Genomic DNA, 576,716 nt, shown 5'->3' on the forward strand with positions numbered 1-576,716 from the left:
CTTATTTTAACTAACTGGAATTTAAATAAAAACTTTAAAAATAAAATAAAAATAATAATCATAAAAATAAAAAAGAGGAAAAATTATTTGGCAGGCAATTTTCTTAATTGCATTATTATTTATTATTATCATAGTCTGTGTGTGTCGGTGGGAAGTGGCTGGTATTACAGTGAGTTCCATATCTGTGTTACACTGAGGTCCATGTCTGTAGTCAGTCTTTTTTTTCTTTTAGTTTATTTTCAGGGATCCAAAATTCATTGTTTATGCACCACACCCAGTGCTTCATGTAATAAATTCCCTCCTTAATACCCACCACTGGGCTCACCCAACCACCTGCCACCCTCCTCTTCAAAACCCTCAGTTTGTTTCTCAGAGTCCACAGTCTCTCATGGTTTGTCTCTCCCTCCGATTTCCCCCAGCACACTTCTCTCCATCTCCCAGTGTCCTCCACGTTATTCCTTATGTATTGAGTCTTATAAGAACTTTTATTTCTTTCCCTATTCTGCTTTGCATATGCTTACCTTAGATGTTAAAATGTTATAAACCTCTCCTGCCTGGTCCATTTTCTCTCTCTTCTCTCATGATTTCTCATGCTCTCCCTGCCAACCCCACATGCCTTACAATATCTGGATATGACTAATTTCTTCCTGAGCTACTTTATTCTACTCTGCCATATGGTTGCCCTTCCCTCTTCTGTACCATAACTTCTATCCCCTGCATTTGTGCTTTAAGAATACCTAATTCTTTTTACTGCATCTGTATCTTTGAGGTCAATACTCAGTAGTGCAATCGCTAGGTCATAGGCTAGTTCTATTTTACTGGAAAGAAGGGCCATATGCACCCCAGTGTTCATAGCAGCAATGTCCACTATAGCCATTCTGTTGAAAGAGCCAAGATCCCCTTCAACAGACAAACGGATAAAGAAGATGTGATCTATGGATACAATGGAATATCACTCAGCCATCAGAAAGGATGAATACCCAACTTTTGCATCAACATGGATGGGAATGTAGGTGATTATGTTAAGTGAAATAAGTCAAGCAGTGAAAGTCAATCATCATATGGTTTCACTTATTTGTGGAACCTAAGGAATAGCATGGAGGACATTAGGAGAAGGAAAGGAAAAATGAAGTGGGGGGATTGGAAGGGGAAATGAAACATGAAAAACTATGGACTCCAAGAAACAAACTGAGGGTTTTAAAGCTGAGAAGGATGTGGGGATGGGTGAGACTGGTGATGGGTATTAAGGAGTGCACATATTGCATGGGGCATTGGGTGTTTTACACAAACAATGAATCATGGAACACTACTTCAAAAACTAATGATGTATTGTATGGTAACTAACATAACATAATTAAAAAAAAAAGGAGGGGGACAATACCTAACACTCAATCTTTGCTAGTTTCTTGTTTACCTCCTTTTAAGAGTAAGCTCATTAGTGTTTTTTGTTTCTTTGTTTGTTTTTGTCTCAACTAAAAGAAGAAAAATAATACACATTATTTTGAAAACTTTTTGAACAGTGTACAAACGTTAGTCAAGTCCACAATGTCTCATCTCTTCTTCCTCCTAACATGGCTAAGATGAAAAACCCTTTATCTGGGAAAAGATCATTTTCCTGCCACCTTGTGTAAGATTTTGGCTTTAGCTTAGATTATCCTTTCTTTCCTTTTCTGAAAATAAGTTGAAAATATTAATAGCCTCAGTTTCTTCTTCCAAAATATGACTGCTTCTTTACCAAGTGCAAAAGCAACCCATTTTGACCATAGTAAACAGCTTGGACCTACTTTTTTTGGCTCACTGTTTTAGTGAGACAAGTGGAGTGAAGATGACACACCATTTCCAAATGTATTAATAATTGGTAGACCATACTTATAAATTGAAGTTTTGTTGCCATTAAACTATGACCAGACTCGCTATAATTACAGAGGTAAATTCTTTATATTTACTATATTTGAAATTACCATATAATACCAAAATAAAATTATGATTATGTGAAGAGTCTGTAATATTAAGAAGATGACTTTGAAATGATTGCTTATCTAAATGAAATTTCCCATTTTATAATCTTGTATAAGCTTCCGTTGTCATTTCCTATTTAAAATCTATTAGAAGGCACTCTTATTTTCCCTTAAGTGGGAAGTCAAATGTGGAACAAATTCATCCCAAAGGAACTGATTCTATATTCCACTGAAGACCAGGTGGCTTCCATGTGGCATTTTGCCTCTTGCATATTGTTCATCTCCTACAACAAATGGGGGTATGCTCTTTAGTAAACTAATTCAACTCAATTAGAGGCATTGTCTTCAAGGGATAACATCATAGAGACTAGAATCAGAATCATACTTTTGGGAAAATTGGGCCCAGGATTTTTGTTTTGTTTTGTTTTGTTTTAAGATTTTATTTATTTATTTGACAGGCAGAGACCACAAGTAGGCAAAGAGGCAGAGGGTGGGGGGGGAAGCAGGCTCCCTGCTGAACAGAGAGCCTGATGCCGAGCTTGATCCCAGGATCCTGAGATCATGGCCTGAGCCGAAGGCAGAGGCTTAACCCACTGAGCTACCCAGGGGCCCCTGGGCCCAGGTTTTGATGGCTTCTTTCCTCAATCTTATAAAACCTATTTGAACTCTACTGGATGCCAGAACTGCTTAAAAATATTTGGTCCCTTGTAATTTTAACCTTCCAGTATTCAATGCACCTGATCCATGTAATATCTTATAGTATTTTATTCAAATGAAGACTCTCAAAGTGTGTTTCTTGGGAGACACTTTTCAATTGGTTGCTTACATTTCTGCATTTATTATTTGTTCTAGGCCATCCTTTGAAGATGGTTGTATTGAATAGACTTGGAAGACAGAAATAGTATCTTTTTTTTAACTTAACCTGTTGTGTTTGCAAATATTATCTGCCTCTGTTTTGATTCTTCTTGTGGGAACTGAGGCTCAGAACTGATATATAACTCCCACCCCTACACACACACACACACACACAAACACAAATACACACACACACACAAATACTGTTAATATTCTGGCTACCTCTATTGCTGTGAATAATAAACTATATTATTTCTGAACCATGAGTCTGCGTCTTCTATCAACACCCAAGAAACTACGGCAGACTCATACACCAGCTTTCAAATAAGGGAAAATAATCTCAGATGCTTTATATTTTTTGATAGTGTTACCTACTTCTGAACATATGACTGAACACATATAAAGCTGGAGCCCTGACCATTTAGAGCTTCTTCTGTGGAAGAACTATGCATTCACTAGTAAACAAAAGTAGATTCATCTTTTTTTTTTTTTTTTCCTCCTGACACCATTTCCTCTCTCACACTGTTGCTCAAATTGGATGGAGTCTAAGGTCCTTTGAGGAAATTTTTGTTTAATGACTCAAAATAAAATAGGAAGAGTCTAAAGTGCTAAAAATACTTCTAGATAAAAGGTATAAGATAATGCCAGAAAGGATAGTAATTTTATCTAACAACTGCCTGTTCACCACTTTTTTGTTCATTAACTAATCTCCAAATTCCTGACTAAATCCCTTTTGTAAGCCAGAATGTGAGCTAAAAACTGAGATTTTAAAAAATTTTCATTTGAAATCCAGTTAGTTAACATATATGGTTGTATTAGTTTCATGTGTACAATATAACATATAGCACTCAGTGCTCATCATGACAAGTGCTCTAATTAACCCCCATCACTTATTTAATCCATCACTCCTTTCAGATCCCCTCAAGTAACCATCAGTTTGTTCTCCGTAATGAAATGTCTGTTTCTTGCTTTGTTTCTCTTTCTATGTCTTATTATTTCCCCTTTGCTTGTTTGTTTTGTTTCTTTTATTCCATATATGAGTAAAGGTATTTGTCTTTCTCTGACTGACTTATTTCACTTTTAGCATTATACTGTCTAGTTCCAACCATGTTATTGCAAATGGCAAGATTTCAGTCTTTTTTATGGCAGAATAATATTCCATTGTATATACATACCACTTATTCTTTATTTATTCATCAATTGATGGATACTTGGGCGCTTTCCATATCTTAGCTTTATAAATAATGCTGCTATAAACATAGGGGTGCTAGCATCCCTTTGAATAAGTTTTCTTATATTCATTGGGTAAATACACACCAACAGGATTGTTGGATCACAAAGGACTTCTATTTTTAAATTTTATGGAAATTCCATACTGTTTTCAAATATGGCTGTATCAGTTTGCATCACCACCAACAGTTCACAATTGTTCCTTTTTTTTTTTAAGATTTTATTCATTTGACAGAGAGAGATCACAAGTAGAGAGAGAGAGAGGAGGGAGCAGGCTCCATGCCTGGCAGAGAGCCCGATGTGGGACTTGATCCCAGGACCCTGAGATCATGACCTGAGCTGAAGGCAGAGGCTTAACCCACTGAGCCACCCAGGCAGCCCCCACAAGTGTTACTTTTTCACATCCTCTCCAACACCTTTTGTTTCTTGTAGTGTTGATTTTAGCCATTCTGACAGGTGTGAGGTGGTATCTCTTTCTAGTTTTGCTTTGCAATTTCCTGATGATACATGATGATGGACATCTTTTCATGTATCTACTGAACATTTGAATGTGTTCTTTGGGGAAACACTTGTTCATGTCTTCTATCCATGGTTTTATTGGATTATTTGTTTTTGGATGTTGACTAAAAACTGGATATTAAGTAACACACAAGACAGGTTTCCTTGAGCTTAAATTTTATTTGCATGAGTATCATTAACAGGAAAAAATATGCATATGTGTATGTACAAGTGTGTTTATGTATACATCTATCTATCTATCCTCTATCCCCTGTCTTCTAATTGTGGTAAATCCTGTAAGGTGGGGAATGGGATAGTCTGAAGAAATATGCTTCTGGATATGCTGGGTAAGCAAATTTAATTGCACTCAGATGCATTGGATATAAGTGAATCACTCAAATGAGTTATTTAATATTATATAGAAACAAATTAAAAGTTTATGTAGTTGAAAATAATAGGTAGTTAAAATAATTTTTTTGTTTGTTGTTTTTGTGTCTTTTTTTGTTTATATATACTATGGTGTGAATGTTTATGTCTCCCAAAATCATATTATGGAATCTAACTCTGGAAGTGATAGTATTAAAACTTAGGGGCCTTTGGGAGGTGATTAGGTCATAAGTGGGATTACAGTCCTTTTAAAGGAGACCCCAGAGAGTTCTCTTGATTCATTCATCATGTACGTTTACAGTGAGAAGATAGCCATCTATGAGGAAGTGGGCTCTCCCTGGATCTGCCCATTCCTTAATCTTGAACTTCTCCGTTCTAGAACTGTGAGAAATAAATTCCTGTTCTTTATAAGCTATTAAGTCTATATCATGTCCGTTATAGCAGCCTGCATGCAGAAGGACACTATGACCTAAAATGAGAGCAATAAATATAAAGTTTCAGTAAAGTCAGTTGGTACAATGTTTTTTTTTTTTTTAATTAGAGAAGACATGCTGCTTCATGTTAAACCTTGATATTGTATATGTTTCTTGAAGGGCCACTTCTTACTCCTTTGTGTGTTTTCCACAAAGTCCAGGATGATGCCTTACATAAAGGTAATATTTTATAAATACTGTTGGAAATATATACTTCTCTAAAATCTTATTTTGCCTACAGATTACTTGGATCCACTTTGCCTTGTGTAGAATATTTGAAATATATTAAGTACAGAATGTCTCTCTAAATAACATTTAGAATCATCATTAGTTTACGACTCCTGACTCATTTGTTTATGCAGTGATACTTACTTCAAGAACACTGAAGTTTGTAATATATTTTGAATTAATCACCAAGCTAGTTTATTTTAACTTATGAAAAAATAATTTCTCATGTTGGTTTAATTCTGCTCTTATGTTATGGTCATGACATTTTCATTAAAATAAAGTAGAAAATAGAAATAAATAATTAATGAAAAATAAAAAATAATAAATAAAAAATAAAAGCAAATCTCTTGTGAAATGTTAAACTTTTCTTACTTATTTTGTTTTGCTTTTCCTCTACCATGCTGGCAAAGCTGTATGTTGCAGATAAGTATAATTTTCTAGGTGCTAGGTTTGTTACTTTTACTAAAATTTTCAAAATATAAGGAGTTGAATAGTCATGGATTGTTTATTAAAATCCTTATCTACACATATAAAAATAAAACAATGATGGTGACCTGGGTATTTCTAAAATTGTATTCTGTTTTTCCATATTATGGTTTACAATGTAATTAATAAAGATTCTGCATATATTAACATCCATCCCCTTCTATCTCATCTGTATGTCCATACAGAGCATGTATGATTTCTATTCATTTCTATGTTGTGGTGAAGAGATTGTCTGAAGTAGCCTATATTTATGCAGGTAGATCTTAAGCTACGGTGCTCTTGTTTATTTGCTTGTTCATGATCAGTATGTCTGAAAGATGATAACTATTGCATCAGGTGTGACGATTAAAAAATATTATTGTTGCCTGATACACTGTGATGAAATAGGTAAGTCGATTCATAATTTGTTAATTAAATTAGAAAAGAAATTCCTTTGGATTTGTTCTTTATTAAAGTTTTTTTTTAACGAATTCCTTGGGATGTTTTTTGTGTAATATATATCACATGCCTCAACCTTTAAATTTGAATGTAGAAAAGAGTTATCAGAATGAGCCTAGAAAATATTGTTATGGGGGCGCCTGGGTGGCTCAGTGGGTTAAGCCGCTGCCTTCGGCTCAGGTCATAATCTCAGAGTCCTGGGATCGAGTCCCACATTGGGCTCTCTGCTCAGCAGGGTGCCTGCTTCCTCCTCTCTTTCTGCCTGCCTCTCTGCCTACTTGTGATCTCTCTCTGTCAAATAAATAAATAAAATCTTAAAAAAAAAGAAAACATTGTTTTGAAATATTTTTGTTCTGTTATATTATGTTAACTTAGGAAATAATGGTAGTTATTTTTATTAGCATTTCCTACTTTCCACATGCCCTTACAGATGAGATATCATGTTTTTCCTACTCTTTTTATCGTGGTTGTTATATTCTTCATGATCAATAACAATCAATAAAAATTCCTAACATTAATTTTCTTTGGGAAAGTGATATTTTAGCAAGAATCCATGACCAAAAATTTTAGCTGTTGTTCTTCCAGGAGATGAGACTATCAATGTTCCCGAAATTTCAAGAAATAGAACTTATTAATTGTGTTGGTTGATGTTTATTGTCTCTGAACTTAGAGGTGCATAATTCAATTTAAAATTTATTTTGGGGTCGCCTGGGTGGCTCAGTGGGTTAAAGCCTCTGCCTTTGGCTCAGGTCATGATCCCAGGGTCCTGGGATCGAGCCCCGCATCGGGCTCTCTGCCTAGCAGGGAGCCTGCTTCCTCTTCCCTCTCTCTCTGCCTGCCTCTCTGCCTACTTGTGATCTCTATCTGTCAAATAAAATAAATAAAATCTTAAAAAAAACGGAGTCCACCTTATGGGGGTGCTTATCTGAAATTGAGGGACATTATAAAAAAATAAAAAATAAAATTTATTTTGAATTGAAAACAAGATCTTACTGAAGTTTAGGCATCCCACTTTATATCAGGCCTCCAGTACATTCTAATTTATTTATAGAAAATATCATAAACATGAATGACACTTTTCCTATTGCATTTATATGAAACTGCAATGACTCAAAGATGTCAGATTTGAAAAGCACTACCTTTCTATAATTTCTGTTTCCTAGGAGGAATGGATATACCATTTTAGCTCAATTATCCAACAGTATTCAAAACCACCATGAATTTTAAAACATAGTTATTACATCCTAAAAATCAAGTATGAAAATGTATAAACAACCAAATCTCTATCTGTAAATGAAATACTCCCACACAGACGGGTTTTAAAACTTTCTAACTTAAGGAATTTGATAGCACAGACTCAGGGTAGTAGTTTCAGTGCCTACAGTATACTTTCAGGGAGAGAGTAATGTAAGCTCTGAGTCACTTTCTGCCTAGAGATGACCTAATAGTGGTTCTGGCATTGTTTGTTTGTTTTTGAAAATACGTTCCTGGGCGTCATTCAGAAAATGCAGAGTTTGGCATCTATATAAATTAAGGATGATCTTTTTGAACTTTTGTCTTTCATTACATCAAATTACCATAATTGGACAGAAATTCCACTAAATTAAGCATTGTTAGGAAATGTGTAAATTGGAGCTACTCAAATTAGTTGCTCTTTGAACTATGTGCTGTTGGTTCAGGATTAGATAAGGAGTTTGAAGGCAAACCTAAATCATTGCTTCCTTTTTTGAGAGATTCTCAGCATATTTTCTTAAAATTAGCTGAAATAAACAATGTGTTTAGTCGCAAAGTGATTTGCATTTTTGCACAAACTCCCTATCTCCTTGAGAATTATAACAGATATTTCATGAAACATCATTGATCTTTACTTTGTTACACTGCTGTAAAGTACATTCAGAGTTGCCAGTTAAAGGTGTTAGTGTTGAGATGAAATTTCATGCATTTTTCTTCACTTCCATGCAAATGAACATAGTAATTTATTAAGACACAATGAAGAAAAAAAAATTGACAATGAGTTCCAGATTTTAAAAATCACTTGCCATTCAATCCAAATTGTGAGTTTGATCGGTTACCGAACACTTTATAATGCACCCCCGGTAATTTTACAGAGATTACTTTTTTCTTACCAATTCTTGATTATTCTGTCTTGCAATGCAGAGAAAGCTAACTAATTTAAAATAAACTTCCGTTAATTTTGATTGTTATAAACTTAAAATTGACTAATTTCCATATACAGAGTTTAAAATGTTCACAATTTACATTAAATATATATTCTGTGTATACCTTGGAAAAATTATACTGAAAATTGAAATTAAAATGATGTTGTATATAGCTGCAAGAAGCCGCCTGTCCCATTTCATCTTACTATATAAGTTGTGTAGGTAATTTATAAAATCCCTGCTGCATAACAAATCTAATTTTTGTTGGAATGGGTAGTAATGTTTCTTCTTATTTCGAAATAAGAGTTGGTCTATGAGTGCCTCTGCAACTGTATTTTTCCTAAGTGGCTTCATGGTCTTGAACTGAGAAAGCTCAGAGCATTAAACATCAAAGTAATATATTTTGACATAATTAGACATCAAGGAAATGCAATTAAAATGACACTGAGATATCACTACACACTTACCAGAATGGCTAAAATAAAATATAATGACAAGCCCAAAAGAAAAAAATATACCATTTGATGATACACAATGGCAAGTTGTACCATAACTTAACCATCTCAGACTAGTGTAGTGTTAAATTTGTTTTTCTAAGCCATGTTTTGGGTCACTTACCACTTTTCAAGGATATAAAGTGCTATCATTTTACTTAAAACTGTGAAATTTGGTCAGATTTAAATTTCAATTTATGTTAAAACATTCTGTAAACTGTGTTAGACTTTGACATTTGTTCCCTCAGTTCAGTGAATAACACTATATCATATTCTGAAAAATACGCTAATTTTTTATTATTTTGAAAAATATCCCTTTTTCCTCTTATGGTAATTATTAATATGAATTAATAGTAGAATTTGATATGGTCCAATATGACCATAAATACTTTATTGTATATTATCAAATTTAATAATGAATATAATGTACTTCTGTGGACAATTTTTAAAGACCAGTCTACTCTTAAAACAAAAAAAATGGAGATGCACTTCTTTAGTTCACACAAATTTCATTTTATTATATATGACCTCAGATAAATTTCAACAAATCATAATTTATTAAAATCATGTCTACTTAAAAATCTCATAGAAGAGTTAAACCATCAAAAATAAAAATAAACACACCCAACACACACACATCACCCATGTATTGGCAAATCACAATTGCTGTAACAATACATTAGGCATTCCACAGTTAAGGGCTATCAAAATTTCCATCAGTGACAAAAAGATTTGTATCCAAATGGACTGATTTTCCAGAATCCAAGAAAAAGTCTCCTAGGATTTATTTAAAGGTAAATATTTGAACAAATACTTCTTAAATTTAGGAAATTCAGAACATACGATTAAAGAATATTTGCAGTGCAGACTATATTCAATCCTTCCTTCAAAATGTGCCTTTGAGTACATAATTCTGTTTTCTCGATCTAAATTGAGCTGTCTTCCAAGGAAGTTTTCCAAAATGTGTGTCTCTGTGTGATAAATGTTCTAAGACCTAACATGCTTCATTGTATTTTTACTGTGCTCTCAAATTTAATCAATAATTTGGATTGATGTATAATACCTAGTTTCAAATATCTTTTCCATCTATAAAAACTCCCAGCTGTCTCTTTATATGCTATTACTATTGAGAATTGTGCTGTCAGTATTATTCTTGTACATTTTAGGTGATCTGTTCTTCTCTTGGGCATCATTTATGCTCTTCTCTGTTTTTGATATTCTTAAAACTCACCATAATGTATACGAGTGGTTTTTAGTGTGTGTAGTTTTTGTTTTGTTTTGTTTCTGATATCTCATGTTTGGCATCATTTTAAGTCTGGTATCTTTTATCTTTCTTTAATTCTCCAAAATTTATCTCAGTACTTATTTAAATATTTTCTTTATTTTTTTTTCTCTTCTGCTGTATTTGGGCAGAAGTCATTAATTTGTTTGTTTGTTTTTCCCAACTCATTTATTCATTTTACAGCTATATTCATCTTAGTCTCCATTTATTGTATTCTTTATTTCAACAATTTTCACTTAATTTATATTCACAGTATAGTATCTTTCTTTTCCTTGTATATGTATATCATTATTTTATCATATACTTTTAAGCTATTTTTAAAAATATTTTATTTATTTATTTGACAGTGAGAGATCACAAGTAGGCAGAGAGGCGGGCAGAAAGAGAGGAAGGGAAGCAGGCTACCTGCTGAGCAGAAAGCCCGATGTGGGGCTTGATCCAGGACTCTGAGATCATGACCTGAACGGAAGGCAGCGGCTTAACCCACTGAGCCACCCAGGCGCCCCTTTTAAGCTATTTTTTAAAAGTACAGTCATTCTTTTTTTTTTAAGTTTTTCTTTATTTATTTATTTGACAGAGAGAGATCACAAGTAGACGGAGGGCAGGCAGAGAGAGAGAGAGAGAGAGAGAGGGAAGCAGACTCCCTGCTGAGCAGAGAGCCTGATGCAGGACTTGATCCCAGGACCCTGAGATTATAACCTGAGCTGAAGGCAGTGGCTTAATCCACTGTGCCACCTAGGCGCCCCTAAGCTATTTTTTAAATTCCTGTTCCAATAACACTTGGATTGGCATATAAAGTTAACCACATCATATTTTTTAGGTAAGTAATTGTACTTTTTATGTGCATAGTTATTTTGGTCCATGAGTTCAGCTCTTCTTAGGATCATCAAATCTCTGTAAAGTCTGGGTATACTAGGATTTCCTAAGCAACAATAAAATACATTGAAACCTGGTAGCTTAATTATAATAATGTTTTCTTTCTCAATCATTCACAATAGTATTCCATTCTGAGTAGCTTCCTTCTATTTTGCAGCTATAGTGTTTGGAAAAACTTGAAATGTGATATCACTGTGATAATGTGAATTGGTCAGGGTTTTTCAGAGAATCGGGAAGAGAAAAAAAGGAAGATATTCTCCAGGGCCAACTCTAGAAGTGACTATTAAAACATCTGTCCAAATTCAATTGAACAAAACTCAGAAATGCCATCTCCAGTGAAATACAAAAAAGATTATATATAGTTCTGGGCACACACATCTCATTTGACCCAATGATGTATATCAATGAAAGACTGAAGGCCAATCACCACTCCATGGGAGAATTTAAAAATAAATTTACTAATGAGGCCAAGAATTCAGAATCACCAATACTTCAGAACTAATAATAACTGCCTTCACTTGATGTTATTCTATAAGATAAATCCTACGGTCAAGTTTCAATTTTAAATTCTTAAATCCTTATGAAGAAGCATCATTTGGAGGGAGCAGTTTTCATAATTTATCATCCATCAGCCTTTTTTAAAAGATTTTATTTATTTATTGGACACAGAGAGAGAGAAAGAGAGCGAGAGAGAGAGATCACAAGTAAGCAGAGAGGCAGGCAAGCAGGGAGGGAAGCAGGCTTCCTTTTGAGCAGTGCCCGATGTGGGGCTGGATCCCAGGACCCAGAGACCATGACTTGAGATGAAGGCAGAGGCTTAACCCACCACCCACGTGATGAGAGAGCCACTCAGGTGCCCCTCATCCATCAGTCTTAATTGATTGGAGGAAAATGTGTGGAGGAATAATGCCTTAGGGAGCTAATCTCTCTAAAGAATTTTCAAGTCTTTACCCCTTCAAGGTTTTGTACAGTTCTGATAGCCTCTAAACATCCAGCGGATTTCTACAGTGACAGGCCTGTTAAAACCTGTCTTCAAACCAGGAATAGAGCTTGAAACATACCAGTCAAGGGCAACTTTGAGTATTTTAAGGCTTTATCATCATTTCTTTGTTTTTGGTTAATATCTGAAATAGTTCCATATTACACTTGCATAATTTCTCCAGAGCTGACTTTGAAGGAGGCATTCAGTTCCAGCTAGTTCCATATTTTGGCAAGAACTATACTTCTATATTAAAAAAAAAAACATATTTTAGGGCGCCTGGGTGGCTCAGTGGGTTAAAATCTCTGCCTTCGGCTCAGGTCATGATTCCAGGTTCCTGGGATTGAGTCCCACAGTGGGCTCTCTTCTCAGCTGGGAGCATGCTTCCATTCCTCTCTCTCTGGCTGCCTCTCTGCCTTCCTATGATCTCTGTCAAGTAAATAAATAAAATTTTTAAAAAAACATATTTTATACCAGTTATTCATGTTTATTAACTAAGATATCACAATACAAATAATACAAACAGTTGCTCTTTATTAATACCTTCAACCAAGATAAAAAAATATGTCATATTTTCTCCAAAAATTTTATATCATCTGATAGGTCAGATATATATAAAATTACATTTAAAGTTTTAAAAATATCAGCAAATATTTTCATTTAAATGCCAATTTGAAAAGAAATCTACTTTTCCAAACACGACTTTTTTTTTTAAAGATTTTATTTATTTATTTGACAGAGAGAGATCACAAGTAGGCAGAGAGGCAGGCAGAGAGAGAGGAGGAAGCAGGCTCCCTGCTGAGCAGAGAGCCCGATGCGGGACTCGATCCCAGGACCCTGAGATCATGACCTGAGCCGAAGGCAGCGGCTTAACCCACTGAGCCACCCAGGCGCCCCCAAACACGACTTTTTATCCTATTTATTTTGAATTTTGTCAACAACTGATAAAATGTTTAGCGAGACTATAAATGTTAGATCGAAAAAAATGATTAATAGATGTAGGTTCAAATTATTATGTTCCATTAAAAATGATTTAGTCTTTGATGAACATCTGTTTGGTAATATGTTGTATCCAGATATAGTAAATTAAAGACATATATAAAATTATAGGGAAATGACATCTTCCGTTCCATTATGAGTAGAGCTTTTAAAATGCTATTTGTCACAACCTGTCATCTTGTCATTATGTAGCATTATGTAGCAATTAAAAAATGTATACTCTTCACTTAGAAGTCTTTTGGAAATCTAAAATATGACTTTCTATGGTTTGTGTCTCCATATTGCTTTATTGCCGGTTAAAACAAATCCACATGCTTTGATTCAAAGGTAATAAATTCCTCTTATTTGGAAAAAGGATGTTTATTTTTGTTCTCTCACCCTTAGCAGGTGGTTTCATTTTAGCACACTTCAGAGTTATAATTTCATGCTTATTAAAAACATTTATTTTGATCTACATAGATGAATGAAACTTTTATTTGATTAAATTATTTGCCAAAAAATCTGTGATTTTTATTTTTATTTTTATTTTTAAAGATTTTATTTATTTATTTGACAGAGAGAGATCACAAGTAGGCAGAGAGGCAGGCAGAGAGAGAGGAGGAAGCAGGCTCCCTGCTGAGCAGAGAGTCCGATGCGGGACTCGATCCCAGGACCCTGAGATCATGACCTGAGCCGAAGGCAGCGGCTTAACCCACTGAGCCACCCAGGTGCCCCAAATCTGTGATTTTTAAAAATGTATTTCCTTTGAAGGGTTATTTTAGAGCATTCAAAGAGGATCTAAGAGTGTGGTATTATGCAGTTTTTAAGTAGGTATGAAATGGTTAATTATAGGATTGTTTCTTTAAGGCTTATGTATATTGTCCATTATATGCTATAAAATATTTTGAAAGTAAATTTAAGGTATGTTTTACGTAGTTTATTTTTTTGGAAAAAAAATTGAAATGACTTATGAAATTCAGTATACTCTCAACATTAATTTATTTTGAAATTTACCAGTTGTGTACTGTACTATTATAGGGCAGATATTACTTCAGACTACACTGGTAAATGAAATACTTGGCTTTGTAGAACTTTTATTTTAATGGGTGAGACAATTCAAAGCTATAAACCTTAATAAAAATGGCATAGTGCATTCAAAAAGGAAGAGTACAATGGGGAAAAAGAAAAATTCGATCAGGGTGAGAAAAATCAAGGTTGCTAGGCAGGGGATGGGGAGTTAAATCTTTTAATAGAAAGATCAGGGTACTTACAATGAAGCTGACAATTGAACAAATGTATGGAAAGGTGATGAATTTGCGCAGAACTATCAGCAATAAGGTCACTCCAGACAAAGGAATTGGCTATCTTGAAGGCCATAAGGTTGGATCATGCCTGGCATATCTGAGGAATAGCAAGGAGGCCACTGTGAGTGACTGAAGAGTAGCAGGGAAAGAGGTCACAGAGGTTAAATGAGTGGCTAGATCATGTAAAAGCTTAGAAGTCATTGTAAAACTCTGGCTTTTATATTTGGAAACTTACTGTGTGATAGAATTTCTGCTAATAACTGAGAGTTCAAATGTCCATAAACTTTCAAGGATTCTTATTCTAGTAAGACAGAATAAAGAGAAAGAGTTCATATTTTCACATGGTGTAAGAAATGCTCGGAGATTCAAGTGTAGGAAGTTATGGGAGCACAGAAGAAGGCACTAAAATCACACCATATATTTGATGACTGTGACTATATATAAATTTGTATTTTAGATTTTTTGTAGTCATGGAATCACACAGTATATACTATTCATTGCCTGGATTTTCTTTTCTCAGCATGATTACTTTGAGATTCTCCAATTGTCTTTGCTCTATTGATGGACATTGATGAACATTTCCACTGTTTTCAATTCTTAAAAATAAAGCTGCTATGAAATTCATATACAAGTCCTTGTATGAACATAGGGTTTGTTTTTCTTGGTTAAATGCCTAGAATAAAATGGCTATTTGTGTAACTGCAACATATTTTTCATTTAAAAAAATTTTGAAACTATTTTCCAAAGTGGTTGTATCATGATATATGCCAACAACAGTTTAGATTTTTTGTTGCTTCTCAATCTAGCTCAGACCAAGTACAATTAGCCTTTATAATTTTAGCCATTCTAATAGATATGTAAGCATGTCTCATTATGATTTTAATTTGTATTTCTTTAATGTCTAAATGTTGATAAATTGGCCATGTGCTTATAAGCCATCCATATACTTTTGGTGACATGTCTCTTCCATTATTTCCTTCACATGTAAAATTGGATACTCTGTTTGGTTATTAGTAAGGTTTTTTATTTTTATTCATTTTTAAATAATCAGAGTAGATGTCCATTATCAGATATTTAATTTGCAAATCCCTTCTCCATCTTTACGGTTTCTCAATGGAGCTTTGATAGCTGTGTCTTTCAAGAAATATGCTACTTCTTTCCTGGTACACGGAGGTATGACTACAACATTATCAATGTTGACCTTTGCAAAGAAAATCATGGCTTAAGATATATGTAGTCTGCAGTTGTTGGGAGTGTTCACCATCCTTGCCTCTAACTCATCTCTCACTGCCCACACATTCAGGTATAGGGGAATATTGATTGACAAAATATTAATTGCCAAATAACACTAGTTGGAGAATAAGAAAAATGCAGGCACCTGATTATATAATATTCCTTAAATAAAATATGTTTTTATAAGTGCTATTGGAAGTAAATTCCTCAATACTTTAATCACACAGAATGATGAAATCCTAGATTTTTTTTCCTTGTATTTACTGAGAAAATGATCATGCCTCAAGTATATTAAAATGGAATAGGGAAAATTAAAAATTGTTTTAAGTTGATTTGCGTGTGTTGTGCGTATGTGAGAGAGAAAGTGAGAGAGAAAGAGAAAGAGAGAAAAAGAGAAAGGGAAAGACAGAGAGGTGGCTGCAGTGAATTGATGAGTTGGAGGATAGATTTTAAAGTTTTGTCTTTTGCTTTCTACATTTCCTTTTCCTTAGGTTCAAGAGAACAATCAGTAATATCTCAGATGCCTGCTGGTAACATCAGCAGAAAGAGTTAGAGGTTCCTAGAAAATTAAAGAAGAGATATAGTTTTCCTGACATAAGAAAAGTCATTTTTTGTCCCCAGCTATTTTCAATGATCTATACCCCACCTGTGTACTTGCCCAAGCACACTTCTTCCAAAACTTCCTGGGAGGTTCTTAAAAAGAAATGCAAAAACCTCACTCCTTAAGGATTTTGAGGGAACAAGGCAATGGGAAAACTAACAGTCACCGCCAGACCAGGAAATAGCCTAAGCTATTGAGACAATAAATCAGTGGTAAAACTCCTAGTGCTATTTCAAAAGCAATCAAGGCCTTGCATTCCTTGTCCCAGAAAATGAGCCCAAGACCCCATCTAGTTTCTATCTGCTCTTGAAGCCTGCAGAGTCCCTTTCCCTTGTCCAACAGTTACCTCTGCTTTATTCTAACGTTGACGTTTCTGCCCTCGGTGGAATACAAGCTTCATTCAGGTGAACATGCAATACATATTGCACAAATACATATGTGGATGTGCATGCATCCACAACCTTATGACCAACCATACACGGGATAATAAAACTCTCCCTTCTGAGTATTCATTTTAAATACTAAATAAAAATCTCTCTCCTGTTCAAACAGTCAAGGCTTTGGAACTTATTCCCTGTGAACTCCTTGTATGTTGTAAACAAAGATTCCTTTGTTTGACAACTCCACCTGTTTCTGTGATTCACCAAAGACTGACCTCAGTTAGTTCCGTTACTGTAATGTAATATCAAGCATATCTAGTTAGTTGATCATTTTGTTCAAGTCTTACATATCTTACCAATATGATGACCATTTGTCTATGTAATCTTAAAATAAGGGTGTTGAAATTATTTTCCATTTGTCGTCCAAGGTAGAAGTTATGATTTTTGTTCTTAGTTTTTCCCTATATATCCCCAAATCTGTTGTTACGTATTAAAAGTCAAGAATTATTATACTCCTGGGGCGCCTGGGTGGCTCAGCGGGTTAGGCCGCTGCCTTTAGCTCAGGTCATAATCTCAGGGTCCTGGGATCGAGTCCCGAATCGGGCTCTCTGCTCAGCAGGGAGCCTGCTTCCTCCTCTCTCTCTCTCTCTGCCTGCCTCTCTGCCTACTTCTGATCTCTCTCTGTCAAATAAATAAATAAAATCTTTAAAAAAAAAAGAATTTTTACACTCCCTGATGAATTCATCCTTTTACTCTTCTGTAATTTTGACTTGATCTTTATGTCTGATAATGAAATTTGCTTTAAAATCACTTTTCATTATCTTGATATAACCACCAAAGTTATAGTATGATTAGAGTTAATATAGCATATTTTTTCTTTTACTTTTTAAAGCACTTCTATATTGAATCCTGACAAAGAAACAAAACAACTTTTTAACTCTGGAAGCATCTTTCTAAATTATCTTTTTTTTTTTTTTAATGAAGCAGTAGCAATTTTTGTTAAGGGACTTAAACTGAAAGTAGGTTTAGAAATTTATTTATTTATTTATTTATTTATTTAGTAAAAGATTTTATTTTATTTATTGACAGCGAGAGAGAGAGAGAGAGAGAGAGAGAGAGAGAAGAAGCACACAAACAGGGGGAATCATGTGCAAAGGGAGAGGAAGAAGCAAGCTCCTTGGGGTGCAAGTAGTCCCATGCAGGGCTGGATCCCTGTACACTGGAATCATGACCTCAGCCAAAGGCAAACATCTGCTTAAACAACTAAGTCATCCAGGCACCCCTAGAAAATTAAAAAAAAAAAAAGACCTTTTAAAAACATTTTGTTTCTTTCTTGTTTTTTTTTAAATATTTTATTTATTTGACAGACAGAGAGACAGGAAGAGGAACTATAAGCAGGGCAGAGGGAAAAGGAGAAGCAGGTTTCCCACTGAGCAGAGAGCCTGATGTGGGTCTCCATCCCAGGACCCTGGGATCATGACCTGAAAAGAAGGGACACTTCTTGGAGGAAGCCACACAGACACCTCTTTTCTTTGTTTTTAATATATGGCAACTGATGCTTCCCAGCCACGAGGAGCATATTACCCATTGATTAAATCTTTGATAACAACCTATTTAAAAAGGTGTGTAAATATATACTTACTCAGATTTATACACTTTGTGTTTTCTTCATAGTTTGGGGCTGGACCCCATGGTCACAACACTGCTTCCAGTCTTTATCTTCCCATCTTTTGATACCAGGTATTTGGTCAGCAAAGCAAATTAGTATCAAAATTAATAAGCCCTTGGCACCATATCTCTGGAGCAGGGCTTGCTCTTAGCCAAGGCCCAGAGCAGTTGACCTCCCCTCACTAGTGCTATAGCCCCAAGGACTAGGTCCCTGCCACCAGAACTCAGTCTTACATGTTATGCTAAGCAGACAAAACCAAAACAGGAAAGCTCTGACAGCTTTCACTGGCATGCCTCATCTCCAACTCCCTCGACATCTAGGCAGTACCAGATGACAGGGAGGGGTCTTGGTCCAACATATGGGAGGGAAGGAAGTAGCCACGAGCAAGTACCTGCCTCTCTGTTCCTTTCTTTCATGAGCAGGTTGTAAGGAGGAGGAAGAGGAAGGGGAAGAGAGGTGAACTTCAAGGGGTGAAGGCCTCAGGTAGGCAGCTGGCTCCTGCCAGTAGGAAAGGGACAAAGGAGAAGGCAGTGAGTCTTGCAGGAAAGGTGGGGGGTAAGGGTTACAGCTTATGACGGAATCTGGACAGGAGTAATAGGGATACTAGTCATTTGAGTCCACCATTGGCAAGCTGGGCTGGGTGTCAGGGCAGATAGGCCTCCTTGGGCAACGGCACATGAGAGAAGGTGGAATTCTTCTCTGAGGAGCAGGTGTAGCTTTGGGTGTTGGGAAAGCATAGACAGTATTGTTCCAGGGCCAAGGACAGGTCCGGTTACTCCTGGTTGGAGGTCAAGGACACAGTATGATCCAGGTCTTCTACCAGCAGCTTGAAGGTACCACATGCCAGCCACCCCTCATTATTGTGTATAACTCTCTGGTGCACTTATTGGCTTATCCATCAAATGACTCCTTCAGCAGCTTAAAAACCACCTCCACAGGCACTCCAGGATATGGGAGGCTTCCAGAGTGAAAATTTTGCACAGGATCACCCCAAAAGACCAGAAGTCACTCTGGTGGATGTAGATCTGGTCAAACATGGCCTTAGAGACCATCCAGTTCACAGGCAGTCCACTATTGGTTCTCATTTTATAGTAACTGATGTGGTGATATCTCTGGCAAGGCTGAAGTCTGAGATCTTCATCATGTTGTCCTTTGTCACCAGCACTTCCCTGGTGGCCAGGTCTTGGTGTATGCACTTCTTGGAGGCAAGGTACTCCATGCCTCAGGCTACCTGGTAGGCACAGGATACCGGGTGCTTGGAGGAGAGTTGCTCTGCTGCATTGTGGCTGATATTGTAACAGTACTCCAGGTCAGGAGGCCTCTGGGCCTGCAGGTACTCCTGTATGTTGTCTTTGGAGGCATATTCCATGATAGTGTACGAAGGACCATCCTGTGTGCAGGACCCAGCAGGTTGATGGTGTCCTTGTGCTGTCCAATCATCTTCATCATCTCCATTTCTGAGATTAGGTTTGACAGGTCTTTCTCTGCTGCATCTGACTTCAACATCTTCACAGACACTTTAGTCAAATGGTTGGATTTGTCTTTGTCCAGCCCAATGGCCTCCTCCAACACCACCTGCCCAAAGTAGGCCTCTCTTAGGGGTCTGCCTAAACTGCCTACAACCAGCCTGCCTCAAGGCAGTTATGAACTCTAGATTATCCTCAAAAACATTAAACCACAAGCTAAAAATTCTCTTCACTAGGTCTCTGTCGCAGGTCTAATTTTCTTATCTTTCATCATTTATCTTTTCCTAATTCTTATTTTCAGTATAGTTTATTTTGCTTCCAGGTGTTTCCCCGGGTTTCTGTATGCTGTTTCATAGGGAAGAATTATCCTGTCATAAAATTATTTCTTGAGCATTCATTACATCTCTCGGTTAAAATGGGTTCTTTTATGGTATTGATTCATTTGAGTTTTCTCAAAATGGGAAGAATTTTCAAAATGGTGTTTTCCTCAAGGTTCAGAGTATGTCTTAGCCTCATCTTTACTCTTTTTGAAATTCACTTTTCAAATTCTTGTCCCTCTTTTTATCTTTTTAAATTAAAATGTTTCCTTTTACTATTTTTTTATTTGAGTGTAGTTGATAGTCAGTGTTACATTGGTTTCAGGTTTTCAATATCTCCATACATTATTCTATGATCACTACAAATATAGCCACCATCTGTCACCATATAACACTATTATAATATCATTGACTATATTCTCTACACTGTCCCATATCTCTTTTTAAAATCTCTGATTTTTATGTTTTCTGTTATTCCAATTTTCGACCTCATTTTACTTGGTTACTTTAATAAAATATGCCTGATTACACACTCTATGCTGAAAACCATAGCATTTGATTTATAGTAGTCTTCTTCTTCTTCTTCTTCTTTCTTCTTCTTAATTAACATATAATGTATTATTAGCCCCAGGGGTACAGGTCAGTGAATCGCCAGGTTTACACACTTCACAGCACTCACCACAGCACATACCCTCACCAATGTTCATAAACCCACCACCCTTACCCTAACCTCCCCACCCCCCCCGAAACTCTCAGTTTGTTTTGTGAGATTAAGAGTCTCTTATGGTTTGTCTCCCTCCTGATCCCATCTTGTTTCATTTACTCTTTTCCTGTTCCCCAAACCCCCCACATTGCACCTCCATTTCCTCATATCAGGGAGATCATATGATAGTGCCTTTCTCTGGTTGACTTATTTTGCTAAGCATAATACCCTCCAGTTCCATCCATGTCAACGCAAATGGCAAGATTTCATTTCTTTTGATGGCTGAATAGTATTCCATTGTGTATATATATAAATATATATATATATATTTATATATATATATATTTCATTTGTTGATGGACATCTAGGTTCTTTCCATAGTTTGGCTATTGTGGATATTAATGCTATAAACATTTGGTGCACGTGCCCCTTTGGATCATATACAGTCTTCTTTACCTCTATCAGAACCCCAGGAAGCTTTATTTATTTATTTACTCACATAAACAGATGATCCAACACAACGTTTTTTGATGTTCCAATGTATTATAATGTCTTACCGCTTAACACTATGCTTACTGCTCTCTTTCACTGTCTGACTATATCCTCATCATCACTATGCCATTTAATGAGAAAGAACATTTGAACTCAGAGTTCTCTCCATATCAGGGAATGAATACTCCACCCTTCTGTTTGTGCAGGTAAAATAAATGTTGATGTCTGTCCTGCACATACCCCATCCTGTTCACCAGAATATTCACCATCAAAATATATACACAATGAAAACCATACCTCACCACTTCTATTACCACCCAGCATGCTAAAAACACCATCATATGTTCCTGAATTATTGACTTGATTGATAACCCCACTTCCACACATACTGCACTCCTTTCTCCATGCAAATTTATTTTGGTACAGCAATTTAACCTAAAAATCAAGTCATATGATTTCATTCTGCTGTTGAAAGACTTTTGGTATCTTCCCCTTTCATATTAAATAAAAACTGAAGGCGTTTCAATGTACTAGAAGGTCATACATCAATACGTTCTTCCTCTCTCCACCACTATGAACTCCTCATTGGCCTCCTTGCTTTTCCTCAAAAGTAACAGACAAGCTGTTCACACAAAGTCTATATACTTACTTGCTCTGCCTAGAGCAATCTTTTCCTTTAATATTTGTATAACACTCTCGTTCACTTCCTGGGTCTTTGTGCAAATAACATCTCATAAATGAGATATAACCACCCAAAACAAAATAAAATTAACTTTCATCCCAGCATTCCCCAATGGCTTTTACCTTTCTTGCATTTCTTTGTATCACTTAACACCATCAACCATCAATCATTATTCTATTACTGGTTTATTTTCTTATTTGAGACAGAGAGAGAGAGAATTGGGAGGGTGCGCAGAGGAAGAAGAAAACACCCCACTGCCTAGAAAGCCTGCTGGGGAGTTACATCCCAGGACCCTGAGATCATGACCCAAGCCAAAGGCAGTCACTCAATGGACTGAGCCACCCAGGTGCCCCTCTATTATTGGTTTATTTCACTATTATATTTCAAAAGAATGTGAGCTCTTTGTGGTCAGGTATTTTATATGTTTTATTAATTGAAGTATTCTCAGAAAGGTAGCTGGCAGATTGTAAGGGCTCACTAAACTGTATTTTGTTGTTATTATTGGGCTCCTTTATGGGCTTTACCTCTTATGCTAGAAGTCTATCCTTCAGATGTAAGCGATAAGAATAGAGCCCTGCTGCCTGTTCAAATGTGTAAAAAGCCTGTATTAAGTGGATATTTTAAAAGCTAAATGAATGGCTTAATAGTTGTATATAGGGGAAAAGGGAACATATTTTCCACAGGTTAGAAGTGGAGTTCTTTTATAGAGTTCTTGTACAAGCCTACACTATGGAACGATAATGGGCAGTTGTACTTTACAATTATACAAACACTTTGGTAATTTATATCCTTTTTTTGTTATTCTTGACTGGATCATTTAATTCCTTAGGAGCATTATAGCATTTCAACTTTTCATGTTCAATAAACTTATTGGGATTGCTACCTTTTTTATTCAAATGGAGAAATAGTCATGATTTAATCTAAATAAAGTGTTATTGATTGTGTTGTTTTCTAGGAATGAGTCGCACATGCTAGTTTAAAAGTTTTGTTAAATTCCCAAGTCTGTCACTGTTAAAAGCCTTTTGTAGATTAGTAACTTGATCAAAACGGAAAAGTTATGTATCACCTATTGTTATACTATCTTTGTTTCCATCTTGCATTGTAATAACACCCATCTTAACTCTATTTAAGACAAATCATTGCCAGATGGATTTCTGGCATTGATTGCAGGATATGAAATCTAGTATAACTAAAAGTTTTTGGTTTTAGTAGCATATAAATCAATTTAGAATAATATATGTATTTGAATATAAGATAAAGTTTTAAATTATTTGGCAATAGTAAACTAAACTTTTTTTTTGTAAATTTTTATTTTCTAAAATTTCATTGAGCTCTCTTGCAATAAGAAACAAGTTACAAAAAATTAAGGTTTATTTACCCCAATTCAAAATTATTAGGAATATAATCATAGAGGTTGAAGTATTTAAAATATTGAACCCAAAATGTTTTATTAGGTAAATTCATGAATGCTGAGCATTCACTGTTAAAATATACTAATACTATTGTTAGACTGGTAGAAGCCTAAAATCAAATATTTATTAAATATTTATATCCATATCTTTTCATAGCTTGGTAATTCATTTCTCTAGCATTAAATAATATTCCATTGTTTGCATGTACTACACTTTCTTTGACCTTTCACTTATGGAAGGATATCTTGGTTGCTTCCAAGCTTTTGTCAGTTATGAATAAAACTACTATAGACATCTTTGTGGGTATAGATTTCATCTTCTTTGGATAAATACCAAGAGCTGCTACTGCTGAATCATCTGGCAAGAATATGTTTAGTTTTGTAAGAAACTGCCAAGTTGTTTTCCATTCTTTATTCTCAATACACATGGAAGAACATTCCTGTTGCTCCACATCCTCACCAACATTTCGTGTTCTGTTGACAGTGCTCTGGATTCTGGGTATGTACTGGTGTCTCTTTTTTGTTTTAATTTGCATTTTCCTGATGACATATGATGTGAAGCATCTTTTTATATGCTTATTTGCCATCTGTAATATTTTCTTTGGTGAGGTATCTGCTAAGGCCTTTGGCTCATTTTTAATCCGGTTTTTCCCCCATTGTTGAGTTTTTAGGGGTCTTTGTGTATTTTTGATTAACAGTCCTTTGCCAGATGTGTATTTTGCAAATTTTTTCTCATAGTCTGTGCTTTGCCTTTTCATTCTCTTGGCATTGTGTTTCACAGAGTAGACATTTTTAAATTCAGTGCTTGTGCTTTTGTAGCTAAAGTTATTGCGAAAACCAAGGTCATTTAAATTTTCTTCTATATTACCTTCTACATGTTTCATGTTTAGGTTTATAATCCAATCTGAGTTCATTTTTGTGAAGAGTGTAGGATATCTGCCTGGATTTATTTTATTTTATATTTTTAGATTTAGCTTCACCATTGCTACAGAACCATTTGTTTAAAAGATTGTATTTTGCTCTCTTGTATTGCTTTTGCTTTTCTATTAAATATAAAATATAATTGATAATATATATTCTGTTGCTTTAATCTAGTCTCTCTGTGGTATTACAATATCATGCTTACAATTATCGTTATGGTAAACTTTTTTTAAAGATTTTATTTATTTATTTGACAGAGAGAGAGATCACAAATGGGCAGAGAGACAGCCAGAGAGAGAGATGAGGAGAAGCAGGCTCCCTGCTGAGCAGAGAACCCAATGCGGGACTCGATCCCTAGCCCCTGGGATCATGACCTGAGCCGGAAGGCAGAGGCTTAACCAACTGAGCCACCCAGGCGCCCAATCGCTTTAGTAAACTTTGAAGTCAGTCCTCAGTCTTTGTTCTCCTTCAACACTATGTTGACTATTGTGAGTCTTTGCCTCTCCATATAAACTTTAAAATAAGTTTGTTAATATTAAAAAAAAAGAACTTGCTGGAATGCATTAATTTTATAGATAAACTTGGAAACCAGTGACCTCTTGAGCTTAGCAGGAATTAGACCATGGACATCAGTTGTCACAGTGGTGCCTCTGGCAGAACCTATTGCAAATCCCTAGGCAAAATGAGACCTCAAGGATCTGAGAGAATGTCTAAGAAGTACTTGATACATCCCTTGGGTATGGTTTATTAAAGTGTCCACCTGTCTGAAAGCTGGGGAATCTAGATAAGGGAGGGAAAATTAGTTATGATAAAACATATCAACAAACATCAATAAATTTTGTAAAACTAATTGTCATGGCTCATATACAATATGACCAACAGAGGGACCATCAGAAGGAAAGCATCAGTTATGTTTATTGTGAAATTTTTTATTCAAAATAAAGCAATGTGAGGGGAAGACACAATGAGAAAATTACCATTTTTTAAATGGTAAACATCTTACAAAATGGAATAGGTTTTATATTCTAAGTAGTATATTGAAAAGTAAAACATTGGGGCGCCTGGGTGGCGCAGTGGGTTGGGCTGCTGCCTTCAGCTCGGGTCATGATCTCAGGGTCCTTGGATTGAGCCCCGCATCGGGCTCTCTGCTCCGCAGGGAGCCTGCTTCCCCCTCTCTCTCTCTCTCTCACTGCCTGCCTCTCTGCCTACTTGTGATCTCTGTCTCTCAAATAAATATATAAAATCTTTAAAAAAAAAGAAAAGAGAAGTAAAACATTAAAAAATAAAATTTCAATGAAAAAAATTATTTAATTTTAAAAAAAGGTTAAAAATAGCAGAACCATTTTTCTTATAACTGGAAAATACACTGTATATACATCTATCAAAATAACTTGTCATGGGGGAGCCTGGGTGGCCCAGTAGGTTAAAGCATCTGCCTTCGGCTCAGGTCATGATTCCAGGATCTTTGGATCGAGGCCCACATCGGGCTCTCAGCTCAGCAGGGAGTCTGCTTCCTCCTCTCTCTCTCTGCCTGACTCTGCCTTATTGTGATCTCTGTCAAATAAATAAATAAAAACTTTTATAATAAATATTTGAAAAATAACTTGTCATGTCTGGAATCAGGAGCATATGGAAAAAAATAATATCTGAGGACAATACTTCTGCCATGTTTTGTGCCTTGCTAATATTTTTAAACAGTCAGGCAAATTTTAGCCTTATTGAAACACCTGCTAAGATACCTGCAGTGCCTTTTGGAGCCCTATGACTATAAAAATTAATTGCAAATATTCAAAATGTTTACTATGGTGTCACTATTTAGGGCCACCACCAAGTATGTTTCAGAAGTAAGCATAACTGTTACTCTTCCATAAGGCAAAAGGGCATATTTTCAGGAGTTCCATCTGCTGTACCAGGAGGTGAATCAAGTAATGATTTTTGTCTATAAAATAATTCACTTTTCAATCTAACATTCCTCATTCCACATTATAATAATAAAAACTAGGAGGAGACTAAAACAAACAAACAAATACAACTACAACAACCAGCTTTTCCTACAGTGGAAAATTAAATATAACCTTAGGAGTAGCCTAAAATTTATTTTTAAATATTTTAAGATAAACGTTTTTGTTAGAAAACCATATATTTTATATTACTAAGAAATAACAGGCAACGTTTTATGAACTTCTAAAAAGTCTAGTTACTTGTATTTATCTATTAACTCATCTCTTTATGAAGTAGAACATGATCACACCTCTTGTATCTACCCAAGTTTGTATGCTTTGGTTGTTTTATGTTTGCTATTTCCTTGCTTAATTTTTACAATATTTGATACATAATAGTATCTTTAAGTCCATCTATGATTTCACAGAATTTGTTTGAACTTCATAAAAATGTACCATACTTTTTGCACTGTCCTTGTTTTACTTCTCTATTAGCTTTCCAAGTGTTATTCACTTTACAGTGTGTAGCTATCATTTATTTTTACTCCTCCATAATGCTATGTTTACAAATTTGTATTTATCTGTACTTTTAAAAATATCTTAATTATATACCGTTTCTCATCTCACATAACACTCATGTTACTTCTACACTTATCAGATATTATGTAACTGAAAACCACAACTCAGCAACAATAGAACACCATTTTTCAAAATTAAATGGCTTACCAGAATTCTTTAATTCTATCCTTTATTTGTATTAGATGACCCTTTATTCTGGTATTTGGCATTGTTCATATGGAGGAAAGCTTATAAGTTGATATTCCATAAATAGAAGTATTTATAATGATTGATTAATTATTTTCATTTAGAATGCATAGAATATGGTTGATTTAATATTTCTTTCTTACTCTCTGCCTGGAACATAGTGCTATCTATACAATAGCCACTAAAATATTAAGTTAATTACCTAGACTTTAAACTGCATATTAATAGGAATAGCATACAGAACTCTTCTCAGATTGGGACACCTGGGTGGCTCAGTCAGTTAAACGCCTGAGCCTTTAGCTCGGGTCATGATCTTAGGGTCCTGGGACTCAGTTCTGCAACAGATTCCCTGCTTAGCCGGGAGTTTGCTTCTCCCTCATCCTGCTGCTCCCCCTGCTTGTGCTCTCTCTCACTCTCTCTCTTACAAATAAATAAAATTAAAAAAATAAATTCTTCTCAGATAGCTAATATAGAATATCGTCTTTGTATTCATCAAAGGGAAAGTGCCATATAATAATGAAATCCAGACTACTTCAAATTCACTTTTTAACCAGTAAGAAAGTACTGGAAACAAGCCAAAAATGTCTTCAATGAATTAAAGAAATAGATTGATTTTCAATATCTTAATGTTTCTAATGTTAAATTGCAAGATTTTTATACTAGATATCAGTGTAAATATTCATTATACAAGGATATTCTAAAAATAAACCTGAGAAAACTACTTGACATATATGATGACAAAAACCAATGTCAGTTTGGGTAAAACTTACAACACCTACCACCTGAAACTCTTGTTCTATATGGTGCCATCTTGTGATTCTGGGCAGCGGCAGTGAGCCACAGCTTCCAGTCAGCTAGAAGATTACAGGGGTGAACACCTGATATTCTTACAAGCATTCTATATATAGAATATATATATAGAATATATATATTCTTCTTTTTTTAGTGTAATATTTAATAAATTGCATGTGATATTTGATACTTTGTTATAAAATAGGCTTTGCTTAAGATGATTTTGCCCAAAGGCAGGCAAATGTTAGTGTTCTGAGTATGTTTAAATAAGCTTAAGGTAAGCTATGATATTTGATAGTTTTGGGGTATTAAATGCATTTTCAATTTTTTATGTGTTTCTCTGTACATAGCCCCCTTGTAAGCTGAGGAACATCTCTATATGTATATGTAGCCTTGGTATGGCTTACATATTATTGGCATGAAACATCTAGAACAGTACGTGTGCCATAGAATTGTCTACAACATCAAACAAGTTTCTTGAAAACTTGTGCCAAAGGGGTTATGTCTTTAAGGATTCTTATTTCAGAAGGGTTCTCTCAAACGTAAGATTTTTCAGAAGTTAAGTGAAAATCTGACCAAACTAAACATTTTTCCATTTTCCCTAGTGAGCAAAGATAGCTAAAATCTATCTGCCATTTTCAACACTGTACTCAACGATTGTAATTCTAATTTAAGAACAGATTATTTATATCAAAACCACATGTTGGCCTAATCTTATACAATATTCATAAGTCACACTCAGACCCTTGGACACTTTTATTTGTTGAGTCTATATGGTACTACGGACATTCATCTTTTTTGACCTCATAGCTTCATGTATGTCTATACTTTTGAAAATACATGCATCATAGTTCCATTGTAAAATGTCTGGGTTATAAAATGTGCTATGCTATCAAAATGGTAATAAGAACATACAAATGACCTGATGTAATGAACTGGACCAGATTGCCAGATATCACATTTCATACCAGAAAGATTCAGTGGTAAGTTTTAAAATGGCCAGCTATACATTGACTGAATTATAACTCATTTAACTTCTTTCTTTGTGTACAGTATTATACATTAGTCAGTATTATAGTAGATAAGTACTTTGGACAGATGTAAATATGCTGTAATAAAAAATGTTTTTTTTTTTTAGTCCTTTTTACTTGTAAGACTAGCCACAAATACCACGCCTCCCCCAAAATAATTTGCAATCCAAATTTATCTCTAAATGAATTTATTGCACAGAAAAATATGTATATATATATATATATATATATACACACTTACAGAAGACATGTTCAAAAATAGTTACACAACAGCAGGGCCCTAAATGTAAGCAGTATAGTTGTTTTGTTTTGTTTTGTTTTGTTTTGTTTCTTTTAAAAAAAGAGGTTATGTGAAATATTAGGATTTTATTTCCAGGCGTAGTATTTCAAGACAGTTAACTACACCTATGGTGTCAACAGCCTCTTGTTGGCAGTATGATTTTATTGGCTCCATGGAATAACAGCAAGAATTTACTATTGCTTCTTTCTTTTATGACACACACAGAAAAAAAAAATTGACACATTTGCTCAAGACCAACCAGAATCATTTTAACCTATCAAAATTGATGGGAGGCCTTCACTGCCAAAGTCACTGCTGCGTTTTCACAATTCACTGCAGACAATCTGCTACTCCCATTATGATAAAGGAGAGAAGAGTCATAATCAGGGAAGAAAGCTAGATTAATACTTGTAATTATCATTGAATATTTAGCCTGCTATAGGATTATTATTATTAGTGTCATTTGATAATTTTCTCTCATTTTATTAAACACAACTGTGAGTAATTACACTACCTAATATTTCTCTGTATTGGCTGACTAGCTAGCAAACATTCATGAAAATATCCATTAGCCACACATATAAAATGCTGCATTATGATGCTGTTGAATCAGAACATACCACTACCTGATTCTGTAGCTCTTTGAGGATTTGCAAATCAATTAATTCTATGTTTATTGGATTCTTCCCATACAATTAGAAAATTTATAATCGAGTCCATGAACATTATTAGTTTTGCCATTTTAAACCAGCAATCACACTTTGATTTTTACAACAAAAGCAGAAATATAAACACACACATTTGGATCAGTTTTCTCTTAGTCTGTCTGGACTTCAAAATCCTATTCCTCAAGATGATGCACACCAAAGTTCTGGATTAAACAAGAAATTAGATGGCACCTGAACACTTGGTTTAATATTCTCAAAAGGATTATGCAACTTCTTTCTTACAATATGACATTGTTTTACAAAGATCCACACTTTTATAATGTTAGTATTTATAATAATCAATAAAGTCAATTAATCATGATTAAAAATCAAACATAAAAATTTCTACTTTTTGCTTTTGCCCCCTCCATTTAGAACTTATTTATAGCCTGATAATTCAAAGGTCCCTATGTTTATGAAAATCTGGACAGAAATAGCTCTAAGATCCCATTCAGAACTTGATATTAATCTAAGTCTTTTGGCTCCATTTATCCTGAGAGCAAAGAGTAGGACAAAGGATTTGAGTACTGTTAGTTTATCTGGGAGATTATCCAAGGTAGAAAAGAATGGGAAAGTGATACAGTGAAGAAGCAACTTTGTCAAAGAGGTACATTGTTGATATAATTGTTGTGGATAGAAAATGAAGGCTTGCTTTTACTGAAAGGTCCTGAGAAACTTCTTTAAGTTGTCCTCATGAAGACCTGAAAACTGACAATTTTACCTATGGTTCTTATTTCCACTTCACTGAGAGCTGTCCTCAGAGGACATTAACTCTCCTACACTTTTGGGTTGTGTTGGAGACATTCTAAAATGAGAGAGAGAACATGAGATGCTATCAGTGTTAAGTAACTGCAATTTCCATTGGAACTATCCACCACAGGTTTGGCTATAATCAGGTGTTGGGCCTTGATATCAGAGGGATTTGAGGCAGTATCATTTTAGGTTAATCATTATATCTGAAATTTCCAAAAACTACAACTGATGAAACTTTGATTATAAACCTATAAATATAACAATAAATCTACAGTATTCAAATTATTTTCATAGAAATACACAAACAAAGCATCAACTGATTAATATTTAAATGTTACAAAATACTGAACTGAAAGAATTTGGTCATATAACAACGTGTAAGAAGTAGAGCTTAGGTTTAGGTTAGAAGTCAGGATGCATTTGGGACTCAGTTAAGAAATTGAATGGAGGGACGCCTGGGTGGCTCAGTGGGTTAAGCCGCTGCCTTCGGCTCAGGTCATGATCCCAGGGTCCTGGGACCGAGCCCCAAATCAGGCTCTCTGCTCAGCAGGGAGACTGCTTCCTCCTCTCTCTCTGCCTGCCTCTCTGCCTGCTTGTCATCTCTCTCTGTCAAATAAATAAATAAAATCTTAAAAAAAAAGAAATTGAATGGATGTCTGACTATCTTATAGGTTTGCTAAAAATCAGTGACTTTGTGTTCACGTGTGGCTATGCGGGAATTTTTAACTTTCTCTAAGAAGTTATTAGTTTGATTATATAATGGCAGTAAAGGATGGGGAAAAGCAAAGTACAAACCCCATAAAGACAAAGACACTGAGTATGAGAAAAGAGTAATAGATAAGAAGAATCAATGCATTTGAGGAAAATGGGAATTGAAATACACAATGATTGTTGATTTTTTTAGATGCAGAAATCAAAACTAGCTTGCAAGAAGGAAATAACAGAAGACATGTTGTGAAAAAGCAGTAACGTGGAATAAAGGAATAGGGAGAGCATATCAGGTAATTTGGATAGGAAGGAGTTAGGAGATAATTGCTTGATAAATTTTATATGGCCCACTTAAATGCACAGATTTCTCTTCTTTAATTTATATGGAGAACAGGGTGTCCTTTCTCTTCCCTTTCAGAGCACCCGAGGTGTACTCTTTCAGACTGAAAACCTGAAAAGCTCAGGACTCAGTTGCTTAAGCACAGCTGAGAGGACATATTTCAATTAAGATTTACAGTTTGCTGTAGGTAGTAGACTGTCAAAAGTGGTTTAACCATATTTTTCATTTAACAAGAAGACTACAGAGAGTGTTTTCTGGTGTTGGTTCAGAGTCTTAAGAAAGTCAAGTGAACTATCTTAGAGGTTTTCATGGCTTTTTATTCACAGTTGCAAAAATTGCTGTTGGAGTTCTCACTATTAAGCCCACATTTCTGGCAGAAAGATAGAGGTAAAAGAGAATGATATCTTGTACAACTGATACTTTGTCATATGGTTACAATGTAACTAGAAAAGAGACAATAAAATATTTGATGTTGTTTTAAGTTTCCTTGTTGTCAATCCCTCAGTGCTTTCTGATACTAAAGGAAAAAGTAGATGGATATTGACCTGGCAACTATCAACACCTGTCAGTCTCTCTTGGATAACCAATATCTCTATAATCTCTTCTTCCCAGTAAAAAAAAAATAAAATATATTCATAAACCACACTGTGCCATCTCAAGTTACTGCACCAAGATAAAATTACAATGATTTTCAGTTGTTCCAAATGGACAGAATACCCTTCCTTATGATATCATGTCTTATAAGATAGATAATTGGCTTGCTACCAATATACCCAGATGAGACTGTGGAAGAGACAGGAAAAAAATAATAATATTTATTTATTCCTTGGGTTGACCCTGTTTACACAGATGCATTACTATTAGAAAAGGTTGGTTTGGGACATTGGAATGAATTTACTTAATGGGTCTGTATGTAATTGGGTTGGAGAAAATTTTTAATTTCTACAAAAATTATTAGAATTCTATCTTATTCCCTTTTGATAATTTTCACATGTTAACAAAGCCAACGTTTTTGTCTAGCAGACAAGATCTTAAATCCTAACAAAACTCAATTTTTTCCTTTTTTTTTTTAAGTTTGAGAGCCTCATGTTCTCTCATGCTGCTTTAAATACAACTCAAAAAAACAAAAGGAGCTAAATGGGGCAGTAAGCCCAGACTTTTTATTTTAATTTATTTATCTTATTTTTAATTAAAAAATTAAAGATTGTATTTATTTATTTGAGAGAGAGAGAGCATGAGTGGGGCAGGGGGATGTAGCTGCAGAGAGAGACTGAGAAGTATACTCCCTAATGAGCAGGAAGCCCGATATGGGGCTCGATCCCAGGATCCTGACTGAGATCATGACCAGAGACAAAGGCAGATACATGTGCAAAATCCCTTTTTTTCTGGGAAACAATACTTTACAAGAGATGTTTGAAAAAGTACTTGGGAAACAACTTTAATCAGAGATACAAAAATTTAATTGACTTCTGTAAAGCTACAGGGATCCAAATGATGGGAATCCCAGGCCGTTTAGGTTGTGGACCACAGAGTATTCTTCTCTGTAATATTTTATTTTCTTCCATGTCTACTAACTCCAGTCCAAGTTCACTGATCTCTTTTTAGATAGTGCAAAACATGGCAAAGAATACCAAACAAGTGCCCAATATTCTACATTTTTTACATCATTTCTAACATATAGAAGTGTGTTATCAAGGCTGGTTCTGTGAACAAACCTAGTTATGCTAAAGTGTGTTTTGTTCTCCAAAAATTAAATTCATGATTATCACACAATTATAAAATACTTGTGTCAAGAATTTTTATTCAAAAATTAATAAGAGAAGCAGATATTAAAACTAGTTCACATGGTTATTTGGGATATAAGCAGAGTTGTGCAGCAGAAGTGCTCTGGGCCCATAATTTGGGTTATAGAATTTATGTTTTCTAATGAAAAATCACTAACTTGCATTATTGTTAACAAGAATCCTGTGCATTACCATCAGTTTTCTCCATTATAACCTCTTGCTCTACAGTTTGTAAATAACTTTGTCAATAGCAAGCTAATAAACGGGGTGACTCCAATGGATTGAGATAATCTCCAGAGTTTCTGCTACATAATGAACAGGACTCCATTGAAAGGACACCTAAGAGTTTATTTTGCCCAAAAATTTGATCACTTTTTTCACTGTCCTTACCTATTTTCCAAACCTAGTTCTTTTCAGTCTACAGACAACCCTGTATCTGACTGACTTGTTAATTCTGGGAATGTCTTGCAGATTAATTTGCTTGCCCGAGGTGGTTCCTCTAATTGATGTCTAAGAACCCTAATTAGTTAAGAAAACTTTTTTTTTTACATTTTCATTGCAACTTATTATTATTATTATTATTATTATTGCTAATATCTCTATTATAAATAATTCACAAGGGCATCCTTCTGACAAAAGACCAAGAGCTGGCTACTAGTAGAAAAAGTACATTTGACTCTGTCAGTGAAAGTGGTAAAGGGATTTGAGAAAATAAGGCAAAGCAGTGGAATTATGTGTTAAAACTTTAAATATTATAGACACATTTACTTAATTTCTAATACTGCTTATAATTAAAAAAGATGTTTTCCATGAACCACGCATTACAACAAATATATTGTTTATACAGATTAAATTTTCATCAAAAGGGACGCCTGGGTGGCTCAGTTGGTTAAGCAGCTGCCTTTGGCTCAGGTCATGATCCCAGCATCCTGGGATCGAGTCCCGCATCTGGCTCCTTGCTCGGCCGGAGCCTGCTTCTCCCTCTACCTCTGCCTGCCATTCTGTCTGCCTGTGCTTGCTCTCTCGCCCACTCTCTCTGATAAAGAAATAAAATCTTAAAATAAATAAATAAATTTTCATCAAAAAATTATAAGTGTATTTTTTTGTAGGATCATGATAAGCATTTTGCAGATGAGAAAAGTGAAATTTAGAAAAGTATGTCTCTTCAAATCCCTCATACAATATCTGGCCTAGATAGAAGGATATACTATCACAATTGAGGAAGATAATTGAGATTACTTAAAATGATAAACTTTACTGTATAGGGTTTTTTACAAGTTTGCCACAGATTCACATTTTTTAAAATATATATCTATTTGTGTAAAGAGAATGCACTGAGAAGTAAAAAGATAGTGATATATCAGTGCTACCAACTAATGGCTATAATATCATCACCTTATTTATGAACAATGAAACAGTGTGTAATATTTAAATAAATTTAAATAAATTCCTATTTATTTTATATATTTATAAATTTAAATGAATTCCTATTTATTTATTATTAAAGAAATTCCTCTAACAAACAGTATGTTTTGAAGGTTGCTAGCAGGAAAGTGTTGTACGACATGGAAGTAATCAGAAAATGTGATCTAAAATTCTGCTTTCAAGGGCGCCTGGGTGGCTCAGTGGGTTAAAATTCTGCTTTCAAGAAGCTATAACAGTAAGTACTGAGCATTAGCTATTATATGCTATGGATGAATAACTGAAATCTACATTTGAAACTATTGGTACACTATATGTTACCTAATTGAATTTTAAAAAGTTAATAAAAAAAACCACTATTTTATAAAACAATATTCCCAACAGGCTCTTTTGCTTTAAAATACTCACTTTGTTTCCTCTCCGAGAGAACACCAAATGGCGGATGACGCCGGTGCTGCGGGAGGGCCCGGAGGGCCCGGGGGCCCTGGAATGGGAGGCCGCGGCGGTTTCCGCGGTGGCTTCCGCAGCAGCATCCGGGGCCGGGGCCGGGGCCGGGGACGTGGTCGGGGCCGGGGCCGAGGCCGCGGAGCTCGCGGGGGCAAGGCCGCGGACAAGGAGTGGATCCCCGTCACCAAGCTGGGCCGCCTGGTCAAAGACATGAAGATCAAGTCCCTGGAGGAGATCTATCTCTTCTCCCTGCCCATCAAGGAGTCTGAGATCATCGACTTCTTCCTGGGAGCCTCCCTCAAGGACGAGGTTTTGAAGATCATGCCTGTGCAGAAGCAGACGCGCGCGGGCCAGCGGACCAGGTTCAAGGCATTTGTCGCCATCGGAGATTACAATGGACATGTCGGTTTGGATGTCAAGTGTTCCAAGGAGGTAGCCACTGCCATCCGCGGAGCCATCATTCTGGCGAAGCTTTCCATTGTCCCTGTGCGGCGAGGCTACTGGGGGAACAAGATCGGCAAGCCCCACACTGTCCCGTGCAAGGTGACTGGCCGCTGTGGCTCTGTGCTGGTGCGTCTCATCCCCGCCCCCAGAGGCACTGGCATTGTCTCGGCCCCTGTGCCCAAGAAACTGCTGATGATGGCTGGTATTGACGACTGCTACACCTCGGCCAGGGGCTGCACTGCCACCCTAGGGAACTTTGCCAAGGCTACTTTCGATGCCATCTCCAAGACCTACAGCTATCTCACCCCTGATCTCTGGAAGGAGACTGTGTTCACCAAGTCTCCCTATCAGGAGTTCACGGACCATCTTGTGAAGACCCACACCAGAGTCTCTGTTCAGAGGACCCAGGCTCCAGCTGTGGCTACTACATAGTTTTATACAAGAAAAATAAACTGAACTAAAGCTTGAAAAAAAAATACTCACTTTGTAATGAGAGTCATTACTTTTGTCTAGCCAAATCTTATAGCACTGTTTATCCCTTCCCTGCTTTATCCCTTCCCAGTATCAATAAAGGCTCACTTGGGTTACCTAGAAGCCATGAGAAAGCTTGTAATAGATCTGGCTGGTTTTCACCAGCAATTTGACCACCATGTGCACAGGGAAGTCTATTGATAAAGGCTTTATTGCAATAAGTTGCAAATACATGGATGATTTTGAATTCTCTTTCTTGAGGTCTTGTTTCATGATAATAAATTTAGGGTGGCTTATTGGAATGGATGTTATTAACATATCTTCATAGTTATAAGCACATGGAATTGTAAAATAGATGAATGAATGTGGCATTACTGACAACTGTCCTCATTTTGAAATCAAATTACAGTGTACTAAGATGAGGAAGCAAAGCAGATTTGGGATTATGAGTGAAATAATTTTAAAAAGTATTAGGGGTATGATTGGACTATTGGGTAATTCAGTAGAAAAATGTCAACTGATTGAGATTCTGTGTTCCCTGATTTCAGAGAGAAGTTAAGATAAATAAGTAACATGAGGAGACTAGGAAGCCAAACATAAGTGATAATTTTGTGCCAGGGTGTGTATACATCTGTTTATCTTCTTGCTTTACCACTAAGGTTGCTCCTAGAGGAGAGTTTAAATATGTGTTGGAGCTAATCTCTGTGGATTACACAAGAAACCACATCCTACAGCTCTCCCTGAAACACCCCTTATGATTTCAATGTAATTTGGTTTTTGCATTTTTAGAAATAACAAAATACTTTGCAAACTCATCTACTTTATTACCATCACAAGTGAGTCAGCTGACTCCACATTTTAACACAGTGACAGTCACAGAGGAATGGAGGAATGAGTAGAGTTATCAATATATGTGCTTTTAAGAAGTATGACAGGGTAGCAGCTATTTCCAGGAACCAAAACATGGGTCAGCAGCTGTGCAGGAAAAGTGATGGAATAAATGACTCATTTCAGAGGAGTTCTATAACATATTAGTTCTATAATGTATCTTCAGCCCCCAATTACCCGCTTTGATCTAAAGATAAGGATTTACAGTTAAGGTCCCATTTATGATTTGACTGGTGTGGTCTGAATCATGTTTACTATTGTTTTGACTATTACTTGAAGCCTATAGTAGTACTTGGGATATGTGTTGTGTATTCTGTGAACATGTGCTATTTTTAGATTAGATAATTTCTGTCTCGAACCCCTGTTCATTTGTTTGTTTTTGTTTATTTGATAGTGGTTTCAGTAAATGGATATATCTGAAAAATTGCAAAGCCACTATTAAAACAAGTTATTATTATATATAGCATGGAATTGCACATTCCTCCTTTGAATCCGACAGAGCTTCACCATATCCTTAACAATTTGGGAAAAACATGCTATTATTTTTCTTTATAAAATTTCTCCTGTTAGGCTGTGATGGTTGTCATCAGCAGTAACTCCTCTGAAGGCTTTGTCAAAAGAGTTGAAAAAATTGGAAAGGTGTGTGAATGAAGCTGTTTGTTGAATATAAAGAAAAGAGCATTGAAGTACAATTCACACTCTTACTTCTCCTTCTATGCTTTCAGATGTTTGTCATTTGAAAATTTTGCTTCTAGAAGAGATGCCCTATATAATTCTTACTTTAAGGAGCAAGTTGCTTTTATAATTTTTTTATTATTCTACCATTCCAGTATTTCCATTTAAATTAAATTCAATACCATTTAAAAAAAATCAAAAGTGCAGCCAGTATTCAATTCCTGGGCTAAATAATTTTAGAAAGCTTTGTGTTATTGAACCTACAGGGTTTTTCTGTAGTTTTAACTCTTTCTTTCTGTGATTTTTCCCATTAGTCATGTAAGTGACTGCAATATAACAGACATTGAGGATAAAGAAGGACTGAATAGAACAATCCTTGGCCTCATGAAGTTGAGAATCTAGCAAGGGAGTCAAACAATTCAATCATTCAGAGACAATTTATTGAGTGCCTGGCCTAAGATGAGCACAACAAAACCCCAGCCCAGAGGAATCATTTTAATGGGAGAGATAGATAATAGGTAAGCCAACTTTAAAAAAAAAAAAACGTACTGATTTTTCTTTAATAGAGATGCATATTTGAACTAAATAAGCACATTTTTAAAAGAGCAGTGATTGAGAAGAGGTTTTTTAACTGAGTGGTCCAAAAGGGCCTCCCTGAAAAAGTCTGTTTTGAACAGATTTCTGAATAATATCAGCTAGGAAGCTGCGTAAAAATCTCAGGGATGGGTGATTTTTCCAGTCGAAAAACTGTAAAGGCTCCAAAGTCACAATAGAGCTATAAGTTTCTCTAATAAAGTAACTTCTGACAAAGAATGAGAAGAAATAACTAACCCAGGTTTGAAAGAAAAGGGACAGACTTTCTATGGAATTCATATTTAATTAAAGCTCTAAAGGACAAAAATACAATAGAGCAAAATTCTGGTCACGCTGATATACCTAACGAAAGTTCATAAACAAGGTGTGGGTAGCAAAGAGTGTGTGGGAATGTTGGTAAGAACAGTGGGGAAGAGTCATCCCTGAACATGTTCTTAAATGAAGCAATTCTTGGGTTGTATTAAAGGGTAAATTGGAGTTTGCCTAAGTGATTAGAGAAGGATGCCTCAGCTTATGGAAGTTCAAAGCCATAAAGATGTGATAAACTACTGCAGATATTTTCATGTATATTTGTTGTTGCTTCTAGTAATGGTGATCTAAAAACTCCTACTTAAGACAACTAAAAATCCAGACAAAATAGCTTTTAAAGTTAAAAATATCAGAATGATTATAAAAATAAGTGAGGGATTACTGGGCCAAAATACGAAATACAATGAGAGCCTAGAGATATATGCCCTGAAGCCATTTTAGCTATGAGAGCATTTAAAACTGCTAAAACACACTGAGCTCTGTTGTTCATAGACTCTTGATACTAGAGGAACAAAATTCAAAATCCAGCAGCAATCAAATTTGAGGACTTTGGTATAACCCAAATTTAACTTGAGATCCCCAAAGCACAAGGAGAAGCAGAAATAAGACTATAGCCTACCTTGCCTTCTGTGTAAACTGAGAAAGTCAATCACTGAATTTGGAGTATGATTGTCTTGTAGAGTCTCAGATATAAGAGAAAATCCTGCCAAGGAGGACCATACCATTATTATAGCTCTTAATTATCCCTACTCAATAAGAGTTTCAAATATAATGTCTTGAACATAGCAAAATGTAACAAAGCACACAAAGAAAAACCATTAACAAGATTTGATAGACAAAATGGGATTAAGTATGATGTTAAAATGATCAATAAAGATTGTAAAATGGCTTGATTACTCTGCTCAAAGAAATGAGAGGGGAAGCAAATTGAACCAAAAACTGACACTAAAAATGATATTGAGAAAGGTTTTATAAATGAACAAATGGATACTCTAGAACTTTAAAAATATGACAGCTAATTTAAGGTACCACAGGGGTGCCTGGGTGGCTCACTTAATTAAACCTCCAATTCTTTTTCCTTTTTATTTTTAACACCTTAATTTTATTTTATCTCTTTCATTTGGCTCAGGTCATGATGTCAGGGTTGTGAAATAGAGCCCAGAGTTGGGCTCTGTGCTGAGCCTGGAGTCTGCTTAAGATTATTTTCCCTTCTTTTTCTATCCCTCCCTGCACTCTCACTTGCTCGCTCTCTCTTGCTTGCAAATAAATAGATAGATAGATAGATAGATAATAGACAAAGAAAAATAAAAGCAGATTATGAAAATAAATATAAAGATTTTGAAATGAAAACAAGTTCAAAATAAAATAGAGAAGACCTACACAGCTTAAAGTTCATTCAGAAAATCTACTATTAAAGAAGTCAGTATGACACAATGTTAAGATATCAAAAGATTTGAGCATGCACTTTACAGAAAGGGTAATCCAAATGGCCACTCATATATAAAAACTGTTTATCTTTATTATGAATCTGGAATTAAATTAAATTAAATTAATAATAAATTAAAACCTAAAATGACATACTATTACACACTTACCATATTGGGCAACAGTAAAATTGCCTTGCAAGAATGTGAAAGAATGAAAGTGCCCATAATAAAAACATTTGAGGTAAGTTGGACAATATTTAGAAAACTTAAAAATAAAAATAAAAATTTGGTCCATTCCTAGAAATACAACATGGAACTAAATGAATATTTTCACCAGGATATGCAAACAGATGATTATAGCTATTTCATTCATAACAGCAGATCAGTAGTGGTCTATTTGCACAATGTTACATTAAATAAGAGAGAATATTAACAAACTGGGAGGAGGGGCTAGGTTGTTATCAGAAACAGATCTTCTATGGTGCTGATTATGTTCTATTTCTCAAAATCTTTAAGTTAAAAAAGTTTTCACATTATATCTAGATAGATAGATGATAGATAGATATCCCAGAAGCTGCAATGCTAGGCTAAGACCAGGCTTTAAAGGGCTTTTCTATACTCTACTAAATACTTGAAACCATTCATTATATCATAGCTCAGTGTTCAAATCTCCATTTGTTTCCTCAGTTTCCTAATATTTACCTTAAGGTGACCTGATCCAGACTTTTGATCACCTTTGTCTAAATATTTCTATTTTAACAAAGTCCTTTTTAACACTGAGAGACTAAAACTGAGAAAAATAGTCTTTTATCTCACTAGAGTGGAAAATATATAGTTACCCATTAACTAATGATATCCATGTCTACATTAGATCAATGACATTTTTAATTCTTGGGAGCTTTTGGTTAAATGAAATTTTTAAGCTTCCTTTAAATGAAGCTTTAAGCCATCACCACATGAATAAAATTAGAGAACCAAATGAAAACAGGCCAAGTATTTACAGAGTAATAGAATGTGCAATGGTAAGAGTACAATTCTGAAATCATAAAGCCTAAATTAGTGTGATGCATTTTTGCTACCCATGTAATCATAAACCAGTTATCCAAATGTGTTAGCCTCAGTTTTTTCACCCATGAAATGGTGATGATAATACTTATTATGCTGCGTTGTTGTGTGTATGTGATGAAGCATGGAGCATGAGAGTCTCATATTCCATGCTAAAATGATAGCTATTTTTATACTTATAATAATTCTAGTAATAATAATTAAATTGTTCAAAATGGTAATATTCATTTATATTGAGGCATTGTATTGACTATTCATAGACACATTTACCAAAATAAATTTCATTTTACTTTACCCCCTCTGAGGATATATATTCCCTAATTCAATATGAATATCTTTATGAATAATAATTATCATAATAAATATGCTGATTTGTCTTCTATTTGTTTTTAGGGAGGTATCCTTTACTGTTGAACATGAAACTTAAGCAAGTCTGTCTTATTCAAAATTTGCATGCTGTTTTCTTATGAAACTAGATTATAGAGTTGTATGAAATAAATTCATGCAGTTAAGACATTGATGTTTGGAACACTGGGTGGTCAGTTTAGTATTTCAAAAGAAGATTTTAAATTTAAACCTTAAAACTGAACTCTTTCAGCCTTATTTATAGACCATCCTTCATGTTTCATAAGTACTCCTCCATTGTAAACTAAGTAATACTTTTTGTCACAGTGTATATAATGAAAATGGATTTTATATTCTATTATTTCAGAGTTAGTTGCAGTTTTTACTGCCTTAATTCCTTTTTTGAAAAATAGATTAATTCTACAAAAAGTTTTTTCCAGGTTTATTGAAAAAAATCGACATATTTGTAAATTTAAGAAATGATTTCTTATAACATTGCAAACCTTTAACATTGTGTAAATTTTGTACAATTTGATAAATTGGTATACATCTTTATTGCAATATAATCTACATAAAAATGTTAATACATCTACTATCTCGTATAGTTGCCACTGTTTTTTATGCATGTATCGTAAGGAATTTTAAGATCTACTCTCTTAGCAACTTTTATGTATATAGTATAGTAGAGATAAACTTCAGAGGTCTTGTGGGTTTTGTTCCAGACTGCCTCAATAAAGTGATTATCTCAATAAACTAAGTCAAATTATTATATTTTTTGGTTTCCCAGTGCATATAAAAAATTATGTTTCCCAGTGCATATAAAAAATAAAAACTATACTGCACTGTTCAAAAGCATTATGTTTTTAAAGAAAAACAATGTATATACCTTAAGTACACTAGTTCTGAGTTTTCAGTGGGTCATAATTACTGATCACAGATCACCATAACAAATACAATAATAATGAAAAAACTTGATATATTGCAAGAATTACCAACATGTGACAAAGAGACACAAAATGAAAAAATGTTGTTAGAAAAATGGTGGCAGCAGACCTCTTTTATACAAGATTGCTATAAACTTTCAACTTGTAAGAATGTGATATATGCAAAGTTTATTAAAGAGAAGCACAATAAAAAAAGTATGTATATCTTATTAACTATGATCATCATGCTGTACATTAGATCCCCAGAACTTTTTCATATTATAGTTGCAAGTTTGCACCCTTGGACTACCTTACTCCACCCCAGGTTCACCCCTTGTCAACTCAACTCTAAGTTTCCATTAGTTTTCCTTTTCCTCAGATTCTGTATGTAAGGATATCATAATACATAAATTAAAAAAATATATAAAATCTTTGAAATATTTCACTTAGAATAATACCTTCAAGATCCATCCATGCTGTTGTAAATGGCAGTATTTCTTAATTTTTCATGGTTAAGTAGTATTCCGTAGTATATATTTACCATACTTATTTTACTCATTCATCCATTAATGGATACTGAAGTTATTTCCATCTCTTGCTTAGAGTTAATAATTTTATAATAAACATAAGAGTGCAGATATGTCTTTGAACAGTGAACTTCGTTTTCTTTAGATAGATACCTAGAAGTGGGATTACTGAATCATATGGTAATTTTACTTTTAATAATATGAATAATCTCCATACTGTTTTCCATACAAATTTATATCCCTATTACAGTGCATAAGTTCCCCGTTTTCCCCAATATTTACCAAAATTGGTTAGTTTCAATTTTTTGGTAGTATATATTCTAATATCTTGCTGTGTTTTTCAGAGGTAAACAACAACAACAACAACATAAGGACTTTGCCCTGAGATTTTTACGTTGAGCACTTTTTAATGCTCCTGTTGGTCATTTATATAACTTTTTTGAAAAAAAAGTCTATTGAGATCCTTTTGCTATTTTTTTAATCATATATTTTTTTCTATTTGTATCTGTTGGTTATTAACCTCTTTTCAGATATAAGATTCGTAAGTATTTTCTTACATTCTGTGGATTGTGTTTTCATTCTCTCTCCCTTTTTTTGGCAATGCAGAAACGTTAGTTTGATGTAATACCATTTATTTATTTTTGCTTTTTTTGCTTGTGTTTTTGGTCTGGTATCCAAAAAACTATTGGCAAGACCAATGTCAAGGAGAATTTTTCCTATGTTTTCCTTTAGGAAATTTAGTTTCATGCATCACCTTTAAGTCTTTAATCTATTTCAAGTTCAGACTTATGAGTGATATAAGGTTCCCTTTTCATACTGTTTATGTGACTATTCAGTTTTAAATATCATTTATTGAACAGACTATCTTTCCCCATTACATATGTTGGCCCCTGTCAAATATTAGGTGACTGTATGAAAGGATTTATTTCTGGACTCTCAATTCTGTTCTACTTGTTTATTGTTCTGTTTTTATGCCAGTATACTTTATTGTTTTGAGCATGAGGGCTTTGTAGTATAGTTTCAAATCAAGAAGTGTAATCTCCCTTCTTCATTCTTTCTCAGAACTGCTTTGATTATTTGTTGTCTTTCATGGTCTCATATAAACTTTAGGATTCTTTACTTACTTCTGTAAAACAATAATATTGGATTTTTTTTAAGATTTTTAATTTATTTATTTGACAGAGAGAGATGACAAGCAGGCAGAGAGGCAGGCAGAGAGAGAAGAGGAAGCAGGCTTCCTGCTGAGCAGAGAGCCTGATGCGTGGCTTGATCCCAGGACCCTGGGATCATGACCAGAGCTGAAGGCAGCGGCTTAACCCACTGAGCCACCCAGGCGCCCCTAACATTGGATTTTTGATAGGAATTGGATTTACAGATGGTTTACGGTAGTATGGACATTTTAACAATGTTAATTCTTACCATTCATAAATATGAGCTATCTTTCCATTTCTGTCACCTTCAATTTCTTTATCAATGTCATAGTTTATGGAGTACAGATCTTTCATCTTCTTAGTTAAATCTATTCCTAAGTATTTTATTATTTTTGATGCTATTGTGAATTAGATTGTTTTCTTTATTTTTTCAGATAGTTCATCATTAGAATGTTAAAATGCTCCTGTCTTGTGCTTACTTTGGCAGCACATATACTAAAATTGGAATGATGCAGAGAAGATTAGCGTGATCACTGAACAAGGATGACATGACAAACTGGGAAGCAGTCCATAAAAAAAAAAAGAAACAAAACAAAATTCTTTTCTTTTATATATTGATCTTGTATTTGGTAATTTTACTAAATTTGTTTATTCAAATTTATTGTGAATTTTTTAGGATTTTTTAACATGTAAGTTCATGTTATCCAAAAAAAGAAAATTTTACTTCTTCCTTTTTTTTTTTTTTTTTGGAGTCTCTTATTTCTTTGTGTTCCTTGTTTCTCTGGCTAGGACATCCACTACTGTGTCAAATGAGAGTAGTGAAAATGGACACACTTGTCTTTCTTCTGATCTTTAAGGGGAAAACTTTCAAAAGTTTTGATTGAATATGAGATTAGCTCGGGGCTTGCAATCTGTGTTTTTTCTTTAATGGGTTTTTTAAATTATTTTTTAAAATTTTTTATATAATGTGTTTTTATCCCTAGGGGTACAGGTCTGTGATTCACAGCACTCACCATCACTCAGCATAGCACCTGCCCTCTCCAATGTCCATACCCCCACCATCCTCTCCCAACACACCTCCCCCCAGCAACCCTCAGTCTGTTTTGTGAGATTCAGTCTTTTATGGTTTGTCTCCCTCCTAATACCATATTTTTTTATTTTTTTTTCGTACGCCCGAAACTGCCTATGTTGCATCTCCACTTCATCATATCAGGGAGATCATATGATAGTTGTCTTTCTCAGATTGATTTATTTCGCCAAGCATAATACCCTCTAGTTCCATCCACGTCATCACAAATAGCAGGATTTCATTTTTTTTTGATGGCTGCATAGTATTCCATTGAACATATATACCACATCTTATTTATTGATTCATCTGTTGAAGGACATTTAGTTTCTTTCCATAGTTTAACTATTGTGGACATTGCTGCTATAAACATTTGGGTGCATGTGCCCCTTCAGAATGCCACGTTTGTATCTGTAGGGTATATACCCAGTACTACAAGCACTGGGTCATAGGGTAGTTCTATTTTCAGCTTTTTGAGGCACGTCCACGCTGTTTTCCAGAGTGGTTGCACCAGCTTGCATTCCCACATACAGTGTAGGAGGGTTGCCCTTTCTCCACATCCTCGCCAGCATCTGTCATTGACTGACTTGTTCATTTTAGCCATTCTGAACGGTGTGAGGTGGTATCTCATTCTGGTTTTGATTTGTATTTCCCTGATGCCGAGTGATGTGGAGCATTTTTTCATGTGTCTGTTGGCCATTTGAATGTATTCTTTGATGGAACATGATAGTGAGCTTAGGGAATCACCAAGTTAATGAAAGAGGTGCCTCTTGTAGGTGAAGTAAGAGTGAGAGAAAGAAAAGAGGGCTTATCCTAGATTGGAGAACTCGGGGCTGAAAAGGACCCTCATCTGGGAGCAGAGAAAGTGGTCCAGAATCAGAGGCACAGAGGACTCCCAACACCTTCCACAGAAGCGGAGCACCTAAAGACATAGTGCCATTACCCCTGGAAAATCTAGGCATGGAGGTATTCTCGTTAGGCAAATAGGCATCGGAGAATAGTTTGTCCATAGCCCAGTCACTGACTTCAAGAGGAAAAGCTATACCAGCTCTCGAAGCAGGCCGGATAGCTCAAGCAACAGCAGCCAAGCCAAAATCCTTATCCCCTGCATTTCTGAACAATGACAGAGCAGCAGTTCTGTCTAGAAAAAGGAGGTATTCAGAAGTCAATTGTTGGGTCCCGGGTTGTGTCCATCAGTTCAGACGTGGCCTTCAGATCAACTCATGATTCCAGGGCTTTGGCATTGACTCTGTTCTCAGGTTCTCTGCTCAGGGGCAAGTAAGCTTCTCCCTCTCCAGCTCAACCCCCTGATTGGGATCTCTCTGCCTCTCTATCCAAACGTGCATGTGCACGTTCGATATGATAACAAAGACAAAAACAGTGCACAATAATTGACTGGGGCCAAAGGATGTTTTATTGAATTTGGACCTAGGTTCCTATGGAGGGCAGCCAGGTATAGAGAACCTCCCACCATCCTAAAATGCCCGACCTTCGCTTGGAGCTTCCTTGTTCATTCTCCTGTTCTTTGCCTTCCTGGATCTCCTCACCAACCTGCAGCATCCGCTGTCTGTCGTGCTGTACTGACCCCTTGTTAACACATTGTGCATCCTCTCGGGGCTCCATTGGAACATGCCCATCTTCCTCAAGAGGCACTGTTTGCTTATCGCATGTAACCATTTGGGGGATGGTCATGAGAGGGTGAAGGCAGGCTTGTGCTGCCACATCTCCATGCAGTTCCACAGAGGGTAGCTGATCCACCATGAGGGAGTGCTCAAGGTTCTTCCACATTCGAATCTTCTTCAATGCGTCCTTTTGCACATACAAGTTGTCTTCCTGAAATGGGCACGGAAGTCTTTCAGATGGCTTCATTGGGCTATGGGTCTCTTCCAACATGCTCTCCGTTGGCTTCTGTGGACTCCAAGAACATGAGTCCGTCCTGGACCTAAGGTTCTAGGGTGTAGACTCTGCCTTGGATGCATGGTCTTTTTGGAAGATTGGGAGGCCTTGTTGGCACCGTTTCTGGAGACCATTGAGGTACTCGTGTGCTTTCTGTGGAAGACTCCAGACATGTCTTTGGCACGGTTGTGGGGGTTCACTTTGAGCTTCCCTTGGGTGGACCTTTTCCTGTTGAGATGCTCCATGATTTGGTGGGAGGGTCTCACCCTTACGCAGGGCTCAGATTTCCTCCCCTGAGGCATTGATTGCGGTCTGTTAGTTTCTTGGCTTGTCGTTGCTAAGATGGAATGCGGCATCTTGCCTTTCTCCGAGGTCCAGAGGGCTGGTGCTGACACTCACGACCAAATACTATGAATTGGGCCATGGAGAAGGTGACACCGACTCGCTTCGCAAACTGCCTTGGTGATAGACCCAGGCGGCTCCAGCAGTTTGGGACGGCCTGGGGTCCTCTTGGCCCACCCATGACTACTCCAGTCAAGTGTAGTGATCAGGCCTGGGTTGATGAGGAGTGGTTGCTATGACCTCAAAGCTTTGTGACATCACAGATGCTGGCTTCACTGAAGCAGCTGTCCCTCTCCCATGACCTTGGTGTCCTATGGCTTTAAGTAGGAAGCCCCAGGAAGGACAAAACAAGAGCCCTCTGAACCTGATCTAGAACTCAGGATGTCTTGTGGTTTAATGTCAAAATTCCCCTTTCTGGAGACATAGAGGAAGGAAAATGACATTCAGTATACCTTCCTTTAGGCCAACATATCCCCAGAGACGGCAAGGTGTCCTTTTACACTACAATTTCTAGATATCTCAAGAAAAGGTGAGGTCGCAGGTATGAGCAGCTCTCCGTGGGGTTTTTCGTCCTGTGGGTGAGCGCGTACTTTGTCAGCGTCTTTTGCTTATGGGTCAGTGATGACTAAGGTACGGAAAGTCCCTTTCCGAGGTAAAAGGTGAGGGCATCGATATATGGTGCCGTCTGTGTCCTCGTCTCCTAGTGTTCTGAAACACGCGGCTAAGGGATGAGGCCTCTGTCTACCTGGCTTTCCCTTAAATACCTTTGAAAGTCTTTGAGGAGAGTGACCTTCTGCATCAGAGCTAACTCTCAGAGAGGTCTACCGAACCCGTTGTCATTATTAGTTAACTGTACTTGTTGTGGTAACGGGTATAGACATGTGGACCAAGACTCTTTAGTCAGAAGGAAAGGGACGGCGTATATAGACGGCTTGCAAGGCCCATTCGAGCAGACCTTTAGAGTGAGCCGCAATGCACTTGCAAGGACTAGTGGATCAGGAAGTTTGGGTCCATTTCGGCACCTCAGTATTCCTCTGCCATCGAAGTGAATGAACCCCTGGACCTTGCCTTGACATGAATGTCCCATGCCCTGCTGTTGGGAAATGGAAAAGGCAAGCAGACAAAGGGAAATATCATATGGCTTCCCACAATATGTGCCTCGGGAGGAATACCTTGGCCCACTTAAGGAAGGGAATAATAAAGGGCAAGAAGTCAGAGAAGGAGACCCACCAGGAGTGACTCAGGACTCTGAGAATCCAGCTGAGGGCTACCGAAAAGAGAACTGATTAATGGGTGGTCAGGAGTTGTGGCATATATTAGGAGGAGCACTAGGACGTCCATGCAACTAAAGCATCCATGAATACTCTGTCAAAAATGGATGATGGATGATAGGCAGGCTTTCTCAACAGAACAGCAACAAGAACAACATCAATTCATAGGAAAACAATGTGGCCCTCTCAAAACCAAAGGAAGTCACACGGAGAAAAGGAAAGAATTATATTGTTTATTATCTTTCCTTATTGAAATGACATGGGTGGGTTTCCTAAAATGTCCTTCTTTGAATTGGGTCTTTATCCATGTAAATTAGAGTTTACCCACCTCTTCCATCTCTGGATTTGATGAGAGGACATGACAATGCCTTCACTAAATACATAGAAGAGTGGCCCAAGCAAATGACTTGACCTGGCCTTCTGTGTGTTGGCAGGGGTTGGATTACTGCTTCAAAGGCTTCCGTCTAAACTAGAGAGCTGAGATTTTGTAGGTTTCCTGACCTAATCTTGGAATTTTCTATGTGTCTGGGAATTTATCCTTTTCTCTCAGTTCTTGGATTTGCTAGCATAAATGTGTGGCTATGCCTTTTCGGTTATTCTTTTTTCCTTGCTACCAGTTGTGATGTGGTTTCATACTTGCAACTGTGTGCTTGTCTCCCTGTTTTATCCCAGTAATGGCTTCTGCGGTTTGTTCGTGTTGTCAAAACTCAAGTGTGAGATCTCCTGATTTTTTTCCTATTGGTTTGTTTGTATTTCCTTAATTTTGATAATCACATGTCTGATTTCAATTTTTCTGTTAACTTTGGAGTTCGGTTTTTCTTCATCTTGTTCCTTCAGTCGTCCTTTTAGGTGGCTTTCTTTTTCGGTGGTTTTAAATTTTGGAAATGCACACATTTAACCCTATATTGTTTCCCCATAAAATGTTTTGGCATCCTCCTCTAAGTTTCTTAGAATTCCTTCGTTCGTGGCTCTTTCTTCTTTTCCTTTGGATTTTCTTTCTTGCATTCATTGTAGTTTGTGAGTGTGTTGTGTTTTCCACTTTTAGTGTCTGGCTTTATTTCCAATTTTAAAGTGATATCTTCCTGTTTTCATACCTTCGTGATCATAAGTGCACAGGATAGGTTTTGACTTCTCTTCCATGAATTACGACTGGATTTGGACTCGAGCTCATGACCTGCGATAGACAAAGTTAGGTCTGCTGCTGGGAAGAACATATCTTATTGTCCTCAGAGACGCAATCTTACTCATGGACCCCCAAAGTTCAGGTGGTCTCGAATGCCCATGTGGACGTCTGTTATTCCTTAGCACCTTCCCATCCAGATAATCTGTCCTGTGCTTAACCTGGATATCATAGTTGCCAACAGTATTGGATAAACGTCGCCATCTCCATTCCTGTGTGTTCATAGGCTTCCAACGTTTAGATACACCTTTTTTCATGGTGGATATGTTGGCAATTCTTCCAGGTTTCTGATGTTTTGATGCTCCATCAAGACAAAACACCTTCCGCTTAGCTTTTTTCTCTCGAAGGCATAAAATGACTCTCGCTGACTTAGGCACAAACACTTTGGCTCTCTTCTCCTTGGGAATAGCATAACCTACGTCTTCCCTGTTTCTTCACTTGCAAGCTATGAGTATCTTTATAGTCGAAGGAAATCTCCTATGGGCAACAGAAGGACGAGCCTGTTTAATATTTGCTGTTTTCTTATGAATGTTTCTATTTTTTTTTTTTTTGATTTGGAATTTCAACCACTGTTACAAGCTGTTTGTATTGATGGGAGACTTTAGTCCTGAGTACTGAATGTATTATTGATAGGTAATAGTTCACTTTCTCATTTCGGTTGGCTTCTGACTTGGATTCTATTTGCCTTTCACCTATATGGTATTTTCTTGGGGTTGCTTCATTGGTACGATTCCTCGCTTCCTTCCCATATTTTGCATGTCTTATCTTTGTGTGTTTGCATGTGCATGTGTTAATGCTGTGTGGTGTGTGTGTGTTTCACATCACAATTATTATTAAAATACGAGAGAATGGAATTCGGTCTCTTGTGGGTAGCAATTCAATTTGACATGCCTTGAAATCTCACATTCCATTAGTTTCAGGAAATCTCCTTAAAGGAATGTCACCTCTTGTCCTCTTCAAGAATCCCGTGTTCTCACAAAACGGCCTTCCAACAAACAGCACCATTTGAATTCCTCATTAGATTCATAATGTTTGTCCCAATACCCTTTCTTTTTCGTATGTTTCTTGACTGTCATGAGTTAGTGAAATCGTCTGTTTATTGTCTTTCTGAGAATGATAGATGTGACAAAGTCCAATGCTCTCCGCAAGACTGCCATAAGAGACATGTGGAAGAATTCCTTCTTGCTTATGTCACAGTACAAATTGTGGTGACATGAAGACAGTGAGATGGTAGTAGTGTCTAATAACCTCATACTTCTTCAACCATGAAGGCAACAAAAAGATGACCACAACAACTGCAGTGGGGTGGAAATTGACCTGAAGCCTACAAGATAAACTCCACAGCGAAAGAGAACGGAAGTTGCAGAGATGATGGGAGAAGGTTGGAGACATGGCTCAGGGGAGATTTGGTTGGTTCGTGGATCAGAGGGCTGGAGTCCATGAAGAGGACCAAAGCACAGGAGAGCAGGGCACCCTGGGATCACACAAGGAACCTGTTTCCCAGTGCCGTTGACTGTGAGACGCAGAGGGTCTGAAGGGCACGAGTACTTGACAACACAAGTGTTGAGGGCTGAAGTTTTCCTATCAGCAGGCTTGGCAGACATCAACTTGAAAGAACACCATCTTTTTCCTGCATATGACACCAACAAGCGACCAGGAGCAGACAGCCTGGAGACAATGATCAGAGAGAGACAATACCAAGAGACGCAGTGGGAAGATGATGAGTCGTGGGAGTGATTCCGTGAAAGGCAGTGTTCGTGGAGATGACTCAATGTGGACATAATAAATTTTGGCTCTCACAACAGCAGCATCAAGACAGAGCTTGGCCAAGACAGGTATGTGAGGACAGAGACTCCCTAGCCAGCCAACACAAAATACCAACAGTGGAACACTTGGAGGATTGCCTTCCTCAGTCCAAGATGCTTAGTCCAAGGAGAACAGACTCTCCCATATGGGACGAGAAGAAAGCTTTGACCACATGTTCTCTTCTGAACACAGCATTCTGCAGGCCTGCGTTCTGTTGAGTTGGTATAGTTTCTCCTTTCACAGGCACACCAGAGCCCACCAAGGTAAACCTCAGCATATTCAGCCCGGACCCTAAAAACAACAAACGGCCGGAAAGGAGAGCTACTGCAAATGACTGGCCTCCAGGACAGGGTCAGCCACAACACAAACAGCAGTGGCATGCATGCCACATACACTCTCACAAACACACACACACGCATGCACTCAACAAACCTTAAGGGCGAGCCTTGGGTCACTCACGGATCACTTCCTCCTAAATAAATTACCCTCAGGTTAGAAAACAGAATGAGTTTAACGAATACAGAGAGGTGACAGAGACTTAGATCCAATGCAAAGATGGAAGAATCAATTGATTCCCAGGTAAAGGAAGAAGGAGTGATTACGACTAGGCAGTCAGAGTGAAACCTCTACATAGAGCACGCCCGATGCGGGATAGAAAGCTGTGGCCTGGATACTCGCTGTACATCAGAAAACATAGGAGATATCAGAGAGTCTCGAAACACAGAGATAAAACTGATAAAGATAAAAACACCTAAAGAACTCCTGAAGAGAAGATTGGCAGGAGACTGGATGCAAAGTTCGGGAACATGGTAGAAGTGGAGGATCCAATTAGGAACCGAGAAGAACAAGCCTAGAAAATAAGGATGCAAATTCTAAGAGAGAAGGCAGAATGATGGAACATGATAGTGAGCTTAGGGAATCTCTAAGGAAATGAAAGAGGTGCCTCTTGTAGGTGAAGTAAGAGTGAGAGAAAGAAAAGAGGGCTGATCCTAGATTAGAGAACTCGGGGCTGGAAAGGACCCTCATCTGGGAGCAGAGAAAGTGGTCCAGAATCAGAGGCACAGAGAACTCCCAACACCTTCCACAGAAGCGGAGCACCTAAAGACATAGTGCCATTCCCCCCGGAAAATCTAGGCATGGAGGTATTGTCTTTAGGCAAATAGGCATCGGAGAAAAGTTTGTCCATAGCCCAGTCACTGACTTCAAGAGGAAAAGCTATACCAGCTCTCGAAGCAGGCCGGATAGCTCAAGCAACAGCAGCCAAGCCAAAATCCTTATCCCCTGCATTTCTGAACAATGACAGAGCAGCAGTTCTGTCTAGAACAAGGAGGTATTCAGAAGTCAATTGTTGGGTCCCGGGTTGTGTCCATCAGTTCAGACGCGGCCTTCAGATCAACTCATGATTCCAGGGCTTTGGCATTGACTCTGTTCTCAGGTTCTCTGCTCAGGGGCAAGTAAGCTTCTCCCTCTCCAGCTCCACCCCCTGATTGGGATCTCTCTGCCTCTCTGTCCAAACGTGCATGTGCACGTTCGATATGATAACAAAGACAAAAACAGTGCACAATAATTGACTGGGGCCAAAGGATGTTTTATTGAATTTGGACCTAGGTTCCTATGGAGGGCAGCCAGGTATAGAGAACCTCCCACCATCCTAAAATGCCCGACCTTCGCTTGGAGCTTCCTTGTTCATTCTCCTGTTCTTTGCCTTCCTGGATCTCCTCACCAACCTGCAGCATCCGCTGTCTGTCGTGCTGTACTGACCCCTTGTTAACACATTGTGCATCCTCTCGGGGCTCCATTGGAACATGCCCATCTTCCTCAAGAGGCACTGTTTGCTTATCGCATGTAACCATTTGGGGGATGGTCATGAGAGGGTGAAGGCAGGCTTGTGCTGCCACATCTCCATGCAGTTCCACAGAGGGTAGCTGATCCACCATGAGGGAGTGCTCAAGGTTCTTCCACATTCGAATCTTCTTCAATGCGTCCTTTTGCACATACAAGTTGTCTTCCTGAAATGGGCACGGAAGTCTTTCAGATGGCTTCACTTGGGCTTGGGTCTCTTCCAACATGCTCTCCGTTGGCTTCTGTGGACTCCAAGAACATGAGTCCGTCCTGGACCTAAGGTTTTAGGGTGTAGAGTCTGCCTTGGATGAATGGTGTTTTGGAAGATTGGGAGGCCTTGTTGGCACCGTTTCTGGAGATCATCGAGGTACTCGTGTGCTTGCTGTGGAAGATTCCAGACATGTCTTTGGCACGGTTGCAGGGGTTCACTTTGAGCTTCCCTTGGGTGGACCTTTTCCTGTTGAGATGCTCCATGATTTGGTGGGAGGGTCTCACCCTTACGCAGGGCTCGGATTTCCTCCCCTGAGGCTTTGCTTGTGGTCTGTTAGTTTCTTGGCCTGTCGTGGCTAAGATGGAATGAGGGATCCTTGCCTTTCTCCGAGGTCCAGAGGGCTGGTGCTGACACTCACGACCAAATACTATGAATTGGGCCATGGAGAAGGTGACACCGACTCGCTTCGCAAACTGCCTTGGTGAGAGACCCAGGCGGCTCCAGCGGTTTGGGATGGCTTGGGGTCCTCTTGGCCCACCCATGACTACTCCAGTCAAGTGTAGTGATCAGGCCTGGGTTGATGAGGAGTGGTTGCTATGACCTCAAGGCTTTGTGACATCACAGATGCTGGCTTCACTGAAGCAGCTGTCCCTCTCCCATGACCTTGGTGTCCTATGGCTTTAAGTAGGAAGCCCCGGGAAGGACAGAACAAGAGCCCTCTGAACCTGATCAAGAACTCAGGATGTCTTGTGGGCTAATGTCCAACTTCCCCTTTCTGGAGACATAGAGGAAGGAAAATGACATTCAGTATACCTTCCTTTAGGCCAACATATCCCCAGAGACGGCAAGGTGTCCTTTTACACAACAATTTCTAGATATCTCAAGAAAAGGTGAGGCCTCGCGGGTATAAGCAGCTCTCCGTGGGGTTTGTCGTCCTGTGGGTGAGAGCGTACTTTGTCAGCGTCTTTTGCCTATGGGTCAGTGATGACTAAGATACGGAAAGTCCCTTTCCGAGGTAAAAGGTGAGGGCATCGCTATATGGTGCTGTCTGTGGCCTCGTCTCCTAGTGTTCTGAAACACGCGGCTAAGGGATGAGGCCTCTGTCTACCTGGCTTTCCCTTAAATACCTTTGCAAAGTCTTTGAGGAGAGTGATATTCTGCATCTGAGCTAACTCTCAATGAAGAGGCCTGGACCGAACCCGTTGTTATTATTAGTTAACTGTACTTGTTGTGGTAACGGGTATAAACATGTGGACCAAGACTCTTTAGTCAGAAGGAAAGGGACGGCCTATACCGAAGGCTTGCAAGGCCCATTCGAGCAGAACTTTGGAGTGAGCCGCAATGCCCTTGCAAGGACTAGTGGATCAGGAAGTTTGGGTCCATTTCGGCACCACAGTATTCCTCTGCCGTCGAGTGAATGAACCCCTGGACCTTGCCTTGACATGAATGTCCCATGCCCTGCTGTTGGGAAATGGAAAAGGCAAGCAAACAAAGGGAAATGTCATATGGCTACCCACAATATGTGCCTCGGGAGGAATACCTTGGCCCACTTAAGGAAGGGAATAATAAAGGGCAAGAAGTCAGAGAAGGAGACCCACCAGGAGTGACTCAGGACTCTGAGAATCCAGCTGAGGGCTATCGAAAAGAGAACTGATAAATGGGTGGTCAGGAGCTCTGGCATATATTAGGAGGAGCACTAGGACGTCCATGCAACTAAAGCATCCGTGAATACTCTGTCAAAAATGGATGATGGATGATAGGCAGGCTTTCTCAACAGATAGCAACAACAACATCAATTCATAGGAAAACAATGTGGCCCTCTCAAAACCAAAGGAAGTCACAGGGAGAAAAGGAAAGAATTATATTGTTTATTATCTTTCCTTATTGAAATGACATGGGTGGGTTTCCTAAAATGTCCTTCTTTGAATTGGGTCTTTATCCTTGTGAATTAGAGCTTACCCGCCTCTTCCATCTCTGGATTTGATGAGAGGACATGACAATGCCTTCACTAAATACCTAGAAGAGTGGCCCAGGAAAATGATCTTTTAGGCCAACCTTTCTCCAGAGATGGCAAAGTTTTCCTATTTCCTCTGAAATATCTAGAGATATCAGAAACAACAAGTCCTCTGGTATATCATCCCGTCTCTCTGAGGTTTGTCATCCTTTGCATGAGAGAGTGACATTATACATTATAGCTAATCCTTAAGGAGGAGCAATGGACAGCACTCCTTGTTACCATTATTTATCTCTACCTACTGTGTTAATGGGTATAACCCTGTTGACCAAGTCTCTTTAATCAAAGGAAAATTAATGGCTTATATCGATGGTCTGCAAGGCTCACTTGAACAGAACTGAGGATTGAGCTGCTATGTCCTTGCAAAGACTAGTGGATAAAGAAGGTGTGGTCCATATTGGCAACAGAGTATTCCTCAGCAATTAGGGAGGATGAACTCTTGATTCTTGCACTGGCATGAATGCCACAGGACTGGGTTTGTGAAATGAAATGGGCAAGGAGACATAGGGAAATATCATATGGCTTCTCTCATATGTGCCCTAGGACGAATACCACGGCCCTTAGTAGAAAGAAGGAAAAACTGAAGGGGATAAGTCAGAGAAGGAGACAAACCAGGAGTAACTCAGAACTCTGAGGAATCAAGCTGAGAGTCAAGGAAAAAAGAGACATGCAGGGAATGAGGGAACGGGCTAATGGGTGTTGAAGAGTTCTGGCATATCTTAGGCGGAGTACTAGGTCATATATGGAACTGAAGCATCAGTGAATACTCTGTCAAAAATGGATGATAGATGACAGGCTGGCTTCCTCAACAGTACAAAATAATACAAAAACAAGCTGGCCCTTTCAAATGCAGGTGAAGACAGACAGAGAAAAGGAAAGAATTATATTTTTATTATGTTTAATTATTGAAATGGAATATAATTTATTTCCTAAAATGTCATTATTTGAATTGGGTCTTTATACTAGTAAAGTGGAGTTCATCCACCTCCTCCATTTGTGGAATTGATGAGAAGAAAATGGCATTGCCTTCTCTAAATGTCTAGAAGAGTTGAACAGGAAATGATTTGCACCTCGCCATCTGTGTGTTGACAGGGGTTTGATTACTGCTTCAAACGCTTTAGTCACTACTACAGAGCTGAGATTTTGTAGGTTTCCTGACCTAATCTTTGGAGTGAATATGTGTCTTGGAATTTATCCTTTTCTCTCAGTTCTTTTCTTTTGGGTTTGCTTCATTAGTGCTATTCTTCACTTCCTCCCCATCTTTTGTGTGTCTTATCTGTGTGTGTGTGTGTGTGTGTGTGTGTGTGTGCTGAGTGTGTTTCAAATAACAATTATAATTAAATTGATGGAGATAGGAAGTCGGTATTTAATGGATAGCAGTTCCATTTGACATGCCTTGAAAACTCACATTCCCTCTCTTTCAGCCACATTTCCTACAAAGAATGTCATCTTTTGTCCTCTTTGATAAACACATATTTTCTCAAAACTGACCTCAACAAACACCACATTTTGTGTGCCTGGGTAGTGTCGTATTATTTGTCCATTTTTCCCTTGCTTTTTCATATGTCTCTTGACAGTCATGAGAGAGTGAAATTGTATGTTATTTGTCTTTCTGGGACTGATAGATGTGACGTAGGCTAATGCTCTCCACAATTCTGCCACATGAGGCAAGTGGAAAGAATTCATTCTTGCTTATGGCTGGGTAAGATTCTGTGGGGCTTTTTCAGGACAGTGAGATGGTAGTAGTGTCTGGTAACTCCAGACTTGTCTTTATCCAGGAACACAACAGGAAGATTACCACATCAACTTCAACATGGCAGAAATGAACTGGAGCCCACAAAGCAAACTCCATAGCAAAAGAGAGAATAAGTTGCAATCACTATGGGAGAAGATTGGAGACATGGTTTAGGGGAAAAGTGGAAAGTTGGTAATTCAGAAGGCAGTGAGACAATGCAATGGGCAAAGCCACAAGAGATCGGAGCACACTTGGAACCCACAAGGAGTACGTTCTCCAATTCCATTGATTCTGACCATCAGGGGGTCTGAATCATACTAGTTCATGCCAACAAAGGGCCTTGAGGCCTGGAGATTTTAGATCAGCAGCCTTGGCATATCAACTCAAAAGAACACTGTATTTCTCTGTCAGAGAACACCAACAAATAGCCAGGTGAAGACAGCCTGGAAACCACGATTAGAGACAATACCAGGTGACACAGTGGGAAGATGGTGGGTTCTGGCTGTACATTAGTGAGAGGCAGTGTTCTTGGAGATGATTTGATGGGGGCAAAAGAAATTTGGGGCTCTCGCACAGGCAGCATCAAGCCCGAGCTACTGGCCAAAGACAGGTTGGTGAGGGCTTTAATTGCCTCTCCTGCAAACACGAAATTCTAACCATGGAACACATAGGGTACTGTGTTCCTCAGTCCAACTTGCTTCATTTTAAGAGAACAGATTCTCCCATAGGGGACTAGAAGAAAGCCCTGTCCATAGGCTGTCCCCTGACCACAGAATGCTACAGGCATTCATTCTGTTGTGAAGGTTGAATTTCTCTTTTCACAGGCACACCAGATCCCACCAAGCTAAACCTCAGCCTATTCAGCCCAGACCCCAAACACACCAAAAGGCTGGCAAAGAGAGCCTCTGCAGATGACTGGTCTCAAGGACAGGGGGCAGCTATGATATAACAGCAGAGGGCATGCATGCCACACACACATACCTGAGACTCCCTCAAGGGCCAGCCCTTGGGCACTCCATGATATCTTATTTCTAAAGAAATTACCATCAGGATAAAAAACAGAATTGATTTTTCAAATACTGAGAAAGAGTCAGAGACCTATATCCAAGACAAAGATGGAAGAATCAATTGTTGCCAAGGAAGAAGACAAGAAATTATCATGGCCAGGTAATCGGAGTGAAACCTCACATATAACACGCCCAATGGAGGATTGAAAGCAGAAAGATATCAGGGAGTCTCAAAACACATAGATTAAACTGATAGAAATAAAATAAAGTAAAATAAAATAAAATAAAATAAATAAAGAATTTCTAAAGAAAAGATTGGTAGCAGACTGAAGGAAAAGTCCAAAAAAGCTGGCAGAAGCAAAGGACCAAATTTTTGACCTGGCAGAAAAGGAATGGTAAATAAGGAAACAAATCCAAAGAAAGAAGGAAGAATGATGAAACATGACAATGAGCTTAGGAAAGTCATTGACTCCAAGGAATAGAAAGAGGTGCTTATTGTAGGAGAAGTAGGAGTGAGAGAAAAAAAAAGAGGGCTGAACATGGATTTGAGAATTCAGAGCTAAAACTGTCCCTCATCTGGGAGCAGAAACAGAGATCCAGATTCAGAGGCAAGGAGGACTCACATCACCATCCACAGAAGCATGGAACCACAAGACATAGTTTCATTCAATGGAGGAATTCTCTTTACCTAAATATGCGTGGGAGTGTAGTTTGTACATAGCCAAATCACTTACCTCAAGAGGACAAACTATACCAGCTCTCAAAGCAGGTCAGGTAGCTCAAGCAACACCAGCCCAAGACAAAATCCATTTCCCCTGCATTTGTGAACAATGACAGAGCAGTGGTTCACGTCTAGAACTAGGACGTATTCAGAAGTCAAAGGTTGTGTCATGGATTGTGTCTATCAGTTCAGAGGCGGCCTTCAGCTCAACTCATGATCCCAGGGTCTTGGCATCGACTCTGGTCTCAGGTTCCCTGCTCAGGGGTAAGTCAGATTTTCCCTCTCCAGCTCTACACCCTGATTGTGATCTCTCTGTCTCTCTGTCAAATATGTGCATGTGCATTGTTTGACAAAAAGACAAAAACACAACCGGGGTACAAGGATTGACTGTGGCCAGGGGATGTTTTCTTTAATTTGGACCTAGATCTCTATGGAAGGCAGCCAGGTTCAGAGAACCTCCCACCATCCTCAAATGCTAGACCTTCACTCAGAGCTCCAATGTTCATTCTCCAGTTCCTTGTCTTCCTGAATATCCTCACCAACCTGTAGCATACGCTGTCTGTGGCTCTCTAATGGCCCTTTGTTGTCCCACTGTTCATCTTCTGCTGCCTCCATTAGAACACGCCCATCTTCCACAAGAGGCATTGTTTGCTTATCCCATGAAACTATTTGGGGGATGTTCATGAGAGGGTGAAGGCAGGCTTGTGCTGTCACATCTACATGTACTCCTCCAGAGGGTATCTGCACGACCCTGTGGGAATGCTCCAGGTTCTTTGACATTTGAATCCTCTTCAATGCGTCCTTTTGAAGATACAAGTTGTGTTCCTGAAACGGGCACGGAAGTCTTTCAGATGGCTTCACTTGGGCTATGGGTCTTTTCCAACATGCTCCATGCTTGCTCCTGTGGACTCCAAGTACATGAGTCCATTCTGGACCTAAGGTTCTAGGATGTAGAATCTGCTTTTGGTAAATCGTCAGTTTTGAAGATTTGGAAGTCATTTTGGCTCTATTTCTAGGGATGCTACAGCTACTCATTATAAGGTCCGCTAGGCCAGAGGGAGTCATTTTGTGTTTCTGCAGTAAACTTATATTGAACCCATGCTGTAAACAAAATTGACCCTACTCCTCCCAGAGGAGCTTACTCTCAAAGCCTAGATACAAGGGTGAATCGGGCCAGGTGAAGACATCCCATTAGAGGGGCACGCATATATCTACTAGGGTAAATTGAGATCCAATTGTCCACCCATGTGTTACCTAGCATTTTTGTTTTTGTGGTGTAGCAGACTTAGCACGACTGTGCAGTTTTTTCTGTATTGTTATCTCATTGGCCACGTCTGTATAGCCTGGCTAAACTACCGCTATAAATGTTAGTCTCTGAGGCTGGGAGGGGTTGCCTCTTTGCAAGAGAAGGCCCTGACCGGTCAATATGATTCTCGATGCTTTGTGCAAAATTAACGTTTGCTTGACCTTCACTTTGTATCAGTCTCGCTCTTTTGAATAAGGACCCTATCTTTGGAGGGCCACCCGAATTCAAATGATGAGAACTGAAACAGCATTGGAATTTTTGGAAAAGCCTCTGGAGGTAAGATCATGGGATCCTGCATGGAGCTGCAGTGTACAGTCTCCTACCAATCTTCTCTTCAGGAGTTCTTTAGGTGCTTTTATCTTTATCAGTTTTATCTCTGTGGTTCGAGACTCTCTGATATCTCCTATGTTTTCTGACGTACAGCGAGTATCCAGGCCCCTGCTTTCAATCCCGCATCGGGCGTTTTCTATGTAGAGGGTTCACTCTGATTGCCTAGCCATAATCATTCCTTCTTCCTTTACCTGGGCATCAATTGATTTTTTCATCTTTGCATTGGATCTAAGTCTCTGTCACCTCTCTGTATTCGTTAAACTCATTCTGCTTTCTAACCTGAGGGTAATTTATTTAGGAGGAAGAGATCCGGAGTACCCAGGGCTGGCCCTTAAGGTTTGTTGAGTGCGTGCGTGTGTGTGTGTTTGTGAGTGTGTATGTGGCATGCATGCCACTGCTGTTTGTGTTGTGGCTGACCCTGTCCTGGAGGCCAGTCATTTGCTGTAGCTCTCCTTTCCGGCCGTTTGTTGTTTTTAGGGTCCGGGTTGAATATGCAGAGGTTTACCTTGGTGGGCTCTGGTGTGCCTGTGAAAGGAGAAATTCGAGCAACTCAGCAGAACGCAGGCCTGCAGAATGCTGTGTTCAGAAGAGAACATGTGGTCAAAGCTTTCTTCTCGTCCCCTATGGGAGAGTCGTTGTCCTTGGACTAAGCATCTTGGACCGAGGAAGGCAGTTTTCCAAGTATTCCACTGTCGGGATTTCAAGTTGGCTGGCTAGGCAGCCTATGTCCTCACATACCTGTCTTGGCCAGTAGCTTTGTCTTGATGCTGCTGTTGCGAGAGCCCAAAATTTATTATGTCCACATTGAGACATCTCCACGAACACTGCCTTTCACGGAATCACTCCCACTACTCACCATCTTCCCAGTGCGTCACTTAGTATTGTCTCTCTCTGATCATTGTCTCCAGGCTGTCTGCTCCTGGTCGCTTGTTGGTGTCATATGCAGGAAAAAGATGGTGTTCCTTCAAGTTGATGTCTGCCAAGCCTGCTGATAGGAAAACTTCAGCCTTCAACACTTGTGTTGTAAAGTACTCGTGCCCTTCAGACCCTCTGCGTCTCACAGTCAACGGCACTGGGAAACAGGTTCCTTGTGGGTTCCCAGTGTGCCCTGCTCTCCTGTGCCTTGGTCCTCTTCATGGACTCCAGCCCTCTGATCCACGAACCAACCAAATCTCCCCTGAGCCATGTCTCCAACCTTCTCCCATCATCTCTGCAACTTCCGTTCTCTTTCGCTGTGGAGTTTATCTTGTAGGCTTCAGGTCAATTTCCACCCCAATGCAGTTGTTGTGTTCATCTTCCTGTTGCCTTCATAGCTGAAGACAAGCATGAGGTTATTAGACACTACTACCATCTCACTCTCCTCCATGTCACCGCAATTCGTACTGAGACATAAGCAAGAAGGAATTCTTCCACTTGTCTCTTATGGCAGTCTTGCGGAGAGCATTGGGCTTTGTCACATCTATCATTCTCAGAACGACATCAGACAGACGATTTCACTAACTCATGACACTCAAGAATCATACGAAAAAGAAAGGGTATTGGTACAAACAGTATGACTCTAATGAGAAATTCAAATGGTGCTGTTCTTTGGAAAGCAGTTTTGTGAGAACACGTGTTACTTGAAGAGGACAAGAGATGACATTCCTTGCAGGAGATTTCCTGAAACTGATGGAATGTGAGATTTCAAGGCATGTCAAATTGAATTGCTACCCACAAGAGACCGAATTCCATTCTCTCGTATTTTAATAATAATTGTGATGTGAAACACACACACACCACACAGCATTAACACATGCACATGCAAAATATGGGAAGGAAGCGAGGAATCGTACCAATGAAGCAACCCCAAGAAAATACCATATAGGTGAAAGGCAAATAGAATCCAAGTCAGAAGCCAACCGAAATGAGAAAGTGAACTATTACCTATCAATAATACATTCAGTATCAGGACTAAAGTCTCCCGTCAATACAAACAGTTTGTAAGAGTGGTTGAAATTCCAAATAAAAAAAAAAAAAAGGTAGAAAACATCCATAAGAAAACAACAAATATTAAACTAGCTCGTCCTTCTGTTGACCATAGGAGATTTCCTTCGACTATAAAGATACTCATAGCTTGCAAGTGAAGAAACAGGGAAGACATAGGTTATGCTATTCCCAAGGAGAAGAGAGCCAAAGTGTTTGTGCATAAGTCAGCGAGAGTCATTTTATGCCTTCGAGAGACAAAAGATAAGCGGAAGTTGTTTTGTCTTGATGGAGCATCAAAACAACAGAAACCTGGAAGAATTGCCAACATATACACCACGAACAAGGGTGTATCTAAACGTTGGAAGGTATGAACACACAGGAAGGGAGATGGTAAATTTTATCCAATACTGTTGGCAATTATGATATCTACGTTAAGCACAGGACAGATCATCTGGATGGGAAGGTGCTAAGGAATAACAGACGTCCACATGGGCTCTCGAGACCACCTGAACTTTGGGGATCGATGAGAAAGATTGCGTCTCTGAGGACAATAAGATATGTTCTTCTCAGCAGCAGACCTAACTTTGTCTATCGCAGGTCATGAGCTCGAGTCCAAATCCAGTCGTAATTCATGGAAGAGAAGTCAAAACCTATCCTGTGCACTTATGATCACGAAGGTATGAAAACAGGAAGATATCACTTTCAAATTGGAAATACAGCCAGACACTAAAGTGGAAAACACAACACATTCACGAACTGCAATGAATGCAAGAAAGAAAATCCAAAGGAAAAGAAGAGCCATGAACGAAGGAATTCTAAGAAACTTAGAGGAGGATGCCAAAACATTTTATGGGGAAACCATATAGGGTTAAAAGCATGCATTTCCAAAATTTAAAAACACTGAAAAAGAAATCCCCCTATAAGGACGACTGAAGGAACAAGATGAAGAAAAACCGAACTCCAAAGTTAACAGAAAAATTGAAATCATACATGTGATTATCAAAATTAAGGAAATACAAACAAACCAATAGGAAATGAATCAGGAGACCTCACACTTCAGTTTTCACAACACGAACAAACCACAGAAGCCATTACTGGGATAAAACAGGGAGACAAGCACACAGCTGCAAGTATGAAACCACATGACAACTCGGAGAAAGGAAAAAAGAAAAACCGAAGAGGCACATCCACACATTTATGCTAGCAAATCCAAGAACTGAGAGAAAAGGATAAATTCGCAGACACATAGGAACGTCCAAGTTAGGTCAGTAATCCTACAAAATCTCAGCTCTAGTAGTGACGGAACCATTTGAAGCAGTAATCCAACCCCAGCCAACACACAGAAGGCCAGGTCAAGACATTTTCTTGAGCCACTCCTCTAGGTATTTAGTGAAGGCATTGTGATGTCCTCTCATCAAATCCAGAGATGGAAGAGGTGGGTAAACTCTAATTCACAAGGATAAAGACCCAATTCAAAAAAGGACATTTTAGGAAACCAATTCCATGTCATTTCAATAAAGGAAAGACAATAAACAATATAATTCTTTCCTTTTCTCCTGTGACTGCCTTTGGTTTAGAGAGGGCCATAATGTTTTCCTCTGAAATTATGTTGTTCTTGTTGCTGTTCTGTTGAGAAAGCCTGCCTATCATCCATCATCCGTTTTTGACAGAGTATTCAGGGATGCTTTAGTTGCATGTATGTCCAGTGCTCCTCTTAATATATTCCACAACTCCTGACTACCCATTAAGCAGTTCTCTTTTTGGTAAACCTCAGCTGGATTCTCAGAGTCCTGAGTCACTCCTGGTGGGTCTCCTTCTCTGACTTCTTGCCCGTCAGTATTCCCTTCCTTTTCCATTTCCCAACAGCAGGGCATGGGACATTCATGTCAAGGCAAGGTCCAGGGGTTCATTCACTTCGACGGCAGAGGAATACTGTGGTGCCGAAATGGACCCAAACTTCCTGATCCACTAGTCCTTGCAAAGGCATTGCGGCTCACTCCAAAAGTCTGCTCGAATGGGCCTTGCAAGCCGTCGGTATAGGCCGTCCCTTTCCTTCTGACTAAAGAGACTTGGTCCACATGTCTATACCCGTTACCACAACAAGTACAGTTAACTAATAATGACAACGGTTTCGGTCCAGGCCTCTTCAATGAGAGTTAGCTCTGATGCAGAAGGTCACTCCCTCGAAGTCTTTGCAAAGGTATTTAAGGGAAAGCCAGGTAGACAGAGGCCTCATCCCTTAGCCGTGTGTTTCAGAACACTAGGAGACTAGGCCCCAGACAGCACCATATATCGATGCCATCACCTTTTACCTCGGAAAGGGACTTTCCGTACCTTAGTCATCACAGACGCATAGGCGAAAGACGCTGACAAAGTACGCTCTCACCCACAGGACGAGAAAACCCACGGAGAGCTATTCATACCTGCGAGGCCTCACCTTTTCTTGAAATATCTAGAAATTGTAGTGGAAAAGGACACCTTGCCATCTCCGGGGATATGTTGGCCTAAAGGAAGGTATACTGAATGTCATTTTCCTTCCTCTATGTCTCCAGAAAGGGGAAGTTGGACATTAAACCACAAGACATCCTGAGTTCTTGATCAGGTTCAGAGGGCTCTTGTTCTGTCCTTCCCGGAGCTTCCTACTTAAAGCCATAGGACACCAAGGTCATGGGAGAGGGACAGCTGCTTCAGTGAAGCCAGCATCTGTGATGTCACAAAGCTTTGAGGTCATAGCAACCACTCCTCATCAACCCAGGCCTGATCACTACACTTGACTGGAGTAGTCATGGGTGGGCCAAGAGGACCCCAGGCCGTCCCAAACCTCTGGAGCTGCCTGGGTCTCTCACCAAGGCAGTTTGCGAAGCGAGTCGGTGTCACCTTCTCCATGGCCCAATTCATAGAGGAAAAAGGGATATTTTTCAAAATAAAAATTAGCGTATTTTTCAGAATATGATATAGTGTTATTCACTGAACTGAGGGAACAAATGTCAAAGTCTAACACAGTTTACAGAATGTTTTAACATAAATTGAAATTTAAATCTGACCAAATTTCACAGTTTTAAGTAAAATGATAGCACTTTATATCCTTGAAAAGTGGTAAGTGACCCAAAACATGGCTTAGAAAAACAAATTTAACACTACACTAGTCTGAGATGGTTAAGTTATGGTACAACTTGCCATTGTGTATCATCAAATGGTATATTTTTTTCTTTTGGGCTTGTCATTATATTTTATTTTAGCCATTCTGGTAAGTGTGTAGTGATATCTCAGTGTCATTTTAATTGCATTTCCTTGATGTCTAATTATGTCAAAATATATTACTTTGATGTTTAATGCTCTGAGCTTTCTCAGTTCAAGACCATGAAGCCACTTAGGAAAAATACAGTTGCAGAGGCACTCATAGACCAACTCTTATTTCGAAATAAGAAGAAACATTACTACCCATTCCAACAAAAAATAGATTTGTTATGCAGCAGGGATTTTATAAATTACCTACACAACTTATATAGTAAGATGAAATGGGACAGGCGGCTTCTTGCAGCTATATACAACATCATTTTAATTTCAATTTTCAGTATAATTTTTCCAAGGTATACACAGAATATATATTTAATGTAAATTGTGAACATTTTAAACTCTGTATATGGAAATTAGTCAATTTTAAGTTTATAACAATCAAAATTAACGGAAGTTTATTTTAAATTAGTTAGCTTTCTCTGCATTGCAAGACAGAATAATCAAGAATTGGTAAGAAAAAAGTAATCTCTGTAAAATTACCGGGGGTGCATTATAAAGTGTTCGGTAACCGATCAAACTCACAATTTGGATTGAATGGCAAGTGATTTTTAAAATCTGGAACTCATTGTCAATTTTTTTTCTTCATTGTGTCTTAATAAATTACTATGTTCATTTGCATGGAAGTGAAGAAAAATGCATGACATTTCATCTCAACACTAACACCTTTAACTGGCAACTCTGAATGTACTTTACAGCAGTGTAACAAAGTAAAGATCAATGATGTTTCATGAAATATTTGTTATAATTCTCAAGGAGATAGGGAGTTTGTGCAAAAATGCAAATCACTTTGCGACTAAACACATTGTTTATTTCAGCTAATTTTAAGAAAATATGCTGAGAATCTCTCAAAAAAGGAAGCAATGATTTAGGTTTGCCTTCAAACTCCTTATCTAATCCTGAACCAACAGCACATAGTTCAAAGAGCAACTAATTTGAGTAGCTCCAATTTACACATTTCCTAACAATGCTTAATTTAGTGGAATTTCTGTCCAATTATGGTAATTTGATGTAATGAAAGACAAAAGTTCAAAAAGATCATCCTTAATTTATATAGATGCCAAACTCTGCATTTTCTGAATGACGCCCAGGAACGTATTTTCAAAAACAAACAAACAATGCCAGAACCACTATTAGGTCATCTCTAGGCAGAAAGTGACTCAGAGCTTACATTACTCTCTCCCTGAAAGTATACTGTAGGCACTGAAACTACTACCCTGAGTCTGTGCTATCAAATTCCTTAAGTTAGAAAGTTTTAAAACCCGTCTGTGTGGGAGTATTTCATTTACAGATAGAGATTTGGTTGTTTATACATTTTCATACTTGATTTTTAGGATGTAATAACTATGTTTTAAAATTCATGGTGGTTTTGAATACTGTTGGATAATTGAGCTAAAATGGTATATCCATTCCTCCTAGGAAACAGAAATTATAGAAAGGTAGTGCTTTTCAAATCTGACATCTTTGAGTCATTGCAGTTTCATATAAATGCAATAGGAAAAGTGTCATTCATGTTTATGATATTTTCTATAAATAAATTAGAATGTACTGGAGGCCTGATATAAAGTGGGATGCCTAAACTTCAGTAAGATCTTGTTTTCAATTCAAAATAAATTTTATTTTTTATTTTTTTATAATGTCCCTCAATTTCAGATAAGCACCCCCATAAGGTCCACTCTGTTTTTAAGAATTTATTTATTTTATTTGACAGATAGAGATCACAAGTAGGCAGAGAGGCAGGCAGAAAGAGAGGAGGAAGCAGGCTCCCTGCTAGGCAAAGAGCCCGATGCGGGGCTCGATCCCAGGACCCTGGGATCATGACCTGAGCCAAAGGCAGAGGCTTTAACCCACTGAGCCACCCAGGCGCCCCCAAAATAAATTTTAAATTGAATTATGCACCTCTAAGTTCAGAGACAATAAACATCAACCAACACAATTAATAAGTTCTATTTCTTAAAATTTCGGGAACATTGATAGTCTCATCTCCTGGAAGAACAACAGCTAAAATTTTTGGTCATGGATTCTTGCTAAAATATCACTTTCCCAAAGAAAATTAATGTTATGAATTTTTATTGATTGTTATTGATCATGAAGAATATAACAACCACGATAAAAAGAGTAGGAAAAACATGATATCTCATCTGTAAGGGCATGTGGAAAGTAGGAAATGCTAATAAAAATAACTACCATTATTTCCTAAGTTAACATAATATAACAGAACAAAAATATTTCAAAACAATGTTTTCTTTTTTTTTTTAAGATTTTATTTATTTATTTGACAGAGAGAGATCACAAGTAGGCAGAGAGGCAGGCAGAAAGAGGAGGAAGCAGGCACCCTGCTGAGCAGAGAGCCCAATGTGGGACTCTATCCAAGGACTCTGAGATTATGACCTGAGCCGAAGGCAGCGGCTTAACCCACTGAGCCACCCAGGCACCCCCATAACAATATTTTCTAGGCTCATTCTGATAACTCTTTTCTACATTCAAATTTAAAGGTTGAGGCATGTGATATATATTACACAAAAAACATCCCAAGGAATTCGTTAAAAAAAAAACTCTTAATAAAGAACAAATCCAAAGGAATTTCTTTTCTAATTTAATTAACAAATTATGAATCGACTTACCTATTTAATACAGCGTATCAGGCACCAATAATATTTTTTAATCGTCACACCTGATGCAATAGTTACCATCTTTCAGACATACTGATCACGAACAAGCAAATAAACAAGAGCACCGTAGCTTAAGATCTACCTGCATAAATATAGGCTACTTCAGACAATCTCTTCACCACAACATAGAAATGAATAGAAATCATACATGCTCTGTATGGACATACAGATGAGATAGAAGGGGATGGATGTTAATATATGCAGAATCTTTATTAATTACATTGTAAACCATAATATGGAAAAACAGAATACAATTTTAGAAATACCCAGGTCACCATCATTGTTTTATTTTTATATGTGTAGATAAGGAGTTTAATAAACAATCCATGACTATTCAACTCCTTATATTTTGAAAATTTTAGTAAAAGTAACAAACCTAGCACCTAGAAAATTATACTTATCTGCAACATACAGCTTTGCCAGCATGGTAGAGGAAAAGCAAAACAAAATAAGTAAGAAAAGTTTAACATTTCACAAGAGATTTGCTTTTATTTTTTATTTATTATTTATTATTTTTCATTAATTATTTACTTCTATTTTCTACTTTATTTTAATGAAAATGTCATGACCATAACATAAGAGCAGAATTAAACCAACATGAGAAATTATTTTTTCATAAGTTAAAATAAACTAGCTTGGTGATTAATTCAAAATTATATTACAAACTTCAGTGTTCTTGAAGTAAGTATCACTGCATAAACAAATGAGTCAGGAGTCATAAACTAATGATGATTCTAAATGTTATTTAGAGAGACATTCTGTTCTTAATATATTTCAAATATTCTACACAAGACAAAGTAGATCCAAGTAATCTGTAGGCAAAATAAGATTTTAGAGAAGTATATATTTCCAACAGTATTTATAAAATATTACCTTTATGTAAGGCATCATCCTGGACTTTGTGGAAAACACACAAAGGAGTAAGAAGTGGCCCTTCAAGAAACATATACAATATCAAGGTTTAACATGAAGCAGCATGTCTTCTCTAAGTAAAAAAAAAAAAAACATTGTACCAACTGACTTTACTGAAACTTTATATTTATTGCTCTCATTTTAGGTCATAGTGTCCTTCTGCATGCAGGCTGCTATAACGGACATGATATAGACTTAATAGCTTATAAAGAACAGGAATTTATTTCTCACAGTTCTAGAACGGAGAAGTTCAAGATTAAGGAATGGGCAGATCCAGGGAGAGCCCACTTCCTCATAGATGGCTATCTTCTCACTGTAAACGTACATGATGAATGAATCAAGAGAACTCACTGGGGTCTCCTTTAAAAGGACTGTAATCCCACTTATGACCTAATCACCTCCCAAAGGCCCCTAAGTTTTAATACTATCACTTCCAGAGTTAGATTCCATAATATGATTTTGGGAGACATAAACATTCACACCATAGTATATATAAACAAAAAAAGACACAAAAACAACAAACAAAAAAATTATTTTAACTACCTATTATTTTCAACTACATAAACTTTTAATTTGTTTCTATATAATATTAAATAACTCATTTGAGTGATTCACTTATATCCAATGCATCTGAGTGCAATTAAATTTGCTTACCCAGCATATCCAGAAGCATATTTCTTCAGACTATCCCATTCCCCACCTTACAGGATTTACCACAATTAGAAGACATGGGATAGAGGATAGATAGATAGATGTATACATAAACACACTTGTACATACCCATATGCATATTTTTTCCTGTTAATGATACTCATGCAAATAAAATATAAGCTCAAGGAAACCTGTCTTGTGTGTTACTTAATATCCAGTTTTTAGTCAACATCCAAAAACAAATAATCCAATAAAACCATGGATAGAAGACATGAACAAGTGTTTCCCCAAAGAACACATTCAAATGTTCAGTAGATACATGATGTGGTATATATGTTCAATGGAATACTATGCAGCCATCAAAAGAAATGAAATCCTGCTATTTGTGATGACGTGGATGGAACTAGAGGGTATTATGCTTGGCGAAATAAATCAATCTGAGAAAGACAACTATCATATGATCTCCCTGATATGATGAAGTGGAGATGCAACATAGGCAGTTTCGGGCATACGAAAAGAAAAATAAAAAAAGATGGTATTAGGAGGGAGACAAACCATAAAAGACTGAATCTCACAAAACAGACTGAGGGTTGCTGGGGGGAGGTGCGTTGGGAGAGGATGGTGGGGGTATGGACATTGGAGAGGGCAGGTGCTATGGTGAGTGATGGTGAGTGCTGTGAAATGTGTAAACCTAGTGATTCACAGACCTGTACCCCTAGGGATTAAAACACATTATATAAAAAATTTTAAAAAATAATTTAAAAAACCCATTAAAGAAAAAACACAGATTGCAAGCCCCGAGCTAATCTCATATTCAATCAAAACTTTTGAAAGTTTTCCCCTTAAAGATCAGAAGAAAGACAAGTGTGTCCATTTTCACTACTCTCATTTGACACAGTAGTGGATGTCCTAGCCAGAGAAACAAGGAACACATAGAAATAAGAGACTCCAAAAAAAAAAAAAAAAAAGGAAGAAGTAAAATTTTCTTTTTTTGGATAACATGAACTTACATGTTAAAAAATCCTAAAAAATTCACAAAAAATTTGAATAAACAAATTTAGTAAAATTACCAAATACAAGATCAATATATAAAAGAAAAGAATTTTGTTTTGTTTCTTTTTTTTTTTTATGGACTGCTTCCCAGTTTGTCATATCATCCTTGTTCAGTGATCACGCTAATCTTCTCTGCACCATTCCAATTTTAGTATATGTGCTGCCAAAGTAAGCACAAGACAGGAGCATTTTAACATTCTAATGATGAACTATCTGAAAAAATAAAGAAAACAATCTAATTCACAATAGCATCAAAAATAATAAAATACTTAGGAATAGATTTAACTAAGAAGATGAAAGATCTGTACTCCATAAACTATGACATTGATAAAGAAATTGAAGGTGACAGAAATGGAAAGATAGCTCATATTTATGAATGGTAAGAATTAACATTGTTAAAATGTCCATACTACCGTAAACCATCTGTAAATCCAATTCCTATCAAAAATCCAATGTTAGGGGCGCCTGGGTGGCTCAGTGGGTTAAGCCGCTGCCTTCGGCTCTGGTCATGATCCCAGGGTCCTGGGATCAAGCCCCGCATCAGGCTCTCTGCTCAGCAGGAAGCCTGCTTGCTCTTCTCTCTCTGCCTGCCTCTCTGCCTGCTTGTCATCTCTCTCTGTCAAATAAATAAATTAAAAATCTTAAAAAAAATCCAATATTATTGTTTTACAGAAGTAAGTAAAGAATCCTAAAGTTTATATGAGACCATGAAAGACAACAAATAATCAAAGCAGTTCTGAGAAAGAATGAAGAAGGGAGATTACACTTCTTGATTTGAAACTATACTACAAAGCCCTCATGCTCAAAACAATAAAGTATACTGGCATAAAAACAGACCAATAAACAAGTAGAACAGAATTGAGAGTCCAGAAATAAATCCTTTCATACAGTCACCTAATATTTGACAGGGGCCAACATATGTAATGGGGAAAGATAGTCTGTTCAATAAATGATATTTAAAACTGAATAGTCACATAAACAGTATGAAAAGGGAACCTTATATCACTCATAAGTCTGAACTTGAAATAGATTAAAGACTTAAAGGTGATGCATGAAACTAAATTTCCTAAAGGAAAACATAGGAAAAATTCTCCTTGACATTGGTCTTGCCAATAGTTTTTTGGATACCAGACCAAAAACACAAGCAAAAAAAGCAAAAATAAATAAATGGTATTACATCAAACTAACGTTTCTGCATTGCCAAAAAAAGGGAGAGAGAATGAAAACACAATCCACAGAATGTAAGAAAATACTTACGAATCTTATATCTGAAAAGAGGTTAATAACCAACAGATACAAATAGAAAAAAATATATGATTAAAAAAATAGCAAAAGGATCTCAATAGACTTTTTTTTCAAAAAAGTTATATAAATGACCAACAGGAGCATTAAAAAGTGCTCAACGTAAAAATCTCAGGGCAAAGTCCTTATGTTGTTGTTGTTGTTGTTTACCTCTGAAAAACACAGCAAGATATTAGAATATATACTACCAAAAAATTGAAACTAACCAATTTTGGTAAATATTGGGGAAAACGGGGAACTTATGCACTGTAATAGGGATATAAATTTGTATGGAAAACAGTATGGAGATTATTCATATTATTAAAAGTAAAATTACCATATGATTCAGTAATCCCACTTCTAGGTATCTATCTAAAGAAAACGAAGTTCACTGTTCAAAGACATATCTGCACTCTTATGTTTATTATAAAATTATTAACTCTAAGCAAGAGATGGAAATAACTTCAGTATCCATTAATGGATGAATGAGTAAAATAAGTATGGTAAATATATACTACGGAATACTACTTAACCATGAAAAATTAAGAAATACTGCCATTTACAACAGCATGGATGGATCTTGAAGGTATTATTCTAAGTGAAATATTTCAAAGATTTTATATATCTTTTTAATTTATGTATTATGATATCCCTTACATACAGAATCTGAGGAAAAGGAAAACTAATGGAAACTTAGAGTTGAGTTGACAAGGGGTGAACCTGGGGTGGAGTAAGGTGGTCCAAGGGTGCAAACTTGCAACTATAATATGAAAAAGTTCTGGGGATCTAATGTACAGCATGATGATCATAGTTAATAAGATATACATACTTTTTTTTATTGTGCTTCCCTTTAATAAACTTTGCATATATCACATTCTTACAAGTTGAAAGTTTATAGCAATCTTGTATAAAAGAGGTCTGCTGCCACCATTTTTCTAACAACATTTGTTCATTTTGTGTCTCTTTGTCACATGTTGGTAATTCTTGCAATATATCAAGTTTTTTCATTATTATTGTATTTGTTATGGTGATCTGTGATCAGTAATTATGACCCACTGAAAACTCAGAACTAGTGTACTTAAGGTATATACATTGATTTTCTTTAAAAACATAATGCTTTTGAACAGTGCAGTATAGTTTTTATTTTTTATATGCACTGGGAAACATAATTTTTTATATGCACTGGGAAACCAAAAAATATAATAATTTGACTTAGTTTATTGAGATAATCACTTTATTGAGGCAGTCTGGAACAAAACCCACAAGACCTCTGAAGTTTATCTCTACTATACTATATACATAAAAGTTGCTAAGAGAGTAGATCTTAAAATTCCTTACGATACATGCATAAAAAACAGTGGCAACTATACGAGATAGTAGATGTATTAACATTTTTGTGTAGATTATATTGCAATAAAGATGTATACCAATTTATCAAATTGTACAAAATTTACACAATGTTAAAAGTTTGCAATGTTATAAGAAATCATTTCTTAAATTTACAAATATGTCGATTTTTTTCAATAAAGCTGGAAAAAACTTTTTGTAGAATTAATCTATTTTTCAAAAAATGAAGTAAGGCAGTAGAAACTGCAACTAACTCTGAAATAATAGAATATAAAATCCATTTTTGGTATATACACTGTGACAAAAACTATTACTTAGTTTACAATGGAGGAGTACTTATGAAGCATGAAGGATGGTCTATAAAAAAGGCTGAAAGAGCTCAGTTTTAAGGTTTAAATTTAATATCTTCTTTTAAAATACTAAACTGACCACCCAGTGTTCCAAACATCAATGTCTTAACTGCATGAATTTATTTCATACAACTCTATAATCTAGTTTCATAAGAAAGCAGCATGCAAAGTTTGAATAAGACAGACTTGCTTAAGTTTCTTTATGTTCAACAGTAAAGGATACCTCCTTAAAAACAAATAGAAGAAAAATCAGCATATTTATTATGATAATTATTATTCATAAGGAGATTCATATTGAATTAGGGAATATATATCCTCAGAGGGGGTAAAGTAAAATGAAATTTATGTTGGTAAATGTGTCTAATAATAGTCAATACAATGCCTCAATATAAATGAATATTACCATTTTGAACAATTTAATTACTATTACTAGAATTATTATAAGTATAAAAATAGCTATCATTTTAGCATGGAATATGAGACTCTCATGCTCCATGCTTCATCACATACACACAACAACGCAGCATAATAAGTATTATCATCACCATTTCATGGGTGAAAAAACTGAGGCTAACACATTTGGATAACTGGTTTATGATTACATGGGTAGCAAAAATGCATCACACTAATTTAGGCTTTATGATTTCAGAATTGTACTCTTACCATTGCACATTCTATTACTCTGTAAATACTTGGCCTGTTTTCATTTGGTTCTCTAATTTTATTCATGTGGTGATGGCTTAAAGCTTCATTTAAAGGAAGCTTAAAAATTTCATTTAACCAAAAGCTCCCAAGAATTAAAAATGTCATTGATCTAATGTAGACATGGATATCATTAGTTAATGGGTAACTATATATTTTCCACTCTAGTGAGATAAAAGACTATTTTTCTCAGTTTTAGTCTCTCAGTGTTAAAAAGGACTTTGTTAAAATAGAAATATTTAGACAAAGGTGATCAAAAGTCTGAATCAGGTCACCTTAAGGTAAATATTAGGAAACTGAGGAAACAAATGGAGATTTGAACACTGAGCTATGATATAATGAATGGTTTCAAGTATTTAGTAGAGTATAGAAAAGCCCTTTAAAGCCTGGCATTGCAGCTTCTGGGATATCTGTCTATCTATCATCTATCTATCTAGATATAAATTTGAAAACTTTTTTAACTTAAAGATTTTGAGAAATAGAACATAATCAGCACCATAGAAGATCTGTTTCTGATAACAACCTAGCCCCTCCTCCCAGTTTGTTAATATTCTCTCTTATTTAATGTAACATTGTGCAAATAGACCACTACTGAACTGCCGTTATGAATGAAATAGCTATAATCATCTGTTTGCATATCCTGGTGAAAATATTCATTTAGTTCCATGTTGTATTTCTAGGAATGGACCAAATTTTTATTTTTATTTTTAAGTTTTCTAAATATTGTCCAACTTACCTCAAATGTTTTTATTATGGGCACTTTCATTCTTTCACATTCTTGCAAGGCAATTTTACTGTTGCCCAATATGGTAAGTGTGTAATAGTATGTCATTTTAGGTTTTAATTTATTTTTAATTTAATTTAATTTAATTCCAGATTCATAATAAAGATAAACAGTTTTTATATATGAGTGGCCATTTGGATTACCCTTTCTGTAAAGTACATGCTCAAATCTTTTTTTTTTTTTAACTTTTTATTTTTTATAAACATATATTTTTATCCCCAGGGGTACAGGTCTGTGAATCACCAGGTTTACACACTTCACAGCACTCACAAAAGCACATACCCTCCCAAATGTCCATAATCCCACCCCCTTCTCTCAAACCCCCTCCCCCCAGAAACCCTCAGTTTGTTTTGTGAGATTAAGAGTCACTTATGGTTTGTCTCCCTCCCAATCCCATCTTGTTTCATTTATTCTTCTCCTACCCACTAAAGCCCCCATGTTGCATCACCACTTCCTCATATCAGGGAGATCATATGATAGTTGTCTTTCTCTGCTTGACTTATTTCGCTAAGCATGATACGCTCTAGTTCCATCCATGTTGTCGCAAATGGCAAGATTTCATTTCTTTTGATATCTTAACACTGTGTCATACTGACTTCTTTAATAGTAGATTTTCTGAATGAACTTTTAGCTGTGTAGGTCTTCTCTATTTTATTTTGAACTTGTTTTCATTTCAAAATCTTTATATTTATTTTCATAATCTGCTTTTATTTTTCTTTGTCTATTATCTATCTATCTATCTATCTATCTATTTATTTGCAAGCAAGAGAGAGTGAGCAAGTGAGAGTGCAGGGAGGGATAGAAAAAGAAGGGAAAAGAATCTTAAGCAGGCTCCAGGCTCAGCACAGAGCCCAACTCTGGGCTCTATTTCACAACCATGACATCATGACCTGAGCCAAATTGAAAGAGATAAAATAAAAGTAAGGTGTTAAAAAAAAAGGAAAAAGAATTGGAGGTTTAATTAAGTGAGCCACCCAGGCACCCCTGTGGTATCTTAAATTAGCTGTCATATCTTTAAAGTTCTAGAGTATCCATTTGGTTCATTTATAAAACCTTTCTCAATATCATTTTTAGTGTCAGTTTTTTGTTCAATTTGCTTCCCCTCTCATTTCTTTGAGCAGAGTAATCAAGCCATTTTACAATCTTTATTGATCATTTTAACATCATACTTAATCCCATTTTGTCTATCAAATCTTGTTAATGGTTTTTCTTTGTGTGCTTTGTTACATTTTGCTATGTTCAAGACATTATATTTGAAACTCTTATTGAGTAGGGATAATTAAGAGCTATAATAACGGTATGGTCCTCCTTGGTAGGATTTTCTCTTATATCTGAGACTCTACAAGACAATCATACTCCAAATTCAGTGATTGGCTTTCTCAGTTTACACAGAAGGCAAGGTAGGCTATAGTCTTATTTCTGCTTCTCCTTGTGCTTTGTGGATCTCAAGTTAAATTTGGGTTGTACCAAAGTCCTCAAATTTGATTGCTGCTGGATTTGTTTTTCTAGTATCAAGAGTCTATTAACAACACAGCTCAGTGTGTTTTAGCAGTTTCAAATGCTCTCATAGCTAAAATGGCTTCAGGGCATATATCTCTAGGCTCTCATTGTATTTCGTATTTTGGCCCAGTAATCCCTCACTTATTTTTATAATCATTCTGATATTTTTAACTTTAAAAGCTATTTTGTCTGGATTTTTAGTTGTCTTAAGTAGGAGTTTTTAGATCACCATTACTAGAAGCAACAACAAATATACATGAAAATATCTGCAGTAGTTTATCACATCTTTATGGCTTTGAACTTCCATAAGCTGAGGCATCCTTCTCTAATCACTTAGGCAAACTCCAATTTACCCTTTAATACAACCCAAGAATTGCTTCATTTAAGAACATGTTCAGGGATGACTCTTCCCCACTGTTCTTACCAACATTCCCACACACTCTTTGCTACCCACACCTTGTTTATGAACTTTCGTTAGGTATACCAGCGTGACCAGAATTTTGCTCTATTGTATTTTTGTCCTTTAGAGCTTTAATTAAATATGAATTCCATACAAAGTCTGTCCCTTTTCTTTCAAACCTGGGTTAGTTATTTCTTCTCATTCTTTGTCAGAAGTTACTTTATTAGAGAAACTTATAGCTCTATTGTGACTTTGGAGCCTTTACAGTTTTTCGACTGGAAAAATCACCCATCCCTGAGATTTTTACGCAGCTTCCTAGCTGATATTATTCAGAAATCTGTTCAAAACAGACTTTTTCAGGGAGGCCCTTTCAGACCACTCAGTTAAAAAACCTCTTCTCAATCACTGCTCTTTTTAAAATGTGCTTATTTAGTTCAAATATGCATCTCTATTAAAGAAAAAGCAGTACGATTTTTTTTTTAAGTTGGCTTACCTATTATCTATCTCTCCCATTAAAATGATTCCTCTGGCCTGGGGTTTTGTTGTGCTCATTTTAGGCCAGGCACTCAATAAATTGTCTCTGAATGATTGAATTGTTTGACTCCCTTGCTAGATTCTCAACTTCATGAGGCCAAGGATTGTTCTATTCAGTCCTTCTTTATCCTCAATGTCTGTTATATTGCAGTCACTTACGTGACTAATGGGAAAAATCACAGAAAGAAAGAGTTAAAACTACAGAAAAACCCTGTAGGTTCAATAACACAAAGCTTTCTAAAATTATTTAGCCCAGGAATTGAATACTGGCTGCACTTTTGATTTTTTTTAAATGGTATTGAATTTAATTTAAATGGAAATACTGGAATGGTAGAATAATAAAAAAATTATAAAAGCAACTTGCTCCTTAAAGTAAGAATTATATAGGGCATCTCTTCTAGAAGCAAAATTTTCAAATGTCAAACATCTGAAAGCATAGAAGGAGAAGTAAGAGTGTGAATTGTACTTCAATGCTCTTTTCTTTATATTCAGCAAACAGCTTCATTCACACACCTTTCCAATTTTTTCAACTCTTTTGACAAAGCCTTCAGAGGAGTTACTGCTGATGACAACCATCACAGCCTAACAGGAGAAATTTTATAAAGAAAAATAATAGCATGTTTTTCCCAAATTGTTAAGGATATGGTGAAGCTCTGTCGGATTCAAAGGAGGAATGTGCAATTCCATGCTATATATAATAATAACTTGTTTTAATAGTGGCTTTGCAATTTTTCAGATATATCCATTTACTGAAACCACTATCAAATAAACAAAAACAAACAAATGAACAGGGGTTCGAGACAGAAATTATCTAATCTAAAAATAGCACATGTTCACAGAATACACAACACATATCCCAAGTACTACTATAGGCTTCAAGTAATAGTCAAAACAATAGTAAACATGATTCAGACCACACCAGTCAAATCATAAATGGGACCTTAACTGTAAATCCTTATCTTTAGATCAAAGCGGGTAATTGGGGGCTGAAGATACATTATAGAACTAATATGTTATAGAACTCCTCTGAAATGAGTCATTTATTCCATCACTTTTCCTGCACAGCTGCTGACCCATGTTTTGGTTCCTGGAAATAGCTGCTACCCTGTCATACTTCTTAAAAGCACATATATTGATAACTCTACTCATTCCTCCATTCCTCTGTGACTGTCACTGTGTTAAAATGTGGAGTCAGCTGACTCACTTGTGATGGTAATAAAGTAGATGAGTTTGCAAAGTATTTTGTTATTTCTAAAAATGCAAAAACCAAATTACATTGAAATCATAAGGGGTGTTTCAGGGAGAGCTGTAGGATGTGGTTTCTTGTGTAATCCACAGAGATTAGCTCCAACACATATTTAAACTCTCCTCTAGGAGCAACCTTAGTGGTAAAGCAAGAAGATAAACAGATGTATACACACCCTGGCACAAAATTATCACTTATGTTTGGCTTCCTAGTCTCCTCGTGTTACTTATTTATCTTAACTTCTCTCTGAAATCAGGGAACACAGAATCTCAATCAGTTGACATTTTTCTACTGAATTACCCAATAGTCCGATCATATCCCTAATACTTTTTAAAATTATTTCACTCATAATCCCAAATCTGCTTTGCTTCCTCATCTTAGTACACTGTAATTTGATTTCAAAATGAGGACAGTTGTCAGTAATGCCACATTCATTCATCTATTTTACAATTCCATGTGCTTATAACTATGAAGATATGTTAATAACATCCATTCCAATAAGCCACCCTAAATTTATTATCATGAAACAAGACCTCAAGAAAGAGAATTCAAAATCATCCATGTATTTGCAACTTATTGCAATAAAGCCTTTATCAATAGACTTCCCTGTGCACATGGTGGTCAAATTGCTGGTGAAAACCAGCCAGATCTATTACAAGCTTTCTCATGGCTTCTAGGTAACCCAAGTGAGCCTTTATTGATACTGGGAAGGGATAAAGCAGGGAAGGGATAAACAGTGCTATAAGATTTGGCTAGACAAAAGTAATGACTCTCATTACAAAGTGAGTATTTTTTTTTCAAGCTTTAGTTCAGTTTATTTTTCTTGTATAAAACTATGTAGTAGCCACAGCTGGAGCCTGGGTCCTCTGAACAGAGACTCTGGTGTGGGTCTTCACAAGATGGTCCGTGAACTCCTGATAGGGAGACTTGGTGAACACAGTCTCCTTCCAGAGATCAGGGGTGAGATAGCTGTAGGTCTTGGAGATGGCATCGAAAGTAGCCTTGGCAAAGTTCCCTAGGGTGGCAGTGCAGCCCCTGGCCGAGGTGTAGCAGTCGTCAATACCAGCCATCATCAGCAGTTTCTTGGGCACAGGGGCCGAGACAATGCCAGTGCCTCTGGGGGCGGGGATGAGACGCACCAGCACAGAGCCACAGCGGCCAGTCACCTTGCACGGGACAGTGTGGGGCTTGCCGATCTTGTTCCCCCAGTAGCCTCGCCGCACAGGGACAATGGAAAGCTTCGCCAGAATGATGGCTCCGCGGATGGCAGTGGCTACCTCCTTGGAACACTTGACACCCAAACCGACGTGTCCATTGTAATCTCCGATGGCGACAAATGCCTTGAACCTGGTCCGCTGGCCCGCGCGCGTCTGCTTCTGCACAGGCATGATCTTCAAAACCTCGTCCTTGAGGGAGGCTCCCAGGAAGAAGTCGATGATCTCAGACTCCTTGATGGGCAGGGAGAAGAGATAGATCTCCTCCAGGGACTTGATCTTCTTGTCTTTGACCAGACGCCCAGCTTGGTGACGGGGATCCACTCCTTGTCCGCGGCCTTGCCCCCGCGAGCTCCGCGGCCTCGGCCCCGGCCCCGACCACGGCCCCGGCCCCGGCCCCGGCCCTGGCCCCGGATGCCTCTGCCGAAGCCACCGCGGAAATTGCCTCGGCCTCCCATTCCAGGGCCCCCGGGCCCTCCGGGCCCTCCCGCAGCACCGGCGTCATCCGCCATTTGGTGTTCTCTTGGAGAGGAAACAAAGTGAGTATTTTAAAGCAAAAGAGCCTGTTGGGAATATTGTTTTATAAAATAGTGGTTTTTTTTATTAACTTTTTAAAATTCAATTAGGTAACATATAGTGTACCAATAGTTTCAAATGTAGATTTCAGTTATTCATCCATAGCATATAATAGCTAATGCTCAGTACTTACTGTTATAGCTTCTTGAAAGCAGAATTTTAACCCACTGAGCCACCCAGGCGCCCTTGAAAGCAGAATTTTAGATCACATTTTCTGATTACTTCCATGTCGTACAACACTTTCTTGCTAGCAACCTTCAAAACATACTGTTTGTTAGAGGAATTTCTTTAATAATAAATAAATAGGAAATCATTTAAATTTATAAATATATAAAATAAATAGGAATTTATTTAAATTTATTTAAATATTACACACTGTTTCATTGTTCATAAATAAGGTGATGATATTATAGCCATTAGTTGGTAGCACTGATATATCACTATCTTTTTACTTCTCAGTGCATTCTCTTTACACAAATAGATATATATTTTAAAAAATGTGAATCTGTGGCAAACTTGTAAAAAACCCTATACAGTAAAGTTTATCATTTTAAGTAATCTCAATTATCTTCCTCAATTGTGATAGTATATCCTTCTATCTAGGCCAGATATTGTATGAGGGATTTGAAGAGACATACTTTTCTAAATTTCACTTTTCTCATCTGCAAAATGCTTATCATGATCCTACAAAAAAATACACTTATAATTTTTTGATGAAAATTTATTTATTTATTTTAAGATTTTATTTCTTTCTCAGAGAGAGTGGGCGAGAGAGCAAGCACAGGCAGACAGAATGGCAGGCAGAGGTAGAGGGAGAAGCAGGCTCCGGCCGAGCAAGGAGCCAGATGCGGGACTCGATCCCAGGATGCTGGGATCATGACCTGAGCCAAAGGCAGCTGCTTAACCAACTGAGCCACCCAGGCGTCCCTTTTGATGAAAATTTAATCTGTATAAACAATATATTTGTTGTAATGCGTGGTTCATGGAAAACATCTTTTTTAATTATAAGCAGTATTAGAAATTAAGTAAATGTGTCTATAATATTTAAAGTTTTAACACATAATTCCACTGCTTTGCCTTATTTTCTCAAATCCCTTTACCACTTTCACTGACAGAGTCAAATGTACTTTTTCTACTAGTAGCCAGCTCTTTGTCTTTTGTCAGAAGGATGCCCTTGTGAATTATTTATAATAGAGATATTAGCAATAATAATAATAATAATAATAATAAATAGCAATGAAAATGTTAAAAAAAAAGTTTTCTTAACTAATTAGGGTTCTTAGACATCAATTAGAGGAACCACCTCGGGCAAGCAAATTAATCTGCAAGACATTCCCAGAATTAACAAGTCAGTCAGATACAGGGTTGTCTGTAGACTGAAAAGAACTAGGTTTGGAAAATAGGTAAGGACAGTGAAAAAAGTGATCAAATTTTTGGGCAAAATAAACTCTTAGGTGTCCTTTCAATGGAGTCCTGTTCATTATGTAGCAGAAACTCTGGAGATTATCTCAATCCATTGGAGTCACCCCGTTTATTAGCTTGCTATTGACAAAGTTATTTACAAACTGTAGAGCAAGAGGTTATAATGGAGAAAACTGATGGTAATGCACAGGATTCTTGTTAACAATAATGCAAGTTAGTGATTTTTAAATTCTATAACCCAAATTATGGGCCCAGAGCACTTCTGCTGCACAACTCTGCTTATATCCCAAATAACCATGTGAACTAGTTTTAATATCTGCTTCTCTTATTAATTTTTGAATAAAAATTCTTGACACAAGTATTTTATAATTGTGTGATAATCATGAATTTAATTTTTGGAGAACAAAACACACTTTAGCATAACTAGGTTCGTTCACAGAACCAGCCTTGATAACACACTTCTATATGTTAGAAATGATGTAATAAATGTAGAATATTGGGCACTTGTTTGGTATTCTTTGCCATGTTTTGCACTATCTAAAAAGAGATCAGTGAACTTGGACTGGAGTTAGTAGACATGGAAGAAAATAAAATATTACAGAGAAGAATACTCTGTGGTCCACAACCTAAACGGCCTGGGATTCCCATCATTTGGATCCCTGTAGCTTTACAGAAGTCAATTAAATTTTTGTATCTCTGATTAAAGTTGTTTCCCCAGTACTTTTTCAAACATCTCTTGTAAAGTATTGTTTCCCAAAAAAAAAGGGATTTTGCACATGTATCTGCCTTTGTCTCTGGTCATGATCTCAGTCAGGATCCTGGGATCGAGCCCCATATCGGGCTTCCTGCTCATTAGGGAGTATACTTCTCAGTCTCTCTCTGCAGCTACATCCCCCTGCCCCACTCATGCTCTCTCTCTCTCAAATAAATAAATACAATCTTTAATTTTTTAATTAAAAATAAGATAAATAAATTAAAATAAAAAGTCTGGGCTTACTGCCCCATTTAGCTCCTTTTGTTTTTTTGAGTTGTATTTAAAGCAGCATGAGAGAACATGAGGCTCTCAAACTTAAAAAAAAAAAGGAAAAAATTGAGTTTTGTTAGGATTTAAGATCTTGTCTGCTAGACAAAAACGTTGGCTTTGTTAACATGTGAAAATTATCAAAAGGGAATAAGATAGAATTCTAATAATTTTTGTAGAAATTAAAAATTTTCTCCAACCCACTTACATACAGACCCATTAAGTAAATTCATTCCAATGTCCCAAACCAACCTTTTCTAATAGTAATGCATCTGTGTAAACAGGGTCAACCCAAGGAATAAATAAATATTATTATTTTTTTCCTGTCTCTTCCACAGTCTCATCTGGGTATATTGGTAGCAAGCCAATTATCTATCTTATAAGACATGATATCATAAGGAAGGGTATTCTGTCCATTTGGAACAACTGAAAATCATTGTAATTTTATCTTGGTGCAGTAACTTGAGATGGCACAGTGTGGTTTATGAATATATTTTATTTTTTTTTTACTGGGAAGAAGAGATTATAGAGATATTGGTTATCCAAGAGAGACTGACAGGTGTTGATAGTTGCCAGGTCAATATCCATCTACTTTTTCCTTTAGTATCAGAAAGCACTGAGGGATTGACAACAAGGAAACTTAAAACAACATCAAATATTTTATTGTCTCTTTTCTAGTTACATTGTAACCATATGACAAAGTATCAGTTGTACAAGATATCATTCTCTTTACCTCTATCTTTCTGCCAGAAATGTGGGCTTAATAGTGAGAACTCCAACAGCAATTTTTGCAACTGTGAATAAAAAGCCATGAAAACCTCTAAGATAGTTCACTTGACTTTCTTAAGACTCTGAACCAACACCAGAAAACACTCTCTGTAGTCTTCTTGTTAAATGAAAAATATGGTTAAACCACTTTTGACAGTCTACTACCTACAGCAAACTGTAAATCTTAATTGAAATATGTCCTCTCAGCTGTGCTTAAGCAACTGAGTCCTGAGCTTTTCAGGTTTTCAGTCTGAAAGAGTACACCTCGGGTGCTCTGAAAGGGAAGAGAAAGGACACCCTGTTCTCCATATAAATTAAAGAAGAGAAATCTGTGCATTTAAGTGGGCCATATAAAATTTATCAAGCAATTATCTCCTAACTCCTTCCTATCCAAATTACCTGATATGCTCTCCCTACTCCTTTATTCCACGTTACTGCCTTTTCACAACATGTCTTCTGTTATTTCCTTCTTGAAAGCTAGTTTTGATTTCTGCATCTAAAAAAATCAACAATCATTGTGTATTTCAATTCCCATTTTCCTCAAATGCATTGATTCTTCTTATTTATTACTCTTTTCTCATACTCAGTGTCTTTGTCTTTATGGGGTTTGTACTTTGCTTTTCCCCATCCTTTACTGCCATTATATAATCAATCTAATAACTTCTTAGAGAAAGTTAAAAATTCCCGCATAGCCACACGTGAACACAAAGTCACTGATTTTTAGCAAACCTATAAGATAGTCAGACATCCATTCAATTTCTTTTTTTTTAAGATTTTATTTATTTATTTGACAGAGAGAGATGACAAGCAGGCAGAGAGGCAGGCAGAGAGAGAGGAGGAAGCAGTCTCCCTGCTGAGCAGAGAGCCTGATTTGGGGCTCGGTCCCAGGACCCTGGGATCATGACCTGAGCCGAAGGCAGCGGCTTAACCCACTGAGCCACCCAGGCGTCCCTCCATTCAATTTCTTAACTGAGTCCCAAATGCATCCTGACTTCTAACCTAAACCTAAGCTCTACTTCTTACACGTTGTTATATGACCAAATTCTTTCAGTTCAGTATTTTGTAACATTTAAATATTAATCAGTTGATGCTTTGTTTGTGTATTTCTATGAAAATAATTTGAATACTGTAGATTTATTGTTATATTTATAGGTTTATAATCAAAGTTTCATCAGTTGTAGTTTTTGGAAATTTCAGATATAATGATTAACCTAAAATGATACTGCCTCAAATCCCTCTGATATCAAGGCCCAACACCTGATTATAGCCAAACCTGTGGTGGATAGTTCCATGGGAAATTGCAGTTACTTAACACTGATAGCATCTCATGTTCTCTCTCTCATTTTAGAATGTCTCCAACACAACCCAAAAGTGTAGGAGAGTTAATGTCCTCTGAGGACAGCTCTCAGTGAAGTGGAAATAAGAACCATAGGTAAAATTGTCAGTTTTCAGGTCTTCATGAGGACAACTTAAAGAAGTTTCTCAGGACCTTTCAGTAAAAGCAAGCCTTCATTTTCTATCCACAACAATTATATCAACAATGTACCTCTTTGACAAAGTTGCTTCTTCACTGTATCACTTTCCCATTCTTTTCTACCTTGGATAATCTCCCAGATAAACTAACAGTACTCAAATCCTTTGTCCTACTCTTTGCTCTCAGGATAAATGGAGCCAAAAGACTTAGATTAATATCAAGTTCTGAATGGGATCTTAGAGCTATTTCTGTCCAGATTTTCATAAACATAGGGACCTTTGAATTATCAGGCTATAAATAAGTTCTAAATGGAGGGGGCAAAAGCAAAAAGTAGAAATTTTTATGTTTGATTTTTAATCATGATTAATTGACTTTATTGATTATTATAAATACTAACATTATAAAAGTGTAGATCTTTGTAAAACAATGTCATATTGTAAGAAAGAAGTTGCATAATCCTTTTGAGAATATTAAACCAAGTGTTCAGGTGCCATCTAATTTCTTGTTTAATCCAGAACTTTGGTGTGCATCATCTTGAGGAATAGGATTTTGAAGTCCAGACAGACTAAGAGAAAACTGATCCAAATGTGTGTGTTTATATTTCTGCTTTTGTTGTAAAAATCAAAGTGTGATTGCTGGTTTAAAATGGCAAAACTAATAATGTTCATGGACTCGATTATAAATTTTCTAATTGTATGGGAAGAATCCAATAAACATAGAATTAATTGATTTGCAAATCCTCAAAGAGCTACAGGATCAGGTAGTGGTATGTTCTGATTCAACAGCATCATAATGCAGCATTTTATATGTGTGGCTAATGGATATTTTCATGAATGTTTGCTAGCTAGTCAGCCAATACAGAGAAATATTAGGTAGCGTAATTACTCACAGTTGTGTTTAATAAAATGAGAGAAAATTATCAAATGACACTAATAATAATAAACCTATAGCAGGCTAAATATTCAATGATAATTACAAGTATTAATCTAGCTTTCTTCCCTGATTATGACTCTTCTCTCCTTTATCATAATGGGAGTAGCAGATTGTCTGCAGTGAATTGTGAAAACGCAGCAGTGACTTTGGCAGTGAAGGCCTCCCATCAATTTTGATAGGTTAAAATGATTCTGGTTGGTCTTGAGCAAATGTGTCATTTTTTTTTTCTGTGTGTGTCATAAAAGAAAGAAGCAATAGTAAATTCTTTCTGTTATTCCATGGAGCCAATAAAATCATACTGCCAACAAGAGGCTGTTGACACCATAGGTGTAGTTAACTGTCTTGAAATACTACGCCTGGAAATAAAATCCTAATATTTCACATAACCTCTTTTTTTTAAAGAAATAAAACAAAACAAAACAAAACAAAACAACTATACTGCTTACATTTAGGGCCCTGCTGTGTGTAACTATTTTTGAACATGTCTTCTGTAAGTGTATATATATATATATATATACATATTTTTCTGTGCAATAAATTCATTTAGAGATAAATTTGGATTGCAAATTATTTTGGGGGAGGCGTGGTATTTGTGGCTAGTCTTACAAGTAAAAAGGACTAAAAATAAAAACATTTTTTATTACAGCATATTTACATCTGTCCAAAGTACTTATCTACTATAATACTGACTAATGTATAATACTGTACACAAAGAAAGAAGTTAAATGAGTTATAATTCAGTCAATGTATAGCTGGCCATTTTAAAACTTACCACTGAATCTTTCTGGTATGAAATGTGATATCTGGCAATCTGGTCCAGTTCATTACATCAGGTCATTTGTATGTTCTTATTACCATTTTGATAGCATAGCACATTTTATAACCCAGACATTTTACAATGGAACTATGATGCATGTATTTTCAAAAGTATAGACATACATGAAGCTATGAGGTCAAAAAAGATGAATGTCCGTAGTACCATATAGACTCAACAAATAAAAGTGTCCAAGGGTCTGAGTGTGACTTATGAATATTGTATAAGATTAGGCCAACATGTGGTTTTGATATAAATAATCTGTTCTTAAATTAGAATTACAATCTTTGAGTACAGTGTTGAAAATGGCAGATAGATTTTAGCTATCTTTGCTCACTAGGGAAAATGGAAAAATGTTTAGTTTGGTCAGATTTTCACTTAACTTCTGAAAAATCTTACGTTTGAGAGAACCCTTCTGAAATAAGAATCCTTAAAGACATAACCCCTTTGGCACAAGTTTTCAAGAAACTTGTTTGATGTTGTAGACAATTCTATGGCACACGTACTGTTCTAGATGTTTCATGCCAATAATATGTAAGCCATACCAAGGCTACATATACATATAGAGATGTTCCTCAGCTTACAAGGGGGCTATGTACAGAGAAACACATAAAAAATTAAAAATGCATTTAATACCCCAAAACTATCAAATATCATAGCTTACCTTAAGCTTATTTAAACATACTCAGAACACTTACATTTGCCTGCATTTGGGCAAAATCATCTTAAGCAAAGCCTATTTTATAACAAAGTATCAAATATCACATGCAATTTATTAAATATTACACTAAAAAAAGAAGAATATATATATTCTATATATATGTTCTATATATAGAATGCTTGTAAGAATATCAGGTGTTCACCCCTGTAATCTTCTAGCTGACTGGAAGCTGTGGCTCACTGCCGCTGCCCAGAATCACAAGATGGCACCATATAGAACAAGAGTTTCAGGTGGTAGGTGTTGTAAGTTTTACCCAAACTGACATTGGTTTTTGTCATCATATATGTCAAGTAGTTTTCTCAGGTTTATTTTTAGAATATCCTTGTATAATGAATATTTACACTGATATCTAGTATAAAAATCTTGCAATTTAACATTAGAAACATTAAGATATTGAAAATCAATCTATTTCTTTAATTCATTGAAGACATTTTTGGCTTGTTTCCAGTACTTTCTTACTGGTTAAAAAGTGAATTTGAAGTAGTCTGGATTTCATTATTATATGGCACTTTCCCTTTGATGAATACAAAGACGATATTCTATATTAGCTATCTGAGAAGAATTTATTTTTTTAATTTTATTTATTTGTAAGAGAGAGAGTGAGAGAGAGCACAAGCAGGGGGAGCAGCAGGATGAGGGAGAAGCAAACTCCCGGCTAAGCAGGGAATCTGTTGCAGAACTGAGTCCCAGGACCCTAAGATCATGACCCGAGCTAAAGGCTCAGGCGTTTAACTGACTGAGCCACCCAGGTGTCCCAATCTGAGAAGAGTTCTGTATGCTATTCCTATTAATATGCAGTTTAAAGTCTAGGTAATTAACTTAATATTTTAGTGGCTATTGCATAGATAGCACTATGTTCCAGGCAGAGAGTAAGAAAGAAATATTAAATCAACCATATTCTATGCATTCTAAATGAAAATAATTAATTGATCATAAAAATCCTTCTATTTATGGAATATCAACTTATAAGCTTTCCTCCATATGAACAATGCCAAATACCAGAATAAAGGGTCATCTAATACAAATAAAGGATAGAATTAAAGAATTCTGGTAAGCCATTTAATTTTGAAAAACGGTGTTCTATTGTTGCTGAGTTGTGGTTTTCAGTTACATAATATCTGATAAGTGTAGAAGTAACATGAGTGTTACGTGAGATGCGAAATGGTATATAATTAAGATATTTTTAAAAGTACAGATAAATACAAATTAGTAAACATAGCATTATGGAGGAGTAAAAATAAATGATAGCTACACACTCTAAAGTGAATAAAACTTGGAAAGCTAATAGAGAGGTAAAACAAGGACAGTGCAAAAAGTATGGTACATTTTTATGAAGTTCAAACAAATTCTGTGAAACCATAGATGGACTTAAAGATACTATTATGTATCAAATATTGTAAAAATTAAGCAAGGAAATAGCAAACATAAAACAACCAAAGCATACAAACTTGGGTAGATACAAGAGGTGTGATCATGTTCTACTTCATAAAGAGATGAGTTAATAGATAAATACAAGTAACTAGACTTTTTAGAAGTTAATAAAACGTTGCCTGTTATTTCTTAGTAATATAAAATATATGGTTTTCTAACAAAAACGTTTATCTTAAAATATTTAAAAATAAATTTTAGGCTACTCCTAAGGTTATATTTACTTTTCCACTGTAGGAAAAGCTGGTTGTTGTAGTTGTATTTGTTTGTTTGTTTTAGTCTCCTCCTAGTTTTTATTATTATAATGTGGAATGAGGAATGTTAGATTGAAAAGTGAATTATTTTATAGACAAAAATCATTACTTGATTCACCTCCTGGTACAGCAGATGGAACTCCTGAAAATATGCCCTTTTGCCTTATGGAAGAGTAACAGTTATGCTTACTTCTGAAACATACTTGGTGGTGGCCCTAAATAGTGACACCATAGTAAACATTTTGAATATTTGCAATTAATTTTTATAGTCATAGGGCTCCAAAAGGCACTGCAGGTATCTTAGCAGGTATTTCAATAAGGCTAAAATTTGCCTGACTGTTTAAAAATATTAGCAAGGCACAAAACATGGCAGAAGTATTGTCCTCAGATATTATTTTTTTCCATATGCTCCTGATTCCAGACATGACAAGTTATTTTTCAAATATTTATTATAAAAGTTTTTATTTATTTATTAGACAGAGATCACAATAAGGCAGAGTCAGGCAGAGAGAGAGAGGAGGAAGCAGGCTCCCTGCTGAGCTGAGAGCCGGATGTGGGCCTCGATCCAAGGATCCTGGAATCATGACCTGAGCCGCAGGCAGATGCTTTAACCTACTGAGCCACCCAGGCTCCCCCATGACAAGTTATTTTGATAGATGTATATACAGTGTATTTTCCAGTTATAAGGAAAATGGTTCTGCTATTTTTAACCTTTTTAAAAATTAAATAATTTTTTTCATTGAAATTTTATTTTTTAATGTTTTACTTTTCTTTTCTTTTTTTTTAAAGATTTTATTTATTTATTTGAGAGACAGAGATCACAAGTAGGCAGAGAGGCAGGCAGTGAGAGAGAGAGAGAGAGGGGGAAGCAGGCTCCCTGCGGAGCAGAGAGCCCGATGCGGGGCTCAATCCAAGGACCCTGAGATCATAACCCGAGCTGAAGGCAGCAGCCCAACCCACTGCGCCACCCAGGCGCCCCAATGTTTTACTTTTCAATATACTACTTAGAATATAAAACCTATTCCATTTTGTAAGATGTTTACCATTTAAAAAATGGTAATTTTCTCATTGTGTCTTCCCCTCACATTGCTTTATTTTGAATAAAAAATTTCACAATAAACATAACTGATGCTTTCCTTCTGATGGTCCCTCTGTTGGTCATATTGTATATGAGCCATGACAATTAGTTTTACAAAATTTATTGATGTTTGTTGATATGTTTTATCATAACTAATTTTCCCTCCCTTATCTAGATTCCCCAGCTTTCAGACAGGTGGACACTTTAATAAACCATACCCAAGGGATGTATCAAGTACTTCTTAGACATTCTCTCAGATCCTTGAGGTCTCATTTTGCCTAGGGATTTGCAATAGGTTCTGCCAGAGGCACCACTGTGACAACTGATGTCCATGGTCTAATTCCTGCTAAGCTCAAGAGGTCACTGGTTTCCAAGTTTATCTATACAATTAATGCATTCCAGCAAGTTCTTTTTTTTTAATATTAACAAACTTATTTTAAAGTTTATATGGAGAGGCAAAGACTCACAATAGTCAACATAGTGTTGAAGGAGAACAAAGACTGAGGACTGACTTCAAAGTTTACTAAAGCGATTGGGCGCCTGGGTGGCTCAGTTGGTTAAGCCTCTGCCTTCCGGCTCAGGTCATGATCCCAGGGGCCAGGGATCGAGTCCCGCATTGGGTTCTCTGCTCAGCAGGGAGCCTGCTTCTCCTCATCTCTCTCTCTGGCTGTCTCTCTGCCCATTTGTGATCTCTCTCTCTGTCAAATAAATAAATAAAATCTTAAAAAAAAGTTTACCATAACGATAATAGTATTAGTATATTTTAACAGTGAATGTGATATTGTAATACCACAGAGAGACTAGATTAAAGCAACAGAATATATATTATCAATTATATTTTATATATAATAGAAAAGCAAAAGCAATACAAGAGAGCAAAATACAATCTTTTAAACAAATGGTTCTGTAGCAGTGGTGAAGCTAAATCTAAAAATATAAAATAAAATAAATCCAGGCAGATATCCTACACTCTTCACAAAAATTAACTCAGATTGGATTATAAACCTAAACATGAAACATGTAGAAGGTAATATAGAAGAAAATTTAAATGACCTTGGTTTTCGCAATAACTTTAGCTACAAAAGCACAAGCACTGAATTTAAAAATGTCTACTCTGTGAAACACAATGCCAAGAGAATGAAAAGGCAAAGCACAGACTATGAGAAAAAATTTGCAAAATACACATCTGGCAAAGGACTGTTAATCAAAAATACACAAAGACCCCTAAAAACTCAACAATGGGGGAAAAACCGGATTAAAAATGAGCCAAAGGCCTTAGCAGATACCTCACCAAAGAAAATATTACAGATGGCAAATAAGCATATAAAAAGATGCTTCACATCATATGTCATCAGGAAAATGCAAATTAAAACAAAAAAGAGACACCAGTACATACCCAGAATCCAGAGCACTGTCAACAGAACACGAAATGTTGGTGAGGATGTGGAGCAACAGGAATGTTCTTCCATGTGTATTGAGAATAAAGAATGGAAAACAACTTGGCAGTTTCTTACAAAACTAAACATATTCTTGCCAGATGATTCAGCAGTAGCAGCTCTTGGTATTTATCCAAAGAAGATGAAATCTATACCCACAAAGATGTCTATAGTAGTTTTATTCATAACTGACAAAAGCTTGGAAGCAACCAAGATATCCTTCCATAAGTGAAAGGTCAAAGAAAGTGTAGTACATGCAAACAATGGAATATTATTTAATGCTAGAGAAATGAATTACCAAGCTATGAAAAGATATGGATATAAATATTTAATAAATATTTGATTTTAGGCTTCTACCAGTCTATCAATAGTATTAGTATATTTTAACAGTGAATGCTCAGCATTCATGAATTTACCTAATAAAACATTTTGGGTTCAATATTTTAAATACTTCAACCTCTATGATTATATTCCTAATAATTTTGAATTGGGGTAAATAAACCTTAATTTTTTGTAACTTGTTTCTTATTGCAAGAGAGCTCAATGAAATTTTAGAAAATAAAAATTTACAAAAAAAAAGTTTAGTTTACTATTGCCAAATAATTTAAAACTTTATCTTATATTCAAATACATATATTATTCTAAATTGATTTATATGCTACTAAAACCAAAAACTTTTAGTTATACTAGATTTCATATCCTGCAATCAATGCCAGAAATCCATCTGGCAATGATTTGTCTTAAATAGAGTTAAGATGGGTGTTATTACAATGCAAGATGGAAACAAAGATAGTATAACAATAGGTGATACATAACTTTTCCGTTTTGATCAAGTTACTAATCTACAAAAGGCTTTTAACAGTGACAGACTTGGGAATTTAACAAAACTTTTAAACTAGCATGTGCGACTCATTCCTAGAAAACAACACAATCAATAACACTTTATTTAGATTAAATCATGACTATTTCTCCATTTGAATAAAAAAGGTAGCAATCCCAATAAGTTTATTGAACATGAAAAGTTGAAATGCTATAATGCTCCTAAGGAATTAAATGATCCAGTCAAGAATAACAAAAAAAGGATATAAATTACCAAAGTGTTTGTATAATTGTAAAGTACAACTGCCCATTATCGTTCCATAGTGTAGGCTTGTACAAGAACTCTATAAAAGAACTCCACTTCTAACCTGTGGAAAATATGTTCCCTTTTCCCCTATATACAACTATTAAGCCATTCATTTAGCTTTTAAAATATCCACTTAATACAGGCTTTTTACACATTTGAACAGGCAGCAGGGCTCTATTCTTATCGCTTACATCTGAAGGATAGACTTCTAGCATAAGAGGTAAAGCCCATAAAGGAGCCCAATAATAACAACAAAATACAGTTTAGTGAGCCCTTACAATCTGCCAGCTACCTTTCTGAGAATACTTCAATTAATAAAACATATAAAATACCTGACCACAAAGAGCTCACATTCTTTTGAAATATAATAGTGAAATAAACCAATAATAGAGGGGCACCTGGGTGGCTCAGTCCATTGAGTGACTGCCTTTGGCTTGGGTCATGATCTCAGGGTCCTGGGATGTAACTCCCCAGCAGGCTTTCTAGGCAGTGGGGTGTTTTCTTCTTCCTCTGCGCACCCTCCCAATTCTCTCTCTCTCTGTCTCAAATAAGAAAATAAACCAGTAATAGAATAATGATTGATGGTTGATGGTGTTAAGTGATACAAAGAAATGCAAGAAAGGTAAAAGCCATTGGGGAATGCTGGGATGAAAGTTAATTTTATTTTGTTTTGGGTGGTTATATCTCATTTATGAGATGTTATTTGCACAAAGACCCAGGAAGTGAACGAGAGTGTTATACAAATATTAAAGGAAAAGATTGCTCTAGGCAGAGCAAGTAAGTATATAGACTTTGTGTGAACAGCTTGTCTGTTACTTTTGAGGAAAAGCAAGGAGGCCAATGAGGAGTTCATAGTGGTGGAGAGAGGAAGAACGTATTGATGTATGACCTTCTAGTACATTGAAACGCCTTCAGTTTTTATTTAATATGAAAGGGGAAGATACCAAAAGTCTTTCAACAGCAGAATGAAATCATATGACTTGATTTTTAGGTTAAATTGCTGTACCAAAATAAATTTGCATGGAGAAAGGAGTGCAGTATGTGTGGAAGTGGGGTTATCAATCAAGTCAATAATTCAGGAACATATGATGGTGTTTTTAGCATGCTGGGTGGTAATAGAAGTGGTGAGGTATGGTTTTCATTGTGTATATATTTTGATGGTGAATATTCTGGTGAACAGGATGGGGTATGTGCAGGACAGACATCAACATTTATTTTACCTGCACAAACAGAAGGGTGGAGTCTTCATTCCCTGATATGGAGAGAACTCTGAGTTCAAATGTTCTTTCTCATTAAATGGCATAGTGATGATGAGGATTTAGTCAGACAGTGAAAGAGAGCAGTAAGCATAGTGTTAAGCGGTAAGACATTATAATACATTGGAACATCAAAAAACGTTGTGTTGGATCATCTGTTTATGTGAGTAAATAAATAAATAAAGCTTCCTGGGGTTCTGATAGAGGTAAAGAAGACTGTATATGATCCAAAGGGGCACGTGCACCAAATGTTTATAGCATTAATATCCACAATAGCCAAACTATGGAAAGAACATAGATGTCCATCAACAAATGAAATATATATATATATATATATATATATATATATATATGCACACACAATGGAATACTATTCAGCCATCAAAAGAAATGAAATCTTGCCATTTGCGTTGACATGGATGGAACTGGAGGGTATTATGTTTAGCAAAATAAGTCAACCAGAGAAAGGCACTATCATATGATCTCCCTGATATGAGGAAATGGAGGTGCAATGTGGGGGGTTTGGGGAACAGGAAAAGAGTAAATGAAACAAGATGGGATCGGGAGGGAGACAAACCATAAGAGACTCTTAATCTCACAAAACAAACTGAGAGTTTCCGGGGGGGGGGGTGGGGAGGTTAGGGAGAGGGTGGTGGGGTTATGAACATTGGGGAGGGTATGTGCTGTGGTGAGTGCTGTGAAGTGTGTAAACCTGGCGATTCACTGACCTGTACCCCTGGGGCTAATAATACATTATATGTTAATTAAGAAGAAGAAAGAAGAAGAAGAAGAAGAAGAAGAAGAAGAAGAAGAAGAAGAAGAAGAAGACTACTATAAATCAAATGCTATGGTTTTCAGCATAGAGTGTGTAATCAGGCATATTTTATTAAAGTAACCAAGTAAAATGAGGTCGAACATTGGAATAACAGAAAACATAAAAATCAGAGATTTTAAAAAGAGATATGGGACAGTGTAGAGAATATAGTCAATGATATTATAATAGTGTTATATGGTGACAGATGGTGGCTATATTTGTAGTGATCATAGAATAATGTATGGAGATATTGAAAACCTGAAACCAATGTAACACTGACTATCAACTACACTCAAATAAAAAAATAGTAAAAGGAAACATTTTAATTTAAAAAGATAAAAAGAGGGACAAGAATTTGAAAAGTGAATTTCAAAAAGAGTAAAGATGAGGCTAAGACATACTCTGAACCTTGAGGAAAACACCATTTTGAAAATTCTTCCCATTTTGAGAAAACTCAAATGAATCAATACCATAAAAGAACCCATTTTAACCGAGAGATGTAATGAATGCTCAAGAAATAATTTTATGACAGGATAATTCTTCCCTATGAAACAGCATACAGAAACCCGGGGAAACACCTGGAAGCAAAATAAACTATACTGAAAATAAGAATTAGGAAAAAGATAAATGATGAAAGATAAGAAAATTAGACCTGCGACAGAGACCTAGTGAAGAGAATTTTTAGCTTGTGGTTTAATGTTTTTGAGGATAATCTAGAGTTCATAACTGCCTTGAGGCAGGCTGGTTGTAGGCAGTTTAGGCAGACCCCTAAGAGAGGCCTACTTTGGGCAGGTGGTGTTGGAGGAGGCCATTGGGCTGGACAAAGACAAATCCAACCATTTGACTAAAGTGTCTGTGAAGATGTTGAAGTCAGATGCAGCAGAGAAAGACCTGTCAAACCTAATCTCAGAAATGGAGATGATGAAGATGATTGGACAGCACAAGGACACCATCAACCTGCTGGGTCCTGCACACAGGATGGTCCTTCGTACACTATCATGGAATATGCCTCCAAAGACAACATACAGGAGTACCTGCAGGCCCAGAGGCCTCCTGACCTGGAGTACTGTTACAATATCAGCCACAATGCAGCAGAGCAACTCTCCTCCAAGCACCCGGTATCCTGTGCCTACCAGGTAGCCTGAGGCATGGAGTACCTTGCCTCCAAGAAGTGCATACACCAAGACCTGGCCACCAGGGAAGTGCTGGTGACAAAGGACAACATGATGAAGATCTCAGACTTCAGCCTTGCCAGAGATATCACCACATCAGTTACTATAAAATGAGAACCAATAGTGGACTGCCTGTGAACTGGATGGTCTCTAAGGCCATGTTTGACCAGATCTACATCCACCAGAGTGACTTCTGGTCTTTTGGGGTGATCCTGTGCAAAATTTTCACTCTGGAAGCCTCCCATATCCTGGAGTGCCTGTGGAGGTGGTTTTTAAGCTGCTGAAGGAGTCATTTGATGGATAAGCCAATAAGTGCACCAGAGAGTTATACACAATAATGAGGGGTGGCTGGCATGTGGTACCTTCAAGCTGCTGGTAGAAGACCTGGATCATACTGTGTCCTTGACCTCCAACCAGGAGTACCCGGACCTGTCCTTGGCCCTGGAACAATACTGTCTATGCTTTCCCAACACCCAAAGCTTCACCTGCTCCTCAGAGAAGAATTCCACCTTCTCTCATGTGCCGTTGCCCAAGGAGGCCTATCTGCCCTGACACCCAGCCCAGCTTGCCAATGGTGGACTCAAATGACTAGTATCCCTATTACTCCTGTCCAGATTCCGTCATAAGCTGTAACCCTTACCCCCCACCCTCCCTGCAAGACTCACTGCCTTCTCCTTTGTCCCTTTCCTACTGGCAGGAGCCAGCTGCCTACCTGAGGCCTTCACCCCTTGAAGTTCACCTCTCTTCCCCTTCCTCTTCCTCCTCCTTACAACCTGCTCATGAAAGAAAGGAACAGAGAGGCAGGTACTTGCTCGTGGCTACTTCCTTCCCTCCCATATGTTGGACCAAGACCCCTCCCTGTCATCTGGTACTGCCTAGATGTCGAGGGAGTTGGAGATGAGGCATGCCAGTGAAAGCTGTCAGAGCTTTCCTGTTTTGGTTTTGTCTGCTTAGCATAACATGTAAGACTGAGTTCTGGTGGCAGGGACCTAGTCCTTGGGGCTATAGCACTAGCGAGGGGAGGTCAACTGCTCTGGGCCTTGGCTAAGAGCAAGCCCTGCTCCAGAGATATGGTGCCAAGGGCTTATTAATTTTGATACTAATTTGCTTTGCTGACCAAATACCTGGTATCAAAAGATGGGAAGGCAAAGACTGGAAGCAGTGTTGTGACCATGGGGTCCAGCCCCAAACTATGAAGAAAACACAAAGTGTATAAATCTGAGTAAGTATATATTTACACACCTTTTTAAATAGGTTGTTATCAAAGATTTAATCAATGGGTAATATGCTCCTCGTGGCTGGGAAGCGTCAGTTGCCATATATTAAAAACAAAGAAAAGAGGTGTCTGGGTGGCTTCCTCCAAGAAGTGTCCCTTCTTTTCAGGTCATGATCCCAGGGTCCTGGGATGGAGCCCCACATCAGGCTCTCTGCTCAGTGGGAAACCTGCTTCTCCTTTTCCCTCTGCCCTGCTTATAGTTCCTCTTCCTGTCTCTCTGTCTGTCAAATAAATAAAATATTTAAAAAAAAACAAGAAAGAAACAAAATGTTTTTAAAAGGTCTTTTTTTTTTTTTAATTTTCTAGGGGTGCCTGGATGACTTAGTTGTTTAAGCAGATGTTTGCCTTTGGCTGAGGTCATGATTCCAGTGTACAGGGATCCAGCCCTGCATGGGACTACTTGCACCCCAAGGAGCTTGCTTCTTCCTCTCCCTTTGCACATGATTCCCCCTGTTTGTGTGCTTCTTCTCTCTCTCTCTCTCTCTCTTGCTGTCAATAAATAAAATAAAATCTTTTACTAAATAAATAAATAAATAAATAAATAAATTTCTAAACCTACTTTCAGTTTAAGTCCCTTAACAAAAATTGCTACTGCTTCATTAAAAAAAAAAAAAAGATAATTTAGAAAGATGCTTCCAGAGTTAAAAAGTTGTTTTGTTTCTTTGTCAGGATTCAATATAGAAGTGCTTTAAAAAGTAAAAGAAAAAATATGCTATATTAACTCTAATCATACTATAACTTTGGTGGTTATATCAAGATAATGAAAAGTGATTTTAAAGCAAATTTCATTATCAGACATAAAGATCAAGTCAAAATTACAGAAGAGTAAAAGGATGAATTCATCAGGGAGTATAATAATTCTTTTTTTTTTTTTAAAGATTTTATTTATTTATTTGACAGAGACAGATCACAAGTAGGCAGAGAGGCAGGCAGAGAGAGAGAGAGAGGAGGAAGCAGGCTCCCTGCTGAGCAGAGAGCCCGATTCGGGACTCGATCCCAGGACCCTGAGATTATGACCTGAGCTAAAGGCAGCGGCCTAACCCACTGAGCCACCCAGGCGCCCCAGGAGTATAATAATTCTTGACTTTTAATACGTAACAACAGATTTGGGGATATATAGGGAAAAACTAAGAACAAAAATCATAACTTCTACCTTGGACGACAAATGGAAAATAATTTCAACACCCTTATTTTAAGATTACATAGACAAATGGTCATCACATTGGTAAGATATGTAAGACTTGAACAAAATGATCAACTAACTAGATATGCTTGATATTACATTACAGTAACGGAACTAACTGAGGTCAGTCTTTGGTGAATCACAGAAACAGGTGGAGTTGTCAAACAAAGGAATCTTTGTTTACAACATACAAGGAGTTCACAGGGAATAAGTTCCAAAGCCTTGACTGTTTGAACAGGAGAGAGATTTTTATTTAGTATTTAAAATGAATACTCAGAAGGGAGAGTTTTATTATCCCATGTATGGTTGGTCATAAGGTTGTGGATGCATGCACATCCACATATGTATTTGTGCAATATGTATTGCATGTTCACCTGAATGAAGCTTGTATTCCACCGAGGGCAGAAACGTCAACGTTAGAATAAAGCAGGGGTAACTGTTGGACAAGGGAAAGGGACTCTGCAGGCTTCAAGAGCAGATAGAAACTAGATGGGGTCTTGGGCTCATTTTCTGGGAAAAGGAATGCAAGGCCTTGATTGCTTTTGAAATAGCACTAGGAGTTTTACCACTGATTTATTGTCTCAATAGCTTAGGCTATTTCCTGGTCTGGTGGTGACTGTTAGTTTTCCCATTGCCTTGTTCCCTCAAAATCCTTAAGGAGTGAGGTTTTTGCATTTCTTTTTAAGAACCTCCCAGGAAGTTTTGGAAGAAGTGTGCTTGGGCAAGTACACAGGTGGGGTATAGATCATTGAAAATAGCTGGGGACAAAAAATGACTTTTCTTATGTCAGGAAAACTATATCTCTTCTTTAATTTTCTAGGAACCTCTAACTCTTTCTGCTGATGTTACCAGCAGGCATCTGAGATATTACTGATTGTTCTCTTGAACCTAAGGAAAAGGAAATGTAGAAAGCAAAAGACAAAACTTTAAAATCTATCCTGCAACTCATCAATTCACTGCAGCCACCTCTCTGTCTTTCCCTTTCTCTTTTTCTCTCTTTCTCTTTCTCTCTCACTTTCTCTCTCACATACGCACAACACACGCAAATCAACTTAAAACAATTTTTAATTTTCCCTATTCCATTTTAATATACTTGAGGCATGATCATTTTCTCAGTAAATACAAGGAAAAAAAATCTAGGATTTCATCATTCTGTGTGATTAAAGTATTGAGGAATTTACTTCCAATAGCACTTATAAAAACATATTTTATTTAAGGAATATTATATAATCAGGTGCCTGCATTTTTCTTATTCTCCAACTAGTGTTATTTGGCAATTAATATTTTGTCAATCAATATTCCCCTATACCTGAATGTGTGGGCAGTGAGAGATGAGTTAGAGGCAAGGATGGTGAACACTCCCAACAACTGCAGACTACATATATCTTAAGCCATGATTTTCTTTGCAAAGGTCAACATTGATAATGTTGTAGTCATACCTCCGTGTACCAGGAAAGAAGTAGCATATTTCTTGAAAGACACAGCTATCAAAGCTCCATTGAGAAACCGTAAAGATGGAGAAGGGATTTGCAAATTAAATATCTGATAATGGACATCTACTCTGATTATTTAAAAATGAATAAAAATAAAAAACCTTACTAATAACCAAACAGAGTATCCAATTTTACATGTGAAGGAAATAATGGAAGAGACATGTCACCAAAAGTATATGGATGGCTTATAAGCACATGGCCAATTTATCAACATTTAGACATTAAAGAAATACAAATTAAAATCATAATGAGACATGCTTACATATCTATTAGAATGGCTAAAATTATAAAGGCTAATTGTACTTGGTCTGAGCTAGATTGAGAAGCAACAAAAAATCTAAACTGTTGTTGGCATATATCATGATACAACCACTTTGGAAAATAGTTTCAAAATTTTTTTAAATGAAAAATATGTTGCAGTTACACAAATAGCCATTTTATTCTAGGCATTTAACCAAGAAAAACAAACCCTATGTTCATACAAGGACTTGTATATGAATTTCATAGCAGCTTTATTTTTAAGAATTGAAAACAGTGGAAATGTTTATCAATGTCCATCAATAGAGCAAAGACAATTGGAGAATCTCAAAGTAATGATGCTGAGAAAAGAAAATCCAGGCAATGAATAGTATATACTGTGTGATTCCATGACTACAAAAAATCTAAAATACAAATTTATATATAGTCACAGTCATCAAATATATGGTGTGATTTTAGTGCCTTCTTCTGTGCTCCCATAGCTTCCTACACTTGAATCTCCGAGCATTTCTTACACCATATGAAAATATGAACTCTTTCTCTTTATTCTGTCTTACTAGAATAAGAATCCTTGAAAGTTTATGGACATTTGAACTCTCAGTTATTAGCAAAAATTCTATCACACAGTAAGTTTCCAAATATAAAAGCCAGAGTTTTACAATGACTTCTAAGCTTTACATGATCTAGGCACTCATTTAACCTCTGTGACCTCTTTTCCTGCTACTCTTCAGTCACTCACAATGGCCTCCTTGCTATTCCTCAGATATGCCAGGCATGATCCAACCTTATGGCCTTCAAGATAGCCAATTCCTTTGTCTGGAGTGACCTTATTGCTGATAGTTCTGCGCAAATTCATCACCTTTCCATACATTTGTTCAATTGTCAGCTTCATTGTAAGTACCCTGATCTTTCTATTAAAAGATTTAACTCCCCATCCCCTGCCTAGCAACCTTGATTTTTCTCACCCTGATCGAATTTTTCTTTTTCCCCATTGTACTCTTCCTTTTTGAATGCACTATGCCATTTTTATTAAGGTTTATAGCTTTGAATTGTCTCACCCATTAAAATAAAAGTTCTACAAAGCCAAGTATTTCATTTACCAGTGTAGTCTGAAGTAATATCTGCCATATAATAGTTCAGTACACAACTGGTAAATTTCAAAATAAATTAATGTTGAGAGTATACTGAATTTCATAAGTCATTTCAATATTTTTTTCCAAAAAAATAAACTACGTAAAACATACCTTAAATTTACTTTCAAAATATTTTATAGCATATAATGGACAATATACATAAGCCTTAAAGAAACAATCCTATAATTAACCATTTCATACCTACTTAAAAACTGCATAATACCACACTCTTAGATCCTCTTTGAATGCTCTAAAATAACCCTTCAAAGGAAATACATTTTTAAAAATCACAGATTTGGGGCACCTGGGTGGCTCAGTGGGTTAAGCTGCTGCCTTCGGCTCAGGTCATGATCTCAGGGTCCTGGGATCGAGTCCCGCATCGGGCTCTCTGCTCAGCAGGGAGCCTGCTTCCTCCTCTCTCTCTGCCTGCCTCTCTGCCTACTTGTGATCTCTCTCTGTCAAATAAATAAATAAAATCTTTAAAAATAAAAATAAAAATAAAAATCACAGATTTTTTGGCAAATAATTTAATCAAATAAAAGTTTCATTCATCTATGTAGATCAAAATAAATGTTTTTAATAAGCATGAAATTATAACTCTGAAGTGTGCTAAAATGAAACCACCTGCTAAGGGTGAGAGAACAAAAATAAACATCCTTTTTCCAAATAAGAGGAATTTATTACCTTTGAATCAAAGCATGTGGATTTGTTTTAACTGGCAATAAAGCAATATGGAGACACAAACCATAGAAAGTCATATTTTAGATTTCCAAAAGACTTCGAAGTGAAGAGTATACATTTTTTAATTGCTACATAATGCTACATAATGACAAGATGACAGGTTGTGACAAATAGCATTTTAAAAGCTCTACTCATAATGGAACGGAAGATGTCATTTCCCTATAATTTTATATATGTCTTTAATTGACTATATCTGGATACAACATATTACCAAACAGATGTTCATCAAAGACTAAATCATTTTTAATGGAACATAATAATTTGAACCTACATCTATTAATCATTTTTTTCGATCTAACATTTATAGTCTCGCTAAACATTTTATCAGTTGTTGACAAAATTCAAAATAAATAGGATAAAAAGTCGTGTTTGGGGGCGCCTGGGTGGCTCAGTGGGTTAAGCCGCTGCCTTCGGCTCAGGTCATGATCTCAGGGTCCTGGGATCGAGTCCCGCATCGGGCTCTCTGCTCAGCAGGGAGCCTGCTTCCTCCTCTCTCTCTGCCTGCCTCTCTGCCTACTTGTGATCTCTCTCTGTCAAATAAATAAATAAAATCTTTAAAAAAAAAAGTCGTGTTTGGAAAAGTAGATTTCTTTTCAAATTGGCATTTAAATGAAAATATTTGCTGATATTTTTAAAACTTTAAATGTAATTTTATATATATCTGACCTATCAGATGATATAAAATTTTTGGAGAAAATATGACATATTTTTTTATCTTGGTTGAAGGTATTAATAAAGAGCAACTGTTTGTATTATTTGTATTGTGATATCTTAGTTAATAAACATGAATAACTGGTATAAAATATGTTTTTTTAAAAATTTTATTTATTTACTTGACAGAGATCATAGGAAAGCAGAGAGGCAGCCAGAGAGAGAGGAATGGAAGCATGCTCCCAGCTGAGAAGAGAGCCCACTGTGGGACTCAATCCCAGGAACCTGGAATCATGACCTGAGCCGAAGGCAGAGATTTTAACCCACTGAGCCACCCAGGCGCCCTAAAATATGTTTTTTTTTTTAATATAGAAGTATAGTTCTTGCCAAAATATGGAACTAGCTGGAACTGAATGCCTCCTTCAAAGTCAGCTCTGGAGAAATTATGCAAGTGTAATATGGAACTATTTCAGATATTAACCAAAAACAAAGAAATGATGATAAACGCCTTAAAATACTCAAAGTTGCCCTTGACTGGTATGTTTCAAGCTCTATTCCTGGTTTGAAGACAGGTTTTAACAGGCCTGTCACTGTAGAAATCCGCTGGATGTTTAGAGGCTATCAGAACTGTACAAAACCTTGAAGGGGTAAAGACTTGAAAATTCTTTAGAGAGATTAGCTCCCTAAGGCATTATTCCTCCACACATTTTCCTCCAATCAATTAAGACTGATGGATGAGGGGCACCTGAGTGGCTCTCTCATCACGTGGGTGGTGGGTTAAGCCTCTGCCTTCATCTCAAGTCATGGTCTCTGGGTCCTGGGATCCAGCCCCACATCGGGCACTGCTCAAAAGGAAGCCTGCTTCCCTCCCTGCTTGCCTGCCTCTCTGCTTACTTGTGATCTCTCTCTCTCGCTCTCTTTCTCTCTCTCTGTGTCCAATAAATAAATAAAATCTTTTAAAAAAGGCTGATGGATGATAAATTATGAAAACTGCTCCCTCCAAATGATGCTTCTTCATAAGGATTTAAGAATTTAAAATTGAAACTTGACCGTAGGATTTATCTTATAGAATAACATCAAGTGAAGGCAGTTATTATTAGTTCTGAAGTATTTGTGATTCTGAATTCTTGGCCTCATTAGTAAATTTATTTTTAAATTCTCCCATGGAGTGGTGATTGGCCTTCAGTCTTTCATTGATATACATCATTGGGTCAAATGAGATGTGTGTGCCCAGAACTATATATAATCTTTTTTGTATTTCACTGGAGATGGCATTTCTGAGTTTTGTTCAATTGAATTTGGACAGATGTTTTAATAGTCACTTCTAGAGTTGGCCCTGGAGAATATCTTCCTTTTTTTCTCTTCCCGATTCTCTGAAAAACCCTGACTAATTCACATTATCACAGTAATATCATAATTCAAGTTTTTCCAAACACTATAGCTGCAAAATAGAAGGAAGCTACTCAGAATGGAATACTATTGTGAATGATTGAGAAAGAAAACATTATTATAATTAAGCTACCAGGTTTCAATGTATTTTATTGTTGCTTAGGAAATCCTAGCATACCCAGACTTTACAGAGATTTGATGATCCTAAGAAGAGCTGAACTTATGGACCAAAATAACTATGCACATAAAAAGTACAATTACTTACCTAAAAAATATGATGTGGTTAACTTTATATGCCAATCCAAGTGTTATTGGAACAGGAATTTAAAAAATAGCTTAGGGGCGCCTAGGTGGCGCAGTGGATTAAGCCACTGCCTTCAGCTCAGGTTATAATCTCAGGGTCCTGGGATCAAGTCCTGCATCAGGCTCTCTGCTCAGCAGGGAGTCTGCTTCCCTCTCTCTCTCTCTCTCTCTCTCTGCCTGCCCTCCGTCTACTTGTGATCTCTCTCTGTCAAATAAATAAATAAAGAAAAACTTAAAAAAAAAAGAATGACTGTACTTTTAAAAAATAGCTTAAAAGCGGCGCCTGGGTGGCTCAGTGGGTTAAGCCGCTGCCTTCCGTTCAGGTCATGATCTCAGAGTCCTGGATCAAGCCCCACATCAAGCTTTCTGCTCAGCAGGTAGCCTGCTTCCCTTCCTCTCTTTCTGCCCGCCTCTCTGCCTACTTGTGATCTCTCACTGTCAAATAAATAAATAAAATATTTTTAAAAATAGCTTAAAAGTATATGATAAAATAATGATATACATATACAAGGAAAAGAAAGATACTATACTGTGAATATAAATTAAGTGAAAATTGTTGAAATAAAGAATACAATAAATGGAGACTAAGATGAATATAGCTGTAAAATGAATAAATGAGTTGGGAAAAACAAACAAACAAATTAATGACTTCTGCCCAAATACAGCAGAAGAGAAAAAAAATAAAGAAAATATTTAAATAAGTACTGAGATAAATTTTGGAGAATTAAAGAAAGATAAAAGATACCAGACTTAAAATGATGCCAAACATGAGATATCAGAAACAAAACAAAACAAAAACTACACACACAAAAAACCACTCATATACATTATGGTGAGTTTTAAGAATATCAAAAACAGAGAAGAGCATAAATGATGCCCAAGAGAAGAACAGATCACCTAAAATGTACAAGAATAATACTGACAGCACAATTCTCAATAGTAATAGCATATAAAGAGACAGCTGGGAGTTTTTATAGATGGAAAAGATATTTGAAACTAGGTATTATACATCAATCCAAATTATTGATTAAATTTGAGAGCACAGTAAAAATACAATGAAGCATGTTAGGTCTTAGAACATTTATCACACAGAGACACACATTTTGGAAAACTTCCTTGGAAGACAGCTCAATTTAGATCGAGAAAACAGAATTATGTACTCAAAGGCACATTTTGAAGGAAGGATTGAATATAGACTGCACTGCAAATATTCTTTAATCGTATGTTCTGAATTTCCTAAATTTAAGAAGTATTTGTTCAAATATTTACCTTTAAATAAATCCTAGGAGACTTTTTCTTGGATTCTGGAAAATCAGTCCATTTGGATACAAATCTTTTTGTCACTGATGGAAATTTTGATAGCCCTTAACTGTGGAATGCCTAATGTATTGTTACAGCAATTGTGATTTGCCAATACATGGGTGATGTGTGTGTGTTGTGTGTGTTTATTTTTATTTTTGATGGTTTAACTCTTCTATGAGATTTTTAAGTAGACATGATTTGAATAAATTATGATTTGTTGAAATTTATCTGAGGTCATATATAATAAAATGAAATTTGTGTGAACTAAAGAAGTGCATCTCCATTTTTTTTTGTTTCAAGAGTAGACTGGTCTTTAAAAATTGTCCAAAGAAGTACATTATATTCATTATTAAATTTGATAATATACAATAAAGTATTTATGGTCATATTGGACCATATCAAATTCTACTATTAATTCATATTAATAATTACCATAAGAGGAAAAAGGGATATTTTTCAAAATAATAAAAAATTAGCGTATTTTTCAGAATATGATATAGTGTTATTCACTGAACTGAGGGAACAAATGTCAAAGTCTAACACAGTTTACAGAATGTTTTAACATAAATTGAAATTTAAATCTGACCAAATTTCACAGTTTTAAGTAAAATGATAGCACTTTATATCCTTGAAAAGTGGTAAGTGACACAAAACATGGCTTAGAAAAACAAATTTAACACTACACTAGTCTGAGATGGTTAAGTTATGGTACAACTTGCCATTGTGTATCATCAAATGGTATATTTTTTTCTTTTGGGCTTGTCATTATATTTTATTTTAGCCATTCTGGTAAGTGTGTAGTGATATCTCAGTGTCATTTTAATTGCATTTCCTTGATGTCTAATTATGTCAAAATATATTACTTTGATGTTTAATGCTCTGAGCTTTCTCAGTTCAAGACCATGAAGCCACTTAGGAAAAATACAGTTGCAGAGGCACTCATAGACCAACTCTTATTTCGAAATAAGAAGAAACATTACTACCCATTCCAACAAAAAATAGATTTGTTATGCAGCAGGGATTTTATAAATTACCTACACAACTTATATAGTAAGATGAAATGGGACAGGCGGCTTCTTGCAGCTATATACAACATCATTTTAATTTCAATTTTCAGTATAATTTTTCCAAGGTATACACAGAATGTATATTTAATGTAAATTGTGAACATTTTAAACTCTGTATATGGAAATTAGTCAATTTTAAGTTTATAACAATCAAAATTAACGGAAGTTTATTTTATTTTATTTTATTTTTCTTTTTTCTTTTTTCTTTTTTTTTAATTTTTATTTTTTATAACCATATATTTTTATACCCAGGGGTACATGTCTGTGAATCACCAGGTTTACACACTTCACAGCACTCTTTAAATTAGTTAGCTTTCTCTGCATTGCAAGACAGAATAATCAAGAATTGGTAAGAAAAAAGTAATCTCTGTAAAATTACCGGGGGTGCATTATAAAGTGTTCAGTAACCGATCAAACTCACAATTTGGATTGAATGGCAAGTGATTTTTGAAATCTGGAACTCATTGTCAATTTTTTTTTTCTTCATTGTGTCTTAATAAATTACTGTGTTCATTTGCATGGAAGTGAAGAAAAATGCATGAAATTTCATCTCAACACTAACACCTTTAACTGGCAACTCTGAATGTACTTTACAGCAGTGTAACAAAGTAAAGATCAATGATGTTTCATGAAATATCTGTTATAATTCTCAAGGAGATAGGGAGTTTGTGCAAAAATGCAAATCACTTTGCGACTAAACACATTGTTTATTTCAGCTAATTTTAAGAAAATATGCTGAGAATCTCTCAAAAAAGGAAGCAATGATTTAGGTTTGCCTTCAAAATCCTTATCTAATCCTGAACCAACAGCACATAGTTCAAAGAGCAACTAATTTGAGTAGCTCCAATTTACACATTTCCTAACAATGCTTAATTTAGTGGAATTTCTGTCCAATTATGGTAATTTGATGTAATGAAAGACAAAAGTTCAAAAAAATCATCCTTAATTTATATAGATGCCAAACTCTGCATTTTCTGAATGACGCCCAGGAACGTATTTTCAAAAACAAACAAACAATGCCAGAACCACTATTAGGTCATCTCTAGGCAGAAAGTGACTCAGAGCTTACATTACTCTCTCCCTGAAAGTATACTGTAGGCACTGAAACTACTACCCTGAGTCTGTGCTATCAAATTCCTTAAGTTAGAAAGTTTTAAAACCCGTCTGTGTGGGAGTATTTCATTTACAGATAGAGATTTGGTTGTTTATACATTTTCATACTTGATTTTTAGGATGTAATAACTATGTTTTAAAATTCATGGTGGTTTTGAATACTGTTGGATAATTGAGCTAAAATGGTATATCCATTCCTCCTAGGAAACAGAAATTATAGAAAGGTAGTGCTTTTCAAATCTGACATCTTTGAGTCATTGCAGTTTCATATAAATGCAATAGGAAAAGTGTCATTCATGTTTATGATATTTTCTATAAATAAATTAGAATGTACTGGAGGCCTGATATAAAGTGGGATGCCTAAACTTCAGTAAGATCTTGTTTTCAATTCAAAATAAATTTTATTTTTTATTTTTTTATAATGTCCCTCAATTTCAGATAAGCACCCCCATAAGGTCCACTCCGTTTTTTTTAAGATTTTATTTATTTTATTTGACAGATAGAGATCACAAGTAGGCAGAGAGGCAGGCAGAGAGAGAGGGAAGAGGAAGCAGGCTCCCTGCTAGGCAGAGAGCCCGATGCGGGGCTCGATCCCAGGACCCTGGGATCATGACCTGAGCCAAAGGCAGAGGCTTTAACCCACTGAGCCACCCAGGCGCCCCCAAAATAAATTTTAAATTGAATTATGCACCTCTAAGTTCAGAGACAATAAACATCAACCAACACAATTAATAAGTTCTATTTCTTGAAATTTCGGGAACATTGATAGTCTCATCTCCTGGAAGAACAACAGCTAAAATTTTTGGTCATGGATTCTTGCTAAAATATCACTTTCCCAAAGAAAATTAATGTTAGGAATTTTTATTGATTGTTATTGATCATGAAGAATATAACAACCACGATAAAAAGAGTAGGAAAAACATGATATCTCATCTGTAAGGGCATGTGGAAAGTAGGAAATGCTAATAAAAATAACTACCATTATTTCCTAAGTTAACATAATATAACAGAACAAAAATATTTCAAAACAATGTTTTCTTTTTTTTTTAAGATTTTATTTATTTATTTGACAGAGAGAGATCACAAGTAGGCAGAGAGGCAGGCAGAAAGAGAGGAGGAAGCAGGCACCCTGCTGAGCAGAGAGCCCAATGTGGGACTCAATCCCAGGACTCTGAGATTATGACCTGAGCCGAAGGCAGCGGCTTAACCCACTGAGCCACCCAGGCGCCCCCATAACAATATTTTCTAGGCTCATTCTGATAACTCTTTTCTACATTCAAATTTAAAGGTTGAGGCATGTGATATATATTACACAAAAAACATCCCAAGGAATTCGTTAAAAAAAAAACTTTAATAAAGAACAAATCCAAAGGAATTTCTTTTCTGATATAATTAACAAATTATGAATCGACTTACCTATTTCATCACAGTGTATCAGGCACCAATAATATTTTTTAATCGTCACACCTGATGCAATAGTTATCATCTTTCAGACATACTGATCACGAACAAGCAAATAAACAAGAGCACCGTAGCTTAAGATCTACCTGCATAAATATAGGCTACTTCAGACAATCTCTTCACCACAACATAGAAATGAATAGAAATCATACATGCTCTGTATGGACATACAGATGAGATAGAAGGGGATGGATGTTAATATATGCAGAATCTTTATTAATTACATTGTAAACCATAATATGGAAAAACAGAATACAATTTTAGAAATACCCAGGTCACCATCATTGTTTTATTTTTATATGTGTAGATAAGGAGTTTAATAAACAATCCATGACTATTCAACTCCTTATATTTTGAAAATTTTAGTAAAAGTAACAAACCTAGCACCTAGAAAATTATACTTATCTGCAACATACAGCTTTGCCAGCATGGTAGAGGAAAAGCAAAACAAAATAAGTAAGAAAAGTTTAACATTTCACAAGAGATTTGCTTTTATTTTTTATTTATTATTTATTATTTTTCATTAATTATTTACTTCTATTTTCTACTTTATTTTAATGAAAATGTCATGACCATAACATAAGAGCAGAATTAAACCAACATGAGAAATTATTTTTTCATAAGTTAAAATAAACTAGCTTGGTGATTAATTCAAAATATATTACAAACTTCAGTGTTCTTGAAGTAAGTATCACTGCATAAACAAATGAGTCAGGAGTCATAAACTAATGATGATTCTAAATGTTATTTAGAGAGACATTCTGTACTTAATATATTTCAAATATTCTACACAAGGCAAAGTGGATCCAAGTAATCTGTAGGCAAAATAAGATTTTAGAGAAGTATATATTTCCAACAGTATTTATAAAATATTACCTTTATGTAAGGCATCATCCTGGACTTTGTGGAAAACACACAAAGGAGTAAGAAGTGGCCCTTCAAGAAACATATACAATATCAAGGTTTAACATGAAGCAGCATGGCTTCTCTAAGTAAAAAAAAAAAAAAACATTGTACCAACTGACTTTACTGAAACTTTATATTTATTGCTCTCATTTTAGGTCATAGTGTCCTTCTGCATGCAGGCTGCTATAACGGACATGATATAGACTTAATAGCTTATAAAGAACAGGAATTTATTTCTCACAGTTCTAGAACGGAGAAGTTCAAGATTAAGGAATGGGCAGATCCAGGGAGAGCCCACTTCCTCATAGATGGCTATCTTCTCACTGTAAACGTACATGATGAATGAATCAAGAGAACTCACTGGGGTCTCCTTTAAAAGGACTGTAATCCCACTTATGACCTAATCACCTCCCAAAGGCCCCTAAGTTTTAATACTATCACTTCCAGAGTTAGATTCCATAATATGATTTTGGGAGACATAAACATTCACACCATAGTATATATAAACAAAAAAAGACACAAAAACAACAAACAAAAAAATTATTTTAACTACCTATTATTTTCAACTACATAAACTTTTAATTTGTTTCTATATAATATTAAATAACTCATTTGAGTGATTCACTTATATCCAATGCATCTGAGTGCAATTAAATTTGCTTACCCAGCATATCCAGAAGCATATTTCTTCAGACTATCCCATTCCCCACCTTACAGGATTTACCACAATTAGAAGACATGGGATAGAGGATAGATAGATAGATGTATACATAAACACACTTGTACATACCCATATGCATATTTTTTCCTGTTAATGATACTCATGCAAATAAAATTTAAGCTCAAGGAAACCTGTCTTGTGTGTTACTTAATATCCAGTTTTTAGTCAACATCCAAAAACAAATAATCCAATAAAACCATGGATAGAAGACATAAACAAGTGTTTCCCCAAAGAACACATTCAAATGTTCAGTAGATACATGAAAAGATGTCCATCATCATGTATCATCAGGAAATTGCAAAGCAAAACTAGAAAGATATACCACCTCACACCTGTCAGAATGGCTAAAATCAACACTACAAGAAACAAAAGGTGTTGGAGAGGATGTGAAAAAGTAACACTTGTGGGGGCTGCCTGGGTGGCTAGGTGGGTTAAGCCTCTGCCTTCAGCTCAGGCCATGATCTCAGGGTCCTGGGATCAAGTCCCACATCGGGCTCTCTGCCAGGCATGGAGCCTGCTCCCTCCTCTCTCTCTCTCTACTTGTGATCTCTCCCTGTCAAATGAATAAAATCTTAAAAAAAAAAAAAAAGTAACAATTGTGAACTGTTGGTGGTGATGCAAACTGATACAGCCATATTTGAAAACAGTATGGAATTTCCATAAAATTTAAAAATAGAAGTCCTTTGTGATCCAACAATCCTGTTGGTGTGTATTTACCCAATGAATATAAGAAAACTTATTCAAAGGGATGCTAGCACCCCTATGTTTATAGCAGCATTATTTATAAAGCTAAGATATGGAAAGCGCCCAAGTATCCATCAATTGATGAATAAATAAAGAATAAGTGGTATGTATATACAATGGAATATTATTCTGCCATAAAAAAGACTGAAATCTTGCCATTTGCAATAACATGGTTGGAACTAGACAGTATAATGCTAAAAGTGAAATAAGTCAGTCAGAGAAAGACAAATACCTTTACTCATATATGGAATAAAAGAAACAAAACAAACAAGCAAAGGGGAAATAATAAGACATAGAAAGAGAAACAAAGCAAGAAACAGACATTTCATTACGGAGAACAAACTGATGGTTACTTGAGGGGATCTGAAAGGAGTGATGGATTAAATAAGTGATGGGGGTTAATTAGAGCACTTGTCATGATGAGCACTGAGTGCTATATGTTATATTGTACACATGAAACTAATACAACCATATATGTTAACTAACTGGATTTCAAATGAAAATTTTTTAAAATCCCAGTTTTTAGCTCACATTCTGGCTTACAAAAGGGATTTAGTCAGGAATTTGGAGATTAGTTAATGAACAAAAAAGTGGTGAACAGGCAGTTGTTAGATAAAATTACTATCCTTTCTGGCATGATCTTATACCTTTTATCTAGAAGTATTTTTAGCACTTTAGACTCTTCCTATTTTATTTTGAGTCATTAAACAAAAATTTCCTCAAAGGACCTTAGACTCCATCCAATTTGAGCAACAGTGTGAGAGAGGAAATGGTGTCCAGGAGGAAAAAAAAAAAAAGATGAATCTACTTTTGTTTACTGGTGAATGCATAGTTCTTCCACAGAAGAAGCTCTAAATGGTCAGGGCTCCAGCTTTATATGTGTTCAGTCATATGTTCAGAAGTAGGTAACACTATCAAAAAATATAAAGCATCTGAGATTATTTTCCCTTATTTGAAAGCTGGTGTATGAGTCTGCCGTAGTTTCTTGGGTGTTGATAGAAGACGCAGACTCATGATTCAGAAATAATATAGTTTAATATTCACAGCAATAGAGGTAGCCAGAATATTAACAGTATTTGTGTGTGTGTGTGTGTGTGTGTGTGTGTGTGTGTGTGTGTGTAGGGTTGGGAGTTATATATCAGTTCTGAGCCTCAGTTCCCACAAGAAGAATCAAAACAGAGGCAGATAATATTTGCAAACACAACAGGTTAAGTTAAAAAAAAGATACTATTTCTGTCTTCCAAGTCTATTCATAACAACCATCTTCACAGGGATGGCCTAGAACAAATAATAAATGCAGAAATGTAAGCAACCAATTGAAAAATGTCTCCCAAGAAACACACTTTGAGAGTCTTCATTTGACAAAAATACTATAGGATATTACATGGATCAGGTGCATTGAATACTGGAAGGTTAAAATTACAAGGGACCAAATATTTTTAAGCAGTTCTGGCATCCAGTAGAGTTCAAATAGGTTTTATAAGATTGAGGAAAGAAGCCATCAAAACCTGGGCCCAGGGGCACCTGGATAGCTCAGTGGGTTAAGCCTCTGCCTTCGGCTCAGGCCATGATCTCAGGGTCCTGGGATCGAGCTCTGCATCAGGCTCTCTGTTCAGCAGGGAGCCTGCTTCCCACCCCCGCCCCTGCCTCTTTGCCTACTTGTGGTCTCTGTCTGTCAAATAAATAAATAAAATCTTAAAACAAAACAAAACAAAACAAAAATCCTGGGCCCAATTTTCCCAAAAGTATGATTCTGATTCTAGTCTCTATGATGTTATCCCTTGAAGACAATGTCTCTAATTGAGTTGAATTAGTTTACTAAAGAGCATACCCTCATTTGTTGTAGGAGATGAACAATATGCAAGAGGCAAAATGCCACATGGAAGCCACCTGGTCTTCAGTGGAACATAGAATCAGTTCCTTTGGGATGAATTTGTTCCACATTTGACTTCCCACTTAAGGGAAAATAAGAGTGCCTTCTAATAGATTTTAAATAGAAATGAAAATGGAAGCTTATACAAGATTATAAAATGGGAAATTTCATTTAGATAATCAATCATTTCAAAGTCATCTTCTTAATATTACAGACTCTTCACATAATCATAATTTTATTTTGGTATTATATGGTAATTTCAAATATAGTAAATATAAAGAATTTACCTCTGTAATTATAGCGAGTCTGGTCGTAGTTTAATGGCAACAAATCTTCAATTTAGAAGTATGGTCTACCAATTATTAATACATTTGGAAATGGTGTGTCATCTTCACTCCACTTGTCTCACTAAAACAGTGAGCCAAAAAAAGTAGGTCCAAGCTGTTTACTATGGTCAAAATGGGTTGCTTTTGCACTTGGTAAAGAAGCAGTCATATTTTGGAAGAAGAAACTGAGGCTATTAATATTTTCAACTTATTTTCAGAAAAGGAAAGAAAGGATAATCTAACCTAAAGCCAAAATCTTACACAAGGTGGCTGGACAATGATCTTTTCCCAGATAAAGGGTTTTTCAACTTAGCCATGTTAGGAGGAAGAAGAGATGAGACATTGTGGACTTGACTAACGTTTGTACACTGTTCAAAAAGTTTTCAAAATAATGTGTATTATTTTTCTTCTTTTAGTTGAGACAAAAAAAAACAAACAAACAAAAACACTAATGAGCTTACTCTTAAAAGGAGGTAAACAAGAAACTAGCAAAGATTGAGTGTTAGGTATTGTCCCCCTCCTTTTTTTTTTTTAATTCTGTTATGCTAGTTACCATACAATACATCATTAGTTTTTGAAGTAGTGTTCCATGATTCATTGTTTGTGTAAAACACCCAGTGCCCCATGCAATATGTGCCCTCCTTAATACTCATCACCAGGCTCACCCATCCCCACATCCTTCTCATCTTTAAAACCCTCAGTTTGTTTCTTGGAGTCCATAGTTTTTCATGTTTCATTTCCCCCTCCAATACCCCCACTTCATTTTTCCTTTCCTTCTCCTAATGTCCTCCATGCTATTCCTTAGGTTCCACAAATAAGTGAAACCATATGATGATTGACTTTCACTGCTTGACTTATTTCACTTAACATAATCTCCTACAGTCCCATCCATGTTGATGCAAAAGTTGGGTATTCATCCTTTCTGATGGCTGAGTGATATTCCATTGTATCCTTGGATCACATCTTCTTTATCCGTTTGTCTGTTGTAGGGGATCTTGGCTCTTTCAACAGAATGGCTATAGTGGACATTGCTGCTATGAACACTGGGGTGCATATGGCCCTTCTTTCCAGTAAAATAGAGCTAGCCTATGACCCAGCGATTGCACTACTGAGTATTGACCTCAAAGATACAGATGCAGTGAAAAGAATTAGGTATTGTTAAAGCACAAATGCAGGGGATAGAAGATATGGTACAGAAGAGGGAAGGGCGACCATATGGCAGAGTAGAATAAAGTAGCTCAGGAAGAAATTAGTCATATCCAGATATTGTAAGGCATGTGGGGTTGGCAGGGAGAGCATGAGAAATCATGAGAGAAGAGAGAGAAAATGGACCAGGCAGGAGAGGTTTATAACATTTTAACATCTAAGGTAAGCATATGCAAAGCAGAATAGGGAAAGAAATAAAAGTTTTTATAAGACTCAATACATAAGGAATAACGTGGAGGACACTGGGAGATGGAGAGAAGTGTGCTGGGGGAAATCGGAGGGAGAGACAAACCATGAGAGACTGTGGACTCTGAGAAACAAACTGAGGGTTTTGAAGAGGAGGGTGGCAGGTGGTTGGGTGAGCCCAGTGGTGGGTATTAAGGAGGGAATTTATTACATGAAGCACTGGGTGTGGTGCATAAACAATGAATTTTGGATCCCTGAAAATAAACTAAAAGAAAAAAAAGACTGACTACAGACATGGACCTCAGTGTAACACAGATATGGAACTCACTGTAATACCAGCCACCTCCCACCGACACACACAGACTATGATAATAATAAATAATAATGCAATTAAGAAAATTGCCTGCCAAATAATTTTTCCTCTTTTTTATTTTTATGATTATTATTTTTATTTTATTTTTAAAGTTTTTATTTAAATTGTAGTTAGTTAAAATAAGGTTAATATTACTTTCAGGTGTACAATATAGTGATCAACACTGCCATACAATGGCTTAAATAAAAAAATGAAAAAAAATTTTTTTAAAGATTTTATTTTTAAATAAAACTTCTACACCCAAGGTGGATTTCAAACGTACAACCCCACGATCAAGATTTACGTATTTTACTGACTGTTCCAGCCAGGCACCCCAACAAATAAAAATTTTATAAAATTGTTGAGTTTGTGGGAGTCTCATTTGCTTAGTCAGTTAAGTGTCTGCCTTTGGCTCAGATCAGGATCTCAAGAGTCCTGGGATCGAGCCCCATATTGCTCATGCTCTCTCTCTCTCTCTCTCTGGCTTTTGCTCTTAAATAAATAAATAAAATATTTTTTTAAAAATTGTTGAATTTGTTTAACTAGTTTTAAACTAGTAGACAGAGATGAAGATAAAGTATGATGTAATGGCACGGAAAAATACAACTTACACGTTTTAAAAAAAAATGTGCAATGCAAGTTACCTCACTTCTTTTATCACCACACTGGGACTTTCCCTACTGAGTTGTTGTAATGTAAGGACCTATTTTATATTTTTATATTTTAGCAAGAGGCTTTCCTTGAGGTTAACCCTTAAACTGTCCTTGCTCCCCTTCCCCCAGGGGATTCACTTAAAAACAAGTCCTGGTAATCAGCTCCAGGTAACAAAGCCCATATACAAAAGTGGGTCAGGCCAGGTGGAGACATCAATCAGCGGGAGGGGGGGCGGTGTTTGCATATTGTCTCCCTAGATACTATGGAGTATGCCCCACTCCTCCGCCCTTTGGGAACCTTTTTGGCACTAATCCTAATCAAGGTGTAATAGGCTGGGTCAAATGTCTATACTAGGGTAAATTGAACCTCAATTGGTCATCTAGCCTCACTGTGGAGTTTCCTGTGTGCGTTAAAATCTCATTGGTCACCTGTGCGTGGCCAGGCCTGACTGCATGGTCTTTGCCCTTAAAAGCTAGACTGTGAAACAGCAAAGGGTTGCCTTCTCTCATAAGAGGTGTGGCCCCGAACGTTCGGTTAGATTCTTGATGCTTGGCATGAAATAAAGCTTTGCTTGACCTTTGCTTTACATCAGTCTCGCTCCTTTAATCATAGACCCATTATTGGGGCATAACAGTATTAATCTTAAAGTTATAAGTCCACAATGCATCCATCATCCATTCTACCCCTTAACATTCCCCTTTGGACAGACCCATGATCTAGAACAAGCCTTATTTTATAGTGCCTTGTAGGAGATTTTTGCTGCTTCCTAAATTGCCTACTTTCCTCTCACCATTACCACAGAAATTGGTTCCACTGAAACAAAGGTGTAGTGTAAGAAATTAAGACTTCCATAAATCTCTTTAATAATAAAGTATAAGATAGTGATACCTTTTTTTCTGCCACATAACCAATTCTTGCAAGAATAAGGTCATATAAGAGAATTTACAACACATGCTAGCATTATCCTACTGGATCCAGACCATTTGTATGTTTCTCTGTCTCTGAGAAATGTAGATACTTACATGACTGAAACCTAAAAATTGTTTGATATGACCACTAATATCACCTACATTATTTTAAAGCCTGTTAAAGGCTTCTGTAATACATAGGCTTTGTAAACACTTATTAAGCATCTTGTATATATCAAACACTTTAAAAATCTCTGCTTTAAAAAAAAAAAAACTCTACCTCAATGGAACTTTGAGTCTGAAAAAGATACAGGCAATATACAAGGCAACAGATAGAATAATTACATATTTGATTATATACTCTGAGGATGTCACCTTAAATTGATATGAAAATGATCAGAAGGATCTGGATTTCTTGTCAAAATTTTTTGCCTTAAAAAGAAATTGATATTTAGGGAAAGTTGTTACTGAAAGAGGTCCTGTGTCAACCAAAAATGTTAAACCATGATCTCGCTAAATTTTCCAGTTGTGATCATTGCTTTGTTTAGCTGTCTTCTATTAAGACTGAATTTAGTAATTCAGTCTCAGATTCAGTAAGTCTTTTTTTTAAAGATTTTATTTATTTATTAGAGAGAGAGAGGGAGGGGCAGAGGGAGAGGAAGAACCAGACTCCTTGCTGAGCAGGCAGCTGATGCAGGACTGGATCCTAGTACCCTGGCATCATGACCTAAGCTGAAGGAAGACACTTAACCAACTGAGCCACCCAGGCACTCTAGACTGTAAACTTCTTAAAGGTAAAAAAGTTTATTCTTCTAGGAGTTCCACAGACATTTCTAACATCCATAAGAAAGCATGTACTGATGTAAAATGCCAGCAAATCAAATTATTTAAAAAAGAAAGAAAGAAAGAAAAGATATATCTGGATAAAGAGAAAAACAGAAAATCTAATAATACATTGAATTATTAGAGCAAAGAGTGGAGGAAGAGAAAATAAATATGAGATAGAGATTTCCACTAAAAGAAAAAAATTGAATAAGGCAGGAGATTTAGAAAATTATTATGACAGACTTGAGAAAAAAATAAAATAGGAATTTTTAGAAAATAGCAATAAATGAAAAGGTAAATTGTTCCTACCTTTATAATATTAGCTGTTTGTTGTTGTTGTTGTTGCTAATTTACCTATTTAAGCTAATAAACAAAGAAAGGTTTCATTTAGGAATAAGGTTTCTATATATATATATATATATATATATATATATATATATATATATTTTTTTTTTTTTTTCCATTTAGGGATAAGGTATATATATATATATATATTAATTTTAATTGTTAGAAAATGTGTCACAGAAAGTGTTTAAACTTTAAGATACAGATGCAACATGTAATGAACTGCATTGTTTGAACGTCTAATTTGTAAATGCTGTTAGAGGAAACTTGGTGGAAATGTTCCTATGTGCTTGTGTTTCTGGAACTAAGTATATTTATTAATAAGGAATAGTTTAAAATTATGAAATGACCAGGAGTGGACAATTTTCCTAATCCTATCAGCTCTTTGCAGCTCTTTTATTAGCCCCCTTCAGGAATATCAGCTTTTTTATCTAATTAAATTTTATATTAATGTGCTTTTGACTTTTGGCCTTTCTCTTCCTTCTGTTCTTTTTTTTCCCCTAAATTACATGTTTCTGTTTAACAGCTACTATCAATTCTTTGATATGAATTCTCAACATCAATTTACTAACTCCAGAGATGAAGGAGCATCAATATTTAGAAGCGAAGAATACAAAGCCTTGGGCATCTGGATGGCTCAGTCACTTAAGCATCTGCCTTCGACTCAGGTGGTGATCCCAGGGTCGTGGGATGGAACCCCAGGTTGAACTTTCTACTCAGCTGGGAGCCTACTTCTCCCTCTCCTTCTGCCTGCAGCTCCCTTTGCTTGCGTTCTCCCTCTCTTTGTCAAGTAAATAAAATAAAATAAAATAAAATAAAATAATGTAAATAATACATTTATTTATTTATTAAAATGCAATTATTACACAATACATAATGTATTGCATAATTATAATAATGATTAAATAATTTATTAAATATTTATATTAAATATATCAATTTAATTAAATAAATATTTTTAGAATTTAAAATATTTCAAATTTAGATTATTAAATATTAAATCATTAATTTAATAAATAAATATCTAAACATAATTAAATAAAATAATTTATTTATTAAAATGAATAAAATAATGTTGTCATTATCTCAGCATGTATTTTTAAATAGTCTAAAAAAAATCTAATAAAGTCTAAATACATTGAGTTCAGATATTTATACAAGTTAACCCAGACACTGAACCCACAGTTTCAAAACTTTTGTTTTTATCTACTACTCAAAATACGATTTTAATGTATTTATTTGTAACTTTGACATAGCAAGGAAACTTGGAGGAAAAGGAGACATTTGCTTTTAATATTTGAAAATTATTTTGTTGATTTAAAAAAATAAAAACCTTAACACGTGAGCATTTCTTCTTAAATAACACTGTGAAGTTTCTGAGTCGCATTCTATTAAAAGTGCTGATAAAATGGCCTCAGTTACTCATTTAAATTATCAGCTGAATGGGTAACAAATGAAGTAGAGAGCTTTTTAATTATTTATGAATGTATTGCTTGTGGATGCAGTGCCACATAGAGTTACCTCTCTTTTTGGCTTTGTTTTGTGAGCAGCAGTGGAATCTATGAATGAGATTAAACATAAGGACATTCACAGAAATTCTTAATGAACTTCTGGGGAAGGGCAATAAGTGCAAGGAAAAACTGCAGCAAGACTAATTACAAATTTCAAGTGGTCATCGCTTAATTATAGAAGCTTTTAAGTTCAAGTAATATATCTTTTTCATGAGCCTATCATATTGTATTAATTACCACAAACTGCACTCTTGAACACTTATCTTTTCACATATTTCTTATTCTTAGTACTTAAAATTACCCTTATGATTGATAAGTAAATGGATTTTACAGACAATGCATTTATTTAAATAAATAAATAATGCTGTTTATATATATAAAAACAATTGAATATGTGTATGTGTATAATGATTTTTTTTTCAAATTAACATCTTAGTTCTACCACATTAGTTACAAATAGATATAGACTTTATAGATTCATCAAATATTTTATTCTCAAATTTATATGTCCTTTGTGAAATAAATGAAACTGTATATATTAAATATAATCCTATCACATGTAACAGTTACTAGTGCATCCCAGGACATACATAGGTCAGGTCCTCCTCAAGGCATCACGGATAACTGGATTTAACTTTCTATCCTAGGAGTCTTCTGTATATTTCTGTGGCTTTTATACTACAATCAGGAGGAAGAATTCTTTTGCTAAAAGCTTCCAAATGACTATGCGAGTAGATTATTTGTAGACTAGTGATATAATATTATTATTTAATATGTGAAGCATGATAAAATAAAATGCTATTGCCATATTTAATTTGTTCAGTAAAGCATTCATTTAGTTATCAAGCATTCATTTTCTTTTTTTAAAGATTTTATTTATTTATTTGACAGACAGAGATCACGAGTAGACAGAGAGGCAGGCAGAGAGAAAGGAAGGGGAGCAGGGTACCTGCTGAGCAGAGAGCCTGATGTGGGGCTCTATCCCAGGACTCTGGGATCATGACCTGAGCAGAAGGCAGAGGCTTTAATGCACTGAGCCACCCAAGAGCCCCAAGCATTCATTTTCTTTATACAGAAGAGATAGAACAATATTATATAGTAGAAAATACAGTAAATAATCTAGAAACCTTGATCATTTTGTTTTGGCAATTTTAGAACATAAAATTAGCTAAAGATCAAGTGCAAGTTATATTTGTATCATAGGAGGAAAAGTTAATTAAAAGTTTGTTTATTACCATAGTTTAACACTTCAACGAAATGATAACGAGTCCAAAATCAATGAATATATGAAGTATACAATAAAAACAATAATCTTGAGTGTATGTGACTCACTGTAGGTATTGATAGGCTAGAAATCAAAGGGAAAGTATCTATAGGGTTTGTTCAGTTCCATGCTCATCAGATTAATAGGCTTTCTCATATTGCTTCCTTCACCACATTAATTTGTCTAATGAAGTTTTCAAGAGTTAAAGACAGTGATAGGTTCATGGCTGGAGAGAAGGTACAGAATCTAAGATAGTTCAGCAGTGCTTATTATTTAAGAGAAAGACAGCATGGGAGGTGAGGGGTATATCATGTATCCTGTTTTCACTCCCTTTGTGGAGCACCTACCCTGGAGGTCATGTAATAATAACCAATGACCAAAAAACAATAAAAAAACCCAAACATCCATGTGGAAGTGCCATCCCTGCCTGGAGATGAGTAGACTGCTCAAACAGATCCTGGGCAGGCATCTCAGCCCAGGCCTGTGCTGGGGAAGCTGGTTCATGGCTTTGGGCGCAATCAGGAAGCCAGCAAACTGACGGGAGAGTGCAGCCAGGGTTAACAGGACTGATGATCTTTTTGCAGCCAGGCCGCGGGTGGACACCCGCTCAAGGAGCCAGGCTAGGAGGCTGCCCAGCGCCAGCGCTGGCAAAGCTTGTAGCCCCCGGGGCTTCCCCCCGCGCCCCAGCCAGGGCGGGGCCTCAGGAGGGAGGGGGGCGGGGCGGCGCGGAGAAGGGGCTTTGCTAATTGCCAAAGCGAAAAGGGAGCTCGCGGAGGACTCAGGACGGAGGGGGGCGGGGGCGGGTGGAGGGCGGCGGGGAGAAGGCGCTTTGCTAATTGCGGAAGCTGGAAGTGAGCTCACAGAGGATGTGGCTGAGAGTCTGGGAGGAGGTGGAGGGGCTGGCGGAGGAGGGGCGGGCAGCGCCGCGGTGCTGTGCTGCGGCCCAGTCGGGACTGCAGGACCCACCGGACTCGCCGCCCGTACGCTCCCATGTGAGGCTCCGCTGTCCCGCTCCTGCTGCCTGCTGCCCCTCCCTGCCCCAAGGCTTCTCCGGACCACCCTCTGCACAGGGGTAAAGTGACACCGCGCCGCGCCCTCACCTGGAGCAGAAAGCGCGGACCCGACCTGGGGGCGGAGAGGGAGGTTGTGGAGGCCCAGCCTCCCGGAACCCCAGGGCACCGGGACCACCCCGGACGCTGCGCCAAACCCGGGTCCTCATGGGGTCGGGCTGGGGACAGCGCCTTGCGAGGTGCCCCCCGCCAGCAGGCACGCTAGCCCCCATCTTTCCGCAGCCCCATGCGCCCGTGCTGAGGACCCCCTTCCCTCCCCCGCCGTGGCCCCGCTGCTTTTGTTCTGGACTTGGGATCCCAGGTGGAAACTAGTCCCTCAGACCTCCCTGGCAGCAAGGAGGGCAGGGAGGGATTCTTGGTTTTCTGCCCTGGCTCCTCCTCTCTCCCCATTCACAAGCCTTCTGGCTTCCCTTTCCTCTCCTCATTGTCAGTTGTCTGAAATGGTTTTCTTCTGCATGTTGACCCAAAGAGCTATTTCATGAATGAATATACACGAAACTGAGTTGGGGCCCACCTGTGAGAGCCCACCTGTAGAGGCCTTTCATTAGAATGGTCTCTGGTTCTAGCCTCAGTTCAGAATACTGCATGTACCTGAGGACCAAGTCCAGATGTTTCTTTCATCTCTGACTTGAATTTGAAATCCTCCTCAGATTTCAGCTTCCAGGATTTCTCCAGTCCTTGCTCTCCCACTGTCTTGGTGGGGATCCGCCATGAGTGTTGAACACAGGAATGAATGAATGATATATACCCCAGATTGCTGGGGCTTTGTCTTCTTTTGCTGAGGTTGGAAATGCTTGGGAGAGACCCCCTGTATGCAGATAGAGAGCTGCATGCAATTGCTTAGATAAACGTGTTCCCCACTTAATTGCTTGGGCATTGAACATTTCGCCCTTAACCAGTGGCTTGAGCATTTAGGAGGAGACAATCTGGAGGTGAATCAGAAGATGGCTGAATCCACATGGTGGTGGTCTGGGTTTGGGAGATTTTCCTGGAGATTCAAAGGAAAGATATAAATTCTTCCAGTGGGGAGTGGTAAACTTTTTATCGATGGGAGATGGAAAATAAATGGTCTGGTTAAACGTTCCGGCCCCCTCAAAACCCATTATTTGAAAACACAAAAAGCAAAGTGAAGGGAGAAATCCTCCCACTCCCATTCCCACTCACCTCCATAGCCATCTCCTCTTCCAAGAACCTAACAGACAAGGTGCCAAGAAGTGTTAGGTACCAGCAGTGGTCTCAGATCTCATTCAAGAATCATGGTGAAAGGCTTTCAAATAGATTGTGGGGGAACAGGGATCCAGTTAAGGGGAACAAGTTTAAGGTTTGCCTGGTCCCCTAAAAATTAATGGCACTAGAGAAGATGAGCTTTGGGAACTGTAGCTTAATGGATACAATGTGTAAAAAGCTTCAGTGAGTCATGGTGGGAAGAGGCTATGAGGGCAGCAAACACAGTCCTAGATGATGTTATTAATAGCATTATAGGCTCTAGATTTCCTGTGGTGGTGTTCTTGGCAAGACCAGCCCGGCCAAAGTGGATACTCTCAACCTGGAACAGAGGGTCTTGGAGATGCCAGCACGTGAGGTATAATGAGAGGGTAAAATGATAGGAGGTGTCCTTTGGAAGGACTGACTCCTTGACTTTAAAATGGAGAACTCAAATCTGTACGTGAAATCTTTCTAACTACAAAGAGGGCCAAGGCCTCCTAAGGCCAAGGTCTTCTCGTCACTTTCAAAGATGTCGAAGAATATATTCAGACATTTCAAAGATGTCCTCATATCATTGGTTCCCACTCTGGAATTCTATCAATAAGGTGAGAGTTCCTGTAGTTGAAAAACAGATCTAAAAAGACTTCCCTTTCTCATGTAATTTCTGTAACCTCCAGGACACACCCACCTCCCCCTTCCAGCTCTGTAATGAAGCCACAGCTGGTGCCAATTTGTGGAACTCCTTAAAGGCTATTCTCCCTTATATACCCCGGGACCAAGTTCCCATGCTCCCTCACCCGATTTCCTGCACTCACCTCCCACCTGGTGTGTTCACACCTGCAAGTGCCTTTTACCAACCCCTTTGCCAAAAGGCAGCCAGAGTGACCTTTCAAAGACCTATCAGTTCCTGGCATTTGTCTCCATAGAAATCTGCACTGATCTTCTAACAAATTCTCAGTCCTCCAAAGGCACCCATAATCCTCCCATCAGTCTATTCATACCCCTCCAACTGACTGATGCCTGTTCTGCCCCATCTCTCTGCCCTTCAACCACACGGCCTCCTTCTTCCTGTGGAGACCTCTCATGGCACCTGCCTCCAAGCACAGGTGATTCCCATTGATGGGAAGACCCTCTTCTCTCCCCCATCTCCCCACTCCAGTTACTCCCACTTATTCGTGAGCTCACAAGCCCCATGGTACACACTCTCCATGCAGCCTGCTCTCTCTTTTCTAGCACTGGCCTCCGTTTCTAGCTGTGGTTGTGTCATGGATGTCCTTCCCCAGCCAGCCTCCAAGCTCTCCTTCCCTTTAGCTCCAACACCTGACACAGTGCCTGGCACGTAGTAAGCCCTGGCTAGCTTCTAAGAGCCTCACTGAGGGACTGAAAGCATTTTAAAAATGTCACTACGTAGGCTCCAAACTGTAGGCAGAAAAAGCTTTGCCTGGATTGACATTTTAGAGACGTATTGGTCAAGTTGGATGTGTTCACTGACTTTGCCTTGTAAAATTAAAAAAAAAAAAAAGGACCTCTGTATCGCTTCGCATCTACCGAAGGCGCATTTATACTACTAGACCACGTTATGAGCTTAATGGAAGGAGACAAGATGTTTTCGCTAAGAAAATGTATAAGACTGTTGAGGTCAAGTGGGAGGAAACAGTCCGTTTGTTGGAGCATTGCTATCTTACTCTATCACAGCCACTCTTAAAAATCTGACACGGGGTGAGTCAGAATTGTCTGTCGGAGATGAGTTAGATCTGGCTCATGTTCCTACAGACATGAAAGCCAGAAACGAAGAAGGAGGCTTTGAAAGCGTGGGTTGAGGAGGCCGTGTGGTTCACTGCGATGAGCTAAGTGCCCAGGGCCACCAGCAGACATGCTGGCCTGTGTCCCTCCTTTGTTCTGGGGTCCCTCTTGCACCATGTGGTGAGGCTGGTGGCTGGGAGCAGCTCAGGACAGGACCTGGTGGCATCTTACCTCTCCCACCCTCCTGTGGGCTCCAGTAGGTCCCAAGGGACAGCCTGCCTTCCTTGCAAAGCCCAGTAGCACTGGGAGCAGAAACTGGGGCCAAAGAGTGAGCACCCTGTTTGACAAGCTGGACCAGCCACCTCTTCTTCAGATGCAGGGGGAGCCCTGGCATGCTGACTCCTCCCTTCTCCCTTTCCCCTTTCCTCTCTTCCTCCCTCTTTCCTTCCCCTCTCTCCTTCCCTGGTGGTGCCCTTTCCCAATGCCCACTTCATCCCTTTTCCTTTCTACATGCCTGTCTTCTAGAGTTTCTTCTCTTTCCTCCCCAATACTTCCCTTCATCTGAATCTCCTCTTTGGTTCCTTTGTCCCTGCTCTCTGCTCCTCCTCCCCTTCCCTGGCTCCTGTTCAGCTCCATCGCGAATGCAGGCAGAGCTGGATTAACATGCTCACTTGCTAGCTCAGCCACCCTCCAGAGAAGTCACTCTTCGGTGGCCACCTCCCTGACCCTCTGGTCGCTTCTCCACTTGTTCAGATATTGCTCTGAAGTCTGAGGAGGACAGAGCGGGGCTGCCACAGAAGCAGGCCAGAGGAGAAACCAAACCATGTGTCCACACTGTCCCCCAGCACTGCTGCTCTGAGAGCTTTCTGAGTCCTCAACAGGGTTAGGATTTAGGGGCTTCTTCAGAACCGGGAGTGAAAACAACCATAGGTCAAAAGAAAAGCTACGGCCCCCACACAAAAATAATAATCACAAATGAAAACTATGTTAACTCTGAGTCCCAAAGTCGAAAAATTGCCTTGAATCTGTCACTAGAAAGCACCCAAGGCCTCACTCTCTGGGTTCTGGGTGCCCTGGGAATGGCAGGAGGCTCTGACAGGCGCGTGGGAGTGCGGAACTATGGGGGCTAGCCTGCCGGCTGGCAGGGGGGAGGAGGGGGTACCTCCTGTGGCGCCGTCCTGGCCCGACCCCCTGCGGACAGGGTGTGGCGCGGCCTCCGGGGTGGTCCTGGTGCCCTGGGGTTGGCGGGAGGCTGGGCCCCGACCACCCCACACCCCGCTCCTGTCCTGCGTTTTCTGCTTCAGGTGAGGGCGCGTCGCGGTGTCACTTTACCTGTGAGCAGAGGGTCCTCCAGAGAAGCCATGGGGCGGGGAGGGGCAGCAGGCGGCCTGAAGGCCTGAACTGGAACGGGACACCGCGGCGTCAGGGGCTAGGCTGCAGCGTGGGAGCACAGGGGCAGCGAGTATGGTGTGTCCTGCAGTCCCGAATGGGCTGCAGCACAGCACCCTGGCGCTGTGCGCCCCTCCTTCCTGCCTGGGCAATTAGCAAAACCCCTGCTCAAGGCCGCCCCCGACCCGCCCCCCCCTTCCCTCCTGAGTCCTCTGAGAGCTCACTTCCAGCTTTGGAAATTAGCGAAGACCCTTCTCTGCTCCGGCCCCGCCCCCTAACTTCTGAAAACTGAGCCATGGCTGGGGTGCGGGGCTAAGCCCTGGCATGCTACTGCATTGCCAGCTCCAGCGCTGGGCAGCCTCCTAGCCGGGCTCACTGAGCGGGTGTCCACGTGCAGCCTGGCTGCGAATAGATCATCAGTCTTAAACGCCGGCTGCACTCTTGGGTCAGTTTGCTGGCTTCCAGATTGCGCCCAAAGCCAGGAACCAGCTTCCCCAGCACAGGCCTGGGCTGAGATGCCTGCCCTGGATCTGTCTGAGCAGTCTCCTTGACTCCAGGCAGGGATGGCACTTCAACCTGGATGTTTGGGTTTTTTCTTTGTTTTTTTTGGTCATTGGTTATTACATGACCTCCAAGGTAGGTTCTCCACAAAGGGAGTGAAAACAGGACGCCATATATAAGCATACAGCCATTCTAGAAAAATAGCTTGGGGTTCTCCTGGAAACGCTGCATTGGTCCTTGCACTATGGTTTAATAGAAAAGGGATTATGCACCAAGTTACTTAAATGAGCATAGGTTGAAATCGTTTACTGAGAGTAAATATTTTAAATAGTTATATTTTAACTAAATCTATCATCAATCATAAATCTATTACACGAAGGTTACAGGCAATTTAAAAGCAAGAGCACTCTCTTCAGGGTTTTAAATAACCCCTGTCTGTCTTGGCACATGAGAATGCAAAGATAGGAAATGGTTTGTAAAAGATCATATAATAGCTTTTACTAATTCTATTTATTTGACAGACAGAGATCACAAGTAGGCAGAGAGGCAGGCAGAGAGAAAGATGGGGAAGCAGGCTCCCCGTCAAGCAGAGAGCCTGATGAAGGGCTCGATCGAAGGACCCTGAGATCATGACCTGAGCCCAAGGCAGAGGCTTATCACACGGAGCCACCCAGGCGCCCCCAGATGAAATACATTTCTGACTTAGAAACTTCAGATAGAATTTTTTTGTCCATGATGACAACTGAAGAAAATGTGTCATCCCTAAACCTAACCTTAAACCCTACCAACGCTGAAACCTAAGCTGACCTTAAAGCCCAAACTAGAACCCTGAATCCCAAACCTGGAATGGAACCCAAAGCCTGTACCTGAGCCCTGGATCCAAGCCCTGAACCACGAACCCAAACCCTAAACCAGACCTCCAAGTCATGAAACCTGAACCCAAATCTCAGCATGAAGTCAAACCCCAAATTTGACCTTGAACTTTATCCCATAAGCCCTGAGTCTTAAAGCCTAAATCATAAACTTAAAGCCCTAAACTATAACTCTGTTCCCTTGTCCTTCACTCTAAACCCTCACCCTAACACTAAACCCAAAGCCTGATCTAGAACTCTGACTAAAACCTGAACCTGAACCCAAATTCAAACCCTTCACCACACTTTGCTTATGCACTTGCCATTGATGGATATTTGCAGTTTCTACCTCTTGATTCTTGTGAACATTGTTTGGGTTGGGGGCTAGGGTTAGGGTCTTGGATTAGGGTAGGGTCCAGGCTTGAGACCAAGTTGAGGTCAGAGTGTGGGTCTGCATCAGGGCCATGTTCAGTGACACTGTTTGGGTCAAGGACTGTTGTAATTCCACATTGTTTCCAATTCATTGTTCCTTAGCTATTTGGGGGGAAGTTGGGGGGTATTGGGCTCCATGCAGCTTGAATTTCCGGAATGAAATGGCATCAGCTGGACCGGGGGAGGGAGCAGGACCTTCCACTGAAGGGTGAGCTCCCACAGTCCTGCACTGCCTTGCACCGCCTGCAGAGGGCGCCAGACCCCAGCTCCCGCCCTGAGCCCAGGCTGCACAGCCACAGCTGGGACCAGAGCCCCGCCTCTTCAGGACCCACTGTGGAGACTTCTGGAGAATGTGGGGCGCCTCCCACCCTGACAGGACAAGCTGAGGAGGGTGTGGCTCTGCATCCACACTGACCGGACCCGTTGTGGAGGACGCGCCCACACTGGCAGCAGTCCAACCTCCTAAGGACCAGATGCTGGAGGAGCTGAGGAGAAGCCGCCTGAGTGGACTGTCAAGGGGTTCGTGGTCTCAGGACCCCACAGAGGAAGGGCGCCCTGTGTAGACACTGGGGCTTCCGTCGTTTTGTGTGAGGAGACGTGGCCTCCTGCTGTGCTGTGCACGGGGCTGTGGGGTCCCCCCTTTCTGGGCTCGGGTGATCCTAGTTCCTCATCTGTGTTTGTGTGCTCGGGGATTCGGTTCCTGGGGCTCCTCAGATGGTCTGCAGTCAGGGAGCGTCAGCCTTCTTCGGTGCTTGTGCTCTCCCCACCTCAGCTTAATGGAAGGAGACAAGATGTTTTCGCTAAGAAAATGTATAAGACTGTTGAGGTCAAGTGGGAGGAAACAGTCCGTTTGTTGGAGCATTGCTATCTTACTCTATCACAGCCACTCTTAAAAATCTGACACGGGGTGAGTCAGAATTGTCTGTCGGAGATGAGTTAGATCTGGCTCATGTTCCTACAGACATGAAAGCCAGAAACGAAGAAGGAGGCTTTGAAAGCGTGGGTTGAGGAGGCGGTGTGGATCACTGCGATGAGCTAAGTGCCCAGGGCCACCAGCAGACATGCTGGCCTGTGTCCTTCCTTTGTTCTGGGGTCCCTCTTGCACCATGTGGTGAGGCTGGTGGCTGGGAGCAGCTCAGACAGTACCTGGTGGCATCTTACCTCTCCCACCCTCCTGTGGGCTCCAGTGGGCTCCAGTAGGTCCCAAGGGACAGCCTGCCTTCTTTGAAAAGCCCAGTAGCACTGGGAGCAGAAACTGGGACCAAAGAGTGAGCACCCTGTTTGACAAGATGGACCAGCCACCTCTTCTTCAGATGCAGGGGGAGCCCTGGCATGCTGACTCCTCCCTTCTCCCTTTCCCCTTTCCCTCTGCCTCCCTCTTTCTTTCCCCTCTCTCCTTCCCTGGTGGTGCCCTTTCCCAATGCCCACTTCATCCCTTTTCCTTTCTACATGGCTGTCTTCTAGAGTTTCTTCTCTTTCCTCCCCATTACTTCCCTTCATCTGAATCTCCTCTTTGGTCCCTTTGTCCCTGCTCTCTGCTCCTCCTCCCCTTCCCTGGCTCCTGTTCAGCTCCATCGCGAATGCAGGCAGAGCTGGACTAACATGCTCACTTGCTAGCTCAGCCAACCTCCAGAGAAGTCACTCTTCGGTGGCCACCTCCCTGACCCCCTGGTCGCTTCTCCACTTGTTCAGATATTGCTCTGAAGTCTGAGGAGGACAGAGCGGGGCTGCCACAGAAGCAGGCCAGAGGAGAAACCAAACCATGTGTCCACACTGTCCCCCAGCACTGCTGCTCTGAGAGCTTTCTGAGTCCTCAACAGGGTTAGGATTTAGGGGCTTCTTCAGAACCGGGAGTGAAAACAACCATAGGTCAAAAGAAAAGCTACAGCCCCCACACAAAAATAATAATCACAAATGAAAACTATGTTAACTCTGAGTCCCAAAGTCGAAAAATTGCCTTGAATCTGTCACTAGAAAGCACCCAAGGCCTCACTCTCTGGGTTCTGGGTGCCCTGGGAATGGCAGGAGGCTCTGAAAAGCGCGTGGGGGTGCCGAACTATGGGGGCTAGCCTGCCCGCTGGCGGGGGTGGGTGGGTACCTCCTGTGGCGCTGTCCTGGCCCGACCCACTGCGGACAGGGTGTGGCACGGCATCCAGTGTTGTCCTGGTGCACTGGGGTTGGTGGAAGGCTGGGCCCCACCACCCCACACCCTGCTCCTGGCTCGTGTTTTCTGCTTCAGGTGAGGGCGCGTCGCGGTGTCACTTTACCTGTGAACAGAGGGTCCTCCAGAGAAGCCATGGGGCGGGGAGGGGCAGCAGGCGGCCTGAACTGGAATGGAACACCGCAGCGTCTGGGGCTAGTCTGGAGCGTGGGAGCACAGGGGCAGCGAGTATGGTGGGTCCTGCAGTCCCGAATGGGCTGCAGCACTGCACCCTGGCCCTGCGCGCCCCTCCTTCCCGCCTGGGCAATTAGCAAAGCCCCTTCTCCAGGCCGCCCCCGCCCCGCCCCCGCCCCCGCCCCCCTCCCTCCTGAGTCCTCTGAGAGCTCACTTCCAGCTTTGGAAATTAGCAAAGACCCTTCTCTGCGCCGGCCCCGCCCCCTCACTCCTGAGGCCTGAGCCCTGGCATGCTACTGCATTGCCAGCACCTGCGCTGGGCAGCCTCCTAGCCTGGCTCCCTGAGCGGCTGTCCACGTGCAGCCTGGCTGCGAATAGATCATCAGTCTTAAACGCTGGCTGCACTCTTGGGTCAGTTTGCTGGCTTCCAGATTGCGCCCAAAGCCAGGAACCAGCTTCCCCAGCACAGGCCTGGGCTGAGATGCATGCCTGGGATCTGTCTGAGCAGTCTCCTCCACTCCAGGCAGGCATGGCACTTCGACCTGGATGTTTGGGTTTTCTGTTTGTTTTTTTTGGTCATTGGTTATTACATGACCTCCAGGGTAGGTGCTCCACAAAGGGAGTGAAAACAGGACGCCTTATATAAGCATAAAGCCATTCTAGAAAAATAGCTTGGGGTTATCCTGGAAACGCTGCATTGGTCCTTGCACTATGGTTTAATAGAAAAAGGATTATGCACCAAGTTACTTAAATGAGCATAGGTTGAAATCGTTTACTGAGAGTAAATATTTTAAATAGTTATATTTTAACTAAATCTATCATCAATCATAAATCTATTACACGAAGGTTACAGGCAATTTAAAAGCAAGAGCACTCTCTTCAGGGTTTTAAATAATCCTTGTCTGTCTTGGCACATGAGAATGCAAAGATAGGAAATGGTTTGTAAAAGATCATATAATAGCTTTTACTAATTCTATTTATTTGACAGACAGAGATCACAAGTAGGCAGAGAGGCAGGCAGAGAGAAAAATGGGGAAGCAGGCTCCCCATCAAGCAGAGAGTCTGATGAAGGGCTTGATCCCAGGACCCTGAGATCATGACCTGAGCCCAAGGCAGAGGCTTAACACACGGAGCCATCCAGACGCCCCCAGATGAAATACATTTCTGACTTAGAAACTTGAGATAGAATTATTTTGTCCATGATGACAACTGAAGAAAATGTGTCATCCCTAAACCTAACCTTAAACCCTACCAACGCTGAAACCTAAGCTGACCTTAAAGCCCAAACTAGAACCCTGAACCCCAAACCTGGAATGGAACCCAAAGCCTGTACCTGAGCCCTGGATCCAAGCCCTGAACCACGAACCCAAACCCTAAACCAGACCTCCAAGTCATGAAACCTGAACCCAAATCTCAGCATGAAGTCAAACCCCAAATTTGACCTTGAACTTTATCCCATAAGCCCTGAGTCTTAAAGCCTAAATCATAAACTTAAAGCCCTAAACTATAACTCTGTTCCCTTGTCCTTCACTCTAAACCCTCACCCTAACACTAAACCCAAAGCCTGATCTAGAACTCTGACTAAAACCTGAACCTGAACCCAAATTCAAACCCTTCACCACACTTTGCTTATGCACTTGCCATTGATGGATATTTGCAGTTTCTACCTCTTGATTCTTGTGAACATTGTTTGGGTTGGGGGCTAGGGTTAGGGTCTTGGATTAGGGTAGGGTCCAGGCTTGAGACCAAGTTGAGGTCAGAGTGTGGGTCTGCATCAGGGCCATGTTCAGTGACACTGTTTGGGTCAAGGACTGTTGTAATTCCACATTGTTTCCAATTCATTGTTCCTTAGCTATTTGGGGGGAAGTTGGGGGGTATTGGGCTCCATGCAGCTTGAATTTCCGGAATGAAATGGCATCAGCTGGACCGGGGGAGGGAGCAGGACCTTCCACTGAAGGGTGAGCTCCCACAGTCCTGCACTGCCTTGCACCGCCTGCAGAGGGCGCCAGACCCCAGCTCCCGCCCTGAGCCCAGGCTGCACAGCCACAGCTGGGACCAGAGCCCCGCCTCTTCAGGACCCACTGTGGAGACTTCTGGAGAATGTGGGGCGCCTCCCACCCTGACAGGACAAGCTGAGGAGGGTGTGGCTCTGCATCCACACTGACCGGACCCGTTGTGGAGGACGCGCCCACACTGGCAGCAGTCCAACCTCCTAAGGACCAGATGCTGGAGGAGCTGAGGAGAAGCCGCCTGAGTGGACTGTCAAGGGGTTCGTGGTCTCAGGACCCCACAGAGGAAGGGCGCCCTGTGTAGACACTGGGGCTTCCGTCGTTTTGTGTGAGGAGACGTGGCCTCCTGCTGTGCTGTGCACGGGGCTGTGGGGTCCCCCCTTTCTGGGCTCGGGTGATCCTAGTTCCTCATCTGTGTTTGTGTGCTCGGGGATTCGGTTCCTGGGGCTCCTCAGATGGTCTGCAGTCAGGGAGCGTCAGCCTTCTTCGGTGCTTGTGCTCTCCCCACCTCAGCTTAATGGAAGGAGACAAGATGTTTTCGCTAAGAAAATGTATAAGACTGTTGAGGTCAAGTGGGAGGAAACAGTCCGTTTGTTGGAGCATTGCTATCTTACTCTATCACAGCCACTCTTAAAAATCTGACACGGGGTGAGTCAGAATTGTCTGTCGGAGATGAGTTAGATCTGGCTCATGTTCCTACAGACATGAAAGCCAGAAACGAAGAAGGAGGCTTTGAAAGCGTGGGTTGAGGAGGCGGTGTGGATCACTGCGATGAGCTAAGTGCCCAGGGCCACCAGCAGACATGCTGGCCTGTGTCCTTCCTTTGTTCTGGGGTCCCTCTTGCACCATGTGGTGAGGCTGGTGGCTGGGAGCAGCTCAGACAGTACCTGGTGGCATCTTACCTCTCCCACCCTCCTGTGGGCTCCAGTGGGCTCCAGTAGGTCCCAAGGGACAGCCTGCCTTCTTTGAAAAGCCCAGTAGCACTGGGAGCAGAAACTGGGACCAAAGAGTGAGCACCCTGTTTGACAAGATGGACCAGCCACCTCTTCTTCAGATGCAGGGGGAGCCCTGGCATGCTGACTCCTCCCTTCTCCCTTTCCCCTTTCCCTCTGCCTCCCTCTTTCTTTCCCCTCTCTCCTTCCCTGGTGGTGCCCTTTCCCAATGCCCACTTCATCCCTTTTCCTTTCTACATGGCTGTCTTCTAGAGTTTCTTCTCTTTCCTCCCCATTACTTCCCTTCATCTGAATCTCCTCTTTGGTCCCTTTGTCCCTGCTCTCTGCTCCTCCTCCCCTTCCCTGGCTCCTGTTCAGCTCCATCGCGAATGCAGGCAGAGCTGGACTAACATGCTCACTTGCTAGCTCAGCCAACCTCCAGAGAAGTCACTCTTCGGTGGCCACCTCCCTGACCCCCTGGTCGCTTCTCCACTTGTTCAGATATTGCTCTGAAGTCTGAGGAGGACAGAGCGGGGCTGCCACAGAAGCAGGCCAGAGGAGAAACCAAACCATGTGTCCACACTGTCCCCCAGCACTGCTGCTCTGAGAGCTTTCTGAGTCCTCAACAGGGTTAGGATTTAGGGGCTTCTTCAGAACCGGGAGTGAAAACAACCATAGGTCAAAAGAAAAGCTACAGCCCCCACACAAAAATAATAATCACAAATGAAAACTATGTTAACTCTGAGTCCCAAAGTCGAAAAATTGCCTTGAATCTGTCACTAGAAAGCACCCAAGGCCTCACTCTCTGGGTTCTGGGTGCCCTGGGAATGGCAGGAGGCTCTGAAAAGCGCGTGGGGGTGCCGAACTATGGGGGCTAGCCTGCCCGCTGGCGGGGGTGGGTGGGTACCTCCTGTGGCGCTGTCCTGGCCCGACCCACTGCGGACAGGGTGTGGCACGGCATCCAGTGTTGTCCTGGTGCACTGGGGTTGGTGGAAGGCTGGGCCCCACCACCCCACACCCTGCTCCTGGCTCGTGTTTTCTGCTTCAGGTGAGGGCGCGTCGCGGTGTCACTTTACCTGTGAACAGAGGGTCCTCCAGAGAAGCCATGGGGCGGGGAGGGGCAGCAGGCGGCCTGAACGGGAATGGAACACCGCAGCGTCTGGGGCTAGTCTGGAGCGTGGGAGCACAGGGGCAGCGAGTATGGTGGGTCCTGCAGTCCCGAATGGGCTGCAGCACTGCACCCTGGCCCTGCGCGCCCCTCCTTCCCGCCTGGGCAATTAGCAAAGCCCCTTCTCCAGGCCGCCCCCGCCCCGCCCCCGCCCCCGCCCCCCTCCCTCCTGAGTCCTCTGAGAGCTCACTTCCAGCTTTGGAAATTAGCAAAGACCCTTCTCTGCGCCGGCCCCGCCCCCTCACTCCTGAGGCCTGAGCCCTGGCATGCTACTGCATTGCCAGCACCTGCGCTGGGCAGCCTCCTAGCCTGGCTCCCTGAGCGGCTGTCCACGTGCAGCCTGGCTGCGAATAGATCATCAGTCTTAAACGCTGGCTGCACTCTTGGGTCAGTTTGCTGGCTTCCAGATTGCGCCCAAAGCCTGGAACCAGCTTCCCCAGCACAGGCCTGGGCTGAGATGCCTGCCTGGGATCTGTCTGAGCAGTCTCCTCCACTCCAGGCAGGGATGGCACTTCGACCTGGATGTTTGGGTTTTCTGTTTGTTTTTTTTGGTCATTGGTTATTACATGACCTCCAGGGTAGGTGCTCCATAAAGGGAGTGAAAACAGGACGCCTTATATAAGCATAAAGCCATTCTAGAAAAATAGCTTGGGGTTATCCTGGAAACGCTGCATTGGTCCTTGCACTATGGTTTAATAGAAAAAGGATTATGCACCAAGTTACTTAAATGAGCATAGGTTGAAATCGTTTACTGAGAGTAAATATTTTAAATAGTTATATTTTAACTAAATCTATCATCAATCATAAATCTATTACACGAAGGTTACAGGCAATTTAAAAGCAAGAGCACTCTCTTCAGGGTTTTAAATAATCCTTGTCTGTCTTGGCACATGAGAATGCAAAGATAGGAAATGGTTTGTAAAAGATCATATAATAGCTTTTACTAATTCTATTTATTTGACAGACAGAGATCACAAGTAGGCAGAGAGGCAGGCAGAGAGAAAAATGGGGAAGCAGGCTCCCCATCAAGCAGAGAGTCTGATGAAGGGCTTGATCCCAGGACCCTGAGATCATGACCTGAGCCCAAGGCAGAGGCTTAACACACGGAGCCATCCAGACGCCCCCAGATGAAATACATTTCTGACTTAGAAACTTGAGATAGAATTATTTTGTCCATGATGACAACTGAAGAAAATGTGTCATCCCTAAACCTAACCTTAAACCCTACCAACGCTGAAACCTAAGCTGACCTTAAAGCCCAAACTAGAACCCTGAACCCCAAACCTGGAATGGAACCCAAAGCCTGTACCTGAGCCCTGGATCCAAGCCCTGAACCACGAACCCAAACCCTAAACCAGACCTCCAAGTCATGAAACCTGAACCCAAATCTCAGCATGAAGTCAAACCCCAAATTTGACCTTGAACTTTATCCCATAAGCCCTGAGTCTTAAAGCCTAAATCATAAACTTAAAGCCCTAAACTATAACTCTGTTCCCTTGTCCTTCACTCTAAACCCTCACCCTAACACTAAACCCAAAGCCTGATCTAGAACTCTGACTAAAACCTGAACCTGAACCCAAATTCAAACCCTTCACCACACTTTGCTTATGCACTTGCCATTGATGGATATTTGCAGTTTCTACCTTTTGATTCTTGTGAACATTGTTTGGGTTGGGGGCTAGGGTTAGGGTCTTGGATTAGGGTAGGGTCCAGGCTTGAGACCAAGTTGAGGTCAGAGTGTGGGTCTGCATCAGGGCCATGTTCAGTGCCACTGTTTGGGTCAAGGACTGTTGTAATTCCACATTGTTTCCAATTCATTGTTCCTTAGCTCTTTTGGGGGGAATTTGGGGGGTATTGGGCTCCATGCAGCTTGAATTTCTGGAATGAAATGGCATCAGCTGGACCCGGGGAGGGAGCAGGACCTTCCACTGAAGGGTGAGCTCCCACAGTCCTGCACTGCCTTGCACCGCCTGCAGAGGGCGCCAGACCCCAGCTCCCGCCCTGAGCCCAGGCTGCACAGCCACAGCTGGGACCTGAGCCCTGCCTCTTCAGGACCCACTGTGGAGACTTCTGGAGAATGTGGGGCGCCTCCCACCCTGACAGGACAAGCTGAGGAGGGTGTGGCTCTGCATCCACACTGACCGGACCCGTTGTGGAGGACGCGCCCACACTGGCAGCAGTCCAACCTCTTAAGGACCAGATGCTGGAGGAGCTGAGGAGAAGCCGCCTGAGTGCACTGTCAAGGGGTTCGTGGTCTCAGGACCCCACAGAGGAAGGGCGCCCTGTGTAGACACTGGGGCTTCCGTCGTTTTGTGTGAGGAGACGTGGCCTCTTATTGTGCTGTGCACGGGGCTGTGGGGTCCCCCCTTTCTGGGCTCGGGTGCTCCTCGGTCCTCGTCTGTGTTTGTGTGCTCGCGGATTCGGTTCCTGGGGCTCCACAGATGGTCTGCAGTCAGGGAGCGTCTGCCTGCTTCGGTGCTTGTGCTCTCCCCACCTCAGCCCTGCGGGGTCCTTCCCGTGTCCACACCCACTCCAGGCTTGCACCGAGTCCGGAAATTCAGGAGCCAGAGTGAGGACTCTGTAGACGGTTTTGGGGAGAGTAGGTATTTTCCCAGTGTGGGTTCTTCCCTGAGCACAGTGCCTCCCCATCTCTGTGTGTACCCCTCCCTGTCTGTCGTCATTGTTGCAGGGCTGTCAGATGACAGGTCTGTCACCTTCTTGGTTCAGGGGCCTCCTGGGTATCTTGCTGTCTTGGATGCAGGTGTAAATGAGATCGTTCTCTGCAGTCTCTTTTTGATGGTTCCTTCCGAGCACGTAGGAGTGCCACTAATTTGTGCATATTGATTTTGTTCCTTGCAAGTTCTTGAATTTATTAGTTCAATTGGCCTTAAACTCAATATCCCAGTTATTTGACCAGCAGCATGGGTTTAATTGGGAAGAGCAGAGAATGGCATTCTGGGCTGAGCAAGCTAAGGTCCCATCACAGGCAAGTGCGAGAAACAAAGGAGATTAACATTATTTCATGGAGGAGGAAGAAGTTGGGAAGGGTGCTTGAAGAAAAGTCCTTTGGAGAAAGGCAGGGTGATGGAGAATTCTCACCAGCTGAGCTGCAAAGCTCCTACAAAAAGTCAGGAGATGAACCTCCAGCTTCCCCTGTGGGGCCTGGAATTGGTGAGTCTCTCCTGTGGGGGATTGCAATGTGGAGTCTGTAATGGGCACTGAGCACCAGGCGCCCCCTTCCAGCCTCCCCTTCTGGCATCCCCAGTCCACTTTACTGGGGCTTCCCTTCCTGCTTTTGCACAGTTCTAACCAGCTTGTGGTGGAACGTTGTGGAAAAACTGAAATTCCAAATCCACTGCTTCTACTGCACCTGAGATACAGGGGCCCATGATTTAATTCTCCCACAAGTCTCTTGCTAACATGTGTCCTCTCCATGTTGGGTGACCTGGATCTGGGAGGGCTTGGCCTCCATCCCACAGTCTCATGTTCTCTCTGCTTCCGTGTCGTCGTGCTAACATGGATGTTTGGAAGATTCATTTCCTCTGTGGTGATTTCAAAGTGCAGTCAGCTTGTTATAGCAGCACAAATACGTGCTGTCTCCACACTCAGATTCCCCAGCTGTCATTTCTTTACCACGTTTGCCACTTCACACGGGATGCTTCAGTGTGTTTGATCCCACACCAGGACAATGTCCTGCAGAACCACCACATAACCTGAAATGAGGACATCATTACAGAACCCATCCAAGGGTTAGTGTTAGGAACCAGGGACATGGCAGGACTGACCTGAAGACCCCATGGAGAGCCGTCTGGGTGGCTGAGTTGACAGTGGAGGTGAGGGTGAGTGTCTGGCTCTGGCTTTGTGTCCAGGAGTCAGCTCTGTGTGGGTGTGTCCTCAGCTAGGCATGCAGATTTCTGCTCCTCTGAATCCTTTCCGGAGTTCCAAATGGCACAGTTTCCTTCTGGGCAGCAGGCTGAGTCCTCTGGGATTGCCCATGTGTCCCCAAATTGTAGGGCACCTACTGCAAGGCCTTTGGGGTCACAATCCTGAGAACCGAACCAAACCAAAGGTTATGGTTAGGGCCCACCACATGGCAGGCCCGATCTGCCAGCACTCTGTCCATCTTTCTGGGGGAGGAAGCAGTCGAGGGATTTGTTCAGGGTGAGTGTCAAGCTCCAGGTTTGCATCCAGTGGCCTGCTGAATATGGGGGTGTCCAGAGGTAGGAATGCAGATTTCAGTTCCTCTGAATCCTTTCTGGAGTTCCAAATGGCATGGTTCCTTTCAGGGTGGCAGGGTGAGTCCTATGGTGTTCCTCACTGTCCCCAATCTCTGAGGCTTTAGAGCCAGGCCGTCAAGGACAGACCTCTCAGGACAGAATCTAGGCTTAAGAGTTTGTGCCTATGGGCATGGCTGCACTGATCTGAAAGCACTGTGGCGAGGATCACAGGGGTCTGAGTTGAGAGCATGGTTCAGGATCAGTATCAAGGTCTGGGTTTGTGTCCAGTGGACCGCTGAATGTGGGGGTGGTCTCAGATGTCCAAGACGATTTCCCCTACTCTGAATCCTTTCCAGCATTCCAAATAGCCTGGTTTCCTTCTGGGTGGCAAGCTGAAATCTCTGGGATTTCTCAGGTCTTGCCATTGCCCTTGCAAGGGCAAGATACTTTTTACAGTAAAAGAATTCACCAGATGAGCTGAACAGCAGAAAAGACACAGCTCAAGAGTTAATCAGTGAACAGGAATATCATGCCAAAAACTTCTTTGATAACACACTACAGAGCAAGGGAAGATAGGAGAGAAAGCTGAGATATAAAGGACAAACCCTCCAACTTTCCAACATCATTTCCTACTTGTTTATTTCCATTGCTGTCAGCTCATTCCCAGTCAAAAATAAGTCACATGAGCCAGCCTTTTTTCTTCCTGAGACTGGGGCACTGCAAAGCCCACCAGAGGGGCCAAGGGCACCCCTATACCTGCTGAGCTGAGCCCATTTGTACCCCAACCGTGAGGAGGTACCAGCCTGTCCCCCTGGTGCTCCATGGTCTGTGGCAGTCCTTCCTTCTGGACCCTGCTTTGCTGCTCTATTTTCGCTAACCCTGGTCTCAAACTAGGGATTGCTCCTGGAAGAGGAACTCAGGGAGATGAGGCTCAGGAGGGTCTCCCTGCCTGGAATCTTCGTGTGAGGAGTGCACAGCCAACAGATTTTGCCCAGGGACTTGCAAAATGCAGAGAGGCAGATTTCTTTCCTCTCTTTCTCTCTCTCTCTAGCCTCATACTAACCAGGAGTTCTTAGAACTTTCTTCAGTGACTTCTTTGTGTAGCTTGGCCACTTTTTCACAGAAAGGCCACTTGAGCATGATGAAACACACGTATAAGCAATTACATTAAAAAAAAAAAAAACAATAAGCCAATGTACACAGACCTTTGACAGCAGCACAGGACACTCAAGGGACCAGAGTCCCTACCTTGGGCAATAGTGGTAGAGGCCGGGTTCTGCCATGCAGGTCCCTAGACCTTTGGCAGTTTCCACGATTGCAAATCCAGACATGCAGAATCCTGAGGGACAACCTACTATCTGCAAAAGAGCAAAAATTCATCAGGATTCAGAGAGTGGAAATCCATTTGTACTGGAAAAGAAAGAAGTAGGCTTGCTGTGAATCCAGCAGGGAGGACAGGCATAGATAAAGGCTGGTGTATGGGTCACGGAAACTATTGTTTCTCAAGGGTCCTGCTGTCTCTGTAAAATGCTATGAGGACTGTCTCTTGGGGACCTCCTGCTTTCCTACCAGTGACACCCCCAGATTCTGCTTTGCTAGTCCCATGGATTCCTGGGGATACCCAGTTGATAAGCTATGCTGTCCTCATGACAACACTTGCTAATGGACTGAATGTTTGTGTCTTGTCCCAATTCAGATGTTGAAGCCCTGACCCTCAAGGAGTGCCATCAGGAGGTATGGGCTTTGAGAGGTGGTGAGGTCATGAGATTGGAACACTTGTGAATGAGATAAAAGCACTTCTGAGAAACGACCTGAGAGATTGTTCTGCCAGCTGTCATCCATGCAAGTCTACAACAGAAATATGGGCATTTATAGATAATGAAGCAGTCTCTTGCTAGATATCAGATCTCCCAGGATCTTGCTTTTGGACTTCTCAGTCTCTAGAACTGCAAAGAATAGTACATGTTTTGCTGTTTCAGCCACCCAGTCTGTCATCATTTGTTGCAGCAACTTGAACTGAATAAAGCAGAGCCCAAGTCCTGGTTAATCCCTGCTTCTACTCATTTCCCCTCAGAAAGAGCTTCTAATCCAGAACTGACCTCTGCTTTCCATACACGTGCTTCAGACTCCTTCTGTGAGAGCCCAGACTTTGTAAAAGACTCCTCCCTCATGGCAACCAGCATTCTGTGACTCCTGAGGACTGTCCTCCCTGACTGTATTGAGTCAATCAAACTGATTTTGATTCTGGAGTCCCAGGATCAAGGACTGCATCAGGCTCCCAGCTTCATGGGGAGTCCGCTTCTCCCTCTGACCTTCTCCCCTCTCATGCTCTCTCTCTCAATCTCTCTCTCTCTCTCTCTCAAATAAATAAATAAAAATCTTTTAAAAATCTGATTTTAACAGACCATAAGCTTGTTCTTGCTGGTCTTTGGAAGATTAGGCATTAGCCCTTCGGAGAAAGTTCTGAATGGCTGCTTCATGAAGGGGTGAACTGTGTCCCCAAAGTCTCTTTTTGCTGCCTTCTAATCACAGATGCTGAGACAAATCCTCCCAGGTGCTGGTTTTTCAAAGCACTTAATGCTTTGGCTTTGAAGTTCCTCACTTGACAGTTCTGCTTTAATCAGTTTGTGACAAAACAGCCAATTGGTGGTGGATGCAAGGTGCACTGATAAAGTTAATATCAGGGAACAATTTTTTGAGTGTCATGCATGTGCACGTGTGTGCACACACATATCCATGTGCTAAGCATTATGGTAAATGTCTGACAAGAACTAAAACATCAAAAAGTCAGGATACCCCATTAGCTGATATTTTTATTATTCCTACATCCTAAACTATGAAAAACAGGGTCAGAGAATAAGAAGTGGTAAAAAGAATCAAGATTTGAGGCAGTTCGATTTCTCAGCCAGCCTTGATCAATAGGCATGTACACCTGTGTCTAGTTTCAGCTCTGTGTAACCTTGCCATAACCTTGGATAAGCCATTCATCTCTCAAGTTCAGGTTCTTGGTCCAAGGAGGGAAGGGGCACAGGTTGAGTACCTCCAGTGGGACTTCCTGGCAGGCTTGTTCATCCAAGCATTCCTGTTTCAGTTTGAGTAATTGAAGCCAGTCTTTGTTTTACCGAAGGCCAAGCTTGTCCAGTGTGTCCATGCCACCAGCCAACAGCATTTGTCCATGCCATGTAACAACTGAGCAACATTCATAGGAATGGGGGGAGGAAAAGATGTCCACAGGTGTTGACAGATGTTCTGCATGGAGGAACAGGAGCTGGGGCCATCACCTGCTGTTTCTAGTGGCCTTCTCTGTCGAGTTAAAATAAATGGCAATTATTTGCAATGACAGGGGTGAAAGTAGAGGGTATTATGCCAAGCGAATAAGTCAGTCAGAGAAAGACAATTATCATATGATCTCACTCATATGTGGAGTTCAAGAAACAAACCAGAATCATAGGGGAGTAAAGGAAAAAAATAAAACAAGATGAAGTCAAAGAGGGAGACAAACCAGAAGAGACTTTAAAAAAAAAGATTTTTATTTACTTATTTGACAAACAGAGATCACAAGTAGGCAGAGAGGCAGGAAGAGCGAGAGAGGAGGATGCAGACTCCCCAGGGAGCAGAGAGCCTGATGTGGGGCTCGATCCCAGGACCCTGAGATCATAACCTGAGTTGAAGACAGAGGCTTTAACCCACTGAGCCAGCCAGGTACCCCTCAGAAGAGACTCTTAATCACAGTAAACAAACTGAGGGTTCTTGGAGGGGAGAGGGATGGCTGGATGGGGTAACTGGGTGATGGACATTAAGGAAGGCATGTGATACAGTGAGCACTGGGTGTTACAAAAGACTGATGAATCACTAACCTGTATGTCTGAAACTAGTATTATATGTTAATTAATTGTATTTAGATTAAAATTTTCTTTAAAAATAATTTTAAAATAAAATAAGTAACAATCCAATAATGATCAGAGTTATCCAGCAGGGAGTATCAGATCTAGAAGTCAGTTAAATTTAAGGGGCTTGCCGAAGTATAGGAGAGTCACGCTAGGTCATTTTCCTGTGTGGGGAAGTCTTCAGGGGCAGTTCCAAAGACAAAGATTATTAATATTTCTCCTTCCCCCATTCCTCCTAGAGCCAAAGATGTTTCCTCCACTCACCCACTGGCCCTGTATGTAGGTGTTGCTTTCTCTCTACCAATCAAAAAATCAGTGAGTAACTATAACTTCACCTTTTCCAATATCCCCCTACCCCCGACCTTTGGTCTTTAATGGCCATGGGCAACAGGGACAAAGACATTTTTTAAAAACTTACAGAGATCTATTATGCTCTACTACCTTGGCCCGCATGGGCCACTGCAAAGGGATTCTGTGAACCGTGTACTCAGATGAATGGTCATTATCTTCAAAAAGGCAGGGGCAGTGATAGACACAGGAACCAAAAAAGCAAGAGTTAACGGACCATCAGAATAATGGAGTACCAACACTTTTATGTCCTTGGCTTGAATCCTCAAGGTCCAGTGTCTCAACAGAATTTTCATTTTGGTCTCATCTGCCTCACTTGTCCACCCCTGGGCCAGTTGGCAGTTATACTGAGAACCGGAAATTTTCCTTAGAAGAGAGAAAGAGTATTTGTCAGGTAAACCAAGGAAATGTCCATTATAGGAAGTTAGGCCTTTTGTCATGGTACTCCATTAGCACCCTCCTGACTGTTAAAGAAAAAAAAATATTGTGACACCCATTAAAGAGAGTAAGGAAGATTTTATTCAAGGGATGCTACTATGATGAGATTTTATTGTATAGTATGGGAGAGAAATCTGGCTCAGCTCAGACAAATGGAGATTTACAGCTAAAGAGCATGGTGGGGATCACTGAATGTAAAATTAAGATGGAACATCAAGGGTAAGGATGAAGGGATTCTGGCTAAACCATCTGGACAGTAATATTGTTGAAGGAAGGCTAGGGTCATAAACTATTGAGATCAGGGGATAAGGAATTTTTTAAAAGACTTATTAATACATTTTAGAGAGAGGGAGCAGGGGTAGGGGTAGAGGGAGAGGGAAAGAGAATTTTAATCAGACTCTTCACTGAGCATAGAGCCTGAGGTGAGGCTTAATCTCAGGACCGTGAGATCATGACCAGAGCAGAAACCAAGAGTCAAACGTTCAACCAGCTGCACCAACCAGGTGCCCTGGGAATAAGGGATTGGATCAGATATTAAGGGTTATAGATACTGAAGCACCTGGGTGGCTTAGTTGGTTAAATCTCTGGCTTTGGCTTGGTCATGATCTGATCCCAGGATCAAGCCTGGCATTGGGCTTGCTGCTCAGTGGGGAGTCTGGTTCTCTCTCTCCCTCTGCTATTCCCCCTGCTCAGGCTCTCTCTCTGTCAAAATAAATAAATCTTAAAAAAAAAAAGTGGTAAGATACCAGGGGTGAGAGATAAGGAATTTGATCAGATATCAAGAGTAGGATAGAAGATTGCTGAAAAATGACCAAGCAGATTTCTTGCTAAAACTGGGCTAAGTGGGCGGAGCCTAAGGTAAAGGCTAGACAGAAAGAGGACTCAGAGGAACTTGACTCGAGTCTGGTCAAGGAGAAAATCTTCATCATCCATGACCATTGTATTTTCTGCAGTCACACATTTTACTAATTCTTTTATCAGACATTCAGTGAACGAGAAACATGAACACAGCAGCAATAATATAACAAATGTAAGCGCTCTAGAAGAGACAAAGGCAGTATGGGAATCCACCTCATCAGATTTAGAATATGCATGACTCCATGACTGAATTACTACCACTGCTTGACTGTTGAGATTAAGATGTAGTACAGAGGATCAGAGGGAAGGGAGGGAAATCTGAATGGGAGTCATCAGAAAGGGAGACAAGCCATGAGGCACCTTTAACTATAGGAAACAAACTGAGAGTTGCTGGGGGGGAGGGGAGTGGGAGACATGGAGAAACTGGGTGATAGGCATTAAGGAGGACACGTGATGTGATGAGCACCAAGGGTTATCCACAACTGATGAGTTACTAAATTCTCTGAAACCAATGATGTACTATCTAATGGCTAATTGAATTTAAATATCTAAAAAAGGCACTTCAAAAAAAAAGATGTAGCATAACTCACAATATCCTTTGAGTGGAAGAATGTGCGGACTTTCCACACCTCTGCTGTCCAAGTCCCATGGCTAGTAGCCACATGTGGCTAATGACCACTTAAAAGGTGGCCAATTCAAATGGAGAAATGCTGTAAAAGCAGAATAAACACTGGCTTTCAAAGACATATTGTAACCAAAAGTCAGAGAGTATTGCCACCCTCACATCACAAACATCGCATGACTTCTACAGCTAATGAGAGTGGGACCCAAGATGAGAGAGGTCAACCTGAAAGTCCATGATGTCAGAAAGAACATGGAGAAGAAAGAGTCACAATCCTGGAGTGGATGGGCTGAGGACTGTCAGAATGCCTTTTTTTTTTTTGGTGATTCTGTATACGGACAAGGAGAATTCACTGGAGATGACTTCTGTATGCCTCACATTTTCAAGGGAAAATTATGAAAACGCATATAGACCCACAGCCATAGTTTAATTATGTTTGAAATATATTCAGAACTACTCCAGTCAGTAAATTGCATATTTTCACATTTAGCTTCTCAATTTTCTCTTCGGCACCTCCCATTCTTGAAATCCCAACACAAATCACATCTCTTGCCTAAGGACCATAAACTACCTCACTATCAAAGGCTACAGTTCATTCATTCATTTGATTCATTCAAAGCAACCTAATCTTGAGTGATGTCTTAGGCGCTCTTCTAGGGACTGGTGACACGGTGAACAAAATAGGTAAAAATCTCACTTTCATGGAGCCTCTCTGGTATTTAGGGGAAAATCTTTCCTTATCAACATGAAAATACTTTTTATGGATGTTGCTTAGAATTTCAGTTTTTTTTTTTTTTCTTGACAGTATCTCAGGTGATCATCTTTGAGGTGGTTCTCCTGAAAATACCTTTGGGGGGTACTGACTCGACTTTCTGAGTCAGACACTTTCCTAAAGACAGGGGTCAAAGGAAAAGTGACAACTGTCACTCTTGCAGTAAGAACAGGGATCACAATGCTTGAAACAGATATGCTGCTCAGCTGTCAGAAAGTCCACAAGGCTCCAAATGTGTGTGGCCAACTAACGGAACCTGTAACTCAGAGGTTATCATCCTGAGAGCAATGGGAAATCCCTCTAGTTAAGGACTCTCCTTGACGGAAGCTTGACAATGGCCTTGATTTACTTACTATGATGTTTAGGTAATTATACACATTAAGAAAAGTGCACAAGGCACTTACATTTCCATGATACCATCAAAGATATTGTTGTTTTATTAAAATGTTACATCTAGAGTTGTAACGTATAGAGTAGTTAAGTCAATCACTATGAGGTACAGGTGAGACTATTGTAACAGCCATACTTCCGTAAAAAAGAAAAATTTTTTGTGGTTTCTGATCTAGGAATCAGCCAGTGAATAATTCTATATCAGTGTCCAGTTACCGGGCTAAACATGTAATCTATTTATATTTCTGAGGGTAAGCTGAATTGTGATCACTGAGCCAGCTGTATTCTAGTAACTACTCATTTACCCAACATAACAGATATAAGAAGGTAAAAGGCTTCTAAGGAGACTGGTTACTTATATTTTGAACCACATTTTGGCAGGTATAACTTGCAACTTGTGCTTAGTGGTAAGATTTCTGATATTTACTTTCTCCTTCCTTTGGCAAGTCAAGTTAGTTAAAAAGTAATTAGAGTAGAGTCCATTGTTTTTCTTAAATGCTTACAGAGATATAGAACTCTCAAGTTTCTTTACTAGACAGGATTAGATCACATTAGTGATAAAGATCAGAATGATTTACATTGCTAAAACGAGAACTTCCTGTCAGTTTGGAGAAAGCTCATTTTTATAACCAACATATTGGCTGGGCTAGAGATTAATGAGTGCTATGGGTGGGGTGATGAATGTGATATATTCAATGACCTGTGGAATTTGTTCTGTAATTTCCCCACTCCTCTGGTCAGCAGAGCGTCTTCTTCAGTACCCAGCACTGCCCATAACTGCATTCAGAAAATCACTCTCCAAAAATGGTTATTTGTTTTGCCTTTTTTATAATTTTTTAAAACATTTGATTTATTTACATGTCAGAGAGAGAGAATGAGAGCACAAGCAGGGGGAGCAGGAGAGGGAAGGGGAGAAGCAAGCTTCCTGCTTGGTGGGATTGCACAAGGGCTGAAGAAGACAGAATGGGAAGGGGACAAGGAGAATAGTGGGTTTCAGATTCTTGGGAACAGAGCCCACATCTATTTCTATGTTTATCTCACTGCTATAAACCCAGGTCACAGCAGAGTGCCTGCAGCAGAGTCATGGAAGTGCTCCAGAACTGATAACTATTGCTATTTATACTACTAACATTCCTCCACAAAGGGCCAAGTGTCATAGCTTCTCCCAGTTCCCCACACTGAACGCAATGAAGAATCAAACTATCGGGTGAAGGATGGCGAGGGGCATTTAACAGGACCCAGATCACAGGAGCCATATTGTATTGCAGGACCAGGGGTCTTACCAGTGACTAGGTATTCACTCCTCTTGAGAGGCTAGCTCCTTGGATCTCCCTCTTCAATCCTCTGAACCCATGTCTGGCATCAGAAACAAAAGTAAACATAACGTATCGCCCTCGTTTATTTTTTACTATTATTTGTTACAGAGGAAGAGAGAGATCACAAGCAAGGGGAGCTGCAGGCAGAGGGAAGGCAGGCCCCCCACTAGAGCCTGGTTTGGGATCCAATCCCAGGACCCTGGGATCATGACCTGAACCAAGGGTAGATGCTTAACTGAGTAAGCTACCCAGGCGTCCCTTATTGTCCTTCTTTAAAATTTAATGTATTCTCTCTCCCTCTCTCTTTGTCCCCACTCTGTCACTCATACTCACACAATCACAGAGTCACAGACAATAGCAAGGCATTTCCCATTCTAATTCGCTAAGGCACTATGAGCTTAATCTCAACAGAATCACTTTGCCAGCTGCTGCTCTACCGTGCCCTGATCCCTTCTCTATCCCCAAGCTCGATCTGTAACTCAAGTGTCATGGTGGTGGCTCTTTCTGCCCTCCCTCCACAAGGCTGTCATCAGCACACTCTTCCCCGTGGCTCCACTCCCCAGCACTGGCTGCCTTTGGTCTACGGGTATGCCCTCTTCTAGAGCTTTTCCACTCTCCCTGAGGGGAAGACAACCCTTACTTCTCCCCGGTGGCTGTCACGTGTCCGCTATATATTGTGACGATCAGCCCGATTAAGAGATTGGGAACTAAAAGACTGGGTTCTGCTTATGGATCAAACTAACTCTGGGGCTTGGGACACATGACAGCAGCACATGGTGGTAGAACTGAGATGGTTAGGGAGTTAATCTGCATTTTCACATCTGGTCAGCAGCAGAACAAAGAAGACACCCCAGATCTCCTATCTCCCAGAACAGTACTCTTCAAGTAACTTACAGCACCATCCTTCTCCAGCTTTGGAAGTGGCACTTTTCCAACCCCAAAGTCTTGATTCTAGGCAGCACTCCGAGAGATACTCCCTCCAGAATCACCCCTGGCTAGAAGTAGTGGTCGGCCAAGGCCTCCCAAATATCTTCCCTTCAGAGTTGCGCTTGCATCAAACTCAAAACTGTGGCATGTACGAGACTTTCCTGTCAGCCTCTAGCTCTAATGACCTATTGGACTTCAGAGGTGCTCTTTTATACCCACTTACCTTATAACATCAACGTGTGACTCCTCTAGAGTTCTCTCCATGGTTTTTCTCCTGTACTAATTGTTATGGACTGAATTGTGTCCCCACAAAAGTCATATGAAGAATTCCTAATCTCCGGTGTGACTGCATCTGGAGATAGGGCCTACCTAGAAGGAGGTACTGAAGGCTTGGTGAGGTCACAGGAGTCCTAATCTGCTAGGACTGGTGTCCTCATAAGGGTGAAACACATGAAAGCACTCCCCCTACCTCCCCTCTGGGGGTGCACAGAGAAGAGGTCATCTGAGGGCACAGTTGAAAAGATAGTGATCTATAGACCAACAAGAAAAGGCTCACTGGAGACCAACCTTGCTGGCACCTTGATCTGGAACTTCTGGCCTCCAGATCTGTGAGAAAATACATTTCTGACATTAAAGCTCTCCAGCCTGTGTTTGTCTGTCCCTGACGGCCTGGCTCTAAAGCCTCAGAGATTGGGGACAGTGAGGAACACCATAGGACTCACCCTGCCACCCTGAAAGGAACCATGCCATTTGGAACTCCAGAAAGGATTCAGAGGAACTGAAATCTGCATTCCTACCTCTGGACACCCCCATATTCAGCAGGCCACTGGATGCAAACCTGGAGCTTGACACTCACCCTGAACAAATCCCTTGACTGCTTCCTCCCCCAGAAAGATGGACAGAGTGCTGGCAGATCGGGCCTGCCATGTGGTGGGCCCTAACCATAACCTTTGGTTTGGTTCGGTTCTCAGGATTGTGACCCCAAAGGCCTTGCAGTAGGTGCCCTACAATTTGGGGACACATGGGCAATCCCAGAGGACTCAGCCTGCTGCCCAGAAGGAAACTGTGCCATTTGGAACTCCGGAAAGGATTCAGAGGAGCAGAAATCTGCATGCCTAGCTGAGGACACACCCACACAGAGCTGACTCCTGGACACAAAGCCAGAGCCAGACACTCACCCTCACCTCCACTGTCAACTCAGCCACCCTGACAGCTCTCCATGGGGTCTTCAGGTCAGTCCTGCCATGTCCCTGGTTCCTAACACTAACCCTTGGATGGGTTCTGTAATGATGTCCTCATTTCAGGTTATGTGGTGGTTCTGCAGGACATTGTCCTGGTGTGGGATCAAACACACTGAAGCATCCCGTGTGAAGTGGCAAACGTGGTAAAGAAATGACGGCTGGGGAATCTGAGTGTGGAGACAGCACGTATTTGTGCTGCTATAACAAGCTGACTGCACTTTGAAATCACCACAGAGGAAATGAATCTTCCAAACAACCATGTTAGCACGACGACACGGAAGCAGAGAGAACATCAGACTTTGGGATGGAGTCCAACCCCTCCCAGATCCAGGTCACCCAACATGGAGAGGACACATGTTAGCAAGAGACTCGTGGGAGAATTAAATCATGGGCCCCTGTATCTCAGGTGCAGTAGAAGCAGTGGATTTGGTATTTCAGTTTTTCCACAACGTTCCACCACAAGCTGGTTAGAACTGTGCAAAAGCAGGAAGGGAAGCCCCAGTAAAGTGGACTGGGGATGCCAGAAGGGGAGGCTGGAAGGGGGCGCCTGCTGCTCAGTGCCCATTACAGACTCCACATTGCAATTCCCCACAGGAGGGACTCACCAATTCCAGGCCCCACACGGGAAGCTGGAGGTTCATCTCCTGACTTTTTGTAGGAGCTTTGCAGCTCAGCTGGTGAGAATTCTCCATCACCCTGCCTTTCTCCAAGGGACTTTCCTTCAAGCACCCTTCCCAACTTCTTCCTCCTCCATGAAATAATGTTCCTCTCCTTTGTTTCTCGCACTTGCCTGTGATGGGACCTTAGCTTGCTCAGCCCAGACTGCCATTCTCTGCTCTTCCCAATTAAATCCATGCTGCTGGTCAAATAACTGGCAGATTGAGTTTAAGGCCAATCGAACAAATAAATTCAAGATCTTGCAAGGAACAAAATCAATATGCACAAATTAGTGGCACTCCTACGTGCTCGGAAGGAACCATCAAAGAGACTGTGGAGAATGATCTCATTTACACCTGCATCCAAGACAGCAAGATACCCGGGAGGCCCCTGAACCAAGAAGGTGACAGACCTGTCATCTGACAGCCCTGCAACAATGACGACAGACAGGGAGGGGTACACACGGAGATGGGGAGGCACTGTGCTCAGGGTAGAACCCACACTGGGAAAATACCTACTCTCCCCAAAACCGTCTACAGAGTCCTCACTCTGGCTCCCGAATTTCTGGACTCGGCGCAAGCCTGGAGTGGGTGTGGACACGGGAAGGACCCCGCAGGGCTGAGGTGGGGAGAGCACAAGCACCGAAGAAGGCTGATGCTCCCTGACCGCAGACCATCTGGGGAGCCCTAGGAACCGAATCCGCGAGCACACAAACACAGACGAGGACCGAGGAGCACCCGAGCCCAGAAAGGGGGGACCCCACAGCCCCGTGCACAGCACAGCAGGAGGCCACGTCTTCTCACACAAAACGACGGAAGCCCCAGTGTCTACACAGGGCGCCCTTCCTCTGTGGGGTCCTGAGACCACGAAACCCTTGACAGTCCACTCAGGCGGCTTCTCCTCAGCTCCTCCAGCATCTGGTCCTTAGGAGGTTGGACTGCTGCCAGTGTGGGCGCGTCCTCCACAACGGGTCCGGTCAGTGTGGATGCAGAGCCACACCCTCCTCAGCTTGTCCTGTCAGGGTGGGAGGCGCCCCACATTCTCCAGAAGTCTCCACAGTGGGTCCTGAAGAGGCGGGGCTCTGGTCCCAGCTGTGGCTGTGCAGCCTGGGCTCAGGGCGGGAGCTGGGGTCTGGCGCCCTCTGCAGGCGGTGCAAGGCAGTGCAGGACTGTGGGAGCTCACCCTTCAGTGGAAGGTCCTGCTCCCTCCCCGGGTCCAGCTGATGCCATTTCATTCCGGAAATTCAAGCTGCATGGAGCCCAATACCCCCCAACTTCCCCCCCAAATAGCTAAGGAACAATGAATTGGAAACAATGTGGAATTACAACAGTCCTTGACCCAAACAGTGGCACTGAACATGGCCCTGATGCAGACCCACACTCTGACCTCAACTTGGTCTCAAGCCTGGACCCTACCCTAATCCAAGACCCTAACCCTAGCCCCCAACCCAAACAATGTTCACAAGAATCAAAAGGTAGAAACTGCAAATATCCATCAATGGCAAGTGCATAAGCAAAGTGTGGTGAAGGGTTTGAATTTGGGTTCAGGTTCAGGTTTTAGTCAGAGTTCTAGATCAGGCTTTGGGTTTAGTGTTAGGGTGAGGGTTTAGAGTGAAGGACAAGGGAACAGAGTTATAGTTTAGGGCTTTAAGTTTATGATTTAGGCTTTAAGACTCAGGGCTTATGGGATAAAGTTCAAGGTCAAATTTGGGGTTTGACTTCATGCTGAGATTTGGGTTCAGGTTTCATGACTTGGAGGTCTGGTTTAGGGTTTGGGTTCGTGGTTCAGGGCTTGGATCCAGGGCTCAGGTACAGGCTTTGGGTTCCATTCCAGGTTTGGGGTTCAGGGTTCTAGTTTGGGCTTTAAGGTCAGCTTAGGTTTCAGCGTTGGTAGGGTTTAAGGTTAGGTTTAGGGATGACACATTTTCTTCAGTTGTCATCATGGACAAAAAAATTCTATCTGAAGTTTCTAAGTCAGAAATGTATTTCATCTGGGGGCGCCTGGGTGGCTCCGTGTGTTAAGCCTCTGCCTTGGGCTCAGGTCATGATCTCAGGGTCCTGGGATCGAGCCCTTCATCAGGCTCTCTGCTTGACGGGGAGCCTGCTTCCCCATCTTTCTCTCTGCCTGCCTCTCTGCCTACTTGTGATCTCTGTCTGTCAAATAAATAGAATTAGTAAAAGCTATTATATGATCTTTTACAAACCATTTCCTATCTTTGCATTCTCATGGGCCAAGAGAGACAGGGGTTATTTAAAACCCTGAAGAGAAAGCTCTCGCTTTTAAATTGCCTGTAACCTTCGTTTAATAGATTTATGATTGATAATAGATTTAGTTAAAATATAACTATTTAAAATATTTACTCTCAGTAAACGATTTCAACCTATGCTCATTTAAGTAACTTGATGCATAATCCCTTTTCTATTAAACCATAGTGCAAGGACCAATGCCGCGTTTCTGAGAGAACCCCAAGCTATTTTTCTAGAATGGCTGTATGCTATATATGGCGTCCTGTTTTCACTCCCTTTGTGGAGCACCTACCCTGGAGGTCATGTAATAACCAATGACCAAAAAAACAAACAAGAAACTCAAACATCCAGGTCGAAGTGCCATCCCTGCCTGGAGTGGAGGAGACTGCTCAGACAGATCCCAGGCAGGCATCTCAGCCCAGGCCTGTGCTGGGGAAGCTGGTTCCAGGCTTTGGGCGCAATCTGGAAGCCAGCAAACTGACCCAAGAGTGCAGCTGGCGTTTAGGACTGATGATCTTTTCGCAGCCAGGCTGCGCGTGGACACCCGCTCAGGGAGCCAGGCTAGGAGGCTGCCCAGGGCAGGCGCTGGCAATGCAGCAGCATGCCAGGGCTTAGCCCCGCACCCCAGCATGGGCTCTGGCCTCAGAAGTGAGGGGGCAGGGACAGCGCAGAGAAGGGTCTTTGCTAATTTCCAAAGCTGGAAGTGAGCTCTCAGAGGACTCAGGAGGGAGGGGGGCGGGGGCGGGTCGGGGGCGGCCGGGAGAAGGGGCTTTGCTAATTGCCCAGGCGGGAAGGAGGGGCTCGCAGCGCCAGGGTGCTGTGCTGCAGCCCATTTGGGACTGCAGGACCCACCATACTCGCTGCCCCTGCACTCCCATGCTCCAGCCTAGCCCCTGAGGCCGCGGTGTCCTGTTCCCGTTCCCGCCGCCTGCTGCCCCTCCCCGCCCCATGGCTTCTCTGGAGGACCCTCTGCTCACAGGTAAAGTGACGCCACGACATGCCCTCACCTGAAGCAGAAAACGCAGTCCAGGAGCTGGGCGCAGCCTCCCGCCAACCCCAGGGCACCAGGACCACCCCAGACGCTCCGCCACACCCTGTCCGCAGGGGGTCAGGCGGGGACAGCGCCACAGGAGGTACCCCCCCCTGCCAGCGGGCAGGCTAGCCCCCATAGTTCTGCACCCCCACGCGCTTTTCAGAGCCTCCTGCCATTCCCAGGGCACCCAGAACCCAGAGAGTGAGGCCTTGGGTGTTTTCTAGTGACAGATTCAAGGCAATTTTTCGACTTTGGGACTCAGAGTTAACATAGTTTTCATTTGTGATTATTATTTTTGTGTGGGGGCCGTAGCTTTTCTTTTGACCTATGGTTGTTTTCACTCCCGGTTCTGAAGAAGCCCCTAAATCCTAACCCTTTGAGGACTCCAAAAGCTCTCAGAGCAGCAGTGCTGGGGGACAGTGTGGACACATGGTTTGGTTTCTCCTCTGGCCTGCTTCTGTGGCAGCCCCGCTCTGTCCTCCTCAGACTTCAGAGCAATATCTGAACAAGTGGAGAAGCGACCAGGGGGTCAGGAAGATGGCCACCGAAGAGTGACTTCTCTGGAGGGTGGCTGAGCTAGCAAGTGAGCATCTTAGTCCAGCTCTGCCTGCATTCAGTATGGAGCTGAACAGGGGCCAGGGAAGGGGAGGAGGAGCAGAGAGCAGGGACAAAGGGACCAAAGAGGAGATTCAGATGAAGGGAAGTAATGGGGAGGAAAGAGAAGAAACTCTAGAAGACAGGTATGTAGAAAGGAAAAGGGATGAAGTGGGCATTGGGAAAGGGCACCACCAGGGAAGGAGAGAGGGGAAGAAAAGAGGGAGGAAAGAGGAAAGGGGAAAGGGAGAAGGGAGGAGTCAGCATGCCAGGGCTCCCCCTGCATCTGAAGAAGAGGTGGCTGGTCCAGCTTGTCAAACAGGGTGCTCACTCTTTGGCCCCAGTTTCTGCTCCCAGTGCTACTGGGCTTTGCAAGGAAGGCAGGCTGTCCCTTGGGACCTACTGGAGCCCACTGGAGCCCACAGGGGGTTGGGAGAGGTAAGATTCCACCAGGTCCTGTCCTGAGCTGCTCCCAGCCACCAGCCTCACCACATGGTGCAAGAGGGACCCCAGAACAAAGGACGGACACAGGCCAGCATGTCTGCTGGTGGCCCTGGGCACTTAGCTCATCGCAGTGAACCACACGGCCTCCTCAACCCACGCTTTCAAAGCCTCCTTCTTCGCTTCTGGCTTTCATGTCTGTAGGAACATGAGCCAGATCTAACTCATCTGCGACAGACAATTCTGACTCACCCTGTGTCAGATTTTTATGAGTGGCTGTGATAGAGTAAGATAGCAATGCTCCAACAAACGGACTGTTTCCTCCCACTTGAGCTCAACAGTCTTATACATTTTCTTAGCGAAAACATCTTGTCTCCTTCCATTAAGCTCATAACGTGGTCTAATAGTATACATGCGCCTTCCTTAGATGCGAAGCGATACAGAGGTCCTTTTTTTTTTTAAATTTTACAAGGTAAAGTCAGTGAACACATCCAACTTGACGAATACGTCTCTAAAATGTCAATCCAGGCAAAGCTTTTTCTGCCTACAGTTTCGAGCCTACGTGGTGACATTTTTAAAATGCTTTCAGTCCCTCAGTGAGGCTCTTAGAAGCTAGCCAGGGCTTACTACGTGCCAGGCACTGTGTCAGGTGTTGGAGCTAAAGGGAAGGAGAGCTTGGAGGCTGGCTGGGGAGGGACATCCATGACACAAGCACAGCTAGAAACGGAGGCCAGTGCTAGAAAAGAGAGAGCAGGCTGCATGGAGAGTGTGTACCATGGGGCTTGTGAGCTCACGAATAAGTGGGAGTAACTGGAGTGGGGAGATGGGGGAGAGAAGAGGGTCTTCCCATCAATGGGAATCACCTGTGCTTGGAGGCAGGTGCCATGAGAGGTCTCCACAGGAAGAAGGAGGCAGTGTGGTTGAAGGGCAGAGAGATGGGGCAGAACAGGCATCAGTCAGTTGGAGGGGTATGAATAGACTGATGGGAGGATTATGGGTGCCTTTGGAGGACTGAGAATTTGTTAGAAGATCAGTGCAGATTTCTATGGAGACAAATGCCAGGAACTGATAGGTCTTTGAAAGGTCACTCTGGCTGCCTTTTGGCAAAGGGGTTGGTAAAAGGCACTTGCAGGTGTGAACACACCAGGTGGGAGGTGAGTGCAGGAAATCGGGTGAGGGAGCATGGGAACTTGGTCCCGGGGTATATAAGGGAGAATAGCCTTTAAGGAGTTCCACAAATTGGCACCAGCTGTGGCTTCATTACAGAGCTGGAAGGGGGAGGTGGGTGTGTCCTGGAGGTTACAGAAATTACATGAGAAAGGGAAGTCTTTTTAGATCTCTTTTTCAACTACAGGAACTCTCACCTTATTGATAGAATTCCAGAGTGGGAACCAATGATATGAGGACATCTTTGAAATGTCTGAATATGTTCTTCGACATCTTTGCAAGTGACGAGGAGACCTTGACCTTAGGAGGCCTTGGCCCTCTTTGTAGCCAGAAAGATTTCACCTACAGATTTGGGTTCTCCCTTTTAAAGTCAAGGAGTCAGTCCTTCCAAAGGACACCTCCTATCATTTTACCCTCTCATCATACCTCACGTGCTGGCATCTCCAAGACCCTCTGTTCCAGGTTGAGAGTATCCACTTTGGCCGGGCTGGTCTTGCCAAGAACACCACCACAGGAAATCTAGAGCCTGTAGTGCTATTAATAACATCATCTAAGACTGTGTTTGCTGCCCTCTTGGCCTCTTCCCACCATGACTCACTGAAGCTTTTAACACATTGTATCCATTAAGCTATAGTTCCCAAAGCTCATCTTCTCTAGTGCCATTAGTTTTTAGGGGACCAGGCAAACCTTAAACTTGTCCCCCCTAATTGGATCCCTGTTCCCCCACAATCTATTTGAAAGCCTTTCACCATGATTCTTGAATGAGATCTGAGACCACTGCTGGTACCTAACACTTCTTGGCACCTTGTCTGTTAGGTTCTTGGAAGAGGAGATGGCTATGGAGGTGAGTGGGAATGGGAGTGGGAGGATTTCTCCCTTCACTTCCCTTTTTGTGTTTTCAAATAATGGGTTTTGAGGGGGCGGGAAAGTTTAACCAGACCATTTATTTTCCATCTCCTATCGATAAAATGTTTACCACTCCACACTGGAAGAATTTATATCTTTCCTTTGAATCTCCAGGAAAATCTCCCAAACCCAGACCACCACCATGTGGATTCAGCCATCTTCTGATTCACCTCCAGATTGTCTCCTCCTAAATGCTCAAGCCACTGGTTAAGGGCGGAATGTTCAATGCCCAAGCAATTAAGTGGGGAACACGTTTATCTAAGCAATTGCATGCAGCTCTCTATCTGCATACAGGGGGTCTCTCCCAAGCCTTTCCAACCTCAGCAAAAGAAGACAAAGCCCCAGCATTCTGGGGTATATATCATTCATTCATTCCTGTGTTCAACACTCATGGCGGATCCCCAGCAAGACAGTGGGAGAGCAAGAACTGGAGAAATCCTGGAAGCTGAAGTCTGAGGAGGATTTCAAATTCAAGTCAGAGATGAAAGAAACATCTGGACTTGGTCCTCAGGTACATGCAGTATTCTGAACTGAGGCTAGAACCAGAGACCATTCTAATGAAAGGCCTCTACAGGTGGGCTCCAACTCAGTTTCGTGTATATTCATTCATGAAATAGCTCTTTGGGTCAACATGCAGAAGAAAACAATTTCAGAAAACTGACAATGAGGAGAGTAAAGGGAAGCCAGAAGGCTTGTGAATGGGGAGAGAGGAGGACCCAGGGCAGGAAACCAAGAATCCCTCCCTGCCCTCCTTGCTGCCAGAGAGGTCTGAGGGACTAGTTTCCACCTGGGATCCCAAGTCCAGAACAAAAGCAGCGGGGCCACGGCGGGGGAGGGAAGGGGGTCCTCAGCACGGGCGCATGGGGCTGCGGGGAGATGGGGGCTAGCGTGCCTGCTGGCGGGGGGCACCTCGCAAGGCGCTGTCCCCAGCCCGACCCCATGAGGACCCGGGTTTGGCGCAGCGTCCGGGGTGGTCCCGGTGCCCTGGGGTTCGCGGGAGGCTGGGCCTCCACAACCCCCCTCTTCGCCCCCAGGTCGGGTCCGCGCTTTCTGCTCCAGGTGAGGGCGCGGCGCGGTGTCACTTTACCCCTGTGCAGAGGGTGGTCCGGAGAAGCCTTGGGGCGGGGAGGGGCAGCAGGCAGCAGGAGCGGGACAGCGGAGCCTCACATGGGAGCGTACGGGGGGCGAGTCCGGTGGGTCCTGCAGTCCCGACTGAGCCGCAGCACAGCACCGCGGCGCTGCCCGCCCCTCCTCCGCCAGCCCCTCCACCTCCTCCCAGACTCTCAGCCACATCCTCTGTGAGCTCACTTCCAGCTTAGGCAATTAGCAAAGCGCCTTCTCCACGCCGCCCTCCACCCGCCCCCGCCCCCCTCCCTCCTGAGTCCTCCGCGAGCTCCCTTTTCGCTTTGGCAATTAGCAAAGCCCCTTCTCTGCCCCGCCCCCGCCCCCTCCCTCCTGAGGCCCCGCCCTGGCTGGGGCGCGGGGGAAGCCCCGGGGGCTGCAAGCTTGACCAGCGCTGGCGCTGGGCAGCCTCCTAGTTTGGCTCCTTGAGCGGGTGTCCACCCGAGGCCTGGCTGCAAAAAGATCATCAGTCCTGTTAACCCTGGCTGCACTCTTCCGTCAGTTTGCTGGCTTCCAGATTGCGCCCAAAGCCAGGAACCAGCTTCCCCAACACAGGCCTGGGCTGAGATGCCTGCCCAGGATCTGTTTGAGCAGTCTACTCATCTCCAGGCAGGGATGGCACTTCCACATGGATGTTTGGGTTTTTTTATTGTTTTTTGGTCATTGGTTATTATTACATGACCTCCAGGGTAGGTGCTCCACAAAGGGAGTGAAAACAGGATGCATGATATACCCCTCACCTCCCATGCTGTCTTTCTCTTAAATAATAAGCACTGCTGAACTATCTTAGATTCTGTACCTTCTCTCCAGCCATGAACCTATCACTGTCTTTAACTCTTGAAAACTTCATTAGACAAATTAATGTGGTGAAGGAAGCAATATGAGAAAGCCTATTAATCTGATGAGCATGGAACTGAACAAACCCTATAGATACTTTCCCTTTGATTTCTAGCCTATCAATACCTACAGTGAGTCACATACACTCAAGATTATTGTTTTTATTGTATACTTCATATATTCATTGATTTTGGACTCGTTATCATTTCGTTGAAGTGTTAAACTATGGTAATAAACAAACTTTTAATTAACTTTTCCTCCTATGATACAAATATAACTTGCACTTGAGCTTTAGCTAATTTTATGTTCTAAAATTGCCAAAACAAAATGATCAAGGTTTCTAGATTATTTACTGTATTTTCTACTATATAATATTGTTCTATCTCTTCTGTATAAAGAAAATGAATGCTTGGGGCTCTTGGGTGGCTCAGTGTGTTAAAGCCTCTGCCTTCTGCTTAGGTCATGATCCCAGAGTCCTGGGATAGAGCCCCACATCAGGCTCTCTGCTCAGCAGGGACCCTGCTTCCCTTCCTTTCTCTCTGCCTGCCTCTCTGTCTACTTGTGATCTCTGTCTGTCAAATAAATAAATAAAATCTTTAAAAAAAGAAAATGAATGCTTGATAACTAAATGAATGCTTTACTGAACAAATTAAATATGGCAATAGCATTTTATTTTATCATGCTTCACATATTAAACAATAATATTATATCACTAGTCTACAAATAATCTACTCGCATAGTCATTTGGAAGCTTTTAGCAAAAGAATTCTTCCTCCTGATTGTAGTATAAAAGCCACAGAAATATACAGAAGACTCCTAGAATAGAAAGTTAAATCCAGTTATCAGTGATGCCTTGAGTAGGACCTGACCTATGTATGTCCTGGGATGCACTAGTAACTGTTACATGTGATAGGATTATATTTAATATATACAGTTTCATTTACTTCACAAAGGACATATAAATTTGAGTATAAAATATTTGATGAATCTATAAAGTCTATATCTATTTGTAACTAATGTGGTAGAATTAAGATGTTAATTTGAAAAAAAATTCATTGAACACATACACATATTCAATTGTTTTTATATATATAAACAGCATTATTTATTTATGTAAATAAATGCATTGTCTGTAAAATCCATTTACTTATCAATCATAAGGGTAATTTTAAGTACTAAGAATAAGAAATATGTGAAAAGATAAGTGTTCAAGAGTGCAGTTTGTGGTAATTAATACAATATGATAGGCTCATGAAAAAGATATATTACTTGAACTTAAAAGCTTCTATAATTAAGCGATGACCACTTGAAATTTGTAATTAGTCTTGCTGCAGTTTTTCCTTGCACTTATTGCCCTTCCCCAGAAGTTCATTAAGAATTTCTGTGAATGTCCTTATGTTTAATCTCATTCATAGATTCCACTGCTGCTCACAAAACAAAGCCAAAAAGAGAGGTAACTCTATGTGGCACTCCATCCACAAGCAATACATTCATAAATAATTAAAAAGCTCTCTACTTCATTTGTTACCCATTCAGCTGATAATTTAAATGAGTAACTGAGGCCATTTTATCAGCACTTTTAATAGAATGCGACTCAGAAACGTCACAGTGTTATTTAAGAAGAAATGCTCACGTGTTAAGGTTTTTATTTTTTTAAATCAACAAAATAATTTTCAAATATTAAAAGCAAATGTCTCCTTTTCCTCCAAGTTTCCTTGCTATGTCAAAGTTACAAATAAATACATTAAAATCGTATTTTGAGTAGTAGATAAAAACAAAAGTTTTGAAACTGTGGGTTGAGTGTCTGGGTTAACTTGTATAAATATCTGAACTCAATGTATTTAGACTTTATTAGATTTTTTTTAGACTATTTAAAAATACATGCTGAGATAATGACAACATTATTTTATTCATTTTAATAAATAAATTATTTTATTTATGTTTAGATATTTATTTATTAAATTAATGATTTAATATTTAATAATCTAAATTTGAAATATTTTAAATTCTAAAAATATTTATTTAATTAAATTGATATATTTAATATAAATATTTAATAAATTATTTAATCATTATTATAATTATGCAATACATTATGTATTGTGTAATAATTGCATTTTAATAAATAAATAAATGTATTATTTACATTATTTTATTTTATTTTATTTTATTTACTTGACAAAGAGAGGGAGAACGCAAGCAAAGGGAGCTGCAGGCAGAAGGAGAGGGAGAAGTAGGCTCCCAGCTGAGTAGAAAGTTCAACCTGGGGTTCCATCCCACGACCCTGGGATCACCACCAGAGTCGAAGGCAGATGCTTAAGTGACTGAGCCATCCAGATGCCCAAGGCTTTGTATTCTTCGCTTCTAAATATTGATGCTCCTTCATCTCTGGAGTTAGTAAATTGATGTTGAGAATTCATATCAAAGAATTGATAGTAGCTGTTAAACAGAAACATGTAATTTAGGGGAAAAAAAAGAACAGAAGGAAGAGAAAGGCCAAAAGTCAAAAGCACATTAATATAAAATTTAATTAGATAAAAAAGCTGATATTCCTGAAGGGGGCTAATAAAAGAGCTGCAAAGAGCTGATAGGATTAGGAAAATTGTCCACTCCTGGTCATTTCATAATTTTAAACTATTCCTTATTAATAAATATACTTAGTTCCAGAAACACAAGCACATAAGAACATTTCCACCAAGTTTCCTCTAACAGCATTTACAAATTAGACGTTCAAACAATGCAGTTCATTACATGTTGCATCTGTATCTTAAAGTTTAAACACATTCTGTGACACATTTTCCAACAATTAAAATTAAAAAATATATATATACATATATATCTATGTATATATATATATACCTTATCCCTAAATGGAAAAAATATATATATATAGAGAGAAACCTTATCCCTAAATGAAACCTTTCTTTGTTTATTAGATTAAATAGGTAAATTAGCAACAACAACAACAACAAACAGCTAATATTATAGAGGTAGGAACAATTTACCTTTTCATTCATTGCTATTTTCTAAAAATTCCTATTTTATTTTTTTCTTAAGTCTGTCATAATAATTTTCTAAATCTCCTGCCTTTTTCAATTTTTTTCTTTTAGTGGAAATCTCTATTTTATGTTTATTTTCTCTTCCTCCACTCTTTGCTCTAATAATTCAATGTATTATTAGATTTTCTGTTTTTCTCTTTATCCAGATATATCTTTTCTTTCTTTCTTTCTTTTTTAAATAATTTGATTTGCTGGCATTTTACATCAGTACATGCTTTCTTATGGATGTTAGAAATGTCTGTGGAACTCCTAGAAGAATAAACTTTTTTACCTTTAAGAAGTTTACAGTCTAGAGTGCCTGGGTGGCTCAGTTGGTTAAGTGTCTTCCTTCAGCTTAGGTCATGATGCCAGGGTACTAGGATCCAGTCCTGCATCAGCTGCCTGCTCAGCAAGGAGTCTGGTTCTTCCTCTCCCTCTGCCCCTCCCTCTCTCTCTCTAATAAATAAATAAAATCTTTAAAAAAAAGACTTACTGAATCTGAGACTGAATTACTAAATTCAGTCTTAATAGAAGACTGCTAAACAAAGCAATGATCACAACTGGAAAATTTAGCGAGATCATGGTTTAACATTTTTGGTTGACACAGGACCTCTTTCAGTAACAACTTTCCCTAAATATCAATTTCTTTTTAAGGCAAAAAATTTTGACAAGAAATCCAGATCCTTCTGATCATTTTCATATCAATTTAAGGTGACATCCTCAGAGTATATAATCAAATATGTAATTATTCTATCTGTTGCCTTGTATATTGCCTGTATCTTTTTCAGACTCAAAGTTCCATTGAGGTAGAGTTTTTTTTTTTTTTAAAGCAGAGATTTTTAAAGTGTTTGATATATACAAGATGCTTAATAAGTGTTTACAAAGCCTATGTATTACAGAAGCTTTAAACAGGCTTTAAAATAATGTAGGTGATATTAGTGGTCATATCAAACAATTTTTAGGTTTCAGTCATGTAAATAACTACATTTCTCAGAGACAGAGAAACATACAAATGGTCTGGGTCCAGTAGGATAATGCTAGCATGTGTTGTAAATTCTTTTATATGACCTTATTCTTGCAAGAATTGGTTATGTGGCAGAAAAAAAGGTATCACTATCTTATACTTTATTATTTAAAGAGATTTATGGAAGTCTTAATTTCTTACACTACCCCTTTGTTTCAGTGGACCCAATTTCCGTGGCAATGGTGAGAGGAAAGTAGGCAATTTAGGCAGCAGCAAAAATCTCCTACAAGGCACTATAAAATAAGGCTTGTTCTAGATCATGGGTCTGTCCAAAGGGGAATGTTAAGGGGTAGAATGGATGATGGATGCATTGTGGACTTATAACTTTAAGATTAATACTGTTATGCCCCAATAATGGGTCTATGATTAAAGGAGCGAGACTGATGTAAAGCAAAGGTCAAGCAAAGCTTTATTTCATGCCAAGCATCAAGAATCTAACCAAACGTTCGGGGCCACACCTCTTATGAGAGAAGGAAACCCTTTGCTGTTTCACAGTCTAGCTTTTAAGGGCAAAGGCCATGCAGTCAGGCCTGGCCACGCACAGGTGACCAATGAGATTTTAACACACACAGGAAACTCCACAGTGAGGCTAGGTGACCAATTGAGGTTCAATTTACCCTAGTATAGACATTTGACCCAGCCTATTACACCTTGATTAGGATTGGTGCAAAAAAGGTTCCCAAAGGGCGGAGGAGTGGGGCATACTCCTTAGTATCTAGGGAGACAATATGCAAACACCGCCCCCCTCCCGCTGATTGATGTCTCCACCTGGCCTGACCCACCCTTGTATATGGGCTTTGTTACCTGGAGCTGATTTCCAGGACTTGTTTTTAAGTGAATCCCCTGGGGGAAGGGGAGCAAGGACAGTTTAAGGGTTAACCTCAATGAAAGCCTCTTGCTAAAATATAAAAATATAAAATAGGTCCTTACATTACAACAACTCAGTAGGGAAAGTCCCAGTGTGGTGATAAAAGAAGTGAGGTAACTTGCATTGCACATTTTTTTTTTAAAACGTGTAAGTTGTATTTTTCCGTGCCATTACATCATACTTTATCTTCATCTCTGTCTACTAGTTTAAAACTAGTTAAACAAACTCAACAATTTTTTAAAAAATATTTTATTTATTTATTTAAGAGCAAAAGCCAGAGAGAGAGAGAGAGAGCATGAGCAATATGGGGCTCGATGCCAGGACTCTTGAGATCCTGATCTGAGCCAAAGGCAGACACTTAACTGACTAAGCAAATGAGACTCCCACAAACTCAACAATTTTATAAAATTTTTATTTGTTGGCGTGCCTGGCTGGAACAGTCAGTAAAATATGTAAATCTTGATCGTGGGGTTGTATGTTTGAAATCCACCTTGGGTGTAGAGGTTTTATTTAAAAATAAAATCTTTAACAATTTTTTTTTCATTTTTTTATTTAAGCCATTGTATGGCAGTGTTGATCACTATATTGTACACCTGAAAGTAATATTAACCTTATTTTAACTAACTACAATTTAAATAAAAACTTTAAAAATAAAATAAAAATAATAATCATAAAAATAAAAAAGAGGAAAAATTATTTGGCGGCAATTTTCTTAATTGCATTATTATTTATTATTATCATAGTCTGTGTGTGTCGGTGGGAAGTGGCTGGTATTACAGTGAGTTCTATATCTGTGTTACACTGAGGTCCATGTCTGTAGTCAGTCTTTTTTTTCTTTTAGTTTATTTTCAGGGATCCAAAATTCATTGTTTATGCACCACACCCAGTGCTTCATGTAATAAATTCCCTCCTTAATACCCACCACTGGGCTCACCCAACCACCTGCCACCCTCCTCTTCAAAACCCTCAGTTTGTTTCTCAGAGTCCACAGTCTCTCATGGTTTGTCTCTCCCTCCGATTTCCCCCAGCACACTTCTCTCCATCTCCCAGTGTCCTCCACGTTATTCCTTATGTATTGAGTCTTATAAAAACTTTTATTTCTTTCCCTATTCTGCTTTGCATATGCTTACCTTAGATGTTAAAATGTTATAAACCTCTCCGGCCTGGTCCATTTTCTCTCTCTTCTCTCATGATTTCTCATGCTCTCCCTGCCAACCCCACATGCCTTACAATATCTGGATATGACTAATTTCTTCCTGAGCTACTTTATTCTACTCTGCCATATGGTTGCCCTTCCCTCTTCTGTACCATAACTTCTATCCCCTGCATTTGTGCTTTAACAATACCTAATTCTTTTTACTACATCTGTATCTTTGAGGTCAATACTCAGTAGTGCAATCGCTGGGTCATAGGCTAGCTCTATTTTACTGGAAAGAAGGGCCATATGCACCCCAGTGTTCATAGCAGCAATGTCCACTATAGCCATTCTGTTGAAAGAGTCAAGATCCCCTACAACAGACAAACGGATAAAGAAGATGTGATCCAAGGATACAATGGAATATCACTCAGCCATCAGAAAGGATGAATACCCAACTTTTGCATCAACATGGATGGGACTGGAGGAGATTATGTTAAGTGAAATAAGTCAAGCAGTGAAAGTCAATCATCATATGGTTTCACTTATTTGTGGAACCTAAGGAATAGCATGGAGGACATTAGGAGAAGGAAAGGAAAAATGAAGTGGGGGTATTGGAGGGGGAAATGAAACATGAAAAACTATGGACTCCAAGAAACAAACTGAGGGTTTTAAAGATGAGAAGGATGTGGGGATGGGTGAGCCTGGTGATGGGTATTAAGGAGGGCACATATTGCATGGGGCACTGGGTGTTTTACACAAACAATGAATCATGGAACACTACTTCAAAAACTAATGATGTATTGTATGGTAACTAACATAACATAATTTAAAAAAAAAAAAGGAGGGGGACAATACCTAACACTCAATCTTTGCTAGTTTCTTGTTTACCTCCTTTTAAGAGTAAGCTCATTAGTGTTTTTTTTTTTTTTGGTTTTTTTTTTTTTTTGTCTCAACTAAAAGAAGAAAAATAATACACATTATTTTGAAAACTTTTTGAACAGTGTACAAACGTTAGTCAAGTCCACAATGTCTCATCTCTTCTTCCTCCTAACATGGCTAAGTTGAAAAACCCTTTATCTGGGAAAAGATCATTCTCCAGCCACCTTGTGTAAGATTTTGGCTTTAGGTTAGATTATCCTTTCTTTCCTTTTCTGAAAATAAGTTGAAAATATTAATAGTCTCAGTTTTTCTTCCAAAATATGACTGCTTCTTTACCAAGTGCAAAAGCAACCCATTTTGACCATAGTAAACAGCTTGGACCTACTTTTTTTGGCTCACTGTTTTAGTGAGACAAGTGGAGTGAAGATGACACACCATTTCCAAATGTATTAATAATTGGTAGACCATACTTCTAAATTGAAGATTTGTTGCCATTAAACTACGACCAGACTCGCTATAATTACAGAGGTAAATTCTTTATATTTACTATATTTGAAATTACCATATAATACCAAAATAAAATTATGATTATGTGAAGAGTCTGTAATATTAAGAAGATGACTTTGAAATGATTGCTTATCTAAATGAAATTTCCCATTTTATAATCTTGTATAAGCTTCCGTTGTCATTTCCTATTTAAAATCTATTAGAAGGCACTCTTATTTTCCCTTAAGTGGTAAGTCAAATGTGGAACAAATTCATCCCAAAGGAACTGATTCTATGTTCCACTGAAGACAAGGTGGCTTCCATGTGGCATTTTGCCTCTTGCATATTGTTCATCTCCTACAACAAATGAGGGTATGCTCTTTAGTAAACTAATTCAACTCAATTAGAGACATTGTCTTCAAGGGATAACATCATAGAGACTAGAATCAGAATCATACTTTTGGGAAAATTGGGCCCAGGATTTTTGTTTTGTTTTGTTTTGTTTTGTTTTAAGATTTTATTTATTTATTTGACAGACAGAGACCACAAGTAAGCAAATAGCGGGGGGGGGGGGAAGCAGGCTCCCTGCTGAACAGAGAGCCTGATGCAGAGCTCGATCCCAGGGCTCTGAGATCATGGCCTGAGCCGAAGGCAGAGGCTTAACCCACTGAGCTACACAGGTGCCCCTGGGCCCAGGTTTTGATGGCTTCTTTCCTCAATCTTATAAAACCTATTTGAACTCTACTGGATGCCAGAACTGCTTAAAAATATTTGGTCCCTTGTAATTTTAACCTTCCAGTATTCAATGCACCTGATCCATGTAATATCCTATAGTATTTTTGTCAAATGAAGACTCTCAAAGTGTGTTTCTTGGGAGACACTTTTCAATTGGTTGCTTACATTTCTGCATTATTATTTGTTCTAGGCCATCCTTTGAAGATGGTTGTATTGAATAGACTTGGAAGACAGAAATAGTATCTTTTTTTTTTAACTTAACCTGTTGTGTTTGCAAATATTATCTGCCTCTGTTTTGATTCTTCTTGTGGGAACTGAGGCTCAGAACTGATATATAACTCCCATCCCTACACACACACAAACACACACACACACACACAAACACACACACACACACACACACACACAAATAATGTTAATATTCTGGCTACCTCTATTGCTGTGAATAATAAACTATATTATTTCTGAAACATGAGTCTGCGTCTTCTATCAACACCCAAGAAACTACAGCAGACTCATACACCAGCTTTCAAATAAGGGAAAATAATCTCAGATGCTTTATATTTTTTGATAGTGTTACCTACTTCTGAACATATGACTGAGCACATATAAAGCTGGAGCCATGACCATTTAGAGCTTCTTCTGTGGAAGAACTATGCATTCACTAGTAAACAATAGTAGTTTCATCTTTTTTTTTTTCCTCCTGGACACCATTTCCTGTCTCAAACTGTTGCTCAAATTGGATGGAGTCTAAGGTCCTTTGAGGAAATTTTTGTTTAATGATTCAAAATAAAATAGGAAGAGTCTAAAGTGCTAAAAATACTTCTAGATAAAAGGTATAAGATCATGCCAGAAAGGATAGTAATTTTATCTAACAACTGCCTGTTCACCCCTTTTTTGTTCATTAACTAATCTCCAAATTCCTGACTAAATCCCTTTTGTAAGCCAGAATGTGAGCTAAAAACTGGGATTTTAAAAAATTTTCATTTGAAATCCAGTTAGTTAACATATATGGTTGTATTAGATTCATGTGTACAATATAACATATAGCACTCAGTGCTCATCATGACAAGTGCTCTAATTAACCCCCATCACTTATTTAATCCATCACTCCTTTCAGATCCCCTCAAGTAACCATCAGTTTGTTCTCCGTAATGAAATGTCTGTTTCTTGCTTTGTTTCTCTTTCTATGTCTTATTATTTCCCCTTTGCTTGTTTGTTTTGTTTCTTTTATTCCATATATGAGTAAAGGTATTTGTCTTTCTCTGACTGACTTATTTCACTTTTAGCATTATACTGTCTAGTTCCAACCATGTTATTGCAAATGGCAAGATTTCAGTCTTTTTTATGGCAGAATAATATTCCATTGTATATAGATACCACTTATTCTTTATTTATTCATCAATTGATGGATACTTGGGCGCTTTCCATATCTTAGCTTTATAAATAATGCTGCTATAAACATAGGGGTGCTAGCATCCCTTTGAATAAGTTTTCTTATATTCATTGGGTAAATACACACCAACAGGATTGTTGGATCACAAAGGACTTCTATTTTTAAATTTTATGGAAATTCCATACTGTTTTCAAATATGGCTGTATCAGTTTGCATCACCACCAACAGTTCACAATTGTTACTTTTTTTTTTTTTTTAAGATTTTATTCATTTGACAGGGAGAGATCACAAGTAGAGAGAGAGAGAGGAGGGAGCAGGCTCCATGCCTGGCAGAGAGCCCGATGTGGGACTTGATCCCAGGACCCTGAGATCATGGCCTGAGCTGAAGGCAGAGGCTTAACCCACCTAGCCACCCAGGCAGCCCCCACAAGTGTTACTTTTTCACATCCTCTCCAACACCTTTTGTTTCTTGTAGTGTTGATTTTAGCCATTCTGACAGGTGTGAGGTGGTATATCTTTCTAGTTTTGCTTTGCAATTTCCTGATGATACATGATGATGGACATCTTTTCATGTATCTACTGAACATTTGAATGTGTTCTTTGGGGAAACACTTGTTTATGTCTTCTATCCATGGTTTTATTGGATTATTTGTTTTTGGATGTTGACTAAAAACTGGATATTAAGTAACACACAAGACAGGTTTCCTTGAGCTTAAATTTTATTTGCATGAGTATCATTAACAGGAAAAAATATGCATATGTGTATGTACAAGTGTGTTTATGTATACATCTATCTATCTATCCTCTATCCCATGTCTTCTAATTGTGGTAAATCCTGTAAGGTGGGGAATGGGATAGTCTGAAGAAATATGCTTCTGGATATGCTGGGTAAGCAAATTTAATTGCACTCAGATGCATTGGATATAAGTGAATCACTCAAATGAGTTATTTAATATTATATAGAAACAAATTAAAAGTTTATGTAGTTGAAAATAATAGGTAGTTAAAATAATTTTTTTGTTTGTTGTTTTTGTGTCTTTTTTTGTTTATATATACTATGGTGTGAATGTTTATGTCTCCCAAAATCATATTATGAAATCTAACTCTGTAAGTGCTAGTATTAAAACATAGGGGCCTTTGGGAGGTGATTAGGTCATAAGTGGGATTACAGTCCTTTTAAAGGAGACCCCAGTGAGTTCTCTTGATTCATTCATCATGTACGTTTACAGTGAGAAGATAGCCATCTATGAGGAAGTGGGCTCTCCCTGGATCTGCCCATTCCTTAATCTTGAACTTCTCCGTTCTAGAACTGTGAGAAATAAATTCCTGTTCTTTATAAGCTATTAAGTCTATATCATGTCCGTTATAGCAGCCTGCATGCAGAAGGACACTATGACCTAAAATGAGAGCAATAAATATAAAGTTTCAGTAAAGTCAGTTGGTACAATGTTTTTTTTTTTTTTTTTTAATTAGAGAAGCCATGCTGCTTCATGTTAAACCTTGATATTGTATATGTTTCTTGAAGGGCCACTTCTTACTCCTTTGTGTGTTTTCCACAAAGTCCAGGATGATGCCTTACATAAAGGTAATATTTTATAAATACTGTTGGAAATATATACTTCTCTAAAATCTTATTTTGCCTACAGATTACTTGGATCCACTTTGCCTTGTGTAGAATATTTGAAATATATTAAGAACAGAATGTCTCTCTAAATAACATTTAGAATCATCATTAGTTTATGACTCCTGACTGATTTGTTTATGCAGTGATACTTACTGCAAGAACACTGAAGTTTGTAATATAATTTTGAATTAATCACCAAGCTAGTTTATTTTAACTTATGAAAAAATAATTTCTCATGTTGGTTTAATTCTGCTCTTATGTTATGGTCATGACATTTTCATTAAAATAAAGTAGAAAATAGAAGTAAATAATAAATGAAAAATAAAAATTAAAAAATAAAAAAATAAAAGCAAATCTCTTGTGAAATGTTAAACTTTTCTTACTTATTTTGTTTTGCTTTTCTTCTACCATGCTGGCAAAGCTGTATATTGCAGATAGGTACAATTTTCTAGGTGCTAGGTTTGTTACTTTTGCTATAATTTTCAAAATATAAGGAGTTGAATAGTCATGCATTGTTTATTAAACTCCTTATCTACACATATAAAAATAAAACAATGATGGTGACCTGGGTATTTCTAAAATTGTATTCTGTTTTTCCATATTATGGTTTACAATGTAATTAATAAAGATTCTGCATATATTAACATCATCCCATTCTATCTCATCTGTATGTCCAAACAGAGCATGTATGATTTCTATTCATTGCTATGTTGTGGTGAAGAGATTGTCTGAAGTAGCCTATATTTATGCAGGTAGATCTTAAGCTACGGTGCTCTTGTTTATTTGCTTGTTCGTGATCAGTATGTTTGAAAGATGGTAACTATTGCATCAGGTGTGACGATTAAAAAATATTATTGGTGCCTGATACACTGTGATGAAATAGGTAAGTCGATTCATAATTTGTTAATTAAATTAGAAAAGAAATTCCTTTGGATTTGTTCTTTATTAAGAGTTTTTTTTTTTTTTAACGAATTCCTTGGGATGTTTTTTGTGTAATATATATCACATGCCTCAACCTTTAAATTTGAATGTAGAAAAGAGTTATCAGAATGAGCCTAGAAAATATTGTTATGGGGGCGCCTGGGTGGCTCAGTGGGTTAAGCCGCTGCCTTCGGCTCAGGTCATAATCTCAGAGTCCTGGGATTGAGTCCCACATTGGGCTCTCTGCTCAGCAGGGTGCCTGCTTCTTCCTCTCTCTCTGCCTGCCTCTCTGCCTACTTGTGATCTCTCTCTGTCAAATAAATAAATAAAATTAAAAAAAAAGAAAACATTGTTTTAAAATATTTTTGTTCTGTTGTATTATGTTAACTTAGGAAATAATGGTAGTTATTTTTATTAGCATTTCCTACTTTCCACATGCCCTTACAGATGAGATATCATGTTTTTCCTACTCTTTTTATCGTGGTTGTTATATTCTTCATGATCAATAACAATCAATGAAAATTCCTAACATTAATTTTCTTTGGGAAAGTGATATTTTAGCAGGAATCCATGACCAAAAATTTTAGCTGTTGTTCTTCCAGGAGATGAGACTATCAATGTTCCCGAAATTTCAAGAAATAGAACTTATTAATTGTGTTGGTTGATGTTTATTGTCTCTGAACTTAGAGGTGCATAATTCAATTTAAAATTTATTTTGGGGGCGCCTGGGTGGCTCAGTGGGTTAAAGCCTCTGCCTTTGGCTCAGGTCATGATCCCAGGGTCCTGGGATCGAGCCCCGCATCGGGCTCTCTGCCTAGCAGGGAGCCTGCTTCCTCTTCCCTCTCTCTCTGCCTGCCTCTCTGCCTACTTGTGATCTCTATCTGTCAAATAAAATAAATAAAATCTTAAAAAAAACGGAGTGGACCTTATGGGGGTGCTTATCTGAAATTGAGGGACATTATAAAAAAATAAAAAATAAAATTTATTTTGAATTGAAAACAAGATCTTACTGAAGTTTAGGCATCCCACTTTATATCAGGCCTCCAGTACATTCTAATTTATTTATAGAAAATATCATAAACATGAATGACACTTTTCCTATTGCATTTATATGAAACTGCAATGACTCAAAGATGTCAGATTTGAAAAGCACTACCTTTCTATAATTTCTGTTTCTTAGGAGGAATGGATATACCATTTTAGCTCAATTATCCAACAGTATTCAAAACCACCATGAATTTTAAAACATAGTTATTACACCCTAAAAATCAAGTATGAAAATGTATAAACAACCAAATCTCTATCTGTAAATGAAATACTCCCACACAGACGGGTTTTAAAACTTTCTAACTTAAGGAATTTGATAGCACAGACTCAGGGTAGTAGTTTCAGTGCCTACAGTATACTTTCAGGGAGAGAGTAATGTAGGCTCTGAGTCACTTTCTGCCTAGAGATGATCTAATAGTGGTTCTGGCATTGTTTGTTTGTTTTTGAAAATACGTTCCTGGGCGTCATTCAGAAAATGCAGAGTTTGGCATCTATATAAATTAAGGATGATCTTTTTGAACTTTTGTCTTTCATTACATCAAATTAACATAATTGTACAGAAATTCCACTAAATTAAGCATTGTTAGGAAATGTGTAAATTGGAGCTACTCAAATTAGTTGCTCTTTGAACTATGTGCTGTTGGTTCAGGATTAGATAAGGAGTTTGAAGGCAAACCTAAATCATTGCTTCCTTTTTTGAGAGATTCTCAGCATATTTTCTTAAAATTAGCTGAAATAAACAATGTGTTTAGTCGCAAAGTGATTTGCATTTTTGCACAAACTCCCTATCTCCTTGAGAATTATAACAGATATTTCATGAAACATCATTGATCTTTACTTTGTTACACTGCTGTAAAGTACATTTAGAGTTGCCAGTTAAAGGTGTTAGTGTTGAGATGAAATGTCATGCATTTTTCTTCACTTCCATGCAAATGAACACAGTAAATTATTAAGACACAATGAAGAAAAAAAAATTGACAATGAGTTCCAGATTTTAAAAATCACTTGCCATTCAATCCAAATTGTGAGTTTGATCAGTTACCGAACACTTTATAATGCACCCCCGGTAATTTTACAGAGATTACTTTTTTCTTACCAATTCTTGATTATTCTGTCTTGCAATGCAGAGAAAGCTAACTAATTTAAAATAAACTTCCGTTAATTTTGATTGTTATAAACTTAAAATTGATTAATTTCCATATACAGAGTTTAAAATGTTCACAATTTACATTAAATATATATTCTGTGTATACCTTGGAAAAATTATACTGAAAATTGAAATTAAACTGATGTTGTATATAGCTGCAAGAAGCCGCCTGTCCCATTTCATCTTACTATATAAGTTGTGTCAGGTAATTTATAAAATCCTTGCTGCATAACAAATCTATTTTTTTTTGGAATGGGTAGTAATGTTTCTTCTTATTTCGAAATAAGAGTTGGTCTATGAGTGCCTCTGCAACTGTATTTTTCCTAAGTGGCTTCATGGTCCTGAACTGAAAAAGCTCAGAGCATTAAACATCAAAGTAATATATTTTGACACAATTAGACATCAAGGAAATGCAATTAAAATGATACTGAGAGGGCGCCTGGGTGGCTCAGTGGGTTAAGCCGCTGCCTTCAGCTCAGGTCATGATCTCAGGGTCCTGGGATCGAGTCCCTCATCGGGCTCTCTGCTCAGCAGGGAGCCTGCTTCCCCCTCTCTCTCTCTGCCTGCCTCTCCATCTACTTGTGATTTCTCTCTGTCAAATAAACAAATAAAATCTTTTAAAAAAAAATGACACTGAGATATCACTACACACTTACCAGAATGGCTAAAATAAAATATAATGACAAGCCCAAAAGAAAAAAATATACCATTTGATGATACACAATGGCAAGTTGTACCATAACTTAACCATCTCAGACTAGTGTAGTGTTAAATTTGTTTTTCTAAGCCATGTTTTGTGTCACTTACCACTTTTCAAGGATATAAAGTGCTATCATTTTACTTAAAACTGTGAAATTTGGTCAGATTTAAATTTCAATTTATGTTAAAACATTCTGTAAACTGTGTTAGACTTTGACATTTGTTCCCTCACTTCAGTGAATAACACTATATCATATTCTGAAAAATATGCTAATTTTTTTATTATTTTGAAAAATATCCCTTTTTCCTCTTATGGTAATTATTAATATGAATTAATAGTAGAATTTGAAATGGTCCAATATGACCATAAATACTTTATAGTATATTATCAAATTTAATAATAAATATAATGTACTTCTTTGGACAATTTTTAAAGACCAGTCTACTCTTAAAACAAAAAAAATGGAGATGCACTTCTTTAGTTCACACAAATTTCATTTTATTATATATGACCTCAGATAAATTTCAACAAATCATAATTTATTCAAATCATGTCTACTTAAAAATCTCATAGAAGAGTTAAACCATCAAAAATAAAAATAAACACACACAACACACACACATCACCCATGTATTGGCAAATCACAATTGCTGTAACAATACATTAGGCATTCCACAGTTAAGGGCTATCAAAATTTCCATCAGTGACAAAAAGATTTGTATCCAAATGGACTGATTTTCCAGAATCCAAGAAAAAGTCTCCTAGGATTTATTTAAAGGTAAATATTTGAACAAATACTTCTTAAATTTAGGAAATTCAGAACATACGATTAAAGAATATTTGCAGTGCAGACTATATTCAATCCTTCCTTCAAAATGTGCCTTTGAGTACATAATTCTGTTTTCTCGATCTAAATTGAGCTGTCTTCCAAGGAAGTTTTCCAAAATGTGTGTCTCTGTGTGATAAATGTTCTAAGACCTAACATGCTTCATTGTATTTTTACTGTGCTCTCAAATTTAATCAATAATTTGGATTGATGTATAATACCTAGTTTCAAATATCTTTTCCATCTATAAAAACTCCCAGCTGTCTCTTTATATGCTATTACTATTGAGAATTGTGCTGTCAGTATTATTCTTGTACATTTTAGGTGATCTGTTCTTCTCTTGGGCATCATTTATGCTCTTCTCTGTTTTTGATATTCTTAAAACTCACCATAATGTATACGAGTGGTTTTTAGTGTGTGTAGTTTTTGTTTTGTTTTGTTTTGTTTCTGATATCTCGTGTTTGGCATCATTTTAAGTCTGGTATCTTTTATCTTTCTTTAATTCTCCAAAATTTATCTCAGTACTTATTTAAATATTTTCTTTATTTTTTTTTCTCTTCTGCTGTATTTGGGCAGAAGTCATTAATTTGTTTGTTTGTTTTTCCCAACTCATTTATTCATTTTACAGCTATATTCATCTTAGTCTCCATTTATTGTATTCTTTATTTCAACAATTTTCACTTAATTTATATTCACAGTATAGTATCTTTCTTTTCCTTGTATATGTATATCATTATTTTATCATATACTTTTAAGCTATTTTTAAAAATATTTTATTTATTTATTTGACAGTGAGAGATCACAAGTAGGCAGAGAGGTGGGCAGAGAGAGAGGAAGAGAAGCAGGCTACCTGCTGAGCAGAAAGCCCGATGTGGGGCTTGATCCCAGGACCCTGAGATCATGACCTGAACGGAAGGCAGCGGCTTAACCCACTGAGCCACCCAGGCGCTCCTTTTAAGATATTTTTTAAAAGTACAGTCATTCTTTTTTTTTTTTAAGATTTTATTTATTTATTTATTTGACAGAGAGAGATCACAAGTAGACAGAGGGCAGGCAGAGAGAGAGAGAGGGAAGCAGACTCCCTGCTGAGCAGAGAGCCTGATGCAGGACTTGATCCCAGGACCCTGAGATTATGACCTGAGCTGAAGGCAGTGGCTTAATCCACTGTGCCACCTAGGCGCCCCTAAGCTATTTTTTTAATTCCTGTTCCCATAACACTTGGATTGGCATATAAAGTTAACCACATCATATTTTTTAGGTAAGTAATTGTACTTTTTATGTGCATAGTTATTTTGGTCCATGAGTTCAGCTCTTCTTAGGATCATCAAATCTCTGTAAAGTCTGGGTATGCTAGGATTTTCTAAGCAACAATAAAATACATTGAAACCTGGTAGCTTAATTATAATAATGTTTTCTTTCTCAATCATTCACAATAGTATTCCATTCTGAGTAGCTTCCTTCTATTTTGCAGCTATAGTGTTTGGAAAAACTTGAATTATGATATTACTGTGATAATGTGAATTAGTCAGGGTTTTTCAGAGAATCGGGAAGAGAAAAAAAGGAAGATATTCTCCAGGGCCAACTCTAGAAGTGACTATTAAAACATCTGTCCAAATTCAATTGAACAAAACTCAGAAATGCCATCTCCAGTGAAATACAAAAAAGATTATATATAGTTCTGGGCACACACATCTCATTTGACCCAATGATGTATATCAATGAAAGACTGAAGGCCAATCACCACTCCATGGGAGAATTTAAAAATAAATTTACTAATGAGGCCAAGAATTCAGAATCACCAATACTTCAGAACTAATAATAACTGCCTTCACTTGATGTTATTCTATAAGATAAATCCTACGGTCAAGTTTCAATTTTAAATTCTTAAATCCTTATGAAGAAGCATCATTTGGAGGGAGCAGTTTTCATAATTTATCATCCATCAGCCTTTTTTAAAAGATTTTATTTATTTATTGGACACAGAGAGAGAGAAAGAGAGCGAGAGAGAGAGATCACAAGTAAGCAGAGAGGCAGGCAAGCAGGGAGGGAAGCAGGCTTCCTTTTGAGTAGTGCCCGATGTGGGGCTGGATCCCAGGACCCAGAGACCATGACTTGAGATGAAGGCAGAGGCTTAACCCACCACCCACGTGATGAGAGAGCCACTCAGGTGCCCCTCATCCATCAGTCTTAATTGATTGGAGGAAAATGTGTGGAGGAATAATGCCTTAGGGAGCTAATCTCTCTAAAGAATTTTCAAGTCTTTACCCCTTCAAGGTTTTGTACAGTTCTGATAGCCTCTAAACATCCAGCGGATTTCTACAGTGACAGGCCTGTTAAAACCTGTCTTCAAACCAGGAATAGAGCTTGAAACATACCAGTCAAGGGCAACTTTGAGTATTTTAAGGCGTTTATCATCATTTCTTTGTTTTTGGTTAATATCTGAAATAGTTCCATATTACACTTGGATAATTTCTCCAGAGCTGACTTTGAAGGAGGCATTCAGTTCCAGCTAGTTCCATATTTTGGCAAGAACTATACTTCTATATTAAAAAAAAAACATATTTTAGGGCGCCTGGGTGGCTCAGTGGGTTAAAATCTCTGCCTTCGGCTCAGGTCATGATTCCAGGTTCCTGGGATTGAGTCCCACAGTGGGCTCTCTTCTCAGCTGGGAGCATGCTTCCATTCCTCTCTCTCTGGCTGCCTCTCTGCCTTCCTATGATCTCTGTCAAGTAAATAAATAAAATTTTTAAAAAAACATATTTTATACCAGTTATTCATGTTTATTAACTAAGATATCACAATACAAATAATACAAACAGTTGCTCTTTATTAATACCTTCAACCAAGATAAAAAAATATGTCATATTTTCTCCAAAAATTTTATATCATCTGATAGGTCAGATATATATATAAAATTACATTTAAAGTTTTAAAAATATCAGCAAATATTTTCATTTAAATGCCAATTTGAAAAGAAATCTACTTTTCCAAACACGACTTTTTATCCTATTTATTTTGAATTTTGTCAACAACTGATAAAATGTTTAGCAAGACTATAAATTTTAGATCGAAAAAAATGATTAATAGATGTAGGTTCAAATTATTATGTTCCATTAAAAATGATTTAGTCTTTGATGAACATCTGTTTGGTAATATGTTGTATCCAGATATAGTCAATTAAAGACATATATAAAATTATAGGGAAATGACATCTTCCGTTCCATTATGAGTAGAGCTTTTAAAATGCTATTTGCCACAACCTGTCATCTTGTCATTATGTAGCATTATGTAGCAATTAAAAAATGTATACTCTTCACTTAGAAGTCTTTTGGAAATCTAAAATATGACTTCCTATGGTTTGTGTCTCCATATTGCTTTATTGCCAGTTAAAACAAATCCACATGCTTTGATTCAAAGGTAATAAATTCCTCTTATTTGGAAAAAGGATGTTTATTTTTGTTCTCTCACCCTTAGCAGGTGGTTTCATTTTAGCACACTTCAGAGTTATAATTTCATGCTTATTAAAAACATTTATTTTGATCTACATAGATGAATGAAACTTTTATTTTATTAAATTATTTGCCAAAAAATCTGTGAGTTTTTAAAATGTATTTCATTTGAAGGGTTATTTTAGAGCATTCAAAGAGGATCTAAGAGTGTGGTATTATGCAGTTTTTAAGTAGGTATGAAATGGTTAATTATAGGATTGTTTCTTTAGGCTTATGTATATTGTCCATTATATGCTATAAAATATTTTGAAAGTAAATTTAAAGTATGTTTTATGTAGTTTATTTTTTGGAAAAAAATATTGAAATGACTTATGAAATTCAGTATACTCTCAACATTAATTTATTTTGAAATTTACCAGTTGTCTACTGAACTATTATATGGCAGATATTACTTCAGACTACACTGGTAAATGAAATACTTGGCTTTGTAGAACTTTTATTTTAATGGGTGAGACAATTCAAAGCTATAAACCTTAATAAAAATGGCATAGTGCATTCAAAAAGGAAGAGTACAATGGGGAAAAAGAAAAATTCGATCAGGGTGAGAAAAATCAAGGTTGCTAGGCAGGGGATGGGGAGTTAAATCTTTTAATAGAAAGATCAGGGTACTTACAATGAAGCTGACAATTGAACAAATGTATGGAAAGGTGATGAATTTGCGCAGAACTATCAGCAATAAGGTCACTCCAGACAAAGGAATTGGCTATCTTGAAGGCCATAAGGTTGGATCATGCCTGGCATATCTGAGGAATAGCAAGGAGGCCACTGTGAGTGACTGAAGAGTAGCAGGGAAAGAGGTCACAGAGGTTAAATGAGTGGCTAGATCATGTAAAAGCTTAGAAGTCATTGTAAAACTCTGGCTTTTATATTTGGAAACTTACTGTGTGATAGAATTTCTGCTAATAACTGAGAGTTCAATTGTCCATAAACTTTCAAGGATTCTTATTCTAGTAAGACAGAATAAAGAGAAAGAGTTCATATTTTCACATGGTGTAACAAATGCTCGGAGATACAAGTGTAGGAAGCTATGGGAGCACAGAAGAAGGCACTAAAATCACACCATATATTTGAAGACTGTGACTATATATAAATTTGTATTTTCTAGATTTTTTGTAGTCATGGAATCACACAGTATATATTATTCATTGCCTGGATTTTCTTTTCTCAGCATCATTACTTTGAGAATCTCCAATTGTCTTTGCTCTATTGATGGACATTGATGAACATTTCCACTGTTTTCAATTCTTAAAAATAAAGCTGATATGAAATTCACATACAAGTCCTTGTATGAACATAGGGTTTGTTTTTCTTGGTTAAATGCCTAGAATAAAATGGCTATTTGTGTAACTGCAACATATTTTTCATTTAAAAATTTTTGAAACTATTTTCCAAAGTGGTTGTATCATGATATATGCCAACAACAGTTTAGATTTTTTGTTGCTTCTCAATCTAGCTCAGACCAAGTACAATTAGCCTTTATAATTTTAGCCATTCTAATAGATATGTAAGCATGTCTCATTATGATTTTAATTTTTATTTCTTTAATGTTTAAATGTTGAGAAATTGGCCATGTGCTTATAAGCCATCCATATACTTTTGGTGACATGTCTCTTCCATTATTTCCTTCACATGTAAAATTGGATACTCTGTTTGGTTATTAGTAAGGTTTTTTATTTTTATTCATTTTTAAATAATCAGAGTAGATGTCCATTATCAGATATTTAATTTGCAAATCCCTTCTCCATCTTTATGGTTTCTCAATGGAGCTTTGATAGCTGTGTCTTTCAAGAAATATGCTACTTCTTTCCTGGTACACGGAGGTATGACTAGAACATTATCAATGTTGACCTTTGCAAAGAAAATCATGGCTTAAGATATATGTAGTCTGCAGTTGTTGGGAGTGTTCACCATCCTTGCCTCTAACTCATCTCTCACTGCCCACACATTCAGGTATAGGGGAATATTGATTGACAAAATATTAATTTCCAAATAACACTAGTTAGAGAATAAGAAAAATGCAGGCACCTGATTATATAATATTCCTTAAATAAAATATGTTTTTATAAGTGCTATTGGAAGTAAATTCCTCAATACTTTAATCACACAGAATGATGGAATCCTAGATTTTTTTTCCTTGTATTTACTAAGAAAATGATCATGCCTCAAGTATATAAAAATGGAATAGGGAAAATTAAAAATTGCTTTAAGTCGATTTGTGTGTGTTGTGCGTATGTGAGAGAGAAAGTGAGAGAGAAAGAGAAAGAGAGAAAAAGAGAAAGGGAAAGACAGAGAGGTGGCTGCAGTGAATTGATGAGTTGCAGGATAGATTTTAAAGTTTTGTCTTTTGCTTTCTACATTTCCTTTTCCTTAGGTTCAAGAGAACAATCAGTAATATCTCAGATGCCTGCTGGTAACATCAGCAGAAAGAGTTAGAGGTTCCTAGAAAATTAAAGAAGAGATATAATTTTCCTGACATAAGAAAAGTCATTTTTTGTCCCCAGCTATTTTCAATGATCTATACCCCACCTGTGTACTTGCCCAAGCACACTTCTTCCAAAACTTCCTGGGAGGTTCTTACAAAGAAATGCAAAAACCTCACTCCTAAGGATTTTGAGGGAACAAGGCAATGGGAAAACTAACAGTCACCACCAGACCAGGAAATAGCCTAAGCTATTGAGACAATAAATCAGTGGTAAAACTCCTAGTGCTATTTCAAAAGCAATCAAGGCCTTTCATTCCTTGTCCCAGAAAATGAGCCCAAGACCCCATCTAGTTTCTATCTGCTCTTGAAGCCTGCAGAGTTCCTTTCCCTTGTCCAACAGTTACCTCTGCTTTATTCTAACATTGACGTTTCTGCCCTCGGTGGAATACAAGCTTCATTCAGGTGAACATGCAATACATATTGCACAAATACATATGTGGATGTGCATGCATCCACAACCTTATGACCAACCATACACGGAATAATAAAACTCTCCCTTCTGAGTATTCATCTTAAATACTAAATAAAAATCTCTCTCCTGTTCAAACAGTCAAGGCTTTGGAACTTATTCCCTGTGAACTCCTTGTATGTTGTAAACAAAGATTCCTTTGTTTGACAACTCCACCTGTTTCTGTGATTCACCAAAGACTGACCTCAGTTAGTTCAGTTACTGTAATGTAATATCAAGCATATCTAGTTAGTTGATCATTTTGTTCAAGTCTTACATATCTTACCAATGTGATGACCATTTGTCTATGTAATCTTAAAATAAGGGTGTTGAAATTATTTTCCATTTGTCGTCCAAGGTAGAAGTTATGATTTTTGTTCTTAGTTTTTCCCTATATATCCCCAAATCTGTTGTTACGTATTAAAATTCAAGAATTATTATACTCCCGGGGCGCCTGGGTGGCTCAGTGGGTTAGGCCGCTGCCTTAGGCTCAGGTCATGATCTCAGGGTCCTGGGATCGAGTCCTGCATCGGGCTCTCTGCTCAGCAGGGAGCCTGCTTCCTCCTCTCTCTCTCTCTCTGCCTGCCTCTCTGCCTACTTGTGATCTCTCTCTGTCAAATAAATAAATAAAATCTTTAAAAAAAAAAAAAGAATTATTATACTCCCTGATGAATTCATCCTTTTACTCTTCTGTAATTTTGACTTGATCTTTATGTCTAATAATGAAATTTGCTTTAAAATCACTTTTCATTATCTTGATATAACCACCAAAGTTATAGTGTGATTAGAGTTAATATAGCATATTATTTCTTTTACTTTTTAAAGCACTTCTATATTGAATCCTGACAAAGAAACAAAACAGATTTTTAACTCTGGAAGCATCTTTCTAAATTATCATTTTTTTTAGCAATTTTTGTTAAGGGACCTAAACTGAAAGTAGGTTTAGAAATTTATTTATTTTTTTATTTATTTAGTAAAAGATTTTATTTTATTTATTGACAGCAAGAGAGAGAGAGAGAGAGAGAGAAGAAGCACACAAACAGGGGGAATCATGTGCAAAGGGAGAGGAAGAAGCAAGCTCCTTGGGGTGCAAGTAGTCCCATGCAGGGCTGGATCCCTGTACACTGGAATCATGACCTCAGCCAAAGGCAAACATCTGCTTAAACAACTAAGTCATCCAGGCACCCCTAGAAAATTAAAAAAAAAAAAAGACCTTTTAAAAACATTTTGTTTCTTTCTTGTTTTTTTTTAATATTTTATTTATTTGACAGACAGAGAGACAGGAAGAGGAACTATAAGCAGGGCAGAGGGAAAAGGAGAAGCAGGTTTCCCACTGAGCAGAGAGCCTGATGTGGGGCTCCATCCCAGGACCCTGGGATCATGACCTGAAAAGAAGGGACACTTCTTGGAGGAAGCCACCCAGACACCTCTTTTCTTTGTTTTTAATATATGGCAACTGATGCTTCCCAGCCACGAGGAGCATATTACCCATTGATTAAATCTTTGATAACAACCTATTTAAAAAGGTGTGTAAATATATACTTACTCAGATTTATACACTTTGTGTTTTCTTCATAGTTTGGGGCTGGACCCCATGGTCACAACACTGCTTCCAGTCTTTGCCTTCCCATCTTTTGATACCAGGTATTTGGTCAGCAAAGCAAATTAGTATCAAAATTAATAAGCCCTTGGCACCATATCTCTGGAGCAGGGCTTGCTCTTAGCCAAGGCCCAGAGCAGTTGACCTCCCCTCGCTAGTGCTATAGCCCCAAGGACTAGGTCCCTGCCACCAGAACTCAGTCTTACATGTTATGCTAAGCAGACAAAACCAAACCAGGAAAGCTCCAACAGCTTTCACTGGCCTGCCTCATCTCCAACTCTCTCGACGTCTAGGCAGTACCAGATGACAGGGAGGGGTCTTGGTCCAACATATGGGAGGGAAGGAAGTAGCCACGAGCAAGTACCTGCCTCTCTGTTCCTTTCTTTCATGAGCAGGTTGTAAGGAGGAGGAAGAGGAAGGGGAAGAGAGGTGAACTTCAAGGGGTGAAGGCCTCAGGTAGGCAGCTGGCTCCTGCCAGTAGGAAAGGGACAAAGGAGAAGGCAGTGAGTCTTGCAGGGAGGGTGAGGGGTAAGGGTTACAGCTTATGACGGAATCTGGACAGGAGTAATAGGGATACTAGTCATTTGAGTCCACCATTGGCAAGCTGGGCTGGGTGTCAGGGCAGATAGGCCTCCCTGGGCAACGGCACATGAGAGAAGGTGGAATTCTTCTCTGAGGAGCAGGTGAAGCTTTGGGTGTTGGGAAAGCATAGACAGTATTGTTCCAGGGCCAAGGACAGGTCCGGGTACTCCTGGTTGGAGGTCAAGGACACAGTATGATCCAGGTCTTCTACCAGCAGCTTGAAGGTACCACATGCCAGCCACCCCTCATTATTGTGTATAACTCTCTGGTGCACTTATTGGCTTATCCATCAAATGACTCCTTCAGCAGCTTAAAAACCACCTCCACAGGCACTCCAGGATATGGGAGGCTTCCAGAGTGAAAATTTTGCACAGGATCACCCCCAAAAGACCAGAAGTCACTCTGGTGGATGTAGATCTGGTCAAACATGGCCTTAGGGACCATCCACTTCACAGGCAGTCCACTGTTGGTTCTCATTTTATAGTAATTGATGTGGTGATATCTCTGGCAAGGCTGAAGTCTGAGATCTTCATCATGTTGTCCTTTGTCACCAGCACTTCCCTGGTGGCCAGGTCTTGGTGTATGCACTTCTTGGAGGCAAGGTACTCCATGCCTCAGGCTACCTGGTAGGCAAAGAATACCGGGTGCTTGGAGGAGAGTTGCTCTGCTGCATTGTGGCTGATATTGTAACAGTACTCCAGGTCAGGAGGCCTCTGGGCCTGCAGGTACTCCTGTATGTTGTCTTTGGAGGCATATTCCATGATAGTGTACGAAGGACCATCCTGTGTGCAGGACCCAGCAGGTTGATGGTGTCCTTGTGCTGTCCAATCATCTTCATCATCTCCATTTCTGAGATTAGGTTTGACAGGTCTTTCTCTGCTGCATCTGACTTCAACATCTTCACAGACACTTTAGTCAAATGGTTGGATTTGTCTTTGTCCAGCCCAATGGCCTCCTCCAACACCACCTGCCCAAAGTAGGCCTCTCTTAGGGGTCTGCCTAAACTGCCTACAACCAGCCTGCCTCAAGGCAGTTATGAACTCTAGATTATCCTCAAAAACATTAAACCACAAGCTAAAAATTCTCTTCACTAGGTCTCTGTCGCAGGTCTAATTTTCTTATCTTTCATCATTTATCTTTTTCCTAATTCTTATTTTCAGTATAGTTTATTTGGCTTCCAGGTGTTTCCCCGGGTTTCTGTATGCTGTTTCATAGGGAAGAATTATCCTGTCATAAAATTATTTCTTGAGCATTCATTACATCTCTCAGTTAAAATGGGTTCTTTTATGGTATTGATTCATTTGAGTTTTCTCAAAATGGGAAGAATTTTCAAAATGGTGTTTTCCTCAAGGTTCAGAGTATGTCTTAGCCTCATCTTTACTCTTTTTGAAATTCACTTTTCAAATTCTTGTCCCTCTTTTTATCTTTTTAAATTAAAATGTTTTATTTTTACTATTTTTTTATTTGAGTGTAGTTGATAGTCAGTGTTACATTGGTTTCAGGTTTTCAATATCTCCATACATTATTCTATGATCACTACAAATATAGCCGCCATCTGTCACCATATAACACTATTATAATATCATTGACTATATTCTCTACACTGTCCCATATCTCTTTTTAAAATCTCTGATTGTTATGTTTTCTGTTATTCCAGTTTTCGACCATCATTTTACTTGGTTACTTTAATAAAATATGCCTGATTACACACTCTATGCTGAAAACCATAGCATTTGATTTATAGTAGTCTTCTTCTTCTTCTTCTTCTTCTTCTTCTTCTTCTTCTTCTTCTTCTTCTTCTTCTTCTTCTTCATTAACATATAATGTATTATTAGCCCCAGAGGTACAGGTCTGTGAATCACCAGGTTTACACACTTCACAGCACTCACATACCCTCCCCAATGTTCATAACCCCACCACCCTCTCCCTAACCTCCCCACCCCCCCCCGGCAACTCTCAGTTTGTTTTGTGAGATTAAGAGTCTCTTATGGTTTGTCTCCCTCCCGATCCCATCTTGTTTCATTTACTCTTTTCCTGTTCCCCAAACCCCCCACATTGCACCTCCATTTCCTCATATCAGGGAGATCATATGATAGTGCCTTTCTCTGGTTGACTTATTTTGCTAAGCATAATACCCTCCAGTTCCATCCATGTCAACGCAAATGGCAAGATTTCATTTCTTTTGATGGCTGAATAGTATTCCATTGTGTGTGCATATATATATATATATATATATATATATATATATATATATATATATATATATATTTCATTTGTTGATGGACATCTATGTTCTTTCCATAGTTTGGCTATTGTGGATATTAATGCTATAAACATTTGGTGCACGTGCCCCTTTGGATCATATACAGTCTTCTTTACCTCTATCAGAACCCCAGGAAGCTTTATTTATTTATTTACTCACATAAACAGATGATCCAACACAACGTTTTTTGATGTTCCAATGTATTATAATGTCTTACCGCTTAACACTATGCTTACTGCTCTCTTTCACTGTCTGACTAAATCCTCATCATCACTATGCCATTTAATGAGAAAGAACATTTGAACTCAGAGTTCTCTCCATATCAGGGAATGAAGACTCCACCCTTCTGTTTGTGCAGGTAAAATAAATGTTGATGTCTGTCCTGCACATACCCCATCCTGTTCACCAGAATATTCACCATCAAAATATATACACAATGAAAACCATACCTCACCACTTCTATTACCACCCAGCATGCTAAAAACACCATCATATGTTCCTGAATTATTGACTTGATTGATAACCCCACTTCCACACATACTGCACTCCTTTCTCCCTGCAAATTTATTTTGGTACAGCAATTTAACCTAAAAATAAAGTCAAATGATTTTATTCTGCTGTTGAGGGTCTTTTGGTATCTTCCCCTTTCATATTAAATAAAAACTGAAGGCGTTTCAATGTACTAGAAGGTCATACATCAATACGTTCTTCCTCTCTCCACCACTATGAACTCCTCATTGGCCTCCTTGCTTTTCCTCAAAAGTAACAGACAAGCTGTTCACACAAAGTCTATATACTTACTTGCTCTGCCTAGAGCAATCTTTTCCTTTAATATTTGTATAACACTCTCCTTCACTTCCTGGGTCTTTGTGCAAATAACATCTCATAAATGAGATATAACCACCCAACACAAAATAAAATTAACTTTCATCCCAGCATTCTCCAATGGCTTTTACCTTTCTTGTATTTCTTTGTATCACTTATCACTATCAACCATCAATCATTATTCTATTACTGGTTTATTTTCTTATTTGAGACAGAGAGAGAGAGAATTGGGAGGGTGCGCAGAGGAAGAAGAAAACACCCCACTGCCTAGAAAGCCTGCTGGGGAGTTACATCCCAGGACCCTGAGATCATGACCCAAGCCAAAGGCAGTCACTCAATGGACTGAGCCACCAAGGTGCCCCTCTATTATTGGTTTATTTCACTATTATATTTCAAAAGAATGTAAGCTCTTTGTGGTCAGGTATTTTATATGTTTTATTAATTGAAGTATTCTCAGAAAGGTAGCTGGCAGATTGTAAGGGCTCACTAAACTGTATTTTGTTGTTATTATTGGGTTCCTTTATGGGCTTTACCTCTTACGCTAGACGTCTATCCTTCAGATGTAAGCGATAAGAATAGAGCCCTGCTGCCTGTTCAAATGTGTAAAAAGCCTGTATTAAGTGGATATTTTAAAAGCTAAATGAATGGCTTAATATTTGTATATAGGGGGAAAGGGAACATATTTTCCACAGGTTAGAAGTGGAGTTCTTTTATAGAGTTCTTGTACAAGCCTACACTATGGAACAATAATGGGCAGTTGTACATTACAATTATACAAACACTTTGGTAATTTATATCCTTTTTTTGTTATTCTTGACTGGATCATTTAATTCCTTAGGAGCATTATAGCATTTCAACTTTTCATGTTCAATAAACTTATTGGGGTTGCTACCTTTTTTATTCAAATGGAGAAATAGTCATGATTTAATCTAAATAAAGTGTTATTGATTGTGTTGTTTTCTAGGAATGAGTCGCACATGCTAGTTTAAAAGTTTTGTTAAAGTCCCAAGTCTGTCACTGATAAAAGCCTTTTGTAGATTAGTAACTTGATCAAAACGGAAAAGTTATGTAACACCAATTGTTATACTGTCTTTGTTTCCATCTTGCATTGTAATAACACCCATCTTAACTCTATTTAAGACAAATCATTGCCAGATGGATTTCTGGCATTGATTGCAGGATATGAAATCTAGTATAACTAAAAGTTTTTGGTTTTAGTAGCATATAAATCAATTTAGAAAAATATATGTATTTGAATATAAGATAAAGTTTTAAATTATTTGGCAATAGTAAACTAAACTTTTTTTTTGTAAATTTTTATTTTCTAAAATTTCATTGAGCTCTCTTGCAATAAGAAACAAGTTACAAAAAATTAAGGTTTATTTACCCCAATTCAAAATTATTAGGAATATAATCATAGAGGTTGAAGTATTTAAAATATTGAACCCAAAATGTTTTATTAGGTAAATTCATGAATGCTGAGCATTCACTGTTAAAATATACTAATACTATTGATAGACTGGTAGAAGCCTAAAATCAAATATTTATTAAATATTTATATCCATATCTTTTCATAGCTTGGTAATTCATTTCTCTAGCATTAAATAATATTCCATTGTTTGCATGTACTACACTTTCTTTGACCTTTCACTTATGGAAGGATATCTTGGTTGCTTCCAAGCTTTTGTCAGTTATGAATAAAACTACTATAGACATCTTTGTGGGTATAGATTTCATCTTCTTTGGATAAATACCAAGAGCTGCTACTGCTGAATCATCTGGCAAGAATATGTTTAGTTTTGTAAGAAACTGCCAAGTTGTTTTCCATTCTTTATTCTCAATACACATGGAAGAACATTCCTGTTGCTCCACATCCTCACCAACATTTCATGTTCTGTTGTCAGTGCTCTGGATTCTGGGTATGTACTGGTGTCTCTTTTTTGTTTTAATTTGCATTTTCCTGATGACCTTTGATGTGAAGCATCTTTTTATATGCTTATTTGCCATCTGTAATATTTTCTTTTGTGAGGTATCTGCTAAGGTCTTTGGCTCATTTTTAATCAGGTTTTTCCCCCATTGTTGAGTTTTAAGGGGTCTTTGTGTATTTTTGATTAACAGTCCTTTGCCAGATGTGTATTTTGCAAATTTTTTTTCATAGTCTGTGCTTTGCCTTTTCATTCTCTTGGCATTGTGTTTCACAGAGTAGACATTTTTAAATTCAGTGCTTGTGTTTTTTAGCTAAAGTTATTGCGAAAACCAAGGTCATTTAAATTTTCTTCTATATTACCTTCTACATGTTTCATGTTTAGGTTTATAATCCAATCTGAGTTCATTTTTGTGAAGAGTGTAGGATATCTGCCTGGATTTATTTTATTTTATATTTTTAGATTTAGCTTCACCATTGCTACTGAACCATTTGTTTAAAAGATTGTATTTTGCTCTCTTGTATTGCTTTTGCTTTTCTATTATATATGAAATATAATTGATAATATATATTCTGTTGCTTTAATCTAGTCTTTCTGTTGTATTACAATATCATGCTTACAATTATCGTTATGGTAAACTTTTTTTTAAGATTTTATTTATTTATTTGACAGAGAGAGAGATCACAAATGGGCAGAGAGACAGCCAGAGAGAGAGATGAGGAGAAGCAGGCTCCCTGCTGAGCAGAGAACCCAATGCGGGACTCGATCCCTGGCCCCTGGGATCATGACCTGAGCCGGAAGGCAGAGGCTTAACCCACTGAGCCACCCAGGCGCCCAATCGTTATGGTAAACTTTGAAGTCAGTCCTCAGTCTTTGTTCTCCTTCAACACTATGTTTACTATTGTGAGTCTTTGCCTCTCCATATAAACTTTAAAATAAGTTTGTTAATATTAAAAAAAAAGAACTTGCTGGTATGCATTAATTGTATAGATAAACTTGGAAACCAGTGACCTCTTGAGCTTAGCAGGAGATAGACCATGGACATCAGTTGTCACAGTGGTGCCTCTGGCAGAACCTATTGCAAATCCCTAGGCAAAATGAGACCTCAAGGATCTGAGAGAATGTCTAAGAAGTACTTGATACATCCCTTGGGTATGGTTTATTGAAGTGTCCACCTGTCTGAAAGCTGGGGAATCTAGATAAGGGAGGGAAAATTAGTTATGATAAAACATATCAACAAACATCAATAAATTTTGTAAAACTAATTGTCATGGCTCATATACAATATGACCAACAGAGGGACCATCAGAAGGAAAGCATCAGTTATGTTTATTGTGAAATTTTTTATTCAAAATAAAGCAATGTGAGGGGAAGACACAATGAGAAAATTACCAGTTTTTAAATGGTAAACATCTTACAAAATGGAATAGGTTTTATATTCTAAGTAGTATATTGAAAAGTAAAACATTGGGGCGCCTGGGTTGCGCAGTGGGTTGGGCTGCTGCCTTCAGCTCGGGTCATGATCTCAGGGTCCTTGGATTGAGCCCCGCATCTGGCTCTCTGCTCCACAGGGAGCCTGCTTCCCCCCCCCTCTCTCTCTGCCTGCCTCTCTGCCTACTTGTGATCTCTGTCTCTCAAATAAATATATAAAATCTTTAAAAAAAAAGAAAAGAGAAGTAAAACATTAAAAAATAAAATTTCAATGAAAAAAATTATTTAATTTTAAAAAAAGGTTAAAAATAGCAGAACCATTTTTCTTATAACTGGAAAATACACTGTATATACATCTATCAAAATTACTTGTCATGGGGGAGCCTGGGTGGCTCAGTAGGTAAAAGCATCTGCCTTCGGCTCAGGTCATGATCCTAGGATCCTTGGATCGAGGCCCACATCGGGCTCTCAGCTCAGCAGGGAGCCTGCTTCCTCCTCTCTCTCTCTGCCTGACTCTGCCTAATTGTGATCTCTGTCAAATAAATAAATAAAAACTTTTATAATAAATATTTGAAAAAATAACTTGTCATGTGTGAAATCAGGAGCATATGGAAAAAAATAATATCTGAGGACAATACTTCTGCCATGTTTTGTGCCTTGCTAATATTTTTAAACAGTCAGGCAACTTTCAGCCTTATTGAAATACCTGCTAAGATACCTGCAGTGCCTTTTGGAGCCCTATGACTATAAAAATTAATTGCAAATATTCAAAATGTTTACTATGGTGTCACTATTTAGGGCCACCACCAAGTATGTTTCAGAAGTAAGCATAACTGTTACTCTTCCATAAGGCAAAAGGGCATATTTTCAGGAGTTCCATCTGCTGTACCAGGAGGTGAATCAAGTAATGATTTTTGTCTATAAAATAATTCACTTTTCAATCTAACATTCCTCATTCCACATTATAATAATAAAAACTAGGAGGAGACTAAAACAAACAAACAACTACAACTACAACAACCAGCTTTTCCCACAGTGGAAAAGTAAATATAACCTTAGGAGTAGCCTGAAATTTATTTTTAAATATTTTTAAGATAAACGTTTTTGTTAGAAAACCATATATTTTATATTACTAAGAAATAACAGGCAACGTTTTATGAACTTCTAAAAAGTCTAGTTACTTGTATTTATCTATTAAGTCATCTCTTTATGAAGTAGAACATGATCACACCTCTTGTATCTACCCAAGTTTGTATGCTTTGGTTGTTTTATGTTTGCTATTTCCTTGCTTAATTTTTACAATATTTGATACATAATAGTATCTTTAAGTCCATCTATGGTTTCACAGAATTTGTTTGAACTTTATAAAAATGTACCATACTTTTTGCACTGTCCTTGTTTTACTTCTCTATTAGCTTTCCAAGTTTTATTCACTTTAGAGTGTGTAGCTATCATTTATTTTTACTCCTCCATAATGCTATGTTTACAAATTTGTATTTATCTGTACTTTTAAAAATATCTTAATTATATACCGTTTCTCATCTCACGTAACACTCATGTTACTTCTACACTTATCAGATATTATGTAACGGAAAACCACAACTCAGCAACAATAGAACACCATTTTTCAAAATTAAATGGCTTACCAGAATTCTTTAATTCTATCCTTTATTTGTATTAGATGACCCTTTATTCTGGTATTTGGCATTGTTCATATGGAGGAAAGCTTATAAGTTGATATTCCATAAATAGAAGTATTTATAATGATTGATTAATTATTTTCATTTAGAATGCATAGAATATGGTTGATTTAATATTTCTTTCTTACTCTCTGCCTGGAACATAGTGCTATCTATACAATAGCCACTAAAATATTAAGTTAATTACCTAGACTTTAAACTGCATATTAATAGGAATAGCATACAGAACTCTTCTCAGATTGGGACACCTGGGTGGCTCAGTCAGTTAAACGCCTGAGCCTTTAGCTCGGGTCATGATCTTAGGGTCCTGGGACTCAGTTCTGCAACAGATTCCCTGCTTAGCCGGGAGTTTGCTTCTCCCTCATCCTGCTGCTCCCCCTGCTTGTGCTCTCTCTCACTCTCTCTCTTACAAATAAATAAAATTAAAAAAATAAATTCTTCTCAGATAGCTAATATAGAATATCGTCTTTGTATTCATCAAAGGGAAAGTGCCATATAATAATGAAATCCAGACTACTTCAAATTCACTTTTTAACCAGTAAGAAAGTACTGGAAACAAGCCAAAAATGTCTTCAATGAATTAAAGAAATAGATTGATTTTCAATATCTTAATGTTTCTAATGTTAAATTGCAAGATTTTTATACTAGATATCAGTGTAAATATTCATTATACAAGGATATTCTAAAAATAAACCCGAGAAAACTACTTGATATATATGATGACAAAAACGAGTTTGACCAATGTCAGTTTGGGTAAAATTTACAACACCTACCACCTGAAACTCTTGTTCTAAATGGTGCCATCTTGTGATGCTGGGCAGCGGCAGTGAGCCACAGCTCCCAGTCAGCTAGAAGATTACAGGGGTGAACACCTGATATTCTTACAAGCATTCTATATATAGAATATATATATAGAATATATATATTCTTCTTTTTTTAGTGTAATATTTAATAAATTGCATGTGATATTTGATACTTTGTTATAAAATAGGCTTTGCTTAAGATGATTTTGCCCAAATGCAGGCAAATGTAAGTGTTCTGAGTATGTTTAAATAAGCTTAAGGTAAGCTATGATATTTGATTGTTTAGGGGTATTAAATGCATTTTCAATTTTTTATGTGTTTCTCTGTACATAGCCCCCTTGTAAGCTGAGGAACATCTCTATATGTATATGTAGCCTTGGTATGGCTTACATATTATTGGCATGAAACATCTAGAACAGTACGTGTGCCATAGAATTGTCTACAACATCAAACAAGTTTCTTGAAAACTTGTGCCAAAGGGGTTATGTCTTTAAGGATTCTTATTTCAGAAGGGTTCTCTCAAACGTAAGATTTTTCAGAAGTTAAGTGAAAATCTGACCAAACTAAACATTTTTCCATTTTCCCTAGTGAGCAAAGATAGCTAAAATCTATCTGCCATTTTCAACACTGTACTCAACGATTGTAATTCTAATTTAAGAACAGATTATTTATATCAAAACCACATGTTGGCCTAATCTTATACAATATTCATAAGTCACACTCAGACCCTTGGACACTTTTATTTGTTGAGTCTATATGGTACTACGGACATTCATCTTTTTTGACCTCATAGCTTCATGTATGTCTATACTTTTGAAAATACATGCATCATAGTTCCATTGTAAAATGTCTGGGTTATAAAATGTGCTATGCTATCAAAATGGTAATAAGAACATACAAATGACCTGATGTAATGAACTGGACCAGATTGCCAGATATCACATTTCATACCAGAAAGATTCAGTGGTAAGTTTTAAAATGGCCAGCTATACATTGACTGAATTATAACTCATTTAACTTCTTTCTTTGTGTACAGTATTATACATTAGTCAGTATTATAGTAAATAAGTACTTTGGACAGATGTAAATATGCTGTAATAAAAAATGTTTTTCTTCTTTCTTTTAGTCCTTTTTACTTGTGAGACTAGCCACAAATACCATGCCTCCCCCAAAATAATTTGCAATCAAAATTTATCTCTAAATGAATTTATTGCACAGAAAATATATATATATATATACACTTACAGTAGACATGTTCAAAAATAGTTACACAACAGCAGGGCCCTAAATGTAAGCAGTATAGTTGTTTTGTTTTGTTTTGTTTTTTTCTTTTATAAAAAAGAGGTTATGTGAAATATTGGGATTTTATTTCCAGGCCTAGTATTTCAAGACAGTTAACTACACTTACGGTGTCAACAGCCTCTTGTTGGCAGTACGATTTTATTGGCTCCATGGAATAACAGCAAGAATTTACTATTGCTTCTTTCTTTTATGACACACACAGAAAAAAAAAATTGACACATTTGCTCAAGACCAACCAGAATCATTTTAACCTATCAAAATTGATGGGAGGCCTTCACTGCCAAAGTCACTGCTGCGTTTTCACAATTCATTGCAGACAATCTGCTACTCCCATTATGATAAAGGAGAGAAGAGTCATAATCAGGGAAGAAAGCTAGATTAATACTTGAAATTATCATTGAATTATTTAGCCTGCTATAGGATTATTATTATTAGTGTCATTTGATAATTTCTCTCATTTTATTAAACACAACTGTGAGTAATTACGCTACCTAATATTTCTCTGTATTGGCTGACTAGCTAGCAAACATTCATGAAAATATCCATTAGCCACACATATAAAATGGTGCATTATGATGCTGTTGAATCAGAACATACCACTACCTGATCCTGTAGCTCTTTGAGGATTTGCAAATCAATTAATTCTATCTTTGTTGGATTCTTCCCATACAATTAGAAAATTTATAATCGAGTCCATGAACATTATTAGTTTTGCCATTTTAAACCAGCAATCACACTTTGATTTTTACAACAAAAGCAGAAATATAAACACACACATTTGGATCAGTTTTCTGTTAGTCTGTCTGGACTTCAAAATCCTATTCCTCAAGATGATGCACACCAAAGTTCTGGATTAAACAAGAAATTAGATGGCACCTGAACACTTGGTTTAATATTCTCAAAAGGACTATGCAACTTCTTTCTTACATTAAGACATTGTTTTACAAAGATCCACACTTTTATAATGTTAGTATTTTTAATAATCAATAAAGTCAATTAATCATGATTAAAAATCAAACATAAAAATTTCTACTTTTTGCTTTTGCCCCCTCCATTTAGAACTTATTTATAGCCTGATAATTCAAAGGTCCCTATGTTTATGAAAATCTGGACAGAAATAGCTCTAAGATCCCATTCAGAACTTGATATTAATCTAAGTCTTTTGGCTCCATTTATCCTGAGAGCAAAGAGTAGGACAAAGGATTTGAGTACTGTTAGTTTATCTGGGAGATTATCCAAGGTAGAAAAGAATGGGAAAGTGATACAGTGAAGAAGCAACTTTGTCAAAGAGGTACATTGTTGATATAATTGTTGTGGATAGAAAATGAAGGCTTGCTTTTACTGAAAGGTCCTGAGAAACTTCTTTAAGTTGTCCTCATGAAGACCTGAAAACTGACAATTTTACCTATGGTTCTTATTTCCACTTCACTGAGAGCTGTCCTCAGAGGACATTAACTCTCCTACACTTTTGGGTTGTGTTGGAGACATTCTAAAATGAGAGAGAGAACATGAGATGCTATCACTGTTAAGTAACTGCAATTTCCCATGGAACTATCCACCACAGGTTTGGCTATAATCAGGAGTTGGGCCTTGATATCAGAGGGATTTGAGGCAGTATCATTTTAGGTTAATCACTATATCTGAAATTTCCAAAAACTTCAACTGATGAAACTTTGATTATAAATCTATAAATATAACAATAAATCTACAGTATTCAAATTATTTTCATAGAAATACACAAACAAAGCATCAATTGACTAATATTTAAATGTTACAAAATACTGAACTGAAAGAATTTGGTCATATTAACAACGTGTAAGAAGTAGAACTTAGGTTTAGGTTAGAAGTCAGGATGCATTTGGGACTCAGTTAAGAAATTGAATGGAGGGACGCCTGGGTGGCTCAGTGGGTTAAGCCGCTGCCTTCGGCTCAGGTCATGATCCCAGGGTCCTGGGACCGAGCCCCAAATCAGGCTCTCTGCTCAGCAGGGAGCCTGCTTCCTCCTCTCTCTCTCTGCCTGCCTCTCTGCCTGCTTTTCATCCCTCTCTGTCAAATAAATAAATAAAATCTTAAAAAGAAATTGAATGGATGTCTGACTATCTTATAGGTTTGCTAAAAATCAGTGACTTTGTGTTCACGTGTGGCTATGCAGGAATTTTTAACTTTCTCTAAGAAGTTATTAGATTTGATTATATAATGGCAGTAAAGAATGGGGAAAAGCAAAGTACAAACCCCATAAAGACAAAGACACTGAGTATGAGAAAAGAGTAATAGATAAGAAGAATCAATGCATTTGAGGAAAATGGGAATTGAAATACACAATGATTGTTGATTTTTTTAGATGGAGAAAACAAAACTAGCTTGCAAGAAGGAAATAACAGAAGACATGCTGTGATGTGATACAGAATCCTGGAAAAGGCAGTAACGTGGAATAAAGGAGTAGGGAGAGCATATCAGGTAATTTGGATAGGAAGGAGTTAGGAGATAATTGCTTGATAAATTTTATATGGCCCACTTAAATGCACAGATTTCTCTTCTTTAATTTATATGGAGAACAGGGTGTCCTTTCTCTTCCCTTTCAGAGCACCCGAGGTGTACTCTTTCAGACTGAAAACCTAAAAAGCTCAGGACTCAGTTGCTTAAGCACAGCTGAGAGGACATATTTCAATTAAGATTTACAGTTTGCTGTAGGTAGTAGACTGTCAAAAGTGGTTTAACCATATTTTTCATTTAACAAGAAGACTACAGAGAGTGTTTTCTGGTGTTGGTTCAGAGTCTTAAGAAAGTCAAGTGAACTATCTTAGAGGTTTTCATGGCTTTTTATTCACAGTTGAAAAAATTGCTGTTGGAGTTCTCACTATTAAGCCCACATTTCTGGCAGAAAGATAGAGGTAAAAGAGAATGATATCTTGTACGACTGATACTTTGTCATAAGGTTACAATGTAACTAGAAAAGAGACAATAAAATATTTGATGTTGTTTTAAGTTTCCTTGTTGTCAATCCCTCAGTGCTTTCTGATATTAAAGGAAAGAGTAGATGGATATTGACCTGGCAACTATCAACACCTGTCAGTCTCTCTTGGATAACCAATATCTCTATAATCTCTTCTTCCCAGTAAAAAAAATAAAATATATTCATAACCCACACTGTGCCATCTCAAGTTACTGCACCAAGATAAAATTACAATGATTTTCAGTTGTTCCAAATGGACAGAATACCCTTCCTTATGATATCATGTCTTATAAGATAGATAATTGGCATGCTACCAATATACCCAGATGTGACTGTGGAAGAGACAGGGAAAAAAATAATAATATTTATTTATTCCTTGGGTTGACCCTGTTTACACAGATGCATTACTATTAGAAAAGGTTGGTTTGGGACATTGGAATGAATTTACTTAATGGGTCTGTATGTAATTGGGTTGGAGGAAATTTTTAATTTCTACAAAAATTATTAGAATTCGATCTTATTCTCTTTTGTTGATTTTCACATGTTAACAAAGCCAACGTTTTTGTCTAGCAGACAAGATCTTAAATCCTAACAAAACTCAATTTTCCCTTTTTTTTTTAAAGTTTGAGAGCCTCATGTTCTCTCATGCTGCTTTAAATACAACTCAAAAAAACAAAAGGAGCTAAATGGGGCAGTAAGACCAGACTTTTTATTTTATTTTATTTATCTTATTTTTAATTAAAAAATTAAAGATTGTATTTATTTATTTGAGAGAGAGAGAGAGAGCATGAGTGGGGCAGGGGGATGTAGCTGCAGAGAGAGACTGAGAAATATACTCCCTAATGAGCAGGAAGCCCAAAATGGGGCTCGATCCCAGGATCCTGACTGAGATCATGACCAGAGACAAAGGCAGATACATGTGCAAAATCCCTTTTTTTCTGGGAAACAATACTTTACAAGAGATGTTTGAAAAAGTACTGGGGAATCAACTTTAATCGGAGATACAAAAATTTAATTGACTTTTGTAAAGCTACAGGGATCCAAATGATGGGAATCCCAGCCCGTTTAGGTTGTGGACCACAGAGTATTCTTCTCTGAAATTTTTTATTTTCTTCCATGTCTACTAACTCCAGTCCAAGTTCACTGATCTCTTTTTAGATAGTGCAAAACATGGCAAAGAATACCAAACAAGTGCCCAATATTCTACATTTATTACATCATTTCTAACATATAGAAGTGTGTTATCAAGGCTGGTTCTGTGAACGAACCTAGTTATGCTAAAGTGTGTTTTGTTCTCCAAGAAATTAAATGCATGGTTATCACACAATTATAAAATACTTGTGTCAAGAATTTTTATTCAAAAATTAATAAGAGAAGCAGATATTAAAACTAGTTCACATGGTTATTTGGGATATAAGCAGAGTTGTGCAGCAGAAGTGCTCTGGGCCCATAATTTGGGTTATAGAATTTATGTTTTCTAATGAAAAATCACTAACTTGCATTATTGTTAACAAGAATCCTGTGCATTACCATCAGTTTTCTCCATTATAACCTCTTGCTCTACAGTTTGTAAATAACTTTGTCAATAGCAAGCTAATAAACAGGGTGACTCCAATGGATTGAGATAATCTCTAGAGTTTCTGCTACATAATGAACAGGACTCCATTGAAAGGACACTTAAGAATTTATTTTGCCCCAAAATTTGATCACTTTTTTCACTGTCCTTACCTATTTTCCAAACCTAGTCCTTTTGCTTCACCTTTCAGTCTACGGACAACCCTGTATCTGACTGACTTGTTAATTCTGGGAATGTCTTGCAGATTAATTTGCTTGCCCGAGGTGGTTCCTCTAATTGATGTCTAAGAACCCTAATTAGTTAAGAAAACTTTTTTTTAACATTTTCATTGCTATTTATTATTATTATTATTATTATTGCTAATATCTCTATTATAAATAATTCACAAGGGCATCTTTCTGACAAAAGACAAAGAGCTGGCTACTAGTAGAAAAAGTACATTTAACTCTGTCAGTGAAAGTGGTAAAGGGATTTGAGAAAATAAGGCAAAGCAGTGGAATTATGTGTTAAAACTTTAAATATTATAGACACATTTACTTAATTTCTAATACTGTTGTTTCTTATAATTAAATAAGATGTTTTCCATGAACCACGCATTACAGCAAATATATTGTTTATACAGATTAAATTTTCATCAAAAGGGACGCCTGGGTGGCTCAGTTGGTTAAGCAGCTGCCTTTGGCTCAGGTCATGATCCCAGCGTCCTGGGATCGAGTCCCGCATCGGGCTCCTTGCTCGGCCGGGAGCCTGCTTCTCCCTCTGCCTCTGCCTGCCATTCTGTCTGCCTGTGCTTGCTCTCTCGCCCACTCTCTCTGATAAAGAAATAAAATCTTAAAATAAATAAATAAATTTTCATCAAAAAATTGTAAGTGTATTTTATTGTAGGATATGATAAGCATTTTGCAGATGAGAAAAGTGAAATTTAGAAAAGTATGTCTTTTCAAATCCCTTATACAATATCTGGCCTAGATAGAAGGATATACTATCACAATTGAGGAAGATAATTGAGATTACTTAAAATGATAAACTTTACTGTATAGGGATTTTTACAAGTTTGCCACAGATTCAGATTCTTTTAAAATATATATCTATTTTGTGTAAAGAGAATGCACTGAGAAGTAAAAAGAAAGTGATATATCAGTGCTATCAACTAATGGCTATAATATCATCACCTTATTTATGAACAATGAAACAGTGTGCAATATTTAAATAAATTTAAATAAATTCCTATTTATTTTATATATTTATAAATTTAAATAAATTTCTATTTATTTATTATTAAAGAAATTCCTCTAACAAACAGTATGTTTTGAAGGTTGCTAGCAGGAAAGTGTTGTACGACATGGAAGTAATCAGAAAATGTGATCTAAAATTCTGCTTTCAAGGGCGCCTGGGTGGCTCAGTGGGTTAAAATTCTGCTTTCAAGAAGCTATCACAGTAAGTACTGAGCATTAGCTATTATATGCTATGGATGAATAACTGAAATCTACATTTGAAACTAATGGTACACTATATGTTACCTAATTGAATTTTAAAAAGTTAATAAAAAAAAACCACTATTTTATAAAACAATATTCCCAACAGGCTCTTTTGCTTTAAAATACTCACTTTGTAATGAGAGTCATTACTTTTGTCTAGCCAATTCTTACAGCACTGTTTATCCCTTCTCTGCTTTATCCCTTCCCAGTATCAATAAAGGCTCACTTGGGTTACATAGAAGCCATGAGAAGGCTTGTAATAGATCTGGCTGGTTTTCACCAGCAATTTGACCACCATGTGCACAGGAAGTCTATTGATAAAGTCTTTATTGCAATAAGTTGCAAATACATGGATGATTTTGAATTCTCTTTCTTGAGGTCTTGTTTCATGATAATAAATTTAGGGTGGCTTATTGGAATGGATGTTATTAACATATCTTCATAGTTATAAGCACATGGAATTGTAAAATAGATGAATGAATGTGGCATTACTGACAACTGTCCTCATTTTGAAATCAAATTACAGTGTACTAAGATGAGGAAGCAAAGCAGATTTGGGATTATGAGTGAAATAATTTAAAAAAGTCTTGGGGTATGATCAGACTATTGGGTAATTCAGTAGAAAAATGTCAACTGATTGAGATTCTGTGTTCCCTGATTTCAGAGAGAAGTTAAGATAAATAAGTAACACGAGGAGACTAGGAAGCCAAACATAAGTGATAATTTTGTGCCAGGGTGTGTTTACATCTGTTTATCTTCTTGCTTTACCACTAAGGTTGCTCCTAGAGGAGAGTTTAAATATGTGTTGGAGCTAATCTCTGTGGATTACACAAGAAACCACATCCTACAGCTCTCCCTGAAACACCCCTTATGATTTCAATGTAATTTGGTTTTTGCATTTTTAGAAATAACAAAATACTTTGCAAACTCATCTACTTTATTACCATCACAAGTGAGTCAGCTGACTCCACATTTTAACACAGTGACAGTCACAGAGGAATGGAGGAATGAGTAGAGTTATCAATATATGTGCTTTTAAGAAGTATGACAGGGTAGCAGCTATTTCCAGGAACCAAAACATGGGTCAGCAGCTGTGCAGGAAAAGTGATGGAATAAATGACTCATTTCAGAGGAGTTCTATAACATATTAGTTCTATAATGTATCTTCAGCCCCCAATTACCCGCTTTGATCTAAAGATAAGGATTTACAGTTAAGGTCCCATTTATGATTTGACTGGTGTGGTCTGAATCATTTTTACTATTGTTTTGACTATTACTTGAAGCCTATAGTAGTACTTGGGATATGTGTTGTGTATTCTGTGAACATGTGCTATTTTTAGATTAGATAATTTCTGTCTCGAACCCCTGTTCATTTGTTTGTTTTTGTTTATTTGATAGTGGTTTCAGTAAATGGATATATCTGAAAAATTGCAAAGCCACTATTAAAACAAGTTATTATTATATATAGCATGGAATTGCACATTCCTCCTTTGAATCCGACAGAGCTTCACCATATCCTTAACAATTTGGGAAAAACATGCTATTATTTTTCTTTATAAAATTTCTCCTGTTAGGCTGTGATGGTTGTCATCAGCAGTAACTCCTCTGAAGGCTTTGTCAAAAGAGTTGAAAAAATTGGAAAGGTGTGTGAATGAAGCTGTTTGCTGAATATAAAGAAAAGAGCATTGAAGTACAATTCACACCCTTACTTCTCCTTCTATGCTTTCAGATGTTTGACATTTGAAAATTTTGCTTCTAGAAGAGATGCCCTATATAATTCTTACTTTAAGGAGCAAGTTGCTTTTATAATTTTTTTATTATTCTACCATTCCAGTATTTCCATTTAAATTAAATTCAATACCATTTAAAAAAAATCAAAAGTGCAGCCAGTATTCAATTCCTGGGCTAAATAATTTTAGAAAGCTTTGTGTTATTGAACCTACAGGGTTTTTCTGTAGTTTTAACTCTTTCTTTCTGTGATTTTTCCCATTAGTCACGTAAGTGACTGCAATATAACAGACATTGAGGATAAAGAAGGACTGAATAGAACAATCCTTGGCCTCATGAAGTTGAGAATCTAGCAAGGGAGTCAAACAATTCAATCATTCAGAGACAATTTATTGAGTGCCTGGCCTAAAATGAGCACAACAAAACCCCAGGCCAGAGGAATCATTTTAATGGGAGAGATAGATAATAGGTAAGCCAACTTTAAAAAAAAAATCGTACTGCTTTTTCTTTAATAGAGATGCATATTTGAACTAAATAAGCACATTTTAAAAAGAGCAGTGATTGAGAAGAGGTTTTTTAACTGAGTGGTCCGAAAGGGCCTCCCTGAAAAAGTCTGTTTTGAACAGATTTCTGAATAATATCAGCTAGGAAGCTGCGTAAAAATCTCAGGGATGGGTGATTTTTCCAGTCGAAAAACTGTTTATTGTGAAATTTTTTATTCAAAATAAAGCAATGTGAGGGGAAGACACAATGAGAAAATTACCAGTTTTTAAATGGTAAACATCTTACAAAATGGAATAGGTTTTATATTCTAAGTAGTATATTGAAAAGTAAAACATTGGGGCGCCTGGGTTGCGCAGTGGGTTGGGCTGCTGCCTTCAGCTCGGGTCATGATCTCAGGGTCCTTGGATTGAGCCCCGCATCTGGCTCTCTGCTCCACAGGGAGCCTGCTTCCCCCCCCCTCTCTCTCTGCCTGCCTCTCTGCCTACTTGTGATCTCTGTCTCTCAAATAAATATATAAAATCTTTAAAAAAAAAGAAAAGAGAAGTAAAACATTAAAAAATAAAATTTCAATGAAAAAAATTATTTAATTTTAAAAAAAGGTTAAAAATAGCAGAACCATTTTTCTTATAACTGGAAAATACACTGTATATACATCTATCAAAATTACTTGTCATGGGGGAGCCTGGGTGGCTCAGTAGGTAAAAGCATCTGCCTTCGGCTCAGGTCATGATCCTAGGATCCTTGGATCGAGGCCCACATCGGGCTCTCAGCTCAGCAGGGAGCCTGCTTCCTCCTCTCTCTGCCTGACTCTGCCTAATTGTGATCTCTGTCAAATAAATAAATAAAAACTTTTATAATAAATATTTGAAAAAATAACTTGTCATGTGTGAAATCAGGAGCATATGGAAAAAAATAATATCTGAGGACAATACTTCTGCCATGTTTTGTGCCTTGCTAATATTTTTAAACAGTCAGGCAACTTTCAGCCTTATTGAAATACCTGCTAAGATACCTGCAGTGCCTTTTGGAGCCCTATGACTATAAAAATTAATTGCAAATATTCAAAATGTTTACTATGGTGTCACTATTTAGGGCCACCACCAAGTATGTTTCAGAAGTAAGCATAACTGTTACTCTTCCATAAGGCAAAAGGGCATATTTTCAGGAGTTCCATCTGCTGTACCAGGAGGTGAATCAAGTAATGATTTTTGTCTATAAAATAATTCACTTTTCAATCTAACATTCCTCATTCCACATTATAATAATAAAAACTAGGAGGAGACTAAAACAAACAAACAACTACAACTACAACAACCAGCTTTTCCCACAGTGGAAAAGTAAATATAACCTTAGGAGTAGCCTGAAATTTATTTTTAAATATTTTTAAGATAAACGTTTTTGTTAGAAAACCATATATTTTATATTACTAAGAAATAACAGGCAACGTTTTATGAACTTCTAAAAAGTCTAGTTACTTGTATTTATCTATTAAGTCATCTCTTTATGAAGTAGAACATGATCACACCTCTTGTATCTACCCAAGTTTGTATGCTTTGGTTGTTTTATGTTTGCTATTTCCTTGCTTAATTTTTACAATATTTGATACATAATAGTATCTTTAAGTCCATCTATGGTTTCACAGAATTTGTTTGAACTTCATAAAAATGTACCATACTTTTTGCACTGTCCTTGTTTTACTTCTCTATTAGCTTTCCAAGTTTTATTCACTTTAGAGTGTGTAGCTATCATTTATTTTTACTCCTCCATAATGCTATGTTTACAAATTTGTATTTATCTGTACTTTTAAAAATATCTTAATTATATACCATTTCTCATCTCACGTAACACTCATGTTACTTCTACACTTATCAGATATTATGTAACGGAAAACCACAACTCAGCAACAATAGAACACCGTTTTTCAAAATTAAATGGCTTACCAGAATTCTTTAATTCTATCCTTTATTTGTATTAGATGACCCTTTATTCTGGTATTTGGCATTGTTCATATGGAGGAAAGCTTATAAGTTGATATTCCATAAATAAAAGGATTTATTATGATTGATTAATTATTTTCATTTAGAATGCATAGAATATGGATGATTTAATATTTCTTTCTTACTCTCTGCCTGGAACATAGTGCTATCTATACAATAGCCACTAAAATATTAAGTTAATTACCTAGACTTTAAACTGCATATTAATAGGAATAGCATACAGAACTCTTCTCAGATTGGGACACCTAGGTGGCTCAGTCAGTTAAACGCCTGAGCCTTTAGCTCGGGTCATGATCTTAGGGTCCTGGGACTCAGTTCTGCAACAGATTTCCTGCTTAGCCGGGAGTTTGCTTCTCCCTCATCCTGCTGCTCCCCCTGCTTGTGCTCTCTCTCACTCTCTCTCTTACAAATAAATAAAATTAAAAAAATAAATTCTTCTCAGATAGCTAATATAGAATATCGTCTTTGTATTCATCAAAGGGAAAGTGCCATATAATAATGAAATCCAGACTACTTCAAATTCACTTTTTAACCAGTAAGAAAGTACTGGAAACAAGCCAAAAATGTCTTCAATGAATTAAAGAAATAGATTGATTTTCAATATCTTAATGTTTCTAATGTTAAATTGCAAGATTTTTATACTAGATATCAGTGTAAATATTCATTATACAAGGATATTCTAAAAATAAACCCGAGAAAACTACTTGATATATATGATGACAAAAACGAGTTTGACCAATGTCAGTTTGGGTAAAATTTACAACACCTACCACCTGAAACTCTTGTTCTATATGGTGCCATCTTGTGATGCTGGGCAGCGGCAGTGAGCCACAGCTCCCAGTCAGCTAGAAGATTACAGGGGTGAACACCTGATATTCTTACAAGCATTCTATATATAGAATATATATATAGAATATATATATTCTTCTTTTTTTAATGTAATATTTAATAAATTGCATGTGATATTTGATACTTTGTTATAAAATAGGCTTTGCTTAAGATGATTTTGCCCAAATGCAGGCAAATGTAAGTGTTCTGAGTATGTTTAAATAAGCTTAAGGTAAGCTATGATATTTGATTGTTTAGGGGTATTAAATGCATTTTCAATTTTTTATGTGTTTCTCTGTACATAGCCCCCTTGTAAGCTGAGGAACATCTCTATATGTATATGTCGCCTTGGTATGGCTTACATATTATTGGCATGAAACATCTAGAACAGTACGTGTGCCATAGAATTGTCTACAACATCAAACAAGTTTCTTGAAAACTTGTGCCAAAGGGGTTATGTCTTTAAGGATTCTTATTTCAGAAGGGTTCTCTCAAATGTAAGATTTTTCAGAAGTTAAGTGAAAATCTGACCAAACTAAACATTTTTCCATTTTCCCTAGTGAGCAAAGATAGCTAAAATCTATCTGCCATTTTCAACACTGTACTCAACGATTGTAATTCTAATTTAAGAACAGATTATTTATATCAAAACCACATGTTGGCCTAATCTTATACAATATTCATAAGTCACACTCAGACCCTTGGACACTTTTATTTGTTGAGTCTATATGGTACTACGGACATTCATCTTTTTTGACCTCATAGCTTCATGTATGTCTATACTTTTGAAAATACATGCATCATAGTTCCATTGTAAAATGTCTGGGTTATAAAATGTGCTATGCTATCAAAATGGTAATAAGAACATACAAATGACCTGATGTAATGAACTGGACCAGATTGCCAGATATCACATTTCATACCAGAAAGATTCAGTGGTAAGTTTTAAAATGGCCAGCTATACATTGACTGAATTATAACTCATTTAACTTCTTTCTTTGTGTACAGTATTATACATTAGTCAGTATTATAGTAAATAAGTACTTTGGACAGATGTAAATATGCTGTAATAAAAAATGTTTTTCTTCTTTCTTTTAGTCCTTTTTACTTGTGAGACTAGCCACAAATACCATGCCTCCCCCAAAATAATTTGCAATCAAAATTTATCTCTAAATGAATTTATTGCACAGAAAATATATATATATATATATATATATATATACACTTACAGTAGACATGTTCAAAAATAGTTACACAACAGCAGGGCCCTAAATGTAAGCAGTATAGTTGTTTTGTTTTGTTTTGTTTTTTTCTTTTATAAAAAAGAGGTTATGTGAAATATTGGGATTTTATTTCCAGGCCTAGTATTTCAAGACAGTTAACTACACTTACGGTGTCAACAGCCTCTTGTTGGCAGTACGATTTTATTGGCTCCATGGAATAACAGCAAGAATTTACTATTGCTTCTTTCTTTTATGACACACACAGAAAAAAAAAATTGACACATTTGCTCAAGACCAACCAGAATCATTTTAACCTATCAAAATTGATGGGAGGCCTTCACTGCCAAAGTCACTGCTGCGTTTTCACAATTCATTGCAGACAATCTGCTACTCCCATTATGATAAAGGAGAGAAGAGTCATAATCAGGGAAGAAAGCTAGATTAATACTTGAAATTATCATTGAATTATTTAGCCTGCTATAGGATTATTATTATTAGTGTCATTTGATAATTTCTCTCATTTTATTAAACACAACTGTGAGTAATTACGCTACCTAATATTTCTCTGTATTGGCTGACTAGCTAGCAAACATTCATGAAAATATCCATTAGCCACACATATAAAATGGTGCATTATGATGCTGTTGAATCAGAACATACCACTACCTGATCCTGTAGCTCTTTGAGGATTTGCAAATCAATTAATTCTATCTTTGTTGGATTCTTCCCATACAATTAGAAAATTTATAATCGAGTCCATGAACATTATTAGTTTTGCCATTTTAAACCAGCAATCACACTTTGATTTTTACAACAAAAGCAGAAATATAAACACACACATTTGGATCAGTTTTCTGTTAGTCTGTCTGGACTTCAAAATCCTATTCCTCAAGATGATGCACACCAAAGTTCTGGATTAAACAAGAAATTAGATGGCACCTGAACACTTGGTTTAATATTCTCAAAAGGACTATGCAACTTCTTTCTTACATTAAGACATTGTTTTACAAAGATCCACACTTTTATAATGTTAGTATTTTTAATAATCAATAAAGTCAATTAATCATGATTAAAAATCAAACATAAAAATTTCTACTTTTTGCTTTTGCCCCCTCCATTTAGAACTTATTTATAGCCTGATAATTCAAAGGTCCCTATGTTTATGAAAATCTGGACAGAAATAGCTCTAAGATCCCATTCAGAACTTGATATTAATCTAAGTCTTTTGGCTCCATTTATCCTGAGAGCAAAGAGTAGGACAAAGGATTTGAGTACTGTTAGTTTATCTGGGAGATTATCCAAGGTAGAAAAGAATGGGAAAGTGATACAGTGAAGAAGCAACTTTGTCAAAGAGGTACATTGTTGATATAATTGTTGTGGATAGAAAATGAAGGCTTGCTTTTACTGAAAGGTCCTGAGAAACTTCTTTAAGTTGTCCTCATGAAGACCTGAAAACTGACAATTTTACCTATGGTTCTTATTTCCACTTCACTGAGAGCTGTCCTCAGAGGACATTAACTCTCCTACACTTTTGGGTTGTGTTGGAGACATTCTAAAATGAGAGAGAGAACATGAGATGCTATCACTGTTAAGTAACTGCAATTTCCCATGGAACTATCCACCACAGGTTTGGCTATAATCAGGAGTTGGGCCTTGATATCAGAGGGATTTGAGGCAGTATCATTTTAGGTTAATCATTATATCTGAAATTTCCAAAAACTTCAACTGATGAAACTTTGATTATAAATCTATAAATATAACAATAAATCTACAGTATTCAAATTATTTTCATAGAAATACACAAACAAAGCATCAATTGACTAATATTTAAATGTTACAAAATACTGAACTGAAAGAATTTGGTCATATAACAACGTGTAAGAAGTAGAACTTAGGTTTAGGTTAGAAGTCAGGATGCATTTGGGACTCAGTTAAGAAATTGAATGGAGGGACGCCTGGGTGGCTCAGTGGGTTAAGCCGCTGCCTTCGGCTCAGGTCATGATCCCAGGGTCCTGGGACCGAGCCCCAAATCAGGCTCTCTGCTCAGCAGGGAGCCTGCTTCCTCCTCTCTCTCTCTGCCTGCCTCTCTGCCTGCTTTTCATCCCTCTCTGTCAAATAAATAAATAAAATCTTAAAAAGAAATTGAATGGATGTCTGACTATCTTATAGGTTTGCTAAAAATCAGTGACTTTGTGTTCACGTGTGGCTATGCAGGAATTTTTAACTTTCTCTAAGAAGTTATTAGATTTGATTATATAATGGCAGTAAAGAATGGGGAAAAGCAAAGTACAAACCCCATAAAGACAAAGACACTGAGTATGAGAAAAGAGTAATAGATAAGAAGAATCAATGCATTTGAGGAAAATGGGAATTGAAATACACAATGATTGTTGATTTTTTTAGATGGAGAAAACAAAACTAGCTTGCAAGAAGGAAATAACAGAAGACATGCTGTGATGTGATACAGAATCCTGGAAAAGGCAGTAACGTGGAATAAAGGAGTAGGGAGAGCATATCAGGTAATTTGGATAGGAAGGAGTTAGGAGATAATTGCTTGATAAATTTTATATGGCCCACTTAAATGCACAGATTTCTCTTCTTTAATTTATATGGAGAACAGGGTGTCCTTTCTCTTCCCTTTCAGAGCACCCGAGGTGTACTCTTTCAGACTGAAAACCTAAAAAGCTCAGGACTCAGTTGCTTAAGCACAGCTGAGAGGACATATTTCAATTAAGATTTACAGTTTGCTGTAGGTAGTAGACTGTCAAAAGTGGTTTAACCATATTTTTCATTTAACAAGAAGACTACAGAGAGTGTTTTCTGGTGTTGGTTCAGAGTCTTAAGAAAGTCAAGTGAACTATCTTAGAGGTTTTCATGGCTTTTTATTCACAGTTGAAAAAATTGCTGTTGGAGTTCTCACTATTAAGCCCACATTTCTGGCAGAAAGATAGAGGTAAAAGAGAATGATATCTTGTACGACTGATACTTTGTCATAAGGTTACAATGTAACTAGAAAAGAGACAATAAAATATTTGATGTTGTTTTAAGTTTCCTTGTTGTCAATCCCTCAGTGCTTTCTGATATTAAAGGAAAGAGTAGATGGATATTGACCTGGCAACTATCAACACCTGTCAGTCTCTCTTGGATAACCAATATCTCTATAATCTCTTCTTCCCAGTAAAAAAAATAAAATATATTCATAACCCACACTGTGCCATCTCAAGTTACTGCACCAAGATAAAATTACAATGATTTTCAGTTGTTCCAAATGGACAGAATACCCTTCCTTATGATATCATGTCTTATAAGATAGATAATTGGCATGCTACCAATATACCCAGATGTGACTGTGGAAGAGACAGGGAAAAAAATAATAATATTTATTTATTCCTTGGGTTGACCCTGTTTACACAGATGCATTACTATTAGAAAAGGTTGGTTTGGGACATTGGAATGAATTTACTTAATGGGTCTGTATGTAATTGGGTTGGAGGAAATTTTTAATTTCTACAAAAATTATTAGAATTCGATCTTATTCTCTTTTGTTGATTTTCACATGTTAACAAAGCCAACGTTTTTGTCTAGCAGACAAGATCTTAAATCCTAACAAAACTCAATTTTCCCTTTTTTTTTTAAAGTTTGAGAGCCTCATGTTCTCTCATGCTGCTTTAAATACAACTCAAAAAAACAAAAGGAGCTAAATGGGGCAGTAAGACCAGACTTTTTATTTTATTTTATTTATCTTATTTTTAATTAAAAAATTAAAGATTGTATTTATTTATTTGAGAGAGAGAGAGAGCATGAGTGGGGCAGGGGGATGTAGCTGCAGAGAGAGACTGAGAAATATACTCCCTAATGAGCAGGAAGCCCAAAATGGGGCTCGATCCCAGGATCCTGACTGAGATCATGACCAGAGACAAAGGCAGATACATGTGCAAAATCCCTTTTTTTCTGGGAAACAATACTTTACAAGAGATGTTTGAAAAAGTACTGGGGAATCAACTTTAATCGGAGATACAAAAATTTAATTGACTTTTGTAAAGCTACAGGGATCCAAATGATGGGAATCCCAGCCCGTTTAGGTTGTGGACCACAGAGTATTCTTCTCTGAAATTTTTTATTTTCTTCCATGTCTACTAACTCCAGTCCAAGTTCACTGATCTCTTTTTAGATAGTGCAAAACATGGCAAAGAATACCAAACAAGTGCCCAATATTCTACATTTATTACATCATTTCTCACATATAGAAGTGTGTTATCAAGGCTGGTTCTGTGAACGAACCTAGTTATGCTAAAGTGTGTTTTGTTCTCCAAGAAATTAAATGCATGGTTATCACACAATTATAAAATACTTGTGTCAAGAATTTTTATTCAAAAATTAATAAGAGAAGCAGATATTAAAACTAGTTCACATGGTTATTTGGGATATAAGCAGAGTTGTGCAGCAGAAGTGCTCTGGGCCCATAATTTGGGTTATAGAATTTATGTTTTCTAATGAAAAATCACTAACTTGCATTATTGTTAACAAGAATCCTGTGCATTACCATCAGTTTTCTCCATTATAACCTCTTGCTCTACAGTTTGTAAATAACTTTGTCAATAGCAAGCTAATAAACAGGGTGACTCCAATGGATTGAGATAATCTCTAGAGTTTCTGCTACATAATGAACAGGACTCCATTGAAAGGACACCTAAGAATTTATTTTGCCCCAAAATTTGATCACTTTTTTCACTGTCCTTACCTATTTTCCAAACCTAGTCCTTTTGCTTCACCTTTCAGTCTACGGACAACCCTGTATCTGACTGACTTGTTAATTCTGGGAATGTCTTGCAGATTAATTTGCTTGCCCGAGGTGGTTCCTCTAATTGATGTCTAAGAACCCTAATTAGTTAAGAAAACTTTTTTTTAACATTTTCATTGCTATTTATTATTATTATTATTATTATTATTGCTAATATCTCTATTATAAATAATTCACAAGGGCATCTTTCTGACAAAAGACAAAGAGCTGGCTACTAGTAGAAAAAGTACATTTAACTCTGTCAGTGAAAGTGGTAAAGGGATTTGAGAAAATAAGGCAAAAGAGTGGAATTATGTGTTAAAACTTTAAATATTATAGACACATTTACTTAATTTCTAATACTGTTGTTGCTTATAATTAAATAAGATGTTTTCCATGAACCACGCATTACAGCAAATATATTGTTTATACAGATTAAATTTTCATCAAAAGGGACGCCTGGGTGGCTCAGTTGGTTAAGCAGCTGCCTTTGGCTCAGGTCATGATCCCAGCGTCCTGGGATCGAGTCCCGCATCGGGCTCCTTGCTCGGCCGGGAGCCTGCTTCTCCCTCTGCCTCTGCCTGCCATTCTGTCTGCCTGTGCTTGCTCTCTCGCCCACTCTCTCTGATAAAGAAATAAAATCTTAAAATAAATAAATAAATTTTCATCAAAAAATTGTAAGTGTATTTTATTGTAGGATATGATAAGCATTTTGCAGATGAGAAAAGTGAAATTTAGAAAAGTATGTCTTTTCAAATCCCTTATACAATATCTGGCCTAGATAGAAGGATATACTATCACAATTGAGGAAGATAATTGAGATTACTTAAAATGATAAACTTTACTGTATAGGGATTTTTACAAGTTTGCCACAGATTCAGATTCTTTTAAAATATATATCTATTTTGTGTAAAGAGAATGCACTGAGAAGTAAAAAGAAAGTGATATATCAGTGCTATCAACTAATGGCTATAATATCATCACCTTATTTATGAACAATGAAACAGTGTGCAATATTTAAATAAATTTAAATAAATTCCTATTTATTTTATATATTTATAAATTTAAATAAATTTCTATTTATTTATTATTAAAGAAATTCCTCTAACAAACAGTATGTTTTGAAGGTTGCTAGCAGGAAAGTGTTGTACGACATGGAAGTAATCAGAAAATGTGATCTAAAATTCTGCTTTCAAGGGCGCCTGGGTGGCTCAGTGGGTTAAAATTCTGCTTTCAAGAAGCTATCACAGTAAGTACTGAGCATTAGCTATTATATGCTATGGATGAATAACTGAAATCTACATTTGAAACTAATGGTACACTATATGTTACCTAATTGAATTTTAAAAAGTTAATAAAAAAAAACCACTATTTTATAAAACAATATTCCCAACAGGCTCTTTTGCTTTAAAATACTCACTTTGTAATGAGAGTCATTACTTTTGTCTAGCCAATTCTTACAGCACTGTTTATCCCTTCTCTGCTTTATCCCTTCCCAGTATCAATAAAGGCTCACTTGGGTTACATAGAAGCCATGAGAAGGCTTGTAATAGATCTGGCTGGTTTTCACCAGCAATTTGACCACCATGTGCACAGGAAGTCTATTGATAAAGTCTTTATTGCAATAAGTTGCAAATACATGGATGATTTTGAATTCTCTTTCTTGAGGTCTTGTTTCATGATAATAAATTTAGGGTGGCTTATTGGAATGGATGTTATTAACATATCTTCATAGTTATAAGCACATGGAATTGTAAAATAGATGAATGAATGTGGCATTACTGACAACTGTCCTCATTTTGAAATCAAATTACAGTGTACTAAGATGAGGAAGCAAAGCAGATTTGGGATTATGAGTGAAATAATTTTAAAAAGTCTTGGGGTATGATCAGACTATTGGGTAATTCAGTAGAAAAATGTCAACTGATTGAGATTCTGTGTTCCCTGATTTCAGAGAGAAGTTAAGATAAATAAGTAACACGAGGAGACTAGGAAGCCAAACATAAGTGATAATTTTGTGCCAGGGTGTGTTTACATCTGTTTATCTTCTTGCTTTACCACTAAGGTTGCTCCTAGAGGAGAGTTTAAATATGTGTTGGAGCTAATCTCTGTGGATTACACAAGAAACCACATCCTACAGCTCTCCCTGAAACACCCCTTATGATTTCAATGTAATTTGGTTTTTGCATTTTTAGAAATAACAAAATACTTTGCAAACTCATCTACTTTATTACCATCACAAGTGAGTCAGCTGACTCCACATTTTAACACAGTGACAGTCACAGAGGAATGGAGGAATGAGTAGAGTTATCAATATATGTGCTTTTAAGAAGTATGACAGGGTAGCAGCTATTTCCAGGAACCAAAACATGGGTCAGCAGCTGTGCAGGAAAAGTGATGGAATAAATGACTCATTTCAGAGGAGTTCTATAACATATTAGTTCTATAATGTATCTTCAGCCCCCAATTACCCGCTTTGATCTAAAGATAAGGATTTACAGTTAAGGTCCCATTTATGATTTGACTGGTGTGGTCTGAATCATTTTTACTATTGTTTTGACTATTACTTGAAGCCTATAGTAGTACTTGGGATATGTGTTGTGTATTCTGTGAACATGTGCTATTTTTAGATTAGATAATTTCTGTCTCGAACCCCTGTTCATTTGTTTGTTTTTGTTTATTTGATAGTGGTTTCAGTAAATGGATATATCTGAAAAATTGCAAAGCCACTATTAAAACAAGTTATTATTATATATAGCATGGAATTGCACATTCCTCCTTTGAATCCGACAGAGCTTCACCATATCCTTAACAATTTGGGAAAAACATGCTATTATTTTTCTTTATAAAATTTCTCCTGTTAGGCTGTGATGGTTGTCATCAGCAGTAACTCCTCTGAAGGCTTTGTCAAAAGAGTTGAAAAAATTGGAAAGGTGTGTGAATGAAGCTGTTTGCTGAATATAAAGAAAAGAGCATTGAAGTACAATTCACACTCTTACTTCTCCTTCTATGCTTTCAGATGTTTGACATTTGAAAATTTTGCTTCTAGAAGAGATGCCCTATATAATTCTTACTTTAAGGAGCAAGTTGCTTTTATAATTTTTTTATTATTCTACCATTCCAGTATTTCCATTTAAATTAAATTCAATACCATTTAAAAAAAATCAAAAGTGCAGCCAGTATTCAATTCCTGGGCTAAATAATTTTAGAAAGCTTTGTGTTATTGAACCTACAGGGTTTTTCTGTAGTTTTAACTCTTTCTTTCTGTGATTTTTCCCATTAGTCACGTAAGTGACTGCAATATAACAGACATTGAGGATAAAGAAGGACTGAATAGAACAATCCTTGGCCTCATGAAGTTGAGAATCTAGCAAGGGAGTCAAACAATTCAATCATTCAGAGACAATTTATTGAGTGCCTGGCCTAAAATGAGCACAACAAAACCCCAGGCCAGAGGAATCATTTTAATGGGAGAGATAGATAATAGGTAAGCCAACTTTAAAAAAAAAAATCGTACTGCTTTTTCTTTAATAGAGATGCATATTTGAACTAAATAAGCACATTTTTAAAAGAGCAGTGATTGAGAAGAGGTTTATTAACTGAGTGGTCCGAAAGGGCCTCCCTGAAAAAGTCTGTTTTGAACAGATTTCTGAATAATATCAGCTAGGAAGCTGCGTAAAAATCTCAGGGATGGGTGATTTTTCCAGTCGAAAAACTGTAAAGGCTCCAAAGTCACAATAGAGCTATAAGTTTCTCTAATAAAGTAACTTCTGACAAAGAATGAGAAGAAATAACTAACCCAGGTTTGAAAGAAAAGGGACAGACTTTCTATGGAATTCATATTTAATTAAAGCTCTAAAGGACAAAAATACAATAGAGCAAAATTCTGGTCACGCTGATATACCTCACGAAAGTTCATAAACAAGGTGTGGGTAGCAAAGAGTGTGTGGGAATGTTGGTAAGAACAGTGGGGAAGAGTCATCCCTGAACATGTTCTTAAATGAAGCAATTCTTGGGTTGTATTAAAGGGTAAATTGGAGTTTGCCTAAGTGATTAGAGAAGGATGCCTCAGCTTATGGAAGTTCAAAGCCATAAAGATGTGATAAACTACTGCAGATATTTTCATGTATATTTGTTGTTGCTTCTAGTAATGGTGATCTAAAAACTCCTACTTAAGACAACTAAAAATCCAGACAAAATAGCTTTTAAAGTTAAAAATATCAGAATGATTATAAAAATAAGTGAGGGATTACTGGGCCAAAATACGAAATACAATGAGAGCCTAGAGATATATGCCCTGAAGCCATTTTAGCTATGAGAGCATTTGAAACTGCTAAAACACACTGAGCTGTGTTGTTAATAGACTCTTGATACTAGAGAAACAAATCCAGCAGCAATCAAATTTGAGGACTTTGGTACAACCCAAATTTAACTTGAGATCCACAAAGCACAAGGAGAAGCAGAAATAAGACTATAGCCTACCTTGCCTTCTGTGTAAACTGAGAAAGCCAATCACTGAATTTGGAGTATGATTGTCTTGTAGAGTCTCAGATATAAGAGAAAATCCTACCAAGGAGGACCATACCGTTATTATAGCTCTTAATTATCCCTACTCAATAAGAGTTTCAAATATAATGTCTTGAACATAGCAAAATGTAACAAAGCACACAAAGAAAAACCATTAACAAGATTTGATAGACAAAATGGGATTAAGTATGATGTTAAAATGATCAATAAAGATTGTAAAATGGCTTGATTACTCTGCTCAAAGAAATGAAAGGGGAAGCAAATTGAACAAAAAACTGACACTAAAAATGATATTGAGAAAGGTTTTATAAATGAACCAAATGGATACTCTAGAACTTTAAAGATATGACAGCTAATTTAAGATACCACAGGGGTGCCTGGGTGGCTCACTTAATTAAACCTCCAATTCTTTTTCCTTTTTTTTTAACACCTTACTTTTATTTTATCTCTTTCAATTTGGCTCAGGTCATGATGTCATGGTTGTGAAATAGAGCCCAGAGTTGGGCTCTGTGCTGAGCCTGGAGTCTGCTTAAGATTCTTTTCCCTTCTTTTTCTATCCCTCCCTGCACTCTCACTTGCTCACTCTCTCTTGCTTGCAAATAAATAGATAGATAGATAGATAGATAGATAGATAATAGACAAAGCAAAATAAAAGCAGATTATGAAAATAAATATAAAGATTTTGAAATGAAAACAAGTTCAAAATAAAATAGAGAAGACCTACACAGCTAAAAGTTCATTCAGAAAATCTACTATTAAAGAAGTCAGTATGACACAGTGTTAAGATATCAAAAGATTTGAGCATGTACTTTACAGAAAGGGTAATCCAAATGGCCACTCATATATAAAAACTGTTTATCTTTATTATGTATCTGGAATTAAATTAAATTAAATTAAATTAAAAATAAATTAAAACCTAAAATGACATACTATTACACACTTACCATATTGGGCAACAGTAAAATTGCCTTGCAAGAATGTGAAAGAATGAAAGTGCCCATAATAAAAACATTTGAGGTAAGTTGGACAATATTTAGAAAACTTAAAAATAAAAATAAAAATTTGGTCCATTCCTAGAAATACAACATGGAACTAAATGAATATTTTCACCAGGATATGCAAACAGATGATTATAGCTATTTCATTCATAACGGCAGATCAGTAGTGGTCTATTTGCACAATGTTACATTAAATAAGAGAGAATATTAACAAACTGGGAGGAGGGGCTAGGTTGTTATCAGAAACAGATCTTCTATGGTGCTGATTATGTTCTATTTCTCAAAATCTTTAAGTTAAAAAAGTTTTCAAATTTATATCTAGATAGATAGATGATAGATAGACAGATATCCCAGAAGCTGCAATGCTAGGCTAAGACCAGGCTTTAAAGGGCTTTTCTATACTCTACTAAATACTTGAAACCATTCATTATATCATAGCTCAGTGTTCAAATCTCCATTTGTTTCCTCAGGTTCCTAATATTTACCTTAAGGTGACCTGATTCAGACTTTGGATCACCTTTGTCTAAATATTTCTATTTTAACAAAGTCCTTTTTAACACTGAGAGACTAAAACTTAGAAAAATACTCTGATTGTTATCTCACTAGGGTGGAAAATATATAGTTACCCATTAACTAATGATATCCATGTCTACATTAGATCCGTGGCATTTTTAATTCTTGGGAGCTTTTGGTTAAATGAAATTTTTAAGCTTCCTTTAAAGGAAGCTTTAAGCCATCACCACATGAATAAAATTAAAGAACCAAATGAAAACAGGCCAAGTATTTACAGAGTAATAGAATGTGCAGTGGAAAGAGTACAATTCTGAAATCATAAAGCCTAAATTAGTGTGATGCATTTTTGCTACCCATGTAATCATAAACCAGTTATCTAAATGTGTTAGCCTCAGTTTTTTCACCCATGAAATGGTGATGATAATACTTATTATGCAGCGTTGTTGTGTGGATGTGATGAAGCATGGAGCATGAGAGTCTCATATTCCATGCTAAAATGATAGCTATTTTTATACTTATAATAATTCTAGTAATAGTAATTAAATTGTTCAAAATGGTAATATTCATTTATATTGAGGCATTGTATTGACTATTATTAGACACATTTACCAACATAAATTTCATTTTACTTTACCCCCTCTGAGGATATATATTCCCTAATTCAATATGAATCTCCTTATGAATAATAATTATCATAATAAATATGCTGATTTTTCTTCTATTTGTTTTTAAGGAGGTATCCTTTACTGTTGAACATGAAGAAACTTAAGCAAGTCTGTCTTATTCAAACTTTGCATGCTGCTTTCTTATGAAACTAGATTATAGAGTTGTATGAAATAAATTCATGCAGTTAAGACATTGATGTTTGGAACACTGGGTGGTCAGTTTAGTATTTTAAAAGAAGATATTAAATTTAAACCTTAAAACTGAGCTCTTTCAGCCTTTTTTATAGACCATCCTTCATGCTTCATAAGTACTCCTCCATTGTAAAGTAAGTAATAGTTTTTGTCACAGTGTATATACCAAAAATGGATTTTATATTCTATTATTTCAGAGTTAGTTGCAGTTTCTACTGCCTTACTTCCTTTTTTGAAAAATAGATTAATTCTACAAAAAGTTTTTTCCAGCTTTATTGAAAAAAATCGACATATTTGTAAATTTAAGAAATGATTTCTTATAACATTGCAAACTTTTAACATTGTGTAAATTTTGTACAATTTGATAAATTGGTATACATCTTTATTGCAATATAATCTACACAAAAATGTTAATACATCTACTATCTCGTATAGTTGCCACTGATTTTTATGCATGTATCGTAAGGAATTTTAAGATCTACTCTCTTAGCAACTTTTATGTATATAGTATAGTAGAGATAAACTTCAGAGGTCTTGTGGGTTTTGTTCCAGACTGCCTCAATAAAGTGATTATCTCAATAAACTAAGTCAAATTATTATATTTTTTGGTTTCCCAGTGCATATATAAAATTATGTTTCCCAGTGCATATAAAAAATAAAAACTATACTGCACTGTTCAAAAGCATTATGTTTTTAAAGAAAATCAATGTATATACCTTAAGTACACTAGTTCTGAGTTTTCAGTGGGTCATAATTACTGATCACAGATCACCATAACAAATACAATAATAATGAAAAAACTTGATATATTGCAAGAATTACCAACATGTGACAAAGAGACACAAAATGAACAAATGTTGTTAGAAAAATGGTGGCAGCAGACCTCTTTTATACAAGATTGCTATAAACTTTCAACTTGTAAGAATGTGATATATGCAAAGTTTATTAAAGGGAAGCACAATAAAAAAAAGTATGTATATCTTATTAACTATGATCATCATGCTGTACATTAGATCCCCAGAACTTTTTCATATTATAGTTGCAAGTTTGCACCCTTTGACCATCTTACTCCACCCCAGGTTCACCCCTTGTCAACTCAACTCTAAGTTTCCATTAGTTTTCCTTTTCCTCAGATTCTGTATGTAAGGGATATCATAATACATAAATTTAAAAAATATATAAAATCTTTGAAATATTTCACTTAGAATAATACCTTCAAGATCCATCCATGCTGTTGTAAATGGCAGTATTTCTTAATTTTTCATGGTTAAGTAGTATTCCGTAGTATATATTTACCATACTTATTTTACTCATTCATCCATTAATGGATACTGAAGTTATTTCCATCTCTTGCTTAGAGTTAATAATTTTATAATAAACATAAGAGTGCAGATATGTCTTTGAACAGTGACTTCGTTTTCTTTAGATAGATACCTAGAAGTGGGATTACTGAATCATATGGTAATTTTACTTTTAATAATATGAATAATCTCCATACTGTTTTCCATACAAATTTATATCCCTATTACAGTGCATAAGTTCCCCGTTTTCCCCAATATTTACCAAAATTGGTTAGTTTCAATTTTTTGGTAGTATATATTCTAATATCTTGCTGTGTTTTTCAGAGGTAAACAACAACAACAACAACATAAGGACTTTGCCCTGAGATTTTTACGTTGAGCACTTTTTAATGCTCCTGTTGGTCATTTATATAACTTTTTTGAAAAAAAAGTCTTTTGAGATCCTTTTGCTATTTTTTTAATCATATATTTTTTTCTATTTGTATCTGTTGGTTATTAACCTCTTTTCAGATATAAGATTCGTAAGTATTTTCTTACATTCTGTGGATTGTGTTTTCATTCTCTCTCCCTTTTTTTGGCAATGCAGAAACGTTAGTTTGATGTAATACCATTTATTTATTTTTGCTTTTTTTGCTTGTGTTTTTGGTCTGGTATCCAAAAAACTATTGGCAAGACCAATGTCAAGGAGAATTTTTCCTATGTTTTCCTTTAGGAAATTTAGTTTCATGCATCACCTTTAAGTCTTTAATCTATTTCAAGTTCAGACTTATGAGTGATATAAGGTTCCCTTTTCATACTGTTTATGTGACTATTCAGTTTTAAATATCATTTATTGAACAGACTATCTTTCCCCATTACATATGTTGGCCCCTGTCAAATATTAGGTGACTGTATGAAAGGATTTATTTCTGGGCTCTCAATTCTGTTCTACTTGTTTATTGGTCTGTTTTTATGCCAGTATACTTTATTGTTTTGAGCATGAGGGCTTTGTAGTATAGTTTCAAATCAAGAAGTGTAATCTCCCTTCTTCATTCTTTCTCAGAACTGCTTTGATTATTTGTTGTCTTTCATGGTCTCATATAAACTTTAGGATTCTTTACTTACTTCTGTAAAACAATAATATTGGATTTTTTTTTAAGATTTTTAATTTATTTATTTGACAGAGAGAGATGACAAGCAGGCAGAGAGGCAGGCAGAGAGAGAAGAGGAAGCAGGCTTCCTGCTGAGCAGAGAGCCTGATGCAGGGCTCGATCCCAGGACCCTGGGATCATGACCAGAGCCGAAGGCAGCGGCTTAACCCACTGAGCCACCCAGGTGCCCCTAACATTGGATTTTTGATAGGAATTGGATTTACAGATGGTTTACGGTAGTATGGACATTTTAACAATGTTAATTCTTACCATTCATAAATATGAGCTATCTTTCCATTTCTGTCACCTTCAATTTCTTTATCAATGTCATAGTTTATGGAGTACAGATCTTTCATCTTCTTAGTTAAATCTATTCCTAAGTATTTTATTATTTTTGATGCTATTGTGAATTAGATTGTTTTCTTTATTTTTTCAGATAGTTCATCATTAGAATGTTAAAATGCTCCTGTCTTGTGCTTACTTTGGCAGCACATATACTAAAATTGGAATGATGCAGAGAAGATTAGCGTGATCACTGAACAAGGATGACATGACAAACTGGGAAGCAGTCCATAAAAAAAAAAGAAACAAAACAAAATTCTTTTCTTTTATATATTGATCTTGTATTTGGTAATTTTACTAAATTTGTTTATTCAAATTTTTTGTGAATTTTTTAGGATTTTTTAACATGTAAGTTCATGTTATCCAAAAAAAGAAAATTTTACTTCTTCCTTTTTTTTTTTTTTTTTTTGGAGTCTCTTATTTCTTTGTGTTCCTTGTTTCTCTGGCTAGGACATCCACTACTGTGTCAAATGAGAGTAGTGAAAATGGACACACTTGTCTTTCTTCTGATCTTTAAGGGGAAAACTTTCAAAAGTTTTGATTGAATATGAGATTAGCTCTGGGCTTGCAATCTGTGTTTTTTCTTTAATGGGTTTTTTAAATTATTTTTAAAAATTTTTTATATAATGTGTTTTAATCCCTAGGGGTACAGGTCTGTGAATCACCAGGTTTTCACATTTCACAGCACTCACCATCACTCACCATAGCATCTGCCCTCTCCAATGTCCATACCCCAACACACCTCCCCCCAGCAACCCTCAGTCTGTTTTGTGAGATTCAGTCTTTTATGGTTTGTCTCCCTCCTAATACCATCTTTTTTTATTTTTCTTTTCGTACGCCCGAAACTGCCTATGTTGCATCTCCACTTCATCATATCAGGGAGATCATATGATAGTTGTCTTTCTCAGATTGATTTATTTCGCCAAGCATAATACCCTCTAGTTCCATCCACGTCATCACAAATAGCAGGATTTCATTTCTTTTGATGGCTGCATAGTATTCCATTGAACATATATACCACATCTTATTTATTGATTCATCTGTTGAAGGACATTTAGTTTCTTTCCATAGTTTAACTATTGTGGACATTGCTGCTATAAACATTTGGGTGCATGTGCCCCTTCAGAATGCCACGTTTGTATCTGTAGGGTATATACCCAGTACTACAAGCACTGGGTCATAGGGTAGTTCTATTTTCAGCTTTTTGAGGCACGTCCACGCTGTTTTCCAGAGTGGTTGCACCAGCTTGCATTCCCACATACAGTGTAGGAGGGTTGCCCTAACTCCACATCCTCGCCAGCATCTGTCATTGACGGACTTGTTCATTTTAGCCATTCTGAACGGTGTGAGGTGGTATCTCATTCTGGTTTTGATTTGTATTTCCCTGATGCCGAGTGGTGTGGAGCATTTTTTCATGTGTCTGTTGGCCATTTGGATGTATTCTTTGCAGAAATGTCTGTTCATGTCCTCTGCCCATTTCTTCATTGGATTATTTGTTTTTAGGGTGTTGAGTTTGATAAGCTCTTTATAGATTTTGGATTACTGGCCCTTTATCTGGTATGTCATTTGCAAATATCTTCTCCCAGATAACTTCTGACAGTGATCTTTTGGCTTTGTTAACTGTTTCCTTTGCAGTGCAAAAGCTTTTGGATCTGATGAAATCCCAATAGTTCATTCTTGCCCTTGCTTCCCTTGCCTTTCGCGATGTTCCTAGGAAGAAGTTGCTGCTGCTGAGGTCAAAGAAGTTGCTACCTGTTCTCTCCTCAAGGACTAAGATGGATTCCTTTCTCACATTATGCTTCTTCATCCATTTCCAGTCGATTATAATGTATGGTGTTAGGATGGTCCAATTTCATTTTCTGCATGTGGCTGTTCAATTTTCCAGACCACAAGGCCAATGGCTCCTTCTCTTCCCCAGGGACAGTGTGCTGTGCCTTCCCCACACTTGCTCCTGGGGAGCGCAGTGACAGACGTGTGCAACCATGCATCTCTCTCATGCAGAGGGGATGCCCAGGCAAAGAGGATTTCGCTCCATGCGGGTTTATTACACCGTGCTGTGGAGACTAGCTCCGGCAAGCAGCAGGCAGCATCCCACAGACCCGACTCTGATTTCCCAAAGAATGCTGTGCTTTCCCAGAGGGGATGCCCGGGCAAAGAGGCTTTCGCTCTATGCGGGTTTCTCCAAAAGTGCTGCGAATACTAGGCTAAGGCAAGCAACAAAAGCAGCCCACAGAACCGACTCTGATTTCCCAGCGACGGCCATGCTTTCGCAGAGGTTTTCAGCTTGGCGCGAACCTCACTTCGCTGCTGCTTCCTCAGCAAGGCTGTGGTCGTTCGCTCTGTCGCGGCAGGAAAGAAGAGCCGCGGGAGAGCTGGTGCCTCTTGGTCCTTGCTTTCCCGGGCTCCATGTTCGCGCCCGGGGTTCACCTTGCTAAGCCGAACTAAGCAGACACAGTCACAACCCTGCAGCAGCGTGCGTGGCCTAGCATGGCACTCTATGCCTATTACCATCTCCTGGCGTAGGTAAGGCTTTGCCTTTTGCTCTGGCGCTTGGGCAGACTCGGGGTCTAGGCCAGTGCCTTCACCATAGGAGAGAGGAGGCGACAGGATTCCTGCACCGGGCCCGAGCACTGGGATGGGGAATGGTGGGGACTGTCGCCACTCTTTCCCCGGCACACCCCCTGCCACCCACAATGCTGCCATATCTTGGTGGAAGACGGCATCTGACTGCACGTTTCTCCATGGGGTTGTTTCGGCGAGTTCCGGGTATGGCAACTGGTGGCAAGCCCAAGTCTGCCCTTGGGACAGGTGGCCAAGGAGATGCTTTCCCCTTGGGACCAGAGGCACAGGACAGGCCTGCCTTCTGCCCAGACTCCTTCCTCAGAGTGGAGCACGCACCTATGCCCTTGTCGTCCCCTCATGTCTCCTTAGCAGCCAGGCTTCAATCTCTCCGCACAGGGAGCAGAGGACACTTGTCTTCTCATGGCCTGTTGTTCGTGCCTCGGCAGGCTATTCTGACTCCCGAGCGTTTCCAGACCCCACGGCCAAGGGATCCTTCTCTTCCCCGGGGGCGGCGTGCTGTGCCTTCCCCAAAATTGCTCCTGGGGAGCGCGGTGACAGACGTGTGCAACCATGCTTCTATCTCAGGCAGAGGGGATGCTAGGGCAAAGAGGATTTCGCTCCATGCGGGTGTCTTCCACCATGTTGCCGAGACTCGCTCAGGCAAGCAGCAGCAGCATCCCCAAACCCAACTCTGATTTCCCAACGAATGCTGTGCTTTCCTAAGGGAGAGGCCCAGGCAAAGAGGCTTTAGCTGTATGCGGGTTTCTCCCATCGCGAGACTGGGCTAAGGGAAGCAGCAGCAGCCCGGACAACATTTCTCAACGAATGCTGTGCTTTCGCAGAGGATTTGGTTTGGAGCGAACAGCACTTCGCCGCTGCTTCCTCAGTAAAGCTTCAGTCGCGTCAGGGAAGAAGAGCTGCGGGAGAGCTGGTGCCTCTTGGGCCTTGCTTTCCCTGGCTCCATGTTCGCGTCCTGGGTTCACCCTGCCAGGCACAGTCACAACCGTGCAGTAGCGCGCTTAGCCTAGGATGGCACTCCATGCACACTACCATCTCCCGGTGTAGGCATCGCTTGGCCTTTTACTCTGGCGCTCAGGCCGACTCGCGGACTAGGCCTGTGCTTTCCCCACAGGAAAGGAGAGGTGACAGGATCCCTGCACACCGCCCGTGCACTGAATAGGGAGCTTTGGGGGACTGTCACCACTCCTTCCCCTTAAAACCCGGGCCTCCTCCAAGCTTCTACATCCCGGAGGAAGACGGCATCTGATGGCCAGGTCTTTCTGGGGGTTGTTTCTCGAGTTTAGGGTAGGCGCCTGGTGGCAAGCCCATGGCTCCACCACGGTCAGGTGGCCAAGGAGCTGCTGTCTTCTTGGGCCCAAAGGCTCAGGACAGGCATGCTTTCTGCCCAGACTCCTTCCTCAGAGTGGAGCCCTTTCCCCTGCCCTAATCTTCCCCTCGTGTCTCCTTAGCAGCCCGGCTTCCTTCGCTCTGCAGTGACAGATGTGTCCCTTTCCTTAAGGCTCTTTCCACAGGCACCACCGCGCTTCTTTCTCAGGCAGAGCGGATGCCAGGGCAAAGAGGATTTCGCTCCATGCGGGTTTATTCCACCGTGCTGTGGAGACTAGCTCCGGCAAGCAGCAGGCAGCATCCCACAGACCCGACTCTGATTTCCCAAAGAATGCTGTGCTTTCCCAGAGGGGATGCCCCGGCAAAGAGGCTTTCGCTCTATGCGGGTTTTTCCAAAAGGGCTGCGAATACTAGGCTAAGGCAAGCAACAAAAGCAGCCCACAGAACCGACTCTGATTTCCCAGCGACGGCCATGCTTTCGCAGAGGTTTTCAGCTTGGCGCGAACCTCACTTCGCTGCTGCTTCCTCAGCAAGGCTTTGGTCGTTCGCTCTTTCGCAGCAGGGACGAAGAGCCGCGGGAGAGCTGGTGCCTCTTGGGCCTTGCTTTCCCGGACTCCATGTTCGCGCCCGGATTTCACTTTGCTAAGCCGAACTAGGCAGACACAGTCACAACCCTGCAGCAGCGTGCGTGGCCTAGCATGGCACTCTATTCCTAATTCCATCTCCTGCTCGGGTAAGGCTTTGCCTTTTGCTCCGGTGCTCGGGCAGACTCGGGGTCAAGGCCAGTGCCTTCACCACAGGAGAGAGGAGGCAACAGGATCCCTGCACACGGCCCGGGCACTGGGATGGGGAACTGTGGGGAACTGTCTCCACTCCTTCCCCGCCGCACCCCCTGTCACCCACAATGCTGCCACATCTTGGTGGAAGATGGCATCTGACTGACCGTTTCTCCATGGGGTTGTTTCTGCAAGTTCCAGGTATGGCACCTGGTAGCAAGCCCAAGTCTGCCCTTGGGACAGGTGGCCAAGGAGATGCTCTCCCCTTGGTAACAGAGGCACAGGACAGGCCTGCCTTCTGCCCAGACTCCTTCCTTAGAGTGGAGCACGCGCCCCTGCCCTAGTCGTCCCCTCATGTCTCCTTAGCAGCCAGGCTTCCATCTCTCCGCACAGGGAGCGGGTGACACATGTCTGGCCACCGGCCTGCATTTCGTGCCGCGGCAGGCTATCCTGTTCCCGAGCGTTTCCCGACCCCAAGGCCAAGGGATCCTTCTCTTCCCCAAGGGCGGCGTGCTGTGCCTTCCCCACACTTGCTCCTGGGGAGCGTGGTGACAGACGTGAGCAACCATGCTTCTCTCTCAGGCAGAAAGGATGCTAGGGCAAAGAGGATTTCGCTCCATGCGGGTATCTTCCAACATGCTGCGGAGACTCACTTAGGCAAGCAGCAGCAGCATCCCCAAACCCAACTCTGATTTCCCAACGAATGCTGTGCTTTCCAAGGGGAGATGCCCAGGCAAAGGGGCTTTCGCTGTATGCGGGTTTCTCTCACCGCGAGACTGGGCTCAGGCACGCAGCAGCAGCCCCCAAAACATATCTCGGGGAATGCGGTCCTTTCGCAGAGGCTTTGGTTTGGAGCAAACAGCCCTTCGCCACTGCTTCCTCAGCAAGGCTTCTGTCGCGTCAGGGAAGAAGAGCTGCGGGAGAGCTGGTGCCTCTTGGGCCTTGCTTTCCCTGGCTCCATGTTCGCGTCCTGGGTTCACCCTGCCAGGCCGAACTAAGCAGACACAGTCGCAACCGTGCAGTAGCGCGCTTAGCCTAGGATGGCACTCTATGCACACTACCATCTCCCGGTGTAGGCATCGCTTGGCCTTTTACTCTGGCGCTCAGGCAGACTCGCGGACTAGGCCTGTGCTTTCCCCACAGGAAAGGAGAGGTGACAGGATCCCTGCACACCGCCCGTGCACTGAATAGGGAGCTTTGGGGGACTGTCACCACTCCTTCCCCTTAAAACCCGGGCCTCCTCCAAGCTTCTACATCCCGGAGGAAGACGGCATCTGATGGCCAGGTCTTTCTGGGAGTTGTTTCTCGAGTTTAGGGTAGGCGCCTGGTGGCAAGCCCATTGCTCCACCACGGTCAGGTGGCCAAGGAGCTGCTGTCTCCTTGGGCCCAAAGGCTTAGGACAGGCATGCTTTCTGCCCAGACTCCTTCCTCAGAGTGGAGCCCTTTCCCCTGCCCTAATCTTCCCCTCGTGTCTCCTTAGCAACCCGGCTTCCTTCGCTCTGCAGTGACAGATGTGTCCCTTTTCTTAAGGCTCTTTCCACAGGCACAACCGCGCTTCTCTCTGAGGCAGAGCGGATGCCCAGGCAAAGAGGATTTCGCTCCATGCGGGTTTATTCCACCGTTCAGTGGAGACTAGCTCCGGCAAGCAGCAGGCAGCATCCCACAGAACCGACTCTGATTTCCCAGCGACTGCTATGCTTTCGCAGAGGTTTTCAGCTTGGCGCAAACCGCACTTCGCTTCTGCTTCCTCAGCAAGGCTTTGGTCGTTCGCTCTGTCGCGGCAGGAAAGAAGAGCCGCGGGAGAGCTGGTGCCTCTTGGGCCTTGTTTTCCCGGGCTCCAAGTTCGCGCCCGGGGTTCACCTTGCTAAGCCGATCTAAGCAGACACAGTCACAACCCTGCAGCAGCGTGCGTGGCCTAGCATGACACTCTATGGCTATTACCATCTCCTGGCGTAGGTAAGGCTTTGCCTTTTGCTCCGGCGCTCGGGCAGACTCGGGGTCAAGGCCAGTGCCTTCACCACAGGAGAGAAGAGGCGACAGGATCCCTGCACAGGGCCCGAGCACTGGGATGGGGAACGGTGGGGACTGTCGCCACTCTTTCCCCGGCACACCCGCGGCCACCCACAATGCTGCCATACCTTGGTGGAAGAGGGCATCTGACTGCACGTTTCTCCATGGGGTTGTTTCTGCGAGTTCCGGGTATGGCACCTGGTGGCAAGCCCAAGTCTGCCCTTGGGACAGGTGGCCAAAGAGATGCTTTCCCCTTGGGACAAGAGGCACAGGACAGGCCTGCCTTCTGCCCAGACTCCTTCCTCAGAGTGGAGCACGCACCCATGCCCTTGTCTTCCCCTCATGTCTCCTTAGCAGCCAGGCTTCAATCTCTCCGCACAGGGAGGAGAGGACACTTGTCTTCTCATGGCCTGCTGTTCGTGCCTCGGCAGGCTATTCTGCTTCCCGAGCGTTTCCAGACCCCAAGGCCAAGGGATCCTTCTCTTCCCCGGTGGCGGCGTGCTGTGCCTTCCCCAAAATTGCTCCTGGGGAGCGCGGTGACAGACGTGAGCAACCATGCTTCTCTTTCAGGCAGAAAGGATGCTAGGGGAAAGAGGATTTCGCTCCATGCGGGTATCTTCCAACATGCTGCGGAGACTCACTTAGGCAAGCAGCAGCAGCATCCCCAAACCCAACTCTGATTTCCCAACGAATGCTGTGCTTTCCAAGGGGAGATGCCCAGGCAAAGGGGCTTTCGCTGTATGCGGGTTTCTCTCACCGCGAGACTGGGCTCAGGCACGCAGCAGCAGCCCCCAAAACATATCTCGGGGAATGCTGTCCTTTCGCAGAGGCTTTGGTTTGGAGCAAACAGCCCTTCGCCACTGCTTCCTCAGCAAGGCTTCTGTCGCGTCAGGGAAGAAGAGCTGCGGGAGAGCTGGTGCCTCTTGGGCCTTGCTTTCCCTGGCTCCATGTTCGCGTCCTGGGTTCACCCTGCCAGGCCGAACTAAGCAGACACAGTCGCAACCGTGCAGTAGCGCGCTTAGCCTAGGATGGCACTCTATGCACACTACCATCTCCCGGTGTAGGCATCGCTTGGCCTTTTACTCTGGCGCTCAGGCCGACTCGCGGACTAGGCCTGTGCTTTCCCCACAGGAAAGGAGAGGTGACAGGATCCCTGCACACCGCCCGTGCACTGAATAGGGAGCTTTGGGGGACTGTCACCACTCCTTCCCCTTAAAACCCGGGCCTCCTCCAAGCTTCTACATCCCGGAGGAAGACGGCATCTGATGGCCAGGTCTTTCTGGGAGTTGTTTCTCGAGTTTAGGGTAGGCGCCTGGTGGCAAGCCCATGGCTCCACCACGGTCAGGTGGCCAAGGAGCTGCTGTCTCCTTGGGCCCAAAGGCTCAGGACAGGCATGCTTTCTGCCCAGACTCCTTCCTCAGAGTGGAGCCCTTTCCCCTGCCCTAATCTTCCCCTCGTGACTCCTTAGCAGCCTGGCTTCCTTCGCTCTGCAGTGACAGATGTGTCCCTTTCCTTAAGGCTCTTTCCACAGGCACCACCGCGCTTCTTTCTCAGGCAGAGCGGATGCCCAGGCAAAGAGGATTTCGCTCCATGCGCGTTTATTCCACCGTGCTGTGGAGACTAGCTCCGGCAAGCAGCAGGCAGCATCCCACAGACCCGACTCTGATTTCCCAAAGAATGCTGTGCTTTCCTAGAGGGGATGCCCCGGCAAAGAAGCTTTCGCTCTATGCGGGTTTTTCCAAAAGGGCTGCGAATACTAGGCTAAGGCAAGCAACAAAAGCAGCCCACAGAACCGACTCTGATTTCCCAGCGACGGCCATGCTTTCGCAGAGGTTTTCAGCTTGGCGCGAACCTCACTTCGCTGCTGCTTCCTCAGCAAGGCTTTGGTCGTTCGCTCTTTCGCAGCAGGGACGAAGAGCCGCGGGAGAGCTGGTGCCTCTTGGGCCTTGCTTTCCCGGACTCCATGTTCGCGCCCGGATTTCACTTTGCTAAGCCAAACTAGGCAGACACAGTCACAACCCTGCAGCAGCGTGCGTGGCCTAGCATGGCACTCTATGCCTAATTCCATCTCCTGGACTAGGTAAGGCTTTGCCTTTTGCTCCGGTGCTCGGGCAGACTCGGGGTCAAGGCCAGTGCCTTCACCACAGGAGAGAGGAGGCAACAGGATCCCTGCACACGGCCCGGGCACTGGGATGGGGAACTGTGGGGAACTGTCTCCACTCCTTCCCCGCCGCACCCCCTGTCACCCACAATGCTGCCACATCTTGGTGGAAGATGGCATCTGACTGACCGTTTCTCCATGGGGTTGTTTCTGCAAGTTCCAGGTATGGCACCTGGTAGCAAGCCCAAGTCTGCCCTTGGGACAGGTGGCCAAGGAGATGCTCTCCCCTTGGTAACAGAGGCACAGGACAGGCCTGCCTTCTGCCCAGACTCCTTCCTTAGAGTGGAGCACGCGCCCCTGCCCTAGTTGTACCCTCATGTCTCCTTAGCAGCCAGGCTTCCATCTCTCCGCACAGGGAGCGGGTGACACATGTCTGGCCACCGGCCTGCATTTCGTGCCGCGGCAGGCTATCCTGTTCCCGAGCCTGCGTGGCCTAGCATGCCACTCTATGGCTATTACCATCTCCTGGCGTAGGTAAGGCTTTGCCTTTTGCTCCGGCGCTCGGGCAGCCGCGGGGTCAAGGCCAGTGCCTTCACCACAGGAGAGAAGAGGCGACAGGATCCCTGCACAGGGCCCGAGCACTGGGATGGGGAACGGTGGGGACTGTCGCCACTCTTTCCCCGGCACACCCCGGCCACCCACAATGCTGCCATACCTTGGTGGAAGAGGGCATCTGACTGCACGTTTCTCCATGGGGTTGTTTCTGCGAGATCCGGGTATGGCACCTGGTGGCAAGCCCAAGTCTGCCCTTGGGACAGGTGGCCAAAGAGATGCTTTCCCCTTGGGACAAGAGGCACAGGACAGGCCTGCCTTCTGCCCAGACTCCTTCCTCAGAGTGGAGCACGCACCCATGCCCTTGTCTTCCCCTCATGTCTCCTTAGCAGCCAGGCTTCAATCACTCCGCACAGGGAGGAGAGGACACTTGCCTTCTCATGGCCTGCTGTTCGTGCCTCGGCAGGCTATTCTGCTTCCCGAGCGTTTCCAGACCCCAAGGCCAAGGGATCCTTCTCTTCCCCGGGGGCGGCGTGCTGTGCCTTCCCCAAAATTGCTCCTGGGGAGCGCGGTGACAGACGTGTGCAACCATGCATCTCTCTCAGGCAGAAAGGATGCTAGGGCAAAGAGGATTTCGCTCCATGCGGGTATCTTCCACCATGTTGCCGAGACTCGCTCAGGCAAGCAGCAGCAGCATCCCCAAACCCAACTCTGATTTCCCAACGAATGCTGTGCTTTCCTAAGGGAGAGGCCCAGGCAAAGAGGCTTTCGCTGTATGCGGGTTTCTCCCACCGCAAGACTGGGCTCAGGGAAGCAGCAGCAGCCCGCACAACATTTCTCAGCGAATGCTGTGCTTTCGCAGAGGCTTTGGTTTGGAGCGAACAGCACTTCGCCGCTGCTTCCTCAGCAAAGCTTCAGTCGAGTCAGGGAAGAAGAGCTGCGAGAGAGCTGTTGCCTCTTGGGCCTTGCTTTCCCTGGCTCCATGTTCGCGCCCGGATTTCACTTTGCTAAGCCGAACTAGGCAGACACAGTCACAACCCTGCAGCAGCGTGCGTGGCCTAGCATGGCACTCTATTCCTAATTCCATCTCCTGCTCTGGTAAGGCTTTGCCTTTTGCTCCGGTACTCGGGCAGACTCGGGGTCAAGGCCAGTGCCTTCACCACAGGAGAGAAGAGGCGACAGGATCCCTGCACAAGGCCCGAGCACTGGGATGGGGAACAGTGGGGACTGTCTCCACTCTTTCCCCGGCACACCCCCAGCCACCCACAATGCTGCCATATCTTGGTGGAAGAGGGCATCTGACTGCACGTTTCTCCATGGGGTTGTTTCTGCGAGTTCTGGGTATGGCACCTGGTGGCAAGCCCAAGTCTGCCCTTGGGACAGGTGGCCAAGGAGATGCTTTCCCCTTGGGACCAGAGGCACAGGACAGGCCTGCCTTCTGCCCAGACTCCTTCCTCAGAGTGGAGCATGCACCCATGCCCTTGTCGTCCCCTCATGTCTCCTTAGCAGCCAGGCTTCAATCTCTCCGCACAGGGAGCAGAGGACACTTGTCTTCTCATGGCCTGCTGTTCGTGCCTCGGCAGGCTATTCTGACTCCCGAGCATTTCCAGACCCCACGGCCAAGGGATCCTTTTCTTCCCCGGGGCCGGCGTGCTGTGCCTTCCCCAAAATTGCTCCTGGGGAGCGCGGTGACAGACGTGTGCATCCATGCTTCTCCCTCAGGCAGAAAGGATGCTAGGACAAAGAGGATTTCGCTCCATGCGGGTATCTTCCAACATGCTGCGGAGACTCGCTTAGGCAAGCAATAGCAGCCTCCCCAAACCCAACTCAGATTTCCTGTGGCCTCTTCTCCCTTCTGGTGAATGCATTGGCTTAGACCCCGAGTCTGCCGAGCGCCAGAGCAAAATGCAAAGCCTTACTTACGCCAGGAGATGCTAATAGGCATAGAGTGTCATGGTAGGCCACGCACGCTGCTGCAGGGTTGTGACTGTGTCTGCCTAGTTCGGCTTAGCAAAGTGAAACCCAGGCGCAAACATGGAGTCCGGGAAAGCAAGGCCCAAGAGGCACCAGCTCTCCCGCGGCTCTTCGTCCCTGCTGCGAAAGAGCGAACGACCAAAGCCTTGCTGAGGAAGCAGCAGCGAAGTGAGGTTCGCGCCAAGCTGAAAACCTCTGCGAAAGCATGGCCGTCGCTGGGAAATCAGAGTCGGTTCTGTGGGCTGCTTTTGTTGCTTGCCTTAGCCTAGTATTCGCAGCCCTTTTGGAAAAACCCGCATAGAGCGAAAGCTTCTTTGCCGGGGCATCCCCTCTGGGAAAGCACAGCATTCTTTGGGAAATCAGAGTCGGGTCTGTGGGATGCTGCCTGCTGCTTGCCGGAGCTAGTCTCCACAGCACGGTGGAATAAACCCGCATGGAGCGAAATCCTCTTTGCCTGGGCATCCGCTCTGCCTGAGAAAGAAGCGCGGTGGTGCCTGTGGAAAGAGCCTTAAGGAAAGGGACACATCTGTCACTGCAGAGCGAAGGAAGCCGGGCTGCTAAGGAGACACGAGGGGAAGATTAGGGCAGGGGAAAGGGCTCCACTCTGAGGAAGGAGTCTGGGCAGAAAGCATGCCTGTCCTGAGCCTTTGGGCCCAAGGAGACAGCAGCTCCTTGGCCACCTGACCGTGGTGGAGCCATGGGCTTGCCACCAGGCGCCTACCCTAAACTCGAGAAACAACCCCCAGAAAGACCTGGCCATCAGATGCCGTCTTCCTCCGGGATGTAGAAGCTTGGAGGAGGCCCGGGTTTTAAGGGGAAGGAGTGGTGACAGTCCCCCAAAGCTCCCTATTCAGTGCACGGGCGGTGTGCAGGGATCCTGTCACCTCTCCTTTCCTGTGGGGAAAGCACAGGCCTAGTCCGCGAGTCGGCCTGAGCGCCAGAGTAAAAGGCCAAGCGATGCCTACACCGGGAGATGGTAGTGTGCATGGAGTGCCATCCTAGGCTAAGCGCGCTACTGCACGGTTGTGACTGTAGCTGGCAGGGTGAACCCAGGACGCGAACATGGAGCCAGGGAAAGCAAGGCCCAAGAGGCACCAGCTCTCCCGCAGCTCTTCTTCCCTGACGCGACTGAAGCTTTACTGAGGAAGCAGTGGCGAAGTGCTGTTCGCTCCAAACCAAATCCTCTGCGAAAGCACAGCATTCGCTGAGAAATGTTGTCCGGGCTTCTGCTGCTTCCCTTAGCCCAGTCTCGCGGTGGGAGAAACCCGCATACAGCGAAAGCCTCTTTGCCTGGGCCTCTCCCTTAGGAAAGCACAGCATTCGTTGGGAAATCAGAGTTGGGTTTGGGGATGCTGCTGCTGCTTGCCTGAGCGAGTCTCGGCAAAATGGTGGAAGATACCCGCATGGAGCTAAATCCTCTTTGCCCTAGCATCCCCTCTGCCTGAGAGAGAAGCATGGTTGCACACGTCTGTCACCGCACTCCCCAGGAGCAATTTTGGGGAAGGCACAGCACGCCGCCCCCGGGGAAGAGAAGGATCCCTTGGCCGTGGGGTCTGGAAACGCTCGGGAGTCAGAATAGCCTGCCGAGGCACGAACAGCAGGCCATGAGAAGACAAGTGTCCATGCTCCCTGTGCGGAGAGATTGAAGCCTGGCTGCTAAGGAGACATGAGGGGACGACAAGGGCATGGGTGCGTGCTCCACTCTGAGGAAGGAGTCTGGGCAGAAGGCAGGCCTGTCCTGTGCCTCTGGTCCCAAGGGGAAAGCATCTCCTTGGCCACCTGTCCCAAGGGCAGACTTGGGCTTGCCACCAGTTGCCATACCCGGAACTCGCCGAAACAACCCCATGGAGAAACGTGCAGTCAGATGCCGTCTTCCACCAAGATATGGCAGCATTGTGGGTGGCAGGGGGTGTGCCGGGGAAAGAGTGGAGACAGTCCCCACTGTTCCCCATCCCAGTGCTCGGGCCCGGTGCAGGAATCCTGTCGCCTCCTCTCTCCTATGGTGAAGGCACTGGCCTAGACCCCGAGTCTGCCCGAGCGCCGGAGCAAAAGGCAAAGCCTTACCTACGCCAGGAGATGGTAATAGGCATAGAGTGCCATGCTAGGCCACGCACGCTGCTGCAGGGTTGTGACTGTGTCTGCTTAGTTCGGCTTAGCAAGGTGAACCCCGGGCGCGAACATGGAGCCCGGGAAAGCAAGGACCAAGAGGCACCAGCTCTCCCGCGGCTCTTCTTTCCTGCCGCGACAGAGCGAACGACCACAGCCTTGTTGAAGAAGCAGCAGCGAAGTGAGGTTCGCGCCAAGCTGAAAACCTCTGCGAAAGCATGGCCGTCGCTGGGAAATCAGAGTCGGTTCTGTGGGCTGCTTTTGTTGCTTGCCTTAGCCTAGTATTCGCAGCACTTTTGGAGAAACCCGCATAGAGCGAAAGCCTCTTTGCCCGGGCATCCCCTCTGGGAAAGCACAGCATTCTTTGGGAAATCAGAGTCGGGTCTGTGGGATGCTGCCTGCTGCTTGCCGGAGCCAGTCTCCACAGCACGGTGTAATAAACCCGCATGGAGCGAAATCCTCTTTGCCTGGGCATCCCCTCTGCATGAGAGAGATGCATGGTTGCACACGTCTGTCACTGCGCTCCCCAGGAGCAAGTGTGGGGAAGGCACAGCACACTGTCCCTGGGGAAGAGAAGGAGCCATTGGCCTTGGGGTCTGGAAAATTGAACAGCCACATGCAGAAAATGAAATTGGACCATCCTAACACCATACATTATAATCGACTGGAAATGGATGAAGAAGCATAATGTGAGAAAGGAATCCATCATAGTCCTTGAGGAGAGAACAGGTAGCAACTTCTTTGACCTCAGCAGCAGCAACTTCTTCCTAGGAACATCGCGAAAGGCAAGGGAAGCAAGGGCAAGAATGAACTATTGGGATTTCATCAGATTCAAAAGCTTTTGCACTACAAAGGAAACAGTTAACAAAGCCAAAAGATCACTGTCAGAAGTTATCTGGGAGAAGATATTTGCAAATGACATACCAGATAAAGGGCCAGTATCCAAAATCTATAAAGAGCTTATCAAACTCAACACCCTAAAAACAAATAATCCAATGAAGAAATGGGCAGAGGACATGAACAGACATTTCTGCAAAGAATACATCCAAATGGCCAACAGACACATGAAAAAATGCTCCACACCACTCGGCATCAGGGAAATACAAATCAAAACCAGAATGAGATACCACCTCACACCGTTCAGAATGGCTAAAATGAACAAGTCCGTCAATGACAGATGCTGGCGAGGATGTGGAGTTAGGGCAACCCTCCTACACTGTATGTGGGAATGCAAGCTGGTGCAACCACTCTGGAAAACAGCGTGGATGTGCCTCAAAAAGCTGAAAATAGAACTACCCTATGACCCAGTGCTTGTAGTACTGGGTATATACCCTACAGATACAAACGTGGCATTCTGAAGGGGCACATGCACCCAAATGTTTATAGCAGCAATGTCCACAATAGTTAAACTATGGAAAGAAACTAAATGTCCTTCAACAGATGAATCAATAAATAAGATGTGGTATATATGTTCAATGGAATACTATGCAGCCATCAAAAGAAATGAAATCCTGCTATTTGTGATGACGTGGATGGAACTAGAGGGTATTGTGCTTGGCGAAATAAATCAATCTGAGAAAGACAACTATCATATGATCTCCCTGATATGATGAAGTGGAGATGCAACATAGGCAGTTTCGGGCGTACGAAAAGAAAAATAAAAAAAGATGGTATTAGGAGGGAGACAAACCATAAAAGACTGAATCTCACAAAACAGACTGAGGGTTGCTGGGGGGAGGTGTGTTGGGGTATGGACATTGGAGAGGGCAGATGCTATAGTGAGTGATGGTGAGTGCTGTGAAATGTGTAAACCTGGTGATTCACAGACCTGTACCCCTAGGGATTAAAACACATTATATAAAAAATTTTTAAAAATAATTTAAAAAACCCATTAAAGAAAAAACACAGATTGCAAGCCCAGAGCTAATCTCATATTCAATCAAAACTTTTGAAAGTTTTCCCCTTAAAGATCAGAAGAAAGACAAGTGTGTCCATTTTCACTACTCTCATTTGACACAGTAGTGGATGTCCTAGCCAGAGAAACAAGGAACAGAAAGAAACAAGAGACTCCAAAAAAAAAAAAAAAAAAAGGAAGAAGTAAAATTTTCTTTTTTTGGATAACATGAACTTACATGTTAAAAAATCCTAAAAAATTCACAAAAAATTTGAATAAACAAATTTAGTAAAATTACCAAATACAAGATCAATATATAAAAGAAAAGAATTTTGTTTTGTTTCTTTTTTTTTTATGGACTGCTTCCCAGTTTGTCATGTCATCCTTGTTCAGTGATCACGCTAATCTTCTCTGCATCATTCCAATTTTAGTATATGTGCTGCCAAAGTAAGCACAAGACAGGAGCATTTTAACATTCTAATGATGAACTATCTGAAAAAATAAAGAAAACAATCTAATTCACAATAGCATCAAAAATAATAAAATACTTAGGAATAGATTTAACTAAGAAGATGAAAGATCTGTACTCCATAAAATATGACATTGATAAAGAAATTGAAGGTGACAGAAATGGAAAGATAGCTCATATTTATGAATGGTAAGAATTAACATTGTTAAAATGTCCATACTACCGTAAACCATCTGTAAATCCAATTCCTATCAAAAATCCAATGTTAGGGGCGCCTGGGTGGCTCAGTGGGTTAAGCCGCTGCCTTCGGCTCTGGTCATGATCCCAGGGTCCTGGGATCGAGCCCCGCATCAGGCTCTCTGCTCAGCAGGAAGCCTGCTTCCTCTTCTCTCTCTGCCTGCCTCTCTGCCTGCTTGTCATCTCTCTCTGTCAAATAAATAAATTAAAAATCTTAAAAAAAATCCAATATTATTGTTTTACAGAAGTAAGTAAAGAATCCTAAAGTTTATATGAGACCATGAAAGACAACAAATAATCAAAGCAGTTCTGAGAAAAAATGAAGAAGGGAGATTACACTTCTTGATTTGAAACTATACTACAAAGCCCTCATGCTCAAAACAATAAAGTATACTGGCATAAAAACAGACCAATAAACAAGTAGAACAGAATTGAGAGTCCAGAAATAAATCCTTTCATACAGTCACCTAATATTTGACAGGGGCCAACATATGTAATGGGGAAAGATAGTCTGTTCAATAAATGATATTTAAAACTGAATAGTCACATAAACAGTATGAAAAGGGAACCTTATATCACTCATAAGTCTGAACTTGAAATAGATTAAAGACTTAAAGGTGATGCATGAAACTAAATTTCCTAAAGGAAAACATAGGAAAAATTCTCCTTGACATTGGTCTTGCCAATAGTTTTTTGGATACCAGACCAAAAACACAAGCAAAAAAAGCAAAAATAAATAAATGGTATTACATCAAACTAACGTTTCTGCATTGCCAAAAAAAGGGAGAGAGAATGAAAACACAATCCACAGAATGTAAGAAAATACTTACGAATCTTATATCTGAAAAGAGGTTAATAACCAACAGATACAAATAGAAAAAAATATATGATTAAAAAAATAGCAAAAGGATCTCAATAGACTTTTTTTTCAAAAAAGTTATATAAATGACCAACAGGAGCATTAAAAAGTGCTCAACGTAAAAATCTCAGGGCAAAGTCCTTATGTTGTTGTTGTTGTTGTTTACCTCTGAAAAACACAGCAAGATATTAGAATATATACTACCAAAAAATTGAAACTAACCAATTTTGGTAAATATTGGGGAAAACGGGGAACTTATGCACTGTAATAGGGATATAAATTTGTATGGAAAACAGTATGGAGATTATTCATATTATTAAAAGTAAAATTACCATATGATTCAGTAATCCCACTTCTAGGTATCTATCTAAAGAAAACGAAGTTCAAAGACATATCTGCACTCTTATGTTTATTATAAAATTATTAACTCTAAGCAAGAGATGGAAATAACTTCAGTATCCATTAATGGATGAATGAGTAAAATAAGTATGGTAAATATATACTACGGAATACTACTTAACCATGAAAAATTAAGAAATACTGCCATTTACAACAGCATGGATGGATCTTGAAGGTATTATTCTAAGTGAAATATTTCAAAGATTTTATATATTTTTTTAATTTATGTATTATGATATCCCTTACATACAGAATCTGAGGAAAAGGAAAACTAATGGAAACTTAGAGTTGAGTTGACAAGGGGTGAACCTGGGGTGGAGTAAGATGGTCAAAGGGTGCAAACTTGCAACTATAATATGAAAAAGTTCTGGGGATCTAATGTACAGCATGATGATCATAGTTAATAAGATATACATACTTTTTTTTATTGTGCTTCCCTTTAATAAACTTTGCATATATCACATTCTTACAAGTTGAAAGTTTATAGCAATCTTGTATAAAAGAGGTCTGCTGCCACCATTTTTCTAACAACATTTGTTCATTTTGTGTCTCTTTGTCACATGTTGGTAATTCTTGCAATATATCAAGTTTTTTCATTATTATTGTATTTGTTATGGTGATCTGTGATCAGTAATTATGACCCACTGAAAACTCAGAACTAGTGTACTTAAGGTATATACATTGATTTTCTTTAAAAACATAATGCTTTTGAACAGTGCAGTATAGTTTTTATTTTTTATATGCACTGGGAAACATAATTTTTTATATGCACTGGGAAACCAAAAAATATAATAATTTGACTTAGTTTATTGAGATAATCACTTTATTGAGGCAGTCTGGAACAAAACCCACAAGACCTCTGAAGTTTATCTCTACTATACTATCTACTATACTATATACATAAAAGTTGCTAAGAGAGTAGATCTTAAAATTCCTTACGATACATGCATAAAAATCAGTGGCAACTATACGAGATAGTAGATGTATTAACATTTTTGTGTAGATTATATTGCAATAAAGATGTATACCAATTTATCAAATTGTACAAAATTTACACAATGTTAAAAGTTTGCAATGTTATAAGAAATCATTTCTTAAATTTACAAATATGTCGATTTTTTTCAATAAAGCTGGAAAAAACTTTTTGTAGAATTAATCTATTTTTCAAAAAAGGAAGTAAGGCAGTAGAAACTGCAACTAACTCTGAAATAATAGAATATAAAATCCATTTTTGGTATATACACTGTGACAAAAACTATTACTTAGTTTACAATGGAGGAGTACTTATGAAGCATGAAGGATGGTCTATAAAAAAGGCTGAAAGAGCTCAGTTTTAAGGTTTAAATTTAATATCTTCTTTTAAAATACTAAACTGACCACCCAGTGTTCCAAACATCAATGTCTTAACTGCATGAATTTATTTCATACAACTCTATAATCTAGTTTCATAAGAAAGCAGCATGCAAAGTTTGAATAAGACAGACTTGCTTAAGTTTCTTTATGTTCAACAGTAAAGGATACCTCCTTAAAAACAAATAGAAGAAAAATCAGCATATTTATTATGATAATTATTATTCATAAGGAGATTCATATTGAATTAGGGAATATATATCCTCAGAGGGGGTAAAGTAAAATGAAATTTATGTTGGTAAATGTGTCTAATAATAGTCAATACAATGCCTCAATATAAATGAATATTACCATTTTGAACAATTTAATTACTATTACTAGAATTATTATAAGTATAAAAATAGCTATCATTTTAGCATGGAATATGAGACTCTCATGCTCCATGCTTCATCACATCCACACAACAACGCTGCATAATAAGTATTATCATCACCATTTCATGGGTGAAAAAACTGAGGCTAACACATTTAGATAACTGGTTTATGATTACATGGGTAGCAAAAATGCATCACACTAATTTAGGCTTTATGATTTCAGAATTGTACTCTTTCCACTGCACATTCTATTACTCTGTAAATACTTGGCCTGTTTTCATTTGGTTCTTTAATTTTATTCATGTGGTGATGGCTTAAAGCTTCCTTTAAAGGAAGCTTAAAAATTTCATTTAACCAAAAGCTCCCAAGAATTAAAAATGTCATTGATCTAATGTAGACATGGATATCATTAGTTAATGGGTAACTATATATTTTCCACCCTAGTGAGATAACAATCAGAGTATTTTTCTAAGTTTTAGTCTCTCAGTGTTAAAAAGGACTTTGTTAAAATAGAAATATTTAGACAAAGGTGATCCAAAGTCTGAATCAGGTCACCTTAAGGTAAATATTAGGAACCTGAGGAAACAAATGGAGATTTGAACACTGAGCTATGATATAATGAATGGTTTCAAGTATTTAGTAGAGTATAGAAAAGCCCTTTAAAGCCTGGTCTTAGCCTAGCATTGCAGCTTCTGGGATATCTGTCTATCTATCATCTATCTATCTAGATATAAATTTGAAAACTTTTTTAACTTAAAGATTTTGAGAAATAGAACATAATCAGCACCATAGAAGATCTGTTTCTGATAACAACCTAGCCCCTCCTCCCAGTTTGTTAATATTCTCTCTTATTTAATGTAACATTGTGCAAATAGACCACTACTGATCTGCCGTTATGAATGAAATAGCTATAATCATCTGTTTGCATATCCTGGTGAAAATATTCATTTAGTTCCATGTTGTATTTCTAGGAATGGACCAAATTTTTATTTTTATTTTTAAGTTTTCTAAATATTGTCCAACTTACCTCAAATGTTTTTATTATGGGCACTTTCATTCTTTCACATTCTTGCAAGGCAATTTTACTGTTGCCCAATATGGTAAGTGTGTAATAGTATGTCATTTTAGGTTTTAATTTATTTTTAATTTAATTTAATTTAATTTAATTCCAGATTCATAATAAAGATAAACAGTTTTTATATATGAGTGGCCATTTGGATTACCCTTTCTGTAAAGTACATGCTCAAATCTTTTGATATCTTAACACTGTGTCATACTGACTTCTTTAATAGTAGATTTTCTGAATGAACTTTTAGCTGTGTAGGTCTTCTCTATTTTATTTTGAACTTGTTTTCATTTCAAAATCTTTATATTTATTTTCATAATCTGCTTTTATTTTGCTTTGTCTATTATCTATCTATCTATCTATCTATTTATTTGCAAGCAAGAGAGAGTGAGCAAGTGAGAGTGCAGGGAGGGATAGAAAAAGAAGGGAAAAGAATCTTAAGCAGGCTCCAGGCTCAGCACAGAGCCCAACTCTGGGCTCTATTTCACAACCATGACATCATGACCTGAGCCAAATTGAAAGAGATAAAATAAAAGTAAGGTGTTAAAAAAAAAAGGAAAAAGAATTGGAGGTTTAATTAAGTGAGCCACCCAGGCACCCCTGTGGTATCTTAAATTAGCTGTCATATCTTTAAAGTTCTAGAGTATCCATTTGGTTCATTTATAAAACCTTTCTCAATATCATTTTTAGTGTCAGTTTTTTGTTCAATTTGCTTCCCCTCTCATTTCTTTGAGCAGAGTAATCAAGCCATTTTACAATCTTTATTGATCATTTTAACATCATACTTAATCCCATTTTGTCTATCAAATCTTGTTAATGGTTTTTCTTTGTGTGCTTTGTTACATTTTGCTATGTTCAAGACATTATATTTGAAACTCTTATTGAGTAGGGATAATTAAGAGCTATAATAACGGTATGGTCCTCCTTGGTAGGATTTTCTCTTATATCTGAGACTCTACAAGACAATCATACTCCAAATTCAGTGATTGGCTTTCTCAGTTTACACAGAAGGCAAGGTAGGCTATAGTCTTATTTCTGCTTCTCCTTGTGCTTTGGGGATCTCAAGTTAAATTTGGGTTGTACCAAAGTCCTCAAATTTGATTGCTGCTGGATTTGTTTCTCTAGTATCAAGAGTCTATTAACAACACAGCTCAGTGTGTTTTAGCAGTTTCAAATGCTCTCATAGCTAAAATGGCTTCAGGGCATATATCTCTAGGCTCTCATTGTATTTCGTATTTTGGCCCAGTAATCCCTCACTTATTTTTATAATCATTCTGATATTTTTAACTTTAAAAGCTATTTTGTCTGGATTTTTAGTTGTCTTAAGTAGGAGTTTTTAGATCACCATTACTAGAAGCAACAACAAATATACATGAAAATATCTGCAGTAGTTTATCACATCTTTATGGCTTTGAACTTCCATAAGCTGAGGCATCCTTCTCTAATCACTTAGGCAAACTCCAATTTACCCTTTAATACAACCCAAGAATTGCTTCATTTAAGAACATGTTCAGGGATGACTCTTCCCCACTGTTCTTACCAACATTCCCACACACTCTTTGCTACCCACACCTTGTTTATGAACTTTCGTTAGGTATATCAGCGTGACCAGAATTTTGCTCTATTGTATTTTTGTCCTTTAGAGCTTTAATTAAATATGAATTCCATAGAAAGTCTGTCCCTTTTCTTTCAAACCTGGGTTAGTTATTTCTTCTCATTCTTTGTCAGAAGTTACTTTATTAGAGAAACTTATAGCTCTATTGTGACTTTGGAGCCTTTACAGTTTTTCGACTGGAAAAATCACCCATCCTTGAGATTTTTACGCAGCTTCCTAGCTGATATTATTCAGAAATCTGTTCAAAACAGACTTTTTCAGGGAGGCCCTTTCGGACCACTCAGTTAAAAAACCTCTTCTCAATCACTGCTCTTTTAAAAATGTGCTTATTTAGTTCAAATATGCATCTCTATTAAAGAAAAAGCAGTACGATTTTTTTTTTTAAAGTTGGCTTACCTATTATCTATCTCTCCCATTAAAATGATTCCTCTGGCCTGGGGTTTTGTTGTGCTCATTTTAGGCCAGGCACTCAATAAATTGTCTCTGAATGATTGAATTGTTTGACTCCCTTGCTAGATTCTCAACTTCATGAGGCCAAGGATTGTTCTATTCAGTCCTTCTTTATCCTCAATGTCTGTTATATTGCAGTCACTTACGTGACTAATGGGAAAAATCACAGAAAGAAAGAGTTAAAACTACAGAAAAACCCTGTAGGTTCAATAACACAAAGCTTTCTAAAATTATTTAGCCCAGGAATTGAATACTGGCTGCACTTTTGATTTTTTTTAAATGGTATTGAATTTAATTTAAATGGAAATACTGGAATGGTAGAATAATAAAAAAATTATAAAAGCAACTTGCTCCTTAAAGTAAGAATTATATAGGGCATCTCTTCTAGAAGCAAAATTTTCAAATGTCAAACATCTGAAAGCATAGAAGGAGAAGTAAGAGTGTGAATTGTACTTCAATGCTCTTTTCTTTATATTCAGCAAACAGCTTCATTCACACACCTTTCCAATTTTTTCAACTCTTTTGACAAAGCCTTCAGAGGAGTTACTGCTGATGACAACCATCACAGCCTAACAGGAGAAATTTTATAAAGAAAAATAATAGCATGTTTTTCCCAAATTGTTAAGGATATGGTGAAGCTCTGTCGGATTCAAAGGAGGAATGTGCAATTCCATGCTATATATAATAATAACTTGTTTTAATAGTGGCTTTGCAATTTTTCAGATATATCCATTTACTGAAACCACTATCAAATAAACAAAAACAAACAAATGAACAGGGGTTCGAGACAGAAATTATCTAATCTAAAAATAGCACATGTTCACAGAATACACAACACATATCCCAAGTACTACTATAGGCTTCAAGTAATAGTCAAAACAATAGTAAAAATGATTCAGACCACACCAGTCAAATCATAAATGGGACCTTAACTGTAAATCCTTATCTTTAGATCAAAGCGGGTAATTGGGGGCTGAAGATACATTATAGAACTAATATGTTATAGAACTCCTCTGAAATGAGTCATTTATTCCATCACTTTTCCTGCACAGCTGCTGACCCATGTTTTGGTTCCTGGAAATAGCTGCTACCCTGTCATACTTCTTAAAAGCACATATATTGATAACTCTACTCATTCCTCCATTCCTCTGTGACTGTCACTGTGTTAAAATGTGGAGTCAGCTGACTCACTTGTGATGGTAATAAAGTAGATGAGTTTGCAAAGTATTTTGTTATTTCTAAAAATGCAAAAACCAAATTACATTGAAATCATAAGGGGTGTTTCAGGGAGAGCTGTAGGATGTGGTTTCTTGTGTAATCCACAGAGATTAGCTCCAACACATATTTAAACTCTCCTCTAGGAGCAACCTTAGTGGTAAAGCAAGAAGATAAACAGATGTAAACACACCCTGGCACAAAATTATCACTTATGTTTGGCTTCCTAGTCTCCTCGTGTTACTTATTTATCTTAACTTCTCTCTGAAATCAGGGAACACAGAATCTCAATCAGTTGACATTTTTCTACTGAATTACCCAATAGTCTGATCATACCCCAAGACTTTTTAAAATTATTTCACTCATAATCCCAAATCTGCTTTGCTTCCTCATCTTAGTACACTGTAATTTGATTTCAAAATGAGGACAGTTGTCAGTAATGCCACATTCATTCATCTATTTTACAATTCCATGTGCTTATAACTATGAAGATATGTTAATAACATCCATTCCAATAAGCCACCCTAAATTTATTATCATGAAACAAGACCTCAAGAAAGAGAATTCAAAATCATCCATGTATTTGCAACTTATTGCAATAAAGACTTTATCAATAGACTTCCTGTGCACATGGTGGTCAAATTGCTGGTGAAAACCAGCCAGATCTATTACAAGCCTTCTCATGGCTTCTATGTAACCCAAGTGAGCCTTTATTGATACTGGGAAGGGATAAAGCAGAGAAGGGATAAACAGTGCTGTAAGAATTGGCTAGACAAAAGTAATGACTCTCATTACAAAGTGAGTATTTTAAAGCAAAAGAGCCTGTTGGGAATATTGTTTTATAAAATAGTGGTTTTTTTTTATTAACTTTTTAAAATTCAATTAGGTAACATATAGTGTACCATTAGTTTCAAATGTAGATTTCAGTTATTCATCCATAGCATATAATAGCTAATGCTCAGTACTTACTGTGATAGCTTCTTGAAAGCAGAATTTTAACCCACTGAGCCACCCAGGCGCCCTTGAAAGCAGAATTTTAGATCACATTTTCTGATTACTTCCATGTCGTACAACACTTTCCTGCTAGCAACCTTCAAAACATACTGTTTGTTAGAGGAATTTCTTTAATAATAAATAAATAGAAATTTATTTAAATTTATAAATATATAAAATAAATAGGAATTTATTTAAATTTATTTAAATATTGCACACTGTTTCATTGTTCATAAATAAGGTGATGATATTATAGCCATTAGTTGATAGCACTGATATATCACTTTCTTTTTACTTCTCAGTGCATTCTCTTTACACAAAATAGATATATATTTTAAAAGAATCTGAATCTGTGGCAAACTTGTAAAAATCCCTATACAGTAAAGTTTATCATTTTAAGTAATCTCAATTATCTTCCTCAATTGTGATAGTATATCCTTCTATCTAGGCCAGATATTGTATAAGGGATTTGAAAAGACATACTTTTCTAAATTTCACTTTTCTCATCTGCAAAATGCTTATCATATCCTACAATAAAATACACTTACAATTTTTTGATGAAAATTTATTTATTTATTTTAAGATTTTATTTCTTTATCAGAGAGAGTGGGCGAGAGAGCAAGCACAGGCAGACAGAATGGCAGGCAGAGGCAGAGGGAGAAGCAGGCTCCCGGCCGAGCAAGGAGCCCGATGCGGGACTCGATCCCAGGACGCTGGGATCATGACCTGAGCCAAAGGCAGCTGCTTAACCAACTGAGCCACCCAGGCGTCCCTTTTGATGAAAATTTAATCTGTATAAACAATATATTTGCTGTAATGCGTGGTTCATGGAAAACATCTTATTTAATTATAAGCAACAACAGTATTAGAAATTAAGTAAATGTGTCTATAATATTTAAAGTTTTAACACATAATTCCACTGCTTTGCCTTATTTTCTCAAATCCCTTTACCACTTTCACTGACAGAGTTAAATGTACTTTTTCTACTAGTAGCCAGCTCTTTGTCTTTTGTCAGAAAGATGCCCTTGTGAATTATTTATAATAGAGATATTAGCAATAATAATAATAATAATAATAATAAATAGCAATGAAAATGTTAAAAAAAAGTTTTCTTAACTAATTAGGGTTCTTAGACATCAATTAGAGGAACCACCTCGGGCAAGCAAATTAATCTGCAAGACATTCCCAGAATTAACAAGTCAGTCAGATACAGGGTTGTCCGTAGACTGAAAGGTGAAGCAAAAGGACTAGGTTTGGAAAATAGGTAAGGACAGTGAAAAAAGTGATCAAATTTTGGGGCAAAATAAATTCTTAGGTGTCCTTTCAATGGAGTCCTGTTCATTATGTAGCAGAAACTCTAGAGATTATCTCAATCCATTGGAGTCACCCTGTTTATTAGCTTGCTATTGACAAAGTTATTTACAAACTGTAGAGCAAGAGGTTATAATGGAGAAAACTGATGGTAATGCACAGGATTCTTGTTAACAATAATGCAAGTTAGTGATTTTTCATTAGAAAACATAAATTCTATAACCCAAATTATGGGCCCAGAGCACTTCTGCTGCACAACTCTGCTTATATCCCAAATAACCATGTGAACTAGTTTTAATATCTGCTTCTCTTATTAATTTTTGAATAAAAATTCTTGACACAAGTATTTTATAATTGTGTGATAACCATGCATTTAATTTCTTGGAGAACAAAACACACTTTAGCATAACTAGGTTCGTTCACAGAACCAGCCTTGATAACACACTTCTATATGTGAGAAATGATGTAATAAATGTAGAATATTGGGCACTTGTTTGGTATTCTTTGCCATGTTTTGCACTATCTAAAAAGAGATCAGTGAACTTGGACTGGAGTTAGTAGACATGGAAGAAAATAAAAAATTTCAGAGAAGAATACTCTGTGGTCCACAACCTAAACGGGCTGGGATTCCCATCATTTGGATCCCTGTAGCTTTACAAAAGTCAATTAAATTTTTGTATCTCCGATTAAAGTTGATTCCCCAGTACTTTTTCAAACATCTCTTGTAAAGTATTGTTTCCCAGAAAAAAAGGGATTTTGCACATGTATCTGCCTTTGTCTCTGGTCATGATCTCAGTCAGGATCCTGGGATCGAGCCCCATTTTGGGCTTCCTGCTCATTAGGGAGTATATTTCTCAGTCTCTCTCTGCAGCTACATCCCCCTGCCCCACTCATGCTCTCTCTCTCTCTCAAATAAATAAATACAATCTTTAATTTTTTAATTAAAAATAAGATAAATAAAATAAAATAAAAAGTCTGGTCTTACTGCCCCATTTAGCTCCTTTTGTTTTTTTGAGTTGTATTTAAAGCAGCATGAGAGAACATGAGGCTCTCAAACTTTAAAAAAAAAAGGGAAAATTGAGTTTTGTTAGGATTTAAGATCTTGTCTGCTAGACAAAAACGTTGGCTTTGTTAACATGTGAAAATCAACAAAAGAGAATAAGATCGAATTCTAATAATTTTTGTAGAAATTAAAAATTTCCTCCAACCCAATTACATACAGACCCATTAAGTAAATTCATTCCAATGTCCCAAACCAACCTTTTCTAATAGTAATGCATCTGTGTAAACAGGGTCAACCCAAGGAATAAATAAATATTATTATTTTTTTCCCTGTCTCTTCCACAGTCACATCTGGGTATATTGGTAGCATGCCAATTATCTATCTTATAAGACATGATATCATAAGGAAGGGTATTCTGTCCATTTGGAACAACTGAAAATCATTGTAATTTTATCTTGGTGCAGTAACTTGAGATGGCACAGTGTGGGTTATGAATATATTTTATTTTTTTTACTGGGAAGAAGAGATTATAGAGATATTGGTTATCCAAGAGAGACTGACAGGTGTTGATAGTTGCCAGGTCAATATCCATCTACTCTTTCCTTTAATATCAGAAAGCACTGAGGGATTGACAACAAGGAAACTTAAAACAACATCAAATATTTTATTGTCTCTTTTCTAGTTACATTGTAACCTTATGACAAAGTATCAGTCGTACAAGATATCATTCTCTTTTACCTCTATCTTTCTGCCAGAAATGTGGGCTTAATAGTGAGAACTCCAACAGCAATTTTTTCAACTGTGAATAAAAAGCCATGAAAACCTCTAAGATAGTTCACTTGACTTTCTTAAGACTCTGAACCAACACCAGAAAACACTCTCTGTAGTCTTCTTGTTAAATGAAAAATATGGTTAAACCACTTTTGACAGTCTACTACCTACAGCAAACTGTAAATCTTAATTGAAATATGTCCTCTCAGCTGTGCTTAAGCAACTGAGTCCTGAGCTTTTTAGGTTTTCAGTCTGAAAGAGTACACCTCGGGTGCTCTGAAAGGGAAGAGAAAGGACACCCTGTTCTCCATATAAATTAAAGAAGAGAAATCTGTGCATTTAAGTGGGCCATATAAAATTTATCAAGCAATTATCTCCTAACTCCTTCCTATCCAAATTACCTGATATGCTCTCCCTACTCCTTTATTCCACGTTACTGCCTTTTCCAGGATTCTGTATCACATCACAGCATGTCTTCTGTTATTTCCTTCTTGCAAGCTAGTTTTGTTTTCTCCATCTAAAAAAATCAACAATCATTGTGTATTTCAATTCCCATTTTCCTCAAATGCATTGATTCTTCTTATCTATTACTCTTTTCTCATACTCAGTGTCTTTGTCTTTATGGGGTTTGTACTTTGCTTTTCCCCATTCTTTACTGCCATTATATAATCAAATCTAATAACTTCTTAGAGAAAGTTAAAAATTCCTGCATAGCCACACGTGAACACAAAGTCACTGATTTTTAGCAAACCTATAAGATAGTCAGACATCCATTCAATTTCTTTTTAAGATTTTATTTATTTATTTGACAGAGAGGGATGAAAAGCAGGCAGAGAGGCAGGCAGAGAGAGAGAGGAGGAAGCAGGCTCCCTGCTGAGCAGAGAGCCTGATTTGGGGCTCGGTCCCAGGACCCTGGGATCATGACCTGAGCCGAAGGCAGCGGCTTAACCCACTGAGCCACCCAGGCGTCCCTCCATTCAATTTCTTAACTGAGTCCCAAATGCATCCTGACTTCTAACCTAAACCTAAGTTCTACTTCTTACACGTTGTTATATGACCAAATTCTTTCAGTTCAGTATTTTGTAACATTTAAATATTAGTCAATTGATGCTTTGTTTGTGTATTTCTATGAAAATAATTTGAATACTGTAGATTTATTGTTATATTTATAGATTTATAATCAAAGTTTCATCAGTTGAAGTTTTTGGAAATTTCAGATATAATGATTAACCTAAAATGATACTGCCTCAAATCCCTCTGATATCAAGGCCCAACTCCTGATTATAGCCAAACCTGTGGTGGATAGTTCCATGGGAAATTGCAGTTACTTAACAGTGATAGCATCTCATGTTCTCTCTCTCATTTTAGAATGTCTCCAACACAACCCAAAAGTGTAGGAGAGTTAATGTCCTCTGAGGACAGCTCTCAGTGAAGTGGAAATAAGAACCATAGGTAAAATTGTCAGTTTTCAGGTCTTCATGAGGACAACTTAAAGAAGTTTCTCAGGACCTTTCAGTAAAAGCAAGCCTTCATTTTCTATCCACAACAATTATATCAACAATGTACCTCTTTGACAAAGTTGCTTCTTCACTGTATCACTTTCCCATTCTTTTCTACCTTGGATAATCTCCCAGATAAACTAACAGTACTCAAATCCTTTGTCCTACTCTTTGCTCTCAGGATAAATGGAGCCAAAAGACTTAGATTAATATCAAGTTCTGAATGGGATCTTAGAGCTATTTCTGTCCAGATTTTCATAAACATAGGGACCTTTGAATTATCAGGCTATAAATAAGTTCTAAATGGAGGGGGCAAAAGCAAAAAGTAGAAATTTTTATGTTTGATTTTTAATCATGATTAATTGACTTTATTGATTATTAAAAATACTAACATTATAAAAGTGTGGATCTTTGTAAAACAATGTCTTAATGTAAGAAAGAAGTTGCATAGTCCTTTTGAGAATATTAAACCAAGTGTTCAGGTGCCATCTAATTTCTTGTTTAATCCAGAACTTTGGTGTGCATCATCTTGAGGAATAGGATTTTGAAGTCCAGACAGACTAACAGAAAACTGATCCAAATGTGTGTGTTTATATTTCTGCTTTTGTTGTAAAAATCAAAGTGTGATTGCTGGTTTAAAATGGCAAAACTAATAATGTTCATGGACTCGATTATAAATTTTCTAATTGTATGGGAAGAATCCAACAAAGATAGAATTAATTGATTTGCAAATCCTCAAAGAGCTACAGGATCAGGTAGTGGTATGTTCTGATTCAACAGCATCATAATGCACCATTTTATATGTGTGGCTAATGGATATTTTCATGAATGTTTGCTAGCTAGTCAGCCAATACAGAGAAATATTAGGTAGCGTAATTACTCACAGTTGTGTTTAATAAAATGAGAGAAATTATCAAATGACACTAATAATAATAATCCTATAGCAGGCTAAATAATTCAATGATAATTTCAAGTATTAATCTAGCTTTCTTCCCTGATTATGACTCTTCTCTCCTTTATCATAATGGGAGTAGCAGATTGTCTGCAATGAATTGTGAAAACGCAGCAGTGACTTTGGCAGTGAAGGCCTCCCATCAATTTTGATAGGTTAAAATGATTCTGGTTGGTCTTGAGCAAATGTGTCAATTTTTTTTTTCTGTGTGTGTCATAAAAGAAAGAAGCAATAGTAAATTCTTGCTGTTATTCCATGGAGCCAATAAAATCGTACTGCCAACAAGAGGCTGTTGACACCGTAAGTGTAGTTAACTGTCTTGAAATACTAGGCCTGGAAATAAAATCCCAATATTTCACATAACCTCTTTTTTATAAAAGAAAAAAACAAAACAAAACAAAACAACTATACTGCTTACATTTAGGGCCCTGCTGTTGTGTAACTATTTTTGAACATGTCTACTGTAAGTGTATATATATATATATATTTTCTGTGCAATAAATTCATTTAGAGATAAATTTTGATTGCAAATTATTTTGGGGGAGGCATGGTATTTGTGGCTAGTCTCACAAGTAAAAAGGACTAAAAGAAAGAAGAAAAACATTTTTTATTACAGCATATTTACATCTGTCCAAAGTACTTATTTACTATAATACTGACTAATGTATAATACTGTACACAAAGAAAGAAGTTAAATGAGTTATAATTCAGTCAATGTATAGCTGGCCATTTTAAAACTTACCACTGAATCTTTCTGGTATGAAATGTGATATCTGGCAATCTGGTCCAGTTCATTACATCAGGTCATTTGTATGTTCTTATTACCATTTTGATAGCATAGCACATTTTATAACCCAGACATTTTACAATGGAACTATGATGCATGTATTTTCAAAAGTATAGACATACATGAAGCTATGAGGTCAAAAAAGATGAATGTCCGTAGTACCATATAGACTCAACAAATAAAAGTGTCCAAGGGTCTGAGTGTGACTTATGAATATTGTATAAGATTAGGCCAACATGTGGTTTTGATATAAATAATCTGTTCTTAAATTAGAATTACAATCGTTGAGTACAGTGTTGAAAATGGCAGATAGATTTTAGCTATCTTTGCTCACTAGGGAAAATGGAAAAATGTTTAGTTTGGTCAGATTTTCACTTAACTTCTGAAAAATCTTACGTTTGAGAGAACCCTTCTGAAATAAGAATCCTTAAAGACATAACCCCTTTGGCACAAGTTTTCAAGAAACTTGTTTGATGTTGTAGACAATTCTATGGCACACGTACTGTTCTAGATGTTTCATGCCAATAATATGTAAGCCATACCAAGGCTACATATACATATAGAGATGTTCCTCAGCTTACAAGGGGGCTATGTACAGAGAAACACATAAAAAATTGAAAATGCATTTAATACCCCTAAACAATCAAATATCATAGCTTACCTTAAGCTTATTTAAACATACTCAGAACACTTACATTTGCCTGCATTTGGGCAAAATCATCTTAAGCAAAGCCTATTTTATAACAAAGTATCAAATATCACATGCAATTTATTAAATATTACACTAAAAAAAGAAGAATATATATATTCTATATATATATTCTATATATAGAATGCTTGTAAGAATATCAGGTGTTCACCCCTGTAATCTTCTAGCTGACTGGGAGCTGTGGCTCACTGCCGCTGCCCAGCATCACAAGATGGCACCATTTAGAACAAGAGTTTCAGGTGGTAGGTGTTGTAAATTTTACCCAAACTGACATTGGTCAAACTCGTTTTTGTCATCATATATATCAAGTAGTTTTCTCGGGTTTATTTTTAGAATATCCTTGTATAATGAATATTTACACTGATATCTAGTATAAAAATCTTGCAATTTAACATTAGAAACATTAAGATATTGAAAATCAATCTATTTCTTTAATTCATTGAAGACATTTTTGGCTTGTTTCCAGTACTTTCTTACTGGTTAAAAAGTGAATTTGAAGTAGTCTGGATTTCATTATTATATGGCACTTTCCCTTTGATGAATACAAAGACGATATTCTATATTAGCTATCTGAGAAGAATTTATTTTTTTAATTTTATTTATTTGTAAGAGAGAGAGTGAGAGAGAGCACAAGCAGGGGGAGCAGCAGGATGAGGGAGAAGCAAACTCCCGGCTAAGCAGGGAATCTGTTGCAGAACTGAGTCCCAGGACCCTAAGATCATGACCCGAGCTAAAGGCTCAGGCGTTTAACTGACTGAGCCACCCAGGTGTCCCAATCTGAGAAGAGTTCTGTATGCTATTCCTATTAATATGCAGTTTAAAGTCTAGGTAATTAACTTAATATTTTAGTGGCTATTGTATAGATAGCACTATGTTCCAGGCAGAGAGTAAGAAAGAAATATTAAATCAACCATATTCTATGCATTCTAAATGAAAATAATTAATCAATCATTATAAATACTTCTATTTATGGAATATCAACTTATAAGCTTTCCTCCATATGAACAATGCCAAATACCAGAATAAAGGGTCATCTAATACAAATAAAGGATAGAATTAAAGAATTCTGGTAAGCCATTTAATTTTGAAAAACGGTGTTCTATTGTTGCTGAGTTGTGGTTTTCCGTTACATAATATCTGATAAGTGTAGAAGTAACATGAGTGTTACGTGAGATGAGAAATGGTATATAATTAAGATATTTTTAAAAGTACAGATAAATACAAATTTGTAAACATGGCATTATGGAGGAGTAAAAATAAATGATAGCTACACACTCTAAAGTGAATAAAACTTGGAAAGCTAATAGAGAAGTAAAACAAGGACAGTGCAAAAAGTATGGTACATTTTTATGAAGTTCAAACAAATTCTGTGAAACCATAGATGGACTTAAAGATACTATTATGTATCAAATATTGTAAAAATTAAGCAAGGAAATAGCAAACATAAAACAACCAAAGCATACAAACTTGGGTAGATACAAGAGGTGTGATCATGTTCTACTTCATAAAGAGATGACTTAATAGATAAATACAAGTAACTAGACTTTTTAGAAGTTCATAAAACGTTGCCTGTTATTTCTTAGTAATATAAAATATATGGTTTTCTAACAAAAACGTTTATCTTAAAAATATTTAAAAATAAATTTCAGGCTACTCCTAAGGTTATATTTACTTTTCCACTGTGGGAAAAGCTGGTTGTTGTAGTTGTAGTTGTTTGTTTGTTTTAGTCTCCTCCTAGTTTTTATTATTATAATGTGGAATGAGGAATGTTAGATTGAAAAGTGAATTATTTTATAGACAAAAATCATTACTTGATTCACCTCCTGGTACAGCAGATGGAACTCCTGAAAATATGCCCTTTTGCCTTATGGAAGAGTAACAGTTATGCTTACTTCTGAAACATACTTGGTGGTGGCCCTAAATAGTGACACCATAGTAAACATTTTGAATATTTGCAATTAATTTTTATAGTCATAGGGCTCCAAAAGGCACTGCAGGTATCTTAGCAGGTATTTCAATAAGGCTGAAAGTTGCCTGACTGTTTAAAAATATTAGCAAGGCACAAAACATGGCAGAAGTATTGTCCTCAGATATTATTTTTTTCCATATGCTCCTGATTTCACACATGACAAGTTATTTTTTCAAATATTTATTATAAAAGTTTTTATTTATTTATTTGACAGAGATCACAATTAGGCAGAGTCAGGCAGAGAGAGAGAGGAGGAAGCAGGCTCCCTGCTGAGCTGAGAGCCCGATGTGGGCCTCGATCCAAGGATCCTAGGATCATGACCTGAGCCGAAGGCAGATGCTTTTACCTACTGAGCCACCCAGGCTCCCCCATGACAAGTAATTTTGATAGATGTATATACAGTGTATTTTCCAGTTATAAGAAAAATGGTTCTGCTATTTTTAACCTTTTTTTAAAATTAAATAATTTTTTTCATTGAAATTTTATTTTTTAATGTTTTACTTCTCTTTTCTTTTTTTTTAAAGATTTTATATATTTATTTGAGAGACAGAGATCACAAGTAGGCAGAGAGGCAGGCAGAGAGAGAGGGGGGGGGAAGCAGGCTCCCTGTGGAGCAGAGAGCCAGATGCGGGGCTCAATCCAAGGACCCTGAGATCATGACCCGAGCTGAAGGCAGCAGCCCAACCCACTGCGCAACCCAGGCGCCCCAATGTTTTACTTTTCAATATACTACTTAGAATATAAAACCTATTCCATTTTGTAAGATGTTTACCATTTAAAAACTGGTAATTTTCTCATTGTGTCTTCCCCTCACATTGCTTTATTTTGAATAAAAAATTTCACAATAAACATAACTGATGCTTTCCTTCTGATGGTCCCTCTGTTGGTCATATTGTATATGAGCCATGACAATTAGTTTTACAAAATTTATTGATGTTTGTTGATATGTTTTATCATAACTAATTTTCCCTCCCTTATCTAGATTCCCCAGCTTTCAGACAGGTGGACACTTCAATAAACCATACCCAAGGGATGTATCAAGTACTTCTTAGACATTCTCTCAGATCCTTGAGGTCTCATTTTGCCTAGGGATTTGCAATAGGTTCTGCCAGAGGCACCACTGTGACAACTGATGTCCATGGTCTATCTCCTGCTAAGCTCAAGAGGTCACTGGTTTCCAAGTTTATCTATACAATTAATGCATACCAGCAAGTTCTTTTTTTTTAATATTAACAAACTTATTTTAAAGTTTATATGGAGAGGCAAAGACTCACAATAGTAAACATAGTGTTGAAGGAGAACAAAGACTGAGGACTGACTTCAAAGTTTACCATAACGATTGGGCGCCTGGGTGGCTCAGTGGGTTAAGCCTCTGCCTTCCGGCTCAGGTCATGATCCCAGGGGCCTGGGATCGAGTCCCGCATTGGGTTCTCTGCTCAGCAGGGAGCCTGCTTCTCCTCATCTCTCTCTCTGGCTGTCTCTCTGCCCATTTGTGATCTCTCTCTCTGTCAAATAAATAAATAAAATCTTAAAAAAAAGTTTACCATAACGATAATTGTAAGCATGATATTGTAATACCACAGAGAGACTAGATTAAAGCAACAGAATATATATTATCAATTATATTTCATATATAATAGAAAAGCAAAAGCAATACAAGAGAGCAAAATACAATCTTTTAAACAAATGGTTCTGTAGCAATGGTGAAGCTAAATCTAAAAATATAAAATAAAATAAATCCAGGCAGATATCCTACACTCTTCACAAAAATGAACTCAGATTGGATTATAAACCTAAACATGAAACATGTAGAAGGTAATATAGAAGAAAATTTAAATGACCTTGGTTTTCGCAATAACTTTAGCTAAAAAACACAAGCACTGAATTTAAAAATGTCTACTCTGTGAAACACAATGCCAAGAGAATGAAAAGGCAAAGCACAGACTATGAAAAAAAATTTGCAAAATACACATCTGGCAAAGGACTGTTAATCAAAAATACACAAAGACCCCTTAAAACTCAACAATGGGGGAAAAACCTGATTAAAAATGAGCCAAAGACCTTAGCAGATACCTCACAAAAGAAAATATTACAGATGGCAAATAAGCATATAAAAAGATGCTTCACATCAAAGGTCATCAGGAAAATGCAAATTAAAACAAAAAAGAGACACCAGTACATACCCAGAATCCAGAGCACTGACAACAGAACATGAAATGTTGGTGAGGATGTGGAGCAACAGGAATGTTCTTCCATGTGTATTGAGAATAAAGAATGGAAAACAACTTGGCAGTTTCTTACAAAACTAAACATATTCTTGCCAGATGATTCAGCAGTAGCAGCTCTTGGTATTTATCCAAAGAAGATGAAATCTATACCCACAAAGATGTCTATAGTAGTTTTATTCATAACTGACAAAAGCTTGGAAGCAACCAAGATATCCTTCCATAAGTGAAAGGTCAAAGAAAGTGTAGTACATGCAAACAATGGAATATTATTTAATGCTAGAGAAATGAATTACCAAGCTATGAAAAGATATGGATAGAAATATTTAATAAATATTTGATTTTAGGCTTCTACCAGTCTATCAATAGTATTAGTATATTTTAACAGTGAATGCTCAGCATTCATGAATTTACCTAATAAAACATTTTGGGTTCAATATTTTAAATACTTCAACCTCTATGATTATATTCCTAATAATTTTGAATTGGGGTAAATAAACCTTAATTTTTTGTAACTTGTTTCTTATTGCAAGAGAGCTCAATGAAATTTTAGAAAATAAAAATTTACAAAAAAAAAGTTTAGTTTACTATTGCCAAATAATTTAAAACTTTATCTTATATTCAAATACATATATTTTTCTAAATTGATTTATATGCTACTAAAACCAAAAACTTTTAGTTATACTAGATTTCATATCCTGCAATCAATGCCAGAAATCCATCTGGCAATGATTTGTCTTAAATAGAGTTAAGATGGGTGTTATTACAATGCAAGATGGAAACAAAGACAGTATAACAATTGGTGTTACATAACTTTTCCGTTTTGATCAAGTTACTAATCTACAAAAGGCTTTTATCAGTGACAGACTTGGGACTTTAACAAAACTTTTAAACTAGCATGTGCGACTCATTCCTAGAAAACAACACAATCAATAACACTTTATTTAGATTAAATCATGACTATTTCTCCATTTGAATAAAAAAGGTAGCAATCCCAATAAGTTTATTGAACATGAAAAGTTGAAATGCTATAATGCTCCTAAGGAATTAAATGATCCAGTCAAGAATAACAAAAAAAGGATATAAATTACCAAAGTGTTTGTATAATTGTAATGTACAACTGCCCATTATTGTTCCATAGTGTAGGCTTGTACAAGAACTCTATAAAAGAACTCCACTTCTAAACTGTGGAAAATATGTTCCCTTTCCCCCTATATACAAATATTAAGCCATTCATTTAGCTTTTAAAATATCCACTTAATACAGGCTTTTTACACATTTGAACAGGCAGCACGGCTCTATTCTTATCGCTTACATCTGAAGGATAGACTTCTAGCGTAAGAGGTAAAGCCCATAAAGGAGCCCAATAATAACAACAAAATACAGTTTAGTGAGCCCTTACAATCTGCCAGCTACCTTTCTGAGAATACTTCAATTAATAAAACATATAAAATACCTGACCACAAAGAGCTTACATTCTTTTGAAATATAATAGTGAAATAAACCAATAATAGAGGGGCACCTTGGTGGCTCAGTCCATTGAGTGACTGCCTTTGGCTTGGGTCATGATCTCAGGGTCCTGGGATGTAACTCCCCAGCAGGCTTTCTAGGCAGTGGGGTGTTTTCTTCTTCCTCTGCGCACCCTCCCAATTCTCTCTCTCTCTGTCTCAAATAAGAAAATAAACCAGTAATAGAATAATGATTGATGGTTGATGGTGATAAGTGATACAAAGAAATACAAGAAAGGTAAAAGCCATTGGAGAATGCTGGGATGAAAGTTAATTTTATTTTGTGTTGGGTGGTTATATCTCATTTATGAGATGTTATTTGCACAAAGACCCAGGAAGTGAAGGAGAGTGTTATACAAATATTAAAGGAAAAGATTGCTCTAGGCAGAGCAAGTAAGTATATAGACTTTGTGTGAACAGCTTGTCTGTTACTTTTGAGGAAAAGCAAGGAGGCCAATGAGGAGTTCATAGTGGTGGAGAGAGGAAGAACGTATTGATGTATGACCTTCTAGTACATTGAAACGCCTTCAGTTTTTATTTAATATGAAAGGGGAAGATACCTAAAGACCCTCAACAGCAGAATAAAATCATTTGACTTGATTTTTAGGTTAAATTGCTGTACCAAAATAAATTTGCAGGGAGAAAGGAGTGCAGTATGTGTGGAAGTGGGGTTATCAATCAAGTCAATAATTCAGGAACATATGATGGTGTTTTTAGCATGCTGGGTGGTAATAGAAGTGGTGAGGTATGGTTTTCATTGTGTATATATTTTGATGGTGAATATTCTGGTGAACAGGATGGGGTATGTGCAGGACAGACATCAACATTTATTTTACCTGCACAAACAGAAGGGTGGAGTCTTCATTCCCTGATATGGAGAGAACTCTGAGTTCAAATGTTCTTTCTCATTAAATGGCATAGTGATGATGAGGATTTAGTCAGACAGTGAAAGAGAGCAGTAAGCATAGTGTTAAGCGGTAAGACATTATAATACATTGGAACATCAAAAAACGTTGTGTTGGATCATCTGTTTATGTGAGTAAATAAATAAATAAAGCTTCCTGGGGTTCTGATAGAGGTAAAGAAGACTGCTATATGATCCAAAGGGGCATGTGCACCAAATGTTTATAGCAGTAATATCCACAATAGGCAAACTATGGAAAGAACATAGATGTCCATCAACAAATGAATTATATATATATATATATATATATATATATATATATATATATACACAATGGAATACTACTCAGCCATCAAAAGAAATGAAATCTTGCCATTTGCGTTGACATGGATGGAACTGGAGGGTATTATGCTTAGCAAAATAAGTCAACCAGAGAAAGGCACTATCATATGATCTCCCTGATATGAGGAAATGGAGGTGCAATGTCGGGGGTTTGGGGAACAGGAAAAGAGTAAATGAAACAAGATGGGATCGGGAGGGAGACAAACCATAAGAGACTCTTAATCTCACAAAACAAACTGAGAGTTGCCGGGGGGGGGTGGGGAGGTTAGGGAGAGGGTGGTGGGGTTATGAACATTGGGGAGGGTATGTGCTGTGGTGAGTGCTGTGAAGTGTGTAAACCTGGTGATTCACAGACCTGTACCCCTGGGGCTAATAATACATTATATGTTAATGAAGAAGAAGAAGAAGAAGAAGAAGAAGAAGAAGAAGAAGAAGAAGACTACTATAAATCAAATGCTATGGTTTTCAGCATAGAGTGTGTAATCAGGCATATTTTATTAAAGTAACCAAGTAAAATGATGGTCGAAAACTGGAATAACAGAAAACATAACAATCAGAGATTTTAAAAAGAGATATGGGACAGTGTAGAGAATATAGTCAATGATATTATAATAGTGTTATATGGTGACAGATGGCGGCTATATTTGTAGTCATCATAGAATAATGTATGGAGATATTGAAAACCTGAAACCAATGTAACACTGACTATCAACTACACTCAAATAAAAAAATAGTAAAAATAAAACATTTTAATTTAAAAAGATAAAAAGAGGGACAAGAATTTGAAAAGTGAATTTCAAAAAGAGTAAAGATGAGGCTAAGACATACTCTGAACCTTGAGGAAAACACCATTTTGAAAATTCTTCCCATTTTGAGAAAACTCAAATGAATCAATACCATAAAAGAACCCATTTTAACTGAGAGATGTAATGAATGCTCAAGAAATAATTTTATGACAGGATAATTCTTCCCTATGAAACAGCATACAGAAACCCGGGGAAACACCTGGAAGCCAAATAAACTATACTGAAAATAAGAATTAGGAAAAAGATAAATGATGAAAGATAAGAAAATTAGACCTGCGACAGAGACCTAGTGAAGAGAATTTTTAGCTTGTGGTTTAATGTTTTTGAGGATAATCTAGAGTTCATAACTGCCTTGAGGCAGGCTGGTTGTAGGCAGTTTAGGCAGACCCCTAAGAGAGGCCTACTTTGGGCAAGTGGTGTTGGAGGAGGCCATTGGGCTGGACAAAGACAAATCCAACCATTTGACTAAAGTGTCTGTGAAGATGTTGAAGTCAGATGCAGCAGAGAAAGACCTGTCAAACCTAATCTCAGAAATGGAGATGATGAAGATGATTGGACAGCACAAGGACACCATCAACCTGCTGGGTCCTGCACACAGGATGGTCCTTCGTACACTATCATGGAATATGCCTCCAAAGACAACATACAGGAGTACCTGCAGGCCCAGAGGCCTCCTGACCTGGAGTACTGTTACAATATCAGCCACAATGCAGCAGAGCAACTCTCCTCCAAGCACCCGGTATCCTGTGCCTACCAGGTAGCCTGAGGCATGGAGTACCTTGCCTCCAAGAAGTGCATACACCAAGACCTGGCCACCAGGGAAGTGCTGGTGACAAAGGACAACATGATGAAGATCTCAGACTTCAGCCTTGCCAGAGATATCACCACATCAGTTACTATAAAATGAGAACCAACAGTGGACTGCCTGTGAAGTGGATGGTCCCTAAGGCCATGTTTGACCAGATCTACATCCACCAGAGTGACTTCTGGTCTTTTGGGGGTGATCCTGTGCAAAATTTTCACTCTGGAAGCCTCCCATATCCTGGAGTGCCTGTGGAGGTGGTTTTTAAGCTGCTGAAGGAGTCATTTGATGGATAAGCCAATAAGTGCACCAGAGAGTTATACACAATAATGAGGGGTGGCTGGCATGTGGTACCTTCAAGCTGCTGGTAGAAGACCTGGATCATACTGTGGCCTTGACCTCCAACCAGGAGTACCCGGACCTGTCCTTGGCCCTGGAACAATACTGTCTATGCTTTCCCAACACCCAAAGCTTCACCTGCTCCTCAGAGAAGAATTCCACCTTCTCTCATGTGCCGTTGCCCAGGGAGGCCTATCTGCCCTGACACCCAGCCCAGCTTGCCAATGGTGGACTCAAATGACTAGTATCCCTATTACTCCTGTCCAGATTCCGTCATAAGCTGTAACCCTTACCCCTCACCCTCCCTGCAAGACTCACTGCCTTCTCCTTTGTCCCTTTCCTACTGGCAGGAGCCAGCTGCCTACCTGAGGCCTTCACCCCTTGAAGTTCACCTCTCTTCCCCTTCCTCTTCCTCCTCCTTACAACCTGCTCATGAAAGAAAGGAACAGAGAGGCAGGTACTTGCTCGTGGCTACTTCCTTCCCTCCCATATGTTGGACCAAGACCCCTCCCTGTCATCTGGTACTGCCTAGACGTCGAGAGAGTTGGAGATGAGGCAGGCCAGTGAAAGCTGTTGGAGCTTTCCTGGTTTGGTTTTGTCTGCTTAGCATAACATGTAAGACTGAGTTCTGGTGGCAGGGACCTAGTCCTTGGGGCTATAGCACTAGCGAGGGGAGGTCAACTGCTCTGGGCCTTGGCTAAGAGCAAGCCCTGCTCCAGAGATATGGTGCCAAGGGCTTATTAATTTTGATACTAATTTGCTTTGCTGACCAAATACCTGGTATCAAAAGATGGGAAGGCAAAGACTGGAAGCAGTGTTGTGACCATGGGGTCCAGCCCCAAACTATGAAGAAAACACAAAGTGTATAAATCTGAGTAAGTATATATTTACACACCTTTTTAAATAGGTTGTTATCAAAGATTTAATCAATGGGTAATATGCTCCTCGTGGCTGGGAAGCATCAGTTGCCATATATTAAAAACAAAGAAAAGAGGTGTCTGGGTGGCTTCCTCCAAGAAGTGTCCCTTCTTTTCAGGTCATGATCCCAGGGTCCTGGGATGGAGCCCAACATCAGGCTCTCTGCTCAGTGGGAAACCTGCTTCTCCTTTTCCCTCTGCCCTGCTTATAGTTCCTCTTCCTGTCTCTCTGTCTGTCAAATAAATAAAATATTAAAAAAAAAAACAAGAAAGAAACAAAATGTTTTTAAAAGGTCTTTTTTTTTTTTAATTTTCTAGGGGTGCCTGGATGACTTAGTTGTTTAAGCAGATGTTTGCCTTTGGCTGAGGTCATGATTCCAGTGTACAGGGATCCAGCCCTGCATGGGACTACTTGCACCCCAAGGAGCTTGCTTCTTCCTCTCCCTTTGCACATGATTCCCCCTGTTTGTGTGCTTCTTCTCTCTCTCTCTCTCTCTCTCTCTCTTGCTGTCAATAAATAAAATAAAATCTTTTACTAAATAAATAAAAAAATAAATAAATTTCTAAACCTACTTTCAGTTTAGGTCCCTTAACAAAAATTGCTACTGCTTCATTAAAAAAAAAAAAAAGATAATTTAGAAAGATGCTTCCAGAGTTAAAAATCTGTTTTGTTTCTTTGTCAGGATTCAATATAGAAGTGCTTTAAAAAGTAAAAGAAAAAATATGCTATATTAACTCTAATCACACTATAACTTTGGTGGTTATATCAAGATAATGAAAAGTGATTTTAAAGCAAATTTCATTATTAGACATAAAGATCAAGTCAAAATTACAGAAGAGTAAAAGGATGAATTCATCAGGGAGTATAATAATTCTTTTTTTTTTTTTAAAGATTTTATTTATTTATTTGACAGAGACAGATCACAAGTAGGCAGAGAGGCAGGCAGAGAGAGAGAGAGAGGAGGAAGCAGGCTCCCTGCTGAGCAGAGAGCCCGATGCAGGACTCGATCCCAGGACCCTGAGATCATGACCTGAGCCTAAGGCAGCGGCCTAACCCACTGAGCCACCCAGGCGCCCCGGGAGTATAATAATTCTTGAATTTTAATACGTAACAACAGATTTGGGGATATATAGGGAAAAACTAAGAACAAAAATCATAACTTCTACCTTGGACGACAAATGGAAAATAATTTCAACACCCTTATTTTAAGATTACATAGACAAATGGTCATCATATTGGTAAGATATGTAAGACTTGAACAAAATGATCAACTAACTAGATATGCTTGATATTACATTACAGTAACGGAACTAACTGAGGTCAGTCTTTGGTGAATCACAGAAACAGGTGGAGTTGTCAAACAAAGGAATCTTTGTTTACAACATACAAGGAGTTCACAGGGAATAAGTTCCAAAGCCTTGACTGTTTGAACAGGAGAGAGATTTTTATTTAGTATTTAAGATGAATACTCAGAAGGGAGAGTTTTATTATCCCGTGTATGGTTGGTCATAAGGTTGTGGATGCATGCACATCCACATATGTATTTGTGCAATATGTATTGCATGTTCACCTGAATGAAGCTTGTATTCCACCGAGGGCAGAAACGTCAACATTAGAATAAAGCAGAGGTAACTGTTGGACAAGGGAAAGGAACTCTGCAGGCTTCAAGAGCAGATAGAAACTAGATGGGGTCTTGGGCTCATTTTCTGGGACAAGGAATGAAAGGCCTTGATTGCTTTTGAAATAGCACTAGGAGTTTTACCACTGATTTATTGTCTCAATAGCTTAGGCTATTTCCTGGTCTGGTGGTGACTGTTAGTTTTCCCATTGCCTTGTTCCCTCAAAATCCTTAGGAGTGAGGTTTTTGCATTTCTTTGTAAGAACCTCCCAGGAATTTTTGGAAGAAGTGTGCTTGGGCAAGTACACAGGTGGGGTATAGATCATTGAAAATAGCTGGGGACAAAAAATGACTTTTCTTATGTCAGGAAAACTATATCTCTTCTTTAATTTTCTAGGAACCTCTAACTCTTTCTGCTGATGTTACCAGCAGGCATCTGAGATATTACTGATTGTTCTCTTGAACCTAAGGAAAAGGAAATGTAGAAAGCAAAAGACAAAACTTTAAAATCTATCCTGCAACTCATCAATTCACTGCAGCCACCTCTCTGTCTTTCCCTTTCTCTTTTTCTCTCTTTCTCTTTCTCTCTCACTTTCTCTCTCACATACGCACAACACACACAAATCGACTTAAAGCAATTTTTAATTTTTCCTATTCCATTTTAATATACTTGAGGCATGATCATTTTCTTAGTAAATACAAGGAAAAAAAATCTAGGATTCCATCATTCTGTGTGATTAAAGTATTGAGGAATTTACTTCCAATAGCACTTATAAAAACATATTTTATTTAAGGAATATTATATAATCAGGTGCCTGCATTTTTCTTATTCTCCAACTAGTGTTATTTGGCAATTAATATTTTGTCAATCAATATTCCCCTATACCTGAATGTGTGGGCAGTGAGAGATGAGTTAGAGGCAAGGATGGTGAACACTCCCAACAACTGCAGACTACATATATCTTAAGCCATGATTTTCTTTGCAAAGGTCAACATTGATAATGTTCTAGTCATACCTCCGTGTACCAGGAAAGAAGTAGCATATTTCTTGAAAGACACAGCTATCAAAGCTCCATTGAGAAACCATAAAGATGGAGAAGGGATTTGCAAATTAAATATCTGATAATGGACATCTACTCTGATTATTTAAAAATGAATAAAAATAAAAAACCTTACTAATAACCAAACAGAGTATCCAATTTTACATGTGAAGGAAATAATGGAAGAGACATGTCACCAAAAGTGTATGGATGGCTTATAAGCACATGGCCAATTTCTCAACATTTAAACATTAAAGAAATAAAAATGAAAATCATAATGAGACATGCTTACATATCTATTAGAATGGCTAAAATTATAAAGGCTAATTGTACTTGGTCTGAGCTAGATTGAGAAGCAACAAAAAATCTAAACTGTTGTTGGCATATATCATGATACAACCACTTTGGAAAATAGTTTCAAAAATTTTTAAATGAAAAATATGTTGCAGTTACACAAATAGCCATTTTATTCTAGGCATTTAACCAAGAAAAACAAACCCTATGTTCATACAAGGACTTGTATGTGAATTTCATATCAGCTTTATTTTTAAGAATTGAAAACAGTGGAAATGTTCATCAATGTCCATCAATAGAGCAAAGACAATTGGAGATTCTCAAAGTAATGATGCTGAGAAAAGAAAATCCAGGCAATGAATAGTATATACTGTGTGATTCCATGACTACAAAAAATCTAGAAAATACAAATTTATATATAGTCACAGTCATCAAATATATGGTGTGATTTTAGTGCCTTCTTCTGTGCTCCCATAGCTTCCTACACTTGTATCTCCGAGCATTTGTTACACCATGTGAAAATATGAACTCTTTCTCTTTATTCTGTCTTACTAGAATAAGAATCCTTGAAAGTTTATGGACAATTGAACTCTCAGTTATTAGCAGAAATTCTATCACACAGTAAGTTTCCAAATATAAAAGCCAGAGTTTTACAATGACTTCTAAGCTTTTACATGATCTAGCCACTCATTTAACCTCTGTGACCTCTTTCCCTGCTACTCTTCAGTCACTCACAGTGGCCTCCTTGCTATTCCTCAGATATGCCAGGCATGATCCAACCTTATGGCCTTCAAGATAGCCAATTCCTTTGTCTGGAGTGACCTTATTGCTGATAGTTCTGCGCAAATTCATCACCTTTCCATACATTTGTTCAATTGTCAGCTTCATTGTAAGTACCCTGATCTTTCTATTAAAAGATTTAACTCGCCATCCCCTGCCTAGCAACCTTGATTTTTCTCACCCTGATCGAATTTTTCTTTTTCCCCATTGTACTCTTCCTTTTTGAATGCACTATGCCATTTTTATTAAGGTTTATAGCTTTGAATTGTCTCACCCATTAAAATAAAAGTTCTACAAAGCCAATTATTTCATTTACCAGTGTAGTCTGAAGTAATATCTGCCATATAATAGTTCAGTAGACAACTGGTAAATTTCAAAATAAATTAATGTTGAGAGTATACTGAATTTCATAAGTCATTTCAATATTTTTTCCAAAAAATAAACTACATAAAACATACTTTAAATTTACTTTCAAAATATTTTATAGCATATAATGGACAATATACATAAGCCTAAAGAAACAATCCTATAATTAACCATTTCATACCTACTTAAAAACTGCATAATACCACACTCTTAGATCCTCTTTGAATGCTCTAAAATAACCCTTCAAATGAAATACATTTTAAAAACTCACAGATTTTTTGGCAAATAATTTAATAAAATAAAAGTTTCATTCATCTATGTAGATCAAAATAAATGTTTTTAATAAGCATGAAATTATAACTCTGAAGTGTGCTAAAATGAAACCACCTGCTAAGGGTGAGAGAACAAAAATAAACATCCTTTTTCCAAATAAGAGGAATTTATTACCTTTGAATCAAAGCATGTGGATTTGTTTTAACTGGCAATAAAGCAATATGGAGACACAAACCATAGGAAGTCATATTTTAGATTTCCAAAAGACTTCTAAGTGAAGAGTATACATTTTTTAATTGCTACATAATGCTACATAATGACAAGATGACAGGTTGTGGCAAATAGCATTTTAAAAGCTCTACTCATAATGGAACGGAAGATGTCATTTCCCTATAATTTTATATATGTCTTTAATTGACTATATCTGGATACAACATATTACCAAACAGATGTTCATCAAAGACTAAATCATTTTTTAATGGAACATAATAATTTGAACCTACATCTATTAATCATTTTTTTCGATCTAAAATTTATAGTCTCGCTAAACATTTTATCAGTTGTTGACAAAATTCTAAATAAATAGGATAAAAAGTCGTGTTTGGAAAAGTAGATTTCTTTTCAAATTGGCATTTAAATGAAAATATTTGCTGATATTTTTAAAACTTTAAATGTAATTTTATATATATATCTGACCTATCAGATGATATAAAATTTTTGGAGAAAATATGACATATTTTTTTATCTTGGTTGAAGGTATTAATAAAGAGCAACTGTTTGTATTATTTGTATTGTGATATCTTAGTTAATAAACATGAATAACTGGTATAAAATATGTTTTTTTAAAAATTTTATTTATTTACTTGACAGAGATCATAGGAAGGCAGAGAGGCAGCCAGAGAGAGAGGAATGGAAGCATGCTCCCAGCTGAGAAGAGAGCCCACTGTGGGACTCAATCCCAGGAACCTGGAATCATGACCTGAGCCGAAGGCAGAGATTTTAACCCACTGAGCCACCCAGGCGCCCTAAAATATGTTTTTTTTTTTTAATATAGAAGTATAGTTCTTGCCAAAATATGGAACTAGCTGGAACTGAATGCCTCCTTCAAAGTCAGCTCTGGAGAAATTATGCAAGTGTAATATGGAACTATTTCAGATATTAACCAAAAACAAAGAAATGATGATAAACGCCTTAAAATACTCAAAGTTGCCCTTGACTGGTATGTTTCAAGCTCTATTCCTGGTTTGAAGACAGGTTTTAACAGGCCTGTCACTGTAGAAATCCGCTGGATGTTTAGAGGCTATCAGAACTGTACAAAACCTTGAAGGGGTAAAGACTTGAAAATTCTTTAGAGAGATTAGCTCCCTAAGGCATTATTCCTCCACACATTTTCCTCCAATCAATTAAGACTGATGGATGAGGGGCACCTGAGTGGCTCTCTCATCACGTGGGTGGTGGGTTAAGCCTCTGCCTTCATCTCAAGTCATGGTCTCTGGGTCCTGGGATCCAGCCCCACATCGGGCACTGCTCAAAAGGAAGCCTGCTTCCCTCCCTGCTTGCCTGCCTCTCTGCTTACTTGTGATCTCTCTCTCTCGCTCTCTTTCTCTCTCTCTGTGTCCAATAAATAAATAAAATCTTTTAAAAAAGGCTGATGGATGATAAATTATGAAAACTGCTCCCTCCAAATGATGCTTCTTCATAAGGATTTAAGAATTTAAAATTGAAACTTGACCGTAGGATTTATCTTATAGAATAACATCAAGTGAAGGCAGTTATTATTAGTTCTGAAGTATTGGTGATTCTGAATTCTTGGCCTCATTAGTAAATTTATTTTTAAATTCTCCCATGGAGTGGTGATTGGCCTTCAGTCTTTCATTGATATACATCATTGGGTCAAATGAGATGTGTGTGCCCAGAACTATATATAATCTTTTTTGTATTTCACTGGAGATGGCATTTCTGAGTTTTGTTCAATTGAATTTGGACAGATGTTTTAATAGTCACTTCTAGAGTTGGCCCTGGAGAATATCTTCCTTTTTTTCTCTTCCCGATTCTCTGAAAAACCCTGACTAATTCACATTATCACAGTAATATCATAATTCAAGTTTTTCCAAACACTATAGCTGCAAAATAGAAGGAAGCTACTCAGAATGGAATACTATTGTGAATGATTGAGAAAGAAAACATTATTATAATTAAGCTACCAGGTTTCAATGTATTTTATTGTTGCTTAGAAAATCCTAGCATACCCAGACTTTACAGAGATTTGATGATCCTAAGAAGAGCTGAACTCATGGACCAAAATAACTATGCACATAAAAAGTACAATTACTTACCTAAAAAATATGATGTGGTTAACTTTATATGCCAATCCAAGTGTTATGGGAACAGGAATTAAAAAAATAGCTTAGGGGCGCCTAGGTGGCACAGTGGATTAAGCCACTGCCTTCAGCTCAGGTCATAATCTCAGGGTCCTGGGATCAAGTCCTGCATCAGGCTCTCTGCTCAGCAGGGAGTCTGCTTCCCTCTCTCTCTCTCTGCCTGCCCTCTGTCTACTTGTGATCTCTCTCTGTCAAATAAATAAATAAATAAAATCTTAAAAAAAAAAAAGAATGACTGTACTTTTAAAAAATAGCTTAAAAGGAGCGCCTGGGTGGCTCAGTGGGTTAAGCTGCTGCCTTCCGTTCAGGTCATGATCTCAGGGTCCTGGGATCAAGCCCCACATCGGGCTTTCTGCTCAGCAGGTAGCCTGCTTCTCTTCCTCTCTCTCTGCCCACCTCTCTGCCTACTTGTGATCTCTCACTGTCAAATAAATAAATAAAATATTTTTAAAAATAGCTTAAAAGTATATGATAAAATAATGATATACTTATACAAGGAAAAGAAAGATACTATACTGTGAATATAAATTAAGTGAAAATTGTTGAAATAAAGAATACAATAAATGGAGACTAAGATGAATATAGCTGTAAAATGAATAAATGAGTTGGGAAAAACAAACAAACAAATTAATGACTTCTGCCCAAATACAGCAGAAGAGAAAAAAAAATAAAGAAAATATTTAAATAAGTACTGAGATAAATTTTGGAGAATTAAAGAAAGATAAAAGATACCAGACTTAAAATGATGCCAAACACGAGATATCAGAAACAAAACAAAACAAAACAAAAACTACACACACTAAAAACCACTCGTATACATTATGGTGAGTTTTAAGAATATCAAAAACAGAGAAGAGCATAAATGATGCCCAAGAGAAGAACAGATCACCTAAAATGTACAAGAATAATACTGACAGCACAATTCTCAATAGTAATAGCATATAAAGAGACAGCTGGGAGTTTTTATAGATGGAAAAGATATTTGAAACTAGGTATTATACATCAATCCAAATTATTGATTAAATTTGAGAGCACAGTAAAAATACAATGAAGCATGTTAGGTCTTAGAACATTTATCACACAGAGACACACATTTTGGAAAACTTCCTTGGAAGACAGCTCAATTTAGATCGAGAAAACAGAATTATGTACTCAAAGGCACATTTTGAAGGAAGGATTGAATATAGTCTGCACTGCAAATATTCTTTAATCGTATGTTCTGAATTTCCTAAATTTAAGAAGTATTTGTTCAAATATTTACCTTTAAATAAATCCTAGGAGACTTTTTCTTGGATTCTGGAAAATCAGTCCATTTGGATACAAATCTTTTTGTCACTGATGGAAATTTTGATAGCCCTTAACTGTGGAATGCCTAATGTATTGTTACAGCAATTGTGATTTGCCAATACATGGGTGATGTGTGTGTGTTGTGTGTGTTTATTTTTATTTTTGATGGTTTAACTCTTCTATGAGATTTTTAAGTAGACATGATTTTAATAAATTATGATTTGTTGAAATTTATCTGAGGTTATATATAATAAAATAAAATTTGTGTGAACTAAAGAAGTGCATCTCCATTTTTTTTGTTTTAAGAGTAGACTGGTCTTTAAAAATTGTCCAAAGAAGTACATTATATTTATTATTAAATTTGATAATATACTATAAAGTATTTATGGTCATATTGGACCATATCAAATTCTACTATTAATTCATATTAATAATTACCATAAGAGGAAAAAGGGATATTTTTCAAAATAAAAATTAGCGTATTTTTCAGAATATGATATAGTGTTATTCACTGAAGTGAGGGAACAAATGTCAAAGTCTAACACAGTTTACAGAATGTTTTAACATAAATTGAAATTTAAATCTGACCAAATTTCACAGTTTTAAGTAAAATGATAGCACTTTATATCCTTGAAAAGTGGTAAGTGACCCAAAACATGGCTTAGAAAAACAAATTTAACACTACACTAGTCTGAGATGGTTAAGTTATGGTACAACTTGCCATTGTGTATCATCAAATGGTATATTTTTTTCTTTTGGGCTTGTCATTATATTTTATTTTAGCCATTCTGGTAAGTGTGTAGTGATATCTCAGTGTCATTTTTTTTTAAAGATTTTATTTGTTTATTTGACAGAGAGAAATCACAAGTAGATGGAGAGGCAGGCAGAGAGAAAGAGGGGGAAGCAGGCTCCCTGCTGAGCAGAGAGCCCGATGCGGGACTCGATCCCAGGACCCTGAGATCATGACCTGAGCCGAAGGCAGCGGCTTAACCCACTGAGCCACCCAGGCGCCCTCTCAGTGTCATTTTAATTGCATTTCCTTGATGTCTAATTGTGTCAAAATATATTACTTTGATGTTTAATGCTCTGAGCTTTCTCAGTTCAGGACCATGAAGCCACTTAGGAAAAATACAGTTGCAGAGGCACTCATAGACCAACTCTTATTTCGAAATAAGAAGAAACATTACTACCCATTCCAACAAAAAATAGATTTGTTATGCAGCAGGGATTTTATAAATTACCTGACACAACTTATATAGTAAGATGAAATGGGACAGGCGGCTTCTTGCAGCTATATACAACATCAGTTTAATTTCAATTTTCAGTATAATTTTTCCAAGGTATACACAGAATATATATTTAATGTAAATTGTGAACATTTTAAACTCTGTATATGGAAATTAATCAATTTTAAGTTTATAACAATCAAAATTAACGGAAGTTTATTTTAAATTAGTTAGCTTTCTCTGCATTGCAAGACAGAATAATCAAGAATTGGTAAGAAAAAAGTAATCTCTGTAAAATTACCGGGGGTGCATTATAAAGTGTTCGGTAACTGATCAAACTCACAATTTGGATTGAATGGCAAGTGATTTTTAAAATCTGGAACTCATTGTCAATTTTTTTTTCTTCATTGTGTCTTAATAATTTACTGTGTTCATTTGCATGGAAGTGAAGAAAAATGCATGACATTTCATCTCAACACTAACACCTTTAACTGGCAACTCTAAATGTACTTTACAGCAGTGTAACAAAGTAAAGATCAATGATGTTTCATGAAATATCTGTTATAATTCTCAAGGAGATAGGGAGTTTGTGCAAAAATGCAAATCACTTTGCGACTAAACACATTGTTTATTTCAGCTAATTTTAAGAAAATATGCTGAGAATCTCTCAAAAAAGGAAGCAATGATTTAGGTTTGCCTTCAAACTCCTTATCTAATCCTGAACCAACAGCACATAGTTCAAAGAGCAACTAATTTGAGTAGCTCCAATTTACACATTTCCTAACAATGCTTAATTTAGTGGAATTTCTGTACAATTATGTTAATTTGATGTAATGAAAGACAAAAGTTCAAAAAGATCATCCTTAATTTATATAGATGCCAAACTATGCATTTTCTGAATGACGCCCAGGAACGTATTTTCAAAAACAAACAAACAATGCCAGAACCACTATTAGGTCATCTCTAGGCAGAAAGTGACTCAGAGCTTACATTACTCTCTCCCTGAAAGTATACTGTAGGCACTGAAACTACTACCCTGAGTCTGTGCTATCAAATTCCTTAAGTTAGAAAGTTTTAAAACCCGTCTGTGTGGGAGTATTTCATTTACAGATAGAGATTTGGTTGTTTATACATTTTCATACTTGATTTTTAGGGTGTAATAACTATGTTTTAAAATTCATGGTGGTTTTGAATACTGTTGGATAATTGAGCTAAAATGGTATATCCATTCCTCCTAAGAAACAGAAATTATAGAAAGGTAGTGCTTTTCAAATCTGACATCTTTGAGTCATTGCAGTTTCATATAAATGCAATAGGAAAAGTGTCATTCATGTTTATGATATTTTCTATAAATAAATTAGAATGTACTGGAGGCCTGATATAAAGTGGGATGCCTAAACTTCAGTAAGATCTTGTTTTCAATTCAAAATAAATTTTATTTTTTATTTTTTTATAATGTCCCTCAATTTCAGATAAGCACCCCCATAAGGTCCACTCCGTTTTTTTTAAGATTTTATTTATTTTATTTGACAGATAGAGATCACAAGTAGGCAGAGAGGCAGGCAGAGAGAGAGGGAAGAGGAAGCAGGCTCCCTGCTAGGCAGAGAGCCCGATGCGGGGCTCGATCCCAAGACCCTGGGATCATGACCTGAGCCAAAGGCAGAGGCTTTAACCCACTGAGCCACCCAGGCGCCCCCAAAATAAATTTTAAATTGAATTATGCACCTCTAAGTTCAGAGACAATAAACATCAACCAACACAATTAATAAGTTCTATTTCTTGAAATTTCGGGAACATTGATAGTCTCATCTCCTGGAAGAACAACAGCTAAAATTTTTGGTCATGGATTCCTGCTAAAATATCACTTTCCCAAAGAAAATTAATGTTAGGAATTTTCATTGATTGTTATTGATCATGAAGAATATAACAACCACGATAAAAAGAGTAGGAAAAACATGATATCTCATCTGTAAGGGCATGTGGAAAGTAGGAAATGCTAATAAAAATAACTACCATTATTTCCTAAGTTAACATAATACAACAGAACAAAAATATTTCAAAACAATTTTTTCTTTTTTTTTAAGATTTTATTTATTTATTTGACAGAGAGAGATCACAAGTAGGCAGAGAGGCAGGCAGAGAGAGAGGAAGAAGCAGGCACCCTGCTGAGCAGAGAGCCCAATGTGGGACTCAATCCCAGGACTCTGAGATTATGACCTGAGCCGAAGGCAGTGGCTTAACCCTGAGCCACCCAGGCGCCCCCATAACAATATTTTCTAGGCTCATTCTGATAACTCTTTTCTAAATTCAAATTTAAAGGTTGAGGCATGTGATATATATTACACAAAAAACATCCCAAGGCATTCGTTAAAAAAAAAAAAAAACTCTTAATAAAGAACAAATCCAAAGGAATTTCTTTTCTAATTTAATTAACAAATTATGAATTGACTTACCTATTTTATCACAGTGTATCAGGCACCAATAATATTTTTTAATCGTCACACCTGATGCAATAGTTACCATCTTTCAAACATACTGATCACGAACAAGCAAATAAACAAGAGCACCGTAGCTTAAGATCTACCTGCATAAATATAGGCTACTTCAGACAATCTCTTCACCACAACATAGCAATGAATAGAAATCATACATGCTCTGTATGGACATACAGATGAGATAGAATGGGATGATGTTAATATATGCAGAATCTTTATTAATTACATTGTAAACCATAGTATGGAAAAACAGAATACAATTTTAGAAATACCCAGGTCACCATCATTGTTTTATTTTTATATGTGTAGATAAGGAGTTTAATAAACAATCCATGACTATTCAACTCCTTATATTTTGAAAATTTTAGCAAAAGTAACAAACCTAGCACCTAGAAAATTGTACCTATCTGCAATATACAGCTTTGCCAGCATGGTAGAAGAAAAGCAAAACAAAATAAGTAAGAAAAGTTTAACATTTCACAAGAGATTTGCTTTTATTTTTTTATTTTTTAATTTTTATTTTTCATTTATTATTTACTTCTATTTTCTACTTTATTTTAATGAAAATGTCATGACCATAACATAAGAGCAGAATTAAACCAACATGAGAAATTATTTTTTCATAAGTTAAAATAAACTAGCTTGGTGATTAATTCAAAATTATATTACAAACTTCAGTGTTCTTGCAGTAAGTATCACTGCATAAACAAATCAGTCAGGAGTCATAAACTAATGATGATTCTAAATGTTATTTAGAGAGACATTCTGTTCTTAATATATTTCAAATATTCTACACAAGGCAAAGTGGATCCAAGTAATCTGTAGGCAAAATAAGATTTTAGAGAAGTATATATTTCCAACAGTATTTATAAAATATTACCTTTATGTAAGGCATCATCCTGGACTTTGTGGAAAACACACAAAGGAGTAAGAAGTGGCCCTTCAAGAAACATATACAATATCAAGGTTTAACATGAAGCAGCATGTCTTCTCTAATTAAAAAAAAAAACAAAACATTGTACCAACTGACTTTACTGAAACTTTATATTTATTGCTCTCATTTTAGGTCATAGTGTCCTTCTGCATGCAGGCTGCTATAACGGACATGATATAGACTTAATAGCTTATAAAGAACAGGAATTTATTTCTCACAGTTCTAGAACGGAGAAGTTCAAGATTAAGGAATGGGCAGATCCAGGGAGAGCCCACTTCCTCATAGATGGCTATCTTCTCACTGTAAACGTACATGATGAATGAATCAAGAGAACTCACTGGGGTCTCCTTTAAAAGGACTGTAATCCCACTTATGACCTAATCACCTCCCAAAGGCCCCTATGTTTTAATACTAGCACTTACAGAGTTAGATTTCATAATATGATTTTGGGAGACATAAACATTCACACCATAGTATATATAAACAAAAAAAGACACAAAAACAACAAACAAAAAAATTATTTTAACTACCTATTATTTTCAACTACATAAACTTTTAATTTGTTTCTATATAATATTAAATAACTCATTTGAGTGATTCACTTATATCCAATGCATCTGAGTGCAATTAAATTTGCTTACCCAGCATATCCAGAAGCATATTTCTTCAGACTATCCCATTCCCCACCTCACAGGATTTACCACAATTAGAAGACATGGGATAGAGGATAGATAGATAGATGTATACATAAACACACTTGTACATACATATATGCATATTTTTTCCTGTTAATGATACTCATGCAAATAAAATTTAAGCTCAAGGAAACCTGTCTTGTGTGTTACTTAATATCCAGTTTTTAGTCAACATCCAAAAACAAATAATCCAATAAAAACATGGATAGAAGACATGAACAAGTGTTTCCCCAAAGAACACATTCAAATGTTCAGTAGATACATGAAAAGATGTCCATCATCATGTATCATCAGGAAATTGCAAAGCAAAACTAGAAAGAGATACCACCTCACACCTGTCAGAATGGCTAAAATCAACACTACAAGAAACAAAAGGTGTTGGAGAGGATGTGAAAAAGTAACACTTGTGGGGGCTGCCTGGGTGGCTCAGTGGGTTAAGCCTCTGCCTTCAGCTCAGGCCATGATCTCAGGGTCCTGGGATCAAGTCCCACATCGCGCTCTCTGCCAGGCATGGAGCGTGCTCCCTCTTCTCTCTCTCTCTACTTGTGATCTCTCTCTGTCAAATGAATAAAATCTTAAAAAAAAAAGAAAAAGTAACAATTGTGAACTGTTGGTGGTGATGCAAACTGATACAGCCATATTTGAAAACAGTATGGAATTTCCATAAAATTTAAAAATAGAAGTCCTTTGTGATCCAACAATCCTGTTGGTGTGTATTTACCCAATGAATATAAGAAAACTTATTCAAAGGGATGCTAGCACCCCTATGTTTATAGCAGCATTATTTATAAAGCTAAGATATGGAAAGCGCCCAAGTATCCATCAATTGATGAATAAATAAAGAATAAGTGGTATCTATATACAATGGAATATTATTCTGCCATAAAAAAGACTGAAATCTTGCCATTTGCAATAACATGGTTGGAACTAGACAGTATAATGCTAAAAGTGAAATAAGTCAGTCAGAGAAAGACAAATACCTTTACTCATATATGGAATAAAAGAAACAAAACAAACAAGCAAAGGGGAAATAATAAGACATAGAAAGAGAAACAAAGCAAGAAACAGACATTTCATTACGGAGAACAAACTGATGGTTACTTGAGGGGATCTGAAAGGAGTGATGGATTAAATAAGTGATGGGGGTTAATTAGAGCACTTGTCATGATGAGCACTGAGTGCTATATGTTATATTGTACACATGAATCTAATACAACCATATATGTTAACTAACTGGATTTCAAATGAAAATTTTTTAAAATCCCAGTTTTTAGCTCACATTCTGGCTTACAAAAGGGATTTAGTCAGGAATTTGGAGATTAGTTAATGAACAAAAAAGGGGTGAACAGGCAGTTGTTAGATAAAATTACTATCCTTTCTGGCATGATCTTATACCTTTTATCTAGAAGTATTTTTAGCACTTTAGACTCTTCCTATTTTATTTTGAATCATTAAACAAAAATTTCCTCAAAGGACCTTAGACTCCATCCAATTTGAGCAACAGTTTGAGACAGGAAATGGTGTCCAGGAGGAAAAAAAAAAAGATGAAACTACTATTGTTTACTAGTGAATGCATAGTTCTTCCAAGAAGAAGCTCTAAATGGTCATGGCTCCAGCTTTATATGTGCTCAGTCATATGTTCAGAAGTAGGTAACACTATCAAAAAATATAAAGCATCTGAGATTATTTTCCCTTATTTGAAAGCTGGTGTATGAGTCTGCCGTAGTTTCTTGGGGGTTGATAGAAGACGCAGACTCATGTTTCAGAAATAATATAGTTTATTATTCACAGCAATAGAGGTAGCCAGAATATTAACATTATTTGTGTGTGTGTGTGTGTTTGTGTGTTTGTGTGTGTGTGTGTGTGTTTGTGTGTGTGTAGGGATGGGAGTTATATATCAGTTCTGAGCCTCAGTTCCCACAAGAAGAATCAAAACAGAGGCAGATAATATTTGCAAACACAACAGGTTAAGTTAAAAAAAAAGATACTATTTCTGTCTTCCAAGTCTATTCAATACAACCATCTTCAAAGGATGGCCTAGAACAAATAATAAATGCAGAAATGTAAGCAACCAATTGAAAAGTGTCTCCCAAGAAACACACTTTGAGAGTCTTCATTTGACAAAAATACTATAGGATATTACATGGATCAGGTGCATTGAATACTGGAAGGTTAAAATTACAAGGGACCAAATATTTTTAAGCAGTTCTGGCATCCAGTAGAGTTCAAATAGGTTTTATAAGATTGAGGAAAGAAGCCATCAAAACCTGGGCCCAGGGGCCCCTGGGTAGCTCAGTGGGTTAAGCCTCTGCCTTCGGCTCAGGCCATGATCTCAGGATCCTGGGATCAAGCTCGGCATCAGGCTCTCTGTTCAGCAGGGAGCCTGCTTCCCCCCCACCCTCTGCCTCTTTGCCTACTTGTGGTCTCTGCCTGTCAAATAAATAAATAAAATCTTAAAACAAAGCAAAACAAAACAAAAATCCTGGGCCCAATTTTCCCAAAAGTATGATTCTGATTCTAGTCTCTATGATGTTATCCCTTGAAGACAATGCCTCTAATTGAGTTGAATTAGTTTACTAAAGAGCATACCCCCATTTGTTGTAGGAGATGAACAATATGCAAGAGGCAAAATGCCACATGGAAGCCACCTTGTCTTCAGTGGAACATAGAATCAGTTCCTTTGGGATGAATTTGTTCCACATTTGACTTCCCACTTAAGGGAAAATAAGAGTGCCTTCTAATAGATTTTAAATAGGAAATGACAACGGAAGCTTATACAAGATTATAAAATGGGAAATTTCATTTAGATAAGCAATCATTTCAAAGTCATCTTCTTAATATTACAGACTCTTCACATAATCATAATTTTATTTTGGTATTATATGGTAATTTCAAATATAGTAAATATAAAGAATTTACCTCTGTAATTATAGCGAGTCTGGTCATAGTTTAATGGCAACAAAACTTCAATTTATAAGTATGGTCTACCAATTATTAATACATTTGGAAATGGTGTGTCATCTTCACTCCACTTGTCTCACTAAAACAGTGAGCCAAAAAAAGTAGGTCCAAGCTGTTTACTATGGTCAAATGGGTTGCTTTTGCACTTGGTAAAGAAGCAGTCATATTTTGGAAGAAGAAACTGAGGCTATTAATATTTTCAACTTATTTTCAGAAAAGAAAAGAAAGGATTATCTAAGCTAAAGCCAAAATCTTACACAAGGTGGCAGGAGAATGATCTTTTCCCAGATAAAGGGTTTTTCATCTTAGCCATGTTAGGAGGAAGAAGAGATGAGACATTGTGGACTTGACTAACGTTTGTACACTGTTCAAAAAGTTTTCAAAATAATGTGTATTATTTTTCTTCTTTTAGTTGAGACAAAAACAAACAAAAAAACAAAAAACACTAATGAGCTTACTCTTAAAAGGAGGTAAACAAGAAACTAGCAAAGATTGAGTGTTAGGTATTGTCCCCCTCCTTTTTTTTTTAATTATGTTATGTTAGTTACCATACAATACATCATTAGTTTTTGAAGTAGTGTTCCATGATTCATTGTTTGTGTAAAACACCCAATGCCCCATGCAATATGTGCACTCCTTAATACCCATCACCAGGCTCACCCATCCCCACATCCTTCTCATCTTTAAAACCCTCAGTTTGTTTCTTGGAGTCCATAGTTTTTCATGTTTCATTTCTTCTTCCAATACCCCCACTTCATTTTTCCTTTCCTTCTCCTAATGTCCTCCATGCTATTCCTTAGGTTCCACAAATAAGTGAAACCATATGATGATTGACTTTCACTGCTTGACTTATTTCACTTAACATAATCACCTACATTCCCATCCATGTTGATGCAAAAGTTGGGTATTCATCCTTTCTGATGGCTGAGTGATATTCCATTGTATCCATAGATCTCATCTTCTTTATCCATTTGTCTGTTGAAGGGCTCTTGGCTCTTTCAACAGAATGGCTATAGTGGACATTGCTGCTATGAACACTGGGGTGCATATGGCCCTTCTTTCCAGTAAAATAGAGCTAGCCTATGACCTAGCAATTGCACTACTGAGTATTGACCTCAAAGATACAGATGCAGTGAAAAGAATTAGGTATTCTTAAAGCACAAATGCAGGGGATAGAAGTTATGGTACAGAAGAGGGAAGGGCAACCATATGGCAGAGTAGAATAAAGTAGCTCAGGAAGAAATTAGTCATATCCAGATATTGTAAGGCATGTGGGGTTGGCAGGGAGAGCATGAGAAATCATGAGAGAAGAGAGAGAAAATGGACCAGGCAGGAGAGGTTTATAACATTTTAACATCTAAGGTAAGCATATGCAAAGCAGAATAGGGAAAGAAATAAAAGTTCTTATAAGAATCAATACATAAGGAATAACGTGGAGGACACTGGGAGATGGAGAGAAGTGTGCTGGGGGAAATCGGAGGGAGAGACAAACCATGAGAGACTGTGGACTCTGAGAAACAAACTGAGGGTTTTGAAGAGGAGGGTGGCAGGTGGTTGGGTGAGCCCAGTGGTGGGTATTAAGGAGGGAATTTATTACATGAAGCACTGGGTGTGGTGCATAAACAATGAATTTTGGATCCCTGAAAATAAACTAAAAGAAAAAAAAGACTGACTACAGACATGGACCTCAGTGTAACACAGATATGGAACTCACTGTAATACCAGCCACTTCCCACCGACACACACAGACTATGATAATAATAAATAATAATGCAATTAAGAAAATTGCCTGCCAAATAATTTTTCCTCTTTTTTATTTTTATGATTATTATTTTTATTTTATTTTTAAAGTTTTTATTTAAATTGTAGTTAGTTAAAATAAGGTTAATATTAGTTTCAGGTGTACAATATAGTGATCAACACTGCCATACAATGGCTTAAATAAAAAAATGAAAAAAAATTTTTTTAAAGATTTTATTTTTAAATAAAACCTCTACACCCAAGGTGGATTTCAAACGTACAACTCCAAGATCAAGATTTATATATTTTACTGACTGTTCCAGCCAGGCACCCCAACAAATAAAAATTTTATAAAATTGTTGAGTTTGTGGGAGTCTCATTTGCTTAGTCAGTTAAGTGTCTGCCTTTGGTTCAGATCAGGATCTCAAGAGTCCTGGGATCGAGCCCCATATTGCTCATGCTCTCTCTCTCTCTCTCTCTGGCTTTTGCTCTTAAATAAATAAATAAAATATTTTTAAAAAATTGTTGAGTTTGTTTAACTAGTTTTAAACTAGTAGACAGAGATGAAGATAAAGTATGATGTAATGGCACGGAAAAATACAACTTACACGTTTTAAAAAAAAATGTGCAATGCAAGTTACCTCACTTCTTTTATCACCACACTGGGACTTTCCCTACTGAGTTGTTGTAATGTAAGGACCTATTTTATATTTTTATATTTTAGCAAGAGGCTTTCATTGAGGTTAACCCTTAAACTGTCCTTGTTCCCCTTCCCCCAGGGGATTCACTTAAAAACAAGTCCTGGAAATCAGCTCCAGGTAACAAAGCCCATATACAAGGGTGGGTCAGGCCAGGTGGAGACATCAATCAGTGGGAGGGGGGCGGTGTTTGCATATTGTCTCCCTAGATACTAAGGAGTATGCCCCACTCCTCCGCCCTTTGGGAACCTTTTTTGCACCAATCCTAATCAAGGTGTAATAGGCTGGGTCAAATGTCTATACTAGGGTAAATTGAACCTCAATTGGTCACCTAGCCTCACTGTGGAGTTTCCTGTGTGTGTTAAAATCTCATTGGTCACCTGTGCGTGGCCAGGCCTGACTGCATGGCCTTTGCCCTTAAAAGCTAGACTGTGAAACAGCAAAGGGTTTCCTTCTCTCATAAGAGGTGTGGCCCCGAACGTTTGGTTAGATTCTTGATGCTTGGCATGAAATAAAGCTTTGCTTGACCTTTGCTTTACATCAGTCTCGCTCCTTTAATCATAGACCCATTATTGGGGCATAACAGTATTAATCTTAAAGTTATAAGTCCACAATGCATCCATCATCCATTCTACCCCTTAACATTCCCCTTTGGACAGACCCATGATCTAGAACAAGCCTTATTTTATAGTGCCTTGTAGGAGATTTTTGCTGCTGCCTAAATTGCCTACTTTCCTCTCACCATTACCACGGAAATTGGGTCCACTGAAACAAAGGGGTAGTGTAAGAAATTAAGACTTCCATAAATCTCTTTAAATAATAAAGTATAAGATAGTGATACCTTTTTTTCTGCCACATAACCAATTCTTGCAAGAATAAGGTCATATAAGAGAATTTACAACACATGCTAGCATTATCCTACTGGACCCAGACCATTTGTATGTTTCTCTGTCTCTGAGAATTGTAGTTATTTACATGACTGAAACCTAAAAATTGTTTGATATGACCACTAATATCACCTACATTATTTTAAAGCCTGTTTAAAGCTTCTGTAATACATAGGCTTTGTAAACACTTATTAAGCATCTTGTATATATCAAACACTTTAAAAATCTCTGCTTAAAAAAAAAAAACTCTACCTCAATGGAACTTTGAGTCTGAAAAAGATACAGGCAATATACAAGGCAACAGATAGAATAATTACATATTTGATTATATACTCTGAGGATGTCACCTTAAATTGATATGAAAATGATCAGAAGGATCTGGATTTCTTGTCAAAATTTTTTGCCTTAAAAAGAAATTGATATTTAGGGAAAGTTGTTACTGAAAGAGGTCCTGTGTCAACCAAAAATGTTAAACCATGATCTCGCTAAATTTTCCAGTTGTGATTATTGCTTTGTTTAGCTGTCTTCTATTAAGACTGAATTTAGTAATTCAGTCTCAGATTTCAGTAAGTCTTTTTTTAAAAGATTTTATTTATTTATTAGAGAGAGAGAGGGAGGGGCAGAGGGAGAGGAAGAACCAGACTCCTTGCTGAGCAGGCAGCTGATGCAGGACTGGATCCTAGTACCCTGGCATCATGACCTAAGCTGAAGGAAGACACTTAACCAACTGAGCCACCCAGGCACTCTAGACTGTAAACTTCTTAAAGGTAAAAAAGTTTATTCTTCTAGTAGTTCCACAGACATTTCTAACATCCATAAGAAAGCATGTACTGATGTAAAATGCCAGCAAATCAAATTATTTAAAAAAGAAAGAAAGAAAGAAAAGATATATCTGGATAAAGAGAAAAACAGAAAATCTAATAATACATTGAATTATTAGAGCAAAGAGTGGAGGAAGAGAAAATAAATATGAAATAGAGATTTCCACTAAAAGAAAAAAATTGAAAAAGGCAGGAGATTTAGAAAATTATTATGACAGACTTGAGAAAAAAATAAAATAGGAATTTTTAGAAAATAGCAATGAATGAAAAGGTAAATTGTTCCTACCTCTATAATATTAGCTGTTTGTTGTTGTTGTTGTTGCTAATTTACCTACTTATGCTAATAAACAAAGAAAGGTTTCATTTAGGGATAAGGTTTCTCTCTCTCTATATATATTTTTTCCATAGGGATAAGGTATATATATATATACATAGATATATATGTATATATATATTTTTTAATTTTAATTGTTGGAAAATGTGTCACAGAATGTGTTTAAACTTTAAGATACAGATGCAACATGTAATGAACTGCATTGTTTGAACGTCTAATTTGTAAATGCTGTTAGAGGAAACTTGGTGGAAATGTTCTTATGTGCTTGTGTTTCTGGAACTAAGTATATTTATTAATAAGGAATAGTTTAAAATTATGAAATGACCAGGAGTGGACAATTTTCCTAATCCTATCAGCTCTTTGCAGCTCTTTTATTAGCCCCCTTCAGGAATATCAGCTTTTTTATCTAATTAAATTTTATATTAATGTGCTTTTGACTTTTGGCCTTTCTCTTCCTTCTGTTCTTTTTTTTCCCCTAAATTACATGTTTCTGTTTAACAGCTACTATCAATTCTTTGATATGAATTCTCAACATCAATTTACTAACTCCAGAGATGAAGGAGCATCAATATTTAGAAGCGAAGAATACAAAGCCTTGGGCATCTGGATGGCTCAGTCAGTTAAGCATCTGCCTTCGACTCAGGTGGTGATCCCAGGGTCGAGGGATGGAACCCCAGGTTGAACTTTCTACTCAGCTGGGAGCCTACTTCTCCCTCTCCTTCTGCCTGCAGCTCCCTTTGCTTGCGTTCTCCCTCTCTTTGTCAAGTAAATAAAATAAAATAAAATAAAATAAAATAATGTAAATAATACATTTATTTATTTATTAAAATGCAATTATTACACAATACATAATGTATTGCATAATTATAATAATGATTAAATAATTTATTATTTATATTAAATATATCAATTTAATTAAATAAATATTTTTAGAATTTAAAATATTTCAAATTTAGATTATTAAATATTAAATCATTAATTTAATAAATAAATATCTAAACATAATTAAATAAAATAATTTATTTATTAAAATGAATAAAATAATGTTGTCATTATCTCAGCATGTATTTTTAAATAGTCTAAAAAAAATCTAATAAAGTCTAAATACATTGAGTTCAGATATTTATACAAGTTAACCCAGACACTGAACCCACAGTTTCAAAACTTTTGTTTTTATCTACTACTCAAAATACGATTTTAATGTATTTATTTGTAACTTTGACATAGCAAGGAAACTTGAAGGAAAAGGAGACATTTGCTTTTAATATTTGAAAATTATTTTGTTGATTTAAAAAAATAAAAACCTTAACACGTGAGCATTTCTTCTTAAATAACACTGTGAAGTTTCTGAGTCGCATTCTATTAAAAGTGCTGATAAAATGGCCTCAGTTACTCATTTAAATTATCAGCTGAATGGGTAACAAATGAAGTAGAGAGCTTTTTAATTATTTATGAATGTATTGCTTGTGGATGGAGTGCCACATAGAGTTACCTCTCTTTTTGGCTTTGTTTTGTGAGCAGCAGTGGAATCTATGAATGAGATTAAACATAAGGACATTCACAGAAATTCTTAATGAACTTCTGGGGAAGGGCAATAAGTGCAAGGAAAAACTGCAGCAAGACTAATTACAAATTTCAAGTGGTCATCGCTTAATTATAGAAGCTTTTAAGTTCAAGTAATATATCTTTTTCATGAGCCTATCATATTGTATTAATTACCACAAACTGCACTCTTGAACACTTATCTTTTCACATATTTCTTATTCTTAGTACTTAAAATTACCCTTATGATTGATAAGTAAATGGATTTTACAGACAATGCATTTATTTACATAAATAAATAATGCTGTTTATATATATAAAAACAATTGAATATGTGTATGTGTTCAATGAATTTTTTTTCAAATTAACATCTTAATTCTACCACATTAGTTACAAATAGATATAGACTTTATAGATTCATCAAATATTTTATTCTCAAATTTATATGTCCTTTGTGAAGTAAATGAAACTGTATATATTAAATATAATCCTATCACATGTAACAGTTACTAGTGCATCCCAGGACATACATAGGTCAGGTCCTCCTCAAGGCATCACGGATAACTGGATTTAACTTTCTATCCTAGGAGTCTTCTGTATATTTCTGTGGCTTTTATACTACAATCAGGAGGAAGAATTCTTTTGCTAAAAGCTTCCAAATGACTATGCGAGTAGATTATTTGTAGACTAGTGATATAATATTATTGTTTAATATGTGAAGCATGATAAAATAAAATGCTATTGCCATATTTAATTTGTTCAGTAAAGCATTCATTTAGTTATCAAGCATTCATTTTCTTTTTTTAAAGATTTTATTTATTTATTTGACAGACAGAGATCACAAGTAGACAGAGAGGCAGGCAGAGAGAAAGGAAGGGAAGCAGGGTCCCTGCTGAGCAGAGAGCCTGATGTGGGGCTCTATCCCAGGACTCTGGGATCATGACCTAAGCAGAAGGCAGAGGCTTTAATGCACTGAGCCACCCAAGAGCCCCAAGCATTCATTTTCTTTATACAGAAGAGATAGAACAATATTATATAGTAGAAAATACAGTAAATAATCTAGAAACCTTGATCATTTTGTTTTGGCAATTTTAGAACATAAAATTAGCTAAAGCTCAAGTGCAAGTTATATTTGTATCATAGGAGGAAAAGTTAATTAAAAGTTTGTTTATTACCATAGTTTAACACTTCAACGAAATGATAACGAGTCCAAAATCAATGAATATATGAAGTATACAATAAAAACAATAATCTTGAGTGTATGTGACTCACTGTAGGTATTGATAGGCTAGAAATCAAAGGGAAAGTATCTATAGGGTTTGTTCAGTTCCATGCTCATCAGATTAATAGGCTTTCTCATATTGCTTCCTTCACCACATTAATTTGTCTAATGAAGTTTTCAAGAGTTAAAGACAGTGATAGGTTCATGGCTGGAGAGAAGGTACAGAATCTAAGATAGTTCAGCAGTGCTTATTATTTAAGAGAAAGACAGCATGGGAGGTGAGGGGTATATCATGCATCCTGTTTTCACTCCCTTTGTGGAGCACCTACCCTGGAGGTCATGTAATAATAACCAATGACCAAAAAACAATAAAAAAACCCAAACATCCATGTGGAAGTGCCATCCCTGCCTGGAGATGAGTAGACTGCTCAAACAGATCCTGGGCAGGCATCTCAGCCCAGGCCTGTGTTGGGGAAGCTGGTTCCTGGCTTTGGGCGCAATCTGGAAGCCAGCAAACTGACGGAAGAGTGCAGCCAGGGTTAACAGGACTGATGATCTTTTTGCAGCCAGGCCGCGGGTGGACACCCGCTCAAGGAGCCAGGCTAGGAGGCTGCCCAGCGCCAGCGCTGGTCAAGCTTGCAGCCCCCGGGGCTTCCCCCGCGCCCCAGCCAGGGCGGGGCCTCAGGAGGGAGGGGGAGGGGGCGGGGGCGGGGCAGAGAAGGGGCTTTGCTAATTGCCAAAGCGAAAAGGGAGCTCGCGGAGGACTCAGGAGGGAGGGGGGCGGGGGCGGGTGGAGGGCGGCGGGGAGAAGGCGCTTTGCTAATTGCCTAAGCTGGAAGTGAGCTCACAGAGGATGTGGCTGAGAGTCTGGGAGGAGGTGGAGGGGCTGGCGGAGGAGGGGCGGGCAGCGCCGCGGTGCTGTGCTGCGGCTCAGTCGGGACTGCAGGACCCACCGGACTCGCCCCCGTACGCTCCCATGTGAGGCTCCGCTGTCCCGCTCCTGCTGCCTGCTGCCCCTCCCCGCCCCAAGGCTTCTCCGGACCACCCTCTGCACAGGGGTAAAGTGACACCGCGCCGCGCCCTCACCTGGAGCAGAAAGCGCGGACCCGACCTGGGGGCGAAGAGGGGGGTGTGGAGGCCCAGCCTCCCGCGAACCCCAGGGCACCGGGACCACCCCGGACGCTGCGCCAAACCCGGGTCCTCATGGGGTCGGGCTGGGGACAGCGCCTTGCGAGGTGCCTCCCGCCAGCAGGCACGCTAGCCCCCATCTTTCCGCAGCCCCATGCGCCCGTGCTGAGGACCCCCTTCCCTCCCCCGCCGTGGCCCCGCTGCTTTTGTTCTGGACTTGGGATCCCAGGTGGAAACTAGTCCCTCAGACCTCCCTGGCAGCAAGGAGGGCAGGGAGGGATTCTTGGTTTCCTGCCCTGGGTCCTCCTCTCTCCCCATTCACAAGCCTTCTGGCTTCCCTTTCCTCTCCTCATTGTCAGTTTTCTGAAATGGTTTTCTTCTGCATGTTGACCCAAAGAGCTATTTCATGAATGAATATACACGAAACTGAGTTGGAGCCCACCTGTAGAGGCCTTTCATTAGAATGGTCTCTGGTTCTAGCCTCAGTTCAGAATACTGCATGTACCTGAGGACCAAGTCCAGATGTTTCTTTCATCTCTGACTTGAATTTGAAATCCTCCTCAGACTTCAGCTTCCAGGATTTCTCCAGTCCTTGCTCTCCCACTGTCTTGCTGGGGATCCGCCATGAGTGTTGAACACAGGAATGAATGAATGATATATACCCCAGACTGCTGGGGCTTTGTCTTCTTTTGCTGAGGTTGGAAATGCTTGGGAGAGACCCCCTGTATGCAGATAGAGAGCTGCATGCAATTGCTTAGATAAACGTGTTCCCCACTTAATTGCTTGGGCATTGAACATTTCGCCCTTAACCAGTGGCTTGAGCATTTAGGAGGAGACAATCTGGAGGTGAATCAGAAGATGGCTGAATCCACATGGTGGTGGTCTGGGTTTGGGAGATTTTCCTGGAGATTCAAAGGAAAGATATAAATTCTTCCAGTGTGGAGTGGTAAACATTTTATCGATGGGAGATGGAAAATAAATGGTCTGGTTAAACTTTCCCGCCCCCTCAAAACCCATTATTTGAAAACACAAAAAGGGAAGTGAAGGGAGAAATCCTCCCACTCCCATTCCCACTCACCTCCATAGCCATCTCCTCTTCCAAGAACCTAACAGACAAGGTGCCAAGAAGTGTTAGGTACCAGCAGTGGTCTCAGATCTCATTCAAGAATCATGGTGAAAGGCTTTCAAATAGATTGTGGGGGAACAGGGATCCAATTAGGGGGGACAAGTTTAAGGTTTGCCTGGTCCCCTAAAAACTAATGGCACTAGAGAAGATGAGCTTTGGGAACTATAGCTTAATGGATACAATGTGTTAAAAGCTTCAGTGAGTCATGGTGGGAAGAGGCCAAGAGGGCAGCAAACACAGTCTTAGATGATGTTATTAATAGCACTACAGGCTCTAGATTTCCTGTGGTGGTGTTCTTGGCAAGACCAGCCCGGCCAAAGTGGATACTCTCAACCTGGAACAGAGGGTCTTGGAGATGCCAGCACGTGAGGTATGATGAGAGGGTAAAATGATAGGAGGTGTCCTTTGGAAGGACTGACTCCTTGACTTTAAAAGGGAGAACCCAAATCTGTAGGTGAAATCTTTCTGGCTACAAAGAGGGCCAAGGCCTCCTAAGGTCAAGGTCTCCTCGTCACTTGCAAAGATGTCGAAGAACATATTCAGACATTTCAAAGATGTCCTCATATCATTGGTTCCCACTCTGGAATTCTATCAATAAGGTGAGAGTTCCTCTAGTTGAAAAAGAGATCTAAAAAGACTTCCCTTTCTCATGTAATTTCTGTAACCTCCAGGACACACCCACCTCCCCCTTCCAGCTCTGTAATGAAGCCACAGCTGGTGCCAATTTGTGGAACTCCTTAAAGGCTATTCTCCCTTATATACCCCGGGACCAAGTTCCCATGCTCCCTCACCCGATTTCCTGCACTCACCTCCCACCTGGTGTGTTCACACCTTCAAGTGCCTTTTACCAACCCCTTTGCCAAAAGGCAGCCAGAGTGACCTTTCAAAGACCTATCAGTTCCTGGCATTTGTCTCCATAGAAATCTGCACTGATCTTCTAACAAATTCTCAGTCCTCCAAAGGCACCCATAATCCTCCCATCAGTCTATTCATACCCCTCCAACTGACTGATGCCTGTTCTGCCCCATCTCTCTGCCCTTCAACCACACGGCCTCCTTCTTCCTGTGGAGACCTCTCATGGCACCTGCCTCCAAGCACAGGTGATTCCCATTGATGGGAAGACCCTCTTCTCTCCCCCATCTCCCCACTCCAGTTACTCCCACTTATTCGTGAGCTCACAAGCCCCATGGTACACACTCTCCATGCAGCCTGCTCTCTCTTTTCTAGCACTGGCCTCCGTTTCTAGCTGTGCTTGTGTCATGGATGTCTTTCCCCAGCCAGCCTCCAAGCTCTCCTTCCCTTTAGCTCCAACACCTGACACAGTGCCTGGCACGTAGTAAGCCCTGGCTAGCTTCTAAGAGCCTCACTGAGGGACTGAAAGCTTTTTAAAAATGTCACCACGTAGGCTCCAAACTGTAGGCAGAAAAAGCTTTGCCTGGATTGACATTTTAGAGACGTATTGGTCAAGTTGGATGTGTTCACTGACTTTACCTTGTAAAATTTAAAAAAAAAAAAAAGGACCTCTGTATCGCTTCGCATCTAAGGAAGGCGCATGTATACTATTAGACCACGTTATGAGCTTAATGGAAGGAGACAAGATGTTTTCGCTAAGAAAATGTATAAGACTGTTGAGCTCAAGTGGGAGGAAACAGTCCGTTTGTTGGAGCATTGCTATCTTACTCTATCACAGCCACTCATAAAAATCTGACACAGGGTGAGCCAGAATTGTCTGTCGGAGATGAGTTAGATCTGGCTCATGTTCCTACAGACATGAAAGCCAGAAACGAAAAAGGAGGCTTTAAAAGCGTGGGTTGAGGAGGCGGTGTGGTTCACTGCGATGAGCTAAGTGCCCAGGGCCACCAGCAGACATGCTGGCCTGTGTCCGTCCTTTGTTCTGGGGTCCCTCTTTCACCATGTGGTGAGGCTGGTGGCTGGGAGAAGCTCAGGACAGGACCCGGTGGCATCTTATTTCTCCCACCCTCCTGTGGGCTCCAGTGGGCTCCAGTAGGTCCCAAGGGACAGCCTGCCTTCCGGGAAAAGCCCAGTAGCACTGGGAGCAGAAACTGGGGCCAAAGAGTGAGCACCCTGTTTGACAAGCTGGACCAGCCACCTCTTCTTCAGATGCAGGGGGAGCCCTGGCATGCTGACTCCTCCCTTCTCCCTTTCCCCTTTCCTCTTTCCTCCCTCTTTCCTTCCCCTCTCTCCTTCCCTGGTGGTGCCCTTTCCCAATGCCCACTTCATCCCTTTTCCTTTCTACATACCTGTCTTCTAGAGTTTCTTCTCTTTCTTCCCCATTACTTCCCTTCATCTGAATCTCCTCTTTGGTCCCTTTGTCCCTGCTCTCTGCTCCTCCTCCCCTTCCCTGGCCCCTGTTCAGCTCCATACTGAATGCAGGCAGAGCTGGACTAACATGCTCACTTGCTTGCTCAGCCACCCTCCAGAGAAGTCACTCTTCGGTGGCCACCTTCCTGACCCCCTGGTTGCTTCTCCACTTGTTCAGATATTGCTCTGAAGTCTGAGGAGGACAGAGCGGGGCTGCCACAGAAGCAGGCCAGAGGAGAAACCAAACCATGTGTCCACACTGTCCCCCAGCACTGCTGCTCTGAGAGCTTTCGGAGTCCTCAACAGGGTTAGGATTTAGGGGCTTCTTCAGAACTGGGAGTGAAAACAAGCATAGTCAAAAGAAAAGCGACGGCCCCCACACAAAAATAATAATCACAAATGAAAACTATGTTAACTCTGAAGTCCCAAAGTCAAAGAATTGCCTTGAATCTGTCACTAGAAAGCACCCAAGGCCTCACTCTCTGGGTTCTGGGTGCCCTGGGAATGGCAGGAGGCTCTGACCTGCACGTGGGTGTGCCGAACTATGAGGGCTAGCCTGCCTGCTGGCAGGGGGGGGGGTACCTCCTGTGGCGCTGTCCTGGCACGACCCCCTGCGTAGGGGGTGTGGCGCGGCGTCCTGGGTGGTCCTGGTGCCCTGGGGTTGCCGGAAGCCTGGGCCCCGACCACTCCACCCCCCCCCACCCACCCCCCCCACCCCCCCCCCGCTCCTGTCCTGCGTTTTCTGCTTCAGGTGAGGGCGCGTCGAGGTGTCACTTTACCTGTGAGCAGAGGGTCCTCCAGAGAAGCCATGGGGCAGGGAGGGGCAGCAGGCAGCAGGAATGAGAACGGGACACCGTGGCCTCTGGGGCTAAGCTGGAGCGTGGGAGCGCAGGGGCAGCGAGTATGGTGGGTCCTGCAGTCCCGAATGGGCTGCAGCACAGCACCCTGGAGCTGTGTGCCCCTCCTTCCCGCCTGGGCAATTAGCAAAGCCCCTTCTCCTGGCCCCCCCCCGCCCCGCCCCCGCCCCCCTCCCTCCTGAGTCCTCTGAGAGCTCACTTCCAGCTTTGCAAATTAGCAAAGACCCTTCTCTGCGCCGGCCCTGCCCCCTCACTCCAGGTGCCTGAGCCCTGGCTGGGGTGCAGGGCTATGCCCTAGCATGCTGCCCCATTGCCAGCGCCTGCGCTGGGCAGACTCATAGCCTGGCTTTCTGAGCGGGTGTCCACGGGCAGCCTGGCTGCGAAAAGATCATCAGTCCTAAAGGCCAGCTGCACTCTTGGGTCAGTTTGCTGGCTTCCAGTTTGTGCCCAAAGCCAGGAACCAGCTTCCCCAGCACAGGCCTGGGCTGAGATGCCTGCCTGGGATCTGTCTGAGCAGTCTCCTCCACTCCAGGCAGGGATGGCACTTCAACCTGGATGTTTGGGTTTTTGGTTTGTTTTTTTGGTCATTGGTTATTACATGACCTCCAGGGTAGGTGCTCCACAAAGGGAGTGAAAACAGGACGCCTGATATATATGCATATGGCCATTCTAGAAAAATAGCTTGTGGTTCTCTCGGAAACGCGGCATTGGTCCTTGCACTATGGTTTAATAGAAAAGGGATTATGCACCAAGTTACTTAAATGAGCATAGGTTGAAATCGTTTACTGAGAGTAAATATTTTAAATAGTTATATTTTAACTAAATCTATCATCAATCATAAATCTATTACACGAAGGTTACAGGCAATTTAAAAGCAAGAGCACTCTCTTCAGGGTTTTAAATAATCCCTGTCTGTCTTGGCACATGAGAAGGCAAAGATAGGAAATGGTTTGTAAAAGATCATATAATAGCTTTTACTAATTCTATTTATTTGACAGACAGAGATCACAAGTAGGCAGAGAGGCAGGCAGAGAGAAAGATGGGGAAGCAGGCTCCCCGCCAAGCAGAGAGCCTGATGAAGGGCTCGATCCCAGGACCCTGAGATCATGACCTGAGCCCAAGGCAGAGGCTTAACACACGGAGCCACCCAGGCGCCCCCAGATGAAATACATTTCTGACTTAGAAACTTCAGATAGAATTATTTTGTCCATGATGACAACTGAAGAAAATGTGTCATCCCTAAACTAACCTTAAACCCTACCAACACTGAAACCTAAGCTGACCTTAAAGCCCAAACTAGAACCCTGAATCCCAAACCTGGAATGGAACCCAAAGCCTGTACCTGAGCCCTGGATCCAAGCCCTGAACCAAGAACCCAAACCCTAAACCAGACCTCCAAGTCATGAAACCTGAACCCAAATCTCAGCATGAAGTCAAACCCCAAATTTGACCTTGAACTTTATCCCATAAGCCCTGAGTCTTAAAGCCTAAATCATAAACTTAAAGCCCTAAACTATAACTCTGTTCCCTTGTCCTTCACTCTAAACCCTCACCCTAACACTAAACCCAAAGCCTGATTAGAACTCTGACTAAAACCTGAACCTGAACCCAAATTCAAACCCTTCACCACACTTTGCTTATGCACTTGCCATTGATGGATATTTGCAGTTTGTACCTCTTGATTCTTGTGAACATTGTTTGGGTTGGGGGCTAGGGTTAGGGTCTTGGATTAGGGTAGGGTCCAGGCTTGAGACCAAGTTGAGGTCAGAGTGTGGGTCTGCATCAGGGCCATGTTCAGTGACACTGTTTGGGTCAAGGACTGTTGTAATTCCACATTGTTTCCAATTCATTGTTCCTTAGCTATTTGGGGGGAAGTTGGGGGGTATTGGGCTCCATGCAGCTTGAATTTCCGGAATGAAATGGCATCAGCTGGACCCGGGGAGGGAGCAGGACCTTCCACTGAAGGGTGAGCTCCCACAGTCCTGCACTGCCTTGCACCGCCTGCAGAGGGTGCCAGACCCCAGCACCCGCCCTGAGCCCAGGCTGCACAGCCACAGCTGAGACCTGAGCCCTGCCTTTTCAGGACCCACTGTGGAGACTTCTGGAGAATGTGGGGCGCCTCCCACCCTGACAGGACAAGCTGAGGAGGGTGTGGCTCTGCATCCACACTGACCGGACCCGTTGTGGAGGACGCGCCCACACTGGCAGCAGTCCAACCTCCTAAGGACCAGACGCTGGAGGAGGTGAGGAGAAGTCCCTTAGTGGACTGTCAAGGGGTTCGTGGTCTCAGGACCCCACAGAGAAAGGGCGCCCTGTGTAGACACTGGGGCATCCGTCGTTTTGTGTGAGGAGACGTGGCCTCCTGCTGTGCTGTGCGCGGGGCTGTGGGGTCCCCCCTTTCTGGGCTCGGGTGATCCTTGGTCCTTGTCTGTGTTTGTGTGCTCGCGGATTAGGTTTCTTGGGCTCCTCAGATGGTCTGCAGTCAGGGAGCGTCCCCCTGCTTTGGTGCTCGTGCTCTCCCCACCTCAGCCCTGCGGGGTCCTTCCCGTGTCCACACCCACTCCAGGCTTGCGCCTAGTCCGGAAATTCGGGAGCCAAAGTGAGGACTCTGTAGCCGGTTTTGGGGAGAGTAGGTATTTTCCCAGTGTGGGTTCTTCCCTGAGCACAGTGCCTCCCCATCTCCGTGTGTACCCCTCCCTGTCTGTCGTCATTGTTGCAGGGCTGTCACTTTCTTGGTTCAGGGGCCTCCTGGGTATCTTGCTATCTTGGATGCAGGTGTAAATGAGATCGTTCTCAGCAGTCTCTTTCTGATGGGTCCTTCCGAGCACCTAGGAGTGCCACTAATTTGTGCATATTGATTTTGTTCCTTGCAAGTTCTTGAATTTATTAGTTCGATTGGCCTTAAACTTAATCTGCCAGTTATTTGACCAGCAGAATGGGTTTAATTGGGAAGAGCAGAGAATGGCAGTCTGGGCTGAGCAAGCTAAGGTCCCATCACAGGCAAGTGCGAGAAACAAAGGAGAGGAACATTATTTCATGGAGGAGGAAGAAGTTGGGAAGGGTGCTTGAAGGAAAGTCCCTTGGAGAAAGGCAGGGTGATGGAGAAATCTCACCAGCTGAGCTGCAAAGCTCCTACAAAAAGTCAGGAGATGAACCTCCAGCTTCCCCTGTGGGGCCTAAAATTGGTGAGTCTCTCCTGTGGGGGATTGCAATGTGGGGTCTGTAATGGGCACTGAGCACCAGGCGCCCCCTTCCAGCCTCCCCTTCTGGCATCCCCAGTCCACTTTACTGGGGCTTCCCTTCCTGCTTTTGCACAGTTCTAACCAGCTTGTGGTGGAACGTTGTGGAAAAACTGAAATTCCAAATCCACTGCTTCTATTGCACCTGAGATACAGGGGCCCATGATTTAATCCTCCCACGAGTCTCTTGCTAGCCCCACCTGTCCGTTACTCATTTTGAGAGTTGATATTACCAAAGTACTGTAATTCTAAAAATTTCTGAATTAGCTGTATTATTTCTTTTTAGGTATGAAGTTAACTTCCAATTATATGAATTTAATATTTTGGTCATTGTTTTCTAATTTTATTGCCTTATTCTTGGAAAATATAGCCTGATATTTAACTCTAGGAATTTATTGGCATAGACTTCTGGCCTAAATAATGGCCTGTTTGTGTAAATGTTCAACTTATGCTTATATACTTACTGAAGACTCTTGTTTTGGGGTTAGGATGGCTACATTTATTAATAGATCAGGACTATTAGATTCTCTAAATTTTGATGTCTCTTAATTTAATCTAATTAAATTATCAGTTAATGAAAGAAGTTAAATTTTTTATGTACTACTGCATCTAAACTTATCAAAGTCTTTTGCTATAATTAGACAAGTATGTCATCCTGTTTTTATACCAAGTCTTACATTAAAAAAATCATACTATCTGAAATATTATTTATTTTTATTATTATTTATTTTTTTTTTAAAGATTGTATTTATTGGGGTACCTGAGTTAAGTGTCTACCTATAGCTCAGGTCATAATACCCGGGTCCTGGGATAGAGCCCCGCAGGGGGTTCCCTGCTCAGTGGCGTGCTTCTCCCTCTCCCTCTGTTATTCCCTCTGCTGTGTGCATGTTTTTCTTTTCTCACTCTCTCTCAAATAAATAAGTAAAATTTAAAGATTATCTCTCTCAAATAAATAAGTCAAATTTTCTTTCTCAATGGGAGGGAGAAGCAGACTCTCCACTGAGCAGGGAGCCTGATGCAGGGCTCAATACCAGGACCCTGGGATCATCACCTGAGCTGAAGGCAGACACTTGAACCAACTAAGTCACCCAGGCACTCCAGCTGTTTATTTATTTATTTATTTTTATTATGCATATGTTTTATCTCTCTTTTCTACAAGTCTTTTTTTTGATCTTTTTACTTTTTTCATAAAACTGAATTATTTCAAGATGACTTGGTCATCCTCTTTTCCCCAACCTCAAAGATCATAGAGTATATTTTAACTGTTAAAATAATATTAGTATTTAAGTGCTGCCTACACAAATTAAGGTAAATTATCTGTGGTCTGTATTCCTGAAAATATTTTTTTATTATGCCTTCCTATGCCAATGACATTTTATAAGGATCTAAATGTTTCCATTTGTGATTTTTTTCAAGATAATAAAGCTATTACTTCATTCTTTTTTATATCTGATGTTATTTAAAAAATTTCTGTCAGTCTGATTCTTGTTTCTTTATTAATGAATTATTTTTTTTTCTCTCTAACACTTGTGATTTTTTTTGTGTGTCTTTGGTATGTATGCCCTAGTTTGGGATTCATAGAGTCAACTCTAGTTATGAATATTTTCTTTCTTTTCTTGTATGTAAGTTTTAATCCAGTGTCTTGACTATTTTATGCTTGAGAAATAGATGTACATTAATATTCAAATATTTCTTTCCTTTTTCTTCTTTCATTTAAAAAAAGTCATTTATTTTATTTTATTTAAAAATATTTATTTATTTATTTGGAGTAGAGAGAGAGGGTCATGAAGAGTGGCTGATTATATACTTTCAATTTGGGAGGAGGTTAGGGATAGCACAAGCCTCCAAGGTATTTTATAAACAAGGTTTCCAGGACCTTGAGGGGGCTAGCTATTGTTAGGGAAAGGTCATTTATTACTATTTAGTAAAAACTCAGGGAAGAGACTCTTCTGATGTGTATCAGTGGGTATATGCTTGGGAGATGATTGCCAATGTATATCTTGAGGGCAGGGGTGGGGAGTAGAGATAAAGAAGTTTCCAAAGTAATTTTTACATGTGAAAGTAGATTTTCAGTATCCTGGGGGGAGGACTAAGAATGCTTTTTGCCCTGAGTGGATGTGTCCACATGGAAGCAGCTGAGTCCCCAGAGGAGCTTCAAGGACTTGTCAACAGGCTATGAGTAGTAAGGAAATCTAATTTCTTCTCTAGCTTTTGTTCCACACACATCACCTACATCTTACACCTCTTTTATATTGATAATTTTAATGCTTTGCTGGTATCCAGATGACTATATCCTTAAGTGACTTCTTATCTCTATTGAATCCATTACATATTCTATCCATTGTATTCTTAATTCAACTAGATTACATATATTTAATCTATTAGTACCACTAGGTTCTTATTCTTGTTTTTATTTCAAAATCTTTCCTTATTTCCTTACATTATTTATTGGGTATATTTTAAATCCCTGAAATACTCACTTATTATATATAAGCTGTCAACCGTATTCTTATTTTGAGGTAGCTATATCTTTTTGGGTTTTAGGACATCATACCAACAATGCCAAATAATTTTCAGACAACAGCAGGATCTCCAAGAATTCAACTAAATTCTGACACTATCTACCTGAACATAGTGTAAGATTTCATCAGTTAAGGGATCAGTCCTCCAAGACTATCTCCAACCCCACCTCAGATGCCAGTCTCACTGTAGGCCCCAGGTTATTACCTGTGCTTGTGACTGAGCAACTACAGGTTGGAGGTCCCAGTGGCCTACTTCTTACGTTCTTTTAATTTGCTACAGGGACTCACAAAACTCAGAAAAATACTTACTTTATGTTTGCCAGCTTATTAAAAGATAAAATAGAAGATTTAAATCAATAGATAGATAAAGAAGTGCACAGGGCAAGGTATGGAGAATGGGCACAGAGCTTCTATTACCTTCTGTAAGACTGCCACTCTTCCTGCCTTTTCATACATTTAACAAACTAAAAGCTTTCTGAACCCAGTCCTTTCAGCTTTTCTGTGGAGGCTTCATGACATAGTCATGACTGACTAAATCATTGTCATTTGCTGATCTAATCTCCAGATCCTCTTCCCTCCCCAGATAATCCTGTATTGGGAGGAAGGGGAGGCAAAAAGTTGTGAAGGCTTTCACCAAGTGGTTGGTCCTTCAGGCAAACAGCCCTTGCCTTGAGTGAGGTCTGAAGGTCACTTCATTAACAGAACAAAACACACCTCTCTCACCCTTATCACAGGAAATCCCAAGAGTTTTAGGAGCTGTGAGTCAGTAGCCATGGTTGAAAACCAAATATTCAGATGACCAAAATATATTTCTTGTAAACCACTATATTACACTACATGCTTAAGTATTTAATTATGTGATCTTTTAAACTAATATTTTTCTAAGAGTATAAACTGTTCTGGCAGTAATCTGGATTGGGGAGTGATGTATTGCCAAATTTCTGTCGTTTTAGTCCAGGAAGTCAAAGAGAAAGAACAGGAGAGCCCCGTAGGGCAGGAAGTTCAAAGTAACAATGTTAACTACTACTACCTTTTCTTGATTTTTTTTTTTAAACAAGCAAATCTTCTCTTCAGAGTTGCAGTTTAAAGCCAAGAACATGCAGAATTGGGAGAAAAAATAGTTAAATTTGGAGACTTGCAGAGGTAGAATCAGAGTAGTGAAAGCCATTACAGCAACTGAACTAACTGAGGTCAGTCTTTGGTGAATCACAGAAACAGGTGGAGTTGTCAAACAAAGGAATCTTTGTTTACAACATACAAGGAGATCACAGGGAATAAGTTCCAAAGCCTTGACTGTTTGAACAGGAGAGAGATTTTTATTTAGTATTTAAGATGAATACTCAGAAGGGAGAGTTTTATTATCCCGTGTATGGTTGGTCATAAGGTTGTGGATGCATGCACATCCACATATGTATTTGTGCAATATGTATTGCATGTTCACCTGAATGAAGCTTGTATTCCACCGAGGGCAGAAACTTCAACGTTAGAATAAAGCAGAGGTAACTGTTGGACAAGGGAAAGGGACTCTGCAGGCTTCAAGAGCAGATAGAAACTAGATGGGGTCTTGGGCTCATTTTCTGGGACAAGGAATGCAAGGCCTTGATTGCTTTTGAAATAGCACTAGGAGTTTTACCACTGATTTATTGTCTCAATAGCTTAGGCTATTTCCTGGTCTGGTGGTGACTGTTAGTTTTCCCATTGCCTTGTTCCCTCAAAATCCTTAAGGAGTGAGGTTTTTGCATTTCTTTTTAAGAACCTCCCAGGAAGTTTTGGAAGAAGTGTGCTTGGGCAAGTACACAGGTGGGGTATAGATCATTGAAAATAGCTGGGGACAAAAAATGATTTTCTTATGTCAGGAAAACTATATGTCATCTTAATTTTCTGGGAACCTCTAATTCTTTCTGCTGATGTTACCAGCAGGCTTCTGAGATATTACTGATTGTTCTCTTGTACCTAAGGAAAAAGAAATGTAGAAAGCAAAAGACAAAACTTTAAAATCTATCCTCCAACTCATCAATTCACTGCAGCCACCTCTCTGTCTTTCCCTTTCTCTTTTTCTTTATTTTTCTCTCTCACTTTCTCTCTCACATACGCACAACACACACAAATCATCTTAAAACAATTTTTAATTTTCCCTATACCATTTTAATATACTTGAGGCATGATCATTTTCTTAGTAAATACAAGAAAAAAAAATCTAGGATTCCATCATTCTGTGTGATTAAAGTATTGAGGAATTTACTTCCAATAGCACTTATAAAAACACATTTTATTTATGTAATATTATATAATCAGGTGCCTGCATTTTTCTTATTCTCTAACTAGTGTTATTTGGCAATTAATATTTTGTCAATCAATATTCCCCTATATCTGAATGTGTGGGCAGTGAGAGATGAGTTAGAGGCAAGGATGGTGAACACTCCCAACAACTGCAGACTACATATATCTTAAGCCATGATTTTCTTTGCAAAGGTCAACATTGATAATGTTCTAGTCATACCTCCGTGTACCAGGAAAGAAGTAGCATATTTCTTGAAAGACACAGCTATCAAAGCTCCATTGAGAATCCGTAAAGATGGAGAAGGGATTTGCAAATTACATATCTGATAATGGACATCTACTCTGATTATTTAAAAATGAATAAAAATAAAAAACCTTACTAATAACCAAACAGAGTATCCAATTTTACATGTGAAGGAAATAATGGAAGAGACATGTCACCAAAAGTATATGGATGGCTTATAGGCACATGACAAATTTCTCAACATTTAGACATTAAAGAAATACAAATTAAAATCATAATGAGACATGCTTACATATCTATTAGAATGGCTAAAATTATAAAGGCTAATTGTACTTGGTCTGAGCTAGATTGAGAAGCAACAAAAAATCTAAACTGTTGTTGGCATATATCATGATACAACCACTTTGGAAAATAGTTTGAAAATTTTTTTAAATGCAAAATATGTTGCAGTTACAAAAATAGCCATTTTACTTCTAGGCATTTAACCAAGAGAAACAAGCCCTATGTTCATACAGGGACTTGTATATGAATTTCATATCAGCTTTATTTTTAAGAATTGAAAACAGTGGAAATGTTCATCAATGTCCATCCATAGAGCAAAGAAAAATTATGATCTATTCATTAAAGAGATTACTATTCAACATCAAAATGAACTATTTACAATTGGAGATTCTCAAAGTAATGATGCTGAGAAAAGAAAAGCCAGGCAATGAATAGTATATACAGTGTGATTCCATGACTATAAAAAATCTAGAAAATACAAATTTATATATAGTCACAGTCATCAAATATATTGGTGTGATTTTAGGGCCTTCTTCTGTGATCCTATAGCTTCCTACACTTGCATCTCTGAGCATTTGTTACACCATGTGAAAATATGAACTCTTTCTCTTCATTCTGTCTTACTAGAATAAGAGTCCTTGAAATTTTATGGACAATTGAACTCTCAGTTATTAGCAGAAATTCTATCACACAGTAAGTTTCCAAATATAAAAGCCAGAGTTTTACAATGACTTCTAAGCTTTTGCATGATCTAGCCACTCATTTAACCTCTGTGACCTCTTTCCCTGCTACTCTTCAGTCACTCACAGTGGCCTCCTTGCTATTCCTCAGATATGCCAGGCATGATCCAACCTTATGGCCTTCAAGATAGCCAATTCCTTTGTCTGGAGTGACCTTATTGCTGATAGTTCTGCGCAAATTCATCACCTTCCATACCTTTGTTCAATTGTCAGCTTCATTGTAACTACCCTGATCTTCCTATTAAAAATTTTAACTCCCCATCCCCTGCCTAGCAACCTTGATTTTTCTCACCCTGATCGAGTTTTTCTTTTTCCCCATTGTACTCATCCTTTTTGAATGTACTATGCAATTTTTATTAAGGTTTATAGCTTTGAATTGTCTCACCCATTAAAATAAAAGTTCTACAAAGCCAAGTATTTCATTTACCAGTGTAGTCTGAAGTAATATCTGCCATATAATAGTTCAGTAGACAACTGGTAAATTTCAAAATAAATTAATGTTGAGAATATACTGAATTTCACAAGTCATTTCAATATTTATTTCCAAAAAATAAACTATGTAAAACATACCTTAAATTTACTTTCAAAATATTTTATAGCATATAATGGACAATATACATAAGCCTTAAAGAAACAATCCTATAAATAACCATTTCATACCTACTTAAAAACTACATAATACCACACTCCTAGATCCTCTCTGAACGCTCTAAAATAACCCTAAAGGAAATACATTTTTAAAAATAACATATTTTTTGTCAAATAATTTAATAAAATAAAAGTTTCATTCATCTATGTAGATCATAATAAATGTTTTTAATAAGCATGAAATTATAACTCTGAAGTGTGCTAAAATGAAACCACCTGCTAAGGGTGAGAGAATAAAAATAAACATCATGTTTCCAAATAAGAGGAATTTATTACCTTTGAATCAAAGCATGTGGATTTGTTCAAACTGGCAATAAAGGAATACGGAGACACAAACCATAGAAAGTCATATTTTAGATTTCTAAAAGACTTCGAAGTGAAAAGTATACATTCACTTCTCACTTATTGCTCCTACATATTCATGAATTTGAGAGAAAATATAGGCCCTGTGTGTCTTAGCAACTAATGGGATATTTTTTGATATTTACATGCTTACACATAGTATGTGTTATAGTCTTCTCTTTTACATGCTGTAAAAAGGTTAACTCCTTTTCTGCAGAGATCTGAAAATGTGAAACAGTGCCTGAGTAGCTGAATTCATCTAATTCAAATTTCTTGCAGGTCTAAGACCTATTGATTTTCATTGACTGCCTCCTTTTTCATCTGTCAATTGGTTACAAATTCTGGTACTGAAGAGAATACCTTGGGGCTGGTGGCTCAGTGTGTTAAAGCCTCTGCCTTCAGTTCAGGTCATGATCTCAGGATCCTGGGATCGAGCTCCACATCGGGACATAATGTAACGACAGATAGTTTATATGGGAGCCCTTTGGGTACTCTGGTGGATGAATGTTTTTAAATTAGTTTTTCATGGACATGGGGAGTTAGAGACGAGAAGGGAGGTGGGGGAAATTGGAAGGGGAGCTGAATCATGAGAGACTATGGACTCTGAAAAACAATCTGAGGGTTTTGAAGGGGCGGGGGATTTGGAGGTTGGGGTACCAGGTGTTGGGTATCATAGAGGGCACTGCTTGCATGGAGCACTGGGTGTGGTGCAAAAAGAATGAATACTGTTATGCTGAAAATAAATAAAAAATTAATTTAAAAAATATTAGTTTTTCGTAAACTACAAAAAAAAAAAAAAAAGAAAAGCGCTCCCATTTATAGCGTACACTTTATGGTTCACAAAGCACGTGCCAACAATAAAAATAATAATGGGTTACCGTTACACTTCATAGAAAAGGAGGTACAGGGAAATTGAATGAAAGGAAATAACAAAGTAGGTTCATAAGTCAATCTTCCTTGTAAAAAAATTAACCTGAAAGTGCGTTTCTGCCACCTCTCTCCTGTGTGACATTTTATCGATGGGAGATGGAAAATAAATGGTCTGGTTAACCTTTCCCTCCCCCTCAAAACCCATTATTTGAAAACACAAAAAGGGAAGTGAAGGGAGAAATCCTCCCACTCCCATTCCCACTCACCTCCATAGCCACCTCCTCTTCCAAGAACCTAGCAGACAAGGTGCCAAGAAGTGTTAGGTACCAGCAGTGGTCTCAGATCTCATTCAAGAATCATGGTGAAAGGCATTCAAAGAGAGTGTGGGGGCACAGGGATCCAATTAAGGGGGACAAGTTTAAGGTTTGCCTGGTCCCCTAAAAACTAATGGCACTAGAGAAGATGAGCTTTGGGAACTATAGCATAATGGATACAATGTGTAAAAAGCTTCAGTGAGTCATGGTGGGAAGAGGCCAAGAGGGCAGCAAACACAGTCTTAGATGATGTTATTAATAGCACTACAGGCTCTAGATTTCCTGTGGTGGTGTTCTTGGCAAGACCAGCCCGGCCAAAGTGGATACTCTCAACCTGGAACAGAGGGTCTTGGAGATGCCAGCACGTGAGGTATGATGAGAGGGTAAAATGATAGGAGGTGTCCTTTGGAAGGACTGACTCCTTGACTTTAAAAGGGATAACCCAAATCTGTAGGTGAAATCTTTCTGGCTACAAAGAGGGCCAAGGCCTCCTAAGGTCAAGGTCTCCTCGTCACTTGCAAAGATGTCGAAGAACATATTCAGACATTTCAAAGATGTCCTCATATCATTGGTTCCCACTCTGGAATTCTATCAATAAGGTGAGAGTTCCTCTAGTTGAAAAAGAGATCTAAAAAGACTTCCCTTTCTCATGTAATTTCTGTAACCTCCAGGACACACCCACCTCCCCCTTCCAGCTCTGTAATGAAGCCACAGCTGGTGCCAATTTGTGGAACTCCTTAAAGGCTATTCTCCCTTATATACCCCGGGACCAAGTTCCCATGCTCCCTCACCCGATTTCCTGCACTCACCTCCCACCTGGTGTGTTCACACCTGCAAGTGCCTTTTACCAACCCCTTTGCCAAAAGGCAGCCAGAGTGACCTTTCAAAGACCTATCAGTTCCTGGCATTTGTCTCCATAGAAATCTGCACTGATCTTCTAACAAATTCTCAGTCCTCCAAAGGCACCCATAATCCTCCCATCAGTCTATTCATACCCCTCCAACTGACTGATGCCTGTTCTGCCCCATCTCTCTGCCCTTCAACCACACGGCCTCCTTCTTCCTGTGGAGACCTCTCATGGCACCTGCCTCCAAGCACAGGTGATCCCCATTGATGGGAAGACCCTCTTCTCTCCCCCATCTCCCCACTCCAGTTACTCCCACTTATTCGTGAGCTCACAAGCCCCATGGTACACACTCTCCATGCAGCCTGCTCTCTCTTTTCTAGCACTGGCCTCCGTTTCTAGCTGTGCTTGTGTCATGGATGTCCCTCCCCAGCCAGCCTCCAAGCTCTCCTTCCCTTTAGCTCCAACACCTGACACAGTGCCTGGCACGTAGTAAGCCCTGGCTAGCTTCTAAGAGCCTCACTGAGGGACTGAAAGCATTTTAAAAATGTCACCACGTAGGCTCCAAACTGTAGGCAGAAAAAGCTTTGCCTGGATTGACATTTCAGAGATGTATTCGTCAAGTTGGATATGTTCACTGACTTTACCTTGTAAAATTAAAAAAAAAAAAGGACCTCTGTATCGCTTCGCATCTACCAAAGGCGCATGTATACTATTAGACCACGTTATGAGCTTAATGGAAGGAGACAAGATGTTTTCGCTAAGAAAATGTATAAGACTGTTGAGGTCAAGTGGGAGGAAACAGTCCGTTTGTTGGAGCATTGCTATCTTACTCTATCACAGCCACTCATAAAAATCTGACACAGGGTGAGTCAGAATTGTCTGTCGGAGATGAGTTAGATCTGGCTCATGTTCCTACAGACATGAAAGCCAGAAGCGAAGAAGGAGGCTTTGAAAGCGTGGGTTGAGGAGGCCGTGTGGTTCACTGCGATGAGCTAAGTGCCCAGGGCCACCAGCAGACATGCTGGCCTGTGTCCGTCCTTTGTTCTGGGGTCCCTCTTGCACCATGTTGTGAGGCTGGTGGCTGGGAGCAGCTCAGGACAGGACCTGGTGGCATCTTACCTCTCCCACCCTCCTGTGGGCTCCAGTGGGCTCCAGTAGGTCCCAAGGGACAGCCTGCCTTCCTTGAAAAGCCCAGTAGCACTGGGAGCAGAAACTGGGGCCAAAGAGTGAGCACCCTGTTTCACAAGCTGGACCAGCCACCTCTTCTTCAGATGCAGGGGGAGCCCTGGCATGCTGACTCCTCCCTTCTCCCTTTCCCCTTTCCTCTTTCCTCCCTCTTTTCTTCCCCTCTCTCCTTCCCTGGTGGTGCCCTTTCCCAATGCCCACTTCATCCCTTTTCCTTTCTACATACCTGTCCTCTAGAGTTTCTTCTCTTTCCTCCCCATTACTTCCCTTCATCTGAATCTCCTCTTTGGTCCCTTTGTCCCTGCTCTCTGCTCCTCCTCCCCTTCCCTGGCCCCTGTTCAGCTCCATACTGAATGCAGGCAGAGCTGGACTAACATGCTCACTTGCTAGCTCAGCCACCCTCCAGAGAAGTCACTCTTCGGTGGCCACCTTCCTGACCCTCTGGTCGCTTCTCCACTTGTTCAGATATTGCTCTGAAGTCTGAGGAGGACAGAGCGGGGCTGCCACAGAAGCAGGCCAGAGGAGAAACCAAACCATGTGTCCACACTGTCCCCCAGCACTGCTGCTCTGAGAGCTTTCTGAGTCCTCAAAGGGTTAGGATTTAGGGGCTTCTTCAGAACCGGGAGTGAAAACAAGCATAGGTCAAAAGAAAAGCGACAGCCCCCACACAAAAATAATAATCACAAATGAAAACTATGTTAACTCTGAGTCCCAAAGTCGAAAAATTGCCTTGAATCTGTCACTAGAGAACACCCAAGGCCTCACTCTCTGGGTTCTGGGTGCCCTGGGAATGGCAGGAGGCTCTGAAAAGCGCGTGGGGGTGCAGAACTATGGGGGCTAGCCTGCCCGCTGGCAGGGGGGGGTACCTCCTGTGGCGCTGTCCCGGCCTGACCCCCTGCGGACAGGGTGTGGCGCAGCGTCTGGGGTGGTCCTGGTGCCCTGGGGTTGGCGGGAGGCTGCGCCCAGCTCCTGGACTGCGTTTTCTGCTTCAGGTGAGGGCGTGTCGTGGTGTCACTTTACCTGTGAGCAGTTGGTCCTCCAGTGAAGCCATTGGGCGGGGAGGGGCAGCAGGCAGCGGGAATGGGAACAGGACACCGTGGCCTCACGGGCTAGGCTGGAGCATGAGAGTGCAGGGGCAGCGAGTATGGTGGGTCCTGCAGTCCCGAATGGGCTGCAGTACAGCACCCTGGCGCTGTGCGCCCCTCCTTCCCGGCTGGGCAATTAGCAAAGCCCCTTCTCCCGGCCGCCGCCGACCCGCCCCCGCCCCCGCCCCCCTCCCTCCTGAGTCCTCTGAGAGCTCACTTCCAGCTTTGGAAATTAGCAAAGACCCTTCTCTGCGCTGGCCCCGCCCCCTCACTTCTGAGGCCGGAGCCCATGCTGGGGTGCGGGGGTAAGCCCTGGCATGCTGCTGCATTGCCAGCGCCTGCGCTGGGCAGCCGCCTAGCCTGGCTCCCTGAGCGGGTGTCCACGCGCAGCCTGGCTGCCAAAAGATCATCAGTCCTAAACGCTGGCTGCACTCTTGGGTCAGTTTGCTGGCTTCCAGTTTGCGCCCAAAGCCAGGAACCAGCTTCCCCAGCACAGGCCTGGGCTGAGATGCCTGCCTGGGATCTGTCTGAGCAGTCTCCTCCACTCCAGGCAGGGATGGCACTTCAACCTGGATGTTTGGGTTTTTGGTTTGTTTTTTTGGTCATTGGTTATTACATGACCTCCAGGGTAGGTGCTCCACAAAGGGAGTGAAAACAGGACGCCATATATAGCATACAGCCATTCTAGAAAAATAGCTTGGGGTTCTCTCGGGAACGCGGCATTGGTCCTTGCACTATGGTTTAATAGAAAAGGAATTATGCACCAAGTTACTTAAATGAGCATAGGTTGAAATCATTTACTGAGAGTAAATATTTTAAATAGTTATATTTTAACTAAATCTATTATCAATCATAAATCTATTACACGAAGGTTACAGGCAATTTAAAAGCAAGAGCACTCTCTTCAGGGTTTTAAATAACCCCTGTCTGTCTTGGCACATGAGAATGCAAAGATAGGAAATGGTTTGTAAAAGATCATATAATAGCTTTTACTAATTCTATTTATTTGACAGACAGAGATCACAAGTAGGCAGAGAGGCAGGCAGAGAGAAAGATGGGGAAGCAGGCTCCCCGTAAAGCAGAGAGCCTGATGAAGGGCTCGATCCCAGGACCCTGAGATCATGACCTGAGCCCAAGGCAGAGGCTTAACACACGGTGCCACCCAGGCGCCCCCAGATGAAATACATTTCTGACTTAGAAACTTCAGATAGAATTTTTTTGTCCATGATGACAACTGAAGAAAATGTGTCATCCCTAAACCTAACCTTAAACCCTACCAACGCTGAAACCTAAGCTGACCTTAAAGCCCAAACTAGAACCCTGAATCCCAAACCTGGAATGGAACCCAAAGCCTGTACCTGAGCCCTGGATCCAAGCCCTGAACCACGAACCCAAACCCTAAACCAGACCTCCAAGTCATGAAACCTGAACCCAAATCTCAGCATGAAGTCAAACCCCAAATTTGACCTTGAACTTTATCCCATAAGCCCTGAGTCTTAAAGCCTAAATCATAAACTTAAAGCCCTAAACTATAACTCTGTTCCCTTGTCCTTCACTCTAAACCCTCACCCTAACACTAAACCCAAAGCCTGATCTAGAACTCTGACTAAAACCTGAACCTGAACCCAAATTCAAACCCTTCACCACACTTTGCATATGCACTTGCCATTGATGGATATTTGCAGTTTCTACCTTTTGATTCTTGTGAACATTGTTTGGGTTGGGGGCTAGGGTTAGGGTCTTGGATTAGGGTAGGGTCCAGGCTTGAGACCAAGTTGAGGTCAGAGTGTGGGTCTGCATCAGGGCCATGTTCAGTGCCACTGTTTGGGTCAAGGACTGTTGTAATTCCACATTGTTTCCAATTCATTGTTCCTTAGCTATTTGGGGGGAAGTTGGGGGGTATTGGGCTCCATGCAGCTTGAATTTCCGGAATGAAATGGCATCAGCTGGACCCGGGGAGGGAGCAGGACCTTCCACTGAAGGGTGAGCTCCCACAGTCCTGCACTGCCTTGCACCGCCTGCAGATGGCGACAGACCTCAGCTCACGCCCTGAGCCCAGGCTGCACAGCCACAGCTGGGACCAGAGCCCCGCCTCTTCAGGACCCACTGTGGAGACTTCTGGAGAATGTGGGGCGCCTCCCACCCTGACAGGACAAGCTGAGGAGGGTGTGGCTCTGCATCCACACTGACCGGACCCGTTGTGGAGGACGCGCCCACACTGGCAGCAGTCCAACCTCCTAAGGACCAGATGCTGGAGGAGCTGAGGAGAAGCCGCCTGAGTGGACTGTCAAGGGGTTCGTGGTCTCAGGACCCCACAGAGAAAGGGAGCCCTATGTAGACACTGGGGCTTCCGTCGTTTTGTGTGAGGAGACGTGGCCTCCTGCTGTGCTGTGCACGGGGCTGTGGGGTCCCCCCTTTCTGGGCTCGGGTGATCCTAGGTCCTCATCTGTGTTTGTGTGCTCGCGGATTCGGTTCCTGGGGCTCCTCAGATGGTCTGCAGTCAGGGAGTGTCCGCCTGCTTAGGTGCTTGTGCTCTCCCCACCTCAGCCCTGCGGGGTCCTTCCCGTGTCCACACCCACTCCAGGCTTGCGCCGAGTCCAGAAATTCGGGAGCCAGAGTGAGGACTCTGTAGACGGTTTTGGGGAGAGTAGGTATTTTCCCAGTGTGGGTTCTACCCTGAGCACAGTGCCTCCCCATCTCCGTGTGTACCCCTCCCTGTCTGTCATCATTGTTGCGGGGCTGTCAGATGACAGGTCTGTCACCTTCTTGGTTCAGGGGCCTCCCGGGTATCTTGCTGTCTTGGATGCAGGTGTAAATGAGATCGTTCTCCGCAGTCTCTTTTTGATGGTTCCTTCCGAGCACCTAGGAGTGCCACTAATTTGTGCATATTGATTTTGTTCCTTGCAAGATCTTGAATTTATTTGTTCGATTGGCCTTAAACTCAATCTGCCAGTTATTTGACCAGCAGCATGGGTTTAATTGGGAAGAGCAGAGAATGGCAGTCTGGGCTGAGCAAGCTAAGGTCCCATCACAGGCAAGTGCGAGAAACAAAGGAGAGGAACATTATTTCATGGAGGAGGAAGAAGTTGGGAAGGGTGCTTGAAGGAATGTCCCTTGGAGAAAGGCAGGGTGATGGAGAATTCTCACCAGCTGAGCTGCAAAGCTCCTACAAAAAGTCAGGAGATGAACCTCCAGCTTCCCGTGTGGGGCCTGGAATTGGTGAGTCTCTCCTGTGGGGAATTGCAATGTGGAGTCTGTAATGGGCACTGAGCAGCAGGCGCCCCCTTCCAGCCTCCCCTTCTGGCATCCCCAGTCCACTTTACTGGGGCTTCCCTTCCTGCTTTTGCACAGTTCTAACCAGCTTGTGGTGGAACGTTGTGGAAAAACTGAAATTCCAAATCCACTGCTTCTACTGCACCTGAGATACAGGGGCCCATGATTTAATTCTCCCACGAGTCTCTTGCTAACATGTGTCCTCTCCATGTTGGGTGACCTGGATTTGGGAGGGCTTGGCCTCCATCCCAAAGTCTGATGTTCTCTCTGCTTCCGTGTCATCGTGCTAACATGGATATTTGGAAGATTCATTTCCTCTGTGGTGATTTCAAAGTGCAGTCAGCTTGTTATAGCAGCACAAATACGTGCTGTCTCCACACTCAGATTCCCCAGCCGTCATTTCTTTACCACGTTTGCCACTTCACACGGGATGCTTCAGTGTGTTTGATCCCACACCAGGACAATGTCCTGCAGAACCACCACATAACCTGAAATGAGGAGATCATTACAGAAACCATCCAAGGGTTAGTGTTAGGAACCAGGGACATGGCAGGGCTGATCTGAAGACCCCATGGAGAGCTGTCTGGGTGGCTGAGTTGACAGTGGAGGTGAGAGTGAGTGTCTGGCTCTGGCTTTGTGTCCAGGAGTCAGCTCTGTGTGGGTGTGTCCTCAGCTAGGCATGCAGATTTCTGCTCCTCTGAATCCTTTCCGGAGTTCCAAATGGCACAGTTTCCTTCTGGGCAGCAGGCTGAGTCCTCTGGGATTGCCCATGTGTCCCCAAATTGTAGGGCACCTACTGCAAGGCCTTTGGGGTCAGAATCTTGAAAAGCAAACCAAAGGTTATGGTTAGGGACCACAACATGGCAGGCCCGATCTGCCAGCACTCTGTCCATCTTTCTGGGGGAGGGGGCTGTCGAGGGATTTGTTCAGGTTGAGTGTCAAGCTCCAGGTTTGCATCCAGGGGCCTGCTGAATATGGGGCTGTCCAGAGGTAGGAATGCAGATTTCAGTTCCTCTGAATCCTTTCTGGAGTTCCAAATGGCATGGTTCCTTTCAGGGTGGCAGGGTGAGTCCTATGGTGTTCCTCACTGTCCCCAATCTCTGAGGCTTTGGAGCCAGGCCGTCGGGGACAGACAAACACAGGCTGGAGAGCTTTAATGTCAGAAATGTATTTTTGCACAGATCTGGAGGCCAGAAGTTCCAGATCAAGGTGCCAGCAAGGTTGGTCTCCAGTGAGCTTTTTCTTGTTGTTCTATAGATCACTACCTTTTCAACTGTGCCCTCTGATGACCTCTTCTCTCTGGGCCCCCAGAGGGGAGGTAGGGGGAGTGCTTTCATGTGTTACACCCTTATGAGGATACCAGTCCTAGCAGATTAGGACTCCTGTGACCTCACCAAGCCTTCAGTACCTCCTTCTAGGTAGGCCCTATCTCCAGATGCAGTCACACTGGAGATTAGGAATTCTTCATATGACTTTTGTGGGGACACAATTCAGTCCAAACAATTAGTACAGGAGAAAAGCCATGGAGAGAATTCTAGAGGAGTCACACGTTGATGTTATAAGGTAAGTGGGTATAAAAGAGCACCTCTGAAGTCCAATAGGTCATTAGAGCTAGAGGCCGACAGGAAAGTCCTGTACGTGCCACAGTTTTGAGTTTGATGCAAGTGCAACTCTGAAGGGAAGATATTTGGGAGGCCTTGGCCAACCACTACTTCCAGCCAGGGGTGATTCTGGAGGGAGTATCTCTCGGAGTGCTGCCTAGAATCAAGACTTTGGGGTTGGAAAAGTGCCACTTCCAAAGCTGGAGAAGGATGGTGCTGTAAGTTACTTGAAGAGTACTGTTCTGGGAGATAGGAGATCTGGGGTGTCTTCTTTGTTCTGCTGCTGACCAGATGTGAAAATGCAGATTAACTCCCTAACCATCTCAGTTCTACCACCATGTGCTGCTGTCATGTGTCCCAAGCCCCAGAGTTAGTTTGATCCATAAGCAGAAGCCAGTCTTTTAGTTCCCAATCTCTTAATCGGGCTGATCGTCACAATATATAGTGGACACGTGACAGCCACCGGGGAGAAGTAAGGGTTGTCTTCCCCTCAGGGAGAGTGGAAAAGCTCTAGGAGAGGGCATACCCGTAGACCAAAGGCAGCCAGTGCTGGGGAGTGGAGCCACGGGGAAGAGTGTGCTGATGACAGCCTTGTGGAGGGAGGGCAGAAAGAGCCACCACCATGACACTTGAGTTACAGATCGAGCTTGGGGATAGAGAAGGGATCAGGGCATGGTAGAGCAGCAGCTGGCAAAGTGATTCTATTGAGCTTAAGCTCATAGTGCCTTAGCGAATTAGAATGGGAAATGCCTTGCTATTGTCTGTGACTCTGTGATTGTGTGAGTATGAGTGACAGAGTGGGGACAAAGAGAGAGGGAGAGAGAATACATTAAATTTTAAAGAAGGACAATAAGGGACGCCTGGGTAGCTTACTCAGTTAAGCATCTACCTTTGGTTCAGGTCATGATCCCAGGGTCCTGGGATTGGATCCCATACCAGGCTCTAGTGGGGGGCCTGCCTTCCCTCTGCCTGCAGCTCCCCTTGCTTGTGATCTCTCTCTTCCTCTGTAACAAATAATAGTAAAAAATAAACAAGGGCGATACGTTATGTTTACTTTTGTTTCTGATGCCAGACATGGGTTCAGAGGATTGAAGAGGGAGATCCAAGGAGCTAGCCTCTCAAGAGGAGTGAATACCTAGTCACTGGTAAGACCCCTGGTCCTGCAATACAATATGGCTCCTGTGATCTGGGTCCTGTTAAATGCCCCTCGCCATCCTTCACCCGATAGTTTGATTCTTCATTGCGTTCAGTGTGGGGAACTGGGAGAAGCTATGACACTTGGCCCTTTGTGGAGGAATGTTAGTAGTATAAATAGCAATAGTTATCAGTTCTGGAGCACTTCCATGACTCTGCTGCAGGCACTCTGCTGTGACCTGGGTTTATAGCAGTGAGATAAACATAGAAATAGATGTGGGCTCTGTTCCCAAGAATCTGAAACCCACTATTCTCCTTGTCCCCTTCCCATTCTGTCTTCTTCAGCCCTTGTGCAATCCCACCAAGCAGGAAGCTTGCTTCTCCCCTTCCCTCTCCTGCTCCCCCTGCTTGTGCTCTCATTCTCTCTCTCTGACATGCAAATAAATCAAATGTTTTAAAAAATTATAAAAAAGGCAAAACAAATAACCATTTTTGGAGAGTGATTTTCTGAATGCAGTTATGGGCAGTGCTGGGTACTGAAGAAGACGCTCTGCTGACCAGAGGAGTGGGGAAATTACAGAACAAATTCCACAGGTCATTGAATATATCACATTCATCACCCCACCCATAGCACTCATTAATCTCTAGCCCAGCCAATATGTTGGTTATAAAAATGAGCTTTCTCCAAACTGACAGGAAGTTCTCGTTTTAGCAATGTAAATCATTCTGATCTTTATCACTAATGTGATCTAATCCTGTCTAGTAAAGAAACTTGAGAGTTCTATATCTCTGTAAGCATTTAAGAAAAACAATGGACTCTACTCTAATTACTTTTTAACTAACTTGACTTGCCAAAGGAAGGAGAAAGTAAATATCAGAAATCTTACCACTAAGCACAAGTTGCAAGTTATACCTGCCAAAATGTGGTTCAAAATATAAGTAACCAGTCTCCTTAGAAGCCTTTTACCTTCTTATATCTGTTATGTTGGGTAAATGAGTAGTTACTAGAATACAGCTGGCTCAGTGATCACAATTCAGCTTACCCTCAGAAATATAAATAGATTACATGTTTAGCCCGGTAACTGGACACTGATATAGAATTATTCACTGGCTGATTCCTAGATCAGAAACCACAAAAAAATTTTCTTTTTTATGGAAGTATGGCTGTTACAATAGTCTCACCTGTACCTCATAGTGATTGACTTAACTACTCTATACGTTACAACTCTAGATGTAACATTTTAATAAAACAACAATATCTTTGATGGTATCATGGAAATGTAAGTGCCTTGTGCACTTTTCTTAATGTGTATAATTACCTAAACATCATAGTAAGTAAATCAAGGCCATTGTCAAGCTTCCGTCAAGGAGAGTCCTTAACTAGAGGGATTTCCCATTGCTCTCAGGATGATAACCTCTGAGTTACAGGTTCCGTTAGTTGGCCACACACATTTGGAGCCTTGTGGACTTTCTGACAGCTGAGCAGCATATCTGTTTCAAGCATTGTGATCCCTGTTCTTACTGCAAGAGTGACAGTTGTCACTTTTCCTTTGACCCCTGTCTTTAGGAAAGTGTCTGACTCAGAAAGTCGAGTCAGTACCCCCCAAAAATATTTTCAGGAGAACCACCTCAAAGATGATCACCTGAGATACTGTCAAGAAAAAAAAAAAACTGAAATTCTAAGCAACATCCATAAAAAGTATTTTCATGTTGATAAGGAAAGATTTTCCCCTAAATACCAGAGAGGCTCCATGAAAGTGAGATTTTTACCTATTTTGTTCACCGTGTCACCAGTCCCTAGAAGAGCGCCTAAGACATCACTCAAGATTAGGTTGCTTTGAATGAATCAAATGAATGAATGAACTGTAGCCTTTGATAGTGAGGTAGTTTATGGTCCTTAGGCAAGAGATGTGATTTGTGTTGGGATTTCAAGAATGGGAGGTGCCGAAGAGAAAATTGAGAAGCTAAATGTGAAAATATGCAATTTACTGACTGGAGTAGTTCTGAATATATTTCAAACATAATTAAACTATGGCTGTGGGTCTATATGCGTTTTCATAATTTTCCCTTGAAAATGTGAGGCATACAGATGTCATCTCCAATGAATTCTCCTTGTCCGTATACAGAATCACCAAAAAAAAAAAAAAAAAAGGCATTCTGACAGTCTTCAGACCTTCCACTCCAGGATTGTGACTCTTTCTTCTCCATGTTCTTTCTGACATCATGGACTTTCAGGTTGACCTCTCTCATCTTGGGTCCCACTCTCATTAGCTGTAGAAGTCATGCGATGTTTGTGATGTGAGGGTGGCAATACTCTCTGACTTTTGGTTACAATATGTCTTTGAAAGCCAGTGTTTATTCTGCTTTTACAGCATTTCTCCATTTGAATTGGCCACCTTTTAAGTGGTCATTAGCCACATGTGGCTACTAGCCATGGGACTTGGAAAGCAGAGGTGTGGAAAGTCCGCACATTCTTCCACTCAAAGGATATTGTGAGTTATGCTACATCTTTTTTTTTTAAGTGCCTTTTTTAGATATTTAAATTCAATTAGCCATTAGATAGTACATCATTGGTTTCAGAGAATTCAGTAACTCATCAGTTGTGGATAACCCTTGGTGCTCATCACATCACGTGTCCTCCTTAATGCCTATCACCCAGTTTCTCCATGTCTCCCACTCCCCTCCCCCCCAGCAACTCTCAGTTTGTTTCCTATAGTTAAAGGTGCCTCATGGCTTGTCTCCCTTTCTGATGACTCCCATTCAGATTTCCCTCCCTTCCCTCTGATCCTCTGTACTACATCTTAATCTCAACAGTCAAGCAGTGGTAGTAATTCAGTCATGGAGTCATGCATATTCTAAATCTGATGAGGTGGATTCCCATACTGCCTTTGTCTCTTCTAGAGCGCTTACATTTGTTATGTTATTGCTGCTGCGTTCCATGTTTCTCGTTCACTGAATGTCTGATAAAAGAATTAGTAAAATGTGTGACTGCAGAAAATACAATGGTCATGGCTGATGAAGATTTTCTCCTTGACCAGACTCGAGTCAAGTTCCTCTGAGTCCTCTTTCTGTCTAGCCTTGACCTTAGGCTCCGCCCACTTAGCCCAGTTTTAGCAAGAAATCTGCTTGGTCATTTTTCAGCAATCTTCTATCCTACTCTTGATATCTGATCAAATTCCTTATCTCTCACCCCTGGTATCTTACCACTTTTTTTTTTTAAGATTTATTTATTTTGACAGAGAGAGAGCCTGAGCAGGGGGAATAGCAGAGGGAGAGAGAGAACCAGACTCCCCACTGAGCAGCAAGCCCAATGCCAGGCTTGATCCTGGGATCAGATCATGACCAAGCCAAACAAGAGATTTAACCAACTAAGCCACCCAGGTGCTTCAGTATCTATAACCCTTAATATCTGATCCAATCCCTTATTCCCAGGGCACCTGGTTGGTGCAGCTGGTTGTACGTTTGACTCTTGGTTTCTACTCTGGTCATGATCTCATGGTCCTGAGATTAAGCCTCACCTCAGGCTCTATGCTCAGTGAAGAGTCTGATTAAAATTCTCTTTCCCTCTCCCTCTACCCCTACCCCTGCTCCCTCTCTCTAAAATGTATTAATAAGTCTTTTAAAAAATTCCTTATCCCCTGATCTCAATAGTTTATGACCCTAGCCTTCCTTCAACAATATTACTGTCCAGATGGTTTAGCCAGAATCCCTTCATCCTTACCCTTGATGTTCCATCTTAATTTTACATTCAGTGATCCCCACCATGCTCTTTAGCTGTAAATCTCCATTTGTCTGAGCTGAGCCAGATTTCTCTCCCATACTATACAATAAAATCTCATCATAGTAGCATCCCTTGAATAAAATCTTCCTTACTCTCTTTAATGGGTGTCACAATATTTTTTTTTTCTTTAACAGTCAGGAGGGTGCTAATGGAGTACCATGACAAAAGGCCTAACTTCCTATAATGGACATTTCCTTGGTTTACCTGACAAATACTCTTTCTCTCTTCTAAGGAAAATTTCCGGTTCTCAGTATAACTGCCAACTGGCCCAGGGGTGGACAAGTGAGGCAGATGAGACCAAAATGAAAATTCTGTTGAGACACTGGACCTTGAGGATTCAAGCCAAGGACATAAAAGTGTTGGTACTCCATTATTCTGATGGTCCGTTAACTCTTGCTTTTTTGGTTCCTGTGTCTATCACTGCCCCTGCCTTTTTGAAGATAATGACCATTCATCTGAGTACACGGTTCACAGAATCCCTTTGCAGTGGCCCATGCGGGCCAAGGTAGTAGAGCATAATAGATCTCTGTAAGTTTTTAAAAAATGTCTTTGTCCCTGTTGCCCATGGCCATTAAAGACCAAAGGTCGGGGGTAGGGGGATATTGGAAAAGGTGAAGTTATAGTTACTCACTGATTTTTTGATTGGTAGAGAGAAAGCAACACCTACATACAGGGCCAGTGGGTGAGTGGAGGAAACATCTTTGGCTCTAGGAGGAATGGGGGAAGGAGAAATATTAATAATCTTTGTCTTTGGAACTGCCCCTGAAGACTTCCCCACACAGGAAAATGACCTAGCGTGACTCTCCTATACTTCGGCAAGCCCCTTAAATTTAACTGACATCTAGATCTGATACTCCCTGCTGGATAACTCTGATCATTATTGGATTGTTACTTATTTTATTTTAAAATTATTTTTAAAGAAAATTTTAATCTAAATACAATTAATTAACATATAATACTAGTTTCAGACATACAGGTTAGTGATTCATCAGTCTTTTGTAACACCCAGTGCTCACTGTATCACATGCCTTCCTTAATGTCCATCACCCAGTTACCCCATCCAGCCATCCCTCTCCCCTCCAAGAACCCTCAGTTTGTTTACTGTGATTAAGAGTCTCTTCTGAGGGGTACCTGGCTGGCTCAGTGGGTTAAAGCCTCTGCCTTCAACTCAGGTTATGATCTCAGGGTCCTGGGATCGAGCCCCACATCAGGCTCTCTGCTCCCTGGGGAGTCTGCATCCTCCTCTCTCGCTCTTCCTGCCTCTCTGCCTACTTGTGATCTCTGTTTGTCAAATAAGTAAATAAAAATCTTTTTTTTTTTAAAGTCTCTTCTGGTTTGTCTTCCTCTTTGACTTCATCTTGTTTTATTTTTTTCCTTTACTCCCCTATGATTCTGGTTTGTTTCTTGAACTCCACATATGAGTGAGATCATATGATAATTGTCTTTCTCTGACTGACTTATTTCGCTTGGCATAATACCCTCTACTTTCACCCCTGTCATTGCAAATAATTGCCATTTATTTTAACTCGACAGAGAAGGCCACTAGAAACAGCAGGTGATGGCCCCAGCTCCTGTTCCTCCATGCAGAACATCTGTCAACACCTGTGGACATCTTTTCCTCCCCCCATTCCTATGAATGTTGCTCAGTTGTTACATGGCATGGACAAATGCTGTTGGCTGGTGGCATGGACACACTGGACAAGCTTGGCCTTCGGTAAAACAAAGACTGGCTTCAATTACTCAAACTGAAACAGGAATGCTTGGATGAACAAGCCTGCCAGGAAGTCCCACTGGAGGTACTCAACCTGTGCCCCTTCCCTCCTTGGACCAAGAACCTGAACTTGAGAGATGAATGGCTTATCCAAGGTTATGGCAAGGTTACACAGAGCTGAAACTAGACACAGGTGTACATGCCTATTGATCAAGGCTGGCTGAGAAATCGAACTGCCTCAAATCTTGATTCTTTTTGCCACTTCTTATTCTCTGACCCTGTTTTTCATAGTTTAGGATGTAGGAATAATAAAAATATCAGCTAATGGGGTATCCTGACTTTTTGATGTTTTAGTTCTTGTCAGACATTTACCATAATGCTTAGCACATGGATATGTGTGTGCACACACGTGCACATGCATGACACTCAAAAAATTGTTCCCTGATATTAACTTTATCAGTGCACTTTGCATCCACCACCAATTGGCTGTTTTGTCACAAACTGATTAAAGCAGAACTGTCAAGTGAGGAACTTCAAAGCCAAAGCATTAAGTGCTTTGAAAAACCAGCACCTGGGAGGATTTGTCTCAGCATCTGTGATTAGAAGGCAGCAAAAAGAGACTTTGGGGACACAGTTCACCCCTTCATGAAGCAGCCATTCAGAACTTTCTCCGAAGGGCTAATGCCTAATCTTCCAAAGACCAGCAAGAACAAGCTTATGGTCTGTTAAAATCAGATTTTTAAAAGATTTTTATTTATTTATTTGAGAGAGAGAGAGAGAGTGAGAGAGAGAGCATGAGAGGGGAGAAGGTCAGAGGGAGAAGCGGACTCCCCATGAAGCTGGGAGCCTGATGCAGTCCTTGATCCTGGGACTCCAGAATCAAAATCAGTTTGATTGACTCAATACAGTCAGGGAGGACAGTCCTCAGGAGTCACAGAATGCTGGTTGCCATGAGGGAGGAGTCTTTTACAAAGTCTGGGCTCTCACAGAAGGAGTCTGAAGCACGTGTATGGAAAGCAGAGGTCAGTTCTGGATTAGAAGCTCTTTCTGAGGGGAAATGAGTAGAAGCAGGGATTAACCAGGACTTGGGCTCTGCTTTATTCAGTTCAAGTTGCTGCAACAAATGATGACAGACTGGGTGGCTGAAACAGCAAAACATGTACTATTCCTTGCAGTTCTAGAGACTGAGAAGTCCAAAAGCAAGATCCTGGGAGATCTGATATCTAGCAAGAGACTGCTTCATTATCTACAAATGCCCATATTTCTGTTGTAGACTTGCATGGATGACAGCTGGCAGAACAATCTCTCAGGTCGTTTCTCAGAAGTGCTTTTATCTCATTCACAAGTGTTCCAATCTCATGACCTCACCACCTCTCAAAGCCCATACCTCCTGATGGCACTCCTTGAGGGTCAGGGCTTCAACATCTGAATTGGGACAAGACACAAACATTCAGTCCATTAGCAAGTGTTGTCATGAGGACAGCATAGCTTATCAACTGGGTATCCCCAGGAATCCATGGGACTAGCAAAGCAGAATCTGGGGGTGTCACTGGTAGGAAAGCAGGAGGTCCCCAAGAGACAGTCCTCATAGCATTTTACAGAGACAGCAGGACCCTTGAGAAACAATAGTTTCCGTGACCCATACACCAGCCTTTATCTATGCCTGTCCTCCCTGCTGGATTCACAGCAAGCCTACTTCTTTCTTTTCCAGTACAAATGGATTTCCACTCTCTGAATCCTGATGAATTTTTGCTCTTTTGCAGTTAGTAGGTTGTCCCTCAGGATTCTGCATGTCTGGATTTGCAATCGTGGAAACTGCCAAAGGTCTAGGGACCTGCATGGCAGAACCCGGCCTCTACCACTATTGCCCAAAGTAGGAACTCTGGTCCCTTGAGCGTCCTGTGCTGCTGTCAAAGGTCTGTGTGCATTGGCTTATTGTTTTTTTTTTTTTAATGTAATTGCTTATACGTGTGTTTCATCATGCTCAAGTGGCCTTTCTGTGAAAAAGTGGCCAAGCTACACCTAGAAGTCACTGAAGAAAGTTCTAAGAACTCCTGGTTAGTATGAGGCTAGAGAGAGAGAGAAAGAGAGAAAAGAAATCTGCCTCTCTGCATTTTGCAAGTCCCTGGGCAAAATCTGTTGGCTGTGCACTCCTCACACGAAGATTCCAGGCAGGGAGACCCTCCTGAGCCTCATCTCCCTGAGTTCCTCTTCCAGGAGCAATCCCTAGTTTGAGACCAGGGTTAGCGAAAATAGAGCAGCAAAGCAGGGTCCAGAAGGAAGGACTGCCACAGACCATGGAGCACCAGGGGGACAGGCTGGTACCTCCTCACAGTTGGGGTACAAATGGGCTCAGCTCAGCAGGTATAGGGGTGCCCTTGGCCCCTCTGGTGGGCTTTGCAGTGCCCCAATCTCAGGAAGAAAAAAGGCTGGCTCAGGTGACATATTTTTGACTGGGAAGGAGCTGACAGCAATGGAAATAAACAAGTAGGGAATGATGTTGGAAAGTTGGAGGGTTTGTCCTTTATATCTCAGCTTTCTCTCCTATCTTCCCTTGCTCTGTAGTGTGTTATCAAAGAAGTTTTTGGCATGATATTCCTGTTCACTGATTAACTCTTGAGCTGTGTCTTTTCTGCTGTTCAGCTCATCTGGTGAATTCTTTTACTGTAAAAAGTATCTTGCCCTTGCAAGGGCAATGGCAAGACCTGAGAAATCCCAGAGATTTCAGCTTGCCACCCAGAAGGAAACCAGGCTATTTGGAATGCTGGAAAGGATTCAGAGTAGGGGAAATCGTCTTGGACATCTGAGACCACCCCCACATTCAGCGGTCCACTGGACACAAACCCAGACCTTGATACTGATCCTGAACCATGCTCTCAACTCAGACCCCTGTGATCCTTGCCACAGTGCTTTCAGATCAGTGCAGCCATGCCCATAGGCACAAACTCTTAAGCCTAGATTCTGTCCTGAGAGGTGTGTCCCCGACGGCCTGGCTCCAAAGCCTCAGAGATTGGGGACAGTGAGGAACACCATAAAACTCACCCTGCCACCCTGAAAGGAACCATGCCATTTGGAACTCCAGAAAGGATTCAGAGGAACTGAAATCTGCATTCCTACCTCTGGACACCCCCATATTCAGCAGGCCACTGGATGCAAACCTGGAGCTTGACACTCACCCTGAACAAATCCCTCGACTGCTTCCTCCCCCAGAAAGATGGACAGAGTGCTGGCAGATCGGGCCTGCCATGTGGTGGGCCCTAACCATAACCTTTGGTTTGGTTCGGTTCTCAGGATTGTGACCCCAAAGGCCTTGCAGTAGGTGCCCTACAATTTGGGGACACATGGGCAATCCCAGAGGACTCAGCCTGCTGCCCAGAAGGAAACTGTGCCATTTGGAACTCCGGAAAGGATTCAGAGGAGCAGAAATCTGCATGCCTAGCTGAGGACACACCCACACAGAGCTGACTCCTGGACACAAAGCCAGAGCCAGACACTCACCCTCACCTCCACTGTCAACTCAGCCACCCAGACAGCTCTCCATGGGGTCTTCAGGTCAGTCCTGCCATGTCCCTGGTTCCTAACACTAACCCTTGGATGGGTTCTGTAATGATCTCCTCATTTCAGGTTATGTGGTGGTTCTGCAGGACATTGTCCTGGTGTGGGATCAAACACACTGAAGCATCCCGTGTGAAGTGGCAAACGTGGTAAAGAAATGACGGCTGGGGAATCTGAGTGTGGAGACAGCACGTATTTGTGCTGCTATAACAAGCTGACTGCACTTTGAAATCACCACAGAGGAAATGAATCTTCCAAACAACCATGTTAGCACGACGACACGGAAGCAGAGAGAACATCAGATTTTGGGATGGAGTCCAAGCCCTCCCAGATCCAGGTCACCCAACATGGAGAGGACACATGTTAGCAAGAGACTCGTGGGAGAATTAAATCATGGGCCCCTGTATCTCAGGTGCAGTAGAAGCAGTGGATTTGGAATTTCAGTTTTTCCACAACGTTCCACCACAAGCTGGTTAGAACTGTGCAAAAGCAGGAAGGGAAGCCCCAGTAAAGTGGACTGGGGATGCCAGAAGGGGAGGCTGGAAGGGGGCGCCTGCTGCTCAGTGCCCATTACAGACTCCACATTGCAATTCCCCACAGGAGAGACTCACCAATTCCAGGCCCCACACGGGAAGCTGGAGGTTCATCTCCTGACTTTCTGTAGGAGCTTTGCAGCTCAGCTGGTGAGAATTCTCCATCACCCTGCCTTTCTCCAAGGGACTTTACTTCAAGCACCCTTCCCAACTTCTTCCTCCTCCATGAAATAATGTTCCTCTCCTTTGTTTCTCGCACTTGCCTGTGATGGGACCTTAGCTTGCTCAGCCCAGACTGCCATTCTCTGCTCTTCCCAATTAAACCCATGCTGCTGGTCAAATAACTGGCAGATTGAGTTTAAGGCCAATCGAACAAATAAATTCAAGATCTTGCAAGGAACAAAATCAATATGCACAAATTAGTGGCACTCCTAGGTGCTCGGAAGGAACCATCAAAAAGAGACTGCGGAGAACGATCTCATTTACACCTGCATCCAAGACAGCAAGATACCCGGGAGGCCCCTGAACCAAGAAGGTGACAGACCTGTCATCTGACAGCCCTGCAACAATGACGACAGACAGGGAGGGGTACACACGGAGATGGGGAGGCACTGTGCTCAGGGTAGAACCCACACTGGGAAAATACCTACTCTCCCCAAAACCGTCTACAGAGTCCTCACTCTGGCTCCCGAATTTCTGGACTCGGCACAAGCCTGGAGTGGGTGTGGACACGGGAAGGACCCCGCAGGGCTGAGGTGGGGAGAGCACAAGCACCAAAGAAGGCTGACGCTCCCTGACTGCAGACCATCTGAGGAGCCCCAGGAACCGAATCCGCGAGCACACAAACACAGACGAGGACCTAGGATCACCCGAGCCCAGAAAGGGGGGACCCCACAGCCCCGTGCACAGCACAGCAGGAGGCCACGTCTCCTCACACAAAACGACGGAAGCCCCAGTGTCTACACAGGGCGCCCTTCCTCTGTGGGGTCCTGAGACCACGAAACCCTTGACAGTCCACTCAGGCGGCTTCTCCTCAGCTCCTCCAGCATCTGGTCCTTAGGAGGTTGGACTGCTGCCAGTGTGGGCGCGTCCTCCACAACGGGTCCGGTCAGTGTGGATGCAGAGCCACACCCTCCTCAGCTTGTCCTGTCAGGGTGGGAGGCGCCCCACATTCTCAAGAAGTCTCCACAGTGGGTCCTGAAGAGGCGGGGCTCTGGTCCCAGCTGTGGCTGTGCAGCCTGGGCTCAGGGCGGGAGCTGGGGTCTGGCGCCCTCTGCAGGCGCTGCAAGGCAGTGCAGGACTGTGGGAGCTCACCCTTCAGTGGAAGGTCCTGCTCCCTCCCCGGGTCCAGCTGATGCCATTTCATTCCGGAAATTCAAGCTGCATGGAGCCCAATACCCCCCAACTTCCCCCCAAATAGCTAAGGAACAATAAATTGGAAACAATGTGGAATTACAACAGTCCTTGACCCAAACAGTGGCACTGAACATGGCCCTGATGCAGACCCACACTCTGACCTCAACTTGGTCTCAAGCCTGGACCCTACCCTAATCCAAGACCCTAACCCTAGCCCCCAACCCAAACAATGTTCACAAGAATCAAAAGGTAGAAACTGCAAATATCCATCAATGGCAAGTGCATATGCAAAGTGTGGTGAAGGGTTTGAATTTGGGTTCAGGTTCAGGTTTTAGTCAGAGTTCTAGATCAGGTTTGGGTTTAGTGTTAGGGTGAGGGTTTAGAGTGAAGGACAAGGGAACAGAGTTATAGTTTAGGGCTTTAAGTTTATGATTTAGGCTTTAAGACTCAGGGCTTATGGGATAAAGTTCAGGGTCAAATTTGGGGTTTGACTTCATGCTGAGATTTGGGTTCAGGTTTCATGACTTGGAGGTCTGGTTTAGGGTTTGGGTTCGTGGTTCAGGGCTTGGATCCAGGGCTCAGGTACAGGCTTTGGGTTCCATTCCAGGTTTGGGATTCAGGGTTCTAGTTTGGGCTTTAAGGTCAGCTTAGGTTTCAGCGTTGGTAGGGTTTAAGGTTAGGTTTAGGGATGACACATTTTTTTCAGTTGTCATCATGGACAAAAAAATTCTATCTGAAGTTTCTAAGTCAGAAATGTATTTCATCTGGGGGCGTCTGGGTGGCTCAGTGTGTTAAGCCTCTGCCTTGGACTCAGGTCATGATCTCAGGGTCCTGGGATCAAGCCCTTCATCAGACTCTCTGCTTGACGAGGAGCCTGCTTCCTCATCTTTCTCTCTGCCTGCCTCTCTGCCTACTTGTGATCTCTGTCTGTCAAATAAATAGAATTAGTAAAAGCTATTATATGATCTTTTACAAACCATTTCCTATCTTTGCATTCTCATGCCATGGCTCAGTTTTCAGAAGTTAGGGGGCGGGGCCGGAGCAGAGAAGGGTCTTTGCTAATTTCCAAAGCTGGAAGTGAGCTCTCAGAGGACTCAGGAGGGAAGGGGGGGGCGGGTCGGGGGCGGCCTTGAGCAGGGGTTTTGCTAATTGCCCAGGCGAGAAGGAGGGGCGCACAGCGCCAGGGTGCTGTGCTGCAGCCCATTCGGGACTGCAGGACACACCATACTTGCTGCCCCTGTGCTCCCACGCTGCAGCCTAGCCCCTGACGCTGCGGTGTCCCATTCCCGTTCAGGCCTTCAGGCCGCCTGCTGCCCCTCCCCGCCCCATGGCTTCTCTGGAGGACCCTCTGCTCACAGGTAAAGTGACACCGCGACGTGCCCTCACCTGAAGCAGAAAACGCAGGACAGGAGCGGGGTGTGGGGTGGTCGGGGCCCAGCCTCCCGCCAACCCCAGGGCACCAGGACCACCCCGGACGCCGCGCCACACCCTGTCCGCAGGGGGTCGGGCCAGGGCAGCGCCACAGGAGGTAACCTCTCCACCCCCCCCCCACCAGACGGCAGGCTAGCCCCCATGGTTCCGCACTCCCACGCGCCTGTCAGAGCCTCCTGCCATTCCCAGGGCACCCAGAACCCAGAGAGTGAGGCCTTGGGTGCTTTCTAGTGACAGATTCAAGGCAATTTTTCGACTTTGGGACTCAGAGTTAACATAGTTTTCATTTGTGATTATTATTTTTGTGTGGGGACCGTAGCTTTTCTTTTGACCTATGGTTGTTTTCACTCCCGGTTCTGAAGAAGCCCCTAAATCCTAACCCTGTTGAGGACTCAGAAAGCTCTCAGAGCAGCAGTGCTGGGGGACAGTGTGGACACATGGTTTGGTTTCTCCTCTGGCCTGCTTCTGTGGCAGCCCCGCTCTGTCCTCCTCAGATTTCAGAGCAATATCTGAACAAGTGGAGAAGCGACCAGAGGGTCAGGAAGGTGGACACCGAAGAGTGACTTCTCTGGAGGGTGGCTGAGCTAGCAAGTGAGCATGTTAATCCAGCTCTGCCTGCATTAGCGATGGAGCTGAACAGGAGCCAGGGAAGGGGAGGAGGAGCAGAGAGCAGGGACAAAGGAACCAAAGAGGAGATTCAGATGAAGGGAAGTAATGGGGAGGAAAGAGAAGAAACTCTAGAAGACAGGTATGTAGAAAGGAAAAGGGATGAAGTGGGCATTGGGAAAGGGCACCACCAGGGAAGGAGAGAGGGGAAGGAAAGAGGGAGGAAGAGAGGAAATGGGAAAGGGAGAAGGGAGGAGTCAGCATGCCAGGGCTCCCCCTGCATCTGAAGAAGAGGTGGCTGGTCCAGCTTGTCAAACAGGGTGCTCACTCTTTGGCCCCAGTTTCTGCTCCCAGTGCTACTGGGCTTTTCAAGGAAGGCAGGCTGTCCCTTGGGACCTACTGGAGCCCACAGGAGGGTGGGAGAGGTAAGATGCCACCAGGTACTGTCTGAGCTGCTCCCAGCCACCAGCCTCACCACATGGTGCAAGAGGGACCCCAGAACAAAGGACGGACACAGGCCAGCATGTCTGCTGGTGGCCCTGGGCACTTAGCTCATCGCAGTGAACCACACGGCCTCCTCAACCCACGCTTTCAAAGCCTCCTTCTTCGTTTCTGGCTTTCATGTCTGTAGGAACATGAGCCAGATCTAACTCATCTCCGACAGACAATTCTGACTCACCCCGTGTCAGATTTTTAAGAGTGGCTGTGATAGAGTAAGATAGCAATGCTCCAACAAACGGACTGTTTCCTCCCACTTGACCTCAACAGTCTTATACATTTTCTTAGCGAAAACATCTTGTCTCCTTCCATTAAGCTCATAACGTGGTCTAGTAGTATACATGCGCCTTCGGTAGATGCGAAGCGATACAGAGGTCCTTTTTTTTTTTTTTAATTTTACAAGGCAAAGTCAGTGAACACATCCAACTTGACCAATACGTCTCTAAAATGTCAATCCAGGCAAAGCTTTTTCTGCCTACAGTTTGGAGCCTACGTAGTGACATTTTTAAAATGCTTTTAGTCCCTCAGTGAGGCTCTTAGAAGCTAGCCAGGGCTTACTACGTGCCAGGCACTGTGTCAGGTGTTGGAGCTAAAGGGAAGGAGAGCTTGGAGGCTGGCTGGGGAAGGACATCCATGACACAACCACAGCTAGAAACGGAGGCCAGTGCTAGAAAAGAGAGAGCAGGCTGCATGGAGAGTGTGTACCATGGGGCTTGTGAGCTCACGAATAAGTGGGAGTAACTGGAGTGGGGAGATGGGGGAGAGAAGAGGGTCTTCCCATCAATGGGAATCACCTGTGCTTGGAGGCAGGTGCCATGAGAGGTCTCCACAGGAAGAAGGAGGCAGTGTGGTTGAAGGGCAGAGAGATGGGGCAGAACAGGCATCAGTCAGTTGGAGGGGTATGAATAGACTGATGGGAGGATTATGGGTGCCTTTGGAGGACTGAGAATTTGTTAGAAGATCAGTGCAGATTTCTATGGAGACAAATGCCAGGAACTGATAGGTCTTTGAAAGGTCACTCTGGCTGCCTTTTGGCAAAGGGGTTGGTAAAAGGCACTTGCAGGTGTGAACACACCAGGTGGGAGGTGAGTGCAGAAAATCGGGTGAGGGAGCATGGGAACTTGGTCCGGGGGTATATAAGGGAGAATAGCCTTTAAGGAGTTCCACAAATTGGCACCAGCTGTGGCTTCATTACAGAGCTGGAAGGGGGAGGTGGGTGTGTCCTGGAGGTTACAGAAATTACATGAGAAAGGGAAGTCTTTTTAGATCTCTTTTTCAAGTACAGGAACTCTCACCTTATTGATAGAATTCCAGAGTGGGAACCAATGATATGAGGACATCTTTGAAATGTCTGAATATATTCTTCGACATCTTTGAAAGTGACGAGGAGACCTTGGCCTTAGGAGGCCTTGGCCCTCTTTGTAGCCAGAAAGATTTCACGTACAGATTTGAGTTCTCCATTTTAAAGTCAAGGAGTCAGTCCTTCCAAAGTACACCTCCTATCATTTTACACTCTCATTATACCTCACGTGCTGGCATCTCCAAGACCCTCTGTTCCAGGTTGAGAGTATCCACTTTGGCCGGGCTGGTCTTGCCAAGAACACCACCACAGGAAATCTAGAGCCTATAATGCTATTAATAACATCATCTAGGACTGTGTTTGCTGCCCTCATAGCCTCTTCCCACCATGAATCACTGAAGCTTTTAACACATTGTATCCATTAAGCTATAGTTCCCAAAGCTCATCTTCTCTAGTGCCATTAATTTTTAGGGGACCAGGCAAACCTTAAACTTGTCCCCCCTAATTGGACCCCTGTTCCCCCACAATCTATTTGAAAGCCTTTCACCATGATTCTTGAATGAGATCTGAGACCACTGCTGGTACCTAACACTTCTTGGCACCTTGTCTGTTAGGTTCTTGGAAGAGGAGATGGCTATGGAGGTGAGTGGGAATGGGAGTGGGAGGATTTCTCCCTTCACTTTGCTTTTTGTGTTTTCAAATAATGGGTTTTGAGGGGGCGGGAAAGTTTAACCAGACCATTTATTTTCCATCTCCCATCGATAAAAAGTTTACCACTCCCCACTGGAAGAATTTATATCTTTCCTTTGAATCTACAGGAAAATCTCCCAAACCCAGACCACCACCATGTGGATTCAGCCATCTTCTGATTCACCTCCAGATTGTCTCCTCCTAACTGCTCAAGCCACAGGTTAAGGGCGAAATGTTCAATGCCCAAGCAATTAAGTGGGGAACACGTTTATCTAAGCAATTGCATGCAGCTCTCTATCTGCATACAGGGGATCTCTCCCAAGCCTTTCCAACCTCAGCAAAAGAAGACAAAGCCCCAGCAGTCTGGGGTATATATCATTCATTCATTCCTGTGTTCAACACTCATGGCGGATCCCCACCAAGACAGTGGGAGAACAAGGACTGGAGAAATCCTGGAAGCTGAAGTCTGAGGAGGATTTCAAATTCAAGTCAGAGATGAAAGAAACATCTGGACTTGGTCCTCAGGTACATGCAGTATTCTGAACTGAGGCCAGAACCAGAGACCATTCTAATGAAAGGCCTCTACAGGTGGGCTCACACAGGTGGGCCCCAACTCAGTTTCGTGTATATTCATTCATGAAATAGCTCTTTGGGTCAACATGCAGAAGAAAACCATTTCAGAAAACTGACAATGAGGAGAGGAAAGGGAAGCCAAAAGGCTTGTGAATGGGGAGAGAGAAGGAGCCAGGGCAGAAAACCAAGAATCCCTCCCTGCCCTCCTTGCTGCCAGGGAGGTCTGAGGGACTAGTTTCCACCTGGGATCCCAAGTCCAGAACAAAAGCAGCGGGGCCACGGCGGGGGAGGGAAGGGGGTCCTCAGCACGGGCGCAAGGGGCTGCGGAAAGATGGCGGCTAGCGCGCCCGCTGGCGAGGGGCACCTCGCAAGGCGCTGTCCCCAGCCCGACCCATGCGGACCTGGGTTTGGCGCAGCGTCCGGGGTGGTCCCGGTGCCCTGGGGTTCGCGGGAGGCTGGGCCTCCACAACCCCCCTCTCCGCCCCCAGGTCGGGTCCGCGCTTTCTGCTCCAGGTGAGGGCGTGGCGCGGTGTCACTTTACCCCTGTGCAGAGGGTGGTCCGGAGAAGCCTTGGGGCGGGGAGGGGCACCAGGCAGCAGGAGCGGGACAGCGAGGCCTCACAGGGGAGCGCACGGGAGGCGAGTCCGGTGGGTCCTGCAGTCCCGACTGGGCCGCAGCACAGCACCGCGGCGCTGCCCGCCCCTCCTCCGCCAGCCCCTCCACCTCCTCCCAGACTCTCAGCCACATCCTCTGTGAGCTCACTTCCAGCTTCGGCAATTAGCAAAGCGCCTTCTCCCCGCCGCCCTCCACCCGCCCCCGCCCCCCTCCCTCCTGAGTCCTCCGCGAGCTCACTTTTCGCTTTGGCAATTAGCAAAGCCCCTTCTCTGCGCCGCCCTGCCCCCCTCCCTCCTGAGGCCCCGCCCTGGCTGGGGCGCGGGGGGAAGCCCCGGGGGCTGCAAGCTTTGCCAGCGCTGGCGCTGGGCAGCCTCCTAGCCTGGCTCCTTGAGCGGGTGTCCACCCGCGGCCTGGCTGCAAAAAGATCATCAGTCCTGTTAACCCTGGCTGCACTCTTCCATCAGTTTGCTGGCTTCCTGATTGCGCCCAAAGCCATGAACCAGCTTCCCCAGCACAGGCCTGGGCTGAGATGCCTGCCCAGGATCTGTTTGAGCAGTCTACTCATCTCCAGGCAGGGATGGCACTTCCACATGGATGTTTGGGTTTTTTTATTGTTTTTTGGTCATTGGTTATTATTACATGACCTCCAGGGTAGGTGCTCCACAAAGGGAGTGAAAACAGGATGCATGATATACCCCTCACCTCCCATGCTGTCTTTCTCTTAAATAATAAGCACTGCTGAACTATCTTAGATTCTGTACCTTCTCTCCAGCCATGAACCTATCACTGTCTTTAACTCTTGAAAACTTCATTAGACAAATTAATGTGGTGAAGGAAGCAATATGAGAAAGCCTATTAATCTGATGAGCATGGAACTGAACAAACCCTATAGATACTTTCCCTTTGATTTCTAGCCTATCAATACCTACAGTGAGTCACATACACTCAAGATTATTGTTTTTATTGTATACTTCATATATTCATTGATTTTGGACTCGTTATCATTTCGTTGAAGTGTTAAACTATGGTAATAAACAAACTTTTAATTAACTTTTCCTCCTATGATACAAATATAACTTGCACTTGAGCTTTAGCTAATTTTATGTTCTAAAATTGCCAAAACAAAATGATCAAGGTTTCTAGATTATTTACTGTATTTTCTACTATATAATATTGTTCTATCTCTTCTGTATAAAGAAAATGAATGCTTGGGGCTCTTGGGTGGCTCAGTGCATTAAAGCCTCTGCCTTCTGCTTAGGTCATGATCCCAGAGTCCTGGGATAGAGCCCCACATCAGGCTCTCTGCTCAGCAGGGACCCTGCTTCCCTTCCTTTCTCTCTGCCTGCCTCTCTGTCTACTCGTGATCTCTGTCTGTCAAATAAATAAATAAAATCTTTAAAAAAAGAAAATGAATGCTTGATAACTAAATGAATGCTTTACTGAACAAATTAAATATGGCAATAGCATTTTATTTTATCATGCTTCACATATTAAACAATAATATTATATCACTAGTCTACAAATAATCTACTCGCATAGTCATTTGGAAGCTTTTAGCAAAAGAATTCTTCCTCCTGATTGTAGTATAAAAGCCACAGAAATATACAGAAGACTCCTAGGATAGAAAGTTAAATCCAGTTATCCGTGATGCCTTGAGGAGGACCTGACCTATGTATGTCCTGGGATGCACTAGTAACTGTTACATGTGATAGGATTATATTTAATATATACAGTTTCATTTACTTCACAAAGGACATATAAATTTGAGAATAAAATATTTGATGAATCTATAAAGTCTATATCTATTTGTAACTAATGTGGTAGAATTAAGATGTTAATTTGAAAAAAAATTCATTGAACACATACACATATTCAATTGTTTTTATATATATAAACAGCATTATTTATTTATGTAAATAAATGCATTGTCAGTAAAATCCATTTACTTATCAATCATAAGGGTAATTTTAAGTACTAAGAATAAGAAATATGTGAAAAGATAAGTGTTCAAGAGTGCAGTTTGTGGTAATTAATACAATATGATAGGCTCATGAAAAAGATATATTACTTGAACTTAAAAGCTTCTATAATTAAGCGATGACCACTTGAAATTTGTAATTAGTCTTGCTGCAGTTTTTCCTTGCACTTATTGCCCTTCCCCAGAAGTTCATTAAGAATTTCTGTGAATGTCCTTATGTTTAATCTCATTCATAGATTCCACTGCTGCTCACAAAACAAAGCCAAAAAGAGAGGTAACTCTATGTGGCACTCCATCCACAAGCAATACATTCATAAATAATTAAAAAGCTCTCTACTTCATTTGTTACCCATTCAGCTGATAATTTAAATGAGTAACTGAGGCCATTTTATCAGCACTTTTAATAGAATGCGACTCAGAAACTTCACAGTGTCATTTAAGAAGAAATGCTCACGTGTTAAGGTTTTTATTTTTTTAAATCAACAAAATAATTTTCAAATATTGAAAGCAAATGTCTCCTTTTCCTCCAAGTTTCCTTGCTATGTCAAAGTTACAAATAAATACATTAAAATCGTATTTTGAGTAGTAGATAAAAACAAAAGTTTTGAAACTGTGGGTTGAGTGTCTGGGTTAACTTGTATAAATATCTGAATTCAATGTATTTAGACTTTATTAGATTTTTTTTTAGACTATTTAAAAATACATGCTGAGATAATGACAACATTATTTTATTCATTTTAATAAATAAATTATTTTATTTAATTATGTTTAGATATTTATTTATTAAATTAATTATTTAATATTTAATAATCTAAATTTGAAATATTTTAAATTCTAAAAATATTTATTTAATTAAATTGATATATTTAATATAAATATTTAATAAATTATTTAATCATTATTATAATTATGCAATACATTATGTATTGTGTAATAATTGCATTTTAATAAATAAATAAATGTATTATTTACATTATTTTATTTTATTTTATTTTATTTTATTTTATTTACTTGACAAAGAGAGGGAGAACACAAGCAAAGGGAGCTGCAGGCAGAAGGAGAGGGAGAAGTAGGCTCCCAGCTGAGTAGAAAGTTCAACCTGGGGTTCCATCCCACGACCCTGGGATCACTACCTGAGTCGAAGGCAGATGCTTAAGTGACTGAGCCATCCAGATGCCCAAGGCTTTGTATTCTTCGCTTCTAAATATTGATGCTCCTTCATCTCTGGAGTTAGTAAATTGATGTTGAGAATTCATATCAAAGAATTGATAGTAGCTGTTAAACAGAAACATGTAATTTAGGGGGAAAAAAAGAGCAGAAGGAAGAGAAAGGCCAAAAGTAAAAAAGCACATTAATATAAAATTTAATTAGATAAAAAAGCTGATATTCCTGAAGGGGGCTAATAAAAGAGCTGCAAAGAGCTGATAGGATTAGGAAAATTGTCCACTCCTGGTCATTTCATAATTTTAAACTATTCCTTATTAATAAATATACTTAGTTCCAGAAACACAATCACATAAGAACATTTCCACCAAGTTTCCTCTAACAGCATTTACAAATTAGACGTTCAAACAATGCAGTTCATTACATGTTGCATCTGTATCTTAAGGTTTAAACACTTTCTGTGACACATTTTCTAACAATTAAAATTAAAAAAAAATATATATATATACATATATATCTATGTATATATACATATGCCTTATCCCTAAATGGAAAAAATATATATATAGAGAGAGAAACCTTATCCCTAAATGAAACCTTTCTTTGTTTATTAGCATAAGTAGGTAAATTAGCAACAACAACAACAACAAACAGCTAATATTATAGAGGTAGGAACAATTGACCTTTTCATTTATTGCTATTTTCTAAAAATTCCTATTTTATTTTTTTCTCAAGTCTGTCATAATAATTTTCTAAATCTCCTGCCTTATTCAATTTTTTTCTTTTAGTGGAAATCTCTATTTCATATTTATTTTCTCTTCCTCCACTCTTTGCTCTAATAATTCAATGTATTATTAGATTTTCTGTTTTTCTCTTTATCCAGATATATCTTTTCTTTCTTTCTTTCTTTTTTAAATAATTTGATTTGCTGGCATTTTACATCAGTACATGCTTTCTTAGGGATGTTAGAAATGTCTGTGGAACTACTAGAAGAATAAACTTTTTTACCTTTAAGAAGTTTACAGTCTAGAGTGCCTGGGTGGCTCAGTTGGTTAAGTGTCTTCCTTCAGCTTAGGTCATGATGCCAGGGTACTAGGATCCAGTCCTGCATCAGCTGCCTGCTCAGCAAGGAGTCTGGTTCTTCCTCTCCCTCTGCCCCTCCCTCTCTCACTCTAATAAATAAATAAAATCTTTAAAAAAAAAACTTACTGAAATCTGAGACTGAATTACTAAATTCAGTCTTAATAGAAGACAGCTAAACAAAGCAATGATCACAACTGGAAAATTTAGCGAGATCATGGTTTAACATTTTTGGTTGACACAGGACCTCTTTCAGTAACAACTTTCCCTAAATATCAATTTCTTTTTAAGGCAAAAAATTTTGACAAGAAATCCAGATCCTTCTGATCATTTTCATATCAATTTGAGGTGACATCCTCAGAGTATATAATCAAATATGTAATTATTCTATCTGTTGCCTTGTATATTGCCTGTATCTTTTTCAGACTCAAAGTTCCATTGAGGTAGAGTTTTTTTTTTTTAAAGCAGAGATTTTTTTTTAAGTGTTTGATATATACAAGATGCTTAATAAGTGTTTACAAAGCCTATGTATTACAGAAGCCTTAAACAGGCTTTAAAATAATGTAGGTGATATTAGTGGTCATATCAAACAATTTTTAGGTTTCAGTCATGTAAATAACTACATTTCTCAGAGACAGAGAAACATACAAATGGTCTGGGTCCAGTAGGATAATGCTAGCATGTGTTGTAAATTCTTTTATATGACCTTATTCTTGCAAGAATTGGTTATGTGGCAGAAAAAAAGGTATCACTATCTTATACTTTAGTATTTAAAGAGATTTATGGAAGTCTTAATTTCTTACACTACCCCTTTGTTTCAGTGGACCCAATTTCCGTGGTAATGGTGAGAGGAAAGTAGGCAATTTAGGCAGCAGCAAAAATCTCCTACAAGGCACTATAAAATAAGGCTTGTTCTAGATCATGGGTCTGTCCAAAGGGGAATGTTAAAGGGTAGAATGGATGATGGATGCATTGTGGACTTATAACTTTAAGATTAATACTGTTATGCCCCAATAATGGGTCTATGATTAAAGGAGCGAGACTGATGTAAAGCAAAGGTCAAGCAAAGCTTTATTTCATGCCATGCATCAAGAATCTAACCAAACGTTCGGGGCCACACCTCTTATGAGAGAAGGCAACCATTCGCTGTTTCACAGTCTAGCTTTTAAGGGCAAAGGCCATGCAGTCAGGCCTGGCCACGCACAGGTGACCAATGAGATTTTAACACACACAGGAAACTCCACAGTGAGGCTAGATGACCAATTGAGGTTCAATTTACCCTAGTATAGACATTTGACCCAGCCTATTACACCTTGATTAGGATTGGTGCAAAAAAGGTTCCCAAAGGGCGGAGGAGTGGGGCATCCTCCTTAATATCTAGGGAGACAATATGCAAACACCGCCCCCCTCCCGCTGATTGATGTCTCCACCTGGTCTGACCCACCCTTGTATATGGGCTTTGTTACCTGGAGCTGATTTCCAGGACTTGTTTTTAAGTGAATCCCCTGGGGGAAGGGGAACAAGGACAGTTTAAGGGTTAACCTCAATGAAAGCCTCTTGCTAAAATATAAAAATATAAAATAGGTCCTTACATTACAACAACTCAGTAGGTAAAGTACCAGAGTGGTGATAAAAGAAGTGAGGTAACTTGCATTGCACATTTTTTTTTAAAACGTGTAAGTTGTATTTTTCCATGCCATGACATCATACTTTATCTGCATCTCTGTCTACTAGTTTAAAACTAGTTAAACAAATTCAACAATTTTTTTAAAAATATTTTATTTATTTATTTAAGAGCAAAAGCCAGAGCGAGAGAGAGAGAGCATGAGCAATATGGGGCTCGATCCCAGGACTCTTGAGATCCTGATCTGAGCCAAAGGCAGACACTTAACTGACTAAGCAAATGAGACTCCCACAAACTCAACAATTTTATAAAATTTTTATTTGTTGGGGTGCCTGGCTGGAACAGTCAGTAAAATATGTAAATCTTGATCTTGGGGTTGTACATTTGAAATCCACCTTGGGTGTAGAGGTTTTATTTAAAAATAAAATCTTTAAAAAAATTTTTTTTCATTTTTTTATTTAAGCCATTGTATGGCAGTGTTGATCACTATATTGTACACCTGAAAGTAATATTAACCTTATTTTAACTAACTCCAATTTAAATAAAAACTTTAAAAATAAAATAAAAATAATAATCATAAAAATAAAAAAGAGGAAAAATTATTTGGCAGGCAATTTTCTTAATTGCATTATTATTTATTATTATCATAGTCTGTGTGTGTCGGTGGGAAGTGGCTGGTATTACAGTGAGTTCCATATCTGTGTTACACTGAGGTCCATGTCTGTAGTCAGTCTTTTTTTTCTTTTAGTTTATTTTCAGGGATCCAAAATTCATTGTTTATGCACCACACCCAGTGCTTCATGTAATAAATTCCCTCCTTAATACCCACCACTGGGCTCACCCAACCACCTGCCACCCTCCTCTTCAAAACCCTCAGTTTGTTTCTCAGAGTCCACAGTCTCTCATGGTTTGTCTCTCCCTCCGATTTCCCCCAGCACACTTCTCTCCATCTCCCAGTGTCCTCCACGTTATTCCTTATGTATTGAGTCTTATAAAAACTTTTATTTCTTTCCCTATTCTGCTTTGCATATGCTTACCTTAGATGTTAAAATGTTATAAACCTCTCCTGCCTGGTCCATTTTCTCTCTCTTCTCTCATGATTTCTCATGCTCTCCCTGCCAACCCCACATGCCTTACAATATCTGGATATGACTAATTTCTTCCTGAGCTACTTTATTCTACTCTGCCATATGGTCGCCCTTCCCTCTTCTGTACCATATCTTCTATCCCCTGCATTTGTGCTTTAACAATACCTAATTCTTTTCACTGCATCTGTATCTTTGAGGTCAATACTCAGTAGTGCAATCGCTGGGTCATAGGCTAGCTCTATTTTTCTGGAAAGAAGGGCCATATGCACCCCAGTGTTCATAGCAGCAATGTCCACTATAGCCATTCTGTTGAAAGAGCCAAGATCCCCTACAACAGACAAACGGATAAAGAAGATGTGATCCAAGGATACAATGGAATATCACTCAGCCATCAGAAAGGATGAATACCCAACTTTTGCATCAACATGGATGGGACTGTAGGAGATTATGTTAAGTGAAATAAGTCAAGCAGTGAAAGTCAATCATCATATGGTTTCACTTATTTGTGGAACCTAAGGAATAGCATGGAGGACATTAGGAGAAGGAAAGGAAAAATGAAGTGGGGGTATTGGAGGGGGAAATGAAACATGAAAAACTATGGACTCCAAGAAACAAACTGAGGGTTTTAAAGATGAGAAGGATGTGGGGATGGGTGAGCCTGGTGATGGGTATTAAGGAGGGCACATATTGCATGGGGCACTGGGTGTTTTACACAAATAATGAATCATGGAACACTACTTCAAAAACTAATGATGTATTGTATGGTAACTAACATAACATAATTAAAAAAAATAAAGGAGGGGGACAATACCTAACACTCAATATTTGCTAGTTTCTTGTTTACCTCCTTTTAAGAGTAAGCTCATTAGTGTTTTTTTTTTTTTTTTGGTTTGTTTGTTTTTTTTTTTTTTTTGTCTCAACTAAAAGAAGAAAAATAATACACATTATTTTGAAAACTTTTTGAACAGTGTACAAACGTTAGTCAAGTCCACAATGTCTCATCTCTTCTTCCTCCTAACATGGCTAAGATGAAAAACCCTTTATCTGGGAAAAGATCATTCTCCTGCCACCTTGTGTAAGATTTTGGCTTTAGCTTAGATTATCCTTTCTTTCCTTTTCTGAAAATAAGTTGAAAATATTAATAGCCTCAGTTTCTTCTTCCAAAATATGACTGCTTCTTTACCAAGTGCAAAAGCAACCCATTTTGACCATAGTAAACAGCTTGGACCTACTTTTTTTGGCTCACTGTTTTAGTGAGACAAGTGGAGTGAAGATGACACACCATTTCCAAATGTATTAATAATTGGTAGACCATACTTCTAAATGGAAGTTTTGTTGCCATTAAACTACGACCAGACTCGCTATAGTTACAGAGGTAAATTCTTTATATTTACTATATTTGAAATTACCATATAATACCAAAATAAAATTATGATTATGTGAAGAGTCTGTAATATTAAGAAGATGACTTTGAAATGATTGCTTATCTAAATGAAATTTCCCATTTTATAATCTTGTATAAGCTTCCGTTTTCATTTCCTATTTAAAATCTATTAGAAGACACTCTTATTTTCCCTTAAGTGGTAAGTCAAATGTGGAACAAATTCATCCCAAAGGAACTGATTCTATGTTCCACTGAAGACCAGGTGGCTTCCATGTGGCATTTTGCTTCTTGCATATTGTTCATCTCCTACAACAAATGGGGGTATGCTCTTTATTAAACTAATTCAACTCAATTAGAGACATTGTCTTCAAGGGATAACATCATAGAGACTAGAATCAGAATCATACTTTTGGGAAAATTGGGCCCAGGATTTTTGTTTTGTTTTGTTTTAAGATTTTATTTATTTATTTGACAGACAGAGACCACAAGTAGGCAAATAGCGGGGGGGGGGGGGGGGAAGCAGGCTCCCTGCTGAACAGAGAGCCCGATGCAGAGCTCGATCCCAGGGCTCTGAGATCATGGCCTGAGCCGAAGGCAGAGGCTTAACCCACTGAGCTACCCAGGTGCCCCTGGGCCCAGGTTTTGATGGCTTCTTTCCTCAATCTTATAAAACCTATTTGAACTCTACTGGATGCCAGAACTGCTTAAAAATATTTGGTCCCTTGTAATTTTAACCTTCCAGTATTCAATGCACCTGATCCATGTAATATCCTATAGTATTTTTGTCAAATGAAGACTCTCAAAGTGTGTTTCTTGGGAGACACTTTTCAATTGGTTGCTTACATTTCTGCATTTATTATTTGTTCTAGGCCATCCTTTGAAGATGGTTGTATTGAATAGACTTGGAAGACAGAAATAGTATCTTTTAATTTTAACTTAACCTGTTGTGTTTGCAAATATTTTCTGCCTCTGTTTTGATTCTTCTTGTGGGAACTGAGGCTCAGAACTGATATATAACTCCCATCCCTACACAAACACACACACACACACACACACACAAACACAAACACACACACACACACAAATACTGTTAATATTCTGGCTACCTCTATTGCTGTGAATAATAAACTATATTATTTCTGAACCATGAGTCTGCGTCTTCTATCAACACCCAAGAAACTACGGCAGACTCATACACCAGCTTTCAAATAAGGGAAAATAATCTCAGATGCTTTATATTTTTTGATAGTGTTACCTACTTCTGAACATATGACTGAACACATATAAAGCTGGAGCCCTGACCATTTAGAGCTTCTTCTGTGGAAGAACTATGCATTCACTAGTAAACAATAGTAGTTTCATCTTTTTTTTTTTCCTCCTGGACACCATTTCCTCTCTCACACTGTTGCTCAAATTGGATGGAGTCTAAGGTCCTTTGATACTCATGATACTCATGCAAATAAAATTTAAGCTCAAGGAAACCTGTCTTGTGTGTTACTTAATATCCAGTTTTTAGTCAACATCCAAAAACAAATAATCCAATAAAACCATGGATAGAAGACATAAACAAGTGTTTCCCCAAAGAACACATTCAAATGTTCAGTAGATACATGAAAAGATGTCCATCATCATGTATCATCAGGAAATTGCAAAGCAAAACTAGAAAGAGATACCACCTCACACCTGTCAGAATGGCTAAAATCAACACTACAAGAAACAAAAGGTGTTGGAGAGGATGTGAAAAAGTAACACTTGTGGGGGCTGCCTGGGTGGCTCAGTGGGTTAAGCCTCTGCCTTCAGCTCAGGTCATGATCTCAGGGTCCTGGGATCAAGTCCCACATCGCGCTCTCTGCCAGGCATGGAGCCTGCTCCCTCCTCTCTCTCTCTCTACTTGTGATCTCTCTCTGTCAAATGAATAAAATCTTAAAAAAAAAAAAAAGAAAAAGTAACAATTGTGAACTGTTGGTGGTGATGCAAACTGATACAGCCATATTTGAAAACAGTATGGAATTTCCATAAAATTTAAAAATAGAAGTCCTTTGTGATCCAACAATCCTGTTGGTGTGTATTTACCCAATGAATATAAGAAAACTTATTCAAAGGGATGCTAGCACCCCTATGTTTATAGCAGCATTATTTATAAAGCTAAGATATGGAAAGCGCCCAAGTATCCATCAATTGATGAATAAATAAAGAATAAGTGGTATGTATATACAATGGAATATTATTCTACCATAAAAAAGACTGAAATCTTGCCATTTGCAATAACATGGTTGGAACTAGACAGTATAATGCTAAAAGTGAAATAAGTCAGTCAGAGAAAGACAAATACCTTTACTCATATATGGAATAAAAGAAAGAAAACAAACAAGCAAAGGGGAAATAATAAGACATAGAAAGAGAAACAAAGCAAGAAACAGACATTTCATTACGGAGAACAAACTGATGGTTACTTGAGGGGATCTGAAAGGAGTGATGGATTAAATAAGTGATGGGGTTAATTAGAGCACTTGTCATGATGAGCACTGAGTGCTATATGTTATATTATACACATGAAACTAATACAACCATATATGTTAACTAACTGGATTTCAAATGAAAATTTTTTAAAATCCCAGTTTTTAGCTCACATTCTGGCTTACAAAAGGGATTTAGTCAGGAATTTGGAGATTAGTTAATGAACAAATAAGGGGTGAACAGGCAGTTGTTAGATAAAATTACTATCCTTTCCGGCATGATCTTATACCTTTTATCTAGAATTATTTTTAGCACTTTAGACTCTTCCTATTTTATTTTGAGTCATTAAACAAAAATTTCCTCAAAGGACCTTAGACTCCATCCAATTTGAGCAACAGTGTGAGAGAGGAAATGGTGTCCAGGAGGAAAAAAAAAAGATGAAACTACTATTGTTTACTAGTGAATGCATAGTTCTTCCACAGAAGAAGCTCTAAATGGTCAGGGCTCCAGCTTTATATGTGTTCAGTCATATGTTCAGAAGTAGGTAACACTATCAAAAAATATAAAGCATCTGAGATTATTTTCCCTTATTTGAAAGCTGGTGTATGAGTCTGCCGTAGTTTCTTGGGTGTTGATAGAAGACGCAGACTCATGGTTCAGAAATAATATAGTTTATTATTCACAGCAATAGAGGTAGCCAGAATATTAACAGTATTTGTGTGTGTGTGTGTGTTTGTGTTTGTGTGTGTGTGTGTGTGTGTGTTTGTGTAGGGATGGGAGTTATATATCAGTTCTGAGCCTCAGTTCCCACAAGAAGAATCAAAACAGAGGCAGAAAATATTTGCAAACACAACAGGTTAAGTTAAAATTAAAAGATACTATTTCTGTCTTCCAAGTCTATTCAATACAACCATCTTCAAAGGATGGCCTAGAACAAATAATAAATGCAGAAATGTAAGCAACCAATTGAAAAGTGTCTCCCAAGAAACACACTTTGAGAGTCTTCATTTGACAAAAATACTATAGGATATTACATGGATCAGGTGCATTGAATACTGGAAGGTTAAAATTACAAGGGACCAAATATTTTTAAGCAGTTCTGGCATCCAGTAGAGTTCAAATAGGTTTTATAAGATTGAGGAAAGAAGCCATCAAAACCTGGGCCCAGGGGCACCTGGGTAGCTCAGTGGGTTAAGCCTCTGCCTTCGGCTCAGGCCATGATCTCAGGGTCCTGGGATCGAGCTCTTCATCAGGCTCTCTGTTCAGCAGGGTGCCTGCTTCCCACCCCCGCCCCTGCCTCTTTGCCTACTTGTGGTCTCTGTCTGTCAAATAAATAAATAAAATCTTAAAACAAAACAAAACAAAACAAAAATCCTGGGCCCAATTTTCCCAAAAGTATGATTCTGATTCTAGTCTCTATGATGTTATCCCTTGAAGACAATGTCTCTAATTGAGTTGAATTAGTTTACTAAAGAGCATACCCTCATTTGTTGTAGGAGATGAACAATATGCAAGAGGCAAAATGCCACATGGAAGCCACCTGGTCTTCAGTGGAACATAGAATCAGTTCCTTTGGGATGAATTTGTTCCACATTTGACTTCCCACTTAAGGGAAAATAAGAGTGCCTTCTAATAGATTTTAAATAGAAATGACAATGGAAGCTTATACAAGATTATAAAATGGGAAATTTCATTTAGATAAGCAATCATTTCAAAGTCATCTTCTTAATATTACAGACTCTTCACATAATCATAATTTTATTTTGGTATTATATGGTAATTTCAAATATAGTAAATATAAAGAATTTACCTCTGTAATTATAGCGAGTCTGGTCGTAGTTTAATGGCAACAAAACTTCAATTTAGAAGTATGGTCTACCAATTATTAATACATTTGGAAATGGTGTGTCATCTTCACTCCACTTGTCTCACTAAAACAGTGAGCCAAAAAAAGTAGGTCCAAGCTGTTTACTATGGTCAAAATGGGTTGCTTTTGCACTTGGTAAAGAAGCAGTCATATTTTGGAAGAAGAAACTGAGGCTATTAATATTTTCAACTTATTTTCAGAAAAGGAAAGAAAGGATAATCTAACCTAAAGCCAAAATCTTACACAAGGTGGCTGGAGAATAATCTTTTCCCAGATAAAGGGTTTTTCAACTTAGCCATGTTAGGAGGAAGAAGAGATGAGACATTGTGGACTTGACTAACGTTTGTACACTGTTCAAAAAGTTTTCAAAATAATGTGTATTATTTTTCTTCTTTTAGTTGAGACAAAAAACAAACAAACAAACAAACAAAAACACTAATGAGCTTACTCTTAAAAGGAGGTAAACAAGAAACTAGCAAAGATTGAGTGTTAGGTATTGTCCCCCTCCTTTTTTTTTTTAATTCTGTTATGCTAGTTACCATACAATACATCATTAGTTTTTGAAGTAGTGTTCCATGATTCATTGTTTGTGTAAAACACCCAGTGCCCCATGCAATATGTGCCCTCCTTAATACTCATCACCAGGCTCACCCATCCCCACATCCTTCTCATCTTTAAAACCCTCAGTTTGTTTCTTGGAGTCCATAGTTTTTCATGTTTCATTTCCCCCTCCAATACCCCCACTTCATTTTTCCTTTCCTTCTCCTAATGTCCTCCATGCTATTCCTTAGGTTCCACAAATAAGTGAAACCATATGATGATTGACTTTCACTGCTTGACTTATTTCACTTAACATAATCTCCTACAGTCCCATCCATGTTGATGCAAAAGTTGGGTATTCATCCTTTCTGATGGCTGAGTGATATTCCATTGTATCCTTGGATCACATCTTCTTTATCCGTTTGTCTGTTGTAGGGGATCTTGGCTCTTTCAACAGAATGGCTATAGTGGACATTGCTGCTATGAACACTGGGGTGCATATGGCCCTTCTTTCCAGTAAAATAGAGCTAGCCTATGACCCAGTGATTGCACTACTGAGTATTGACCTCAAAGATACAGATGCAGTGAAAAGAATTAGGTATTGTTAAAGCACAAATGCAGGGGATAGAAGATATGGTACAGAAGAGGGAAGGGCGACCATATGGCAGAGTAGAATAAAGTAGCTCAGGAAGAAATTAGTCATATCCAGATATTGTAAGGCATGTGGGGTTGGCAGGGAGAGCATGAGAAATCATGAGAGAAGAGAGAGAAAATGGACCAGGCAGGAGAGGTTTATAACATTTTAACATCTAAGGTAAGCATATGCAAAGCAGAATAGGGAAAGAAATAAAAGTTTTTATAAGACTCAATACATAAGGAATAACGTGGAGGACACTGGGAGATGGAGAGAAGTGTGCTGGGGGAAATCGGAGGGAGAGACAAACCATGAGAGACTGTGGACTCTGAGAAACAAACTGAGGGTTTTGAAGAGGAGGGTGGCAGGTGGTTGGGTGAGCCCAGTGGTGGGTATTAAGGAGGGAATTTATTACATGAAGCACTGGGTGTGGTGCATAAACAATGAATTTTGGATCCCTGAAAATAAACTAAAAGAAAAAAAAGACTGACTACAGACATGGACCTCAGTGTAACACAAATATGGAACTCACTGTAATACCAGCCACCTCCCACCGACACACACAGACTATGATAATAATAAATAATAATGCAATTAAGAAAATTGCCTGCCAAATAATTTTTCCTCTTTTTTATTTTTATGATTATTATTTTTATTTTATTTTTAAAGTTTTTATTTAAATTGGAGTTAGTTAAAATAAGGTTAATATTACTTTCAGGTGTACAATATAGTGATCAACACTGCCATACAATGGCTTAAATAAAAAAATGAAAAAAAATTTTTTTAAAGATTTTATTTTTAAATAAAACCTCTACACCCAAGGTGGATTTCAAACGTACAACCCCACGATCAAGATTTACATATTTTACTGACTGTTCCATCCAGGCACCCCAACAAATAAAAATTTTATAAAATTGTTGAGTTTGTGGGAGTCTCATTTGCTTAGTCAGTTAAGTGTCTGCCTTTGGCTCAGATCAGGATCTCAAGAGTCCTGGGATCGAGCCCCATATTGCTCATGCTCTCTCTCTCTCTCTCTCTGGCTTTTGCTCTTAAATAAATAAATAAAATATTTTTTAAAAAATTGTTGAATTTGTTTAACTAGTTTTAAACTAGTAGACAGAGATGAAGATAAAGTATGATGTAATGGCACGGAAAAATACAACTTACACGTTTTAAAAAAAAATGTGCAATGCAAGTTACCTCACTTCTTTTATCACCACACTGGGACTTTCCCTACTGAGTTGTTGTAATGTAAGGACCTATTTTATATTTTTATATTTTAGCAAGAGGCTTTCATTAAGGTTAACCCTTAAACTATCCTTGCTCCCCTTCCCCCAGGGGATTCACTTAAAAACAAGTCCTGGTAATCAGCTCCAGGTAACAAAGCCCATATACAAAAGTGGGTCAGGCCAGGTGGAGACATCAATCAGCGGGAGGGGGGGCGGTGTTTGCATATTGTCTCCCTAGATACTAAGGAGTATGCCCCACTCCTCTGCTCTTTGGGAACCTTTTTGGCACTAATCCTAATCAAGGTGTAATAGGCTGGGTCAAATGTCTATACTAGGGTAAATTGAACCTCAATTGGTCATCTAGCCTCACTGTGGAGTTTCCTGTGTGCGTTAAAATCTCATTGGTCACCTGTGCGTGGCCAGGCCTGACTGCATGGTCTTTGTCCTTAAAAGCTAGACTGTGAAACAGCAAAGGGTTGCCTTCTCTCTTAAGAGGTGTGGCCCCGAACGTTTGGTTAGATTCTTGATGCATGGCATGAAATAAAGCTTTGCTTGACCTTTGCTTTACATCAGTCTCGCTCCTTTAATCATAGACCCATTATTGGGGCATAACAGTATTAATCTTAAAGTTATAAGTCCACAATGCATCCATCATCCATTCTACCCCTTAACATTCCCCTTTGGACAGACCCATGATCTAGAACAAGCCTTATTTTATAGTGCCTTGTAGGAGATTTTTGCTGATGCCTAAATTGCCTACTTTCCTCTCACCATTACCACAGAAATTGGGTCCACTGAAACAAAGGTGTAGTGTAAGAAATTAAGACTTCCATAAATCTCTTTAAATACTAAAGTATAAGATAGTGATACCTTTTTTTCTGCCACATAACCAATTCTTGCAAGAATAAGGTCATATAAGAGAATTTACAACACATGCTAGCATTATCCTACTGGACCCAGACCATTTGTATGTTTCTCTGTCTCTGAGAAATGTAGATACTTACATGACTGAAACCTAAAAATTGTTTGATATGACCACTAATATCACCTACATTATTTTAAAGCCTGTTTAAAGCTTCTGTAATACATAGGCTTTGTAAACACTTATTAAGCATCTTGTATATATCAAACACTTTAAAAATCTCTGCTTTAAAAAAAAAAAAACTCTACCTCAATGGAACTTTGAGTCTGAAAAAGATACAGGCAATATACAAGGCAACAGATAGAATAATTACATATTTGATTATATACTCTGAGGATGTCACCTTAAATTGATATGAAAATGATCAGAAGGATCTGGATTTCTTGTCAAAATTTTTTGCCTTAAAAAGAAATTGATATTTAGGGAAAGTTGTTACTGAAAGAGGTCCTGTGTCAACCAAAAATGTTAAACCATGATCTCACTAAATTTTCCAGTTGTGATCATTGCTTTGTTTAGCTGTCTTCTATTAAGACTGAATTTAGTAATTCAGTCTCAGATTCAGTAAGTCTTTTTTTTAAAGATTTTATTTATTTATTAGAGTGAGAGAGGGAGGGGCAGAGGGAGAGGAAGAACCAGACTCCTTGCTGAGCAGGCAGCTGATGCAGGACTGGATCCTAGTACCCTGGCATCATGACCTAAGCTGAAGGAAGACACTTAACCAACTGAGCCACCCAGGCACTCTAGACTGTAAACTTCTTAAAGGTAAAAAAGTTTATTCTTCTAGTAGTTCCACAGACATTTCTAACATCCATAAGAAAGCATGTACTGATGTAAAATGCCAGCAAATCAAATTATTTAAAAAAGAAAGAAAGAAAGAAAAGATATATCTGGATAAAGAGAAAAACAGAAAATCTAATAATACATTGAATTATTAGAGCAAAGAGTGGAGGAAGAGAAAATAAATATGAGATAGAGATTTCCACTAAAAGAAAAAAATTGAATAAGGCAGGAGATTTAGAAAATTATTATGACAGACTTGAGAAAAAAATAAAATAGGAATTTTTAGAAAATAGCAATGAATGAAAAGGTAAATTGTTCCTACCTCTATAATATTAGCTGTTTGTTGTTGTTGTTGTTGCTAATTTACCTACTTATGCTAATAAACAAAGAAAGGTTTCATTTAGGGATAAGGTTTCTCTCTCTATATATATATTTTTTCCATTTAGGGATAAGGTATATGTATATATACATAGATATATATGTATATATATATATTTTTTTTTAATTTTAATTGTTAGAAAATGTGTCACAGAAAGTGTTTAAACTTTAAGATACAGATGCAACATGTAATGAACTGCATTGTTTGAACGTCTAATTTGTAAATGCTGTTAGAGGAAACTTGGTGGAAATGTTCTTATGTGATTGTGTTTCTGGAACTAAGTATATTTATTAATAAGGAATAGTCTAAAATTATGAAATGACCAGGAGCGGACAATTTTCCTAATCCTATCAGCTCTTTGCAGCTCTTTTATTAGCCCCCTTCAGGAATATCAGCTTTTTTATCTAATTAAATTTTATATTAATGTGCTTTTGACTTTTGGCCTTTCTCTTCCTTCTGCTCTTTTTTTCCCCTAAATTACATGTTTCTGTTTAACAGCTACTATCAATTCTTTGATATGAATTCTCAACATCAATTTACTAACTCCAGAGATGAAGGAGCATCAATATTTAGAAGCGAAGAATACAAAGCCTTGGGCATCTGGATGGCTCAGTCAGTTAAGCATCTGCCTTCGACTCAGGTGGTGATCCCAGGGTCGTGGGATGGAACCCCAGGTTGAACTTTCTGCTCAGCTGGGAGCCTACTTCTCCCTCTCCTACTGCCTGCAGCTCCCTTTGTTTGCGTTCTCCCTCTCTTTGTCAACTAAATAAAATATAATAATGTAAATAATACATTTATTTATTTATTAAAATGCAATTATTACACAATACATAATGTATCGCATAATTATAATAATGATTAAATAATTTATTAAATATATATATTAAATATATCAATTTAATTAAATAAATATTTTTAGAATTTAAAATATTTCACATTTAGATTATTAAATATTAAATCATTAATTTAATAAATAAATATCTAAACATAATTAAATAAAATAATTTATTTATTAAAATGAATAAAATAATGTTGTCATTATCTGAGCATGTATTTTTAAATAGTCTTAAAAAAACAGCCTGCTTCCCCCTCTCTCTCTCTGCCTGCCTCTCCATCTACTTGTGATTTCTCTCTGTCAAATAAATAAATAAAATCTAAAAAATAAAAAAAATTAAAAAAAAAAAAAAAAAAAAGGGGCGCCTGGGTGGCTCAGTGGGTTGAACCGCTGCCTTCGGCTCAGGTCATGATCTCAGCGTCCTGGGATCGAGTCCCGCATCGGGCTCTCTGCTCGGCAGGGAGCCTGCTTCCCTCTCTCTCTCTCTGCCTGCCTCTCCATCTACTTGTGATTTCTCTCTGTCAAATAAATAAATAAAATCTAAAAAATAAAAAAATTAAAAAAAAAAAAAACCAAGTAATAAAGTCTACATACATTGAGTTTAGATATTTATACAAGTTAACCCAGACACTCAACCCACAGACAGTTTCAAAACTTTTGTTTTTATCTACTACTCAAAATACGATTTTAATGTATTTATTTGTAACTTTGACATAGCAAGGAAACTTGAAGGAAAAGGAGACATTTGCTTTTAATATTTGAAAATTATTTTGTTGATTTAAAAAAATAAAAACCTTAACACGTGAGCATTTCTTCTTAAATAACACTGTGAAGTTTCTGAGTCGCATTCTATTAAAAGTGCTGATAAAATGGCCTCAGTTACTCATTTAAATTATCAGCTGAATGGGTAACAAATGAAGTAGAGAGCTTTTTAATTATTTATGAATGTATTGCTTGTGGATGGAGTGCCACATAGAGTTACCTCTCTTTTTGGCTTTGTTTTGTGAGCAGCAGTGGAATCTATGAATGAGATTAAACATAAGGACATTCACAGAAATTCTTAATGAACTTCTGGGGAAGGGAAATAAGTGCAAGGAAAAACTACAGCAAGACTAATTACAAATTTCAAGTGGTCATCGCTTAATTATAGAAGCTTTTAAGTTCAAGTAATATATCTTTTTCATGAGCCTATCATATTGTATTAATTACCACAAACTGCACTCTTGAACACTTATCTTTTCACATATTTCTTATTCTTAGTACTTAAAATTACCCTTATGATTGATAAGTAAATGGATTTTACTGACAATGCATTTATTTACATAAATAAATAATGCTGTTTATATATATAAAAACAATTGAATATGTGTATGTGTTCAATGAATTTTTTTTCAAATTAACATCTTAATTCTACCACATTAGTTACAAATAGATATAGACTTTATAGATTCATCAAATATTTTATTCTCAAATTTATATGTCCTTTGTGAAGTAAATGAAACTGTATATATTAAATATAATCCTATCACATGTAACAGTTACTAGTGCATCCCAGGACATACATAGGTCAGGTCCTACTCAAGGCATCACGGATAACTGGATTTAACTTTCTATCCTAGGAGTCTTCTGTATATTTCTGTGGCTTTTATACTACAATCAGGAGGAAGAATTCTTTTGCTAAAAGCTTCCAAATGACTATGCGAGTAGATTATTTGTAGACTAGTGATATAATATTATTGTTTAATATGTGAAGCATGATAAAATAAAATGCTATTGCCATATTTAATTTGTTCAGTAAAGCATTCATTTAGTTATCAAGCATTCATTTTCTTTTTTTAAAGATTTTATTTATTTATTTGACAGACAGAGATCACAAGTAGACAGAGAGGCAGGCAGAGAGAAAGGAAGGGAAGCAGGGTCCCTGCTGAGCAGAGAGCCTGATGTGGGGCTCTATCCCAGGACTCTGGGATCATGACCTAAGCAGAAGGCAGAGGCTTTAACACACTGAGCCACCCAAGAGCCCCAAGCATTCATTTTCTTTATACAGAAGAGATAGAACAATATTATATAGTAGAAAATACAGTAAATAATCTAGAAACCTTGATCATTTTGTTTTGGCAATTTTAGAACATAAAATTAGCTAAAGCTCAAGTGCAAGTTATATTTGTATCATAGGAGGAAAAGTTAATTAAAAGTTTGTTTATTACCATAGTTTAACACTTCAACGAAATGATAACGAGTCCAAAATCAATGAATATATGAAGTATACAATAAAAACAATAATCTTGAGTGTATGTGACTCACTGTAGGTATTGATAGGCTAGAAATCAAAGGGAAAGTATCTATAGGGTTTGTTCAGTTCCATGCTCATCAGATTAATAGGCTTTCTCATATTGCTTCCTTCACCACATTAATTTGTCTAATGAAGTTTTCAAGAGTTAAAGACAGTGATAGGTTCATGGCTGGAGAGAAGGTACAGAATCTAAGATAGTTCAGCAGTGCTTATTATTTAAGAGAAAGACAGCATGGGAGGTGAGGGGTATATCATGCATCCTGTTTTCACTCCCTTTGTGGAGCACCTACCCTGGAGGTCATGTAATAATAACCAATGACCAAAAAACAATAAAAAAACCCAAACATCCATGTGGAAGTGCCATCCCTGCCTGGAGATGAGTAGACTGCTCAAACAGATCCTGGGCAGGCATCTCAGCCCAGGCCTGTGTTGGGGAAGCTGGTTCCTGGCTTTGGGCGCAATCTGGAAGCCAGCAAACTGACGGAAGAGTGCAGCCAGGGTTAACAGGACTGATGATCTTTTTGCAGCCAGGCCGCGGGTGGACACCCGCTCAAGGAGCCAGGCTAGGAGGCTGCCCAGCGCCAGCGCTGGCAAAGCTTGCAGCCCCCGGGGCTTCCGCCCGCGCCACAGCCAGGGCGGGGCCTCAGGAGGGAGGGGGGCGGGGCGGCGCGGAGAAGGGGCTTTGCTAATTGCCAAAACGAAAAGGGAGCTCGCGGAGGACTCAGGAGGGAGGGGGGCGGGGGCGGGTGGAGGGCGGCGGGGAGAAGGCGCTTTGCTAATTGCTGAAGCTGGAAGTGAGCTCACAGAGGATGTGGCTGAGAGTCTGGGAGGAGGTGGAGGGGCTGGCGGAGGAGGGGCGGGCAGCGCCGCGGTGCTGTGCTGCGGCCCAGTCGGGACTGCAGGACCCACCGGACTCGCCGCCCGTACGCTCCCCTGTGAGGCTCCGCTGTCCCGCTCCTGCTGCCTGCTGCCCCTCCCTGCCCCAAGGCTTCTCCGGACCACCCTCTGCACAGGGGTAAAGTGACACCGCGCCGCGCCCTCACCTGGAGCAGAAAGCGCGGACCCGACCTGGGGGCGGAGAGGGAGGTTGTGGAGGCCCAGCCTCCCGGAACCCCAGGGCACCGGGACCACCCCGGACGCTGCGCCAAACCCGGGTCCTCATGGGGTCGGGCTGGGGACAGCGCCTTGCGAGGTGCCCCCCGCCAGCAGGCACGCTAGCCCCCATCTTTCCGCAGCCCCATGCGCCCGTGCTGAGGACCCCCTTCCCTCCCCCGCCATGGCCCCGCTGCTTTTGTTCTGGACTTGGGATCCCAGGTGGAAACTAGTCCCTCAGACCTCCCTGGCAGCAAGGAGGGCAGGGAGGGATTCTTGGTTTTCTGTCCTGGCTCCTCCTCTCTCCCCATTCACAAGCCTTTTGGCTTCCCTTTCCTCTCCTCATTGTCAGTTGTCTGAAATGGTTTTCTTCTGCATGTTGACCCAAAGAGCTATTTCATGAATGAATATACACGAAACTGAGTTGGGGCCCACCTGTGAGAGCCCACCTGTAGAGGCCTTTCATTAGAATGGTCTCTGGTTCTAGCCTCAGTTCAGAATACTGCATGTACCTGAGGACCAAGTCCAGATGTTTCTTTCATCTCTGACTTGAATTTGAAATCCTCCTCAGACTTCAGCTTCCAGGATTTCTCCAGTCCTTGCTCTCCCACTGTCTTGCTGGGGATCCGCCATGAGTGTTGAACACAGGAATGAATGAATGATATATACCCCAGACTGCTGGGGCTTTGTCTTCTTTTGCTGAGGTTGGAAAGGCTTGGGAGAGACCCCCTGTATGCAGATAGAGAGCTGCATGCAATTGCTTAGATAAACGTGTTCCCCACTTAATTGCTTGGGCATTGAACATTTCGCCCTTAACCTGTGGCTTGAGCAGTTAAAAGGAGACAATCTGGAGGTGAATCAGAAGATGGCTGAATCCACATGGTGGTGGTCTGGGTTTGGGAGATTTTCCTGTAGATTCAAAGGAAAGATATAAATTCTTCCAGTGGGGAGTGGTAAACTTTTTATCGATGGGAGATGGAAAATAAATGGTCTGGTTAAACTTTCCCTCCCCCTCAAAACCCATTATTTGAAAACACAAAAAGCAAAGTGAAGGGAGAAATCCTCCCACTCCCATTCCCACTCACCTCCATAGCCATCTCCTCTTCCAAGAACCTAACAGACAAGGTGCCAAGAAGTGTTAGGTACCAGCAGTGGTCTCAGATCTCATTCAAGAATCATGGTGAAAGGCTTTCAAATAGATTGTGGGGGAACAGGGGTCCAATTAGGGGGGACAAGTTTAAGGTTTGCCTGGTCCCCTAAAAATTAATGGCACTAGAGAAGATGAGCTTTGGGAACTATAGCTTAATGGATACAATGTGTTAAAAGCTTCAGTGAGTCATGGTGGGAAGAAGCCATGAGGGCAGCAAACACAGTCTTAGATGATGTTATTAATAGCACTACAGGCTCTAGATTTCCTGTGGTGGTGTTCTTGGCAAGACCAGCCCGGCCAAAGTGGATACTCTCAACCTGGAACAGAGGGTCTTGGAGATGCCAGCACGTGAGGTATGATGAGAGGGTAAAATGATAGGAGGTGTCCTTTGGAAGGACTGACTCCTTGACTTTAAAAGGGATAACCCAAATCTGTAGGTGAAATCTTTCTGGCTACAAAGAGGGCCAAGGCCTCCTAAGGCCAAGGTCTCCTCGTCACTTGCAAAGATGTCGAAGAACATATTCAGACATTTCAAAGATGTCCTCATATCATTGGTTCTCACTCTGGAATTCTATCAATAAGGTGAGAGTTCCTGTAGTTGAAAAAGAGATCTAAAAAGACTTCCCTTTCTCATGTAATTTCTGTAACCTCCAGGACACACCCACCTCCCCCTTCCAGCTCTGTAATGAAGCCACAGCTGGTGCCAATTTGTGGAACTCCTTAAAGGCTATTCTCCCTTATATACCCCCGGACCAAGTTCCCATGCTCCCTCACCCGATTTTCTGCACTCACCTCCCACCTGGTGTGTTCACACCTGCAAGTGCCTTTTACCAACCCCTTTGCCAAAAGGCAGCCAGAGTGACCTTTCAAAGACCTATCAGTTCCTGGCATTTGTCTCCATAGAAATCTGCACTGATCTTCTAACAAATTCTCAGTCCTCCAAAGGCACCCATAATCCTCCCATCAGTCTATTCATACCCCTCCAACTGACTGATGCCTGTTCTGCCCCATCTCTCTGCCCTTCAACCACACTGCCTCCTTCTTCCTGTGGAGACCTCTCATGGCACCTGCCTCCAAGCACAGGTGATTCCCATTGATGGGAAGACCCTCTTCTCTCCCCCATCTCCCCACTCCAGTTACTCCCACTTATTCGTGAGCTCACAAGCCCCATGGTACACACTCTCCATGCAGCCTGCTCTCTCTTTTCTAGCACTGGCCTCCGTTTCTAGCTGTGGTTGTTTCATGGATGTCCTTCCCCAGCCAGCCTCCAAGCTCTCCTTCCCTTTAGCTCCAACACCTGACACAGTGCCTGGCACGTAGTAAGCCCTGGCTAGCTTCTAAGAGCCTCACTGAGGGACTGAAAGCATTTTAAAAATGTCACTACGTAGGCTCCAAACTGTAGGCAGAAAAAGCTTTGCCTGGATTGACATTTTAGAGACGTATTGGTCAAGTTGGATGTGTTCACTGACTTTGCCTTGTAAAATTAAAAAAAAAAAAGGACCTCTGTATCGCTTCGCATCTAACGAAGGCGCATGTATACTACTAGACCACGTTATGAGCTTAATGGAAGGAGACAAGATGTTTTCGCTAAGAAAATGTATAAGACTGTTGAGGTCAAGTGGGAGGAAACAGTCCGTTTGTTGGAGCATTGCTATCTTACTCTATCACAGCCACTCTTAAAAATCTGACACGGGGTGAGTCAGAATTGTCTGTAGGAGATGAGTTAGATCTGGCTCATGTTCCTACAGACATGAAAGCCAGAAACGAAGAAGGAGGCTTTAAAAGCGTGGGTTGAGGAGGCCGTGTGGTTCACTGCGATGAGCTAAGTGCCCAGGGCCACCAGCAGACATGCTAGCCTGTATCCTTCCTTTGTTCTGGGGTCCCTCTTGCACCATGTGGTGAGGCTGGTGGCTGGGAGCAGCTCAGGACAGGACCCGGTAGCATCTTAATTCTCCCATCCTCCTGTGGGCTCCAGTCGGCTCCAGTAGGTCTCAAGGGACAGCCTGCCTTCCTTGCAAAGCCCAGTAGCACTGGGAGCAGAAACTGGGGCCAAAGAGTGAGCACCCTGTTTGACAAGCTGGAGCAGCCACCTCTTCTTCAGATGCAGGGGGAGCCCTGGCATGCTGACTCCTCCCTTCTCCCTTTCCCCTTTCCTCTTTCCTCCCTCTTTCCTTCCCCTCTCTCCTTCCCTGGTGGTGCCCTTTCCCAATGCCCACTTCATCCCTTTTCCTTTCTACATGCCTGTCTTCTAGAGTTTCTTCTTTTTCCTCCCCATTACTTCCCTTCATCTGAATCTCCTCTTTGGTCCCTTTGTCCCTGCTCTCTGCTCCTCCTCCCCTTCCCTGGCCCCTGTTCAGCTCCATACTGAATGCAGGCAGAGCTGGACTAACATGCTCACTTGCTAGCTCAGCCACCCTCCAGAGAAGTCACTCTTCGGTGGCCACCTTCCTGACCCCCTGGTCGCTTCTCCACTTGTTCAGATATTGCTCTGAAGTCTGAGGAGGACAGAGCGGGGCTGCCACAGAAGCAGGCCAGAGGAGAAACCAAACCATGTGTCCACACTGTCCCCCAGCACTGCTGCTCTGAGAGCTTTCGGAGTCCTCAACAGGGTTAGGATTTAGGGGCTTCTTCAGAACCGGGAGTGAAAACAACCATAGGTCAAAAGAAAAGCTATGGCCCACACAAAAATAATAATCACAAATGAAAACTATGTTAACTCTGAAGTCCCAAAGTCGAAGAATTGCCTTGAATCTGTCACTAGAAAGCACCCAAGGCCTCACTCTCTGGGTTCTTGGTGCCCTGGGAATGGCAGGAGGCTCTGACATGCACGTGGGGGTGCCGAACTATGGGGGCTAGCCTGCCCGCTGGCGGGGTGGGGGGGGTACCTCCTGTGGCGATGTCCTGGCCCGACCCCCTGCGGAGGGGGTGTGGCGCGGCGTCCTGGGTGGTCCTGGTGCCCTGGGGTTGGCGGTTGCCTGGGCCCCGACCACTCCACCACCCCCCCCTCCCCGCTCCTGTCCTGCGTTTTCTGCTTCAGGTGAGTGCGCGTCGAGGTGTCACTTTACCTGTGAGCAGAGGGTCCTCCAGAGAAGCCATGGGTCAGGGAGGGGCAGCAGGCGGCAGGAATGAGAACGGGACACCGCGGCCTCTGGGGCTAAGCTGGAGCGTGTGAGCGCAGGGGCAGCGAGTATGGTGGTTCCTGCAGTCCCAAATGGGCTGCAGCACAGCACCCTGGCGCTGTGCACCCCTCCTTCCCGCTTGGGCAATTAGCAAAGCCCCTTCTCCTGGCCGCCCCCACTCTGCCCCCGCCCCCCTCCCTCCTGAGTCCTCTGAGAGCTCACTTCCAGCTTTGGAAATTAGGAAAGACCCTTCTCTGCGCCGGCCCTGCCCCCTCACTCCAGGGGCCTGAGCCCTGGCTGGGGTGCAGGGCTATGCCCTAGCATGCTGCCCCATTGCCAGCGCCTGCGCTGGGCAGACTCCTAGCCTGGCTCCCTCAGCGGGTGTCCACGGGCAGCCTGGCTGCGAAAAGATCATCAGTCCTAAAGGCCAGCTGCACTCTTGGGTCAGTTTGCTGGCTTCCAGATTGCGCCCAAAGCCAGGAAACAGCTTCCCCAGCACAGGCCTGGGCTGAGATGCCTGCCTGGGATCTGTCTGAGCAGTCTCCTCAACTCCAGGCAGGGATAGCACTTCGACCTGGATGTTTGGGTTTTTTGTTTGTTTTTTGGTCATTGGTTATTACATGACCTCCAGGGTAGGTGCTCCACAAAGGGAGTGAAAACAGGACGCCTGATATATATGCATATGGCCATTCTAGAAAAATAGCTTGGGGTTCTCTCGGAAACGTGGCATTGGTCCTTGCACTATGGTTTAATAGAAAAGGGATTATGCACCAAGTTACTTAAATGAGCATAGGTTGAAATCGTTTACTGAGAGTAAATATTTTAAATAGTTATATTTTAACTAAATCTATCATCAATCATAAATCTATTAAACGAAAGTTACAGGCAATTTAAAAGCAAGAGCACTCTCTTCAGGGTTTTAAATAATCCTTGTCTGTCTTGGCACATGAGAAGGCAAAGATAGGAAATGGTTTGTAAAAGATCATATAATAGCTTTTACTAATTCTATTTATTTGACAGACAGAGATCACAAGTAGGCAGAGAGGCAGGCAGAGAGAAAGATGGGGAAGCAGGCTCCCCGTAAAGCAGAGAGCCTGATGAAGGGCTCGATCCCAGGACCCTGAGATCATGACCTGAGCCCAAGGCAGAGGCTTAACACACGGAGCCACCCAGGCGCCCCCAGATGAAATACATTTCTGACTTAGAAACTTCAGATAGAATTTTTTTGTCCATGATGACAACTGAAGAAAATGTGTCATCCCTAAACCTAACCTTAAACCCTACCAACACTGAAACCTAAGCTGACCTTAAAGCCCAAACTAGAACCCTGAATCCCAAACCTGGAATGGAACCCAAAGCCTGTACCTGAGCCCTGGATCCAAGCCCTGAACCACGAACTCAAACCCTAAACCAGACCTCCAAGTCATGAAACCTGAACCCAAATCTCAGCATGAAGTCAAACCCCAAATTTAACCTTGAACTTTATCCCATAAGCCCTGAGTCTTAAAGCCTAAATCATAAACTTAAAGCCCTAAACTATAACTCTGTTCCCTTGTCCTTCACTCTAAATCCTCACCATAACACTAAACCCAAAGCCTGATTAGAACTCTGACTAAAACCTGAACCTGAACCCAAATTCAAACCCTTTACCACACTTTGCTTATGCACTTGCCATTGATGGATATTTGCAGTTTCTACCTCTTGATTCTTGTGAACATTGTTTGGGTTGGGGGCTAGGGTTAGGGTCTTGGATTAGGGTAGGGTCCAGGCTTGAGACCAAGTTGAGGTCAGAGTGTGGGTCTGCATCAGGGCCATGTTCAGTGACACTGTTTGGGTCAAGGACTGTTGTAATTCCACATTGTTTCCAATTCATTGTTCCTTAGCTATTTGGGGGGAAGTTGGGGGGTATTGGGCTCCATGCACTTTGAATTTCCGGAATGAAATGGCGTCAGCTGGACCCCAGGAGGGAGCAGGACCTTCCACTGAAGGGTGAGCTCCCACAGTCATGCACTGCCTTCCACCGCCTGCAGATGGCGCCAGACCCCAGCTCCCGCCCTGAGCCCAGGCTGCACAGCCACAGCTGGGACCTGAGCCCTGCCTTTTCAGGACCCACTGTGGAGACTTCTGGAGAATGTGGGGCGCCTCCCACCCTGACAGGACAAGCTGAGGAGGGTGTGGCTCTGCATCCACACTGACCGGACCTGTTGTGGAGGACGCGCCCACACTGGCAGCAGTCCAACCTCCTAAGGACCAGACGCTGGAGGAGGTGAGGAGAAGTCCCTTAGTGGACTGTCAAGGGGTTCGTGGTCTCAGGACCCCACAGAGAAAGGGCGCCCTGTGTAGACACTGGGGCTTCCGTCGTTTTGTGTGAGGAGACGTGGCCTCCTGCTGTGCTGTGCGCGGGGCTGTGGGGTCCCCACTTTCTGGGCTCGGGTGATCCTTGTCCTTGTCTGTGTTTGTATGCTCGCGGATTTGGTTCCTGGGGCTCCTCAGATGGTCTGCAGTCAGGGAGCGTGTGCCTTCTTTGGTGCTTGTGCTCTCCTCACCTCAGCCCTGCGGGGTCCTTCCCGTGTCCACACCCACTCCAGGCTTGCGCCGAGTCCGGAAATTCGGGAGCCAGAGTGAGGACTCTGTAGCCGGTTTTGGGGGAGAGTAGGTATTTTCCCAGTGTGGGTTCTACCCTGAGCACAGTGCCTCCCCATCTCCGTGTGTTCCCCTCCCTGTCTGTCGTCATTGTTGCAGGGCTGTCACTTTCTAGGTTCAGGGGCCTCCTGGGTATCTTGCTATCTTGGATGCAGGTGTAAATGAGATCGTTCTCAGCAGTCTCTTTCTGATGGGTCCTTCCGAGCACCTAGGAGTGCCACTAATTTGTGCATATTGATTTTGTTCCTTGCAAGTTCTTGAATTTATTAGTTCGATTGGCCTTAAACTTAATCTGCCAGTTATTTGACCAGCAGCATGGGTTTAATTGGGAAGAGCAGAGAATGGCAGTCTGGGCTGAGCAAGCTAAGGTCCCATCACAGGCAAGTGCGAGAAACAAAGGAGAGGAACATTATTTCATGGAGGAGGAAGAAGTTGGGAAGGGTGCTTGAAGGAAAGTCCCTTGGAGAAAGGCAGGGTGATGGAGAATTCTCACCAGCTGAGCTGCAAAGCTCCTACAAAAAGTCAGGAGATGAACCTCCAGCTTCCCCTGTGGGGCCTAAAATTGGTGAGTCTCTCCTGTGGGGGATTGCAATGTGGGGTCTGTAATGGGCACTGAGCACCAGGCGCCCCCTTCCAGCCTCCCCTTCTGGCATCCCCAGTCCACTTTACTGGGGCTTCCCTTCCTGCTTTTGCACAGTTCTAACCAGCTTGTGGTGGAACGTTGTGGAAAAACTGAAATTCCAAATCCACTGCTTCTACTGCACATGAGATACAGGGGCCCATGATTTAATCCTCCCACGAGTCTCTTGCTAGCCCCACCTGTCCGTTACTCATTTTGAGAGTTGATATTTCCAAAGTACTGTAATTCTAAAAATTTCTGAATTAGCTGTATTATTTCTTTTTAGGTATGAAGTTAACTTCCAATTATATGAATTTAATATTTTGGTCATTGTTTTCTAATTTTATTGCCTTATTCTTGGAAAATATAGCCTGATATTTAACTCTAGGAATTTATTGGCATAAACTTCTGGCTTAAATAATGGCCTGTTTGTGTAAATGTTCAACTTATGCTTATATACTTACTGAAGACTCTTGTTTTGGGGTCAGGATGGCTACATTTATTAATAGATCAGGACTATTAGATTCTCTAAATTTGATGTCTCTTAATTTAATCTGATTAAATTATCAGTTAATGAAAGAAGTTAAATTTTTTATGTACTACTGCATCTAAACTTATCAAAGTCTTTTGCTATAATTAGACAAGTATGTCATCCTGTTTTTATACCAAGTCTTACATTAAAAAAATCATACTATCTGAAATATTATTTATTTTTATTATTATTTATTTTTTTAAAAGATTGTATTTATTGGGGTACCTGAGTTAAGTGTCTACCTATAGCTCAGGTCATAATACCCGGGTCCTGGGATAGAGCCCCGCAGGGTGTTCCCTGCTCAGTGGCGTGCTTCTCCCTCTCCCTCTGTTTTTCCCTCGGCTGTGTGCATGTTTTTCTTTTCTCACTCTCTCTCAAATAAATAAGTAAAATTTAAAGATTATCTCTCTCAAATAAATAAGTCAAATTTTTTTTCTCAATGGGAGGGAGAAGCAGACTCTCCACTGAGCAGGGAGCCTGATGCAGGGCTCAATACCAGGACCCTGGGATCATCACCTGAGCTGAAGGCAGACACTTGAACCGACTAAGTCACCCAGGCACTCCAGCTGTTTATTTATTTATTTATTTTTATTATGCATATGTTTTATCTCTCTTTTCTACAAGTCTTTTTTTTTATCTTTTTACTTTTTTCATAAAACTGAATTATTTCAAGATGACTTGGTCATCCTCTTTTCCCCAACCTCAAAGATCATAGAGTATATTTTAACTGTTAAAATAATATTAGTATTTAAGTGCTGCCTACACAAATTAAGGCAAATTATCTGTGGTCTGTATTCCTGAAAATATTTTTTTATTATGCCTTCCTATGCCAATGACATTTTATAAGGATCTAAATGTTTCCATTTGTGATTTTTTTTCAAGATAATAAAGCTATTACTTCATTCTTTTTTTTATCTGATGTTATTTAAAAAAATTCTGTCAGTCTGATTCTTGTTTCTTTATTAATGAATTATTTTTTGTCTCTCTAACACTTGTGATATTTTTTGTGTGTCTTTGGTATGTATGCCCTAGTTTGGGATTCATAGAGTCAACTCTAGTTATGAATATTTTCTTTCTTTTCTTGTATGTAAGTTTTAATCCAGTGTCTTGACTATTTTATGCTTGAGAAATAGATGTACATTAATATTCAAATATTTCTTTTCTTTTTCTTCTTTCATTTAAAAAAAGTCATTTATTTTATTTTATTTAAAAATATTTATTTATTTATTTGGAGTAGAGAGAGAGGGTCATGAAGAGTGGCTGATTATATACTTTCAATTTGGGAGGAGGTTAGGGATAGCACAAGCCTCCAAGGTATTTTATAAACAAGGTTTCCAGGACCTTGAGGGGGCTAGCTATTGTTAGGGAAAGGTCATTTATTACTATTTAGTAAAAACTCAGGGAAGAGACTCTTCTGATGTGTATCAGTGGGTATATGCTTGGGAGATGATTGCCAATGTATATCTTGAGGGCAGGGGTGGGGAGTAGAGATAAAGAAGTTTCCAAAGTAATTTTTACATGTGAAAGTAGATTTTCAGTATCCTGGGGGGAGGACTAAGAATGCTTTTTGCCCTGAGTGGATGTGTCCACATGGAAGCAGCTGAGTCCCCAGAGGAGCTTCAAGGACTTGTCAACAGGCTATGAGTAGTAAGGAAATCTAATTTCTTCTCTAGCTTTTGTTCCACACACATCACCTACATCTTACACCTCTTTTATATTGATAATTTTAATGCTTTGCTGGTATCCAGATGACTATATCCTTAAGTGACTTCTTATCTCTATTGAATCCATTACATATTCTATCCATTGTATTCTTAATTCAACTAGATTACATATATTTAATCTATTAGTACCACTAGGTTCTTATTCTTGTTTTTATTTCAAAATCTTTCCTTATTTCCTTACATTATTTATTGGGTATATTTTAAATCCCTGAAATACTCACTTATTATATATAAGCTGTCAACCGTATTCTTATTTTGAGGTAGCTATATCTTTTTGGGTTTTAGGACATCATACCAACAATGCCAAATAATTTTCAGACAACAGCAGGATCTCCAAGAATTCAACTAAATTCTGACACTATCTACCTGAACATAGTGTAAGATTTCATCAGTTAAGGGATCAGTCCTCCAAGACTATCTCCAACCCCACCTCAGATGCCAGTCTCACTGTAGGCCCCAGGTTATTACCTGTGCTTGTGACTGAGCAACTACAGGTTGGAGGTCCCAATGGCCTACTTCTTACATTCTTTTAATTTGCTACAGGGACTCACAAAACTCAGAAAAATACTTACTTTATGTTTGCCAGCTTATTAAAAGATATAATAGAAGATTTAAATCAATAGATAGATAAAGAAGTGCACAGGGCAAGGTATGGAGAATGGGCACAGAGCTTCTATTACCTTTTGTAAGACTGCCACTCTTCCTGCCTTTTCATACATTTAACAAACTAAAAGCTTTCTGAACCCAGTCCTTTCAGCTTTTCTGTGGAGGCTTCATGACATAGTCATGACTGACTAAATCATTGTCATTTGCTGATCTAATCTCCAGATCCTCTTCCCTCCCCAGATAATCCTGTATTGGGAGGAAGGGGAGGCAAAAAGTTGTGAAGGCTTTCACCAAGTGGTTGGTCCTTCAGGCAAACAGCCCTTGCCTTGAGTGAGGTCTGAAGGTCACTTCATTAACAGAACAAAACACACCTCTCTCACCCTTATCACAGGAAATCCCAAGAGTTTTAGGAGCTGTGAGTCAGTAGCCATGGTTGAAAACCAAATATTCAGATGACCAAAATATATTTCTTGTAAACCACTATATTACACTACATGCTTAAGTATTTAATTATGTGATCTTTTAAACTAATATTTTTCTAAGAGTATAAACTGTTCTGGCAGTAATCTGGATTGGGGAGTGATGTATTGCCAAATTTCTGTCGTTTTAGTCCAGGAAGTCAAAGAGAAAGAACAGGAGAGCCCCGTAGGGCAGGAAGTTCAAAGTAACAATGTTGACTACTACTCCCTTTTCTTGATTTTTTTTTTAAACAAGCAAATCTTCTCTTCAGAGTTGCAGTTTAAAGCCAAGAACATGCGGAATTGGGAGAAAAAATAGTTAAATTTGGAGACTTGCAGAGGTAGAATCAGAGTAGTGAAAGCCATTACAGCAACTGACCTAACTGAGGTCAGTCTTTGGTGAATCACAGAAACAGGTGGAGTTGTCAAACAAAGGAATCTTTGTTTACAACATACAAGGAGATCACAGGGAATAAGTTCCAAAGCCTTGACTGTTTGAACAGGAGAGAGATTTTTATTTAGTATTTAAGATGAATACTCAGAAGGGAGAGTTTTATTATTTCATGTATGGTTGGTCATAAGGTTGTGATGCATGCACATCCACATATGTATTTGTGCAATATGTATTGCATGTTCACCTGAATGAAGCTTGTATTCCACCGAGGGCAGAAACTTCAACGTTAGAATAAAGCAGAGGTAACTGTTGGACAAGGGAATGGGACTCTGCAGGCTTCAAGAGCAGATAGAAACTAGATGGGGTCTTGGGCTCATTTTCTGGGACAAGGAATGCAAGGCCTTGATTGCTTTTGAAATAGCACTAGGAGTTTTACCACTGATTTATTGTCTCAATAGCTTAGGCTATTTCCTGGTCTGGTGGTGACTGTTAGTTTTCCCATTGCCTTGTTCCCTCAAAATCCTTAAGGAGTGAGGTTTTTGCATTTCTTTTTAAGAACCTCCCAGGAAGTTTTGGAAGAAGTGTGCTTGGGCAAGTACACAGGTGGGGTATAGATCATTGAAAATAGCTGGGGACAAAAAATGACTTTTCTTATGTCAGGAAAACTATATGTCATCTTAATTTTCTGGGAACCTCTAATTCTTTCTGCTGATGTTACCAGCAGGCTTCTGAGATATTACTGATTGTTCTCTTGAACCTAAGGAAAAAGAAATGTAGAAAGCAAAAGACAAAACTTTAAAATCTATCCTCCAACTCATCAATTCACTGCAGCCATCTCTCCTCTCTGTCTTTCCCTTTCTCTTTTTCTTTATCTTTCTCTCTCACTTTCTCTCTCACATATGCACAACACACACAAAGCATCTTAAAACAATTTTTAATTTTCCCTATTCCATTTTAATATACTTGAGGCATGATCATTTTCTTAGTAAATACAAGAAAAAAAAATCTAGGATTCCACCATTCTGTGTGATTAAAGTATAGAGGAATTTACTTCTAATAGCACTTATAAAAACATATTTTATTTATGTAATATTATATAATCAGGTGCCTGCATTTTTCTTATTCTCCAACTAGTGTTATTTGGCAATTAATATTTTGTCAATCAATATTCCCCTATATCTGAATGTGTGGGCAGTGAGAGATGAGTTAGAGGCAAGGATGGTGAACACTCCCAACAACTGCAGACTACATATATCTTAAGCCATGATTTTCTTTGCAAAGGTCAACATTGATAATGTTGTAGTCATACCTCCGTGTACCAGGAAAGAAGTAGCATATTTCTTGAAAGACACAGCTATCAAAGCTCCATTGAGAAACTGTAAAGATGGACAAGCGATTTCCAAATTACATATCTGATAATGGACATCTACTCTGATTATTTAAAAATGAATAAAAATAAAAAACCTTACTAATAACCAAACAGAGTATCCAATTTTACATGTGAAGGAAATAATGGAAGAGACATGTCACCAAAAGTATATGGATGGCTTATAGGCACTGACAAATTTCTCAACATTTAGACATTAAAGAAATACAAATTAAAATCATAATGAGACATGCTTACATATCTATTAGAATGGCTAAAATTATAAAGGCTAATTGTACTTGGTCTGAGCTAGATTGAGAAGCAACAAAAAATCTAAACTGTTGTTGGCATATATCATGATACAACCACTTTGGAAAATAGTTTGAAAATTTTTTTAAATGCAAAATATGTTGCAGTTACAAAAATAGCCATTTTACTTCTAGGCATTTAACCAAGAGAAACAAGCCCTATGTTCATACAGGGACTTGTATATGAATTTCATAGCAGCTTTATTTTTAAGAATTGAAAACAGTGGAAATGTTCATCAATGTCCATCCATAGAGCAAAGAAAAATTATGATCTATTCATTAAAGAGATTACTATTCAACATCAAAATGAACTATTTACTATTGGAGATTCTCAAAGTAATGATGCTGAGAAAAGAAAAGCCAGGCAATCAATAGTATATACAGTGTCATTCCATGACTATAAAAAATCTAGAAAATACAAATTTATATATAGTCACAGTCATCAAATATATTGGTGTGATTTTAGTGCCTTCTTCTGTGATCCTATAGCTTCCTACACTTGTATCTCTGAGCATTTGTTACACCATGTGAAAATATGAACTCTTTCTCTTCATTCTGTCTTACTAGAATAAGAGTCCTTGAAATTTTATGGACAATTGAACTCTCAGTTATTAGCAGAAATTCTATCACACAGTAAGTTTCCAAATATAAAAGCCAGAGTTTTACAATGACTTCTAAGCTTTACATGATCTAGCCACTCATTTAACCTCTGTGACCTCTTTCCCTGCTACTCTTCAGTCACTCACAGTGGCCTCCTTGCTATTCCTCAGATATGCCAGGCATGATCCAACCTTATGGCCTTCAAGATAGCCAATTCCTTTGTCTGGAGTGACCTTATTGCTGATAGTTCTGCGCAAATTCATCACCTTTCCATACCTTTGTTCAATTGTCAGCTTCATTGTAACTACCCTGATCTTCCTATTAAAAATTTTAACTCCCCATCCCCTGCCTAGCAACCTTGATTTTTCTCACCCTGATCGAGTTTTTCTTTTTCCCCATTGTACTCATCCTTTTTGAATGCACTATGCAATTTTTATTAAGGTTTATAGCTTTGAATTGTCTCACCCATTAAAATAAAAGTTCTACAAAGCCAAGTATTTCATTTACCAGTGTAGTCTGAAGTAATATCTGCCATATAATAGTTCAGTAGACAACTGGTAAATTTCAAAATAAATTAATGTTGAGAATATACTGAATTTCACAAGTCATTTCAATATTTATTTCCAAAAAATAAACTATGTAAAACATACCTTAAATTTACTTTCAAAATATTTTATAGCATATAATGGACAATATACATAAGCCTTAAAGAAACAATCCTATAAATAACCATTTCATACCTACTTAAAAACTACATAATACCACACTCCTAGATCCTCTCTGAACGCTCTAAAATAACCCTAAAGGAAATACATTTTAAAAATAACAGATTTTTTGTCAAATAATTTAATAAAATAAAAGTTTCATTCATCTATGTAGATCATAATAAATGTTTTTAATAAGCATGAAATTATAACTCTGAAGTGTGCTAAAATGAAACCACCTGCTAAGGGTGAGAGAATAAAAATAAACATCATTTTTCCAAATAAGAGGAATTTATTACCTTTGAATCAAAGCATGTGGATTTGTTCAAACTGGCAATAAAGGAATATGGAGACACAAACCATAGAAAGTCATATTTTAGATTTCTAAAAGACTTCGAAGTGAAGAGTATACATTCACTTCTCACTTATTGCTCCTACATATTCATGAATTTGAGAGAAAATATAGGCCCTGTGTGTCTTAGCAACTAATGGGATATTTTTTGATATTTACATGCTTACACATAGTATGTGTTATAGTCTTCTCTTTTACATGCTGTAAAAAGGTTAACCCCTTTTCTGCAGAGATCTGAAAATGTGAAACAGTGCCTGAGTAGCTGAATTCATCTAATTCAAATTTCTTGCAGGTCTAAGACCTATTGTTTTTCACTTGACTGCCTCCTTTTTCATCTGTCAATTGGTTACAAATTCTGGTACTGAAGAGAATACCTTGGGGCTGGTGGCTCAGTGTGTTAAAGCCTCTGCCTTCAGTTCAGGTCATGATCTCAGGATCCTGGGATCGAGCTCCACATCGGGACATAATGTAACGACAGATAGTTTATATGGGAGCCCTTTGGGTACTCTGGTGGATGAATGTTTTTAAATTAGTTTTTCATGGACATGGGGAGTTAGAGACGAGAAGGGAGGTGGGGGAAATTGGAAGGGGAGCTGAATCATGAGAGACTATGGACTCTGAAAAACAATCTGAGGGTTTTGAAGGGGCGGGGGATTTGGAGGTTGGGGTACCAGGTGTTGGGTATCATAGAGGGCACTGCTTGCATGGAGCACTGGGTGTGGTGCAAAAAGAATGAATACTGTTATGCTGAAAATAAATAAAAAATTAATTTAAAAAATATTAGTTTTTCGTAAACTACAAAAAAAAAAAAAAAAGAAAAGCGCTCCCATTTATAGCGTACACTTTATGGTTCACAAAGCACGTGCCAACAATAAAAATAATAATGGGTTACCGTTACACTTCATAGAAAAGGAGGTACAGGGAAATTGAATGAAAGGGAATAACAAAGTAGGTTCATAAGTCAATCTTCCTTGTAAAAAAATTAACCTGAAAGTGCGTTTCTGCCACCTCTCTCCTGTGTGACATTTTATCGATGGGAGATGGAAAATAAATGGTCTGGTTAACCTTTCCCTCCCCCTCAAAACCCATTATTTGAAAACACAAAAAGGGAAGTGAAGGGAGAAATCCTCCCACTCCCATTCCCACTCACCTCCATAGCCACCTCCTCTTCCAAGAACCTAGCAGACAAGGTGCCAAGAAGTGTTAGGTACCAGCAGTGGTCTCAGATCTCATTCAAGGATCATGGTGAAAGGCATTCAAAGAGATTGTGGGGGCACAGGGATCCAATTAAGGGGGACAAGTTTAAGGTTTGCCTGGTCCCCTAAAAACTAATGGCACTAGAGAAGATGAGCTTTGGGAACTATAGCATAATGGATACAATGTGTAAAAAGCTTCAGTGAGTCATGGTGGGAAGAGGCCAAGAGGGCAGCAAACACAGTCTTAGATGATGTTATTAATAGCACTACAGGCTCTAGATTTCCTGTGGTGGTGTTCTTGGCAAGACCAGCCCGGCCAAAGTGGATACTCTCAACCTGGAACAGAGGGTCTTGGAGATGCCAGCACGTGAGGTATGATGAGAGGGTAAAATGATAGGAGGTGTCCTTTGGAAGGACTGACTCCTTGACTTTAAAAGGGAGAACCCAAATCTGTAGGTGAAATCTTTCTGGCTACAAAGAGGGCCAAGGCCTCCTAAGGTCAAGGTCTCCTCGTCACTTGCAAAGATGTCGAAGAACATATTCAGACATTTCAAAGATGTCCTCATATCATTGGTTCCCACTCTGGAATTCTATCAATAAGGTGAGAGTTCCTCTAGTTGAAAAAGAGATCTAAAAAGACTTCCCTTTCTCATGTAATTTCTGTAACCTCCAGGACACACCCACCTCCCCCTTCCAGCTCTGTAATGAAGCCACAGCTGGTGCCAATTTGTGGAACTCCTTAAAGGCTATTCTCCCTTATATACCCCGGGACCAAGTTCCCATGCTCCCTCACCCGATTTCCTGCACTCACCTCCCACCTGGTGTGTTCACACCTGCAAGTGCCTTTTACCAACCCCTTTGCCAAAAGGCAGCCAGAGTGACCTTTCAAAGACCTATCAGTTCCTGGCATTTGTCTCCATAGAAATCTGCACTGATCTTCTAACAAATTCTCAGTCCTCCAAAGGCACCCATAATCCTCCCATCAGTCTATTCATACCCTCCAACTGACTGATGCCTGTTCTGCCCCATCTCTCTGCCCTTCAACCACACTGCCTCCTTCTTCCTGTGGAGACCTCTCATGGCACCTGCCTCCAAGCACAGGTGATTCCCATTGATGGGAAGACCCTCTTCTCTCCCCCATCTCCCCACTCCAGTTACTCCCACTTATTCGTGAGCTCACAAGCCCCATGGTACACACTCTCCATGCAGCCTGCTCTCTCTTTTCTAGCACTGGCCTCCGTTTCTAGCTGTGGTTGTGTCATGGATGTCCCTCCCCAGCCAGCTTCCAAGCTCTCTTTCCCTTTAGCTCCAACACCTGACACAGTGCCTGGCACGTAGTAAGCCCTGGCTAGCTTCTAAGAGCCTCACTGAGGGACTGAAAGCATTTTAAAAATGTCACCACGTAGGCTCCAAACTGTAGTCAGAAAAAGCTTTGCCTGGATTGACATTTTAGAGACGTATTCATCAAGTTGGATATGTTCACTGACTTTACCTTGTAAAATTAAAAAAAAAAAAAAAAGGACCTCTGTATCGCTTCGCATCTACCAAAGGCGCATGTATACTACTAGACCACGTTATGAGCTTAATGGAAGGAGACAAGAGTTTTCGCTAAGAAAATGTATAAGACTGTTGAGGTCAAGTGGGAGGAAACAGTCCGTTTGTTGGAGCATTGCTATCTTACTCTATCACAGCCACTCTTAAAAATCTGACACGGGGTGAGTCAGAATTGTCTGTTGGAGATGAGTTAGATCTGGCTCATGTTCCTACAGACATGAAAGCCACAAACGAAGAAGGAGGCTTTGAAAGCGTGGGTTGAGGAGGCCGTGTGGTTCACTGCGATGAGCTAAGTGCCCAGGGCCACCAGCAGACATGCTAGCCTGTATCCTTCCTTTGTTCTGGGGTCCCTCTTGCACCATGTGGTGAGGCTGGTGGCTGGGAGCAGCTCAGGACAGGACCCGGTGGCATCTTACCTCTCCCACCCTCCTGTGGGCTCCAGTGGGCTCCAGTAGGTCCCAAGGGACAGCCTGCCTTCCTTGCAAAGCCCAGTAGCACTGGGAGCAGAAACTGGGGCCAAAGAGTGAGCACCCTGTTTGACAAGCTGGACCAGCCACCTCTTCTTCAGATGCAGGGGGAGCCCTGGCATGCTGACTCCTCCCTTCTCCATTTCCCCTTTCCTCTCTTCCTCCCTCTTTCCTTCCCCTCTCTCCTTCCCTGGTGGTGCCCTTTCCCAATGCCCACTTCATCCCTTTTCCTTTCTACATACCTGTCTTCTAGAGTTTCTTCTCTTTCCTCCCCATTACTTCCCTTCATCTGAATCTCCTCTTTGGTCCCTTTGTCCCTGCTCTCTGCTCCTCCTCCCCTTCCCTGGCCCCTGTTCAGCTCTATACTGAATGCAGGCAGAGCTGGACAAACATGCTCACTTGCTAGCTCAGCCACCCTCCAGAGAAGTCACTCTTCGGTGGCCACCTTCCTGACCCCCTGGTCGCTTCTCCACTTGTTCAGATATTGCTCTGAAGTCTGAGGAGGACAGAGCGGGGCTGCCACAGAAGCAGGCCAGAGGAGAAACCAAACCATGTGTCCACACTGTCCCCCAGCACTGCTGCTCTGAGAGCTTTCGGAGTCCTCAAAGGGTTAGGATTTAGGGGCTTCTTCAGAACCGCGAGTGAAAAAACCATAGGTCAAAAGAAAAGCTATGGCACCCACAAAAAATAATAATCACAAATGAAAACTATGTTAACTCTGAGTCCCAAAGTCGAAAAATTGCCTTGAATCTGTCACTAGAATGCACCCAAGGCCTCACTCTCTGGGTTCTTGGTGCCCTGGGAATGGCAGGAGGCTCTGAAAAGCGCGTGGGGGTGCTGAACTATGGGGGCTAGCCTGCCCTCTGGCGGGGGGGGGTACCTCCTGTGGCGCTGTCCCGGCCTGACCCCCTGCGGACAGGGTGTGGCACAGCGTCTGGGGTGGTCCTGGTGCTCTGGGGTTGGCGGGAGGCTGGGGCCCGACCATCCCACGCCCAGCTCCTGGACCGCGTTTTCTGCTTCAGGTGAGGGCGCGTCGTGGTGTCACTTTACCTGTGAGCAGAGGGTCCTCCAGTGAAGCCATTGGGCGGGGAGGGGCAGCAGGCAGCGGGAACGGGAACAGGACACCGTGGCCTCACGGGATAGGCTGGAGCATGAGAGTGCAGGGGCAGCGAGTATGGTGGGTCCTGCAGTCCCGAATGGGCTGCAGTACAGCACCCTGGCGCTGTGCGCCCCTCCTTCCCGGCTGGGCAATTAGCAAAGCCCCTTCTCCCGGCCGCCGCCGACCCGCCCCCGCCCCCGCCCCCCTCCCTCCTGAGTCCTCTGAGAGCTCACTTCCAGCTTTGGAAATTAGCAAAGACCCTTCTCTTCGCTGGCCCCGCCCCCTCACTTCTGAGGCCGGAGCCCATGCTGGGGTGCGGGGCTAAGCCCTGGCATGCTGCTGCATTGCCAGCGCCTGCGCTGGGCAGCCGCGTAGCCTGGCTCCCTGAGCGGGTGTCCACGCGCAGCCTGGCTGCCAAAAGATCATCAGTCCTAAACGCCGGCTGCACTCTTGGGTCAGTTTGCTGGCTTCCAGTTTGCTCCCAAAGCCAGGAACCAGCTTCCCCAGCACAGGCCTGGGCTGAGATGCCTGCCTGGGATCTGTCTGAGCAGTCTCCTCCACTCCAGGCAGGGATGGCACTTCAACCTGGATGTTTGGGTTTTTGGTTTGTTTTTTTGGTCATTGGTTATTACATGACCTCCAGGGTAGGTGCTCCACAAAGGGAGTGAAAACAGGACGCCATATATAGCATACAGCCATTCTAGAAAAATAGCTTGGGGTTCTCTCGGGAACGCGGCATTGGTCCTTGCACTATGGTTTAATAGAAAAGGGATTATGCACCAAGTTACTTAAATGAGCATAGGTTGAAATCGTTTACTGAGAGTAAATATTTTAAATAGTTATATTTTAACTAAATCTATTATCAATCATAAATCTATTACACGAAGGTTACAAGCAATTTAAAAGCAAGAGCACTCTCTTCAGGGTTTTAAATAACCCTTGTCTGTCTTGGCACATGAGAATGCAAAGATAGGAAATGGTTTGTAAAAGATCATATAATAGCTTTTACTAATTCTATTTATTTGACAGACAGAGATCACAAGTAGGCAGAGAGGCAGGCAGAGAGAAAGATGGGGAAGCAGGCTCCCCGTAAAGCAGAGAGCCTGATGAAGGGCTCGATCCCAGGACCCTGAGATCATGACCTGAGCCCAAGGCAGAGGCTTAACACACGGTGCCACCCAGGCGCCCCCAGATGAAATACATTTCTGACTTAGAAACTTCAGATAGAATTTTTTTGTCCATGATGACAACTGAAGAAAATGTGTCATCCCTAAACCTAACCTTAAACCCTACCAACGCTGAAACCTAAGCTGACCTTAAAGCCCAAACTAGAACCCTGAATCCCAAACCTGGAATGGAACCCAAAGCCTGTACCTGAGCCCTGGATCCAAGCCCTGAACCACGAACCCAAACCCTAAACCAGACCTCCAAGTCATGAAACCTGAACCCAAATCTCAGCATGAAGTCAAACCCCAAATTTGACCTTGAACTTTATCCCATAAGCCCTGAGTCTTAAAGCCTAAATCATAAACTTAAAGCCCTAAACTATAACTCTGTTCCCTTGTCCTTCACTCTAAACCCTCACCCTAACACTAAACCCAAAGCCTGATCTAGAACTCTGACTAAAACCTGAACCTGAACCCAAATTCAAACCCTTCACCACACTTTGCATATGCACTTGCCATTGATGGATATTTGCAGTTTCTACCTTTTGATTCTTGTGAACATTGTTTGGGTTGGGGGCTAGGGTTAGGGTCTTGGATTAGGGTAGGGTCCAGGCTTGAGACCAAGTTGAGGTCAGAGTGTGGGTCTGCATCAGGGCCATGTTCAGTGACACTGTTTGGGTCAAGGACTGTTGTAATTCCACATTGTTTCCAATTCATTGTTCCTTAGCTATTTGGGGGGAAGTTGGGGGGTATTGGGCTCCATGCAGCTTGAATTTCCGGAATGAAATGGCATCAGCTGGACCCGGGGAGGGAGCAGGACCTTCCACTGAAGGGTGAGCTCCCACAGTCCTGCACTGCCTTGCACCGCCTGCAGATGGCGCCAGACCCCAGCTCCCGCCCTGAGCCCAGGCTGCACAGCCACAGCTGGGACCAGAGCCCCGCCTCTTCAGGACCCACTGTGGAGACTTCTGGAGAATGTGGGGCGCCTCCCACCCTGACAGGACAAGCTGAGGAGGGTGTGGCTCTGCATCCACACTGACCGGACCCGTTGTGGAGGACGCGCCCACACTGGCAGCAGTCCAACCTCCTAAGGACCAGATGCTGGAGGAGCTGAGGAGAAGCCGCCTGAGTGGACTGTCAAGGGGTTCGTGGTCTCAGGACCCCACAGAGAAAGGGAGCCCTATGTAGACACTGGGGCTTCCGTCGTTTTGTGTGAGGAGACGTGGCCTCCTGCTGTGCTGTGCACGGGGCTGTGGGGTCCCCCCTTTCTGGGCTCGGGTGATCCTAGGTCCTCATCTGTGTTTGTGTGCTCGCGGATTCGGTTCCTGGGGCTCCTCAGATGGTCTGCAGTCAGGGAGTGTCCGCCTGCTTAGGTGCTTGTGCTCTCCCCACCTCAGCCCTGCGGGGTCCTTCCCGTGTCCACACCCACTCCAGGCTTGCGCTGAGTCCGGAAATTCGGGAGCCAGAGTGAGGACTCTGTAGACGGTTTTGGGGAGAGTAGGTATTTTCCCATTGTGGGTTCTACCCTGAGCAGAGTGCCTCCCCATCTCCGTGTGTACCCCTCCCTGTCTGTCGTCATTGTTGCAGGGCTGTCAGATGACAGGTCTGTCACCTTCTTGGTTCAGGGGCCTCCCGGGTATCTTGCTGTCTTGGATGCAGGTGTAAATGAGATCGTTCTCCGCAGTCTCTTTTTGATGGTTCCTTCTGAGCACGTAGGAGTGCCACTAATTTGTGCATATTGATTTTGTTCCTTGCAAGTTCTTGAATTTATTAGTTCAATTGGCCTTAAACTCAATCTGCCAGTTATTTGACCAGTAGCATGGGTTTAATTGGGAAGAGCAGAGAATGGCAGTCTGGGCTGAGCAAGCTAAGGTCCCATCACAGGCAAGTGCGAGAAACAAAGGAGAGTAACATTATTTCATGGAGGAGGAAGAAGTTGGGAAGGGTGCTTGAAGGAATGTCCCTTGGAGAAAGGCAGGGTGATGGAGAATTCTCACCAGCTGAGCTGCAAAGATCCTACAAAAAGTCAGGAGATGAACCTCCAGCTTCCCGTGTGGGGCCTGGAATTGGTGAGTCTCTCCTGTGGGGAATTGCAATGTGGAGTCTGTAATGGGCACTGAGCAGCAGGCGCCCCCTTCCAGCCTCCCCTTCTGGCATCCCCAGTCCACTTTACTGGGGCTTCCCTTCCTGCTTTTGCACAGTTCTAACCAGCTTGTGGTGGAACGTTGTGGAAAAACTGAAATTCCAAATCCACTGCTTCTACTGCACCTGAGATACAGGGGCCCATGATTTAATTCTCCCACGAGTCTCTTGCTAACATGTGTCCTCTCCATGTTGGGTGACCTGGATTTGGGAGGGCTTGGCCTCCATCCCAAAGTCTGATGTTCTCTCTGCTTCCGTGTCATCGTGCTAACATGGATATTTGGAAGATTCATTTCCTCTGTGGTGATTTCAAAGTGCAGTCAGCTTGTTATAGCAGCACAAATACGTGCTGTCTCCACACTCAGATTCCCCAGCCGTCATTTCTTTACCACGTTTGCCACTTCACACGGGATGCTTCAGTGTGTTTGATCCCACACCAGGACAATGTCCTGCAGAACCACCACATAACCTGAAATGAGGAGATCATTACAGAAACCATCCAAGGGTTAGTGTTAGGAACCAGGGACATGGCAGGGCTGATCTGAAGACCCCATGGAGAGCTGTCTGGGTGGCTGAGTTGACAGTGGAGGTGAGGGTGAGTGTCTGGCTCTGGCTTTGTGTCCAGGAGTCAGCTCTGTGTGGGTGTGTCCTCAGCTAGGCATGCAGATTTCTGCTCCTCTGAATCCTTTCCGGAGTTCCAAATGGCACAGTTTCCTTCTGGGCAGCAGGCTGAGTCCTCTGGGATTGCCCATGTGTCCCCAAATTGTAGGGCACCTACTGCAAGGCCTTTGGGGTCAGAATCTTGAAAAGCAAACCAAAGGTTATGGTTAGGGCCCACCACATGGCAGGCCCGATCTGCCAGCACTCTGTCCATCTTTCTGGGAGAGGGGGCAGTCGAGGGATTTGTTCAGGTTGAGAGTCAAGCTCCAGGTTTGCATCCAGGGGCCTGCTGAATATGGGGCTGTCCAGAGGTAGGAATGCAGATTTCAGTTCCTCTGAATCCTTTCTGGAGTTCCAAATGGCATGGTTCCTTTCAGGGTGGCAGGATGAGTCCTATGGTGTTCCTCACTGTCCCCAATCTCTGAGGCTTTGGAGCCAGGCCGTCGGGGACAGACAAACACAGGCTGGAGAGCTTTAATGTCAGAAATGTATTTTTGCACAGATCTGGAGGCCAGAAGTTCCAGATCAAGGTGCCAGCAAGGTTGGTCTCCAGTGAGCTTTTTCTTGTTGTTCTATAGATCACTACCTTTTCAACTGTGCCCTCTGATGACCTCTTCTCTGTGGGCCCCCAGAGGGGAGGTAGGGGGAGTGCTTTCATGTGTTTCACCCTTATGAGGACACCAGTCCTAGCAGATTAGGACTCCTGTGACCTCACCAAGCCTTCAGTACCTCCTTCTAGGTAGGCCCTATCTCCAGATGCAGTCACACTGGAGATTAGGAATTCTTCATATGACTTTTGTGGGGACACAATTCAGTCCATAACAATTAGTACAGGAGAAAAGCCATGGAGAGAATTCTAGAGGAGTCACACGTTGATGTTAAAAGGTAAGTGGGTATAAAAGAGCACCTCTTAAGTCCAATAGGTCATTAGAGCTAGAGGCCGACAGGAAAGTCCTGTACGTGCCACAGTTTTGAGTTTGATGCAAGTGCAACTCTGAAGGGAAGATATTTGGGAGGCCTTGGCCAACCACTACTTCCAGCCAGGGGTGATTCTGGAGGGAGTATCTCTCGGAGTGCTGCCTAGAATCAAGACTTTGGGGTTGGAAAAGTGCCACTTCCAAAGCTGGAGAAGGATGGTGCTGTAAGTTACTTGAAGAGTACTGTTCTGGGAGATAGGAGATCTGGGGTGTCTTCTTTGTTCTGCTGCTGACCAGATGTGAAAATGCAGATTAACTCCCTAACCATCTCAGTTCTACCACCATGTGCTGCTGTCATGTGTCCCAAGCCCCAGAGTTAGTTTGATCCATAAGCAGAAGCCAGTCTTTTAGTTCCCAATCTCTTAATCGGGCTGATCGTCACAATATATAGTGGACACGTGACAGCCACCGGGTAGAAGTAAGGGTTGTCTTCCCCTCAGGGAGAGTGGAAAAGCTCTAGGAGAGGGCATACCCGTAGACCAAAGGCAGCCAGTGCTGGGGAGTGGAGCCACGGGGAAGAGTGTGCTGATGACAGCCTTGTGGAGGGAGGGCAGAAAGAGCCACCACCATGACACTTGAGTTACAGATCGAGCTTGGGGATAGAGAAGGGATCAGGGCATGGTAGAGCAGCAGCTGGCAAAGTGATTCTATTGAGCTTAAGCTCATAGTGCCTTAGCGAATTAGAATGGGAAATGCCTTGCTATTGTCTGTGACTCTGTGATTGTGTGAGTATGAGTGACAGAGTGGGGACAAAGAGAGAGGGAGAGAGAATACATTAAATTTTAAAGAAGGACAATAAGGGACGCCTGGGTAGCTTACTCAGTTAAGCATCTACCTTTGGTTCAGGTCATGATCCCAGGGTCCTGGGATTGGATCCCATACCAGGCTCTAGTGGGGGGCCTGCCTTCCCTCTGCCTGCAGCTCCCCTTGCTTGTGATCTCTCTCTTCCTCTGTAACAAATAATAGTAAAAAATAAACAAGGGCGATACGTTATGTTTACTTTTGTTTCTGATGCCAGACATGGGTTCAGAGGATTGAAGAGGGAGATCCAAGGAGCTAGCCTCTCAAGAGGAGTGAATACCTAGTCACTGGTAAGACCCCTGGTCCTGCAATACAATATGGCTCCTGTGATCTGGGTCCTGTTAAATGCCCCTCGCCATCCTTCACCCGATAGTTTGATTCTTCATTGCGTTCAGTGTGGGGAACTGGGAGAAGCTATGACACTTGGCCCTTTGTGGAGGAATGTTAGTAGTATAAATAGCAATAGTTATCAGTTCTGGAGCACTTCCATGACTCTGCTGCAGGCACTCTGCTGTGACCTGGGTTTATAGCAGTGAGATAAACATAGAAATAGATGTGGGCTCTGTTCCCAAGAATCTGAAACCCACTATTCTCCTTGTCCCCTTCCCATTCTGTCTTCTTCAGCCCTTGTGCAATCCCACCAAGCAGGAAGCTTGCTTCTCCCCTTCCCTCTCCTGCTCCCCCTGCTTGTGCTCTCATTCTCTCTCTCTGACATGCAAATAAATCAAATGTTTTAAAAAATTATAAAAAAGGCAAAACAAATAACCATTTTTGGAGAGTGATTTTCTGAATGCAGTTATGGGCAGTGCTGGGTACTGAAGAAGACGCTCTGCTGACCAGAGGAGTGGGGAAATTACAGAACAAATTCCACAGGTCATTGAATATATCACATTCATCACCCCACCCATAGCACTCATTAATCTCTAGCCCAGCCAATATGTTGGTTATAAAAATGAGCTTTCTCCAAACTGACAGGAAGTTCTCGTTTTAGCAATGTAAATCATTCTGATCTTTATCACTAATGTGATCTAATCCTGTCTAGTAAAGAAACTTGAGAGTTCTATATCTCTGTAAGCATTTAAGAAAAACAATGGACTCTACTCTAATTACTTTTTAACTAACTTGACTTGCCAAAGGAAGGAGAAAGTAAATATCAGAAATCTTACCACTAAGCACAAGTTGCAAGTTATACCTGCCAAAATGTGGTTCAAAATATAAGTAACCAGTCTCCTTAGAAGCCTTTTACCTTCTTATATCTGTTATGTTGGGTAAATGAGTAGTTACTAGAATACAGCTGGCTCAGTGATCACAATTCAGCTTACCCTCAGAAATATAAATAGATTACATGTTTAGCCCGGTAACTGGACACTGATATAGAATTATTCACTGGCTGATTCCTAGATCAGAAACCACAAAAAAATTTTCTTTTTTATGGAAGTATGGCTGTTACAATAGTCTCACCTGTACCTCATAGTGATTGACTTAACTACTCTATACGTTACAACTCTAGATGTAACATTTTAATAAAACAACAATATCTTTGATGGTATCATGGAAATGTAAGTGCCTTGTGCACTTTTCTTAATGTGTATAATTACCTAAACATCATAGTAAGTAAATCAAGGCCATTGTCAAGCTTCCGTCAAGGAGAGTCCTTAACTAGAGGGATTTCCCATTGCTCTCAGGATGATAACCTCTGAGTTACAGGTTCCGTTAGTTGGCCACACACATTTGGAGCCTTGTGGACTTTCTGACAGCTGAGCAGCATATCTGTTTCAAGCATTGTGATCCCTGTTCTTACTGCAAGAGTGACAGTTGTCACTTTTCCTTTGACCCCTGTCTTTAGGAAAGTGTCTGACTCAGAAAGTCGAGTCAGTACCCCCCAAAAATATTTTCAGGAGAACCACCTCAAAGATGATCACCTGAGATACTGTCAAGAAAAAAAAAAAATCAGAAATTCTAAGCAACATCCATAAAAAGTATTTTCATGTTGATAAGGAAAGATTTTCCCCTAAATACCAGAGAGGCTCCATGAAAGTGAGATTTTTACCTATTTTGTTCACCGTGTCACCAGTCCCTAGAAGAGCGCCTAAGACATCACTCAAGATTAGGTTGCTTTGAATGAATCAAATGAATGAATGAACTGTAGCCTTTGATAGTGAGGTAGTTTATGGTCCTTAGGCAAGAGATGTGATTTGTGTTGGGATTTCAAGAATGGGAGGTGCCGAAGAGAAAATTGAGAAGCTAAATGTGAAAATATGCAATTTACTGACTGGAGTAGTTCTGAATATATTTCAAACATAATTAAACTATGGCTGTGGGTCTATATGTGTTTTCATAATTTTCCCTTGAAAATGTGAGGCATACAGATGTCATCTCCAGTGAATTCTCCTTGTCCGTATACAGAATCACCAAAAAAAAAAAAGGCATTCTGACAGTCCTCAGCCCATCCACTCCAGGATTGTGACTCTTTCTTCTCCATGTTCTTTCTGACATCATGGACTTTCAGGTTGACCTCTCTCATCTTGGGTCCCACTCTCATTAGCTGTAGAAGTCATGCGATGTTTGTGATGTGAGGGTGGCAATACTCTCTGACTTTTGGTTACAATATGTCTTTGAAAGCCAGTGTTTATTCTGCTTTTACAGCATTTCTCCATTTGAATTGGCCACCTTTTAAGTGGTCATTAGCCACATGTGGCTACTAGCCATGGGACTTGGACAGCAGAGGTGTGGAAAGTCCGCACATTCTTCCACTCAAAGGATATTGTGAGTTATGCTACATCTTTTTTTTTAAGTGCCTTTTTTAGATATTTAAATTCAATTAGCCATTAGATAGTACATCATTGGTTTCAGAGAATTCAGTAACTCATCAGTTGTGGATAACCCTTGGTGCTCATCACATCACGTGTCCTCCTTAATGCCTATCACCCAGTTTCTCCATGTCTCCTACTCCCCTCCCCCCCAGCAACTCTCAGTTTGTTTCCTATAGTTAAAGGTGCCTCATGGCTTGTCTCCCTTTCTGATGACTCCCATTCAGATTTCCCTCCCTTCCCTCTGATCCTCTGTACTACATCTTAATCTCAACAGTCAAGCAGTGGTAGTAATTCAGTCATGGAGTCATGCATATTCTAAATCTGATGAGGTGGATTCCCATACTGCCTTTGTCTCTTCTAGAGCGCTTACATTTGTTATATTATTGCTGCTGTGTTTATGTTTCTCGTTCACTGAATGTCTGATAAAAGAATTAGTAAAATGTGTGACTGCAGAAAATACAATGGTCATGGATGATGAAGATTTTCTCCTTGACCAGACTCGAGTCAAGTTCCTCTGAGTCCTCTTTCTGTCTAGCCTTGACCTTAGGCTCCGCCCACTTAGCCCAGTTTTAGCAAGAAATCTGCTTGGTCATTTTTCAGCAATCTTCTATCCTACTCTTGATATCTGATCAAATTCCTTATCTCTCACCCCTGGTATCTTACCACTTTTTTTTTTTAAGATTTATTTATTTTGACAGAGAGAGAGCCTGAGCAGGGGGAATAGCAGAGGGAGAGAGAGAACCAGACTCCCCACTGAGCAGCAAGCCCAATGCCAGGCTTGATCCTGGGATCAGATCATGACCAAGCCAAACAAGAGATTTAACCAACTAAGCCACCCAGGTGCTTCAGTATCTATAACCCTTAATATCTGATCCAATCCCTTATTCCCAGGGCACCTGGTTGGTGCAGCTGGTTGTACGTTTGACTCTTGGTTTCTACTCTGGTCATGATCTCACGGTCCTGAGATTAAGCCTCACCTCAGGCTCTATGCTCAGTGAAGAGTCTGATTAAAATTCTCTTTCCCTCTCCCTCTACCCCTACCCCTGCTCCCTCTCTCTAAAATGTATTAATAAGTCTTTTAAAAAATTCCTTATCCCCTGATCTCAATAGTTTATGACCCTAGCCTTCCTTCAACAATATTACTGTCCAGATGGTTTAGCCAGAATCCCTTCATCCTTACCCTTGATGTTCCATCTTAATTTTACATTCAGTGATCCCCACCATGCTCTTTAGCTGTAAATCTCCATTTGTCTGAGCTGAGCCAGATTTCTCTCCCATACTATACAATAAAATCTCATCATAGTAGCATCCCTTGAATAAAATCTTCCTTACTCTCTTTAATGGGTGTCACAATATTTTTTTTTTCTTTAACAGTCAGGAGGGTGCTAATGGAGTACCATGACAAAAGGCCTAACTTCCTATAATGGACATTTCCTTGGTTTACCTGACAAATACTCTTTCTCTCTTCTAAGGAAAATTTCCGGTTCTCAGTATAACTGCCAACTGGCCCAGGGGTGGACAAGTGAGGCAGATGAGACCAAAATGAAAATTCTGTTGAGACACTGGACCTTGAGGATTCAAGCCAAGGACATAAAAGTGTTGGTACTCCATTATTCTGATGGTCCGTTAACTCTTGCTTTTTTGGTTCCTGTGTCTATCACTGCCCCTGCCTTTTTGAAGATAATGACCATTCATCTGAGTACACGGTTCACAGAATCCCTTTGCAGTGGCCCATGCGGGCCAAGGTAGTAGAGCATAATAGATCTCTGTAAGTTTTTAAAAAATGTCTTTGTCCCTGTTGCCCATGGCCATTAAAGACCAAAGGTCGGGGGTAGGGGGATATTGGAAAAGGTGAAGTTATAGTTACTCACTGATTTTTTGATTGGTAGAGAGAAAGCAACACCTACATACAGGGCCAGTGGGTGAGTGGAGGAAACATCTTTGGCTCTAGGAGGAATGGGGGAAGGAGAAATATTAATAATCTTTGTCTTTGGAACTGCCCCTGAAGACTTCCCCACACAGGAAAATGACCTAGCGTGACTCTCCTATACTTCGGCAAGCCCCTTAAATTTAACTGACATCTAGATCTGATACTCCCTGCTGGATAACTCTGATCATTATTGGATTGTTACTTATTTTATTTTAAAATTATTTTTAAAGAAAATTTTAATCTAAATACAATTAATTAACATATAATACTAGTTTCAGACATACAGGTTAGTGATTCATCAGTCTTTTGTAACACCCAGTGCTCACTGTATCACATGCCTTCCTTAATGTCCATCACCCAGTTACCCCATCCACCCATCCCTCTCCCCTCCAAGAACCCTCAGTTTGTTTACTGTGATTAAGAGTCTCTTCTGAGGGGTACCTGGCTGGCTCAGTGGGTTAAAGCCTCTGCCTTCAACTCAGGTTATGATCTCAGGGTCCTGGGATCGAGCCCCACATCAGGTTCTCTGCTCCCTGGGGAGTCTGCATCCTCCTCTCTCGCTCTTCCTGCCTCTCTGCCTACTTGTGATCTCTGTTTGTCAAATAAGTAAATAAAAATCTTTTTTTTTTAAAGTCTCTTCTGGTTTGTCTTCCTCTTTGACTTCATCTTGTTTTATTTTTTTCCTTTACTCCCCTATGATTCTGGTTTGTTTCTTGAACTCCACATATGAGTGAGATCATATGATAATTGTCTTTCTCTGACTGACTTATTTCGCTTGGCATAATACCCTCTACTTTCACCCCTGTCATTGCAAATAATTGCCATTTATTTTAACTCGACAGAGAAGGCCACTAGAAACAGCAGGTGATGGCCCCAGCTCCTGTTCCTCCATGCAGAACATCTGTCAACACCTGTGGACATCTTTTCCTCCCCCCATTCCTATGAATGTTGCTCAGTTGTTACATGGCATGGACAAATGCTGTTGGCTGGTGGCATGGACACACTGGACAAGCTTGGCCTTCGGTAAAACAAAGACTGGCTTCAATTACTCAAACTGAAACAGGAATGCTTGGATGAACAAGCCTGCCAGGAAGTCCCACTGGAGGTACTCAACCTGTGCCCCTTCCCTCCTTGGACCAAGAACCTGAACTTGAGAGATGAATGGCTTATCCAAGGTTATGGCAAGGTTACACAGAGCTGAAACTAGACACAGGTGTACATGCCTATTGATCAAGGCTGGCTGAGAAATCGAACTGCCTCAAATCTTGATTCTTTTTGCCACTTCTTATTCTCTGACCCTGTTTTTCATAGTTTAGGATGTAGGAATAATAAAAATATCAGCTAATGGGGTATCCTGACTTTTTGATGTTTTAGTTCTTGTCAGACATTTACCATAATGCTTAGCACATGGATATGTGTGTGCACACACGTGCACATGCATGACACTCAAAAAATTGTTCCCTGATATTAACTTTATCAGTGCACTTTGCATCCACCACCAATTGGCTGTTTTGTCACAAACTGATTAAAGCAGAACTGTCAAGTGAGGAACTTCAAAGCCAAAGCATTAAGTGCTTTGAAAAACCAGCACCTGGGAGGATTTGTCTCAGCATCTGTGATTAGAAGGCAGCAAAAAGAGACTTTGGGGACACAGTTCACCCCTTCATGAAGCAGCCATTCAGAACTTTCTCCGAAGGGCTAATGCCTAATCTTCCAAAGACCAGCAAGAACAAGCTTATGGTCTGTTAAAATCAGATTTTTAAAAGATTTTTATTTATTTATTTGAGAGAGAGAGAGAGAGAGTGAGAGAGAGAGCATGAGAGGGGAGAAGGTCAGAGGGAGAAGCGGACTCCCCATGAAGCTGGGAGCCTGATGCAGTCCTTGATCCTGGGACTCCAGAATCAAAATCAGTTTGATTGACTCAATACAGTCAGGGAGGACAGTCCTCAGGAGTCACAGAATGCTGGTTGCCATGAGGGAGGAGTCTTTTACAAAGTCTGGGCTCTCACAGAAGGAGTCTGAAGCACGTGTATGGAAAGCAGAGGTCAGTTCTGGATTAGAAGCTCTTTCTGAGGGGAAATGAGTAGAAGCAGGGATTAACCAGGACTTGGGCTCTGCTTTATTCAGTTCAAGTTGCTGCAACAAATGATGACAGACTGGGTGGCTGAAACAGCAAAACATGTACTATTCCTTGCAGTTCTAGAGACTGAGAAGTCCAAAAGCAAGATCCTGGGAGATCTGATATCTAGCAAGAGACTGCTTCATTATCTACAAATGCCCATATTTCTGTTGTAGACTTGCATGGATGACAGCTGGCAGAACAATCTCTCAGGTCGTTTCTCAGAAGTGCTTTTATCTCATTCACAAGTGTTCCAATCTCATGACCTCACCACCTCTCAAAGCCCATACCTCCTGATGGCACTCCTTGAGGGTCAGGGCTTCAACATCTGAATTGGGACAAGACACAAACATTCAGTCCATTAGCAAGTGTTGTCATGAGGACAGCATAGCTTATCAACTGGGTATCCCCAGGAATCCATGGGACTAGCAAAGCAGAATCTGGGGGTGTCACTGGTAGGAAAGCAGGAGGTCCCCAAGAGACAGTCCTCATAGCATTTTACAGAGACAGCAGGACCCTTGAGAAACAATAGTTTCCGTGACCCATACACCAGCCTTTATCTATGCCTGTCCTCCCTGCTGGATTCACAGCAAGCCTACTTCTTTCTTTTCCAGTACAAATGGATTTCCACTCTCTGAATCCTGATGAATTTTTGCTCTTTTGCAGTTAGTAGGTTGTCCCTCAGGATTCTGCATGTCTGGATTTGCAATCGTGGAAACTGCCAAAGGTCTAGGGACCTGCATGGCAGAACCCGGCCTCTACCACTATTGCCCAAGGTAGGAACTCTGGTCCCTTGAGCGTCCTGTGCTGCTGTCAAAGGTCTGTGTGCATTGGCTTATTGTTTTTTTTTTTTAATGTAATTGCTTATACGTGTGTTTCATCATGCTCAAGTGGCCTTTCTGTGAAAAAGTGGCCAAGCTACACCTAGAAGTCACTGAAGAAAGTTCTAAGAACTCCTGGTTAGTATGAGGCTAGAGAGAGAGAGAAAGAGAGAAAAGAAATCTGCCTCTCTGCATTTTGCAAGTCCCTGGGCAAAATCTGTTGGCTGTGCACTCCTCACACGAAGATTCCAGGCAGGGAGACCCTCCTGAGCCTCATCTCCCTGAGTTCCTCTTCCAGGAGCAATCCCTAGTTTGAGACCAGGGTTAGCGAAAATAGAGCAGCAAAGCAGGGTCCAGAAGGAAGGACTGCCACAGACCATGGAGCACCAGGGGGACAGGCTGGTACCTCCTCACAGTTGGGGTACAAATGGGCTCAGCTCAGCAGGTATAGGGGTGCCCTTGGCTCCTCTGGTGGGCTTTGCAGTGCCCCAATCTCAGGAAGAAAAAAGGCTGGCTCAGGTGACATATTTTTGACTGGGAAGGAGCTGACAGCAATGGAAATAAACAAGTAGGGAATGATGTTGGAAAGTTGGAGGGTTTGTCCTTTATATCTCAGCTTTCTCTCCTATCTTCCCTTGCTCTGTAGTGTGTTATCAAAGAAGTTTTTGGCATGATATTCCTGTTCACTGATTAACTCTTGAGCTGTGTCTTTTCTGCTGTTCAGCTCATCTGGTGAATTCTTTTACTGTAAAAAGTATCTTGCCCTTGCAAGGGCAATGGCAAGACCTGAGAAATCCCAGAGATTTCAGCTTGCCACCCAGAAGGAAACCAGGCTATTTGGAATGCTGGAAAGGATTCAGAGTAGGGGAAATCGTCTTGGACATCTGAGACCACCCCCACATTCAGCGGTCCACTGGACACAAACCCAGACCTTGATACTGATCCTGAACCATGCTCTCAACTCAGACCCCTGTGATCCTTGCCACAGTGCTTTCAGATCAGTGCAGCCATGCCCATAGGCACAAACTCTTAAGCCTAGATTCTGTCCTGAGAGGTGTGTCCCCGACGGCCTGGCTCCAAAGCCTCAGAGATTGGGGACAGTGAGGAACACCATAAAACTCACCCTGCCACCCTGAAAGGAACCATGCCATTTGGAACTCCAGAAAGGATTCAGAGGAACTGAAATCTGCATTCCTACCTCTGGACACCCCCATATTCAGCAGGCCACTGGATGCAAACCTGGAGCTTGACACTCACCCTGAACAAATCCCTCGACTGCTTCCTCCCCCAGAAAGATGGACAGAGTGCTGGCAGATCGGGCCTGCCATGTGGTGGGCCCTAACCATAACCTTTGGTTTGGTTCGGTTCTCAGGATTGTGACCCCAAAGGCCTTGCAGTAGGTGCCCTACAATTTGGGGACACATGGGCAATCCCAGAGGACTCAGCCTGCTGCCCAGAAGGAAACTGTGCCATTTGGAACTCCGGAAAGGATTCAGAGGAGCAGAAATCTGCATGCCTAGCTGAGGACACCCCCACACAGAGCTGACTCCTGGACACAAAGCCAGAGCCAGACACTCACCCTCACCTCCACTGTCAACTCAGCCACCCTGACAGCTCTCCATGGGGTCTTCAGGTCAGTCCTGCCATGTCCCTGGTTCCTAACACTTACCCTTGGATGGGTTCTGTAATGATGTCCTCATTTCAGGTTATGTGGTGGTTCTGCAGGACATTGTCCTGGTGTGGGATCAAACACACTGAAGCATCCCGTGTGAAGTGGCAAACGTGGTAAAGAAATGACGGCTGGGGAATCTGAGTGTGGAGACAGCACGTATTTGTGCTGCTATAACAAGCTGACTGCACTTTGAAATCACCACAGAGGAAATGAATCTTCCAAACAACCATGTTAGCACGACGACACGGAAGCAGAGAGAACATCAGACTTTGGGATGGAGTCCAAGCCCTCCCAGATCCAGGTCACCCAACATGGAGAGGACACATGTTAGCAAGAGACTCGTGGGAGAATTAAATCATGGGCCACTGTATCTCAGGTGCAGTAGAAGCAGTGGATTTGGAATTTCAGTTTTTCCACAACGTTCCACCACAAGCTGGTTAGAACTGTGCAAAAGCAGGAAGGGAAGCCCCAGTAAAGTGGACTGGGGATGCCAGAAGGGGAGGCTGGAAGGGGGCGCCTGCTGCTCAGTGCCCATTACAGACTCCACATTGCAATTCCCCACAGGAGAGACTCACCAATTCCAGGCCCCACACGGGAAGCTGGAGGTTCATCTCCTGACTTTTTGTAGGAGCTTTGCAGCTCAGCTGGTGAGAATTCTCCATCACCCTGCCTTTCTCCAAGGGACTTTCCTTCAAGCACCCTTCCCAACTTCTTCCTCCTCCATGAAATAATGTTACTCTCCTTTGTTTCTCGCACTTGCCTGTGATGGGACCTTAGCTTGCTCAGCCCAGACTGCCATTCTCTGCTCTTCCCAATTAAATCCATGCTGCTGGTCAAATAACTGGCAGATTGAGTTTAAGGCCAATCGAACAAATAAATTCAAGATCTTGCAGGAACAAAATCAATATGCACAAATTAGTGGCACTCCTAGGTGCTCGGAAGGAACCATCAAAAAGAGACTGCGGAGAACGATCTCATTTACACCTGCATCCAAGACAGCAAGATACCCGGGAGGCCCCTGAACCAAGAAGGTGACAGACCTGTCATCTGACAGCCCTGCAACAATGACGACAGACAGGGAGGGGTACACACGGAGATGGGGAGGCACTGTGCTCAGGGTAGAACCCACACTGGGAAAATACCTACTCTCCCCAAAACCGTCTACAGAGTCCTCACTCTGGCTCCCGAATTTCTGGACTCGGCGCAAGCCTGGAGTGGGTGTGGACACGGGAAGGACCCCGCAGGGCTGAGGTGGGGAGAGCACAAGCACCAAAGAAGGCTGACGCTCCCTGACTGCAGACCATCTGAGGAGCCCCAGGAACCGAATCCGCGAGCACACAAACACAGACGAGGACCTAGGATCACCCGAGCCCAGAAAGGGGGGACCCCACAGCCCCGTGCACAGCACAGCAGGAGGCCACGTCTCCTCACACAAAACGACGGAAGCCCCAGTGTCTACACAGGGCGCCCTTCCTCTGTGGGGTCCTGAGACCACGAAACCCTTGACAGTCCACTCAGGCGGCTTCTCCTCAGCTCCTCCAGCATCTGGTCCTTAGGAGGTTGGACTGCTGCCAGTGTGGGCGCGTCCTCCACAACGGGTCCGGTCAGTGTGGATGCAGAGCCACACCCTCCTCAGCTTGTCCTGTCAGGGTGGGAGGCGCCCCACATTCTCCAGAAGTCTCCACAGTGGGTCCTGAAGAGGCGGGGCTCTGGTCCCAGCTGTGGCTGTGCAGCCTGGGCTCAGGGCGGGAGCTGGGGTCTGGCGCCCTCTGCAGGCGGTGCAAGGCAGTGCAGGACTGTGGGAGCTCACCCTTCAGTGGAAGGTCCTGCTCCCTCCCCGGGTCCAGCTGATGCCATTTCATTCCGGAAATTCAAGCTGCATGGAGCCCAATACCCCCCAACTTCCCCCCAAATAGCTAAGGAACAATGAATTGGAAACAATGTGGAATTACAACAGTCCTTGACCCAAACAGTGTCACTGAACATGGCCCTGATGCAGACCCACACTCTGACCTCAACTTGGTCTCAAGCCTGGACCCTACCCTAATCCAAGACCCTAACCCTAGCCCCCAACCCAAACAATGTTCACAAAAATCAAAAGGTAGAAACTGCAAATATCCATCAATGGCAAGTGCATATGCAAAGTGTGGTGAAGGGTTTGAATTTGGGTTCAGGTTCAGGTTTTAGTCAGAGTTCTAGATCAGGCTTTGGGTTTAGTGTTAGGGTGAGGGTTTAGAGTGAAGGACAAGGGAACAGAGTTATAGTTTAGGGCTTTAAGTTTATGATTTAGGCTTTAAGACTCAGGGCTTATGGGATAAAGTTCAGGGTCAAATTTGGGGTTTGACTTCATGCTGAGTTTGGGTTCAGGTTTCATGACTTGGAGGTCTGGTTTAGGGTTTGGGTTCGTGGTTCAGGGCTTGGATCCAGGGCTCAGGTACAGACTTTGGGTTCCATTCCAGGTTTGGGATTCAGGGTTCTAGTTTGGGCTTTAAGGTCAGCTTAGGTTTCAGCGTTGGTAGGGTTTAAGGTTAGGTTTAGGGATGACACATTTTTTTCAGTTGTCATCATGGACAAAATAATTCTATCTGAAGTTTCTAAGTCAGAAATGTATTTCATCGGGGGGCGTCTGGGTGGCTCAGTGTGTTAAGCCTCTGCCTTGGACTCAGGTCATGATCTCAGGGTCCTGGGATCAAGCCCTTCATCAGACTCTCTGCTTGACGAGGAGCCTGCTTCCTCATCTTTCTCTCTGCCTGCCTCTCTGCCTACTTGTGATCTCTGTCTGTCAAATAAATAGAATTAGTAAAAGCTATTATATGATCTTTTACAAACCATTTCCTATCTTTGCATTCTCATGTGCCAAGACAGACAGGGATTATTTAAAACCCTGAATAGAGTGCTCTTGCTTTTAAATTGCCTGTAACCTTCGTGTAATAGATTTATGATTGATGATAGATTTAGTTAAAATATAACTATTTAAAATATTTACTCTCAGTAAACGATTTCAACCTATGCTCATTTAAGTAACTTGGTGCATAATCCCTTTTCTATTAAACCATAGTGCAAGGACCAATGCAGCGTTTCCAGGAGAACCCCAAGCTATTTTTCTAGAATGGCTGTATGCTTATATATGGCGTCCTGTTTTCACTCCCTTTGTGGAGCACCTACCCTGGAGGTCATGTAATAACCAATGACCAAAAAAAACAAACAAAAAACCCAAACATCCAGGTTGAAGTGCCATCCCTGCCTGGAGTCAAGGAGACTGCTCAGACAGATCCAGGGCAGGCATCTCAGCCCAGGCCTGTGCTGGGGAAGCTGGTTCCTGGCTTTGGGCGCAATCTGGAAGCCAGCAAACTGACCCAAGAGTGCAGCTGGCCTTTAGGACTGATGATCTTTTCGCAGCCAGGCTGCCCGTGGACACCCGCTCATGGAGCCCGGCTAGGAGGCTGCCCAGCGCTGGAGCTGGCAATGCAGTAGCATGCCAGGGCTTAGCCCCGCACCCCAGCCATGGCTCAGTTTTCAGAAGTTAGGGGGCGGGGCCGGAGCAGAGAAGGGTCTTTGCTAATTTCCAAAGCTGGAAGTGAGCTCTCAGAGGACTCAGGAGGGAAGGGGGGGGCGGGTCGGGGGCGGCCTTGAGCAGGGGTTTTGCTAATTGCCCAGGCGGGAAGGAGGGGCGCACAGCGCCAGGGTGCTGTGCTGCAGCCCATTCGGGACTGCAGGACACACCATACTCGCTGCCCCTGTGCTCCCACGCTGCAGCCTAGCCCCTGACGCCGCGGTGTCCCGTTCCCGTTCAGGCCTTCAGGCCGCCTGCTGCCCCTCCCCGCCCCATGGCTTCTCTGGAGGACCCTCTGCTCACAGGTAAAGTGACACCGCGACGCGCCCTCACCTGAAGCAGAAAACGCAGGACAGGTGCGGGGTGTGGGGTGGTCGGGGCCCAGCCTCCCGCCAACCCCAGGGCACCAGGACCACCCCGGACGCCGCGCCACACCCTGTCCGCAGGGGGTCGGGCCAGGACGGCGCCACAGGAGGTAACCTCTCCACCCCCCCCCCCCACCAGACGGCAGGCTAGCCCCCATAGTTCCGCACTCCCACGCGCCTGTCAGAGCCTCCTGCCATTCCCAGGGCACCCAGAACCCAGAGAGTGAGGCCTTGGGTGCTTTCTAGTGACAGATTCAAGGCAATTTTTCGACTTTGGGACTCAGAGTTAACATAGTTTTCATTTGTGATTATTATTTTTGTGTGGGGGCCGTAGCTTTTCTTTTGACCTATGGTTGTTTTCACTCCCGGTTCTGAAGCCCCTAAATCCTAACCCTGTTGAGGACTCAGAAAGCTCTCAGAGCAGCAGTGCTGGGGGACAGTGTGGACACATGGTTTGGTTTCTCCTCTGGCCTGCTTCTGTGGCAGCCCCGCTCTGTCCTCCTCAGACTTCAGAGCAATATCTGAACAAGTGGAGAAGCGACCAGAGGGTCAGGAAGGTGGCCACCGAAGAGTGACTTCTCTGGAGGGTGGCTGAGCTAGCAAGTGAGCATGTTAATCCAGCTCTGCCTGCATTAGCCATGGAGCTGAACAGGAGCCAGGGAAGGGGAGGAGGAGCAGAGAGCAGGGACAAAGGAACCAAAGAGGAGATTCAGATGAAGGGAAGTAATGGGGAGGAAAGAGAAGAAACTCTAGAAGACAGGCATGTAGAAAGGCAAAGGGATGAAGTGGGCATTGGGAAAGGGCACCACCAGGGAAGGAGAGAGGGGAAGGAAAGAGGGAGGAAAGAGGAAAGGGGAAAGGGAGAAGGGAGGAGTCAGCATGCCAGGGCTCCCCCTGCATCTGAAGAAGAGGTGGCTGGTCCAGCTTGTCAAACAGGGTGCTCACTCTTTGGCCCCAGTTTCTGCTCCCAGTGCTACTGGGCTTTTCAAGGAAGGCAGGCTGTCCCTTGGGACCTACTGGAGCCCACAGGAGGGTGGGAGAGGTAAGATGTCACCAGGTACTGTCTGAGCTGCTCCCAGCCACCAGCCTCACCACATGGTGCAAGAGGGACCCCAGAACAAAGGACGGACACAGGCCAGCATGTCTGCTGGTGGCCCTGGGCACTTAGCTCATCGCAGTGAACCACACGGCCTCCTCAACCCACGCTTTCAAAGCCTCCTTCTTCGTTTCTGGCTTTCATGTCTGTAGGAACATGAGCCAGATCTAACTCATCTCCGACAGACAATTCTGACTCACCCCGTGTCAGATTTTTAAGAGTGGCTGTGATAGAGTAAGATAGCAATGCTCCAACAAACGGACTGTTTCCTCCCACTTGACCTCAACAGTCTTATACATTTTCTTAGCGAAAACATCTTGTCTCCTTCCATTAAGCTCATAACGTGGTCTAGTAGTATACATGCGCCTTCGTTAGATGCGAAGCGATACAGAGGTCCTTTTTTTTTTTTAATTTTACAAGGCAAAGTCAGTGAACACATCCAACTTGACCAATACGTCTCTAAAATGTCAATCCAGGCAAAGCTTTTTCTGCCTACAGTTTGGAGCCTACGTAGTGACATTTTTAAAATGCTTTCAGTCCCTCAGTGAGGCTCTTAGAAGCTAGCCAGGGCTTACTACGTGCCAGGCACTGTGTCAGGTGTTGGAGCTAAAGGGAAGGAGAGCTTGGAGGCTGGCTGGGGAAGGACATCCATGACACAAGCACAGCTAGAAACGGAGGCCAGTGCTAGAAAAGAGAGAGCAGGCTGCATGGAGAGTGTGTACCATGGGGCTTGTGAGCTCACGAATAAGTGGGAGTAACTGGAGTGGGGAGATGGGGGAGAGAAGAGGGTCTTCCCATCAATGGGAATCACCTGTGCTTGGAGGCAGGTGCCATGAGAGGTCTCCACAGGAAGAAGGAGGCCGTGTGGTTGAAGGGCAGAGAGATGGGGCAGAACAGGCATCAGTCAGTTGGAGGGGTATGAATAGACTGATGGGAGGATTATGGGTGCCTTTGGAGGACTGAGAATTTGTTAGAAGATCAGTGCAGATTTCTATGGAGACAAATGCCAGGAACTGATAGGTCTTTGAAAGGTCACTCTGGCTGCCTTTTGGCAAAGGGGTTGGTAAAAGGCACTTGCAGGTGTGAACACACCAGGTGGGAGGTGAGTGCAGAAAATCGGGTGAGGGAGCATGGGAACTTGGTCCCGGGGTATATAAGGGAGAATAGCCTTTAAGGAGTTCCACAAATTGGCACCAGCTGTGGCTTCATTACAGAGCTGGAAGGGGGAGGTGGGTGTGTCCTGGAGGTTACAGAAATTACATGAGAAAGGGAAGTCTTTTTAGATCTCTTTTTCAAGTACAGGAACTCTCACCTTATTGATAGAATTCCAGAGTGGGAACCAATGATATGAGGACATCTTTGAAATGTCTGAATATATTCTTCGACATCTTTGAAAGTGACGAGGAGACCTTGGCCTTAGGAGGCCTTGGCCCTCTTTGTAGCCAGAAAGATTTCACGTACAGATTTGAGTTCTCCATTTTAAAGTCAAGGAGTCAGTCCTTCCAAAGGACACCTCCTATCATTTTACCCTCTCATTATACCTCACGTGCTGGCATCTCCAAGACCCTCTGTTCCAGGTTGAGAGTATCCACTTTGGCCGGGCTGGTCTTGCCAAGAACACCACCACAGGAAATCTAGAGCCTATAATGCTATTAATAACATCATCTAGGACTGTGTTTGCTGCCCTCATAGCCTCTTCCCACCATGACTCACTGAAGCTTTTAACACATTGTATCCATTAAGCTATAGTTCCCAAAGCTCATCTTCTCTAGTGCCATTAATTTTTAGGGGACCAGGCAAACCTTAAACTTGTCCCCCCTAATTGGACCCCTGTTCCCCCACAATCTATTTGAAAGCCTTTCACCATGATTCTTGAATGAGATCTGAGACCACTGCTGGTACCTAACACTTCTTGGCACCTTGTCTGTTAGGTTCTTGGAAGAGGAGATGGCTATGGAGGTGAGTGGGAATGGGAGTGGGAGGATTTCTCCCTTCACTTTGCTTTTTGTGTTTTCAAATAATGGGTTTTGAGGGGGCGGGAAAGTTTAACCAGACCATTTATTTTCCATCTCCCATCGATAAAAAGTTTACCACTCCCCACTGGAAGAATTTATATCTTTCCTTTGAATCTACAGGAAAATCTCCCAAACCCAGACCACCACCATGTGGATTCAGCCATCTTCTGATTCACCTCCAGATTGTCTCCTCCTAACTACTCAAGCCACAGGTTAAGGGCGAAATGTTCAATGCCCAAGCAATTAAGTGGGGAACACGTTTATCTAAGCAATTGCATGCAGCTCTCTATCTGCATACAGGGGGTCTCTCCCAAGCCTTTCCAACCTCAGCAAAAGAAGACAAAGCCCCAGCAGTCTGGGGTATATATCATTCATTCATTCCTGTGTTCAACACTCATGGCGGATCCCCAGCAAGACAGTGGGAGAGCAAGGACTGGAGAAATCCTGGAAGCTGAAGTCTGAGGAGGATTTCAAATTCAAGTCAGAGATGAAAGAAACATCTGGACTTGGTCCTCAGGTACATGCAGTATTCTGAACTGAGGCTAGAACCAGAGACCATTCTAATGAAAGGCCTCTACAGGTGGGCTCTCACAGGTGGGCCCCAACTCAGTTTCGTGTATATTCATTCATGAAATAGCTCTTTGGGTCAACATGCAGAAGAAAACCATTTCAGAAAACTGACAATGAGGAGAGGAAAGGGAAGCCAAAAGGCTTGTGAATGGGGAGAGAGGAGGAGCCAAGGCAGAAAACCAAGAATCCCTCCCTGCCCTCCTTGCTGCCAGGGAGGTCTGAGGGACTAGTTTCCACCTGGGATCCCAAGTCCAGAACAAAAGCAGCGGGGCCATGGCGGGGGAGGGAAGGGGGTCCTCAGCACGGGCTCATGGGGCTGCGGAAAGATGGGGGCTAGCGTGCCTGCTGGCGGGGGGCACCTCGCAAGGCGCTGTCCCCAGCCCGACCCCATGAGGACCCGGGTTTGGCGCAGTGTCCGGGGTGGTCCCGGTGCCCTGGGGTTCCGGGAGGCTGGGCCTCCACAACCTCCCTCTCCGCCCCCAGGTCTGGTCCGCGCTTTCTGCTCCAGGTGAGGGCGCGGCGCGGTGTCACTTTACCCCTGTGCAGAGGGTGGTCCGGAGAAGCCTTGGGGCAGGGAGGGGCAGCAGGCAGCAGGAGCGGGACAGCGGAGCCTCACATGGGAGCGTATGGGCGGCGAGTCCGGTGGGTCCTGCAGTCCCCACTGGGCCGCAGCACAGCACCGCGGCGCTGCCCGCCCCTCCTCTGCCAGCCCCTCCACCTCCTCCCAGACTCACAGCCACATCCTCTGTGAGCTCACTTCCAGCTTCGGCAATTAGCAAAGCGCCTTCTCCCCGCCGCCCTCCACCCGCCCCCGCCCCCTTCCCTCCTGAGTCCTCCGCGAGCTCCCTTTTCGCTTTGGCAATTAGCAAAGCCCCTTCTCCGCGCCGCCCCGCCCCCTCCCTCCTGAGGCCCCGCCCTGGCTGGGGCGCGGGGGGAAGCCCCGGGGGCTGCAAGCTTTGCCAGCGCTGGCGCTGGGCAGCCTCCTAGCCTGGCTCCTTGAGCGGGTGTCCACCCGCGGCCTGGCTGCAAAAATATCATCAGTCCTGTTAACCCTGGCTGCACTCTCCTGTCAGTTTGCTGGCTTCCTGATTGCGCCCAAAGCCATGAACCAGCTTCCCCAGCACAGGCCTGGGCTGAGATGCCTGCCCAGGATCTGTTTGAGCAGTCTACTCATCTCCAGGCAGGGATGGCACTTCCACATGGATGTTTGGGTTTTTTTATTGTTTTTTGGTCATTGGTTATTATTACATGACCTCCAGGGTAGGTGCTCCACAAAGGGAGTGAAAACAGGATGCATGATATACCCCTCACCTCCCATGCTGTCTTTCTCTTAAATAATAAGCACTGCTGAACTATCTTAGATTCTGTACCTTCTCTCCAGCCATGAACCTATCACTGTCTTTAACTCTTGAAAACTTCATTAGACAAATTAATGTGGTGAAGGAAGCAATATGAGAAAGCCTATTAATCTGATGAGCATGGAACTGAACAAACCCTATAGATACTTTCCCTTTGATTTCTAGCCTATCAATACCTACAGTGAGTCACATACACTCAAGATTATTGTTTTTATTGTATACTTCATATATTCATTGATTTTGGACTCGTTATCATTTTGTTGAAGTGTTAAACTATGGTAATAAACAAACTTTTAATTAACTTTTCCTCCTATGATACAAATATAACTTGCACTTGAGCTTTAGCTAATTTTATGTTCTAAAATTGCCAAAACAAAATGATCAAGGTTTCTAGATTATTTACTGTATTTTCTACTATATAATATTGTTCTATCTCTTCTGTATAAAGAAAATGAATGCTTGGGGCTCTTGGGTGGCTCAGTGCATTAAAGCCTCTGCCTTCTGCTCAGGTCATGATCCCAGAGTCCTGGGATAGAGCCCCACATCAGGCTCTCTGCTCAGCAGGTACCCTGCTCCCCTTCCTTTCTCTCTGCCTGCCTCTCTGTCTACTCGTGATCTCTGTCTGTCAAATAAATAAATAAAATCTTTAAAAAAAGAAAATGAATGCTTGATAACTAAATGAATGCTTTACTGAACAAATTAAATATGGCAATAGCATTTTATTTTATCATGCTTCACATATTAAATAATAATATTATATCACTAGTCTACAAATAATCTACTCGCATAGTCATTTGGAAGCTTTTAGCAAAAGAATTCTTCCTCCTGATTGTAGTATAAAAGCCACAGAAATATACAGAAGACTCCTAGGATAGAAAGTTAAATCCAGTTATCCGTGATGCCTTGAGGAGGACCTGACCTATGTATGTCCTGGGATGCACTAGTAACTGTTACATGTGATAGGATTATATTTAATATATACAGTTTCATTTATTTCACAAAGGACATATAAATTTGAGAATAAAATATTTGATGAATCTATAAAGTCTATATCTATTTGTAACTAATGTGGTAGAACTAAGATGTTAATTTGAAAAAAAAATCATTATACACATACACATATTCAATTGTTTTTATATATATAAACAGCATTATTTATTTATTTAAATAAATGCATTGTCAGTAAAATCCATTTACTTATCAATCATAAGGGTAATTTTAAGTACTAAGAATAAGAAATATGTGAAAAGATAAGTGTTCAAGAGTGCAGTTTGTGGTAATTAATACAATATGATAGGCTCATGAAAAAGATATATTACTTGAACTTAAAAGCTTCTATAATTAAGCGATGACCACTTGAAATTTGTAATTAGTCTTGCTGAAGTTTTTTTTTGCACTTATTGCCCTTCCCCAGAAGTTCATTAAGAATTTCTGTGAATGTCCTTATGTTTAATCTCATTCATAGATTCCACTGCTGCTCACAAAACAAAGCCAAAAAGAGAGGTAACTCTATGTGGCACTCCATCCACAAGCAATACATTCATAAATAATTAAAAAGCTCTCTACTTCATTTGTTACCCTTTCAGCTGATAATTTAAATGAGTAACTGAGGCCATTTTATCAGCACTTTTAATAGAATGCGACTCAGAAACTTCACAGTGTCATTTAAGAAGAAATGCTCACGTGTTAAGGTTTTTATTTTTTTAAATCAACAAAATAATTTTCAAATATTAAAAGCAAATGTCTCCTTTTCCTTCAAGTTTCCTTGCTATGTCAAAGTTACAAATAAATACATTAAAATCGTATTTTGAGTAGTAGATAAAAACAAAAGTTTTGAAACTGTGGGTTGAGTGTCTGGGTTAACTTGTATAAATATCTGAACTCAATGTATTTAGACTTTATTAGATTTTTTTTTAGACTATTTAAAAATACATGCTGAGATAATGACAACATTATTTTATTCATTTTAATAAATAAATTATTTTATTTAATTATGTTTAGATATTTATTTATTAAATTAATGATTTAATATTTAATAATCTAAATTTGAAATATTTTAAATTCTAAAAATATTTATTTAATTAAATTGATATATTTAATATAAATATTTAATAAATTATTTAACCATTATTATAATTATGCAATACATTATGTATTGTGTAATAATTGCATTTTAATAAATAAATGTATTATTTACATTATTTTATTATATTTTATTTAGTTGACAAAGAGAGGGAGAACGCAAACAAAGGGAGCTGCAGGCAAAAGGAGAGGGAGAAGTAGGCTCCCAGCTGAGCAGAAAGTTGAACCTGGGGTTCCATCCCACGACCCTGAGATCACCACCTGAGTCGAAGGCAGATGCTTAAGTGACTGAGCCATCCAGATGCCCAAGGCTTTGTATTCTTTGCTTCTAAATATTGATGCTCCTTCATCTCTGGAGTTAGTAAATTGATGTTGAGAATTCATATCAAAGAATTGATAGTAGCTGTTAAACAGAAACATGTAATTTAGGGGAAAAAAAAGAACAGAAGGAAGAGAAAGGCCAAAAGTCAAAAGCACATTAATATAAAATTTAAATAGATAAAAAAGCTGATATTCCTGAAGGGGGCTAATAAAAGAGCTGCAAAGAGCTGATAGGATTAGGAAAATTGTCCACTCCTGGTCATTTCATAATTTTAAACTATTCCTTATTAATAAATATACTTAGTTCCAGAAACACAAGCACATAGGAACATTTCCACCAAGTTTCCTCTAACAGCATTTACAAATTAGACGTTCAAACAATGCAGTTCATTACATGTTGCAACTGTATCTTAAAGTTTAAACACTTTCTGTGACACATTTTCTAACAATTAAAATTAAAATATATATATATATATACCTTATCCCTAAATGGAAAAAAAAAAAAAAAAAATATATATATATATATATATATATATATATATATATATATATATAGAAACCTTATTCCTAAATGAAACCTTTCTTTGTTTATTAGCTTAAATAGGTAAATTAGCAACAACAACAACAACAAACAGCTAATATTATAAAGGTAGGAACAATTTACCTTTTCATTTATTGCTATTTTCTAAAAATTCCTATTTTATTTTTTTCTCAAGTCTGTCATAATAATTTTCTAAATCTCCTGCCTTATTCAATTTTTTTCTTTTAGTGGAAATCTCTATTTCATATTTATTTTCTCTTCCTCCACTCTTTGCTCTAATAATTCAATGTATTATTAGATTTTCTGTTTTTCTCTTTATCCAGATATATCTTTTCTTTCTTTCTTTCTTTTTTAAATAATTTGATTTGCTGGCATTTTACATCAGTACATGCTTTCTTATGGATGTTAGAAATGTCTGTGGAACTACTAGAAGAATAAACTTTTTTACCTTTAAGAAGTTTACAGTCTAGAGTGCCTGGGTGGCTCAGTTGGTTAAGTGTCTTCCTTCAGCTTAGGTCATGATGCCAGGGTACTAGGATCCAGTCCTGCATCAGCTGCCTGCTCAGCAAGGAGTCTGGTTCTTCCTCTCCCTCTGCCCCTCCCTCTCTCTCTCTAATAAATAAATAAAATCTTTAAAAAAAGACTTACTGAAATCTGAGACTGAATTACTAAATTCAGTCTTAATAGAAGACAGCTAAACAAAGCAATGATCACAACTGGAAAATTTAGCGAGATCATGATTTAACATTTTTGGTTGACACAGGACCTCTTTCAGTAACAACTTTCCCTAAATATCAATTTCTTTGTAAGGCAAAAAATTTTGACAAAAAATCCAGATCCTTCTGATCGTTTTCATATCAATTTAATGTGACATCCTCAGAGTATATAATCAAATATATAATTATTCTATCTGTTGCCTTGTATATTGCCTGTATCTTTTTCAGACTCAAAGTTCCATTGAGGTAGAGTTTTTTTTTTTTTTAAAGCAGAGATTTTTAAAGTGTTTGATATATACAAGATGCTTAATAAGTTTTTAAAAAACCTATGTATTACAGAAGCCTTAAACAGGCTTTAAAAAAAGAAGGTGATATTAGTGGTCATATCAAACAATTTTCAGGTTTCAGTCATGTAAATAACTACATTTCTCAGAGACAGAGAAACATACAAATGATCTGGGTCCAGTAGGATAATGCTAGCATGTGTTGTAAATTCTTTTATATGACCTTATTCTTGCAAGAATTGGTTATGTGGCAGAAAAAAAGGTATCACTATCTTATACTTTATTATTTAAAGAGATTTATGGAAGTGTTAATTTCTTACACTACCCCTTTGTTTCAGTGGACCCAATTTCCGTGGTAATGGTGAGAGGAAAGTAGGCAATTTAGGCAGCAGCCAAAATCTCCTACAAGGCACTATAAAATAAGGCTTGTTCTAGATCATGGGTCTGTCCAAAGGGGAATGTTAAGGGGTAGAATGGATGATGGATGCATTGTGGACTTATAACTTTAAGATTAATACTGTTATGCCCCAATAATGGGTCTATGATTAAAGGAGCGAGACTGATGTAAAGCAAAGGTCAAGCAAAGCTTTATTTCATGCCAAGCATCAAGAATCTAACCGAAAGTTTGGGGCCACACCTCTTAAGAGAGAAGGCAACCCTTTGCTGTTTCACAGTCTAGCTTTTAAGGGCAAAGGCCATGCAGTCAGGCCTGGCCACGCACAGGTGACCAATGAGATTTTAACACACACAGGAAACTCCACAGTGAGGCTAGGTGACCAATTGAGGTTCAATTTACCCTAGTATAGACATTTGACCCAGCCTATTACACCTTGATTAGGATTAGTGCCAAAAAGGTTCCCAAAGAGCAGAGGAGTGGGGCATACTCATTAGTATCTAGGGAGACAATATGCAAACGCCGCCCCCCCCCTCCCGCTGATTGATGTCTCCACCTGGCCTGACCCACCCTTGTATATGGGCTTTGTTACCTGGAGCTGATTTCCAGGACTTGTTTTTAAGGGAATCCCCTGGGGGAAGGGGAACAAGGACAGTTTAAGGGTTAACCTCAATGAAAGCCTCTTGCTAAAATATAAAAATATAAAATAGGTCCTTACATTACAACAACTCAGTAGGGAAAGTCCCAGTGTGGTGATAAAAGAAGTGAGGTAACTTGCATTGCACATTTTTTTTTAAAACGTGTAAGTTGTATTTTTCCGTGCCATTACATCATACTTTATCTTCATCTCTGTCTACTAGTTTAAAACTAGTTAAACAAACTCAACAATTTTTTAAAAAATATTTTATTTATTTATTTAAGAGCAAAAGCCAGAGAGAGAGAGAGAGAGAGCATGAGCAATATGGGGCTCGATCCCAGGACTCTTGAGATCCTGATCTGAACCAAAGGCAGACACTTAACTGACTAAGCAAATGAGACTCCCACAAACTCAACAATTTTATAAAATTTTTATTTGTTGGGGTGCCTGGCTGGAACAGTCAGTAAAATATATAAATCTTGATCTTGGAGTTGTACGTTTGAAATCCACCTTGGGTGTAGAGGTTTTATTTAAAAATAAAATCTTTAAAAAAATTTTTTTTCATTTTTTTATTTAAGCCATTGTATGGCAGTGTTGATCACTATATTGTACACCTGAAAGTAATATTAACCTTATTTTAACTAACTCCAATTTAAATAAAAACTTTAAAAATAAAATAAAAATAATAATCATAAAAATAAAAAAGAGGAAAAATTATTTGGCAGGCAATTTTCTTAATTGCATTATTATTTATTATTATCATAGTCTGTGTGTGTCGGTGGGAAGTGGCTGGTATTACAGTGAGTTCCATATCTGTGTTACACTGAGGTCCATGTCTGTAGTCAGTCTTTTTTTTCTTTTAGTTTATTTTCAGGGATCCAAAATTCATTGTTTATGCACCACACCCAGTGCTTCATGTAATAAATTCCCTCCTTAATACCCACCACTGGGCTCACCCAACCACCTGCCACCCTCCTCTTCAAAACCCTCAGTTTGTTTCTCAGAGTCCACAGTCTCTCATGGTTTGTCTCTCCCTCCGATTTCCCCCAGCACACTTCTCTCCATCTCCCAGTGTCCTCCACGTTATTCCTTATGTATTGATTCTTATAAGAACTTTTATTTCTTTCCCTATTCTGCTTTGCATATGCTTACCTTAGATGTTAAAATGTTATAAACCTCTCCTGCCTGGTCCATTTTCTCTCTCTTCTCTCATGATTTCTCATGCTCTCCCTGCCAACCCCACATGCCTTACAATATCTGGATATGACTAATTTCTTCCTGAGCTACTTTATTCTACTCTGCCATATGGTTGCCCTTCCCTCTTCTGTACCATAACTTCTATCCCCTGCATTTGTGCTTTAAGAATACCTAATTCTTTTCACTGCATCTGTATCTTTGAGGTCAATACTCAGTAGTGCAATTGCTAGGTCATAGGCTAGCTCTATTTTACTGGAAAGAAGGGCCATATGCACCCCAGTGTTCATAGCAGCAATGTCCACTATAGCCATTCTGTTGAAAGAGCCAAGATCCCCTTCAACAGACAAATGGATAAAGAAGATGATATCTATGGATACAATGGAATATCACTCAGCCATCAGAAAGGATGAATACCCAACTTTTGCATCAACATGGATGGGAATGTAGGTGATTATGTTAAGTGAAATAAGTCAAGCAGTGAAAGTCAATCATCATATGGTTTCACTTATTTGTGGAACCTAAGGAATAGCATGGAGGACATTAGGAGAAGGAAAGGAAAAATGAAGTGGGGGGATTGGAAGGGGAAATGAAACATGAAAAACTATGGACTCCAAGAAACAAACTGAGGGTTTTAAAGATGAGAAGGATGTGGGGATGGGTGAGCCTGGTGATGGGTATTAAGGAGTGCACATATTGCATGGGGCATTGGGTGTTTTACACAAACAATGAATCATGGAACACTACTTCAAAAACTAATGATGTATTGTATGGTAACTAACATAACATAATTAAAAAAAAAAGGAGGGGGACAATACCTAACACTCAATCTTTGCTAGTTTCTTGTTTACCTCCTTTTAAGAGTAAGCTCATTAGTGTTTTTTGTTTCTTTGTTTGTTTTTGTCTCAACTAAAAGAAGAAAAATAATACACATTATTTTGAAAACTTTTTGAACAGTGTACAAACGTTAGTCAAGTCCACAATGTCTCATCTCTTCTTCCTCCTAACATGGCTAAGATGAAAAACCCTTTATCTGGGAAAAGATCATTCTCCTGCCACCTTGTGTAAGATTTTGGCTTTAGCTTAGATTATCCTTTCTTTCCTTTTCTGAAAATAAGTTGAAAATATTAATAGCCTCAGTTTCTTCTTCCAAAATATGACTGCTTCTTTACCAAGTGCAAAAGCAACCCATTTGACCATAGTAAACAGCTTGGACCTACTTTTTTTGGCTCACTGTTTTAGTGAGACAAGTGGAGTGAAGATGACACACCATTTCCAAATGTATTAATAATTGGTAGACCATACTTATAAATTGAAGTTTTGTTGCCATTAAACTATGACCAGACTCGCTATAATTACAGAGGTAAATTCTTTATATTTACTATATTTGAAATTACCATATAATACCAAAATAAAATTATGATTATGTGAAGAATCTGTAATATTAAGAAGATGACTTTGAAATGATTGCTTATCTAAATGAAATTTCCCATTTTATAATCTTGTATAAGCTTCCGTTGTCATTTCCTATTTAAAATCTATTAGAAGGCACTCTTATTTTCCCTTAAGTGGGAAGTCAAATGTGGAACAAATTCATCCCAAAGGAACTGATTCTATATTCCACTGAAGACCAGGTGGCTTCCATGTGGCATTTTGCCTCTTGCACATTGTTCATCTCCTACAACAAATGGGGGTATGCTCTTTAGTAAACTAATTCAACTCAATTAGAGGCATTGTCTTCAAGGGATAACATCATAGAGACTAGAATCAGAATCATACTTTTGGGAAAATTGGGCCCAGGATTTTTGTTTTGTTTTGCTTTGTTTTAAGATTTTATTTATTTATTTGACAGGCAGAGACCACAAGTAGGCAAAGAGGCAGAGGGTGGGGGGGGAAGCAGGCTCCCTGCTGAACAGAGAGACTGATGCCGAGCTTGATCCCAGGATCCTGAGATCATGGCCTGAGCCGATGGCAGAGGCTTAACCCACTGAGCTACCCAGGGGCCCCTGGGCCCAGGTTTTGATGGCTTCTTTCCTCAATCTTATAAAACCTATTTGAACTCTACTGGATGCCAGAACTGCTTAAAAATATTTGGTCCCTTGTAATTTTAACCTTCCAGTATTCAATGCACCTGATCCATGTAATATCCTATAGTATTTTTGTCAAATGAAGACTCTCAAAGTGTGTTTCTTGGGAGACACTTTTCAATTGGTTGCTTACATTTCTGCATTTATTATTTGTTCTAGGCCATCCTTTGAAGATGGTTGTATTGAATAGACTTGGAAGACAGAAATAGTATCTTTTTTTTTAACTTAACCTGTTGTGTTTGCAAATATTATCTGCCTCTGTTTTGATTCTTCTTGTGGGAACTGAGGCTCAGAACTGATATATAACTCCCACCCCTACACAAACACACACACACACAAACACAAATACACACACACACACAAATACTGTTAATATTCTGACTACCTCTATTGCTGTGAATAATAAACTATATTATTTCTGAACCATGAGTCTGCGTCTTCTATCAACACCCAAGAAACTACGGCAGACTCATACACCAGCTTTCAAATAAGGGAAAATAATCTCAGATGCTTTATATTTTTTGATAGTGTTACCTACTTCTGAACATATGACTGAACACATATAAAGCTGGAGCCCTGACCATTTAGAGCTTCTTCTGTGGAAGAACTATGCATTCACTAGTAAACAAAAGTAGATTCATCTTTTTTTTTTTTTCCTCCTGACACCATTTCCTCTCTCACACTGTTGCTCAAATTGGATGGAGTCTAAGGTCCTTTGAGGAAATTTTTGTTTAATGACTCAAAATAAAATAGGAAGAGTCTAAAGTGCTAAAAATACTTCTAGATAAAAGGTATAAGATAATGCCAGAAAGGATAGTAATTTTATCTAACAACTGCCTGTTCACCACTTTTTTGTTCATTAACTAATCTCCAAATTCCTGACTAAATCCCTTTTGTAAGCCAGAATGTGAGCTAAAAACTGGGATTTTAAAAAATTTTCATTTGAAATCCAGTTAGTTAACATATATGGTTGTATTAGTTTCATGTGTATAATATAACATATAGCACTCAGTGCTCATCATGACAAGTGCTCTAATTAACCACCATCACTTATTTAATCCATCACTCCTTTCAGATCCCCTCAAGTAACCATCAGTTTGTTCTCCGTAATGAAATGTCTGTTTCTTGCTTTGTTTCTCTTTCTATGTCTTATTATTTCCCCTTTGCTTGTTTGTTTTGTTTCTTTTATTCCATATATGAGTAAAGGTATTTGTCTTTCTCTGACTGACTTATTTCACTTTTAGCATTATACTGTCTAGTTCCAACCATGTTATTGCAAATGGCAAGATTTCAGTCTTTTTTATGGCAGAATAATATTCCATTGTATATACATACCACTTATTCTTTATTTATTCATCAATTGATGGATACTTGGGCGCTTTCCATATCTTAGCTTTATAAATAATGCTGCTATAAACATAGGGGTGCTAGCATCCCTTTGAATAAGTTTTCTTATATTCATTGGGTAAATACACACCAACAGGATTGTTGGATCACAAAGGACTTCTATTTTTAAATTTTATGGAAATTCCATACTGTTTTCAAATATGGCTGTATCAGTTTGCATCACAACCAACAGTTCACAATTGTTACTTTTTTTTTTTTTAAGATTTTATTCATTTGACAGAGAGAGATCACAAGTAGAGAGAGAGAGAGGAGGGAGCAGGCTCCATGCCTGGCAGAGAGCCCGATGTGGGACTTGATCCCAGGACCCTGAGATCATGACCTGAGCTGAAGGCAGAGGCTTAACCCACTGAGCCACCCAGGCAGCCCCCACAAGTGTTACTTTTTCACATCCTCTCCAACACCTTTTGTTTCTTGTAGTGTTGATTTTAGCCATTCTGACAGGTGTGAGGTGGTATCTCTTTCTAGTTTTGCTTTGCAATTTCCTGATGATACATGATGATGGACATCTTTTCATGTATCTACTGAACATTTGAATGTGTGCTTTGGGGAAACACTTGTTCATGTCTTCTATCCATGGTTTTATTGGATTATTTGTTTTTGGATGTTGACTAAAAACTGGATATTAAGTAACACACAAGACAGGTTTCCTTGAGCTTAAATTTTATTTGCATGAGTATCATTAACAGGAAAAAATATGCATATATGTATGTACAAGTGTGTTTATGTATACATCTATCTATCTATCCTCTATCCCCTGTCTTCTAATTGTGGTAAATCCTGTAAGGTGGGGAATGGGATAGTCTGAAGAAATATGCTTCTGGATATGCTGGGTAAGCAAATTTAATTGCACTCAGATGCATTGGATATAAGTGAATCACTCAAATGAGTTATTTAATATTATATAGAAACAAATTAAAAGTTTATGTAGTTTAAAATAATAGGTAGTTAAAATAATTTTTTTGTTTGTTGTTTTTGTGTCTTTTTTTGTTTATATATACTATTGTGTGAATGTTTATGTCTCCCAAAATCATATTATGGAATCTAACTCTGGAAGTGATAGTATTAAAACTTAGGGGCCTTTGGGAGGTGATTAGGTCATAAGTGGGATTACAGTCCTTTTAAAGGAGACCCCAGTGAGTTCTCTTGATTCATTCATCATGTACGTTTACAGTGAGAAGATAGCCATCTATGAGGAAGTGGGCTCTCCCTGGATCTGCCCATTCCTTAATCTTGAACTTCTCCGTTCTAGAACTGTGAGAAATAAATTCCTGTTCTTTATAAGCTATTAAGTCTATATCATGTCCGTTATAGCAGCCTGCATGCAGAAGGACACTATGACCTAAAATGAGAGCAATAAATATAAAGTTTCAGTAAAGTCAGTTGGTACAATGTTTTGTTTTTTTTTTTTTTACTTAGAGAAGACATGCTGCTTCATGTTAAACCTTGATATTGTATATGTTTCTTGAAGGGCCACTTCTTACTCCTTTGTGTGTTTTCCACAAAGTCCAGGATGATGCCTTACATAAAGGTAATATTTTATAAGTACTGTTGGAAATATATACTTCTCTAAAATCTTATTTTGCCTACAGATTACTTGGATCCACTTTGCCTTGTGTAGAATATTTGAAATATATTAAGTACAGAATGTCTCTCTAAATAACATTTAGAATCATCATTAGTTTATGACTCCTGACTCATTTGTTTATGCAGTGATACTTACTTCAAGAACACTGAAGTTTGTAATATATTTTGAATTAATCACCAAGCTAGTTTATTTTAACTTATGAAAAAATAATTTCTCATGTTGGTTTTATTCTGCTCTTATGTTATGGTCATGACATTTTCATTAAAATAAAGTAGAAAATAGAAGTAAATAATTAATGAAAAATAAAAAATAATAAATAAAAAATAAAAGCAAATCTCTTGTGAAATGTTAAACTTTTCTTACTTATTTTGTTTTGCTTTTCCTCTACCATGCTGGCAAAGCTGTATGTTGCAGATAAGTATAATTTTCTAGGTGCTAGGTTTGTTACTTTTACTAAAATTTTCAAAATATAAGGAGTTGAATAGTCATGCATTGTTTATTAAACTCCTTATCTACACATATAAAAATAAAACAATGATGGTGACCTGGGTATTTCTAAAATTGTATTCTGTTTTTCCATATTATGGTTTACAATGTAATTAATAAAGATTCTGCATATATTAACATCCATCCCCTTCTATCTCATCTGTATGTCCATACAGAGCATGTATGATTTCTATTCATTTCTATGTTGTGGTGAAGAGATTGTCTGAAGTAGCCTATATTTATGCAGGTAGATCTTAAGCTACGGTGCTCTTGTTTATTTGCTTGTTCGTGATCAGTATGTCTGAAAGATGATAACTATTGCATCAGGTGTGACGATTAAAAAATATTATTGGTGCCTGATACACTGTGATGAAATAGGTAAGACGATTCATAATTTGTTAATTAAATTAGAAAAGAAATTCCTTTGGATTTGTTCTTTATTAAAGTTTTTTTTTAACGAATTCCTTGGGATGTTTTTTGTGTAATATATATCACATGCCTCAACCTTTAAATTTGAATGTAGAAAAGAGTTATCAGAATGAGCCTAGAAAATATTGTTATGGGGGCGCCTGGGTGGCTCAGTGGGTTAAGCCGCTGCCTTCGGCTCAGGTCATAATCTCAGAGTCCTGGGATCGAGTCCCACATTGGGCTCTCTGCTCAGCAGGGTGCCTGCTTCCTCCTCTCTTTCTGCCTGCCTCTCTGCCTACTTGTGATCTCTCTCTGTCAAATAAATAAATAAAATCTTAAAAAAAAAGAAAACATTGTTTTGAAATATTTTTGTTCTGTTGTATTATGTTAACTTAGGAAATAATGGTAGTTATTTTTATTAGCATTTCCTACTTTCCACATGCCCTTACAGATGAGATATCATGTTTTTCCTACTCTTTTTATCGTGGTTGTTATATTCTTCATGATCAATAACAATCAATGAAAATTCCTAACATTAATTTTCTTTGGGAAAGTGATATTTTAGCAAGAATCCATGACCAAAAATTTTAGCTGTTGTTCTTCCAGGAGATGAGACTATCAATGTTCCCGAAATTTCAAGAAATAGAACTTATTAATTGTGTTGGTTGATGTTTATTGTCTCTGAACTTAGAGGTGCATAATTCAATTTAAAATTTATTTTGGGGGCGCCTGGGTGGCTCAGTGGGTTAAAGCCTCTGCCTTTGGCTCAGGTCATGATCCCAGGGTCCTGGGATCGAGCCCCGCATCGGGCTCTCTGCCTAGCAGGGAGCCTGCTTCCTCTTCCCTCTCTCTCTGCCTGCCTCTCTGCCTACTTGTGATCTCTATCTGTCAAATAAAATAAATAAAATCTTAAAAAAAACGGAGTCCACCTTATGGGGGTGCTTATCTGAAATTGAGGGACATTATAAAAAAATAAAAAATAAAATTTATTTTGAATTGAAAACAAGATCTTACTGAAGTTTAGGCATCCCACTTTATATCAGGCCTCCAGTACATTCTAATTTATTTATAGAAAATATCATAAACATGAATGACACTTTTCCTATTGCATTTATATGAAACTGCAATGACTCAAAGATGTCAGATTTGAAAAGCACTACCTTTCTATAATTTCTGTTTCCTAGGAGGAATGGATATACCATTTTAGCACAATTATCCAACAGTATTCAAAACCACCATGAATTTTAAAACATAGTTATTACATCCTAAAAATCAAGTATGAAAATGTATAAACAACCAAATCTCTATCTGTAAATGAAATACTCCCACACAGACGGGTTTTAAAACTTTCTAACTTAAGGAATTTGATAGCACAGACTCAGGGTAGTAGTTTCAGTGCCTACAGTATACTTTCAGGGAGAGAGTAATGTAAGCTCTGAGTCACTTTCTGCCTAGAGATGACCTAATAGTGGTTCTGGCATTGTTTGTTTGTTTTTGAAAATACGTTCCTGGGCGTCATTCAGAAAATGCAGAGTTTGGCATCTATATAAATTAAGGATGATCTTTTTGAACTTTTGTCTTTCATTACATCAAATTACCATAATTGGACAGAAATTCCACTAAATTAAGCATTGTTAGGAAATGTGTAAATTGGAGCTACTCAAATTAGTTGCTCTTTGAACTATGTGCTGTTGGTTCAGGATTAGATAAGGAGTTTGAAGGCAAACCTAAATCATTGCTTCCTTTTTTGAGAGATTCTCAGCATATTTTCTTAAAATTAGCTGAAATAAACAATGTGTTTAGTCGCAAAGTGATTTGCATTTTTGCACAAACTCCCTATCTCCTTGAGAATTATAACAAATATTTCATGAAACATCATTGATCTTTACTTTGTTACACTGCTGTAAAGTACATTCAGAGTTGCCAGTTAAAGGTGTTAGTGTTGAGATGAAATGTCATGCATTTTTCTTCACTTCCATGCAAATGAACACAGTAATTTATTAAGACACAATGAAGAAAAAAAAAATTGACAATGAGTTCCAGATTTCAAAAATCACTTGCCATTCAATCCAAATTGTGAGTTTGATCGGTTACTGAACACTTTATAATGCACCCCCGGTAATTTTACAGAGATTACTTTTTTCTTACCAATTCTTGATTATTCTGTCTTGCAATGCAGAGAAAGCTAACTAATTTAAAATAAACTTCCGTTAATTTTGATTGTTATAAACTTAAAATTGACTAATTTCCATATACAGAGTTTAAAATGTTCACAATTTACATTAAATATATATTCTGTGTATACCTTGGAAAAATTATACTGAAAATTGAAATTAAAATGATGTTGTATATAGCTGCAAGAAGCCGCCTGTCCCATTTCATCTTACTATATAAGTTGTGTAGGTAATTTATAAAATCCCTGCTGCATAACAAATCTATTTTTTGTTGGAATGGGTAGTAATGTTTCTTCTTATTTCGAAATAAGAGTTGGTCTATGAGTGCCTCTGCAACTGTATTTTTCCTAAATGGCTTCATGGTCTTGAACTGAGAAAGCTCAGAGCATTAAACATCAAAGTAATATATTTTGACATAATTAGACATCAAGGAAATGCAATTAAAATGACACTGAGATATCACTACACACTTACCAGAATGGCTAAAATAAAATATAATGACAAGCCCAAAAGAAAAAAATATACCATTTGATGATACACAATGGCAAGTTGTACCATAACTTAACCATCTCAGACTAGTGTAGTGTTAAATTTGTTTTTCTAAGCCATGTTTTGGGTCACTTACCACTTTTCAAGGATATAAAGTGCTATCATTTTACTTAAAACTGTGAAATTTGGTCAGATTTAAATTTCAATTTATGTTAAAACATTCTGTAAACTGTGTTAGACTTTGACATTTGTTCCCTCAGTTCAGTGAATAACACTATATCATATTCTGAAAAATATGCTAATTTTTTATTATTTTGAAAAATATCCCTTTTTCCTCTTATGGTAATTATTAATATGAATTAATAGTAGAATTTGATATGGTCCAATATGACCACAAATACTTTATTGTATATTATCAAATTTAATAATGAATATAATGTACTTCTTTGGACAATTTTTAAAGACCAGTCTACTCTTGAAACAAAAAAAAATGGAGATGCACTTCTTTAGTTCACACAAATTTCATTTTATTATATATGACCTCAGATAAATTTCAACAAATCATAATTTATTAAAATCATGTCTACTTAAAAATCTCATAGAAGAGTTAAACCATCAAAAATAAAAATAAACACACACAACACACACACATCACCCATGTATTGGCAAATCACAATTGCTGTAACAATACATTAGGCATTCCACAGTTAAGGGCTATCAAAATTTCCATCAGTGACAAAAAGATTTGTATCCAAATGGACTGATTTTCCAGAATCCAAGAAAAAGTCTCCTAGGATTTATTTAAAGGTAAATATTTGAACAAATACTTCTTAAATTTAGGAAATTCAGAACATACGATTAAAGAATATTTGCAGTGCAGACTATATTCAATCCTTCCTTCAAAATGTGCCTTTGAGTACATAATTCTGTTTTCTCGATCTAAATTGAGCTGTCTTCCAAGGAAGTTTTCCAAAATGTGTGTCTCTGTGTGATAAATGTTCTAAGACCTAACATGCTTCATTGTATTTTTACTGTGCTCTCAAATTTAATCAATAATTTGGATTGATGTATAATACCTAGTTTCAAATATCTTTTCCATCTATAAAAACTCCCAGCTGTCTCTTTATATGCTATTACTATTGAGAATTGTGCTGTCAGTATTATTCTTGTACATTTTAGGTGATCTGTTCTTCTCTTGGGCATCATTTATGCTCTTCTCTGTTTTTGATATTCTTAAAACTCACCATAATGTATATGAGTGGTTTTTTGTGTGTGTAGTTTTTGTTTTGTTTTGTTTCTGATATCTCATGTTTGGCATCATTTTAAGTCTGGTATCTTTTATCTTTCTTTAATTCTCCAAAATTTATCTCAGTACTTATTTAAATATTTTCTTTATTTTTTTTTCTCTTCTGCTGTATTTGGGCAGAAGTCATTAATTTGTTTGTTTGTTTTTCCCAACTCATTTATTCATTTTACAGCTATATTCATCTTAGTCTCCATTTATTGTATTCTTTATTTCAACAATTTTCACTTAATTTATATTCACAGTATAGTATCTTTCTTTTCCTTGTATATGTATATCATTATTTTATCATATACTTTTAAGCTATTTTTAAAAATATTTTATTTATTTATTTGACAGTGAGAGATCACAAGTAGGCAGAGAGGCGGGCAGAAAGAGAGGAAGGGAAGCAGGCTACCTGCTGAGCAGAAAGCCCGTTGTGGGGCTTGATTCAGGACTCTGAGATCATGACCTGAACGGAAGGCAGCGGCTTAACCCACTGAGCCACCCAGGCGCCGCTTTTAAGCTATTTTTTAAAAGTACAGTCATTCTTTTTTTTTTTAAGTTTTTCTTTATTTATTTATTTGACAGAGAGAGATCACAAGTAGACGGAGGGCAGGCAGAGAGAGAGAGAGAGAGAGAGAGAGAGAGAGGGAAGCAGACTCCCTGCTGAGCAGAGAGCCTGATGCAGGACTTGATCCCAGGACCCTGAGATTATAACCTGAGCTGAAGGCAGTGGCTTAATCCACTGCGCCACCTAGGCGCCCCTAAGCTATTTTTTAAATTCCTGTTCCAATAACACTTGGATTGGCATATAAAGTTAACCACATCATATTTTTTAGGTAAGTAATTGTACTTTTTATGTGCATAGTTATTTTGGTCCATAAGTTCAGCTCTTCTTAGGATCATCAAATCTCTGTAAAGTCTGGGTATGCTAGGATTTCCTAAGCAACAATAAAATACATTGAAACCTGGTAGCTTAATTATAATAATGTTTTCTTTCTCAATCATTCACAATAGTATTCCATTCTGAGTAGCTTCCTTCTATTTTGCAGCTATAGTGTTTGGAAAAACTTGAATTATGATATTACTGTGATAATGTGAATTAGTCAGGGTTTTTCAGAGAATCGGGAAGAGAAAAAAAGGAAGATATTCTCCAGGGCCAACTCTAGAAGTGACTATTAAAACATCTGTCCAAATTCAATTGAACAAAACTCAGAAATGCCATCTCCAGTGAAATACAAAAAAGATTATATATAGTTCTGGGCACACACATCTCATTTGACCCAATGATGTATATCAATGAAAGACTGAAGGCCAATCACCACTCCATGGGAGAATTTAAAAATAAATTTACTAATGAGGCCAAGAATTCAGAATCACCAATACTTCAGAACTAATAATAACTGCCTTCACTTGATGTTATTCTATAAGATAAATCCTACGGTCAAGTTTCAATTTTAAATTCTTAAATCCTTATGAAGAAGCATCATTTGGAGGGAGCAGTTTTCATAATTTATCATCCATCAGCCTTTTTTAAAAGATTTTATTTATTTATTGGACACAGAGAGAGAGAAAGAGAGCGAGAGAGAGAGATCACAAGTAAGCAGAGAGGCAGGCAAGCAGGGAGGGAAGCAGGCTTCCTTTTGAGCAGTGCCCGATGTGGGGCTGGATCCCAGGACCCAGAGACCATGACTTGAGATGAAGGCAGAGGCTTAACCCACCACCCACGTGATGAGAGAGCCACTCAGGTGCCCCTCATCCATCAGTCTTAATTGATTGGAGGAAAATGTGTGGAGGAATAATGCCTTAGGGAGCTAATCTCTCTAAAGAATTTTCAAGTCTTTACCCCTTCAAGGTTTTGTACAGTTCTGATAGCCTCTAAACATCCAGCGGATTTCTACAGTGACAGGCCTGTTAAAACCTGTCTTCAAACCAGGAATAGAGCTTGAAACATACCAGTCAAGGGCAACTTTGAGTATTTTAAGGCGTTTATCATCATTTCTTTGTTTTTGGTTAATATCTGAAATAGTTCCATATTACACTTGCATAATTTCTCCAGAGCTGACTTTGAAGGAGGCATTCAGTTCCAGCTAGTTCCATATTTTGGCAAGAACTATACTTCTATATTAAAAAAAAAAACATATTTTAGGGCGCCTGGGTGGCTCAGTGGGTTAAAATCTCTGCCTTCGGCTCAGGTCATGATTCCAGGTTCCTGGGATTGAGTCCCACAGTGGGCTCTCTTCTCAGCTGGGAGCATGCTTCCATTCCTCTCTCTCTGGCTGCCTCTCTGCTTTCCTATGATCTCTGTCAAGTAAATAAATAAAATTTTTAAAAAAACATATTTTATACCAGTTATTCATGTTTATTAACTAAGATATCACAATACAAATAATACAAACAGTTGCTCTTTATTAATACCTTCAACCAAGATAAAAAAATATGTCATATTTTCTCCAAAAATTTTATATCATCTGATAGGTCAGATATATATAAAATTACATTTAAAGTTTTAAAAATATCAGCAAATATTTTCATTTAAATGCCAATTTGAAAAGAAATCTACTTTTCCAAACACGACTTTTTTTTTAAAAGATTTTATTTATTTATTTGACAGAGAGAGATCACAAGTAGGCAGAGAGGCAGGCAGAGAGAGAGGAGGAAGCAGGCTCCCTGCTGAGCAGAGAGCCCGATGCGGGACTCGATCCAGGACCCTGAGATCATGACCTGAGCCGAAGGCAGCGGCTTAACCCACTGAGCCACCCAGGCGCCCCCAAACACGACTTTTTATCCTATTTATTTTGAATTTTGTCAACAACTGATAAAATGTTTAGCGAGACTATAAATGTTAGATCGAAAAAAATGATTAATAGATGTAGGTTCAAATTATTATGTTCCATTAAAAATGATTTAGTCTTTGATGAACATCTGTTTGGTAATATGTTGTATCCAGATATAGTAAATTAAAGACATATATAAAATTATAGGGAAATGACATCTTCCGTTCCATTATGAGTAGAGCTTTTAAAATGCTATTTGTCACAACCTGTCATCTTGTCATTATGTAGCATTATGTAGCAATTAAAAAATGTATACTCTTCACTTAGAAGTCTTTTGGAAATCTAAAATATGACTTTCTATGGTTTGTGTCTCCATATTGCTTTATTGCCAGTTAAAACAAATCCACATGCTTTGATTCAAAGGTAATAAATTCCTCTTATTTGGAAAAAGGATGTTTATTTTTGTTCTCTCACCCTTAGCAGGTGGTTTCATTTTAGCACACTTCAGAGTTATAATTTCATGCTTATTAAAAACATTTATTATGATCTACATAGATGAATGAAACTTTTATTTGATTAAATTATTTGCCAAAAAATCTGTGATTTTTATTTTTATTTTTATTTTTATTTTTAAAGATTTTATTTATTTATTTGACAGAGAGAGATCACAAGTAGGCAGAGAGGCAGGCAGAGAGAGAGGAGGAAGCAGGCTCCCTGCTGAGCAGAGAGCACGATGCGGGACTCGATCCCAGGACCCTGAGATCATGACCTGAGCCGAAGGCAGCGGCTTAACCCACTGAGCCACCCAGGTGCCCCAAATCTGTGATTTTTAAAAATGTATTTCCTTTGAAGGGTTATTTTAGAGCATTCAAAGAGGATCTAAGAGTGTGGTATTATGCAGTTTTTAAGTAGGTATGAAATGGTTAATTATAGGATTGTTTCTTTAAGGCTTATGTATATTGTCCATTATATGCTATAAAATATTTTGAAAGTAAATTTAAGGTATGTTTTACGTAGTTTATTTTTTTGGAAAAAAATATTGAAATGACTTATGAAATTCAGTATACTCTCAACATTAATTTATTTTGAAATTTACCAGTTGTGTACTGAACTATTATATGGCAGATATTACTTCAGACTACACTGGTAAATGAAATACTTGGCTTTGTAGAACTTTTATTTTAATGGGTGAGACAATTCAAAGCTATAAACCTTAATAAAAATGGCATAGTGCATTCAAAAAGGAAGAGTACAATGGGGAAAAAGAAAAATTCGATCAGGGTGAGAAAAATCAAGGTTGCTAGGCAGGGGATGGGGAGTTAAAATTTTTAATAGAAAGATCAGGGCAGTTACAATGAAGCTGACAATTGAACAAATGTATGGAAAGGTGATGAATTTGCGCAGAACTATCAGCAATAAGGTCACTCCAGACAAAGGAATTGGCTATCTTGAAGGCCATAAGGTTGGATCATGCCTGGCATATCTGAGGAATAGCAAGGAGGCCATTGTGAGTGACTGAAGAGTAGCAGGGAAAGAGGTCACAGAGGTTAAATGAGTGGCTAGATCATGTAAAGCTTAGAAGTCATTGTAAAACTCTGGCTTTTATATTTGGAAACTTACTGTGTGATAGAATTTTTGCTAATAACTGAGAGTTCAAATGTCCATAAACTTTCAAGGATTCTTATTCTAGTAAGACAGAATAAAGAGAAAGAGTTCATATTTTCACATGGTGTAAGAAATGCTCGGAGATTCAAGTGTAGGAAGCTATGGGAGCACAGAAGAAGGCACTAAAATCACACCATATATTTGATGACTGTGACTATATATAAATTTGTATTTTAGATTTTTTGTAGTCATGGAATCACACAGTATATACTATTCATTGCCTGGATTTTCTTTTCTCAGCATCATTACTTTGAGATTCTCCAATTGTCTTTGCTCTATTGATGGACATTGATGAACATTTCCACTGTTTTCAATTCTTAAAAATAAAGCTGCTATGAAATTCATATACAAGTCCTTGTATGAACATAGGGTTTGTTTTTCTTGGTTAAATGCCTAGAATAAAATGGCTATTTGTGTAACTGCAACATATTTTTCATTTAAAAAAATTTTGAAACTATTTTCCAAAGTGGTTGTATCATGATATATGCCAACAACAGTTTAGATTTTTTGTTGCTTCTCAATCTAGCTCAGACCAAGTACAATTAGCCTTTATAATTTTAGCCATTCTAATAGATATGTAAGCATGTCTCATTATGATTTTAATTTGTATTTCTTTAATGTTTAAATGTTGAGAAATTGGCCATGTGCCTATAAGCCATCCATATACTTTTGGTGACATGTCTCTTCCATTATTTCCTTCACATGTAAAATTGGATACTCTGTTTGGTTATTAGTAAGGTTTTTTATTTTTATTCATTTTTAAATAATCAGAGTAGATGTCCATTATCAGATATTTAATTTGCAAATCCCTTCTCCATCTTTACGGTTTCTCAATGGAGCTTTGATAGCTGTGTCTTTCAAGAAATATGCTACTTCTTTCCTGGTACACGGAGGTATGACTACAACATTATCAATGTTGACCTTTGCAAAGAAAATCATGGCTTAAGATATATGTAGTCTGCAGTTGTTGGGAGTGTTCACCATCCTTGCCTCTAACTCATCTCTCACTGCCCACACATTCAGGTATAGGGGAATATTGATTGACAAAATATTAATTGCCAAATAACACTAGTTAGAGAATAAGAAAAATGCAGGCACCTGATTATATAATATTCCTTAAATAAAATATGTTTTTATAAGTGCTATTGGAAGTAAATTCCTCAATACTTTAATCACACAGAATGATGGAATCCTAGATTTTTTTTCCTTGTATTTACTAAGAAAATGATCATGCCTCAAGTATATTAAAATGGAATAGGGAAAATTAAAAATTGTTTTAAGTTGATTTGCGTGTGTTGTGCGTATGTGAGAGAGAAAGTGAGAGAGAAAGAGAAAGAGAGAAAAAGAGAAAGGGAAAGACAGAGAGGTGGCTGCAGTGAATTGATGAGTTGGAGGATAGATTTTAAAGTTTTGTCTTTTGCTTTCTACATTTCTTTTTCCTTAGGTTCAAGAGAACAATCAGTAATATCTCAGATGCCTGCTGGTAACATCAGCAGAAAGAGTTAGAGGTTCCTAGAAAATTAAAGAAGAGATATAGTTTTCCTGACATAAGAAAAGTCATTTTTTGTCCCCAGCTATTTTCAATGATCTATACCCCACCTGTGTACTTGCCCAAGCACACTTCTTCCAAAACTTCCTGGGAGGTTCTTAAAAAGAAATGCAAAAACCTCACTCCTTAAGGATTTTGAGGGAACAAGGCAATGGGAAAACTAACAGTCACCACCAGACCAGGAAATAGCCTAAGCTATTGAGACAATAAATCAGTGGTAAAACTCCTAGTGCTATTTCAAAAGCAATCAAGGCCTTGCATTCCTTGTCCCAGAAAATGAGCCCAAGACCCCATCTAGTTTCTATCTGCTCTTGAAGCCTGCAGAGTCCCTTTCCCTTGTCCAACAGTTACCTCTGCTTTATTCTAACGTTGACGTTTCTGCCCTCGGTGGAATACAAGCTTCATTCAGGTGAACATGCAATACATATTGCACAAATACATATGTGGATGTGCATGCATCCACAACCTTATGACCAACCATACATGGGATAATAAAACTCTCCCTTCTGAGTATTCATTTTAAATACTAAATAAAAATCTCTCTCCTGTTCAAACAGTCAAGGCTTTGGAACTTATTCCCTGTGAACTCCTTGTATGTTGTAAACAAAGATTCCTTTGTTTGACAACTCCACCTGTTTCTGTGATTCACCAAAGACTGACCTCAGTTAGTTCCGTTACTGTAATGTAATATCAAGCATATCTAGTTAGTTGATCATTTTGTTCAAGTCTTACATATCTTACCAATATGATGACCATTTGTCTATGTAATCTTAAAATAAGGGTGTTGAAATTATTTTCCATTTGTCATCCAAGGTAGAAGTTATGATTTTTGTTCTTAGTTTTTCCCTATATATCCCCAAATCTGTTGTTACTTATTAAAAGTCAAGAATTATTATACTCCTGGGGCGCCTGGGTGGCTCAGTGGGTTAGGCCGCTGCCTTTAGCTCAGGTCATAATCTCAGGGTCCTGGGATCGAGTCCCGAATAGGGCTCTCTGCTCAGCAGGGAGCCTGCTTCCTCCTCCTCTCTCTCTCTCTGCCTGCCTCTCTGCCTACTTCTGATCTCTCTCTGTCAAATAAATAAATAAAATCTTTAAAAAAAAAGAATTTTTACACTCCCTGATGAATTCATCCTTTTACTCTTCTGTAATTTTGACTTGATCTTTATGTCTGATAATGAAATTTGCTTTAAAATCACTTTTCATTATCTTGATATAACCACCAAAGTTATAGTATGATTAGAGTTAATATAGCATATTTTTTCTTTTACTTTTTAAAGCACTTCTATATTGAATCCTGACAAAGAAACAAAACAACTTTTTAACTCTGGAAGCATCTTTCTAAATTATCTTTTTTTTTTTTTAATGAAGCAGTAGCAATTTTTGTTAAGGGACTTAAACTGAAAGTAGGTTTAGAAATTTATTTATTTATTTATTTATTTAGTAAAAGATTTTATTTTATTTATTGACAGCAAGAGAGAGAGAGAGAGAGAAGAAGCACACAAACAGGGGGAATCATGTGCAAAGGGAGAGGAAGAAGCAAGCTCCTTGGGGTGCAAGTAGTCCCATGCAGGGCTGGATCCCTGTACACTGGAATCATGACCTCAGCCAAAGGCAAACATCTGCTTAAACAACTAAGTCATCCAGGCACCCCTTTAAAATTAAAAAAAAAAAAAAGACCTTTTAAAAACATTTTGTTTCTTTCTTGTTTTTTTTTAAATATTTTATTTATTTGACAGACAGAGAGACAGGAAGAGGAACTATAAGCAGGGCAGAGGGAAAAGGAGAAGCAGGTTTCCCACTGAGCAGAGAGCCTGATGTGGGGCTCCATCCCAGGACCCTGGGATCATGACCTGAAAAGAAGGGACACTTCTTGGAGGAAGCCACCCAGACACCTCTTTTCTTTGTTTTTAATATATGGCAACTGATGCTTCCCAGCCACGAGGAGCATATTACCCATTGATTAAATCTTTGATAACAACCTATTTAAAAAGGTGTGTAAATATATACTTACTCAGATTTATACACTTTGTGTTTTCTTCATAGTTTGGGGCTGGACCCCATGGTCACAACACTGCTTCCAGTCTTTGCCTTCCCATCTTTTGATACCAGGTATTTGGTCAGCAAAGCAAATTAGTATCAAAATTAATAAGCCCTTGGCACCATATCTCTGGAGCAGGGCTTGCTCTTAGCCAAGGCCCAGAGCAGTTGACATCCCCTCGCTAGTGCTATAGCCCCAAGGACTAGGTCCCTGCCACCAGAACTCAGTCTTACATGTTATGCTAAGCAGACAAAACCAAAACAGGAAAGCTCTGACAGCTTTCACTGGCATGCCTCATCTCCAACTCCCTCGACATCTAGGCAGTACCAGATGACAGGGAGGGGTCTTGGTCCAACATATGGGAGGGAAGGAAGTAGCCACGAGCAAGTACCTGCCTCTCTGTTCCTTTCTTTCATGAGCAGGTTGTAAGGAGGAGGAAGAGGAAGGGGAAGAGAGGTGAACTTCAAGGGGTGAAGGCCTCAGGTAGGCAGCTGGCTCCTGCCAGTAGGAAAGGGACAAAGGAGAAGGCAGTGAGTCTTGCAGGGAGGGTGGGGGGTAAGGGTTACAGCTTATGACGGAATCTGGACAGGAGTAATAGGGATACTAGTCATTTGAGTCCACCATTGGCAAGCTGGGCTGGGTGTCAGGGCAGATAGGCCTCCTTGGGCAACGGCACATGAGAGAAGGTGGAATTCTTCTCTGAGGAGCAGGTGAAGCTTTGGGTGTTGGGAAAGCATAGACAGTATTGTTCCAGGGCCAAGGACAGGTCCGGTTACTCCTGGTTGGAGGTCAAGGACACAGTATGATCCAGGTCTTCTACCAGCAGCTTGAAGGTACCACATGCCAGCCACCCCTCATTATTGTGTATAACTCTCTGGTGCACTTATTGGCTTATCCATCAAATGACTCCTTCAGCAGCTTAAAAACCACCTCCACAGGCACTCCAGGATATGGGAGGCTTCCAGAGTGAAAATTTTGCACAGGATCACCCCAAAAGACCAGAAGTCACTCTGGTGGATGTAGATCTGGTCAAACATGGCCTTAGAGACCATCCAGTTCACAGGCAGTCCACTATTGGTTCTCATTTTATAGTAACTGATGTGGTGATATCTCTGGCAAGGCTGAAGTCTGAGATCTTCATCATGTTGTCCTTTGTCACCAGCACTTCCCTGGTGGCCAGGTCTTGGTGTATGCACTTCTTGGAGGCAAGGTACTCCATGCCTCAGGCTACCTGGTAGGCACAGGATACCGGGTGCTTGGAGGAGAGTTGCTCTGCTGCATTGTGGCTGATATTGTAACAGTACTCCAGGTCAGGAGGCCTCTGGGCCTGCAGGTACTCCTGTATGTTGTCTTTGGAGGCATATTCCATGATAGTGTACGAAGGACCATCCTGTGTGCAGGACCCAGCAGGTTGATGGTGTCCTTGTGCTGTCCAATCATCTTCATTATCTCCATTTCTGAGATTAGGTTTGACAGGTCTTTCTCTGCTGCATCTGACTTCAACATCTTCACAGACACTTTAGTCAAATGGTTGGATTTGTCTTTGTCCAGCCCAATGGCCTCCTCCAACACCACCTGCCCAAAGTAGGCCTCTCTTAGGGGTCTGCCTAAACTGCCTACAACCAGCCTGCCTCAAGGCAGTTATGAACTCTAGATTATCCTCAAAAACATTAAACCACAAGCTAAAAATTCTCTTCACTAGGTCTCTGTCGCAGGTCTAATTTTCTTATCTTTCATCATTTATCTTTTTCCTAATTCTTATTTTCAGTATAGTTTATTTTGCTTCCAGGTGTTTCCCCGGGTTTCTGTATGCTGTTTCATAGGGAAGAATTATCCTGTCATAAAATTATTTCTTGAGCATTCATTACATCTCTCGGTTAAAATGGGTTCTTTTATGGTATTGATTCATTTGAGTTTTCTCAAAATGGGAAGAATTTTCAAAATGGTGTTTTCCTCAAGGTTCAGAGTATGTCTTAGCCTCATCTTTACTCTTTTTGAAATTCACTTTTCAAATTCTTGTCCCTCTTTTTATCTTTTTAAATTAAAATGTTTCCTTTTACTATTTTTTTATTTGAGTGTAGTTGATAGTCAGTGTTACATTGGTTTCAGGTTTTCAAAATCTCCATACATTATTCTATGATCACTACAAATATAGCCACCATCTGTCACCATATAACACTATTATAATATCATTGACTATATTCTCTACACTGTCCCATATCTCTTTTTAAAATCTCTGATTTTTATGTTTTCTGTTATTCCAATTTTCGACCTCATTTTACTTGGTTACTTTAATAAAATATGCCTGATTACACACTCTATGCTGAAAACCATAGCATTTGATTTATAGTAGTCTTCTTCTTCTTCTTCTTCTTCTTCTTCTTCTTCTTCTTCTTCTTCTTCTTCTTCTTTCTTCTTCTTAATTAACATATAATGTATTATTAGCCCCAGGGGTACAGGTCAGTGAATCGCCAGGTTTACACACTTCACAGCACTCACCACAGCACATACCCTCCCCAATGTTCATAACCCCACCACCCTCTCCCTAACCTCCCACCCCCCCCCCCCGGAAACTCTCAGTTTGTTTTGTGAGATTAAGAGTCTCTTATGGTTTGTCTCCCTCCTGATCCCATCTTGTTTCATTTACTCTTTTCCTGTTCCCCAAACCCCCCACATTGCACCTCCATTTCCTCATATCAGGGAGATCATATGATAGTGCCTTTCTCTGGTTGACTTATTTTGCTAAGCATAATACCCTCCAGTTCCATCCATTTCAACGCAAATGGCAAGATTTCATTTCTTTTGATGGCTGAATAGTATTCCATTGTGTATATATATATATATATATATAAATATTTATATATATATATATTTCATTTGTTGATGGACATCTAGGTTCTTTCCATAGTTTGGCTATTGTGGATATTAATGCTATAAACATTTGGTGCACGTGCCCCTTTGGATCATATAGCAGTCTTCTTTACCTCTATCAGAACCCCAGGAAGCTTTATTTATTTATTTACTCACATAAACAGATGATCCAACACAACGTTTTTTGATATTCAAATGTATTATAATGTCTTACTGCTTAACACTATGCTTACTGCTCTCTTTCACTGTCTGACTATATCCTCATCATCACTATGCCATTTAATGAGAAAGAACATTTGAACTCAGAGTTCTCTCCATATCAGGGAATGAAGACTCCACCCTTCTGTTTGTGCAGGTAAAATAAATGTTGATGTCTGTCCTGCACATACCCCATCCTGTTCACCAGAATATTCACCATCAAAATATATACACAATGAAAACCATACCTCACCACTTCTATTACCACCCAGCATGCTAAAAACACCATCATATGTTCCTGAATTATTGACTTGATTGATAACCCCACTTCCACACATACTGCACTCCTTTCTCCATGCAAATTTATTTTGGTACAGCAATTTAACCTAAAAATCAAGTCATATGATTTCATTCTGCTGTTGAAAGACTTTTGGTATCTTCCCCTTTCATATTAAATAAAAACTGAAGGCGTTTCAATGTACTAGAAGGTCATACATCAATACGTTCTTCCTCTCTCCACCACTATGAACTCCTCATTGGCCTCCTTGCTTTTCCTCAAAAGTAACAGACAAGCTGTTCACACAAAGTCTATATACTTACTTGCTCTGCCTAGAGCAATCTTTTCCTTTAATATTTGTATAACACTCTCGTTCACTTCCTGGGTCTTTGTGCAAATAACATCTCATAAATGAGATATAACCACCCAAAACAAAATAAAATTAACTTTCATCCCAGCATTCCCCAATGGCTTTTACCTTTCTTGCATTTCTTTGTATCACTTAACACCATCAACCATCAATCATTATTCTATTACTGGTTTATTTTCTTATTTGAGACAGAGAGAGAGAGAATTGGGAGGGTGCGCAGAGGAAGAAGAAAACACCCCACTGCCTAGAAAGCCTGCTGGGGAGTTACATCCCAGGACCCTGAGATCATGACCCAAGCCAAAGGCAGTCACTCAATGGACTGAGCCACCCAGGTGCCCCTCTATTATTGGTTTATTTCACTATTATATTTCAAAAGAATGTGAGCTCTTTGTGGTCAGGTATTTTATATGTTTTATTAATTGAAGTATTCTCAGAAAGGTAGCTGGCAGATTGTAAGGGCTCACTAAACTGTATTTTGTTGTTATTATTGGGCTCCTTTATGGGCTTTACCTCTTACGCTAGAAGTCTATCCTTCAGATGTAAGCGATAAGAATAGAGCCCTGCTGCCTGTTCAAATGTGTAAAAAGCCTGTATTAAGTGGATATTTTAAAAGCTAAATGAATGGCTTAATAGTTGTATATAGGGGGAAAGGGAACATATTTTCCACAGTTTAGAAGTGGAGTTCTTTTATAGAGTTCTTGTACAAGCCTACACTATGGAACGATAATGGGCAGTTGTACATTACAATTATACAAACACTTTGGTAATTTATATCCTTTTTTTGTAATTCTTGACTGGATCATTTAATTCCTTAGGAGCATTATAGCATTTCAACTTTTCATGTTCAATAAACTTATTGGGATTGCTACCTTTTTTATTCAAATGGAGAAATAGTCATGATTTAATCTAAATAAAGTGTTATTGATTGTGTTGTTTTCTAGGAATGAGTCGCACATGCTAGTTTAAAAGTTTTGTTAAATTCCCAAGTCTGTCACTGATAAAAGCCTTTTGTAGATTAGTAACTTGATCAAAACGGAAAAGTTATGTATCACCTATTGTTATACTATCTTTGTTTCCATCTTGCATTGTAATAACACCCATCTTAACTCTATTTAAGACAAATCATTGCCAGATGGATTTCTGGCATTGATTGCAGGATATGAAATCTAGTATAACTAAAAGTTTTTGGTTTTAGTAGCATATAAATCAATTTAGAATAATATATGTATTTGAATATAAGATAAAGTTTTAAATTATTTGGCAATAGTAAACTAAACTTTTTTTTTGTAAATTTTTATTTTCTAAAATTTCATTGAGCTCTCTTGCAATAAGAAACAAGTTACAAAAAATTAAGGTTTATTTACCCCAATTCAAAATTATTAGGAATATAATCATAGAGGTTGAAGTATTTAAAATATTGAACCCAAAATGTTTTATTAGGTAAATTCATGAATGCTGAGCATTCACTGTTAAAATATACTAATACTATTGTTAGACTGGTAGAAGCCTAAAATCAAATATTTATTAAATATTTATATCCATATCTTTTCATAGCTTGGTAATTCATTTCTCTAGCATTAAATAATATTCCATTGTTTGCATGTACTACACTTTCTTTGACCTTTCACTTATGGAAGGATATCTTGGTTGCTTCCAAGCTTTTGTCAGTTATGAATAAAACTACTATAGACATCTTTGTGGGTATAGATTTCATCTTCTTTGGATAAATACCAAGAGCTGCTACTGCTGAATCATCTGGCAAGAATATGTTTAGTTTTGTAAGAAACTGCCAAGTTGTTTTCCATTCTTTATTCTCAATACACATGGAAGAACATTCCTGTTGCTCCACATCCTCACCAACATTTCGTGTTCTGTTGTCAGTGCTCTGGATTCTGGGTATGTACTGGTGTCTCTTTTTTGTTTTAATTTGCATTTTCCTGATGACATATGATGTGAAGCATCTTTTTATATGCTTATTTGCCATCTGTAATATTTTCTTTGGTGAGGTATCTGCTAAGGCCTTTGGCTCATTTTTAATCCGGTTTTTCCCCCATTGTTGAGTTTTTAGGGGTCTTTGTGTATTTTTGATTAACAGTCCTTTGCCAGATGTGTATTTTGCAAATTTTTTCTCATAGTCTGTGCTTTGCCTTTTCATTCTCTTGGCATTGTGTTTCACAGAGTAGACATTTTTAAATTCAGTGCTTGTGCTTTTGTAGCTAAAGTTATTGCGAAAACCAAGGTCATTTAAATTTTCTTCTATATTACCTTCTACATGTTTCATGTTTAGGTTTATAATCCAATCTGAGTTAATTTTTGTGAAGAGTGTAGGATATCTGCCTGGATTTATTTTATTTTATATTTTTAGATTTAGCTTCACCATTGCTACAGAACCATTTGTTTAAAAGATTGTATTTTGCTCTCTTGTATTGCTTTTGCTTTTCTATTAAATATAAAATATAATTGATAATATATATTCTGTTGCTTTAATCTAGTCTCTCTGTGGTATTACAATATCATGCTTACAATTATCGTTATGGTAAACTTTTTTTAAAGATTTTATTTATTTATTTGACAGAGAGAGAGATCACAAATGGTCAGAGAGACAGCCAGAGAGAGAGATGAGGAGAAGCAGGCTCCCTGCTGAGCAGAGAACCCAATGCGGGACTCGATCCCTAGCCCCTGGGATCATGACCTGAGCCGGAAGGCAGAGGCTTAACCAACTGAGCCACCCAGGCGCCCAATCGCTTTAGTAAACTTTGAAGTCAGTCCTCAGTCTTTGTTCTCCTTCAACACTATGTTGACTATTGTGAGTCTTTGCCTCTCCATATAAACTTTAAAATAAGTTTGTTAATATTAAAAAAAAAGAACTTGCTGGAATGCATTAATTTTATAGATAAACTTGGAAACCAGTGACCTCTTGAGCTTAGCAGGAATTAGACCATGGACATCAGTTGTCACAGTGGTGCCTCTGGCAGAACCTATTGCAAATCCCTAGGCAAAATGACACCTCAAGGATCTGAGAGAATGTCTAAGAAGTACTTGATACATCCCTTGGGTATGGTTTATTAAAGTGTCCACCTGTCTGAAAGCTGGGGAATCTAGATAAGGGAGGGAAAATTAGTTATGATAAAACATATCAACAAACATCAATAAATTTTGTAAAACTAATTGTCATGGCTCATATACAATATGACCAACAGAGGGACCATCAGAAGGAAAGCATCAGTTATGTTTATTGTGAAATTTTTTATTCAAAATAAAGCAATGTGAGGGGAAGACACAATGAGAAAATTACCATTTTTTAAATGGTAAACATCTTACAAAATGGAATAGGTTTTATATTCTAAGTAGTATATTGAAAAGTAAAACATTGGGGCGCCTGGGTGGCGCAGTGGGTTGGGCTGCTGCCTTCAGCTCGGGTCATGATCTCAGGGTCCTTGGATTGAGCCCCGCATCGGGCTCTCTGCTCCGCAGGGAGCCTGCTTCCCCCTCTCTCTCTCTCTCTCACTGCCTGCCTCTCTGCCTACTTGTGATCTCTGTCTCTCAAATAAATAAATAAAATCTTTTAAAAAAAAAAGAAAAGAAAAGTAAAACATTAAAAAAATAAAATTTCAGGGGCACCTGGGTGGCTCAGTGGGTTAAGCCGCTGCCTTTGGCTCAGGTCATGATCTCAGGGTCCTGGGAACGAGCCCAGCATCAGGCTCTCTGCTCAGCGGGTAGCCTGTTTCCTCCTATCTCTCTCTGCCTGCCTCTCTGCCTACTTGTGATCTCTGTCTGTCAAATAAATAAATAAAATCTTTAAAAAAAAAATAAAATAAAATTTCAATGAAAAAAATTATTTAATTTTTAAAAAGGTTAAAAATAGCAGAACCATTTTTCTTATAACTGGAAAATACACTGTATATACATCTATCAAAATAACTTGTCATGGGGGAGCCTCGGTGGCTCAGTAGGTTAAAGCATCTGCCTTCGGCTCAGGTCATGATTCCAGGATCCTTGGATCGAGGCCCACATCGGGCTCTCAGCTCAGCAGGGAGTCTGCTTCCTCCTCTCTCTCTCTGCCTGACTCTGCCTTATTGTGATCTCTGTCAAATAAATAAATAAAAACTTTTATAATAAATATTTGAAAAATAACTTGTCATGTCTGGAATCAGGAGCATATGGAAAAAAATAATATCTGAGGACAATACTTCTGCCATGTTTTGTGCCTTGCTAATATTTTTAAACAGTCAGGCAAATTTTAGCCTTATTGAAACACCTGCTAAGATACCTGCAGTGCCTTTTGGAGCCCTATGACTATAAAAATTAATTGCAAATATTCAAAATGTTTACTATGGTGTCACTATTTAGGGCCACCACCAAGTATGTTTCAGAAGTAAGCATAACTGTTACTCTTCCATAATGCAAAAGGGCATACTTTCAGGAGTTCCATCTGCTGTACCAGGAGGTGAATCAAGTAATGATTTTTGTCTATAAAATAATTCACTTTTCAATCTAACATTCCTCATTCCACATTATAATAATAAAAACTAGGAGGAGACTAAAACAAACAAACAAATACAACTACAACAACCAGCTTTTCCTACAGTGGAAAAGTAAATATAACCTTAGGAGTAGCCTAAAATTTATTTTTAAATATTTTAAGATAAACGTTTTTGTTAGAAAACCATATATTTTATATTACTAAGAAATAACAGGCAACGTTTTATTAACTTCTAAAAAGTCTAGTTACTTGTATTTATCTATTAACTCATCTCTTTATGAAGTAGAACATGATCACACCTCTTGTATCTACCCAAGTTTGTATGCTTTGGTTGTTTTATGTTTGCTATTTCCTTGCTTAATTTTTACAATATTTGATACATAATAGTATCTTTAAGTCCATCTATGGTTTCACAGAATTTGTTTGAACTTCATAAAAATGTACCATACTTTTTGCACTGTCCTTGTTTTACTTCTCTATTAGCTTTCCAAGTTTTATTCACTTTACAGTGTGTAGCTATCATTTATTTTTACTCCTCCATAATGCTATGTTTACAAATTTGTGTTTATCTGTACTTTTAAAAATATCTTAATTATATACCATTTCTCATCTCACGTAACACTCATGTTACTTCTACACTTATCAGATATTATGTAACTGAAAACCACAACTCAGCAACAATAGAACACCATTTTTCAAAATTAAATGGCTTACCAGAATTCTTTAATTCTATCCTTTATTTGTATTAGATGACCCTTTATTCTGGTATTTGGCATTGTTCATATGGAGGAAAGCTTATAAGTTGATATTCCATAAATAGAAGGATTTTTATGATCGATTAATTATTTTCATTTAGAATGCATAGAATATGGTTGATTTAATATTTCTTTCTTACTCTCTGCCTGGAACATAGTGCTATCTATGCAATAGCCACTAAAATATTAAGTTAATTACCTAGACTTTAAACTGCATATTAATAGGAATAGCATACAGAACTCTTCTCAGATTGGGACACCTGGGTGGCTCAGTCAGTTAAACGCCTGAGCCTTTAGCTCGGGTCATGATCTTAGGGTCCTGGGACTCAGTTCTGCAACAGATTCCCTGCTTAGCCGGGAGTTTGCTTCTCCCTCATCCTGCTGCTCCCCCTGCTTGTGCTCTCTCTCACTCTCTATCTTACAAATAAATAAAATTAAAAAAATAAATTCTTCTCAGATAGCTAATATAGAATATCATCTTTGTATTCATCAAAGGGAAAGTGCCATATAATAATGAAATCCAGACTACTTCAAATTCACTTTTTAACCAGTAAGAAAGTACTGGAAACAAGCCAAAAATGTCTTCAATGAATTAAAGAAATAGATTGATTTTCAATATCTTAATGTTTCTAATGTTAAATTGCAAGATTTTTATACTAGATATCAGTGTAAATATTCATTATACAAGGATATTCTAAAAATAAACCTGAGAAAACTACTTGACATATATGATGACAAAAACCAATGTCAGTTTGGGTAAAACTTACAACACCTACCACCTGAAACTCTTGTTCTATATGGTGCCATCTTGTGATTCTGGGCAGCGGCAGTGAGCCACAGCTTCCAGTCAGCTAGAAGATTACAGGGGTGAACACCTGATATTCTTACAAGCATTCTATATATAGAACATATATATAGAATATATATATTCTTCTTTTTTTAGTGTAATATTTAATAAATTGCATGTGATATTTGATACTTTGTTATAAAATAGGCTTTGCTTAAGATGATTTTGCCCAAATGCAGGCAAATGTAAGTGTTCTGAGTATGTTTAAATAAGCTTAAGGTAAGCTATGATATTTGATACTTTTGGGGTATTAAATGCATTTTCAATTTTTTATGTGTTTCTCTGTACATAGCCCCCTTGTAAGCTGAGGAACATCTCTATATGTATATGTCGCCTTGGTATGGCTTACATATTATTGGCATGAAACATCTAGAACAGTACGTGTGCCATAGAATTGTCTACAACATCAAACAAGTTTCTTGAAAACTTGTGCCAAAGGGGTTATGTCTTTAAGGATTCTTATTTCAGAAGGGTTCTCTCAAACGTAAGATTTTTCAGAAGTTAAGTGAAAATCTGACCAAACTAAACATTTTTCCATTTTCCCTAGTGAGCAAAGATAGCTAAAATCTATCTGCCATTTTCAACACTGTACTCAACGATTGTAATTCTAATTTAAGAACAGATTATTTATATCAAAACCACATGTTGGCCTAATCTTATACAATATTCATAAGTCACACTCAGACCCTTGGACACTTTTATTTGTTGAGTCTATATGGTACTACGGACATTCATCTTTTTTGACCTCATAGCTTCATGTATGTCTATACTTTTGAAAATACATGCATCATAGTTCCATTGTAAAATGTCTGGGTTATAAAATGTGCTATGCTATCAAAATGGTAATAAGAACATACAAATGACCTGATGTAATGAACTGGACCAGATTGCCAGATATCACGTTTCATACCAGAAAGATTCAGTGGTAAGTTTTAAAATGGCCAGCTATACATTGACTGAATTATAACTCATTTAACTTCTTTCTTTGTGTACAGTATTATACATTAGTCAGTATTATAGTAGATAAGTACTTTGGACAGATGTAAATATGCTGTAATAAAAAATGTTTTTCTTCTTTCTTTTAGTCCTTTTTACTTGTAAGACTAGCCACAAATACCACGCCTCCCCCAAAATAATTTGCAATCCAAATTTATCTCTAAATGAATTTATTGCACAGAAAAATATGTATATATATATATATATACACACTTACAGAAGACATGTTCAAAAATAGTTACACAACAGCAGGGCCCTAAATGTAAGCAGTATAGTTGTTTTGTTTTGTTTTGTTTTGTTTTGTTTTGTTTCTTTTAAAAAAAGAGGTTATGTGAAATATTAGGATTTTATTTCCAGGCGTAGTATTTCAAGACAGTTAACTACACCTATGGTGTCAACAGCCTCTTGTTGGCAGTATGATTTTATTGGCTCCATGGAATAACAGAAAGAATTTACTATTGCTTCTTTCTTTTATGACACACACAGAAAAAAAAAATGACACATTTGCTCAAGACCAACCAGAATCATTTTAACCTATCAAAATTGATGGGAGGCCTTCACTGCCAAAGTCACTGCTGCGTTTTCACAATTCACTGCAGACAATCTGCTACTCCCATTATGATAAAGGAGAGAAGAGTCATAATCAGGGAAGAAAGCTAGATTAATACTTGTAATTATCATTGAATATTTAGCCTGCTATAGGTTTATTATTATTAGTGTCATTTGATAATTTTCTCTCATTTTATTAAACACAACTGTGAGTAATTACGCTACCTAATATTTCTCTGTATTGGCTGACTAGCTAGCAAACATTCATGAAAATATCCATTAGCCACACATATAAAATGCTGCATTATGATGCTGTTGAATCAGAACATACCACTACCTGATCCTGTAGCTCTTTGAGGATTTGCAAATCAATTAATTCTATGTTTATTGGATTCTTCCCATACAATTAGAAAATTTATAATCGAGTCCATGAACATTATTAGTTTTACCATTTTAAACCAGCAATCACACTTTGATTTTTACAACAAAAGCAGAAATATAAACACACACATTTGGATCAGTTTTCTCTTAGACTGTCTGGACTTCAAAATCCTATTCCTCAAGATGATGCACACCAAAGTTCTGGATTAAACAAGAAATTAGATGGCACCTGAACACTTGGTTTAATATTCTCAAAAGGATTATGCAACTTCTTTCTTACAATATGACATTGTTTTACAAAGATCTACACTTTTATAATGTTAGTATTTATAATAATCAATAAAGTCAATTAATCATGATTAAAAATCAAACATAAAAATTTCTACTTTTTGCTTTTGCCCCCTCCATTTAGAACTTATTTATAGCCTGATAATTCAAAGGTCCCTATGTTTATGAAAATCTGGACAGAAATAGCTCTAAGATCCCATTCAGAACTTGATATTAATCTAAGTCTTTTGGCTCCATTTATCCTGAGAGCAAAGAGTAGGACAAAGGATTTGAGTACTGTTAGTTTATCTGGGAGATTATCCAAGGTAGAAAAGAATGGGAAAGTGATACAGTGAAGAAGCAACTTTGTCAAAGAGGTACATTGTTGATATAATTGTTGTGGATAGAAAATGAAGGCTTGCTTTTACTGAAAGGTCCTGAGAAACTTCTTTAAGTTGTCCTCATGAAGACCTGAAAACTGACAATTTTACCTATGGTTCTTATTTCCACTTCACTGAGAGCTGTCCTCAGAGGACATTAACTCTCCTACACTTTTGGGTTGTGTTGGAGACATTCTAAAATGAGAGAGAGAACATGAGATGCTATCAGTGTTAAGTAACTGCAATTTCCATTGGAACTATCCACCACAGGTTTGGCTATAATCAGGTGTTGGGCCTTGATATCAGAGGGATTTGAGGCAGTATCATTTTAGGTTAATCATTATATCTGAAATTTCCAAAAACTACAACTGATGAAACTTTGATTATAAACCTATAAATATAACAATAAATCTACAGTATTCAAATTATTTTCATAGAAATACACAAACAAAGCATCAACTGATTAATATTTAAATGTCACAAAATACTGAACTGAAAGAATTTGGTCATATAACAACGTGTAAGAAGTAGAGCTTAGGTTTAGGTTAGAAGTCAGGATGCATTTGGGACTCAGTTAAGAAATTGAATGGAGGGACGCCTGGGTGGCTCAGTGGGTTAAGCCGCTGCCTTCGGCTCAGGTCATGATCCCAGGGTCCTGGGACCGAGCCCCAAATCAGGCTCTCTGCTCAGCAGGGAGACTGCTTCCTCCTCTCTCTCTGCCTGCCTCTCTGCCTGCTTGTCATCTCTCTCTGTCAAATAAATAAATAAAATCTTAAAAAAAAAGAAATTGAATGGATGTCTGACTATCTTATAGGTTTGCTAAAAATCAGTGACTTTGTGTTCACGTGTTGCTATGCGGGAATTTTTAACTTTCTCTAAGAAGTTATTAGATTGATTATATAATGGCAGTAAAGGATGGGGAAAAGCAAAGTACAAACCCCATAAAGACAAAGACACTGAGTATGAGAAAAGAGTAATAGATAAGAAGAATCAATGCATTTGAGGAAAATGGGAATTGAAATACACAATGATTGTTGATTTTTTTAGATGCAGAAATCAAAACTAGCTTGCAAGAAGGAAATAACAGAAGACATGTTGTGAAAAGGCAGTAACGTGGAATAAAGGAGTAGGGAGAGCATATCAGGTAATTTGGATAGGAAGGAGTTAGGAGATAATTGCTTGATAAATTTTATATGGCCCACTTAAATGCACAGATTTCTCTTCTTTAAGTTATATGGAGAACAGGGTGTCCTTTCTCTTCCCTTTCAGAGCACCCGAGGTGTACTCTTTCAGACTGAAAACCTGAAAAGCTCAGGACTCAGTTGCTTAAGCACAGCTGAGAGGACATATTTCAATTAAGATTTACAGTTTGCTGTAGGTAGTAGACTGTCAAAAGTGGTTTAACCATATTTTTCATTTAACAAGAAGACTACAGAGAGTGTTTTCTGGTGTTGGTTCAGAGTCTTAAGAAAGTCAAGTGAACTATCTTAGAGGTTTTCATGGCTTTTTATTCACAGTTGCAAAAATTGCCGTTGGAGTTCTCACTATTAAGCCCACATTTCTGGCAGAAAGATAGAGGTAAAAGAGAATGATATCTTGTACGACTGATACTTTGTCATATGGTTACAATGTAACTAGAAAAGAGACAATAAAATATTTGATGTTGTTTTAAGTTTCCTTGTTGTCAATCCCTCAGTGCTTTCTGATACTAAAGGAAAAAGTAGATGGATATTGACCTGGCAACTATCAACACCTGTCAGTCTCTCTTGGATAACCAATATCTCTATAATCTCTTCTTCCCAGTAAAAAAAAAAATAAAATATATTCATAAACCACACTGTGCCATCTCAAGTTACTGCACCAAGATAAAATTACAATGATTTTCAGTTGTTCCAAATGGACAGAATACCCTTCCTTATGATATCATGTCTTATAAGATAGATAATTGGCTTGCTACCAATATACCCAGATGAGACTGTGGAAGAGACAGGAAAAAAATAATAATATTTATTTATTCCTTGGGTTGACCCTGTTTACACAGATGCATTACTATTAGAAAAGGTTGGTTTGGGACATTGGAATGAATTTACTTAATGGGTCTGTATGTAATTGGGTTGGAGAAAATTTTTAATTTCTACAAAAATTATTAGAATTCTATCTTATTCCCTTTTGATAATTTTCACATGTTAACAAAGCCAACGTTTTTGTCTAGCAGACAAGATCTTAAATCCTAACAAAACTCAATTTTTTCCTTTTTTTTTTTAAGTTTGAGAGCCTCATGTTCTCTCATGCTGCTTTAAATACAACTCAAAAAAACAAAAGGAGCTAAATGGGGCAGTAAGCCCAGTCTTTTTATTTTAATTTATTTATCTTATTTTTAATTAAAAAATTAAAGATTGTATTTATTTATTTGAGAGAGAGAGAGCATGAGTGGGGCAGGGGGATGTAGCTGCAGAGAGAGACTGAGAAGTATACTCCCTAATGAGCAGGAATCCCGATATGGGGCTCGATCCCAGGATCCTGACTGAGATCATGACCAGAGACAAAGGCAGATACATGTGCAAAATCCCTTTTTTTCTGGGAAACAATACTTTACAAGAGATGTTTGAAAAAGTACTGGGGAAACAACTTTAATCAGAGATACACAAATTTAATTGACTTCTGTAAAGCTACAGGGATCCAAATGATGGGAATCCCAGGCCGTTTAGGTTGTGGACCACAGAGTATTCTTCTCTGTAATATTTTATTTTCTTCCATGTCTACTAACTCCAGTCCAAGTTCACTGATCTCTTTTTAGATAGTGCAAAACATGGCAAAGAATACCAAACAAGTGCCCAATATTCTACATTTATTACATCATTTCTCACATATAGAAGTGTGTTATCAAGGCTGGTTCTGTGAACGAACCTAGTTATGCTAAAGTGTGTTTTGTTCTCCAAAAATTAAATTCATGATTATCACACAATTATAAAATACTTGTGTCAAGAATTTTTATTCAAAAATTAATAAGAGAAGCAGATATTAAAACTAGTTCACATGGTTATTTGGGATATAAGCAGAGTTGTGCAGCAGAAGTGCTCTGGGCCCATAATTTGGGTTATAGAATTTATGTTTTCTAATGAAAAATCACTAACTTGCATTATTGTTAACAAGAATCCTGTGCATTACCATCAGTTTTCTCCATTATAACCTCTTGCTCTACAGTTTGTAAATAACTTTGTCAATAGCAAGCTAATAAACGGGGTGACTCCAATGGATTGAGATAATCTCCAGAGTTTCTGCTACATAATGAACAGGACTCCATTGAAAGGACACCTAAGAGTTTATTTTGCCCAAAAATTTGATCACTTTTTTCACTGTCCTTACCTATTTTCCAAACCTAGTTCTTTTCAGTCTACAGACAACCCTGTATCTGACTGACTTGTTAATTCTGGGAATGTCTTGCAGATTAATTTGCTTGCCCGAGGTGGTTCCTCTAATTGATGTCTAAGAACCCTAATTAGTTAAGAAAACTTTTTTTTTTAACATTTTCATTGCTACTTATTATTATTATTATTATTATTATTGCTAATATCTCTATTATAAATAATTCACAAGGGCATCTTTCTGACAAAAGACAAAGAGCTGGCTACTAGTAGAAAAAGTACATTTGACTCTGTCAGTGAAAGTGGTAAAGGGATTTGAGAAAATAAGGCAAAGCAGTGGAATTATGTGTTAAAACTTTAAATATTATAGACACATTTACTTAATTTCTAATACTGCTTATAATTAAAAAAGATGTTTTCCATGAACCACGCATTACAACAAATATATTGTTTATACAGATTAAATTTTCATCAAAAGGGACGCCTGGGTGGCTCAGTTGGTTAAGCAGCTGCCTTTGGCTCAGGTCATGATCCCAGCATCCTGGGATCGAGTCCCGCATCTGGCTCCTTGCTCGGCCGGAGCCTGCTTCTCCCTCTACCTCTGCCTGCCATTCTGTCTGCCTGTGCTTGCTCTCTCGCCCACTCTCTCTGATAAAGAAATAAAATCTTAAAATAAATAAATAAATTTTCATCAAAAAATTATAAGTGTATTTTTTTGTAGGATCATGATAAGCATTTTGCAGATGAGAAAAGTGAAATTTAGAAAAGTATGTCTCTTCAAATCCCTCATACAATATCTGGCCTAGATAGAAGGATATACTATCACAATTGAGGAAGATAATTGAGATTACTTAAAATGATAAACTTTACTGTATAGGGTTTTTTACAAGTTTGCCACAGATTCACATTTTTTAAAATATATATCTATTTGTGTAAAGAGAATGCACTGAGAAGTAAAAAGATAGTGATATATCAGTGCTACCAACTAATGGCTATAATATCATCACCTTATTTATGAACAATGAAACAGTGTGTAATATTTAAATAAATTTAAATAAATTCCTATTTATTTTATATATTTATAAATTTAAATGAATTCCTATTTATTTATTATTAAAGAAATTCCTCTAACAAACAGTATGTTTTGAAGGTTGCTAGCAGGAAAGTGTTGTACGACATGGAAGTAATCAGAAAATGTGATCTAAAATTCTGCTTTCAAGGGCGCCTGGGTGGCTCAGTGGGTTAAAATTCTGCTTTCAAGAAGCTATAACAGTAAGTACTGAGCATTAGCTATTATATGCTATGGATGAATAACTGAAATCTACATTTGAAACTATTGGTACACTATATGTTACCTAATTGAATTTTAAAAAGTTAATAAAAAAAACCACTATTTTATAAAACAATATTCCCAACAGGCTCTTTTGCTTTAAAATACTCACTTTGTTTCCTCTCCGAGAGAACACCAAATGGCGGATGACGCCGGTGCTGCGGGAGGGCCCGGAGGGCCCGGGGGCCCTGGAATGGGAGGCCGAGGCAATTTCCGCGGTGGCTTCGGCAGAGGCATCCGGGGCCGGGGCCGGGGCCGGGGCCGTGGTCGGGGCCGGGGCCGAGGCCGCGGAGCTCGCGGGGGCAAGGCCGCGGACAAGGAGTGGATCCCCGTCACCAAGCTGGGCGCCTGGTCAAAGACAAAAAGATCAAGTCCCTGGAGGAGATCTATCTCTTCTCCCTGCCCATCAAGGAGTCTGAGATCATCGACTTCTTCCTGGGAGCCTCCCTCAAGGACGAGGTTTTGAAGATCATGCCTGTGCAGAAGCAGACGCGCGCGGGCCAGCGGACCAGGTTCAAGGCATTTGTCGCCATCGGAGATTACAATGGACACGTCGGTTTGGGTGTCAAGTGTTCCAAGGAGGTAGCCACTGCCATCCGCGGAGCCATCATTCTGGCGAAGCTTTCCATTGTCCCTGTGCGGCGAGGCTACTGGGGGAACAAGATGGGCAAGCCCCACACTGTCCCGTGCAAGGTGACTGGCCGCTGTGGCTCTGTGCTGGTGCGTCTCATCCCCGCCCCCAGAGGCACTGGCATTGTCTCGGCCCCTGTGCCCAAGAAACTGCTGATGATGGCTGGTATTGACGACTGCTACACCTCGGCCAGGGGCTGCACTGCCACCCTAGGGAACTTTGCCAAGGCTACTTTCGATGCCATCTCCAAGACCTACAGCTATCTCACCCCTGATCTCTGAAAGGAGACTGTGTTCACCAAGTCTCCCTATCAGGAGTTCACGGACCATCTTGTGAAGACCCACACCAGAGTCTCTGTTCAGAGGACCCAGGCTCCAGCTGTGGCTACTACATAGTTTTATACAAGAAAAATAAACTGAACTAAAGCTTGAAAAAAAAATACTCACTTTGTAATGAGAGTCATTACTTTTGTCTAGCCAAATCTTATAGCACTGTTTATCCCTTCCCTGCTTTATCCCTTCCCAGTATCAATAAAGGCTCACTTGGGTTACCTAGAAGCCATGAGAAAGCTTGTAATAGATCTGGCTGGTTTTCACCAGCAATTTGACCACCATGTGCACAGGGAAGTCTATTGATAAAGGCTTTATTGCAATAAGTTGCAAATACATGGATGATTTTGAATTCTCTTTCTTGAGGTCTTGTTTCATGATAATAATTTTAGGGTGCTTATTGGAATGGATGTTATTAACATATCTTCATAGTTATAAGCACATGGAATTGTAAAATAGATGAATGAATGTGGCATTACTGACAACTGTCCTCATTTTGAAATCAAATTACAGTGTACTAAGATGAGGAAGCAAAGCAGATTTGGGATTATGAGTGAAATAATTTAAAAAAGTCTTGGGGTATGATCAGACTATTGGGTAATTCAGTAGAAAAATGTCAACTGATTGAGATTCTGTGTTCCCTGATTTCAGAGAGAAGTTAAGATAAATAAGTAACACGAGGAGACTAGGAAGCCAAACATAAGTGATAATTTTGTGCCAGGGTGTGTTTACATCTGTTTATCTTCTTGCTTTACCACTAAGGTTGCTCCTAGAGGAGAGTTTAAATATGTGTTGGAGCTAATCTCTGTGGATTACACAAGAAACCACATCCTACAGCTCTCCCTGAAACACCCCTTATGATTTCAATGTAATTTGGTTTTTGCATTTTTAGAAATAACAAAATACTTTGCAAACTCATCTACTTTATTACCATCACAAGTGAGTCAGCTGACTCCACATTTTAACACAGTGACAGTCACAGAGGAATGGAGGAATGAGTAGAGTTATCAATATATGTGCTTTTAAGAAGTATGACAGGGTAGCAGCTATTTCCAGGAACCAAAACATGGGTCAGCAGCTGTGCAGGAAAAGTGATGGAATAAATGACTCATTTCAGAGGAGTTCTATAACATATTAGTTCTATAATGTATCTTCAGCCCCCAATTACCCGCTTTGATCTAAAGATAAGGATTTACAGTTAAGGTCCCATTTATGATTTGACTGGTGTGGTCTGAATCATGTTTACTATTGTTTTGACTATTACTTGAAGCCTATAGTAGTACTTGGGATATGTGTTGTGTATTCTGTGAACATGTGCTATTTTTAGATTAGATAATTTCTGTCTCGAACCCCTGTTCATTTGTTTGTTTTTGTTTATTTGATAGTGGTTTCAGTAAATGGATATATCTGAAAAATTGCAAAGCCACTATTAAAACAAGTTATTATTATATATAGCATGGAATTGCACATTCCTCCTTTGAATCCGACAGAGCTTCACCATATCCTTAACAATTTGGGAAAAACATGCTATTATTTTTCTTTATAAAATTTCTCCTGTTAGGCTGTGATGGTTGTCATCAGCAGTAACTCCTCTGAAGGCTTTGTCAAAAGAGTTGAAAAAATTGGAAAGGTGTGTGAATGAAGCTGTTTGCTGAATATAAAGAAAAGAGCATTGAAGTACAATTCACACTCTTACTTCTCCTTCTATGCTTTCAGATGTTTGACATTTGAAAATTTTGCTTCTAGAAGAGATGCCCTATATAATTCTTACTTTAAGGAGCAAGTTGCTTTTATAATTTTTTTATTATTCTACCATTCCAGTATTTCCATTTAAATTAAATTCAATACCATTTAAAAAAAATCAAAAGTGCAGCCAGTATTCAATTCCTGGGCTAAATAATTTTAGAAAGCTTTGTGTTATTGAACCTACAGGGTTTTTCTGTAGTTTTAACTCTTTCTTTCTGTGATTTTTCCCATTAGTCACGTAAGTGACTGCAATATAACAGACATTGAGGATAAAGAAGGACTGAATAGAACAATCCTTGGCCTCATGAAGTTGAGAATCTAGCAAGGGAGTCAAACAATTCAATCATTCAGAGACAATTTATTGAGTGCCTGGCCTAAAATGAGCACAACAAAACCCCAGGCCAGAGGAATCATTTTAATGGGAGAGATAGATAATAGGTAAGCCAACTTTAAAAAAAAAATCATACTGCTTTTTCTTTAATAGAGATGCATATTTGAACTAAATAAGCACATTTTAAAAAGAGCAGTGATTGAGAAGAGGTTTTTTAACTGAGTGGTCCGAAAGGGCCTCCCTGAAAAAGTCTGTTTTGAACAGATTTCTGAATAATATCAGCTAGGAAGCTGCGTAAAAATCTCAGGGATGGGTGATTTTTCCAGTCGAAAAACTCTAAAGGCTCCAAAGTCACAATAGAGCTATAAGTTTCTCTAATAAAGTAACTTCTGACAAAGAAGGAGAAGAAATAACTAACCCAGGTTTGAAAGAAAAGGGACAGACTTTCTATGGAATTCATATTTAATTAAAGCTCTAAAGGACAAAAATACAATAGAGCAAAATTCTGGTCACGCTGATATACCTAACGAAAGTTCATAAACAAGGTGTGGGTAGCAAAGAGTGTGTGGGAATGTTGGTAAGAACAGTGGGGAAGAGTCATCCCTGAACATGTTCTTAAATGAAGCAATTCTTGGGTTGTTTTAAAGGGTAAATTGGAGTTTGCCTAAGTGATTAGAGAAGGATGCCTCAGCTTATGGAAGTTCAAAGCCATAAAGATGTGATAAACTACTGCAGATATTTTCATGTATATTTGTTGTTGCTTCTAGTAATGGTGATCTAAAAACTCCTACTTAAGACAACTAAAAATCCAGACAAAATAGCTTTTAAAGTTAAAAATATCAGAATGATTATAAAAATAAGTGAGGGATTACTGGGCCAAAATACGAAATACAATGAGAGCCTAGAGATATATGCCCTGAAGCCATTTTAGCTATGAGAGCATTTGAAACTGCTAAAACACACTGAGCTGTGTTGTTAATAGACTCTTGATACTAGAGAAACAAATCCAGCAGCAATCAAATTTGAGGACTTTGGTACAACCCAAATTTAACTTGAGATCCACAATGCACAAGGAGAAGCAGAAATAAGACTATAGCCTACCTTGCCTTCTGTGTAAACTGAGAAAGCCAATCACTGAATTTGGAGTATGATTGTCTTGTAGAGTCTCAGATATAAGAGAAAATCCTACCAAGGAGGACCATACCGTTATTATAGCTCTTAATTATCCCTACTCAATAAGAGTTTCAAATATAATGTCTTGAACATAGCAAAATGTAACAAAGCACACAAAGAAAAACCATTAACAAGATTTGATAGACAAAATGGGATTAAGTATGATGTTAAAATGATCAATAAAGATTGTAAAATGGCTTGATTACTCTGCTCAAAGAAATGAGAGGGGAAGCAAATTGAACAAAAAACTGACACTAAAAATGATATTGAGAAAGGTTTTATAAATGAACCAAATGGATACTCTAGAACTTTAAAGATATGACAGCTAATTTAAGATACCACAGGGGTGCCTGGGTGGCTCACTTAATTAAACCTCCAATTCTTTTTCCTTTTTTTTTAACACCTTACTTTTATTTTATCTCTTTCAATTTGGCTCAGGTCATGATGTCATGGTTGTGAAATAGAGCCCAGAGTTGGGCTCTGTGCTGAGCCTGGAGCCTGCTTAAGATTCTTTTCCCTTCTTTTTCTATCCCTCCCTGCACTCTCACTTGCTCACTCTCTCTTGCTTGCAAATAAATAGATAGATAGATAGATAGATAATAGACAAAGAAAAATAAAAGCAGATTATGAAAATAAATATAAAGATTTTGAAATGAAAACAAGTTCAAAATAAAATAGAGAAGACCTACACAGCTAAAAGTTCATTCAGAAAATCTACTATTAAAGAAGTCAGTATGACACAGTGTTAAGATATCAAAAGAAATGAAATCTTGCCATTTGCGACAACATGGATGGAACTAGAGCGTATCATGCTTAGCGAAATAAGTCAAGCAGAGAAAGACAACTATCATATGATCTCCCTGATATGAGGAAGTGGTGATGCAACATGGGGGCTTTAGTGGGTAGGAGAAGAATAAATGAAACAAGATGGGATTGGGAGGGAGACAAACCATAAGTGACTCTTAATCTCACAAAACAAACTGAGGGTTGCTGGGGGGAGGGGGTTTGGGAGAAGGGGGTGGGATTATGGACATTTGGGAGGGTATGTGCTTTCGTGAGTGCTGTGAAGTGTGTAAACCTGGTGATTCACAGACCTGTACCCCTGGGGATAAAAATATATGTTTATAAAAAATAAAAAGTTAAAAAAAAAAAAAAGATTTGAGCATGTACTTTACAGAAAGGGTAATCCAAATGGCCACTCATATATAAAAACTGTTTATCTTTATTATGAATCTGGAATTAAATTAAATTAAATTAAAAATAAATTAAAACCTAAAATGACATACTATTACACACTTACCATATTGGGCAACAGTAAAATTGCCTTTCAAGAATGTGAAAGAATGAAAGTGCCCATAATAAAAACATTTGAGGTAAGTTGGACAATATTTAGAAAACTTAAAAATAAAAATAAAAATTTGGTCCATTCCTAGAAATACAACATGGAACTAAATGAATATTTTCACCAGGATATGCAAACAGATGATTATAGCTATTTCATTCATAACGGCAGATCAGTAGTGGTCTATTTGCACAATGTTACATTAAATAAGAGAGAATATTAACAAACTGGGAGGAGGGGCTAGGTTGTTATCAGAAACAGATCTTCTATGGTGCTGATTATGTTCTATTTCTCAAAATCTTTAAGTTAAAAAAGTTTTCAAATTTATATCTAGATAGATAGATGATAGATAGACAGATATCCCAGAAGCTGCAATGCTAGGCTAAGACCAGGCTTTAAAGGGCTTTTCTATACTCTACTAAATACTTGAAACCATTCATTATATCATAGCTCAGTGTTCAAATCTCCATTTGTTTCCTCAGTTTCCTAATATTTACCTTAAGGTGACCTGATTCAGACTTTTGATCACCTTTGTCTAAATATTTCTATTTTAACAAAGTCCTTTTTAACACTGAGAGACTAAAACTTAGAAAAATACTCTGATTGTTATCTCACTAGGGTGGAAAATATATAGTTACCCATTAACTAATGATATCCATGTCTACATTAGATCCGTGGCATTTTTAATTCTTGGGAGCTTTTGGTTAAATGAAATTTTTAAGCTTCCTTTAAAGGAAGCTTTAAGCCATCACCACATGAATAAAATTAAAGAACCAAATGAAAACAGGCCAAGTATTTACAGAGTAATAGAATGTGCAGTGGAAAGAGTACAATTCTGAAATCATAAAGCCTAAATTAGTGTGATGCATTTTTGCTACCCATGTAATCATAAACCAGTTATCTAAATGTGTTAGCCTCAGTTTTTTCACCCATGAAATGGTGATGATAATACTTATTATGCAGCGTTGTTGTGTGGATGTGATGAAGCATGGAGCATGAGAGTCTCATATTCCATGCTAAAATGATAGCTATTTTTATACTTATAATAATTCTAGTAATAGTAATTAAATTGTTCAAAATGGTAATATTCATTTATATTGAGGCATTGTATTGACTATTATTAGACACATTTACCAACATAAATTTCATTTTACTTTACCCCCTCTGAGGATATATATTCCCTAATTCAATATGAATCTCCTTATGAATAATAATTATCATAATAAATATGCTGATTTTTTTTCTATTTGTTTTTAAGGAGGTATCCTTTACTGTTGAACATAAAGAAACTTAAGCAAGTCTGTCTTATTCAAACTTTGCATGCTGCTTTCTTATGAAACTAGATTATAGAGTTGTATGAAATAAATTCATGCAGTTAAGACATTGATGTTTGGAACACTGGGTGGTCAGTTTAGTATTTCAAAAGAAGATTTTAAATTTAAACCTTAAAACTGAGCTCTTTCAGCCTTTTTTATAGACCATCCTTCATGCTTCATAAGTACTCCTCCATTGTAAACTAAGTAATAGTTTTTGTCACAGTGTATATACCAAAAATGGATTTTATATTCTATTATTTCAGAGTTAGTTGCAGTTTCTACTGCCTTACTTCCTTTTTTGAAAAATAGATTAATTCTACAAAAAGTTTTTTCCAGCTTTATTGAAAAAAATCGACATATTTGTAAATTTAAGAAATGATTTCTTATAACATTGCAAACTTTTAACATTGTGTAAATTTTGTACAATTTGATAAATTGGTATACATCTTTATTGCAATATAATCTACACAAAAATGTTAATACATCTACTATCTCGTATAGTTGCCACTGTTTTTTATGCATGTATCGTAAGGAATTTTAAGATCTACTCTCTTAGCAACTTTTATGTATATAGTATAGTAGAGATAAACTTCAGAGGTCTTGTGGGTTTTGTTCCAGACTGCCTCAATAAAGTGATTATCTCAATAAACTAAGTCAAATTATTATATTTTTTGGTTTCCCAGTGCATATAAAAAATTATGTTTCCCAGTGCATATAAAAAATAAAAACTATACTGCACTGTTCAAAAGCATTATGTTTTTAAAGAAAATCAATGTATATACCTTAAGTACACTAGTTCTGAGTTTTCAGTGGGTCATAATTACTGATCACAGATCACCATAACAAATACAATAATAATGAAAAAACTTGATATATTGCAAGAATTACCAACATGTGACAAAGAGACACAAAATGAACAAATGTTGTTAGAAAAATGGTGGCAGCAGACCTCTTTTATACAAGATTGCTATAAACTTTCAACTTGTAAGAATGTGATATATGCAAAGTTTATTAAAGGGAAGCACAATAAAAAAAAGTATGTATATCTTATTAACTATGATCATCATGCTGTACATTAGATCCCCAGAACTTTTTCATATTATAGTTGCAAGTTTGCACCCTTGGACCACCTTACTCCACCCCAGGTTCACCCCTTGTCAACTCAACTCTAAGTTTCCATTAGTTTTCCTTTTCCTCAGATTCTGTATGTAAGGGATATCATAATACATAAATTAAAAAAATATATAAAATCTTTGAAATATTTCACTTAGAATAATACCTTCAAGATCCATCCATGCTGTTGTAAATGGCAGTATTTCTTAATTTTTCATGGTTAAGTAGTATTCCGTAGTATATATTTACCATACTTATTTTACTCATTCATCCATTAATGGATACTGAAGTTATTTCCATCTCTTGCTTAGAGTTAATAATTTTATAATAAACATAAGAGTGCAGATATGTCTTTGAACAGTGAACTTCGTTTTCTTTAGATAGATACCTAGAAGTGGGATTACTGAATCATATGGTAATTTTACTTTTAATAATATGAATAATCTCCATACTGTTTTCCATACAAATTTATATCCCTATTACAGTGCATAAGTTCCCCGTTTTCCCCAATATTTACCAAAATTGGTTAGTTTCAATTTTTTGGTAGTATATATTCTAATATCTTGCTGTGTTTTTCAGAGGTAAACAACAACAACAACAACATAAGGACTTTGCCCTGAGATTTTTACGTTGAGCACTTTTTAATGCTCCTGTTGGTCATTTATATAACTTTTTTGAAAAAAAAGTCTATTGAGATCCTTTTGCTATTTTTTTAATCATATATTTTTTTCTATTTGTATCTGTTGGTTATTAACCTCTTTTCAGATATAAGATTCGTAAGTATTTTCTTACATTCTGTGGATTGTGTTTTCATTCTCTCTCCCTTTTTTTGGCAATGCAGAAACGTTAGTTTGATGTAATACCATTTATTTATTTTTGCTTTTTTTGCTTGTGTTTTTGGTCTGGTATCCAAAAAACTATTGGCAAGACCAATGTCAAGGAGAATTTTTCCTATGTTTTCCTTTAGGAAATTTAGTTTCATGCATCACCTTTAAGTCTTTAATCTATTTCAAGTTCAGACTTATGAGTGATATAAGGTTCCCTTTTCATACTGTTTATGTGACTATTCAGTTTTAAATATCATTTATTGAACAGACTATCTTTCCCCATTACATATGTTGGCCCCTGTCAAATATTAGGTGACTGTATGAAAGGATTTATTTCTGGACTCTCAATTCTGTTCTACTTGTTTATTGGTCTGTTTTTATGCCAGTATACTTTATTGTTTTGAGCATGAGGGCTTTGTAGTATAGTTTCAAATCAAGAAGTGTAATCTCCCTTCTTCATTCTTTCTCAGAACTGCTTTGATTATTTGTTGTCTTTCATGGTCTCATATAAACTTTAGGATTCTTTACTTACTTCTGTAAAACAATAATATTGGGGTTTTTTTTAAGATTTTTAATTTATTTATTTGACAGAGAGAGATGACAAGCAGGCAGAGAGGCAGGCAGAGAGAGAAGAGGAAGCAGGCTTCCTGCTGAGCAGAGAGCCTGATGCGTGGCTTGATCCCAGGACCCTGGGATCATGACCAGAGCTGAAGGCAGCGGCTTAACCCACTGAGCCACCCACGCGCCCCTAACATTGGATTTTTGACAGGAATTGGATTTACAGATGGTTTCGGTAGTATGGACATTTTAACAATGTTAATTCTTACCATTCATAAATATGAGCTATCTTTCCATTTCTGTCACCTTCAATTTCTTTATCAATGTCATAGTTTATGGAGTACAGATCTTTCATCTTCTTAGTTAAATCTATTCCTAAGTATTTTATTATTTTTGATACTATTGTGAATTAGATTGTTTTCTTTATTTTTTCAGATAGTTCATCATTAGAATGTTAAAATGCTCCTGTCTTGTGCTTACTTTGGCAGCACATATACTAAAATTGGAATGGTGCAGAGAAGATTAGCGTGATCACTGAACAAGGATGACATGACAAACTGGGAAGCAGTCCATAAAAAAAAAAAGAAACAAAACAAAATTCTTTTCTTTTATATATTGATCTTGTATTTGGTAATTTTACTAAATTTGTTTATTCAAATTTATTGTGAATTTTTTAGGATTTTTTAACATGTAAGTTCATGTTATCCAAAAAAAGAAAATTTTACTTCTTCCTTTTTTTTTTTTTTTTTTTTTTGGAGTCTCTTATTTCTATGTGTTCCTTGTTTCTCTGGCTAGGACATCCACTACTGTGTCAAATGAGAGTAGTGAAAATGGACACACTTGTCTTTCTTCTGATCTTTAAGGGGAAAACTTTCAAAAGTTTTGATTGAATATGAGATTAGCTCTGGGCTTGCAATCTGTGTTTTTTCTTTAATGGGTTTTTTAAATTATTTTTTAAAATTTTTTATATAATGTGTTTTAATCCCTAGGGGTACAGGTCTGTGAATCACCAGGTTTACACATTTCACAGCACTCACCATCACTCACCATAGCACCTGCCCTCTCCAATGTCCATACCCCCACCATCCTCTCCCAACGCACCTCCCCCCAGCAACCCTCAGTCTGTTTTGTGAGATTCAGTCTTTTATGGTTTGTCTCCCTCCTAATACCATCTTTTTTTATTTTTCTTTTCGTATGCCCGAAACTGCCTATGTTGCATCTCCACTTCATCATATCAGGGAGATCACATGATAGTTGTCTTTCTCAGATTGATTTATTTCGCCAAGCATAATACCCTCTAGTTCCATCCACGTCATCACAAATAGCAGGATTTCATTTCTTTTGATGGCTGCATAGTATTCCATTGAACATATATACCACATCATGTATCTACTGAACATTTGAATGTGTTCTTTGGGGAAACACTTGTTCATGTCTTCTATCCATGGTTTTATTGGATTATTTGTTTTTGGATGTTGACTAAAAACTGGATATTAAGTAACACACAAGACAGGTTTCCTTGAGCTTAAATTTTATTTGCATGAGTATCATTAACAGGAAAAAATATGCATATGGGTATGTACAAGTGTGTTTATGTATACATCTATCTATCTATCCTCTATCCCATGTCTTCTAATTGTGGTAAATCCTGTAAGGTGGGGAATGGGATAGTCTGAAGAAATATGCTTCTGGATATGCTGGGTAAGCAAATTTAATTGCACTCAGATGCATTGGATATAAGTGAATCACTCAAATGAGTTATTTAATATTATATAGAAACAAATTAAAAGTTTATGTAGTTTAAAATAATAGGTAGTTAAAATAATTTTTTTGTTTGTTGTTTTTGTGTCTTTTTTTGTTTATATATACTATGGTGTGAATGTTTATGTCTCCCAAAATCATATTATGGAATCTAACTCTGGAAGTGATAGTATTAAAACTTAGGGGCCTTTGGGAGGTGATTAGGTCATAAGTGGGATTACAGTCCTTTTAAAGGAGACCCCAGTGAGTTCTCTTGATTCATTCATCATGTACGTTTACAGTGAGAAGATAGCCATCTATGAGGAAGTGGGCTCTCCCTGGATCTGCCCATTCCTTAATCTTGAACTTCTCCGTTCTAGAACTGTGAGAAATAAATTCCTGTTCTTTATAAGCTATTAAGTCTATATCATGTCCGTTATAGCAGCCTGCATGCAGAAGGACACTATGACCTAAAATGAGAGCAATAAATATAAAGTTTCAGTAAAGTCAGTTGGTACAATGTTTTTTTTTTTTTACTTAGAGAAGACATGCTGCTTCATGTTAAACCTTGATATTGTATATGTTTCTTGAAGGGCCACTTCTTACTCCTTTGTGTGTTTTCCACAAAGTCCAGGATGATGCCTTACATAAAGGTAATATTTTATAAATACTGTTGGAAATATATACTTCTCTAAAATCTTATTTTGCCTACAGATTACTTGGATCCACTTTGTCTTGTGTAGAATATTTGAAATATATTAAGAACAGAATGTCTCTCTAAATAACATTTAGAATCATCATTAGTTTATGACTCCTGACTCATTTGTTTATGCAGTGATACTTACTTCAAGAACACTGAAGTTTGTAATATAATTTTGAATTAATCACCAAGCTAGTTTATTTTAACTTATGAAAAAATAATTTCTCATGTTGGTTTAATTCTGCTCTTATGTTATGGTCATGACATTTTCATTAAAATAAAGTAGAAAATAGAAGTAAATAATTAATGAAAAATAAAAAATAATAAATAAAAAATAAAAGCAAATCTCTTGTGAAATGTTAAACTTTTCTTACTTATTTTGTTTTGCTTTTCCTCTACCATGCTGGCAAAGCTGTATGTTGCAGATAAGTATAATTTTCTAGGTGCTAGGTTTGTTACTTTTACTAAAATTTTCAAAATATAAGGAGTTGAATAGTCATGGATTGTTTATTAAACTCCTTATCTACACATATAAAAATAAAACAATGATGGTGACCTGGGTATTTCTAAAATTGTATTCTGTTTTTCCATATTATGGTTTACAATGTAATTAATAAAGATTCTGCATATATTAACATCCATCCCCTTCTATCTCATCTGTATGTCCATACAGAGCATGTATGATTTCTATTCATTTCTATGTTGTGGTGAAGAGATTGTCTGAAGTAGCCTATATTTATGCAGGTAGATCTTAAGCTACGGTGCTCTTGTTTATTTGCTTGTTCGTGATCAGTATGTCTGAAAGATGGTAACTATTGCATCAGGTGTGACGATTAAAAAATATTATTGGTGCCTGATACGCTGTATTAAATAGGTAAGTCGATTCATAATTTGTTAATTAAATTAGAAAAGAAATTCCTTTGGATTTGTTCTTTATTAAGAGTTTTTTTTTTAACGAATTCCTTGGGATGTTTTTTGTGTAATATATATCACATGCCTCAACCTTTAAATTTGAATGTAGAAAAGAGTTATCAGAATGAGCCTAGAAAATATTGTTATGGGGGTGCCTGGGTGGCTCAGTGGGTTAAGCCGCTGCCTTCGGCTCAGGTCATAATCTCAGAGTCCTTGGATCGAGTCCCACATTGGGCTCTCTGCTCAGCAGGGTGCCTGCTTCCTCCTCTCTTTCTGCCTGCCTCTCTGCCTACTTGTGATCTCTCTCTGTCAAATAAATAAATAAAATCTTAAAAAAAAAAAGAAAACATTGTTTTGAAATATTTTTGTTCTGTTATATTATGTTAACTTAGGAAATAATGGTAGTTATTTTTATTAGCATTTCCTACTTTCCACATGCCCTTACAGATGAGATATCATGTTTTTCCTACTCTTTTTATCGTGGTTGTTATATTCTTCATGATCAATAACAATCAATAAAAATTCATAACATTAATTTTCTTTGGGAAAGTGATATTTTAGCAAGAATCCATGACCAAAAATTTTAGCTGTTGTTCTTCCAGGAGATGAGACTATCAATGTTCCCGAAATTTTAAGAAATAGAACTTATTAATTGTGTTGGTTGATGTTTATTGTCTCTGAACTTAGAGGTGCATAATTCAAATTAAAATTTATTTTGGGGGCGCCTGGGTGGCTCAGTGGGTTAAAGCCTCTGCCTTTGGCTCAGGTCATGATCCCAGGGTCCTGGGATCGAGCCCCGCATCGGGCTCTTTGCCTAGCAGGGAGCCTGCTTCCTCCTCTCTTTCTGCCTGCCTCTCTGCCTACTTGTGATCTCTATCTGTCAAATAAAATAAATAAAATCTTAAAAAAAAAACAGAGTGGACCTTATGGGGGTGCTTATCTGAAATTGAGGGACATTATAAAAAAATAAAAAATAAAATTTATTTTGAATTGAAAACAAGATCTTACTGAAGTTTAGGCATCCCACTTTATATCAGGCCTCCAGTACATTCTAATTTATTTATAGAAAATATCATAAACATGAATGACACTTTTCCTATTGCATTTATATGAAACTGCAATGACTCAAAGATGTCAGATTTGAAAAGCACTACCTTTCTATAATTTCTGTTTCCTAGGAGGAATGGATATACCATTTTAGCACAATTATCCAACAGTATTCAAAACCACCATGAATTTTAAAACATAGTTATTACATCCTAAAAATCAAGTATGAAAATGTATAAACAACCAAATCTCTATCTGTAAATGAAATACTCCCACACAGACGGGTTTTAAAACTTTCTAACTTAAGGAATTTGATAGCACAGACTCAGGGTAGTAGTTTCAGTGCCTACAGTATACTTTCAGGGAGAGAGTAATGTAAGCTCTGAGTCACTTTCTGCCTAGAGATGACCTAATAGTGGTTCTGGCATTGTTTGTTTGTTTTTGAAAATACGTTCCTGGGCGTCATTCAGAAAATGCAGAGGTTGGCATCTATATAAATTAAGGATGATCTTTTTGAACTTTTGTCTTTCATTACATCAAATTACCATAATTGGACAGAAATTCCACTAAATTAAGCATTGTTAGGAAATGTGTAAATTGGAGCTACTCAAATTAGTTGCTCTTTGAACTATGTGCTGTTGGTTCAGGATTAGATAAGGAGTTTGAAGGCAAACCTAAATCATTGCTTCCTTTTTTGAGAGATTCTCAGCATATTTTCTTAAAATTAGCTGAAATAAACAATGTGTTTAGTCGCAAAGTGATTTGCATTTTTGCACAAACTCCCTATCTCCTTGAGAATTATAACAAATATTTCATGAAACATCATTGATCTTTACTTTGTTACACTGCTGTAAAGTACATTCAGAGTTGCCAGTTAAAGGTGTTAGTGTTGAGATGAAATGTCATGCATTTTTCTTCACTTCCATGCAAATGAACATAGTAATTTATTAAGACACAATGAAGAAAAAAAATTGACAATGAGTTCCAGATTTTAAAAATCACTTGCCATTCAATCCAAATTGTGAGGTTTTTTTTGTTTTTTTTTTTTTTTAATTTATTTTTTATTTTCAGCATAACAGTATTCATTATTTTTCACCACACCCAGTGCTCCATGCAATTCGTGCCCTTTATAATACCCACCACCTAGTACCCCAAACTCCCACCCCCCACCCCTTCAAAATCCTCAGATTGTTTTTCAGAGTCCATAGTCTCTCATGGTTCACCTCCCCTTCCAATTTCCCCCAACTCCCTTCTCCTCTCTAACTCCCCATCGGTTACCGAACACTTTATAATGCACCCCCGGTAATTTTACAGAGATTACTTTTTTCTTACCAATTCTTGATTATTCTGTCTTGCAATGCAGAGAAAGCTAACTAATTTAAAATAAACTTCCGTTAATTTTGATTGTTATAAACTTAAAATTGACTAATTTCCATATACAGAGTTTAAAATGTTCACAATTTACATTAAATATATATTCTGTGTATACCTTGGAAAAATTATACTGAAAATTGAAATTAAAATGATGTTGTATATAGCTGCAAGAAGCCGCCTGTCCCATTTCATCTTACTATATAAGTTGTGTAGGTAATTTATAAAATCCCTGCTGCATAACAAATCTAATTTTTGTTGGAATGGGTAGTAATGTTTCTTCTTATTTCGAAATAAGAGTTGGTCTATGAGTGCCTCTGCAACTGTATTTTTCCTAAGTGGCTTCATGGTCTTGAACTGAGAAAGCTCAGAGCATTAAACATCAAAGTAATATATTTTGACATAATTAGACATCAAGGAAATGCAATTAAAATGACACTGAGATATCACTACACACTTACCAGAATGGCTAAAATAAAATATAATGACAAGCCCAAAAGAAAATATATACCATTTGATGATACACAATGGCAAGTTGTACCATAACTTAACCATCTCAGACTAGTGTAGTGTTAAATTTGTTTTTCTAAGCCATGTTTTGGGTCACTTACCACTTTTCAAGGATATAAAGTGCTATCATTTTACTTAAAACTGTGAAATTTGGTCAGATTTAAATTTCAATTTATGTTAAAACATTCTGTAAACTGTGTTAGACTTTGACATTTGTTCCCTCAGTTCAGTGAATAACACTATATCATATTCTGAAAAATACGCTAATTTTTATTTTGAAAAATATCCCTTTTTCCTCTATGAATTGGGCCATGGAGAAGGTGACACCGACTCGCTTCGCAAACTGCCTTGGTGAGAGACCCAGGCAGCTCCAGAGGTTTGGGACGGCCTGGGGTCCTCTTGGCCCACCCATGACTACTCCAGTCAAGTGTAGTGATCAGGCCTGGGTTGATGAGGAGTGGTTGCTATGACCTCAAAGCTTTGTGACATCACAGATGCTGGCTTCACTGAAGCAGCTGTCCCTCTCCCATGACCTTGGTGTCCTATGGCTTTAAGTAGGAAGCTCCGGGAAGGACAGAACAAGAGCCCTCTGAACCTGATCAAGAACTCAGGATGTCTTGTGGTTTAATGTCCAACTTCCCCTTTCTGGAGACATAGAGGAAGGAAAATGACATTCAGTATACCTTCCTTTAGGCCAACATATCCCCGGAGATGGCAAGGTGTCCTTTTCCACTACAATTTCTAGATATTTCAAGAAAAGGTGAGGCCTCGCAGGTATGAATAGCTCTCCGTGGGTTTTCTCGTCCTGTGGGTGAGAGCGTACTTTGTCAGCGTCTTTCGCCTATGCGTCTGTGATGACTAAGGTACGGAAAGTCCCTTTCCGAGGTAAAAGGTGATGGCATCGATATATGGTGCTGTCTGGGGCCTAGTCTCCTAGTGTTCTGAAACACACGGCTAAGGGATGAGGCCTCTGTCTACCTGGCTTTCCCTTAAATACCTTTGCAAAGACTTCGAGGGAGTGACCTTCTGCATCAGAGCTAACTCTCATTGAAGAGGCCTGGACCGAAACCGTTGTCATTATTAGTTAACTGTACTTGTTGTGGTAACGGGTATAGACATGTGGACCAAGTCTCTTTAGTCAGAAGGAAAGGGACGGCCTATACCGACGGCTTGCAAGGCCCATTCGAGCAGACTTTTGGAGTGAGCCGCAATGCCTTTGCAAGGACTAGTGGATCAGGAAGTTTGGGTCCATTTCGGCACCACAGTATTCCTCTGCCGTCGAAGTGAATGAACCCCTGGACCTTGCCTTGACATGAATGTCCCATGCCCTGCTGTTGGGAAATGGAAAAGGAAGGGAATACTGACGGGCAAGAAGTCAGAGAAGGAGACCCACCAGGAGTGACTCAGGACTCTGAGAATCCAGCTGAGGTTTACCAAAAAGAGAACTGCTTAATGGGTAGTCAGGAGTTGTGGAATATATTAAGAGGAGCACTGGACGTACATGCAACTAAAGCATCCCTGAATACTCTGTCAAAAACGGATGATGGATGATAGGCAGGCTTTCTCCACAGAACAGCAACAAGAACAACATAATTTCAGAGGAAAACATTATGGCCCTCTCTAAACCAAAGGCAGTCACAGGAGAAAAGGAAAGAATTATATTGTTTATTGTCTTTCCTTTATTGAAATGACATGGAATTGGTTTCCTAAAATGTCCTTTTTTGAATTGGGTCTTTATCCTTGTGAATTAGAGCTTACCCACCTCTTCCATCTCTGGATTTGATGAGAGGACATCACAATGCCTTCACTAAATACCTAGAGGAGTGGCTCAAGAAAATGTCTTGACCTGGCCTTCTGTGTGTTGGCTGGGGTTGGATTACTGCTTCAAATGGTTCCGTCACTACTAGAGCTGAGATTTTGTAGGATTACTGACCTAACTTGGATGTTCCTATGTGTCTGCGAATTTATCCTTTTCTCTCAGTTCTTGGATTTGCTAGCATAAATGTGTGGATGTGCCTCTTCGGTTTTTCTTTTTTCCTTTCTCCGAGTTGTCATGTGGTTTCATACTTGCAGCTGTGTGCTTGTCTCCCTGTTTTATCCCAGTAATGGCTTCTGTGGTTTGTTCGTGTTGTGAAAACTGAAGTGTGAGGTCTCCTGATTCATTTCCTATTGGTTTGTTTGTATTTCCTTAATTTTGATAATCACATGTATGATTTCAATTTTTCTGTTAACTTTGGAGTTCGGTTTTTCTTCATCTTGTTCCTTCAGTCGTCCTTATAGGGGGATTTCTTTTTCAGTGTTTTTAAATTTTGGAAATGCATGCTTTTAACCCTATATGGTTTCCCCATAAAATGTTTTGGCATCCTCCTCTAAGTTTCTTAGAATTCCTTCGTTCATGGCTCTTCTTTTCCTTTGGATTTTCTTTCTTGCATTCATTGCAGTTCGTGAATGTGTTGTGTTTTCCACTTTAGTGTCTGGCTGTATTTCCAATTTGAAAGTGATATCTTCCTGTTTTCATACCTTCGTGATCATAAGTGCACAGGATAGGTTTTGACTTCTCTTCCATGAATTACGACTGGATTTGGACTCGAGCTCATGACCTGCGATAGACAAAGTTAGGTCTGCTGCTGGGAAGAACATATCTTATTGTCCTCAGAGACGCAATCTTTCTCATCGATCCCCAAAGTTCAGGTGGTCTCGAGAGCCCATGTGGACGTCTGTTATTCCTTAGCACCTTCCCATCCAGATGATCTGTCCTGTGCTTAACGTAGATATCATAATTGCCAACAGTATTGGATAAAATTTACCATCTCCCTTCCTGTGTGTTCATACCTTCCAACGTTTAGATACACCCTTGTTCGTGGTGTATATGTTGGCAATTCTTCCAGGTTTCTGTTGTTTTGATGCTCCATCAAGACAAAACAACTTCCGCTTATCTTTTGTCTCTCGAAGGCATAAAATGACTCTCGCTGACTTATGCACAAACACTTTGGCTCTCTTCTCCTTGGGAATAGCATAACCTATGTCTTCCCTGTTTCTTCACTTGCAAGCTATGAGTATCTTTATAGTCGAAGGAAATCTCCTATGGTCAACAGAAGGACGAGCTAGTTTAATATTTGTTGTTTTCTTATGGATGTTTTCTACCTTTTTTTTTTTTTTATTTGGAATTTCAACCACTCTTACAAACTGTTTGTATTGACGGGAGACTTTAGTCCTGATACTGAATGTATTATTGATAGGTAATAGTTCACTTTCTCATTTCGGTTGGCTTCTGACTTGGATTCTATTTGCCTTTCACCTATATGGTATTTTCTTGGGGTTGCTTCATTGGTACGATTCCTCGCTTCCTTCCCATATTTTGCATGTGCATGTGTTAATGCTGTGTGGTGTGTGTGTGTTTCACATCACAATTATTATTAAAATACGAGAGAATGGAATTCGGTCTCTTGTGGGTAGCAATTCAATTTGACATGCCTTGAAATCTCACATTCCATCAGTTTCAGGAAATCTCCTGCAAGGAATGTCATCTCTTGTCCTCTTCAAGTAACACGTGTTCTCACAAAACTGCTTTCCAAAGAACAGCACCATTTGAATTTCTCATTAGAGTCATACTGTTTGTACCAATACCCTTTCTTTTTCGTATGATTCTTGAGTGTCATGAGTTAGTGAAATCGTCTGTCTGATGTCGTTCTGAGAATGATAGATGTGACAAAGCCCAATGCTCTCCGCAAGACTGCCATAAGAGACAAGTGGAAGAATTCCTTCTTGCTTATGTCTCAGTACGAATTGCGGTGACATGGAGGAGAGTGAGATGGTAGTAGTGTCTAATAACCTCATGCTTGTCTTCAGCTATGAAGGCAACAGGAAGATGAACACAACAACTGCATTGGGGTGGAAATTGACCTGAAGCCTACAAGATAAACTCCACAGCGAAAGAGAACGGAAGTTGCAGAGATGATGGGAGAAGGTTGGAGACATGGCTCAGGGGAGATTTGGTTGGTTCGTGGATCAGAGGGCTGGAGTCCATGAAGAGGACCAAGGCACAGGAGAGCAGGGCACACTGGGAACCCACAAGGAACCTGTTTCCCAGTGCCGTTGACTGTGAGACGCAGAGGGTCTGAAGGGCACAAGTACTTGACAACACAAGTGTTGAAGGCTGAAGTTTTCCTATCAGCAGGCTTGGCAGACATCAACTTGAAGGAACACCATCTTTTTCCTGCATATGACACCAACAAGCGACCAGGAGCAGACAGCCTGGAGACAATGATCAGAGAGAGACAATACTAAGTGACGCACTGGGAAGATGGTGAGTAGTGGGAGTGATTCCGTGAAAGGCAGTGTTCGTGGAGATGTCTCAATGTGGACATAATAAATTTTGGGCTCTCGCAACAGCAGCATCAAGACAAAGCTACTGGCCAAGACAGGTATGTGAGGACATAGGCTGCCTAGCCAGCCAACTTGAAATCCCGACAGTGGAATACTTGGAAAACTGCCTTCCTCAGTCCAAGATGCTTAGTCCAAGGACAATGACTCTCCCATAGGGGACGAGAAGAAAGCTTTGACCACATGTTCTCTTCTGAACACAGCATTCTGCAGGCCTGCGTTCTGCTGAGTTGCTCGAATTTCTCCTTTCACAGGCACACCAGAGCCCACCAAGGTAAACCTCTGCATATTCAACCCGGACCCTAAAAACAACAAACGGCCGGAAAGGAGAGCTACAGCAAATGACTGGCCTCCAGGACAGGGTCAGCCACAACACAAACAGCAGTGGCATGCATGCCACATACACACTCACAAACACACACACACGCACGCACTCAACAAACCTTAAGGGCCAGCCCTGGGTACTCCGGATCTCTTCCTCCTAAATAAATTACCCTCAGGTTAGAAAGCAGAATGAGTTTAACGAATACAGAGAGGTGACAGAGACTTAGATCCAATGCAAAGATGAAAAAATCAATTGATGCCCAGGTAAAGGAAGAAGGAATGATTATGGCTAGGCAATCAGAGTGAACCCTCTACATAGAAAACGCCCGATGCGGGATTGAAAGCAGGGGCCTGGATACTCGCTGTACGTCAGAAAACATAGGAGATATCAGAGAGTCTCGAACCACAGAGATAAAACTGATAAAGATAAAAGCACCTAAAGAACTCCTGAAGAGAAGATTGGTAGGAGACTGTACACTGCAGCTCCATGCAGGATCCCATGATCTTACCTCCAGAGGCTTTTCCAAAAATTCCAATGCTGTTTCAGTTCTCATCATTTGAATTCGGGTGGCCCTCCAAAGATAGGGTCCTTATTCAAAAGAGCGAGACTGATACAAAGTGAAGGTCAAGCAAACGTTAATTTTGCACAAAGCATCGAGAATCATATTGACCGGTCAGGGCCTTCTCTTGCAAAGAGGCAACCCCTCCCAGCCTCAGAGACTAACATTTATAGCGGTAGTTTAGCCAGGCTATACAGACGTGGCCAATGAGATAACAATACAGAAAAAACTGCACAGTCGTGCTAAGTCTGCTACACCACAAAAACAAAAATGCTAGGTAACACATGGGTGGACAATTGGATCTCAATTTACCCTAGTAGATATATGCGTGCCCCTCTAATGGGATGTCTTCACCTGGCCTGATTCACCCTTGTATCTAGGCTTTGAGAGTAAGCTCCTCTGGGAGGAGTAGGGTCAATTTTGTTTACAGCATGGGTTCAATATAAGTTTACTGCAGAAACACAAAATGACTCCCTCTGGCCTAGCGGACCTTATAATGAGTAGCTGTAGCATCCCTAGAAATAGAGCCAAAATGACTTCCAAATCTTCAAAACTGACGATTTACCAAAAGCAGATTCTACATCCTAGAACCTTAGGTCCAGAATGGACTCATGTACTTGGAGTCCACAGGAGCAAGCATGGAGCATGTTGGAAAAGACCCATAGCCCAAGTGAAGCCATCTGAAAGACTTCCGTGCCCGTTTCAGGAACACAACTTGTATCTTCAAAAGGACGCATTGAAGAGGATTCAAATGTCAAAGAACCTGGAGCATTCCCACAGGGTCGTGCAGATACCCTCTGGAGGAGTACATGTAGATGTGACAGCACAAGCCTGCCTTCACCCTCTCATGAACATCCCCCAAATAGTTTCATGGGATAAGCAAACAATGCCTCTTGTGGAAGATGGGCGTGTTCTAATGGAGGCAGCAGAAGATGAACAGTGGGACAACAAAGGGCCATTAGAGAGCCACAGACAGCGTATGCTACAGGTTGGTGAGGATATTCAGGAAGACAAGGAACTGGAGAATGAACATTGGAGCTCTGAGCGAAGGTCTAGCATTTGAGGATGGTGGGAGGTTCTCTGAACCTGGCTGCCTTCCATAGAGATCTAGGTCCAAATTAAAGAAAACATCCCCTGGCCACAGTCAATCCTTGTACCCCGGTTGTGTTTTTGTCTTTTTGTCAAACAATGCACATGCACATATTTGACAGAGAGACAGAGAGATCACAATCAGGGTGTAGAGCTGGAGAGGGAAAAGCTGACTTACCCCTGAGCAGGGAACCTGAGACCAGAGTCGATGCCAAGACCCTGGGATCATGAGTTGAGCTGAAGGCCGCCTCTGAACTGATAGACACAATCCATGACACAACCTTTGACTTCTGAATACGTCCTAGTTCTAGACGTGAAACACTGCTCTGTCATTGTTCACAAATGCAGGGGAAATGGATTTTGTCTTGGGCTGGTGTTGCTTGAGCTACCTGACCTGCTTTGAGAGCTGGTATAGTTTGTCCTCTTGAGGTAAGTGATTTGGCTATGTACAAACTACACTCCCACGCATATTTAGGTAAAGAGAATTCCTCCATTGAATGAAACTATGTCTTGTGGTTCCATGCTTCTGTGGATGGTGATGTGAGTCCTCCTTGCCTCTGAATCTGGATCTCTGTTTCTGCTCCCAGATGAGGGACAGTTTTAGCTCTGAATTCTCAAATCCATGTTCAGCCCTCTTTTTTTTTCTCTCACTCCTACTTCTCCTACAATAAGCACCTCTTTCTATTCCTTGGAGTCAATGACTTTCCTAAGCTCATTGTCATGTTTCATCATTCTTCCTTCTTTCTTTGGATTTGTTTCCTTATTTACCATTCCTTTTCTGCCAGGTCAAAAATTTGGTCCTTTGCTTCTGCCAGCTTTTTTGGACTTTTCCTTCAGTCTGCTACCAATCTTTTCTTTAGAAATTCTTTATTTATTTTATTTTATTTTATTTTACTTTATTTTATTTCTATCAGTTTAATCTATGTGTTTTGAGACTCCCTGATATCTTTCTGCTTTCAATCCTCCATTGGGCGTGTTATATGTGAGGTTTCACTCCGATTACCTGGCCATGATAATTTCTTGTCTTCTTCCTTGGCAACAATTGATTCTTCCATCTTTGTCTTGGATATAGGTCTCTGACTCTTTCTCAGTATTTGAAAAATCAATTCTGTTTTTTATCCTGATGGTAATTTCTTTAGAAATAAGATATCATGGAGTGCCCAAGGGCTGGCCCTTGAGGGAGTCTCAGGTATGTGTGTGTGGCATGCATGCCCTCTGCTGTTGTATCATAGCTGCCCCCTGTCCTTGAGACCAGTCATCTGCAGAGGCTCTCTTTGCCAGCCTTTTGGTGTGTTTGGGGTCTGGGCTGAATAGGCTGAGGTTTAGCTTGGTGGGATCTGGTGTGCCTGTGAAAGGAGAAATTCAACCTTCACAACAGAATGAATGCCTGTAGCATTCTGTGGTCAGGGGACAGCCTATGGACAGGGCTTTCTTCTAGTCCCCTATGGGAGAATCTGTTCTCTTAAAATGAAGCAAGTTGGACTGAGGAACACAGTACCCTATGTGTTCCATGGTTAGAATTTCGTGTTTGCAGGAGAGGCAATTAAAGCCCTCACCAACCTGTCTTTGGCCAGTAGCTCGGGCTTGATGCTGCCTGTGCGAGAGCCCCAAATTTCTTTTGCCCCCATCAAATCATCTCCAAGAACACTGCCTCTCACTAATGTACAGCCAGAACCCACCATCTTCCCACTGTGTCACCTGGTATTGTCTCTAATCGTGGTTTCCAGGCTGTCTTCACTTGGCTATTTGTTGGTGTTCTCTGACAGAGAAATACAGTGTTCTTTTGAGTTGATATGCCAAGGCTGCTGATCTAAAATCTCCAGGCCTCAAGGCCCTTTGTTGGCATAAACTAGTATGATTCAGACCCCCTGATGGTCAGAATCAATGGAATTGGAGAACGTACTCCTTGTGGGTTCCAAGTGTGCTCCGATCTCTTGTGGCTTTGCCCATTGCATTGTCTCACTGCCTTCTGAATTACCAACTTTCCACTTTTCCCCTAAACCATGTCTCCAATCTTCTCCCATAGTGATTGCAACTTATTCTCTCTTTTGCTATGGAGTTTGCTTTGTGGGCTCCAGTTCATTTCTGCCATGTTGAAGTTGATGTGGTAATCTTCCTGTTGTGTTCCTGGATAAAGACAAGTCTGGAGTTACCAGACACTACTACCATCTCACTGTCCTGAAAAAGCCCCACAGAATCTTACCCAGCCATAAGCAAGAATGAATTCTTTCCACTTGCCTCATGTGGCAGAATTGTGGAGAGCATTAGCCTACGTCACATCTATCAGTCCCAGAAAGACAAATAACATACAATTTCACTCTCTCATGACTGTCAAGAGACATATGAAAAAGCAAGGGAAAAATGGACAAATAATACGACACTACCCAGGCACACAAAATGTGGTGTTTGTTGAGGTCAGTTTTGAGAAAATATGTGTTTATCAAAGAGGACAAAAGATGACATTCTTTGTAGGAAATGTGGCTGAAAGAGAGGGAATGTGAGTTTTCAAGGCATGTCAAATGGAACTGCTATCCATTAAATACCGACTTCCTATCTCCATCAATTTAATTATAATTGTTATTTGAAACACACTCAGCACACACACACACACACACACACACAGATAAGACACACAAAAGATGGGGAGGAAGTGAAGAATAGCACTAATGAAGCAAACCCAAAAGAAAAGAACTGAGAGAAAAGGATAAATTCCAAGACACATATTCACTCCAAAGATTAGGTCAGGAAACCTACAAAATCTCAGCTCTGTAGTAGTGACTAAAGCGTTTGAAGCAGTAATCAAACCCCTGTCAACACACAGATGGCGAGGTGCAAATCATTTCCTGTTCAACTCTTCTAGACATTTAGAGAAGGCAATGCCATTTTCTTCTCATCAATTCCACAAATGGAGGAGGTGGATGAACTCCACTTTACTAGTATAAAGACCCAATTCAAATAATGACATTTTAGGAAATAAATTATATTCCATTTCAATAATTAAACATAATAAAAATATAATTCTTTCCTTTTCTCTGTCTGTCTTCACCTGCATTTGAAAGGGCCAGCTTGTTTTTGTATTATTTTGTACTGTTGAGGAAGCCAGCCTGTCATCCATCATCCATTTTTGACAGAGTATTCACTGATGCTTCAGTTCCATATATGACCTAGTACTCCGCCTAAGATATGCCAGAACTCTTCAACACCCATTAGCCCGTTCCCTCATTCCCTGCATGTCTCTTTTTTCCTTGACTCTCAGCTTGATTCCTCAGAGTTCTGAGTTACTCCTGGTTTGTCTCCTTCTCTGACTTATCCCCTTCAGTTTTTCCTTCTTTCTACTAAGGGCCGTGGTATTCGTCCTAGGGCACATATGAGAGAAGCCATATGATATTTCCCTATGTCTCCTTGCCCATTTCATTTCACAAACCCAGTCCTGTGGCATTCATGCCAGTGCAAGAATCAAGAGTTCATCCTCCCTAATTGCTGAGGAATACTCTGTTGCAAATATGGACCACACCTTCTTTATCCACTAGTCTTTGCAAGGACATAGCAGCTCAATCCTCAGTTCTGTTCAAGTGAGCCTTGCAGACCATCGATATAAGCCATTAATTTTCCTTTGATTAAAGAGACTTGGTCAACAGGGTTATACCCATTAACACAGTAGGTAGAGATAAATAATGGTAACAAGGAGTGCTGTCCATTGCTCCTCCTTAAGGATTAGCTATAATGTATAATGTCACTCTCTCATGCAAAGGATGACAAACCTCAGAGAGACGGGATGATATACCAGAGGACTTGTTGTTTCTGATATCTCTAGATATTTCAGAGGAAATAGGAAAACTTTGCCATCTCTGGAGAAAGGTTGGCCTAAAAGATCATTTTCCTGGGCCACTCTTCTAGGTATTTAGTGAAGGCATTGTCATGTCCTCTCATCAAATCCAGAGATGGAAGAGGCGGGTAAGCTCTAATTCACAAGGATAAAGACCCAATTCAAAGAAGGACATTTTAGGAAACCCACCCATGTCATTTCAATAAGGAAAGATAATAAACAATATAATTCTTTCCTTTTCTCCCTGTGACTTCCTTTGGTTTTGAGAGGGCCACATTGTTTTCCTATGAATTGATGTTGTTGTTGCTATCTGTTGAGAAAGCCTGCCTATCATCCATCATCCATTTTTGACAGAGTATTCACGGATGCTTTAGTTGCATGGACGTCCTAGTGCTCCTCCTAATATATGCCACAGCTCCTGACCACCCATTTATCAGTTCTCTTTTCGATAGCCCTCAGCTGGATTCTCAGAGTCCTGAGTCACTCCTGGTGGGTCTCCTTCTCTGACTTCTTGCCCTTTATTATTCCCTTCCTTAAGTGGGCCAAGGTATTCCTCCCGAGGCACATATTGTGGGTAGCCATATGACATTTCCCTTTGTTTGCTTGCCTTTTCCATTTCCCAACAGCAGGGCATGGGACATTCATGTCAAGGCAAGGTCCAGGGGTTCATTCACTCGACGGCAGAGGAATACTGTGGTGCCGAAATGGACCCAAACTTCCTGATCCACTAGTCCTTGCAAGGGCATTGCGGCTCACTCCAAAGTTCTGCTCGAATGGGCCTTGCAAGCCTTCGGTATAGGCCGTCCCTTTCCTTCTGACTAAAGAGTCTTGGTCCACATGTTTATACCCGTTACCACAACAAGTACAGTTAACTAATAATAACAACGGGTTCGGTCCAGGCCTCTTCATTGAGAGTTAGCTCAGATGCAGAATATCACTCTCCTCAAAGACTTTGCAAAGGTATTTAAGGGAAAGCCAGGTAGACAGAGGCCTCATCCCTTAGCCGCGTGTTTCAGAACACTAGGAGACGAGGCCACAGACAGCACCATATAGCGATGCCCTCACCTTTTACCTCGGAAAGGGACTTTCCGTATCTTAGTCATCACTGACCCATAGGCAAAAGACGCTGACAAAGTACGCTCTCACCCACAGGACGACAAACCCCACGGAGAGCTGCTTATACCCGCGAGGCCTCACCTTTTCTTGAGATATCTAGAAATTGTAGTGTAAAAGGACACCTTGCCGTCTCTGGGGATATGTTGGCCTAAAGGAAGGTATACTGAATGTCATTTTCCTTCCTCTATGTCTCCAGAAAGGGGAAGTTGGACATTAACCCACAAGACATCCTGAGTTCTTGATCAGGTTCAGAGGGCTCTTGTTCTGTCCTTCCCGGGGCTTCCTACTTAAAGCCATAGGACACCAAGGTCATGGGAGAGGGACAGCTGCTTCAGTGAAGCCAGCATCTGTGATGTCACAAAGCCTTGAGGTCATAGCAACCACTCCTCATCAACCCAGGCCTGATCACTACACTTGACTGGAGTAGTCATGGGTGGGCCAAGAGGACCCCAAGCCATCCCAAACCGCTGGAGCCGCCTGGGTCTCTCACCAAGGCAGTTTGCGAAGCGAGTCGGTGTCACCTTCTCCATGGCCCAATTCATAGTATTTGGTCGTGAGTGTCAGCACCAGCCCTCTGGACCTCGGAGAAAGGCAAGGATCCCTCATTCCATCTTAGCCACGACAGGCCAAGAAACTAACAGACCACAAGCAAAGCCTCAGGGGAGGAAATCCGAGCCCTGCGTAAGGGTGAGACCCTCCCACCAAATCATGGAGCATCTCAACAGGAAAAGGTCCACCCAAGGGAAGCTCAAAGTGAACCCCCGCAACCGTGCCAAAGACATGTCTGGAATCTTCCACAGCAAGCACACGAGTACCTCGATGATCTCCAGAAACGGTGCCAACAAGGCCTCCCAATCTTCCAAAACACCATTCATCCAAGGCAGACTCTACACCCTAAAACCTTAGGTCCAGGACGGACTCATGTTCTTGGAGTCCACAGAAGCCAACGGAGAGCATGTTGGAAGAGACCCAAGCCCAAGTGAAGCCATCTGAAAGACTTCCGTGCCCATTTCAGGAAGACAACTTGTATGTGCAAAAGGACGCATTGAAGAAGATTCGAATGTGGAAGAACCTTGAGCACTCCCTCATGGTGGATCAGCTACCCTCTGTGGAACTGCATGGAGATGTGGCAGCACAAGCCTGCCTTCACCCTCTCATGACCATCCCCCAAATGGTTACATGCGATAAGCAAACAGTGCCTCTTGAGGAAGATGGGCATGTTCCAATGGAGCCCCGAGAGGATGCACAATGTGTTAACAAGGGGTCAGTACAGCACGACAGACAGCGGATGCTGCAGGTTGGTGAGGAGATCCAGGAAGGCAAATAACAGGAGAATGAACAAGGAAGCTCCAAGCGAAGGTTGGGCATTTTAGGATGGTGGGAGGTTCTCTATACCTGGCTGCCCTCCATAGGAACCTAGGTCCAAATTCAATAAAACATCCTTTGGCCCCAGTCAATTATTGTGCACTGTTTTTGTCTTTGTTATCTTATCGAACGTGCACATGCACGTTTGGACAGAGAGGCAGAGAGATCCCAATCAGGGGGTGGAGCTGGAGAGGGAGAAGCTTACTTGCCCCTGAGCAGAGAACCTGAGAACAGAGTCAATGCCAAGGCCCTGGAATCATGAGTTGATCTGAAGGCCGCGTCTGAACTGATGGACACAACCCGGGACCCAACAATTGACTTCTGAATACCTCCTGGTTCTAGACAGAACCGCTGCTCTGTCATTGTTCAGAAATGCAGGGGATAAGGATTTTGGCTTGGCTGCTGTTGCTTGAGCTATCCGGCCTGCTTCGAGAGCTGGTATAGCTTTTCCTCTTGAAGTCAGTGACTGGGCTATGGACAAACTATTCTCCGATGCCTATTTGCCTAAAGACAATACCTCCATGCCTAGATTTTCCGGGGGGAATGGCACTATGTCTTAGGTGCTCCGCTTCTGTGGAAGGTGTTGGGAGTTCTCTGTGCCTCTGATTCTGGACCACTTTCTCTGCTCCCAGATGAGGGTCCTTTCCAGCCCCGAGTTCTCTAATCTAGGATCAGCCCTCTTTTCTTTCTCTCACTCTTACTTCACCTACAAGAGGCACCTCTTTCATTTCCTTAGAGATTCCCTAAGCTCACTATCATGTTCCATCATTCTGCCTTCTCTCTTAGAATTTGCATCCTTATTTTCTAGGCTTGTTCTTCTCGGTTCCTAATTGGATCCTCCACTTCTACCATGTTCCTGAACTTTGCATCCAGTCTCCTGCCAATCTTCTCTTCAGGAGTTCTTTAGGTGTTTTTATCTTTATCAGTTTTATCTCTGTGTTTCGAGACTCTCTGATATCTCCTATGTTTTCTGATGTACAGCGAGTATCCAGGCCACAGCTTTCTATCCCGCATCGGGCGTGCTCTATGTAGAGGTTTCACTCTGACTGCCTAGTCGTAATCACTCCTTCTTCCTTTACCTGGGAATCAATTGATTCTTCCATCTTTGCATTGGATCTAAGTCTCTGTCACCTCTCTGTATTCGTTAAACTCATTCTGTTTTCTAACCTGAGGGTAATTTATTTAGGAGGAAGTGATCCGTGAGTGACCCAAGGCTCGCCCTTAAGGTTTGTTGAGTGCATGCGTGTGTGTGTGTTTGTGAGAGTGTATGTGGCATGCATGCCACTGCTGTTTGTGTTGTGGCTGACCCTGTCCTGGAGGCCAGTCATTTGCAGTAGCTCTCCTTTCCGGCCGTTTGTTGTTTTTAGGGTCCGGGCTGAATATGCTGAGGTTTACCTTGGTGGGCTCTGGTGTGCCTGTGAAAGGAGAAACTCTACCAACTCAACAGAACGCAGGCCTGCAGAATGCTGTGTTCAGAAGAGAGCATGTGGTCAAAGCTTTCTTCTCGTCCCATATGGGAGAGTCTGTTCTCCTTGGACTAAGCATCTTGGACTGAGGAAGGCAATCCTCCAAGTGTTCCACTGTTGGTATTTTGTGTTGGCTGGCTAGGGAGTCTCTGTCCTCACATACCTGTCTTGGCCAAGCTCTGTCTTGATGCTGCTGTTGTGAGAGCCAAAATTTATTATGTCCACATTGAGTCATCTCCACGAACACTGCCTTTCACGGAATCACTCCCACGACTCATCATCTTCCCACTGCGTCTCTTGGTATTGTCTCTCTCTGATCATTGTCTCCAGGCTGTCTGCTCCTGGTCGCTTGTTGGTGTCATATGCAGGAAAAAGATGGTGTTCTTTCAAGTTGATGTCTGCCAAGCCTGCTGATAGGAAAACTTCAGCCCTCAACACTTGTGTTGTCAAGTACTCGTGCCCTTCAGACCCTCTGCGTCTCACAGTCAACGGCACTGGGAAACAGGTTCCTTGTGTGATCCCAGGGTGCCCTGCTCTCCTGTGCTTTGGTCCTCTTCATGGACTCCAGCCCTCTGATCCACGAACCAACCAAATCTCCCCTGAGCCATGTCTCCAACCTTCTCCCATCATCTCTGCAACTTCCGTTCTCTTTCGCTGTGGAGTTTACCTTGTAGGCTTCAGGTCAATTTCCACCCCACTGCAGTTGTTGTGGTCATCTTTTTGTTGCCTTCATGGTTGAAGAAGCATGAGGTTATTAGACACTACTACCATCTCACTGTCTTCATGTCACCACAATTTGTACTGTGACATAAGCAAGAAGGAATTCTTCCACATGTCTCTTATGGCAGTCTTGCGGAGAGCATTGGACTTTGTCACATCTATCATTCTCAGAAAGACAATAAACAGACGATTTCACTAACTCATGACAGTCAAGAAACATACGAAAAAGAAAGGGTATTGGGACAAACATTATGAATCTAATGAGGAATTCAAATGGTGCTGTTTGTTGGAAGGCCGTTTTGTGAGAACACGGGATTCTTGAAGAGGACAAGAGATGACATTCCTTTAAGGAGATTTCCTGAAACTAATGGAATGTGAGATTTCAAGGCATGTCAAATTGAATTGCTACCCACAAGAGACCGAATTCCATTCTCTCGTATTTTAATAATAATTGTGATGTGAAACACACACACACCACACAGCATTAACACATGCACATGCAAACACACAAAGATAAGACATGCAAAATATGGGAAGGAAGCGAGGAATCGTACCAATGAAGCAACCCCAAGAAAATACAATATAGGTGAAAGGCAAATAGAATCCAAGTCAGAAGCCAACCGAAATGAGAAAGTGAACTATTACCTATCAATAATACATTCAGTACTCAGGACTAAAGTCTCCCGTCAATACAAACAGTTTGTAACAGTGGTTGAAATTCCAAATAAAAAAAAAAATAGAAACATCCATAAGAAAACAGCAAATATTAAACAGGCTCGTCCTTCTGTTGCCCATAGGAGATTTCCTTCGACTATAAAGATACTCATAGCTTGCAAGTGAAGAAACAGGGAAGACGTAGGTTATGCTATTCCCAAGGAGAAGAGAGCCAAAGTGTTTGTGCCTAAGTCAGCGAGAGTCATTTTATGCCTTCGAGAGAAAAAAGCTAAGCGGAAGGTGTTTTGTCTTGATGGAGCATCAAAACATCAGAAACCTGGAAGAATTGCCAACATATCCACCATGAAAAAAGGTGTATCTAAACGTTGGAAGCCTATGAACACACAGGAATGGAGATGGCGACGTTTATCCAATACTGTTGGCAACTATGATATCCAGGTTAAGCACAGGACAGATTATCTGGATGGGAAGGTGCTAAGGAATAACAGACGTCCACATGGGCATTCGAGACCACCTGAACTTTGGGGGTCCATGAGTAAGATTGCGTCTCTGAGGACAATAAGATATGTTCTTCCCAGCAGCAGACCTAACTTTGTCTATCGCAGGTCATGAGCTCGAGTCCAAATCCAGTCGTAATTCATGGAAGAGAAGTCAAAACCTATCCTGTGCACTTATGATCACGAAGGTATGAAAACAGGAAGATATCACTTTAAAATTGGAAATAAAGCCAGACACTAAAAGTGGAAAACACAACACACTCACAAACTACAATGAATGCAAGAAAGAAAATCCAAAGGAAAAGAAGAAAGAGCCACGAACGAAGGAATTCTAAGAAACTTAGAGGAGGATGCCAAAACATTTTATGGGGAAACAATATAGGGTTAAATGTGTGCATTTCCAAAATTTAAAACCACCGAAAAAGAAAGCCACCTAAAAGGACGACTGAAGGAACAAGATGAAGAAAAACCGAACTCCAAAGTTAACAGAAAAATTGAAATCAGACATGTGATTATCAAAATTAAGGAAATACAAACAAACCAATAGGAAAAAAATCAGGAGATCTCACACTTGAGTTTTGACAACACGAACAAACCGCAGAAGCCATTACTGGGATAAAACAGGGAGACAAGCACACAGTTGCAAGTATGAAACCACATCACAACTGGTAGCAAGGAAAAAAGAATAACCGAAAAGGCATAGCCACACATTTATGCTAGCAAATCCAAGAACTGAGAGAAAAGGATAAATTCCCAGACACATAGAAAATTCCAAGATTAGGTCAGGAAACCTACAAAATCTCAGCTCTCTAGTTTAGACGGAAGCCTTTGAAGCAGTAATCCAACCCCTGCCAACACACAGAAGGCCAGGTCAAGTCATTTGCTTGGGCCACTCTTCTATGTATTTAGTGAAGGCATTGTCATGTCCTCTCATCAAATCCAGAGATGGAAGAGGTGGGTAAACTCTAATTTACATGGATAAAGACCCAATTCAAAGAAGGACATTTTAGGAAACCCACCCATGTCATTTCAATAAGGAAAGATAATAAACAATATAATTCTTTCCTTTTCTCCCTGTGACTTCCTTTGGTTTTGAGAGGGCCACATTGTTTTCCTATGAATTGATGTTGTTCTTGTTGCTGTTCTGTTGAGAAAGCCTGCCTATCATCCATCATCCATTTTTGACAGAGTATTCATGGATGCTTTAGTTGCATGGACGTCCTAGTGCTCCTCCTAATATATGCCACAACTCCTGACCACCCATTAATCAGTTCTCTTTTTGGTAGCCCTCAGCTGGATTCTCAGAGTCCTGAGTCACTCCTGGTGGGTCTCCTTCTCTGACTTCTTGCCCTTCATTATTCCCTTCCTTTACTAGGGCCAAGGTATTCCTCCCGAGGCACATATTGTGGGAAGCCATATGATATTTCCCTTTGTCTGCTTGCCTTTTCCATTTCCCAACAGCAGGGCATGGGACATTCATGTCAAGGCAAGGTCCAGGGGTTCATTCACTTCGATGGCAGAGGAATACTGAGGTGCCAAAATGGACCCAAACTTCCTGATCCACTAGTCCTTGCAAGGGCATTGCGGCTCACTCTAAAGGTCTGCTCGAATGGGCCTTGCAAGCCGTCTATATACGCCGTCCCTTTCCTTCTGACTAAAGAGTCTTGGTCCACATGTCTATACCCGTTACCACAACAAGTACAGTTAACTAATAATGACAACGGGTTCGGTAGACCTCTCTGAGAGTTAGCTCTGATGCAGAAGGTCACTCTCCTCAAAGACTTTCAAAGGTATTTAAGGGAAAGCCAGGTAGACAGAGGCCTCATCCCTTAGCCGCGTGTTTCAGAACACTAGGAGACGAGGACACAGACGGCACCATATATCGATGCCCTCACCTTTTACCTCGGAAAGGGACTTTCCGTACCTTAGTCATCACTGACCCATAAGCAAAAGACGCTGACAAAGTACGCTCTCACCCACAGGACGAAAAACCCCACGGAGAGCTGCTCATACCTGCGACCTCACCTTTTCTTGAGATATCTAGAAATTGTAGTGTAAAAGGACACCTTGCCGTCTCCGGGGATATGTGGGCCTAAAGGAAGGTATACTGAATGTCATTTTCCTTCCTCTATGTCTCCAGAAAGGGGAAGTTTGACATTAACCCACAAGACATCCTGAGTTCTTGATCAGGTTCAGAGGGCTCTTGTTTTGTCCTTCCTGGGGCTTCCTACTTAAAGCCATAGGACACCAAGGTCATGGGAGAGGGACAGCTGCTTCAGTGAAGCCAGCATCTGTGATGTCACAAAGCTTTGAGGTCATAGCAACCACTCCTCATCAACCCAGGCCTGATCACTACACTTGACTGGAGTAGTCATGGGTGGGCCAAGAGGACCCCAGGCCGTCCCAAACTGCTGGAGCCGCCTGGGTCTCTCACCAAGGCAGTTTGCGAAGCGAGTCGGTGTCACCTTCTCCATGGCCCAATTCATAGTATTTGGTCGTGAGTGTCAGCACCAGCCCTCTGGACCTCGGAGAAAGGCAAGATGCCGCATTCCATCTTAGCAACGACAAGCCAAGAAACTAACAGACCGCAAGCAATGCCTCAGGGGAGGAAATCTGAGCCCTGCGTAAGGGTGAGACCCTCCCACCAAATCATGGAGCATCTCAACAGGAAAAGGTCCACCCAAGGGAAGCTCAAAGTGAACCCCCACAACCGTGCCAAAGACATGTCTGGAGTCTTCCACAGAAAGCACACGAGTACCTCAATGGTCTCCAGAAACGGTGCCAACAAGGCCTCCCAATCTTCCAAAAAGACCATGCATCCAAGGCAGAGTCTACACCCTAGAACCTTAGGTCCAGGACGGACTCATGTTCTTGGAGTCCACAGAAGCCAACGGAGAGCATGTTGGAAGAGACCCATAGCCCAATGAAGCCATCTGAAAGACTTCCGTGCCCATTTCAGGAAGACAACTTGTATGTGCAAAAGGACGCATTGAAGAAGATTCGAATGTGGAAGAACCTTGAGCACTCCCTCATGGTGGATCAGCTACCCTCTGTGGAACTGCATGGAGATGTGGCAGCACAAGCCTGCCTTCACCCTCTCATGACCATCCCCCAAATGGTTACATGTGATAAGCAAACAGTGCCTCTTGAGGAAGATGGGCATGTTCCAATGGAGCCCCGAGAGGATGCACAATGTGTTAACAAGGGGTCAGTACAGCACGACAGACAGCGGATGCTGCAGGTTGGTGAGGAGATCCAGGAAGGCAAAAAACAGGAGAATGAACAAGGAAGCTCCAAGCGAAGGTTGGGCATTTTAGGATGGTGGGAGGTTCTCTATACCTGGCTGCCCTCCATAGGAACCTAGGTCCAAATTCAATAAAACATCCTTTGGCCCCAGTCAATTATTGTGCACTGTTTTTGTCTTTGTTATCATATCGAACATGCACATGCACGTTTGGATAGAGAGGCAGAGAGATCCCAATCAGGGGGTTGAGCTGGAGAGGGAGAAGCTTACTTGCCCCTGAGCAGAGAACCTGAGAACAGAGTCAATGCCAAAGCCCTGGAATCATGAGTTGATCTGAAGGCCGCGTCTGAACTGATGGACACAACCCGGGACCCAACAATTGACTTCTGAATACCTCCTTTTTCTAGACAGAACTGCTGCTCTGTCATTGTTCAGAAATGCAGGGGATAAGGATTTTGGCTTGGCTGCTGTTGCTTGAGCTATCCGGCCTGCTTCGAGAGCTGTTATAGCTTTTCCTCTTGAAGTCAGTGACTGGGCTATGGACAAACTATTCTCTGATGCCTATTTGCCTAAAGAGAATACCTCCATGCCTAGATTTTCCAGGGGTAATGGCACTATGTCTTTAGGTGCTCCGCTTCTGTGGAAGGTGTTGGGAGTCCTCTGTGCCTCTGATTCTGGACCACTTTCTCTGCTCCCAGATGAGGGTCCTTTTCAGCCCCGAGTTCTCCAATCTAGGATAAGCCCTTTTTCTTTCTCTCACTCTTACTTCACCTACAAGAGGCACCTCTTTCATTAACTTGGTGATTCCCTAAGCTCACTATCATGTTCCATCAAAGAATACATTCAAATGGCCAACAGACACATGAAAAAATGCTCCACATCACTCGGCATCAGGGAAATACAAATCAAAACCAGAATGAGATACCACCTCACACCGTTCAGAATGGCTAAAATGAACAAGTCAGTCAATGACAGATGCTGGCGAGGATGTGGAGAAAGGGCAACCCTCCTACACTGTATGTGGGAATGCAAGCTGGTGCAACCACTCTGGAAAACAGCGTGGACGTGCCTCAAAAAGCTGAAAATAGAACTACCCTATGACCCAGTGCTTGTAGTACTGGGTATATACCCTACAGATACAAACGTGGCATTCTGAAGGGGCACATGCACCCAAATGTTTATAGCAGCAATGTCCACAATAGTTAAACTATGGTAAGAAACTAAATGTCCTTCAACAGATGAATCAATAAATAAGATGTGGTATATATGTTCAATGGAATACTATGCAGCCATCAAAAAAAAATGAAATCCTGCTATTTGTGATGACGTGGATGGAACTAGAGGGTATTATGCTTGGCGAAATAAATCAATCTGAGAAAGACAACTATCATATGATCTCCCTGATATGATGAAGTGGAGATGCAACATAGGCAGTTTCGGGCGTACGAAAAAAAAATAAAAAAAGATGGTATTAGGAGGGAGACAAACCATAAAAGACTGAATCTCACAAAACAGACTGAGGGTTGCTGGGGGGAGGTGTGTTGGGAGAGGATGGTGGGGGTATGGACATTGGAGAGGGCAGGTGCTATGGTGAGTGATGGTGAGTGCTGTGAATCACAGACCTGTACCCCTAGGGATAAAAACACATTATATAAAAAATTTTAAAAAATAATTTAAAAAACCCATTAAAGAAAAAACACAGATTGCAAGCCCAGAGCTAATCTCATATTCAATCAAAACTTTTGAAAGTTTTCCCCTTAAAGATCAGAAGAAAGACAAGTGTGTCCATTTTCACTACTCTCATTTGACACAGTAGTGGATGTCCTAGCCAGAGAAACAAGGAACACATAGAAATAAGAGACTCCAAAAAAAAAAAAAAAAAAAAAGGAAGAAGTAAAATTTTCTTTTTTTGGATAACATGAACTTACATGTTAAAAAATCCTAAAAAATTCACAATAAATTTGAATAAACAAATTTAGTAAAATTACCAAATACAAGATCAATATATAAAAGAAAAGAATTTTGTTTTGTTTCTTTTTTTTTTTATGGACTGCTTCCCAGTTTGTCATGTCATCCTTGTTCAGTGATCACGCTAATCTTCTCTGCACCATTCCAATTTTAGTATATGTGCTGCCAAAGTAAGCACAAGACAGGAGCATTTTAACATTCTAATGATGAACTATCTGAAAAAATAAAGAAAACAATCTAATTCACAATAGTATCAAAAATAATAAAATACTTAGGAATAGATTTAACTAAGAAGATGAAAGATCTGTACTCCATAAACTATGACATTGATAAAGAAATTGAAGGTGACAGAAATGGAAAGATAGCTCATATTTATGAATGGTAAGAATTAACATTGTTAAAATGTCCATACTACCGAAACCATCTGTAAATCCAATTCCTGTCAAAAATCCAATGTTAGGGGCGCGTGGGTGGCTCAGTGGGTTAAGCCGCTGCCTTCAGCTCTGGTCATGATCCCAGGGTCCTGGGATCAAGCCACGCATCAGGCTCTCTGCTCAGCAGGAAGCCTGCTTCCTCTTCTCTCTCTGCCTGCCTCTCTGCCTGCTTGTCATCTCTCTCTGTCAAATAAATAAATTAAAAATCTTAAAAAAAACCCCAATATTATTGTTTTACAGAAGTAAGTAAAGAATCCTAAAGTTTATATGAGACCATGAAAGACAACAAATAATCAAAGCAGTTCTGAGAAAGAATGAAGAAGGGAGATTACACTTCTTGATTTGAAACTATACTACAAAGCCCTCATGCTCAAAACAATAAAGTATACTGGCATAAAAACAGACCAATAAACAAGTAGAACAGAATTGAGAGTCCAGAAATAAATCCTTTCATACAGTCACCTAATATTTGACAGGGGCCAACATATGTAATGGGGAAAGATAGTCTGTTCAATAAATGATATTTAAAACTGAATAGTCACATAAACAGTATGAAAAGGGAACCTTATATCACTCATAAGTCTGAACTTGAAATAGATTAAAGACTTAAAGGTGATGCATGAAACTAAATTTCCTAAAGGAAAACATAGGAAAAATTCTCCTTGACATTGGTCTTGCCAATAGTTTTTTGGATACCAGACCAAAAACACAAGCAAAAAAAGCAAAAATAAATAAATGGTATTACATCAAACTAACGTTTCTGCATTGCCAAAAAAAGGGAGAGAGAATGAAAACACAATCCACAGAATGTAAGAAAATACTTACGAATCTTATATCTGAAAAGAGGTTAATAACCAACAGATACAAATAGAAAAAAATATATGATTAAAAAAATAGCAAAAGGATCTCAATAGACTTTTTTTTCAAAAAAGTTATATAAATGACCAACAGGAGCATTAAAAAGTGCTCAACGTAAAAATCTCAGGGCAAAGTCCTTATGTTGTTGTTGTTGTTGTTTACCTCTGAAAAACACAGCAAGATATTAGAATATATACTACCAAAAAATTGAAACTAACCAATTTTGGTAAATATTGGGGAAAACGGGGAACTTATGCACTGTAATAGGGATATAAATTTGTATGGAAAACAGTATGGAGATTATTCATATTATTAAAAGTAAAATTACCATATGATTCAGTAATCCCACTTCTAGGTATCTATCTAAAGAAAATGAAGTTCACTGTTCAAAGACATATCTGCACTCTTATGTTTATTATAAAATTATTAACTCTAAGCAAGAGATGGAAATAACTTCAGTATCCATTAATGGATGAATGAGTAAAATAAGTATGGTAAATATATACTACGGAATACTACTTAACCATGAAAAATTAAGAAATACTGCCATTTACAACAGCATGGATGGATCTTGAAGGTATTATTCTAAGTGAAATATTTCAAAGATTTTATATATTTTTTTAATTTATGTATTATGATATCCCTTACATACAGAATCTGAGGAAAAGGAAAACTAATGGAAACTTAGAGTTGAGTTGACAAGGGGTGAACCTGGGGTGGAGTAAGGTGGTCCAAGGGTGCAAACTTGCAACTATAATATGAAAAAGTTCTGGGGATCTAATGTACAGCATGATGATCATAGTTAATAAGATATACATACTTTTTTTTATTGTGCTTCCCTTTAATAAACTTTGCATATATCACATTCTTACAAGTTGAAAGTTTATAGCAATCTTGTATAAAAGAGGTCTGCTGCCACCATTTTTCTAACAACATTTGTTCATTTTGTGTCTCTTTGTCACATGTTGGTAATTCTTGCAATATATCAAGTTTTTTCATTATTATTGTATTTGTTATGGTGATCTGTGATCAGTAATTATGACCCACTGAAAACTCAGAACTAGTGTACTTAAGGTATATACATTGATTTTCTTTAAAAACATAATGCTTTTGAACAGTGCAGTATAGTTTTTATTTTTTATATGCACTGGGAAACATAATTTTTTATATGCACTGGGAAACCAAAAAATATAATAATTTGACTTAGTTTATTGAGATAATCACTTTATTGAGGCAGTCTGGAACAAAACCCACAAGACCTCTGAAGTTTATCTCTACTATACTATATACATAAAAGTTGCTAAGAGAGTAGATCTTAAAATTCCTTACGATACATGCATAAAAATCAGTGGCAACTATACGAGATAGTAGATGTATTAACATTTTTGTGTAGATTATATTGCAATAAAGATGTATACCAATTTATCAAATTGTACAAAATTTACACAATGTTAAAAGTTTGCAATGTTATAAGAAATCATTTCTTAAATTTACAAATATGTCGATTTTTTTCAATAAAGCTGGAAAAAACTTTTTGTAGAATTAATCTATTTTTCAAAAAAGGAAGTAAGGCAGTAGAAACTGCAACTAACTCTGAAATAATAGAATATAAAATCCATTTTTGGTATATACACTGTGACAAAAACTATTACTTAGTTTACAATGGAGGAGTACTTATGAAGCATGAAGGATGGTCTATAAAAAAGGCTGAAAGAGCTCAGTTTTAAGGTTTAAATTTAAAATCTTCTTTTGAAATACTAAACTGACCACCCAGTGTTCCAAACATCAATGTCTTAACTGCATGAATTTATTTCATACAACTCTATAATCTAGTTTCATAAGAAAGCAGCATGCAAAGTTTGAATAAGACAGACTTGCTTAAGTTTCTTTATGTTCAACAGTAAAGGATACCTCCTTAAAAACAAATAGAAAAAAAATCAGCATATTTATTATGATAATTATTATTCATAAGGAGATTCATATTGAATTAGGGAATATATATCCTCAGAGGGGGTAAAGTAAAATGAAATTTATGTTGGTAAATGTGTCTAATAATAGTCAATACAATGCCTCAATATAAATGAATATTACCATTTTGAACAATTTAATTACTATTACTAGAATTATTATAAGTATAAAAATAGCTATCATTTTAGCATGGAATATGAGACTCTCATGCTCCATGCTTCATCACATCCACACAACAACGCTGCATAATAAGTATTATCATCACCATTTCATGGGTGAAAAAACTGAGGCTAACACATTTAGATAACTGGTTTATGATTACATGGGTAGCAAAAATGCATCACACTAATTTAGGCTTTATGATTTCAGAATTGTACTCTTTCCACTGCACATTCTATTACTCTGTAAATACTTGGCCTGTTTTCATTTGGTTCTTTAATTTTATTCATGTGGTGATGGCTTAAAGCTTCCTTTAAAGGAAGCTTAAAAATTTCATTTAACCAAAAGCTCCCAAGAATTAAAAATGCCACGGATCTAATGTAGACATGGATATCATTAGTTAATGGGTAACTATATATTTTCCACCCTAGTGAGATAACAATCAGAGTATTTTTCTAAGTTTTAGTCTCTCAGTGTTAAAAAGGACTTTGTTAAAATAGAAATATTTAGACAAAGGTGATCAAAAGTCTGAATCAGGTCACCTTAAGGTAAATATTAGGAAACTGAGGAAACAAATGGAGATTTGAACACTGAGCTATGATATAATGAATGGTTTCAAGTATTTAGTAGAGTATAGAAAAGCCCTTTAAAGCCTGGTCTTAGCCTAGCATTGCAGCTTCTGGGATATCTGTCTATCTATCATCTATCTATCTAGATATAAATTTGAAAACTTTTTTAACTTAAAGATTTTGAGAAATAGAACATAATCAGCACCATAGAAGATCTGTTTCTGATAACAACCTAGCCCCTCCTCCCAGTTTGTTAATATTCTCTCTTATTTAATGTAACATTGTGCAAATAGACCACTACTGAACTGCCGTTATGAATGAAATAGCTATAATCATCTGTTTGCATATCCTGGTGAAAATATTCATTTAGTTCCATGTTGTATTTCTAGGAATGGACCAAATTTTTATTTTTATTTTTAAGTTTTCTAAATATTGTCCAACTTACCTCAAATGTTTTTATTATGGGCACTTTCATTCTTTCACATTCTTGAAAGGCAATTTTACTGTTGCCCAATATGGTAAGTGTGTAATAGTATGTCATTTTAGGTTTTAATTTATTTTTAATTTAATTTAATTTAATTCCAGATTCATAATAAAGATAAACAGTTTTTATATATGAGTGGCCATTTGGATTACCCTTTCTGTAAAGTACATGCTCAAATCTTTTTTTTTTTTTTAACTTTTTATTTTTTATAAACATATATTTTTATCCCCAGGGGTACAGGTCTGTGAATCACCAGGTTTACACACTTCACAGCACTCACGAAAGCACATACCCTCCCAAATGTCCATAATCCCACCCCCTTCTCCCAAACCCCCTCCCCCCAGCAACCCTCAGTTTGTTTTGTGAGATTAAGAGTCACTTATGGTTTGTCTCCCTCCCAATCCCATCTTGTTTCATTTATTCTTCTCCTACCCACTAAAGCCCCCATGTTGCATCACCACTTCCTCATATCAGGGAGATCATATGATAGTTGTCTTTCTCTGCTTGACTTATTTCGCTAAGCATGATACGCTCTAGTTCCATCCATGTTGTCGCAAATGGCAAGATTTCATTTCTTTTGATATCTTAACACTGTGTCATACTGACTTCTTTAATAGTAGATTTTCTGAATGAACTTTTAGCTGTGTAGGTCTTCTCTATTTTATTTTGAACTTGTTTTCATTTCAAAATCTTTATATTTATTTTCATAATCTGCTTTTATTTTTCTTTGTCTATTATCTATCTATCTATCTATCTATCTATTTATTTGCAAGCAAGAGAGAGTGAGCAAGTGAGAGTGCAGGGAGGGATAGAAAAAGAAGGGAAAAGAATCTTAAGCAGGCTCCAGGCTCAGCACAGAGCCCAACTCTGGGCTCTATTTCACAACCATGACATCATGACCTGAGCCAAATTGAAAGAGATAAAATAAAAGTAAGGTGTTAAAAAAAAAGGAAAAAGAATTGGAGGTTTAATTAAGTGAGCCACCCAGGCACCCCTGTGGTACCTTAAATTAGCTGTCATATCTTTAAAGTTCTAGAGTATCCATTTGGTTCATTTATAAAACCTTTCTCAATATCATTTTTAGTGTCAGTTTTTTGTTCAATTTGCTTCCCCTCTCATTTCTTTGAGCAGAGTAATCAAGCCATTTTACAATCTTTATTGATCATTTTAACATCATACTTAATCCCATTTTGTCTATCAAATCTTGTTAATGGTTTTTCTTTGTGTGCTTTGTTACATTTTGCTATGTTCAAGACATTATATTTGAAACTCTTATTGAGTAGGGATAATTAAGAGCTATAATAACGGTATGGTCCTCCTTGGTAGGATTTTCTCTTATATCTGAGACTCTACAAGACAATCATACTCCAAATTCAGTGATTGGCTTTCTCAGTTTACACAGAAGGCAAGGTAGGCTATAGTCTTATTTCTGCTTCTCCTTGTGCTTTGGGGATCTCAACTTAAATTTGGGTTGTACCAAAGTCCTCAAATTTGATTGCTGCTGGATTTGTTTTTCTAGTATCAAGAGTCTATTAACAACACAGCTCAGTGTGTTTTAGCAGTTTCAAATGCTCTCATAGCTAAAATGGCTTCAGGGCATATATCTCTAGGCTCTCATTGTATTTCGTATTTTGGCCCAGTAATCCCTCACTTATTTTTATAATCATTCTGATATTTTTAACTTTAAAAGCTATTTTGTCTGGATTTTTAGTTGTCTTAAGTAGGAGTTTTTAGATCACCATTACTAGAAGCAACAACAAATATACATGAAAATATCTGCAGTAGTTTATCACATCTTTATGGCTTTGAACATCCATAAGCTGAGGCATCCTTCTCTAATCACTTAGGCAAACTCCAATTTACCCTTTAAAACAACCCAAGAATTGCTTCATTTAAGAACATGTTCAGGGATGACTCTTCCCCACTGTTCTTACCAACATTCCCACACACTCTTTGCTACCCACACCTTGTTTATGAACTTTCGTTAGGTATATCAGCGTGACCAGAATTTTGCTCTATTGTATTTTTGTCCTTTAGAGCTTTAATTAAATATGAATTCCATAGAAAGTCTGTCCCTTTTCTTTCAAACCTGGGTTAGTTATTTCTTCTCATTCTTTGTCAGAAGTTACTTTATTAGAGAAACTTATAGCTCTATTGTGACTTTGGAGCCTTTACAGTTTTTCAACTGGAAAAATCACCCATCCCTGAGATTTTTACGCAGCTTCCTAGCTGATATTATTCAGAAATCTGTTCAAAACAGACTTTTTCAGGGAGGCCCTTTCGGACCACTCAGTTAAAAAACCTCTTCTCAATCACTGCTCTTTTTAAAATGTGCTTATTTAGTTCAAATATGCATCTCTATTAAAGAAAAAGCAGTACAATTTTTTTTTTAAAGTTGGCTTACCTATTATCTATCTCTCCCATTAAAATGATTCCTCTGGCCTGGGGTTTTGTTGTGCTCATTTTAGGCCAGGCACTCAATAAATTGTCTCTGAATGATTGAATTGTTTGACTCCCTTGCTAGATTCTCAACTTCATGAGGCCAAGGATTGTTCTATTCAGTCCTTCTTTATCCTCAATGTCTGTTATATTGCAGTCACTTACGTGACTAATGGGAAAAATCACAGAAAGAAAGAGTTAAAACTACAGAAAAACCCTGTAGGTTCAATAACACAAAGCTTTCTAAAATTATTTAGCCCAGGAATTGAATACTGGCTGCACTTTTGATTTTTTTTAAATGGTATTGAATTTAATTTAAATGGAAATACTGGAATGGTAGAATAATAAAAAAATTATAAAAGCAACTTGCTCCTTAAAGTAAGAATTATATAGGGCATCTCTTCTAGAAGCAAAATTTTCAAATGTCAAACATCTGAAAGCATAGAAGGAGAAGTAAGAGTGTGAATTGTACTTCAATGCTCTTTTCTTTATATTCAGCAAACAGCTTCATTCACACACCTTTCCAATTTTTTCAACTCTTTTGACAAAGCCTTCAGAGGAGTTACTGCTGATGACAACCATCACAGCCTAACAGGAGAAATTTTATAAAGAAAAATAATAGCATGTTTTTCCCAAATTGTTAAGGATATGGTGAAGCTCTGTCGGATTCAAAGGAGGAATGTGCAATTCCATGCTATATATAATAATAACTTGTTTTAATAGTGGCTTTGCAATTTTTCAGATATATCCATTTACTGAAACCACTATCAAATAAACAAAAACAAACAAATGAACAGGGGTTCGAGACAGAAATTATCTAATCTAAAAATAGCACATGTTCACAGAATACACAACACATATCCCAAGTACTACTATAGGCTTCAAGTAATAGTCAAAACAATAGTAAACATGATTCAGACCACACCAGTCAAATCATAAATGGGACCTTAACTGTAAATCCTTATCTTTAGATCAAAGCGGGTAATTGGGGGCTGAAGATACATTATAGAACTAATATGTTATAGAACTCCTCTGAAATGAGTCATTTATTCCATCACTTTTCCTGCACAGCTGCTGACCCATGTTTTGGTTCCTGGAAATAGCTGCTACCCTGTCATACTTCTTAAAAGCACATATATTGATAACTCTACTCATTCCTCCATTCCTCTGTGACCATCACTGTGTTAAAATGTGGAGTCAGCTGACTCACTTGTGATGGTAATAAAGTAGATGAGTTTGCAAAGTATTTTGTTATTTCTAAAAATGCAAAAACCAAATTACATTGAAATCATAAGGGGTGTTTCAGGGAGAGCTGTAGGATGTGGTTTCTTGTGTAATCCACAGAGATTAGCTCCAACACATATTTAAACTCTCCTCTAGGAGCAACCTTAGTGGTAAAGCAAGAAGATAAACAGATGTAAACACACCCTGGCACAAAATTATCACTTATGTTTGGCTTCCTAGTCTCCTCGTGTTACTTATTTATCTTAACTTCTCTCTGAAATCAGGGAACACAGAATCTCAATCAGTTGACATTTTTCTACTGAATTACCCAATAGTCTGATCATACCCCAAGACTTTTTTAAATTATTTCACTCATAATCCCAAATCTGCTTTGCTTCCTCATCTTAGTACACTGTAATTTGATTTCAAAATGAGGACAGTTGTCAGTAATGCCACATTCATTCATCTATTTTACAATTCCATGTGCTTATAACTATGAAGATATGTTAATAACATCCATTCCAATAAGCCACCCTAAATTTATTATCATGAAACAAGACCTCAAGAAAGAGAATTCAAAATCATCCATGTATTTGCAACTTATTGCAATAAAGCCTTTATCAATAGACTTCCCTGTGCACATGGTGGTCAAATTGCTGGTGAAAACCAGCCAGATCTATTACAAGCTTTCTCATGGCTTCTAGGTAACCCAAGTGAGCCTTTATTGATACTGGGAAGGGATAAAGCAGGGAAGGGATAAACAGTGCTATAAGATTTGGCTAGACAAAAGTAATGACTCTCATTACAAAGTGAGTATTTTTTTTTCAAGCTTTAGTTCAGTTTATTTTTCTTGTATAAAACTATGTAGTAGCCACAGCTGGAGCCTGGGTCCTCTGAACAGAGACTCTGGTGTGGGTCTTCACAAGATGGTCCGTGAACTCCTGATAGGGAGACTTGGTGAACACAGTCTCCTTCCAGAGATCAGGGGTGAGATAGCTGTAGGTCTTGGAGATGGCATCGAAAGTAGCCTTGGCAAAGTTCCCTAGGGTGGCAGTGCAGCCCCTGGCCGAGGTGTAGCAGTCGTCAATACCAGCCATCATCAGCAGTTTCTTGGGCACAGGGGCCGAGACAATGCCAGTGCCTCTGGGGGCGGGGATGAGACGCACCAGCACAGAGCCACAGCGGCCAGTCACCTTGCACGGGACAGTGTGGGGCTTGCCGATCTTGTTCCCCCAGTAGCCTCGCCGCACAGGGACAATGGAAAGCTTCGCCAGAATGATGGCTCCGCGGATGGCAGTGGCTACCTCCTTGGAACACTTGACACCCAAACCGACGTGTCCATTGTAATCTCCGATGGCGACAAATGCCTTGAACCTGGTCCGCTGGCCCGCGCGCGTCTGCTTCTGCACAGGCATGATCTTCAAAACCTCGTCCTTGAGGGAGGCTCCCAGGAAGAAGTCGATGATCTCAGACTCCTTGATGGGCAGGGAGAAGAGATAGATCTCCTCCAGGGACTTGATCTTCTTGTCTTTGACCAGGCGCCCAGCTTGGTGACGGGGATCCACTCCTTGTCCGCGGCCTTGCCCCCGCGAGCTCCGCGGCCTCGGCCCCGGCCCCGACCACGGCCCCGGCCCCCGGCCCCGGCCCCGGATGCCTCTGCCGAAGCCACCGCGGAAATTGCCTCGGCCTCCCATTCCAGGGCCCCCGGGCCCTCCGGGCCCTCCCGCAGCACCGGCGTCATCCGCCATTTGGTGTTCTCTCGGAGAGGAAACAAAGTGAGTATTTTAAAGCAAAAGAGCCTGTTGGGAATATTGTTTTATAAAATAGTGGTTTTTTTTATTAACTTTTTAAAATTCAATTAGGTAACATATAGTGTACCAATAGTTTCAAATGTAGATTTCAGTTATTCATCCATAGCATATAATAGCTAATGCTCAGTACTTACTGTTATAGCTTCTTGAAAGCAGAATTTTAACCCACTGAGCCACCCAGGCGCCCTTGAAAGCAGAATTTTAGATCACATTTTCTGATTACTTCCATGTCGTACAACACTTTCCTGCTAGCAACCTTCAAAACATACTGTTTGTTAGAGGAATTTCTTTAATAATAAATAAATAGGAATTCATTTAAATTTATAAATATATAAAATAAATAGGAATTTATTTAAATTTATTTAAATATTACACACTGTTTCATTGTTCATAAATAAGGTGATGATATTATAGCCATTAGTTGGTAGCACTGATATCACTATCTTTTTACTTCTCAGTGCATTCTCTTTACACAAATAGATATATATTTTAAAAAATGTGAATCTGTGGCAAACTTGTAAAAAACCCTATACAGTAAAGTTTATCATTTTAAGTAATCTCAATTATCTTCCTCAATTGTGATAGTATATCCTTCTATCTAGGCCAGATATTGTATGAGGGATTTGAAGAGACATACTTTTCTAAATTTCACTTTTCTCATCTGCAAAATGCTTATCATGATCCTACAAAAAAATACACTTATAATTTTTTGATGAAAATTTATTTATTTATTTTAAGATTTTATTTCTTTCTCAGAGAGAGTGGGCGAGAGAGCAAGCACAGGCAGACAGAATGGCAGGCAGAGGTAGAGGGAGAAGCAGGCTCCGGCCGAGCAAGGAGCCAGATGCGGGACTCGATCCCAGGATGCTGGGATCATGACCTGAGCCAAAGGCAGCTGCTTAACCAACTGAGCCACCCAGGCGTCCCTTTTGATGAAAATTTAATCTGTATAAACAATATATTTGTTGTAATGCGTGGTTCATGGAAAACATCTTTTTTAATTATAAGCAGTATTAGAAATTAAGTAAATGTGTCTATAATATTTAAAGTTTTAACACATAATTCCACTGCTTTGCCTTATTTTCTCAAATCCCTTTACCACTTTCACTGACAGAGTCAAATGTACTTTTTCTACTAGTAGCCAGCTCTTTGTCTTTTGTCAGAAAGATGCCCTTGTGAATTATTTATAATAGAGATATTAGCAATAATAATAATAATAATAATAATAAGTAGCAATGAAAATGTTAAAAAAAAAAGTTTTCTTAACTAATTAGGGTTCTTAGACATCAATTAGAGGAACCACCTCGGGCAAGCAAATTAATCTGCAAGACATTCCCAGAATTAACAAGTCAGTCAGATACAGGGTTGTCTGTAGACTGAAAAGAACTAGGTTTGGAAAATAGGTAAGGACAGTGAAAAAAGTGATCAAATTTTTGGGCAAAATAAACTCTTAGGTGTCCTTTCAATGGAGTCCTGTTCATTATGTAGCAGAAACTCTGGAGATTATCTCAATCCATTGGAGTCACCCCGTTTATTAGCTTGCTATTGACAAAGTTATTTACAAACTGTAGAGCAAGAGGTTATAATGGAGAAAACTGATGGTAATGCACAGGATTCTTGTTAACAATAATGCAAGTTAGTGATTTTTCATTAGAAAACATAAATTCTATAACCCAAATTATGGGCCCAGAGCACTTCTGCTGCACAACTCTGCTTATATCCCAAATAACCATGTGAACTAGTTTTAATATCTGCTTCTCTTATTAATTTTTGAATAAAAATTCTTGACACAAGTATTTTATAATTGTGTGATAATCATGAATTTAATTTTTGGAGAACAAAACACACTTTAGCATAACTAGGTTCGTTCACAGAACCAGCCTTGATAACACACTTCTATATGTGAGAAATGATGTAATAAATGTAGAATATTGGGCACTTGTTTGGTATTCTTTGCCATGTTTTGCACTATCTAAAAAGAGATCAGTGAACTTGGACTGGAGTTAGTAGACATGGAAGAAAATAAAATATTACAGAGAAGAATACTCTGTGGTCCACAACCTAAACGGCCTGGGATTCCCATCATTTGGATCCCTGTAGCTTTACAGAAGTCAATTAAATTTGTGTATCTCTGATTAAAGTTGTTTCCCCAGTACTTTTTCAAACATCTCTTGTAAAGTATTGTTTCCCAGAAAAAAAGGGATTTTGCACATGTATCTGCCTTTGTCTCTGGTCATGATCTCAGTCAGGATCCTGGGATCGAGCCCCATATCGGGATTCCTGCTCATTAGGGAGTATACTTCTCAGTCTCTCTCTGCAGCTACATCCCCCTGCCCCACTCATGCTCTCTCTCTCTCAAATAAATAAATACAATCTTTAATTTTTTAATTAAAAATAAGATAAATAAATTAAAATAAAAAGACTGGGCTTACTGCCCCATTTAGCTCCTTTTGTTTTTTTGAGTTGTATTTAAAGCAGCATGAGAGAACATGAGGCTCTCAAACTTAAAAAAAAAAAGGAAAAAATTGAGTTTTGTTAGGATTTAAGATCTTGTCTGCTAGACAAAAACGTTGGCTTTGTTAACATGTGAAAATTATCAAAAGGGAATAAGATAGAATTCTAATAATTTTTGTAGAAATTAAAAATTTTCTCCAACCCAATTACATACAGACCCATTAAGTAAATTCATTCCAATGTCCCAAACCAACCTTTTCTAATAGTAATGCATCTGTGTAAACAGGGTCAACCCAAGGAATAAATAAATATTATTATTTTTTTCCTGTCTCTTCCACAGTCTCATCTGGGTATATTGGTAGCAAGCCAATTATCTATCTTATAAGACATGATATCATAAGGAAGGGTATTCTGTCCATTTGGAACAACTGAAAATCATTGTAATTTTATCTTGGTGCAGTAACTTGAGATGGCACAGTGTGGTTTATGAATATATTTTATTTTTTTTTTTACTGGGAAGAAGAGATTATAGAGATATTGGTTATCCAAGAGAGACTGACAGGTGTTGATAGTTGCCAGGTCAATATCCATCTACTTTTTCCTTTAGTATCAGAAAGCACTGAGGGATTGACAACAAGGAAACTTAAAACAACATCAAATATTTTATTGTCTCTTTTCTAGTTACATTGTAACCATATGACAAAGTATCAGTCGTACAAGATATCATTCTCTTTTACCTCTATCTTTCTGCCAGAAATGTGGGCTTAATAGTGAGAACTCCAACGGCAATTTTTGCAACTGTGAATAAAAAGCCATGAAAACCTCTAAGATAGTTCACTTGACTTTCTTAAGACTCTGAACCAACACCAGAAAACACTCTCTGTAGTCTTCTTGTTAAATGAAAAATATGGTTAAACCACTTTTGACAGTCTACTACCTACAGCAAACTGTAAATCTTAATTGAAATATGTCCTCTCAGCTGTGCTTAAGCAACTGAGTCCTGAGCTTTTCAGGTTTTCAGTCTGAAAGAGTACACCTCGGGTGCTCTGAAAGGGAAGAGAAAGGACACCCTGTTCTCCATATAACTTAAAGAAGAGAAATCTGTGCATTTAAGTGGGCCATATAAAATTTATCAAGCAATTATCTCCTAACTCCTTCCTATCCAAATTACCTGATATGCTCTCCCTACTCCTTTATTCCACGTTACTGCCTTTTCACAACATGTCTTCTGTTATTTCCTTCTTGCAAGCTAGTTTTGATTTCTGCATCTAAAAAAATCAACAATCATTGTGTATTTCAATTCCCATTTTCCTCAAATGCATTGATTCTTCTTATCTATTACTCTTTTCTCATACTCAGTGTCTTTGTCTTTATGGGGTTTGTACTTTGCTTTTCCCCATCCTTTACTGCCATTATATAATCAATCTAATAACTTCTTAGAGAAAGTTAAAAATTCCCGCATAGCCACACGTGAACACAAAGTCACTGATTTTTAGCAAACCTATAAGATAGTCAGACATCCATTCAATTTCTTTTTTTTTAAGATTTTATTTATTTATTTGACAGAGAGAGATGACAAGCAGGCAGAGAGGCAGGCAGAGAGAGAGGAGGAAGCAGTCTCCCTGCTGAGCAGAGAGCCTGATTTGGGGCTCGGTCCCAGGACCCTGGGATCATGACCTGAGCCGAAGGCAGCGGCTTAACCCACTGAGCCACCCAGGCGTCCCTCCATTCAATTTCTTAACTGAGTCCCAAATGCATCCTGACTTCTAACCTAAACCTAAGCTCTACTTCTTACACGTTGTTATATGACCAAATTCTTTCAGTTCAGTATTTTGTAACATTTAAATATTAATCAGTTGATGCTTTGTTTGTGTATTTCTATGAAAATAATTTGAATACTGTAGATTTATTGTTATATTTATAGGTTTATAATCAAAGTTTCATCAGTTGTAGTTTTTGGAAATTTCAGATATAATGATTAACCTAAAATGATACTGCCTCAAATCCCTCTGATATCAAGGCCCAACACCTGATTATAGCCAAACCTGTGGTGGATAGTTCCAATGGAAATTGCAGTTACTTAACACTGATAGCATCTCATGTTCTCTCTCTCATTTTAGAATGTCTCCAACACAACCCAAAAGTGTAGGAGAGTTAATGTCCTCTGAGGACAGCTCTCAGTGAAGTGGAAATAAGAACCATAGGTAAAATTGTCAGTTTTCAGGTCTTCATGAGGACAACTTAAAGAAGTTTCTCAGGACCTTTCAGTAAAAGCAAGCCTTCATTTTCTATCCACAACAATTATATCAACAATGTACCTCTTTGACAAAGTTGCTTCTTCACTGTATCACTTTCCCATTCTTTTCTACCTTGGATAATCTCCCAGATAAACTAACAGTACTCAAATCCTTTGTCCTACTCTTTGCTCTCAGGATAAATGGAGCCAAAAGACTTAGATTAATATCAAGTTCTGAATGGGATCTTAGAGCTATTTCTGTCCAGATTTTCATAAACATAGGGACCTTTGAATTATCAGGCTATAAATAAGTTCTAAATGGAGGGGGCAAAAGCAAAAAGTAGAAATTTTTATGTTTGATTTTTAATCATGATTAATTGACTTTATTGATTATTATAAATACTAACATTATAAAAGTGTAGATCTTTGTAAAACAATGTCATATTGTAAGAAAGAAGTTGCATAATCCTTTTGAGAATATTAAACCAAGTGTTCAGGTGCCATCTAATTTCTTGTTTAATCCAGAACTTTGGTGTGCATCATCTTGAGGAATAGGATTTTGAAGTCCAGACAGACTAAGAGAAAACTGATCCAAATGTGTGTGTTTATATTTCTGCTTTTGTTGTAAAAATCAAAGTGTGATTGCTGGTTTAAAATGGTAAAACTAATAATGTTCATGGACTCGATTATAAATTTTCTAATTGTATGGGAAGAATCCAATAAACATAGAATTAATTGATTTGCAAATCCTCAAAGAGCTACAGGATCAGGTAGTGGTATGTTCTGATTCAACAGCATCATAATGCAGCATTTTATATGTGTGGCTAATGGATATTTTCATGAATGTTTGCTAGCTAGTCAGCCAATACAGAGAAATATTAGGTAGCGTAATTACTCACAGTTGTGTTTAATAAAATGAGAGAAAATTATCAAATGACACTAATAATAATAAACCTATAGCAGGCTAAATATTCAATGATAATTACAAGTATTAATCTAGCTTTCTTCCCTGATTATGACTCTTCTCTCCTTTATCATAATGGGAGTAGCAGATTGTCTGCAGTGAATTGTGAAAACGCAGCAGTGACTTTGGCAGTGAAGGCCTCCCATCAATTTTGATAGGTTAAAATGATTCTGGTTGGTCTTGAGCAAATGTGTCTTTTTTTTTTTTTCTGTGTGTGTCATAAAAGAAAGAAGCAATAGTAAATTCTTTCTGTTATTCCATGGAGCCAATAAAATCATACTGCCAACAAGAGGCTGTTGACACCATAGGTGTAGTTAACTGTCTTGAAATACTACGCCTGGAAATAAAATCCTAATATTTCACATAACCTCTTTTTTTAAAAGAAACAAAACAAAACAAAACAAAACAAAACAAAACAACTATACTGCTTACATTTAGGGCCCTGCTGTTGTGTAACTATTTTTGAACATGTCTTCTGTAAGTGTGTATATATATATATATATACATATTTTTCTGTGCAATAAATTCATTTAGAGATAAATTTGGATTGCAAATTATTTTGGGGGAGGCGTGGTATTTGTGGCTAGTCTTACAAGTAAAAAGGACTAAAAGAAAGAAGAAAAACATTTTTTATTACAGCATATTTACATCTGTCCAAAGTACTTATCTACTATAATACTGACTAATGTATAATACTGTACACAAAGAAAGAATTTAAATGAGTTATAATTCAGTCAATGTATAGCTGGCCATTTTAAAACTTACCACTGAATCTTTCTGGTATGAAATGTGATATCTGGCAATCTGGTCCAGTTCATTACATCAGGTCTTTTGTATGTTCTTATTACCATTTTGATAGCATAGCACATTTTATAACCCAGACATTTTACAATGGAACTATGATGCATGTATTTTCAAAAGTATAGACATACATGAAGCTATGAGGTCAAAAAAGATGAATGTCCGTAGTACCATATAGACTCAACAAATAAAAGTGTCCAAGGGTCTGAGTGTGACTTATGAATATTGTATAAGATTAGGCCAACATGTGGTTTTGATATAAATAATCTGTTCTTAAATTAGAATTACAATCGTTGAGTACAGTGTTGAAAATGGCAGATAGATTTTAGCTATCTTTGCTCACTAGGGAAAATGGAAAAATGTTTAGTTTGGTCAGATTTTCACTTAACTTCTGAAAAATCTTACGTTTGAGAGAACCCTTCTGAAATAAGAATCCTTAAAGACATAACCCCTTTGGCACAAGTTTTCAAGAAACTTGTTTGATGTTGTAGACAATTCTATGGCACACGTACTGTTCTAGATGTTTCATGCCAATAATATGTAAGCCATACCAAGGCGACATATACATATAGAGATGTTCCTCAGCTTACAAGGGGGCTATGTACAGAGAAACACATAAAAAATTGAAAATGCATTTAATACCCCAAAACTATCAAATATCATAGCTTACCTTAAGCTTATTTAAACATACTCAGAACACTTACATTTGCCTGCATTTGGGCAAAATCATCTTAAGCAAAGCCTATTTTATAACAAAGTATCAAATATCACATGCAATTTATTAAATATTACACTAAAAAAAGAAGAATATATATATTCTATATATATGTTCTATATATAGAATGCTTGTAAGAATATCAGGTGTTCACCCCTGTAATCTTCTAGCTGACTGGAAGCTGTGGCTCACTGCCGCTGCCCAGAATCACAAGATGGCACCATATAGAACAAGAGTTTCAGGTGGTAGGTGTTGTAAGTTTTACCCAAACTGACATTGGTTTTTGTCATCATATATGTCAAGTAGTTTTCTCAGGTTTATTTTTAGAATATCCTTGTATAATGAATATTTACACTGATATCTAGTATAAAAATCTTGCAATTTAACATTAGAAACATTAAGATATTGAAAATCAATCTATTTCTTTAATTCATTGAAGACATTTTTGGCTTGTTTCCAGTACTTTCTTACTGGTTAAAAAGTGAATTTGAAGTAGTCTGGATTTCATTATTATATGGCACTTTCCCTTTGATGAATACAAAGACGATATTCTATATTAGCTATCTGAGAAGAATTTATTTTTTTAATTTTATTTATTTGTAAGAGAGAGAGTGAGAGAGAGCACAAGCAGGGGGAGCAGCAGGATGAGGGAGAAGCAAACTCCCGGCTAAGCAGGGAATCTGTTGCAGAACTGAGTCCCAGGACCCTAAGATCATGACCCGAGCTAAAGGCTCAGGCGTTTAACTGACTGAGCCACCCAGGTGTCCCAATCTGAGAAGAGTTCTGTATGCTATTCCTATTAATATGCAGTTTAAAGTCTAGGTAATTAACTTAATATTTTAGTGGCTATTGCATAGATAGCACTATGTTCCAGGCAGAGAGTAAGAAAGAAATATTAAATCAACCATATTCTATGCATTCTAAATGAAAATAATTAATCGATCATAAAAATCCTTCTATTTATGGAATATCAACTTATAAGCTTTCCTCCATATGAACAATGCCAAATACCAGAATAAAGGGTCATCTAATACAAATAAAGGATAGAATTAAAGAATTCTGGTAAGCCATTTAATTTTGAAAAATGGTGTTCTATTGTTGCTGAGTTGTGGTTTTCAGTTACATAATATCTGATAAGTGTAGAAGTAACATGAGTGTTACGTGAGATGAGAAATGGTATATAATTAAGATATTTTTAAAAGTACAGATAAACACAAATTTGTAAACATAGCATTATGGAGGAGTAAAAATAAATGATAGCTACACACTGTAAAGTGAATAAAACTTGGAAAGCTAATAGAGAAGTAAAACAAGGACAGTGCAAAAAGTATGGTACATTTTTATGAAGTTCAAACAAATTCTGTGAAACCATAGATGGACTTAAAGATACTATTATGTATCAAATATTGTAAAAATTAAGCAAGGAAATAGCAAACATAAAACAACCAAAGCATACAAACTTGGGTAGATACAAGAGGTGTGATCATGTTCTACTTCATAAAGAGATGAGTTAATAGATAAATACAAGTAACTAGACTTTTTAGAAGTTAATAAAACGTTGCCTGTTATTTCTTAGTAATATAAAATATATGGTTTTCTAACAAAAACGTTTATCTTAAAATATTTAAAAATAAATTTTAGGCTACTCCTAAGGTTATATTTACTTTTCCACTGTAGGAAAAGCTGGTTGTTGTAGTTGTATTTGTTTGTTTGTTTTAGTCTCCTCCTAGTTTTTATTATTATAATGTGGAATGAGGAATGTTAGATTGAAAAGTGAATTATTTTATAGACAAAAATCATTACTTGATTCACCTCCTGGTACAGCAGATGGAACTCCTGAAAATATGCCCTTTTGCCTTATGGAAGAGTAACAGTTATGCTTACTTCTGAAACATACTTGGTGGTGGCCCTAAATAGTGACACCATAGTAAACATTTTGAATATTTGCAATTAATTTTTATAGTCATAGGGCTCCAAAAGGCACTGCAGGTATCTTAGCAGGTGTTTCAATAAGGCTAAAATTTGCCTGACTGTTTAAAAATATTAGCAAGGCACAAAACATGGCAGAAGTATTGTCCTCAGATATTATTTTTTTCCATATGCTCCTGATTCCAGACATGACAAGTTATTTTTCAAATATTTATTATAAAAGTTTTTATTTATTTATTTGACAGAGATCACAATAAGGCAGAGTCAGGCAGAGAGAGAGAGGAGGAAGCAGACTCCCTGCTGAGCTGAGAGCCCGATGTGGGCCTCGATCCAAGGATCCTGGAATCATGACCTGAGCCGAAGGCAGATGCTTTAACCTACTGAGCCACCCAGGCTCCCCCATGACAAGTTATTTTGATAGATGTATATACAGTGTATTTTCCAGTTATAAGAAAAATGGTTCTGCTATTTTTAACCTTTTTAAAAATTAAATAATTTTTTTCATTGAAATTTTATTTTATTTTTTTTTAAAGATTTTATTTATTTATTTGACAGACAGAGATCACAAGTAGGCAGAGAGGCAGGCAGAGAGAGATAGGAGGAAGCAGGCTACCCGCTGAGCAGAGAGCCTGATGCTGGGCTCGATCCCAGGACCCTGAGATCATGACCTGAGCCAAAGGCAGCGGCTTAACCCACTGAGCCACCCAGGTGCCCCTGAAATTTTATTTTTTTAATGTTTTACTTTTCTTTTCTTTTTTTTTAAAGATTTTATTTATTTATTTGAGAGACAGAGATCACAAGTAGGCAGAGAGGCAGGCAGTGAGAGAGAGAGAGAGAGGGGGAAGCAGGCTCCCTGCAGAGCAGAGAGCCCGATGCAGGGCTCAATCCAAGGACCCTGAGATCATGACCCGAGCTGAAGGCAGCAGCCCAACCCACTGCGCCACCCAGGCGCCCCAATGTTTTACTTTTCAATATACTACTTAGAATATAAAACCTATTCCATTTTGTAAGATGTTTACCATTTAAAAAATGGTAATTTTCTCATTGTGTCTTCCCCTCACATTGCTTTATTTTGAATAAAAAATTTCACAATAAACATAACTGATGCTTTCCTTCTGATGGTCCCTCTGTTGGTCATATTGTATATGAGCCATGACAATTAGTTTTACAAAATTTATTGATGTTTGTTGATATGTTTTATCATAACTAATTTTCCCTCCCTTATCTAGATTCCCCAGCTTTCAGACAGGTGGACACTTTAATAAACCATACCCAAGGGATGTATCAAGTACTTCTTAGACATTCTCTCAGATCCTTGAGGTGTCATTTTGCCTAGGGATTTGCAATAGGTTCTGCCAGAGGCACCACTGTGACAACTGATGTCCATGGTCTAATTCCTGCTAAGCTCAAGAGGTCACTGGTTTCCAAGTTTATCTATAAAATTAATGCATTCCAGCAAGTTCTTTTTTTTTAATATTAACAAACTTATTTTAAAGTTTATATGGAGAGGCAAAGACTCACAATAGTCAACATAGTGTTGAAGGAGAACAAAGACTGAGGACTGACTTCAAAGTTTACTAAAGCGATTGGGCGCCTGGGTGGCTCAGTTGGTTAAGCCTCTGCCTTCCGGCTCAGGTCATGATCCCAGGGGCTAGGGATCGAGTCCCGCATTGGGTTCTCTGCTCAGCAGGGAGCCTGCTTCTCCTCATCTCTCTCTCTGGCTGTCTCTCTGCCCATTTGTGATCTCTCTCTCTGTCAAATAAATAAATAAAATCTTTAAAAAAAGTTTACCATAACGATAATTGTAAGCATGATATTGTAATACCACAGAGAGACTAGATTAAAGCAACAGAATATATATTATCAATTATATTTTATATTTAATAGAAAAGCAAAAGCAATACAAGAGAGCAAAATACAATCTTTTAAACAAATGGTTCTGTAGCAATGGTGAAGCTAAATCTAAAAATATAAAATAAAATAAATCCAGGCAGATATCCTACACTCTTCACAAAAATTAACTCAGATTGGATTATAAACCTAAACATGAAACATGTAGAAGGTAATATAGAAGAAAATTTAAATGACCTTGGTTTTCGCAATAACTTTAGCTACAAAAGCACAAGCACTGAATTTAAAAATGTCTACTCTGTGAAACACAATGCCAAGAGAATGAAAAGGCAAAGCACAGACTATGAGAAAAAATTTGCAAAATACACATCTGGCAAAGGACTGTTAATCAAAAATACACAAAGACCCCTAAAAACTCAACAATGGGGGAAAAACCGGATTAAAAATGAGCCAAAGGCCTTAGCAGATACCTCACCAAAGAAAATATTACAGATGGCAAATAAGCATATAAAAAGATGCTTCACATCATATGTCATCAGGAAAATGCAAATTAAAACAAAAAAGAGACACCAGTACATACCCAGAATCCAGAGCACTGACAACAGAACACGAAATGTTGGTGAGGATGTGGAGCAACAGGAATGTTCTTCCATGTGTATTGAGAATAAAGAATGGAAAACAACTTGGCAGTTTCTTACAAAACTAAACATATTCTTGCCAGATGATTCAGCAGTAGCAGCTCTTGGTATTTATCCAAAGAAGATGAAATCTATACCCACAAAGATGTCTATAGTAGTTTTATTCATAACTGACAAAAGCTTGGAAGCAACCAAGATATCCTTCCATAAGTGAAAGGTCAAAGAAAGTGTAGTACATGCAAACAATGGAATATTATTTAATGCTAGAGAAATGAATTACCAAGCTATGAAAAGATATGGACATAAATATTTAATAAATATTTGATTTTAGGCTTCTACCAGTCTAACAATAGTATTAGTATATTTTAACAGTGAATGCTCAGCATTCATGAATTTACCTAATAAAACATTTTGGGTTCAATATTTTAAATACTTCAACCTCTATGATTATATTCCTAATAATTTTGAATTGGGGTAAATAAACCTTAATTTTTTGTAACTTGTTTCTTATTGCAAGAGAGCTCAATGAAATTTTAGAAAATAAAAATTTACAAAAAAAAAGTTTAGTTTACTATTGCCAAATAATTTAAAACTTTATCTTATATTCAAATACATATATTATTCTAAATTGATTTATATGCTACTAAAACCAAAAACTTTTAGTTATACTAGATTTCATATCCTGCAATCAATGCCAGAAATCCATCTGGCAATGATTTGTCTTAAATAGAGTTAAGATGGGTGTTATTACAATGCAAGATGGAAACAAAGATAGTATAACAATAGGTGATACATAACTTTTCCGTTTTGATCAAGTTACTAATCTACAAAAGGCTTTTATCAGTGACAGACTTGGGAATTTAACAAAACTTTTAAACTAGCATGTGTGACTCATTCCTAGAAAACAACACAATCAATAACACTTTATTTAGATTAAATCATGACTATTTCTCCATTTGAATAAAAAAGGTAGCAATCCCAATAAGTTTATTGAACATGAAAAGTTGAAATGCTATAATGCTCCTAAGGAATTAAATGATCCAGTCAAGAATTACAAAAAAAGGATATAAATTACCAAAGTGTTTGTATAATTGTAATGTACAACTGCCCATTATCGTTCCATAGTGTAGGCTTGTACAAGAACTCTATAAAAGAACTCCACTTCTAAACTGTGGAAAATATGTTCCCTTTCCCCCTATATACAACTATTAAGCCATTCATTTAGCTTTTAAAATATCCACTTAATACAGGCTTTTTACACATTTGAACAGGCAGCAGGGCTCTATTCTTATCGCTTACATCTGAAGGATAGACTTCTAGCGTAAGAGGTAAAGCCCATAAAGGAGCCCAATAATAACAACAAAATACAGTTTAGTGAGCCCTTACAATCTGCCAGCTACCTTTCTGAGAATACTTCAATTAATAAAACATATAAAATACCTGACCACAAAGAGCTCACATTCTTTTGAAATATAATAGTGAAATAAACCAATAATAGAGGGGCACCTGGGTGGCTCAGTCCATTGAGTGACTGCCTTTGGCTTGGGTCATGATCTCAGGGTCCTGGGATGTAACTCCCCAGCAGGCTTTCTAGGCAGTGGGGTGTTTTCTTCTTCCTCTGCGCACCCTCCCAATTCTCTCTCTCTCTGTCTCAAATAAGAAAATAAACCAGTAATAGAATAATGATTGATGGTTGATGGTGTTAAGTAATACAAAGAAATGCAAGAAAGGTAAAAGCCATTGGGGAATGCTGGGATGAAAGTTAATTTTATTTTGTTTTGGGTGGTTATATCTCATTTATGAGATGTTATTTGCACAAAGACCCAGGAAGTGAACGAGAGTGTTATACAAATATTAAAGGAAAAGATTGCTCTAGGCAGAGCAAGTAAGTATATAGACTTTGTGTGAACAGCTTGTCTGTTACTTTTGAGGAAAAGCAAGGAGGCCAATGAGGAGTTCATAGTGGTGGAGAGAGGAAGAACGTATTGATGTATGACCTTCTAGTACATTGAAACGCCTTCAGTTTTTATTTAATATGAAAGGGGAAGATACCAAAAGTCTTTCAACAGCAGAATGAAATCATATGACTTGATTTTTAGGTTAAATTGCTGTACCAAAATAAATTTGCATGGAGAAAGGAGTGCAGTATGTGTGGAAGTGGGGTTATCAATCAAGTCAATAATTCAGGAACATATGATGGTGTTTTTAGCATGCTGGGTGGTAATAGAAGTGGTGAGGTATGGTTTTCATTGTGTATATATTTTGATGGTGAATATTCTGGTGAACAGGATGGGGTATGTGCAGGACAGACATCAACATTTATTTTACCTGCACAAACAGAAGGGTGGAGTCTTCATTCCCTGATATGGAGAGAACTCTGAGTTCAAATGTTCTTTCTCATTAAATGGCATAGTGATGATGAGGATATAGTCAGACAGTGAAAGAGAGCAGTAAGCATAGTGTTAAGCAGTAAGACATTATAATACATTTGAATATCAAAAAACGTTGTGTTGGATCATCTGTTTATGTGAGTAAACAAATAAATAAAGCTTCCTGGGGTTCTGATAGAGGTAAAGAAGACTGCTATATGATCCAAAGGGGCACGTGCACCAAATGTTTATAGCATTAATATCCACAATAGCCAAACTATGGAAAGAACCTAGATGTCCATCAACAAATGAAATATATATATATATAAATATTTATATATATATATATATATACACAATGGAATACTATTCAGCCATCAAAAGAAATGAAATCTTGCCATTTGCGTTGACATGGATGGAACTGGAGGGTATTATGCTTAGCAAAATAAGTCAATCAGAGAAAGGCACTATCATATGATCTCCCTGATATGAGGAAATGGAGGTGCAATGTGGGGGGTTTGGGGAACAGGAAAAGAGTAAATGAAACAAGATGGGATCAGGAGGGAGACAAACCATAAGAGACTCTTAATCTCACAAAACAAACTGAGAGTTTCCGGGGGGGGAGTGGGGAGGTTAGGGAGAGGGTGGTGGGGTTATGAACATTGGGGAGGGTATGTGCTGTGGTGAGTGCTGTGAAGTGTGTAAACCTGGCGATTCACTGACCTGTACCCCTGGGGCTAATAATACATTATATGTTAATTAAGAAGAAGAAAGAAGAAGAAGAAGAAGAAGAAGAAGAAGAAGAAGAAGAAGAAGACTACTATAAATCAAATGCTATGGTTTTCAGCATAGAGTGTGTAATCAGGCATATTTTATTAAAGTAACCAAGTAAAATGAGGTCGAAAATTGGAATAACAGAAAACATAAAAATCAGAGATTTTAAAAAGAGATATGGGACAGTGTAGAGAATATAGTCAATGATATTATAATAGTGTTATATGGTGACAGATGGTGGCTATATTTGTAGTGATCATAGAATAATGTATGGAGATATTGAAAACCTGAAACCAATGTAACACTGACTATCAACTACACTCAAATAAAAAAATAGTAAAAGGAAACATTTTAATTTAAAAAGATAAAAAGAGGGACAAGAATTTGAAAAGTGAATTTCAAAAAGAGTAAAGATGAGGCTAAGACATACTCTGAACCTTGAGGAAAACACCATTTTGAAAATTCTTCCCATTTTGAGAAAACTCAAATGAATCAATACCATAAAAGAACCCATTTTAACCGAGAGATGTAATGAATGCTCAAGAAATAATTTTATGACAGGATAATTCTTCCCTATGAAACAGCATACAGAAACCCGGGGAAACACCTGGAAGCAAAATAAACTATACTGAAAATAAGAATTAGGAAAAAGATAAATGATGAAAGATAAGAAAATTAGACCTGCGACAGAGACCTAGTGAAGAGAATTTTTAGCTTGTGGTTTAATGTTTTTGAGGATAATCTAGAGTTCATAACTGCCTTGAGGCAGGCTGGTTGTAGGCAGTTTAGGCAGACCCCTAAGAGAGGCCTACTTTGGGCAGGTGGTGTTGGAGGAGGCCATTGGGCTGGACAAAGACAAATCCAACCATTTGACTAAAGTGTCTGTGAAGATGTTGAAGTCAGATGCAGCAGAGAAAGACCTGTCAAACCTAATCTCAGAAATGGAGATGATGAAGATGATTGGACAGCACAAGGACACCATCAACCTGCTGGGTCCTGCACACAGGATGGTCCTTCGTACACTATCATGGAATATGCCTCCAAAGACAACATACAGGAGTACCTGCAGGCCCAGAGGCCTCCTGACCTGGAGTACTGTTACAATATCAGCCACAATGCAGCAGAGCAACTCTCCTCCAAGCACCCGGTATCCTGTGCCTACCAGGTAGCCTGAGGCATGGAGTACCTTGCCTCCAAGAAGTGCATACACCAAGACCTGGCCACCAGGGAAGTGCTGGTGACAAAGGACAACATGATGAAGATCTCAGACTTCAGCCTTGCCAGAGATATCACCACATCAATTACTATAAAATGAGAACCAATAGTGGACTGCCTGTGAACTGGATGGTCTCTAAGGCCATGTTTGACCAGATCTACATCCACCAGAGTGACTTCTGGTCTTTTGGGGTGATCCTGTGCAAAATTTTCACTCTGGAAGCCTCCCATATCCTGGAGTGCCTGTGGAGGTGGTTTTTAAGCTGCTGAAGGAGTCATTTGATGGATAAGCCAATAAGTGCACCAGAGAGTTATACACAATAATGAGGGGTGGCTGGCATGTGGTACCTTCAAGCTGCTGGTAGAAGACCTGGATCATACTGTGTCCTTGACCTCCAACCAGGAGTAACCGGACCTGTCCTTGGCCCTGGAACAATACTGTCTATGCTTTCCCAACACCCAAAGCTTCACCTGCTCCTCAGAGAAGAATTCCACCTTCTCTCATGTGCCGTTGCCCAAGGAGGCCTATCTGCCCTGACACCCAGCCCAGCTTGCCAATGGTGGACTCAAATGACTAGTATCCCTATTACTCCTGTCCAGATTCCGTCATAAGCTGTAACCCTTACCCCCCACCCTCCCTGCAAGACTCACTGCCTTCTCCTTTGTCCCTTTCCTACTGGCAGGAGCCAGCTGCCTACCTGAGGCCTTCACCCCTTGAAGTTCACCTCTCTTCCCCTTCCTCTTCCTCCTCCTTACAACCTGCTCATGAAAGAAAGGAACAGAGAGGCAGGTACTTGCTCGTGGCTACTTCCTTCCCTCCCATATGTTGGACCAAGACCCCTCCCTGTCATCTGGTACTGCCTAGATGTCGAGGGAGTTGGAGATGAGGCATGCCAGTGAAAGCTGTCAGAGCTTTCCTGTTTTGGTTTTGTCTGCTTAGCATAACATGTAAGACTGAGTTCTGGTGGCAGGGACCTAGTCCTTGGGGCTATAGCACTAGCGAGGGGATGTCAACTGCTCTGGGCCTTGGCTAAGAGCAAGCCCTGCTCCAGAGATATGGTGCCAAGGGCTTATTAATTTTGATACTAATTTGCTTTGCTGACCAAATACCTGGTATCAAAAGATGGGAAGGCAAAGACTGGAAGCAGTGTTGTGACCATGGGGTCCAGCCCCAAACTATGAAGAAAACACAAAGTGTATAAATCTGAGTAAGTATATATTTACACACCTTTTTAAATAGGTTGTTATCAAAGATTTAATCAATGGGTAATATGCTCCTCGTGGCTGGGAAGCATCAGTTGCCATATATTAAAAACAAAGAAAAGAGGTGTCTGGGTGGCTTCCTCCAAGAACTGTCCCTTCTTTTCAGGTCATGATCCCAGGGTCCTGGGATGGAGCCCCACATCAGGCTCTCTGCTCAGTGGGAAACCTGCTTCTCCTTTTCCCTCTGCCCTGCTTATAGTTCCTCTTCCTGTCTCTCTGTCTGTCAAATAAATAAAATATTTAAAAAAAAACAAGAAAGAAACAAAATGTTTTTAAAAGGTCTTTTTTTTTTTTTAATTTTAAAGGGGTGCCTGGATGACTTAGTTGTTTAAGCAGATGTTTGCCTTTGGCTGAGGTCATGATTCCAGTGTACAGGGATCCAGCCCTGCATGGGACTACTTGCACCCCAAGGAGCTTGCTTCTTCCTCTCCCTTTGCACATGATTCCCCCTGTTTGTGTGCTTCTTCTCTCTCTCTCTCTCTTGCTGTCAATAAATAAAATAAAATCTTTTACTAAATAAATAAATAAATTTCTAAACCTACTTTCAGTTTAACCCCTTAACAAAAATTGCTACTGCTTCATTAAAAAAAAAAAAAGATAATTTAGAAAGATGCTTCCAGAGTTAAAAAGTTGTTTTGTTTCTTTGTCAGGATTCAATATAGAAGTGCTTTAAAAAGTAAAAGAAAAAATATGCTATATTAACTCTAATCATACTATAACTTTGGTGGTTATATCAAGATAATGAAAAGTGATTTTAAAGCAAATTTCATTATCAGACATAAAGATCAAGTCAAAATTACAGAAGAGTAAAAGGATGAATTCATCAGGGAGTGTAAAAATTCTTTTTTTTTAAAGATTTTATTTATTTATTTGACAGAGAGAGATCAGAAGTAGGCAGAGAGGCAGGCAGAGAGAGAGAGAGGAGGAGGAAGCAGGCTCCCTGCTGAGCAGAGAGCCCTATTCGGGACTCGATCCCAGGACCCTGAGATTATGACCTGAGCTAAAGGCAGCGGCCTAACCCACTGAGCCACCCAGGCGCCCCAGGAGTATAATAATTCTTGACTTTTAATAAGTAACAACAGATTTGGGGATATATAGGGAAAAACTAAGAACAAAAATCATAACTTCTACCTTGGATGACAAATGGAAAATAATTTCAACACCCTTATTTTAAAATTACATAGACAAATGGTCATCATATTGGTAAGATATGTAAGACTTGAACAAAATGATCAACTAACTAGATATGCTTGATATTACATTACAGTAACGGAACTAACTGAGGTCAGTCTTTGGTGAATCACAGAAACAGGTGGAGTTGTCAAACAAAGGAATCTTTGTTTACAACATACAAGGAGTTCACAGGGAATAAGTTCCAAAGCCTTGACTGTTTGAACAGGAGAGAGATTTTTATTTAGTATTTAAAATGAATACTCAGAAGGGAGAGTTTTATTATCCCATGTATGGTTGGTCATAAGGTTGTGGATGCATGCACATCCACATATGTATTTGTGCAATATGTATTGCATGTTCACCTGAATGAAGCTTGTATTCCACCGAGGGCAGAAACGTCAACGTTAGAATAAAGCAGGGGTAACTGTTGGACAAGGGAAAGGGACTCTGCAGGCTTCAAGAGCAGATAGAAACTAGATGGGGTCTTGGGCTCATTTTCTGGGAAAAGGAATGCAAGGCCTTGATTGCTTTTGAAATAGCACTAGGAGTTTTACCACTGATTTATTGTCTCAATAGCTTAGGCTATTTCCTGGTCTGGTGGTGACTGTTAGTTTTCCCATTGCCTTGTTCCCTCAAAATCCTTAAGGAGTGAGGTTTTTGCATTTCTTTTTAAGAACCTCCCAGGAAGTTTTGGAAGAAGTGTGCTTGGGCAAGTACACAGGTGGGGTATAGATCATTGAAAATAGCTGGGGACAAAAAATGACTTTTCTTATGTCAGGAAAACTATATCTCTTCTTTAATTTTCTAGGAACCTCTAACTCTTTCTGCTGATGTTACCAGCAGGCATCTGAGATATTACTGATTGTTCTCTTGAACCTAAGGAAAAAGAAATGTAGAAAGCAAAAGACAAAACTTTAAAATCTATCCTCCAACTCATCAATTCACTGCAGCCACCTCTCTGTCTTTCCCTTTCTCTTTTTCTCTCTTTCTCTTTCTCTCTCACTTTCTCTCTCACATACGCACAACACACGCAAATCAACTTAAAACAATTTTTAATTTTCCCTATTCCATTTTAATATACTTGAGGCATGATCATTTTCTTAGTAAATACAAGGAAAAAAAATCTAGGATTCCATCATTCTGTGTGATTAAAGTATTGAGGAATTTACTTCCAATAGCACTTATAAAAACATATTTTATTTAAGGAATATTATATAATCAGGTGCCTGCATTTTTCTTATTCTCTAACTAGTGTTATTTGGCAATTAATATTTTGTCAATCAATATTCCCCTATACCTGAATGTGTGGGCAGTGAGAGATGAGTTAGAGGCAAGGATGGTGAACACTCCCAACAACTGCAGACTACATATATCTTAAGCCATGATTTTCTTTGCAAAGGTCAACATTGATAATGTTGTAGTCATACCTCCGTGTACCAGGAAAGAAGTAGCATATTTCTTGAAAGACACAGCTATCAAAGCTCCATTGAGAAACCGTAAAGATGGAGAAGGGATTTGCAAATTAAATATCTGATAATGGACATCTACTCTGATTATTTAAAAATGAATAAAAATAAAAAACCTTACTAATAACCAAACAGAGTATCCAATTTTACATGTGAAGGAAATAATGGAAGAGACATGTCACCAAAAGTATATGGATGGCTTATAGGCACATGGCCAATTTCTCAACATTTAAACATTAAAGAAATACAAATTAAAATCATAATGAGACATGCTTACATATCTATTAGAATGGCTAAAATTATAAAGGCTAATTGTACTTGGTCTGAGCTAGATTGAGAAGCAACAAAAAATCTAAACTGTTGTTGGCATATATCATGATACAACCACTTTGGAAAATAGTTTCAAAATTTTTTTAAATGAAAAATATGTTGCAGTTACACAAATAGCCATTTTATTCTAGGCATTTAACCAAGAAAAACAAACCCTATGTTCATACAGGGACTTGTATATGAATTTCATAGCAGCTTTATTTTTAAGAATTGAAAACAGTGGAAATGTTCATCAATGTCCATCAATAGAGCAAAGACAATTGGAGAATCTCAAAGTAATGATGCTGAAAAAAGAAAATCCAGGCAATGAATAGTATATACTGTGTGATTCCATGACTACAAAAAATCTAAAATACAACTTTATATATAGTCACAGTCATCAAATATATGGTGTGATTTTAGTGCCTTCTTCTGTGCTCCCATAGCTTCCTACACTTGAATCTCCGAGCATTTCTTACACCATGTGAAAATATGAACTCTTTCTCTTTATTCTGTCTTACTAGAATAAGAATCCTTGAAAGTTTATGGACATTTGAACTCTCAGTTATTAGCAAAAATTCTATCACACAGTAAGTTTCCAAATATAAAAGCCAGAGTTTTACAATGACTTCTAAGCTTTACATGATCTAGCCACTCATTTAACCTCTGTGACCTCTTTCCCTGCTACTCTTCAGTCACTCACAATGGCCTCCTTGCTATTCCTCAGATATGCCAGGCATGATCCAACCTTATGGCCTTCAAGATAGCCAATTCCTTTGTCTGGAGTGACCTTATTGCTGATAGTTCTGCGCAAATTCATCACCTTTCCATACATTTGTTCAATTGTCAGCTTCATTGTAACTGCCCTGATCTTTCTATTAAAAATTTTAACTCCCCATCCCCTGCCTAGCAACCTTGATTTTTCTCACCCTGATCGAATTTTTCTTTTTCCCCATTGTACTCTTCCTTTTTGAATGCACTATGCCATTTTTATTAAGGTTTATAGCTTTGAATTGTCTCACCCATTAAAATAAAAGTTCTACAAAGCCAAGTATTTCATTTACCAGTGTAGTCTGAAGTAATATCTGCCATATAATAGTTCAGTACACAACTGGTAAATTTCAAAATAAATTAATGTTGAGAGTATACTGAATTTCATAAGTCATTTCAATATTTTTTTCCAAAAAAATAAACTACGTAAAACATACCTTAAATTTACTTTCAAAATATTTTATAGCATATAATGGACAATATACATAAGCCTTAAAGAAACAATCCTATAATTAACCATTTCATACCTACTTAAAAACTGCATAATACCACACTCTTAGATCCTCTTTGAATGCTCTAAAATAACCCTTCAAAGGAAATACATTTTTAAAAATCACAGATTTGGGGCACCTGGGTGGCTCAGTGGGTTAAGCCGCTGCCTTCGGCTCAGGTCATGATCTCAGGGTCCTGGGATCGAGTCCCGCATCGTGCTCTCTGCTCAGCAGGGAGCCTGCTTCCTCCTCTCTCTCTGCCTGCCTCTCTGCCTACTTGTGATCTCTCTCTGTCAAATAAATAAATAAAATCTTTAAAAATAAAAATAAAAATAAAAATCACAGATTTTTTGGCAAATAATTTAATCAAATAAAAGTTTCATTCATCTATGTAGATCATAATAAATGTTTTTAATAAGCATGAAATTATAACTCTGAAGTGTGCTAAAATGAAACCACCTGCTAAGGGTGAGAGAACAAAAATAAACATCCTTTTTCCAAATAAGAGGAATTTATTACCTTTGAATCAAAGCATGTGGATTTGTTTTAACTGGCAATAAAGCAATATGGAGACACAAACCATAGAAAGTCATATTTTAGATTTCCAAAAGACTTCTAAGTGAAGAGTATACATTTTTTAATTGCTACATAATGCTACATAATGACAAGATGACAGGTTGTGACAAATAGCATTTTAAAAGCTCTACTCATAATGGAACGGAAGATGTCATTTCCCTATAATTTTATATATGTCTTTAATTTACTATATCTGGATACAACATATTACCAAACAGATGTTCATCAAAGACTAAATCATTTTTAATGGAACATAATAATTTGAACCTACATCTATTAATCATTTTTTTCGATCTAACATTTATAGTCTCGCTAAACATTTTATCAGTTGTTGACAAAATTCAAAATAAATAGGATAAAAAGTCGTGTTTGGGGGCGCCTGGGTGGCTCAGTGGGTTAAGCCGCTGCCTTCGGCTCAGGTCATGATCTCAGGGTCCTGGATCGAGTCCCGCATCGGGCTCTCTGCTCAGCAGGGAGCCTGCTTCCTCCTCTCTCTCTGCCTGCCTCTCTGCCTACTTGTGATCTCTCTCTGTCAAATAAATAAATAAAATCTTTTAAAAAAAAAGTCGTGTTTGGAAAAGTAGATTTCTTTTCAAATTGGCATTTAAATGAAAATATTTGCTGATATTTTTAAAACTTTAAATGTAATTTTATATATATCTGACCTATCAGATGATATAAAATTTTTGGAGAAAATATGACATATTTTTTTATCTTGGTTGAAGGTATTAATAAAGAGCAACTGTTTGTATTATTTGTATTGTGATATCTTAGTTAATAAACATGAATAACTGGTATAAAATATGTTTTTTTAAAAATTTTATTTATTTACTTGACAGAGATCATAGGAAAGCAGAGAGGCAGCCAGAGAGAGAGGAATGGAAGCATGCTCCCAGCTGAGAAGAGAGCCCACTGTGGGACTCAATCCCAGGAACCTGGAATCATGACCTGAGCCGAAGGCAGAGATTTTAACCCACTGAGCCACCCAGGCGCCCTAAAATATGTTTTTTTTTTTAATATAGAAGTATAGTTCTTGCCAAAATATGGAACTAGCTGGAACTGAATGCCTCCTTCAAAGTCAGCTCTGGAGAAATTATGCAAGTGTAATATGGAACTATTTCAGATATTAACCAAAAACAAAGAAATGATGATAAACGCCTTAAAATACTCAAAGTTGCCCTTGACTGGTATGTTTCAAGCTCTATTCCTGGTTTGAAGACAGGTTTTAACAGGCCTGTCACTGTAGAAATCCGCTGGATGTTTAGAGGCTATCAGAACTGTACAAAACCTTGAAGGGGTAAAGACTTGAAAATTCTTTAGAGAGATTAGCTCCCTAAGGCATTATTCCTCCACACATTTTCCTCCAATCAATTAAGACTGATGGATGAGGGGCACCTGAGTGGCTCTCTCATCACGTGGGTGGTGGGTTAAGCCTCTGCCTTCATCTCAAGTCATGGTCTCTGGGTCCTGGGATCCAGCCCCACATCGGGCACTGCTCAAAAGGAAGCCTGCTTCCCTCCCTGCTTGCCTGCCTCTCTGCTTACTTGTGATCTCTCTCTCTCGCTCTCTTTCTCTCTCTCTGTGTCCAATAAATAAATAAAATCTTTTAAAAAAGGCTGATGGATGATAAATTATGAAAACTGCTCCCTCCAAATGATGCTTCTTCATAAGGATTTAAGAATTTAAAATTGAAACTTGACCGTAGGATTTATCTTATAGAATAACATCAAGTGAAGGCAGTTATTATTAGTTCTGAAGTATTGGTGATTCTGAATTCTTGGCCTCATTAGTAAATTTATTTTTAAATTCTCCCATGGAGTGGTGATTGGCCTTCAGTCTTTCATTGATATACATCATTGGGTCAAATGAGATGTGTGTGCCCAGAACTATATATAATCTTTTTTGTATTTCACTGGAGATGGCATTTCTGAGTTTTGTTCAATTGAATTTGGACAGATGTTTTAATAGTCACTTCTAGAGTTGGCCCTGGAGAATATCTTCCTTTTTTTCTCTTCCCGATTCTCTGAAAAACCCTGACTAATTCACATTATCACAGTAATATCATAATTCAAGTTTTTCCAAACACTATAGCTGCAAAATAGAAGGAAGCTACTCAGAATGGAATACTATTGTGAATGATTGAGAAAGAAAACATTATTATAATTAAGCTACCAGGTTTCAATGTATTTTATTGTTGCTTAGGAAATCCTAGCATACCCAGACTTTACAGAGATTTGATGATCCTAAGAAGAGCTGAACTTATGGACCAAAATAACTATGCACATAAAAAGTACAATTACTTACCTAAAAAATATGATGTGGTTAACTTTATATGCCAATCCAAGTGTTATTGGAACAGGAATTTAAAAAATAGCTTAGGGGCGCCTAGGTGGCGCAGTGGATTAAGCCACTGCCTTCAGCTCAGGTTATAATCTCAGGGTCCTGGGATCAAGTCCTGCATCAGGCTCTCTGCTCAGCAGGGAGTCTGCTTCCCTCTCTCTCTCTCTCTCTCTCTCTCTCTCTCTGCCTGCCCTCCGTCTACTTGTGATCTCTCTCTGTCAAATAAATAAATAAAGAAAAACTTAAAAAAAAAAAGAATGACTGTACTTTTAAAAAATAGCTTAAAAGCGGCGCCTGGGTGGCTCAGTGGGTTAAGCCGCTGCCTTCCGTTCAGGTCATGATCTCAGAGTCCTGAATCAAGCCCCACAACGGGCTTTCTGCTCAGCAGGTAGCCTGCTTCCCTTCCTCTCTTTCTGCCCGCCTCTCTGCCTACTTGTGATCTCTCACTGTCAAATAAATAAATAAAATATTTTTAAAAATAGCTTAAAAGTATATGATAAAATAATGATATACATATACAAGGAAAAGAAAGATACTATACTGTGAATATAAATTAAGTGAAAATTGTTGAAATAAAGAATACAATAAATGGAGACTAAGATGAATATAGCTGTAAAATGAATAAATGAGTTGGGAAAAACAAACAAACAAATTAATGACTTCTGCCCAAATACAGCAGAAGAGAAAAAAAAATAAAGAAAATATTTAAATAAGTACTGAGATAAATTTTGGAGAATTAAAGAAAGATAAAAGATACCAGACTTAAAATGATGCCAAACATGAGATATCAGAAACAAAACAAAACAAAAACTACACACACAAAAAACCACTCATATACATTATGGTGAGTTTTAAGAATATCAAAAACAGAGAAGAGCATAAATGATGCCCAAGAGAAGAACAGATCACCTAAAATGTACAAGAATAATACTGACAGCACAATTCTCAATAGTAATAGCATATAAAGAGACAGCTGGGAGTTTTTATAGATGGAAAAGATATTTGAAACTAGGTATTATACATCAATCCAAATTATTGATTAAATTTGAGAGCACAGTAAAAATACAATGAAGCATGTTAGGTCTTAGAACATTTATCACACAGAGACACACATTTTGGAAAACTTCCTTGGAAGACAGCTCAATTTAGATCGAGAAAACAGAATTATGTACTCAAAGGCACATTTTGAAGGAAGGATTGAATATAGTCTGCACTGCAAATATTCTTTAATCGTATGTTCTGAATTTCCTAAATTTAAGAAGTATTTGTTCAAATATTTACCTTTAAATAAATCCTAGGAGACTTTTTCTTGGATTCTGGAAAATCAGTCCATTTGGATACAAATCTTTTTGTCACTGATGGAAATTTTGATAGCCCTTAACTGTGGAATGCCTAATGTATTGTTACAGCAATTGTGATTTGCCAATACATGGGTGATGTGTGTGTGTTGTGTGTGTTTATTTTTATTTTTGATGGTTTAACTCTTCTATGAGATTTTTAAGTAGACATGATTTTAATAAATTATGATTTGTTGAAATTTATCTGAGGTCATATATAATAAAATGAAATTTGTGTGAACTAAAGAAGTGCATCTCCATTTTTTTTTGTTTCAAGAGTAGACTGGTCTTTAAAAATTGTCCAAAGAAGTACATTATATTCATTATTAAATTTGATAATATACAATAAAGTATTTGTGGTCATATTGGACCATATCAAATTCTACTATTAATTCATATTAATAATTACCATAAGAGGAAAAAGGGATATTTTTCAAAATAATAAAAAATTAGCATATTTTTCAGAATATGATATAGTGTTATTCACTGAACTGAGGGAACAAATGTCAAAGTCTAACACAGTTTACAGAATGTTTTAACATAAATTGAAATTTAAATCTGACCAAATTTCACAGTTTTAAGTAAAATGATAGCACTTTATATCCTTGAAAAGTGGTAAGTGACCCAAAACATGGCTTAGAAAAACAAATTTAACACTACACTAGTCTGAGATGGTTAAGTTATGGTACAACTTGCCATTGTGTATCATCAAATGGTATATTTTTTTCTTTTGGGCTTGTCATTATATTTTATTTTAGCCATTCTGGTAAGTGTGTAGTGATATCTCAGTGTCATTTTAATTGCATTTCCTTGATGTCTAATTATGTCAAAATATATTACTTTGATGTTTAATGCTCTGAGCTTTCTCAGTTCAAGACCATGAAGCCATTTAGGAAAAATACAGTTGCAGAGGCACTCATAGACCAACTCTTATTTCGAAATAAGAAGAAACATTACTACCCATTCCAACAAAAAATAGATTTATTATGCAGCAGGGATTTTATAAATTACCTACACAACATATATAGTAAGATGAAATGGGACAGGCGGCTTCTTGCAGCTATATACAACATCATTTTAATTTCAATTTTCAGTATAATTTTTCCAAGGTATACACAGAATATATATTTAATGTAAATTGTGAACATTTTAAACTCTGTATATGGAAATTAGTCAATTTTAAGTTTATAACAATCAAAATTAACGGAAGTTTATTTTATTTTTTTTTTCTTTTTTCTTTTTTCTTTTTTTTTTAATTTTTATTTTTTATAACCATATATTTTTATACCCAGGGGTACAGGTCTGTGAATCACCAGGTTTACACACTTCACAGCACTCTTTAAATTAGTTAGCTTTCTCTGCATTGCAAGACAGAATAATCAAGAATTGGTAAGAAAAAAGTAATCTCTGTAAAATTACCGGGGGTGCATTATAAAGTGTTCAGTAACCGATCAAACTCACAATTTGGATTGAATGGCAAGTGATTTTTGAAATCTGGAACTCATTGTCAATTTTTTTTTTCTTCATTGTGTCTTAATAAATTACTGTGTTCATTTGCATGGAAGTGAAGAAAAATGCATGACATTTCATCTCAACACTAACACCTTTAACTGGCAACTCTGAATGTACTTTACAGCAGTGTAACAAAGTAAAGATCAATGATGTTTCATGAAATATTTGTTATAATTCTCAAGGAGATAGGGAGTTTGTGCAAAAATGCAAATCACTTTGCGACTAAACACATTGTTTATTTCAGCTAATTTTAAGAAAATATGCTGAGAATCTCTCAAAAAAGGAAGCAATGATTTAGGTTTGCCTTCAAAATCCTTATCTAATCCTGAACCAACAGCACATAGTTCAAAGAGCAACTAATTTGAGTAGCTCCAATTTACACATTTCCTAACAATGCTTAATTTAGTGGAATTTCTGTACAATTATGTTAATTTGATGTAATGAAAGACAAAAGTTCAAAAAGATCATCCTTAATTTATATAGATGCCAAACTCTGCATTTTCTGAATGACGCCCAGGAACGTATTTTCAAAAACAAACAAACAATGCCAGAACCACTATTAGGTCATCTCTAGGCAGAAAGTGACTCAGAGCTTACATTACTCTCTCCCTGAAAGTATACTGTAGGCACTGAAACTACTACCCTGAGTCTGTGCTATCAAATTCCTTAAGTTAGAAAGTTTTAAAACCCGTCTGTGTGGGAGTATTTCATTTACAGATAGAGATTTGGTTGTTTATACATTTTCATACTTGATTTTTAGGATGTAATAACTATGTTTTAAAATTCATGGTGGTTTTGAATACTGTTGGATAATTGAGCTAAAATGGTATATCCATTCCTCCTAGGAAACAGAAATTATAGAAAGGTAGTGCTTTTCAAATCTGACATCTTTGAGTCATTGCAGTTTCATATAAATGCAATAGGAAAAGTGTCATTCATGTTTATGATATTTTCTATAAATAAATTAGAATGTACTGGAGGCCTGATATAAAGTGGGATGCCTAAACTTCAGTAAGATCTTGTTTTCAATTCAAAATAAATTTTATTTTTTATTTTTTTATAATGTCCCTCAATTTCAGATAAGCACCCCCATAAGGTGGACTCCGTTTTTTTTTAAGATTTTATTTATTTTATTTGACAGATAGAGATCACAAGTAGGCAGAGAGGCAGGCAGAGAGAGAGGGAAGAGGAAGCAGGCTCCCTGCTAGGCAGAGAGCCCGATGTGGGGCTCGATCCCAGGACCCTGGGATCATGACCTGAGCCAAAGGCAGAGGCTTTAACCCACTGAGCCACCCAGGCGCCCCCAAAATAAATTTTAAATTGAATTATGCACCTCTAAGTTCAGAGACAATAAACATCAACCAACACAATTAATAAGTTCTATTTCTTGAAATTTCGGGAACATTGATAGTCTCATCTCCTGGAAGAACAACAGCTAAAATTTTTGGTCATGGATTCTTGCTAAAATATCACTTTCCCAAAGAAAATTAATGTTAGGAATTTTCATTGATTGTTATTGATCATGAAGAATATAACAACCACGATAAAAAGAGTAGGAAAAACATGATATCTCATCTGTAAGGGCATGTGGAAAGTAGGAAATGCTAATAAAAATAACTACCATTATTTCCTAAGTTAACATAATATAACAGAACAAAAATATTTCAAAACAATGTTTTCTTTTTTTTTAAGATTTTATTTATTTATTTGACAGAGAGAGATCACAAGTAGGCAGAGAGGCAGGCAGAAAGAGAGGAGGAAGCAGGCACCCTGCTGAGCAGAGAGCCCAATGTGGGACTCGATCCCAGGACTCTGAGATTATGACCTGAGCCGAAGGCAGCGGCTTAACCCACTGAGCCACCCAGGCACCCCCATAACAATATTTTCTAGGCTCATTCTGATAACTCTTTTCTACATTCAAATTTAAAGGTTGAGGCATGTGATATATATTACACAAAAAACATCCCAAGGAATTCGTTAAAAAAAAAACTCTTAATAAAGAACAAATCCAAAGGAATTTCTTTTCTAATTTAATTAACAAATTATGAATCGTCTTACCTATTTCATCACAGTGTATCAGGCACCAATAATATTTTTTAATCGTCACACCTGATGCAATAGTTATCATCTTTCAGACATACTGATCACGAACAAGCAAATAAACAAGAGCACCGTAGCTTAAGATCTACCTGCATAAATATAGGCTACTTCAGACAATCTCTTCACCACAACATAGAAATGAATAGAAATCATACATGCTCTGTATGGACATACAGATGAGATAGAAGGGGATGGATGTTAATATATGCAGAATCTTTATTAATTACATTGTAAACCATAATATGGAAAAACAGAATACAATTTTAGAAATACCCAGGTCACCATCATTGTTTTATTTTTATATGTGTAGATAAGGAGTTTAATAAACAATCCATGACTATTCAACTCCTTATATTTTGAAAATTTTAGTAAAAGTAACAAACCTAGCACCTAGAAAATTATACTTATCTGCAACATACAGCTTTGCCAGCATGGTAGAGGAAAAGCAAAACAAAATAAGTAAGAAAAGTTTAACATTTCACAAGAGATTTGCTTTTATTTTTTATTTATTATTTTTTATTTTTCATTAATTATTTACTTCTATTTTCTACTTTATTTTAATGAAAATGTCATGACCATAACATAAGAGCAGAATTAAACCAACATGAGAAATTATTTTTTCATAAGTTAAAATAAACTAGCTTGGTGATTAATTCAAAATATATTACAAACTTCAGTGTTCTTGAAGTAAGTATCACTGCATAAACAAATGAGTCAGGAGTCATAAACTAATGATGATTCTAAATGTTATTTAGAGAGACATTCTGTACTTAATATATTTCAAATATTCTACACAAGGCAAAGTGGATCCAAGTAATCTGTAGGCAAAATAAGATTTTAGAGTAGTATATATTTCCAACAGTACTTATAAAATATTACCTTTATGTAAGGCATCATCCTGGACTTTGTGGAAAACACACAAAGGAGTAAGAAGTGGCCCTTCAAGAAACATATACAAGACCTTTCTTGTTTCTTGAGAAAGGCTTGTACCGCTATATATTTTCCTCTCAGGCCTGCCTTTGTTGTGTCCCACAGATTTTGAACCGTTGTATTTTCATTATCATTTGTTTCCATGATTTTTTTCAATTCTTCTTTAATTTCCTGGTTGACCCATTCATTCTTTAGAAGGATACTGTTTAGTCTCCATGTATTTGGGTTCTTTCCAAACTTCCTTTTGTGGTTGAGTTCTAGCTTTAGAGCATTGTGGTCTGAAAATATGCAGGGAATGATCCCAATCTTTTGATACCGGTTGAGTCCTGATTTAGGACCAAGGATGTGATCTATTCTGGAGAATGTTCCATGTGCACTAGAGAAGAATGTGTATTCTGTTGCTTTGGGATGAAATGTTCTGAATATATCTGTGATGTCCATCTGGTCCAGTGTGTCGTTTAAGGCCTTTATTTCCTTGCTGATCTTTTGTTTGGATGACCTGTCCATTTCAGTGAGGGGAGTGTTAAAGTCCCCTACTATTATTGTATTGTTGTTGATGTGTTTCTTTGATTTTGTTATTAATTGGTTTATATAGTTGGCTGCTCCCACGTTGGGGGCATAGATATTTAAAATTGTTAGATCTTCTTGTTGGACAGACCCTTTGATTATGATATAGTGTCCTTCCTCATCTCTTATTATAGTCTTTGGCTTAAAATCTAATTGATCTGATATAAGGATTGCCACTCCTGCTTTCTTCTGATGTCCATTAGCATGGTAAATTCTTTTCCACCCCCTCACTTTAAATCTGGAGGTGTCTTCGGGCTTAAAATGAGTTTCTTGGAGGCAACATATAGATGGGTTTTGTTTTTTTATCCATTCTGATACCCTGTGTCTTTTGACAGGGGCATTTAGCCCATTCACAAGAAAGGTCTCAGGTACACAACCTAACCCTACACCTAAAGGAGCTGGAGAAAGAACAAGAAAGAAACCCTAAGCCCAGCAGGAGAAGAGAAATCATAAAGATCAGAGCAGAAATCAATGAAATAGAAACCAAAAAAACAATAGAAAAAATCAACGAAAGTAGGAGCTGGTTCTTTGAAAGAATTAATAAAATTGATAAACCCCTGGCCAGACTTATCAAAAAGAAAAGAGAAAGGACCCAAATAAATAAAATCATGAATGAAAGAGGAGAGATCACAACTAACACCAAAGAAATACAAACTATTATAAGAACATACTATGAGCAACTCTACGGCAATAAATTTGACAATCTGGAAGAAATGGATGCATTCCTAGAAACATATAAACTACCACAACTGAACCAGGAAGAAATAGAAAGCCTGAACAGACCCATAACCAGTAAGGAGATTGAAACAGTCATTAAAAATCTCCAAACAAACAAAAGCCCAGGGCCAGATGGCTTCCCGGGGGAATTCTACCAAACATTTAAAGAAGAACTAATTCCTATTCTCCTGAAACTGTTCCAAAAAATAGAAATGGAAGGAAAACTTCCAAACTCATTTTATGAGGCCAGCATCACCTTGATCCCAAAACCAGACAAGGATCCCACCAAAAAAGAGAGCTATAGACCGATATCCTTGATGAACACAGATGCGAAAATACTCAACAAAATACTAGCCAATAGGATTCAACAGTACATTAAAAAGATTATTCACCACGACCAAGTGGGATTTATTCCAGGGCTGCAAGGTTGGTTCAACATCCGCAAATCAGTCAATGTGATACAACACATCAATAAAAGAAAGAACAAGAACCATATGATACTCTCAATAGATGCTGAAAAAGCATTTGACAAAGTACAGCATCCCTTCCTGATCAAAATTCTTCAAAGTGTAGGGATAGAGGGCACATACCTCAATATCATCAAAGCCATCTATGAAAAACCCACCGCAAATATCATTCTCAATGGAGAAAAACTGAAAGCTTTTCCACTAAGGTCAGGAACACGGCAGGGATGTCCATTATCACCACTGCTATTCAACATAGTACTAGAGGTCCTAGCCTCAGCAATCAGACAACAAAAGGAAATTAAAGGCATCCAAATCGGCAAAGAAGAAGTCAAATTATCACTCTTCGCAGATGATATGATACTATATGTGGAAAACCCAAAAGACTCCACTCCAAAACTGCTAGAACTTATACAGGAATTCAGTAAAGTGTCAGGATATAAAATCAATGCACAGAAATCAGTTGCATTTCTCTACACCAACAGCAAGACAGAAGAAAGAGATATTAAGGAGTCAATCCCATTTACAACTGCATCAAAAACCATAAGATACCTAGGAATAAACCTAACCAAAGAGACACAGAATCTATACTCAGAAAACTATAAAGTACTCATGAAAGAAATTGAGGAAGACACAAAGAAATGGAAAAATGTTCCATGCTCCTGGATTGGAAGAATAAATATTGTGAAAATGTCTATGCTACCTAAAGCAATCTACACATTTAATGCAATTCCTATCAAAGTACCATCCATCTTTTTCAAAGAAATGGAACAAATAATGCTAAAATTTATATGGAACCAGAAAAGACCTCGAATAGCCAAAGGGATATTGAAAAAGAAAGCCAACGTTGGTGGCATCACAATTCCGGACTTCAAGCTCTATTACAAAGCTGTCATCATCAAGACAGCATGGTACTGGCACAAAAACAGACACATAGATCAATGGAACAGAATAGAGAGCCCAGAAATAGACCCTCAAATCTATGGTCAACTCATCTTCGACAAAGCAGGAAAGAATGTCCAATGGAAAAAAGACAGCCTCTTCAATAAATGGTGCTGGGAAAATTGGAAAGCCACATGTAGAAAAATGAAATTGGACCATTTCCTTACACCACACACAAAAATAGACTCAAAATGGATGAAGGACCTCAATGTGCGAAAGGAATCCATCAAAATCCTTGAGGAGAACACAGGCAGCAACCTCTTCGACCTCTGCCGCAGCAACATCTTCCTAGGAACAACGCAAAAGGCAAGGGAAGCAAGGGAAAAAATGAACTATTGGGATTTCATCAAGATCAAAAGCTTTTGCACAGCAAAGGAAACAGTTAACAAAATCAAAAGACAACTGACAGAATGGGAGAAGATATTTGCAAATGACATATCAGATAAAGGACTAGTGTCCAGAATCTATAAAGAACTTAGCAAACTCAACACCCAAAGAACAAATAATCCAATCAAGAAATGGGCAGAGGACATGAACAGACATTTCTGCAAAGAAGACATCCAGATGGCCAACAGACACATGAAAAAGTGCTCCATATCACTCGGCATCAGGGAAATACAAATCAAAACCACAATGAGATATCACCTCACACCAGTCAGAATGGCTAAAATCAACAAGTCAGGAAATGACAGATGCTGGCGAGGATGTGGAGAAAGGGGAACCCTCCTACACTGTTGGTGGGAATGCAAGCAGGTGCAGCCACTCTGGAAAACAGCATGGAGGTTCCTCAGAATGTTGAAAATAGAACTGCCCTATGACCCAGCAATTGCACTATTGGGTATTTACCCTAAAGATACAAATGTAGTGATCCAAAGGGGCACATGCACCCGAATGTTTATAGCAGCAATGTCCACAATAGCCAAACTATGGAAAGAACCTAGATGTCCATCCACAGATGAATGGATCAAGAAGATGTGGTATATATACACAATGGAATACTATGCAGCCATCAAAAGAAATGAAATCTTGCCATTTGCGACAACATGGATGGAACTAGAGCGTATCATGCTTAGCGAAATAAGTCAAGCAGAGAAAGACAACTATCATATGATCTCCCTGATATGAGGAAGTGGTGATGCCACATGGAGGCTTACGTGGGTAGGAGAAGAATAAATGAAACAAGATGGGATTGGGAGGGAGACAAACCATAAGTGACTCTTAATCTCACAAAACAAACTGAGGGTTGCTGGGGGGAGGGGGTTTGGGAGAAGGGGGTGGGATTATGGACATTGGGGAGGGTATGTGCTTTGGTGAGTGCTGTGAAGTGTGTAAACCTGGTGATTCACAGACCTGTACCCCTGGGGATAAAAATATATGTTTATAAAAAATAAAAAGTTAAAAAAAAAAAAAAAGAAACATATACAATATCAAGGTTTAACATGAAGCAGCATGTCTTCTCTAAGTAAAAAAAAAAAAACAAAACATTGTACCAACTGACTTTACTGAAACTTTATATTTATTGCTCTCATTTTAGGTCATAGTGTCCTTCTGCATGCAGGCTGCTATAACGGACATGATATAGACTTAATAGCTTATAAAGAACAGGAATTTATTTCTCACAGTTCTAGAACGGAGAAGTTCAAGATTAAGGAATGGGCAGATCCAGGGAGAGCCCACTTCCTCATAGATGGCTATCTTCTCACTGTAAACGTACATGATGAATGAATCAAGAGAACTCACTGGGGTCTCCTTTAAAAGGACTGTAATCCCACTTATGACCTAATCACCTCCCAAAGGCCCCTAAGTTTTAATACTATCACTTCCAGAGTTAGATTCCATAATATGATTTTGGGAGACATAAACATTCACACCATAGTATATATAAACAAAAAAAGACACAAAAACAACAAACAAAAAAATTATTTTAACTACCTATTATTTTAAACTACATAAACTTTTAATTTGTTTCTATATAATATTAAATAACTCATTTGAGTGATTCACTTATATCCAATGCATCTGAGTGCAATTAAATTTGCTTACCCAGCATATCCAGAAGCATATTTCTTCAGACTATCCCATTCCCCACCTTACAGGATTTACCACAATTAGAAGACATGGGATAGAGGATAGATAGATAGATGTATACATAAACACACTTGTACATACACATATGCATATTTTTTCCTGTTAATGATACTCATGCAAATAAAATTTAAGCTCAAGGAAACCTGTCTTGTGTGTTACTTAATATCCAGTTTTTAGTCAACATCCAAAAACAAATAATCCAATAAAACCATGGATAGAAGACATGAACAAGTGTTTCCCCAAAGCACACATTCAAATGTTCAGTAGATACATGAAAAGATGTCCATCATCATGTATCATCAGGAAATTGCAAAGCAAAACTAGAAAGAGATACCACCTCACACCTGTCAGAATGGCTAAAATCAACACTACAAGAAACAAAAGGTGTTGGAGAGGATGTGAAAAAGTAACACTTGTGGGGGCTGCCTGGGTGGCTCAGTGGGTTAAGCCTCTGCCTTCAGCTCAGGTCATGATCTCAGGGTCCTGGGATCAAGTCCCACATCGGGCTCTCTGCCAGGTATGGAGCCTGCTCCCTCCTCTCTCTCTCTCTACTTGTGATCTCTCTCTGTCAAATGAATAAAATCTTAAAAAAAAAAGTAACAATTGTGAACTGTTGGTGGTGATGCAAACTGATACAGCCATATTTGAAAACAGTATGGAATTTCCATAAAATTTAAAAATAGAAGTCCTTTGTGATCCAACAATCCTGTTGGTGTGTATTTACCCAATGAATATAAGAAAACTTATTCAAAGGGATGCTAGCACCCCTATGTTTATAGCAGCATTATTTATAAAGCTAAGATATGGAAAGCGCCCAAGTATCCATCAATTGATGAATAAATAAAGAATAAGTGGTATGTATATACAATGGAATATTATCCTGCCATAAAAAAGACTGAAATCTTGCCATTTGCAATAACATGGTTGGAACTAGACAGTATAATGCTAAAAGTGAAATAAGTCAGTCAGAGAAAGACAAATACCTTTACTCATATATGGAATAAAAGAAACAAAACAAACAAGCAAAGGGGAAATAATAAGACATAGAAAGAGAAACAAAGCAAGAAACAGACATTTCATTACGGAGAACAAACTGATGGTTACTTGAGGGGATCTGAAAGGAGTGATGGATTAAATAAGTGATGGGGGTTAATTAGAGCACTTGTCATGATGAGCACTGAGTGCTATATGTTATATTATACACATGAAACTAATACAACCATATATGTTAACTAACTGGATTTCAAATGAAAATTTTTTAAAATCCCAGTTTTTAGCTCACATTCTGGCTTACAAAAGGGATTTAGTCAGGAATTTGGAGATTAGTTAATGAACAAAAAAGTGGTGAACAGGCAGTTGTTAGATAAAATTACTATCCTTTCTGGCATTATCTTATACCTTTTATCTAGAAGTATTTTTAGCACTTTAGACTCTTCCTATTTTATTTTGAGTCATTAAACAAAAATTTCCTCAAAGGACCTTAGACTCCATCCAATTTGAGCAACAGTGTGAGAGAGGAAATGGTGTCAGGAGGAAAAAAAAAAAAGATGAATCTACTTTTGTTTACTAGTGAATGCATAGTTCTTCCACAGAAGAAGCTCTAAATGGTCAGGGCTCCAGCTTTATATGTGTTCAGTCATATGTTCAGAAGTAGGTAACACTATCAAAAAATATAAAGCATCTGAGATTATTTTCCCTTATTTGAAAGCTGGTGTATGAGTCTGCCGTAGTTTCTTGGGTGTTGATAGAAGACGCAGACTCATGGTTCAGAAATAATATAGTTTATTATTCACAGCAATAGAGGTAGCCAGAATATTAACAGTATTTGTGTGTGTGTGTGTATTTGTGTTTGTGTGTGTGTGTGTTTGTGTAGGGGTGGGAGTTATATATCAGTTCTGAGCCTCAGTTCCCACAAGAAGAATCAAAACAGAGGCAGATAATATTTGCAAACACAACAGGTTAAGTTAAAAAAAAAGATACTATTTCTGTCTTCCAAGTCTATTCAATACAACCATCTTCAAAGGATGGCCTAGAACAAATAATAAATGCAGAAATGTAAGCAACCAATTGAAAAGTGTCTCCCAAGAAACACACTTTGAGAGTCTTCATTTGACAAAAATACTATAGGATATTACATGGATCAGGTGCATTGAATACTGGAAGGTTAAAATTACAAGGGACCAAATATTTTTAAGCAGTTCTGGCATCCAGTAGAGTTCAAATAGGTTTTATAAGATTGAGGAAAGAAGCCATCAAAACCTGGGCCCAGGGGCCCCTGGGTAGCTCAGTGGGTTAAGCCTCTGCCTTCGGCTCAGGCCATGATCTCAGGATCCTGGGATCAAGCTCGGCATCAGGCTCTCTGTTCAGCAGGGAGCCTGCTTCCCCCCCCCACCCTCTGCCTCTTTGCCTACTTGTGGTCTCTGCCTGTCAAATAAATAAATAAAATCTTAAAACAAAGCAAAACAAAACAAAAATCCTGGGCCCAATTTTCCCAAAAGTATGATTCTGATTCTAGTCTCTATGATGTTATCCCTTGAAGACAATGCCTCTAATTGAGTTGAATTAGTTTACTAAAGAGCATACCCCCATTTGTTGTAGGAGATGAACAATATGCAAGAGGCAAAATGCCACATGGAAGCCACCTGGTCTTCAGTGGAATATAGAATCAGTTCCTTTGGGATGAATTTGTTCCACATTTGACTTCCCACTTAAGGGAAAATAAGAGTGCCTTCTAATAGATTTTAAATAGAAATGACAACGGAAGCTTATACAAGATTATAAAATGGGAAATTTCATTTAGATAAGCAATCATTTCAAAGTCATCTTCTTAATATTACAGACTCTTCACATAATCATAATTTTATTTTGGTATTATATGGTAATTTCAAATATAGTAAATATAAAGAATTTACCTCTGTAATTATAGCGAGTCTGGTCATAGTTTAATGGCAACAAAACTTCAATTTATAAGTATGGTCTACCAATTATTAATACATTTGGAAATGGTGTGTCATCTTCACTCCACTTGTCTCACTAAAACAGTGAGCCAAAAAAAGTAGGTCCAAGCTGTTTACTATGGTCAAATGGGTTGCTTTTGCACTTGGTAAAGAAGCAGTCATATTTTGGAAGAAGAAACTGAGGCTATTAATATTTTCAACTTATTTTCAGAAAAGGAAAGAAAGGATAATCTAAGCTAAAGCCAAAATCTTACACAAGGTGGCAGGAGAATGATCTTTTCCCAGATAAAGGGTTTTTCATCTTAGCCATGTTAGGAGGAAGAAGAGATGAGACATTGTGGACTTGACTAACGTTTGTACACTGTTCAAAAAGTTTTCAAAATAATGTGTATTATTTTTCTTCTTTTAGTTGAGACAAAAACAAACAAAGAAACAAAAAACACTAATGAGCTTACTCTTAAAAGGAGGTAAACAAGAAACTAGCAAAGATTGAGTGTTAGGTATTGTCCCCCTCCTTTTTTTTTTAATTATGTTATGTTAGTTACCATACAATACATCATTAGTTTTTGAAGTAGTGTTCCATGATTCATTGTTTGTGTAAAACACCCAATGCCCCATGCAATATGTGCACTCCTTAATACCCATCACCAGGCTCACCCATCCCCACATCCTTCTCATCTTTAAAACCCTCAGTTTGTTTCTTGGAGTCCATAGTTTTTCATGTTTCATTTCCCCTTCCAATACCCCCACTTCATTTTTCCTTTCCTTCTCCTAATGTCCTCCATGCTATTCCTTAGGTTCCACAAATAAGTGAAACCATATGATGATTGACTTTCACTGCTTGACTTATTTCACTTAACATAATCACCTACATTCCCATCCATGTTGATGCAAAAGTTGGGTATTCATCCTTTCTGATGGCTGAGTGATATTCCATTGTATCCATAGATCTCATCTTCTTTATCCATTTGTCTGTTGAAGGGGATCTTGGCTCTTTCAACAGAATGGCTATAGTGGACATTGCTGCTATGAACACTGGGGTGCATATGGCCCTTCTTTCCAGTAAAATAGAGCTAGCCTATGACCTAGCAATTGCACTACTGAGTATTGACCTCAAAGATACAGATGCAGTGAAAAGAATTAGGTATTCTTAAAGCACAAATGCAGGGGATAGAAGTTATGGTACAGAAGAGGGAAGGGCAACCATATGGCAGAGTAGAATAAAGTAGCTCAGGAAGAAATTAGTCATATCCAGATATTGTAAGGCATGTGGGGTTGGCAGGGAGAGCATGAGAAATCATGAGAGAAGAGAGAGAAAATGGACCAGGCAGGAGAGGTTTATAACATTTTAACATCTAAGGTAAGCATATGCAAAGCAGAATAGGGAAAGAAATAAAAGTTCTTATAAGAATCAATACATAAGGAATAACGTGGAGGACACTGGGAGATGGAGAGAAGTGTGCTGGGGGAAATCGGAGGGAGAGACAAACCATGAGAGACTGTGGACTCTGAGAAACAAACTGAGGGTTTTGAAGAGGAGGGTGGCAGGTGGTTGGGTGAGCCCAGTGGTGGGTATTAAGGAGGGAATTTATTACATGAAGCACTGGGTGTGGTGCATAAACAATGAATTTTGGATCCCTGAAAATAAACTAAAAGAAAAAAAAGACTGACTACAGACATGGACCTCAGTGTAACACAGATATGGAACTCACTGTAATACCAGCCACTTCCCACCGACACACACAGACTATGATAATAATAAATAATAATGCAATTAAGAAAATTGCCTGCCAAATAATTTTTCCTCTTTTTTATTTTTATGATTATTATTTTTATTTTATTTTTAAAGTTTTTATTTAAATTGTAGTTAGTTAAAATAAGGTTAATATTAGTTTCAGGTGTACAATATAGTGATCAACACTGCCATACAATGGCTTAAATAAAAAAAATGAAAAAAAATTTTTTTAAAGATTTTATTTTTAAATAAAACCTCTACACCCAAGGTGGATTTCAAACGTACAACTCCAAGATCAAGATTTATATATTTTACTGACTGTTCCAGCCAGGCACCCCAACAAATAAAAATTTTATAAAATTGTTGAGTTTGTGGGAGTCTCATTTGCTTAGTCAGTTAAGTGTCTGCCTTTGGTTCAGATCAGGATCTCAAGAGTCCTGGGATCGAGCCCCATATTGCTCATGCTCTCTCTCTCTCTCTCTCTCTGGCTTTTGCTCTTAAATAAATAAATAAAATATTTTTAAAAAAATTGTTGAGTTTGTTTAACTAGTTTTAAACTAGTAGACAGAGATGAAGATAAAGTATGATGTAATGGCACAGAAAAATACAACTTACACGTTTTAAAAAAAAATGTGCAATGCAAGTTACCTCACTTCTTTTATCACCACACTGGGACTTTCCCTACTGAGTTGTTGTAATGTAAGGACCTATTTTATATTTTTATATTTTAGCAAGAGGCTTTCATTGAGGTTAACCCTTAAACTGTCCTTGTTCCCCTTCCCCCAGGGGATTCCCTTAAAAACAAGTCCTGGAAATCAGCTCCAGGTAACAAAGCCCATATACAAGGGTGGGTCAGGCCAGGTGGAGACATCAATCAGCGGGAGGGGGGGGGCGGCGTTTGCATATTGTCTCCCTAGATACTAAGGAGTATGCCCCACTCCTCTGCTCTTTGGGAACCTTTTTGGCACTAATCCTAATCAAGGTGTAATAGGCTGGGTCAAATGTCTATACTAGGGTAAATTGAACCTCAATTGGTCACCTAGCCTCACTGTGGAGTTTCCTGTGTGTGTTAAAATCTCATTGGTCACCTGTGCGTGGCCAGGCCTGACTGCATGGCCTTTGCCCTTAAAAGCTAGACTGTGAAACAGCAAAGGGTTGCCTTCTCTCATAAGAGGTGTGGCCCCGAACGTTTGGTTAGATTCTTGATGCTTGGCATGAAATAAAGCTTTGCTTGACCTTTGCTTTACATCATTCTCGCTCCTTTAATCATAGACCCATTATTGGGGCATAACAGTATTAATCTTAAAGTTATAAGTCCACAATGCATCCATCATCCATTCTACCCCTTAACATTCCCCTTTGGACAGATCCATGATCTAAAACAAGCCTTATTTTATAGTGCCTTGTAGGAGATTTTGGCTGCTGCCTAAATTGCCTACTTTCCTCTCACCATTACCACGGAAATTGGGTCCACTGAAACAAAGGGGTAGTGTAAGAAATTAACACTTCCATAAATCTCTTTAAATAATAAAGTATAAGATAGTGATACCTTTTTTTCTGCCACATAACCAATTCTTGCAAGAATAAGGTCATATAAAAGAATTTACAACACATGCTAGCATTATCCTACTGGACCCAGATCATTTGTATGTTTCTCTGTCTCTGAGAAATGTAGTTATTTACATGACTGAAACCTGAAAATTGTTTGATATGACCACTAATATCACCTTCTTTTTTTAAAGCCTGTTTAAGGCTTCTGTAATACATAGGTTTTTTAAAAACTTATTAAGCATCTTGTATATATCAAACACTTTAAAAATCTCTGCTTTAAAAAAAAAAAAACTCTACCTCAATGGAACTTTGAGTCTGAAAAAGATACAGGCAATATACAAGGCAACAGATAGAATAATTATATATTTGATTATATACTCTGAGGATGTCACATTAAATTGATATGAAAACGATCAGAAGGATCTGGATTTTTTGTCAAAATTTTTTGCCTTACAAAGAAATTGATATTTAGGGAAAGTTGTTACTGAAAGAGGTCCTGTGTCAACCAAAAATGTTAAATCATGATCTCGCTAAATTTTCCAGTTGTGATCATTGCTTTGTTTAGCTGTCTTCTATTAAGACTGAATTTAGTAATTCAGTCTCAGATTCAGTAAGTCTTTTTTTTAAAGATTTTATTTATTTATTAGAGAGAGAGAGGGAGGGGCAGAGGGAGAGGAAGAACCAGACTCCTTGCTGAGCAGGCAGCTGATGCAGGACTGGATCCTAGTACCCTGGCATCATGACCTAAGCTGAAGGAAGACACTTAACCAACTGAGCCACCCAGGAACTCTAGACTGTAAACTTCTTAAAGGTAAAAAAGTTTATTCTTCTAGTAGTTCCACAGACATTTCTAACATCCATAAGAAAGCATGTACTGATGTAAAATGCCAGCAAATCAAATTATTTAAAAAAGAAAGAAAGAAAGAAAAGATATATCTGGATAAAGAGAAAAACAGAAAATCTAATAATACATTGAATTATTAGAGCAAAGAGTGGAGGAAGAGAAAATAAATATGAAATAGAGATTTCCACTAAAAGAAAAAAATTGAATAAGGCAGGAGATTTAGAAAATTATTATGACAGACTTGAGAAAAAAATAAAATAGGAATTTTTAGAAAATAGCAATAAATGAAAAGGTAAATTGTTCCTACCTTTATAATATTAGCTGTTTGTTGTTGTTGTTGTTGCTAATTTACCTATTTAAGCTAATAAAGAAAGGTTTCATTTAGGAATAAGGTTTCTATATATATATATATATATATATATATATATATATATATTTCCATTTAGGGATAAGGTATATATATATATATATTTTAATTTTAATTGTTAGAAAATGTGTCACAGAAAGTGTTTAAACTTTAAGATACAGATGCAACATGTAATGAACTGCATTGTTTGAACGTCTAATTTGTAAATGCTGTTAGAGGAAACTTGGTGGAAATGTTCCTATGTGCTTGTGTTTCTGGAACTAAGTATATTTATTAATAAGGAATAGTTTAAAATTATGAAATGACCAGGAGTGGACAATTTTCCTAATCCTATCAGCTCTTTGCAGCTCTTTTATTAGCCCCCTTCAGGAATATCAGCTTTTTTATCTAATTAAATTTTATATTAATGTGCTTTTGACTTTTGGCCTTTCTCTTCCTTCTGTTCTTTTTTTTCCCCTAAATTACATGTTTCTGTTTAACAGCTACTATCAATTCTTTGATATGAATTCTCAACATCAATTTACTAACTCCAGAGATGAAGGAGCATCAATATTTAGAAGCAAAGAATACAAAGCCTTGGGCATCTGGATGGCTCAGTCACTTAAGCATCTGCCTTCGACTCAGGTGGTGATCTCAGGGTCGTGGGATGGAACCCCAGGTTCAACTTTCTGCTCAGCTGGGAGCCTACTTCTCCCTCTCCTTTTGCCTGCAGCTCCCTTTGTTTGCGTTCTCCCTCTCTTTGTCAACTAAATAAAATATAATAAAATAATGTAAATAATACATTTATTTATTTATTAAAATGCAATTATTACACAATACATAATGTATTGCATAATTATAATAATGGTTAAATAATTTATTAAATATTTATATTAAATATATCAATTTAATTAAATAAATATTTTTAGAATTTAAAATATTTCAAATTTAGATTATTAAATATTAAATCATTAATTTAATAAATAAATATCTAAACATAATTAAATAAAATAATTTATTTATTAAAATGAATAAAATAATGTTGTCATTATCTCAGCATGTATTTTTAAATAGTCTAAAAAAAAATCTAATAAAGTCTAAATACATTGAGTTCAGATATTTATACAAGTTAACCCAGACACTCAACCCACAGTTTCAAAACTTTTGGTTTTATCTACTACTCAAAATACGATTTTAATGTATTTATTTGTAACTTTGACATAGCAAGGAAACTTGGAGGAAAAGGAGACATTTGCTTTTAATATTTGAAAATTATTTTGTTGATTTAAAAAAATAAAAACCTTAACACGTGAGCATTTCTTCTTAAATAACACTGTGAAGTTTCTGAGTCGCATTCTATTAAAAGTGCTGATAAAATGGCCTCAGTTACTCATTTAAATTATCAGCTGAAAGGGTAACAAATGAAGTAGAGAGCTTTTTAATTATTTATGAATGTATTGCTTGTGGATGGAGTGCCACATAGAGTTACCTCTCTTTTTGGCTTTGTTTTGTGAGCAGCAGTGGAATCTATGAATGAGATTAAACATAAGGACATTCACAGAAATTCTTAATGAACTTCTGGGGAAGGGCAATAAGTGCAAAAAAAACCTGCAGCAAGACTAATTACAAATTTCAAGTGGTCATCGCTTAATTATAGAAGCTTTTAAGTTCAAGTAATATATCTTTTTCATGAGCCTATCATATTGTATTAATTACCACAAACTGCACTCTTGAACACTTATCTTTTCACATATTTCTTATTCTTAGTACTTAAAATTACCCTTATGATTGATAAGTAAATGGATTTTACTGACAATGCATTTATTTAAATAAATAAATAATGCTGTTTATATATATAAAAACAATTGAATATGTGTATGTGTATAATGATTTTTTTTTCAAATTAACATCTTAGTTCTACCACATTAGTTACAAATAGATATAGACTTTATAGATTCATCAAATATTTTATTCTCAAATTTATATGTCCTTTGTGAAATAAATGAAACTGTATATATTAAATATAATCCTATCACATGTAACAGTTACTAGTGCATCCCAGGACATACATAGGTCAGGTCCTCCTCAAGGCATCACGGATAACTGGATTTAACTTTCTATCCTAGGAGTCTTCTGTATATTTCTGTGGCTTTTATACTACAATCAGGAGGAAGAATTCTTTTGCTAAAAGCTTCCAAATGACTATGCGAGTAGATTATTTGTAGACTAGTGATATAATATTATTATTTAATATGTGAAGCATGATAAAATAAAATGCTATTGCCATATTTAATTTGTTCAGTAAAGCATTCATTTAGTTATCAAGCATTCATTTTCTTTTTTTAAAGATTTTATTTATTTATTTGACAGACAGAGATCACGAGTAGACAGAGAGGCAGGCAGAGAGAAAGGAAGGGGAGCAGGGTACCTGCTGAGCAGAGAGCCTGATGTGGGGCTCTATCCCAGGACTCTGGGATCATGACCTGAGCAGAAGGCAGAGGCTTTAATGCACTGAGCCACCCAAGAGCCCCAAGCATTCATTTTCTTTATACAGAAGAGATAGAACAATATTATATAGTAGAAAATACAGTAAATAATCTAGAAACCTTGATCATTTTGTTTTGGCAATTTTAGAACATAAAATTAGCTAAAGCTCAAGTGCAAGTTATATTTGTATCATAGGAGGAAAAGTTAATTAAAAGTTTGTTTATTACCATAGTTTAACACTTCAACAAAATGATAACGAGTCCAAAATCAATGAATATATGAAGTATACAATAAAAACAATAATCTTGAGTGTATGTGACTCACTGTAGGTATTGATAGGCTAGAAATCAAAGGGAAAGTATCTATAGGGTTTGTTCAGTTCCATGCTCATCAGATTAATAGGCTTTCTCATATTGCTTCCTTCACCACATTAATTTGTCTAATGAAGTTTTCAAGAGTTAAAGACAGTGATAGGTTCATGGCTGGAGAGAAGGTACAGAATCTAAGATAGTTCAGCAGTGCTTATTATTTAAGAGAAAGACAGCATGGGAGGTGAGGGGTATATCATGTATCCTGTTTTCACTCCCTTTGTGGAGCACCTACCCTGGAGGTCATGTAATAATAACCAATGACCAAAAAACAATAAAAAAACCCAAACATCCATGTGGAAGTGCCATCCCTGCCTGGAGATGAGTAGACTGCTCAAACAGATCCTGGGCAGGCATCTCAGCCCAGGCCTGTGCTGGGGAAGCTGGTTCATGGCTTTGGGCGCAATCAGGAAGCCAGCAAACTGACAGGAGAGTGCAGCCAGGGTTAACAGGACTGATGATATTTTTGCAGCCAGGCCGCGGGTGGACACCCGCTCAAGGAGCCAGGCTAGGAGGCTGCCCAGCGCCAGCGCTGGCAAAGCTTGCAGCCCCCGGGGCTTCCCCCCGCGCCCCAGCCAGGGAGGGGCCTCAGGAGGGAGGGGGCGGGGCGGCGCGGAGAAGGGGCTTTGCTAATTGCCAAAGCGAAAAGGGAGCTCGCGGAGGACTCAGGAGGGAAGGGGGCGGGGGCGGGTGGAGGGCGGCGGGGAGAAGGCGCTTTGCTAATTGCCGAAGCTGGAAGTGAGCTCACAGAGGATGTGGCTGTGAGTCTGGGAGGAGGTGGAGGGGCTGGCAGAGGAGGGGCGGGCAGCGCCGCGGTGCTGTGCTGCGGCCCAGTGGGGACTGCAGGACCCACCGGACTCGCCGCCCATACGCTCCCATGTGAGGCTCCGCTGTCCCGCTCCTGCTGCCTGCTGCCCCTCCCTGCCCCAAGGCTTCTCCGGACCACCCTCTGCACAGGGGTAAAGTGACACCGCGCCGCGCCCTCACCTGGAGCAGAAAGCGCGGACCAGACCTGGGGGCGGAGAGGGAGGTTGTGGAGGCCCAGCCTCCCGGAACCCCAGGGCACCGGGACCACCCCGGACACTGCGCCAAACCCGGGTCCTCATGGGGTCGGGCTGGGGACAGCGCCTTGCGAGGTGCCCCCCGCCAGCAGGCACGCTAGCCCCCATCTTTCCGCAACCCCATGAGCCCGTGCTGAGGACCCCCTTCCCTCCCCCGCCATGGCCCCGCTGCTTTTGTTCTGGACTTGGGATCCCAGGTGGAAACTAGTCCCTCAGACCTCCCTGGCAGCAAGGAGGGCAGGGAGGGATTCTTGGTTTTCTGCCTTGGCTCCTCCTCTCTCCCCATTCACAAGCCTTTTGGCTTCCCTTTCCTCTCCTCATTGTCAGTTGTCTGAAATGGTTTTCTTCTGCATGTTGACCCAAAGAGCTATTTCATGAATGAATATACACGAAACTGAGTTGGGGCCCACCTGTGAGAGCCCACCTGTAGAGGCCTTTCATTAGAATGGTCTCTGGTTCTAGCCTCAGTTCAGAATACTGCATGTACCTGAGGACCAAGTCCAGATGTTTCTTTCATCTCTGACTTGAATTTGAAATCCTCCTCAGACTTCAGCTTCCAGGATTTCTCCAGTCCTTGCTCTCCCACTGTCTTGCTGGGGATCCGCCATGAGTGTTGAACACAGGAATGAATGAATGATATATACCCCAGACTGCTGGGGCTTTGTCTTCTTTTGCTGAGGTTGGAAAGGCTTGGGAGAGACCCCCTGTATGCAGATAGAGAGCTGCATGCAATTGCTTAGATAAACGTGTTCCCCACTTAATTGCTTGGGCATTGAACATTTCGCCCTTAACCTGTGGCTTGAGTAGTTAGGAGGAGACAATCTGGAGGTGAATCAGAAGATGGCTGAATCCACATGGTGGTGGTCTGGGTTTGGGAGATTTTCCTGTAGATTCAAAGGAAAGATATAAATTCTTCCAGTGGGGAGTGGTAAACTTTTTATCGATGGGAGATGGAAAATAAATGGTCTGGTTAAACTTTCCCGCCCCCTCAAAACCCATTATTTGAAAACACAAAAAGCAAAGTGAAGGGAGAAATCCTCCCACTCCCATTCCCACTCACCTCCATAGCCATCTCCTCTTCCAAGAACCTAACAGACAAGGTGCCAAGAAGTGTTAGGTACCAGCAGTGGTCTCAGATCTCATTCAAGAATCATGGTGAAAGGCTTTCAAATAGATTGTGGGGGAACAGGGGTCCAATTAGGGGGGACAAGTTTAAGGTTTGCCTGGTCCCCTAAAAATTAATGGCACTAGAGAAGATGAGCTTTGGGAACTATAGCTTAATGGATACAATGTGTTAAAAGCTTCAGTGAGTCATGGTGGGAAGAGGCTATGAGGGCAGCAAACACAGTCCTAGATGATGTTATTAATAGCATTATAGGCTCTAGATTTCCTGTGGTGGTGTTCTTGGCAAGACCAGCCCGGCCAAAGTGGATACTCTCAACCTGGAACAGAGGGTCTTGGAGATGCCAGCACGTGAGGTATAATGAGAGGGTAAAATGATAGGAGGTGTCCTTTGGAAGGACTGACTCCTTGACTTTAAAATGGAGAACTCAAATCTGTACGTGAAATCTTTCTGGCTACAAAGAGGGCCAAGGCCTCCTAAGGCCAAGGTCTCCTCGTCACTTTCAAAGATGTCGAAGAATATATTCAGACATTTCAAAGATGTCCTCATATCATTGGTTCCCACTCTGGAATTCTATCAATAAGGTGAGAGTTCCTGTAGTTGAAAAAGAGATCTAAAAAGACTTCCCTTTCTCATGTAATTTCTGTAACCTCCAGGACACACCCACCTCCCCCTTCCAGCTCTGTAATGAAGCCACAGCTGGTGCCAATTTGTGGAACTCCTTAAAGGCTATTCTCCCTTATATACCCCCGGACCAAGTTCCCATGCTCCCTCACCCGATTTTCTGCACTCACCTCCCACCTGGTGTGTTCACACCTGCAAGTGCCTTTTACCAACCCCTTTGCCAAAAGGCAGCCAGAGTGACCTTTCAAAGACCTATCAGTTCCTGGCATTTGTCTCCATAGAAATCTGCACTGATCTTCTAACAAATTCTCAGTCCTCCAAAGGCACCCATAATCCTCCCATCAGTCTATTCATACCCCTCCAACTGACTGATGCCTGTTCTGCCCCATCTCTCTGCCCTTCAACCACACTGCCTCCTTCTTCCTGTGGAGACCTCTCATGGCACCTGCCTCCAAGCACAGGTGATTCCCATTGATGGGAAGACCCTCTTCTCTCCCCCATCTCCCCACTCCAGTTACTCCCACTTATTCATGAGCTCACAAGCCCCATGGTACACACTCTCCATGCAGCCTGCTCTCTCTTTTCTAGCACTGGCCTCCGTTTCTAGCTGTGGTTGTGTCATGGATGTCCTTCCCCAGCCAGCCTCCAAGCTCTCCTTCCCTTTAGCTCCAACACCTGACACAGTGCCTGGCACGTAGTAAGCCCTGGCTAGCTTCTAAGAGCCTCACTGAGGGACTGAAAGCATTTTAAAAATGTCACTACGTAGGCTCCAAACTGTAGGCAGAAAAAGCTTTGCCTGGATTGACATTTTAGAGACGTATTGGTCAAGTTGGATGTGTTCACTGACTTTGCCTTGTAAAATTAAAAAAAAAAAAGGACCTCTGTATCGCTTCGCATCTAACGAAGGCGCATGTATACTACTAGACCACGTTATGAGCTTAATGGAAGGAGACAAGATGTTTTCGCTAAGAAAATGTATAAGACTGTTGAGGTCAAGTGGGAGGAAACAGTCCGTTTGTTGGAGCATTGCTATCTTACTCTATCACAGCCACTCTTAAAAATCTGACACGGGGTGAGTCAGAATTGTCTGTCGGAGATGAGTTAGATCTGGCTCATGTTCCTACAGACATGAAAGCCAGAAACGAAGAAGGAGGCTTTGAAAGCGTGGGTTGAGGAGGCCGTGTGGTTCACTGCGATGAGCTAAGTGCCCAGGGCCACCAGCAGACATGCTGGCCTGTGTCCGTCCTTTGTTCTGGGGTCCCTCTTGCACCATGTGGTGAGGCTGGTGGCTGGGAGCAGCTCAGACAGTACCTGGTGGCATCTTACCTCTCCCACCCTCCTGTGGGCTCCAGTAGGTCCCAAGGGACAGCCTGCCTTCCTTGAAAAGCCCAGTAGCACTGGGAGCAGAAACTGGGGCCAAAGAGTGAGCACCCTGTTTGACAAGCTGGACCAGCCACCTCTTCTTCAGATGCAGGGGGAGCCCTGGCATGCTGACTCCTCCCTTCTCCCTTTCCCCTTTCCTCTCTTCCTCCCTCTTTCCTTCCCCTCTCTCCTTCCCTGGTGGTGCCCTTTCCCAATGCCCACTTCATCCCTTTGCCTTTCTACATGCCTGTCTTCTAGAGTTTCTTCTCTTTCCTCCCCATTACTTCCCTTCATCTGAATCTCCTCTTTGGTTCCTTTGTCCCTGCTCTCTGCTCCTCCTCCCCTTCCCTGGCTCCTGTTCAGCTCCATGGCTAATGCAGGCAGAGCTGGATTAACATGCTCACTTGCTAGCTCAGCCACCCTCCAGAGAAGTCACTCTTCGGTGGCCACCTTCCTGACCCTCTGGTCGCTTCTCCACTTGTTCAGATATTGCTCTGAAGTCTGAGGAGGACAGAGCGGGGCTGCCACAGAAGCAGGCCAGAGGAGAAACCAAACCATGTGTCCACACTGTCCCCCAGCACTGCTGCTCTGAGAGCTTTCTGAGTCCTCAACAGGGTTAGGATTTAGGGGCTTCTTCAGAACCGGGAGTGAAAACAACCATAGGTCAAAAGAAAAGCTACGGCCCCCACACAAAAATAATAATCACAAATGAAAACTATGTTAACTCTGAGTCCCAAAGTCGAAAAATTGCCTTGAATCTGTCACTAGAAAGCACCCAAGGCCTCACTCTCTGGGTTCTGGGTGCCCTGGGAATGGCAGGAGGCTCTGACAGGCGCGTGGGAGTGCGGAACTATGGGGGCTAGCCTGCCCTCTGGCAGAGGGGGGGGGGGAGGAGAGGTTACCTCCTGTGGCGCCATCCTGGCCCGACCCCCTGCGGACAGGGTGTGGCGCGGCGTCCGGGGTGGTCCTGGTGCCCTGGGGTTGGCGGGAGGCTGGGCCCCGACCACCCCACACCCCGCACCTGTCCTGCGTTTTCTGCTTCAGGTGAGGGCGCGTCGCGGTGTCACTTTACCTGTGAGCAGAGGGTCCTCCAGAGAAGCCATGGGGCGCGGAGGGGCAGCAGGCGGCCTGAAGGCCTGAACGGGAACGGGACACCGCGGCGTCAGGGGCTAGGCTGCAGCGTGGGAGCACAGGGGCAGCGAGTATGGTGTGTCCTGCAGTCCCGAATGGGCTGCAGCACAGCACCCTGGCGCTGTGCGCCCCTCCTTCCCGCCTGGGCAATTAGCAAAACCCCTGCTCAAGGCCGCCCCCGACCCGCCCCCCCCTTCCCTCCTGAGTCCTCTGAGAGCTCACTTCCAGCTTTGGAAATTAGCAAAGACCCTTCTCTGCTCCGGCCCCGCCCCCTAACTTCTGAAACCTGAGCCATGGCTGGGGTGCGGGGCTAAGCCCTGGCATGCTACTGCATTGCCAGCTCCAGTGCTGGGCAGCCTCCTAGCCGGGCTCCATGAGCAGGTGTCCACGTGCAGCCTGGCTGCGAATAGATCATCAGTCTTAAACGCCGGCTGCACTCTTGGGTCAGTTTGCTGGCTTCCAGATTGCGCCCAAAGCCAGGAACCAGCTTCCCCAGCACAGGCCTGGGCTGAGATGCCTGCCCTGGATCTGTCTGAGCAGTCTCCTTGACTCCAGGCAGGGATGGCACTTCGACCTGGATGTTTGGGTTTTTTGTTTGTTTTTTTTGGTCATTGGTTATTACATGACCTCCAGGGTAGGTGCTCCACAAAGGGAGTGAAAACAGGACGCCATATATAAGCATACAGCCATTCTAGAAAAATAGCTTGGGGTTCTCCTGGAAACGCTGCATTGGTCCTTGCACTATGGTTTAATAGAAAAGGGATTATGCACCAAGTTACTTAAATGAGCATAGGTTGAAATCGTTTACTGAGAGTAAATATTTTAAATAGTTATATTTTAACTAAATCTATCATCAATCATAAATCTATTACACGAAGGTTACAGGCAATTTAAAAGCAAGAGCACTCTATTCAGGGTTTTAAATAATCCCTGTCTGTCTTGGCACATGAGAATGCAAAGATAGGAAATGGTTTGTAAAAGATCATATAATAGCTTTTACTAATTCTATTTATTTGACAGACAGAGATCACAAGTAGGCAGAGAGGCAGGCAGAGAGAAAGATGGGGAAGCAGGCTCCTCGTCAAGCAGAGAGTCTGATGAAGGGCTTGATCCCAGGACCCTGAGATCATGACCTGAGTCCAAGGCAGAGGCTTAACACACTGAGCCACCCAGACGCCCCCAGATGAAATACATTTCTGACTTAGAAACTTCAGATAGAATTTTTTTGTCCATGATGACAACTGAAAAAAATGTGTCATCCCTAAACCTAACCTTAAACCCTACCAACGCTGAAACCTAAGCTGACCTTAAAGCCCAAACTAGAACCCTGAATCCCAAACCTGGAATGGAACCCAAAGTCTGTACCTGAGCCCTGGATCCAAGCCCTGAACCACGAACCCAAACCCTAAACCAGACCTCCAAGTCATGAAACCTGAACCCAAATCTCAGCATGAAGTCAAACCCCAAATTTGACCCTGAACTTTATCCCATAAGCCCTGAGTCTTAAAGCCTAAATCATAAACTTAAAGCCCTAAACTATAACTCTGTTCCCTTGTCCTTCACTCTAAACCCTCACCCTAACACTAAACCCAAAGCCTGATCTAGAACTCTGACTAAAACCTGAACCTGAACCCAAATTCAAACCCTTCACCACACTTTGCATATGCACTTGCCATTGATGGATATTTGCAGTTTCTACCTTTTGATTTTTGTGAACATTGTTTGGGTTGGGGGCTAGGGTTAGGGTCTTGGATTAGGGTAGGGTCCAGGCTTGAGACCAAGTTGAGGTCAGAGTGTGGGTCTGCATCAGGGCCATGTTCAGTGACACTGTTTGGGTCAAGGACTGTTGTAATTCCACATTGTTTCCAATTCATTGTTCCTTAGCTATTTGGGGGGAAGGTGGGGGGTATTGGGCTCCATGCAGCTTGAATTTCCCGAATGAAATGGCATCAGCTGGACCCGGGGAGGGAGCAGGACCTTCCACTGAAGGGTGAGCTCCCACAGTCCTGCACTGCCTTGCAGCGCCTGCAGAGGGCGCCAGACCCCAGCTCCCGCCCTGAGCCCAGGCTGCACAGCCACAGCTGGGACCAGAGCCCCGCCTCTTCAGGACCCACTGTGGAGACTTCTGGAGAATGTGGGGCGCCTCCCACCCTGACAGGACAAGCTGAGGAGGGTGTGGCTCTGCATCCACACTGACCGGACCCGTTGTGGAGGACGCGCCCACACTGGCAGCAGTCCAACCTCCTAAGGACCAGATGCTGGAGGAGCTGAGGAGAAGCCACCTGAGTGGACCTTCAAGGGGTTCGTGGTCTCAGGACCCCACAGAGGAAGGGCGCCCTGTGTAGACACTGGGGCTTCCGTCGTTTTGTGTGAGGAGACGTGGCCTCCTGCTGTGCTGTGCACGGGGCTGTGGGGTCCTCCCTTTCTGGGCTCGGGTGATCCTAGGTCCTCGTCTGTGTTTGTGTGCTCGCGGATTCGGTTCCTGGGGCTCCTCAGATGGTCTGCAGTCAGGGAGCGTCAGCCTTCTTTGGTGCTTGTGCTCTCCCCACCTCAGCCCTGCGGGGTCCTTCCCGTGTCCACACCCACTCCAGGCTTGCGCCGAGTCCAGAAATTCGGGAGCCAGAGTGAGGACTCTGTAGACGGTTTTGGGGAGAGTAGGTATTTTCCCAGTGTGGGTTCTACCCTGAGCACAGTGCCTCCCCATCTCCGTGTGTACCCCTCCCTGTCTGTCGTCATTGTTGCAGGGCTGTCAGATGACAGGTCTGTCACCTTCTTGGTTCAGGGGCCTCCCGGGTATCTTGCTGTCTTGGATGCAGGTGTAAATGAGATCGTTCTCCGCAGTCTCTTTTTGATGGTTCCTTCCGAGCACCTAGGAGTGCCACTAATTTGTGCATATTGATTTTGTTCCTTGCAAGATCTTGAATTTATTTGTTCGATTGGCCTTAAACTCAATCTGCCAGTTATTTGACCAGCAGCATGGATTTAATTGGGAAGAGCAGAGAATGGCAGTCTGGGCTGAGCAAGCTAAGGTCCCATCACAGGCAAGTGCGAGAAACAAAGGAGAGGAACATTATTTCATGGAGGAGGAAGAAGTTGGGAAGGGTGCTTGAAGGAAAGTCCCTTGGAGAAAGGCAGGGTGATGGAGAATTCTCACCAGCTGAGCTGCAAAGCTCCTACAAAAAGTCAGGAGATGAACCTCCAGCTTCCCGTGTGGGGCCTGGAATTGGTGAGTCTCTCCTGTGGGGAATTGCAATGTGGAGTCTGTAATGGGCACTGAGCAGCAGGCGCCCCCTTCCAGCCTCCCCTTCTGGCATCCCCAGTCCACTTTACTGGGGCTTCCCTTCCTGCTTTTGCACAGTTCTAACCAGCTTGTGGTGGAAAGTTGTGGAAAAACTGAAATTCCAAATCCACTGCTTCTACTGCACCTGAGATACAGTGGCCCATGATTTAATTCTCCCACGAGTCTCTTGCTAACATGTGTCCTCTCCATGTTGGGTGACCTGGATCTGGGAGGGCTTGGACTCCATCCCAAAGTCTGATGTTCTCTCTGCTTCCGTGTCGTCGTGCTAACATGGTTGTTTGGAAGATTCATTTCCTCTGTGGTGATTTCAAAGTGCAGTCAGCTTGTTATAGCAGCACAAATACGTGCTGTCTCCACACTCAGATTCCCCAGCCGTCATTTCTTTACCACGTTTGCCACTTCACACGGGATGCTTCAGTGTGTTTGATCCCACACCAGGACAATGTCCTGCAGAACCACCACATAACCTGAAATGAGGACATCATTACAGAACCCATCCAAGGGTAAGTGTTAGGAACCAGGGACATGGCAGGAGTGACCTGAAGACCCCATGGAGAGCTGTCAGGGTGGCTGAGTTGACAGTGGAGGTGAGGGTGAGTGTCTAGCTCTGGCTTTGTGTCCAGGAGTCAGCTCTGTGTGGGGGTGTCCTCAGCTAGGCATGCAGATTTCTGCTCCTCTGAATCCTTTCCGGAGTTCCAAATGGCACAGTTTCCTTCTGGGCAGCAGGCTGAGTCCTCTGGGATTGCCCATGTGTCCCCAAATTGTAGGGCACCTACTGCAAGGCCTTTGGGGTCACAATCCTGAGAACCGAACCAAACCAAAGGTTATGGTTAGGGCCCACCACATGGCAGGCCCGATCTGCCAGCACTCTGTCCATCTTTCTGGGGGAGGAAGCAGTCGAGGGATTTGTTCAGGGTGAGTGTCAAGCTCCAGGTTTGCATCCAGTGGCCTGCTGAATATGGGGGTGTCCAGAGGTAGGAATGCAGATTTCAGTTCCTCTGAATCCTTTCTGGAGTTCCAAATGGCATGGTTCCTTTCAGGGTGGCAGGGTGAGTTTTATGGTGTTCCTCACTGTCCCCAATCTCTGAGGCTTTGGAGCCAGGCCGTCGGGGACACACCTCTCAGGACAGAATCAAGGCTTAAGAGTTTGTGCCTATGGGCATGGCTGCACTGATCTGAAAGCACTGTGGCGAGGATCACAGGGGTCTGAGTTGAGAGCATGGTTCAGGATCAGTATCAAGGTCTGGGTTTGTGTCCAGTGGACCGCTGAATGTGGGGGTGGTCTCAGATGTCCAAGACGATTTCCCCTACTCTGAATCCTTTCCAGCATTCCAAATAGCCTGGTTTCCTTCTGGGTGGCAAGCTGAAATCTCTGGGATTTCTCAGGTCTTGCCATTGCTCTTGCAAGGGCAAGATACTTTTTACAGTAAAAGAATTCACCAGATGAGCTGAACAGCAGAAAAGACACAGCTCAAGAGTTAATCAGTGAACAGGAATATCATGCCAAAAACTTCTTTGATAACACACTACAGAGCAAGGGAAGATAGGAGAGAAAGCTGAGATATAAAGGACAAACCCTCCAACTTTCCAACATCATTCCCTACTTGTTTATTTCCATTGCTGTCAGCTCCTTCCCAGTCAAAAATATGTCACCTGAGCCAGCCTTTTTTCTTCCTGAGATTGGGGCACTGCAAAGCCCACCAGAGGGGCCAAGGGCACCCCTATACCTGCTGAGCTGAGCCCATTTGTACCCCAACTGTGAGGAGGTACCAGCCTGTCCCCCTGGTGCTCCATGGTCTGTGGCAGTCCTTCCTTCTGGACCCTGCTTTGCTGCTCTATTTTCGCTAACCCTGGTCTCAAACTAGGGATTGCTCCTGGAAGAGGAACTCAGGGAGATGAGGCTCAGGAGGGTCTCCCTGCCTGGAATCTTCGTGTGAGGAGTGCACAGCCAACAGATTTTGCCCAGGGACTTGCAAAATGCAGAGAGGCAGATTTCTTTTCTCTCTTTCTCTCTCTCTCTAGCCTCATACTAACCAGGAGTTCTTAGAACTTTCTTCAGTGACTTCTAGGTGTAGCTTGGCCACTTTTTCACAGAAAGGCCACTTGAGCATGATGAAACACACGTATAAGCAATTACATTAAAAAAAAAAAAACAATAAGCCAATGCACACAGACCTTTGACAGCAGCACAGGACGCTCAAGGGACCAGAGTTCCTACCTTGGGCAATAGTGGTAGAGGCCGGGTTCTGCCATGCAGGTCCCTAGACCTTTGGCAGTTTCCACGATTGCAAATCCAGACATGCAGAATCCTGAGGGACAACCTACTAACTGCAAAAGAGCAAAAATTCATCAGGATTCAGAGAGTGGAAATCCATTTGTACTGGAAAAGAAAGAAGTAGGCTTGCTGTGAATCCAGCAGGGAGGACAGGCATAGATAAAGGCTGGTGTATGGGTCACGGAAACTATTGTTTCTCAAGGGTCCTGCTGTCTCTGTAAAATGCTATGAGGACTGTCTCTTGGGGACCTCCTGCTTTCCTACCAGTGACACCCCCAGATTCTGCTTTGCTAGTCCCATGGATTCCTGGGGATACCCAGTTGATAAGCTATGCTGTCCTCATGACAACACTTGCTAATGGACTGAATGTTTGTGTCTTGTCCCAATTCAGATGTTGAAGCCCTGACCCTCAAGGAGTGCCATCAGGAGGTTTGGGCTTTGAGAGGTGGTGAGGTCATGAGATTGGAACACTTGTGAATGAGATAAAAGCACTTCTGAGAAACGACCTGAGAGATTGTTCTGCCAGCTGTCATCCATGCAAGTCTACAACAGAAATATGGGCATTTGTAGATAATGAAGCAGTCTCTTGCTAGATATCAGATCTCCCAGGATCTTGCTTTTGGACTTCTCAGTCTCTAGAACTGCAAGGAATAGTACATGTTTTGCTGTTTCAGCCACCCAGTCTGTCATCATTTGTTGCAGCAACTTGAACTGAATAAAGCAGAGCCCAAGTCCTGGTTAATCCCTGCTTCTACTCATTTCCCCTCAGAAAGAGCTTCTAATCCAGAACTGACCTCTGCTTTCCATACACGTGCTTCAGACTCCTTCTGTGAGAGCCCAGACTTTGTAAAAGACTCCTCCCTCATGGCAACCAGCATTCTGTGACTCCTGAGGACTGTCCTCCCTGACTGTATTGAGTCAATCAAACTGATTTTGATTCTGGAGTCCCAGGATCAAGGACTGCATCAGGCTCCCAGCTTCATGGGGAGTCCGCTTCTCCCTCTGACCTTCTCCCCTCTCATGCTCTCTCTCTCACTCTCTCTCTCTCTCTCAAATAAATAAATAAAAATCTTTTAAAAATCTGATTTTAACAGACCATAAGCTTGTTCTTGCTGGTCTTTGGAAGATTAGGCATTAGCCCTTCGGAGAAAGTTCTGAATGGCTGCTTCATGAAGGGGTGAACTGTGTCCCCAAAGTCTCTTTTTGCTGCCTTCTAATCACAGATGCTGAGACAAATCCTCCCAGGTGCTGGTTTTTCAAAGCACTTAATGCTTTGGCTTTGAAGATCCTCACTTGACAGTTCTGCTTTAATCAGTTTGTGACAAAACAGCCAATTGGTGGTGGATGCAAAGTGCACTGATAAAGTTAATATCAGGGAACAATTTTTTGAGTGTCATGCATGTGCACGTGTGTGCACACACATATCCATGTGCTAAGCATTATGGTAAATGTCTGACAAGAACTAAAACATCAAAAAGTCAGGATACCCCATTAGCTGATATTTTTATTATTCCTACATCCTAAACTATGAAAAACAGGGTCAGAGAATAAGAAGTGGCCAAAAGAATCAAGATTTGAGGCAGTTCGATTTCTCAGCCAGCCTTGATCAATAGGCATGTACACCTGTGTCTAGTTTCAGCTCTGTGTAACCTTGCCATAACCTTGGATAAGCCATTCATCTCTCAAGTTCAGGTTCTTGGTCCAAGGAGGGAAGGGGCACAGGTTGAGTACCTCCAGTGGGACTTCCTGGCAGGCTTGTTCATCCAAGCATTCCTGTTTCAGTTTGAGTAATTGAAGCCAGTCTTTGTTTTACCGAAGGCCAAGCTTGTCCAGTGTGTCCATGCCACCAGCCAACAGCATTTGTCCATGCCATGTAACAACTGAGCAACATTCATAGGAATGGGGGGAGGAAAAGATGTCCACAGGTGTTGACAGATGTTCTGCATGGAGGAACAGGAGCTGGGGCCATCACCTGCTGTTTCTAGTGGCCTTCTCTGTCGAGTTAAAATAAATGGCAATTATTTGCAATGACAGGGGTGAAAGTAGAGGGTATTATGCCAAGCGAAATAAGTCAGTCAGAGAAAGACAATTATCATATGATCTCACTCATATGTGGAGTTCAAGAAACAAACCAGAATCATAGGGGAGTAAAGGAAAAAAATAAAACAAGATGAAGTCAAAGAGGAAGACAAACCAGAAGAGACTTTAAAAAAAAAAAGATTTTTATTTACTTATTTGACAAACAGAGATCACAAGTAGGCAGAGAGGCAGGAAGAGCGAGAGAGGAGGATGCAGACTCCCCAGGGAGCAGAGAACCTGATGTGGGGCTTGATCCCAGGACCCTGAGATCATAACCTGAGTTGAAGGCAGAGGCTTTAACCCACTGAGCCAGCCAGGTACCCCTCAGAAGAGACTCTTAATCACAGTAAACAAACTGAGGGTTCTTGGAGGGGAGAGGGATGGGTGGATGGGGTAACTGGGTGATGGACATTAAGGAAGGCATGTGATACAGTGAGCACTGGGTGTTACAAAAGACTGATGAATCACTAACCTGTATGTCTGAAACTAGTATTATATGTTAATTAATTGTATTTAGATTAAAATTTTCTTTAAAAATAATTTTAAAATAAAATAAGTAACAATCCAATAATGATCAGAGTTATCCAGCAGGGAGTATCAGATCTAGATGTCAGTTAAATTTAAGGGGCTTGCCGAAGTATAGGAGAGTCACGCTAGGTCATTTTCCTGTGTGGGGAAGTCTTCAGGGGCAGTTCCAAAGACAAAGATTATTAATATTTCTCCTTCCCCCATTCCTCCTAGAGCCAAAGATGTTTCCTCCACTCACCCACTGGCCCTGTATGTAGGTGTTGCTTTCTCTCTACCAATCAAAAAATCAGTGAGTAACTATAACTTCACCTTTTCCAATATCCCCCTACCCCCTACCTTTGGTCTTTAATGGCCATGGGCAACAGGGACAAAGACATTTTTTAAAAACTTACAGAGATCTATTATGCTCTACTACCTTGGCCCGCATGGGCCACTGCAAAGGGATTCTGTGAACCGTGTACTCAGATGAATGGTCATTATCTTCAAAAAGGCAGGGGCAGTGATAGACACAGGAACCAAAAAAGCAAGAGTTAACGGACCATCAGAATAATGGAGTACCAACACTTTTATGTCCTTGGCTTGAATCCTCAAGGTCCAGTGTCTCAACAGAATTTTCATTTTGGTCTCATCTGCCTCACTTGTCCACCCCTGGGCCAGTTGGCAGTTATACTGAGAACCGGAAATTTTCCTTAGAAGAGAGAAAGAGTATTTGTCAGGTAAACCAAGGAAATGTCCATTATAGGAAGTTAGGCCTTTTGTCATGGTACTCCATTAGCACCCTCCTGACTGTTAAAGAAAAAAAAATATTGTGACACCCATTAAAGAGAGTAAGGAAGATTTTATTCATGGGATGCTACTATGATGAGATTTTATTGTATAGTATGGGAGAGAAATCTGGCTCAGCTCAGACAAATGGAGATTTACAGCTAAAGAGCATGGTGGGGATCACTGAATGTAAAATTAAGATGGAACATCAAGGGTAAGGATGAAGGGATTCTGGCTAAACCATCTGGACAGTAATATTGTTGAAGGAAGGCTAGGGTCATAAACTATTGAGATCAGGGGATAAGGAATTTTTTAAAAGACTTATTAATACATTTTAGAGAGAGGGAGCAGGGGTAGGGGTAGAGGGAGAGGGAAAGAGAATTTTAATCAGACTCTTCACTGAGCATAGAGCCTGAGGTGAGGCTTAATCTCAGGACCGTGAGATCATGACCAGAGTAGAAACCAAGAGTCAAACGTACAACCAGCTGCACCAACCAGGTGCCCTGGGAATAAGGGATTGGATCAGATATTAAGGGTTATAGATACTGAAGCACCTGGGTGGCTTAGTTGGTTAAATCTCTGGCTTTGGCTTGGTCATGATCTGATCCCAGGATCAAGCCTGGCATTGGGCTTGCTGCTCAGTGGGGAGTCTGGTTCTCTCTCTCCCTCTGCTATTCCCCCTGCTCAGGCTCTCTCTCTGTCAAAATAAATAAATCTTAAAAAAAAAAAAAGTGGTAAGATACCAGGGGTGAGAGATAAGGAATTTGATCAGATATCAAGAGTAGGATAGAAGATTGCTGAAAAATGACCAAGCAGATTTCTTGCTAAAACTGGGCTAAGTGGGCGGAGCCTAAGGTCAAGGCTAGACAGAAAGAGGACTCAGAGGAACTTGACTCGAGTCTGGTCAAGGAGAAAATCTTCATCATCCATGACCATTGTATTTTCTGCAGTCACACATTTTACTAATTCTTTTATCAGACATTCAGTGAACGAGAAACATAAACACAGCAGCAATAATATAACAAATGTAAGCGCTCTAGAAGAGACAAAGGCAGTATGGGAATCCACCTCATCAGATTTAGAATATGCATGACTCCATGACTGAATTACTACCACTGCTTGACTGTTGAGATTAAGATGTAGTACAGAGGATCAGAGGGAAGGGAGGGAAATCTGAATGGGAGTCATCAGAAAGGGAGACAAGCCATGAGGCACCTTTAACTATAGGAAACAAACTGAGAGTTGCTGGGGGGGAGGGGAGTGGGAGACATGGAGAAACTGGGTGATAGGCATTAAGGAGGACACGTGATGTGATGAGCACCAAGGGTTATCCACAACTGATGAGTTACTGAATTCTCTGAAACCAATGATGTACTATCTAATGGCTAATTGAATTTAAATATCTAAAAAAGGCACTTCAAAAAAAAAGATGTAGCATAACTCACAATATCCTTTGAGTGGAAGAATGTGCGGACTTTCCACACCTCTGCTGTCCAAGTCCCATGGCTAGTAGCCACATGTGGCTAATGACCACTTAAAAGGTGGCCAATTCAAATGGAGAAATGCTGTAAAAGCAGAATAAACACTGGCTTTCAAAGACATATTGTAACCAAAAGTCAGAGAGTATTGCCACCCTCACATCACAAACATCGCATGACTTCTACAGCTAATGAGAGTGGGACCCAAGATGAGAGAGGTCAACCTGAAAGTCCATGATGTCAGAAAGAACATGGAGAAGAAAGAGTCACAATCCTGGAGTGGATGGTCTGAAGACTGTCAGAATGCCTTTTTTTTTTTTTTTTTTTTGGTGATTCTGTATACGGACAAGGAGAATTCATTGGAGATGACATCTGTATGCCTCACATTTTCAAGGGAAAATTATGAAAACGCATATAGACCCACAGCCATAGTTTAATTATGTTTGAAATATATTCAGAACTACTCCAGTCAGTAAATTGCATATTTTCACATTTAGCTTCTCAATTTTCTCTTCGGCACCTCCCATTCTTGAAATCCCAACACAAATCACATCTCTTGCCTAAGGACCATAAACTACCTCACTATCAAAGGCTACAGTTCATTCATTCATTTGATTCATTCAAAGCAACCTAATCTTGAGTGATGTCTTAGGCGCTCTTCTAGGGACTGGTGACACGGTGAACAAAATAGGTAAAAATCTCACTTTCATGGAGCCTCTCTGGTATTTAGGGGAAAATCTTTCCTTATCAACATGAAAATACTTTTTATGGATGTTGCTTAGAATTTCAGTTTTTTTTTTTTTCTTGACAGTATCTCAGGTGATCATCTTTGAGGTGGTTCTCCTGAAAATATTTTTGGGGGGTACTGACTCGACTTTCTGAGTCAGACACTTTCCTAAAGACAGGGGTCAAAGGAAAAGTGACAACTGTCACTCTTGCAGTAAGAACAGGGATCACAATGCTTGAAACAGATATGCTGCTCAGCTGTCAGAAAGTCCACAAGGCTCCAAATGTGTGTGGCCAACTAACGGAACCTGTAACTCAGAGGTTATCATCCTGAGAGCAATGGGAAATCCCTCTAGTTAAGGACTCTCCTTGACGGAAGCTTGACAATGGCCTTGATTTACTTACTATGATGTTTAGGTAATTATACACATTAAGAAAAGTGCACAAGGCACTTACATTTCCATGATACCATCAAAGATATTGTTGTTTTATTAAAATGTTACATCTAGAGTTGTAACGTATAGAGTAGTTAAGTCAATCACTATGAGGTACAGGTGAGACTATTGTAACAGCCATACTTCCATAAAAAAGAAAATTTTTTTGTGGTTTCTGATCTAGGAATCAGCCAGTGAATAATTCTATATCAGTGTCCAGTTACCGGGCTAAACATGTAATCTATTTATATTTCTGAGGGTAAGCTGAATTGTGATCACTGAGCCAGCTGTATTCTAGTAACTACTCATTTACCCAACATAACAGATATAAGAAGGTAAAAGGCTTCTAAGGAGACTGGTTACTTATATTTTGAACCACATTTTGGCAGGTATAACTTGCAACTTGTGCTTAGTGGTAAGATTTCTGATATTTACTTTCTCCTTCCTTTGGCAAGTCAAGTTAGTTAAAAAGTAATTAGAGTAGAGTCCATTGTTTTTCTTAAATGCTTACAGAGATATAGAACTCTCAAGTTTCTTTACTAGACAGGATTAGATCACATTAGTGATAAAGATCAGAATGATTTACATTGCTAAAACGAGAACTTCCTGTCAGTTTGGAGAAAGCTCATTTTTATAACCAACATATTGGCTGGGCTAGAGATTAATGAGTGCTATGGGTGGGGTGATGAATGTGATATATTCAATGACCTGTGGAATTTGTTCTGTAATTTCCCCACTCCTCTGGTCAGCAGAGCGTCTTCTTCAGTACCCAGCACTGCCCATAACTGCATTCAGAAAATCACTCTCCAAAAATGGTTATTTGTTTTGCCTTTTTTATAATTTTTTAAAACATTTGATTTATTTACATGTCAGAGAGAGAGAATGAGAGCACAAGCAGGGGGAGCAGGAGAGGGAAGGGGAGAAGCAAGCTTCCTGCTTGGTGGGATTGCACAAGGGCTGAAGAAGACAGAATGGGAAGGGGACAAGGAGAATAGTGGGTTTCAGATTCTTGGGAACAGAGCCCACATCTATTTCTATGTTTATCTCACTGCTATAAACCCAGGTCACAGCAGAGTGCCTGCAGCAGAGTCATGGAAGTGCTCCAGAACTGATAACTATTGCTATTTATACTACTAACATTCCTCCACAAAGGGCCAAGTGTCATAGCTTCTCCCAGTTCCCCACACTGAACGCAATGAAGAATCAAACTATCGGGTGAAGGATGGCGAGGGGCATTTAACAGGACCCAGATCACAGGAGCCATATTGTATTGCAGGACCAGGGGTCTTACCAGTGACTAGGTATTCACTCCTCTTGAGAGGCTAGCTCCTTGGATCTCCCTCTTCAATCCTCTGAACCCATGTCTGGCATCAGAAACAAAAGTAAACATAACGTATCGCCCTTGTTTATTTTTTACTATTATTTGTTACAGAGGAAGAGAGAGGTCACAAGCAAGGGGAGCTGCAGGCAGAGGGAAGGCAGGCCCCCCACTAGAGCCTGGTATGGGATCCAATCCCAGGACCCTGGGATCATGACCTGAACCAAAGGTAGATGCTTAACTGAGTAAGCTACCCAGGCGTCCCTTATTGTCCTTCTTTAAAATTTAATGTATTCTCTCTCCCTCTCTCTTTGTCCCCACTCTGTCACTCATACTCACACAATCACAGAGTCACAGACAATAGCAAGGCATTTCCCATTCTAATTCGCTAAGGCACTATGAGCTTAAGCTCAATAGAATCACTTTGCCAGCTGCTGCTCTACCATGCCCTGATCCCTTCTCTATCCCCAAGCTCGATCTGTAACTCAAGTGTCATGGTGGTGGCTCTTTCTGCCCTCCCTCCACAAGGCTGTCATCAGCACACTCTTCCCCGTGGCTCCACTCCCCAGCACTGGCTGCCTTTGGTCTACGGGTATGCCCTCTCCTAGAGCTTTTCCACTCTCCCTGAGGGGAAGACAACCCTTACTTCTCCCCGGTGGCTGTCACGTGTCCACTATATATTGTGACGATCAGCCCGATTAAGAGATTGGGAACTAAAAGACTGGCTTCTGCTTATGGATCAAACTAACTCTGGGGCTTGGGACACATGACAGCAGCACATGGTGGTAGAACTGAGATGGTTAGGGAGTTAATCTGCATTTTCACATCTGGTCAGCAGCAGAACAAAGAAGACACCCCAGATCTCCTATCTCCCAGAACAGTACTCTTCAAGTAACTTACAGCACCATCCTTCTCCAGCTTTGGAAGTGGCACTTTTCCAACCCCAAAGTCTTGATTCTAGGCAGCACTCCGAGAGATACTCCCTCCAGAATCACCCCTGGCTGGAAGTAGTGGTTGGCCAAGGCCTCCCAAATATCTTCCCTTCAGAGTTGCACTTGCATCAAACTCAAAACTGTGGCACGTACAGGACTTTCCTGTCGGCCTCTAGCTCTAATGACCTATTGGACTTCAGAGGTGCTCTTTTATACCCACTTACCTTATAACATCAACGTGTGACTCCTCTAGAATTCTCTCCATGGCTTTTCTCCTGGACTAATTGTTATGGACTGAATTGTGTCCCCACAAAAGTCATATGAAGAATTCCTAATCTCCAGTGTGACTGCATCTGGAGATAGGGCCTACCTAGAAGGAGGTACTGAAGGCTTGGTGAGGTCACAGGAGTCCTAATCTGCTAGGACTGGTGTCCTCATAAGGGTGAAACACATGAAAGCACTCCCCCTACCTCCCCTCTGGGGGCCCACAGAGAAGAGGTCATCAGAGGGCACAGTTGAAAAGGTAGTGATCTATAGAAAAACAAGAAAAAGCTCACTGGAGACCAACCTTGCTGGCACCTTGATCTGGAACTTCTGGCCTCCAGATCTGTGCAAAAATATATTTCTGACATTAAAGCTCTCCAGCCTGTGTTTGTCTGTCCCCGACGGCCTGGCTCCAAAGCCTCAGAGATTGGGGACAGTGAGGAACACCATAGGACTCACCCTGCCACCCTGAAAGGAACCATGCCATTTGGAACTCCAGAAAGGATTCAGAGGAACTGAAATCTGCATTCCTACCTCTGGACAGCCCCATATTCAGCAGGCCCCTGGATGCAAACCTGGAGCTTGACTCTCAACCTGAACAAATCCCTCGACTGCCCCCTCCCCCAGAAAGATGGACAGAGTGCTGGCAGATCGGGCCTGCCATGTTGTGGTCCCTAACCATAACCTTTGGTTTGCTTTTCAAGATTCTGACCCCAAAGGCCTTGCAGTAGGTGCCCTACAATTTGGGGACACATGGGCAATCCCAGAGGACTCAGCCTGCTGCCCAGAAGGAAACTGTGCCATTTGGAACTCCGGAAAGGATTCAGAGGAGCAGAAATCTGCATGCCTAGCTGAGGACACACCCACACAGAGCTGACTCCTGGACACAAAGCCAGAGCCAGACACTCACCCTCACCTCCACTGTCAACTCAGCCACCCAGACAGCTCTCCATGGGGTCTTCAGATCAGCCCTGCCATGTCCCTGGTTCCTAACACTAACCCTTGGATGGTTTCTGTAATGATCTCCTCATTTCAGGTTATGTGGTGGTTCTGCAGGACATTGTCCTGGTGTGGGATCAAACACACTGAAGCATCCCGTGTGAAGTGGCAAACGTGGTAAAGAAATGACGGCTGGGGAATCTGAGTGTGGAGACAGCACGTATTTGTGCTGCTATAACAAGCTGACTGCACTTTGAAATCACCACAGAGGAAATGAATCTTCCAAATATCCATGTTAGCACGATGACACGGAAGCAGAGAGAACATCAGACTTTGGGATGGAGGCCAAGCCCTCCCAAATCCAGGTCACCCAACATGGAGAGGACACATGTTAGCAAGAGACTCGTGGGAGAATTAAATCATGGGCCCCTGTATCTCAGGTGCAGTAGAAGCAGTGGATTTGGAATTTCAGTTTTTCCACAACGTTCCACCACAAGCTGGTTAGAACTGTGCAAAAGCAGGAAGGGAAGCCCCAGTAAAGTGGACTGGGGATGCCAGAAGGGGAGGCTGGAAGGGGGCGCCTGCTGCTCAGTGCCCATTACAGACTCCACATTGCAATTCCCCACAGGAGAGACTCACCAATTCCAGGCCCCACACGGGAAGCTGGAGGTTCATCTCCTGACTTTTTGTAGGATCTTTGCAGCTCAGCTGGTGAGAATTCTCCATCACCCTGCCTTTCTCCAAGGGACATTCCTTCAAGCACCCTTCCCAACTTCTTCCTCCTCCATGAAATAATGTTACTCTCCTTTGTTTCTCGCACTTGCCTGTGATGGGACCTTAGCTTGCTCAGCCCAGACTGCCATTCTCTGCTCTTCCCAATTAAACCCATGCTACTGGTCAAATAACTGGCAGATTGAGTTTAAGGCCAATTGAACTAATAAATTCAAGAACTTGCAAGGAACAAAATCAATATGCACAAATTAGTGGCACTCCTACGTGCTCAGAAGGAACCATCAAAAAGAGACTGCGGAGAACGATCTCATTTACACCTGCATCCAAGACAGCAAGATACCCGGGAGGCCCCTGAACCAAGAAGGTGACAGACCTGTCATCTGACAGCCCCGCAACAATGACGACAGACAGGGAGGGGTACACACGGAGATGGGGAGGCACTGTGCTCAGGGTAGAACCCACAATGGGAAAATACCTACTCTCCCCAAAACCGTCTACAGAGTCCTCACTCTGGCTCCCGAATTTCTGGACTCGGCGCAAGCCTGGAGTGGGTGTGGACACGGGAAGGACCCCGCAGGGCTGAGGTGGGGAGAGCACAAGCACCTAAGCAGGCGGACACTCCCTGACTGCAGACCATCTGAGGAGCCCCAGGAACCGAATCCGCGAGCACACAAACACAGATGAGGACCTAGGATCACCCGAGCCCAGAAAGGGGGGACCCCACAGCCCCGTGCACAGCACAGCAGGAGGCCACGTCTCCTCACACAAAACGACGGAAGCCCCAGTGTCTACACAGGGCGCCCTTCCTCTGTGGGGTCCTGAGACCACGAACCCCTTGAAGGTCCACTCAGGCGGCTTCTCCTCAGCTCCTCCAGCATCTGGTCCTTAGGAGGTTGGACTGCTGCCAGTGTGGGCGCGTCCTCCACAACGGGTCCGGTCAGTGTGGATGCAGAGCCACACCCTCCTCAGCTTGTCCTGTCAGGGTGGGAGGCGCCCCACATTCTCCAGAAGTCTCCACAGTGGGTCCTGAAGAGGCGGGGCTCTGGTCCCAGCTGTGGCTGTGCAGCCTGGGCTCAGGGCGGGAGCTGGGGTCTGGCGCCCTCTGCAGGCGGTGCAAGGCAGTGCAGGACTGTGGGAGCTCAACCTTCAATGGAAGGTCCTGCTCCCTCCCCGGGTCCAGCTGATGCCATTTCATTCCGGAAATTCAAGCTGCATGGAGCCCAATACCCCCCAACTTCCCCCCAAATAGCTAAGGAACAATGAATTGGAAACAATGTGGAATTACAACAGTCCTTGACCCAAACAGTGTCACTGAACATGGCCCTGATGCAGACCCACACTCTGACCTCAACTTGGTCTCAAGCCTGGACCCTACCCTAATCCAAGACCCTAACCCTAGCCCCCAACCCAAACAATGTTCACAAGAATCAAAAGGTAGAAACTGCAAATATCCATCAATGGCAAGTGCATATGCAAAGTGTGGTGAAGGGTTTGAATTTGGGTTCAGGTTCAGGTTTTAGTCAGAGTTCTAGATCAGGCTTTGGGTTTAGTGTTAGGGTGAGGGTTTAGAGTGAAGGACAAGGGACCAGAGTTATAGTTTAGGGCTTTAAGTTTATGATTTAGGCTTTAAGACTCAGGGCTTATGGGATAAACTTCAAGGTCAAATTTGGGGTTTGACTTCATGCTGAGATTTGGGTTCAGGTTTCATGACTTGGAGGTCTGGTTTAGGGTTTGGGTTCGTGGTTCAGGGCTTGGATCCAGGGCTCAGGTACAGGCTTTGGGTTCCATTCCAGGTTTGGGATTCAGGGTTCTAGTTTGGGCTTTAAGGTCAGCTTAGGTTTCAGCGTTGGTAGGGTTTAAGGTTAGGTTTAGGGATGACACATTTTCTTCAGTTGTCATCATGGACAAAAAAATTCTATCTGAAGTTTCTAAGTCAGAAATGTATTTCATCTGGGGGCGCCTGGGTGGCACCGTGTGTTAAGCCTCTGCCTTGGGCTCAGGTCATGATCTCAGGGTCCTGGGATCGAGCCCTTCATCAGGCTCTCTGCTTTACGGGGAGCCTGCTTCCCCATCTTTCTCTCTGCCTGCCTCTCTGCCTACTTGTGATCTCTGTCTGTCAAATAAATAGAATTAGTAAAAGCTATTATATGATCTTTTACAAACCATTTCCTATCTTTGCATTCTCATGTGCCAAGACAGACAAGGGTTATTTAAAACCCTGAAGAGAGTGCTCTTGCTTTTAAATTGCCTGTAACCTTCGTGTAATAGATTTATGATTGATAATAGATTTAGTTAAAATATAACTATTTAAAATATTTACTCTCAGTAAACGATTTCAACCTATGCTCATTTAAGTAACTTGGTGCATAATCCCTTTTCTATTAAACCATAGTGCAAGGACCAATGCCGCGTTCCCGAGAGAACCCCAAGCTATTTTTCTAGAATGGCTGTATGCTATATATGGCGTCCTGTTTTCACTCCCTTTGTGGAGCACCTACCCTGGAGGTCATGTAATAACCAATGACCAAAAAAACAAACCAAAAACCCAAACATCCAGGTTGAAGTGCCATCCCTGCCTGGAGTGGAGGAGACTGCTCAGACAGATCCCAGGCAGGCATCTCAGCCCAGGCCTGTGCTGGGGAAGATGGTTCCTGGCTTTGGGCGCAAACTGGAAGCCAGCAAACTGACCCAAGAGTGCAGCCGGCGTTTACGACTGATGATCTTTTGGCAGCCAGGCTGCGCGTGGACACCCGCTCAGGGAGCCAGGCTAGGCGGCTGCCCAGCGCAGGCGCTGGCAATGCAGCAGCATGCCAGGGCTTAGCCCCGCACCCCAGCATGGGCTCCGGCCTCAGAAGTGAGGGGGCGGGGCCAGCGAAGAGAAGGGTCTTTGCTAATTTCCAAAGCTGGAAGTGAGCTCTCAGAGGACTCAGGAGGGAGGGGGGCGGGGGCGGGGGCGGGTCGGCGGCGGCCGGGAGAAGGGGCTTTGCTAATTGCCCAGCCGGGAAGGAGGGGCGCACAGCGCCAGGGTGCTGTACTGCAGCCCATTCGGGACTGCAGGACCCACCATACTCGCTGCCCCTGCACTCTCATGCTCCAGCCTATCCCGTGAGGCCACGGTGTCCTGTTCCCGTTCCCGCTGCCTGCTGCCCCTCCCCGCCCAATGGCTTCACTGGAGGACCCTCTGCTCACAGGTAAAGTGACACCACGACGCGCCCTCACCTGAAGCAGAAAACGCGGTCCAGGAGCTGGGCGTGGGATGGTCGGGCCCCAGCCTCCCGCCAACCCCAGAGCACCAGGACCACCCCAGACGCTGTGCCACACCCTGTCCGCAGGGGGTCAGGCCGGGACAGCGCCACAGGAGGTACCCCCCCCGCCAGAGGGCAGGCTAGCCCCCATAGTTCAGCACCCCCACGCGCTTTTCAGAGCCTCCTGCCATTCCCAGGGCACCAAGAACCCAGAGAGTGAGGCCTTGGGTGCTTTCTAGTGACAGATTCAAGGCAATTTTTCGACTTTGGGACTCAGAGTTAACATAGTTTTCATTTGTGATTATTATTTTTTGTGGGTGCCATAGCTTTTCTTTTGACCTATGGTTTTTTCACTCGCGGTTCTGAAGAAGCCCCTAAATCCTAACCCTTTGAGGACTCCGAAAGCTCTCAGAGCAGCAGTGCTGGGGGACAGTGTGGACACATGGTTTGGTTTCTCCTCTGGCCTGCTTCTGTGGCAGCCCCGCTCTGTCCTCCTCAGACTTCAGAGCAATATCTGAACAAGTGGAGAAGCGACCAGGGGGTCAGGAAGGTGGCCACCGAAGAGTGACTTCTCTGGAGGGTGGCTGAGCTAGCAAGTGAGCATGTTTGTCCAGCTCTGCCTGCATTCAGTATGGAGCTGAACAGGGGCCAGGGAAGGGGAGGAGGAGCAGAGAGCAGGGACAAAGGGACCAAAGAGGAGATTCAGATGAAGGGAAGTAATGGGGAGGAAAGAGAAGAAACTCTAGAAGACAGGTATGTAGAAAGGAAAAGGGATGAAGTGGGCATTGGGAAAGGGCACCACCAGGGAAGGAGAGAGGGGAAGGAAAGAGGGAGGAAGAGAGGAAAGGGGAAATGGAGAAGGGAGGAGTCAGCATGCCAGGGCTCCCCCTGCATCTGAAGAAGAGGTGGCTGGTCCAGCTTGTCAAACAGGGTGCTCACTCTTTGGCCCCAGTTTCTGCTCCCAGTGCTACTGGGCTTTGCAAGGAAGGCAGGCTGTCCCTTGGGACCTACTGGAGCCCACTGGAGCCCACAGGAGGGTGGGAGAGGTAAGATGCCACCGGGTCCTGTCCTGAGCTGCTCCCAGCCACCAGCCTCACCACATGGTGCAAGAGGGACACCAGAACAAAGGAAGGATACAGGCTAGCATGTCTGCTGGTGGCCCTGGGCACTTAGCTCATCGCAGTGAACCACACGGCCTCCTCAACCCACGCTTTCAAAGCCTCCTTCTTCGTTTCTGGCTTTCATGTCTGTAGGAACATGAGCCAGATCTAACTCATCTCCGACAGACAATTCTGACTCACCCCGTGTCAGATTTTTAAGAGTGGCTGTGATAGAGTAAGATAGCAATGCTCCAACAAACGGACTGTTTCCTCCCACTTGACCTCAACAGTCTTATACATTTTCTTAGCGAAAACATCTTGTCTCCTTCCATTAAGCTCATAACGTGGTCTAGTAGTATACATGCGCCTTTGGTAGATGCGAAGCGATACAGAGGTCCTTTTTTTTTTTTTAATTTTACAAGGTAAAGTCAGTGAACATATCCAACTTGATGAATACGTCTCTAAAATGTCAATCCAGGCAAAGCTTTTTCTGCCTACAGTTTGGAGCCTACGTGGTGACATTTTTAAAATGCTTTCAGTCCCTCAGTGAGGCTCTTAGAAGCTAGCCAGGGCTTACTACGTGCCAGGCACTGTGTCAGGTGTTGGAGCTAAAGGGAAAGAGAGCTTGGAAGCTGGCTGGGGAGGGACATCCATGACACAACCACAGCTAGAAACGGAGGCCAGTGCTAGAAAAGAGAGAGCAGGCTGCATGGAGAGTGTGTACCATGGGGCTTGTGAGCTCACGAATAAGTGGGAGTAACTGGAGTGGGGAGATGGGGGAGAGAAGAGGGTCTTCCCATCAATGGGAATCACCTGTGCTTGGAGGCAGGTGCCATGAGAGGTCTCCACAGGAAGAAGGAGGCAGTGTGGTTGAAGGGCAGAGAGATGGGACAGAACAGGCATCAGTCAGTTGGAGGGTATGAATAGACTGATGGGAGGATTATGGGTGCCTTTGGAGGACTGAGAATTTGTTAGAAGATCAGTGCAGATTTCTATGGAGACAAATGCCAGGAACTGATAGGTCTTTGAAAGGTCACTCTGGCTGCCTTTTGGCAAAGGGGTTGGTAAAAGGCACTTGCAGGTGTGAACACACCAGGTGGGAGGTGAGTGCAGGAAATCGGGTGAGGGAGCATGGGAACTTGGTCCCGGGGTATATAAGGGAGAATAGCCTTTAAGGAGTTCCACAAATTGGCACCAGCTGTGGCTTCATTACAGAGCTGGAAGGGGGAGGTGGGTGTGTCCTGGAGGTTACAGAAATTACATGAGAAAGGGAAGTCTTTTTAGATCTCTTTTTCAACTAGAGGAACTCTCACCTTATTGATAGAATTCCAGAGTGGGAACCAATGATATGAGGACATCTTTGAAATGTCTGAATATGTTCTTCGACATCTTTGCAAGTGACGAGGAGACCTTGGCCTTAGGAGGCCTTGGCCCTCTTTGTAGCCAGAAAGATTTCACCTACAGATTTGGGTTCTCCCTTTTAAAGTCAAGGAGTCAGTCCTTCCAAAGGACACCTCCTATCATTTTACCCTCTCATCATACCTCACGTGCTGGCATCTCCAAGACCCTCTGTTCCAGGTTGAGAGTATCCACTTTGGCCGGGCTGGTCTTGCCAAGAACACCACCACAGGAAATCTAGAGCCTGTAGTGCTATTAATAACATCATCTAAGACTGTGTTTGCTGCCCTCTTGGCCTCTTCCCACCATGACTCACTGAAGCTTTTTACACATTGTATCCATTATGCTATAGTTCCCAAAGCTCATCTTCTCTAGTGCCATTAGTTTTTAGGGGACCAGGCAAACCTTAAACTTGTCCCCCTTAATTGGATCCCTGTGCCCCCACAATCTCTTTGAATGCCTTTCACCATGATCCTTGAATGAGATCTGAGACCACTGCTGGTACCTAACACTTCTTGGCACCTTGTCTGCTAGGTTCTTGGAAGAGGAGGTGGCTATGGAGGTGAGTGGGAATGGGAGTGGGAGGATTTCTCCCTTCACTTCCCTTTTTGTGTTTTCAAATAATGGGTTTTGAGGGGGAGGGAAAGGTTAACCAGACCATTTATTTTCCATCTCCCATCGATAAAATGTCACACAGGAGAGAGGTGGCAGAAACGCACTTTCAGGTTAATTTTTTTACAAGGAAGATTGACTTATGAACCTACTTTGTTATTCCCTTTCATTCAATTTCCCTGTACCTCCTTTTCTATGAAGTGTAACGGTAACCCATTATTATTTTTATTGTTGGCACGTGCTTTGTGAACCATAAAGTGTATGCTATAAATGGGAGCGCTTTTCTTTTTTTTTTTTTTTTTTGTAGTTTATGAAAAACTAATATTTTTTAAATTAATTTTTTATTTATTTTCAGCATAACAGTATTCATTCTTTTTGCACCACACCCAGTGCTCCATGCAAGCAGTGCCCTCTATGATACCCAACACCTGGTACCCCAACCTCCAAATCCCCCGCCCCTTCAAAACCCTCAGATTGTTTTTCAGAGTCCATAGTCTCTCATGATTCAGCTCCCCTTCCAATTTCCCCCACCTCCCTTCTCGTCTCTAACTCCCCATGTCCATGAAAAACTAATTTAAAAACATTCATCCACCAGAGTACCCAAAGGGCTCCCATATAAACTATCTGTCGTTACATTATGTCCCGATGTGGAGCTCGATCCCAGGATCCTGAGATCATGACCTGAACTGAAGGCAGAGGCTTTAACACACTGAGCCACCAGCCCCAATGTATTCTCTTCAGTACCAGAATTTGTAACCAATTGACAGATGAAAAAGGAGGCAGTCAAGTGAAAAACAATAGGTCTTAGACCTGCAAGAAATTTGAATTAGATGAATTCAGCTACTCAGGCACTGTTTCACATTTTCAGATCTCTGCAGAAAAGGGGTTAACCTTTTTACAGCATGTAAAAGAGAAGACTATAACACATACTATGTGTAAGCATGTAAATATCAAAAAATATCCCATTAGTTGCTAAGACACACAGGGCCTATATTTTCTCTCAAATTCATGAATATGTAGGAGCAATAAGTGAGAAGTGAATGTATACTCTTCACTTCGAAGTCTTTTAGAAATCTAAAATATGACTTTCTATGGTTTGTGTCTCCATATTCCTTTATTGCCAGTTTGAACAAATCCACATGCTTTGATTCAAAGGTAATTAATTCCTCTTATTTGGAAACATGATGTTTATTTTTATTCTCTCACCCTTAGCAGGTGGTTTCATTTTAGCACACTTCAGAGTTATAATTTCATGCTTATTAAAAACATTTATTATGATCTACATAGATGAATGAAACTTTTATTTTATTAAATTATTTGACAAAAAATATGTTATTTTTAAAAATGTATTTCCTTTAGGGTTATTTTAGAGCGTTCAGAGAGGATCTAGGAGTGTGGTATTATGTAGTTTTTAAGTAGGTATGAAATGGTTATTTATAGGATTGTTTCTTTAAGGCTTATGTATATTGTCCATTATATGCTATAAAATATTTTGAAAGTAAATTTAAGGTATGTTTTACGTAGTTTATTTTTTTGGAAAAAAATATTGAAATGACTTGTGAAATTCAGTATATTCTCAACATTAATTTATTTTGAAATTTACCAGTTGTCTACTGAACTATTATATGGCAGATATTACTTCAGACTACACTGGTAAATGAAATACTTGGCTTTGTAGAACTTTTATTTTAATGGGTGAGACAATTCAAAGCTATAAACCTTAATAAAAATTGCATAGTGCATTCAAAAAGGATGAGTACAATGGGGAAAAAGAAAAACTCGATCAGGGTGAGAAAAATCAAGGTTGCTAGGCAGGGGATGGGGAGTTAAAATTTTTAATAGGAAGATCAGGGTAGTTACAATGAAGCTGACAATTGAACAAAGGTATGGAAAGGTGATGAATTTGCCCAGAACTATCAGCAATAAGGTCACTCCAGACAAAGGAATTGGCTATCTTGAAGGCCATAAGGTTGGATCATGCCTGGCATATCTGAGGAATAGCAAGGAGGCCATTGTGAGTGACTGAAGAGTAGCAGGGAAAGAGGTCACAGAGGTTAAATGAGTGGCTAGATCATGTAAAGCTTAGAAGTCATTGTAAAACTCTGGCTTTTATATTTGGAAACTTACTGTGTGATAGAATTTCTGCTAATAACTGAGAGTTCAATTGTCCATAAAATTTCAAGGACTCTTATTCTAGTAAGACAGAATAAAGAGAAAGAGTTCATATTTTCACATGGTGTAACAAATGCTCAGAGATACAAGTGTAGGAAGCTATAGGATCACAGAAGAAGGCACTAAAATCACACCAATATATTTGATGACTGTGACTATATATAAATTTGTATTTTCTAGATTTTTTATAGTCATGGAATGACACTGTATATACTATTGATTGCCTGGCTTTTCTTTTCTCAGCATCATTACTTTGAGAATCTCCAATAGTAAATAGTTCATTTTGATGTTGAATAGTAATCTCTTTAATGAATAGATCATAATTTTTCTTTGCTCTATGGATGGACATTGATGAACATTTCCACTGTTTTCAATTCTTAAAAATAAAGCTGCTATGAAATTCATATACAAGTCCCTGTATGAACATAGGGCTTGTTTCTCTTGGTTAAATGCCTAGAAGTAAAATGGCTATTTTTGTAACTGCAACATATTTTGCATTTAAAAAAATTTTCAAACTATTTTCCAAAGTGGTTGTATCATGATATATGCCAACAACAGTTTAGATTTTTTGTTGCTTCTCAATCTAGCTCAGACCAAGTACAATTAGCCTTTATAATTTTAGCCATTCTAATAGATATGTAAGCATGTCTCATTATGATTTTAATTTGTATTTCTTTAATGTCTAAATGTTGAGAAATTTGTCAGTGCCTATAAGCCATCCATATACTTTTGGTGACATGTCTCTTCCATTATTTCCTTCACATGTAAAATTGGATACTCTGTTTGGTTATTAGTAAGGTTTTTTATTTTTATTCATTTTTAAATAATCAGAGTAGATGTCCATTATCAGATATGTAATTTGGAAATCGCTTGTCCATCTTTACAGTTTCTCAATGGAGCTTTGATAGCTGTGTCTTTCAAGAAATATGCTACTTCTTTCCTGGTACACGGAGGTATGACTACAACATTATCAATGTTGACCTTTGCAAAGAAAATCATGGCTTAAGATATATGTAGTCTGCAGTTGTTGGGAGTGTTCACCATCCTTGCCTCTAACTCATCTCTCACTGCCCACACATTCAGATATAGGGGAATATTGATTGACAAAATATTAATTGCCAAATAACACTAGTTGGAGAATAAGAAAAATGCAGGCACCTGATTATATAATATTACATAAATAAAATATGTTTTTATAAGTGCTATTAGAAGTAAATTCCTCTATACTTTAATCACACAGAATGATGGAATCCTAGATTTTTTTTTCTTGTATTTACTAAGAAAATGATCATGCCTCAAGTATATTAAAATGGAATAGGGAAAATTAAAAATTGTTTTAAGATGATTTGTGTGTGTTGTGCGTATGTGAGAGAGAAAGTGAGAGAGAAAGATAAAGAAAAAGAGAAAGGGAAAGACAGAGAGGTGGCTGCAGTGAATTGATGAGTTGGAGGATAGATTTTAAAGTTTTGTCTTTTGCTTTCTACATTTCTTTTTCCTTAGGTTCAAGAGAACAATCAGTAATATCTCAGAAGCCTGCTGGTAACATCAGCAGAAAGAATTAGAGGTTCCCAGAAAATTAGGATGACATATAGTTTTCCTGACATAAGAAAAGTCATTTTTTGTCCCCAGCTATTTTCAATGATCTATACCCCACCTGTGTACTTGCCCAAGCACACTTCTTCCAAAACTTCCTGGGAGGTTCTTAAAAAGAAATGCAAAAACCTCACTCCTTAAGGATTTTGAGGGAACAAGGCAATGGGAAAACTAACAGTCACCACCAGACCAGGAAATAGCCTAAGCTATTGAGACAATAAATCAGTGGTAAAACTCCTAGTGCTATTTCAAAAGCAATCAAGGCCTTGCATTCCTTGTCCCAGAAAATGAGCCCAAGACCCCATCTAGTTTCTATCTGCTCTTGAAGCCTGCAGAGTCCCATTCCCTTGTCCAACAGTTACCTCTGCTTTATTCTAACGTTGAAGTTTCTGCCCTCGGTGGAATACAAGCTTCATTCAGGTGAACATGCAATACATATTGCACAAATACATATGTGGATGTGCATGCATCACAACCTTATGACCAACCATACATGGAATAATAAAACTCTCCCTTCTGAGTATTCATCTTAAATACTAAATAAAAATCTCTCTCCTGTTCAAACAGTCAAGGCTTTGGAACTTATTCCCTGTGATCTCCTTGTATGTTGTAAACAAAGATTCCTTTGTTTGACAACTCCACCTGTTTCTGTGATTCACCAAAGACTGACCTCAGTTAGGTCAGTTGCTGTAATGGCTTTCACTACTCTGATTCTACCTCTGCAAGTCTCCAAATTTAACTATTTTTTCTCCCAATTCCGCATGTTCTTGGCTTTAAACTGCAACTCTGAAGAGAAGATTTGCTTGTTTAAAAAAAAAATCAAGAAAAGGGAGTAGTAGTCAACATTGTTACTTTGAACTTCCTGCCCTAAGGGGCTCTCCTGTTCTTTCTCTTTGACTTCCTGAACTAAAACGACAGAAATTTGGCAATACATCACTCCCCAATCCAGATTACTGCCAGAACAGTTTATACTCTTAGAAAAATATTAGTTTAAAAGATCACATAATTAAATACTTAAGCATGTAGTGTAATATAGTGGTTTACAAGAAATATATTTTGGTCATCTGAATATTTGGTTTTCAACCATGGCTACTGACTCACAGCTCCTACAACTCTTGGGATTTCCTGTGATAAGGGTGAGAGAGGTGTGTTTTGTTATGTTAATGAAGTGACCTTCAGACCTCACTCAAGGCAAGGGCTGTTTGCCTGAAGGACCAACCACTTGGTGAAAGCCTTCACAACTTTTTGCCCAACGTGCCTCCCCTTCCTCCCAATACAGGATTATCTGGGGAGGGAAGAGGATCTGGAGATTAGATCAGCAAATGACAATGATTTAGTCAGTCATGACTATGTCATGAAGCCTCCACAGAAAAGCTGAAAGGACTGGGTTCAGAAAGCTTTTAGTTTGTTAAATGTATGAAAAGGCAGGAAGAGTGGCAGTCTTACAGAAGGTAATAGAAGCTCTGTGCCCATTCTCCATACCTTGCCCTGTGCACTTCTTTATCTATCTATTGATTTAAATCTTCTATTATATCTTTTAATAAGCTGGCAAACATAAAGTAAGTATTTTTCTGAGTTTTGTGAGTCCCTGTAGCAAATTAAAAGAATGTAAGAAGTAGGCCATTGGGACCTCCAACCTGTAGTTGCTCAGTCACAAGCACAGGTAATAACCTGGGGCCTACAGTGAGACTGGCATCTGAGGTGGGGTTGGAGATAGTCTTGGAGGACTGATCCCTTAACTGATGAAATCTTACACTATGTTCAGGTAGATAGTGTCAGAATTTAGTTGAATTCTTGGAGATCCTGCTGTTGTCTGAAAATTATTTGGCATTGTTGGTATGATGTCCTAAAACCCAAAAAGATATAGCTACCTCAAAATAAGAATACGGTTGACAGCTTATATATAATAAGTGAGTATTTCAGGGATTTAAAATATACCCAATAAATAATGTAAGGAAATAAGGAAAGATTTTGAAATAAAAACAAGAATAAGAACCTAGTGGTACTAATAGATTAAATATATGTAATCTAGTTGAATTAAGAATACAATGGATAGAATATGTAATGGATTCAATAGAGATAAGAAGTCACTTAAGGATATAGTCATCTGGATACCAGCAAAGCATTAAAATTATCAATATAAAAGAGGTGTAAGATGTAGGTGATGTGTGTGGAACAAAAGCTAGAGAAGAAATTAGATTTCCTTACTACTCATAGCCTGTTGACAAGTCCTTGAAGCTCCTCTGGGGACTCAGCTGCTTCCATGTGGACACATCCACTCAGGGCAAAAAGCATTCTTAGTCCTCCCCCCAGGATACTGAAAATCTACTTTCACATGTAAAAATTACTTTGGAAACTTCTTTATCTCTACTCCCCACCCCTGCCCTCAAGATATACATTGGCAATCATCTCCCAAGCATATACCCACTGATACACATCAGAAGAGTCTCTTCCCTGAGTTTTTACTAAATAGTAATAAATGACCTTTCCCTAACAATAGCTAGCCCCCTCAAGGTCCTGGAAACCTTGTTTATAAAATACCTTGGAGGCTTGTGCTATCCCTAACCTCCTCCCAAATTGAAAGTATATAATCAGCCACTCTTCATGACCCTCTCTCTCTACTCCAAATAAATAAATAAATATTTTTAAATAAAATAAAATAAATGACTTTTTTTAAATGAAAGAAGAAAAAGAAAAGAAATATTTGAATATTAATGTACATCTATTTCTCAAGCATAAAATAGTCAAGACACTGGATTAAAACTTACATACAAGAAAAGAAAGAAAATATTCATAACTAGAGTTGACTCTATGAATCCCAAACTAGGGCATACATACCAAAGACACACAAAAAAAATCACAAGTGTTAGAGAGACAAAAAATAATTCATTAATAAAGAAACAAGAATCAGACTGACAGAATTTTTTTAAATAACATCAGATATAAAAAAGAATGAAGTAATAGCTTTATTATCTTGAAAAAAAATCACAAATGGAAACATTTAGATCCTTATAAAATGTCATTGGCATAGGAAGGCATAATAAAAAAATATTTTCAGGAATACAGACCACAGATAATTTGCCTTAATTTGTGTAGGCAGCACTTAAATACTAATATTATTTTAACAGTTAAAATATACTCTATGATCTTTGAGGTTGGGGAAAAGAGGATGACCAAGTCATCTTGAAATAATTCAGTTTTATGAAAAAAGTAAAAAGATCAAAAAAAAGACTTGTAGAAAAGAGAGATAAAACATATGCATAATAAAAATAAATAAATAAATAAACAGCTGGAGTGCCTGGGTGACTTAGTCGGTTCAAGTGTCTGCCTTCAGCTCAGGTGATGATCCCAGGGTCCTGGTATTGAGCCCTGCATCAGGCTCCCTGCTCAGTGGAGAGTCTGCTTCTCCCTCCCATTGAGAAAAAAAATTTGACTTATTTATTTGAGAGAGATAATCTTTAAATTTTACTTATTTATTTGAGAGAGAGTGAGAAAAGAAAAACATGCACACAGCCGAGGGAAAAACAGAGGGAGAGGGAGAAGCACGCCACTGAGCAGGGAACACCCTGCGGGGCTCTATCCCAGGACCCGGGTATTATGACCTGAGCTATAGGTAGACACTTAACTCAGGTACCCCAATAAATACAATCTTTTAAAAAAATAAATAATAATAAAAATAAATAATATTTCAGATAGTATGATTTTTTTAATGTAAGACTTGGTATAAAAACAGGATGACATACTTGTCTAATTATAGCAAAAGACTTTGATAAGTTTAGATGCAGTAGTACATAAAAAATTTAACTTCTTTCATTAACTGATAATTTAATTAGATTAAATTAAGAGACATCAAAATTTAGAGAATCTAATAGTCCTGATCTATTAATAAATGTAGCCATCCTGACCCCAAAACAAGAGTCTTCAGTAAGTATATAAGCATAAGTTGAACATTTACACAAACAGGCCATTATTTAGGCCAGAAGTATATGCCAATAAATTTCTAGAGTTAAATATCAGGCTATATTTTCCAAGAATAAGGCAATAAAATTAGAAAACAATGACCAAAATATTAAATTCATATAATTGGAAGTTAACTTCATACCTAAAAAGAAATAATACAGCTAATTCAGAAATTTTTAGAATTACAGTACTTTGGAAATATCAACTCTCAAAATGAGTAACGGACAGGTGGGGCTAGCAAGAGACTCGTGGGAGGATTAAATCATGGGCCCCTGTATCTCATGTGCAGTAGAAGCAGTGGATTTGGAATTTCAGTTTTTCCACAACGTTCCACCACAAGCTGGTTAGAACTGTGCAAAAGCAGGAAGGGAAGCCCCAGTAAAGTGGACTGGGGATGCCAGAAGGGGAGGCTGGAAGGGGGCGCCTGCTGCTCAGTGCCCATTACAGACTCCACATTGCAATTCCCCACAGGAGAGACTCACCAATTCCAGGCCCCACACGGGAAGCTGGAGGTTCATCTCCTGACTTTTTGTAGGAGCTTTGCAGCTCAGCTGGTGAGAATTCTCCATCACCCTGCCTTTCTCCAAGGGACTTTCCTTCAAGCACCCTTCCCAACTTCTTCCTCCTCCATGAAATAATGTTCCTCTCCTTTGTTTCTCGCACTTGCCTGTGATGGGACCTTAGCTTGCTCAGCCCAGACTGCCATTCTCTGCTCTTCCCAATTAAACCCATGCTGCTGGTCAAATAACTGGCAGATTAAGTTTAAGGCCAATCGAACTAATAAATTCAAGAACTTGCAAGGAACAAAATCAATATGCACAAATTAGTGGCACTCCTAGGTGCTCGGAAGGACCCATCAGAAAGAGACTGCTGAGAACGATCTCATTTACACCTGCATCCAAGATAGCAAGATACCCAGGAGGTCCCTGAACCAAGAAAGTGACAGCCCTGCAACAATGACGACAGACAGGGAGGGGAACACACGGAGATGGGGAGGCACTGTGCTCAGGGTAGAACCCACACTGGGAAAATACCTACTCTCCCCCAAAACCGGCTACAGAGTCCTCACTCTGGCTCCCGAATTTCCGGACTCGGCGCAAGCCTGGAGTGGGTGTGGACACGGGAAGGACCCCGCAGGGCTGAGGTGAGGAGAGCACAAGCACCAAAGAAGGCACATGCTCCCTGACTGCAGACCATCTGAGGAGCCCCAGGAACCAAATCCGCGAGCATACAAACACAGACAAGGACCAAGGATCACCCGAGCCCAGAAAGTGGGGACCCCACAGCCCCGCGCACAGCACAGCAGGAGGCCACGTCTCCTCACACAAAACGACGGAAGCCCCAGTGTCTACACAGGGCGCCCTTTCTCTGTGGGGTCCAGAGACCACGAACCCCTTGACAGTCCACTAAGGGACTTCTCCTCACCTCCTCCAGCGTCTGGTCCTTAGGAGGTTGGACTGCTGCCAGTGTGGGCGCGTCCTCCACAACAGGTCCGGTCAGTGTGGATGCAGAGCCACACCCTCCTCAGCTCGTCCTGTCAGGGTGGGAGGCGCCCCACATTCTCCAGAAGTCTCCACAGTGGGTCCTGAAAAGGCAGGGCTCAGGTCCCAGCTGTGGCTGTGCAGCCTGGGCTCAGGGCGGGAGCTGGGGTCTGGCGCCATCTGCAGGCGGTGGAAGGCAGTGCATGACTGTGGGAGCTCACCCTTCAGTGGAAGGTCCTGCTCCCTCCTGGGGTCCAGCTGACGCCATTTCATTCCGGAAATTCAAAGTGCATGGAGCCCAATACCCCCCAACTTCCCCCCAAATAGCTAAGGAACAATGAATTGGAAACAATGTGGAATTACAACAGTCCTTGACCCAAACAGTGGCACTGAACATGGCCCTGATGCAGACCCACACTCTGACCTCAACTTGGTCTCAAGCCTGGACCCTACCCTAATCCAAGACCCTAACCCTAGCCCCCAACCCAAACAATGTTCACAAGAATCAAGAGGTACAAACTGCAAATATCCATCAATGGCAAGTGCATAAGCAAAGTGTGGTGAAGGGTTTGAATTTGGGTTCAGGTTCAGGTTTTAGTCAGAGTTCTAATCAGGCTTTGGGTTTAGTGTTATGGTGAGGATTTAGAGTGAAGGACAAGGGAACAGAGTTATAGTTTAGGGCTTTAAGTTTATGATTTAGGCTTTAAGACTCAGGGCTTATGGGATAAAGTTCAAGGTCAAATTTGGGGTTTGACTTCATGCTGAGATTTGGGTTCAGGTTTCATGACTTGGAGGTCTGGTTTAGGGTTTGAGTTCGTGGTTCAGGGCTTGGATCCAGGGCTCAGGTACAGGCTTTGGGTTCCATTCCAGGTTTGGGATTCAGGGTTCTAGTTTGGGCTTTAAGGTCAGCTTAGGTTTCAGTGTTGGTAGGGTTTAAGGTTAGGTTTAGGGATGACACATTTTCTTCAGTTGTCATCATGGACAAAAAAATTCTATCTGAAGTTTCTAAGTCAGAAATGTATTTCATCTGGGGGCGCCTGGGTGGCTCCGTGTGTTAAGCCTCTGCCTTGGGCTCAGGTCATGATCTCAGGGTCCTGGGATCGAGCCCTTCATCAGGCTCTCTGCTTTACGGGGAGCCTGCTTCCCCATCTTTCTCTCTGCCTGCCTCTCTGCCTACTTGTGATCTCTGTCTGTCAAATAAATAGAATTAGTAAAAGCTATTATATGATCTTTTACAAACCATTTCCTATCTTTGCCTTCTCATGTGCCAAGACAGACAAGGATTATTTAAAACCCTGAAGAGAGTGCTCTTGCTTTTAAATTGCCTGTAACCTTCGTGTAATAGATTTATGATTGATGATAGATTTAGTTAAAATATAACTATTTAAAATATTTACTCTCAGTAAACGATTTCAACCTATGCTCATTTAAGTAACTTGGTGCATAATCCCTTTTCTATTAAACCATAGTGCAAGGACCAATGCCACGTTTCCGAGAGAACCCCAAGCTATTTTTCTAGAATGGCCATATGCATATATATCAGGCGTCCTGTTTTCACTCCCTTTGTGGAGCACCTACCCTGGAGGTCATGTAATAACCAATGACCAAAAAACAAACAAAAAACCCAAACATCCAGGTCGAAGTGCTATCCCTGCCTGGAGTTGAGGAGACTGCTCAGACAGATCCCAGGCAGGCATCTCAGCCCAGGCCTGTGCCGGGGAAGCTGTTTCCTGGCTTTGGGCGCAATCTGGAAGCCAGCAAACTGACCCAAGAGTGCAGCTGGCCTTTAGGACTGATGATCTTTTCGCAGCCAAGCTGCCCGTGGACACCCGCTGAGGGAGCCAGGCTAGGAGTCTGCCCAGCGCAGGCGCTGGCAATGGGGCAGCATGCTAGGGCATAGCCCTGCACCCCAGCCAGGGCTCAGGCCCCTGGAGTGAGGGGGCAGGGCCGGCGCAGAGAAGGGTCTTTCCTAATTTCCAAAGCTGGAAGTGAGCTCTCAGAGGACTCAGGAGGGAGGGGGGCGGGGGCAGAGTGGGGGCGGCCAGGAGAAGGGGCTTTGCTAATTGCCCAGGCGGGAAGGAGGGGTGCACAGCGCCAGGGTGCTGTGCTGCAGCCCATTCGGGACTGCAGGAACCACCATACTCGCTGCCCCTGCGCTCACACGCTCCAGCTTAGCCCCAGAAGCCGCGGTGTCCCGTTCTCATTCCTGCCGCCTGCTGCCCCTCCCTGACCCATGGCTTCTCTGGAGGACCCTCTGCTCACAGGTAAAGTGACACCTCGACGCGCCCTCACCTGAAGCAGAAAACGCAGGACAGGAGCGGGGAGGGGGGGGGGGTGGTGGAGTGGTCGGGGCCCAGGCAACCGCCAACCCCAGGGCACCAGGACCACCCAGGACGCCGCGCCACACCCCCTCCGCAGGGGGTCGGGCCAGGACATCTCCACAGGAGGTACCACCCCCACCCCGCCAGCGGGCAGGCTAGCCCCCATAGTTCGGCACCCCCACGTGCAGGTCAGAGCCTCCTGCCATTCCCAGGGCACCAAGAACCCAGAGAGTGAGGCCTTGGGTGCTTTCTAGTGACAGATTCAAGGCAATTCTTCGACTTTGGGACTTCAGAGTTAACATAGTTTTCATTTGTGATTATTATTTTTGTGTGGGCCATAGCTTTTCTTTTGACCTATGGTTGTTTTCACTCCCGGTTCTGAAGAAGCCCCTAAATCCTAACCCTGTTGAGGACTCCGAAAGCTCTCAGAGCAGCAGTGCTGGGGGACAGTGTGGACACATGGTTTGGTTTCTCCTCTGGCCTGCTTCTGTGGCAGCCCCGCTCTGTCCTCCTCAGACTTCAGAGCAATATCTGAACAAGTGGAGAAGCGACCAGGGGGTCAGGAAGGTGGCCACCGAAGAGTGACTTCTCTGGAGGGTGGCTGAGCTAGCAAGTGAGCATGTTAGTCCAGCTCTGCCTGCATTCAGTATGGAGCTGAACAGGGGCCAGGGAAGGGGAGGAGGAGCAGAGAGCAGGGACAAAGGGACCAAAGAGGAGATTCAGATGAAGGGAAGTAATGGGGAGGAAAAAGAAGAAACTCTAGAAGACAGGCATGTAGAAAGGAAAAGGGATGAAGTGGGCATTGGGAAAGGGCACCACCAGGGAAGGAGAGAGGGGAAGGAAAGAGGGAGGAAAGAGGAAAGGGGAAAGGGAGAAGGGAGGAGTCAGCATGCCAGGGCTCCCCCTGCATCTGAAGAAGAGGTGGCTGGTCCAGCTTGTCAAACAGGGTGCTCACTCTTTGGCCCCAGTTTCTGCTCCCAGTGCTACTGGGCTTTGCAAGGAAGGCAGGCTGTCCCTTGAGACCTACTGGAGCCGACTGGAGCCCACAGGAGGATGGGAGAATTAAGATGCTACCGGGTCCTGTCCTGAGCTGCTCCCAGCCACCAGCCTCACCACATGGTGCAAGAGGGACCCCAGAACAAAGGAAGGATACAGGCCAGCATGTCTGCTGGTGGCCCTGGGCACTTAGCTCATCGCAGTGAACCACACCGCCTCCTCAACCCACGCTTTTAAAGCCTCCTTTTTCGTTTCTGGCTTTCATATCTGTAGGAACATGAGCCAGATCTAACTCATCTCCGACAGACAATTCTGACTCACCCCGTGTCAGATTTTTATGAGTGGCTGTGATAGAGTAAGATAGCAATGCTCCAACAAACGGACTGTTTCCTCCCACTTGACCTCAACAGTCTTATACATTTTCTTAGCGAAAACATCTTGTCTGCTTCCATTAAGCTCATAACGTGGTCTAATAGTATACATGCGCCTTCGGTAGATGCGAAGCGATACAGAGGTCCTTTTTTTTTTTTTAATTTTACAAGGTAAAGTCAGTGAACACATCCAACTTGACCAATACGTCTCTAAAATGTCAATCCAGGCAAAGCTTTTTCTGCCTACAGTTTGGAGCCTACGTAGTGACATTTTTAAAATGCTTTCAGTCCCTCAGTGAGGCTCTTAGAAGCTAGCCAGGGCTTACTACGTGCCAGGCACTGTGTCAGGTGTTGGAGCTAAAGGGAAGGAGAGCTTGGAGGCTGGCTGGGGAAGGACATCCATGAAACAACCACAGCTAGAAACGGAGGCCAGTGCTAGAAAAGAGAGAGCAGGCTGCATGGAGAGTGTGTACCATGGGGCTTGTGAGCTCACGAATAAGTGGGAGTAACTGGAGTGGGGAGATGGGGGAGAGAAGAGGGTCTTCCCATCAATGGGAATCACCTGTGCTTGGAGGCAGGTGCCATGAGAGGTCTCCACAGGAAGAAGGAGGCAGTGTGGTTGAAGGGCAGAGAGATGGGGCAGAACAGGCATCAGTCAGTTGGAGGGGTATGAATAGACTGATGGGAGGATTATGGGTGCCTTTGGAGGACTGAGAATTTGTTAGAAGATCAGTGCAGATTTCTATGGAGACAAATGCCAGGAACTGATAGGTCTTTGAAAGGTCACTCTGGCTGCCTTTTGGCAAAGGGGTTGGTAAAAGGAACTTGCAGGTGTGAACACACCAGGTGGGAGGTGAGTGCAGAAAATCCGGTGAGGGAGCATGGGAACTTGGTCCGGGGGTATATAAGGGAGAATAGCCTTTAAGGAGTTCCACAAATTGGCACCAGCTGTGGCTTCATTACAGAGCTGGAAGGGGGAGGTGGGTGTGTCCTGGAGGTTACAGAAATTACATGAGAAAGGGAAGTCTTTTTAGATCTCTTTTTCAACTAGAGGAACTCTCACCTTATTGATAGAATTCCAGAGTGAGAACCAATGATATGAGGACATCTTTGAAATGTCTGAATATGTTCTTCGACATCTTTGCAAGTGACGAGGAGACCTTGGCCTTAGGAGGCCTTGGCCCTCTTTGTAGCCAGAAAGATTTCACCTACAGATTTGGGTTATCCCTTTTAAAGTCAAGGAGTCAGTCCTTCCAAAGGACACCTCCTATCATTTTACCCTCTCATCATACCTCACGTGCTGGCATCTCCAAGACCCTCTGTTCCAGGTTGAGAGTATCCACTTTGGCCGGGCTGGTCTTGCCAAGAACACCACCACAGGAAATCTAGAGCCTGTAGTGCTATTAATAACATCATCTAAGACTGTGTTTGCTGCCCTCATGGCTTCTTCCCACCATGACTCACTGAAGCTTTTAACACATTGTATCCATTAAGCTATAGTTCCCAAAGCTCATCTTCTCTAGTGCCATTAATTTTTAGGGGACCAGGCAAACCTTAAACTTGTCCCCCCTAATTGGACCCCTGTTCCCCCACAATCTATTTGAAAGCCTTTCACCATGATTCTTGAATGAGATCTGAGACCACTGCTGGTACCTAACACTTCTTGGCACCTTGTCTGTTAGGTTCTTGGAAGAGGAGATGGCTATGGAGGTGAGTGGGAATGGGAGTGGGAGGATTTCTCCCTTCACTTTGCTTTTTGTGTTTTCAAATAATGGGTTTTGAGGGGGCGGGAAAGTTTAACCAGACCATTTATTTTCCATCTCCCATCGATAAAAAGTTTACCACTCCCCACTGGAAGAATTTATATCTTTCCTTTGAATCTACAGGAAAATCTCCCAAACCCAGACCACCACCATGTGGATTCAGCCATCTTCTGATTCACCTCCAGATTGTCTCCTTTTAACTGCTCAAGCCACAGGTTAAGGGCGAAATGTTCAATGTCCAAGCAATTAAGTGGGGAACACGTTTATCTAAGCAATTGCATGCAGCTCTCTATCTGCATACAGGGGGTCTCTCCCAAGCCTTTCCAACCTCAGCAAAAGAAGACAAAGCCCCAGCAGTCTGGGGTATATATCATTCATTCATTCCTGTGTTCAACACTCATGGCGGATCCCCAGCAAGACAGTGGGAGAGCAAGGACTGGAGAAATCCTGGAAGCTGAAGTCTGAGGAGGATTTCAAATTCAAGTCAGAGATGAAAGAAACATCTGGACTTGGTCCTCAGGTACATGCAGTATTCTGAACTGAGGCTAGAACCAGAGACCATTCTAATGAAAGGCCTCTACAGGTGGGCTCTCACAGGTGGGCCCCAACTCAGTTTCGTGTATATTCATTCATGAAATAGCTCTTTGGGTCAACATGCAGAAGAAAACCATTTCAGACAACTGACAATGAGGAGAGGAAAGGGAAGCCAAAAGGCTTGTGAATGGGGAGAGAGGAGGAGCCAGGACAGAAAACCAAGAATCCCTCCCTGCCCTCCTTGCTGCCAGGGAGGTCTGAGGGACTAGTTTCCACCTGGGATCCCAAGTCCAGAACAAAAGCAGCGGGGCCATGGCGGGGGAGGGAAGGGGGTCCTCAGCACGGGCGCATGGGGCTGCGGAAAGATGGGGGCTAGCGTGCCTGCTGGCGGGGGGCACCTCGCAAGGCGCTGTCCCCAGCCCGACCCCATGAGGACCCGGGTTTGGCGCAGCGTCCGGGGTGGTCCCGGTGCCCTGGGGTTCCGGGAGGCTGGGCCTCCACAACCTCCCTCTCCGCCCCCAGGTCGGGTCCGCGCTTTCTGCTCCAGGTGAGGGCGCGGCGCGGTGTCACTTTACCCCTGTGCAGAGGGTGGTCCGGAGAAGCCTTGGGGCAGGGAGGGGCAGCAGGCAGCAGGAGCGGGACAGCGAGGCCTCACAGGGGAGCGTACGGGCGGCGAGTCCGGTGGGTCCTGCAGTCCCGACTGGGCCGCAGCACAGCACCGCGGCGCTGCCCGCCCCTCCTCCGCCAGCCCCTCCACCTCCTCCCAGACTCTCAGCCACATCCTCTGTGAGCTCACTTCCAGCTTCAGCAATTAGCAAAGCGCCTTCTCCCCGCCGCCCTCCACCCGCCCCCGCCCCCCTCCCTCCTGAGTCCTCCGCGAGCTCCCTTTTCGCTTTGGCAATTAGCAAAGCCCCTTCTCCGCGCCGCCCCGCCCCCCTCCCTCCTGAGGCCCCGCCCTGGCTGTGGCGCGGGCGGAAGCCCCGGGGGCTGCAAGCTTTGCCAGCGCTGGCGCTGGGCAGCCTCCTAGCCTGGCTCCTTGAGCGGGTGTCCACCCGCGGCCTGGCTGCAAAAAGATCATCAGTCCTGTTAACCCTGGCTGCACTCTTCCGTCAGTTTGCTGGCTTCCAGATTGCGCCCAAAGCCAGGAACCAGCTTCCCCAACACAGGCCTGGGCTGAGATGCCTGCCCAGGATCTGTTTGAGCAGTCTACTCATCTCCAGGCAGGGATGGCACTTCCACATGGATGTTTGGGTTTTTTTATTGTTTTTTGGTCATTGGTTATTATTACATGACCTCCAGGGTAGGTGCTCCACAAAGGGAGTGAAAACAGGATGCATGATATACCCCTCACCTCCCATGCTGTCTTTCTCTTAAATAATAAGCACTGCTGAACTATCTTAGATTCTGTACCTTCTCTCCAGCCATGAACCTATCACTGTCTTTAACTCTTGAAAACTTCATTAGACAAATTAATGTGGTGAAGGAAGCAATATGAGAAAGCCTATTAATCTGATGAGCATGGAACTGAACAAACCCTATAGATACTTTCCCTTTGATTTCTAGCCTATCAATACCTACAGTGAGTCACATACACTCAAGATTATTGTTTTTATTGTATACTTCATATATTCATTGATTTTGGACTCGTTATCATTTTGTTGAAGTGTTAAACTATGGTAATAAACAAACTTTTAATTAACTTTTCCTCCTATGATACAAATATAACTTGCACTTGAGCTTTAGCTAATTTTATGTTCTAAAATTGCCAAAACAAAATGATCAAGGTTTCTAGATTATTTACTGTATTTTCTACTATATAATATTGTTCTATCTCTTCTGTATAAAGAAAATGAATGCTTGGGGCTCTTGGGTGGCTCAGTGTGTTAAAGCCTCTGCCTTCTGCTTAGGTCATGATCCCAGAGTCCTGGGATAGAGCCCCACATCAGGCTCTCTGCTCAGCAGGGACCCTGCTTCCCTTCCTTTCTCTCTGCCTGCCTCTCTGTCTACTTGTGATCTCTGTCTGTCAAATAAATAAATAAAATCTTTTAAAAAAGAAAATGAATGCTTGATAACTAAATGAATGCTTTACTGAACAAATTAAATATGGCAATAGCATTTTATTTTATCATGCTTCACATATTAAACAATAATATTATATCACTAGTCTACAAATAATCTACTCGCATAGTCATTTGGAAGCTTTTAGCAAAAGAATTCTTCCTCCTGATTGTAGTATAAAAGCCACAGAAATATACAGAAGACTCCTAGGATAGAAAGTTAAATCCAGTTATCCGTGATGCCTTGAGTAGGACCTGACCTATGTATGTCCTGGGATGCACTAGTAACTGTTACATGTGATAGGATTATATTTAATATATACAGTTTCATTTACTTCACAAAGGACATATAAATTTGAGAATAAAATATTTGATGAATCTATAAAGTCTATATCTATTTGTAACTAATGTGGTAGAATTAAGATGTTAATTTGAAAAAAAATTCATTGAACACATACACATATTCAATTGTTTTTATATATATAAACAGCATTATTTATTTATGTAAATAAATGCATTGTCAGTAAAATCCATTTACTTATCAATCATAAGGGTAATTTTAAGTACTAAGAATAAGAAATATGTGAAAAGATAAGTGTTCAAGAGTGCAGTTTGTGGTAATTAATACAATATGATAGGCTCATGAAAAAGATATATTACTTGAACTTAAAAGCTTCTATAATTAAGCGATGACCACTTGAAATTTGTAATTAGTCTTGCTGCAGTTTTTCCTTGCACTTATTGCCCTTCCCCAGAAGTTCATTAAGAATTTCTGTGAATGTCCTTATGTTTAATCTCATTCATAGATTCCACTGCTGCTCACAAAACAAAGCCAAAAAGAGAGGTAACTCTATGTGGCACTCCATCCACAAGCAATACATTCATAAATAATTAAAAAGCTCTCTACTTCATTTGTTACCCATTCAGCTGATAATTTAAATGAGTAACTGAGGCCATTTTATCAGCACTTTTAATAGAATGCGACTCAGAAACTTCACAGTGTCATTTAAGAAGAAATGCTCACGTGTTAAGGTTTTTATTTTTTTAAATCAACAAAATAATTTTCAAATATTAAAAGCAAATGTCTCCTTTTCCTCCAAGTTTCCTTGCTATGTCAAAGTTACAAATAAATACATTAAAATCGTATTTTGAGTAGTAGATAAAAACAAAAGTTTTGAAACTGTGGGTTGAGTGTCTGGGTTAACTTGTATAAATATCTGAATTCAATGTATTTAGACTTTATTAGATTTTTTTTTAGACTATTTAAAAATACATGCTGAGATAATGACAACATTATTTTATTCATTTTAATAAATAAATTATTTTATTTAATTATGTTTAGATATTTATTTATTAAATTAATGATTTAATATTTAATAATCTAAATTTGAAATATTTTAAATTCTAAAAATATTTATTTAATTAAATTGATATATTTAATATAAATATTTAATAAATTATTTAATCATTATTATAATTATGCAATACATTATGTATTGTGTAATAATTGCATTTTAATAAATAAATAAATGTATTATTTACATTATTTTATTTTATTTTATTTTATTTTATTTACTTGACAAAGAGAGGGAGAACACAAGCAAAGGGAGCTGCAGGCAGAAGGAGAGGGAGAAGTAGGCTCCCAGCTGAGTAGAAAGTTCAACCTGGGGTTCCATCCCACGACCCTGGGATCACTACCTGAGTCGAAGGCAGATGCTTAAGTGACTGAGCCATCCAGATGCCCAAGGCTTTGTATTCTTCGCTTCTAAATATTGATGCTCCTTCATCTCTGGAGTTAGTAAATTGATGTTGAGAATTCATATCAAAGAATTGATAGTAGCTGTTAAACAGAAACATGTAATTTAGGGGGGAAAAAAGAGCAGAAGGAAGAGAAAGGCCAAAAGTAAAAAAGCACATTAATATAAAATTTAATTAGATAAAAAAGCTGATATTCCTGAAGGGGGCTAATAAAAGAGCTGCAAAGAGCTGATAGGATTAGGAAAATTGTCCACTCCTGGTCATTTCATAATTTTAAACTATTCCTTATTAATAAATATACTTAGTTCCAGAAACACAATCACATAAGAACATTTCCACCAAGTTTCCTCTAACAGCATTTACAAATTAGACGTTCAAACAATGCAGTTCATTACATGTTGCATCTGTATCTTAAAGTTTAAACACTTTCTGTGACACATTTTCTAACAATTAAAATTAAAAAAATATATATATATATACATATATATCTATGTATATATACATATGCCTTATCCCTAAATGGAAAAAATATATATAGAGAGAGAGAAACCTTATCCCTAAATGAAACCTTTCTTTGTTTATTAGCATAAGTAGGTAAATTAGCAACAACAACAACAACAAACAGCTAATATTATAGAGGTAGGAACAATTTACCTTTTCATTCATTGCTATTTTCTAAAAATTCCTATTTTATTTTTTTCTCAAGTCTGTCATAATAATTTTCTAAATCTCCTGCCTTTTTCAATTTTTTTCTTTTAGTGGAAATCTCTATTTCATATTTATTTTCTCTTCCTCCACTCTTTGCTCTAATAATTCAATGTATTATTAGATTTTCTGTTTTTCTCTTTATCCAGATATATCTTTTCTTTCTTTCTTTCTTTTTTAAATAATTTGATTTGCTGGCATTTTACATCAGTACATGCTTTCTTAGGGATGTTAGAAATGTCTGTGGAACTCCTAGAAGAATAAACTTTTTTACCTTTAAGAAGTTTACAGTCTAGAGTGCCTGGGTGGCTCAGTTGGTTAAGTGTCTTCCTTCAGCTTAGGTCATGATGCCAGGGTACTAGGATCCAGTCCTGCATCAGCTGCCTGCTCAGCAAGGAGTCTGGTTCTTCCTCTCCCTCTGCCCCTCCCTCTCTCACTCTAATAAATAAATAAAATCTTTAAAAAAAAAACTTACTGAAATCTGAGACTGAATTACTAAATTCAGTCTTAATAGAAGACAGCTAAACAAAGCAATGATCACAACTGGAAAATTTAGCGAGATCATGGTTTAACATTTTTGGTTGACACAGGACCTCTTTCAGTAACAACTTTCCCTAAATATCAATTTCTTTTTAAGGCAAAAAATTTTGACAAGAAATCCAGATCCTTCTGATCATTTTCATATCAATTTAAGGTGACATCCTCAGAGTATATAATCAAATATGTAATTATTCTATCTGTTGCCTTGTATATTGCCTGTATCTTTTTCAGACTCAAAGTTCCATTGAGGTAGAGTTTTTTTTTTTTAAAGCAGAGATTTTTTTTTAAGTGTTTGATATATACAAGATGCTTAATAAGTGTTTACAAAGCCTATGTATTACAGAAGCCTTAAACAGGCTTTAAAATAATGTAGGTGATATTAGTGGTCATATCAAACAATTTTTAGGTTTCAGTCATGTAAATAACTACATTTCTCAGAGACAGAGAAACATACAAATGGTCTGGGTCCAGTAGGATAATGCTAGCATGTGTTGTAAATTCTTTTATATGACCTTATTCTTGCAAGAATTGGTTATGTGGCAGAAAAAAAGGTATCACTATCTTATACTTTAGTATTTAAAGAGATTTATGGAAGTCTTAATTTCTTACACTACACCTTTGTTTCAGTGGACCCAATTTCCGTGGTAATGGTGAGAGGAAAGTAGGCAATTTAGGCAGCAGCAAAAATCTCCTACAAGGCACTATAAAATAAGGCTTGTTCTAGATCATGGGTCTGTCCAAAGGGGAATGTTAAAGGGTAGAATGGATGATGGATGCATTGTGGACTTATAACTTTAAGATTAATACTGTTATGCCCCAATAATGGGTCTATGATTAAAGGAGCGAGAATGATGTAAAGCAAAGGTCAAGCAAAGCTTTATTTCATGCCATGCATCAAGAATCTAACCAAACGTTCGGGGCCACACCTCTTATGAGAGAAGGCAACCATTCGCTGTTTCACAGTCTAGCTTTTAAGGGCAAAGGCCATGCAGTCAGGCCTGGCCACGCACAGGTGACCAATGAGATTTTAACACACACAGGAAACTCCACAGTGAGGCTAGATGACCAATTGAGGTTCAATTTACCCTAGTATAGACATTTGACCCAGCCTATTACACCTTGATTAGGATTGGTGCAAAAAAGGTTCCCAAAGGGCGGAGGAGTGGGGCATACTCCTTAATATCTAGGGAGACAATATGCAAACACCGCCCCCCTCCCGCTGATTGATGTCTCCACCTGGTCTGACCCACCCTTGTATATGGGCTTTGTTACCTGGAGCTGATTTCCAGGACTTGTTTTTAAGTGAATCCCCTGGGGGAAGGGGAACAAGGACAGTTTAAGGGTTAACCTCAATGAAAGCCTCTTGCTAAAATATAAAAATATAAAATAGGTCCTTACATTACAACAACTCAGTAGGTAAAGTACCAGTGTGGTGATAAAAGAAGTGAGGTAACTTGCATTGCACATTTTTTTTTAAAACGTGTAAGTTGTATTTTTCCGTGCCATGACATCATACTTTATCTGCATCTCTGTCTACTAGTTTAAAACTAGTTAAACAAATTCAACAATTTTTTTAAAAATATTTTATTTATTTATTTAAGAGCAAAAGCCAGAGCGAGAGAGAGAGAGCATGAGCAATATGGGGCTCGATCCCAGGACTCTTGAGATCCTGATCTGAGCCAAAGGCAGACACTTAACTGACTAAGCAAATGAGACTCCCACAAACTCAACAATTTTATAAAATTTTTATTTGTTGGGGTGCCTGGCTGGAACAGTCAGTAAAATATGTAAATCTTGATCTTGGGGTTGTACATTTGAAATCCACCTTGGGTGTAGAGGTTTTATTTAAAAATAAAATCTTTAAAAAAATTTTTTTTCATTTTTTTATTTAAGCCATTGTATGGCAGTGTTGATCACTATATTGTACACCTGAAAGTAATATTAACCTTATTTTAACTAACTACAATTTAAATAAAAACTTTAAAAATAAAATAAAAATAATAATCATAAAAATAAAAAAGAGGAAAAATTATTTGGCAGGCAATTTTCTTAATTGCATTATTATTTATTATTATCATAGTCTGTGTGTGTCGGTGGGAAGTGGCTGGTATTACAGTGAGTTCCATATCTGTGTTACACTGAGGTCCATGTCTGTAGTCAGTCTTTTTTTTCTTTTAGTTTATTTTCAGGGATCCAAAATTCATTGTTTATGCACCACACCCAGTGCTTCATGTAATAAATTCCCTCCTTAATACCCACCACTGGGCTCACCCAACCACCTGCCACCCTCCTCTTCAAGACCCTCAGTTTGTTTCTCAGAGTCCACAGTCTCTCATGGTTTGTCTCTCCCTCCGATTTCCCCCAGCACACTTCTCTCCATCTCCCAGTGTCCTCCACGTTATTCCTTATGTATTGAGTCTTATAAAAACTTTTATTTCTTTCCCTATTCTGCTTTGCATATGCTTACCTTAGATGTTAAAA

General features: G+C 39.7%; 1 pseudogene across 1 annotated transcript; it reads right to left on the minus strand.

Annotated features, from left to right (window-relative positions):
- Positions 1-80,495: 80,495 nt before the first annotated feature.
- On the minus strand, positions 80,496-434,924 carry LOC309856986 (small ribosomal subunit protein uS5 pseudogene; annotated as a pseudogene). The gene is made up of 2 exons (XR_014316598.1): positions 434,909-434,924; positions 80,496-81,324 (listed from the first exon to the last, which is right to left on the minus strand). The product of XR_014316598.1 is annotated as a small ribosomal subunit protein uS5 pseudogene (transcript).
- Positions 434,925-576,716: the final 141,792 nt, after the last annotated feature.

The sequence above is a fragment of the Mustela nivalis genome (genome assembly GCF_964662115.1).
Source record: "Mustela nivalis genome assembly, contig: HAP1_SCAFFOLD_68, whole genome shotgun sequence".
NCBI lineage: Eukaryota > Metazoa > Chordata > Mammalia > Carnivora > Mustelidae > Mustela > Mustela nivalis.